Source organism: Tyto alba, unplaced genomic scaffold, assembly GCF_018691265.1.
Source record: "Tyto alba isolate M040663 unplaced genomic scaffold, T.alba_DEE_v4.0 Super-Scaffold_40, whole genome shotgun sequence".
Classification (NCBI taxonomy): Eukaryota; Metazoa; Chordata; class Aves; order Strigiformes; family Tytonidae; genus Tyto; species Tyto alba.
In genome coordinates this window covers 1-576716 of record NW_024881316.1, presented here as the reverse complement: position 1 = coordinate 576716, position 576716 = coordinate 1, and the positions used below count along the sequence as shown (strand labels likewise).

Genomic DNA, 576716 nt, shown 5'->3' with positions numbered 1-576716 from the left:
GTAAAGTAACTGTGACAATCATTGCCAAATGAGATAACAGAGAGTCTTGGATGAGTCTGCAAGTTTCAGGTTAGGGGAAAAGGAAAAAGTTTTTCAAAGATACAATACCAGTTTGTTTGCTGGAAAAGAAACAGAGAATGGAGTAGATGGTGGAAAGAAGCAGGTGTTTTTAAAGTAGTAAGTACATTGCCTTGTTACTTTTGTAAAGGAAAAATGTGAAGAATAAAAAATCTTCATGCTTCAGTAGAAAAAACCCAACATCAGCTATGTGAGTTTTGCAAGAAATTTCTCCTGTGGGCCATTTATTCTATGTTCTGTTCTTGAGACTTCTGGTGAAACGTCCAGTAATATCCTATGACAGAAACAAGATGCTATATTGGATTACTGTTGGTTTCATAAAGGCGGCAACCTCCCCAACAAAGAATGAATATTTGGGTGAATAAACATTTCTAAATGTGCTTCTGAATATCCCTTCAGCTTCTAGATGTTTACTTTGAAGCTTACCAACATGCTTTGGATCCAGAGGAAAGATTTTCTTTGGCCCAAGCAATAACTGACATCATGCACCAAATGTCCGTGATTTGATCTCAAGCTTGAATATTTTGTCAACACCTATAAAGATGAATGCATCTGTTTACAACTTCACTTCCAACTGCTGAGGGACATAGTAAACCAACAAGTAGGTTGAATTTACACTATATCCATCTTGGGGAAATAGGAGGTGAAATCCGGAATGGGAAGCTTTGATTATAGCCCACATGTGTTTACAGTGTTAAGGTAGGTCAATACTAGTTTAACAATGAAGTCTAGAGATGCTTTGTAAATCGAAGGCCTGAAGCTCAAGAGCAAAAAACTATCATTTTATCAGTATCAGAAGGAAAATGTTGGAAAGATTGCACAACTTCGTATGTCATGTTAAAACTACATCTGCTACTGTTTGAGAGAATTGGAAATAATCATTGAGAGGTGTGGAAGCTATATAAAATTATAATCTATATTTGTTCCGTAGTGCAGTGGAAAAGGAACTAGTCCTGTTTATAGTAAGAGAGAAGAGACTTTAAAAAGAATATAAACAAAGCTTACACTTTAAAGTGCACTTTAAAAAGAAATATATCTCAGATAGCTGTGCATTCTTGTGCTAATAGTTAAAGCACAACATTTGAAATCCTCACATTTTTTCCTCTAATTTAAAAATCTGCCTCAGCTTTCTTCTGTATCCTGCCACAGGATACTTCCTTTCTCTGAGCTTTGATTTCAGAGGCTGCAAGTTGGGAAATTTAATTAGCTAACCTTTGTAACTTGGCTTTTAGTCTGCGAACGGAAGTTTGGGTTTTGGTACAAGCAGCTACTGTTGTGCTGCTGTTGCCGCTAATGCTTCCATATTGCTAGCAATAAAAATGGACTGTTGGCAGTATCATTGGAGCTCAAATTTTGTTCTGAAGGAATATGAAAGATTCAAAGAAATTTTAGCAGGAATAATTCATTTAGAGTGGGTACATATATAATTGACTTCAAAAATTATATGTATAAAAATAGAAATTTTTGCAGCTTATGTTTAAATGAAGAATAGTTGGATTTTCTTTGATTTCTAGCTATGTGTGAATTTTATTGGCTAATATCACTTGTATTTATCCTGGGTTTTAGATAGATACCCAGAGGGAATACATCCACAAGATTTGGCAGGAAGATCAGAAAGGTGGCACTGGTGAATTTGAACTTCCTTATAATGTAATTACTAAGCAGCTTATCTCTCTTAACACTAGCCGGTGAGTAATTATACAGTTTTATTTTTCTGGAGAGCACCTCTTTCTGTTCTAGCTTCTGTGACTGACGGTAAAATTTCGGGATCCAGCACCTGAAAATAAGACTATTTGAAAAACTGACAGTCTTAAGGTGAATCAAGCATCAAGCAAATGGCTCATGCTATTTAGACAGGCAGAAAAGCATTTAAGGAACAAAAGTGATTCCTCCCCCACTGCCTTTGCACTGCACTTCCGTGACAATGGATTTGATGATTGCATCTTGCAGCACACTGGGACATTGATATTCCCATGGGTGCAGACTATTAAATGGTAATGATGAAGTTGGGCACTGAGGTTAGCCTTGCTTTAGACGGGCTGCGTCAGTATCCTGACCTGTCTTCACAATTTTCGCTGGCCTTTGACCACAGCCTATTACTCTTTCTAGCACAACTGCCCGGCTGGATGTGTGTGTACTCTGTTTTCACATGTGGAATCCATGCATTACCTGCAGTGCAGCCCTGCCACGTTCCCCATCCCACAGCTGTGCAGCGCTGTGGGTTATGCGAAGGGTTTACGTAGCACTAATACCTCCCCAGAAGCTGAGGGCCCCTTGCCCCTGGTCCCTTCTGGTGTCCCACCTCTGTCTCAAACCCCTTGGCCCTATTCCTCCCCTCACACACATTTTGATTTCGTGTTGGTTATCTGAGGGCTTATTTTCAAGTGCAGGCAGTTTTAATGGGTGGGCATAATAGACATGAAAATGAGGTTAACAAGACATGTCAGCTAATGAAAGAGGATTTTAAACATTTTCTGTTGCCATTAGCAAATGAGCCTACTTAGATGTGTTCCAACATAATTATATTTATTAAGGCTTCAGTTCTATTTTCAGATTTGAAGATTGATTTCTGATGTACACTAAAGCCATTGTAATTTATTCTTGTAAATTAAGCAATTGCAAGGTTTCTTTATATATGCAATTTTTAAAAGCCTGATTTGAAGGCTATTTATTCTTTTTTTGATTTTGTTATTTTTAAGTCCTGCTTTGAAGAACATTTATTTGCTGGAGTTTCACCTTTCTCTTGGTCTGGTGTGCTTGATCCCCAAAGCTCTTGAGTATATCTACCAGGAATTCTACAGCATCTGCAGACCAAAAACAGCCAGTAAAGCAATTAATCTAGAAAAACAAGTACTCCAGCTAGTAGCTGATGAGTGGCTAACTATGGAAAAAACAGAAACATTTTACAGCTCTCAGATTCAAAAAGATTTAAGTTCCATTTTTATGTTAGTAATGACTTTTTAAAACAGGATGCCCAAGACTGTGGTCTTGCTAGTTCATTTACACTTGCTGGTTAAAGTTCTAGCTATGTGATTCTTAATTCAATTATTTGCTTATGATTGGTGAAGATCCACTCCATCTACCTTTAAAACAAGATTTTTTTCTGTAAATAGAGAAAGATAGAATGATTTCACACCAGTATAAAATAGGAACAATCAGCTTAATGAGAAGGAAAATACACGCACTTAAACTGACATGAGATCATGGTAAGTTTCCGTGTTTTGCATTTGTGTGTGTCTACAGTCTGCAAAAAAAAAAAAAAACAACTAACAATGACTGGACATTAAGGCAAATATTGTTATACGTGGAGCCGGTTATTACTGTAATGTCCACCATTTCCTGGTGTAAGACTCTGAATTTGGTTGTCTATAGTTTTGATAAATTCTAATTATTGTAAATGAAATTATTGATGCTGGATGTCTCTATCAGGTTTTTTTTTGTTGTTGTTTGTTTGTTTGTTTTTTTTTTTAAATTAGTCAACTTAGTTGTTGCTGAGAGCATGAAATGGAAGATAAATTATTTTATCTGTTTTCTCTACAAGATTGTGATACAGCTATGCTTTGGAGCATACATTTCAAGTTTGGGAGGACTCATTAGGTAGTGATATGCTGTGTGTTCATTCCTGACAAGTTTGGCCAGCATAAAATACGTTATTGCAACACGTTCAGTAGGAAGACATTATCTGAAGTTTCTGCGTGCCCTGTTATATCTATAACCAGAGGCAAATCAAGACTTTCCACTGTCCCTGAAATAATAGCTCTGGTCTAAGTGATCCACGTTTGATTTGGGTCTGAGCACTGAAAGCAAGTACGAGGAGCTGTTAGCCTGCACTGTCAGTCGTGTTGCCTTCACGGGAGGCAGCGGAGGAAGCTGGCTGAGCAGATCCCAGGGGAGAGGCGGCAGAGAAAATACAGCTGGCTTGGTAAGTGGGATGGCAGCCAGTAAATGGGAACGAAGATTGAGGTAGGTGAAGAGCTGGGAGACAGAGACTAAGGACTAAGACCCAGCAGGTTCCTTCCTTTTGGAAGGAAAAGATATGAGGAAAAAGTGCACTGCAGACTGGAACTGGTGCAAGAAGGCATCTCAGGCGAGGGTAGAGGGTTAGGAATGGTTTGGTAAAGGGACTGGATCAAGCTGTCCAAAAGCAGTGATAATAGCCCTTGCTAATCAAGGGAATAGGGGTGAAAACAAAAAGTCTGAGGCATGGAGACAGAACTGGTTAGGTGAAGAGATTGTAAAGACAGTGATGGGCAAGAAAGTATAGAGGCAAACTAAAGGCAGAAGGGCGCAGCCTCCTAGGATACTCCCTTCTCTGGCCCAGAGCAAAATGCAAGAATTACTTATCCAGCATCTCTCTGCTGCCAATAAAATCCACTGCCAGTGTCCCACTACTCTCTTGTCCACAGCAGATCACAAACAATTCGTTCCTTTGAAAATTTTAAATCCTAGAAGTCAGTGTGAGAGTTCTGTGGCGGATCTGGCAGTTACCACACTGCTGTTGCCAAGGGGGAAAGGGCGGGGTTTTGTTGGGTTTACTTCATGCCCATTCCTTTTCCTCCAAGAGAAGCTGCAGATGAGACAAATGCATGCAAGCAGACAACGTTTAGAAGTTTGTAAAAGTCTAGCATTTAAATTTTAGGAAATTTACCTTTTCTGGAACAAATTTAATTTGGGTTCCTTTTGCATAGGCATGATGATGCAGTCTTTACATGATCACATATTGTTTTTCTTTATGACTTGGTGTGCTAAAATCAACATTTCTGTCCTTCCTGGACTGTTCCTTTTGTGACCCTGGACCTCATTCTTTCATGTTTTTCCAGTCCTTCACTAAGATCAGTTTTACAAGGTCCAATTTTTGTTTCCCATCTGACTTCCTATGCATCTTCCAACTTCCTAATAAACAAATTACCCAGGGGTGAGGTACAGATGCTGCCAGCTTGGGAACAGGTGCTTTTCCTATGTAGAAATATCAGAGAGGCTGTATAAAAAGAAAACTGAATACTAGAATTATAACACTGAACAATCTCTGCGAAGCTGTGAGATCTTTCTTGCTCACCTGAAGCCAGGCGTTATTCCCATGAGATAAATAGCTGCCCTGTACTTAAACACTTAATCTGATAGAGTTTTTCAAGCAGTCTGTTGTAGTGCTTCACCAACTTCACCTTTAGCAAGTTCTACTTAAAGACTAGCACAGATGTGCCTTGCTACAGATTAAGTTTATTACCTCTCCTCTTGCCCTCTTTGGAAATAGGGAAGATGCTATTCTCCATGTAGCAGCTCTGTGAAGAAGCATATAAAGATGAGTTGTCCTGTCCCACCCATCCAGAGTCATAGAATTACAAAAGGAAATTGTAAAGTATTGGGGAAGAGAGACAAAATAATAAGTTGCACAACTTCTGGCACTTAACTTTGGGGTGTTGTCTTTTCAAACTTTTTTTTTTTTTCCTTCAGTGTAGCTGTGAAGGTGTAGCAAATGACAGGTGTTGAAATCTAGACTTTTATTACTCATAACTGCATGGCTGGGTTCAGTTTTCCTCACGATCTGTGATTCACTGGTCATAAGCAGTGAACTGTGCAGCCACTCAGCTGTAGCAGTGGCCACATCTATCCCACCTGGTGTGAGCAGGGTGGCACAGTTGGACAAGTTGTGAGAGCTAGGGACAAGGAGCATCTTGTCCTGCACACCGAGCTGGGAGCTGTTCCTGCCACCACTTCCATGGCACAACAGACAGTGGACCATTGCCTTCTTTCCAGCTCTCCATATTACCAAGCTGCAGCTTCTGAAAATTTTTCTTTCCTGGGGTTTCTGTTCTTTTGGAGGCTTTGACCATCTCAGTAGAAAAGGGGTCCAGCTCTGCTGAGTTAGCTGACCATATGAGTTTGCTGTCCCCATTTTGGGAGCATCATACATAGAGTGGCACATGTGCTGGCATCTGCACACTTTTTAGAGGAGGAATGGCCTTAGATTGTAATAAATTAACCAGGTTACAGAGCCCTTACTTTATGAAGATATATACATCTGAAAGCCTTCTGAATTTTGATTATAATAAAAAAGACAAATATCTTGTGTTAGATATAAAAAATAAATAAAATCAATTTTGTTCAGTCTTTCAAGTACAGCCAGGTTTATAGATTCATTGTCTTTACCTTCAAAGCAAGTGGCAAAACACTAGTGTATTTTTAGGGGTCAGGATAGGTCAGGGTAGGAACAATTCTAATCTTGCATGGGTTACAAGTCGGAACCAGCTCTAGTCACTATTTGCTCCAGAAAAATATAAAGGAGAATGGTTGCCTAAAGTATATGAAGATGTTTGTCATCTGTATGTGAATGATTTCTCTGATTCTTTTTTTTTTTTTTTTCCCCTTTCTTTGCAGTTATTTGCCGAGGTACTGATAGAAGACCCTGTGCTGGTGCAAGAGATTGTTTTGTCCCTATTAGAAGTGGAAACAGGAAGAAAAAAAGACAGGTGGAGAAAAACAGCTTTTTAGCCTGGATTCCTTCTCCATGCTCCTGGAGCTTGTCACGCTCCACCATCGGCTGATGGAGGTGGCGACGGAGGGTGCAGTTAGCCAGGTGAGTGGGTCAGTAGTGCTGTTTAAGCTATGGTGACCTCAGAGAGGTGTGGTTTGTAGGGAGAAAGTAACTTCTTTTAAATAGACCACCTACTGTAGTTGAAAAAAACCCAAACCACAGAGATAGGGAGAGTGCCTGAGTGCCTGCATTTGTGTTGTGGGAGAGAGGTTTTCTTGCTATATGGAGATGGAGTCTACCTGGGGTTTGCAGATGTTCATTAGTTTCAAAAGTTGAGGCCATGCTGCTCCTCACAGCTTAACAGGAGAGGCCCTTTCCCAGTGAAAAAACCCTAAATTTTGTCAAAAGGAGAGGGAGCAGGAGGAATTAATTGATTGAATGAACACAAAGATGCCTCCTTCTGCAGAGTTTTACACAGATGATTATTTTAAGCTGCCTTCTTATGAAAAGTAGTGCAGTATAAGAAAAGATACACAAGAAGTACAAGCTTTGTTCATCACCAGAGGTAAAAAAGCATGAAAATTGTTCCGGGTATGCTGATCGTTACAATGATAATGAAATAATCTGCACAAGGGAAGTCAGTGCCATGCATTTATGGAGTTATCAGCTGGACGAGACGACAATTTGTACAGGAAGACAAAGATAAGGACTGAGCTAATGGAGAGACTACAAAGGATAGTGTTGAACTACTGGCTTGGAGGCAGGTTATTGGTGAAATTCCTATTGTTCAGCTCAGTATTACTTGACATTTTTATTAATGATCTCAGTAGAAAACATAAGAGGGTGTTATTAAATTCAGGACATTGTAGTGCTGGCAGATAAAACTGATATGGAAAATAAATGGAATATCTTACAGGAAGAACTCATGGTTCTAAGGACTGGAGCAGTAGAAAGGAGATAAGCATCAATAACACAAAGTTTAAGATTATGCATAATAGGAAATTCTTCTGTGAACTTTGAGCTTATTAGTTGGAAGCAACAGAGGAGGAGAAAGAATTGTGTATGTAGCTGGCCATGAGATGGTTATAAACTGCCAATATATTGCAACCGTGGTGGGGGGAAAGCTACTATATCTTAATATGATTCAGGCAATGAGTTTTGTAACCAGTAGGGAGAGGGAGAATTGATGCTGTGTATGTGATTCTGGTGAGGTCTCACCTGGATTATTAAGTATAATTTGGAGATTGTGTTCAGGCAAGATAAATTCAGATTGGAATGGGAGCAAAGATGATCTAATAGCATGCTGAGGGGAAATAGAGAATGCATTTTACAAAAGCAAATGAAATATCTTGGCTTATTTATCCTAGCAAAATGAAGGCTGAGAGAAGATAAGATTGTTCTCTATAAATACACCAGGAAGATAAGCACTGGGAATGGAGAGGAGCTATTTAATCTAAAGTCCAGTTTTGGCAGCAGAACAAATGGATTTAATCACTGTGAATAAATTTAAGCTGGAAATTAAAAGGGGATTTCTAAGAATCAGATGACAAAGTTCTGGAAGGGAAAGAGCAAAGGGTAGAAAACTAACAGTTTTAAAATGGGGCTTCATTCATTTATGAAAAGGATTTGTGGGATGTGATTGCTTGCGATAGCAATGGTGATTGTGTAGGATAAATGACATTCCAGTTGAGGTTTTTCTTTCTTAACCCTTTCTCTAGCTTTCTGCTTGAAAATTTAGAGTCCATATCAAAAAGTCAGCAACATTTATTTTCAGCATCCTTAAGACATCTTTAAGACATGTGAGCCACAGCCATTCAACTTAGTTCGGTGGAAAACCCAATTTTCTGTCACAACTCTTTTTCATTAAAATAGGAACTTCTTGAACAGCTATAACTTGATATCTGGAACTTTCTTGGTCAAACTAACAAGCAGGTTAATTTACTTCAACCCAAGCAATTCCATGAAGCAAGAAAGTCTCCTTTCTTGGCAGTTTGTGTTTTTTGCTTGGATACTCAGCTTTGAAATAATATACAGGTTCTAGTTAAATTTATTCTACTGGGGTTGAGATAACACTCAGTGTTCCTTCACTCATACACATACATACACACAGACACACACACATACATTTTCTGGTAATTAATAAGGGGTAAGGTTACACTGCAACTTTTCACTCCACTAAAAAATCAATATCCAATCACCTTTTTTCATGAAACCTGTAGGAACTTAATATCTGGAAAGCCCCGTCTCTGTGTCAGACTTCATTAATATTCACCAACTGATTCAAAACTGATTTATCCAAAGGAGATAGATGAGCAGACCAGATCACTACATGGCTGCATTTCTTCTGGATTCCTCTACCTCATACCATAGTTTCTATCAGCCTTTTGGGGGGCGACCTGCCAGAATTATTCTCATTACTTGCCTGTCTGTCCATTCCTAGAATGGGAGTTCATTCACATCTAAAAGGACACATTTATGTTGTATGTACTGTTCCTTACAGCCCTTGTTGCTTCTCTTTATTCCTCAATCCTCAGTATTCGCCTTCTACCATCTGATAAGAAGGGACATCCTTTGGTAGAATAATGGAGCTAGACAGTGCAGCTTCAGTCTGAATTTTGCTTCTCTCCAGTTTTGTTTGACACAGCCACCTTTTTAATCTCTTTTTTTTTCTATTTTTTTTCCCTTTGCACAGTATTAATAAGCTGCTCTGTGTGCTGATGTCTGTCCTGTACAGGCTATTCATATGTCTATAATGGTCAACTAAGAAAGTAACATTTATAATAACTGCACATAGCTCTTTGTTTTAAGACCTTAGAGTTGATTTTGGCTGTGCCTCGTGTGATTATTGATTGATGCTTGTGGTGTCTTTCATATATTATTTTGTCTTATCCTCTTTTATTTCCTTTACTTTGTGGGCTGGGAATGCTACCTGATTTTAAAGGACAAAGAGGTATGTCTTCTAGGTCCTATTTGTGTCTTTATCACATTCTCACAACATAGCTTCTCTGTGACCTGATTTCTTGACTGCTAAAACACCTGCCTTAGATGTTAGGAGGAAGCAAGGGAATATCTTACTCCTTTGCAGTCCGTATCAAAAAGTACAGTTCTTTCTTTTTAACATCTTATACTGCATGAGAAGAGCCATCACAGGCCAGATCAGTGTTTCTGTGGTCTTGCATCTGAAGGAGAGCAGGGGTGGATCCGTAGGGAGGGAGTATAAAAAGCAGGACAGTGCCCAACCTCTGACACTTGATGCTTTAGAGATTTCCTGAGCTAGTGGTTGCGTCTAGATCGTGTTTATTGTCTGCTGATGGACTGCCCTCATAATTTGTTATACTGGGGAGGTTGTACTGGGGTTGTGACATACTGAGACCTTCTAGAATAAATGCTTCTTAAGTTATGAAGTCACTGTTTTAATAGTAATAATATGCACAAGCTCTGCTTGTCTATTGAAACTTCCTCTCTGGCAATCAGTCCTCTTCCCAGTTTCTAGTCTAAAGTAATATTCTTCACCTCTCTGCCAAACGCAGTCCTTTCTAAATAGGAACATTTAGCATATTTCCCTTGATTTTCCCTTATGACATTGTAGACTTGCAACTTAGTGTCTTTTGATTGTAAGTGCTGTCTGTGTCAATCGAATGGGTGATACTGAGCAGCCATCAGTTATCTGGATACAACACTTGTTTGCTTTGTATCCATCATATTATTTCAGATGCCAAGAAGTGTTTTAAGTTGAATGCAGAAGTCTCACTGAAATTAACCTGATGGATGTAGGTTTCTAGATACATATTTCTTACAGCAGGAAGAAAGATAATTTTTTAAATGCATCCATGTGATTTTATTTCTAGGTTCTATAAGGCTTTTGCAATGGAAGAAGGTTTTGGGGAGTTCCATTTGTACCTGAGGCCCATGCTCTTCCAATCTGCATCTCGCAGGGAGAAAGCAGGCCACCTCCCACCAATATTCATTACATCTCTCCTGGAAGATAACAGCTGTGCTGACAGGTAGACTGAACTTTTCTTTGTGTTTTACAGGGCATAATCTCTTTAGACTGGATGAGATCAAGACTTTAGCCTGCTCAGGCTCACATATAAGTCACAAAAACTTCAATGTATAAAATACAGAAAATTATTCAGTCATAAAATGTAAAGTGCTGCATGATTTGTTTCCTTTTCTTATAGAGTCTAGGATTGAATAATGCTAATTTAAAGCTGTTGAGCAGTGAAAGTGAGGAGACACTGAATTTTTTTGGAATGCTGGCAATTTTTGAACTGAGATGTATTTTCTTTCAAAGTGAGAGATGCCTAACAGGGCTGGCCTGAAAGTGATTGCCCCAAACCCCATAGGTAGCAAAACAGGACCTCAGAAACTGTTGTGAATAAATTCTTAATTCTGAGCAAGAAGAAAGCTTATTCTCCTAGGTTTATACTGCACTCCATGAAGTGGCATCTTTGACCTTTGTTTTTCAACTCAGTGAGTACTGGACCCAATTTCTGCACAAGGAAAAGGCTGTTTATTATCTTCCCTTTTCCAGTGGGGAAAGTGACTGGAACAAGTAGATTTTACAGTTGCCATAATTTACTCTTGAAAGAGTAGGTAAAGATGTGTGTGCATACACATACATAAATACACCAATTTGTTTGTGTGTTTGTGTGTATTTAGATCGAGGTTTAGGAGGAAGAAAGGAAACAACCTGTGAGTTATTTTATTAGATTCAGGGAGGGCAGCCTGTCAGTCATTGCTGATGGCTAACACAGGCAGCAGGGCTCCCTTACGACCTGTGCATCTACCACCTGCAGTCCCATGCTGTTGCCTGCGCCCTATTCCCCTGCATATGCCCTAGCCTGCTGTGAAAATTGGGCTGTTCCAGACAAGTTTGGTAACTGCAAACAGCCTGGAATGAAACTGCAGCTGCTAATTGAATTGGCACAGCGATGGACATCAGAACCCAGAAGACAGTACAGTAGCAAAAAAAAAACACATTTGGAAGAAATACTTGAAACAAGGCACGATTAAACTGAACAGATTTTTCACTGATTTAGACTAAGCTCAACTAGGAGATGCTAATTGGACATTGTAATGTCAACCACAAAACATCATGGGATATATTCTTTTTCTTACAAAACTACTGAGAACAAAACAACATCCTGAGATAAGTAAATTAGAGACTAGAGTGACGAATTCTATTATGTGTTCTAAATTTAAAATGAGAAAGAAATGAAAAGTAGTTCTGAATGTATCACTATTTTCCTTTCATCTTTAGTTTGGCTTCTTTCTCTATCATACTCCATGTTTACAGATAATTGTGCTTTCATTGCAGATACATTCCATCTATCTTACCAATAAGCATCCAAGAAATCAACAGTCATATTGGGAAGTTTAGTTTCTGTACAAGAGGGTGTTACACAGGTGAATGATTTAATTTGCAGAATAAGAAAAAATGTGTGATACATTATTTTTTATTTGCTAGAGTATGAAAGGGCCTTATTCATGTGTTTGCTAGACACTAGAAACTTCTTTATAGTTTGTCTTTCTATGAGTGATAATATGATTTGATCTACTGTTTTATAATTCATAAAATTGTGCTGAAAATTTGATTGTTAATGTGGCATAGTGCATGAATCCTTACTGGGATGAAACTCTTTAAGTCAGCAGTTATGCCTAAGGAACTTTGTTAAATAAAGCAGGATGCCTGTGTGTGGCTGTATGCTCACATAAAAATAACATTTTGTGTTGAGAAGTGTGTAATGAAAGAAAAAGACCTTAGTCTACAATGCTGTTTTGCATACCTCGTCATTTCCTCTTTGTACAAATATATAAAAAGAGTATCTTGGACTGCCAGGCTGTAGAGATTTCTTTAAAGCTCTCCACAAACTCTTCTTCTTGCCATCAACTCAGTTACGACCTGTACTCTGCAGCAGGGTGGCATGTAATTAAAAATTTGCCAAGGAAAAACAAATATGTTTTATTTGCTATCTACTCCTTTCCCAACCTGTTTGCACTTGGATGCGCTGTTTGGCACCATCCTGTTCATTACATCTCAGAGTGGAGCTGAGAATACAACTCACTAAATACAAATGAGTTGTTTCCTTGATCTCTACATTTTGTCATGTTTCATTGATAACAATGTATACAAATATAGTAGAATGCTCTCCCCTGCCCTTCCTTTCATTAAATTGAGCTGCTGAAGTACTACAAGACAGAGAGTGATGTCTGTAAAGTAACCTGTCTTTTAAATGGCAGGAAAAATGCCTGTTTTCCCTCTCCTTAGCTCCTGGGTCCATCTGGAATAAGGAACATGCAACTTACCCTGGCCTGTCAGGTCATTCAGAAAAATGGTCTTTTGGCGGCTGTTCAGCAAGCCTCCTTCTGTTACTTGGTCCAGCCTCTCCATACCGTGGACTTAAAGGTTATCAGCATCTTCTTCCTCACATTGCACTAGTAATAATGGGGTTTGTCAGACTGAGCCCAAGGAGAGGATCTGTTAATTCTGCTTGTAATCAATTGGACGGCAGTCCTGTGCAACACTTGGAACAGCATCACTGATGACTGCAGGAACTGCAGTGATTGTGTATTAGCATATGACATAAAAATAAATGGTGTCACATCAGTGGTTTATTTAAAGTCTATTAGTTGGGTAACTGATGAAGCATAGCTAAAAATATATCTCAAAGGAGGACTGAAAGAGGTTGGAGATGAATTGGATTCAAAAGACTTGGGTGAAATCTTATAGCCTGTGGTATGCAGTAAGGCTAGCAATCACTACCTGACCTTGAAATATTTTTCTGGGATGACAAAACCATCAGTTCCTGCCGCTTCTATTTGCCCTGTCTTCTGAAAACAGAAGTATGGTCAACACTATTTGCAATGGGAAACATTCATATCAGCCTGATGCCATAATGTTGGTTCAAAAGCTACCTGCCAGGGTCACCAATACATTACTGTTCCTCGTCTTATATTTGGCGCCTTTTTTTTTTTTTTTTCATCCTGTGTTTAATATCTGGTGCTCAGGAGCTGTCCTTGCTTCACACATGCTAAATTGTTGTAGGGCACTGTATTGCATTTTCTTACAGAGCTGTTGTGCCTCTTCCAGGGACAGCTGCATTACAGTGATGAGCTAAGTGACCTTGTATGCAATTTTGAATTCATAAGCAAATAATGATTCTTTAGGGCTTGTCTTGCCTTTTTGGACACCCCATCCATCCCCCCTCAGCCCCCTCTTGCATCCCTGATGCTCCCAGCCTCCAGATCCTTGCCAGCAGGCAGTATCCTCAGCTCATTCCTGTGTATGGGAAGTGCCCATGTTTTGCTGTTGAACTGGGCAAGAAGCGCTGTGTTTCGTGGCAGGTTTGTAGCCGCGCATGTGCTGACAGCCTGGCTGTCATGCTGGGAGCCCAGCTGGCTGCTGCCGCTGGGGAGCTCAGCAAGCCAAGCAAAATGGCTAAGGACCAAACTCTCCTTGCCTTTTCCCTGAGCAGGGGGTTCTCCTCACTAGCTGAATGCTGATTATGCAAACCTGGAAGGAGCTTTATACCCTTGAGACCACTGTTCTTATGTCAAATGTATTTAAAACTAGTCAGAGGTTTCAAAAGTTGTTAGAGATGGGTGAAACTAGCTAAGGGAATGAGGCTAAAACATTTCCTGTGTGACACCAGTTTCTTTCTGAGTTTAAAAATGGAAAAGATGTTATCATGACTCCCCATTGTCTCATTTTGGGTCACTCAGAGCTGCAGTGTGGGGGCTCATGCAGCTGTGACTTGCAGGCTTCTGAGCGTGAATTGCCTTTCTTAGAGCAGCGTCCTGTACATTTTCTTTCCTTACACCAGAGGTGAATGTAAGGGAGGTCCTATGGCCTGCACTCACCCCAGAGACTGTCAGCTGCCCCAGAACAAGCTTGTTTCACCAGTGCATGGTTTGCATCCTGTCCCAACACAAGCAGCACAGTGATTCTGCACCATACAGCTGAGATCCATTGGCCCAAACAAACTGATTATCCGAAGGCCCACCAGAAAGCAAGCTTAGTGTCGTGCAGAGCCACCCGCCTGCTGCTGAGCAGGAACCCTTTGCACTGCTGATCCCACGCAGCTTTTGGCAGCACACGGGCCGTGTCCCAGGGAGCTGCTGCACTCTGCAGCTGCTGGGTGGGCAGCCAGGCCCTGGCCGCAAGCTGGGCAGTTGCCTGGGTCACTTCCCAGGGCCAGCCATCGCCTGCCTCGTCCCAGAGGCTGCTTTCCATTCCCTTGCACGGAGGAATCTGAGATTCCCCGTCTTCGTTTCTGATCGGATCCTGCAGCACTGAAATCCTCAATGGAACTGAGAAACCCCCGTTCCTTTCCTGAATCGAACCTCTGCGCCGTCATGCAAAGCGCTGGTATTATGTGTCTCTGCTGATAACCATGAGTAGTCTTACTCTGGAAATAGCTCTTCATCCCCCAGTTGAAAAGCACTGATTTTCCAAACATTTGGTGCTCTTTTACTGTCTAAATGCTGAATGGTTTCTTTTCCACAGAACGACAGTGGCGATATTTTTCACTTTCAGATGCCTCCCCTCCTCTGTAAATCATTTAATGGCTGCTGCAGCCATTCTGGATCAGGTTTTGCTGATTTACAGTCAGTGGGTATTAGCTAACTAATCAAACTCACACACAGAGGACAATTAATACAACCAACAGAGGCAGTGATAAGGAGGTCATGCATTTGTGATTCCAGATTAACATGTAGAACTGGAAAAAAATCTCCTTACATAAGAAAGGGACATAGTTGCAGGATGTCACAGGCTGCGTGTGCACCCACCAGTGGCGAGGGGGGTGGTATGGTTGCCCACCCAACACAGGTCAAGGCCTGTGGCATCTCCCTTCAGCCCACGTGAAGGAGAGCTGGTTGCACGAGGCCAGGGGAGCTGTCTGCTCTGCAGCTCCCACCATGGTCTGGTTGGTTGGCAGCCAAGACCCGTAGGCTGTGCCATGAAGGGCACGGGCTTAACCAACCCGGTCCCACCGTGCAATAAGCCCTCATGCAGAGCAGCCTGTTTGATACTGGTCTAGGACCTTCAGAATGGCAAACTCCCATATATTTGTAACCTCAATGCCCAACTTTTCTATACCGGCTTTGTTTATAGGCTGAAATATTTCTCAGGCATGAAGACACTGCTCATGTCTGCCCATTTACTTCTAAGGCAGTTGCTGACCACTGTTTTTTAAATACATGTTATATGTTCCTTGTGCTCAGCCAAGCAGGGAGAGAATTGTTCTCTGAGCAGTAAGTCCATTTTCTACTATAACACAGCAAAGGTATTCTTTGGTAGGTCCATCTGCAAGTGGCACTAACTGAAGACAAGTTAGTGCTTAGTTAGGAGAAGGAACTCAGCTCTCAAAATGTGACACTTTTTTCCCATTTTGGTCTTTCCCTTTCCCACTATACACAGAAGACAATAGCTCTCCTTGATTTGCAGGGGAATTACTGTGCTTTTTTAGCTGCCCTGGACTTCGAAGTGCCTGTGCCACTTTTGAAATATAACTTCAAGAACTTGGAAAAGTACCACTTGTTCCTACTTGAAAATTAGGATTATTCTTATATAAATATTCAGAAATTTCTGAGGTTTCTTCATACCAGGAGCCACTGGAACTTAAATAGGCAGTGTGAGGGGATGAGTGTAGTTTATTGTGTTCATGGGGAGGCAAACTGGTTTTCCAGAAAAGTGATCTAGATATAAAATTATCTGTACATATTTGAAAATGTGAATATCTGAGAATATTCATATTTTATTTGCAGCTGATTGAATGTCGAGAATGTCTGATTTATAAATGGGTACTGCCTCCGAGTCTGCTGCCTTTACAGTTTCATTATGTCTGTACTCAATGAGAAATGTTTTTTTTCTGTGACTTTCAATGAGCCCAGTGAATTATTATATCATAAAACTAGGGTAAATGAAAGCATACAGAATTGCAAATCTGCACTGATTTAGTAGGAAGAGCTGCCAGTCTTTATGAGAGCAAGCACAGAATTGATATTCATGATATTTTAGGAAGGAAATGTAAGTCTAACAAGTCGGAGCTGTTCAGCAAGTGGAAGAAGTTCAGTGTCTGGGAGTGAAACAGAGGATCAGCTGCTTCAAGCAACCACATCGGTCACTTCATTTTCCTTGGGGCGTTCTCCAGGTTTACTCTGTACGGTTAAAAGGTATTTGTTGCAGACGGGTCAAGCCCCCTCCACTGGGTAGGGGCCAGCCTGGCGCACGTGCAAATCCTGAGAACCAGCTGCTTTACATTGCGCTGGGCCTCCGTCGTGACAAAACACAGCAATGGGCTCTCAGTCGTAAGGGCACCTTTCCAGACGCCCTGTTCCTTGGTCAGAATTGGTGGCCCAAGCGTTAGTGTTGTCTCACCATACCCTGTCAATGCTACTCTGGCTTCACATCAAACCCCATGGAGATACTTAAAGGAGGAAATCTAGTTACTTCATAGGAGTTTCTAAACATCAGTGAGTTTACAGTTGAAAATATTGCAAAATGATGACAAATCATTTTGCAATATTTTCAACTGTAAACAGTGGGCCAGGATAAGGCCATTAAATATGACTTTGCTCTTCCTGTAGAACAGAGCTTGGTCTCAGTGCTTGTACACCCACTTAATAGCTCCTCAGCCTAATTTCCCATGGGGTACTGTGTACCAACAGGGTACTGGTAAGACACAGAGCAATTTTTTATAATTTTTATAACATGCTGATCAGCTGGAAGTTGAGCACTGAAAACTAATTAAACAACCTGTGGTTTGAAGGTATAAATAAAAAGACATTCAACATGTTCAGCTTAGCCTAGGCAGCCTTATGGATCCTGCCGTAATGCCAGTATGAGGAGGTACCTTTTTTTTTTTTTTTTTTTTTAATTTGTTGCTATTTCTTCCATCATTTCTTTCACTTGCACTGAAATTAAAAGTATATAGACTGGGAGACTTTCTCCAGAGCTCATCTCATCTCTGGTAGCTGATCCACAAGATCCAGTGCATTTGTATCCGTTATATGTAAGGAATGAGTATAAGGAATGAATAAATGAATGTTCTTGGTGAAGCTGTGTCTAATCTAAAGAAGTCATTTGAGTGGTTCAGAAGGAGGTTATCAGATTACTTTTTGAGAGGTGACTCTTCTCATCTCTCATGCTTTTTTTCCCCTCGTTAGGCTTCCAGAAGCTTTTGTTTCCATTCAGCTGGAGAAACAGGGACCCCGAGACAGGATGCTGAACACTTTCACTCAAAAGAGAGAAGCACTGGGCAGCAGGCTGCAAAGCCCTGTAAGTACATCAGGAGGCTCCTCAGCATTTTTGAGAGGGACTGTTGGTTTTTGGCATGTAGGCACAGCGGTAGCTTTGAGTTAGCATTGTGCTTACTCTGTGGTTCCTTTAGGGAGAAAGGTAGGCGGGTGGCAGGTGTGGACACCCCGGCGGTGGGGAGAGGGGCTGGGACGTGGCCAGGGTGTGTGGGTCAGGCGTGGGGCTGCAGACGGTGGGTGGTGGGAGACTCCAGTGAGCCTTCTTCCACAGCGCCGTTCCCCCGGGGTGTCCCACGGGCACAGCTGCAAGGCCAGCGAGGGAGAGGTGCCTGGAAAACAGCAGCAGTCTGCAGACATGGCTAACTAAAGGCTGTGGATGCTAACAGGCATTGCTTCTAAACTATTTCTGACCTAGGTAAGGAGGTAAATTCTGCCTATAGTTATGCTGATAGGTGCAGAACTGTTCTGGGCTTTTACGTATGAAGCATCCAACAGTGGTCCTAGCTGGAGACCTATGGGAGGAAGACTCCTTTAATAAATATTTCTAGTATTTTTATTTATTTATTTATTTATTAATTTTAGAAGATGAGAGAGTAATAAAATATAGTGGTAAAGATATCATGATGGGTATAGATTCTGCCTTTTGCAAAATTCCTCTTTATCCAGCATCTGGATAAAGGTGAGAACATGGGTCTTGCATTAAACTGCTTGTGATTCTGTATCTTGTACTGAACACATTACAGGTTAGGCATGGCCTTTAAGAACTTACCAGGTAGTAAAAAGCAAACTTCTACACAAACACTTAATGGCTATTCTGTTTTTGAAATAGGCAGCATAAATTATTTACTTTAATGTACTCATAACCTTCTTGCCAGCTCAGTAGGCTAAATGAGTGTATGAGGAAATAACTACTAGCTGCAGTCTCCTTTGGGAAATATTATAGAATTTGTGAACAAAATTATATGAACCAGACTAGAATAAAATAATGTTGAATTTATTTACAAGACTGCCTTAACTGTTTACTGGGTCTGGCATACTGGTTGAAATCTTTCTTGATATTTACCTTCCTTAAAGTTTTGGAATTTCATAGTTTGAATATTTCTAATACTGTACATAATCTGGAGGGGTTTTTCAGTTTATATTAACAGAAAATGTTACAAGTGCTCTGTCTTCGTTAGACTCACAGTACATGTAAATCCTACATGCATGATACTAAGAAGAAAATATTGTCTCATTAGAGGATGAACTTCTGAAACTCGAGAGACATTATTGCTGAATATTGTCATAAGTAAGTATATCAGATACAGAAGTTTACTGGACATCTAATATATGTTTAATATAGATCTCCTATAGACATTTCCATACAAACACGTCATGTTTTAAATATAACTCTTGCTCTGAGGGCATCTTTTTCATGTGGATAATATGAACGTATGGACTTTCTGTTCAGTATATTACAAATATACCTGTAAGCCTTTATGCAAGCTGAGGAAAAGAACATCTTCAGTGGTTTAGTGAATTAACATTACACGTGGTACAAGCCATGGTGCTGGATAAGTAGGAAATATGACACTTGGATTCTTATGAGGAGAAAGGATTGATGATGGCATGCTAAGTAAAGGCACACAACACCAACACTTTGGTGGTATTTCAGCAGAAATACCAGATAAGTGTCACCTGTATGAGGGATAAATGTGCAGTAGTTCAGAGAATGAATGAGTGGGATGTACTATTCAGTGAATTCAATCTAGTTTGTATGACAACTTCGGAGAAACCAGAGTTTCAGACAGAAGTGGACTTGATTTTTTTTTTTTTTTTAAATCCTGTGTTCATATGCTAATGTTCAGTATTTTATAGTTTTTATTCCCAGATAAGTTTATGTTTCTGGGACCTTTGTCTTGCACACAATATCATGAGAATGGGCACACAGGCCAATAAAGAAGGAAAAAAAATAAGGAAATGCTCTATTTGTAGTCTACTTTCACTGAGAAACATACCATACTTGATATACCAACCCAGACAAATTTATGTGTTACTTTTCTACCGGAGTGTGCAGCCTGTTATGAAGCCACCTAAAAGCTGTATGTTCCAGATCCACTCTGTCAAAAAACTGGGCAAGAGCCTGCCATGTGGCCAGCATCCCAGTCTGTCTTCTCCTCGTAAGCCCAGGTAGACAGAGGTGCATCCGAGCAGCCTTAGGAAAGAGCACAGCAAGGAGCAAGCTGCAAGTAGGGTGGCTGTTTCAATAAGTCATGTTCTGCAAATGATGGAGGTTTGTGTCATGCTGCAGATGCAGACTACCTTTAATCCAGGTACGGTTTCTCAAGTGTGTGGGTAAGGCCAAGCTGATGGGTCTGGAGGCAGCTTGAAGCCAGTTCTTAAATGCCACTCTCGTAGTTTTTATTCCTCTGGTTGTCACAGTACAGAGGATTTGTAAATTTTGCTGTAGAAGATGTCAGAGATGTCCATACAGAAAGAGATTAAGTTCAACAAAGGTAGAGTTTATATGGGCAGAAGACATCATGCACAACACTATATATTTTAATTATACCTTCTCAGGCTGAAACAGCTTGTGTCCCAGCATGCCCTGAGAGGTCAGCTCATTGGGTACTACAATAGCCTAAGAAGCCTCTCGGATGATTTCCCTGTCATCAGAGACAAGTACTTCATAATCGGACTATCTCAAGGGAAAAAAGAGGATCGAAACTTAAAGAAAAACCTTGCAGCTGATCCCAGGTTTGTATTACGTTTGCAAGAGTCTTCCTGGGTTCCAGCGTCTTCAGCCGGTGCATATCACTAAGTAAAGGTGAATACATATTTGTAAGGGCAATGATAGTCTGAAGGTGCCCTGAGCAGTGTGTTCTGCCAGTCTTCAGGCAATTTTGATGGATGGAGAATACGTGCAGTCAGAGTCCCCTGCAAAAGATGGCATACACAGAAGGAAAACTTTAGAAATGTACTTGCTTCTAATCCCAGCACTCCAGGTAAGGGGAATACAACTGGATAACCTCAATTTCAGGATGTAAATCATCTGCTTTAATGATTAAGCCTAGGTATTGAGGGTTGTTTTACCCTTTAAATTTTATTTATTTAAGATTTAAACAAAACCTGTTAATAAGTTGCAGGCATGTGACTTGCCAGAAGTTAGGAAAGGAGAGGAAGAGCACAGGACACACTAGGGGATGACGCTGCATCATCTGCTCCTTTCAGCAGAGACATGTTTTTGGCCATGTCACAAGGATGTCCCTCCTCAAAACCTGTGGCTAGCAAAGCGAGCCGTTCTGCTGACTCTCTGTAAGTCTCTGGGTTCCCTACGTTAGTGCTAGTGGGCAGATGGTTTTAAATGTGAAAGTAGTCACTCAGCACACTGGTTTTGCTCTTGATCATCTTGTTCCCCAGCAATAGGGAGGCTCAGCAGCAAACACAGAAAAACCATTCATTAAGGTTCAGGCAAAAGCTTTAGTTCCAACAGCAAAGGTTGGAGTGTGGTTACAAGCCCGAGAAATCATAAAACGTGGTTTAACACAATACTTGAGAAGGCAGTCATCACCCCTTCTCTGTTGTTTAAGTGCACACCAGCTGCAGGCTTGTGGAGCTATACCAGTTTTGGGATAGCTCTTACCTGTCTACTGGTTGCTGGTAAGTAACCCCCTCACAGGCCCACGATATGGGCCATTTTTCTTCCTTTATCTACCTACTTTTATGGGGTGTTCTCTAAGGCATTGCTGTCTCAGATGTCCTGAGAAGCTTTTAAACTCTATAGTATTTTGCATATTATCATAAAAAGTTGCACACAGACCATTCATAAAATATTCACTCTTAGCTTTAGAAGGAACCTTCTCTGGACACAGTAACAGAAGAGATAATAGTAATCCTAGAACAAAATATTTCAGTAGACTTACATGTCATGCTCAAGCTACCCCCTGACCCAGGTTCTTTCACTCTCGGGGTTAGTGGGTCACACAGTGTCCATTTTCTGCCCTTAACTCATTTGGTAGTTAGGACCAAGAGTGGTGACTTCTCATAGGAGCTGATCTGGTTTTCATCCTACTTTATTAGCAAGGGCTAAGCCAGACATGATTTATTTGCACAGAGGAGCTGAGTTCAGCCACAGAACCTATATTTCTGCAGTTCATGCTATGTGCTCCCTGCTACTCTTGGTGTCATGGTGATGCTGAGCAAAGAATAAAGCCATGTGCGTTTCAGGAGTATCCATCTTGTGACAGAGGAGGTCTTGCAGAGCATTGATTCTGTTTGGATGTTCAACATACAGATCAGTGAGTCTCAGCGTTGTGCACCCTAGTCGGATATTGGCTTGGGTGCCTTGGACCTGTAACTTTTCAACAGCAAGAAAGTACTTCAATACCCTATAAAACTTTATAGGGTTACACTGTTGGACTTCTTCCAAAATGTTAATATAAGTCTATTAACATATAAGCAGTTACACATTGTCTTTTTACATTTTAAAGTGAAATATCTGAAGCAATGAAACATGCAGGAAAATAAGCATGTATACATAGGTATGCCCTTTTATTTTTTAAATAGTCTTGAATTTTCTGAGGTTGCCTTTTCTCTTCCCGCGCTTCAACGCTTGCCTGTGTCTCTCCAGCAGCTTGCGGCCCAGCCACACTCACTTTCCTACTGCTTGCTATACCGTGCTGATTTTCTGGGTTTGATATGTGAAGGAAGCCGAGAGGAAGCCCTTACCTACGGGAAGGAGGCAGCCGTGCAGGTGTCTAGGGAGCAGGGAGCGCGGGGACCGCTGCAGCCTGCCCTCCGCACCTGCACCGACCTGCCCCTGTGCAGGCCGGCACGGAAACTGGCGCCCGTGCCAGACAGGGAGCTGCGGGGAGCTGGAGAAAAGGCTTTAATTAAGAATGGCTCCTGCTCTTTCAGCCCCTCTGCCCTTTTTTTGTCCCTGCTTTATCAGTTATTACCAGTTAACATTTCGTTTTCTGTTGTTGTTCAACTGGAGCTAAGAAGCACCTTGTAGACAGCAACTGTCAATTAGTTACGAAAGCAGAAATTTAGCTTCCATCTTCCCTCTGTTTAGGGGGTTATAGCAGGACATTAATTCAATTGCTTTCTTATCTTCTGAACTAATCTTCCTGCCTGCATTTGTGGCTGCCAGGCATTTGGGGGGGTGAGCAGGTCCTGACTTCCCTGTCCCTCTGTCCCTCCCTTTGAGAAGGGCCTGAAGCTGGGTGGAAGAAACGGTGTATCTGGTGGATGGGGGGAAATTGGCTAGCTACAGCGGAAGAAATACAGCGAGGAAAAAGGATAGGTGGGGAGTGAAGAAGGGGAAAAAGAGAAAAAAATAACATGGAATAAAGAAGAAAGGAAGAGAGGAAAGCAGAGACTCTGAGGGAGGAGCAGAAGAAATGAGAGTGGGAATAGTTATAATGGAAAGCTTTCTGCAAATATATATCTGTTTTTCCATAAGCCTAAAATTCATTAACATCAATGGGAAATGTTTGAGAATAGCCCACCTAACTTTAGATGCCTGTATCTGTCTAAGCTCCCCTGATAATGAATAGGTGCTTCAAAGGGATGACTTGTTTCAGGCTCTTGCTTTTGGATGAGGTGTCCTAAAAGTGCCTCTTTCTCTCTCCAGGGATGCAGGGGAGGTGCTCAGATTGTCAACATCCACATTTGCTTGGGTGAACCCCCTCTCCTTCCTGATTTTGCTGTCTTTATGTTATATAGAGTCCAGCTTCAGTGACACAAAGGGAAGGCTGTGGATATGTACACTGCATCCACCCTTGCTGGCTTACCTAAGCCTTAGCAGTATCCCATAGAAAAAGGCAGAAGCACTGGGTGCAGCAGAAGTGTTATCTTACAGACGACAGTAAAAGACTGCCACAGCAACTGCCGTCTTAAAAGTAAATGTTAGAAGGAGGAAGAAAGAGGAAAATGTAGGTCTGTGGATTTTGTGCAGTGGCGCCATCCTGTTCTTCCCTTTCCCCAGCCTTTTTCTTTGTTCCCAGGTTTGACATCTGAAACTAGGTCACAGCTCTTAGCCATACATGTTTTAAAAGTACTAGTCACCCTGTGAGCATGACATAGCATCTCTGGGATGTTTTGGGGAGTTTTTTTTTGTTTTTGTTTTTGTTTTTTTTTAACATAACGTAGACAATCTGTTTTATTTGGGTTTAAATTGTGTTTTAGCTGTTTCTTGGGAAATGGCACTGCAAATGCTTTATGTGTTGCTGGGGTAGGCAGCACCTGGGCTTATCTAGATACATTGGACTGTCCTTATTTTCTCTCTGAAGAAGTTAGGTGCCACATCACAGCAGGGTGGCACGGTGTTGGGGCTCCTTTGTAAACACAGCTCTGGAGAGGCCACCCTTAACGTCCTGTTAGCAGTCCTTGCCCGATGAAGTCTGTAAAGATGAAGCACATCTGGATGGTGTGTGTGCTTCTGCCTTTGGAGGAAACCCTGGTTACCCTGTTTGCTCTCTCCCTGATGGTAATGTTTATGGGCTGTGATGTAAAGTGGAGGAAATGGAGAGTGTGAATACTAATCTCACCCTGAAAGGTGTCACTTGTCTGGTTTCCTTAGGTACAATTTGTGCTTATCATTCTTGTGCAAAAGTTAGTGGGGCACAGCTCATTAAACAAACCCTGCCCAAATATAATTTCTATGCTTACAACATGGAGTATTTAACCTTTCATTACTCCATCCCACCCAAACCAGAAGTCTATTTTTTGCATTCAGCCTTGCTTTTTTTTTTTTTTTTCAGACAAAAGGAAAAAGAAGATTAAAAACCCTGCAAATCTTCAGAAAGAGCTGAACTTAATCTCCAAGCTGAATTTATACCTCTTATTTCAGAATGCACTAGCTGCACATTGTACTTCATCTTCATGTATGTGAAGACAAGAAATGGCACAATGTATATAAAACCAGGAAAATACATTATTCATGTAATAAATGTTGTATTTTCATATCTTCTGGCAAAAAAAGTGGGCTGCCTACTAGTAATTGCACATCATATTTTAAAATAATGATACAGATTTTTAGTGTCTGTCTGTGGCTTTGCCCTGCCTGTCTGCTGTTGTAGCTAGCAAAAGCATGTTCCTGGGGGAAGAGACCCTGAATGCCCTCAGCACAGTAGCTCATGTCCTTGCTTTATAAGTCAGATACTTTAAGAAAGTTTTGTTCAATTTTCTCTTAAATTCAGCAGGTTTTAGAGGTCAGACCTTGACTTTGTATTCTACAGATCAAAGCTAAATCATGTTACATCTAAAATACACTTGCTCCAAATCTTAGAGGCAAATTCTATGTTCAAGTAACAGTTTTATCAAGCTTTTAAAAAATGTCTTTCTGGGAAGTGACAGGCAGAATGAAGCCTCAAAATGCTAAACACCTCTCACTTCTTGCAATAACTCAGATCCTTCCATCCTCGACCACGCTTTTTGCTGTCTCCAGATGGACGCACCTTCTTTAACTTGTGGTTCATCCCTCACCCTACCGAAGTGCTGATCATGTTCAAAACACTCCCAGAGAAGGTCAGTATTTCCTAATGTTAAAAGAGATTTTGTTCTAGGCACTAAGCCATGCACATCTTTCCATGTGCATTACAGTTTGTCACTGGAGATGGGGAAATAACCATCAGTGGTTTTAATCTGGATGCAGCTAGCATGTGCCACTGATGAAGGGTGTTGATGAAGAGTGCCTGCCAGGAAGGAGAGAGCTTCAGTCCTCTTGGTTTAGAGATAGAAAGAAAAGTAAAAGGAAAGGAAGGATGCTTTAGTTTAAAGATCAAAAGTAATTAAGCCAAAACCCAGCCATGTTGTGTCGCCTTTTCCTATTTGTGAAAGTATTCCCCATCCCACCAGTTTACCAAGTATTGTCCCTGTCCCTGTGTACACAGAAGCAGAAAGCTGGGACCTTTATTACCTCTGATTTATTTCTGCTGAAATAAGGAGGAGGGGGGACAGGAGAGAGGAGTTACCTGGGCTGGCCCTGGCAGCGCAGGAGCTGGAGACGGTGCAGCACAGGGTGGGAAGGACTGCAAGAGGAAGGCTGCCTGGCTGTGTCTGACTATTTGGGTAGTTATAAATTCTGAAAAAAGCAGCTCTGAGAGACACTGGGAAAGCAGTTTCTAAAGCAGAAGCGGTGACACCAGACGGGACGTTGACATCTGGGAGTAATATCCTGAGCCTGAATGAAATTCAGTGCTTGACCTTGATCTAGGAGCCCCGGCGCCATCCCAGAGAGGTCTCATTTGCTGTCCAGGAGTGGCTGTGGCCTGGGAAGCAAAAATATTTGCTACTTTGGTGTGTCTGCTTAGGGAGGATCATCTGAATGGTTTTATCTGTGCTTTTGTCTTGTCTGCAGGCTGTTCTCAGAGCTCTCCACCTAAGCCTGGAAATTGTTGGTGCATTTCATGACATAGTTTCATATCTCCTGGCTTTTTCTCAATTAGGAAATTCCCCAAACTGCTTTTGTGCCTTAAATCCAGAGCCTCTGACCCCAGACTGGGGAGGAACTGACAAGATTGGTAAGTAACAAATACTGCATGCTTAAGGTAGATGGTTCCAGGTGCAAAAGAGTGTGAAATGCTGATGGAGAGAAAGGGACAAAAGGAGCATAAAGATGAGATTCATGTCAACTGAAGAATAAAGTCAAGACAAAATTCCATCCTTCTTTTTCCCTTTTTTCTGCTCCATTTTACTGATGGAAGACTGTTGTGTTTCAGGAGCATGCCCACAGCCTCACAGATATGTTACAATCTCATGGAAAGCAACATACCTACTGCGCTTGGGAGGTCTGCTCCAGCAGGGAACAGAAAACATGGTCCAAAAAATCGCTCTTCTGCCTCTAGCCAGTGTCTGTTAAGCCATCTGGTCAGCCCATGATGATTTTATCTTTACCAGAAGATTAAAAAAGGCAGGCTTGGGCTCCTCTAGTAAATCTGTCACTTGATTCTCAGCTGAGGCATGTGTTGTCCCGCATGAACATGTATTTGTGCAGAAATAGTATCAGTTTCCCTAATAGCTTTGACCTGTTGTTCAAGTTAAACTGTGCTGCAGGAGTGAGATTTACCTATCTTTCCTTTAATGGCTAGCACTGAGGTATGTAACTACTGCTGTCCAGCCACTGGTTAGGTACCTCTTGCAGACACCGGACGCCTTTGCTGGACACTGGTACAAAGACACCTTCAGAGGAGTTGCTTGTCCCAAGCCAAAATGTGTTCAGAGTGGGATGAAACCCTCTCTGGAGGTGCCTAAGATCGCAGGACCCCGATTAAAATTGAAACCTGTTAATTAGGCAACTAAAGTCACATGAGATAATCTCATCCCAAGTGCTGAAGTGCTCTTGGCATTTGGCTTTTCAGCCACTGGATTATTCCCACAGTATAGTGAGTGGAGTTGCAAAACATGGCACACTGTGCATACCTCCTCCCCTGTGGGTGTGCGTGCTGCACGGCTGGACTGTTTTCAAGCCACACAGAAATGCCCACGTTTATATATCTGTGCATTTGGTGCTGCTCAGATGCAACTCAGGAGTGAAAACTTTACTTGCACAGCTTCCCTTCTGTCCTGGTGCTTTTTAAAAAATGGAAATTTGATTATGACAATTGGGTAAAAATATTAAATTTCTTCAAGAACTGGGGAAAATATATAAAAGACTAGCTTTCTCTCTTAATGTCTTCAGATTTTACCCCTTATGCACTTTTCTTTTTATGCAAATAAGATTTTTATTAGCAGTTCTGAATTATCTTCTTGAAATTTCATTTTGGAAGGGAAGAAAGGACTCAATGAAACATAAATACTTTTTACAGCTTTTATTTTAATACTGTGCTTGTGAATGTTTGATTTTGAATTGGGTTTATTTTCTCTAACAAAAAGCACTGCCTGTTCTGTGCTGTGCGCTCATTGTACCATCAAGTGCGTATTAGTAACTTCATTTGTATATGGCTGAGAAAGCTCATGTAAATTAGCATGTTTAATGAGCTTTGAAACAATCAAAAAGACTGAGCTCAGTGATCAGTGAGAAACCACATAATCAGATGTAGGAGGAATATTATGTGCAATTTATTTCAATTTCAGACATATCTAATGTGTGCCTAGCTACCACATTTTTAAAACAGAAAATGTGGACAATGATGGAGTCCTCAGTACTCTGCTGTCTCTGTAACATGTTTTGTCCAGACAATTTAACTCCATTGCTCATGACCAAGAGATCTTTTTTTGTTGCTGCTGCTGCTGCTGCTGCATAAGTTCCCTCTCCCCCAGATCAGACCATTTAACTTCCTTAAACGATGGCAGCCCCTGCAGCCTGACAGAGAGAACATTGGGTTTCTGTAACAGGTGCTTCCAAGGTAAATCACTTCTGTGGTGGCTGTGTCTGGGGAGGCAGTCAAGCCCTGTGCACACACTTCCTACAAACATCAAATAAAAGCAGGTGCTCTTGTAAGGATAATGACTTGTAGAGACCCATTGCTTTGCAATGTTTTTTGCTAGGCTTAAAGGGAATAAAAAAAAGCTTTAGAGCCTCAGCAGAAAAGTATTCATTAGCTTGCAGAATTGAGCCCCAATAGTATTTTATTCAAAACACTTGGAAAAGTTGTCCCTAGCATTCCTTATCAGGTAGTAACTACTTTGGGTCTTTGGAGTAAGCAAAATGCAATCTCAGGACCCGATTCTGCTCCTGTCTGACAAATCTAATCTCAATATGATAATCAGTAAGATATACCACTGTCCGTGTTGGTTGACATTTTCTAATAATTGATTTTTAATGTGAAAGGATAATAAAAGAACCATTCTTTTGACATGACTGTAACTTTTCATTCCTACACCTTTTCCTCCCTGACCTTACTACATCCTCATAATTCTCCTCCTGCCACAATCTTTTCTTAAAGCCTGGTCTTGTAATGTTGAGGGGGATGTAAATACGTTCTTCTTCTGCCTCCCAGGGAAGGGATGAAAAATGAAGAAAGTCCTGAAGTACAGTTTCCCTCCTGGAGGGAAAACAAGTTTGCAGTTTTAATGTGCACTTCCCGACACCTTACCTGATAAACTTACTGTTTTTGGGACTCCAGGGACTGAACTTCAAGACATACAGAAAGTGATTGAGAGTCTCCAGAATCCACTGGATCCCAGTGAAGTAGCCCAGCTGCTAGCCATTCACAGAGAAGTGATCTTTCTACAGTTTGATGCAGCAATCAGGCATCAACTACGGTAGGAATTACAGCCTGTTGGGCATGGGACTGGCACCTTTTTTATAAAGAGGCTTTTTTTTTTTTGTTCACAAAGGAAAAAAATGTAGGAAAGATGAATTTAAATTTTGTCTCTGGTTTCTGGTCCCAGATCATGAATTGTGCCCTCTAAGTGTAGAGATTTTCCTTTCACCAAAAATGCCATTTTCCTTTATCTAAAAGTGTTGAGAGTCCTTACATGCTTCATTGAGTGGTGTCAACACACCATGTCTGAGTACAGCTGTCCTTTTATTTAAGCATTATATCACCTTTATGTTGTGATTCATAGTTTACTAAATCAGGGAGGTTGGTAGCTGCTACAGAGGTAGATTTATGAGTTCATCTTTTTGTTTTGCTGCAGGATCTACAACCAGTTTTATATTTTCCTCTAATAAATAATGCTTAGTAAGCAGGTACAAGACTTATACCAAGATCTAGGTTTACCCTCCTGTAAAATGTTGTTATTTACCCTATCACAGAAACCCAACTAAGATCTATTTTTCAGGTCTTTCTAAAACGTAACTGTCTTCCTTTTTTTCCCGCACTCTCCTCCCATGTGTTGTCTGTCAGTAATGGTCACAGAGTGGTTTGAATGTACTCAACGGAATAACCTTGGCAGAACAAAAACAAGAGCAGAACACGTGAAAGTAAATTTTAAATCTCCTCCCCTCTGTAGATGCCACATGGTGGCAAGATGCAAGACTAGAATGGTAGGTATAGCCTCTGTGGGGAAGGCAGGCAGACCATGGAGTCCACCAGAAGAGAAACAACTCCTGGACTTGCTTTTGAGTAACACACAGGCTGAGTTCAAAATGCTGCAGTTAAAGAGCTGTTCTCTAAGAGCAGCCGTGATGTGCTTGCATAAACCATCCTTGAAGGAACAGTGAAAGCCAAATAAATATCACCGTAGCTGAGCTCAGCTTCAAAATGGGAAACTACATAAAAATGAGAATACTTGCTGAAAAAAACCTGGAAGGATTAGCTAGGGGAGTTAAATCCTTGCAGATGGCATGGAGACTCTTTGGGGACATACTGGAAGCACTCAAGAAATGCATACCACATGTGAAGAAAGACTTATGAAAGGGTAAGAGGATGCTGGCATGGCTGAACGGCAGGATTAAACAGATTATTAAAGCAAGAAGGCATCCTTCAAAAAGCTGAACTTTCATTCAAATTAAGAAAATAGAAAGGACTATAAAGTGTGATGGTATAAATATAAAAGGATTCAAGACAGCCCAGCAAAGTTTTTGAGGAGCAATTCTTCTGAAGGCATCAAGACTAATAATAAATCTTGTTTCAAATATACTAGGAGTGGGAAATCTGACAGAAAATCTGAAGGGCCAGTAGGTGATCAGGGATGTTCATTGAAGATAGTCAATAGCACACATTTTGGAAAGTGATTTGTTTCTGCATGCCTTGTGGAAGAGTTTGAGGAGGTTCTCATACCGAAACCTTTATGGGAGATGCATCAGAGGAGCTGCTTCAAGTGGAAGTGTTGCCAAGGAAAGTTATGGGACAAGCAGACAGAAATGAAGATGAACAAGTTGCCAAGATCAGACAACATTCAAGAATTCTGAAAGAACTCAGGGATTATTTGTTTTAAAAGAAGCCAAATTACTAGCTATGGTGTGTAGCTTCTTGCTTAATACTGCCTTGATACTCAAGGGCTGGAAGTGGCTGATATGTTGACAGTTTTAAAAAGGACTGCAAGGGTGGTCTGGCTTACTGTAGGTCGATAAACCTGATATCTATCATGTTCAAATTAGCAGAAACTAATGAATATGGTCTATTTGGGAAGAGTCAGTGCTGCTTTTGGAAAGTACAGTCATGCCTTACAAACATATTGGGGTTCTCTGAAGGTGTTAACAAACGTGGATAAAGGGTTGACACAGTTTGCCTTGATTCCCTGAAAGTTTTAATAGCCTCAATAGAGGCTCTTAAAGAGTCTAAACAACCACTGGATATGTGAGAAGATGATCACATTTGGAAGGAGAAGGCTGTAAATGGGCAACATTTGTAGTGGATAAGGGGGATTACCAGTGGCTTCCCATAGGAGTTTGAACTTTCTCCTGTGCTGTTCAGGCACTCGTGGACGACACTGAGAAAGGACTGAAGCTGAGGAGGTTCTGTGTGTACATGATACCCACATGGTACCCAGGGTACCAAGGGCAAGGGCTGGCTGGAGAAGGACCTTACTAAACAGAGTGACTGCAAAATAGAACGGCAGATGGAGTTCAGTGTGTCGGTAAAATGATGCACCTGGGGAAAAATACAATCTCCATGTATAAAATGGCAGCCTGACGTGGCCATTACCATGTAGTAATGAAATCTCAGAGTTATGACAGGTAATTCTGTCAAAATTTCAGCTCAGTAGCGATCAGAAAAAAAAAAGAAAAAAAAAAAAGAAAAAAAAAAAAGAAAAAAAAAAGAAAAAAAAAAAGAAGGAAATAGCAAATTAATTCCTTCTAGTCCTTCTAGGAGACCAAAAATAAGGACACCACTACACCACTATATTGATCTGTGTTGATGAGCCTGTGAAGTTCTGGTCCCTGTCTGAGGGAGGACAGAGAACTTGGAAAGGTTCCCGAAGGAACCACATGGATGATGAAAGGTTTCTGGGTGGAACAAGTAGTACAGCTGAGGGACAGCTCTGTAAAACCATCAAATGCAGGGGACAAACAAGGAGTGTCTGCTCACAGTCTTCTCCAGTGTAAGGTGCATCCCAGGTGAACAGCAGGTATCTGTCTCTGAACAACAGAAAAAAGAGGTGGTTCTTGCACATGGCTTGTAATTAGGCTGTGGGATTTCTTGCTGTGGGAAGTGGCAGGTGGTGAAAGTTCATAGGACTCGGAAGGAAACTGCACAGGTCATGGAAGACAAATCTATCAAGGGCTATTAAACATTGAGCAATCATCTCTGGCTGAGGAAATGCCCCAGTGACAAATTCTTGGAGGACATGAAAATATCTCTGGGAAGTATCAGCATATGCTTATTCTGGAGATTTTTGTGATCTTCTCATAAATCTACTTTTGGTCATTGTGGGAGACAGGACTCTGAGCTGGATGGACCTTTGCTCTGACCCTTTATGACCGCTCTTGTGTTATCCAGTAGAGCTGTGACTGTACATATTTGAGACTAAAGATGTTTCTGGAGACTTGCAAGAAAATAAAAGTACCTTGTACTTTTATTTCTATGTTTTTCCTGACTAAAATACTGTAGGGCTGTTGGTGAAGAAGCATTTTCCTCAGATAAGGAGTTGTGTGTTAACAGGAAGTAAGAAGAAAGGCAGTATATCAAATGCTTCATCTTTCTTGTTCCTTATTGCCAGTGCAATTAGTTTACATTTTCTCCACACCAGAGCTTACAGCGTGACACTAAATCACGTTTAATCTCTTTTAAATTTCTCTGCCAGGTTTGATCTCAGAAGCTGTTTTATGTCCCTGTAATTCCTTTGTTAGTCCTGAAACTGATACAAACTCCTTGTCATTTTTAAAAGCACTTGTGTGTGTTTGACAAAACAGAAAGAACAAGATCCTTGTCTTAGCGTTGCCTTTCAAAGGAGGATGTGCAGCTACAGGAGGAGTTGCAGTCTAGATTGTTTCTTGTATTGCAAGAACTGGTCCAGTAGGGGCTCTTTGTTTTAAAAGCATGGGAATGAAGTCCACGAGAAGTGAGGGTGACAAAGAGGCTGCAACGAAATGACAAAGTCATTTGCTTGATTGGGTCATATATTTACATGATGCATAGAGTGTAGTAAAAGGTAGCTTTATGTGTGCGATTGCACAGCACGGTGCAATCCAAGCATGAGGAGCTGGCTGGGTCCCTGAGGTGCTATCCAGCTGTGCTGGGGCAGGACTCTGCCGGTTTAGCAGCTCCTGCTGCTCAGCTGGGCTCTGGTGTGGCTGCATGGCCCAGCATTTGCTGTGTGAGGCCAGGTGCACTTGCTAGGTGAGACCAGGTCTCACGAAAATCAGTGGGAAGCGTTGCTGTTAAACCTAGCTCTGGACTCCCGGTGCCCTGTAACCTAGGTTCCAAAGCTTCACAAGCACTTCTGAAAACTCTGGAAAGCTTTAGTGGCTCTCCCACTTTGTATAAGAAATTATCCTAATATCAGGAGTAGGAGGCAGTAGAACTCCTGAATAATTATCCAATCTATTAGCTACCTGAACATCCCTCTCTGTTAGCCTGGACATATGTTTTGCTGTAAATGTCCCTGGTCAGACGCAGGGGACACACATGCTTTCACACATGCATTTACATTGTTAACATTTGTGTCTCTTTGTTTTAATCATCATATCTGCTGCTATTCATATCTGTCACTACCATGTGGGGTCACAGTGAGGTGTAGGAAATTTTTTTGTAGACAACCATTTGGAGAATTTTGAAGTCATCTTACTTCTTTTTTAATGCAAACATTTTGTTTCCTTCACAGAGAGACATTTTTGTCCTCGGGGAATGTTTCAGCCTACTAGAGTGTTAGAGGCAGGATATACCACGCGCTGCCTCCATTGAGTAACTCTGTGATTCAGAGTGCCTTTGCTTCACAGCTAAGGCTCCCACAGCTTCTGGATCCTCAAAGCTGCAGGGTGAGTAAAGTGTACCCTCAGAGGCACTCCTGCTCTGTTTCACTGAGCTCCTTGGAGAACAGTCCTCTGCACTTCTTGCTGGTGTTCTTACTCCTTCCCTACCATGGCACAAAGAACTTAACCACTAATAGCTGATTAAAAAAATACCCGTGATCACAGCTTATTAACTTGATTCACCAGTAGGAGTTCTGCAAAACACTCTCTACAGAAGTGAATAATAAAAATTTGAGATGGAATGTAATCCCACTGATGCCACCAAAATGGAATTATTCTGCATGATAGATGTTGGTGATCCTACTAGATTTCAGTTTGGGGTAATTACCCTTCTGAGCTTTCTCATCACCTGGCAGCAGTTTTGATTGGCCAACATGTCTGTTATGATTGTGTGCAAGATATTTAGGTCTAGTGGTTTTCTCAGCTATAGCATCATGCAGTGTTACATAATGCCAAATTACATACTTGTCTGCTCAAAAGGCACCTTGAATGACACCGGCAAAAAGAAAAAAAGGTGTCATCTTAGAGAAAGTAAAGGTAAGTCTTGCTGGTGATATTAGCATGTTTCAAGGTAATAGGTAGTTTAAAATAACCATTCTAACGTTGTGTTTCCCCATTTTAATGCCATTCTGCTAATTATCCAATATCAGATACTATCGTTTCACCTTTAATAATGCCTTTCCCAAACAACGAGCTATAGGAACACAACTTTCTGCCATCCCTGCCTTGGTTTAGGTGACAGGGACACATAAGACCTCCTTAGCACAACTGTGAAACAGAATTTGCACTGGCATGCAAAATCGTGATGTCTTTGATGAATAAGATATCCTGCTGCCTCAGATAGGACCAGCAGTAGATGGTTGACAGTAGGTAGGTAAGGACATTGGAGCTAATCTGTGGAGGCAGAAGTAGCACAGCATCTTGGTAGGAAATGTATTCTGGAATTAATTTTATTGTTTCTTTCCCAAGGAGTGATAATAAATGCTTCTCTCTTTTCTAATATGTGGTGTACTTTCAAAGCCAGAGCAGAGTGTATCACATACCAAATAGCAGTTTGGCCTGTTAGTTGCCTTTTCCTGATCAGATTAGATGGGACCCTCATAACTAATTGAATGTTGTTCTTATTTATGAACAGTCATCGCTATTCTTTTAGACACTCATGCATTTCCCTTGGAGGACATTCCTAATGGATGGAAGATTGTTTCCAGTCACTATCAACAACACAATTAACATAAATTACAACATGCAGGTACGATGAGACAGCAGCCTTGTGCTTATGTCCAAAGACATAAAGACAAGATGAATCTATGATGCAGGAGGAAAACAAACTAAATACTATCTCATTTCCTGTCTGTTTTTTAAAGAGCAAAACTGAACAAAAAACATCTCCCCCTTTTCTGTCCAAAAGCTCATTTTACCATTTACTTCGTATTTGATCTTTCTTCAAGCAGAGCAGAGCATTTCTATTGACAATAAGCTTATACTTACCATTTTCCTAGTGTGCTAGAACTAGAGAATCAAATAATTTTTATGCACAGGCACATGTGTTTTAGGACCATGGTGCTAAAAGCTTGAAATCCATTTGTGTTTCTGACACAAAAACCCCTGTGCTGTCAGTTATCTGAGATTTGCTATTACTGGTAAAGCTCTGCACAGCAGACCTTCAGAGATTCTCCCTTCCTCCCCAGCTGTGCTTCTGCAGCCTAAGTGATGCAGACCGAAGAGTTGCTCATGGGGAGCTGGTGGCAATGCAATTTCTAATGGAGGATATACTGCAGAACAGCAATGGCTGTGCTGTGGAAGGTCACGCTGACTGTCAAGCCTTGTCAGCTAAGAGCAAGCAGGTACCTCTCACAACTGAGTTTGTTTAGGACTGTAGAGCTTCTGTGTAGGAGTCCTGTTAGTTTTTGCAATCAAATCTCTGTGAACATAAGCGACCTAGACCTGAGATATGCCGTAATATCCTCACCTACTCCTGGCCATCTGGTAAGAAGCAAAGAGAACAAAGTTGTCTCCTATAAATCCTGAGTGCTCTTGAGAGAAGCCCTAGTGATAGATGTCCCTTGAGGGCCCGTTGGTGTAGCCAGACTTCTGCAGAAAATGGAGACTGTCCTGACTTCTCCCCACACCCCACTGAAGGTCCAGCTCTTTCTTTATCAAGAGCTACTCATTGCAAAGGGGAAAGGAACAGCCTGGCCACTATCTAAAACCAAATGAAGTAAAGGAGAGGCAATGTACTTTCCATCTGTACTTCCCCCAGTACTTGCATTGTGGATGTGTATGTAAGGAATGGTTGCTGGGGGCACCTAAAGCCTGCCAGAAACTACACAAAGATTTGGTTCAAGGAATGGGGAAAGATTCAAGTTGTTCGTGATGGAAAACAGATACACTGATCCATTTGTAAGGTAAAATGAAGGGAAAAAACAAATATAGTTATTTTAAGGTTTGCTTCCTGCAAGATCTGACCTATGAGTTTGATTTCTGTAACAGTACTTTAATACAGACCAAGCAGGGAGTGATGCCATTAAAGAGATTCACTTAAGGAAAGCAGCAATAAAACAAAGGATTTACCTTCTGTGCAACTTTATCCCCATCTCTGCTGTATGTGAGTACTCACTGCAATCAAAAAGTAGACTGTTTTGTTATCCTGTACCGTGATCTGAAGGACACTGGTGTAAGGCCTTGTCACAGGTTCTGATTGTACAACAACCAGTCTCATGTCTTGTCCCACTGTATATTTCATGAGATGCTATTAAGCAAAGAAAATCACATGAAAAGCTTGTCATAGCATTTTGAAGCAAAACATTTCCCTGTGACTTCCAGCAGGGTTTGGCAGAAACCGCTGACTCAAGTGCTAACTGGTTGCAGAACAGCAAAAAGACATGCAAACTTCTGCTAAGGCATCATGATCCAGTCATATCACTCAACTTGCTGAGATCTTTTCTGATACTATGGAAGCAACTAGAAATATTAAAGGCAGAATGGGGCCGGCTCAAGCTGAGGACTGAAGATATCAATACAGTTCCTCTCTACAAAGAGTTTTGTGAGCAATATGGGTAAGTGACCTTGGATGCAAGAATATTCCAGGGTAACTGAAAAGATGAAAAATGAGAAAAGTCTCTGCCTTCTTCCTCTATTCTCCTTCTGTCCCTCTCTTTCACTTGCCTTTGTTTTTTATTATTTCTACCTTTATTTTTGCTTATAATTAACCTTGTATCTTCACTTTTCTCTAAAGGCTTGATGGCTACCTTTTGTTTCAGTACAGTTGTTCTTTTCTCCTCTTTCAATGTCTATTCAGACTGCTGATGATATTTCCCAAGTACATTCTTCTCAGCCGTGTGACCCGCCTCTGTATTTCAGGCTCCATAAACAATGCTAACTATAATACTTGCATAAATGGAAATTTTGGAAGCCTATTAGATGAATTGTAGCAGAATTCTTCCTAACCCTCCTACTTGGCTCAGCTTTGAGCAGTCAAGAATAGAAAATTGGAAGATTTCCATCAGAGAGGCCCTTCTGAATGCAGAAAACGGAACATGGTTTTTTAAAAAGCCTTGTCCCCGGAAACCACAAGAAAGGAAGTGAAAGAGCAAGATGACACAGTAAGAGTGAAATTCATGCATGAAGGCACTGGAAAACACCGTTGTCATGCAACGGAGCATGGAGGAAGAAATGCTCAGTGGGCCTGGCCCTATAAGGCCAAGGCATTTTAGACTGACAAATCTGAATCCATCACAGAAAATTCGTGTGTGTGTAAAGAGCTAGTATCAGATTTGTCCCCTTATGAATCCCAGTGTTACCTCCCGTGCATTACCACCAGATCGGAGCAGGCACAGTCCAGTGCTGGGGGCCCACGGTCTTTGCCTCTGACTAATTTATAACTTCTGTGGAGGGAGCAGCTCCGGGCAGAGCAGGCCTGGGTTGCAGGAGGGCTGAGAGTCAGGGGCGCAAGTTCTCTGCGCAGAGTGAGCAACAACTTGTGCTTCTACCAGGGGGCTGGGCAGCGGCAGGAGATCCCTGACCTCAGCGTCTCCCAGTCCCTCCACACCCAGAGCTTTCTTCTGGTGATGCCTGAGGTCTGGTTTAGCCCCCTCCTGCGAGGAGGGGCGAGCTCCCTGTCCCTGGCTTTGCTTACACGGACCTTTGAGCAGGAGGAGACTCTGTAGCGGCACCTGCAACGGCGCTCTCAGCTCTTTCATAGCAGGCTGTCTACCCAAAAAATCCCACTGCGTTTCCCTCCTCTGAGTCCCCACCCATTCCCTTCCACAGATTAGCTCCATACTTCTGTCTCTCAGCTCTGTGCTAACCTTTGTGTCATGCCATCAAGGGTTTAAAAAGCAGCATGAGTAAAACAATAAAATGTAATGAGTTATATATGCCTTGCTAATGGCTCCTCTGCTTCTAAGAGCAAAGTGCGGGTCTGCCTTGGCACTTAGCACTCAGAAGCACTTAGCAAACTTATGATCAGATGTGAAGGAGAGCAGGGGGGAGGAGGAGGAAGGATTTTCTTAGTCTATTTGAACTATGGTGATAGACGAATTCTTATCTGTGACCAGATTTCCCTGCTTTAGCTGGTTGACCCCTTGTTCCTTCCCCTTGGTTTTAGGCTTGTATTGTTAAACTTGGAGAAGTTAGTGAACGATGTAATAAGGCAGGATGGGTGGAAAAGAGATGTTCTGCCCTGCTTGTAGGTTGAGTGGGGCTAATGCAGTGAGCTAAGTCTTAATCATATTTTGTGTGGGTTAGGAACAGGGGAAAAAAAAGGAAAGTAAGGTCCAAGGTAAGTAAATGCAAACACACTGATTTTGAAAGAGAATATGTGAAAAACCCATGTCTTGGTGATTCTAGCACAGATATCCTGTACCCAGCCATGAAAGCCATAGTCAGACAAATGCGCACAAAGGAGGAGTTTGGAGAGCCCGTTACAAGCACTCAGCATGTACTCCTCCCCAGAGGAGCACCAGAAATCAAAATGAAAGTGTACCAGGTAAGGGGATGATTATTAGGGAGGCATTACGGAGGACAACACAGCATTGTGTTTGTCCACAATTTCTGATAAGTGCACCACAGTCCAGAGGGGGCCCTGGATGCTGTCGTGGGGGGAAGTTTGGCAGATGTGGGTGACCCCAGAGGCTCTGCCATGGCACCTCTGCTACGTGGAGCTGGGTGTGGGTCCTGGGACAGCCCAAGGCAACAGGGAACCTGCCTCAGTCTGGGGTATTCGTGACACAGCACTTGGCACACAGTCACTGCCAAATATTGACCTTGATACTGTAACCGAAACTACTGTATTTTAGAAAAGAATGGAAAGAAGAAAATTGCTTTGCTTTATTCTGCTGGTTTTTGATAGTTGGCAAGTTGCTTTATAAATGATTTCATACAAACTAAGTATTAAACCTGATTCTATCTTCAGAAGCATCTGGAAAGCCTAGAAATCCACATGATCCATATTGTGCAGAAGAAAATTAACCAGGAGATGACTCTAGTGACACCTGAAAGAGCCAGACAAGAGAGCAGTCTCCCCACTGGTAAGGAGAATTAAAATACCCGTCCTGGGAAATACAGGAGCCCCAGTTTTCAGTGGGAAAAGTAGCCTTGGCACATAAAGGCAGCAAAGTCCTGAGCGTGAACAGGAAAGCATGTTTGCTCTCAGCTCCTCACTTTCCCTTGAGCCTATTTGGAGGCCAAGCACCAGCTGAACTGCGGGGAAGGAGAGAGCCCACTGTGAAAAATTTTGGAAAGCCCATTGTGAGAAGTTGCAGAAATACTTCTAGCAGGAAGCCATGAAGACTTATGTAGCTAGATACCATACACCTTTCTGCATGGACCTGTTTATTCTGTTTGTTCAACAGATTCAGATTCCCTCAATCTAAGAGTTCACTTTTTCTTTATCAAGTGAAAGTTTAGCCATAATCATTGCAAAGACAATTGTGCAAACAAGTCTGAACACTAATTCTTCTGGAGTTTGCAGGCATTAATTCTCTACTCCACTGTGTTGGAGTGTTAATATTTTAGGCCTAGCAGTGCAATTTAAATGCCAGACTTTTTAGTATGCTAGGTGTTTATTTGGTACAATTACTGCATGGGGGGTATTCACAGGTACAAATAGTAAAATACAGAAAAAAGTGGAAATAAAAGCGAAGAAAAAAGTCCCCTACTGCCACTGATTGTGGTTGTAGGCAGCAATAATTAGTACACAGAAATCTTAAATTTCACACAAAACCCATCTTCTTTACTCAATACTTACAGTAAACTCCAATACATGATTGTGGGCCAGGCCATTATTGACAGAACTGGTCTGTAATGAAATTGCATTTTGGCTTAGGCACCAGAATGAATTTGGTATTGCTGCTCAACACAGGCTTTGCAATCTGTTTGCAATGACATTTACTTTTTGCTGCAAACATTTTAGGAAAGCTGAGAAACCCTAAGCCATAAAGCATACCCAGTGTCAAATCCCAGGGATTACTGAAGGATCAATAATTTGTGACAGTGATACCTACTGATGTGTGGTTTTATTCCGTGTTTTTTTGTTGTTGTTGTTGTTTTGTGTTTTTTGTTTTTCCCTCCTTCTGTTCCTGCAGAGCTCTGGAAACACAGGGTAATGCAAGAAAATTTCTCAGTTGTACGACCACAGATAGTTGAAACATTTGTTCAAAGGCTGATGGAAAACTACCAAGAGTCAGATACAGAGGTACATACTCTGCATTTCTATCCAAGCAAGAGCTAAATCATGTTTACAGCCTTATTTATTAAAGCTCTTGTCAGTCAGTGACCTGAAAGAGAAACACATTTTTTAAGCTTATGAGTTTAGATTCAGATAGTGTTGGTTTATAATGGCAGCATTGGCAGAAAACTTGCTTGCATGTTGCCCTGCTGCCTTCTGACAGGTTTATTTCAGCTCTCAGGACTGTAATAATGTGAAGATGAGTTAGGGCTGGAGGTTTATATGCCACTGCAATGCAGGATTACAGGACTTTATTCACGGATTCAGTAGTGGGAACTCTTCTCCCTGAGTCATTGCTAAACCAGGGGTCCAGCATAATGTTAGGAAGCAGTTTTAGGGTTTTTTTTCAGTGAAAGATAAAGCAAATATTTATGAAAATATGACCACTTCTGGATAAAAAACCACAAATCATGTTTTTTTGAGAGAAGGGATATTGGGTCCCAACTGCAATCCAGGTAGTTTCTGAGCTGGTGATTTAATTTCTCTACTGAAAATTCTCTTTTAGCTTCAGATGGAAAAAAATTACATTATATAGTTGCAGCTAGAACCAGTCAAAAAATGGACAAATCTGTTTTCTATTAGTTCAGTGAAATTGTAGCTCGGGCAAAAACATTTACATTGAATAATTTTATTTTTGCTTAATTTTGATATTGCACAAGCATTTTATTTACAATAAGGTGACCATGTTTCATTTTGATGTATGCTGTATATAGCGGCCCTTGTGAGTCAGGCCACCCTCAAGGTTTCTTATTTTGTTTTCCTAGGTTACTTTTAAAAAAAGCCATTTACAACAGTGTCTCACCATACTGGGCTGTGACATCATGGCCAGAGAGCGCAGCAACTTTGAGACCTACTCCATGTTTTATGAAAATATTCTCCAGCAGCAGCATCGTTTACTTTACCAAAAAGAACAAGTATGCTTGGAGTATTGATTCTACTCTTCAAGAACAGGGGAAGGTGGTTTCTCTGGGTGGGAGGCAGTTGCTAAGTAAAAAATAAAGTCAAGCTGTCAGCCTGGGAAGTTATTGCAGTGGAGCTGGACTACACAGGCATAGTCACGGTGCCTCTTTGTGCTTTGCTTCAGGAGCTGCACACAGTGGCAGAAGGTGGCAACCGAAGCGATACAGCTCTGCCGCAGGTTGGTGATGGAGGTCTGACAATTGGTAGCACCTAGTGGTCTTACCCGGGACAGAGTCCCACCGTGCAGACACATGGTGACAGCCTTCCAGAAGAAAGGTAGAGGGGCTCTGGGGCTGCTGTTTCTGTGGTCAATGTCAGAAGTCATGCCAGAAGGACTTGTAAAACAAAAATAACCTGAAGGCAAAGGTAATGGCCTGCTGCTCTGTGGTCCATGTTCACAGAGGATGATATATTGGTAACCTTCTAGCTCAAACTTCTATTGATGGTCTCTTCCTTCACAAGGCATTTTCCCAGAGCAATTCAATCCTGTGCATTGACTGAGATAGAAAATACAAGTGGGTCAGGCACATAGGCCCTACTGCAGTGCAGGTACCGGGTATGCTACATCATGGCTGCACAACCAACTCCTCTTAAGTTCTGAGTACTTGACTTTACAGCTTCAGCTGTGTTTTTTAGGATAGCTTCTATGTGTGGGTGGAATTTTTTAAAGAAGTAAACCCAGCCAATAAATCAGAAATGCTATCTTATGCAATCATGTGATAGCCATGTAATCTACACAAACTCCACTGCTAGAGGCATGTCAGCTTCTACAGACAACTACACTAGGGAGAAGACTGCTTGGGTTTCAGGGACGTTTGCTCAGCAGTGTTAGAATTGGATTTTATTCCTGGGCTCCTTTTCTCATCACTGACTACAAGATTTCAGTTCTTCTCTGAGCTTCTTACCAGTTTTTTGTCCCACCTTCTCAGGCTTTTTCCATTTTTTTGCCCCTCTATCCTTTTCTGTACAGTGTCTTGTCAGCAACCACCCTTCTTCCCTGATTTCACTGTCCTGTCCATATGTTTGGGAAGGCTGGAATGAGAGAGAAAATGAGAAACACATGTGAGGTTTCAGCTGGGTAGACAGATAGAGGAGGAGTCAGTAGGACTTTCCTGGAGCCTGTGGGCAGTGGAGTCTCTTCCCGCCTCCACTTTGCTGGCCCATCACCACCAAATCCCTGTCTCATCTGTCTTGTACTTGAAGGAAGTGCCCCAGCGTGGCCAGCTGCCTACTGTCTCCGGGCTCTGCTTCAGCCCCAGAAGAGAACTCCTGCTCCCAGTTCCACTTCTCACTAGCCTAAAGCAATTAACAGAGGCTACTGCAAGTCTGAAGTGAAGGCTCAGTTGCTCAGGGGAGGTGTTAGAAACCACCAAATGGTCAGCCAAAAAGGCATGGCAGATAGTTTAAAAACTAAGAAGTCTCTAAGGAACGTACATGAACCACGTGGGTTGTTTGTTTTGGTTTGGTTTGGTTTGGTTTGGTTTTTTTCTCCAACAAAATCTTAGTACTTGTCCAACTTTTTGCTGATTTTACAAGACAGCCAAGCCAGAGAAAAACTAGTGCTGCTCTGAGTAAAGATCACTGAATTTTTCAGCAGGGCTAAATTACATGTATTTTTCCCCAACATTCATTTTCAGAAGTAATGTTTGCTGTAAGACAAAAAAAAAAAATGGCACAGAAAATTTCAGTGAGAATCCAGTGAAGTTATTAGCATTTGCTACTTAGATCTGGCATGCGGAGGTGCCAGGCAACCTTGAAAGCAGACTGTACTGTTGGCTGCGCCTGCAGTCTGCAGTTGTGCCCACTTCTTATCTGAATAACATAATATGCTAAGAATGATTTTTATCTTTCCTCCATTGTGTTCATCTGGTTGCGAATGCTGTTCAGTGGTATGAAAATGACTGAATATTTATACCTAGCAATGACGTACCTATGTGAAATTTAAATTCTGTCATTTAAATATTTTTGAGTTCTGTCATGTACCTTCCTATTTGTGCTAACCTGTGTGCCTTTTCTGAGGGTATGCTAATTGTTAAATATCAACAAATAGAGCACATAATTGCTTTTATCATATATGAAATGGTCTGTATGTACAACCTTATCAGCAGACTGCATATTTGCTTTGATAAATGTATTACCTCACAGCTTACTGAATGAAGCCTGGTCACAATTCTTCTGACTTTCTCTCTGGAGACAAGGGGGATTATGCTATGGGAGGCCAGGGTCACAGACATAGCAGAGCCATGCACAGGATCTTCTCCTAAAATCAGATTCCCTAATCCTGCTCCCCAGTCTTTCCGCTGCTCTGTCCTCTGCACACTTTTCTTTCTGTCAGTTCTCATACTTATTAGCAAGGAGATCTTTCTTTCCTGATGGCCAGAAATGCACATTTTAAGATTATGTATGAAACTTATGCATTTGCCCCCTTCAAATATAATTTGTGAACTGCCACAATTCTTCCTACTGTTTCCAGGGAAGAAATATTTCTAAAACCAACAGAGATGTATAAAATAGATTATTCCATATCATCAATGGGCTATTTTCATCAGGCCACTCTGTTAGGCAGATAGTCTTCCTCTACTTTATTAGATATCATGGAACATATTCAAAGCTCTGGATCGTTTGCTCCTAGGCAATGGTGTTTGCTCATCCCTAGCTTTGCTCATTCACTTTCTCTGCTGTGATAGATTGTGGGGCTGTGCCATGGGATGATTATGGAGATAACTGCTCTCAGAGCCCAGCTCGCTGACTTAGAGGAAGAAAATCTTGGTCTCAAAGAGAAGACTAGAAAAGAAGTACGGGATGAATATGAATCGTTAGTGCGGAACCTCTTTGTGACTTGTGTCCATCTAAAAGTAGGTACAGAATAAGAGGGGGTACTTGATTGGTCTTTTTTGTGCTGCTGTATAATTTGCCAACAAGTATAGCACTCAAAGAAATAAATTGCTGCAGAGTTCCAGGTGGATGAATGGGTGAATCATTTATCTCCTGCTGCTAGAAGCATCCTGTAAAAATGTCTGGTAGAAAAATTGGGTACCTTTTCCAAGAGAGGAGGCGTATTCTCAATGGAACAGGTACCACATTAGAGAGAGTGATGGAAGATCTTTTTAGTTACAGTGGAGTGAACTTTTTGTATATAATATTTCAGTTTGTAATATTCTGCATTATTTTTCTTGGAAGTTTTATGTCCACTGCATAATTGTACTTCTCACTCTAACAATGCCTTTGTTTCCAAGTCGTCCACTGATTTCTTTGGGGTGACATATGTCATTATTTACAAAAATAAAATTCCCCATTCTAGCCTGTAAAAACTGACCTGACTGTGACCATGTCACATATAGAGCAACTACCTGCATCAGATCCCCAGGGTTTTGATTGATGGCCCACAAGCCCATCAATGTCTGTGGCCAGGGCAATAGTTACTTAAGGAATATTGTTATTTCTTTTGCAATCCTGAGAGTGAGTCCAGTTTTCACCAGAGAGCTTATTTTTTTCACCATGGTGCTGCTACTTTCATTAAATACATACATCCTGGGATTGCCAATAGGTTGCCTGCAAATGATACAATTGAAATTCCACTTCTTGTAGTGCCTGGATGCAAGAAGAATATTGCTCTGTCTTCCTGATACATTGATTCTAGGAAAATAATTATGAAGAAAGACCATCTGGTTGTAGTTGAGAGACTCATGAAATCTTCTGAATGTTGCTTTCCCATATGTGCACACCTCATCTCTTTTGAGTTCTGTTTGTAATTGCAGGGAAAGTTGGATGTCTATCGCCTTAGCATTGAGCAAGGAGTGTTTGAAATCATCGGTGAAGTGAGAAGAGAAGGCGTTGACAATATGATTGATCTGAAGAAAAAGCTTGGCTCCACTAAAAATAATGGTGACTTGAAAGAACATTTGTCTAAAGTAAGGAAATACATATGTGTGTCAGTAAACGAACACAAGGATAATATCCTGGTTAAACTTGATGAAGATGGCTTAAGTTATTGCATTCTATCTGGGACATCAGTTGGGTGAAGAGCATGGAGGCGGTCCATTTGCAGACTCTGTTAATGGCTACTCATTTGTCAGGCTCTCATGAATCAATCATCTTTGCCTGTGTGTTTATGCTTCAAGTGCAGAAATTTTGTGCCAAACCCAGCCTTTAGACCCTGAATAACTACATGTATTTGAACTGAATTTAGTTCTAAATTAGGACCTCTGCTTTCATTCTGTTCTGAGTGAAACTAGCACCATGCTTTCTACACAGGTGAACAATCAGAGAGATTGAACTTGGATCTGAAGAAGTATAAATGTGAACTCACATTCAATCATGTGTCAGCATTGTCATGTGTTGTCACTGTATATTTTTGGGTGTGGGAAAGAGAATGTGATGTTTCAGTGACCCTGATAAAAGTATTGATGGGAATTTTATCTTCTTGTCATGTAAGCTGGTCACATAAAACAATGGGGACAGAATCCTTTCTTCCTCTTGGGGTTACTTAGAATCAAAAATATATTCAGCTTTGTGTTTTGAAAAAGTGTCCCCAAAACCTATGTTCTGGGAGTTATAAAGCTACAATTTCCAAATCAGTCCTTTTAATAGTCAAACATATTCCTCCTCAGCAAAGTTCGGTTTGTACTGAAATTATGGTAGTCAGTCAGGGAATACAAATGAGATCAAACAGATAATGGTTACATACTTTTGTCTAAAGCAAATATGCCTGCAGATCTCTCAAGCAGAGGAGCTTGCAAAGCAGGATATAACTGTAATGCCAACAGAGTGAGAAGGGCTTTCAACACCCCCAATGAACCTGGGGGACAGGGACACCCAGAAATAAATGAGGAACCAGTGGAAATGGAAGAGGTCCATGTGTGAGAAGGCTGCAAGGAGACTAGCATGTCCCTGCTTGGAAAGGACAGTGTGCAGAGGCAAGGAACGAGGAGAGTGGGGAGCTCGTGTGTAGCCAGAGGGCTGTGGTTTGAGCAGCGTCATGGGAACTTGGTGGGCTGATGCACACTATGGTGATGGGTAGCTACAGGGTGTTTAAGAAGGAACAACAGGGAAGAAGAGGAGTGAAAACTGCACTCTGTGTAAGGAGTTCATTCCCTGCAGAGCTTGCATATAAATGTAGAGTCATACTACTGAACGCCTATGAGTCAAGGTCAGAGGAAGGAGGAACGTTAGTGATGATTAATGACTGTGGTGGGAAATCTGTCACACACTGCCCCGTCAAGAAAATAAATTGGATGGGCCTGCCTATAGAAGGCTAAGAAAAGTGTGTCTGATTTGAGGTTTGGTGTTCATGGAGGTTTTATCCATCTGGAAATCTACTGAAAGGAGAAGACAGAATTGGTGATAATATCCTAAAAGTAAATGCTAGAGGATCCAACCATGGTAAATCTCTACTTCTGCTGCTCACAAACAAGGAAAAACGGGTGGTGAGCGTCATCTGAGGCTGAAGTGACTATGAAATGATTTCAGGATCAGGAGAAAGGTTGCAAAATTATGCTGCAGAGCTAGGACTTGGGACTTGAGGAGAGTAGACTGTAATTTGCTAAGCAGAATCCCTGGGAAACTGCTAAGAGGGGAAAAGTGCCGAGGAAAGCTGGTTGATTTTTAAAGAAAACTTAAAGGGATTTCAAAATCAACTACCCTGTTATGCAAGACCAGGGAGTTTAGCAGAAATTTGGCCTTGCTTGCCTTAACAAGGAGCTTCTTAATGGCCTAAAATACAAAAAGAAAGATTGCAAGTAGTGAAAACATGGACAGGCAACAAAGGTAGAGTATCAGAGTTCAGACCCATAGTGATGAAATTAGGAAGGCTAAAGCCCGGCTGCAGAGAAAATTCATATGGGACACAAAAAGTAAGAAGTGTGTTGACACTGAATGGTAGAACTGTGCAGAGACACCTCTGCCAGAAGGGCCAGGACCTCCAGCAGTCCTCTGTAATAGTTTTCAGGAGGAAGTCTGCTCTTTTGAACAAAGAAAAAGAAAACCTGATGACTACACTTTTCATGATTCCACTAATTTTGTTCTTATTAAGGACATTTTAATTAGGGTGAACCAGGTTTCTGAATACATGAACCAGAATCCCCATTTGGCATAATAGTGTTTATCACCATTAACAGTGCTTCAGTTTGGAGGGGTTTACCTGCTTGCGGTTTTGGATTTTTTTTTTCCATTTTTTTCCCAGTTTCTGGGCAAGATTCACATTTCCTGTTTCCCTGGAGACACAGTAATAGAAATTTATTGCCAAAGGCTGCACTGTTTCAAGCTGCAAAGTTTGAGCATTTGAAAACTAAAATGAAATACAAATAGTTGCATGCTTTTACAATTCTATTTATGTCCAAACCACAAATTTATTCCTTGGAGAAAGTAGTATTTGTGGGTCTACTCTTACCAACATCTTCTTTAGCAGGAACAGCTGCAGCTCTTGCGGGATGAAAATATCAGGCTAAGCAAGCTGGTGTGTAAGCTAAAGGCTCTGAACTGCTGGAAGGAAACCGCTCAGAAGGCACAGCTCTCTGCAAAGCTTAGAGATGCTGAGAAGGTGATTTTTCCCTATCATTTAATCTGTTATTAGTGTCTCATTTTCTGCAAAACTAATGGTCAGATTGGACAAGCTCACTGTTATTCAGTGAGCCTATAGGAGCTCATGGTAGCTGCAGATTTTAGGTAAAAATTATAAACTTTCCCCCCCTGTATATTATGGGTATAATGATGGTCTTCACATAAAGAGCATGAAACAAATCCCTGATGTTTGCTTGAAGTGAATAGTTCATAGTATTCTTACTTCTGTTGTTGAATCAGAAGACTAATTATAGCATTGTATCAAAATCAACTGTTTCACAACTGACCAAAATTTATGAAAAGGTACACAGGCAGACCTGAAGTGCAAATGAACTAGATTGTTGGTTTGGGAGGTGGCTGAGGTTTTTGTTGTGCTTTTTTTTTGCCTTTTTTTTTTTTTTTTTTTTAATTGGCATCTGCTTAAACAAAGCAGAACACAGCATGCGGTTTATAAATTTAATTACAGAAATACAAGATGAAGCGCAAAAATGACTAAATTAAACCAAAGTGAAGATGGATGGAAAGAAAAGTGCCTCCCTGCTTTAAATGAGGCTGATTAGAATGGAACAAATAGGTTATTGATTGTTACATAGGTTAATTAGCTGCACATGTCAAGCAAAGGAAAGGCTGAATGGATCATATTTGTTAACTCAAAAAGAGTGAAAACAAAATTATTTTTGTGTGCTTGTTAATTTTAAACCCAAATAAAACTGGATGTGCCTACGTTTAGTTCAGTTATATCAGGGAGATGCTAAATCAGAATATTTTATTAAACAGATCAGTCAAAGATGGATCAAATTATTGTCAAATTTGTGGATTTAAATAAGAAATAAGAGCTATCTTCACAGGATTTAAAAGTAAAGTCTGAAACTGAGAAAAATGGGAAAATTTGTCTTTTTTAAAATTAGAAACGAAAATTATTGCTAAGACAGAGCTTTCTTGTGTCTGACTTTGGAATGACCCTGAAGATCTAAGAACTTATATTTCACTGTCCTTTACTCCAAGTGCAGAGGATCCTGGACCTTGCTTTTTCCAGTTTAAATGGCTGGGAAAGGAGAGAGGGCTGCTAAATCTGTGCCTGACATAGTAACATGTATATACGTACACATTTATGTTTGTGTTTAAAATGAACAAAAAGACCCTGCCCAGAAGGAAAACGAGCTTAATCACACACATTTTTACTTTAGAGATAATGAAGGAATAAATAGATGGACAGGTCTTTCTAATGCATAAGAAGGACCAAGTTCTGCACTGCTCTATACTTGATTGCACACAAGAACATGAATTGTTGACATGTGAATATTATTAAAGATGTGCAGTTGTACCCATACAAAAAATTAGCTTATGTTTTCCCCTTTAGAAGACCCCTCTTGTCCATCCTGTTCCCCACTTTGCCTTAAAAAAAGGTCTAGCCTTTATTAGAAAATAGGAACAATTAAATCTCACTTTACTGAAAATCTCTGAGAGATTTACCTTTCAAGAAACCCACTGCTATACAAAAGAGAAAATAATTGCTCTCATCATTGTTTCTGTTATGGTCTTTCTGTTCACAGGAAGCTCTTCAAAACAAAAAAGAGTGTCTGAATGCTAAGATGATGGCAGAACAAGAGGTGGCTTTGTGACAGGGGCAGCTCCTGTCTGTAAGGAAAGCTCTTGCAAAATCTCAAGCAGACAGTGACAAGCTAAAGAAACAGCTACATGAACAGGTATGTGAATTCAACAGGTCCTGAGTCATCTGTGCAACAAGCTGAATTCTCCTCTCCAACTCACTTGCTTTAATGAGGATTTTGCCTATTGTTATTCTAGGAGACAAATGGATTAAAAACTCACTAACTGCATAATACAGTTACTGAAGCTGGATATGTATTCTGAGTGTCTTCACCATTGGAGGTAGAGAGAACTAGAGAAAAAACTGTAGCGTCTTCAATAAAGTTTGAATCATGTACCAAAATGACAGCTACAGGTACTACATGTATGTATGCCATCAACAGTGCTGGATGTATGTTTTAGTAGAGGAAAAGACTCTAATTAATATTTTATTCCACAGATTAAAAAAAAAAAAATACACGTCTTGAGGTTATTATTCTTCCAGCCAATCATTAAATTTCAAGGAAATATTCAGGCGTGTTGTCATTATATCCAGAACAAATTAATTACAATTTTTTTTTTCATCTGAACACCTTCATGGATATATCACTGCCACAGCAAGCTGCCTTTCACTTCTACACATGGCTACACAGGCTGAAATGGCCCACTCCTCAAAGTCAAGCACACCCTTCATTTGCAATATACTTAATGCCAAGCAACATTACTGTATGGAAAATAAGTCTTGTCAAACCAACCTCGTTTCATTCTGTTGATAAGATTACGAGTTGGATAGATAAACATAATGTTAGAGATGTAATACATATTTGGAAGGGCCTTGTAATGCCTGGGTTAGTAGCACACGTTTGCATTTTAAATTTTAGTATTACACAATATCAATAAAATGCTAAATGGATTGAGTGCTTGATTTTTTGACATACAAAAATGTGTTATTTTCATTAAATGAAGACGGTTTCTGATGGATTTCTACAGGAGTGGGTAGCAGAACTATAGTGTATTCAACATTTCTGTCAGTGGCTTGGAAATAAATGTAAAATTATAGATTATAAAATTTACCAATGACATATTTGGGGAGGAATGTTAGTGAATTTGATAAGGCACATTTAGTGAATAACGATATGGTCAGAGCAGGAATACGGAATCATACAAATAGCTCGGTAGCTTGGTTATCCATCTGAGAAATATTTCAGTGCCTGAGAAGATGAAGCATGAGAAGAAAGCAGGACTTGTACGGAACAGGGTGACTGCATGCCTGGACAGGACAGGAATCGTAACAGAGAGATGACTGGCCATGTAGTGTGGTACTGGAAAGGATGGATGCTGCAATCTTTTCATTTATAAAAAGGAGAATAATGTAGATATATTAAAAATGAGTTTGTAGCTCTATGTAAAACACAATGAAACACTGACACTGGTTCCAGAGTGTACTACTTATAAAAGATGAAAAAACTGAGAGTGAAGAGAAGTTACAAAAATTGAGGGCTGCAGGAAATGCTTGCTAGCAGAGGGCTCTTAAAAGGCTCAATCTGTTTATCCTGTCTGAAAGAAGAGTGACTTGATTACAGTCTTACAGATATTTTTATTTGGAGAATAGCAGATACTAAGGGGTTCTTAGGGAAAGGTGTAACAAGAGGTGGTGACTAGAAGTTGAGGCTAGACAAGCTGAAAATGGGAAATTAGAAACAATGTTTTCAAAATTTTATTAAATGGGGAAATGTCAATATGTCTAACTGAGTATCTTCAAGTCAAGACCAGATGCCTTTCTGGGAAACATGGTTTAGGCAAAGCAACTTGCTTATTCCAGTGCAAGGGTAATAAAGGTAAATATGATATTAAAAAGCCACATCTGATGGTTCGATTGCTCCATTCTCAGTTTACTGGTCTATGAAACTCCAACTTTAGTAAGGCGTAGGGAGCTTTCCAAGGAAAAATCTTTGGGCTGTGACTGCTTTTAGCTCCACCAGAGTGGAGTTGTCTTTGGCTAACAAAATTGGTTTTCTTCACTGACAAGCTGTCTATTTACTTCCAAAAGATCCACTGCATCTACCATCTTTCTAGCAGATGCTTTTGCTGTTGTCAGTGGCTTTGTTCTTTGGTTTCTGATATCAGCTTCTCGTTCTTTCTCTTCCTAATTTCTTTCCTTGGCACAGATTGCGATGATGGTCTTTACAAATAGCAGACACCATTCCACAACCCCAGGTTTGACTTAATATGGGTGGCTTGTAATGCCATTGCATTCAATTGTGGTATAGATTTAAAATGTAGCCATAGTTATGGCTGTCTCTACAAACCGTATATAAACAGCAATATCTGAGAAAGCTGTGCTCATTTCCGACCCCCTCCTTGTTTATACATTGTTTTAAAAACAAGTTCCACATGCAGACCAGAGGCTGGTTGCAGAAAGCAAATTACAGCTGACTGAGGAAATTGGAAGCAACTGCCTTCTTGTTTATTTGCAATTGAATGAGTTCTACACATGAATGTTGTTCTGAGACTTCTCTCTCTAACAAGCAATGATGTAAATACAGCATTTTGTTTCCACTCCCCCTTACTATTCCTTTGTTGTTCCTCGCTGTTCCTATAACCCAGATTTTATTTTGGGTTTAGGTCTGACTCTGTTCATTTCATAAGATCATAGGATAATTCAGATTTGTCTACCAACATTTAATTATCTTCAGTACCATGCCATGTGGGATTGGGTCTTTCCTCATTCAGCTCAGTCAGGCATGATGTCTGAGGACTGGTCATCAGGGAAATCTAAAAAGGTGTGTGTGGGAGCTGGGGCAAAGTAATCCAAGCCTGATGCTTTCCTGATTGCATGTTGTAGAAACAAATGCTGTTGGAAGTAGTACAGAGGAAGGCACAAGAAACCAAAAAGAGACAAGTACTCAGTGTGATGAAAGCTGAAAATGTAGGGAAGATGCTTGAAAAGATGGTAGAAAAAGAGCAGAGCGAGAAATGCCTAACCGAGGAAGCTGAAGAGTCTTCTGAAACACACCATCTTCAACAGAAAAGGGTCAAAAAAGAAATGCAGCAGGTAAACTCATAATACAGATTTGAAAACTAAAAACAGTAGTGTATCCGGAGAGACATCTCAAGTTTTAACACTGTCTGACCACATCTGAGTGTATCCCTTCAAGTGTTTGAAATTCGGGGTTTCACTGTGGCCCTCCAAGTGCTCTGGATGAGGGTCTTGTAGCATGAGCCTTGGCGCTGGGCTGGGCCCTGCCTGCTGGGGGCCTAGGGTCACGTCCCACCTATTGGTGGGACCTTGTGTTTCTGACGCTCCTCAGGGCCTCCTTGTTGAGCCCGGTTCACTATCTTTGCTCTACAAAGTGAGTATTAGTCTCTTTATTTTAGAGGTAAACTGCCTAAGTTTGTGTAAGGCGCTGGGTGCGGTGGGAATGGGGGGTGTGGTGCTAGACAGAACACGCTTGCAGCCCTGGGGGGGTCGGGGGGCACAGCAGCTGGAGCAGCCAGTGGCTGGGCTCCCTGGCTCCAGAGGCTTTGGCCCCCTGCGCATCCCCTGCTGGGGCGCCCCCCGGCAGTGTGCCCCTGGCCTCCGCTGCAACACCCGCCCTTCTCACCCGCTCAACGCCGAGCTTTGGAGCCTCGCTCGGGCTCTCCTCCCTGCAGGGCCATGTCCATGGGGTGCATTGGTGCCTGCTGCTTTTCTGGCTCTCTCCATGACTTTTCCCTGGCAGGGCTTTGACACCAGTGCCGTAGAGCCGACAAACTGCTGTCCTTTTGCTTTTTATCTACTCTGCATTTGACATAAACCCTCTGCCCTCACCTCTGTTTAACATACATTACACCACTGTTTCCCAAATTCTGGGCTACCAAATGAACGTACTGGGAAGGGAACTGCTTTAATCCCATCTGGTCACAGAAATGGCATTAGTTTTCACTAAACTGATGCCACTGGTCTGATGTATCGAGTTTAAATCTGTTACTGCATTGCTAATAATTGACTTAGTGTAACTGAGGAACCAGATCCACTTCTAAGATTATCTCCCTGTAAAAGGGGCTATAGAGTTTTAACTACTTCAATTTAAAAACTGATCTGGCCAAGTAAATACAATCTCTGTGTATAGCACAGCTGGTAGAGTGGGCTCTTGGCTGTGAAATGTGCGTAGCGTGCAGAACAAAATATTGTTTGGCAACCGCTTGATTAGACTTTAACTAGATGAATCCATCTACTGACAACTTTGCTGCCACTGAAGTCTCGTTGCCCTTGTTTTCTTGGTCTAGAGAGAAAAAAAAAAACCTTTGTAAATGTATCTGAATGCCTCTCCTGTAAACCAAGCAAAGTATATTCTGTATTCAATCTTCTAAAGCATCAAGGCGAAAGCATGGGCTTTTTGTTTTCCTGAGTCAGGATGACAAATGCCATTCTGCTGGGAATAATTTCGCAGGCTGCTGGCATGTTTTCTAACCAAAATCGCAGGAGAGACTTTTACACAGCCAAAGCAGTTGGTGCAGACACAAGACCACTGATTTCACTGGTGTCCGTCTTTAATGGGGCTTTGAATTATTTTGCTGTGTTTACAAAATAACCCTTCAAGAGATCAGAGAGTCAACAGATGGATCAGCACTTGAGTAGAGCAGAAAGGGAAATGGTAACTGCAGTGCACAGGCTTCTATTGCCACACAACAGTCCCAGCTGCAGCTAGTACCTACGTGGTCATTAACACTAACAAACTCTAAACTTAGTTACAGAGTCTGTGGGAAAGATGAGGGAAGAGCTGCTGTTTTTTCCACGTACCTCTGCCCTGAAAACGGAGGTAGGGTCTTGTCTAATTAGGGTTACATGCAGAGAACAGTGAGAAAAGGCTTCTCTATTGTTTGTATCTTCCTCCAACGATGCCTGAAATGCAGATTCCTATTAAACAATAATAAGAATGCACTTTTTGTGCTGTATTTTGCCTTCAGAGGGATTATGGATATGTTTAGCAAAGCTGTAATTATGGATTATTTCAACCAGCGAGTAGTGATGGCCTCTCATTCACAAGAGCACAGAGGGCAACATCTTTTCCTTTAAATCTCTAGGCCCCTGCTTTGAGGCAGAGCTGTCAGATGATGAATTTTTGTTGCTGCTATTAATCCTTTTACCACTTTTTAGATCAGAAGACAGTTAACCCAAAAGTGCAGTTTAAAATGGGAGGCCTTCCAGCAGGTTGATGGACTGCAGTTTCAAGTTTATGACCTGGAAGCTGCAGTTTCCCGGAGGAACGTGACTGCAGGTAAAGACAGGTTGTGTGTTGTAACCCGCTTTCTTGGGGAAGTCAGTCTTGCGTGCTATGTAGCCTTGTCTCTCAATCCCTCCTTAACCTTTGAAGCAATAGGCAACTTAAGCCAAATATGAAAGGGGAGAAGACCTTCTTTGTAATGAAAGCATCTAGGTAAAGGAGAAAGAGCTAAAATAATCTTGAGGAAAAGTCAGACAACTCAAAAGCCGTATGTCTTCTCATACCGCAGCTGCTCAAGCAGCACAAGAAACACTGGCTCCCAAGTTAATAACTTTAATCCATAACTTGTGTTATCTCCTGCTTTGTAGGGATATCATGGGAAATATGAGGGGAGCTGCATTTAGGGGAGGAGGCAAGTAGGAAACAAAGGATCCCAAGTGGTAGGAAATCAGTCTTTATTATGGCTCTGGTCTTGGAACAGCTTATTTGCAAATCGTGTAGGGCAGCCAAACAAGACTGTACCCTTGTAATTCAATTAGATACATGCCTATGATTGCAGGTATCCTTAGAGGATATCAAAACAGCAGTGAGAGCTTTCTAGTCCTTAACTGAATTAACCCAGAGCTTAAAACTTTAACAAAAATCTTTCTTCTCAGCTGTTTGTTAGGTAACATTTTAACATAATGCTTACATAATTCATGTAGCTTGAAAAGCTTGATTAGGGATTTCTACTCCTACTTGCTTGAAGTTGCTGCTTTTTTCTGTGGTATCAAAATCCTACTGTCAGTCTGACAAACACATGCAGAAAATTTGATGGGTGATACCTAAATTCCTCGTAAATTAAGTAAACAGGAAAAAAATCCAATGAACTTTCAAGGTGCATCTCTATGCCATGAAGAATATAAAGTACTCAAATTTAATTATAGTTTCCTGCTGCAGAAAAATGTTAGTTATTCCTGCCAGAGGAAACTGAGAAATGCTCATTAGCACACTGCTAAAGACAAGACATGAACTAAACTCAAGGAAACAAAGAATAGGGAGGTATCTTTAATTAATGCACAAATATACTTGGTTTCTCAGGTTTTAAACCAATCAAGTTCAGGGGAAAAGTTGGAGCAAAACTTGTAAGTCAGACTTATGCTACTGAGCACAAGGAAAGCAGCTGTGATAGAAAGGAGGTGAACAGTTATTTTCTTTTTTCCCTGCAGTGAGTTACCATTGTTAAACACAGTGCAGAGCTGGAAAAATTTGCTGAGGAGCTTGTATTCTCTATGCTCAACATAGGAGCTACATCAAATTATAGACACCTTGTCTGAAATGTGTTAAAACTCTTCAATGTATTACAGCTACATTTCTACTTGTGATTATTTTTTATTTCTATGTCTGTAATAGTAGATGGAAGCTGTAAGGTTTTGTGGTAATTTTTTTTTCCTTTCAAAAAGGGAGAAGGAATACTGCAGAGCTGTGGTCCCACAGTACAAACGACATAAGTCATTTTCCAGATAATCAGTAAAAATGAAATAGCTATCATTTTTGATGCATTAATACTAGTACTTCTCATAAGGCAATACAGACTTACATCATGTAAAGATTTGTCTTTTCTATTAATCTGAATTGTACTCTGTCACTAACCTGACTTCAAACCTACAGCATTTGGCCAGACCTATTTGTATAGGGGTGGCAACTATTGCTTGCAATAGCCCTGTTTTCACTGTAAAGGCAAAGGTGTTTTTGAAACAGGTCGTGTCAACTCTGGGAATTGCCCACATAGACCAAGACTTCAGCCAGTTTGTAAGAATCATCTGTAGATGAGCAGTCTGAGCCACGTCCTCTAGCTTTTTCTCCATTCCTTCTCCTCCATCCTCTTCCCTCTCAAACGCACCGAGCCATGGCCTGTCTCATGAATGTCCAACAGTTGCTGCAGTTCTTTCTGGGTTCCTGTGATGCCTGTGTACTCAGGCCTCTCGAGCCCCTGCTCCAGGATGCACACGGCTGCTGAACGCAGGCTGACTCGACTGGGTAGCTGCACGCTCTGGGCAGCTGCCAGCTGCGCTCCTGCTGCTGCTGCAGAAGGCCAGAGTCCCTTGGACACCCACCCTGAATTAACACCAGAAACAGCTCACCAGTGTGGTCTGAAACATCCTGGATCGTATCTGAGGAGGAGGAACACTGTCTCAATTAACAAGTGCAGGATTACTGCTACATAGCAAAATACCCTCACCTTTTTACCTAAAGTTAGTGGGAAAGGTTAACACAGGGTTAAGAACTGGTATAGCAACACCACAGTGTACATAGATACAAATCAGGGTTAAATCACATTAGGGCTGATGGCAAGCATAGCATTTGATTCAGTGGGGATGTTGTTAGTGGCTGAAGGGTTGGCATTAAGCGCTGCAGCTCTGCTTTTCCGAAATCTACAAAGATGAACACTGGGATTCACTAGGGAATTTAATGTCACTGACAACACCCACCCACACCTTTTAATCTTGGTTTTCAACAGAACTGGGAAAGAGAATTGTGGGGATAATAGTCATATACAATGAAGTAGACTTGGGGCAGCAAGAATTTTCTGCTTCACTGAGATGTCTCCTGCTGGACAAATGAATGCTGATACGCTCATTACTGTGAAAGGAAAGGGTGTGGGGTAAGCTGCAAAAATTGCATAGTTGCAATAGTTTTTGCAAATAGTTGCAACTATCTGCAAATAGTTTTTGTTCTATTCTGTGTCAAGATCATCCATGAACCACTTTTTCCAGACTACGCAATCTGTTACTCTATCAGTACTGTGCTGAGTGTTCACAACTTGTTTTGGGTTTGGGTTTTTTTTTTTTTGTTTTGTTTTTTTTCTTTTCACCCTAACATTCTGCTTAGAGGTCAGAAATAACAGCTTTTGCATTTACTTGAGTTCTGCTTTAACTCTGTTGCTAACACTCCAGGTTCTGCAGCTCAGGTCCAGAGTAACAAGCTTTCAGCATCCACTCAGCATGGGGATTATCAGCAGCATCCTTTGAATTTTGACCCAAGAAGCAGAAATGAAACAGAAAGAAACACTCAAAGACCAAAGACAGTAAGTAATGTTGGCATTAGTAATAAGCTGATACAGTTGCAAAATAAGCAACTTCTTTGCTAGTTTGCAATCTGTGATTTGTATATATACCCAATTTCCAAATGTTCCAAAAATTGATTAAGGAAAGGGGGCAGGAGGGAAGTGCTTAGCTAGCAGTGGTCCAGGAATTATTTTTTTTTTTTTTTTAATACCATGCCATGGTTGGTGACTCTTTTTATGTGTTACTTATGCTTTCAGGTGCCTAGAAGATGGAAGGAGAGAATGGCAAATAGGCTATTAAGCACACCTAAATGAACAGTCTCTTCCTCCTGTCTTCAAGCAGTGACAGAACCAAAGGCTGGTCCAGAAGCAAACCTAAATGTATTATTTTAATGAGTCCAGGGCATTTTAGAAAATGCCACTAAACTGGCAACCTTGGAGCAAGAGAACAACAACTTATATACAAATCAAGGAGAGGTAATAGTATTCCAGTGCTGTGCCTACGTACTTCAACATATTTGGATGCAGTGTTCAGTATCAGCTCCAGCTGGTTAATCTGCTAACCCATTGTCATGGTTTGGGCCTGGTTGGCAGTCAACCACAACGCAGCAGCTCTCTCTCCCTTCCCCTCCGGCAATGAGAAGGGACAGAGAGCCAGGCTTGGGGTTCAAGATAGGACTGGGATGGGGAAAAATCCCCCTTTATGGTCACGAGCAAAAGGCAGACTCGTTAGGGGAAGAAAAAAAAAAAAGAACATACATTTATTACAGACACTAACAACACATAACAGAGTGGGACAGTGAGAAGCATTGCCACATCTTGAGAACACCTTCCCCCCACCCCTCCCTTCTTCCCGGGCTCAGCTCTGCTCCCGATATCTCTACCTCCTCCCCCAGGGGCGCAGGGGCAGGGAATGGGGGGTGCAGTCAGCGCTGCCACTTCCTTCATCTTCGGTGAGGGGAGTGTCCGGAACTTGTTCCTCCTGCTCCATTGTGGTCCCCCTCTCACAGCAGACAGTCCTCCACAAACTTTCTCCAACATGAGTTCCTCCCATGGGCCGCAGCGTTCCCCACATTGCTCCGTCATGGGTCACTAACTTCCTCCGACTGGATTCCCTCCCACGGCTGCAGCCCTTCCCGAGCTGCTCCGGCGTGGGACTCCCCCGCATGCTGCAATCCTCCCAGCACTGAATTACAGCAGCGGGGGCTGCCTTTTCCCATGAGACCCCGGCCTTCTTCGGGCACAGAACCTTGATCAGCTGAGCAGGAGCAACAGGCCATAAATCAATGTCTGCTCCACCGTAGATCTTCATGGGTGGCAGGGGGGGCCGCCCTGCCGTCTCCCCACAGGATACAGGGGGGTCTCTGCTCCGGCACACCTCCCCCCTCCTTTCTTCCTCCGTTCCTCCACTGACCTTGGTGTTCATGCAGCTGCAGCAACTCCTCCTCACCAGTCCCCCTGCCTGTCACCACGTCCCTTCTTAAATACGTTATCGCAGAGGCGCAGCCAATTGGCTCAATTTCCCAAACAGAAGTGGAGCTGACGTGGAGCTGGGGGAGCTTCGAGAAGCTTCTCACAGGGGGCCACCCCGATAGCCCCCTCCCCTGCTACCAAAAAACTCCACCACTCACTCAACCCAGGACACCCATTTTAGGTACTGGGTGATGGAGATGCTCCTTCTGAGCAAGAGCAGCACTGCAAACGTTCTGCCTCCAGACAAAGCAGCACAGTATAGGAAGGCAAGAATAATAGTCAAAATTAAAAGGCTTCCTTTAATTGTGGTAACCTTGGAACACAGTAGTGCAAAGCATAGCTAAGTGCTTAGAGCAAAATCACTGGGTCTGGCTTCTGGGTTGTGGTTTTTTGTGTTTTGTTTTGTTGTTTTTTTTTTTTTTTTTTTTTTTCCACTGCTTTCCTATTGCAATGCCTGACCACCACATCCTGCCTGATGCAGTGCTCTCACCCCTAGAGGTTGCTGCCTGTACACTGAACTTTTCATGCCTGTTTAAAGATGACTCAAAAGTGTCAGCATCTCCACCTCCCCTAACATGTTCTCGCCCCTCCCCTTAGGAAGGGGAAGGGCAGCTCTTTGCACAATGCTACATTAACTAGAACAGGAAAAAAGGAAAAAAAAAATATAAATTTATCTGCATTTCTTTTGCACGGAAAAAAAGCTTGCTTTAATAGTCTAGTCAATGAAGGACTTGGTCATCTTTCAGAGATGTGTCAAATTGTACAGCAGCTTTTGATGAGCTAGTATTCTAATCTATGTGCCTTGTAGCATCATCCACAGTACTGGATGATTGTAAACATGAATAATCAAACACCTCAGTACTAAGACCTAGAATTAAATTCAGGGAACCCTTAATAGCATTGTATTGGTTAAACACTGATAAAGGAACTTAACTTCTGTTAGAAATACTGCAGTATTTAAAGACAGGCGATTCCTAGACTAAGGCTGACATCCTTCATTATTACTGAAACAAACTTTATTTCATTCAAGCTTGCTGCTACATCAAAAGAAGTCACAATATGCCCAGAATGCTGTGGAATCGGTTATCAAACAACATGAGTTCTTTTTAAAGGATGCTATAAATGAATGACAAGGTGACTGATAACTATCCAAGGTCAGCTTGTCACTAGAGAAGCCATCAAATGTGATTCCAGCACATTCCAGGAACCAGATGCCAATTTGCAAGTAGAACAATTATCATCAGTATGAAGCACTTATGTGTCACTGCAGCAGTAAAAAGGAAAGGGCTGTCTCAGGCTAATTACAGCTTCTTGATAAAATACTTCAACTATTACTCAACACAGCAAAATTCAACAATGATTTCTGAATGAATGCTGTATCTACAGAAGACTACCTTCAAAGAGGGGCAGTAACACAAGACTGGTACTATAGGGATAAACAGTTGTGCACAGGCTTTCAGTGCTGCATTGTAACAAATACTTCTGACCTTGACTGTGTGCAGTAAATGGATGATTTTCTCGAAGGCATAGCAATTCTAAGCACATCAGGAAGCTCTAGGTTTCCTCCATTTCTATACAGGCTTTTCAGAAACACCACTAAGGTTTTTTGCAATTTCCCATAATATGAGACTGAGTTATGTCAATACTACCTAGTGACGCATTCACACTTCATTCACTACCCACAAAAGCATCAAGGTCATGATGTGAAACTACTGAGGTTACTTTGCTCAGAGCTGGTTTTCATTTTAGTCAGTCTGTGACTACAGAATTGCACACCCTCTGGTCTCTTGTTCAAGCATACTGACTTACTCCCTAGCAAATATCCTCTTTCTCATGCAGTCAGGAAAGAAAAAGGCTTAGAGCAGTATCTTTTTCATAAAGGTCAAAGATCTTAATGTGAAAAGATGCTACCATGGAGGAGTTATTGACAGCCTCCCTGGAACCTCAGACTGGTGTTCCGCTTCCACCTTATAGGCTGACACCCAGTATTACAAGTTTTGCTATTCTTTCACCGTATAGGCTGACATCCAGTATTACAAGCTTTTCCATTGGAAAGAGGAGCGTTAAGCCTTACAGGTTGTTGCAAGTGGAACACTTAATAAATGCCCTGCTGTTCTTCAGCTTTAAGGGGAGGAGGACAGGGTTAAACTAGTATGGAAAACATGACCTAAATGAGTTTTAGAGATGATTCTAAATCTGAATTAGTACTGTTGCATGTACCAAACACAAAGGTAATACTGTATTTAGGAGAGCTAACTTAACTCTTCAAAGCTTTCAAAGCTTTCATTCTCCCTCTTCCCTTACAGTTTCTCAATTCCAATGGAAAACAGCTCTTATCTCCAGAAAGTCAGCAGACAGTTCCCTCTGGGATTGCTCACATTAAAGAAAGTTTACAAATAAAATTCCATTCAACAGATTTTATTTATCAATTTGGTTTTGCGATTACAACTGTTTCAGTTTTCTTCCACTGAAGACAAAATACAAACTTTTACAGCAACACTTGCAGAGAACATTCATAACATAATAGCTTGATATTTGCACAAGTTGGCTTCAAGAAAAAGCCAGGTAACTTGGAGAGTCACTACAGTTCAGTGCCTAAAACTGATTTAGGGGAAAATATAACTACAGATCTATGAGCTACCTTCCACTTCAAAACACAAGGCCGAGAGAAACTGCAAGTTGTTACTTCAGGTTTTTTGCTAGTACACAGCACACATCAGCTGATACTGCCATTTCACAAGGGAGTACTTACTTTCTACAGTGCAGCAGCCAAGCACACAGTGAAGATGTATAACGCAGCCTCCCCTCCCCCCAAACAAATGAAAGAATCCGAGCCACAAGGCTGTAAACTGTGGATTATACCTTGTTGGCAAGGCTAATGAGCAAGCAGTGCATAGTGCAGGCCTTCCAGAACATGACTAAATTGATATAGTAAAAGCTTGAGTTTTTCAGATTGGCATCTGTATATGTCAGAGATCCTGGGTTTCCAAAAGTCTTGGAAAGTTGCAAATGCTGGCACCAAGAAAAATTTAGTAACTAAGGCAAGGTACCCCTTCTACCCTCTTAAACAAAATTTGAGGCAAAAGATTAAGCAACTTTAAGGCACTTTAAAAATTATTTTTAGTTTGCTTTACCAGCATACTTTATCAGCAACCTAAATCAGGATCAGCATAGCTCATAAATAAGCATTTTAGCAACATTTTACAGAGCAACACCTTTTTTTTGTGGCAATGTCTTCCATGCTATGAAGTGTTCTGTAGCACTTTTCTGCAAGTTTCACAAAAGATAGCCCTTTGAGGCCAAAAAAAAAAAAAAAAAAATATATATACTAGGCATACAGTTTGCTTTGCTGAGCTAAAGGAGAACTGTCACACTTTAGAAGAGTATTTTGCTCACTTCAAAGCACAGAATACAAGCTCATAGATATCTCTTTAAACAAAGGTAATAGAATAGTTCTGAGATAGGGAACAGACAGATTAAGTGATTTCACAATAAGGCCAAGGATATACCACCTAACCCACACACATACTGTTGCTGGAAACTGGCTGCTCGTTCTGCTGTTTTAATAAACCTGAGCTGATTGTCTGTTTTGTTTAGAAAACCAATAGCTGATGAACTCAAAGATACAGTACTGGTAAGTAACTTCTGTATTTTGTAGCAATTTGAGTTTTATATGCAGCATAACAGAAACAATGCCATTCAAACTAGAAGAACACAATAAAGCAACACTGTGCACTTTCAGTTCCCAACTGAAGTACACTTCATTTGCTTCATATTTGAAGTTCCATTGCCATGACTATTATCTGCATTAATGCTATCATTTTGTATTGGGTGCCAAATTCCAGTAAGGTCAGAGCTAAAGACAATACTACATATTAACCTGAAATTGAGGATCAAGGGATAATCATCAAAAGCTATGTATTATGTGCTACATCTACCACTTGATTTTATCTTTACTTCCATTTTTCCTGTGGGTTTATTTTCACAGGTGCTCGAGTCGGTCTGTATAGGACATGACATACCTTTGATACTGAGATCACATGGCTGATCCAGCCAAGGGAAAAAAAAAAATACTATTTGACCAAATAGATTTCCTTAATCAGTTCACTGCAGGGTGACACAAGCCTGATGCCAGGAAGGGGGGAGGGGAAAGAAAAAAGGTGTAGCCCTTGCAGCCCCAGGACTGCAGCAACCTTGGCTAGGATCAAATCAGCAGATCCTCTGAACTACCCTTAATTGCTCCTTAAGCAAGTAGACATATAGGAGGGTAAAAAAGAAAAGCCCCAAACCCCTGAAATATAATTACAATGAGTTTAAGAACCATTCGAATAAGAAAAACCTCAGGATTTCAAGTACAATTCTAAGTTGTTGCCTTTTTATACAGGGAGTGAACTGAATTTTACCAGTAGTTTTATGATTGTTTTTTATAGGCCAGAACAAAAAGGAAAACAAAGCTTCTGTTTGTAGTTGAACATTACTGTACCATGCTCCCTCACCCTCTAACAAAGTCAATCAGGGACAGTTATTTAGTGTAAAAAGTTTTTAAACTGGAATGCTCAAGTCACATGTATTCCATTTGCCTATATAAAGCTAGTACTCAATAGTTTTATATTTGATATAGGTGGGACACTTTTGCAGCCTACTGATTTTTAGTCTTTTAAGGCACTAATCTTCATTTCCCCTTTAGAAGGATTATCCCTACATCCCTTCTCCACCCTCAACATTAACTGGAAAGGGCGTAGGATTTCTGTTTGGAATGTAGTATTTTATCAGGCAACCTTTATTCTTGTGTAAAAAACCCATGGGTTATGTTATTCTGCTAAGACATTATCAACTTCTACAATTCTGATGATCTTTCTAGCAGCACGCTGTAAGAGCCACAAGCTAGTATAAATGGTATTTCACTCCCTGAAGTCAGTCACCAATAATTCACATCTTGATAAAACTGAAGGGATACTATATCAAATGTTGATTAAATTAGCCTTCACAATAAGTCATCATGAGATTGTCTACTCAAGACAGTGTTGCCACTGAATAAGAATCTCTGAACGTCTACATTTGGCATATAAAAAAAAATGTCCCACAGCAGCAGCCACTAAAGGAAAATAAGACAGCCATTAGAACCCATGCAGCATATTGCAAGTAATCCTGTTTAAGAGATTCATATCACCTCTTACCAAGTATAATGTTGCAAAAATATTCTTTTAAAGTCTTCTTTTAGAGATTTAAAGGATATTATGAACTGCTGTCTTCCATGAGCAACAGAAAATATTTTGGTTCAGTGAACTACAAGTGTTGGGCTACTAGTCCATTATAAAGTGGCAGGTCCTAAAGTGTGTGATAGTTTCGGTCTTTTGACTTGCAGAATTTGTACAGAAAGAAAACAACAGCCTGCAGACCCAGAACAAGGACAATTCCACCTATGAAACTCGCAGCATCAAATGTAGATTTGCGTGAAGAAGGTGCAGGCGTCACAGTAGCATTTGTACCTGTTAAACACCACATTAGAGTTTGTGAGTGCACAATGCTCACAATGGCTTTACAGATTTTAGTATTGGCATCCTTGCATTAAGATTACTCAAAACATCCAAATACTACCAAGAAAACAAAAAAATAATCAAAAGACATGTCAGCAGCTGCATTTAAATTAGTGATACTGAAACTGTGATTAAATACTGTTTGTACAAGGCTACAGCTATTTATTGCCAAACTGTTCTGGACCACAATACTGAGAAAGTCCCAGCTGGACTTTATTTGTACTTCAAAAGACAAAGATTTCCTCTTTTACACAGAAGTATTGCTATGCTCACATTCAAAACACATTTTCCAATCTCTACTGCTTACTCCAGTCTTTTGTTTAAATTAAAAATAAATTATTATCTTCCATCTACTGTACTTTACCCCAAGAGTTACGCTAAAAGAAATCAGCTGAAGCCATGACTTACGAATCTGGAAGTTAACAGCCATCTGCCAATGACTAGTTTTGAAGAGCTTTACTTCATGAGAGCTTTTAATGAAATAACATATTCAGGACTGATGTTGAAATAAAATACTTCAGCCTATTCCCATCACTATTCCCATTTTTTTTTTTTAATAGCTATCCCATTATTATGCTGTAAGTGAAAAACGAAATACCACCTCCCAAAGACAAGTGAGTTAACAGGTGACTTCCAGCCACACTATTATAAGCAGCCAGCTGATTTTGTTTGACCAACACATTCCTGACTTGTAAAATCTCACCAACTAGCTGTTTCTCAGGGTATTAGCTTGCTACAGACATATATCACCTTAAAATTAGATATTCCAGAAAGTTAGAAGTGACATCAGAAGTTTTATCAATACTACTTTTAATGTTGTCACTTGTAAGTCTTTCAAGATAACGCTTTTAAAGTGACACTAATTTCTAATTATTTTATGCTTTAATTATGCTAATAGTAGCAGTTACCTGGAATACTGGGTGTTGTGGTAGCTGAAGTAATGGCAGTTGTAGGTAGAGGAGCATGTGTAGTTACACTGGTGACGTTACCTGTTTGAGAGAAGACACTATGTATATACCATAAACTTCAAGAGAAAAGTTTGCAAGCACTGAAGCTCTTCTGTAAATGATTTGTCTTGTTTTCCTTAAACAAGGATAAACTTTGACCTCAGACTGTACCCCACACAATTTAGATTTTCATCTGCATGGCATTAAGCCAAGTTTCTACATAAAAACTTCTTTTGAACATCATTATCCAAATACTTCAAGGTTCTCCACAGATCAGATAGTGATTCTTCATTCAGAGAAAACCATTTTTCTTTCAAGCACTAATATAAATGTTGGTATTTGAACAAGAACCAAGACAGCTGCTTCAAGACAACTGAGAATCTGCATCAAGGCAAAGAACTTTAATGAAACAGCCCTTAGAATCAATTTGTATTTATCGTATTGAAAAAGTACTTAATGTAATATCTCCAGACAGGACAGCAACATTTCTTCTTTCTCCCCTGTTCCAAAAACACTAACTGTGAATGACATCACTGGAATAAGCCACTCACCTGTAGCTAGCCTGTCTCCTAAAAGCTCTTCCATTATCAAGCCAGAGCACTCACCCTCCCCTGCCCCAGATTATTATTAAAAATTAATCAAGTATTCTACCCTACTGTACATTAGGCTGTTCTGAGTCTAAACAAAAACCAACTCACTACCTTCCAACTCCCTTAAGCAGCAGATGCTCTTAAATACGAGATTTTTTTTTTTTTTAAAGAACTTCACTGTTAAGATGGCAGCACACGTAGGAACAGAACCGGGCAACAAAAATCAAACTTGTAAAAACTCAAGATTAGCAAAAATTACTAATTTAATTCAGTTACCACTGAGCCAATTCTTAATTATATTGGAAAGAAGCATCTTCTATTTTATAAAATCCACTTCTTCCAAACCTTGGGACCATTTATGTATTCCATACATCAGTTGTCTAGCAGTCATGTTACTACAGCGATCTGTGGAAAAAGCCCTTGTCCTTTATTTTTTCTCCTATTTTCCTGGTTCACTGCCATTCCATGTTCAGTAGTACTATATTACCTATAGTAGTATGAGCTGTGGTAGCAGAACTGGCTGTGGTAATGTTGGAAGATGCTGTGGTAGTATTGGAAGGTGGTGTAGTAGTATTGGAAGACAGTGTAGTAGCACTGGGAAGAGGAACATCTGTGGGAGCTATGAAAGAAAAAGTGTTACATTAAAGAGATTAATAACAGAATTTAACTTTAACCCCCACCCCCAAGACGCAACAGCAACAGGATGACTTTTAGGGAATTCATATAGCTCTGAATTCTATTGTAGTTTTGGTTTGGAATTACAAAGCAGTTGAGTGTTCAGTCCACCACACTAACAGCAAAAGTTGAACAAACGAATATATGGAAAACCCTGTCACAGGCAGCCCAATCAAGCCAGTGTTCAACTGGCAACTCAAGATTCCTCAAAGCAAACAGAAGAGTCCTATTGTACAAGCACAGACTGTGCATGCCTTACACAATAGGAAACTAGGTGTTCAGTACTGCTTCCCAACCTCAACGTAACTGAAACTGAACCTGACCTATCAAGTTCAGCTAGAAATAAAGAGTGGTTGCACAGCTGAAGCAGCATGCAAGGAAAACCAAGGCATCCTCAAGAATCTGAAAGTTTAGCTAAAGCTTTCTGTTCTGAGCACTGTTGCTGGTTGTAGGTGCTCTCAGCTTCAGCATGTGCTGTAAAACAACCAGGAAAATGGTGAAGCCTTCTGCAACTTACTGTATTGAGTTAATCACCCATGGACCACTTACCTAAACTGCTGCTTAATCATGCACCAATACATCAGCAAGCTTCCTTCTGAAATACTATTACATCCTGAAGCCTTTAATGCTCAGGGTGATTTAATTGTGGTTATTTACATCTTGAAACAAGTCAGGATGGTGGGAAACCAGAGCTGACACTTCATAGAGAAATAGGCTGGATATATCAGAATCTACATTCTCTCGGGTCCCACCTGCATCAAGTCAGTTTAGGTCCACCTTAATGCTTTTCCACATCAATATCCAAATGTAGTGCTGAGCCATGATACTGTAAGAACTGATAGGGTATACAGGTTCTCTCACACCAGCAGAGATCCTTGACTAAAGGTGACAATTAAGTTTCCTTGAATATGCAGAAGCTAACACACAACCACCTGATAACATCACTACAAGTTCAACAGGAACAGGTTGTAGAAATTCTACTCTTAGATATAGAAAAAGGCATTGTAAAAGCATGCCCTCTTTGAAAAGTACTGAGAAAAGATACTTTTAACACTCCTGAATAAGAGGCGATAGTTACAATTTCAGAAACAACACAGAAGTCCAAGTATATTGATTTCTGACTGGCTGCTACCACCACAAGCTAGCCCAGAGCAGCATGGAAGCTTCATCTCTGTTGGTGCAAGCCAGCCCCTTTAGCAGCACTGTTGAACTCATCTAGACAAGAGTATTAAGAATTTTCATTTGCTGTTCTAGATCTTAAACCCAGAAAATCCTATTTTAAAGTCCGTATCTTGTCAGCTTTCAGAAAAACTAAAACTGGGGTGCTTTCACAAAAGTGAAATTCAAGATTTAATCTAAATTATTCACATCCTGCAAATCTGTTTTGCGCAAGCAGCACAAATTAAATTTAAAGGCTGAAGTAGATATGCAACAGACCACATTCCTAGCACGAAGGATTTACCTTATGCAGTTCTGTAACCCAGACCCTGCACTTCACAACTGCATGAAGAGCTGTACTAGTTCACAATTAAAACTGGAAGGTTTATAAGTTTTCCACATTTACTGTATCTCAGATGAAGCAATGGACCTAGGTGAAACTTGGATATGCTATATATAATAGGAAATGTCACCCATTTTAATCTAAGAATCCAAGGCAGTAGCCAGAAACACGTGTCTAGTAAAATATGACAGGCTTCTTGAAACAGCAACAATAAGCAGTTAACTGAATGAAAAACAAAATAGTGTATTTTAATATCACATATCATAGGTTCAAGCTGGAAGCAAAGGACTTATTTACATACTTGCACGTGCTCATGTAAATTGTAGAAGGCATACTAACACAGGTCAACAGATGAAGTTGTAAACACAACTGCTTCACATTAAACAATGTGAAAGCTGAATATCTAAATACTTACAAGAACACTGTTCTTCAATTGTACAGTTGCCATACTTCGACGAACCTGCTTCTGTTTCATTCACACACATGTCTTCTGTCAGAAAAGGAGAAAGACTATTTACAGCAGCAAAACTTTGAGGACATTGTTTCTAAATACTAATAAACTGTTCACAGGAGAAACTAAACACCATTTTCCAGCCAGGATAACATTAAAGCCCCTTCAGTGCGCAGGACTCCAGTCTTATACTAATAATTAGAAAAGCTTTAGTGTTTTCTTTCACTACAGCTACTCTGCCACTCAAATCAATACTTAGGCAACACTTATATAGGGTTATGCACCATTTTACAGCATAGCTTGATATTTTTTCTTCACAGGCTATAAAATCAGACAGTGTTTCTACTATTTGTGGCATTTTCCAAGATAAACATTTTGCACCTCTATGATAGCATCATAAAAAAATTGTACTGTCTTATATTCTACACTCAAGCAAAACTTAGTTCCAACTTTTCAAACAGATCCTTGATGTTCAAATAGTTGAAGACATCAGTTTCTTACTCTCTGCCTGCACACCTTTCTCCCTTGACTCATAGTTCAACCTCTCCCTCGAAGCTAGACAGTTCTCTTGGGTTTGCAGTATGTGCCTGTTGGTCAGACAACACATGCAGAATTCAGAAAAAGAGCTTCTTGAAGGACACTTGTGCTAGAGAAGTTACATCCAAAATTCTTTTCATTAGTTCATAAGCTTCTCAGCTTTCATATATAACTTTTCTTGGTCACCTACATGCAAGTGTTACCAAAAAAAAAAAAAAAAAAAAAAAAAAAATCAATTACAGTCAAGCCTTTCTCTCTCCTCTTACTGTTTCCACCTGAAGACTACTTATGCAGCCTTCGTATGACTTTGTCAACAACAACCTCATCTCCTCCAGGACTGAGTACCAGAGGTCACCTAAATGTAGTTACATCCAATTCTCCTACAATGGGAAAAACAAGGCTCTGAATGAGAGACCACGTAATGGCTCTATTATGCTCTCTTCAGTGGGTTGCAATTCTTAGTTTTAGCAACACTACTCTTAACTAATCTTATTACAGGGATGCGCATGCATGTCAGAATCCTTAACAAACACAAGTGACTAGTTTGTTCTAAAAACGTTACAAGCCATCTGGAAAACATTAGCTTATCAACAGCACATATTTAAATCAGAAGCCTTAAAAATCTGGGATTATTTTGAACACATTCAGCTGTCTCTACATAAGAGTTTGATATGTTTAACTGATACAACTTATGCTCCATTAGGTTATCAAACAAACAGTGTATTTGTGTAATGAACATTAATGTAGATGAAGTAGGTCTAGTAGAGTTTAAGGTTCTGCATAGCATAGTAAGGCTCTGCAACATGTAGTCATCCTTACTTTCACATCTGATCCACTTGCAGCCTGCTACATTTGTGTCATTACCAACACACCAACTGCAGTTAGAAAAGTTTTCACAGAAGCCTAAAAAAACAAACACAAAAACAGGAAGAAATGCATTGGTTAGAACAAAAGTACCACTGTCAAAAGAGCAACTTCACCCACAGAAACAACTCTTTGATCCGTACCTTCCCATATGTACATTTCCCAGGTTAAGGCACAACCCTTCTCACTCAACTAACTACAACTTAAAGCTACAACTTAAGAATGCATCTGAGAAGACAAATACTTTTCCCTCCAGACACTACCAACACTCCACAACCAGACCTCTCACATACACCATGTTTTTGCCTTATGTGACCTCTAACTAGAGTAAACTCCAATAATAAAGAATATACTATTCTAGTAAAGTTACCAATGTCCACCAAATTAATTTTACAGAAGTTCATTGAAACGTCAGACGGTAAGAGCCATGTTCCTTTTGATTACATTTTTCCTTCAGGTAATACAGCCAGCTATAAATAATCCTACAGTAGAAAGCAACCAAAGTATGGGAAATAAAGATGAGAACCTAGAGGACTTCATATACAAATACATATAAAGGAGAACAGAAAGTCAGTCTATTCATATTTTGATCACAGCAGAAGCCAGCAACCTAACCAGTCCAGCTGCTTTTTTATGTCACTCGGTCAAACATTGTTGCCTTAAAACCACAATGACAACACATCCACTATCTGAATCAAATAAGATCTCCTCCCAATCTACAGTTTTACTGCATTAGTTTTAATTAAGACTTACTCATATAACTATCATACTCGGAAAACCCACGTACAACCCACAGCTCCTTACACCACAGACTCTCTAGCACATTTCACGTCATATCCACCTACTCCAGGCACCTTTGTGTGACCTTTCACTTTTCTCAGCTCTGCTCCCTGCTATTCACAGATCTCTGGCAATCAGCAAGGTAATTTACATCCCAAAATATCAACTACAAATACGTTAACTAGCTTCAGTATTCTTGCAATCTGAATTAAGCCTGAATTCTCCTGACCTTTGGTAGATTATGGTAGGATCAGGCTAGAAATATCGGTGTTATTTATTTACTTTCGAGAAATTTAAGAAATGAAAAGACCTTTGTCTGTTTCTATCAGTGAGGTATGCAACAGACTTGCTCTGTTCCCTTCAGAAATAAGGCACTTTGTCCATTTCAAGAGCTATATGACAGTTTCTGGATTAACAGATTTCCCCCCAAAAGTAATTTATTTTTCTAGGTATACAACTGAAAAACTATCACAGCACGCAGAACACTCACTTCTGACAAATGAACAACATTCACTTTTGTAAATTCCTCACTGGTACATAGAAAATTTAGCACAGTACATCTGTGGAGACAGGAGGACAGTCAGTGCAGTCAGCTAATACCAGGTGCACTAGGACTTTTAGTTTACTTTCAAAACAGCTTTCCCACACTAGCATGGGGGAGGAACAGATTTGCAAGAGTAAAGGACCAGGCAACGTTTTTATCATAGCAAAAGGTTTCAAGACTGAGCTGTTAAATTCAGAATCAGTAGCAGAGTGTTAGATATTCTCCCAGTGCTCTCCTGGGGTCTTTGTATGGGATAACAGCAAGCTTCCCAGCTCTCCCCATCATCAGGTGCCTGCTCTTCACTGAAAAAAATGACTCTGGTACCACAAACTCAGGTCTCAAGCACCGGCAAGCTCACGCTTGCACCCAAGATAAACCTGCCTGCTGTGCTGGCTCTTACACGGTAAATTCAGATATTCCCCTTACACTTGAGGAGGAAACCTGGAAAACACTAGCAGAACAGTGGCAGTGCTGGACCAACACTGCCCTCTCCCGCTGCACCGGAGCGGTTGTTAACCTCTGACTCTCAGCAGTCCTCAAGTAGTTCACGGTTCCGACAGGGTGCCCGGTATCAGCCTACATCACCCTACATCGCGTCGTCGGTGATAGGGCTGAAGAGGAAATCTAGAAGGGCTGAAGCAGAGGATACTGGACAGCTTCACACTTAGCTGCACCCAGCGCCATCACGCGATGCGGCCAGAGAACATTATAGCACTTCCAGAACAACTTCTCTCCTTAGCTTTCTGGGGCATGCGGCACGTTTTGTGGCTCTTGGCCACGTAAACACTTTAGCAAACAGCTCACAGGGCCAGAAGGATTAGACAAACCCACTGGACAAATAACGAACCTAACACCAGGATGACGAACAACCGGGAGCAGTGACAGAGCAACACTGCTTACTTAATTAACTCCAGCAATTTGACTTGTACTAAGTTTGCAAGGAGCAAACGCTCTGCGTACGTTGTACCGGACACAAAGCTCCCCGCTACGTGCGCAGGGGGGGGGGGGGGAATTTACTGGGGGCGGCATCGAACCGCGCTAACGGATCTCCCACCGCTTGCACCCAAATACTTCACAGCGATGGGGGAAAAAAAACAAACAAACAAAAAAAAAAAAACAAAACCCCAAACAAACAAACAAACAAAAAAAAAAAAACAAAAACAAAAAAAAAAAAAACAAAAAAAAAAACAACCAAAACGACAGCGAGGGGAGCCAGAGAGAAAAGGGCAAAAAGCTCAGAGGGCTGCGGCCAAGGCGCCGAGGGCGGCGGCAGCAGCGCCCCCCCCCCCCCCCCCCGCCGGCACCGCGGTGCTCCCCACGACGGGCGCGGGAAGGGGAAGGGAAGGGAAGGGACGACCGGCCGGAGCCCGCCCCGCTCCCCCTCAAAACGCGGGGCGCCGGGCGGGGCGCGAGCGCGGGAAGGGGAGGGACTGCCCCGTCAGCAACTGCCGGGTGAGGGGAGGGAAAGGGGGGGGGGGGGGGGGAAGAGGGAGGAGAGGGGTCGCGAGGCACTCACCAACGGTCGCGGCGCCGTCGTCGGCCGCGCGCGCCCACGGGCCCTTCTCCGCGACCCCCGCGGCCAGCCCGCCGAGGCAGGCCAGGCTGAGGGCGGCGAGGGGGAGGGCGAGCACCCGGGCCATGGCGGCGGTGTGGCGGCGGCGGCGAAGCGAAGCAAGGGGTAACGGCCGCCGCTCGCGTCCTTCCGCCCGCGCTCCGCTCCCCCTGCCTCCGCGCACTCTCTCGGTGCCGCCGCCCCGCCCCCGGCGTCACGTGAGCGCCGCCGCCGCGAGCTGGCCCCGCCCAGCCGCTCTCCCCTCACCCCCCCCCCCCCCCCATCCTACCCTGAGTAAACTTAGCAAATCGTACCTCACCGTCGGGTAAGTAGCTGTGACACAGTAACAATCACGCGTGGAGTTTAGCCGTCAGCCTGCAGCACTTGCAAATTTTCCAGCCGTGCTCCAGTCGGCGTCGGTGCCATCGCAGGCGGGAACGGCACCCACGGGGGTTTGGGTGGGTTCGCGCTGGAGCGAGAAGGGAAGCGCGGTAAAAGTTGTAACCCGTGTCCCCACTGTTGTCACCTCCGGCCGCAGGGTCGAGAGCGCCTGGAGAAGGATGTTCGCTCCTCGCATCGCTTCTTTCGGTGGGCTTGGCAGCCTTAGGTTTGCGGCTAGGCTCGATGATCTTAAAGGTCTTTTCCAACCTAAACGATTCTGTGATTCCTTCCTGACCACTGGGGAGAGTTCCCCCCCTGCCTATCGTGTCCCTCGTCTCTTCGTCCTTTTCCCCGAAGGCAGCTTGACTCAATGTACATCTTCAACGGTGGACTCTGCAAACAAAAAAATCTGTGTAAATCTGCCTCAACATTTTGTGCAATGCCAACACAGGCAAATGTCGGGAAGCAAACGCTCATGCCTGCTTGTAATCAAGTAGAGCCAAGCTAGAGCTATACAGCAAATTCTAGTAAGGTCCTGGAAAAAGGTGCTATCAGAATGAAAGGACAGATGAGAAAGAAGGGTAATCACCAGGAAAATTCTCCCCTGTTTCTCCTAAGCATGAGCTGGACTTGGGCAGTAAAGAGGCAACTGCCAAATAAATCCCTAGCTTAATCTTCCATTTTACTTTCTTTCTTGGAGGTGTTTTATTGCCAAGAGCCAAGAGACCAATACAAATTCAGAAGCTTTTAAGGCAAGCTACCTGTCACGATTACTGTGTGAGCTCCAGAAAGGCCTGTAGGATTGTTGGTAATACATAATTTGGGTATAGAGCTTTCTGACAAGCTTCTGTACCATCATATATTGTGGTGCCTTTGCTAGTGGGCAGGATGGCTAATGCTTTGCCTTCCTGCAAAGGAGTCTTCAAGTGACATTATAAAAAAAGGGCTGCAAAGAAAACAGCAGGGAATCGATGTTGTGATATAAACAGGAACCTCATAGCAGCTGCAGTGAAATGACCAAACATGTTTTTGTTTGATGTGAATTTCAGTGACATCTGAATTTAGTTCTGAAAAGTGATAAAGTGACTTAAATCACACGCTCAATTATCTTTCATTCCACATGTATTTTTTACTGGAGTGTTAGTGTAAAATAGCTATGTTATTCCTGCAGTATGAGTGAAGTTGCCTGGCTTTTTAATGAGAAGAAATAATTTTCACATTCATTGTTAAAATACTACGTTTCTGCTATAACTTTGAATAAGCAGCATGTAGAATAAATTGAGGAGCAGCATAAATAAAATAGATACTGCAATGTAGCCAAAACGGCAATGAGCATTGAATATGGGAATTTCTTATGGCCTCCGCTCATCCCTCTGGGCCGTGCCTGCAGAGATTTTTTGTGTCATTCTGGAACAAGGGTCTCCTACTGGGATCAGGGCTTGATTCACAGCACCTCTTGTGATTTCACTACAAATGTGGCATTATCGGAACTCATGTTTTCCTTTTTGCAATTCTCGTGGGCTATATTAGATACATCTTTGACAGTTACCATAGTGTTTTGTGAGGGATGCAGTGGCAGTTCAGTTGATGTGTTGGACACATGAAGTGTCATGGTTGCTTCAGTCTGCATTTCATGAGGACTACGTACTAAAAATCACTCCTTTTGAGAAGGAAAACAAATAGGACATATGTTAAACGTAATTGATAAAAGACAAGACTCTAATCACTGTGTATATATATATGGAAAAACTGAGAGAAAATGAAGTACATAATGAAACAGGACAAAGATTACCAGCAGAGCAAGAATTACAGCTACAGCACGTCTCCCCAAGTGAGTGAAAACATGTCTGTCATGTAATCCTGAGGGCTGGTGGGAATCCAAGTGAATGATAACTGTGGCTTGTCTGTTTTTTCTTAAAGTCAGCATCTTGAGACTTTGTTGTAGCATACAGTCAGCAGGATCATGGCAGTCTGGGTTGTTGTTGTTGGATTTAAAATATCACATTCATCACTGTATTCATTTTTCATTGCGGTGTTATATACTTAGTGGTTAGTAAGGCATTTACCTCTGTTTTGAATCTATAAGGAATTCCAAGCACTGCATTACTGGAAATTTATGTAAAGTCCTTGGCAAAAATGGGTAAAATCTAAGGGTCTGCAGTTGTTCTTTTTAGGGAAGCACATTTTAAATGTAGTAAATGCTCAGGACTCACAGCACACTGTGTTGTATCAATTGGTGCTTGGCAAGATGTGATAATGGGGATTTTGAAGAGGTTCCAGAGGAACGTACTGCATTTTGGTATGAGAGAAACAAATGAAAAAAAATATTAGTATATGAACCGAAGAGAACATATATTTGGTTCAGTTTGTAAACATCTGTTCTGATTTCCAAATTGTCATTTCACCGGCATGGAGAGAGAAATGCATGTGAAGTGTTTTACATGTGCATGGTACAAGGTGTGTGTTTTAACAAGGAAAATACACCATCCAGAGAGGTTTCAGGGTGTTTTGTACCGTTACATAATGATGCATTATTGGGTTCTGGTGCCTTTGTAATGGTTCAGAAATCCTGCATCAATTCCTGTGCTCAGAGCTTCCTAACCTTAATTAATGCTGGCGTTGTGAGACAGGTATGGCAGTAAATCCTGCTGCAGAGATGTGTCTGATGGGGACTGTAGCCCAGGCGCATTTGGGGTTGTGCACCCTATGCTGTATGACGTCTAAGCGTGTTTTTAAGGCACCCGTGTGTCCGTCCCCAGCAGAAATTCTGGGTGAGGACACTGGCACCTCCCTGAGGGAAGTGAGGTGGAGCTGTGCCTGGTGCCCCCCTCGCACACGTTGGGGTACAGGCGCTTGCTCAGCCCCAGCCGGTGGGGTGGAGAGGCTGCTTTTAACACAAGGAACAAATTAAAATATACATGTAGTGATAGTGAGGATGTAATAGCGCTAAAAGAATTTTCTTAGCTTTTTTAGGGAGAGATGGTACAGACCAATGCTTTTAGCCTAAGACAAGCCAAAGAGAGATGTCTTCTGTGCAGCTGGGACCAACCACAGAACAAGGTCATGCTGGTTTGGGTAACAAAAGAAAAATAAGGGTAATGTTTATGTGGAGCCTTCCTGCAACAGTACGTCCACATACTGTATTTGTAACATGCATTTTTCTGTTGGTGATGGTATAATACAGCAATGGCGCTGGCCTGTGTCAGGGCAGGAATGTACCCCCTGCTCCTAGGAGTTTAGCTGCGTGCTCAAGGCTGGCTGGCTGATAAAAGATGCCTTGGCCAGCCTGGGAGCTTTTCAAGAGGAGGAACCTCAGCAGGGGCTCCCCAGCTTTTTCTCCGTAGATGCTTCTGGGCTGAGGCTCTTGCATCTGGCTGCTGCCTGAGCTGCAACCCCACGGGTGCTGCAGCCCTGCCCATGCCTGGCCTTGGCTCCCATTGACCTGGCCTCCGGCTCTCGCTGCTCCCCGATGGCGCGGACCAGTGCTCCTTCCCTCACACCATCTGAAGTGCGGGCACGATTGAGCTCTGTTGAGCTGGCCACCCATTACTGCTTCATAATATCTCAAACCTTATTGGCATTACAGCATCAAGAATCTTTCTAGTAAGTTTGGAAAATCATTCCACTTACCCATTTCCTTTATGCAGTATCTGTATAGCATCATTCTGATCCGTTTGATATGCTGCGTAGTTGATATTTTCAGTAAAGTTCTTTCAAAACCAGTCCTTTGGAGTACATTGTTTCTCCCTGGAATTGGTGGCAGGAACTCTTGTACAACTGGGAGTCAACAGTGGCTTAGTTAAGTGTATCCCAAGCAACAAGTATATGAAGAGCAACATGACAGTCTAAAAAGGAGAGTGAGGTTGGTCTGCAGGAAGATGAAATATGTTGTCTAAGGCATACCTGATACAATTAAAATTATCATAAACTGCAGAGATCTCCGGGCTTACCCAGATCAGCGTGGATTACCTGCATAGCTGTGGAGCCACACTAACAATTTCTCTTGGCCTTAGCAGCCCTCCTGGGTCACATTCAGAAACCTTCTGACCTCAGATTAGGTAAACTACACTGTAGTTAATGACTTCATCTTCCAGCTTTCATCTGCTTAGTGCTTGAATTAGTAAGGGGTAACGATTGGAGCCTACTGTACATGATTTATTAGCACACTGTCCTTGCAGTTTTAACACATATGCCTGTATGAAGAAAATAGCTTTGTATGTAGTCTGAGGGCTTCTTTCATCACTTTTCATTTAGAGCAGTTTCTAAGAGAGTGTTTTGCTACAGTAAGAAGCTCAGCATAAAACTCTAATAAAGCAAAACTTGAAAGACACCAATTTTGCTTACAGCAGTGACACATTACATAAATAAAACACTGTATAATCTGGTAAAATAATAGTTTGCTTGGGATGCAGGTTGCTGCCATCTGCTCTTTATAGAAAGTAGGTTTTTTATATGGTTGCTGGGAAGGGAACTTCTCCAAAACCGGCATTTAGCAATGGAAGTCTTCACCCCCCTTGTCAGCAGACCGCCCTGGAATTTCCTGGATTTTTGGAGACCCCGTGGCTTGCCGCTGGACTTGGGTGTCCTCTGGATGCTTGCACATGCCAATCTTCTGGCCTGGCTCTCTCGGAGGAGGCAATGCATTTCTAGTGAATTGTTCAGAGATGTAAGTTACATTAGAAAATAGGGCACAAAACATCATTTGGGATTGAGGTTAAGATGATTCTTCCTTTCCTGTTTCAGTGTTCATTGCCTTGGACTCCTTGAGCAGATCCAGCTTGCAGGCACTCAGGAACCAGGGTTGAAAGACATGCTTTTTCTTTTAAGTGACCTCCTTAATACCGGATGAAAGATTTTACCACATTTTTTCTGGCTGAGTGTCCTGTTGTGACCAATGCAAATACAGTAATTGTGGCTTGCCTGAAGGATCATTATGCCTGAAATTCAAAATATTTCCTGGTTGTACTCTCCTCTTCTCGTTATAACATTTTCCATGTGACGTAGCTTGAAGCAGTTGTCCCCTGCCCAGTCACCCTGCGTGGCTCTCCTAGATCCTGAGTGTACGACACCCTGTACGTCCTACACCCAGCCATCATACTTGTTACCAGGTCTGCAACTTTTGGCACAGGACCAGCTTTCTGATAGTCGACATGATCAGGCATTTGTCTGCCCTGAGGGATCCTGAATGCTGCCCATTGCCAGAGCATGTGCTTCTGGGCTCTGACTGCTGCTCAGATCAGGTTGTTTGGTCTTGAAGCACATGCTGTGCTCTGGCTCGATCCCTCGTGGGGACACTGGGGACGCCGGGGTGTAGCCATGCTGCAGAGCAGACCTGCTGTGGACGACCGACCCAACAGCAAATGAAAAATAAATTAATTAGTCTTTTAGCATTGTCCTCTGTAACCTGCAGAACTAAAATTACTTTTATGACTTTTAAACATCTGAGTATATTTCTAAATCCTTACAAGAAATAAGAGCCACTGAGTTTGGAAGCCTTATCCTTTCATAGCGGTAGTCTCTATTATGAGAAGTAATTTGTCAGGCAATGTGTTATTTTGTGAAGGAAATACAACACTGTATTTTCATCTTTGACTCAGAACTCTGAAGTGAAAATAATCACTCTCTGGGCAGTTTAATTGATTTGAAATGTTCCTACAGAAGACTTAGTTCCTATATAGTAGTCTATGTACAGATCACAGGAAGCTTTAGAAAATGGAAGAATAAAATGTGTTAAAGGCTCCTTAGCTAGCTGCAGACATATAAAGGTATTTTAGGTTAAAGAATCTTTTTGTTTTGTACCATAAGTAAAGAAAAAACCTAAATCCACTTGCTAAAATTAAGATGGTCTCTAGGCTCACGCAGAGCATGTGGAGATGGCTCTAGGTCTATTCCCTCTTCCGGCATTCAGTTAAATATTTGCTGATTTGTTAAATCCATTCCCGTTTAGCAAATAAACGTAAGATTGTTACTTTTCATGAAATCCGAGGGCTTAAGCTTGGACAAAATTAGGTCTCTCCTAATACTTCTTTAGTTCAGCTTTTCCCATCTGACACTGGTGCTGTTTTGGGGGGTTTAGCGGCTCAGTCGGTGAGCCGAGGAGCAGAGGTCTCTCCGCACAGGGCCCTCCGCAGCGCTGGAAGTGGAGCTGAGAGAGCTGTACGCTGACGGTGTCTCTGTAGCCCTGGCACAGCGGGGCTGGTTTAGCCTTGTATCTGCACCCAAGCCCGACTCATGAGTGCTCTTTCCTTTGAACTTCCAATGCACTTGGTTATGGCCTCTCTTTCCAAGTTGCATTTTGATCCTCCACACATCTCTTCTTGTAATGCTTACCTGCCATCCTCTGCTGAAGCCATCCACGCCCAAGCTCTGCACTGTGTATCAGAGAGATCTTGAATGCAAGAAATCACTGACACTAGCAACTATTGTGTATTATATATTTGCATCCACATGTAACCTGAAAACTTCCAGTTTTGCAGGAACTTTATAAACAATATTTTTCTCTGCTTTAGTGGCAATGGTCACATTTTTGTTATTTGAGACCAATGTTACACTTGCTCTAACGTCTCCTGGTTTTAGCTCAACCTGATTTCAAGGGCATTACTTTTAGTTTATAGTAGTCAGTGCAGGATCAAATGTATGGCATTCTGAGAGGCCACAGACATGCAAACATATTTTTTCCTCCTTTCCTCTAAGATGTCCAAATTACCACATACAGACTACATCTGCTATCCGAGACATGCGGGGCAAACCTGGCAGGGCAATTGTGCTGTGGAGGTTGTGGTAGAGGCAGAGTTTATCCAGGAACAGTTAGCTTTATCCCTATAGGTATGTATCCATCTGCCCACCTGTGCTTTAGCCATAGATGCATTTTATCATAACTGCTTGTCACTATATAATCGTGTTAACACCATTTCCCATAAACTGTAGACTGGCACGGAGGTGTGTTCACAAGTCTTTTTCTATACTCCTGCAAAAGTGCTTTTTTAACAGCTAATGAACCTTTTTTTTTAAGCCAAAAAAATGTTTCCAAGCCATTCACATGCGCAAGAAGTGCTTTTATTTTTGCCTTAAGTGAAAGCCATCAAGGTCTGTAAAAAGCTGAGCGGAAAACAGTGCTCTACCTTACAGCAGGCAGGAAAACCAGCTGGCAATCATGGCTTGAAAGTCCCACAGTTATTAATCCTGCAGGCTACTGTAGGCCTTTCGTTATATGTAGGTACAGCTTCCAGTCTCCGGAGGACCTCCGTGCCCTCGATCAGTTGCCTATGGGAGGGAGAAAGTGCACATATGATCCATCTCCATCTGGAGCCAGGTTTGCAGCCTCCGGCTCGTGTGGGGCTATAACAAACCCAGACACCAGTTTCCTACTGATAGGCTGCACCCGCTCTGCTCTTTAAAAAGTTGTTCTTCTCAATGGAGTTGCAGACGCCATCAGTTCTTGATTAAGTAGCCTCTAGTTGGCATTTCAGGGCAGGTGAAAATACTATGGCTTTATGCAGCTACATTTATTTAGAGAAATAAGTGTTGCACCATGAGCCCCAGCTACAAACGGCCATTACTTTTGGGGAGAAAGAAGTCAAGAGACACGGTGTCAGAAGTGACAGTATTAGAAGTGACTCCCTGAGAAATATCTTTTGTTTCTTTCCTTCACAGCGCCAATCTGAATCCTGAAAACAGTCCAACATTTTGCAATCTTTACGATTTTCAGCCCGTCCTGCTCTCCCGTGCTGTGGGAGCACGAGCTGTGCTTCTTGCAGGCGCCGGCACGGCAAGGGATGCCAGCAGCGCTCTGGGAAGCTTCATACCGTATCCCACCCCACCCCACCCAGCGCAGCGGTACCGAGTGGGGAAGACACTGCAGGTGGCCTTTGCCCAAGCAGGGACATCAGGAGGACTGGGCCAGTGCAGGGCTCTAAAGTGCCCAGCCGTCCTTGTCGTATGCTGTGAGTACCTTTTGCTCCTTTAGGATTAAACTCCCGCTCAGATTTAAGAGGGCCTGTCTATAAGATCATGGATCCCGCACCTTTCAGACTACAGAGAGCCAGTGGCAAGGCAGAAACCTGAGGTGAATGCCACTAGTTATAGACACACCCAGCTAGCAATTGCTTTTGGTTTGTTGTCTGTAGGTGAGACAGTTATGCTTTTAGTTTCCTTTAAAAGTACTGTCTTTCTCCGCGATGTGGTTACATAGAAACTGCACTGTGAATTTCTCTCTCTGTGGTAATACATACATGTTTTGCTCTCTTACATCAAGCAATCTGCTCAGAGCAATGATCTTCCTTATTACATTCATCAAGATCTAAAAATCTTAACAGGGCCAGCCCTGTACATTAACCTGAGGACAAACTCCAAGCGTGCACTCGCTGAAATAATTTCTTTCAGCTTGTGAGGGCAGAGAAGAGCCCAGAGGCTTTGCTCAACACCCGTCAGGGCCCTCCTTTGGCTGGCAGCAAGCTGGACAGGCATGGATTTGTAGCCTTCACCCTGGAGAGGCCCTGGCAGCTTTGCCATAGGGTTTTCTAGCTCAAGCAAGTCAGGGCAGGGCAGAGAAAAGGGAGGGATGGGGGTCATTAGGTGCTTCAGATCTGCCTTACTCATCCTCCCCCCAGCTGGAGGCATCCATGTTGCAGCTGCCTTAGGGATTTCATGGACTCCTCGCCCCGGGCAGCAATGTCCTGTGGGGCCGCAGAGGCAGCAAGCCTGTGTGTACCTACCCAAAAGCCACGTATTTTTTGTCCAGGTTTGGAGCTGGCTGGAAGGTGATGTAGAACTGTGAGCTGTTGCTGTGGCGGCCCTTGTTGGCCATCCCGAGGACCCCTCTTCCTTTGTGACAAACGGAGAAGCTTTCATCTAGGGAAAGAAGTCAGGGATGAAAGGCTGCAGTTGTGTTGCTCCCTTTGCTGTTATTCACCCTACAGCTCCCTTTTGCCTGCTCCTGCAAGCTCCCCCCTTTCCTTCTCCTCCGCTTTCTCTTTCCCTTCTCCTTTTCCCCCAAAGGTCTCATCGAGTCTCATGCGAGCCAAGTCTGGTTTGAATCAATGTCCTTCCTAGAAAGAGCTTCCCGCTACTGCCTAGTGCTTAAGCCAGTAAAGAAGCTAATGAAAAATATCCATGAAGAAGCATTCCAGGTATTTCTGAATGTCAGAACCACAGCAACGATGCCTCTGGCTCCCCGTTGTCGGTCTGTAATGCCCCTCGCTGGAGGAGCTCGAGGCACTTGGCACGGCATTTCCCCGCAGCTACTTGGGATTATTCCCGCTGTAGGGACGAGGAAGGTGGGAGGCAGAGGGGATGCTCCGAGCACAGCCTCCGCTCTGCCTCCCCTCATCCCGCTGCCTGCGGTGAAGAGGACGAGATCCCCCGTGAGCACAGGCGGGGCTGCACGGGCAGGACGCGCCTGGCTGGGGCAGGATGCCTGGCTGCTCCCAGCGCTCGGTGACTCGCATGGGAGGGCAAGCAGGAGACCTCTCTAGCCAAATAAAACAACAGAGCTGAAGAAATGGAGAGCAGATATTTAGTTAAGGAGGCCGGGGTGGTCCCAGAGCAGAAGCTTTGTTCCTGAGCGAGGAGAGAAGGCAAGCTCTGGGAGCAAGAGAGCAAGGAGGTGAAGAGGATCCTCCGTGCCGGCTGAAGAAGGACTGGTGAGGGAGAGAAGAAATGGCTGTCTAGAAGGATGAGTGGGGAAGGATAGGCACTGGGTATGCTTGGGTTTGGGGGGATGATGGCAAGGACTTGATTCCTTCTTCTCCGTGGAGGAGAGCCTGGCTATGAGGTGTCCATCGATCCTGATCTCTGTCACCTGTCTCTGATCACACTGAGCAAGCAAGACACCCATCAAGCTCTCAGCAAACTTGAAGGAAACTGTAGAAATGTTTAGATTTTATTGTTCTCTTATCTTTAAAAAAATTCTTTTCACCCTGTTTGAGTGCCCTTCTCAGAAACTGATTCATAAAAATAGTAATTAAATTTTAACTGAAAAGTTGCGCCCTGACCGCTGCTTTGCAGTTTGCAAAATCACTTCAGCAGCCTAATTTTGGAGTGGGATGCTTTGTCCTATGACATGGTGCTCCAGTCTGAGTGATTCTTTGTAATTTTACCTCGGTTCTTTCAGCTCATTACAGTAAAATGAGGTTGCATCCCATTAATTTCAGCAAGCGTTGCAGTGCCCGGACGCATGCCAAGCGTGGAGTCTCCCAGAACATTACCAGCTGACAGAGGTATCTCTCGCCCTTTTCAGATATTGAAGATATTTGTCCTCTGCCCTCACTGTAAAATAGTTTTGCGGGAAGTACTAGGGAAGCAATCTAAGCCTTAAGATATAAAGGCATACCCAAGGGAACACCTTCCTCAAAGATGAAATGCAACTTTTAATTAAAAGGGGGCAGGGGAAGAATTAGCAATCCTCTCCTTTGATACATCAACACATGGAGTATGTGCGATATGGGTAATAAAACTCTTCCAGGGACACTTTCAAGGATGACAGATTCCAAATTAAATCCACCTTAAAATTACTTCAGCAATTTTTGTCGCATTGTCACCTTCCCACGTGACACAGCAGATTCTTTCCTGGGTAGCCCAGGGAAAGCACGAGCTCTGCCTGGAGGAGGAGGATGGAGCCAGGAGCGAAATGGCAGGGGCTCCATGCTGGGGCCGGAGCTGCGTGCGCAGGGCCACAGCTTTCCTGTGAGTGGGAGGGCCCACGCACGCTCAAACCCATTTTCCTCCGCGGACGATTTCTATCCGAACAAAAAGTGTGAAGGGTGCGAGATGTGCGCTCATGCCGCTGGGAGAGAGAACTCACAGACTTTTAAATCCGCCTCGCAAACACTTTAACAGCCAGTCCCATTTTGCTCCGGTACCAGCTTACATTCTTTCTGAAATGTGCATGTCCCAAGAGTCTAGGCTTGCTGCTATTTCAGGAACTCCAGCACCGAAGAAGTGGCTTTTGCCCCTTCCTGCCTGCTCCAGGCAGCCCATAGCATTTACCGCCTTGAGCCCCGCAGGCCAGGCTTCCACCCCCCAGGAGCTTTCCTGCCCGCCAGCGCCGCGGCTGGGCCTGGCGGAGCAGGCCGGCGACCTGCCCCCGGCCGGGTTTTGCTCCGTCCGTTCCGGGGCCTCGAGATGAGCGAGGGTGGCTTCTCCTCGCCAGCGGGCTCTTCGGCGTCTTGGGAAAGAAAGTTTTCAGCTGCACTTGGCATTTCTGATCTCGCTTTTGGCTGCTGCCCAGCCTGCTCAAATGTCGCCTCGTTTGTGCCATTGGCAGTGGGAGAGCTTTTATATAAGGGAACATAAATCAGTTTCAAAAGTGCTTTAACTGTCATAAAACGTCTTTATGGGTAGCATTTAAACAGAAGATCCCAAATGTCTGTGTCGATTATATGGGTTGTTTTTCTTAAATATTGCAAGTTATAATGTTCTTTTTTCTTTACATTTTATTACTTTAGACCAGTATGGGGGAACGTTTTCTGTTAAACTTAGCTCGTGTTTGTCATTTCTCGACTTTCATGGTTTTATGTGAATTGAGCAGTAACTAACTCCCCTTACATCCACAGTCATGTAACTGCTGGCAGCGATGCCTGTGGTGTGCCCAAGCCTGAAAACCTGCCTGAGATCCAGGAAATCTAGAGTTAAAGCTGACTTACTTCCATTGCTTTAAATGCATTTGAACAAGTGGTATCGGGCGCGTGGAGATCTGTAGCTGATCCGCTTCTGCATTTCTGTCCACAAAGGTGAGTATTTGCAGTTTGGAGTAGGCAGTGGGTGAGCATCAGCCCTCATTTAGACAGGGAGAAGGGGCTGGTGGAGCTGAGCCTCGAGCAGGGGACATCAGAGGAGGGGGCCAGGGTTACAGATCAAAAAGTGTCCTCACTAAAGCAGTCCGCTTGTGCTAATACATGCAGATAATCATTCTGACTGAAAAGCAAACCCTTTTGCTTTAGGGAGGTGAAAGGAAATTCCCAGGTTATTCTGTGAATAAGATCAGATTGACAACATGATTTTTGGAGAAATTTGCCATTTGCACAGTAAGATAGCTGAGGAAACATACCTTCAAAGGTGGGACCATAAATTGACTCTCCCGTGTCTCCCCTTCCAGTTACGATGTCTGCAGGGTAGATAAAAATAACCGTCAGAGACCAGGTGTATCACAGGCGTTACCGGGGGTTGTCAGTGAGCAGCTCAGCCGAGGTCAGAGATGGGGGAACAACTGCACCCATCTTCCTGTTTTACTACCAAAATTTTAACAGACCTTTGGGAAGAGCTCTGCTTCCATCCCAAGAGACAGTGTCTCTGTGGAGAACTAGTTCGTGCGGTGCATTTAATCGCTGCCTCTCCGAAGTTGGTATCTCGAGAGAGAATACAGCATCTCCCCTCCCGAGAGAGCTCCCGCGGTGGCAGCGCCCGGGCGAGGGAGGGGAGCCTGGGAGGGGGACAGCTGTCGGAGCGGGAAGGGTTAGGATTAGGAAGGATGAAAATGCAGCTGTGGTATTATGGTGAGTTAAGACCACTAACTTGTCTAAGAAAAGAGATTTGATAAGAGAGAAATTCCTATTGAACAAGATTTCTGATAGGTGAGGCACTAAAGAAGTCTCATGCATCTATTCTTAATTTTTTTTTTTTTTTAAAAGAAGTCTGGTTTTGTCACTTTATTTAGACACTGTCTTACACCAGTCAGGTTATGGTTAGTCCTCTACAGTAGCAAGCTTGTAATTTTAGATTATTTTTATGGACTACATAGATATCTGCCTAGTTATTCATGGAAATTAGGAGGCGTATCTTCAAAGTATAAACTTGAAATGGATTTAAGCACTCACATTTGGAGTAGGCAAGGCAAAGGCACATAAGAAATATAGGTAGGTAAGACTGATGATAGACCAAAAGGCAGTAATGAAGGAAATGCCATCTGATACACCTGACTATCTTGACTTCCCCGGGGATGTCAGGCAGGCTGCGTGACCCATTGCTCGTGGTGCCTTTCTCGTCAGTGCCAAGCTCCAGGCGTAGCACTGGTGTTCAGACAACTCACCAGCACGTTTGGAAGGGCTCTGGAACTTGGCTAAATGCCTCTGTAAATGAATCTCTCCATAAAACAAGTAGTGTGTTTTCCTATGAATATTGTTCGTGTTTTCATGTTTTCAATTAGTTTCCTCGTTACTTACCAAAGAACTTAATGGAAAAGAAATAATGCTTTCAATTAGTTTCCTAAGTTCTTTTGAAAAGGTCTTGGATAATCAAAAGAGCAAATTATCCAAATTTCTCCTATGTTTAGAAAGTGGGATGGCTGGAAGAGAAAATGTTTTCTGTTTTTTTATATATATATATATAATGAGCTTGTCCTGCAGAAATTAGCTTTGTCATGTAGTTCAGCTACATATCTGTGGATAAAAGCTGTTATTCATGCAGATGATCCCAGCACCACTTCTGCTGTAACTCAGATTAACTCAGGACACCTGGAAACCCACCTCCTCCTTGGATCCACCCGTTTTTCACTAGGCGATGAAAAAGGGAGTTCTTGTAGGTGAGCTCTCGGCCGTCGCAGAGGGACTTTGCTCCTCCGGTGCACAGGGCACGGAAATTCTCGCAGGTCCTGGGACACACGTCCGAAAAGAGCTGCATAAGCAAGAAGAGGAAAACACGTGTGAAATTCCTAGCTGGCAACGTGTGAAATTCCTAGCTGATATCCACCAGCCAGATTTCTGTCGCCCTCTCCTTCAGCAGGTGAAACCACAGCACTGGGTGTGCTTGTCCCTTGCTTTGGCTTTGCTCTTCTGTAACATACCTCAAACAGGAGCCTCCCGACGGGCTGTTCCTCGATGGCTATCTCCAGGTACACGAACACATGCTGTTTAAAGCAGAAAAATAAATGCAGTGAGGGAAAGGCCAGCTCTCTGTGCTGCACTTGCTTCCCAGGGTCCAGCCACCCCACCCAGCACCTGTGGTCTCTGAAAATGTCCGGGATTGTCAATGCACAACAGCATTCCTACTATTTTGTTTAAATAAACAAAAAAAGTGGAGGATGTTTCACTTCATTCCGGGCAGAAATAATCCTAACAGCGTGTTAAAGCAAACTACTGGGCAGGACCTGCTTCTTCATTTTGCTTTCATTTACATGCCTATTGCAGCCCGTACGGTACTGGCAGGAGTAAATGAATCCGCAGGAATACTGGCCACCTCACCAAAATGGACATTTCTCGCTCTTCCCAGCCAGACTGGTGTTCATTTTGGTAGGGCTTTTTTCTCTGCTCTCAGTACCGTGTCAGTGCTGGCAGCATCGTACCTCGCGACTTCACGGCATTTCAGGGGGTCTTGGCCAGGAAAGGAGAGGTTTGGCAGTTGGGCTTTTGGTACTCAAAAGAATTTCGGTACCCAAGGGCCGGGCAGTTTGGCATTTTGGAGCAGCACAGTTGCAGCAATGCACTTTTGACTGTTCAGTCCCGAAGCAGTTAATATGTGCTGGGCATCCAGGCTGGTGTTTGTCTCTTCCTGGCTGCCGAGGGGCGCAGAGGCTTTGCTGTCCTCGTCCCATCATGGGGCAGAAACCAAGAAACTGTGACTGCTGTGCTCACTTCTCCTTCCTCCTCGTGGCACCTGCCTTTTCCGCGGACAACCTCTCCAGCCACTTACAGACTTCGTACTCTTCGTGTAAAACAGTGCTACTTGCCTGGCTGTTTTTCAGATATTTGGTGTAAAAATCCTCAGCAATCGCTTGGTAAAGTGCCTCAGGCTTATAGTCGCAATAGTCCCACTCAGAGTAGGACCACTTGAGCAGCTCCCTCTCATCCCCCAGCAGCTGGCCATCAATGAAGCACATCACTGGGGAGGCGTACGCCCATACCTCACCTCTCAGTTCCTGCATTTCAGAGGGAAAACAAAGCCCCCAGGGATTATTTACACATTTAGTGAAGAAACAATCAGTAATAATCCACCACAGGTAAGGTAGCCTGTGATACTTTTATGCCTTTCCTACTTCTAAAACCAGAAATCCCACCAACTGGAAGGGATTGGGCAGCAGCTTTTGGTGAGGTGTGGTGACATTGCACGCAGTTACATGCCCTAAAGGTCTGGATCCTCTTGCTACAGGACATCGTTGTGATAAGAGTCACCTGGGTGTCACTTTGAGGGCAGGTCAGACTGAACAGGAAAAGCACCTGGAGAGCCCCATCCTGCCTCGAGGGTCTCTGAGACCATTAAATAAATTGGGGTGGAAAAACTAACTTCCAAATCTGCAGATGGCACCAAGCTGGGAGAGGCTGGGGAAAGGATTCATGTCCAAAACTGCCCGAGGACACAAGAATTACCTTCTTTTTCTCCTGTAAATATTCAAGCCATGCAAATTCTACTAAAGGCTGAATTACAGGATCTGCAAACTTGCTTGGAAACTTCAGCTTCAGAGCCTGCATTTTCAAGGTAAGGAAAAAAAAAAAAATGCTTACAAGCAGTTTAATACCCTCCCACACCCTATCCTATCATAGCTTGTGTTTCCCTCATGAACTACAACCTAAGCCACATTCTAATACAGTTATTTCTCTGCACCCCTCATGCCTCTGGCGTGATTCCTGACAGATGCAGAAGTGCATGCAAATTGCTCTAAATCCCTGTTTGCGGATGTAGGGGGTGTCTTATTTTTCTATGAAAGGCTGCTTCACAAATGTTATTGGATCATACTGGTACTCCCCCTGTCCATCGCCCCCAAGGGAGATGGATATAAGCAAGCGGTGAGATATTCAGAGATATTGCTGAGCATCAACTGCATTTTTGGATGCATGGGGAGTCGCAGTCCTCTGCTGTCCTAGGAGACAGGGCCCAGGGCCTTGGGGCAAGCGATCAGCTAAGGTGAATGTTTCCAGCCCCTATTGCTTGGAGCAACACCTCGGGAGCACAGCGCTATTTAGATATGGGACATTCCTGTCCAGGGATTTAGCCTCATCTCCACGTGGGCTGGGGCACACAGGTGCCACAAGCTGATGCTTAAAGCCAGCGCAGCTGGCCTTAAAAAGAATGAAGCGAAGAAGTGGCTTTCTGTTCAGCTCATGGTCCCTGTTGCTATCATTGGGATGGTGGCTGGGGGAAAAAAAAACGGAAGAAGCCAAAAGGCACACACCCCCTGCAGCTATCGGCTTGGCTTGTCCTTAGGGCTGCTGACAGACGGCAGAGCTTCGTCAGCTGTCACTAACACCGGGAACAAGCCTGGCAGATAAACTCTTACAGGCACTGAGGGCATAAAGGTCAGTGATGTGCACCCCATGGTGGGCCAAGCTTCTCTGAAAAAGTCTGTGAAACCCCATTTGCAGTTTTCTGATTTCTCCTCTGCACTGACAGAGCTGCATTGAGGGACGTGTCACAAGCTGCCCAGCAAGTCAGGCAGAGCTGCAATGTGCGTGACAACCTATACAGCATCGCCCAGCTGTAACATTTCTTGGAGGTGTAGGAACAAGGAGGCGAGGATGCTGCAGTGGAGACCCCCCGCCCTGAGCAGCACCGAGCCGGGAGCCCGTAAAGCCCCAGTGCCTGTGCCTGCCAGCGCCAAAGAAGAGCAGAAACCTGAAATTCAGAATATTTTTTTCTGAAGAGCCGCTGTCAGGCGCAGGCATTTCACTGCTTATTTACTTACTTACTCCTGGCTGCTCCCAAAAGCCTGGACGTTACCTCAGCCGTGCACTTGGCCACGTGGAAAGCCGGGTCCCGGAGCAGCCCCACCACCGTCAGTGCCATGGTCACGCGCTGTGGGTCCATGGCACTCCGGCCACCACCAGTTCAAGTCTGTCAACAGAGCCCAGCTCCATGGCAACACCGGACACCAACCCCCCACCTCCGGCATCGCTAAGCACTTCCCAGGCCCAACGTAAGCAGGTTTCAACCCTGTCAGAGGGTGGGAAATGCTCTGATTTCTGTTTTCCCCCAAAGGAAGGAAAATGAGGTTACACAGAAGGCGTGTGGCAGATCAGAGGATTGAAGCCAGCTCTTTCTGGTGCTCATGATGGATGCTGTCCGTGTGGGATCATTTAAAAGAAAGGATAAAGATCCTGTTTTTAACGGTGGCTCATATAGCAGATGCCTGGCAAAAAGTGGTAGGAATAAGCAAACATGAGAGCAGTGCTCCCCATTACACCCCCAGCCTCTGCTCAAGGATTTCCTGGTATCTCTGTGTTTAATTCCCCTTGGTGGCTCTTCCTCATGTGAATTTCTTTGCTCTTCAGACAAATGTAAAAATCCAGCACCCACAGAATCCTGTGCCGATGAGACTTTACAGCTTAATTCCACCCTGCGTAAAGCACGCATCCCCCTCTTTTACATGGAAACTCCTATTCATGGCTGCGTTCGCTGGGTGCTGCCGGGGCACCGTTCCAGCCGGCAGCCCGGGCGGAGCGGCACGGCACGGCACGGCACGGCACAGCACGGCACGACACGGCACGGCACGGGCATGGCATGGCACGGCACGGCACGGCACGGCACAGCACGGGCACGGCACGGCACGGCACGGCACGGCACGGCACAGCACGGGCACGGCACGGCACGGCACGGCACGGCACGGCACAGCACGGCACGGCACGGCATGGCACGGCACGGCACGGCATGGCACGGGGACGGAGCGGTTCCCGAGGGGCTGTGGCTCCCACAGCAAAGCTTTGTGCCACCGCCCTTTGGGCTCCGCACCCCTCCGGCTAGCACAGCACGCGCAGAAGCGGTTTGGTGGGACAGGCGTGGGGTCAGCGCGGGCTTCTGTCGGCACGGCTGGGCCGGGTCACTTGTCATCTCTCAGCGAGTTGAATTTTAGGAGATGCTGGCGTCAGAAGCGACAAAACTGAATTGTGTGTCACGTCAAAAATCTGCGTAACTTTTCATGGCATCGCGGAGCAATGCAACAGTCGTCACACCCCCAGGGAAAATATACATGTTTAGCATGTCAAAATCCTACTGCAGATGAGACAGCTGTGATTTTCCTGCGAAAAGTATGTTCTGCAGTTACAAACCTGTATTAAATATAACAAAAATTTTATTAATTTCTCATCTTAATAACAACATGAACTCTTTTTTTTTTTTTCAATTGTATATCCAAATGGCTTTATAAAGTGATAAATTTGTATGCAAGCACAGAGTTGGAACCAAAAAGCCTACAGCCTCTTAGCTAGATGTTTCTGAACTACTCATTCCTGTAAAAAAATTCAGACTGCAGAAGAAATCACAGGTTGTGGAAGGGCTTCCCCGTGTAGCCCTGAAGTTCCTCTGGTCCGTGTGTGGCTCAGAGATGCTTTTTTTATGGCCATTCATGAGGGCAATGCTTTGTAACCACTTTGTTGGCACCTGCAGCAATGCTGGATTTGAAGAGCTCCATCCTCACAGTATCAAAGACCGTGAAGAAGAGCAGAGTCTGAAGGTTTAGCTACCCCAGCTGCTCCCTTGCCTGAAAGACCCGTGTGCAAGATGTTATCATTTCAGGTTACGAGGTTGTCCTGCTGAAAAAAACGCAGAAAACTGGGGTAGATGAAACAGTTTGGACTGGGGGCCATATTAAAATCCTGTGGTAGACAAGACAGTTTTAATTTACAGTGCAGACAAGCCGAGGCATAACAGTAGCTGACCGCAGCAAGCGGCTGGCGCAGCGGCAGCCACGCATCTGCGGCCGAGGGAGGTGAAGGAAAACCCTTTACCTCCTCCTCCTCCTCCCGAGGGCCGGCACGATGACGGATGGAGCCTCTGCAGGCTGTGACTAGCAGAACCCAATTTTAGTAGTCAGACCAGATGGCTTCTGCTATAGCCGCAAAAAGTCCGTAGCAGCTGTATGTAAAGTCAAGAGAAGCAGCATACTCAGAGTCAGATGTAAAATCAGTAACACATCAGAAAATACTCTCTTCACCACCTATTTTTCTCTACATCTGTATTCTTAGCTTGATAGAAATTAATACAACTGAAGTTTATTTGGCATTTTAAAATGCCTCTTTCCTCTTTTTTGTACTACCAAACTTAAGTATTAAAACCAGAGCAGTCCACTGCGTATTTTTTTCAAAAAAACCTAGACTGGTAAGTGCATTTGCTAAGTGTGCTTAAATTTACACACAAATTCTGTTCCTGAAATGTAATTGTGCACATACATATGACTGGCTCCTGTTATTCCTTTTACTTTCCAAAAAAAAAAAAAAAAACTAGCTGGGTTTTTTTAGCTGATAATTTCTAGGTGTGGAAATTTTACTGTCATTGTGGGCAAGAAAGCAAATTGACTATAAACATGCTGCTTGCTAATAGTAAACTAATGGTCAAAGTCAAGAAGAAAAGCAACAATTAGCCAAACAAGCTTAATATTATTAGTCAACTAGCTGGTGATATCACTAGCTATACAGGACTGTTTTCTGCAAATTTATGATAGGCTTTTTGTAAAAAAAGAGCAAGCCAAGAGACACCAATTACTCGCTGTCTCTATCCATTCTGCCTTTTGTTTCTCCCCTTCTTTTCACATCACGTTGCAATACAGGTACATTAAAATCTATTTAACAGGTTGCCAATTATCAAAAGTATATATATCTCAAAATCTCAAACTGGATAATCATTTCAGCCTCTTTCTGCTACCTGTTTATGACAATATGATGCTGTTCTGCAAACTGACTCATGTTTCTTAGATGAGCATAAGCATTTTGCTGGTGTTAAGAGTCAGACGGGAGTTTGCAGCTACCAGCCGCTGTGCTCCGCCAGCTGCCTCTGGTTCGGGGAGAGCGGCGATCACCAGGAAGAGTATGGTGAGTATGAGAAGTTGTACAGCACATTTAAACAATGATACTGAAACCTTTTCAAAGGCTGGGCAGCTAATGCTCTTGGAAACACGAAGTCCTTTGAAATGTGCACACATGCCCTGCCACGAGACCTGAGAGTTTGGCTTCTGCGGGATTGTCAGAGGGTTTCCTTTCTCCAAACCTCTCCACCTGCTGCAGCTATTTCAGTTTCTTTCAGTCCAGGATAGCATCTGAAAGAGACTGAGGACAGAAAGGCAGATTGGATTGATTAAATAAACCCAACATTTGAGAGAGAGCCCCCCTGTGAACGTGGCAGGAGAGCTGATAGGGGTCACCCAGTGACATTTTGGTGAAGGGTGAGTCAAATGACTGCAGCATTGCCCTGCTGAAAGCTGCATAAAGAATAACGCTGTGCTTGTTGAAGACACAAATAACTTCACAGCACATACCTGGAGAGGAAACGTTGCACAGCTTGTCTGCGGAAGCTGCTGAACCACAACAGTGTGCTGTGATGACTAGGGGGAAGGCCAACACTGCTGTTCTGCTCCAGGTCCCCGGGCTGCCACGAGTCCTTTCTGACAGATCCTATTCAGCTGTTAGATCACCCAGCAGTTGAAGCAAACAACGCAGGAGACTTTGGAAAAGGTTTTCCTACTGCCAGGGAACAAAGGACAGATTCAGCTCCCGGAAGAAGGAAGATCTCCATATACTTAGTGTTCCAGGTGGAAGGCAGAAACTGATGTCACCTCATCAGGCAATTTAAAGCAAAGCCAAAGGTATAACCTGATTTTGAAGATGGTGGTATAATCATGGGGCTGTCCACAACCACCTGAAGTTCTCCAAGTGACTGTTGTAATAGCCATGAGACACGCTGCCTTTGAGGGTGAGGAGGATCCAGTGGTTTGAAGGGAAGGCCCATGAACACATCCGAGAATCGGTCCCCTTCAGGAATGCAGAGTGGGCTACAACTGCGGCTGTTAGAAAAACTGGCAGGGCAAAGAGTGGGGAGCTGCTCACTAAAACAAAGCTCTGCATCCTGCTATCCTGAAGATATATTCAATTAGGTAGGATTACAATATTAGCCAGAAAGGAGTAGTAAGCATACTACAGCGAGATGCTGGTTCACCCAGAATATGCCTGGATGGTGTTTTCCATTCAGAAGAATTGCTTGCGCCAGAGATGAACAGCGGCCCACCTGTTGTAGAAAACCGTTTCTTTTTCTCCATGTTTTGTGGAGGATCTGAAAAGGGATGGAGCCTACAGGACTGCCGTAGCTCACAGGACTGCAGGTCTGCAAGAAGCAGACCCTTTATCTAATGAACAGATGAAGGAAGCCCTGAAATCGTGGCTGTGGAAAGTACGGCACTGTCTGTTCCTTTTCCACACCTGAAGAGAAGCCGCAGTGGCAGCAGGATTGGGAGAAGCCTGCGCAGGTGGACTTCTGCCCACAGGCAGATAAGGGTGCCCGGGGAGCACCTTGACTGCTGCCCAGGCTCCCGGGCACGCCTGCTTTGCAAACTGGTCTCCTCCCAGCCACTCCTGGCTGGGAGTGGGCTTCTCCTGGGTGGGGACGCTGGTGGGGCCTGAGAGGCAGTCTGCTGCAGGGGCGGAAGGCAGGGGGTCACAAAAAGCATCCCGGGCTGCTACACTCACCTGGGCATCAGGTCAGTGATTAGGAATGAATCCCACGCTAGCTTTCATTTAAGGTGAAGTGGGAAAAGACTGAAAAAAACCCCATAAATCCCAGCACACTAGGACAGGTCTTAGAAAACACCAGCCGCGAGCAAGATCCCAATGACTAACCAGCTAAGACAGCAGAACAAGTGTTTCACAAATAAAGAGATGCAAGTGAAACTCTTTCCTGAACTGGCAAGAACGATGCCAGGCTCAACACCCCGAACTTAACCTGTGAATAAGCATTCGGTTTGAAAGAGTATGTGGTGAGGTAGTCATCTCCTTCTCCACTGAAATGCTGAGAGGTAATTGCTGTACAACCCCTAGTAGTGCCTTTTTTTGTCCCTCTGAGCAGAAAAGAGATCATTAAATAAGTATTAAAAAAAAGCCCTTGCAAAGTTACACACGCTGGGATGAAGCTTTTCATACTGGCAAGGTAATTTGCTTTTACAGCTCATATGAAATAAATATTCTGATATCCATCTATCACAAACAAGATGCTGGACTGGGAGGCCCACCTGCCTAATTCACACTGCCAGCGTTTTGGCTTCCACACAGAGAACAGCAAAATCTCTGGAACTTGAGAGTGCTGAGGTCAAGAAATGCTACTTACAGCTAAAGCATAAATATAACTGGCAAGCAGAGTAAGTGTACACGCAATAGTCAAATACACAATGAACAGCGTGTTTCCTCTACCTCTCAGGGATTTGTTTCAGCTTTCACTGGGAGAATCAGCCAAAATCTTCAGAAAAATCCACAACTTCATAGACTTGAATTTGAAAAAAGAATAGAAAAATCTTCTTAGAGTTCAACTCCATGTGATAACTTACAAATGGAGCAGAAGCAGCACACAATGGTGTTAATTGCTCACAAAAATAATTTCCTGTAGTTGTCTTATTGTCCAGCATTTATGTCTAAAACCCTAATCTCATTTTAACATAGTAAGCAGCAAGAGGGATTTGCTAAGAAGATTAGTGTATGTGAGAAAATGAGAAGTTAAGGTGTTTCCTAGCTAAGGAGTAAAGATATTTAGAGAGCTGCTTTGAAATACAGTTTTTAAGAGATGCATATTTTTGCTAAATCAAAGTGGCAGCTGGACTGAAAAGCAAAGCTGAAGGGATTTCCTTTCAAATTCAAAGTAATCCTAGGCTTCAGTTGCAGCCTTAAAAATGCACACACAGAAGAGGGATTTATTTTCATCTTTAATAGAAAAGCATTCACTAGAAAGGAAGCAAATGGTGTCAAAAAAGCAACGTCTGTGGTATGAGAAGCCACACAAGCTTCTTGAGTGCGAGCTACTATGCGTGCTGACAGCTTAAGCGATGCAGGGTGGAAGGTTAGTCACTGCCGTGCTAGTCACAGAAGCTTGTTTCTTCACTGGTACTTTGTAGAAAAGCACAAGAAAATTCCAAACCTGAAACTATTTCTTTGTTGTTATAGAGAAAGAACCGAGCAATCACTATGTGACAGTGGCTCATGCATAATTGCAGCATCGTACTTGATCCTGCAAGGACAACTTCATAATGATCAAAGTTCAAAACCAGGGAAGTATTTAACAGTTACTTTACTGGCAGTCTTAAAATTTAGCTTCTAACCAGCTTTTAAGCATTTCAGGATTCATAAACATATGGCAGAGCAGGATCTCAGTGCAAGCTCCTGTAAACTTATGACCAGACAGCACTATGGCTGCACATTACAGTATTTTAGATAAAATCAAAAGTTGTTAGGCTGAAACTTCCAGAATATTTTTTGTAAGCTTAAAATTATACCATTAATCAGTAAGGTTTTCATACATGTTGTGACAAGTTTTACTGTATTTTTTCATCTGTTCTTACAGCATCAAGTCTTTAAGCTTCCGAAGTACGACTGCAGAATATGCTGGTTCTCTTTCGTGGCAGAAAGTATACAAATTTTATTTCTCCATTCTGAGAGGAAAGAAAAGGTGAAAAGCCTAAATAGAGTTTTGGTGCAGGATGGTTTCCTTTTTTCTTTTTTCATCAATTTTTTCCCCACTGTCTACCCTCTTCATGATCCATTTATATAAAAACTGATATAGTACTTTGAAAAAATGGGAGATGCTTTCCCAAACTCCCACAACACACAGTCAGGGGCTGGCCGACTAGTCTGGAGTTGAACGAGGAACAACATCCAGAATTTGGGCTCCCCAGACCAAGACAGACACCGACATACTGGACTGAGGGCAGCAGGGGACAAAAGACCTGGAGCCCACGATGGAAAAGGCCAAGAGCGCTGGGTTGGTTCGGGCCTTAAGAGCAGGTGGCTTTGAGAGGACCTTGCGGCAGCTTCCACCCCCCTAACGGGAGGCTGTACAGGAGCCACTCTCTCTTGGAGGCGCAGCGGTAGGACGGGAGGCAGTGGACACAAACTGGAACATGGGAAATTCCAATTAAATATAGAGATTTTTTTTTTTTTCACTGTGAATAGGGTCAAACACTGGAACTGGTACGCCTACGGAAGTTGTGGATCTCCTTCCCTGCAAGCATTCAAAACTCAACCAGACAACAGCAGCATGGTCTAGGCACACCTGATTTGAGGAAGGTGATGGACCAGATGGCCTCTGGAAGTCCCTTCCACCTTAAATAATTCTATCATTCTACACACCACTGGGCTTTTATGCCAGTGGCTCTCTCTGGGCAGTCATATAAAGCCAAGCATGTCCAAAGGTCATTTGTTTTGCTCTTAAATTCACCAGAATCATTACATTTTTAATGTGGTAAAACATAAAATATCAATGTAAATCACAAGTTTAGCATTTTAAAACTTAAGTGACAATTAAGCACGTTGCTTTAAGCACCAGTGGCATTTCATCTGGATTTTATCACGCAAGTACACTATGTGAGATGTTACCAGTAGCCCAACTTGACAATGCAAAGCATGTATTCTGGCACGGCATTTTATTAAGATGTCAAATCTTATTTGTTAGCGGTCAGTCAGTCATTGAAAACAATCTGTACACAACTAATCTAGTCAGCAAAAATAGCTGTACAACTTTAACATGATATGCACCATTTATATAGCTCATTCTGCTCTGAAGTGATTCTATTCATTGTTTAAGTCTCTACAAAAACAACTACCAGCTTTAACATATATTAAAAGTAAAATTACATTCGGCTCTCAAAAGTACAAAAGAATAACACTTTAAATATACACCGGCTCCTAAGCTTAGACTGAATCCTGTCAGGAAGAGAATTTTGCACTTCAAAAGACAGTGCCTTCAACATCAAGAGCTTTTCAAAGTGCTTGGCAAAGCGTATGAACACTATCCCCACTTACTAGATGATGAAATAAGGCACAGAGGTCAACTACCTTGCCCACAGTCACACAGGGCGTGAGTGGTAGAACTAACAGAGCAGAATTCGGGCTTTTCAGTTGTCCAGTGTAACCACCGTATCTCATTGCCACTATTCAAGTGCAATGGCTTAAGCATTTCTGAGGAGCAAAACTTGTACAGCGTACAGTAAGCAGAAGGGGTGATCCAGGGCCAGTCAAAGGCTGCAACCATTTCAAACCAAACCAAACCAATTTGGTAATCAATAAATCAAAATGCACTTCAGGGAATGATCTCATAGAAAATTGTACATTAACCCGCAGAGAGAAAGCTCATTAATCATAAGACATATGGTGTTAGCTTTGCAAAAAGCACTGGTTATCTTAAGTTTAACAATAGTTCAGGTAATATCGACTTCATCAGAGAAGTTGTACTTTCTGATCAGCAAACATCTTAAACACTGTTCTTCGACCAGCAAGGTACGCTTCTCTTGAGTCACACAGAAATGCAAATAAGGGGCCAAATATATCCTCTGTAGGCATGTATGTGTATGGCACAAAACCCCCCACATTAATCGCTTATGAGGTACGGACTAAGTGGTAGAGAAATAGCAACCTGGAAAAATAAAAGAAAGGCTCAAATAAATAAGGTTAAGAAAACTGAAAATCACCCATCAAAATCACCAAAGAAACGCATCTTCAGAGATTAAGCTGCGGAAAAGAAAACGTGATACGTGTAATCACTGTTTGGATGAGAAGCATGCTATAGCCCAGCCCTCTGATGACAAATAAGCATTTCAGAAAGCCTGTCCTGGAATAGAATGCTCATGAGATGATTAATTTACTGACAGAGACGGCTGACGGGGTTCAGAAACATGTACACCGTGATTCTGTTCTTCACTGATTTGATGGGAAGGAACTGTATCTTGGCTAGAGTGAGACTGTTGATTCCTGAGTCAGCTGCAAGCGCTGAGCGGGATGGGAAGATCCTGCTAAGTGCATTTCTCCATTTCATCCTTGATGAGCGTGCAGATGTTCCAGTGCTTCCTTGGAGAGAGTGATGACGTGCATTTGTTCAGGTTGGGCAGTCTGTATTTGGTTTGCTATCATATTGATGCTTTGGATTTGTTCCGCCTGCTCCTGCGGAGCTGAAAGCAACAAGTTTTGCAACTGCTGCGGTGGCTGAGCAAGCAGCGTGAGGTTAGCAGCCTGCTCTGCTGCCGTATTTGGGGCGTTTTCTGCAGTAACAATACTAATGCCTTGATTGTGACCAGGCATGAAGTTTATATTATGTACTGCATCTGTAACCAGCAGTTGGATTTCCTGCCCTCCAGAGGTGGCAAGTTGATACTGCTGCAGCTGAAGAATGTTTCTCACTTCCTCTGAATTAGTAGTGTTGGTGCTTGCAGCAGCGCTGGCTTCCTGAAACTGCTTTTCCTTGACGTGAATTTTCAAATGAGACTTCAGGTTATCCAGACGAGCAAACTGCAACCTACATTCTGAGCAGGAGAAAGGCTTTTTGCCAGTGTGTAAGATACAGTGTCTTCTTTTAGCACTGGAATCAGAGAAGGATTTTCCGCATATACCACAGGAATATGGCTTTTCTCCTCTGTAAGAGAATGTATTTGATCTCATTAAAATATTCACTTCGACAGTGCTGCTTTCTGCAACTTATTATAGAATAAAAAACTTAAATGACTGTTTTGTTTTGCTAGATCATAAGCACTTTAGACTGGTGACATCAAAAAAGTTCATTTGACTTCCTGATTATTTGTTTGATTTCAGAAACTGCACACTTTCATTAGTATATACTCAAGAGCTACAGAGATAACGTAACTACTCTCCTGTCATTATGCCAGAGGTACAACTGCCATGCTGCTAGATTTTGACATGAATGAAACAACTGACGCTGCACAACTGTAAGTAGTGACCATTTTAAGAACGTTTATTAACAGTGTGGGCCTTAAAACAAAAAGAAGTATCCAAATCCTAACTTGCTGCCCAACTCAAAGGGATGAGAAATTTTACTGGAAATGTTTTGTTTTACATAAGGCCCACAGCAGTTCTCCAATGACTTAAAATCTAACGTGCCTTTATGCAACACATCACACTGATGTGGGTAAAAGATAACATGCTATTGGAGATACATGATGGACTACAGGAAAACAGGACAATGCCCCAATAATCTTGCTACAGCATGGCTACTGTTCTGCTGTCAAACAAAAATTCACAGTAAAATTTTCATGTAAATAATATAGCACTAAGTACCTTGTCATTAAACAGACACAATACACCAAAGAAGACTCTTAGGATGTCTTGGCACACTAGTATTTAAAAGTGCAGTACTTTCCACTACCAATTATTTCTTTAAATAGATTAAGCAAAAATCTTAAGTCTTTAACCATCCATCCAAAATGCAAACAAGCCCTGACCATTCTGTAGTTGAACAAGCACTACACACATGTATCAGATTAAAGTTACATTTTTAAAGAATGTAATGAAAATCAGACATACTCTACCTATGAATTCTAATGTGAGTCTGAAGAGAACTTTTAGCTGTAAATGATTTGCCACAAATTTCGCAAGTGAAGGGTTTCTCACCTATCAAAAAGAAATTTGACATCACTTTTTACATATTCATATCAATATATTAAAAAACATTTTATATTTTACCATACACAGTATCAAGTGTGTACTGTCAAATCCTCATGCTTCTGCTATGGGTCAGGACAGATACTTGAGACTGAACGAAGTCACTAGTTAAATGAGGGTACAGTATTTTAAACATATGTCTCTGTAACTTCTCCCCTTTGAAGATAAAGGTGATCCAAGCCCTGAGAGCAACAAAAAATGTACCTGTGATACAGCTGTGTGTGTTCCACATGGAACAGACAAGTTTGAAAGAGGCTGACCCTGAACCAGTACGCATTAAAGCTAGTCTCATGGGCAGCACCCTGCAGATGATTGAGTCTGTATTTCCAAACCTGAAAAGTGAATCCATTATCTTAACAAGTTGGCTGGCTTCCTATAAGGCTCCATCATCCTAGGCCTACAAAATCCTGAGGACACCAGTTGGTGGAAAAATTAAATTATGGTGGGTTGAATAAATTGTGGGGGTTTTTTTGTTTTGGTTTTTTTTTGTTTTGTTTTGTTTTTCATTTTTTAAACTACATTCAGAATTCTTGTGTCTAATTGAGTAGAAGCAGAGGAGCCAAATTAAATAACAAAAAGGTTCACAGGAAACAGATACTACCCAACCGAAGCAAATCCTAATTCACACCATAACACATCCTTGTTGCACTGAGCTTCCTTAAAGCCACTAGGCGTGAGACTCCAGATCACCACTGTGGTAACTCACACCAGCAAGCCACACCGAAACCGGGGCTGGGGCAACAGCCAGTTTCCAAGGAAGCTTCACATATAGCACAGAACTGCAACTCTTACCAGTGTTCATATGGCTTTGGAGGGCAGGGGTAAAGGATGAGAGAACAAGAAACCTTTGTCAGAAGGGACCTCTAGTCATCTAGTCCCAGCTTCCTACTGAAAACAGGAATAACTTCCTAAGCAGGCTATATTCTTATGACATAGCGTTACAAAACTGCTGTCAAAGCAGAACAGCCATGTCGGTGTTAACACCTCTCCCCCCAAATTCCTTAGAATTTTACTTCTTGCTTTTGAGATGGGACAGATCAATTGTTATTTCTGTATCTATATAGACATAGAAATTGTTATTTCTATATGTGTATTCTGTATCTGTATTTATATACTGGTATCTGGCCTGTCTTTTCTGGAAGCAAAATACACTGCAAGCCAGTTTCTGCTAGAACTCACCTTAATGCATCTATTTTTGCAACTTACCTTGCTAGTATGCTTCCTCTTCTCATTGCCCACTATATTTATAGAACTTTATCACCTTCAGATACAGAACTGTTGACAAACACTAAACTCTCCTCAGCAGAAAATGCGGTATTTATAAATATCACAACTTAACCCTATTCTGGACCCACCAAAAACTCCCAAAAGCACAAGTTCTGACCTCATCATACCCCAGGGAATTTAAAGCTGTGTTATTTTCACTGAGAAAGAGAAGGAAATGAATGAGATACATAACTCAATCTCGTGCATACTTTATCACGACCACAGGCAACATGCTTAAGAATAATTTGATTTGGGGAAGAAACAACTGCCACTGTTTATAGATATTTTAAAAGAAAAAAAATATTCACATCCCATCTTACGAGCTTACTGTTCAAAGAAAACTATTTTAAGCTTATACTTTGTTATCATGAGAGGGTTGATCAACATTTTTACCTCTGTTATCCAGCCATTCAAGCATCACCTTGACCTCTAAATCTCTTAAAACACCCTCTGACACACTTGCATTAAATTATCCCTCCCAGCCCATCTCCTGCCAACTTCTGGTTTATTACAGCGCAATAAAAAGGTAAATGGAAATAATTATTTTTCTGGTCAGCAGCATTTAACATAAGCACCCATCTCTCACACACAGGGCTGCCCAACGCATTTAGGACATACGCTTTCTGTTACTCGTTAGCTCACTTCAAGCCCCACACATGCTGGATGTGGCTCTCAAAAACTAAATCCCCAGTCCAGGATTCTACCACAGGAGAGCTGACTGGAATTTTCTGCAGCAGGCATTATAAGAATGGGAGAAAAACTCCCTTCCTGTAAAAGGCACTGCTTCTGTGCTGTTGCAATGCAAGCTGGTTTTTGTGTTCCTGCATTCCTGATGTCAGATCTCTTCATAAGCAATACAGTCATCATTATGTACAAGTAGAGCAGAAGTTCACCCCACGGAGACAAGCATCATTTGCCCAACATTGTTTTGTCTGTGTTACCTCATGGGAAAAAAAAAACAAAACCAAAAAATAAAACCAACCAACCAACAGCAACAAAAAAAACACCAACAAAAAACCACAAAACATGATGGACAGCATTACCTGTATGTGTTCTTAGATGTTTCTTTAACTGAGCTGCATCCATGAATTTGCGACGACACTGGTTACATTCTGGCAGTGAATGGCCTTGTCGCAATAATAAAAAAAGTGTCAGTGTATAAGTGATCCCCTGTATCTCTTCAGTGATCTTTGTTAAAGCACTTTCCTGTAAAATAACCACTTTGATATAATATAGAGATAACACAAAAGGTGATTCTCTGCCTCCTCCCTATCTTAACTGTAACACTCCTATTTTTCTATTTAATATTATAAGAAAACTGGGGACTGACACCTGCTCCCCCCTCAAATGTGCCTTTTCTTGAAGCTCTGCAAATTCTGATTTTTTTCCACCACTTCCTCTGTATGTGGCTTAATCTCCATCCTGCTCCAGAAGTGAGGAGGACACTTCTTAAAGCTTTGTTGCCATTACTAGTCCAAAGTAGTGGCAATCTGCACAACAGGCAGTGAACACAACCATTTACACAATTCCTAGCTTCTATGTAACAGACAGCAGGGCTAAAATAATCAGGCTGTATGTCAAATACAGCAGAACTGATTTTTAATCATCATAGGAGTCCTTCTTGATTAACTATTTTTCTAAACATTCCATACATTATACACCATTTTGTCTTTTTCACCCTATTCACTGCTCTATTGAGATACCACACATTGGGGTAGCAGAGACCAAACACATCACTGGAGAAGAATTTTCAGCCTTAGTCAATCTTTAGGAGGACAAACGAGCATGGGCTGTAAGTGAGCTCTTCAACCCAAACTTGTTATACCTGTGTGTACTCGATAGTGGCTCTTGAGCTGTCTCTTTTGGCTGAAGTATTTCCCACACTGATCGCACGTAAAAGCCTTCTGCCCTGTGAAGAAGATCACTTATTATAATGTAAGCCACATCCAAAGCAAGCGTAAGGAAATAAATCAATAAACAAACCAACCACCACACACGAGCGAGAACAGCAATACATTTCTTCAGAAAGGCAAATTCGTGCGGGAGAGAGGTTACATTTGCCTTGAAATACCTACCTGTATGTAGGCTCATATGCTCTAGAAGAGAATGCTTTGTCGTCAGAGCCTTGCTGCAGATGGTGCATGTGTATGGCCGTTCTCCAGTGTGCATCCGCTCATGGACTTGCAGGGAGTGCTTCTGGGAAAAGCCTTTGCCACACTCACTGCACTTGAAAGGGCGCTCCCCTGAAAGCAAAAGATGACATTTTTAAGTACAGTTGCATTATTTCTCACGAGATAATTTAAGCTGATAGTGAGGTGCATTGCAATGTAGTAGTTATTAAAGATTACTTGTAAGTAGCGATAAGAAGAATTAAGACACCTGGCAATAAAAAGAGTTCTTTAAGTATTGCCATATAACTCAATGTTTAAAGAGAAATTATTAACTAAACTACAATCAAGGTAAGACACAAAAGCTACGAGATGGGGTGACCAGAATAGAACAGCGAACACAGGAAACACACCGTAATTTGGATCAGCATGCTGCTTTGGACAGTTCTTGCTGTAGACAACAGCCCACATTTCAACAGCTAGATCGCACTTAGCAGCAAGCCACTAAACCCTCATGCCGCAGGGGCAGTCTCTTAATGCCTACCTGTATGACTGCGCTGATGAATAGCTAAGAAGTGGTTATATTTAAATACTTTGCCGCAGTCTTTACAGCGAGCTTCAGAACCTGCACGTTTCCTTTTTCCATCAGTTGTCTTTCCCAGTCCTTTTTCATCCTCATCACTGAGAAGTTTATAATCTTTTAGTTTAATTGATCTCCTTATTCTACGTTTGCTATAGCGGCTCTGAGTGCTCTGTATTTCTTCAGATTTGGGATCGTAATTCTCATCTTTCTCAGCTGACAGACTGACAGTAGCTTCTGAGCCACAAGCAGGTTCATTTTCTTCTGCATCCTTCCTTACTGGAGCCTGTTCGCTGGCAACCGTTTCTTCTGCTGCAGTGTCTTTTTTCATAAAATTTTGCTTATTTTGCACAGAGTTGTTCTCTCTCAGCTGCACATCTTCGGCAGGATTTGCTCCTGATTTTTCTTCTTGAACATTCCTGACTTTCCTCGGTCGCCCTCGTTTCCGCTTTGGTGGATCTTCCTCTTTCTTGTCGCTTGCAGCAACAGCCACAGAGGCTCCACTGCTGGCTGGAGCTGGCAGTGCATCGCCCGGGCTGCAGCTGGCCTGGTAGTCTGTACAGGCCCACACCAAGTCAGTCACCTTCAGCAGCTGGGCAGTAGCCAGAATTTGTTCTGTGCTTTTTTCGCTGGCACGGAGGCAACCGGTGTAGATAAATTCCAGCAGTGCTCCAAAGGTGTCTGCAACCATTCCCTCCAACATGTAAATGGACTGCCCTATTTCACCCTCATTGACAAACATCATTGAGAAGTATTCACTGCTGGCAGCCAGCAAAGCTTTATGGGCTCTGAACTGTACGTTCTCCACTATTAGAGTAATGTCACAGAGAAAATCCTTTTTCCTTTGTTCTTCAAAATTAGCTAGAATGGTATCTTTGTGAGCTTTGGAGTGGATGACGACCAGTTTCTCAGAAGCATCAGGAGCCACTTCTGCCATTTTTATTGCAGATATGAAAGGAGGTGCCTACAAGAACAGAACGGCTTTAATAAAGAAATATTTTAGAAGTCTGCTTTATAAGAGACCAAATATCATTTACTTTACCAGAGTTCATCAGTTTCTGAAGTGTTTCTGAAGCAATTCTGAAGCCTCCGAACTTTCTTTAAAAAAAAAAAAAATCAACACTAATGCTGACACAGATTTACTACAATAAGTGCTTTTAAATCTGAAGAAATGGCTACAGTTTCTTCTTAGATCAGAATTACTGCCTGCTATTTTACTTGTTTATCTCTGATGTACTCTGAACTGTATAGCAGCTAAAATAAACAGTTGCCCCTTCTGAAAACTCCACAACTAAAACAACTGGACAAAAAGAACTCTTTGTTCACAGCTTGTAAGTGGAAACAAATAATGGGAAAAAAAATAAAGGTGAACTGCAGCTTCATCACCACAGATGCCTCATTTCAGATTACTCAGGGACAATGCTATGAAATCCTGTAATCAATGATAAAACTTCACGGGCATCAGTGTGGCGGGACTCCATGTCTTCTTTCATTCACTTCTATCCTGAAAATTTCAGAACGCTTACCTGCTAAGCTTCAGCCTATGGAGGTGGGCAATAAAAGCAGAAAATCAGCAGCTTCTTTAAGAGCTCTGTCTAAAATAGGGTCGACTGTGCTAACTATTAACCATCAGTTTGGTTTGATATGCTTCTTCAATTCTAAATACGCAAAAATTAAAAACAAGTAAAAAATTTAAAAATCCAGCAATTCCAGAAGAATCCACCAAACAATACTATGGAAGAGATGTGCCACAAATGTCCATTTCAAGAGGATCAGCCGATCCGAAGGTGAAACAGTTGCTACCTGCCATCGCAGTTTATAAAACTGTCATATTAAATACAAATACATACTTGCATCTGTATTTAGTGAGCACAAGAGTTTCAATCACGTGAAGGAATGCCTTAAGAAACAACATACACTACATACAGATGATACCTAAATGCTACTGAGGTGGCCAACAAATGTTTTGGTGTTTTTTTTTTTTTTTTTTTTTTTAGCTCATTCAGGTACCAAACAGTTCATGTTGGAGTCAAACTGTTTTATCTGGGAGCTTTAGTTTCTGGAGGATGCGAGCCTGATGCTGCTGCTGGTCTGACCCAGCCAGGCCTTGCAGCGCTGTAATTACAGCAACTGCTAAAGAGCCGCTGCCCACCCTGCCCGCGGGAATCCCCCGGCACCCACGCGTGCCTCGGGCAGGGCTGTAGGTGTTTTGATCACACGAAGGACTTTGGCATTTCATCACGAGGTGGCACCATTAGTAGCTCGACTGCAAACCCCAAACCGCCGCGCTTACCCAGAAACGCCCCGACCACCCCCCCACGCGAGGCCGTACGCGTGGGCAAGGCACCCGCGGCGCGCCCGGGCACGCACCCCCCCCCCCTCCCCATCTGCCGCTGGAGCCACTCGCGGGTGGGAGACCCCGACTACCCAGAGCGGAGCCCGGCGCTGCTTCTCGACACGAGCAGCCGCGGCAGGCCCCGCGCGGATGGGGGGGGCGGCGGCGGCCCACGGGGCACGCCGCGATGCCGAGGGGACTGGGGAGGTGGGGGAAGCAGCCAGAACACGCGCGGCGGGGAGCGGAACCGGAGCGAAGCCCTCGGCACCGCGACCGCCGCCGGGCGCTCCCTCACCCGCCCCGAGCTCCGTAACGCGCCCTCACAGGTTTGCGGCGGCCGTCGCCCCTTCCCCGCCCCGCCCCCCGGGGAAAGCCGCTCGCCCCCTCGGCGGGGCCAGGCGGCGGCGGTCGCGGGGGGGTGTGGGTGTATGTACGGGGGGTGCGTGGGCGTCTCCCGGCACTCACCGCTCCGCCGTCAGCCCCTCCCCCCCCTCTGCGCAACCCCTACGCCACTTCCGGCCCGGGCGGCGGCGGCGCGCCTGCCTTGCGTCCTGACGTACAGCGCGGCGCGGCGGCGGGCTCCGCTTTCTGCCCCCCCCCACCCGCTCGCCTTTTCCGCTACCCCACCCGTGGGTCTCCGTAGAAAGTGTTAAACGAGGCGTGACTTAAGAGGTTTTTAATTTTAAGGTTCCGTAGTTAAGAAACTGCCCGCGGGAAGGGTGACGCTGCTCGCGGGCCGCGTTCAAGCAGCGCGGGCGGCTGATGGCGACGCTCCTTGCGTTCGTCGAAGGGATGCGGAGAAGGGGGGAGGGAAACACGCAGCCCACGCTACACAAAGCTGGGGCGGGCGTCTTTGAGGCAGAGAAAGGTCTGCAGGCGGGCGTCGAAGCCGGGAGGCCTGTGGCGCGGGTCCGCGTAGGGCCCGGCCATGGCCGCCCCCAGGTAGGGGACGAGGTGGCAGCGCTCCGCCAGCCGCGCCAGCTTCGTCCGGTACATCTGCCGCACCGGCGCCGAGCTCCGGGGGTTGTGCGCTGCAAGAAGGGAAGCGGGGCGTTAGTGTCCCCTGTTGTCTGTGTGCCATTCGTTACCTGACACAGATCTTACAAGGGGTCAAGTCTACACCTGCTGGATTTATCCAGGTGAAACTGCCGTGGGCCACGCCCGTTGGTGCCAGACTGACAAGCCGAGGCTGGTGTCTCAGAAGTTCCTAACCCCAAAAGGGTAACTCGGAAAGATCAAGGCTTTTGTAGACAAAGAAACAGCAAATGTGCTCTCAGCTGCTGCCAACTTCCTGTTCCTTGGGCCGAGAGGGGCTGGGGATGCTCCAGCAAGGGCAGGTTTGGCTGATGCGGCGCGTGCCCTGAAATGGGGCAGCGTGGCTGGCACAGGCTGCTCTGTCCTTGGCACAACTGTTCTGTGACCTAAAGGCTTTGCCTGTGACAAACCAAGAGCTGACTGATAGCTTAGAGGAGGAAAGAAATGTCAAGGCCAAGAACTGTACAAAGAAGGCAGTATTGTGTCTTTTCTTTCTTACCTCTCTGCCCTAGCTCATTACAAAAACTGGACAGCATGAAGAACTACGCTATGAGATGCTTCAGCCCACTAGCTTTGAACTGCAGACAACTGCATTCAGCAACTTCTGAGTGATTTTTCAAGCATAGCTGTACATAGAGCTCTTAGAGCAGTCACGTTTGAAGGGCACTAAATCACTCCATTGATGTATGGTTTCTTACTCTTTTTTTTTTTTTTTTTTTTTTTCCAAGAGTAAATCTCTCTGCATTTATGACTGATTGCCTGTACCTTTGCTTCTCAGATACTGAAAGCAATCCAGTATTGTTGTTAGAAAAGCTGCAGAGGCAACTAAACCACTGTTTCTTTTTTTCTTGTCCCCTATTTAAATGTGAGATTAGAGAGAGACTCAAGTTGAAGATGAGAAAGTCTCACTTCAGATAGAAGAAACAGGATGTAAAAAGTTTCCGAGGGACCACAGCATGAAGCACTTTGATCAGGTTTCTGATCAAGGATGGTGTGACTACTCTGAAAAGACACACGATAATAAATAATGCTGTATTTTCAAAGGAGATCTTTTCAGTGTACTGGAATTCTGTATCTTAAAGCTGGAAGCAGTTCTGCCCAGTGTTAGAAGAAGAGAAGTAATTTTCCTGGATTCCTGTGGTCAAACTGTGTGCCACTGCATGAGGAGAAGAGATTTGTGCACTTGCATAACCTTTCCAGTTCATCATGCAGTGCTAATAATGATTTAATGATGCAGTATATGAGTAAAGCATTCCTAGCGTGGACATCGTGATGTTAGCAAAGCTGTGCTAACAATAGAATGAAAACAGCTTTTGTGGATGAAACAAACTACAGTATAAAAGCAGTTTTGCTGGCTTAAGAACTGTACATTTATACAGGGGCTTATCATGTGCCTACACTGTTCAGTGGTCTTCTTTAACAAAGCTTTGCTAGCAAAAATCTGTGATAGTCCAAGAAAATTCTGGAGGGCTCTGAAACATGCATGAGGAAACACAGGATGTGAAGAACTTCAGACAAATAATAGAGATTGCCATTATCTGAAAGAATAAGTAAAAATTTAAAATAACAAAAAGCAATGTAAAGTTCACCCACTGAACAGGTTGGCTTATAATAGCGAAAACTGGTGGGTTGAAGAAGTGGCAGTCTTGCTTCAGAAATCTCCAGCAGTACTTGGAAACCAGGCCAAATCTACAGCAGAGCTGCAAACTAGGCTGTTGGAATCCTGAAAGCTGGCACTATTTAGGCTAATTGCAAACTGTCAAAGAGAATTAGCTGCAACTGCTATCTTGGACTGCAAAAACCCCCAAATTCTAAAAAACAGCAGATAGGAACACAGGAGACAAAGCTTGAGCAACTCTCCTCAGTGAAGGGGTAGTTCTAACCTCTGGTAGCACTGTGACATGTTTTACATTATCATTGTTTTGTGGGCTGAGTGAAAACCACCTTATTTTAATTCTGGACTTTGTTATGGAAAAGTAAGGTGGTCAATTGGACTGTTGATTAAATAAAGAATTTTAAAAAATCAACATACCAATACTCTGAATCACATTCATATTCAGATCTTCCTAGACAACTTCACAAATAAGTAGACTGCTAAATAACTTTTCATTTCTCTGTGCTAACAACTTAAAAATCTAATGAGATCTGCATAGACATCTATTCCTTCGTACTGTGTAACTTAGTGTATCAGTGCTGAGCCCATGTGAAACACGGGATTTTTTTGAAAATGACAGGTGTCCTATGCGCACTTAATCTGTTTTTCAATACAATTAGACTTCTCATTTACATGTTTAGCTGATGTACTGTTGGAGATGTGTACGATCAGAAAGTTGTCTTCAGGTTATCTGCAAGGCAAGGTTCGTTAATAAGTTTTATTTGACCACCTGATACAGTTGAAAACAGGCAAGCATTCAGGTACCTAAACCATTCCTCAGATAGTATTTCAGCAGCCTTTTACTGCAGAAATTTTAATCATTTTTTTAAGACAATTCAGGTTGCCTCTGACTAGTTAAAAATGTAGTACCATGTAGATGATAACATTTTACTTTCTGTTTAAAAATTCCAACAATGCATGTTGGAAATGTTTCCGAGGCCATCGGGTTGTTGGTGATAAAATGTCATTAAAATTTCATGATTTGTGAGAGTTTGCTTACCTAGCCTATTAATCTTATTTTCCTCCCTGGTCGTTACACATTTCTAAGAAACTTGGCAGTGTATACTTAAATCAGTACATAATAGCATTTTCTCAAGTTGGACATAAGTGCCCAGATTGGTTATCAATGTTGTATCAGATGATTTACTGCATTTATATAATTAATTACTTTTATAGCATATTACTTTATACGGTACCTTTTAAATGGCAGGCGACAAACAGCAAAGCAGTTTTTTTCACACTTAGGAATGGAAACTTTGGCTTTAAGCAGCCTACTTCATTCAGAGCTTTTATTAGAGAAGTTGCTGCTCCCTAAAGAAAGAAAACAGTTTTAAAGACCATTACATAAATCTAGAATGAAAATATATTCAAAGCCTGACCCCGCTGTCATGCAAATCTAATGATATAGGATGATGTCTAAGCTGGTGAATTGTAGAAAATAACAAATAGTATAAAGTCGGGAGGGAAACTACCATGAATTATTTTTTATTTCATATTCATGTATCAAAATGTAACCAGCTGTCCTTAAATGATTCCAGATAGGCTTGTGTCTATCCTAGTGTTAATCAAAACAAAATGTAGTTTTACAAGATACTATCGACAAAAGAGTCAGAAAATCTATCATGTAATATTGCAGTTTATTATTATCCTCTGATGTTCTTACTTGCATTTTCTCCATTAAAGCTACAAATATCTATTATTTTAAAGCTTTTAAAAAATTCCTCTCAATTCTAAGTACACAATTTTCAATTTAATGCAATAGCATTAATAGCCATTAGACTCATACTGCATTAAAAATGAAATAATCTGGGTGGGATATACTGTACATTGCAAAATAATGTGTTAAAATAGAAAAGCAAAAACTGGCCTGTTCAAGGTATCCAGACAAAGGAAGTGCAGTGAGTAGTATTGGCTCCTTTATTGGAGGGAGTTTACGTGGAAGCTTCAGATTCCAATACTTCTCTGGTAACCTAACCAGATAAAAAGTAAGCGCTTTTAAGATGTATCAAAAGTGACTTGACTAAAGATTAACATGCAGTTAGCATATTCACCTCATAAACTTCAGAAGTTTTTCATCACTTTCAAAAACATATACCTTATCTTGATATTTTGCTGCATACTCAATGTTGCCAGGCACCAAAGCTTCATATCTGAAGAGACAGAGCAAGAAAAACTATTGATCCACAAAAAATGTAAAACATCGTTTGTGTGGTGTAAATTCATGAGCTACTGGGAGCCTGAGGAACTACAAAAAAGTAGCAATTGGATCATCCAAGCTTCCACCGTGTGACTGACAGTTAAAAGGCTCAAAATCTGAGAGAGTCTCTGCTTCAAAATCTGCTTATTAAGAGGCTTTCATAGTGCTTCTCTAGAGCTCCTTTAATTAAAATGCCAATCGTAGTTGTTCAGGAGATTAAGAAGGGACAGAATAGAATTGACTATTATATACTTTGATGAGAAATTCCTGCACAGAGGAAACTGGTGGGACTTTTTGGTGGAGCTTTATGGATCTCTTATAAAAATTGCAATAGTTTTGTATCTACTAAGGTTTTTGTGAGATGATTGAAGTTTTGAAGGCTTATGATAGAAAAAACTCAAAACTATATCCAAGCAGTCTTCATCACAAAAGACAGTAAGCCACCACAGATCCTTGTAGAACCTGTAGCCATATGAGTTTCAAAATGTTATTTTACATTGATTTCAAAAGGCACAGGCACAATGTAGAGAACTGTAACTGCTTTTCCTGTCCAAATCCTGAACACTGCTAAAAATTACTGTGAAAGTATTTCCTCATTAATATAGGACACATAGTCTGTAATTTATATTGTGAAAACTGCAGTGATGTACCTCTGTTTTCCATCGAGGTAAGTGACTGGACAGTGTCCCTGCATTTCAGCACTTATAGGGAATAAGGCCTTCACTTCTGCTGCAGTCAGTTTCTTTGGTAGCATATCTGGGGGTGGGAGAGGGTGAGGTGCCAGTGGTGGCACATAAATCTCTGGTCTGCTCAAGAATTTCTGTAGAAAAATAAATAGAATGTTTTTACAATTAAAGCAGCACTGTAAGGTTGTTAGTCAAACTCCAGAGGACTGGCTCAGACAGTTTAAATACTTGGTTTTTCTACACCACCTCTCCTGGTGTGCTAGTGCTGCTGCTGCTCTTGGGCAAGTAATTTCTTTTCCAACTCACTCTCAGTTGAAGTCATCGCTATCCACCCACCATCCATCACTATCCATTGCTATCATTAGCCACTCTCTACGCCCAGTCTCCCCCAAACAGATGGAGAAAGGAGGAAATTGTTGTTTTAAAATGAATGTTTGATCTATGACAATTTGTAAGAAGAGCTTTGATTTGAATGGACTGTCTGCTGCCTTTTGAATGCCTAGATGTTTGATAGCAGAAGTATGCAGAACCAAAGCTTGAGTACTAACACCACTAGTCTAATTCAGATTACACATTGCTTGTTTCTGTATGGAATCAGAGAATCCAAGCAACAATGTTGCCTCTTCCTGTAATCCCTTCCTGACCTGCTTTTTGACACTTACGTCCAGTTCTTTCTGTGAAGCCATTTTGTAATAGTGACCTCGAAATTCTGCAGCAAACTGCAGTGATGATGTTACAGAGCAGTCAACCAATTCACCCTTTTCTGCAAGGCTGACGGGACAGTACTGTCCAAACTCCCCCAGCCGATACTGCAGCTCTTTGGGAGTGATACATAAATCAGCAATGCTGGCTGCTTTTCCTGTTAATAACACAAGTAATGAGAATATTTTATTACCAAAGACATGAAAACATCACACATTCTTATTCAGAAATGTTGCAGTTTAGAAGATACTATAATTCATCATGTGCAAATTAAATAATGAGAATTAAAATAGCTATTTTTATATATTGATATTAAAATGAAGTTGCAACCCATGTTATCAATTTTAATAACATTTTTCTAGCATGTAAGAAATACAGTAATTATTAATGATGTGGATACTCTGCATGTTTAATTTACTAGTCTGTTTTCCCTGGGACAGTTTTATTTATGAATTATTGTTTTACTTCTTTGTCTTGCCAAGGAACATTTCAGCTATTATTTTATTTCTTTACATTGGTGAAAAAGAGTACAGGTCGTGATGAAAGCCTCTCCTTTATTCATCCGTGTCTTGCAAATGCTACAGTCTATCTGGATGAAATATATTCAAAATCTTGGAAAAAAAGTCATATAAAACCCAAACTATTTAAAAATTGTGCTTTTCAAGCTTGATGTGAAAAAGTTAAGTGTATTTTAACTTTTGGGGGGGCTTATAAGAAGGGTGCAGCCATGGAGCTGTAAAAGTTAAAACCAAAAGGTGGATATAAGATAGGAAAGTCTGTTTGCCCTTCACAGGAATTCTAGTTAAACTATACAGACATGTTTAAAAGGCATATTTAACCCTGACTGATGCTGACACACAAAAATTCTAGTGGGAACTATGTCATTTTAGACTAACGTAGTTTTCCTCCCATGGTACAGAAATTAACTCAGATGGCATATTTAACCTTAAATCTTAATTTACAATTAATATTTTCCCTCTCCTTCCCTCTTCCTCCACTGACACATAAGTGAAGCTGCAAGTCATAGTTCCCCTTGTATACTTCGGGGTACTCTGTGTGTTATCACCCAACATTGGGAAACCTGCCATGGACTGTGAGACCTCTGACTTCTTTCAGCTGTATTCTGTTACTCTCTTCTTTGGAGGATGGCCTCAGACTGTTCTGTAGTTGGTTTTGTCTTCACTCTCTTCAAGAGATCTCTTCAAGATCTCTGCAGGTGAGATTGAAGAATTCGAGGGTATGTATGTGCCCAAGAATTAGCTTCATCCAAAGCAAGTTAAAGTTGAAATGTACTCGTTACACTGCAGCTTCTTAAAGAAACTAATATTATTGTAGCAAACTTTGTTTTTCTTTTACCTTCTCTTATTCTTTCCAGGTATATTTGGATTTCTTTAACAACCACTTGAACTTCGTGCAGTACTTTGTTCCAGATCCACCACTTGCTCTGACAGGCATCTATCACACACCAGTTCTGATGCTCCTTCTTATAGTAAGTCCTAATTGCATCAATGTGCTGTTTATAGCAGGAATTTTTCATAGCTAGAATCTGTGAGCTGTCATGTTCAGGGTACAGAGGTCTGAAGACAATGAAAAATAACACTGATTAAAGTCTGAAGATTGGATCGTTTCATTGAATTTCAGATCTAAATTCCAGAGTTCACTTTAAGTCCTTTTTACAAAATTCTGCATATTTGACATTGTAGAACATATTTGAGAAATACAACTTTGTTATTAAGAATATTACCAGTTACATATGAGAAGCAGCATACTCTGATCAGACAGTAACATTCAGAAATACAGAACAAAACTTTTGTTATTTATGACCCAAATACAGCTCAATAATTTTGTAAAGGATTTGGAATGTGTCATCACGTATTAACTGACACACACTACCAATACACCATTAAATGGTACCCCAGGCAAAGTGCTCTGTGACTTTCAAAATGAAAGTCACCCAATTGTTTATTGAAAAACAGGCTTAATTTTGAATTATGCTGTTGTTTGAAATCAAGTAGCCATAATCCTTGGATGTATTTTGAAAACTGTCTGTCATACTTACATATACATAAATGAAAATAATCCATCTGACCTCTAAAAATATCATGCAAGACCAGAAGAGGTATTTTGTCTAGAACATAGAAGCATTTCCTGTTCTGGTTCTTAATTGATGTAAAAAAAAAAAAAAGATAAATTTCTGTTTTAATAGGATTAATTTCTCTGTAAGTTTTACCTTTCAGAAATATCTGATATTGCACATTTGATTTGTGTTTAAGCCTATGACGTGTAATTAGTTTTGTATTTAAAATGAAAAGTTTAAATACTTTCAAAAAGACTGCATTAATTTAATTTTTTTGCAATGCAAATTGTCTTTAGGCTTTCTGTAAATAGTTAAGCATTGTACTGATTACTTGATAAAAAGAGACAAAATGAAAGAGACATGCAGTAACACTCTAAGCTATCTAGAACTTCTTAGAAACACTTCCTCTAATTAGAACCAGGTTCTTATACAATTTAATTTTAAGGTGAATGTTCTGTTCTTTTTAATTCTCTGTTTATAAACTACTTACTGCTCTTCCTCAAAAACAACCAACAGTTCTTTAAACAGAATATCTCCTTAGAAAAACAAAGAAGATGGGAGTGAGCTGAGTTAAAAGGTTTAGATGAGTAACTCATGAATTATATAAGTTATTAAAATATACTTTATTTTCATATTTTAAAAAGAACTCCAATTAAGACTTAAAAGAGAGCTTATTAGATGAAGTATCAATTTCCCTTATGATGATAATAACAATTGATAAGTAAGAAACTTCAGCAGCAGAGTGAACTAGTAACATTTCTGATGTATGGTTTCATTAAAACAAATTTAACTAAGCAGTGGGTGCACAGCATTGCACACTTGTGACCTCGGTCATGCAGTCAGGGGATCTGGCCAGAGCACACCACAAATCCCTTATGTCTCTGTTTCTGGTCTATGGCAATCAAAGCATTAGAATGTAGAGGGGACTGGTGCCCATGTCTTTTCATATGTGGAGTTTGGAGACAGCTGGGTTGTGCACCAGCTTAGGTACAGCCTCTCTGGGTACAGTAGCAAGGTACATAAATAGAGAAATGACAATATTGTGTGGGTGAAGATATCGCTAGCACTACCTGTTTGTGCTTTCCTTATCCAGCAGTGCTCTTCTGAACACTTCCTTTGCATCCATTTCTAATTCAAAGATTTTCACTGGAATTATCCTAGCTGATTCTAAGAGGTTTACTTGTTTTCTCGTTACAGGATATCCATCAATTACAACTCTGCATACAAACAGAAACAGAAAGACAGTTTTCCTAAGAAGTCAGTTTCTAATTAACCATTAATACTATGTATATTCCTTATACATTCTTGACAAAGACAAAAGTTGACAACCATGCCATGAAGTTATTGCTGCTCTGAGTTGATAGACACAGTCTCCACACCTAAGAATTTACAAGCAAACTAAAAACAAAACAAAAAAAATCAAGTGGCTAAAATAAGAAATAGTAAAGAGTAAAGGAAATACACAAAGGGCAAAATGTACAGGAATATAAGTGGATGGATCTGACATAAAAATGGTGGACTTTAAAATTCTGACACATCAGTCATTCTGAAACATAATTTTAACTAAGGGAAATCTCCATATGGATTGGGAGGAGTAGTTTTCAAAATGAAAAAAAATTGACTTCCAGTTCTTGAAGAGTTTTTTAAATCTTATTGAAGAAGGAATGTTTTTCACATATTAGACAATAGGGGGGCAAAATATAGTGAAACAATATTCCAGTATTTAACATGAAAGAACATTTACAAGAATTCTGATCTCAAGGTCGAATAATTTTCAGAGACTATTCCAGAATTGCCTTTCCCTGTAACAGTTATTTCTGGAGAGAGGAGTTGAATGTCATGAAATTGTGATCGTGAAGCTTATTAAGTCTGTCCCATTTGGAAGGTGTTTCAGTGGAGGAGAAAGAGCCTAGGAAATCAGGATCACATATGAATGAGGTGGAAAGATTCACTGGTTTCAGTTCCTCCTTAATAACTTTCATAAAGCATATTTCTCGGATTTACTGGAATATGCTTACCCGAAAATTGCAGAAAATTATGCTTCAGTCTGGTTTCTCAGAAAAATGTGAAGAGCCTCATTTTGTACAGATTATTTTCTTAATGCATAAAATACTGATGTGTTTTAGTGAAATTGTTTTACAGTGATAACATGGGAATCTCTGCCTATGAAGGGACTGGCATGTCTTGAAAAATACCCCAAAATCCAAACAAGACTCTTACCCGGTGGTATTACACACGTGATGCATCAGAGCCACATCTAGAGCCTGGGTGGCTAGTTCATCAGGTACGGTCAGTCCTTTGTGAAGATGCCACTTTAACATTAGTGCCAACTCAGTCTCTGGCTGATTGTTTAACACTAGCCGTATGGCGTCTCCCATACTCAGGCGCAGCAGCCCATATACACTTGCAAATTTATTGGCAACTGCAAAACATTTTCATTTCAGCACAGAACTTTTACGGAAGCAACATTACAACCTAGCAAGTATAGCCTTAGTCTTAGAAGCTAACTGCTCAGCTCATCCCCTGGGGCATTTCCAATGCATAATGTTGGTAAGCAGGTGCCTAACCCTCCTTAGGCCCCTAACGGGTCCAAACCTTTGCATACGTGCAGAGCATGCCCAATGCACTAGCAGCATTCAATTCGGCACAAACTTCAGCAGCAATGGTCAATATTATTACAAAATATGGTAGAAAATATGCTTCCACTGCTGCCCCTTTTACAGAACAGCCTAGCAGTTAGATCATTTATCTAGGAAATGGGAAATATGCTTAAAGTTTCCTCCTTAATGTGAGATAATTTGAACCCATCTCTTCTTTTTCTAACACCCTATTCTAATCATTAAACTATGGTGTAAGCTGAATTTTCTCCTCTTCCAGTTAAAGGCAGGGACCTGTGGATTGAAAGAATCATGAAGGAAGAAGAAGAGGGGAGAAAGACAGAAATATTGGGGTTTTTCATCTAGAAGTTTGGAAACAGACTGGGGAATGTGGAGTTTTGGGTTCTGGTCCTTGATCCTAGGAATGTTTCTTCATTTTACATTAGATCATATTGACTGAAATAAATAACAAACAATTAAAAAATAATCAGAAATAATACAAGGGGTATAGATAGTGTAAGCCTGTAGATTTTCTAAGTGTCAGTCCAGGTCACTAACTTCTTAAGAATCTGGGATAAAATTCAGATGGGCAATGCATAAGCTTCTGACTGTCAAATGAGACACTGGAGAATGTAACTAAAAGATTCTATGCCCAGCCAGAAAAGCAGGAAGACTAACAATATTAGTGGCTTATGATTTTTTAATAGCAATAATGACAGATACAGCTTCAGTCATTAGATAATGTTTTGCTTTATAGATAATACTGGCTCCTACCTGTAGTCTTTCCAGATTTTGGAGGTCCCACGATTGCAATCTTAACTGGCACAGCTGGTTTAGGTTTTGGTTGACGAATATATTTGATGGGGTTTTTCATAAATTTTTCTTTATTTTCTTTACTTGAAAAGAAATAAATATATTGTCGATGGATTACAGGAAAGATTCTGTTTTCATGGCTTTGTTGTGGCTTGATTACATCTCCTTCACTTAGCTGTAGCATATACAAAACAGGAAGCAGCTGATTAGGTTTGACAAAGCCTCCTCTCCCTCTATCCTAGAAAAGTGGCTTTATAGGCAGGTAGAGGAGTACCAACTGTATGAAACAAACCATCAAAGCATTCTGAAGTTCACACATACAGACATAATATTTTGTCCGAGTCTGAGGAACTTCCAAACATATGCGATTCTTGTACAAAAAGATGAAGTATACATTGAAGACAGAAAGAATATTCACTATTTCCAGAAGGTGGTACCATAACACTTTCTGTCCATCACGAGAGTGTACTCAGAGAGGTATAGCATAATACTTTTTCAAAGAATAAAGAAAATAATTTTACTCCTCTGTGAATTAAAACCACTTATCTGACTGACAGTAGAAGATACAGTGAGCATATTGTATTCAGTGGAAGTAACATACAAATGAAGAAAACAGAAAAGAATATCAATACTTACATTGTGGTGAAGCGTAAAACTACAGCAAGGCAAAAAAACTTATGGTAAAATACATACTAATGTATTTTATATTTATATTCATGCTGATGAAATCTTTTCAAACAGAGCCTGCTAGAAAGTCTGTAGTGTTGATGGATCACTGAGATGTAAAAGAAGCACTAATGTCAGAAATGGTCATTGCAGAAATGTTGGATTAATTTCTCACACCACTGTTCACTATGGAAGAATTTAGTCACATCCATGTTGCAGCCCTTCTTAGAGTAACTGCCTTAAAGTGTCAGTAAAAGATGTTTTAGAGCGAATTGTTGACACTTGTAAAAAAAATTGCCCAGACCAGATGGCATTCACCCTACAGTATTTTTAAAGCGACTCAGAAGTGAAATTGTCACTATGTGTAACCTATTGCTTATGTTGGCCTTCCTTCCTCAAAAAAAGGAAGGTGGAGAAAGAGACCATTTTTGGAAAAGGCCTCCAGGATGGATCCTGGCAAACGTAGTCCAGTAAGTGTGACCCTGTATTGAACAAATTGGAATATATTAAGGGAAAAGAACAGTAGTTACAGGCATACATATGAAATAACGGGGAAGAACCAGCTCAACTTCTTGTAGAAGGAAATAATACCTCACAAATCTATTAGTATTCTTTGAAGGAGTCAGTAAATATATAGAAAAGTTGATATGGTTGTTACAATAAGAGACCCTTCTCTGATTCTTGGGTTCCTATTCCTGCATCAAGTAATTTCAGAGTGCTTGCCCTCAATTTATAAGATGTCAGGAGTCTATTCTACTGTATATCTGCTTCTATTCTTCCCTCAGCCCATCACTTTTATTCTCTGCTTATCTAATCAGTTGCATAACTACTTTTCTGCCTCCCAGATTTAATCTAAAAGTAATTGGCATATACTCTTATCTGCCATTCTACAAAAAACCCTCCGGTCTGTAATCAATTTCATAATTACTATTATATCCTAAAATACCTTTAAAATGATCCTATTTCCCTTTCCTTTTTGTCAGCACGTACATTTCCACATGTCAGCATACCACTCTGATTTTATCTAATAGCTTTCTATGTCTTCTTTCTTCTGACTGAATTGTACTTTTTTAGTTGGTAAAAAACCACTATACAACATAAATAGATGAATTGAAGAAATGGAATGACAAAAATCTAGTGAAATCTAATAAAGTGCAATGTCTAGTATGTAGGGACTAATAAGAGTTAAACATATAAACTGGGGTTCAGGAATTGGAAATGACAGAAGAAATATCTACTTCTATTATTATGTCCCTAGATCATTAGATGCCAATTTGATGCAGTCATGGAGAATGCAATTCTGATCCTAAACCATTTTAAGTAAGTATTTTGATTATATAAAGCTGTAATAAGAGCTTATCTGTATACAGTTCTGATTGCCAGGGTTAAAGAAAGATAATGTGAACTGGAATAGGTGAAGATCCAACATGATGACTGTACAAAAGGGAATAAATTTACTTGACTAATTAGCATAGTAAAATGAATGTCAAAGTACGTTTCGGTCAGGAACTTCCTGTTTTCTGTATCTATTCTTTCTGTGTCTTTTTTTTTTTTTTTTTTTTAAATCAATCCTTCTTTTTATTTCCAATTTACTCACAATCCAACCTGCTTTCATTTCTAGCATTAAACACAAAAATTTACCCACTTACATTTCACTTGCTATCTATAAAACTGTATCAGCTCACTTTTGGGGATAGACATGAGTACTTTCTGACTTTGACTTTCCAGATCTTTAGTAAAATACTGTGGGATTAGATTTGTTGCTCTTCACAATTTGTAAATTTTGACAACAAAGAGTTACTGCTGATGAATTACAAACATTCAACATTTGTTGGCTTACTTTTTTGCCACTGCTAGGGTTGGTGGCCACCTATGTGGCTACTTACAAATTCAAACCCCAAATCCTTTCAATTTGTTTCACTGCTTCTGGAAGGCTCTAAGACCTTCCCTGTTGTCCTGTGTTTTACATATCATTAAGAATTAGTCATTTCTTTCTGATTCAGTGCCGCCTTTAATTGTGTTGCCAATGCTTATGTAACAGATTTTAATAAATACCTCTCAGCCTTAATTTAGCTGCAACACTGAAAAGACTAAGGCCTATTTTATTAATGCTTGATGTATTTTATGTATATTCAGTGGTGTAGTTTTGATTCAGTAATGTAGTTTTCATTAAATATTTCTGATATTAGTTGCTGCTGATAATATTTTTTATATGAAATATACTTCTTAAAGTATTAGTTCTTGGAAATATTCTTCAGCTATTTAAGAACATTACCTTGATCGGATCCCACTGACCAAAAGAACTTGGAAATTTATATGAGAAAACTAGCATCTTATGCGCAAGTGACATACTTATTGGGTAACATTGCTCAAAAATGCTTCCACGGTTTTTGATAAGAGAATTCAGCTTGCTATATATTTGGTAGAGTACAATATGAGGCTTCCGTCCTCCATTGATCTCGATTTGTGGTATTAACATTTTTTCAAGTTCTTCCTGGTTAATGAAAACATAATGAAATATTAGAGTTATAAACTCAATCAGATTTTTAATAATGACTGATAGCAAGATATTCTGTGAGCTATCAAGGATTTCTTGAGCATGTTCTCAACCATTGTAAATCAGCAAAATCTGATTTGAGATGAGAATTGGTCTTCCTGCCCATTGAAGTTTAAGTTACCCAGCCTATATTAAGTATCACTATTAAAAAAAAAAAAAAAGTACAATCTGACAGTTAACTTTAAGAAACCTACTATGATAAAGCTAAAGCTCGAGAAGTATCTTTTATTTTAAAAATTATCAAATATCGTTCTTTCCCTCTTCCAAACAATTTCAGATGGCTTATTTAGTTACTCTCTAAAAGTATTGCTGCTCTCTGGTGATGTATTATCCTTAGCTTATTCAACTGGGATATAAAAACAATCAATTTTTTACAAAATTTTTTCGAGCAACCTAATACTTTTATAAGTGCTAATGTGTTTTAATGTCATCATCTAGTTTCCCATAAAAGACCAGGATTCCACAGTGTCAAAGAGGACCAACAGTTAAAGAATCAGAGAACAGTAGAGTCTTGAATAATGAATCAGTAAGTTATTTAAAGTTATTTATAAAGGCATAAATGTTCTTGTAATTAAAAAAATGGGAAAAATATTGAGTAAACTGTAACTAGGGGATATCAGTAGTGTCTAGTCCCAATATGTAATTCTGTTATATGATACTACTACTGTATAATTCCTCAACTTACATACAATATCTATATAAATCCACAGTCTTGGATCTTTCCACTTACTGTAGAAATATAATAACAAATTCTAAAACACTAATCACCTCTCATGTCACTGAAACTTACGAAGTTCTTGAGAAAAACAAAAACACTGCTGACTGTCTTAATTGCCTGTTCCTTTTCTGATCAATTTTTTCATCAGTTTATTAATGCAACAAATGGTATGCTCCCAAATGACAGAGAGGAAAATGCTGCAAGAACTATAGTATTCCACTGGCTTTAACTTGAAACATTGTATTGTTCACGTAAAGAATTAGGGCTGTTACCGGGATTTCTTGTTTATTGTCTCTCATGGGTCTTATCCTACATTCTTTCCAATTTCATTTTGCAAACTCAGTTTATACTCAGAAAAGTGAAATTAGCCACAAGCTTCACTCAGAACTCCTAAAATTATTTTTGTGATTGTCATTGGGATATATGATTATATGTATTGAATAGTTCAATAAAATTATGACCTTTTAGAGTCACTTTTGTAAGTTGAATGTACTTTCATTCACCTTCTTCCAAAACTGATGGAAAGGTGAATTTCTTGAGCACAAAACATTAATCTTTTCCACACAGCTTATGATTCCTTGTAGTGCAAAGAATATTAGGACTTTATTCTTGATTCCTCTGACATTTAATCCATTAACTATTAAAATAAAGTGAAGCTTAAATTATTCACATTTAAGGTGTTGGAAAAGGACAGATTCATTCTGTAAATCTTACATCTTTGTCTTGGCTATGTACTTCTGTAAACTTTCTCTCTGGTCAGTGGATAAAGTTTCTTCTAAATAGTTATTAGCTTCCTCCTGAGGTAAGATACTTAGTATATAGTAAACAAATGGCACTAATCTATTTACTGCCTTAGATGTGGGCACTAAGGTTGCAGATAGCTAAAGTTAGACAAGGTTACCTCACCATCAGTAACTGCACTGATTTCAAGATTATGTTACTAAGAATAGTATAAAAAAATCAGAGTTGTCTAATAAGAATTTTGCCTTTAAAATTATTTTGAAATACTGTTCAGATATTTATGACTCTCTAGTTTGGTTGCCTGCATCAACTGACCTATCAAAAAAGAAATAAGGACCCAAAGATTGGGCAAGTCTACCCAAAAATTTCCTTTGGTTTTTTTCCCACAATAGTAGTCCTATAAATGATCCACTTTTTAAAGTATATACTTTCTCACTGCAGTATCACTGTGAGCATCTTGCTCACATACTTAGAACATGAGTACAGCAACACAATTGTTTAAGCACTATAACTTTTAAATTTGACAAAACTGAAAACTCTTCTTGCATCATGTGATCATATAAGTTAACAAAATAAACAGTAGAGTAGGTACCCGTACACCTTGTAAATCAGCTATTTCTGAATCAAACTTTTGTGCAATTTCATTTTGTATGCGGTCAACTGCATCAATCTCCTGTTCTTCTTCATCCTCTTCTTCTTCTTCTTCTAAAAACTCTTCTTCAAGTATAGCTTCAATATCTTCATTTTCATTCTCATCCTCCTCACTGGCTTCAGAATGCTCCTCGTCTGCTAAAGCCTGTAAAGGTAAAATATTTTGTTGTTTCATGTCTATGATAGAGTTGTTTTGAATGAACATATGGTATTCTTGTCTCTATTTTAATTAGAAAAATGATTAATTCAAGCAAACATCATTTTGGGGTATTTTTTATTGTAAGAAAAAATCCAGTAAATTCTAGAATCATATTTCTGAAGAAAATACAGAAGTATTGCGTAGTGTATACAGTGAAGTATTCAACCAGTTCCAAGAGTACTTAAAAAACTGAAGTGCTGCACTGCAGTTTTTATAAGAGAAGTATTTTTTTCATACATAGTATTATAGTTTGGCAGGGATTTGTTATAAACAAGCGTGTTAGCTAGAAGTGTAGTTGTAAATTTCATGAGCAGTTACGTAGTACATTAATGCTTTTATAAATATACTTTGTAATTGAGTTTAGGCAGAAATCGTGGTACAATCCCACTCTGGATTAACCTTGGATTTGACAGGACACTTAAAACACATGCCTAATTGCAATTAATGGAGCTACTCTTATGCTTACAAATTAGATACATTTAACACATTCATAAGTATTTTGCTGAATTGGAGCACATATTGAGAGTTCTTTTAAAGTTGTTTTTAGTGTTCATGAGTCAGTAGTTTCTAAAACAATTTAAACCTCATATAAAATTATTTTTGAAAGTAGAAGGTTTTGACAGTCTAACATATTTTTACTATTCTACATTGCCTTGAAAACTATGTGACTAAAATCTCTAGAAATTCTAAGATATGAATGCAAACACTTCTATTTAAAATTTTTCTTATTAACTTGTTTTCTTACCTCCCGTTTCTTTTGGTTTTGTTCTGCTAAAAGTTCTTCCCTTCTTCTAGCAATTTTCTCATCCTGTTAGCGAAAAAAAGATGCAAGAAGACAATGATATTTGCCAATCAAAGGTCTCCTCTGAGAAATGGTAATGTGATATAGAAATCATGTTCTTTCCGTCTTAAACCTCTTCCAGTTTCCAGTTGCTTCTAGTGTTAAAAAATACTATCTGTGCAGCTTGAAATTTTGCAGACCAGATATACCTCTCTACTAGGTGAACATGAAAGTAAATTTTAGTAAAACTAATTTGCCAACTAATTTGGTAAACTACAGAATTTCTAAACTTATAGGTGGTATCTGCTGTTTGGGAACGGAGTGACTGAACATAGTATTAAATGTGTTCAGTTCCCTATGCCTGTTTAGAACTGACAAATTTTGACCAAGTTATAAGCATTTGAAATATAGTCCCCCATACATAGTACATACTCCACATACTCAGTAGATACATGTCAAATACCTGATGGCTAAATCCTAACTCAGAAGTAATAAGCAGAAGCATTCTACCTAAGGCCAGTGGGGTTGATGGGGGTTCAACCTGTAACTGCTGTTGTTAAGCACTGTAATGCTGTCACCTGAACTGAGATCAGACAGACTGAATATGTCAATGCACAGGCAATAGTGCAATTTTAGAAATCCATGTTAACTCCAAGCAAAGTGGCCTTGATACCAGAGCATTCTAAGCAGAGCAGCATGAAACTCTGCATAGACTAATTTTCTCTACTCCTGTGACTAAACTCTGGTGTTCCTGAACACTGCACTGCAGGTGTACTCGTTGCTCTCAGTGTCCTGTTGTCAGCTTCTTTCAGTGGAGAAGGAAACTCTAGGGTAGCATTCAACTGGTCTGTCTGCTTTTCCCAGATTCTCTGTATATTCTCCAGCTTTAGTAACAAAAGAAGGGATAGCAGTACACTCGGCAATGCTGCATTCTCACAGCACCATCCGACTTGCTCACCAACTGGATGCTATGCAAAAGTACTCAGTGTGTAACTAAAAACTATATTGCAATACACGTGAGCAAAATTTCAAATTGTTATTACTCAGGAAATCCTGATTCTTATCTTTCCTTACTTCTTCATGCCTTTATCAATTTTATCACTGTTTTGTGTATGTGTTTAAATAGGAACGTGTTATTTTCCTTTGTCATTAGGAGTCACATTGAGGCCTACACTGTTAGAAGTTTGGACCCTAGGATCTGTAGCACAGGTATTTGCCACTTGAATTATTGGGGTAACTGCTTAAAGGTGAGCTTAGTACAGCAGTGTAGGCTGGTCACCAGAATGCACCTTTTTCAGCAAGATTTCCAACTTGCATCAGGAAAGACTAATTAAAAAAAACAGCTTAACTTTCCTAGACTATATGCATTGTCAGAACCAACCTCCAGCACAAGCAGTTCAGAAAAATTACTCGTATTGTATGAGCCTTGTTCCCACTTCCATTGTGCTGACTGCCTGTGTGTCAGCTGCTGTGTAGTAACTTATGCTCGGACCATTTCTGATAGGAGATATGAAGTACTTTATCTCATTTTTACAGGAAGTTAGGAACCTTGAATATATTGCATGTGCTGATTGTAAATATTTGCATAGAGCTTTAAGGTTACTTCAGGTGACTTGTAACCCGTTCAGCAGCGGGCACAGCTTTGTTCAAATGGGAGACTGTGCAGCTGCAACAGCACTCAAGAGTGTGGCTTAGTACTATTGCATTTCTGTGCAGAGTATCATAGTTGGAAACACAGACACATACACCGTACAGTACCTGTGAAGTCAGCCTATGGAAGATGCAGATCAACTGAAGAGCACATGCTCAGGGAGTTGGGGATGCAGCAGCAAAACTGTGCTTGAGCTGTGTGTTTGACTTTTTTATGGCCATATTCTCTCTCTCCATCTAGTTGCCTGTTGTCCAGGACTTTCCAGGTGTATGGCATTCTGTCAGACACTTTTATTGGGCTGCAAAATATCTAATCTCCTGCACAAATTAATTGCACAAAGGAGGAGAGGAGCCCTAAATTATTTTTCATTCCTATGGTAAATCTAGGAATGCCGTGAACGTGTGGGACTGTGTCTCCTGGCTCCCCTACCTGACTGCTTTGGGAGTTTTAGAATCTGTGTTCAGACGTGTGCTGCTGAAATTACAGAAAAAGTAGACAGGACTGAAAACTTACCCTTATTTTTGCTTTCAGGTCTTTTAGTTTCTTTTTATTTTCCATTTTTTTATACTGTCTTTCTTTCCATTTTTTCAGACGTGGAGGAAAAAGACGGTCAAGAATGTCAGTTTCTTCTACTTGAATATAAACTGCAACATCAGGACAGAGTCCTCGTTCTGACAAATACTGGGCTTCATCTAAAGTACGAGGGAAGCCATCCAGTATAAATCCTGTGGACCTAATTGGAAAATAAGATCATTATCATTACACAGTGTAGTATAAAGTGTGACACTATGAAAATACAATCAATTTGGAAAAAAAAACCACCTCCCTAATTAAATGTGTACTTTAAGAGTAAACTTAAAAAAAACCCTTTCAGATATTATCTTTTGCCAATGTAAAACTGATACTTCACTATGTATTATAATTCATGTACTAACAAATATATTTCTTCCAAAGTTTTAATGTACAGAGATTAATTATTTAAAAATAACTTTAAAAGAACAAACTAAATTTTGTCTTCAATATTGCTTGTGTGACTATAAAAACAGTACTTCTTAGCCACTGCTCTCAAAAAAATAGAAGGTCCCCCAAGCATTATTTTGGTAACATCCTCCACAGAAAGCTTGTTGTCTGAAAATTAATTTTTCAGAAATGCCTGACAATTTATTCTCTAGTACAGGATGAGAATATTGCCACTCAGCATGACCTACATCTCCCCTCCTGCAGATACTAAAACCAGGTCAGATATGTCTGGAAAGCTTTGTGGCCTGTTGGAACTTTTACAATCTCAAATTAGATGAGTAGTTCTGTAAAGCTGAATGTTGTGTTAATAAGAATATTTCTCTTTATTACTTTAGACCTTAATAGGATACATTGTAAAACTGCAGAACAACAAAAAAAGCTACAAGAAGTTGGAGTGGATAGAAGGACAAGTGGTCCTGGATGCTGTGGGAAAAAGTTGTGGGCAGGATATTGATCATGATATATATCGTGGCGAAGGTTCTTTTCTGCTATACAGTCCCTGATGAAACTGAATTTATATAATAATTTACAACATGATGTGTAATGTTGTGTAATTTTTGGTCTTTTTTCCTAAAACTGATCTCCCTATTTTAAGAGAATATTAAGAGAATGTTGTTCTCTTCTCCGTGGGCTGACAGCACAAGTTTATTTGAGGATCTTGTTTATTTTTTTAAGGCATTTCTCAAACTGTTAGGAAATGAAACCTAATGGTCAAGCTGCCAGCAGCTATGATCTGGACAGAAAAGAATGGACTAGATAAAACATGGAAAAAGGGATTTTTCCTGCTGAAATTATGTCCTAAAAAGCCAGTCTGCTTTCTAGAAGTCAATGATATTATTTATTTATTCAGCAGTAATCCAAATTAATCACAGTGTTATGGATGTCCTTTCTGATATGAAAGGAAGTCTATTGTAGATACATCACTGGAGTGCAGATTGTGATGAATGCACAAGATAACCTATTTCTGTGTTATTTTAGAGACCACTGATACTTTGTCTTTGCTTTCCACACAATATTTAAAATATATGGAAACCAGTAGTTCCAGCTGATTCCAGCTCCCTATGTTTATTAATTACATGAAAACACAGAATGTTTATTTACATATTTATCCTGTACACCCACAAAAGCTATGCGGGTATTCAGGAGTTTTAATCCAACTCAAGTGCACTAAATACTTTTGTCTAGTCCTGTGTAGAGCACATAAGACACTATGTTACTGTCAAAATATCAATCAAAATAGAGCAACGAACCCAAGACTGAGAGGTAGGTCATGATTCAGAAGTACAAGAGCACTGAAATAATCTCTGCAATATTAATCTGTAATTGTGAACACAATGGATTATATACATCCTCAGACTAATTAAACAAAGCGGGAATCTAATTACAGTTACCGGAATGGCTCTTTCCTCCACCAGTAAAGAACAATGTTATCAAGGACTTCTGGAGGCAGTGCCTCATTATCCATTAGATTTGCTTTGATTGCTTCTTCCTCATGAGTTAACTCCACTTCCTTTATATAAAGAAAATCCACAAAGAAAATGAAACAAAAAAAACAAACCAACCCAAAGCCATAAAGAAAGAGAGATCTACCTGATACATTTAGTATTTTTTGACTAAGTGAGGTAGGTACTATCTTCATTTGATTAAACCAGCAGAAACAAAGTAAACTCATTTCCCACATTTCACGGTAGTACATTATACATCTTGGGATATTTTCCACATCCTAGGGGTTGAGTACTTCCCTAGAGTTGGGGGAATTGCTGATGTATGAGTCTTAATGAAACCAAAAACCAAGCACAATTGTTAAGTATTTAATTATACTTAATGCAGAGGAACAGGAACTGAAACAATCACAGTTTCTCCTAATTGCCTATGAGAAGCTTTCCACTTAGTTATACACGTTCTCATGCTGGAAGACTATCTGCCCTATATCACAATGGTTTTTTTACTTTTTAAAAGCAACTTTTATCTTTTGATGCAATCCAAAGAAAGATGTCAAAAACAGTTATCTAAGGTTACTGGGCATAGACACATGACCAGAAATCAGACATAACATTGTTCTACAGAGGAGTAGTAGTATTAATGACTAGTCAAATGCAGAGCATTCAAATACCAAATCTAGCTGTTAAGTTCTTGTGAAAAACTGCTTTTTCAGAATCTGTAACACTGTGAGATTGATAAGGCTGAGGAAGTACTTCTCATAGAATGGCTTCCTGACACAAACTGTGGTAGAAAAAGAATGAAAAGAGGGTATAGATCGGCAATTCTGGATTAGTTTACATCAGTCACAATATCAAGATACACATTTTTACAAGTATACCAGATGAGAGGCAACATTAGGAGTCAGAAAATATCACTGTTCTTGACCTACTGTGTTCATTTCTGATGGTAATATTCACAGAAAAAAATACTATTTTCTAGTTAGCTGGTATTTTTTTCCTGAAAACAGAATGGCAAAGTTCGTAAGAGAAATTTATCTGGTATCCTTTAAAGAGGTCAATACTTTTCTGCCATACCTTATAAAGGTCTCATTTGTAAAAAGTCACCTGTATTTGTTTAAGGAAACTAGATATACGCTACCAAAATAATGTGGTTTTTTAAATGTCAGTGGCCATCAAACGTGCACCTAAGTTGCATCCAAAGTCACTTGGAGAGAAAACTTATTATGCAATTAGGTTGTTTCTGTATGCCTCCTCTGCAGCCTGCTTCCTCTCCTGCATGCTTCACTAGATCCTGTAGTAGGAAGTCTTTGAAGGTCTTTGATGACTAGTAATTTAAAGGAACATGGCAGATATCAGAAGCACAAAAAACCAAAAGGCTTTTAGAATGTGATGCAGAAACATTTCTTCCTAAAGCTTTGAGATGTGGATATTTATATTGTTTAGGAGGTAGATTTTCAATTTCTTTGTACTATGCATTTTTTGAAAGATTTATATGCTGTGTACCTGTGTTGAGACTTCACACAATAAAGGGCTTTATCATATCTATTGCTGTCTAAAGAAGAATTCATTTTCATTGAAACCTTGCCTGTTTTTCCCAATATATCACTATTAAAAAGAACTAATTTTCTGAAAACTATAATTCATGAATTATTTCACCAGTATTGTGAATATCCAACTATTTGAGACAGTTTTTTTAATGACAATGCTTATTATATGCTACCTAAGGTGTTTTTTCTGGTTTGAAACTCTGCTGACAATAGGCAAAGACAATGTTACAATCCAGATTACAAAACCTACTGTATTAAAAAAATACTAGTTTAGCCTGTTATGAACACTGAAATATTTAAGATTTTTTGACAAGGGATGATTAGACTGAAGGGCTGGTAGAGTGATTCTATTCTTTTGTCCCAAGAGAGTGCAGCGAGCACTGCTGGTGAACATTTCTAAATTCCTGTGCAACTGGAGCACATGCACCAGACTGAACATGCATATTATAAATACTTGAAGGAAAAGATACCTTCCCATTATTATCCTGACTTTTTTTTTTTTTCTCAGTTTGTCTTCCTTTGCCCCATTTAGCATCTATCTCTGCTATATAGAAATAATAATTTAGTAAATAATTTAACAAAAGTGATTTTTATCAAGCTAGATTTTATAGGAAATTTCTATTCTGGTCTGAAATTGGTTATTTTGTGTATGGACATAAAAAAGATCAGATTATTACCTGTTTGCTTTTTTCAGTCTCGGTTTTAGTCTTGGTCTGAGAGAAGTCTTCCAGTTCCTGTGATAGAATTTGTATTTTACTGTAATCTTCTTCGGGTTCTTTATCAAAATGGGACCCAACTTTCTCTTTAGTTTTGGGTAAGATCAGTTCCTGTAGATACTCTTCAAACTGAATATGGAAAATGCCTAATTTCTCTGCTATCTGTCGTGCACAAGTAGTTTTACCTGCTCCATGAGTCCCAAGTAAGCACAACCGTAAAGGAGGAGCCTATAGTAAAAAATTGGAATATTTCATAACAATTTGGAGTATACAGTGTGCACCCTACTGTTTTTCACTTCCAAAATATCATAAAAATTGCATCAAAAACAGTCACATAATTCTGCATTTTAATTTTTCCAAGCTTTCTGTTGCTGTTCCAGTCAGACTACCTGCTCTCTAGAAATACTGAACAAATACACTATGGCAGTTGATGCAAGCAGGTGAAAATGAAACTTCATTAGACAATTCTCATAAACCTTACCTTCTTTTACCCTTCTTCCACTTACAGAACAACAAAAAAAAAAGGGTTAAAGATTGTAAAAAAACCCAATATGCGTGATTTATTAATCACATCATGATTATTGTAAACCTTTATAAACTTCCCCTATTTTCTGCTTTATTTGCATCATTAATTCAATGTGTTAACTTAAGTGTACACTAAAAAGTCACTAGGGAATGTGTTTTATTTGTTTCAAGGACTTGCCTGATATATTTATTGTTACCTAGGAAAAAATCAACAATAATAAATTATTATAAATAGGAATGGAAAATAGTGATTTTAATCTGTTATTATCTGCTTTAAACAATTTTGAAGATTCTCACTTGTATTGGTTCATTGTGAGCCACATACTCCTCAGGGTTCTTCAAAAATTTATCTCTGTACTCAGAACTTGAAAAGTAATAGATCTTTTCTTGATATTTAGCTGCATGTTCATAGATTCCTGGGTGAAGGACAAAGTTCTCTTTCAGACTGACTGGACAGAAGTGTTTTGTGTCTCCCAGGTGCCTTTTCTTTTCCATAGTATTCTCTTCATCCTGAAAATATTATGAAAATTTTCAGAAACTATTTGAATTCAGTAGTTCTCTTAGATCAAGTAGATCAGATTAAGTAATGTCAAATACATCAACTGACCACTGAATGAGAATGGTATTCTAAAGACAGTTTGTAAACTGAATATAAGTCTGTGAAAATACACACTTTTCAGATTAAGAGTCAGAAAATGAACTGTTCAATCTAGTAAGATAATTATAAAGAAAAATATGACCATTTAAAATTTAAATTATAATATAACTAACTGTTGAAGACCAAAATTAGGCTAGGAGTATCTGTGATAATATCTTTTCCTGCTGTGTTCTTGAAACTCACTTTCTGTTGCTTTTAAATGTGCAGAGTTAGAACTCATCAAAAAGACAACGAGAGCTGGTATTATGAAGTCAGATCACTTATCCAATACAATTAATTTCTAGAAAAATTTTCAATACTGCTCCAGTACAGTATATGGATATCCTGTACTGTTAAATTTGGGGATGGGAATCTTCTAATATAGGATGAAAATAAAAGAAAGGCTGAAACTGGATCATACAAAATCAGGTGCCAAATCTGATTTCTCTAGGTTTATGTTCAAACTGAAAACAAATGAATTAAAATAAAGGCATAAATAGACAAATCCAGCATGCTTACTTCTTCATTTTCATTTTCCTCTTCTTCTTCTTCATCTTCCTCTTCAGCAGCCAGATCTTCTGCCTCCTCATCCATGTCTTCAGCAGATAATTCCCAACCATGATATTTAAAAGGTTCTGAAATGGTTAGGGTTTTTTTTTCTGCTTTACTCTTTTTCATTGGCTATGCCAGAATATATTCTTTGTCCACAAAAGTAAGCACATATGTGAAAGGAAATCATGCCAATTGTATATTGCATTTCTCCTACTCATAGAACAAAATGTTCTCTCTGGAGGTAGGAATTAATATATTTCTTCTTCCAAAAATGGAAATTCTACTGGTTGTTTTTTGGTTGAAGTAAATTGGTATTTTCAATGGGAACTTGTACTACAAAAGTATTATACAAACACACGTAAATAGTGCCATTACTGTTTGCAACAGTTTTTTTCCTATTGTTCACTGGGGAAAATCGTCAGTCAAATTTTATTTGATTACAAATCTAGCACAATAGATGTTTTGGTTAATAAAACACTTGCATTGTAGTAATGATAGGAAAAATGTAGTACTAATAGCATTTATCCAGTACTCAAAATTGTTAAGAGATTTGCACACACAAGTGAAGAAGGGTAATTTGCCAAAAAAATATCAGTACTTTAAACATCCAGCGTTGAAACACAGCCTATGCAGTTGGGTAGATTAGATTATTACACACCCTGAATGTCTCATTGACTTCAATGAATACTGCACATTAGTAAAACTTTGCTGTGTGTCCAATTCTCAAACCAGTATCCTGACATGAACAGATAGAGCAAGTAACTGGGGAAATGTGCTGCCAGAATGTTTAGGGAGCTATTATGTACATATTTGTACAGCCATACATATTTTTCAAATATATATATATATATATATACTCCCCAGTCGTCCTATGTCATAAAGGCTGCTTGTGCACTTTTGAGCTCACCCACAGAACACAGCATGTCCCGTTTCCATTTCATAGGAGTAATACAGAACTGAGTACAACCTACCACCCCTCACCCCCCAATATATTAATCACACATACTCTCCAAAATCCCTCTTGGTAGGTTAGGTGTAAATCACATAAACAGTATTACTTACTTTCCATAACCAGCACAGTTTGATTAAGCAGACTTTCTGGAGTTTGCTCATCAACCTCTAAAACAACAACCTGAGCTGGAGATGACTGCTTGATTTCTGACTCCACTGCTTGCCAGTCATGCATGAAAAGGTCAATCTTCTTTCTAATAATTTCAATTTCTGGTATATCTGGAAAATCGTCCGCAAAGTCAGGTAGTATGATTTCTGAAAATCAAATAGTATATAGAGAAGGCAATACTCCTCTGAAATATTTTGCATTTAAAAATTATCATTACGTTTTAGGATTATTTTTCTTTTCCTCAAATGTGGTGGCATATTTTTTTAAATGCTGCTTTCTTCCCCCCTGTAGTTATGAATTATTACATTACTATTTTATAAAGACACTTTGAAAATGCCAAATTCATTATGTTGATACAGTATATATTGATGCTTCTACAGGAAAATAAAGAAGGTTAAATTATTTAACTAAATTTACATATGGTTATTTAAATCAGCACACAAATAAATCTAATGACTCCTTCTGCAAGGAGATAGAAGGAATATACATTAATTTTAAAATTATGATTTAATGATGAACAGTTTTTGACAGGCTATCTATATATTCACATCTCATATGGCACATGCCAGTATAGGAAGAAATAAAGAGTAGGAAAAGTGGCATACACTGCAAAGAAGCAACTTCATGTTCTGACCTAGTTCAGGTTTAGTTACTGAAGCTGCTGTGGAGTGTTCAGATTGCATGTTAGGTATCTGTTCTTTTTCAAGTGGAGTATGTTCTCTTTACGGGAATAGAAATATAATGCATACTCCTAGGTGTTTTTCCTCTTCAGTGTAAGATCTCAATATACAGATGTTAATGAATTAAACCTTCATATAATCAAAGGCACACAGATATATAAAGATCAATGTGGCAAAATTGCAAAGAAAATAGAAGATTTAGGGGAGATAGGAAAAAGAAGGCACTAAACAGAGAAGTCCACTTCAGCGTAAATATCAAGGATACGAGGGATGGTATTGAAGACTGAACTCCTAAGTGGATGAAGGCAAAGCAGTGAGCTAAAACACTGAACCATGCAATGTAAGAGTTCTTAAACAAATTACAACTGATGCCTCTGACCATTAACTATCAAATGAGGCAAAAAGCAGCCCAGGGAGCGCTAGCAAACAGCAGCGCGGTGCACAAAGTGGGCAAACAGAGCATGGCACATCAGCCAGGGTGTGGTGCGGCTGTTTGCGCAACAGTCTGTGCCACAGTTCCTGAGGAAGAGCATACAAAAAGGGTGTAGGCACCCTACCAGCTCAAGAGATGAGTTCAGTTGACAGTCACCACCCTCTCAGAAGGAGGTTATGCGTGGTATCCACCCAGCAGAAAGCTATGTCCTCTGCACTTGCCAGAATGGATGGGGCAATCCAGATACTTCTTCACAGTGAGGGTGGTGAGACACTGGCACAGGTCACCCCGAGAGGCTGTGGCTGCCCCCTCCCTGGAAGGGTTCAGTGCCAGGTTGGACGGGGCTTTGAGAAACCTGATCTAGTGGAAGGTGTCCCTGCCCATGGCAGGGGGGTTGGAACTAGATGGTCTTTAAGGTTTCTTCCAAGCCAAACCATTCTATGATTCTACAAGAGAGGTCTCAGGAAAACATGCAGCCATCCAGGCCTCAGGCTGCAGGGCAGGCCAGGACCTTTCACTGGTAACAGACGGCAGTAGTGGGAACAGCTGTGTGAGATGCAACCAAGTGGACGATCTCCTCAGCCTAGTGGTAGAGCCATGAGAGGAATTAGAAAGGTTAAGGAGCATCAGGGAGTCTGAGAAACAGACTGGTGGAACCATGCTCTACCTTACTTGAGACAGAAATGGGAACAACCACCAGAAAAAAAAAACAAACAAAAAAAAAAAAACACCAAAAAACCCCAAGATCAAGGGGATCCTGTATCCTCCCCCTGCCAGGCTGAAGGCAGTAGCATAAAGGAAAGGAGTGAATGGAGGCAAGTCTATGCTCAGGGTGGCAGGTGAACTCCCTCCTTGCCCACCTCACCTTCCCATCTATATATATAGATATCCTAGATCTCTATATAACAGGTATGAGGTTCTGGATGTGGAAGGTCAGTCAATGGATGATGTGGATGATGGTCCATCTACACCAGAGGTGTTGCCAGAGTCAGAAATGCCCATCCCCTGTATCATGACCACCTCCACAAGGAAGAAAAGATGGGATACAGTTGTAGGCAACTCCCTTCTGAGGGGAACACAGTGTCCAATATGCCAGACAGATCCTCCTCTTAGGGAAGTCTGCTGCCTTCATGTCCCCCTCCCTGGGGCCCAGGTTAAGGATATCACTAGGAAACTTTCTAGCCTGGTATGGCCCTCAGACTATTACGCATTATTGCTCTTACATGTGGGTGGCAATGAAGCTGCAACGCATAGTCCAAAGGCAATCAAAAGAGACTTCAGGGCCTTGGGACAGTTGGTAAGGGAATCTGGAGCACAGGTTATTTTTTTCTCTCTTCTTCTAGTTGCACGCAGTGTTGTTGGAAGAAACAGATACACCCAGTCTATTAATATGTGGCTCCATGTCTGGTATCACTGACACAATTTTGTTTTTTTCAATAATGGGATGACCTACACAGCACCAGGCTTGCTGGTGTCAGAAGGGATTCACCTTTCTCATAGGGGGAAGTTCAAGCCTGTCTCCTAACACTGTCTCATGAAAAGTAAACAAAAGTTAGAGACTGGAAGAATGCATCAATATAAATAAGAAATTCACAGGTACTACTCATGGTAAACCTGACAAAATCATACCAAATGTGTTGTCATACTTGGTGAGCAAAATAACAAAGGGATAGTTTCTTCCACCACCATCCACTTTGATGAAAAAGCCAGAGGGAATTAAAAATTTGATAGTGACACATTAACAGAAAAGGGGAAAGACACTCACTGGTTCCTAGGGCTGCAATTAGTATCCATTTAGACATTGTTAGGCCCTGAAAGTCCTTAGACAAAGTTTTATCTCAGCTAGAAGAATATACAGAGGCACCTAGATGACACCATCACCACCTTGTTCTTACTAAATCAAAAACAGTCTCTAGCAGCAGCGATGTGTTGGTGCTGCTGCTATTCCCATTCCCTGTACTCATACAATTTTCAACCCCAATTTTCTTTTTCTTATCATTTCTGTGTTCTGTTTAGTAAGTCTGATATAAGTGCCTTCAGCTAACAGACAGAAAAGCAGCTGAGAGCAATGACTTAAATGGTCTGATATTACTATAAGTTTGCTGGGACTTACAGTGTATGCTGTATTTGTCTCTTGCCAGAAATGAAGCTGCAAGAAAGAGCCTGAATAGTGGGATGGAGTGATTTTCTACTTTGCTATAATTTTCCCCTCCTCTTGTTGTTTCTGTCTTGTTTTGAGTTTGGAAGAGCAGGAACAGATTTTGACACAAGCAACAACAGGTTGAGTCTATTCTTATGAACTTTTCCTGACTTTTACAAAAAAGGACCATTACTATATTTTTCCTTATATAACTTCCTACACATAAATAGGAGAGGTATTAATAAAAATTAAAGCCTTATGTAATGCCTTATATGTTAAAAGCTTTGATCATTTTCTTAAAAATACAAAACACCAAACCATTAATAAAACAGTGTTTTATGGTTACTCCCTGGCATTAAGCAGGCCAGTGCTCACTATGTGAAATTGCAGCACTGTAACATTCATTTTGAGTTTGCCCCAACCTGAAAAATCCAAACAATTTTTCTGGCTCATGAAGAGTTAGATAGCTCTGTTACAATTTCCTTCTTTAAGAAGACTAATAAATCCTTCCAGAAGTGAATGTCTTTCTACCTTCTTTTGTGGATTGTTGGAGAAATCCACAAATACCACATATAATTTTTCAAAATAGAGCCAGATCAAAAAATGCTATTACTAAGTGAAATGTAGCTGGATTTCAGTGATTAGGTACTAGTAAGATTCAGCAGGAAACAGAGCTAAATGTAATGGTCAGAGTAGAGATGCTGCCTCATTTTTGTCTAACATGCTACCAACGAAAGCATTACCTGGAACTGTCAATAGCAGCTGGGATATGTGAGCACCTGCAGGACAAGGAACATATCTAATAAATTTTTCTGATTGGGATGGCTAAGCTACCTATGAAGCTATTATATCAAAGGTCAGCACCGCTATTGTCTTCCAGAAGAAAGCAAGCCAGTGCCCTGCCTCCAGGGATTAAATTGCCAAAGATTTAGGGACTCATGTTCTTTTTTTATCATCCAAATTTAAAAAGATGCAGGGTTTCAAATATATGCCTCCTTTTAACATTCCTTCATGTCTCACTAAGGTTGGTCCCTTGCTAGTTTGCTACTTGTGCCTATTTCTACAACCCTTAATTCCATATGTGAAGCCAGGCACTTAAAATTTAGTATATCAGTTTTGGGCACTGCAATATCTGTGTCTCCTTATGGGTCTGGGTCTTAAGGTGTAATCCTCTAGAAATATATTATATATTATATACTATATATATTACATATATACTATATATTATATAGATGATATATATATCTATAATAGAAATATATTTCTTGATACTTAGGTGCTTTTAAGAATTTTATTCTTCCACTTATGAGGCTGAAGCTTTTATTTTCTCAATACCCTCATTTACCTCTACTATATATATATGATAGACTGAGATTTGAAATAAATCAGGCCCTCTGTGGCAATTCATGTGCTGTCTCAGGGACCTGAGGGCACCCCCAGGCCTGGCTGTCCCTGCCCAGGCCCCTGGGGCTCCCCCCACCTGCCCAAAGCCCAGGTCCCCATGTCAGCCCCCCAGGGCTGTCAGCCCCTGCCCCAGCAATCCCAGCCTCCAGCTCCCCACAGCTCTGCCTGGCCATGGGCTCTGCCGAGCTGGGCCCACCCATGGGCCACCATCCCTGCGGGGCCTCAGCTCACCCCTGTCCCCAGGGAGGTGCCCAGGGCCAGCGCTGCCCTGCTGCTGGCTGGGGTGGTGGGCCGGGCTCCGGCTGCTGGGGCCCGTCCTGAGGGCCGAGTCACCACACTGTGCGGCCAGCTCCCTGTGCTCTTGGGGGCAGTTGGCCCTCACGGTGTCCTGACATGCTGTCCCCAAGATGAACTGCAAAACTGTATTTAATTGAGCCACTTTTAAATAATAGGTTAACAAATAAGCATTTTGGCAAGTATTTTTGTGATCATTTATAACAAAGAACACTTAATGCATTGCCCCTCTTTTTTTTTTTTTTTTTACAGCTTTGAACAACACAACTACTAGATCGACACCTCAGTGGCTAACCTTCCCTCTATTTGCATGATTATTAGTCTAAGCATACATCAGAATTACAAAAGGGCATAGCATTAAAAGAGAGACACCTTGCAGATTTTAGACAGTCTGATCTTGAATTAGAAATTAACTTTTTATTGAAAATGCTTATAAATATCTGCATTTTACTAAACTACACATTCATTTCATATATGTCATTACATTAGTTATCCCCAGTAACATTTCTGTCTCTTGCTGTGATTCTGAATAGGAACGTGAAAATACCTTCCTTTTTATGCACATTGAAAGATGTTGTGCAAATGGTACAATTGATTATGTTGCACTCTGCAGTGATGCATTCCAGATGAGACAGAGACGTAGCCAGGTAAAACCTGCTTAAATTTGGAGAGCTCTAATGCATTAAGTAATGATGATTCTATTAGGAACACAGATTTTAAGAAAATAAGCAAAGGATACATTAATAACTAGGTTATGCTAACTGCTTTTTTCACATATTATCCCTGGCATATTCACACTGTAGAAAACACATGTGCTGCCTTGTGAACCACGGTCCAATTCAAAGCAATAAAGTATGGAAGTTGGTAATGCATCCTGTCTGGACCTAGCCTTCAACAGATCGCATTTTATAGTCCTGCTCTTTCAAAATCTCTGAGTTTGGAATAGGTCATGAAATTTTGGAAATATATTGGCAGAATAATGGATTTAAATGAATATTTGACATGATCTGAGACAGAATATTGAACATGGTAATGAATCCACTCGATAGAGTGCTTCCCATATGAACCTTAATCTCAGAAACAATTACAGTTCATGTTATACCTCTCCTGATAGGCAGTATTTAGCAAAAGATAGACCAGCATGTGATCCAGCCTTGATTCTCTACTCTAGGCAAACAATTCCACCAGATTACCTCTATCTGAGAGTTTTCTTGCTTAATGAAACTTATCCTGCAGCAATTATTGCATACTTATGGAGCTTTTAAATAGATTACACATGCCTAAGCAAACTGGAAAAACTTTCCCCTGGAAAGAGGGGAGTAGTAACAAAAGAAAAAATTATTACATTCCTAGGGAAAAGGGACAACCTCAAAATTGGACAACCCAAACATTATTTGATTTTGGTTCAGGTATTTGAACTTTATTATGACAAAAGTGTTGCCTCCCTGGCATTTGTTTTGTTTCAAAATGTGTCTCGGGGACCAAAAATACTGAAAATATTTGTAAGTAAGGAAGGGAGCTGTCCCTTTGCCATTAGATATAAATAATAATAATTCTGCTTGATTTACAGTGAGAAGTTATTTTTAAAGAAATAATAAGTATAATCAAGAAAAATACTTGAAAAAACAGTGATGGTTTTAAAATAAATGCATCTGAAAATGCGAACGAGTTTCCTTGAGAAAACATGGTGGCTTATCTAACAGTCCTGTTCTTAATTTGTTTTCCTTACCATATAGGTGACAGGAAACAATCCTCCCCAGCCCTAAATCTGGAGCTTTCACATGAATGTCTATATGGAAATTTCTCATATTCTTTTGCTCTTTCTTCTTTGCCTTTACTGAGTATAGTTACCATAGAGACAAACAATCCTCAAAGGCTTTCGGCCCCCATGTTCTCCAAGTGAGTTGCTGGGGAAGGAAAGGTTTTAATATCTTTTTTTTCCCCACTGTTCTGCTAGTATTAGATATGACTTGTTCTGCCTTCAGTCCATATTCAGCAACAAAAAAGATGAAAAAAATCCTTCTTTCCTCCACTCTCAAACCCTGCCAAAGCTGTGACAGAGAAACTAGAAGCCAGCATGTCTTCTTCATTAATTTAACTATCAAAATAAACAGAAAGGCAAAAATGTAGGATAACAGTGACATTTCCATTCCTTGGAACTGAGATGTATTTAATTATGAACACATTTGTATTTGTCTTTTTGAAACAGACCATGTAGTTTGTTTATAAAGACTTTTCATTACTTATAAATACATGCTGTCAAATAGTTTTCAGCATATTACAGTGAAATGTAGTAGCAGGCAAACTTATGTTGCATGTACTGATTTATGGTGTTTGGATAAAAAAGCAGTTTTGTTTACAGATTAAGTTGATTCTTTCTAATGCCTAAAAATGTATATATTTAACAACTTGCTATTTAAAATAAAATGGTTGATGTTGGATTTATTTCTCTTTTGGGCTTCAACATATTCTAAAAATTCCAGTAGACAAAGCTAAAATCTATATTCTAAAAACTAAAGCAGATTGGCTCCATTAAAGATGAGTTGCCTTCAAAGTGGTTTTGAGAGAAAGCTACTATAGGATTTTGTATATCTTTTCATTAGCTTATGGTTCTTTGAAGTTCCATGTGCTGTAGAATTTTACCTTATATCAAAAAGAAGAAAACATGATCCTTTGTGAAATCTAGCAAGCTGTTAGCAGGCCAGTGGATGACTAAGGGAAATGCAGGACATATTTTGACCATTCACATCCAAAGGTAAAATTAATTCCCATTTTTCTCAAGATCCCTTGCCACAAGGAATGGACTAGTAATTTGTGAATAATGTGGATATAATATTAATTCGAAAATGGTCTGTAGAACTGGGGTTTGTTAAAGTCACATGTAGGTATTTCTGTATACTGCAATTTGATTATATCCTGGTTTGTTTTCTGCTCTCCCTTCCCACCCCCCACACCCCCCTCTCCTCCCCCCCTTTTTTTTTTTTCCTGGTATTTTCTTATTTCTACTTTTTTGGGGGGGTCACAATATATGAGAGTGACTTTCTAAAGTTTTTTTTCCTCTGATTTTCCTCCATTATAACTTCATCCTGTAGAGAGTACTCATGGATTTCTGAATACAATAGGTTATGTCAATCTGGAATTTCAGCAATGCTCACTCTATTTGTTATTTCCATAGATCAATGTACACATTTATTAATTTGGCATTTAGGCAGTAGAGGCAATAGTGGGATTTTGATTTTCAAAGTGCAAATACCTGGTGCATTATTTTTAACAGGAAATAACAACATGCCTTTATTTACATTTATAAGTGTTTAAATAACTTGAACCTGACTATTCCATTATAAACTTTTTTAAAAGAAAAAACTTAACATAAGGAATTTTATTTACAGCCAATTTTCAAATATAGTAAAAGCTTGCAGAAAAGGAAGGGATATAATTCTTGATACTAGCAAGTAGGAAAGATTACATGTGATACAAGGCCAACCTGTAGGTTTAGATTCTTCTTTATAACCTTCAGAGTCACTAAACTGTTTCTGGGGCATTTGTTCAGTTTCAGGTGGAAGCTGCTCATCATTGTTCTCAAATTCTGTTGGCACAAATAAAATCATTAGTAACTTTAACAAACACACTGAGGAGTGATAGAGACACTATAGAAATAAATAAATTTTTGGATCACACTGCAAAATTTATAATTGATCATCTCCAAAAAAGGAGTTAGTTACTCTAATGCTCAGGTGTGGGACACTTACCAAAATATTTTAATATCAGCTACCTGATTTGTGGGGAAAGGCACGCAATCTATCAAATGACACATGACTGTGAATAAAGTGCAGAAGTACTTTATTTAATTCAGTGCTTTTATGTAAGAATATTTTTCATTTATTATAATCTGTATGTTCTGTTCTCAAACTATGCCCTAAAACAAGACCTTGCAAACGGGTGCACTTGGTGTTCTACAGAACAGCTCCTATTGGGCAGAAGTGCGTCTGACTTGAAGAAGGGCTTGTGCACCTGAAGACTGATGTAATTTTTCCAACTGTGTTGGTTGATAAAGAATATTACTTTTTCATACAAGCCTTGTTTTGCATATGTCCTTAGACCATTGTTAGAGTAATAAAACACCACAAGTACATCTCAAGTTATGATTACCCAAAACTCAAATGGTTTTAAACAAGAATATATTTTAAAATCTGAGATTACACCATTTGTACATTTTTTTTTTTTTTTGGGGGGGGGGGGCGGTGGGGCAAAGAAACCACAAGCATAATGAAAACCAGGTTGGAAACATTGATTTTCTGATTTATGCAGAGTCAGAAAACTTATGCAAAATCAGAAAACTTTATCTCTTGTATGGTTAGCAGACAAAACCCCACCACCTTTAACGTGTCAAATTGAGAAAATTCCTCACTTATTCTAGTTTGTTATTTCCTTGTGATATATACAGGAGTGCAGTCAAGCAAAATGAGTTTTGAATCTCTGTATAAATAAATCAAGAGTCTGTAATATACACAAAGAAAGCAACATGCAGAAAAATATGTGCAAAATGGAAGACACTTTGTTAAGGCTGTCAACATGCAAGTTCTCACATGCATTCATAACTTAATCACAGACAGTCCTAGACACTTCAGTGGAAATAGCTGTGGCACAGGAGCTAAGTATGTCTGAATTTTTACAGCATGTCTAAATACTTCAGAGATTTGATTTACAAGACTGGTGCTGGACAGGGTCAAGGAAGGCAGATGGACAGACATTAAACAAAGTAAATTAAGATGTCCTTTGTCTGTCAGATGTTCAGAAAGTGACAAGAGTTTTCAGAGAGGCTGATAGCTCTAATCATAGGCTTCTGTTCTTTTTTCTGCAAAGGAATGCATAGTTGTAGTAAACCAACATCTCTTAGCCTTTATTTCTCTGAGAGACTAAAATAATTTAAGAACTGAAGGTATTTGGGATCTAATTGAGAAAGTTGTTCATAACCTTTTTGTTTCAGATTTTGAAATTTCTCTGCCTAAAATGCTGTGATTACACATATTAGAACGTAATTATCATATCTGGCTTATGAAGGAGGGCAGAATGGCTTTGAAGATCATGCAACTTTGCTCAAAGGCTGAACAAACTATGATGTTAATATCCCTATAGCTTGCTTTGAAGTTTGTGGTACAAGTAATTTGCTACCCCTTGTCTGCAGATTAATAAGATATCCTTGTTCAAACTCTCTCACTGAAATTCCCTCAGTTAGAGGAAGGAAAAAAAGCAAATCTGGATGCAAGCCAGCCAATAAATACAAGGGAAATACATTCAGAGGCTGTTGGACTGAGCACACCTCAACTGCCTGGTAAATATTATAATTACAACTGATTCCAAAAAGCATTTCTTTTCAAAGACTAAAAGGAAATGTTCTAACATGTATGGGTTTAATTATTATATTTATTTTGTTGTTGTTTAAAATGTCTTACTGAGTTTAACATGATGATAAAAATAAAAAAAAGCAAAAACATAAAATAAAAGCTAAAGAGATGGGTATTGATTTGATCCTCCACCATCTGTCATATGAGAAAGAGAGGGGTTGGGATCAATATTAAATAGTTTATAACAAATATTGATATTAACAGCTGTGAATGACAAACATGGGACACAACAGCTGAAATGATTAGCTTCAGCTACCCATTTATTTCTTGAAAGAGCTTCTGCCCAAATAGCAAGAGTAGCAGAAGAGACAAGTGAAGATGAGGTTGAATTAGCACACCACCCTGAGCTACTGGGGCATAGGCGTACATGTGCTTCAGTTGAGTTTGTTATAGGAAGGGGGTAACCTCTGACAGAAAAACAGGGCTGAAAAACAAAGTACAGAAAATAAACTCTTAAACCATGAAAACTCTTTGCTTCAGTGGTTATTATCAACTGTATGGGATATTCTATTGCTGAAACGTGGCAGGAAGGAAATATGCCAAATATTACTACAGGAAGATTGGAATGAACCCACAGATCTACCTGAAGCAGTATAACTCTTCTACAGTGCCTGAAATACATTCTCATGAAGTCATATAGCTGTCTTCTAGTATAAATAAATCCATACTCCTGAAAAGCTACTGGAAAAATGCTTAAATATAGTAAGAAATTCCTGAAAAAAAATTAAGCTCAGAATAATTGTGTCAACGGACATGAAAGAAGATGTGGGGCTATAATTTTCAGCTAGACACTACAAGAAAGAGTTGCCACATAAATTGTTTTGTGTACCCTCAACAGACATTTTCAGCATTGAACTTAGCTTCCTAACTCATTTAAATACATTTGTTCAATTTACCCAAAGTCTCCTTCTCCATTTCCTTTCACTCTCATTAAGACACGTGTAAGTACCTTGCTCATGACTGGAACCATTTTTTCTCCTTTTAAACACAAAGGATATTATAAATTTGAATATGTTCAGTCCTGAACAATCCCAGTTACTTCCATGTCCCAGCTGAGGTTACAAAAATTGCAATTACTGAAACGAACATTTCTTTATATAGAATAGAATTAGAATTAGAATAGAATAGAATAGAATAGAATAGAATAGAATAGAATAGAATAGAATAGAATAGAATAGAATAGAATAGAATAGAATAGAATAGAATAGAATAGAATAGAATAGAATAGAATAGAATAGAATAGAATAGAATAGAATAGAATAATTTCAGTTGGAAGGGACCTACAAGAATCATCTAGTCCAACTGCCTGGCCACTTCAGGGCTGGCCAAGTTAAAGCATGTTATTAAGGGCATTGTCCAAATGCCTTTTAAACACTGACAGGCTTGGGACATCGACCACCTCTCTAGGAAGCCTGTTCCAGTGTCTGACCACCCTCTCTGTAAAGAAATGCTTCCTAACCTCTGGTCTAAACCTCCCCTGACGCAGCTTTGAACCATTCCCATATGATATGATATATGAGACATCAGAAGAGCATGATTGGGGCTCTGGAGTATTTTTCTGAGTTTTCATTTATATATCATAACTGCTATATAAAAAAACCCCCAGACTGTGAACATATCATTCATTTATATTTTTGTAAAGATGTCACATGGGAGAAAAGCTGCAGTCAATGTGCTGATGGCATTACATGTGAAATAAAACAGATATCAGACTAAGAGCAGCATGACTGTAGTGTTTTGGTGAGTCAGTATTTGATTATTGAAATCAAAAGTAGGTGCCGGAAAACATGATTTTCTCTCAACGAGGACTTAATGCGTGTTAAAACCACAACAGTGTAGGTGACATTATTACTTTTATCATTAATAACTGTTGTTTTGATGTACTCAGATCAAAATGGGTTAGATACTCAGAACTTAGATGAACTTTGTTGTTTGAGACAGAGATAATAGAGTATCTGTGTAAAACCCTTTAATACTTTAGAACTCATTCACTTTGGAGATCTATGTGTTTTATTAGGAACTACAAAAAGTCATAATGTAGAATTCTTTTGAAGTTTATATGTAATTTAAAGAACTCTACAGAGCTAGATTTTTTTTTTCAGAGAGTAGGTGAAATGTTAATTAATTAAAAATTAAAAGCATGTTATCATATCCAGTCTATCTTATATTACCTTTATGACTTAGGCCTTGTTATATATAGTTAAAATAAACACCAGACTGGGTAATGAAAGCAAGTGTATGTGAGACATACTGACAATACAGAACTTAAGCTTTGGCATAATGTTTTTCTACAGAAACCAATATGTTATGTCTGAAAGGAAGACAGTAGCAGCAATCTAGGCCCCCACTGCTGAGAGGAAAAAAACAAGAAATGTGAATTCATGCGCTTAATTTTTAATTTCAGCTCCAGGCCTAAGGTGATAATTTAGTCTATGATGGAGAAACCCTGAGATCCCATAGCAGCAGAAGAAAATACTCTAAAGTTGCCAGCCTAGTTCTTAATGTAGAGACAGATGCTTGTGTATGGTACTTAATCTTGACAGCAGATCCAAATCTGACAGCAACATTCTTCTAAGAAGGTAGGCAGTGATGAAAGACGGCAAAAAGAAAAGTACAACACTGCAACTTTTTTGACTGTTGAGGTTCAAAAACATTGAAACTAACTGGAATTAGTTCTAAAAGTTGACCCAACGGACAGAATTGTCTGATTTTTGCAATCTGGCCTATTTGTGACAGTTGGCCTTCTCCCAGAATCTCACTGCTCACAGATTATTCACTCCCACCCAGGACAATTATATTTTCATTGCTGGGAACAAAGTATAGAACAATTCTGATATAAAGGTAGTATCTTTAGAAGAAATAAAGAGTAGCTAAACAAAAATAATATGCAGTTCTGTCAATACAGAAAGAAGCAAAGTAAGAAAGTCTTTACTCAAAGTGTTTTATTGATACTGTTATTAGAGGGGAAACCTCATGTAACAGACATAATTCTGTTATTTTTGTATGTTGTTGGATTATGTTATTAAAGGCTAATCTCCATAAGTACAAAGGAGGGGAGGAACAATGACAGGTGGGGGAACCTGAATAACCTAATCAGAACAAACATAACCTTGACTTGGCTTCCATCCGGGTCATTAAAAGAGGATGATGAAGGCATTGTCTGGGTGTGAGATCTATTGAGACAAGTCAGCCAGAGAGGCTCTTCCTGTCTGCAGAGGATTACAGCCTACAGGGTATAAAATTCATTAGTGGATGCCAGGAAAAGCAGTTTGGGATTGTGAGAGGCTAATAATAGTATGAGGCATTTCTGAGAAGGACCAAAGGCAAGGAGAAGAAGGGATCAAAGTGGACTGGGGAGGAACAAGTATGGATAATAGAGTAAGAAATGGATGAAAGGGGAAATGGGAATACATGCTCAGACTCATTACTGCATGGTCCCGGGGACATGGAGCTGCAGCACCCTCACCTCTACTGGGCTACTGGATTCAGCAATTCATAATGTATGTTGCTACCAGATTCAGCAATTAATGCATGTTAAGAGAGCCACTCCTCAGATAATTTCCATTACCCTTGAATTGCTTCAAGCTGAGCTTCTGGGAGGAAGAACAGAAAATCAGACAGTTTTGCAATTTTCTTATTAGCTATTGGCTAAATTCTAACAATGTTTTCTAACTTGTGAGGGGATACAGATTTTTTGATAAGTAGCAAGTTTCAATATAGTTAATAACTCACTTAGAAAAGTGACTAGAGGAGATAGAGTCCTGTCCTTCAGATTTATTGAAAACTGTAACTGTGCTATCTGATTTAATGCATGTCTATATTCTGTAACATCCATTAAGAACGACACATAGAAATAAGTGCCTGAATCATTGAAGGAAGCAAAGGTAGTAATATAAAGTAATTTTTCTAGAAGCTGAATGTAAAAAGGAATAAAAACTGTAAAATCTGCATCAAACCCAAATTGCTAAATGATTTGAAACACATAATTAGATAAAATAGAAGTCAAATGACACACACCTTCCTCCTCAGCAGCCTCTAGAGTTTCATCCTCCTCTGATGTCAGTATTTCTTGCATTTCTCTTCTGTAAGGAAAAGATTTTTCGTCTTAAGACTTAGACAAATATTACTGAAGCAAGTTCCAGATATATTAAATGTTAAAGTAAAGGTGTGGAAATATACTGTTGGGAACTGAAATATTATTTGGGATGTAGAAACTAAAAATCAAATATATTTCTTCATCTAAATTATTATTGCCTCATTGCATCAAAAGGCTGGACTAAAGAAAAGCTAATGAAAATGCATTTAGCAAGAAAATCTTCTGCCACAATATTTACTGATCTAAATGAGGTATTCCTCAAAGTTAACACACAGGATTATTTCCTATACATCACAACTATTCTTAGTGTACTGGTTTAGTACATTTGTGCTGATAAATGCACTGATACCTTTAACACAAAGTAAGGCTAGAATTTTCTTGTGCTCACTTTTTATGCTCAGATATCTGGAATATTTTACCTTACTTCTTCTTTCGTTTCTAATGCTTCATCTGTTAGTCTTTTCAAAATCTTAGAATTAATTACATCTTTATTTGCTAAGTATGTTCTGCGTAGTATCCAGACTCCTGCAGTACAATTACACAACAGTAATGAGTTTTATGCATCTGTATAAAACTAAAGTTATTTGAGTTAGGCAAATTATTTAATAAATGGTAGACAAGTTTCCTACTTCTTTTTAAAGCCAAGAAAAGGCATATATACCACTGAACTGTTATTATATTAAGGTTTCTGTTATTATACTAAATGATTTCTAAGGTTTTAGAGCTTTTTTTTTCAGTTTCAAGCACCTAACAAACTGAGTCTGGGATAGGTGAATGTTATGATGAAGGCTGTAAGGGGAGACAGCACTGAAAGGATTTATTTTATATTTCCATATATCGTGCATTACTCTGGCACTTATTTTGTTTGTATATGTACAAAGAAAACTATGAAGAAACAAATGAAAAACATGAAAATAAAAATATAAAGAATGTACATACTTATACTACTAAAGCTGGTTGGCAGAAATGAAGAATATGCTGTTACTACTAGGAACTCTACTGACTGACTTACTTTGTCAAACAGATTTATAATATATGGCTGTGTGGCTGAAATCAGTGGCATTATGCTAGTTTAGATTAGTTCAGGGAATAGCTTGCAAAGTAATGACTCTAAATGCTGTGAAAATGTAAACTCCACAACTACATTATTATTTAAGGGACAGAAATTAGTGGGAATCCAATAAAGAGTTAACACAATTGCCAAAATGAAAGAAAAGAGAAAAAAACAACAACAACAACAAAAAAAAAAGCCCCAAAACAAACCAAAACAAACAAAATAGCTAAATTCAAGGAAACATATCCATAAGCAAAAAGCAAGACTTTTAGCCAAACCCTATAGCAGACATTATGATGTTGTCCCTTTCACTTCTTTTCACTCATACTTGTTGCTCCCATATTTCACCTGATCGCTATCATCAAATAACATAAAATGTATTTTTATCTAAGCTTGAATGGTGAGAAACATGTTACTTAACTACTAGGAACACTGGTGTTGATTTGAAGCAGATTATAATTTTGTGTGAACAGTTTATATTTTAAACTAATACTTTCAATTAAATCTTTTTTTGAGAAAGGGAGGGTGAGAGAAAGGAATTTTTTAACATGTAGTTTGTAAACTCATCTTTAGATAATTGTGTCTCTGTATTCTTCTGCAAAAAAGCTGTGGGTTTTCAGTGGCTTTGCCTGGTGGCCTAGTCTTGCACTTTCCCATCTCTGTGTTTTCTCAATAATTAATGAGAAGCAGCAATGCCAAGGAGCATTAATTTACTTAATTATTCAGAGTCCAAAGGACATTGAACTGAAATTAAGCAGCTTTAATTACAGAATTATCATATGCAGAACATCCAGAAGAATCACAATTACTATACTATAACCATTCTTTCTTCTTTGGGTACTAGCACATGTGTTTCTCATTCAAATGATTCAATATTGTTTCATCTGATGAAGGATTTCAGTATTACTTCATCAAATTGAGCCTTTAGAATAATGGATAATAATTTAGCAAAGCCCTAAGTGGCTGGCCTGAGAATATCTGCTATGAGTGTTAACAAAAAAGAAGCTTGTTAATGGAACAGGTTTGTTGGAAGACCAGCTGATTCTCATTGAAAGAACAATGTCATTGTAATGTCCTGTTTTAATGCAAATGGAAGTCTGTTAAGCAAATCTCTATGCTAGTATTATATTTCACTTTGATTTGTTATGATAGGCTAGAAATAGTATGACTTGTATTCAATTTGCACGTGGTTTGTTTCAAGCTGAGACAGTAAAAATATATGCTTTCTCATTTAAAGTACGTTAATTAATTTCCTCCCACCAGTGAATGAAACTTTGAAGAAGAATAAGTTGTCATTGATTCACATGAAAGCCTGATGCAGCTCTGGGGGTAAAATTATGGTATAGACTCATTATCATCTCAAATACATTAAAAATGGGAATGGTGCATTTCCTTCCAAGCCTGAAATCTACTTATACATAGGGCCAAATGGACTGGAATTAAGAAAGCGGTCTTTTTTGCTGTGTGATATAAAGATTATAACAGTGTTAATCTAAACAGAGGTACCATCAGGGTTGTGAGCACAAAATTTAAGATTCATGAGGGGCCTATCTAGCTTCTAGGAAGGGCTTACACTCATACTTTAAAGAATCTGCCACCTATCAGACTAGAGAACCAGAAGGTAATTGCATGGAAAAGATGGCTACCAAGAGTATAAAATAGATTGTTTGGAGTAGAACAAGTAATTGCGAGCTAGTTTTAAGAACTAATGGGAATGGCAGAAAGGTGTACATTGCAGGAAGGAAGCAAATAATTTGAAAGCCCTAGAGAGGTCTTAAAGTCTCTGCTATGGACTTCTAAGTTCTTCCCTTCCCTAAGGAAAAAATGGGGCAGTTACTATTGACCAGTTTTCAACATGCTTTGCATGAAGAATTATCTATTCCCAAAGCATCTGATCCAGAATAAAGTCTTTTAGGGATGATGAGACAACTTTTATCCAGTTAATTCATTAACGTGATAAATTCTGAGAAGTTATGAGAAATTTAACATAATTCTGAAAGCATTTCTCCCACCTCAGTCCTCTCCCTGCAGAAAAGGCTAGAATTTGACTCCTGCTGCTTGTTACTCAGTATTATCATTACATTACTGCATGCCAACTACATGAGTAAGGTGCTATTTGTGGTTGTAAGAAAAGACAATGCACTGTGTTCCAGAAACTAGGTTCAAGAACATTTCAATATGCTTTAAATATCTGGGAAGCAAAGATGAGGCGTGGAAATTAAATTTGTCCTTAAGTTCTTTCTGGAAGTATCTGAGGTGAGGTCTTCTTGAATGATAGGAACAGAAAATACAATTTTTCTGACAAACAGTGGATCCAGAACTTTCTCATAGAAGTGTTCTGTCTGTATTTAGTCTGTATACAAGCTCCAGACACACTGGAAGACTTTTAGTTAAGATGTTTAAGGTGTTTCAAAATTTCACAAAGCTACATGACTAAGTAGGTAGACTAAGTAGCTTAGGTAGAGTTGTGAGGATGATTAGCTGATCAGATGACATGCTTCTGAAAAGCTTTTTATTATAAGAAATCTGTACTGAGTAAACTGTGTAACCTTGATTTGCTCAGGTTGATTTTTATATTCAGGGACAAGGGTTTGAAAAGCTCTCTGGACTGACTCTGATATTGGGCAGTTACTGAGCTTTCTTGAACTAAGTATGAATAGACCTATCGTTCCTGTCTTGAAGGGAAATTTCTGCTACCAAAAGGCCTTTTGTTAATGGACTGGATCAAAGAGGTAATCATCAGACATTGCCACGGGACAATGAAACCTGTGGTGTGGTATGAATCAAGCAGGCATAATCCATTACTACAGGATTTGGCAGGCAAAACTTTTAACAGTGTAAGATACTGTTTCGTTTTCCATGCCTGGTACCAACTTCCCCTCCTTTGAATTAATGGGTACTAAGCTATTGTATCAATCTGGATAAGAAGTTGCTCAACTATTTTTATCCCAGAATGGGGAGCAGGATACATCTGCATAGGGGTATTTTTCCCTCTGTTTTCTTTCAAGCAGAGAAAGTTCATATCTACAACTTGATTTTGCAAGTGGGGAAACCAATGAACGGGCAGGAAAATTTGACTGTGAGCCACATTGCAAACTGGTGGCCAGCCAGGCACAGAATATGAAAGTCTGAAACTGAATGAGTCCAGTGCTATTTGCTGCTGAGGAATTTTCTTTACTGCTTTTGTAAAACATTCCTCTTTCAAATTCTGTGTAATTCTCTTAATCCAAATTATAAGAAAATTGGAGTACCTTTGTTGATTTGCTGGAATTTTCCTTCTCTAGACACCTGAAATTTTATAAATGAGAAATAACTACTATTTTTTCTTATAAGTATGCTTTATATACAGAAAAAAAAATATTAATTCTCATTAGTGTACATTTACTAACCATCTTTTTCCGTATCCTTCAGACAGACAACAGTGTCAGGTAAAAGTCCTTTTTCTGATAAAGCTGACCAGTGATCTACTGACAGAGGGTAGTTATCCACTACCCATCCTCCTTTTTCTGGAGCACCAGGAAACCTGTCTTTGTTGTTCTTCATAAGCTGTTATAAAATGTCAGGTTCAGTAACATAAAAAGACTAAGATACTCTGTGAGCTGTTCAAAAAGACTGCATAATACCAAATGATTTTCTAAATGTTATGATTTTTCTCTATTGTCATTTCAGGTCAATCAAAAGTAAGACATTTATAACTTTATATGTCCAAATGAAATAAAACCATTTTAAAACGAAAAAAGATTAATGTGACCGTGTTTTTTTAAGGTTGCCTACAAATAATTTAGATTTCAGTCTCAATAGTTACAAACCAGTAAACAAATTTAAAACAATTCAAAATTCTTGTATAAACCTTCATACACAATTCTTTTCAAGCACTTGTATCTGGTGTTGAGCTTTTTTAATAGTGACTAAGAATATAACAACAGGGCAAGCATACAGTGATACTTCCCTCAGGTAATTCTCCCAGCCTTTAACAATTTGTAGTCCAGGTACTTTGCAAGACAGAAATAATTTGTATATATATATAGTAGTCCTCAATAGATTTGTTGTCTTTCGCAATCTTGCTCAGTCTCTCCTCAATCCTAGGTAAGCTTTCAGACTACGTGATATAAACTAAACTGGTCTTTCAAACAGAAAAAGTAAGAACATATATAGATGATGTATAAACTGTTACAGGCTGTTCTTAGGAAAAAAGTGCTTTACCTCTGCAATAGCTGTCTCCAGTACTTCAGCATATATTTCAGGTGACAGTGTAACTTCAGAGACTGATGCACGTTTTATGGCTTCTTCTACCATTGCTTGAACTTCTGGGTGATCAGCAGTTACCTCTGACATTTCTGAAAACATAGATTTTTAAAAGTGCTTCAAAAAATTCTGAAATAATTATTTCCTCTAGGCAGGTATAACTGCTAGGCAATTAAATCCATCCACTTCATAATTACAGTGCAGCAGCCATTCTAAGCAATGTTACACGGTAATACCGAGAAAGAATCAAATAGCAGTTCTTCTGAATGCAGTTCTAGAGTGTATTTCATAAAGATAAGTTTTAAGATCTTGGTTTCCTCTCTCATTACAAAAAAAAACCCTTTTAACTGTACAGTATTTTCTACCACTAAGTGAAATATTGGTTCAATATGAATGGAATGACATTTGTGTACTAGAAAAATCAGGCACCACCTGCAGCACCTGAGAATTTCCTTTGATTTCTTTCTGATTCCTAAATCAAAAGGTTGAGCAGATTAATTTAAAAATCAATACAATTCATTGATCAAGACAGTATATTGTCAACAATCATGAAATCTGCATTCTCTGGGTTTGGTACAAAGCGTTCATACTGGATCCATATTTTGTTATTAATTGCTGACACAGTGGACTGTAGTTGTTTAAAAATTTTTTAAGGAACGTCCAGAGTTAGTTCATAGTTTACATACTAATTTGATAAAATTTGGTGAAGAACTGTTTTAAGCAAATGCAATATCTACTATATGAAGAGCACAATTTTGTAAAAATGCCACATTTACTTTCTGTAATTATGCCAGGATTTTTCATTGATTCTGTTGATACTTTTTACGTGCACAATTTTACACATTATCAGCGTATTTTTGCCAAGTTACAAGCTCCCTGGGAAAGGGACAATTATCTTGCTAAATGTTTCCATTCTGCAAAAAACCTCAACCCAATCCAAAACCAAACAGACTTTAAAGTTATCATAGCTAAAGATATTATATTCTACTTCTCCAATTCAAGAAATAGATCTCTCTTTAGTGGTCTCTTCAATATCTTTTGCTGGTATAGAATATCATAAATTAAAGGAAGAATATAATTGAAGGAATAAATGTTTGTCTTTAAAAAGACAAATAAATTTGTAAAAACTACCTCAACACTCCACATTTGTTTAATTTCCATTTTAGATACTTATATTTCATTAATGTCCATTAATTGGATCTACCTAATAATCTGTCTTCCTTGGCTGAGATGAAATATCAGTCTGTTCTGTATGAAAAATACACTACTATTTGTAAATGTCAGGCTTAGAAACTTATTTCAGCAGGTTAATTAACACTTAGCATACTTTTAAGTATCTCATATTCAAGTGGCAAAAACTCCCACTCCTGAATTTAGCTCCTCTCTTCACTTATTTTTTTGTTTGTGTGTGAATTAACACCTATTCTTCTTATCTATTAAAAAATTCTGAAACAATCTTATGCTATAAGAAGATATGTAAGTCAAAAAAAAACCCCAAACTTTTCAACAAAATACACACTTAGCTCCTACAGAGGTCAGTGGGAGTTTTTTCCCATGTACACTAATGTGGTATTAATGGGCTAATATCTTTCAATGGCAAAATTTTAGGTTTCTCAAAACAACGGTATCAGCAACAAGGAGAAAATTTAAAATAATCCTACAAGTGTAAATGAGTTAAAAAATAGTATGGTCTTTCATTTTTAATTGGCAAGATGCACTGAGGGCATGTAATAACGTGCTTAAAATAGCTAAGATTTACTCTCTACTTTTTTGAATGATGGCAGATTTTATAGTAGTCCCCTCTTCCAAGTTTATTTCCTTTCTGGTTTCAGTGGCTTCTTCAGAATCATCTGCTTCTTTGACACTATGTTCTTGCAAGTCTCCTATAGTTATGAAATCATATTAAATTCATAGAAAACTAGATTGGTAAAAAAACCTTTTATACAAATACTTCATCACAAAATCCATCTGATAAAACCAGCTACATGTTAGTCTCCTCTTCATCTGCAGCCTCCCAATCTGTGGAATCCCCCAAACACACCTCCTAGAAATCACAAGTGCTGTTCCAGCCCTAGTGAAGGCAACACTAGTACCCATCAGCCCGTGAGACACAAACAGCTCTCTAGCAGTACCCGTTTTCATATGCTTGTTCCTCCCCTTAAAAGAGATCAGAAATATGACCAAAAGCCAGGAAATAATTTAAAAATACACAAGTCCTAAACAATTCTTCAGCTTAACCGATTTAATACCCTCCCCTATTTTCCCCCCAAACAGAACAATGTCGTTCTGTTTGAGCTGGGTGTCATCTGAGCACAATAACAGACTGGACCTGAGTTGTTACCTTTTGACTTCGAATCAGAAGAGTATGTTTTAAGTGAACTTCCTGATCCTTCCCATGCTTTGAAACACATGGCAAAGCAGTCTTGAAACATGCAAACTGATTCCTTCCAGATGCACATTTGCTATGCTGAAACCATTAAGTGTTCAGCCTATGAGATCACAATACACTTAGTCTGAAAGTCCTCCGTGCGACATGGATATTGAGTCCTTAGCACCAGCTGACTTACTCTGACAGTAGATAGAAACTCTGTGGACTTCAGTGGAGTTTCACAGCCTCACTGTCTGTCCCTGAACTGGACTTGGGAGCACTCAGGACAGTCAGGAAGCAATTTAACTAATTAAACTGATATGATGTCTTTTGCATAAGTTTTTTTTTTTTTTTGCATAAATACTTTCTGTGATAGTTACACCTAGATTCAAGCTTCCAAATATATTTAACGTCTCCTTCTGAAGCTTTCTGAGTTTCTATGACAATTTACATCCTTCATCTGTTTCCAGTTCTGTTTTGCAATAAAATTGCTTGAGCTCTCCAAGGTTATTATTTAGGATTAAGTTGTCATTAATCCTAATATGATTTCACATACCTGTCCTCAAAAGTACTTACATAGCCAGGAATCTGGAACATGACACTGTTTAATGGTTTTAATTTTGGTGTAATAGTTCACCATTATTCTTACTGCAACACTAATGGTTTCTGTATCACTGCCAACTTCTATGTTTTGCAGCACCAGAGGAATACACTGACTTCTTGCTAGATATGTATCTACCCATGCATAAATCAAGTATGGTGATTCCTTGCTTAGTTGAATAAGGCAAAATGTCTTGATAGTCCATTTAAACCATAACTAGAGCTAACTGGAAAAGGCAATTCCAATTCAATGGAAAATTTTAATTTCAAAAGAAATAATTTTGAAAAAAAACACTGAATTTCCTGCAAAAATAAAATAAAAATTTTGTTTAAAAGACATCAAAAGACCATGTTATTATCATATTTTCAAAATATTTTCCGAATGAAGCTGCAACAACCTAGGCAGCTTAAGAAATCTAAATGTGACAGAGCTGGAGAGTCTTGTGAATATGCCATCTGAGACAGCATACTTGGAAGTCTGCTCCAAAGTGGAAAATCTGTAGACTGTGGGTTCACATCAGCCCAGCTGACAAGCTGCTTTCTTGAAGAAAATTTAAATTTTGCAGAGATTTAACTTGTCAGAAAGTCATTCAAACAGAAAGTTTCCAACTAGTATCAGTCAGAATCAACTCGTGGCCCTCAATATCAGAGGATTTATATATATCAAAACTCCTGAATTCTACTCAGCTGTTCCCTTCACTGCATGTTATTTTAGTTCATATTTAAAGCACAACAACTATAACAACTTCTGTAATATTTTATAAGTCAAAGTAACAACAATTGCTTCAGTTAAATAACCTAAAGTAAATAAGATAGCTTCAAAGACCATGGAACACCTTATTCACCTGATTCTCTTGACTGGTTTTCTAACCCCAACCTATTTTTCACTGCCGTTATAGCCTTTTCTATTGTATCCCTTCGCACTTGCTCAATGTTTTCTTGTCTTGATTCTTCCATACGGGGTTGAATGAGTTTGGCCATATCAAGAACCTAGTGAAATTATTTGAAAAAATAAAAATATCACAGGAGATAAGTATAGCAACTGATTCAACTTCTATACAATTAAATGAATTTGGAAAAGCTCTGCAAATTTCAGATACATGTACATATAATTCAAGTGCAGGACTTTTTTTTTTGTGGAAAAAATATTTTCTAATTTACATTTACATTTAATTATCTTAGATACAAAAGTTATTCATAATATTCTTATGCTAAGACAAATAACACACATAAGTATTTGTCTCATATAGAGGGTAAATAAAAATATTTTTTAAATTTAGCTACTTTTATATAAATCGATTTCACTAAATTACTACATTTCATCTGTAATCCATATGTTTGGAATTGTGTATGTTAATAACACATCAGGAATAAGAACGTGCTTAACCGATTCCCAAGCTGATACATTATGTAAAACATTTATAAACCTACCTTTCCTTTATATTTGTGTGCAATTAGGTTACAAATAGTTGTTCTCCCAGAGGACGGAGGACCAAATACTAGTACTTTACAAGGAGGAATTGGCATGGGCGGTAACAGGTAAGGCCGTGGATTCAACATAAATGTTTTCAGTGCCTCTGGGGATGACAGTATGTACATTTTACCTAGAAAACTTAAAACAGAAGAGAAGCTAACAGATATAGGCAGTTATCTTATAAAATAGGAATAAAAATAGAAAGTATTAAATTCCACTAACCTCACAGCCAAGTCTGGGTTTCCCATTACAATATCACCTTGCTTTAGAGCCACAGGACATGCTTGACCCCACCTGCTTCTACGCCATCGATATCTGTGTGCTATTAGTTTGTAAGATGACAGGACCCGGAAAAGTTCATCCTGCTTATTAAAACAGCAGTTACAACATAAGCAATTTTTGTCTGAAGCTACATATGCATTGTTCTTAGCCTTTTTTGAAATATTTTGTTAGAAAATAAGCAAACCTAAAAAGAAAAGTACATCACACTTTTTAGAATATTTTTTAAAAACTATACATTTCAGAACTGTAGAACTTTTTAAGGAGAAACTATTTAATTTTACAGTTTTATTTAATAGTACTTAATTACTGTAAGCCTCATTTATTATTTTCAGAAGCTTAAAACAATAAAGAGGTACAAATCAGCCATTTATTGAAGATGACAGAAAATGGTCAAGATTTCTTCTAAAGGGGATGAAGAAAGAACCAAGGTCTTTGTGGGGGAATAACAAGGCCAAAATATCTCTTTTAAGCATGTGGAAATATCATGTGATAGGAGTAAGTCACCTTTTATAGAAGGTGAAAAGTGAGTGAAACCTAAAGTTTCTGGTGACTCTCAAGTTATTCAGAATAGTACAGGCAAGTGCTGGCTGTGAAGAACTTCAGAATCTAGGAAGCCAGGCATTAAATAGCAGTTTTACACAGAAAATTACGAGTTGTCATTGACTGTCACTACTCAGAAATAGATCTTGGAATTATAATACATACTTCCATTAAAACATTTGGTCAATGTCCAAGACCTGTCAGAAAATCAAGCTGAATGTTAGGAATGTTTATCAAAGACAGAATAGAAGATAAAGCTTTATTTTTTTACTTTCTATATCCTGCCCTCATCTTTACTGCTATGTGCATTCTGCTACTTTAATCTCAAGAAGTATGCAGAGGAAATGGAAAAGGTTCAGAAAAAGGTAATATGGCTGATCAATCACACAAAAAGATTTTAATGTAAGAAGAAATAAGATAAAGTAGACTGCAACTCTTAGTCCAGGAACAAGACAGCTCATAAGAACAGGGCAGAAGTTTGAAATCAAGAGTTAAAGTGCAGATACAGAGAACAAAACTTTTTACTGACTTTTGTGTATCAACAAATAGAGGACACTGAGCTAACAGGTGGCTTGTTCAACACAAAGGGAAGTGATTCTGTATAGAATGTCCAGTTAAGCTGTAGAACTCCTTGCCACAAATACTGTGGATGCTAAAAGTGTACACGCAGACTAATACAAACACACAGACTAACTAAATAATAAATACAGACAACCTCTGACACAGAAACTCTTTCACTTGTGAATTTGTCAGGAACTGAGAAAACAGAAAGTGAAGGGATGGTTGTTTCTCTGCAGATTAATGGTGGGATCTCCCAGTTACAGTACCATTCATAAATTCAAAGTTTTGCTTAAGAAATAGGGAATATGACTGCAAGTGAATATAGGTGAAGACATTTATACAAAGACATGTTTTTCAGTTTTGTTTGGAAGGGTCACAAATTATAATTGTCATGATTCAGAAACATTCAGCACTAACTTGTCATGTTCTAATTAATTACAGGAAATACAATGTATGTGATTTCAGCTATGCAGGATGTTGCTAAATGAGAAACAGCAGGCTAATATTAATTCAGGAAGAGTAAAGACTGAGTTAAGAGTCAGCTGCTGAGAATATTACACTTTGGCTAAAGTGTCTTTATCTTCTTGGAAGGAATTAATTCTTCCTCTATTGCCAATACAAACATTTTGTTCACAATTTTATCACAATCACCTTTTTTTTTTTTTTTTACTTAAAATGACAGACTTTTTTCTTTTTATACTCTTTTAAGTGGATTATAGTCCCAGAATTATCTTAAATTCACAATTCTGGAAAATCAAGGCTCAAAAAATGCCTTTATTGCATGGTAAAACAAACTGGTTGCTGTGAAACAAAGATCTTGTAATATAAGCTTACAGCAGAAAATAAAAGATATTTTTATACTTATTACAGTCAATCACATTTTAGAAAAACACACTTACATTTTCCAGTCCCTCCAGTGTTTCTTCTTGCTGACTTTGAAGTCTAGTTATAGGAGCTCCATTTTGAACACCCAGAGACTGAAGTCGAACTACCACTGACTGAAGAGAAAATAACTCTTGACTTAGTACCCATCAAAACTGCTTTTGTGATTCAAAAGGACCCCAAGTATTTTTAAAATTTTAACTTATTATTTGTATAATGGCTACCTATACACTAAGGTCCTGTTTCTAGCCTGAAGTCAAGCTAGTTATTGAGCTGAGTTTTAACAGCTTGGTAGATACAATCAGTACAAATGCTGAATCAGAGCCTTTATATTTCCTCACTATGCTGTGAATCCCAAGCCTTCTAAAGGAATAGGCTGTGAAGGATTCTTTCCCACAAAGCAGTAGAAGTGTTCAGATAATCTCCAATCTGAAAAGGAGGAAAGTCTCTTTAGGAGATCAGATTATGCACACTTGTAAGTAATACAACTTCGGCTAATTTATTTAAAGGTACTTAAACCAGATGTCTGCCAATGAGAATCAGATTATATTACATTTAATTGAAGGATTTCCTGAATGTAATCTTGCTTGAATGAAAGTGCTCTTGAAATAAGACAACAGATTTTGTCTTATTTGCACTAATTTCGTAATAGGTCTTTGCCTTGCTTGTAGGTAAAATGTTTGGAAACACTACACAACTTGTTTGTCTTTATGATAAATTTTCTGTTGCAATGTTCACAAACAGATCATAAATGAGGAAATTTTATGTTCCAACTCTGCAAAAATAGTGGGTTTTTTTTCCCCATATGACTACTCTTGGTAGTAAAGTAAAGCATAAATTGGAATAATACTTACAAAATTATAATTGATTCAATTTGTTTCAAACAACAGGAGGGAAACTGCAGGAACAGCTCACTTCCTACCTTGTCAAAGACAATCTCTCACTTCATTTTCAACCCACACTTTAGGTTCTGATTTGAAGACACTCTTATTTCTGAGGCAGAGTATAAGATTATTTATCTTCAATTTTTATCACGGTATTTTTTTAATAGTGAGAATGACCTGCTATGTTATGAGCTAAAAATCTAGACACAAGCACTCAGGAGAATTGTTAAAAGAATAAAATGTCTTCTATTACACTGTAAAACAGTATCAAAGTTCATAAAATTTCTATCGTTATTTTAGACACCTGCACAAAATAAGCCAATTCTGTAAATATACATGAAATGTTTTAATTTCTCATGTTTATAATGATATTTTACACTAATACACAAAATAAAGTGCTAAAACCAGATGGATACAATACAAAAGAGTTTGGGGCCTGCCTGAAAATACTCTCATGTAACATATAATTAAGCCTGGGGGGTGGTGCAGTGAATTTCATAATTGTTTTAATGAAGCAACAGAAGCAAGCATTTCAAAGGTCATGTTTTCCAATAGTAATTAAATGAGTTTTATACACAGCTTAAATTTTTGCCACCTTAATAAAGAAATAAATAAATGTTCTTAATAAAGGATTTTCTTAATAAAGAAAGCAAGCCACAGAATTGAGAAATTATTTTCTAGTGGGGGTTAACTAAGTTGGTGCTTACTTACTAGAAAGAGATCATCTGGTTGTTGATTTCCATCCAGTTCAATAAGATACTGACTATCCTGTTCAGCCATCAAGTCCTGTTTAAGAACAAAGAAATACTTATCTATTGAGTATGGTTAATCAGGTAATGACATTGAACCTCATTCTGTTCCTGTTCATATCAAAGGCTAGACTCCTGTGGACTGCAGCAAACCCATAATTCATTGTACCAACTGTTGTGTGATTTGGTATACTACTTACATAGAATTTGTTTAGCATAACTTGCTAAATTTGCCACAAACTGTGAACATTTACCTAGATATGTTGAACTTTTATCTAGTCAGGTCAAAGAAGGCTCCAGAACCAGTTCAAGACAGAAGATAAGGAAGCTACATTCATTAACAGAAGCTGCAACCTTAGAGATAAGAAAATAAACAGCATGCCTGGAGACAATGATGGGACCCAGTGAAGAACAGGCAGATCCCAGACCCTCATGTGACCACTAGTCCAAACTGTCTCACGAGGGGTGGGGGATTGAAATTATAAGGGTATAATTGCCCAGGGGGTTCTTTGTTTGAAGGCCCTCTTCAGAGGCTCGAGCTGTTGTGCTAATAATAAAAAGTACTTTTATAGAGGAGTCTATCTTTCAGTTTACTGATTCAGCAGAAACCTAGAGTTGAACCTTGTTATGGTGGCTGGCATGCATAATTTTCATAACACAATGACTTATAAAAGTCTTCTGGAGTGAAACTTTTATTTGGTGATGGATAAATATAGAGAGAATTCAAAAATTTGAGTTACAATGGGTTCAGAAAACAGATTAGATATCCTAGCTCAAATATAAGAGATCTACAAAGAATCAACATATAGCAATGTTTCGTGTATGAATTCAACTTCTAATTGTCTAACTACCTTAATTCTGCTGGAAAATGGTGACAATGTCAATTAACAGATTTCTTGGAAATACCAGCCATGAGACCAATGTTTTAAATTTTGGTCCTGACTCTCAATTTCTGTAACATTTGAATAATGTATTTGATTTTTCTTATTTTTAATTTTTCCATTAGTAAATAAGGTATTAGACTAAACTAGACATCCCATGTCCATTTTTAATATCTCTGTCTGAGGACTGAGAGCAATCAGTCCATTCCTGACAGATGTTGATCTAACCTGAGCCCTGAAAAAGTCTAGTGAAGGTGACTTTACAACTTTGTAGGTAATCTGTTCCAGTTCTTCACTACTCTTATGGTCAGAGTTCCTCTCCTTGTATCTAGTCTAAGTCTTCTATTCTATAAATTATTTGTCCTATCTTTGGTAGAAACAGATAACAACTAATTACTTTTTTCTAATACTCTTCTACAGAGAAGATAATAGTTTGTGGGGGTTTTAATATACAATAGTCTTACTAGTACATCCATAATATTTGCTTTTGTACAATAGTATCACAGTTATTGACTCAGCTGATGACTAACCAAAACCCCACAGATTGCCGATTGTCTGCAGTACTGAGGTCTAGTCAATTATTTCACATTGTTGTTGTTCATTAGGTTTCCTCCCTAACTGCAGTATTTCACACTTATTTCTACTCAATTTAATCCTAACAACTGATCAAAAAATCAAAGTCTGTTCTCCAAAGTTCTTTCTACCTATCCCAGTTCAGTGCAAGCTGCACATCTTATAAGCTTTTTTTTTTTTTTTTTTTTCAATTTCATCATCTCAACCTCTAACTGGGCAAGTGATAGACCCCTATGTTCTTTTAATGTATTAGTGGACCACTAACTATGTTCACTAATACATTGATCATCTGTGAAGATTAAGTAAGACCTACTGACTGGTAGAATGTGTGGAAAGTGTTCAAGTTTGGTGTACATCCTAAAGTAATTTAGTCTAAGCAACTTTCTATTAATTTGCTTGCGAGAAATCCATGTGAGACTGTATAATAATTAAAGACACCACATTTTTTGTTTTCCACTTCACAACAGTAACAAGTTTGTTACTCTAGCAAAGAACATTATATTAGTTTTACACAATTTTATCTATAGGTTTATGTAATCCATAAGGAAATTGAAGGGCATAAATAAACAGTAGTTGTCAAGTGTGCAGCAAATGTGAGGTTTTTACAGTTGCTTATATCAGGAGATTAAAAAAAAAGAAGAAAAAAAGAAAATATCAAATTATTGCTTTGAACCCGTTCTCCTGTTTTTTCTGGGGTTTGTTTTGTTTTGTGTTTTTTTTTGTTTGTTTGTTTGTTTTTTTGATTTTTTTTGTGGGGAAAAAAAAAAGATATATAGTAAGTCCAACTTTCATGAACACAAGGAAAGAAAAAAAACAATGTCAGAGCTACAGAAAGAAATTAGGTGATAAAGCAAACTGATGGGCTAATTATTGTGTATGTAAATCTGCAAGCAGTGAAGCAGGTGAGGAAGAGAATCTATTGGAGTAGAAGGCAATGGATGCAAAGAGCAGATTTCTTATGGGATTGCATGCCAGAATGGTGGTAGAATGCTGGTAATGGTGATGATACACTGGGCTCTTAAATTATTTCCTTCAGATCAAGTTCCTAGATTAAGGAAGCATCTGCGGTGGCAGGAATGGTTTCACTTTTAAAACTCAAAGGGGATTACTTTATGTTGACTCCAGAGTAGAAACAACAGCTACAGATGACAACTTTCTATCATTGATTTCAGTATGAATTTCAAAACTTGGGGATAAGTCATAGCATGCCTTGTGCCCACCTCCATAAAATAAATCTCAAACTTAAAGAAAAAAGAAAGAAAATAGTGCAAGATATTTTAAAAAGTCTTTTGTTGTGCATAATCATGTTATTTTGATTTTTCTTACTTCTAAAGGATGAAGCATTATATCCTTATACATTCCAACTCTTTCCTCTGCATTTTCGAGAGTATCTTCAGGTCTCTGCACTAACTGATGCAAAAATTCTGACAGCGGAAGTGAATCTTCTACAGTCTGCAGAATGAAAAGTGAAATATTTCAAGATATAGAAAGAAAATAATGTACTAATTTTTGTCTTTACTCAAAAGTAAATAAAGTAGCTTTCCATTGTATTGCAGTGAGTATTAGTCCAGTGATTGCTGACTGTGATCCTATCCTGATGAACTGTAGTTTCTGCAAATTGAGGAGTGTGCCTAGAACTTGCATTGGTAAGTTTCTAGCCAGCATTATAAACCAGAACAATTCAACCTGAATTCAGAATTAACACCTTAATGAAAAAAAAAAAAAAAAAGAAAATCCATTTGTATTAGTCTAACACCAAAACCAGGAAATAAGTTACTAGCCTGCAAATACTAGTAAAATTTGCTACAATAAACAGAAATTAAGTGCTCTTATTTGCTTAGACCAAGAAACAGACAGTATAGAGTTACCATTCTTTTAACTTATGGCAAGAAACAGTTTGGTGACTTCAGAGTTAGAGACTGAATCCAGGTTAAGCTCTACAATAAGCACCATCTGCTGTCATTTAAACCAAACATTTAAGTATTATCCCACATCTCTTAAAGTAGAACAAAAACTGAATTAAGATTAAAGTTGAGCAAAATTAATTTTGTAGTATGGTGATATTTTAGAATATCAGAATTTGTTCTGCTTTGTCTAGAGTACATTATAATAGTTTTCACTGTTAATAAATCAGCAATATTTACCTCTTCTTCTTCCTGCTCTTCACCTTCTTCTTCATCCTCTTCTTCAAGCTGATCTTTCTCTTTCTTATGCTTTTCAATAATGTTAGGATCCCACTGGTTCCTCTGATATACCTGCCCTGAAGCAGGGTGTTGCCTTTGTCCTGATATTCTCTGGCATAAATGATAATCTGAACACTAGCAAGGAATAATTAAAAGGATATCATGTGTTTATTTTACTTCTATAATAATATTATTTTTCCTGAAACTGCAGAACAGAGGGTACAAGCCTGTTTGGCAAATACTTGGATTCATAAACTTCTCCAATGACATTCTGAATAAATGCAATATTTTCAAAAGCAGCAAATATTAAAGAAAGACTTAAACACTTGCATAGCTTTTCCCCACCATCATTTTATATTCCATATCAGTAGTGTAGCCACTACTTGAACACATTTTACCATGTAAGTTATACCTTGTAATATAACAAGTGCAGATGTAGTTTATGGGTAAAAGTATTTTGCAGACAGGCTTGTGATTGCTCTTGCAATTAATGCCAAAGTGGTTTGGACTTCAGCAAGATTAAGTCAATTTTACTAGGTGTGTCTGACCTCTGGGAGTTCTACTATCACCCAAACGCATACTGCCATTGTGTCAGAGGCTAAAGCAATTTGGAGCTCTGGAAGAGTAAGCAATTGTCTTTCCATAAAAATCCCTGAAGAAACAAATTTAGTTTAACATTAAACACAGATAAATCTGAATGTGGTCTGTGGTGGTAAAATTATTAATATTTAAGATTTTGAGAGGTCTGCCTAAGAAGTTTATCCTAACTAAAACATTCCTTTCAACTAAAAGCTAACAATCTGTGACTGTTTCTACCTCCCCACTTCTGATCTAAGATAATACTGGGTGTGCCACTTTTGTAGGGTCCACTGAGAGCCTTTTCTACATTGTCACATTGTGTACTGTTTGATTCCTTCTTAGAATTGTGGCTGTTAGCAAGCTACTTAAGGAGTCCATCCATTCCAGGGATGGATACCTGACTTTGTTAACATTGACAGGATTGGTTTTCCTCACCTCTTTTTTTTTTTTTTTTTTTTTTTTTTTTTTTTTTTTTTCCTGTTTTTTCCAAGACAAGAAGCTGGCTGGGTCTCTGCAATCACTTAGCAGAAAACAGGGGAGCACAGACATGCTGGCTGAATGCTTGCTCCCTATGACCATAATTAAAAAAGCTTCTATCAACCTGTCTTAAATTGTAATTGTATTAATACACACTTGGAGTTCCCAGAACTCCAACAGGACTTAAAATGGCTCTTAAAATTCTACTACGGAATTGGGGGTGGAGCACAACACAAAATAAAATATTATTATTATTTTCTAAATCACTGACACCTACCCTTCAATTACATATGAAAAACCTGAGATAACAAGAAAATATTGTAGTTGTGAAGGTTAAATTGTTATAGAAATGGAGCAGTGATTTCTACAGGAAATACAGAGCTTTTAAGATCGCATTGCTAGCAATACCCACGCTGCACTCATTTCCTGAGGTATCCCTGAAATCATATAATCATAGAACGGAAGACATAGAGTCAAATTATTGAAACACAGAATCAAAGGCAAAATTATTTATTTGACTTTGGGGCAAGAATTTTTTATGAGAATTTTTTCTTCCTGGATAAGAAGATGATATAACTATATGAAGTCAAGAATTCTGTTTTCCTTCTAGTATAGTTAGTATCACTCTTCTATTTGTATTGTTGCACATCAAACTATACAGCATATATTCTCAAGACCCAGGATTTCTCACTATTTCATATTAAAACAAAGATTGACCTTCTTTAGCTGAAAAAAACCAAAACTGCACAAAAATAGGTTTCTCTGATGTTTTAAGTTCTCTCCAAACAAACACAGACTTAAATCTGGCAAAGTGATAGACTAGGTCCGTGCACTGAAGCTTAGCATCTGACAAACCACATAGATATGACAACTGGAACAAAAATCCGAATGAAAATGGAGCACAACACCAGAGGCTGATTATTCAGAGATGCCTCAGCATCTCCTTCTTCACATTCAGAGTAAAAGACAGAAATAACCTAGCTAATAATAAATGAAATATTGCAAGAGGAAGTGCCTGAACCCTTCTTTATGATTATACATACCGTGACTTTGTCTGCATGGAGTCTGGCAAAATTTAGTGTGGGCCAGCTAGTATTCTCCCTGGTGAATAGCTGGGCACAATCTGCAGAATGGCACAGGCCCAGGGCCTTTCCCAGCAGGCCGGCCGGACATGGCCGCCTCATTCTGACTAATAAGACAGGTTAGCTGTGTTCTGTCAAACCAGTTGGCCCGATGTCTGAAGAGTCACACTTGCTTTGTTTTATTTACTAATATGGACGTAGCCAGTAAACCCATTCTTTTAAGTTACATTGAGAAGGTCCTCTTAATCCTACATTACCAATTATTTATGTTTCTATCATTATATAAGAGTCGCTTTTGTAAAGTATCTGCTATGTCACATCACTACTCATGAAGAAATTGAGATTTGTAAACAAGATGAATTAACAATGACTAAGAAGCAATTTCACAATTAGTGAGTAAAAATTAGAACAATTTGCATTCTAACTTCCATATATTTCTTCCTGAAACATGTAAATGGCATATGTACATGTATCCAAGATCCTGTAATAATCATGCTAATCAAAGTTTTCTTTTATTGAAAATCTGTATCTTCTAATTGGTAGAGGTGCAAAGACTGTCACTGCTACTGAAGTTTTAAGAAATGTTCATTATTTTACATGAGCAATGTTTATAATGGAACAAACTAGCGTAATTACATTCCAATATAAGAGAGAACAATTTATTATTCCTCAAAAAAAATATATACAAATGCACAGGGGAAAATATTATCTTTTGACTGGTGGAGCATAAGAGTCTACTAGTAATTAGTAAAATTACTAGCAAGTTACTGAAGATAACGTTACCTTAATGTTAATCAGGAAATCCGGTTTTAATTTTAGATTCTTTATTTTCTCTATTTGCTGTGAAACAGTCATGTATTCCTCTGACAGAGAAGGAAATCCACTGAGAACATAACCTGCCGAATAAATTTTATCAAATATACCTTTTAGAAGGTTATGTCAAATATAGGGCTGGTTATAATCATCTCCTTTAAACAACACATCTATTTAGTGGCACAATTTTTAACCATGTACATGACATAACACTTAAAAAATTGTGCACCCATGTCTACTTCAGATGAAATACAGACAAAAAAGTGTGTTGTTTTCAACTTGATATAGAAGTCTCAAAATTTGTTAACTCAGTTAAGAAATATAAGAAATATGTAGACATTGAAGATCATACTCAGACCACCTGCTTCATGTGCCTAGCTCACTGTAGTGCCTAAAAAACAACAAGCTTTTAGTGACCATTTTTGCCACTAAAAGATGTTGTAAAATACATTGCAAAAAGTAGTCACTCTATGATACAAAGCCTAGGAGTGTAGGCTTTTTTTATAACCTTTAAAGGTCTTTGCTTCTGTGGACAGTAAAGGAAGTCTGAACAGCTCTCTGGGATACACAGTGCTCCTGAATGCTAAATCCTCTCAAGAGGAGGCACTATGCACACAGTATGCATGCTGAAGCAATCTGGTAAGCATCCATTCACTCAGGATTCACAATGCTGCATCCTCTTTGGCAAACAGACACCGACTATATGTGACAAGCACGATGGTAATAGTACCTTTTCTCTAGTATTAGAGTGCTCAGCTCCACAGACGAATTTGTAGCTTCAAGTTCCTAGAAGAGTATTGTAACTGATAATGGCTGCATGCAGTACAGTAAGAACTGCTATACAGCAAGGAACTCAATATTCATGAAGCCAGAATAAGAGACTAAGTAAGAATCAGGTGGATTTTTTTAGCCTAATGAGAATATTCCCTTAAAGAAATGGTGCATGCTCCAAATGCTTAGAATTTTATGTGTTAACATTTAAATGTAAGTCTATGCAGCACAAAAACATAGTAGCAGTCTTTGCAAGAGGTATTAGGACAGAAGACTTCTTCTTTTCAGAGCTACTATCCATGGATGCAAAATTTATTGAAGAGGATAAGCAGGAGAAAGCATAATATATAGTCATTCTTCTAGGAAATGAAAATCTTGAATTCTAAGTTGCTGATATCTTCAAAGAATTCTAACTGGTAGTGAGATGTGGGGAGTCTGCACAGCCTCTGCTTATCAACACATCCCAGAGTACAACAGCTGATATGGGAGGGATGGGAGTGTAACATGGGAACAGATTATCCCAAACTGTTTGTTCCCTGAGAGGGTGTTTGCCCCCAAACAGATAATGTTGTGGGGGGACTAACAATGAAGTTTACCTAAGGCAACCATCAGCCAGATCAAATAATAACCAGGGGACTACCAAGAAACTTTTGAGGAGAGAAGGTGCCATCTTGAAAAGAAGCATTAAAATTTGTGACTGGGGGAAGAGACCTTAGAGTGAGAGCGTGGTAAAAGAGCAGCAGCCTGACCAGGTTTGATGTGCCAGCACTACAACCTTCTGTCTAGGCCTGACAGAGCAGCCTCCCTGTTTGATGCTGTGAGTAACCTGCATTTCAACTACCAGACTGACAGAACAGGGTTAAACACATAGTGACCCACACCTAGAGTGTGTGTACGTGAGCTCATGGGGAGCTTTCTCACTGGTGTATGGATGAGTAGACTGTAGGAAATGGCACACACAAAGCTGGAATGCTTACATTTCCAACAGAAAGTGTGCTTAAATAGGTAAAGCATGCATTCTCTGAAAAGGGAATATATGCTTGTAACTTCCACCCATCTTTGAGGGAGGATTTGTATGCATAACCATGCAAGTTTGAGTATATTCCAGAATTAGTTTTAGGAGAATGTTCAGAAATTTGTAGGTGTTTATTAATATTTGGCAAGTGCTTAGTGCTGTGTCTTTTCTGTTGTGTGCCTGATACTGAACCTTTTCAATGATCACCAGTTCACTGACTGTCAGTTAATTGCTTGTCATTAATAAATCAATAAACAACTTGGTTCCCGATTTGATTTAAATCATGCTAATTGAGCTGTTTTCCCCTGTGATAATGACATAGATCTTTCCATTGCAAAAATTATTTAGCCTAACATGATGTGAACTTCTGGTTGTTTTCTTGTTCTATTTACAAACAAAATTAGCAAGCATATCAGCTACATAGAGGTAATAATTCTGTATTTTCTTACTTACAATACTCTAAAATACAAGCATGATTGTTATTTTCCAGTGCTTATGTTATTTTAAAAAGAGACACTGTTTATTTCAAGAAATAGCTTAGAAGCTTCCTATCCGAACTCCTTCAGAAGTCAACCCCCCTCAAGTTTTTAGTGACTTACAGTTTTTAAATATTGTAATTTGCCTTAACACTTCTGAATATCTCTGATACAGTCTTAAACATAATATGCCTTTATTATGTAAGTCAGAAGAATATCATTGAAGTAATTCCTTATTGTGTATACTGTTTAGAAACTTGTATTTTAACAAACGTTAAAAGTAAAAAACTCAGCCTCTCATACAAGAGTGTTTCTAAACTCTTTAATGAATAACTAATAGCAAATTGACTGATTAGTTCCTGCTGAAAGCCTATTTAAGCTTTCCAAGGATTATATTAAGATAATAGTTGCTAAACAAAAAGTTATTAGAACTAGAAAATATTCAACAAAAATTGGTTTTGGAGATGAGTTCTAGTTAGTAGGAAAAATAATGAGGATGTAGGTTATTCTATTCCTTGCTGCTTTGGGGCATCTGTAATAGAGAAAATGGCTTGGCTACAAGAACCGAACTTTTATCAACTTTATAGTCATCTATCTATATCTCTGTAATACACACACCATAGGCGTTCATCATGAGATTGACTCAAAGAGGGGAACTCAGATACACAGATATCTATTCAGGCTTTTATTAAAGTCTTGACATATGGATTAAGAGACTGGAATTTCTGCTGCTACTTCTTCCTTCAAATTTTTGTTTCCTCATAATCTCCTCTTTTTTATTTCTTCCCTATTTCTATGTCTTTTGCCTACTGTCTTAAAAGCCTGGTTTCACTAAGTAAGTTTGCATTTTTGCAAAGACTGTTGAATCTTGGACTAGAGAAGGAACAAAACCCATTGCATCTGAAAGGTGATAGAAGCATGTTAGTTTTCAGAGCAGTAGAAACTTAACATTTTTTTGTCCCTATGCCTGTCTCTCTCATATAATGGAAATTTCAAATAAAAGCCTGCACCAGAAAAAGAAACTACATTTTCTTTTACTTTCTTTGCACTTAGCCATATTTTTGTTTTATCTTCAGGAAAGTGGGTTCAGACTCTAGCAAGATCTGCAGCACTAGTCTTAGCAGCCTCAATTAACATAATTTTTCCTCAAAAAGTAGAATTATTACCACAACCCATACTGTTCTCATATAACTTACCCTCAGTGACAAAATGCAAAGGGAATTATCAATGTTGTAAGAAAAAAGAAAGAGCATAATACTTTGCATTTCCAATAATATGTTTTCCTTCTTTTTTATCATTTCAAATGTTTAAAATATTTTTGCTGGTGATTTTTTTTTGTTGTTGTTGTTATAGAAGTATCCAAGCAAAAAAAAAAAAAATGTATTTTAATTCCTAAACAGAAAATATTGTCAAATGAGTCATAGCAACACTTAAAATTTGGGGCAAATTCATTTTCTCAAAATTAACACAACGTAGGACTGCTATGACATTTTCTGATCTCCCATATTGTTAAATTAATCCCTAAATGCACTCTTAGTTTATGGATATTCTAAAACCTGAGGAGCACAAGAAAAAGTTCTACCATCTAATACAAAATAAATCATATTTGAGCAGTAATGGATGCAAAGTGTGTCAAAATTATAGCTAGCTCATTCTAGGTAGTTTAGGCTATAAATATACTTACCAAAATGTGCAACTTCTGGTGACTCAATCTTTTTCAAAACCATTTCTGTAACCAGTTCTTCAGAAATACTTTGACCTTTAAAAAGCAATTCTTGGCACTAAGGTAAAATGCAAAACATAGTCTTATAGAAGATGTATTTGTCAAGAATGTGACAAAACTTACTAGAAGATTAGACCTTTACCTTAAGCCCATATTCTGTTTCTTCATGAATATTCATTTGAATTACTTCCAAAGCTGAGGAAGCATATCAGACAGAATAAAATTAAAATAATTAATAAAAAATATTTTATATACAGACATGTACGTACAGATACATACACAAACACACACGAGTGTGTATGTGTGCTCCAAGCAACGAGACTGTTTTTGAATGAACAGCGATTACATTTAGGGCCATTATTATATTTAGCTCATCCAGAACTTGGTGCCTTCTGGCAACGTCTGGGCAGATGATTTTCCCTACAATTTAACTCTATAGATACTACAGACAAATGCACAACCACAGCCTTGCAGGATTATTTTAACTACTGGTTTATATCAAATTAGCATTACTGCTCTGTAATCCAGAGATGAGTATTTGAGCTCAAACACTTCCCAAATTTTAAAAGCAAGTTTTATAAAAAGAACTGTCTAGACACACAAACCCATCAGCTTTAAAAAAATCTCTTAAAAACCTACTCATATAGTCTAATTATCTAAAAGTAAATAGATACTAAATTTGACACCCATCAAATTCAAAGACCTGCCCTCTGTCTCTGTGGACAGTGACATCATTGTAGAATGATCCTAAAAATCTTTCACAATTCTATACCATTGAAATAAGCAGACACTTAATGAAAGTTTTCAAGAATGACCCTTAAGGCTACATCTATATTACTAATAAATTGAGCCAGGGAAATGTCTTGAAGCCAGGTGGATCATGTCTATACAGCTAAAATAATTCTCGCAAAACATAGTGGCTGTTTTCAAACTGTTTCTACTAGACTGTTGCACATACTAACCTTCACACTATGAATGGGTGTTCAGGAGAGCAGTATTTGCTGTAGGCCAAAACTGAGACAGGAAATGTACTAATAAACAATCCAGACAACTGAAAACCAGCACTGTAAGTGTACCATGGCCCTGTTTTATTTATGATTATTGACATATTCACTGGATAAATGGATAGAAAGTATTTTGTCAAATTAAAAAGACTGTGAACACCTTTCTTATTTAACAATTCTCTATCTTGGATTATTAAAAAAAAAAAAAAAAAAAAAAGACAGCACAGGACAGATATTGATACAGTGGAGCAAGTCCAGTGGAGGGCACCAAGATGATTAGAAGTGGTCGGTCAGTGCACTAGGAGAGGCCAAAAGAACTGGCCTTCTTCAGCCTGGAGAAAACAGGACAATTCTTACTGCTGTCTAAAACTACTTACTGGGAAGGCACAAAGACAGAGCCACTGTCCTCACAGAAAAGCCAATAAGACAGGAAGCAATAGACACAAGTAAGGACATAAGACATTCCAATGGGGTAATTAGGAAGCAATTTTTCATTATGAAGGTCATCAAACTTTGGAAAGCGTTGCCTAGAGAGGTGGTGGAGCCTCCATCCTTGGACATATTCCAGACTCAACTGGACAGAGTCCTGAGCAACCTTCTCTAGCTGACCCTGCTTTGAGTGGAAGTTTGGGCTCAATGACTTCTGGAGGTCCTTTCTGAGCTGATTTATTAACGTTTAACTGTGTTGATTTTCTTTTTTTTTTTCTTCTTTCTTGATGTGGAAAATGAAAAAAGCCTATTAGCAAAAGTTGAAGGAATGTGTATATGTAACTGTGTGTGGGAATTTTAAAATAAATATCATGAGCAAATGAAGAAAATAACAATTCTCTGAATCTACTAGAAATAGGGCATAAAAATGCAGTAAGTGAGATTTACATCAGTCATTAAGAAAAACTTTCTAATGGCAAAGACTCTGTTACAGAGATAGACTGCCTAGAGGTTTTTAAAAACAAATTCAATAAATATTTGTCAATAATTGTTTAAGTACATTCAAACAGTGTGGATCAGCTTAAGTGCATTCCTAAGGTTCCTTCTGTTTGATCTGATCTATGTTTTGGACCAGGTATTAATTTTTGTTAGACAATCCTATGAATTAAAAATTCTATATTTACACAGGTCAAAAGAGCACTTTATTAAAACTGAATTTTACCACATTATACTTCAAATTCTTCAAAATAAGGTAAAGATACTTCATTTGATAAATAACCCTACACATGCACAGGAATATGAAGCGTTACACTGGCCACTAGAGAAAATACCAGAGGCATATTTAAAAGCAAAAGTGTAATGAAAATCGATATATAAATCATTAGTTCATAATTAGAACAACTGTGCACATATATACCAAAAAAACAATTTGTAATTTGGTGTCCCCAAAGAAGTACTCAAGAAATTGCTTCATAGTTAAGGTTATTATATGCTTTAGCCTTCAAACTGGTGGGACAAATCTGGTGGAAAAGTTTTCCTTTTTCATAAAACTTAAGTGAATGAATCAAGATTTGTGAATTATAATGTCACAGATATAAAAATATTACCAGGGCTTTAAAAAAATACAGATTTTAAAATATTTTTGAAGTTACTGCTGACAAAAGATTTAAATTAAAATGACAAATTAAATTAAGACTTAAAAAGAGACTTAATTAATTTTTATATGAACCTACTTTCTTGCTGAGATGTCTCGAAATGAAAAAAAAATCTCTAGCCATGTGTTGATAGGGAATAAGATAATGTTATAAGCAACAGGTTTTACTCTACATATCTTCAAAAATCTTTGATGAGAGGGACTCAGAAATCAAGCTGGATAGCTTAGAAAATGAAATGATATCTTGTATTCTAGTTAATGCGTGGTGGGAGAAATTAACTACACCTTTTGAAATAAGCCAATGGATATTTATGTTTTAGAAATCTCAGAGTGCCAGCTTCCATTCCTTCTGTTATTACTTATACTGATACAAAAGCTATGCTTCTGTTTCCTGGAATCCATCCCCCCCCTTGTATTAGGCACTGCACAAACAAAAAGGAAAGATCCTCCTTGTCTTTCACAGTCTGAATTGGAAAATTTCTGTGCAACCTGTAGTTGAATGAGTTGCCTCCATGTGAACAAGAAGGGTCCTGTGAATCACCGTACAGGATTTGGAACAGAATGTTATTATTATGGCTTACATATATCCCCTTGTAAGAAAAAAAAATATTTTCTAAGCCTCTCTATAACTAAAAGGCCAGTTTTCAGCAATTGCATTCCTGGCAAAATGGTGACTTGTTGTTTATGAGTCGTCTTTACTGTAATCAGAAACATGCCATTTTGAATTACAGGGAACAGCGAGGATATTCTAAACCAAAATATATTATGAAGCCAATGCAATTTTTCAAATATAGTGTATGTTTACCTTCTATGAAAACGCATTTCCATATTTGTGCTAGTTTTCTAGCTAATGTTTTCTTTCCAGAACCCTTAAAATGAAAAATAAACATTTAAAAGAAAAACAGGCAGAAGGAAAAAAACCCCAAACATTTTACACAACGAAGAATATATTTTCATATTATAAAAACAATTAAAAGCTATCATAAAGACTAAGGCTTCTGAGTTATGCACTGGGCAAACACACTCTTTTTAATACCATCCATCATTTTAAACTGCCCAGCATTTCTAATGTACTGTTGCTGCCCTTTGCAGTTAATTATCTACAAAGTAATTATACTGACTTTGTTTCTGAGTAACTCTATCTAAAACTCAGATATGATTTGGCCATAAACTCCTGTGAGTTTAGGACTGAAATTTATTACCTTTAGTTTCAAAGCAAATTATGACGCAAACCCGTTCAGCCGTTTCTAAGTAAGATATGTAGGGATAGTATTCTTTGACTAAAACAACGAGTATGTAAAAATTGACCTTGTTAGTCCACAAATCTGGTTTAGATACTGACAGAATGATTTTTATCACTTACATGAATCCTGAGGAACCAACACAACCAAGAGTAATGAGGCCTCTAAGAGTACAGTTACCTGAATAGGATTTTGCAAAACTCGCCACCTTCTACACTTAGGATTATGCCCTTTTTTCAGGGGCATACAAGAAGAACTTTTCTGAGAGTCTGTTTGTCCTAGATAAATTTTGTGATTAAAAAATAGCAAAAAACCACAAATAAATCACATTCTCAGATAACAGCATATCAGCAAATACTCCAGTCTACTCATACCTTACATCTTACAGGTGTGATGAGAATCTATGCATTTGGTTTTACTTTAGTGGCATTATGTTTTTAACTTAAAAGATCTATATTAAATTAGATAGATTCTCTAAACATCAGCTGTATAAATAAAAGATATCATCATAAAAACAGAACATTTAATTCCCTGCCCTCCTGACCAGGCCTGTGTAATTTCAACCCTTTGTTAAAATTTGTATTAATATCAAGCATCTACTGAAGGCAACGATTTCAGATAAGAATATGTATTTGTTATGCTTTTTGCACTGTCTTTCAATGAGTATTTCAGGCTTGTTTGGTCTATAAAAATGTAGTTACCTTTTTCATGTAAGGTTAGAAATCTGATGTTTGTATAAAACTAGGCGAGCCAGTCCAGTATAGCTTTCTACTGAGCTGAATGCACTCTTTCAAGTCTCACGCTGACCATAAGGCACACTAGTTGGTTACCACCTTACACAGTCTCACTGTGATGTTTGCATCTCATACACTTGCAGAACACCACCTTGACTCCTTTCACAGTTTGGTCAGATGCAAAGATTTGCAGTCAAGCATTACCCAGCAACTGGAGCTGAGGAGTATGAAAGGGTGCAGACCTGTACAAACACTGGGGACTGGGAGCCTTCCAGCCCACTGTAAGTCTCCGAAGAAAGGAAACGTAGCCACACCTTAGCACTTAGCATTTCCCACGATATAATCTACCACCATCATTCGACTACGTGCTGGCATACCACACCACACAGCTCTGCGCTAGTGTTGTGGTGTGGACTGGGTCTTGAACTGGTGGGTCATTTGGCACTGAAGCTTGGGTTGATTGCCAGTCCTAGGTGCACACCATTTATCTCTCTACCCGTTAGGCAGCGCAAAGCAGATCTTCATACGGTCACGTCAGGCTCTGCTGTGGTACCTAATGGAATCGCACAGAAGTGCAGAGGGAAAGGTGCTCGAGGAGTTTGTGTACAAATTGGGGGGGGCAGGGGTGTGTGTGTGTGTGCTCTGAAGGCACCTTTCATGGGCAACTGCAGTGTTCAAGAGGAAAGCAGCTTTCGGGGCACTGGTGGGGTGTTTAAGTGCATACCAGATTCAGTGTAGACATATGGCAAACTTGCACCAAAAAAGAACCCCCTTCAGCAAACTAAGGCACTAATGTAAAACCCGCTATAGAGACTCCTACACTTGGGAAAAAGAAATCTGAGAAGTCTAGGATTATAAAACAACAAATGTAAAGGAGGCCACAAATTCTCTGAGAAAAAGAGAGACCTTGAATTATAGTTAAAATTATAGTACAAATCCCCTTATCAGGACACCTTGGTGGATTTCAGTTATTCTCAAATATATGACATATAATTATGTCAAAGATGAATATTAAAGTTAAAATATTTAATATCTCATTGCATGTCTGTTAGTACATTAACAGTAACCAGAAGGTTGTTTTATGCATATTTATGTCTTTACTCTGTCAAGTTTATAAAAAGTTAGAATACTTGAAATAACATAAAAACAATCCAGTTGCCAATGTGAAGAGAGAAGAAATATTTTGAGCAACATGTGACTTTTAAGTACAGTAATAACATTTTTAATTGTAATTAATTGGTCACTGAGGCCAAAAATTGGCCTTACTAAATGAGATCTGAACCTTTATCACACTCTGCAGGATTTGCAAAGTGGAAAAGATAAAAAAGGATGTCTTTGATCTTTTTGGTAGAGTGACTAAACAAATGTTTTGAAGGAAAAGTAAAATTGTTAGCAGAATATCTGAAGAAAAAACTTCTGTCAGACATCTTACTGGCTTTCCAAGGATAATTAAGCAAGTGGGCTTGGACAACAGAAAGGACTTTTCAGCTTCATCTTCATCGAACATGTCTGCAAAGGGCTGAGCTTGTTCTTCATCTTGTGAAGCCATATATTATCTAACCGTGGGAGGAAAGATTGTTATAAAAGACAGTAGCTTACATATGTGTAAAATGACACATACTTAAACATGGAACTGAATAATAATGTGATACAAAGCAAATTGCTTTGTAACAAAAGCTGTTTTAAGAAGAAAAAGCGTTTAGAGAACATACACAATGCACCCATTACTAAGAGAAGAGCTGCTTCCGAAAAATAAGGGATTATTGGAACCACCCCCGATCCCCAGCTGCAGCTATATGGTTGTTGATAATGACTTCTTCCTGGCCGCTAAACTGCCTGTTGCTCTTTTTTAAACAGCATGTAGTTATTTAATTACCTTTTCCTTCCTGTTCCAATTACCACACAGCTGTAACTTCTCTCTGGTCCCTGAAATGGACCATGGCCCTGCTAAGACTGTCTCTTGTGAGCTTCAGGCACAGAAGAGCCCCATCATGATCAATGGAACTAATTGCTGTGTTCACAGCTAGGTACATGAATAAGGCTCAGTAGAATTGAATTGCGGTTCACGATCTGTTCTGTAATGCTCTCATAAATCCCAGCTCTTCCAGGACTTCAAGAGGTTGCATATCTAGTGCTATGCAACAAAGTAAAACAGAAACAAGTTTCTAATTATGGCAAGCTGGAGCAAAATTTTGGTGGCCTTTCAAACAAATGGGAGTCCAAAAATCTGACGAGCTTGATGAAGCATTTTTAAGGAAGGCAAAAAACCCCCTTGCTTTCTCTTTAGATGGCCACTTAAGTCTCAACCCCCCACCCACCCTAGTTATTTTTGAATTAAAAAATTCTGCTTCAGGATGAAAATCTGAAAAAGTTTCTGTTGAAACATCAAACTGAAACGTTCTGACACATCCTGAATAAGAGCTTCTGAACGATAGGGACAGTATTTTAATTTTTAAAAAGCCACCATCTCACACAAACCAACGCTCCGTTTCTCTCGTGGAAACTCACTGGCTGAACTTTACCTGGCGTGACCAGCAGTTTCACTCCTTCCCGAACGTTTACAACTAAGGGGCAATTTCCTAATTACAAAAACCAACCCAACCAAACCAAATAAATAAACCAGACCCCACCCTGCTCCGACTCGCATGACCTTGTCTCCCTCCGGCCCCCTCAGCACGGCGCAAAGACGATCCCCGCCACCCCCAGTGCGCGCCCCCCGCCTCAGGGAAGGGACAGGGCGGGGCGGGGCGGAGGTGGGGGGCGGGGGGGTCACTTACTTTGAGCGAAGTGAGGGGGCAAAGGCCGCCGAGCGCGCGCCGCCGCCCGCCACCGGCTTGTGTACCCCCGGTAACCCGGGCAACAGAAGAGCACCGCCCCCCCCCCAGTGCCCCCGCCCCTTTCGTTCGCCCCGCCCCCCGCCGGGCGGCGGAGGAGGGCGGGGCGGGGCTTGGGAGCTGTTCCTGGTGCTGACCCCGCGGGGCGGCAGCCGCCCCTTTGCCCCGGTGACCCGCCCCCTTTCCGCGCTGCCGAGGGGCCAGGCGTGACGCGGCCCCACCCTCCCACCCAGGCGGCGGGCCGCGCAGGCGCTCTCACTCGCCCGCCCGTGGACGCGCCTGCGCGGTGGCGCGCCGCCACTTCCGGCTTCCACCCGTCCCGGCGGTGGGGGCTGGTTCCCGATTCCTCAGCCCCGCCGTGCGTGCGTGTGTGTTTCCCCACGCCCTCCGGCTTTTCCCTGGGCTGCTTCCGGGCAGCCCCCACGGTCCCCCCACGCCCCACGCCCACGCCTTGGGGCCGGGCGAGGCCCGAGCCCCGCGCGGTCGCCATGCCGGCGGCAGCCGCCGCCGCCCCCATGATCAGCTTAGTGCAGAAGCTGGTGCTGTACGAGACCAGGGCTGTAAGTAGCGTCCGCCCCGCCGCCGCCGGGGGGGGGAGCGTGGGCTGGGGGCTCCCGCGCCGCGCGTGGGGCAGAGCGGGAAGATGTCCCTGTCCCCCCCTGTCGTGCTGGCTTGGCCAGCGTGCACCTTGTCAAAAGAACGATCCTTACCTTTCTCTTTTTTCTCTTTTAAAAATTTTTTTCCTTTGTGGTCACATATCTGAAACATGCACAATAACTGAAAAAAAAAAAAAAAAAAAAAAAACCAAAACAAAGCAGTGGGGCGGCTTGGGGTGCTGCAGGCTGTGGGCACCGGAGGTTTCGGCCCCCACGCTGCCGCTGCTGTTGGTGTTTGCACAACGCCCTGCTTGTTTGGTCCTGTGGCTGTTGTCGCTCGGCCAGGCTAACCGTGCTGACACGTGTCGCTGTGAATGAAAACTGGACAGCTGAAGTTGTCCAGAGTTAAGAATTTAAACAGGATGGCTGAAGTGGTCACAGAATGGCTTGTGGAGCAACTTCCAGAGTTTTCAGTCTGACCTCTGGAAGTAAGCTGTTGAAGATTTTTATCATTCCTTAATGTTCTGTTGGCAGAAACTGTAGGGATGTGCTGTTCACAGAACTTTTTGCCACGGGCAAAGTGGGTTGGAGGTTTGAGTGGTAATTGCTTCTTTAGCCATGTGATGAGCATGCTAGGGGGTGAGTCAGGGTCTGATTCTTGGTGTAAATAACCTGAGATAATACTGCTCTCTTTATCATCCTTTAGCTCCCAATCAGATGTCTCTGTGTAGTTTCTCTTGTTTCATATTACATTTTTTTTTTCACTTGAGGTAGTTTTGGGTAGAGTTAGGTACCTTGGCTTTAAATGCAACACTTCGCTCTAGTTCTAAGTTCAGGTGTTACCTGTAGCGATAATAAAAAAATAATTTATACACCGAAGTCAATGTAGCCTCTTGAAAATGTACCAAAGTGGCAGATTAAAGCATGCAGAATTATTGATACCAGTAAATGGAAAAATTGAGATTACTCTTTCTTTCCAGGATTTTACTTGTTTTTACCTATGCCTAAAGTAATTTTGCTGGCTGCCTTGATGCCTCTTTCTCCGCATTGCTGGAAAGCACTGTTGTTTTATTTTCAGCAAAATTATTGCTATATGGGCGAACGGCAATGGGGAAGTATGATTCCTGAATTACTGAATATAGTTATTCTTGGCTCACAACTCATGCTGCTTTTTGTGCTTGGCATGCATGGATATCTAACTGGCTTATTTCTCTCTGAGGTGTAAGGCTTAGGTGCTTGAGAGACATCATGCTATGTACAGAGACAATATTATACTTTAGGGTTCTGTCAGCTAGCAACAATTCTCTAAGCCTCTCAAATTGATCATGTTAGTTCAGGAACCAGAGTCTTTCACATCTGGCTGGTGGTAGCTGTCAGTATCTGCCTGAATGGGTGGGTTTGCCCGTGCTTTGCTGTGCTCAGAATTCAGTAAGGGGCAGATCCGGCAGTCCTGATCACTCCAAGAGGCAAGATGGTTTTGTGTACAACTTCTGTGTACAGCTCAGTTTTGAATACCTGCAAATATGTAGATTTTACAGCCTCTGCAGACAACATGTTCTACTGCTTGGTGGGGGGGAGAAATTTCTTAAGTTGGAATTTTGCATGTTTCAACTTGTATTTGTTGCATCTTGCCCATCCACTGTTCAACCCTCGGAAGAGTTTGGCTCTGTCTCATCTATATCTTCTTGTTAGATAGTTTTAGACAGCAGTAAGATCATGCCAAAGCTTTCTGAAGGCTGAACAAACCCAGTTCTCTTACTTTCCCAACACATCATGTGCTCTGTCCACCTGATCATCTCGGTTGCTCTCTGCTGGACTTGGGTATGTCAATGTCTGTCATGTACTGGGGAGCCCAGAACTGGGCTTCAGACTTGATCGGGTCACAGAGAATTTTAGAGAGAAATTTGCTGTTACAGCTGATTCAGTGTCATGTTGGGCTGCTGACAAAAGTTCCCACTTCTCCCCGAGGTACCCCTCGTGCAGCCTCCTTTGCATAAAATCTCACAATCATGCAGTCACCAGCTGTGACAGTCACTGATATGACAGAAACATCACCCAGACATAACATTGAATAGCTTTCTCCTGGTTCAGGTTACTCTTCTGATTTCCCAAAGGCTTGCATGTGAGACCTGGAGTTATATCAGGTATAGAGTAACATGGAGCTGTATGCTCAGATTCCTTGTGGAGACCTTGACTGAGCACGGAAGGGATGACTTAAGTTGTCAGCAGTGGGAGGAACAGTGGAGTTTACACTGATCATACTGGTTATTCCTGTAAAACCCCTCTGTGGTAAAGCAGGACGAGATGTGATGGATGAGAAAGTGGAAATGGTCTAGGGAGGGATTTTTTTGGTTGATTTTTTTGTTTGTTTATTTGTTTTGAGTTAAGAATACAGTAGCATTATGTAAGTCAAACAGGAAAGGATCTGGTAGTGTTATTAGAGTAAAACAAGAAAGACTTCTAGAGGTGAGGAGAACTGAATTCACAGTGTCGATTGAAGCAACAGAGAGCAAAATTATATATTTTCTATTAATTTTTATATTTAGGGTTGTTCCTGAGGCCTACCTTTTAAACTGTTGCTTTGGGTCAATAAATACCCTAGAGATGTGAACTGTATCGCCTGTTTATCCTGGGAGGGTGAAGGCTTGTTTAGAAGTAGTCATAAAAATGAACTGAAACAGCTGTATTCAGATCAATGCCAATTATCTTTCATTTTATGTGTATATTTACTGCTAAAATGCACAGCAGAGGGCAGTAAAGATATTTCAGCAGTATGACTTATAAGAAACAAGAAGTATTTTCCTCTTGTTTTCAGGAGAAGATGGGACTTTTGTGTATCCCCTAAATGAAGCCCTCCTGAAAGCTGTAAGTTAGTTCATTGGAAATTACCATTCCCTTGAGGTGGTGTGACATTGAACAAGTCAATTTGTGCCATCTCCATAAAGGCATATCACTTGCCTATCTTTCAGGATATTATGAGGCTTAATTACTGTTATTTTATTCTAATCAGGTTCTTCTACAGTCTCCATCTCCACAGTATCCAACTGACTTGCACAAGCTTATTAAGCAATGTGACTAGCATGAATATCTGTAGATTTTTTTTCCGCCCTTTTCCCCAGGGAAAACGATGGTTTTTTTTGTTGTTTTTTTTTTTTTTTCTTTTTTTTTCTTTTAAATTTAATTTCTTCTAAAAATAATTTGAATGTTTTTATATTAACAAAGCCAAGGTTTGCTTTCTTAATGATGAAGTTAGTCTGTGGTCAAACTGGAGAAACTTTGACATAGAAGATGATTTCACAGAAAAAGCTGCAGAATTTTTACTGAATTATGAAGTGCCCTGATTTATATGGATGATTATCTGATGCATTTAAAAGATGTTGAAAGTGGTGAACAATCTGCTGGTCAACCATTAGCTATCATAATTTTCTAGCTAAAAGTGGCCATGAAATTTGGTCTCTCTGGAATGGTTTCATTAGCAGATGAAAGCCCCTCTTGGCTAACTGTCCTGTTTTCTCTGTAATGGTGTTCCAGTAATGGCAATGACGTAATGGAGCGGAGGATGGAGTTGGGACGAGAAGGAGTTTTGTGAAACTCAGCAAATCACTGTTTCTGTCTTAAATGTATGTGGTATCTGAGACCATTTATGAGTACAGCAGATACTTAGTGGAATAGCAGTGATGAGAACACCACAAGTTTTGAACAGTATATGCTATTCAGGCAGAATAAAAATAAAGTTCAAAACTGGTAGCACCGCCACTGCATATGGAAGATGTGCCTTCAAATGTCTGCCTAAGTTGTTTTGCTGACCTATGTTTTATTTCTTTTCTCCCGTGTTGTCATCATTTAGTCACTAGATTGATAGAAGAGAGATACACCTGTAGATTTGGTTTTGTTGTGAATGCACTTTCCTGGATGGAAAGCTGATGAGGAATTTGTGGATAAATGATCACAAATTGATGTATTTAAATGTGACAGAAGGATGAAAAAAAATAGGTATTTTCTATTGCTATTTTTTATTTTCAAAACAAAGTTTGTTATGGCCCTAAAACTAAATGAGTATTTTCCCTTGTTTAAAGTAAGAGTTTACTTCATGAGTACAAATGTACTGAACAAGGGTGAAGATAAAATGAGTAACAAGAAGGAGTTTATGAAAAAGGGAACAATCATTATTGGGGTAGAAATAAATTTTTCTCGATTCAACCTGCAAATTTGACCATGGAGGCATACTAAACACTGTAAATATTTAATCCATTCTGAAGTCCTGTACATAATTTTCTGTAGGAAACTAATTGAAAATTGAGGTAAATGACATAAATGCAGTCTAGACTTACAAAGATGCTATCAGATTAACCTGGTTGTTTTGCACATCTTCATCTAAAAATTAGATGGCCTTATGCATTTAAACCAAATCCTCTGTGGAGGTGCACCACAAGGAGAATCTCTGGAGTCGCTAATGGAAGGAGGGAGGTGAGTAGAGAGGTTAGGGTGGAGTGAATAAGGAATCATCTTGTAGGGTTGATTTTTTTTTTCAAGTAATGATTTCAGGCCTGATATACTTCAGCATTTTCAGTAATGTTTTTAGCCCCAAATGTGGGTCAGCTCTTATTAGAGTTTTGAAATATTGCAAATAATAAGGATAATCAGAGCACAAGATACAAAGAAATTATGACCCTGAAGTGTAGATAAAATAAATAATTTTAAATAGCATTGGTATACTGTGGAACTTAATACACCTTTGGACAGATGACACACCAATAAAAGTTTGTTGAGAGTTTATAAAGTCAGAAGCAGTAGAGGGGGAAGAGGAAGATCTGGGTGTTTTATCTGAAGAGGAGGTGGGAGGTTGAGCTGCTGCTGATACACAACTGTGAAAAAGGCAGATGTGGTCTTTTGTGGTATGGTCATTAATGAGAGGTACTGATGTATCTCTATAATGAGACCTTGTATGGTATATTGTGTATACTTTCTGTTCATATCCACTTAAGAAATAAGAATTCAATTAAGAACGGGTCCAGTGAGGTAACATAGATGCTAGAGATATCTTGGGAGGAGCAAAGTGACAGCCAGATTTCTTTAGTCTATGAAAACATTTGAGCAGAATAGATGCTAAAGAGGGGAGAAGTATTTGGATAAAGGAAAGTGTATAGATTGATGATTAATAGATTTAGCTGAAAATTAGAAAGGACAATCTTGAGGAACCCCTCAGTGAAGCAGCAAGAGAAAAGTCTTGTTTGGGACAAAAAAACTGGTTGACCTGGGACAAAAAAGAATTACCAAATGCTGTGGCTGTAGGATGCAGAGTGGGCGGCCGTTCTTACGTGCCCTGAAAGTGGTGCTTGGCAGGGCACGTCATTAAAATTTCTCATCTTGAAAGAGCTTCTTTTGAAGAGATTTAGCAGGTTACAGAAAAGAGATAGCATGCTAACTGAATTTTTGCTATTTTCATGTACCTCGTTTTGCCCCTTATCATCTCTTCCTTTCTTCACGTCATTCTGCCAGTTTCTGAGAGATGAAAGATAGATACTCGCTGAATTGCTGTATGTTCTCTAGAAAGAAAGAATATAGTAGAGTTTTTGCCGTACCTTACATCTAGGTGTAATTATTTTTCTCCCCTTCTTTGGTGTAGCAGAGAAAAAAGGCTGAACCTATACCTTTTTTAACCCTATTTAATATAATTTATGCCTTGAAGATTTGTGATCTACAGTCAAGTTCAGTACATATTAAAACTACCACAGAAATTTGAGGAAGAGGCTTTTTCTTGCGTAACTTTGTGCCTGCTGTGAAGGAGGATGGCAATTCGATGGCAGGTGACAGCTACCATTGCACTGCCCAGTTAAGCATAAATTAAAGCAGAGAGGTAATAGTGCGCTGATCCGAAGTCAGTGTCCACGTGAAGGTTTCTCACCTGGCGACCCCATGTGTTTCTTTAGTCTGACAGAAACCGTGACTAGCACGTAAATACCTTCCCGTGCTGGGTGCAGGTCTCCAGGTGCTGGTGGAGGGCTGCAGGGTGGACTCTGAGGGGAGGCCGGGGCTGCCCTGTGCCAGACACAGCTGGTTCCGGCCGGCTCCAACCAACCCACCGGAGCCAAAATGGTGGTGCCTCTGTAATACTGTGTTTGAGAAACGGTGAAAAATGCTATACTGCAGCTGTGAGAGAGAGAGGGGTGAGGAGCAATGTGAGAGAAATGGCCGCGTGGACACCCAGGTCCCAGTGAAGGAGGAGGTGCCCCAGGTGCCAGAGCAGAGACCCCCTGCAGTCCCTGTGGAGGACCATGCTGGAGCAGGGGCAGATTTCCTGAAGGAGCTGCAGCCTGTGGAGAGGATCCACGCTGGGGCAGGGAAAAGTGTGAGGTGGAAGGAGCAGCAGAGGAACTGTTACGAACTGGCCACAACTCCCCATTTCCCACCCCCCTTCACTGCTCTGGTCAGGGAGAGGGTGGAGAAGCTTGGGAGTGAAGCTGTGCCTGGGGAGAAGGGAGGCCGGGGAAAGGTGTTTTAATTTATCTTTGTTTCTTGCTGTCAGAACCTATTTTAATTGTCAACTAAATTGCATTAATTTTCCCCAAGTCTGTTCTGCCTGTGATGGTAAATGTTAGAAAATCTCCCTGTCATTGATGTTTTCCATCTTTTCTCTGCCTGTCCTGCTGAGGAGGGGGAGTGAGAGAGTGGCTGGGTAGGGGTCTAGCAGCTGGCCAAGGTCAGCCCACTACACTTCCTTAGGGCTTTGTGTTTTTAGACACATCCATGGGCTCAACAAGTATCTTTTGCAAACATTTTGTATATGTTCTTAAGTGGGGTTTTTTTATGCTATTTGCAGGTTGAAAAATTGGCTGTGTTAGTGCTCTGCAGTATTTTTTCAAGTATCTTTTAGTGTATTTTCACTTTTTTTTTTTCCTACTGATTAAGCTGTGTGCTGCTTTTTAACTTATGAGTGAAATATATTCTTTACAGTGCTAACATTTGTTAATGATAATTAGTCTATACAAAGAAGCGAATCACAGTTTTAGACCAAGAGTTCTAAGAAGTAATGTTCTTAAAGAAAAAACAAAAATGTGGACAGAATGTTTGATTTCAGAACTGTTATCCTGCCATTACAAACAACAATTCACAGTAAGAAGTTTTTTATTTTGTTTAGACTCCTTTTAGAAGAAGCTTTTTTTATTGGTTTGGCCAAATCAAAAGATTGATAAAAGAAGGTGTAAAGCCTTCAGTTGGATTGCTTTGGTTAAAACTCAGTGCCAGGTGGAAGTGACTAATGATTGTTCCTATCTTGTGGTTGCTTAGTGATAATTGTGCAATAAAGTAAGCTTCAGTCCAGATCTTATAGCTACATGGTGCCCTGCTGTGGTTGGTGAAGTTCACTTGTTAATAAGTTTCAGCAAAGGCCAAGGGGAAACTAAACTTGGAAACAGCATGTTTCATCACAGGTGATGGTTGAAGGACTTTGACAGAGTACTATGAGGAAGTCTGCACAGTTTCTCCTTGTGTACTGCTCTGTTGTGAAAGTACTTTGCTGGTCAAGGTTGCCCATTTATTTAAATGCAGTAGCTTTGCTGTGGAGTGGAATTGTTTGAGATGTTTGGAAAATGCTTCAATTTATTCAGATTAACTTAGTAGTAAATGGAATAAGAATAGAAACTCCCAGAAAGTTTTCTGTAGCTTACCCGTGGGATCTCATTTCTTTTACTGTAATGATTTCTGTTAATCAAGATAGTTGTAAGCAGTACAGTGCATTTTAGCTTTGATTAATTTTACAATTATATTACAACCTTAGAAATTAATTTATTTGATGTTACATGCTCAGTGCTGTGTTGATTTGGTATTTTGCTTTATTCCTTCCTAGTATTCATTAGTTATTCATTAGTATTAGCAGAAGCAGCTAATGCTGAAGTGTCTATTTTTTTGGTTTATTTTTTGCATTGTTAGTTTTCATATCTTTATTTTCATTTCAGATCTTGAAGGTTGAATATGAGCTGGCATATCGAGTAATTCTGGTTGTGTTGACTGTTAGCCAGTCCTGAAGACTTCCCAAGTAGAAGTCTAACTTTGGGTCCCTAGTTTTGAGGACTAGTCCAAATTCAAAAGTTTTGCTGATGTTTCCTTCTTTATTACTTCCACAAGAATATCCTCTAACATGCAGTGGGTAAGATTCCAGTTTGCTAAATAGAGATTTCCCATTGCCTGGCTTTCCAAGAAGGTGGCTTCTTTAAGTCCATTGATGCAGGGGTTTGATGCTGTTCTCAGCTGACCTTCCTTAATACATTACACAGCCTAGCTTTCTGACTTAAAGCAAGCCCCCTAAATTAGTCCTTAAAGGACTTCAAAGAGATCTTGTTAAGTACCATTCATTATGGTGGCTGCCACCATAGTCTGTAGATACAATTACTTCTCATCTAATCTGTTCTAAGCAACAGCAACAGCACTTAGAGCTGGCACTGTAGCTGTGCATAGCTCACTATAGCAGCTGCCAAGCTGATGTGTGATGCATTCTTCATAGCACTTCCTCATGTTTTATCAGCCTATTAAAATGGAAATAGAAAAGTATCCAGCTGAACTTCCTTAGTAATAGCTTTTGCAACATTATATCCATCTTTCTCTCTCTGTCTCTCTCTTCCTGTGTGTCATGTGCCATATTACAATTTTAAATGTGGTCTTTGGTTCAAACTGCTGTTTGGACAAGCATCTTAAAGTTGTACTGTTCTGTTTTTATTCAGGATGATTTGTTGGTAACCACAGGTGTCACTTTGGGAAAAATTATGCTCATTTTAATGAACTGGGGGGGAGATCACTGAGCTGTGTTACAGTATTATGGACTACTTAAAATTGTTTAGCTTTAATTAAAAATTTTCTACAAAGAGAGAAGCAGCACTCTTAAAGGGCAAACTGACTTATCTGTGTATTACAAATGAATACGATATTTCCCTCTGCCCATGCATCTTCTGCCACAGAAAGAAAAAAGTGGCGTGGTCTAAGCAAGTGTCTGTCTTGGTGGTTTGGTGTTTCTTGTGGGTGGGTGATGCCAGCAGAAGAGCTCCATCCTCCACCTTTGAGCCATTCAGTGCCACGCAGTGGGGGCTCTGACCCACTCCCTGTTGTTACGATTTCCCTGCTGGGGAGTGCAGATCTTGGCACTGCAGGATCTCCTGCAGAGGGTACTTTGAGGGGAGTAGACTGGGGAGCTGGGGCTGTGCACAGCAGCACATCACTGCAAAAAAAAACCCAGTAGGAAGTAGTTTCCTGGGCCAAAGTGCTGCCTCAGATGCTTCAGTGAGGGAGTGCTGCAGTGGCATATGACTTCGAAGGGTCTTCTTTACTATCATTTAGGGATAAACAGCAAAACTTGCCACTGAGTAAGAACTGTAATGTCAGCGTACAGAGTGGAGCCAGGAGTTGGTGGTGTTTCCTTTTATAGCTGTTAAAGTATTTCATTTTCTTTTTTAGAGCTTACTGACTAGATGTTTTTGTGATTCCGAGGAAGCTGAAGAGGGCTTGAAGTTCTTCTTTCACCTTAAATATTTAGTCATTAAAGATGTTTTTTAACATCTAATTGGTATAAATCATGAAATTCTGAGTTCTGTGTGAATGTTCTTATTGATTTCCTCCCCCACATCTTAAATCCACGTGACTTTTAAAGTTAAGAGCTGGCTGCATAGATCCACATGAATTTGCCGTGCTTTCCTACTAGGCTGAGCATTATTAATGAGTTACACCTTGCTGTGTGGTAGCATCACACTGATTAAATGAATTGGTAAAATGAGAGCTGCTTATAGCAACCTGTGTTTACTGTTAATTCCTCTAAATGTAAAAATTCATTTACAGTGTGATTCCCTTAAATGAGAAATGGACACACTGTATGTTTTATCTGTGGTCTTTCTTTCATATTTTAAATGAGAAATAAAACTAGTCTTTTAAAAAACTTAATATTTTTAACCAGCATAGCTGGTCAAATTAAACTTGAGTGTTGTGGAAGGACATTGATGAGAAGTTTACCATAGCAAATATAAATAAAAATGAGGATAACTTGTAGTACTGAAGTACTTAAAATTTTTCTGTGTTTAGTATGGACTTGGAAAGACTAGTTGTCAGAAATAGCAGTGGACTACAATATAGAGACAGTAGTCTTAGATCATGAAAACTTACAAACTTATGTGTATAAGCTTCTGCTAAATTTTACAAAGCAAATGAATAGACAGTAATGGCCTGGGTGGGGCATAGTTGGATGGCACCTGCTGCAACTTGTACTTTTTCCTCTCTAAACAAGTTTTCACCATTCTTCAATTTTTTTTTTTTTTTCCTCCTTGTACAGTGGAGAAAATGATGTTTTTCTAAGCTGTAAAGGTTGATTGTATACAAATATACCTACCTAAGGTACTAATGTCTAAAATAGTTTATTAACAGTCCATATGGAATATTGCATATTTGATAATTGAAATTAATCTAGTCTAGAAACTATATAAAGGGCATTGTTGATATCTTGTGTTACAATGGGCTTTGGCTGCTTTATCCTGTATAAAATTCTGACTTTTTTTTTTTTTTTAATATAGCGGTATTTTCTTGTTGGAAGTAATCCTGCAGAAACCAAATACCGTGTCTTGAAAATAGATCGCACTGAACCAAAGGATTTGGTTATAATTGATGATAAGGTGAGAACCTCTCTATTTAGGGATATTTTTCAGTTATTCTGACTAATATTGTCTATATTGAGCTGAATTTAAATATTACAGATTTCATCTGTTTCAACAAAGGTATGTTACAGAATCAGTCACATAACAATTGAGGTTGGAGGGGATCTCTGGAGATTGTCTAGTCCTACACTCCTGCTCAGAGCAATGCCAACTAGATCAGGTTACTCAGGGTCATGCCCAGTTACATTTTGGATACATATGGAGACACCATGTCTCTGGGTAACGTGTTCCAGTGTTCAACCATCCTCACTGTAAAAAACCTTTTTCTTATGTTCAAATGGAATTTCCTGTATTTCAACTTGTGCCCACTGCATCTTGTCCTTTCATTGGATACCACAGAGAATAGTCTGCCTCAGACTTCTTTACTCCCTTCTACCAGGTATTTGTACACATTGACAAGTTCCCCTCCGAACTTTCTCTTCTGCAGGCTGATCAATCCCAGCTCTCTCAGCCTCTCCTCCTATGTCAGATGCATATGGTATTAGCATGATAATGACTAGCTATAGTATGGGAGCAGCCACAAGATCTCCGAATAGCATGTTCACTTTAATGAAATTTTCCCAGGTTTTTCAGTTTATCATGTATATGCTTCCAGTGGTTTTCTTATGTTCAACTGTTTTGTTCTAAGTGCAAAATACATTTAATTACTATCTAGCCAAATTTTTAGTGTTTCTAATATATCTGAAGCAACAGCAACAACAAGAGTTTTAATGTACGTGATAGAATAAGACTTGATTCCTTTCCAGGAAGTTTATGGTTTAAAATCTTAACACTTAAGATTTAGAAATGTTTGAATTCACATGTGACCATGACTATTTCTCTTGCAGTAAACAGTGAGTTTTGTATATTAAAAAAACCTTGTTGTACTTGTTGGTAGGACTGAAACCAGAGACGGAGGATGTAGAGCAGATATTTGGTTTATTGCATATTCAGTAAATTCTAATATTCTATGACATTTAACTACCAAAGCAGTAACTTAAGTGACTTTATTTTAAAGCATGTGTATACACAACAAGAGGTGAGGGAACTTCTTGGCCGTTTAGACCTGGGCAACAGAACAAAGATTGGCCAGAAGGGCTCTTCTGGGTTATCTCGAGCTGTCTCTGCTTTTGGTGTAGTGGGTAAGTGTTTTGCTTGGTTTTATAAAATCTTTTATTCCTTAAGGTGAGGCGTACTGTGTCACACTGTAGATCTTTCTGTCTTCCCTTGATTTTTTTTTTAAACTGAAGAGGATTGAGAAATTTCATTCTCAAAGATAAATAAGTTTCTATGTGTTTTGTGAAAACAGGTGGCCAGTACAGGGCTGAGAGTTGTGCTGTAAGCAGTGCCTCCTTTCTCACTAAGGGAGAGATCTAGGAAATAGCCAAACTCTAGAAGTTTGGTTGAAGATCTTGCCAAACTCAACTGATTGTGGGAGACAAGTCACATGGAACTTGTCCTCCTGAATGCCAGAGCTCACCAAATGCTTTTTTTAAAAAAGTCAAAAGTTGACATCCATTATTAGGTTTTATTTTTTCATCACACACTCTTCAGGAAGATGGCTTAATTTTCTTTGTGGTTAACTTTTTGCAGTGACATATTTAAATATTTCTTTTTCATGTTTGAACAAGTATAACTGACTAGTATGTCAGCTGAATTTTTAAGTGCTGATCAGCTGTCCAAAATCCGAGAGAATTGCTTTGAGGATTTAATAACTTATAACTTAATCTGAAAGTCACTATTTTCCTCCTCATTGTCATATACTGAAGTCGATATATTGACGGGTGATGTCTCCAAAGTAAACATTAATGTGTGCTCTGGCAGCCCCCAAAAATACTTTGTGCTTTATTTGCATCAATATACATCTGAACATCTAAATCCAAAGCTGCAGAGGAGGTGGAGAAGGCAGCAATTACTTCAAGAGATAGTCCGGAATTTTGCATAACAACCAAAACGTAAGAAAATATTATTAGCACTCTAATCTAAAGTGGCAGATTAAGCAAACTTGCTTTTGTAATTCTTTTTGCCCATAAAACATTTTCGAACTTACCAATGGATCCACTTTTCAGAAAGTCCTCAGATGATGTTTATGTTCCTTATTAATTTATGAGGATTAATAATATGGGTATATAATAATAAAGAAGCTTCTGACAGTCTTGCAGCTTTGTCTTTTTTGCACAAGCTATCAGTGCTTACTATCTAAATATGTGATATTTGGCTGGAAAGTGGTTGTGTTCAGTGAAAATTTTGCATCCCAATTGTATGTTTGTTTATACGTACTCTTCATAACAGGAAAGTTTCTTTTCTGTATCTGGACAAATTTATTGGTTATCGGATACGGTGTACTATTTCTAGATTTTATTGATTTTTATTTTTTTTAAGAAGTAATGATCTCTTAGTGATCTTCAGATTGTCTTGCATTTTTAAAGTATATGCTTTAGACAACTTCCTTCTTGATCCTGTCTAGTTCTGTCTGTATGAACATGTAATTTGAGGGAATGCAAGTGGTCATTTATATCTGCCTCCTGGCTCAGGTCAGCAGGACAGGGCTATTTTTTTGTAGAACTGAAAAGGACAGCTTTGTTCTGTTCCCTGGTTATTTCGTTAACCAGGGACAGTGCATTCAGTGCACTCAGAATGGGTGTGCTGATAGGCTAAATTATGGTTCGCTATATAGTGTTTAAAAATATAAATCAGTTTCAAATGGAGAGAACCAGGCCAAGAGGGAAGGCTGAATTCCTTATCAGACTTTGTTATAATGTGGTGAAATTCAAAGGATACAGGCTGTTCATGGAAGTGATTTAGGTACCTGGAGGATACGGGAAGAACTTTGAATTTCAGTTGTTAAATGGTAGTCAATAGTCTGGCAGCTTCAAGTGGAAGATTTTGTTTGTTATTGTCAGCAGGGTCTCCTGTCCTTGTGCAGGTGAGAGTGTTTTTCCAAGGTGGGCTAATAAGGCAGAAGAGACTGCAGTTATGCGATCACCTTGCAGCCTCCAGCAGTGACAACAGGGAGAAAAATGTGTGCCTTGCTCATCCTTCTTCTTTAATTTATATTGCAAAGCTAAAAGAACTGAATATAAATACAAGCAAAAATGTGAATTGTGAGGAGTTGCCCCTCTTCCCCCCTCCCCTGCCCCGCCCCAATTAATATATTTGTTGACAATGCAGCAGTGATTGAGTTTCAGGCTCTCTACTAGTAGCAACCCATCAAAGCAGCTATCTCCAAGAACTACTTCGTGTGATTTATTAGTTACTAAAACTTAGTGCTGCTGCATCACTCCCTATACTGTATGAGAAACAAATTTGAGTTCAGGAGTGGTTATGTATTTCTATTTGCAATTTGAATTTATATGTTTGTATTGTATTTAAAGGTTTGTTACACTTTTTTCTAATGATATGTAATAGAGGCATCCAAAGAAGCAGCTCATTGAAGAAGCATGGCTATGCCTTGTAGCATTAGGGAATGAGGGTGGAGGCTTCAGGAACATTCTTTTTATAGGCAATAAAGCCAGGCACTGCCTGTTCTACCTCCTTAGCCCTCTGGACTTCCGCAGGGTTAGACATTAGTATCTGAGAGAGGAAATAGAGAGAAAGGATTACCCCTGATGCTCTGAATGGCTAATTTGAGGGAGATGCTGCTCAAGACAGGGAATTGAATCCTTTGCTGTTAAGGAGAGATGAGGCACAAAGGTATAGTACCCCCAACTTTTGCTGTTCTGTGCCCCCTCCCCAGTAGAGAATACATAAATCTGAAAAGAAAATTGGAGGCTGGGATTCCTCCTTGCCCTGGAAAATTAACCTTTTGGCATCTGAAGTAATTAGGGTATGCCTTGCTTTGAGCAATGAGAGTCCTATAAAAAGAAAATACAAGTATCTTAAGAAGACAGCAGCTTAATCTGAATTTTCAGTGTCTTAAATCTGCTACTTAATATTAAAATTATACACAGTGGAAGGAAAAAAAAAGTAAAAACTGTGTTCTTCATTGGTTAACACTTGCTGGGGGTGAATTGTAAGACTGTCTATGTATATGTATATTTTTGTATGTTTATATGCACATTATACGTATAACATTAAGAACAAACAAAAATTCTATGAAGTCTTGAAACAATACTGATACTGTTTTTCTAACTATGTTCGATCAAATCAATGCAAACATACAACTAATAACATTTTAATGCTGTCTTACCAGGTTTTGTCAGGTTTTTAGAAGGCTACTACATTGTGTTAATAACAAAAAGAAGAAAAATGGCAGATATTGGAGGTCATGCAATATATAAAATAGAAGATACAAATATGATCTACATTCCAAATGACTCTGTAAGAGTCAGTCATCCTGATGAAGCCAGGTAAATAATGGTGGTAAACAGTGTGTACTTTTTGAATATTTTCTAAGCAATGGTGAACTGCAACTAGACATTTTGGTCATTGATTTCCTTCTCTTAGTATGTCATTCAAACCATTTTATCTTAGTTGATAAATTAGTGTGGAAGAATGCAGGAGTTCTGTGGCCTCTAACCTGGAGAGTAAACAAAACTGTTAGAGTCTTTCAAAGATTTTTGTCCACATCTCCATGTCACTCACATGTCAAAGCTACATCCTAGCAAATGTGCATCATGAAAGCATCCAATATAAACATTGTTCTTACAAGGGCAGAATAATGCTAATACTGGTTTATATTGTTTGGGGTACTATTATTTTGTTAGTAGCCGTATCATCATTAACCTCACCTGAAGAGATATTTTGTGCCCTTCAAAAATTGCCGAGTAGATTATTTAATGATTCTGTGTTGTCAGAATCTTGTGAGTGTTGCAGTTGTAAAGGGTGATAAACTGACACATTGGTAAGTTTAGTTTCTTTTTTCCTTTCTATGACTTTTTTCTGAAGAAGGAAATTTGGGCCTTTGAATAGCAGGGAACATTGTACGAAATGAACAGCTGCATCCTGGTGATGTTTTTATCAGGGTAGGGTAACTGTATTTCTCTGAAATGCCAGGGAAATGGTATCAATAAACTGCTTTTCAGTCTGTACCAAATATGAATAGTCAAAAAGTGATGGATTATGATAAACTGATGTCAGGTAATACATCAAACCAATGGTAACTTTTAAAAAAGCTTCTACTTTAAGGTATGACTGATCGTAAACCTCCATCTCCCCTCTTAAAATGCAGCAGGCCATGTTCTCTAACCTAGATATTTCTGTTCTTAGCAATTTTATCATTCATAGACAGTGTTATGGTTTCTTCTGAGAATTTGCAAGGGTATGACAAATTGAAGTAGATATTTATTTTCTTGTTTATTTATTTGAGAATAACTGTGAAAATGTTTAACTCTTGTATAGTATTTTTGGGAGTGTGCTTGTGTAAGTTCTAGAGAATTTAACCCACATATGTGCAAAATAGAACTACAGCTTTATCTACAACTGCCTAAAGAAAGAGAGTACATCCATGAGTGGACACTGGATTAAAAAACAAAAGGCTATTTCATTTATTTAATCCAGATGCTGGCATTCTAATGGAATTACCTGTCAAAACAACTGCAGTAAGATAGGAAGGGAACATATGGCAGGAGTCAATGTTTATAAGTAGTCTAATTTCTGAGACCCTCTGACTGTCTCATTGGAGCCTGTCTGGTTAAACTAATAATTTTCCCCTTAACCTGAATTATTTTGCTAGGTATCTGAGAATCTTTCAAAATGTGGACCTTTCTAGCAACTTCTATTTTAGGTAGGTATTAGTTACTAATTCCTTCTAAAAAACTGTATAGTTATACTTGCTATAAGATTCTGGTTTTGGATTTTGATACCAAATATCTTTCGGTTGGTGTTTTTGGGAAGTAAGGCACATGATCACACTGCTTGTCTGTTTTCGTCTGTGTCTTTTGAACCTACTTTCTGATTCAATGGATTGACTAGGATTGTAGTCTCCATGAAGTTAAAAACTATACAACCACTAGGGATGTGGTAGAAGGTAGACACTGAAATGATTGTTTCCACTGACTGTTCAGCCTTGCCAGATTATGCAGAAGTTCTTTCTTTGGAAAAGTATTACATTTCAGGGGGTTTGCTTATCCTGTCAGTTTTTCCTTCTTGATCTCATTTTTCCAGAAATAAAGCTTTGCCTTCATTCAGAAACAAAGAGAGAGAGAAATAGGTCCTCATCTAAGATATACCCCGCATAGGGTGCGTCTTTCATAAGGTCTTGTAGGCATTACCAATTCTCTTGCTTATTGTTTCATAAATGCCGTACCTAAGACAAGTTTATGTGTCCCAGCTACTGTTGCACATGAGATTTTTGCAACAGCAGAAAAATGGGGGAACTGTGGTGATAAACCTGGCGGTAGTAGCTAGAAGACTTTAAGATTTAAAAATTAAGCAGAAAACCCCTCTTGCAAGTACCAAAAGTTGTATCAGTCCAGAAGATTCTCCCTCTTGGAAAATAAAGGCTTTTTGTCACAACTGTATATGTGAAGACAAAACCTACTGAAGTTTCATGTCTGTTTTGTGGTTTTGCATGGGAATGCTTTTTCACAGTTTACAACCTGAGTTTTTCCTCCCATGCTGCGTGTCCCAGCCCAAACATTATACAACTTTTTTTTTCTTTTCCTCCTACATGGAGATGATGAATTTATACTATTTCTGTGGTTGTATGTAGCAAGGAAAGGAGAAGGTTCTTATATGACTCTGATAAACACATTTATAAGCTTAATTTAAATTGTTCTTGGCTGAAATCATAGCATGTTTTTCTGCATGATTTTCATATAAATCCTGAACTGAATTAGAAGTTGATTATAAGACAACATGTGGTCCAAGAGGAGAATGGAGGAATAACCTGAACAAGTCTTTTACTTGGATACTGTTTAAAGGTTCTTTTATATACAAACTGAGCATGTAACAGACTTTTTTCCTAACAGACAAGCATGTCAGGTCGTTATTAGGAAATGTGGTGAACACATGTGTTAGACTTTGTTATCATTAATGATAAATCTAAATGTCCAATGTTTAAATAATTTTTTTTTTTTTAGATCATTAATGAATATCTAGACCTTACAGAAGGGCCAGTAATCACTGATGCTGCCTTAGGCTAAAATGGAAATATGTGTGTATTTCTGATTGAAGTGTTGTGTAAATTTGGTTTCTCCTTGGGGAAATGAATCCTAGTGGCTTATAAAACTTAGCAATTAGTGTAGAGTGTTGTCAGTATAAAAGACATGATATGCAGAATTTGTTATTGTTATGGAAATAATAATAATAATAAAAAAAACGTTTTGTTTATTCAGCAGCCAGTCTTAAGATGCATCTGTGCTGCAGTCACAAATTTGAGAACAGATACAGTTTTTATGGACCTAATTTTTAGTTGTTTTGAGTTCAGGTAGTAGTTAGAGTATAGTATTTAAATCTCAGAAAAATGTGGTTGTCTATGGATATTTCTGCTGGAATAGGTATTTTTGATCTTCAGTACTGCTTCTTTGGACATAATTAATTGTTTGTTGATATGCTTTGTTCAAAAGTCATGTTCAGTTTTCAGTTATAAGAAGAATATAAATAGAATTTCAGCTATTGTACTGTAATCAGTTTTCTATGTTTGTAAAGCTTCTTTTGGAAATAATTTGTATCATTGCCCTTATAGAATCAGAATCTGTGTATCTTGTTTAAAAGTCTGTTAATGGATAAAATAGTACTGTGTTAAATATAAGTACAGATGGAGAGTAAGGGATTTCAGAAGTCCTGTGCATCTACAATTATTAATAAATGTTAACTGTCTATCAGTTACAGCTATGATCTATCTCACTCCCTTCAGTATAATCTTACGGTCTTGAGAATGCCACTTGAGACATTAAAAACTGAAACAACCCAGACCCGACAAGAAAGTTTTGATATATTTGAAGATGAAGGACTTTCAACACAGGGTGGAAGTGGTAAGTATATATGCCTAAATAAAGTTGTTGATCATGAGTATGTTTAGAAAATGTTCAACTTAAGTTTACTTTTGAGAAACATTTGGATCTTCTGTATTGATCAGTAGTTCCGTAACAGTTGTGAGTTAATTAAAGATTACATAAGGTGCCAATTACAGCTGTTTGAATTTGAACAATGCAATTTCTAGAGATGATTAATCATTGTTTTGTTAATTTACATTGCAACGCATGGAGATAATTGAGCATGCTGACATTTTTCAGCAATTGATTATTCAACTGACTTATAAGACTCTCAATATGAACGAATTACAAAGAGAGTGGAAAGCAGTAACTGATTAAGTACTAATAAATCTTTTTCGTTTCATGTTGGAAAATATTGAAGACAGAGAAATTGCATGAAGTTAGTATCATCTTCATGTAGTAAGCACTACCAGGAAGTCTGAAGAAAAATTATTGATTTCAGTTGAAAACTGCAGCCTTCACTTTGGATCTAACATATTTGTGAGAGTGCAGAGATGGACAGCCAGACAGGATAACTGTTCTCTCTCCCTTGTGTGTGTGAAGCAAACACACAAAAAAAATTTACCATGGAATTCTTAATACTGGATTTCGTTCTGTTGAAGTTGATGGGTTTTTTATGTTTTAGTTTCCTGTGACTTATACTATCTGAATGCTTGTCAAAAATTACATTTTCTTTTTTTTTTACTTTTTTGTTTTGTATATGTGATGCCACTTTTTTCTTTGTTTAATTGTGAAATACCAGAAATAACAGTGCTCGTGCCTTTTAAATACATCACTGATAAGCAAAACAATAGGGTAGAGGAAGTCTGCTACTATTTTGCTTAACACTATGAACTTGATATGGAAGCCAGCTTAGATGCAACATCTGGATCTGTGCTTGTTTTGATTATAAAGAGGTTCAACAGCCTCTCTGCATTACCGCCCTTATTAATAGTCACCCGCTTTATAACCTCTGTTGCACAGAAAATATAATACACGGAGAAATATGATACAAAAATCTCACTTGTCCTAAAGTAACTTTGGTTCTTTGAGATAGTGTGAATTACATGACTCATCTTTCATCTGTTCTTCCAAGGCACTGAAGAAGGAATTTATTGGTTACTGGAACTTACTATGTTAAGTAGTTTTAAAAACCTAAAAGTAAGCTGTATACATTATGCCCTAAATCTGATGGAAAAATTAAAAGATAATCAAACAATGTATTTCCTTTAAAGAAAAGCAACCTTTCCCCTACCCCCTCCCAAGGAAAAGATATTAATAACATGGCCATATATATCAGGATATCAGGAATTGATTGTCAAATACTACAGTGGCAGAAATGACCATAAAGAGTGGAGGGAGCAATAATTCATCTTCTGCAAAAGCTCTTATTTGCAGGATCCATTGGGAATCCATATGATGTCATCATCTCTTCTATGTCTTTGTGAAAACATCGGGAGAGAAAGATGCCATAACCTTGACCTCATCAGCAGTATGCTGATAGCACACACAACTCCATTTCCAGTAGATGTTAGTAACATATCTATTCATATAAGATGTGTAAGATATGTCATTCAAGAACACATTCTTACAAAAGTAATGCTACTAGAAATGAGAAAGAGGACAAATTGCTGACCAAGCGCTTGCGATCAGGTTCTGCTGAATGTATACGCTCCTTCACCTAAATGGTTAAATCAGTTTTCCCTGGGCTTATGGTAAGTTGGGTGACTAGGTAGCATCAGTTTGTTCAACAGCTGTATTTTGACCTTCAGTCCCTTAGGAGAACACATCCTTTTTCCCCAGCAGGACATTTGGCTGCTATAATAGACATACAAATTGATATGATATAACTCATCCTGCCAGAAACTTCATTTGAAAAAACTACACAAAAAATGTAGGTAATAGAGTTCTTGTCCTATTCCTTCCCTTTAAGGTTTAGACTTGTTCAGTTCCCTCCACCACCTTTTAGGGCCAGTTGTCATCTTGGTCCTAATTTTTGAAACAGAAAAGGACTCAAGTTCCACATATATCAGAAACTGAATTTTAATTTGCAGGTCTACAATAGCTGCATTTCTTGGTGTCAGTGCAAATTAGGAAAATCATGTAAAATTATATGAAAAGAAGATTGACGTGCTTTTTGTAAAAGGGGCCAGGGCTATGCATATCTTCCAGAGCTGACCTGGAATTAAAAAGCTTATAAAGTCCTCCTATGTGAAAGTATTTTTGCTTCAACTGGAATTCACAACTCAGTTTATTTCCCTTATTATCAAATCCTCAGCTGCTACCACGCAGAGATCTCTTTTCAGTACTATCAGAAACTTCTGAATGGAAGCACTGAAGTACTACAGTGACTGGCAACCGTAGAAAAATTGTAAATGCTCATAAATCATAGAATCATAGAATGGATTGGGTTGGAAGGGGCCTTAATGTTCCAACCCCCCTGCCCTGGGCAGGGCCCCCTTCCCCCAGCCCAGGGGGCTCCCAGCCCCGTCCAACCTGGCCTTGAGCCCTTCCAGGGAGGGGGCAGCCACAGCTGGGTAGTCTGTTCCAAATGCTGAAATTCAGCATGTGCCTGAGGTCATCTATGTTTGGTAAACTTCAAGGATGTGAGTAAATGATGTGCTGAGTTGCAGTCAAGGGAAAATCAAAATAAAGATCCCATGACCTGGATTTTGAAACAGTCCAGTGAAGGTAAGGTTGTTTCTTAATTGCTAATGCATTTTCATTGTAACAACTTCCTAGGTGTGTTTGGGATTTGTAGCAGGCCTTACGAAAAGTATGTGTGGAATGGCAAGCTTCTGGATGCAGTAAAAAATACTCTTCATCGTGACTGGCTGCTGTACATTATTCATGGATTCTGTGGGCAATCAAGTATCCTTTTACTTTTGTAATGAATGTCGGTTTATCATTTTTTTTTTTGATTTTGTATTTTTATTTTTAAAACAGTTTGAACACATGAAATACACGTCATGTAAATACTTTTCAATTTTAGAATTATTGGTTGGCTTTTATTTTCATTACTTTTCTAGGCTTTATGCTAAATAAGAAATACGGTTATGTTCTTATAACAAGGCCCTGGTACAGGTAGACTGCATTATCAGTGAGGCAATGTTTGTAAGCATGGGGTTTAGAACTTGAGAGGATTTTAAGGCTCAGCTTTACTTTTTCACAGATATTTGAGGAAAAAGAGGAATGCTAAACAGAACTGAATTGCTGACGTAAAAATGTTCTCTTACTAATCTTCTTCAAAACATTTTTTTAGTAACTGAGATTTGCAGAAATTCTTGTATTTATTCTTTCTGTTGAAGATAATGATAGAACTTCAGGCCCGCTGTGTAAAGAGTGTTAAGTGAACACTAGAATATCTGAAAACCTTCCTTCTTGACTATGTATTATTTAAAATGGGTAAAGAGGTCTATGTACATTGTAGTAGGAGGAGAAAAGGTCTAAATGCATATCACATTCCAAAGGAATGCCATCTCAACATCTTAGTTGATAAGAATTTAGTACATTACAGAGACACTCTAGTCATCAACAGTATCATGTTAGTTTAAAAGCCTGTCAACAAAATATCTGGGGAAACAAATACAATTATGAAGTTAAGGTTAGTGGTGTCTTTGCAGAATTTAGTTTTGATTTTTCATGATTGCAAGGTTGCTGGTCATTGGCTTAGTCCGCAGACAGAAAGCTAGATCTGTTTTTATATACCACTATTTCATCTGTGGTCTTACTTAATTGAAGTAGTAGCTGTGGATCTGACCACCAGCATTATGCCTGCAGTTGTTTAGTGAGTGACAGTAGCCTCTGCTTTAGGTATTTGATGAGCAGATGTCATCTTCCCTCTTTCTTGTGGCTCCCTTATGCTAAGAAAGCAGTTGATAGTCATGCTAGACATCTGATTCTATCTTTTTTTGTTTTCAATAAGAAATAAAAAGCTTTAAAAAAAGCCACCACTGCATCTGTAGCTGTTCAACTCTGGCTTTCAGTTGTTGTTACTTTAGTTGCAAATTTATCTACTTTTTCAGAGAAATAATTAGAAGGTGACTAATATACCTGATTTGAAAAGAGAAGCTCCCAGGCTTTAATCCCAGTATTCACAAAAGCAGTATTTGCAGCCCACGGTGAATCTTGTATATATTTTACATCCATTGTCACTTCATAAAACAGAAACATTTCTCTCTTGTATGTTGTGAAAAGTGGTTGATGTATTGTAATGTAGATTCCCATTCCAGAGCTCTTAAAAACAATTGCTGAAAAGGGCAATGCTCTCTCTCATCTGCAAAGGAAATTTGAAGTGATACTCATCACTGTTAAGGAGATTTTAGTAAATCAGATGTTTCAGTTTCATATACCTTATTTAGAATTTATTTTTGCTTCCATGAAATAAGTAAATGAAAAATTGCATGTGACATGTAAACCTTAACTTCTCTTTCAAGAGCTGTTAATATATGGTCGCCCTATATATGTCACTCTGATAGCCAGAAGATCAAGCAAATTTGCTGGAACACGTTTTCTGAAACGAGGAGCAAACTGTGAGGTAAATTAAATGTGATTTTAGGGGTTCCCCCCTGCCCTCCCCAACAATATGAAGGTCTGAGCTTGACTGACTGGAGAACTGAAATGTTTTAGAGGGTTGTTAGGGTTTTGACTGTAAATTATGCTATTAGATAATGTTATCACAGCTATTGTTACATTTTTAATTGAGATAATAAAGCTGTTCTTAAAATAGTAAGTCTTAACTAGCGGTTTTTTGTTTTTTTTGTTTTTTTGTTTTTTTTTTTACACTTACAGATAATGTTATTTCCCAAATAGAGGGGAAAAAAATAAAATCTGATAATATAAATTTAGGGACAAGTGGGAATTTAACCTTCAGTGGTGTTTTCACTCCTATGATTTGGTGTCTTACAGTTGAATTGTATTCTGTAATGATGAGTTCTCTATAATGCATGTGGCTCTGAAGTGTCATGTTTACATCGTATATGTATTTCTGTTTGTTTCAGGGAGATGTTGCTAATGAAGTAGAAACGGAACAAATACTTTATGATGCTTCGGTTATGTCATTTTCTGCGGGGAGTTATTCATCATATGTCCAGGTTCGAGGATCTGTCCCTTTGTACTGGTCTCAAGATATTTCAACTATGATGCCTAAGCCACCAATAACACGTATGTGCAAATTATTCTTTGTGATAGATTATGGTTAGCTCCGTGGCCTAAAGGAAAAGCTGAGAGAGTAAGTGAAAACTACATTTGCAAAAATGAACAAATTGTCTAAGCATTTGTTCTTTGGGAAGCCATAATTGAAGGCAAATCAGTATTCTTTATAATAAACACCATGGCATACAAACATTCAACCATATAAAATGCTGCATTTGGTGAATTGGAATAGAAATAAATCTCCACCTTAGACTTCACATTCAGAAATGGAATACAAAAAACTTCTGTTTGAAGATGTCAGCTTTCTTTGTGTTTTATTTTGTATACAAAGTTAGCTATGTTTATCTTAGTATTGTGGATAAAATTTTGAACCTATTGAAAATGGTGGTAAATGTCTGGGCTAAGTTTAATGGGGGTGAGACTAATTGCTCTTTGTAAGCATCTCATGAAAGTTTTGGTTAAGAAGTTACTTCCAATTTGGAAAAGGGAAGATTTTTTTTTTTTTAACAGCAGTTGCATGAAAACGGGGGAAAGTATGTAATTGTATCGTTACTAATAGAGAATTAATATGCATTTTGTGAAGAGTACTTTTAAGGGAAAGTGATTTAAGTGACTCTACAGCTCACTTACTATCATCCTGAACATATGTATTTGTTGCAGTGGACCAAGCAGATCCTTTCGCACATGTTGCTGCTCTTCACTTTGACCAAATGCTTCAGAGATTTGGCTCTCCAATTATTATTTTGAATCTTGTGAAGGTACAATACTTGGAATATGTTCAGTAGGTTTTCTAATTTTTAGTATTATGGTTACTTCTGTAAAGTATCTGTGTAATTTTGGTTGTGTTCTAAACTAACATTAGCTTATAAATGGAATCTTTTCTTCATAAATCTCATTTTACGTGGTATAGCACATAACTATAACTGCTTCCACTACCAACATTCAAAAAAATAAGTTTCCCATGTTTATAGACTTCTTACAGTAACCTTTCACTGTTGGTTTCAGGGTTTTGCTACTAGCCCTTAGATGTAAGTCCAAATAATTTTACCACTAAATTTAACTTGGCACTAAAAAATACTAAAATAATATGGTTCTCATGCAAAATGAGGTTTGTAGGCTTCTTGACACAGGTGACTGAGTTATTTGAAATACTATGATAAAGACTTACATTCTGTTGTTTGCTCCATCTGGTAGAGTTATGGAAGAATGAGCAGGAGAGAAAACTGAAGCATCTGATGCTAGCTAACGGGCAGTGTGGTTGGCAGCAGGGCTTCACTAATGCGAGGGGCTTCATGATTTCAGTTCACTGCTGTGCGAGAGGCTGTGGTACAAAGTCTGGATTCTGGGTGTCACTGTTATTTTGGTTATTACATCTTGTATTTGTGTTGGGGTTTTCTTTCGTTTTGTGTTTTTTCTGATCTAGACATTTTTTCTGGTGGTGTCTGTTTCCACATTTGAGTTTAATACATTGATTTGTTTTGCTTGAATCATTCCTTACTTCTTTTTAGTCTTAAAAAAAAAAAATTTAGTATGTTGTAGAACTGTATTCAGCAGAAAAAAAGGATCTTTTATGTGCATGTAGGTTCCATTCCTAGTATAAAAATATAGGGAAAATGCAAAAGGGAAGCTTTTAAAATTCTTCAGTTGTAATAAATGGCAACTAGACAACCTATTTGCTCTTTCTAGAAGCTTTTCTGTGTAGGAGTGCTTTTAAGACTGACCAAGAGTCTGTGGAATCAACTTAGGATAGCATTTGTTGACAAGAAAATTACTTTATCTCTTGCAGTCATAGCTGTCAAAAAACAGGTCCAGGCTCACATGTGACCATGTGAGTCCAGGCTCACATGACCTTGACATGTGAGTCATTATATGATTTTATTCACAGGGCTTTTGATACAAGGGCTGAAAATGCATCTCTCTCTTTCCCTCTCTGTAGATGCTCAATATTAATATGCTAAAATTCGTGTTCCTTTATTACTTTATGTACTGTATAACAACAACAAAAAAAAAGGCAGCAAGGCATGGAAGCCCCCACACTTGAACACCTTTTTTTCTGGGTGTTGCTGTTGCTTTTGCACAAATGCTAAGCACTTTGATCTCCAGTATTTTATTATTTGTTTTCTTAAATGTTGATGTAATATAAATCTATGTCCTCCTATATCTGTCTATCTTAGAAACTTGTTAACTAGTAATGAATGTATTAGGCTTCCTTTGGGTTTGTTCATTTAATACTGGGATTACAGAATTAAAACAGTTTCTGTAACATAGGTTCAGTATAGGCTTTAGTTTGGATGAAGTTGAGAGGAAAGCCATACTAGTATATAGAGTATGAAAACACCTGGTATATTCAGAAAATGACAACATAACCAATTTTTTAGAATTATTGCAAAGCTCGGAGATGGGAGCTGTTGCCCATCTCCTGTCAGTAATGGAGAAGAATTTCCCTGGGTCCTCTTGTACCCAGAACTGAATGTGATGCTTCCTGCCTTTTTCCTTCTCTTTGTCTTTGTCCATTTCCTCCGTGTTACCACTTTTGTTTCTGTGTGCTCTTCTTTGCTCTTACAGGGTTCTATTTTTCAGCCAATAATTATGCATAGTTGAAACAGGTGACTTTTACTACTCATAGAGTTTTGCTAAAACCCCAGAATGTTTAGATTTTTCTGTCTCTTCTGCTCTTAATGTAATTGTACTAGCTATGAAGAACTGCCTCCTGCTGTTACAGCTTCCACTTTTAATTTCTCTTATAAATACATACATATATATATGTGTGTATATGGGTTACATATGTTAGTTAATAAATATTGTAATGTTAATTTCATTTTCTTTTTGCTAAAGGAACGTGAAAAAAGAAAGCATGAAAGGATACTTAGTGAAGAACTTGTTGCTGCTGTGACATATCTCAACCAGTTTTTACCCCCAGAGCATGCAATTATATATATACCCTGGGATATGGCCAAATACACAAAAAGGTAGAAAAGATCCTTGTTTGTACTAGTGCTCTTAGCTGCAATATAAATAACTGCATGCTGAGTGTGTTGCTTTTCAGTTGGATGTAGCTTAGGAATGATGGGAGAATTTTTTAAAGATCTATGGACAGAATAAACCTCAGCTTTTTGAAGGATTTAAAATGTTTTCTATGATTTCTTACCAAAGTGGAGTAAGGCCTGAAAAATTTGAAATTGTCTGCAAAGGAAAATTTTAGAGAAAAGCTACAAAAAAGCCATCAACTTTCACTTTTTATTTTGAATTACTCAAAACACTGCATTTTATCAGGTGTTCCATTTCAGTCATGGAATTAATTGAGTTACAAAATTTTGGAAAACAAGGGGTTTAATATCAATCAGTATTTTCGATTTCATCTTCCAAAAGGAAATGAGGACATTAATTTCAATGTTATAAAGCATTTAGATTATTAGGAGCATGCATCTTAGAAAGGCAAATATATTCTGTAACTTTTTTTCTATAATTTTGGGCAATAGTATGCTGTACTAGGATCATGTGAAAAGGATGAAGGTTTTCCTAAATGTAGAAATATTTACAAGGCACATTTTAAATCTGCATTTTAATTCTACAGGTATAGATTGCTATTCTTAACTAGAACAGAACTTGGTTGTAAAGTTCTCTGATCTGCATATGTCTACTGTATCTTATAATGCCAAAAATTCTAGGGGAATGATAAGAATTGTTGGATCATCTTTCAGGTATCTGTTACTATATCAGTCTAAGCAAAACAATGGAAATACTGGTATGGTTCAAAGGACAGGAATTTAATTAATGTTTGTCAATCATAATTTTATGAAAAAAAAGCTTTGGAAAACAATCATTATATGTTATTTGAGAGTACAAGTTGGTTGATGCAGTTGGTCATGTAGGTATGAAGATGTTACTTTAAAGTTTGACATAGTTTCACACTGCTTTTTTATTCTAAAATGGCATTGTGTACAGTTAGGTGTATATGCCATTATTTGTGTTACGATTAAATAGCAAATCTCAGAATAAGGGTAGATTTCCTTTCAGAAGTTATGCTGGATGCAAGTTCTTGTGTTTCACATAGAGTGATGCTAAGGAAGCTTAGTGGTCTGTCCTATATGGGAAATTATACTATGTAATCAAAGGATTCCCTTTCTAGCTTTAAGCTTGAGGTATATTTATATACATAACCACCCTAGTATAGATATCAAAAGTACCTTGAGGGCTTTGAACAAGATTGATTATTTATGCAAGCAAGAGATATTTAAGAATGGAAGATAATGTATGTGTCTGCCTAAAGAATTGACAGTTTCAGGAATACTGAGAATGTATTTGCTTTAACATGTAGTTTTCAAGTAAGTTTGCTGGAAAGTAGTACTGGTGGAAATGTTCTAAAATACTGCTTCCATCTCAGTAAAAGCAATCTTAAAAAAAAAAAAAAAAATTTTTGTTACTTGAAATGTAAACACTGTCATAAAATCTTTGAAAATAAAATTACGAGTAAACAGAAGTTAAACTCCTCAGCAATGAATGGATGGATGGCCTGATCTGAGCAGGAGGTGTAGGACTTCATGAAGGCCACACATGGAAACAAATGTTACTGAACAAAACAGCACCTTGCAAATGAAATAAGGGAATATGATTTAACATAATCATATGTCCTTTTCTACCTCATTCTTATTTTGTGAATCACAGAAAGTTTGGTAGAGGAAAATTAGTGTGATATAAAAGTCAACAAGTTTTAGATTTTTTAAGTCTTCCACTTCTAGTTTATATAATGTGTTTTATTAAAAAGTAAACAAAATTCCTCAGATATGGTCAGCATCTGTTTCCTAAGTCTGTAAAAACTAAGTAAACTATAGACATAATTACTTTTAGATAAATAAAGCTGTGACTTTAGTCTTCCTTTAAATAATTTTTGTTACTAAAAGACTCTTCAATCAGTGAAAATCTTTTTATTATTAATGTATCTTGACTGTGTATTTTTTTTTTTTATCTCCTCAGCAAACTTTGCAATGTCCTTGATAGACTGAATGTGATTGCAGAAAGTGTAGTAAAGACGACTGGATTTTTTGTAAATCGACCTGATTCCTACTGCAGTATCTTGCGGCCAGATGAAAAGTACATATAATTTAATTGATGCGTAATGACTAACATCTATTCCTTGGAGAATTGTTCTGGAATTTCTATGTGTATTACATTGTTTCTTATTTTAAGGCTTAAATTAATATAAAACCCCATAATTAATTATTAAGTTATAGCTAAAAGGATTGAAGTTAGAGCCACATGCTAAGAAATACTAATACACTGAAAGACTACAGTTATGCTGCTGCTGCTCTTCTACTTATAATGAACTCTTACTGCAAACCATTATTTGTAACTTGTAATCTGTGCCAGGTGTGTTTACATAAAGGTTTTGGTTTTTTTCACCTTAACCAAAAGAATCCTAAATTTAGGAGTAAATTTAATAAAGCAAACAGCATTTGGAATTTAGTAAGTGGCTTCTTTTGAGGCATACTAGTATGACAACTATCATCTAAATGTTACTGAGCTGAGTGTTTTCCAGTGGATTTTTGGGTATTTATACATACGAAATTTAAAATCTACCTTTTTTCAGAAATAGAAACTGTATTTGCTTCCACTGCTGCAGAAATACAGTGATTTAATTAGTTGAATTCTCTTAAGTCCATGAAAATCCAGAAGTAAAATAACTTCCACGTTAGAAGCTCAATAAGTTTTTGATTCAAGTTTTCATCACTCCCCAAATAGACATTCATATTTTACATGAAGATCATCCTTGCCTTTTTTGCCTCTCTTGATTTAGAAACAGTCTGAGCTAAAACTCTCATAGGTTCTCTTACAACTTTTCTCTGCCATGCAGTGCAGCAAACATGGCAACTGTAAACTAGCAGGAACAGGATCAATACATCCATGTAATGCTGTGCTCTGAAGAGTTCATCTGGGGAGTCTCAAATGTAGTATATAGGCTTGCCATAGAAGTGCTTTGGTCAGGCTAGGTAACCCTACTAACTTGAAAATATTCAGTATTTCAGTAGTTACTTGCACTAAGCATAACTACTTCTCTACCTCAAAAATGTCATTAATTGATGTTTTCTGGATCTGGGGTACAATTAAGGCCTATACAGAATTGCAAGACCTGGACAATATGTACAGATGTATGTATCTGGCATGCATGCCTAAAATCAGTATGAGGGGGAGATGTAAATCAGCCAGCTTGTGCTGTAGCGTATGTTATGCCTCTACCTTCCAGTTGCTGGCATTCAATTTTTCTGCACTCAGGACCCAGTCTAGCAACACTTGTTTTGCTTGTACTCTATTTTATGGGGAGCAAAGGAAATATTTTGTATGACTTTGGAATATTTCAACTTTAAGGCTAGGTTTTTGGTTTGGTTTTTTTTTTTTGCAATGTGGTTTAAATACAATGTTTTACTGCTGCATAGAGATTTTACTGCTTTCTGCTATTCAGGGATATCAGTTTTGCTTTGTGGCAGGTTTTTAATCATTACCCTTTTTCACTGAGCAGATCAATACATGATACGATCTGTTATTTTTTTAAAATGATTTGTAAGTTGTTCTGTTTTGTTTCTCTTTCAGGTGGAATGAACTAGGAGGTTACGTTGTTTCCACTGGACGCTTGCAGGTACTCAAATATACTTTATTAATTCATAGTTATAGTGATGCAGATCATTCCCAAAGCACCACTAAACCATGTTGTTTAAATACCCAACTGGTGATTCACAGAGTGCTCTTAAATTAATATTTATAGTAAGCAGCATTATTCCTATCCATCCCAGAAATCAAACTGGGAAATAGGGCTTAAAGTTCTTGCATGGTACCACAAAACCTAATGATGTTAGAATTGTATTTCTGCTGGAGCTAGTCTGAGAAATGCTCATATTTTAAACAGTTTCCATTACTATTTAGTCTGTAGTCTTACCAGTGCAGTGAAAGTGAAAACAGCAGCATTTTAGCAAACTGCATAATATAATATTATACATAAGAGGTGAGGAATAAGCATACTTAAGCCTAGTGACATATTCATACACACAAAAATGGGTTATTAAAAACATTTACACCAGTGCTGAATATTCTGTACATTGTTACAATTTCCATCACTAAAAGTAAATAAAACTAGAAACGCTGCTTTCTTTAAGGTCAGAAAAATGATGACTAAACTGTAAACCATACAGTGACAGATTTATACCTGCATGTTATGATACATACTCTGAATACAAGGCATATCCTTAAGAAGCATTAGTTGTTTTTGACCTGCCATTCAGAATTTTGTAGTTCATGTAAATTAGAAAGCTGATCATTGGGATATGTTTGTTGAGGACAGATAAATAGTGGAGTAGATAGAATTTGATCTGTTTTAAAATAAAATGTATCAATGCTAGTTAGATTTTATTTTTTTTTAATGTTAGTCGTACAGTTTCACCTGTGCTAGGGGAATGATTATTTTATCTATCTTTCAACTTCATTTATTTGAGGTAGTCACCATTGGCATACATGTAAGCATTTGGATCACAGTTCATCTCGGAATAGACATTTTGTGAGTCACACGCAAAAGGTGCTTCTTTATTAAGGCAATAAAAGTTTAGTTGACTACCTTGGATGTAGCCACATATGCTTGAACAGAAGAATCCCCCATGCTGTTACATTAAAATATGGTTCTTGCAGCTGTTCATATTTTTAAATAACTTTCTGTGCATTATGGAATTGAAGAATGGTGGTGCAAGCAGCATAAAAGAATATGTGCATGACTGTGACCTTCAACAAAATGATCATGTGTGTTGTTCCAGGTACAGAAAGCTTAAAATATAAGCTCATCACAACAGAACCACAACAAGTGGGCTTTATATTTTGCAGTAGTTACAGCATACCCAAAAATAAGACCTTCTTCACTGAAATGACATAGCTTTTCTTTTTAAGGTAAATCTTTAGGGCTGTTTGTGAGTTGAAGGAGCAATGCAGTTTGTGTGATGACAGAAGAAAGAACATTTTGAAAGTAGTCATTACAGCAGTCTGATGTAGCTTGTTAGAGATTAATTGCTTTTTAGCATATTTTAGAAATCCATTTTCTGAAATTTTTGTGAACTTGCATAATTTGAGATTTGGCAAGTCTTGGATAGTAGGAAAAAAGTAATAATGATGAGTGTAGTAATTTGTTAATGAAGAAAAATCTCTTATTTGTATTGTTTTACCAGACTGGAGTTCTCCGAACCAATTGTGTCGATTGTTTAGATCGCACAAACACAGCCCAGTTTATGGTGGGAAAATGTGCTTTGGCATACCAACTCTATTCATTGGGACTCATTGATAAACCAAATTTACAATTTGATACGGATGCTGTTAGGTAAGATATATTAATAAAGTGTCATGGTTTTATTTTTTAATTTTGTGTCAAGAGGTTTAGGAAAATTATGTCTATGTAGAAGAAAAGTGCGATTCTTTCTGTTGGAATGATTTAATAATGTTTACTCATCCAAGTTTAAAAAATCTTCCATCTTCTTGAGAAAATCCAGCCATGCTGAAAATTTGTTCCTCTGGAAAAGTATGTTAATGAGGCTTCTTATAAGATAACTTCTTGACTTCATTCTCTTTATATGCCGAAACTTAAAGCTAAGAGTTTTACTTTCAAGTAAATGTAACAAAAAACCCCCCACCCCAGTCTTTTACACTTAGTCACTTGCTTGAGGCAAAATCCTGATGAAAAATGAAACCCGAAATAAGTACATGCTTTTATGCAGAATGCCAAACTGATATTTAGCATTCTTCATACAAGTAAGTACATCTTACCTTATTATTTCCTACTTTTTCTTGGGAAAATTTTGTACTTTTTGATTTATTGAAGAAAAGTTTTCAGCAAAGTTGTTCTCTCAGATCAAGTATCAGTGATACTTATTCAAGCATTCTCAAAATATTTAAGAAAGCCCAGCATTTAAATTGAAATGCTTTAGGGGTCAGGGGAAACTAAGCCAATTAACTTGTGAATATGCTTCAGAAATTAATATAAGAGTTCTTGAGGTGATGTGTGTTTATTCCTTAAAGCTGTTGTCGTGACTGGGAAACTTACGGCTTCATTGCTGCCTTTGAATAGTGGTTTGATAGTTTTAGAATGTGGAGATGTAACTCGTATTTCAGAAAAGACAAAGTACTCAGTCTCCCCTCCCCATTATTCAAGACATACCTTCAGCCCTTCTTCTTTTTCCCATTAGTTTCCAGCACTTGCCTGGTGCCAGGAGCTGGTATGTGCTGCAGAAACAATCTCCCTTGCAGCACGTTGGCTCACTGCAAGCGGTGGCTCCTGGCCTCTGCCTAATGGCTTCCTCGGTGTGCTAGCAATGCCTCTCCTCCACCACGTCCCAGCTGCTAGGTGCCGCATGTTTCCCTCTGGGAACAAGTGACTGCTGCTGCAAATACCAGTTGCCGTGCAGCCTCCTGGGGACTCGGCAATCAGGACTCTTGGGCTCTAACTGGAGTGGGTCAGGAGCTGGACAGGTCTCTTACATCCACTCTTTGTGATATTCTCTACAGCTACCACTTACTACCACTTACTTCAGGCTGCATTTTACTATATTTCCTTAGATTTCACTACTTCCCCCCTTCCCACCCGTATTTTGGGAGTCCAGATTTCCTCTGTTGCTTCCTGCAGTGATAGTCCCACCTTTCCTGTCTCTCTTCTCTCCCTCCTGTTACCTCTCTATTCCCCAAATACCCAAATTTCCATCTCTTACCATCATCTCTTAAGATTATAGTAGTTTCTTTGTCTCTGATTTTCATAATACCTTATTTCTCATTATCTGTTTGAAATGCAGATTTTAGCCTGTCATAAAAGGTTACTTTTATCTGGCCACATTTGGCATATTTATTTTTTCCCCCCTCCATTGCACTAGATGTATGCCTGTCTGAAACTGATTTTGTCAACTGTTAATTCTGAATTACTGCATTCAGAATAATTAAAAAATCCTGCTCCATAATGCAACAAATTCTGAAGACAGGCATGTGCTATACTGTCTCTCCATTGTGCAGTCTTTCACTTTGACCTCCTGCATTCTTGTTCCCTGGATTGTCTCACATCAAGTCTCTGCTTCCTGCGTACTTTGCCTCTTCATTTATATTCTTCTAACTGGCCAAAACGGGTAATCTGTAACGGTCTGTATTCCATAATTTAGCTAATGTGTCTAAAAAACTAACTTTTTTTCATCACACTCTTCCACTGTCCTTCTTATAATCCTGATTTTTCTCATATGGTCTCACTGGCTGTCTACAATCCAGAATTTCTGTTGAACTAGGTTTCTGAAGGCAACATTTTATTTTGGTTGGCCATCCTGAAGGATAAAGAAATGATGTGTCTTGAACAGCCCAATATTTTGTCTGGCAAGATTAATCTCCTTAATGATTCTGCAGAAATGGTCCTGTGCAACAAACTATGTTTTTTAGTGATTCCTTCAGTGTAATTGTCCTATCTAGGAAGTTTCCTAAACAAAATGTACCTTAACATCTTATTTTATCATACGTAGTTAAGTTTTCTTTATACAGAAGACTAGTCTTTGACTGAGAGCTTAATATTTTGAGTCTGTGGAAGGGTAATTTAACTCTACAATGATTTTCTAAATCAAGTGGTTCCATGTCCTTAATGATTTCAGAGTTGTCTGATTTCTGTGAACCTTTATTGCAAAGTCATTGGAACTCTGTTCATCAATCCCCCATGGCTGACTGGAAAATTTTTGAGAGGCATAATCCTTTTACCTGCCAGTTTTTGCCTTCAACCAGTTTTTTTAGCTTTTAGTTGACCAGCATTGCTGTCTTTCCCCTAGTATAAAAAAACAAACAAACAAAACAAAACAAAACAAAACAAAAAAACCCCGAACAAACAAAAACAAACCAAAAAAACCCAAAAAACCAAAAGCCCAAACCAACCAACCCAGTAAACCTAAAGAAACAAACAGTAGATTCTCATACATGGTATCATGAGCTCTGAACAATTTGTATAGTGGCAAGTGGGTTTTGGTTTGTGTCGTGGTTTGGGCCTGGTTGGCAGCCAACCACCATGCAGCAGCTCTCTCTCCCGTCCCCTCCAGCAACAAGAAGGGACAGAGAGCCAGGTTTGGGGTCTGAGATAGGACTGGGATGGGGAAAAATCCCCCTTTATGATCACGAGCAAAAGGCAGACTCGTTAGGGGAAGAAAAAAAAAAGAACATACATTTATTACAGACACTAACAACACATAACAGAGTAGGACAGTGAGGAGCATTGCCACATCCTTGAGAACACCTTCCCCCCACCCCTCCCTTCTTCCCGGGCTCAGCTCTGCTCCCGATATCTCTACCTCCTCCCCCAGTGGCGCAGGGGCAGGGAATGGGGGGTGCAGTCAGCGCTGCCACTTCCTTCATCTTCAGGTGAGGGGAGTGTCCAGAACTTGTTCCCCCCTGCTCCATCGTGGTCCCCCTCTCACAGGAGACAGTCCTCCACAAACTTTCTCCTGACATTGAATTCCTCCCATGGGCCGCAGCGTTCCCCACACTGCTCCGTCATGGGTCACTAACTTCCTCCGACTGGATTCCCTCCCACGGCTGCAGCCCTTCCCGAGCTGCTCCGGTGTGGGACTCCCCCGCATGCTGCAATCCTCCCAGCGCTGAATTACAGCAGCGGGGCTGCCTTTTCCCATGAGACCCCGGCCTTCTTCGGGCACAGCACCTTGATTATACCAGGCGGAAGCCACAGACCATAAATCAATGTCTGCTCCACCGTAGATCTCCATGGGTGGTAGGGGGGGGCCGCCCTGCCGTCTCCCCACAGGATACAGGGGGGTCTCTGCTCCGGCACACCTCCCCCCTCCTTTCTTCCTCCGTTCCTCCACTGACCTTGGTGTTCATGCAGCTGCAGCAACTCCTCCTCACAAGTCCCCCTGCCCGTCACCACAGTCCCTTCTTAAATACGTTATCGCAGAGGCGCAGCCGATTGGCTCAGTTTCCCAAACAGAAGTGGAGCTGACGTGGAGCTGGGGGAGCTTCGAGAAGCTTCTCACAGGGGGCCGCCCCGATAGCCCCCTCCCCTGCCACCAAAAAACTCCACCACTCACTCAACCCAGGACAGTTTGTTTCATTTGTTGGGGGTTTTTTTGTTTGTTTTTTTTTTGTTTTTGTTTCTTTTGTTTGTGTTGTTTTTTTTTTTTTGGTGTGTGTGTGGGGTTTTGTTTTGTTTTGTTTTTTAATAAGTTAATAAGTACATGTTTCCTCCTAATTGATCTTTTTGTACTTGCCCTGGGGCAGAAGGTTTGCTGGAAAGCTGTTTTCTTTTTACAGAAATTGATTTGCTGCTCAGATAAGTGTTCTTCATCCAGGACCCTTTGAGGGGGACTTCAGTCAGATGGTTGCTAGGTTACATACTCTGTACTGTCTCTTTATTGGAAACTTTATTAATTGAATACTTTTATTGTTTTGTTGTTTTGTTTTGTTGTGGGGTTTTTAAAATTTATTTTGTTGTTGCATTGTTTTGTCTTTTTTACCCTTCTTTTCACTTCTTAAGTACTTTTTTCTTCTCAGGTATTACAGTGTATCACACACAGATGCCTGAGTTGCTGTGTCTTGATATACTGATGTGAAGCAGGTTTCCACAGGTTTGATGTTTTTTTTTTTTTTTGTTCTGTTGTGGTTTTTTTGCCTCTTAACTAAACTTTCAGCCTCTTTTAGCAAGATACCATCCTTGTCATTGTCTTGCTCAAGCAAGGCTGTAGTCTCAATTTCTGAGAAGCACTTTTCAATCTGTTATCTTTTAGACCAGCTGTCATCTCCTTAGGATAGCCTTGTTTTCTGAGACTGTTGTCTTGGTTGTGCCATTGATGGGGAGCTTCTTGATAATTTTTGGTATTTGGACTTCTCTCAGTTTAGAGTCTACTGTCAACTTCTTGATGCTAGAGGACTGTGTTGCTTTTAGCCAGCTCTGCTTGTTCATCTTAGCAGCCGACTCTTTCTACTTTCTTCTTATAGCCTGTTTTTCCAGCTCCAGCAATGGGTATCTGCCTTCCATTCACATTTCTTACAAGTCATGTTTATTCAGTTTGTACCTTTGAGCCATCATTATTGTAAGTAGGGAGATTTGTGGAAAGTTATGATAACTTAATTCCCAGTGGACTTGACAGAAAATACAGCCTTGAGATATTGATGTGTTTTGTCCCATTTACTATATTTAAAATACTTTAGTTTGTGAAGGTATATGATTTGTTTTCTCACCATAGACTAATAGAACATGTAAATCTTCTTCCTGAATCTACACAAGTGCATATTCTGTAGTGTGAATGCATTCTGATATGTTATAAATTAGTGAAAATCTTACAGTCTAATCCTTCTTAGTAATTATAATATCTGAATAAAATTTCCACATACTTATCTGAATAAAAATAGAGACTTAGCTTTAAATTTCAGTGGTAGTAAGTTAATATCACGTTTTAATGAAATACTTGTTTTTTTGAACTGGCACAAATACTTAGGAGAAGAAAATGTATTGCTTGTTAAACAGACAGACTTTATTATTACAATACTTCATGATTTTTTCTCTTAAAGAACTCTTTTTAGCAGTTTGATAGATGACACATTTTGCCTTTCCTTCAGATTGTTTGAAGAATTATATGAGGATCACGGAGACACGCTTTCTCTGCAATATGGAGGTTCTCAGCTTGTCCACAGAGTAAAAACCTATAGAAAGATAGCTCCATGGACTCAGCATTCCAAAGATATTATGCAAACACTCTCAAGATATTACAGTAATGCTTTCTCAGGTGAATTTAATTTTAAGTGCTTTCTTTTAAGGCATTATTTAAAAAGAATCTTACTTGTGATGTTTCAATAATCCATGTTATGATCTTACGACAGAGATCCTCTATACTATAATTTTCAAATAATTCAGTAAAATCTGATGGATATCAAATGGGTATTCTGCGTTGCTGAAGTGCTTATATGCTATGCAAATGCATGTTGTAGCATGCAGCCTTATTTGATAAAAGTTAGTGAACTGATGTAAGAAGTATTTAGAAAATGTACACGTGTAGCACTGAAACTGCCAGTGACATTTGTAGATCAGTAGAGGAGCAGGTAGCTGTTACAGGGCTGTTAAAATGATGGACAGAATGGCTTCAACAAATACAAGGAAACTGGTAAATCTACATCTAAACACAAGTAGAAGGCTTCAAGTGGAGTATTTCTTGTAATGTTTCTGGGGACTTCAGACAAACAGCAAGCTCCAATGCACTTAATTGTTTTGTACGAATAGAAGCTAAGATGAATCTGTGGTAGAAAAGACAAAATTAAATTTGGAAAAGCAAGGTCCATCAATAAAATATTTTTTTGAGTTAAATAAGTTGGAAAAACCTCTTTGAAAAATGCTGAGCCATACCGTATGCAAAATAACTCAAAAAAAAAAAAAATGCTTGGTGTTTTAGAAGTCATGAGAAAGATCTAAAAGAATGATCAAAGGATAGTATAAGACATGTCAGATGACAAACATTGAGTGCTGCTGTGTTCTAAATAATCGTGCCAGTCCTCTATTACTCTTTTCCACAAAAGCTGCATAGCCAGGGCAGGAAGTAGCATTTTTATTTTGACTAGACTGCAATTATTTAGGAACTGTGTTCCATTAAAATGGTGATTTGGACACTGGCTAGAAATACTACAGTAATCTCTGGTTTCTTTGGCTGAAGTTACTGCTTGTGTTAGTGACAATTCTGTGTATGTAACAAAGTGTGAGAGCACAGCATTTAAAGTACTGTTTCTGAATGTAATTAATGTAATTTGTATATCATATTTGCTCAAATGAAATGAGAAATGGAGAGCTTGTTTATTTCAGTGATATGGCCTCTTATTATTTGCAATGGCAATAAGGTATGGCTTCATCAATTCATATGAGCAAAAGGAAGCACACTTGCAGTATCACCTGTACTAGTAAGTACAAGATGAAACAAATCTCTGAAGCTGTTCACTTTTATGCCAACCACTTAAATGGTTAAGTGGAAGCTTGAGCAAAGTTCTAGATTGACATTCGGGTCTGCTTGCAAGGATAGTCACGATATGCATTTTTTTTTTTTTTTAATAAAATAATTTGTTCCAAAAAAGGTGTTACAAAAAGAAGAAAGAATACAGAATGAAAAAGTCCATTTTGTCACCTGGTCAAGCTTGTCGCTGAGTGCACAGATGTCAATATGAAAAATTAAACTTTTGCAGGTGCAGCTCACTGTCCCAAAATTTACTTATGGTTTTGGTATTTGATCCCATTTTAGCCAAATATTTTTGGTGCTTTATACATTCCTTGGATTTCAAGATGGCATTGTTGAAACGTTGCATTCAATGTTGTATTTACTTTATTTTTAGTATGAAATTTTAAGACTCAGTTCAGTGAAATTTAAAGGTTGACTGTCCAACACTGCCTGTTCAGGTGGCATTTGCAAACCTGTTAATGTGACACATTGAGACAGATCATTTTATTCTTGAAGTTTTCTCAGAAAGCAGTGCAAAGGAAAGAATTTTTAAAACAAGATTCTGATTTGCTATACTGCACTTACTATTTTTACTACCCAACACATATCCTTTAAAATGCAAATAAAAATATGAGGGCTAGCCAGTTCATGAGCCAGCATTTCCTCATGTTTCTGATCTGAGGAATGTTTTTTTTTAATACTTATGAATTTTATGTACCAATAGTAAACAGAAAATCTTAGTGATTTGCTTGATCTCATACAGTATATCAGATTCAAAGCAAGATAACAAGTAGCCTGCTAACAGTGCCTCCTAAATAAATCATTTAGCCACACTTGTTCTGTTTGTCTATCATAAAAAATACACGATTCTAAAAATAATTTACACTTTTAAGAAAATGGTTGAATCTGTTGACCTCAAAGCTCTTGGGATGAGAAGAAGAAAGACATGTATCAGCTAAGTGACTTGCCTGGAGATATTAATCCAGTAGATAAGACTTGTAAGAAAGGTAACACTGAATGCAGTTTCACCCTAGTTCATGGTATATGGCTTAGCTTTTCTACAGATTTTCTGTACCTATAAATTTGTAATATGTTGCCTGTATAATAGAAGAGGCAATTAAAAAATTGTTCTCGAAGTTAAGCTTAGAAGAAAACCAAGGTTTCCTCCTAAAAAATATGGGACAAATAATGTTATGGTAACTTGAAAAGGTTTAGGCAAAAATTCTGACCTTTTTTCTTGCATGTTTTTAATTATAGCATTTGAAGAAAGTAAAGGGTGCAGTGTGGTTTAGGAAGTTAACTGTTTGAATTACTCTGGTTATAAGCAAATGAGCTGTACCAGAAAAAAGAACACATCCAGCTAAGAATTAGGTGTTCCTTCAACATATTCTCTGGCAGGCATTCTGACTAGTTGAATTCTAACATTTTTCTTTCATTTGTAATTGCCAGAGAAATTAGGAAATAATATTCCAAATAATATTCATCTAGCTTTTATGCCTTTTAAAAAGTAATATGCTGTTTCAGACTTCAGTGCTAGGGTTGCAACATGCATAATGAGCTTCTGGAATCTGGAATAATCTATCCACAAACAGGACTGGACAGAGTAAACTACCTTGTAGTGTTGTATGAAAGTAAACTTAATTACTATAACCTTTTAGACATGGGACTTTATAATCCTAATTTTGTTGAATCTCTCGTGATTTTGTAATTTGTCACCTAGTGCAGTTACAAAGTCAGATTGAGAGCAGTAGATTATTTTAAGATAATTCAATTAAATGACCCCTTCAGTTCCTGTTTTCTCAAATGATCTTAAAAATGTGCTAGTATACACGTACATTGCAGTATTTTTTGAAAAAATCAGTGCAGTCTTTCTACTTGCTTGCTAACAATGAAGGGAGAAATCCTGTTTGTTCTTTTGTCTGTGCTCCACAGTGCATTGACACATTCTTATTTATTTATTTTTTAAAAGAGAGATTTTTCTATCTAGATAAGAAGGTTGATCTGAAAAGCTCAGTATCCTATTTTCTGTGGTCAGTGTTTCAAAGAAAGACAAAAGCTTTCATTATTTTTGTTCAAAATTAAGTCATAACATTGTTCGTTTATTAAAGTATAGGCGGGGGGAGGATCGTTGCTTTTCAAGTTAACTATTTGATTCCACAGCCATGTATGTTTGTACCTGCTTGAAGACTTACGCACAAGGAATCTTTAATGTTATGGTTTTTTACCTACTTTTAAATTACAAGTTGAAGTGAGTCAGTAGAAAGACATTTTCTGATAAATGTCCTGTATTTTTGCTAAGTTTAAAACACAGCTGCACAACTGAAACAATAAATGCAAAAAAGAGTTTCAGTCCATTTGCAATGTAACATTTAACAGCAGTCATTTTTTTAACTATGGAAGAAAGGTAAGAATGCTTTAATGAACTACCGTTGTTATAGACCATTTCAGACAATTAATGGGTTAATTCAGTTGGTATGAGTTTAAATTCAAGCTGTTTTTCATAGAACAAATTTAATGTAGCTTTACTTCATTTTAGCATCTGTCATAAGTAGTGACATAGTTTAACTGAATTATCTTGTTTTACTCTAATTGTTTTACAGTTATTTAGTTAACAGTTTCAGTATACCTTCTGTTCTTGGCAAGTGAAACAATGGTAAATGATCAAAGGAGGCTCATCTCTGCCTTTAGCTTTCAGAAATTACCACCAATTCTAACCTATTTGTTACACATGTTTACACCATGGGACTGTTTATACAGAAGATCCCACTTCCAAATATTGACCTCCACATATGCACACTTCTGTAAAGTACCATACTTTCCTATCATCCTGTTGTCACCAAGTTTCTACATAGCACTTCATTTGTCAGCTGTTTTTTGGTGCAGTGTGTTGCTAGAGGGACACTCAACTCTCATGACACTCTCTTTGAAATGTGGAAACTGAAGAAGTAACACTAGCTATTGAACTAGGCTGAACTATTCCTTCCTTGTCTGATGATTACTGAAGTGCAAACAAGAGTGGAGACAAGAGCTTTCCACATGCTAATTCCTCAGGGCACAACCAGACCTCAATTCTCCACATATTCCCTCATATCTGAAGACCCTTTGCATGTAGGCCTTCCTCTGCCCTTATGACTCTGCTCACAAAACTGTCTTTATCACATTTCACCATGCCCAAGCCTTCATCTGATTCCAGCTTTTATTCATATCTGTTGTAACTCATCCTATCTGCAGCTAGGTAGCAAAAGAGATTTTAAAGATGTAAGTGAACAGCAACATTTCTTGTCATGCTTCATCTACAGTGGTATGTAACTACTGGATTTTAACACTTGCCTTATTTAGTTTGAAGCTTAGAATATGGTAAGAGAAATTGAGAATTTAAACCAACAGGAAAAAAAGTCCAAACTATTAAAAGGTGTTTGTGAAGTTTAATCATTTTACAGAGTATGTTTTGCCTAGAAAAACCCAAAGAATTCATTATGTGTTATGTGGGAAACTTGTGTATTGTATGGATACTGTTTAATTTTGTTAAATTAAGTCTTCTGTTAGACTGCAGTAAATTCATCATGATACATCAGATTCCCTGAAACATGCATAAATACATGCACATGCTTCATGCATGCACATATATGCAGAAGTGGGAGATGGAGCTGCAGCGTGAGGTCTTACTTCTGCAAAGCCTCCAAGCAGAGCTTCTACTTCGCCTTCCATGAGAGAAGCCAAAGAAAGAGGCAGTGCTGGTACCAGCCCCACGTGCACTGCAGTGTGGCAGGAGTCAGTCAGGTCTAAATGAAGTTCCGTTGTGTTTCTAAAGGATGTTTCATTTTGGAGGTTGAAGCCCAGAGGTCCCTGTAGAAATAGGAGGACATACAAACTCTGTGAGGAGCAAACCCAACAAACAAGCAGATGTCTGAATGGGCTTGAGTTTTGCAATGTTCCTGGCGTTAAGTGTACCTCTTGTCTAACAGATGCAGACAGGCAAGATTCTATCAATCTCTTTCTGGGAGTATTCAAGCCTACAGAAGGAAAACCTCATCTCTGGGAACTTCCCACTGATTTTTATTTGCATCACAAGAACACCCTCAGTCTGTCACAGACCAGGAGAAGGTATTTTGCTGTTCTGCTTTTTGTTTGGTATTGCTCTAATAAATTTTAAAAAATACATGTTGTGAACCAAATAATTTGGTCAGCCTATCAAACACTGGCTTACTGTAAAAACTTAAAAACCCCCAAACCTTCAAGAGATGACCAAAAAGGTTGTCTGTTGACATTTTGAAGGGTTTACTTTAGTATGTTATTTTCCTGTTGTACTGAAAAAAAAAAGAAGTTTCATTTCATATGAAATTCTATCCCACAGTGTGAAATGCTTCACTGTTTTATTGAAGTACAGTTACCATTGTCTTGTTAAGTAACATACAGGTGCATTATTTTTGGTCAGATTTATTAGGTCATTGTTATATTTGAGATGAGGTGCTGAGGATAATGTTTGCTTTTTTTTTTTTTTTCTGGTGTAATACATTTAGTCTGCAGCTGTGCATACCAAGAATTCCATGATTTTCTACCTTCCTTTCAGCCATGTCTAGCCTGTTTTGAAGACTATTTTTCTTCATTTGTATTCCATTGTAGTTGCATGGTAATATACAGAAGTAATAGATCTAAAGTGTAAACATTTTAAAGTAATTTTAGAGTGCTTCACAATGTGGAATGATTGTATTAAGGATTACAAATACTGTGTGTAAAAAAAAAAAAAAAAAAAAAAAAATAAAAATTTCCATTTTAATAATGACAGTACTAGACTTGTTAACTAAATCATCTCTTTTAGGAATTTCACTCTTTGTATCTTTGTTCTTTCTGCGAGTCTTAAAGCTCTGTATCACAAATGGTGGATCTGAATATCTGCATTTAGATTTTTGTCTGGGGAAAATTTCAAGTATTTAAACAGTGTGTTCAGTCCCTGTTGGCTGCTTATTCCATTAACCCGTTGTGGCAGCTGGCACGTGATACGACTGTTTCTAAATTTCAGTCCTTTTGTATTGTCTCCTGAGGCTTCTCTTGATGCTAGCTCATATCAGCCGTATGAGCAAGTGCTGTTTCAGGCACACATGAAACATGCAACATTAGTTTTATTGCCTACTTGTTCTGAACATTATTGTATGTCAAAAATTAATTCAGCTGATATATAGCAAATATACGAATATCCTTGTCTCCCTTTCATCTATTACTGTTAAACAACTGTCTCTTATTTGTCAAAGATACTGCTCTCAAATGAGGGGGACCATTTAAAAAAAAAAAAATTGTTGGTGGTATTCATTTACTTGTTAATTAGTTTTACCTTTCATTTTAGCCAGAATTTCTTCTGAGCACTTATACAATCAAGTTGTCTTGTCATGTGAACAAAATGACACCTCCATGTAATACGTAGTTAGGTGAAAAAAGCTGTTCCAAGTAATTTTTTGTTTTTATCGAACTATTGGGACAGCTTTGTCTAACTTCTGCCTGCTTTTTTGGGGTTCCTTGGGCACAGCAAAAGAAATAAGGAAAACACATAATGAAATCAAGGATATAGGAAGAGAAGGAAGATGTTGTTTCCTGTCATTGAAACTTCTTCTGATTATCTGTGCTGTTCCTATATTATGTTTATCTTTCCATCAAAAAGAAGAGATTTCATAATGAGTTTCATATATTACTTTTACATAATTTGTGAATCATGTGAAAGGATAGTGAATATGGAAAGGAGACTTTCTGTTGGCACAGCACTTAACACTTATGCAAGCAGCAAAACTGGGTATGGCTGCATAGTGTCTGAAGGCACCGGAGAAACCGCTGTACCCGCGTGGCCTGGTAGAATACTTCAAGAGGAGACGGGGCCATCAGGCGTAACTCATTCCTTTCTGTCAAGGATATGACACAGTTCTTGGAATTGAAGTGTGTTGCCCTCCCTGTGCTGCACCGTTTGCCAAGTCCCTCTATCAAGTCTGTGTCTGGGCATAGGAATGAATACACATGTTTCTGCTCCAGATGGCTACACTAACATGAGTGGGAGAGAACTGCCTTAATACTCCTGATTACAGCCTTTACTGTATTGTGAATATTTGAAATAAAATCAATGAAGATGACTTTTCATACCAAGTAATGAAATAGAAGAAACTATCAGAATAATTTAGAGAAGAAATTGAAATATATTTGAGAAGAGAAAATAAAAATGTGCAAACATGACTGAAGGATAGAACTTGCTTTATTTTATGCATGTTGCTTGAGTTTCTTTGTTGTCTTTCAGAAATCCTGAATAAGCTTCCTAGGGCCTGATTTTTGCTGTTAGCTATGCTAACAGTTCTCATACTTAGGGCAGTGTCACATCAAAATGTATTTCTATGTTTAGAAGTCGGCTGCTTTGACAATTTTATTATCATCGACCTTCATTTCTTCATGCCTTTTTCCTAAATTTTAGGATCTGAATAACAAGTGATAGGTATTGGTTTATGCTTTTTAAAATTTATTTATTTATTTATTTATTAAAAAGACCAGAACAAGAGAAATACATAAATACCTTCTGTATGCACTAAGACCTTAATTTTTACTACTATAGAGGTAGGCATCTGAAATGTATTTTGTTTAAGGGAACAAAACAACTTCTCCCTCCATACCTGTCTTGGGCTTCATGTGTTTAAATTTCGTGGCCTGAGAGCATACTGGTAGGCTAGAGGACTGTTGAAATCCTTTTCCAAGAATAATTCTTTACTTTCTTCCACATGTGAATTACAAAGAAATGTTTACTAACGTGACACTGTATGGTTGGGTAACTGCTATGTACAAACATTTAGACTGGATACAAGATCAAATTTTCTGTATCAATTGTGTGTCTTTTTCCTGTACAGCTATACTTACTGGTGGACCACAGGTGTGCTGAAGCATTTACCTCTTCCTTTTGATGAAGGTAGGAACCATGTTTGCTCCTTCCCTTACACAGTGTCTTGAAAAAAGTTTTAGTCAGAAATGCTTTTTAACTGTTTTAGATCCCAAATCTGACAAAAAAAAAAAAAAAAAAAAAAAAAAAGCTGTGATTTTTCAACTTCAGGATGCAAGAGATACGTAATGGGCTAAAACTTGACCTCCATGTTTATGGGCCAGGGCTCACTTCACTATTTTTTGTTTCTTTGCATGTTAACATAGATTTGTAGTGTGTGCTAGTGGTTATACTCCTATTGCAGGTGACAGGGTATAGACAGTGTGTCTTAATTCTCTGGGATACTGTGGAGCATGTTTTATTAGGAATTGTCATCATGAAGGGAAATCAAATTATGGTGGTTGATAATGCATATTTATTAAAGCTATGCTGTGCACCTTCTTTATATCATATTTTCTTGCCTTAGAGGGGATATGGCTGTAGAAAACCGCCTGGTAGGGTGGCTAGGTAAGCAGGCTGCTGTTTATTTTGATTTTTGCAGAGGCAGTAACTGTTAGTAAAAAGATATTTTTTTTTTTTTTTTCCCTCCCCAGTGACATGTGCCGAAAACAGACGCAAGTTGACAGTGAAGAAATTCCACAAATATGAAGAGGAAATTGATATCCACAATGAATTTTTTCGGCCGTATGAGTTGAGCAGTTTTGATGAGACCTTCTGCTTGGCAATGACCAATTCTACACGGTATATTGGGGTGTTTGGTGACTATAAATCCTTAACAGGAAATCGATTTGGTGTGAATTAAATGTATATTTGATTTATTTGGTTAAATCTAAGTAACACAATAGGTTTTGTGGGGCATATGGGGTTTTTTTTGTTGTTGTTTTATTTTTTTTTTAAAGCTTCAAGTTTATCAAAATTCTAAGAACTAAATTGCAATACTGAAATGGAAATGCGACTCTAATAAGATAGCATTTAAATTTCCAATTATTTTCCATTATGGTGTGCCAAATGTTTGGGCATTTGAAGGCTGAGAAATGCATTTTTCTCCTTGGACTTGGATCACAGAGGCTACCTTCAAAGCTACTGCTTTCTAATTGTTCTGCTCTCATTTTACTATTGTTTTCTTCAGTTCATCAGGTTCTCAGAGCTGGCCAGATAGGGTTTTTTGTTTGTTTGGGTTTTGTTTTTTGTTGGCAGCAATCAGCTGGATACTCTAAACATGATCTTAATCACACTTTAGCTAAAATCTTTCAGGAAGATTACATTTCATGTAGCACTTTGACCCAGTTTGAGTGTTGGCAGCATTTTGAAAAGAGTGTAGCTGAGTTACAGGGCTTCTTCAGCACATTGCTCTAGCCACCTTGGCAAGTGGTAATGTTTGCAGCTGTTTTATGGGACTAAATAATGCAATTGAAAGCTTTTTAAATACCGGGGGGGGTTATATTTACATGACTGTAACTTGTAATAGAACTTGATATTTATTTTTATAATTATTTTTTTTTAATTCAGAGATAGTTACTAGAGGCGGTTCTTCCAGAAAATTTAAGCATTTTGTGTTGAACTTTGCTCATAAACAGTTTTTCCTTTCTATTTTGCCAGAGATTTTATGCCTAAGAATGTGGGGATTGATCCAAGTCCTTTTACTGTTCGTAAACCCGATGAAACTGGAAAATCAGTGTTGGGGTAAGTTTGTAATATGAAATTTTTTCTGGTTTAATAGTAATGAAGTTGTAATGCAAATATATAAACTCCGTGTGTGTATGTGTGTGTATATATATATATAAACAAATGTTACATGGGAAATAAAAAAAAAACCATTTATGTTATACTATAGAATTGTACACTTTGAGAGTAATACCTGAGATTTTTATTTGACGCTGGGAATTCTTTATTCAGACTTGTGTAATCTTTTCTGTTTTCTTGTACTCCTCAAAGTGAAACCCAGGAGAAAATTTTATTTGGAATAAAGATACAGAGGTTTTTAAAATTTTATCATCTCTTCATACTAGTGGCAACTGTATTCTCTATTGGAGATGACAGGAATGCATATATTATTGTTGGGTTTTTTTTTTAATTAATACATTTTGAGTAAATAGAACGTATCTCGAAACAGCAATAAATGCCCCTTTCAACACAGTTTTTGATAAATATTGTTAAAAATATTGAGATATAAAATGATATAAAACAATTCAGCAATAGTTATTAGGACAAATTAATGTTTAATTTAGTTGCTTTTGTATCCTGGATTTGCTTTATTACTTTATTTATTCCATTGTTGTGTTTGATCTACTGTATCACGCAAGGGCAATGGGTACTCTTCCTGAACAAATTCTTCTATCTTTGATGCTTCATACTGAGGAAACCTTTTGTCAGTAATGACAAACCTGTGCTGTCACAACATTATAAGTTCTTCTGAAAACGCTGTTCTGTTAAAAGCTACAAAATTTGACTGTCTCATAAATAACATCCGTTGTCCCTTGACCCTAAGGGACACACTGTAAATAAATGTTGAGAGTAGTCCATGTTTATTACTGGTAGAACCTGATTTCATGCTACTGATGTTCCCTGAGAATAAACAGGGAGACTGTTCAACAGTTATGCAGTTTACCTCTGTTAAGAATTGTGAGTTTATGGGAACTTTTGAGGATAAGCTTTATTCTTCCGCTTTGGTATCGTGGCAGATTTTGGACTGACTAATTTCTCTCTAGATATTCCATTAAATACTTGACCATTATAAATTTTTCCCAGGCACTTTGCTTCAAGCTCTCTGCTGTGATTTTTAGGGATTGCTACAAGACAGAGAATCAGATGGATCAAAGGCACGTTTCAGGACTCCTTGGGAATTGCTCGTAAGGCTTCCCATGCATTGGCTGTGTAGTGGGGTAAAAGGTGGCTTCAGTCTTCCACCTTACCCATATTTAGCCCTTGGTAGAGGTGGTAACTTTGCTTTGCATATGTGTCATCATCTTTTGATCTAATATGACATTTCTGGAGGATTTGGTGATCTGTTTTCATCTGTAAGTGTTCTGGTCCCCTAGGACAATTAGATCTTGGCCGCCTTCTGAGCATTTGTTGGGGGTGAGGATATTACTCTTAACAGTGTTTGGCTACTTACACTAGAGCAGCAACTCAAAATAGCATTTGCACCAAACTGCATGGTGTTGTCAGAGCCTCTTGGCATGCTGCTGTCTTCCTTTAGGGCCTTCCTTTAGAGTAAGTCACTGTCATGGTTTAACCCCAGCTGGAAACTAAGCACCACACAGTCACTTGCTCACTTCCCTTATGGAGTGATGGGGGAGAGAATCAGAAGGGTAAACGTAAGGAAACTCAAGGGTTGAGATAAGAAAAAATTAATTATTGAAATAAAATAATAATAATAATTTGTAATGAAAAGGAGAATAACAAAAGGAGAGAGAAATAAAACCCAAGAAAAACAAGTGATGCAAATGAAAAACAGTTGTTCACCACCAGCCAACTGATGCCCAGCCTGTTCCTAAGCAGTGGCCCCCTGACCAGCTTTTCCCCTAGTTTATATGCTGAGCATGACATCATATGGTATGGAATATCCCTTTGGTCAGTTGAGGTCAACTGTCCTGTTTGTCCCCCCCCCCAGCTTCTCGTGCACCCCTAGCTGCCTTGCTGACAGGGCAGCATGAGAAGCTGAAAAGTCCTGGACTTAGTGTAAGCACTGCTCAGCAACAACTAAAACATCTGTGTTATCAACATTATTCTTATCCTAAATCCAAAACACTGCACCGTACCTGTTACTAGGAAGAAAATTAATTCTATCCCAGCCAAAACGAGGACAGTCATGCACAATGTCAGCATGTATAGGGACAGCCACCTCAGCAAGGAGGAGATGTTTCCGTTTCCATAATTGATTTGTCTATAAACATAACTCATTAACCTGCCTTCCAGTCCCTCTTCCTTCAGAGTCCCTGAAGGATTATGACGGTGTCTGAGGAAAGTGCAACCACATACCCTTCTATGGCCAGTAGGAAAGGATATAGAGGATGTAAGGTTGATACAGTTTCTGACGGGTAAAGTAACATACACATTTCAGAGCTTGTACAGTTAAACACAATGTTAGCCTACTAAAATATAGATGCTGTATCTTGAAGAATTCTTAGAAATAAGGCACCTCTTTATATTAACTATAATTTTTAGAGTGAGAACTACATGCCACATAAAGAAATGTTGCTGATTAAAGAACTGAATTGAGGGGAGAGTTATAGAAAATGAAAGGAAAAAAGTGACATTAAGATTTTTTGGGCCCAACATCAAGAAAGCTAGTGGAGTGGATAATGTTGTTAATCAGAAAGTGAAACTTTTTCCCACATCAAAACCAAGGATGATATGTCTCAGTGAATTTTTATGCCTTCTTATTCATTCAATCTGTGGGAGAGGTTTAAGTAAAGAATCAGTGAATTGGGGGAGAAAAGCTGACAATCCTTAGAGCTCTCTTTAAATGCTCTGGACTGAGAATATATTGAAGAAAAGTAAATCAGTTGGGAAATTCAAAAGATAAGCAACAAATTGCTCCAGAGAACAGAACTCATTTCCCCTGCTAAGACTGTAACCAAAATTAGGAAATAAAAATACTTGTTAATATCTCACTGATTTCATAAATACACACTGCCTTTCATAATAGGAGCAAAAGTAACAGAGAAGAGACGGTGCTGCAGCGCAAAACAGCTGCTAGTGCTCCTCCACCCCCAAGTGAGGAAGCAGTGTCAAGTAGTTCTGAAGATGATTCTGGGACAGACAAAGAAGATGAAGGTGCTGTTTCTCAACGTTCAACTCCAGTAAAGGTGACTGATACAGGAGACAGTACAAAAATCACAGAGGTAAGAAATTATTGTGGCAGGCGAGAAACCTAATCATGGATTTAAATTCACATTTCCTAAAAAAACACCAGTAAATGTTACAGAACATTCAGAAGTAAAGCACTGAGAAATTAAGTGAAAAAGGTCTCCAGTGTAATTTCTTCGTGTAGATTAGCACAACTGCTTATAAAACTTTGCTATTTTTTTTTGTTGTGTAATAGTGAAACACAATGGAAATAACATTTTTCAAAAAATGAAAATTACTGTTTGAAACCTATGGCATATGAAACGTACTCAGGTCAGGTGTAGTCCACTACGTAAACCAGAAAATATATCTATGTTAGTGTGTTAATTCAGAGCAGTAGTGCACTTCTGATCATTGTCCCTTACCATGCTCTGGCTCGCATCATGAGGTGGTCTTGGACCATGCAAATGGGATTCCTTTTTGCATGAAGCTAAACTGGGAGTTGCTTCTCCAGGAATGTACCTGATCTACCTACCTAATCAACATTTAGTCCATGAGAGCTAATCTGGAGCAAATCCCCTGAAAGACGTGTAGTATGGATCTGAGGTCCTGAGCACCACCTCTTTCAATTACAGATCTGTTCCTTTTGAATGATGCCAGTTGGTCAGGCAGATATAACTGTAAATCTGGCTAATGTTTAGTAATGTTCAATCTGGCTAAATTTCAACCTGATTTTTGTGAATATTTTGAAATAGCTGTTTCATAATTGCACGGTCTGACAAAAAAAAAAAAAAAAAAAAAAAATTAAGCTAACTCCAAAAATGTGCATGATAATGTTGTCACATTGGTCCTATGCCATTATTACCAGTAAGGTTGAAGATAATGGCAGAATAGTGTATGCACAGTCATATGGAAAGAATGCATATTCTCAGTTATATGCTATTAATGGTTTTTTTGCTAGCATAACTCCAGTTCTGTTGGAATCCCTTGGGTGTGAATTTAATGAAAATATTAATTTGTATGAACTAGTATGGAAATACCTATTTTATTAATTCATGTAACTTTTCTTCAAATTATTTCTTGTAGATATCCATTTTGGGTACAATTGAAAATGTCTTAGCAAAAGGATATGCTAATTCAGATTATACAAATTTGGAAAATACTTATGTTGTTTTGGTGGCTTTGGTTATCTTAGGATGTTTTTTTTTTTTTTTTAAGTCACAGCTGATTTAAATGTGTACAGTGTTGTGCTTGTACACATTATCACTTTTGAAGAAACTTTAGTATTTATGAGCTTTGTCAGTATAAAATGCAGTGCCTGATAGGCAACAGAGAATAAAACAGCCTTTTTTTCTGCTACGACTCAAACTTTCATTCCATTCTGTCTTTAGCCAAGGGTTGTGTGTTCTCAGATAATGGACTTTCAGTCTTCTGTACAACACAGTCTTCTTCCTAACATTAATGAAACATTTTCAGTAAAATAACTATGAATTAGTGTGGTATTAATTTTGGACAATGTGGATTAACTGTTGTGCCAGTGTAAGTGCATTTATTGCTGTTTATGCAAGATATTTGATCTGAAAAATTTCCATTGTCTCTGAATAATAGAGTACCTGTTTTCCATCAAGTTAGATTGTTTCTAGATTTTTTATTTAACAGAAATCCAACCTGAATTTTTGTTCTTGTTTCTTACCATTGCAGTTGCCTCATATTGATTTTTCCATCTGTGTATTGAACACACTTCAACACTCAGACCTAAGATACTTTTTTTTAGATTTTTAAGATGCTTAAATGAAAGATGCATAAACACAAAATATTATTTAAGATAGGACTGAATTTTAATGGCTTAAAAATGGGTGAGCTATTTTGATCCTTTTAGTAATGCACATGAAGAAATATTTTCCATTTTATTAGCACCTTTTTGTGAGTTTTAGTCGTAAGTTGTGGTGTTAATTTGTGTCATCGCTTATTAAAATTGCAGTGGTAAAAAGGATTACCTATTCAATTTTGCTGGATTGCTGTGTTAGCAATTAACTTGTGTTTATCGTTAATGTCTGCTTGCCTGTTGTAAATTTGTTTATTCTCCTCAGAAGTAAAAGCTGCTTTTAGGTAGACTATTTTTGAGTGCATTATGTTTATGCAAACTTTCTGTTCAGAAACCAAACATAAAAATTAGTAGACTGTTAGGTATTAGATTTTAATGTGTTTACCAGATTATCTTCATGTAGCTTGTGAAGTGTTGTTTTTACATTATGAGGCTAAGGAGAGCATCACATATAGACTTTTCAATAAATGTTTTGGAATTATTTTTTCTGGCAGTGGCAATTATTTGTTGTGTGTACACATGTGGTTAAAAAGTTTAAAAAGAACTACTGTAACAGAGGGTTTCAAAACTTGATGGCTGAACTGAATAATGTAACAAGAAACAAAACAGCTATGACTGAAAAAGGTGATAATCTAGTTGATTAAATAAGTGTCTGTTTTCTAGAACTGGTAAGCCATAGAAATGTTTCAGATACTTTTTTCTTTTTTTTTCTCAAGTTAACTTAAAAAAGATACTTTAATGAAGAATGCACTTAAAACCCTAAACTTACAGATATTCCATATTATGTCTCCATTAGCTAAACTGACAGCTTACTAGCACTCTAACCAGTCTGCACTGTACTGTTTTCTCATTTGTGAATATAGATTGTGTATAGTATTGTTCAAAAATACTAGAAGTTTAGGTTAAAAACAGTAGTGTGGGGAATTTTTGTGTATTAAAGAGTTTATGTTTGTAAGCTTTTATTTTTAGGTGCATTCTTGATTAACTATGATTATTCCAGAGTGATTGGATGTTTGGTGAGGGAGTTGAATTTTGGTGTTTCTTACATCTGCAACTGTACAGTAGAGGAAAAATTGTATCATTATGGGACTGGGGAACTCAAACAGCTAGTTCCTTTCTATTCATATCTCACAGAAGTTAGTAATAAAATGCTTTTGTACTTCTGTGCAACTTTCCAAAATTGTTCTTTGATTTTGGATCTTTTTGAATTAAAAGAAAACTATTTTTATAGTCAACTTACTTGGAGCCACACGTGTCTTGTCAGTAAACCCCCTCAGTTTAACACTGAATCATTTGACATAGTGAAGTAATGTATGTGCACTGGCTCCTTGTAATAGTTGGCTGACATGATTGTGTAATGTATAAAATAAAAATAGTTTTGTTCGATCTTAAGTTTGTAATTATTTCAGAATTGACTGCAGGAAATGTGAAAGGAAGTGGGAGTATGTTCTGAACTAATATGATTTATTCTATATTAAATTTCAACACAGAACAGAATTTAATACACCATTATATGTTCTATAAGTATATTTTCCTAATAAGTTGTTTTATCTGATGTTATCTTTTAAGAATCTTTTCCTTTACTTGTTGAACAAATGTCTTTAAAGAATATTTTCAATAAATTATTTTTATTTAAAAAAAAAAGACAACATGCACAAGCTAAGATTACTGTGTATATGAGAAACTTGTTTGGTTTTACCTGCACTTCTAAAATTATTTGCAGATTTAGAAAGAATTCTTTGCTTGAAAGCAAACTTTTCTTTGGGTGTTGTTATGGTATCCTTAGTCTGAATCTTTTTTCTTATGTTCCAGAATGTAGTGCAATCAACAAAAGATGTATATGGAGTCAATCTTTCAGATGTTCCTTCAGAAGATGATCTCACAATATACACTAGGTGAGATAAATTCCCAGTGGTAATGAGTAAAAGATAATTGGAGCTAGTTAAATACAGCTTATCAAAGTGCTGTCTTTGATTAAACTTATTTAAATTATAAATTTGGGAGCTATTTGGATATATGTACAATTCTGTTTTTAAAATCAAACTGTTTTCAGATGTCTGTGTCAACTCTGATTTCAGTGGAAGTTATGTAGATGTCTCTGAATGCAAAATTTGGAACTTAAATCAAATGAAAGGTGCTTCAATAGAAATACTTGTCACTTACCATAGTCCTAGAAATTAATAAGCAAATTCCATATTAGGAGTGGTTCCGTGGTTCTAAGCTGTGATTTTTTTGCATTTGTCAAATGTTGAATTAAACTAATTCAAATCAGTCATACGTGAAATAGCCTCTTCTATAAAAATACATACAAAACCCAGAAGTTAGTTCTTTTTTTAACATTAGAGATATGTGTTAACTGTTACCTTTTACTCAAATTTAAATAGCTGTATGCCTTTTGATGTTCAAGGAAAATTATTTCTCTGAATAATACCCAGACTTTTTCTTGAAACATCTTGGCCTTTTGAGCTTGACATAAGAAATTGTGGATTTTATAGGGAGACCTTGAGACCATTACTAAGTCCAGTAAAGACTATGAGGAGAAGAGTTGAGAAAAGAGGTCAGGATAACTCACAGTGTAGAAGCATGGATAGCTAAGTGACATGTATTTGTACTGTAAGTTTCAGGAGAGGGAGAAGTCAGTTTGGCTCTTGACATTATTGGAGAATCATGAAATAACGACATGCAAATATACATGGCATGGGAGTTCATGTGTGTGTATATGTATGCTCAGCGCTAAGTGCAGTGTGTGTAATGATGTGCTCTTCCACACTGCATTTTGAACAGCATCATACTGCCACCTGTTCTTAATAAAAGTTTTTTGAATTCAAACCATATGTACAGGAAATGAGTAAGATACAGCATAGTGCAAGACAAAATACAGCGCCTTAGGTGGTCCAGCAAGTTCCCACTCAGTTCCTGCACTTTGAGGTAAACTGCTAGAGTGCGAGGCAACATGCTGCACAGCACCTCGGGGCTCTCCTTAGGAGCTCTGAGCAGTGGGAGGTAAGACTTGGTGGGCAAGCCTCAAGGTGTCACCTCCTAGCTCCAACTATGCACAGACTTCTGCTTTTATTCAAGGGTAACTTGGACTTTTATCCTCTATAAGACAGTTGTCACCACTCCTGCAGGAGCCCTGAACTGTCAGCTCCCCAAGAGCAGTCAGTAAATTAATGGTATGCTTCTCCAGCAAAAGGCAGTGACTCCCATTGTATCAGGAATTCTGTTTCTGAAATGCCATAACCCCATATAGAGCACTGGCTATGTGTTGCCGTTGTTAAAAAAATGTGTACTTATGCTGTTGTTCTCAAATACTCTCCTCAGTATTGCAGAATAACACTGAAGGCGAAAAGAAACTAGTTAAAATATTTTTTCTTAAATCAGAAATTAATTTGAACTCTTTGAATTTTTTTTTAACTTGAACCAAAACTGAACTAGAATAATTTCAGTTATAGATGAATGAGAACTGAACTGAAAAGTTACTTAGTTCCCTGATGGAGGAGATTCTTGTCTGAACTGCAATCTTTTTCTTTGAAAACTAGTCACAATAATGGGAATTCAGTACTGGAGATCAGTTGGAGAAATTTAGATCCAAATTGGAGACCCTCTTAGTTCTTACAGGCTGTTGCTAAGAGACTGATTGCTTATGCAAGACAGCAGGAGTCCAAACCAATTACATTTGCTTAATAAACCTATGTTTCAAACACCTGCTTAGAATGTAGAATTAATGGAGTTTGAGAAAAAGGGTGTAAGAAAACTACACGTCATCTCAGAAAAACACTGTGTATATTGAAGTGAATACTTACGAGGCATGCATTGAAATGGACTTGTGTGCATTTGGTTTTATTTTCTAATGTGTAATAGCAGTGATTACCCTGTTATATTTGAAACCTTTTCAATTTGTGAGGGAAGTTTTAATTCACTATGATGTCTTCTCATTTGGCGATATGTGTTGGTTAATCCTGACTTAGTTCATTAATCCTCTCAAAGCATTTTTTTTCTTTTTATTTAAAAGTCTTTTTCTGTTAATTTTTCTTTAGGGGTAGCTACTTCTCTTGCACTCTTCAGTTCTTTGAAATTCCCATTTCTACCTATTTCCTACATGCCGAGTAATTTGAAGATAGTACACTTGAATAGCAGGAGGATATTTCTCACCATCTCTGAAATTTTTACTTCACCTATGCCTTTGACTTTGGTACTGTATTTTAACCACTGACAATTACCCTTTGGTATACCGAATTGTTATTGTTGTTTTGCAAATGGCCCAGTGTGAGCTGGTGTCTACTACGAGTCACTTCGTGCAGAGGTACAGTGCTGTGATAACATCCAGAATTGCAGCTACTTCCCATTTTATAATTTTCCAGGCTGGACTAATATTCAGTATAATGTTACAGTAGCACTGTAAACTCCATGGGGGCTTTGAAACTCCCTAGTCATATCCTTTTCAAGACAAAAAAAATGTTGCATTTATTTAATTTCCCTCAAGTAATGCAGGTTTTAAAAATATAACAATTACAAATTCCTTACCTCTTTTAGCAAACAAGACATAGTGTTATTTATGGTCTGATGTACTGATTTATGTGGAAAGTATAGATTTTACTGACATCCTTTATTACAATGTACATAATTTGAGAATAGCAGCAATTTATTTAATGGTATGATTACAGTTCTCACTTCAAGTCTTTTTGTATTATTGTAATAAGGGAAATGGAGATGTAAGATCCTGACTCTACTTGACATCATTGGACAAGTTACCTAATTTTTTCTTTATTAGCATCAGGAACTCACAGATTTAAAGTACCTCAAGTTAAGTTACTTTATGTTAACTGATCTGTATTGAGTCTATATGCAAATCAAAAGTAATCTGTTCAGCCCATTTTCACTGATGGCTGGGATAACTTGTATTAATTCTCATCAAAATAGTAATCATAGAAGCACAGATTGGTTGAGTTTGGAAGGGATAGGAGGTTCCTCAAATAATTTGAGGATGTATACTGCAGATCAACTCTGCATGGTATCTTACTGATGCCTGGTAACTTCCTTGTGTTAATTTAGGCCTCATTTGTTTCAGAATATTACATAATTTGAAGAAATTCATTCAAATAGTTTGCCTTTATTTAGTTTCAATAGCAAGCTCCTGCACGAGAAGATCTTAATTATCTTTATTTCCATTTACAATTCTCTTATTTAGAAATGTAAGTATTTATTCCTTCAACATCCGAAGTGATGTCACATGTTTCTGAGGCTTTTGTTTTTACAGTACAGAATCTGAATGGAGCAGAAAGAAAAGCCACAATAAGTTGTTTAGGAATGTATTGTTCCTTTGTCTTCTGTACATTCTTCCATGCAATTGCTTTTTCACTGTTAATTGCTCACCATTACAATGTAGTAAATATTTCTGAAATAGACTAGTAAGACTATTTTTAAGCTAAATGGAAGCTAACTATTAAGAAAAACCCTCCGCCTCAGAAAATTAAACTATTATATCACAACTAACATTTACTTCTGTTTTCAGTAGCACAGATGTGTTGGAGAGTGAACAAATTGAGTTCGAGTGTGAGATAACTACATATACATATATTTGAAATTCTCGTATTTTTCTTCTTAGACTAAGTGAATAAGATTAGTAATTTTTTTTTTTTTTTTTTTTTAATTTTGCTCCAGTTCATTGCCAAGAAAAAAGTTACAACAGTATTTTCCAACTTCCAGCAAATATTTGGAGATGGGAGAATTCTCCCAAAAGGTTGTGCTTGTAAATAAGTGATCTGGACTAACAGCATTTCAGCTGACTAAACTAGATTGAATTTGGCTGAGGACTTACTTAAATCTGAAACATGAGAGAATTTTTATCTCTTTTGTTGATTTCTCCCATAGGCTATTCATCTGACTGATTGCTTTGAAGAAGACATAGGAAGCTGACTGTAGCAGGCTGCCTGTTTTGTAGGAGCAGAGGCCTGTTTCTATCCCATGACATACTAGCTGGCAGCAATAAATAGGGAAATCTTTTTAAAGTTAAAAGAAGCTGCTGAGTTCTCACATGCACCCCCTGCAAAGTTTTAAAAATCTCTCTCATTTACCAGAGAGGTAATAGTTCATGATCAGTGATGTATATAACATGACTTAAAGACTCATTTTTTTCATGTCATTTTCTTTCATTTGCTGAATTTTGGGGGATAGTTCTTTTGCTTCTTTTGAATTATTCTATCTAATGCTTTTCACAGGTTTGTTCAGCTGGGACAGAGTCAGCATAAACAAGACAAGAGCAGCCAGCAATTTTCCTCAAAACACCATTTGGATAGGGTTATAAATTTGTAAGTACTGTTTTTCTTTTTTGCTGTAGCCTATTTCTTTTTGCTTTTATCGTTAGACCTGAAAAATCATCAGGTAAATTTGATGTTAAATTGTTTGAGAGTCATACTTCTGTTGCTTTTGCTACATAAGGGGATTCAATGCATAACATGAAAAATTAGGTTCATGCTTCTCCCTTGTAATTTTTTTAAAAAGTGCATTGGTTTTTTTGTTTGTTTTTTTTTTGTTGGGTTTGGGGGTGGTGGTGGTAGTGTTGTTTTTTTTTTTTTTTTTTTTTTCAGTTTTTGTACTGCCAAGATTTTTGTATTCAAAATTCTTAGCAGTCATGGGTTATCACAACACAAAATGCTGAAACTACTGACTTTAAAAGGCAATTTCTTCTCCCTGTGATTGCTTTTGAAAGGGATTGGTTGACCTGCATATTCATCATTAAAAAAAAAATCAAAGTTGCAACCCAGTCTTTAGTGTACAGTTATCTTAATTTATTTGTTCCGAGAAGGCTATGAATGCCCTGTATTTGTTTTAGTGAACAGTTGAGGAGCCTTGAGAGGTCAAATGGGATATTTTTATTTTTCTGGTGAGTGGCCAGGTGCTGGAGAGAGTAGGGTAAAGTGAGAATTGATTTCTATTTTGTTTTGTGCACTCAATGCCCATCTGTGTCACTGAAGTCAGAGGATCTATACTGTTTTTAATCAGTATGCAGGGTGTTTTAACTGAAGAAAAGAGCACCTTGAATCTTGCATAGATGTTATTTTAACAATTAGTCTGCTACATTTTCCTTAGAAGTATCTTCTTGTTTTTTTTTTTTGTTGTCTGTTTTTTGTTACATATTGGTTCTATGCATTTTTCATATACTTTGAGCTGATGAGGCATTTTTTTAAACAGTTCATTTGTTACAATAGATACATTTTGCATCTTGTTCCAAACAGATAAGTAGTTAATGGTAGGTTGTAAGGTAAGGTCAATATCCAAGTGCTTTTTGTCAATTAAACACCTGAATAATCCCAGAAAATTAGTATGAGAGCCATATTCAACAACGCCAATTGTGGTTGGATGGTAAGAGTATTGCTCTCCAGAGATAACTGCCATGTGGAATAATTTTGATGTATTCTGTTGCGAATAGGGTAGCTCTCAATTACTATGAAAAATAACATTAAAATTACAATAGGTGCTCATGTTTAATTTGTACTGAAATAAGGAATATATGTGATTATGGATTGATTATTAATGTACAAGAATGGCCTTTAGTGATCAGCTAGATGATTTGAATCTTTTCTTAGTAATCATATAAAAAATGGTCATGATATTATCCAGATATACTGTTATTGAAGCAGGTCTTGGAATTTAGATGATCAACTCCCAACTGCCCAGTTGACATCTTCGTGTATCGTAGGCAGCTTAAAGTTTTACCAAGGCAAGTTTTTATTTACTTTTGTCTTTTGGGTACATGATCTCTTACCCAACAGCACGGCCACTCCATAGAACTGCAGACCTTTACTGCAATCCATTGATTTACAGAAGCCTCACCTTTGTTTTCTGCACTGACTCTAGTCCATTCCCTCTGTGCTGATGAAGTAAGCGAAGTTTGCACATAGCACCTACTCAGGTAGGGATAGTGACTAGGGTGTCTCAGTGGGGCTGAGGGAGCAGAATAACATGAAACAGATTTAATATTGTCTATGAGACAATACTGCTTAATATCAGTGCTTAGCCATTTAGTATTATATACATTTTAAGTGATGATGGTTCATCATCAATAAGCTTACACTGTGAAGGTGAATGTGCCTGTAGTTTTATAATAAAATATATCTGATGGGTATTAAAATAGTAAGTTAAGTTGGTAAACTGTAAAACTTTTTAAAAATGAAGGCACAACCCTGAATGTTTTGAAGGGAAATGGTTATTAAGAAATTATTTTATAATAATAGGAATATTTTTCCTGTGAACAAAGGCAATTGCTTTAGTGTAATTGTAAAATCTTCCAGCATGTTTGACAGTGCAGAAGATAATAATTCCTTTCTTGCTCCCTTAAAGTAGAGTAAATTATTCCCCATGCTATGCTGTAAAATGAACACACTAAAAAGAGTCTATACACATGGTTCTGGTGGGTTTTGGGTAGTCAGATGTTCATTTTTCTCCTCTCTCAAGTGTAATTTCCATGTGTTTCTGAATAGTGAAAGTGTAAAAGACATAGAGCACACAAATCTGTGCCTCCTGTCACTCCTCCTCTTGAAGTCAAGTAGATCGTCTTTCTCTGCCAGTTCTACCAAACATGCTCTTCTGCACAGATCTGAGATGAAAGAGGGTATCTTAGAGTAGTTAATTTTTTTTTTTTTCTGAAAGTGTATCTTTATACAGATTAAAAAATTTCTTCAGCTTTTGTTCTGCAACTTTTTAAAAAAGTTTCTATACTGTTTGGATGATGACGGATTGATCTTTCAAGAAAAGCCATAAATGTAGCCATTCTTTAAAGGCATGTTGTTCAATTCTGGAACAGGGAAGCTTTCTCTTACTGAGTTTGAATTGATGTTCTGAGCCAGGAATATCCTTGGAGAATACTAAATTCTTAGAGATAAAATAGCTTGAACATACTATACTCAAGATTAGGTCGAGAGAGAGGGTTTTCAGTAACAGCAGCTGAGGCACATCTTGCACTGGTTGGACTGCATATTTCCTTGTTTCCCAAGGAGTACTTGAAGAAATTGAAAAATTATGCTAACTTGAGTTAATTTGATGTTAGATGCATTTTAAATTGAAAAAAAATCTGGCAAATTTGATTCTTCAGTAGTTCCTTCTAGATACAAATGCAATTAAGCTCCTGTCCTTTTCATAGTAAGATGAAGTACTCAATCTAAAACTTCAGTTTCTCACCAGCAGTGAGGTATAATTTAGGCTTAGGTTAGTTGCTGTCATTTCCACACTTTTCAAGTAAATACTTTTTTTAATATCCTTTTTAGATCTTAAACAAACAACCTTAAACCTTGTGGCCATTTTTATCAAATATGTAAAGCCAATACAAAAAGAAATATTTCTTACTTTTACATCAGTGATATTTATGAACTTGAATTGATGTTGTAGAAATACTGAAAAGAAGCTTCTGAGGAGGCTTTCTGGTTTTCAGTCCTCTCCACTTAGAAAGAATATGACTGAAACTTTGTTGTATGGAGGTGTTGGTGTCTAAGGAAGGAAAATGCTGCTGAAGGCTTTTTGAAGAGCACAGCAAGCAATTTAAAGGGATACTGTTTATGGGGGTGGAAACCCAAACCAAAATTCCAGATTTTCCAGAGTTTTGTAAGTCAGATATATTTGCTTAGGATTCAAAAAAGGCAGCAGAGTACATTTTGTCTCCTCCTTTAGATATACTTTAGGGACTTGAGCGGAACTAATCAGTGTTGAAACAAATATGGCGGCTTTTTGGTTACTGCTATATTTCTGAGAGCTAAGCACATCACCATGCACTTTTCCTTCAAAGCATGGCATATTCTCATGGTAACTGAAGAATTTAGTTGTATCTTCTTTTACTGTAGAGACAGTGCTGCTCTTGGTGAAACCATAACACCATGAAACCTGCTCACAAGTGGGATGAAAGTAATAGCACTTTGCATGTCAAGGGTGTAGTCCTTCATGACATGGTGTTTATGTTTCTGTCTATGTAATTTTCATTGGGAGGCCATGGAGCTAGGGAGATCTGATAGCCAAGTCATAAATAATGTGCTCTCCTTCATGACTCGATAGTAACATATTAAACTTATTAAGTAGATTAGATTTTTACATGAATAGTGTTAAACAAATGAGTTTAATTAAATGATGGGATAATACAAGCGCTCTACAAATAGTTACAGCTTAATACAGGGTTATTAATCAAAATCGACGTGCATGAACATGTGGTTTCTTTCAATATATTTTTATCATGTTGAAGCAAGTGGAAAATTGAGATTTAGTTACTGAATACTCAAAATGAAATACACTTTGCTGACCAGCTTCCATTATGCCTACGGAAATGACTTTTGACTCAGTGCTTCAGAAATGTCATGTATTTAGAGACAAAGCAATAAATAGAAAAGGCATCCTAATTAGTATTATGGCTTTGTTTTGTTCTTTTACTTAATTAGTTCGCTTGCTAGTGGACTAGGCAGACCAGCTGCATTTGAGTGATGTCTTTTGGTGTTACGAAGTGACACTGAGAAGTTACTACAGTGTGCTAGTGTCAAATACCATTGCTAGAGTCTCAGCTTGAATGCTTTAAACTAGATAAATAAGTATCTGTAGAAGCTATGGGTGCTTTGAATATCAATCTTCTTTTAAAGCTTCTAGATATAAAGTTAGATATAAATATAAATAAATATAATATAAATATAAAGTTGCTTCTGTCTGCATTCTGGTAAAATGTAACTTGGCTTTTAAGTATGCAGCGAAACTCTGTGGGTGGCCAGTGATTTTATTGTCTCAAATTCAATAGTATACCTGTATAAGTAATTCTGTCATTGCAGTCAAAGTGTAACCAACTGAATGTGTTGCTATTCAAAATGGAAAAATACAGATTTAAATATGAAATTGAAAAATAAGACTTTAATATGGAAACCTTTTTATTTTATATACTACATTCCAGTTGTAGTGGAATATTAGGCATACTATACTAGATGACACATTGGAGTCATTTTATAAGACTAACGAACCGTGATGTGATGAAACATTGAAAACCCAACATATTTTAATAAGATAAAAGGCTGTAAAGTAAGGGAGCAAGTCTTTTGGCATTTCTAATAGAGATCTTCATTTAGAAACTGTGTCAAACATTAGTTTGTGCTCATAAGGCAACTAGAAGTTTATTACTGAATTTCATTTATAGAAGCATTGTTTGAGTATTCAGTTCTTCCTTGTTTTTTCCCTTTAAAGAAGGAGATTACACACATAAAAATAACTTCTTGTCTCTTGAAGAGCACCCAGATAGAGTCATGACTGGCTTCTGTGGAATATAGCAATGATGCTAATATTTGAATCTTCTTTGCATTTGGACTGGTCAATGTTTGGTTTTGGAAATTGTGAACTCTGATAGTAAGTTGATGCTGTTATTTCTTACCTGAGAAGTTTTGAGCCCCAAATTATGTGCACATGCTAATACAATATTTAACAAGAGCATTCTAACTGTTTTTCAGCCATTGGCACTGTCTTCTATTCCAATATACTATTATGTAAGGTATATGGAAAATGTATCTTCAGTAGCTAAAATAGTAGATGTCAAATGAAAAGATAATTTAAAAAATATCAGGTATTAAATGCAGTTTTGGTTCTCACTGAATTATCAAAGAGGATGGAGTAGACCTTGGAACTCTGCACTAATGGCAAGGTGACAGGGTTCATCAGAGAATAACTAGTATATATACGAGGAGAGGCTTGGTTGTCTGATAGTGATGTGAAGGAGGCAGAGAGAGAATGACTATTCACCATTTCTCCCACTGTAAGAATGACAAGCAACCAAGGCGCATGGTAACAAATGAAAGGAGTGGCACACCAGACACAAGTAATGGAACTTATTACCACAGGATTCTGCAAGTCTCAGAGATATTAGAAAAACTAGTGAAGACCTCTGGAAATCACTTTTCATAAAACAGTAGTCCAGTTTCAAATTTTGCTTCAGGTAGATCCTAAATCCTGGTTGCTGAAATCCAGGAGGATATACTGGAGAAGGGATTGTTCAGTACCTGTTCTGTTTTAATAACCTGTCCTCAAACATTGCTGCTAGTTACTCCATGAGACAGGCTACTGGGCCCCTTGAAATTTTGGGTCCACCTGTAAGTGATGGTCTGATGTAGAAAAGTGTTCAGTGTATGTGGTAGTAGGAAAATGAGTCTTCCAGAATTTAAATCTCTCACAGGGGGCTCTGCTGTAGCCCCCTCCCCCACTAACAAAAACCCCAGCCATATACACAGACTCATCACAACTGAACACCTAGGCACCTTTGTTTATATAGATTATAACGCAGCAGTATTTTAATAGCTATCTAGAAAGTAAATTAGCTTCTCCATCTGAAATACAAGCTAAAAATGTATGAAACTGATAATTTAGAGAACTTTTAAAACATTTATATCACTTTTTTTCATAACTGAGAAATTATTTATTTCTCCTGTTTAGCATTTTGCATCCACTCTTATAGATAATCATAATTCTGTCAGTATTTTTTCTTGGAGTGAATTTCAAACTTTGATTTTTTTCTAAATCAAATAGTATCGACAGAAGGAAAACTTAATGCATAGATTATCTTCATATGCCATTGCATTAGTCATTGAATGTTCTGTTGTAGAATCCAGACTGATCTGCTATCACACATGTAAAACATCTGTACTGTTCAACTACTGGGAGTATTTTATAAATAAATTACTAAAATATTGCTGGGAAATGTGGATACTATATTTATGAATACAGTTTGCACATTAGCTGAAGTGCTTTAAAATGAAAATTACTTACTACACAGATACTTCTAATGTTTATTCATTTGTTATATATTGGGTATAAGTAGTTTTTCTGGTACCTTGCAGTTGGTTGCGGAGAACACATTGCTATTGAAGAGTCTGGCTTAGAACCATAGAATATTAAAAACTGGAAAGGACCCTGGAGATCATCTGAGCCAGTCCCCTGCTCAGAGGAGGATCAGATTAGATGAGGTTGTTCAGGGCTACATACACTTGACTGTTGAATATCCTTAGGGAGGGAGGTCCCACAGCCTTTCTGAGCAACAACAGTGATTGGCAACCCTCATAGTGGAAAAAGTTCCCTTGTATCTAATCAGAATATCCCATGTTGCAGTCCCATTTTGAAATTTGTCTTTTCATCGCGCACTCCGAGCAGAGTCTGGCTCCACACAGACACTCTCCCACTGGGTAGTTGCAGTTGACAGTAAGGTCCCCTGTAGCTTCTCTTCTCCGGGCTGGACAAACCCAGCTCTTGCAGTCTCTCTCCGTATGCCATGTGCTCTAGCTCTCTAATCATCTTGGTAACATTTGCTGGACTTGTCCAAATGTTTCATTGTCAGTATTGTACTGGAGACCCCGAAGTGGGCACAACGCTCCCGATATGGTCCCTCAAGCCCTGAATAGAGAGAAGCAATCACTTTTCTTGACCTGCTGGCTATGCAGTTTTCAAGAGTTACAGTTAAAAGACCAGCTTCTACCTTATGAGTCTGACAATAGTGTTTAGAAAACATCTGACAAACTCAGGTTCTTGTAAACTTTCAAACCATGTATTTCTCATGAGTAGGTTTAAATATGAGGATTCAGAGATGGTATTTATTGTAAGAAGCTATTTTAAAAAATATTTTCATAAATTTTACCAGTAGTCCCAATGTAGAGAGTGCTGTTTCTAGTAATAAGTTGTCTGTTTCCTGATAGTTAGATGGAAATTTCTTACCTGATAAATCCTTTCTATATGTTGGTTCAAAGTAGAATCATTTGTTTGTTATAATTGCTGCTAAGTGGATAGCTCAATAAAGTTTTTCTATTATCTGCTATAATGCATGACACAGATCTGTTTCAGCTTGGGTACTTACTAACCATAGTAGATCTGAGGAAGGATGAAGAAATGAGGGCAAAGCAGAGGGAAGTGAGAAAGTATTCTGTGGTGTGATTAGTGACAACTTACCTAATTACCCTACTTGGAAAGCTAGGTCTTATCAGGTCTTCAGTAGTGATAAAAATCTAGGTAAATGAATTATCTCTAGTGGGAAGTTGCCCTTTCATTGACTCTCATATATATTTCAAGGAAAATAAATACTTTTCTCTCTCTGTGGAAATTTTTTACCTGAAGTTCCAAATATTCTACATGTTTTGTTTTTTTTTGCTTTTTTTTTTCCAGTATACCCATCTCCTCCTTTTCTCAAGACAATATTTATGAAGTCCAGCCTCCAAGAGCTGATAGGAAATCAACAGAGATTTTTCATGCACACATTCAGGCTGGAAGAGGAAACATGCAACCCCTGGGAAAAGATGACTTCCTCATGTACAGAGAGTATATTCGAAACAGATACATGTAAATAGAAGCTGGATTCTCCTGCCAAGTCTACTGTACTGATAAGTCATACAAATAATTTTAGAAAGGAAATCTAGTTTTGTTATTTTGCAGTAATAAATTTTTTATCTAAAATTTCTATTTATTCTTTACTACTGTCCATTTACAGTATTGTGCTTTACAGGAAAAAAAAGTGACTTAATATTTGCTCTTCAGCTGAAAGAGAAAGTGTATCTTAAGAGTCTAAGTTGGATAACCAGAGTACCTACAGTCACTGAAGAGTATGTAGCAATTTATGGCAAAGAAAATATTGCATCTTTATGTTTTTATATTAATTTCTTACATGGTTATGTTTGCTTGTAAACCTGAAGTGATTCATACATAAGAATCAAAGAGAATGGTTTTCTTCCTCTCTGTTCCATGACAGCAAGCAATCTGCTTTACAGCAGAGTATTTTCTGATATTTCTGGAGATTTCTAGTAAACTGAGTGCTAAAATGACTGCTTGTAGTTTGCTGCTTTCTTAAGCAAAAGTGAAAAATATGTGGCTTATATAAAAATTTGCATCAAGACTAACAAACTTTGTAACCCTAATTTATGTCAAAACTAATCTCACTGATGCTAGGTGATACAGAAATCTGTGCCACATGCAGGGTGAAAATAGCTTGTGACTAATTGTCATGGGCTTCTAGTAGGAATCTGAGGTGAACCACTTACTGACTGTCTACAAATGAAGAAATGCTCTCCACTTTACTGGGTTTAGACTCCTAGAGAGCACAAACCCATCCTGTCATTTTTCTGTATGACAGGCATTATCATTTTTGCAGCATACTCTTTTCATCCATGTATTTGTGCTCCTGCGAGGTTCTTTCTGGTTCAAGCCTACAGCCTCACAAGAAACCAGTATCGGTAAGTGACATATAGAGACTGGATCAGCTGGGGTGGTCATGCAAGTAAGCAGCAGTAGTTGGGTTAGGCAAGACTGAGCATCATGCCCAGCAATTGGCAAGAAGCAGAAAGGCAGCGGGTATCTGAAATAGGTTGTTTAACTTGTGCTTGAAAAAACAACAACAAAAAAAAAAAAAAAAAAAACCAAAACCAAAACAAAAAAAAAAAAAAACGAAAAAGATTATTATTTGCAATTACTAAGCTAAAATTCCCAACACTGCTTTCTGGCCCTTTGCCTTGAAGAATACTGACAATATCAGCAGCTTCCTTGACAAACTATGTTATTCCGCAAGCTTATACAGACCATGTTTCAGAATTTTCTGGAACAACTGAATAACTGCTTTAGGGATGTCAGCCAACTGCAGGTACTAGATGTAGAGAACATGTTTGAGTTTGTAGTAAATTGCTTGCAGGCAGCTCCTGCAGATTCTTGCCTGCATGCTGCAAACATATTCTGAATATGTTTGAACATTTGATGCAGTAAGTTGCACTTTTGTCTGTAATTCAATGTAAGAAAAGATGCAGTGGGTAAAGGGAAAAGATAGAAGTTTCTTGTGATAGAGATTTGTTTCAGGGATAGACTTGTATGCAGTTGGTGAGAGAGCATGTTACACAAACTACCAAAACATTTTGGTGTCCATTTTCTTTTGTTAATTGATTAATACTGTTTTGAGAGAAATGGATGTATTTCAGGAGATGCAAGAATAAAATGTCACTTTAGATAATACTTCATTACAACTGTCAACATTTTTTTCTGTGAAAAAAACCCTGTACTGAATTCTTTAGTCCAATATGAAAAATAATTTGAAGGAATAAATGCTTGCTTTGGAAAAATACAGAGCTGAGGTCTTTACCCTAATGAAGCAAATGCATGATTTTCTTACTGCACTTAAGCTATTGCAAAGAATGTTTTCTATCCTATCACAATCCTTATACTTTTGTTGTTCATGGATACTGGTAATTCATAAAAGTTGCCCGTGAAAGCGTACCACTTAATGACAGATAAGGCAAAAGATGCTGCTTCCTTTTTCAACATCTAATGTTGTTGCAAAATACAGGAATTGTAATTTTACAGCTTTAAGAGAAAATATGTTCAGCCTTCTGCAATTCAAACACTCCGCAGGAAAAGAAGGTTAAAGGGGTTTGTTTTTACAGTTCTGAGATGAATTGTCATGACACTGCTGTCATAGTGTCCCCTTGGACCTTTCGGTTTGTGTAACTGCTGCTTGTTTCTCCTGGCCGTTTACCAGCGTTTAAGGCTTTGTGCATTACTTTCATATGCTTGGGTTTTCAGGTAACAGCCTGTACGATCTAGCATCAGTGTACTCTTAGCAGCTGCTAAGAATAATTCAGGGTGCTAAAGTCAACTGTTTACCAGGTTTGTTTAAAAAGAATAAACCAGTGCACAAACCAAGACTCCCATCTTAACGCTGTCTGAATGACTGGGTTTTGACAGTCTGAATAGATCTGCTGCTTAATGCGTGTAAAGAACTAATGTAAAAAGAAAATACACTCAACACCCATCTTACAGTTTTAGTTGTACTTGTGATAAAAAGGTTCAGTTCTCAAATGTGTTACAAAGGCTGAATAGATACATATATTTCCCTTTCAGGAACTGAGGAAAAAGTGTGTAAAATAAGTATAAACACAAAAAGAATGGGTTGTGTTGGCTCTGAAGACTAACACAGTGCTCTTTTTGACTCTTAAGTGCTAATGATCATCTTTAACATTAAACTATATGGACAAATAAAGTAATTATGAGAAATGTGTTTGTTTTCCTCCAAAATATATTTAGTTTCAGTGTGTCTGAAGGTTACATTGAAATACAGTACTAAAATGTACACCTGGAGAAAAATGACTTCGGGTTCTTTTCTTGTGGATTCAGGAGGCGCAGACATCACATTAGGGCTCTGTCATTTCTGAGCCAGTGGTTCTTTGATGCCAGTCCGACAGCTTAAGCCCTGTTCTGTGACCCTCTTCAGAGTGATACTTGAGCCCTTAGGAGCAGTTGTTCCCCAACGCTTTCACTGGTAGTTTCCCCAACTTGTGAGTTTTGCTTCTGCTTGCAAAGACCACTGTTTTTTTTTTGTTTTCTCACTCTTACTCCTTTCCAGAGAGACTCAGATGTGACCCTGAAATAGGATCCTTTTAATGTGCACACAGATGCAACTACCAGAGGGGAGAAACTGAAAGAGCTGTAGGTAGTTCTGGGCTGACATTTGTGGCACCTCTTTGTTTTTGTGTTGAGTTTTTGAGATCTATGCACAGGATCCCAGAAAGGTTCTGCTACCTTCCACAGACTCAGGCCAGCCCTCACTTGTAAAAACTCCAAAGCACACGACCTGTCAAATACTTATGTTTTACAGTAAGAGGAAATAGCAGCTTCACTCAGGAGATCATTCTCCATAGGAGTTTGCCCTTTCAGTACTCCCTGAATAATCACACATACAAGTACAGTTCACTGAGGATAAAATGGTGCATACAACATACTTCAAAAATTGCATGAGCGTTCAGTTATGTATAAAGTATTGTTCCATTTGCTGGCACAGATTGAATCAGATTGATCATCTGGAAAATATATAATGTGCTTGGCTCTCAGATGCCTCCCTCTGTCTTCTGTATATTTAGAAAATCTAATTAAAGTTGTCACTTTTGATGGTGATTTAAAAGTAATATGGAACTAGTGCAATACATTACAAAATACTAATGAAAAAAAATCATATGTTGGAATTGCTTCTCTTGCAAATATTGATAATCAGCAGTTCCCTACTGGAATTCTTTAATCCGTATGCTACAAAGAAAACTGTTACAGTTTTTTTTACAGTTTTTTTTAAAACTGTTACAGCTGCTAATCTGTCTACTAGCATCAAGTGAAAAAGTACTGAGAAAAGGCATGAAGAACAATGTTTAGCATTACTGTATATTTCTGGAGGAACAATACATGCTTTTTGCCATATCTGATCTAAGGTTTGAATATAACATTTAAATTCCATTTTTTTCTGAATATATTAATCTGTGAAGAATAAAGAGCTAGTGTAATAACGGTAGGACAGGCAAGCAGCAGGTAATGACCCATCTTTGGTGGTCCATTTGCATTTTCCCATTCCATGTGTGGCTGTATTGCAGGCACTAAAGCCCGGTGTGGTTTTTAGGCATTGCAATAGCTTCAGAGCATGCATTTGTGGTGGTCTTCCCATTTTTAGCATGTAGCATGTACAAGACAGTGTGTACACTGCAGCCTCCAAATCCTCTCAAAAAACCCAGGCCTTGGGAGACCACTGTTATTTTGTATTCCCTGGCAGCTCAGGTAGTCTTTCTATTTTTTTTTGTAAGGGTTTTCTTTTGTTGTCCTATTTCCCGTCTTTTTTTCTTCTGATTTTTTTGGTAGTTTGTTTGATTTCCCTCCCTCTTTCTTCCTCACCACCTGTGGTTCAGAAACCTTTCTGTTTCCCAGAACTGTGACACAAATTGCAGATTGCCCGCTATATCCATACCCTTTTGGAGCTTTCACTTGAAGGAAAACTGTAAAATTTAATCCTTTTATTGAAAAACCTTAATGCTCTCTTCAGCAATCCATCTCCCTCCTTTTAAAAACACAGGCTGTGCCATCAACTGCCCTGCCTGATTTCCTACCTCCTGGGGTGGTGACAGACACGTGGATTGTCTCTCTTGGGTTCTCTGTGGCTTGGTAACAGATTCTTGAGGAGTGCTCTGCCTGGGTACAGGATGTTAGCGCTTGAACAAATTGTAGACGTCGCTTAAAATCTTTCCCACTAGAGAAAGTCAAGTGCTGTTCTGATTAAGAAAGTAGGAGAGCATTTAAAGTGTTCCTCCCTGCTTGCCTCTGGTCCCGCTGTAGCAGCACTCTGCACCCTACTGCGTGGATTTCTCCAAAGATGAGGGAAGCATTTTTTTTTGGCTTGTACTCCAAAGAAAGTGGATCCAGCCCGTTTGAATGAGCCAGTGTTGGTACGTGTCAAGATTCACTGGCATGTCCAGGGAGAGATTCTGCAGTGATAAGCCTGGCTCAGATCCCTTAGGGGTTTTTATCCTTTCAGTTCTGATGTCTCTGTTCCCTCCCAGTGCCTCTTGCTCGACACTGACAGTGGACTCTGACACTCAGATTCACATCGCTGCCTCCTGTGGCAGTTACCCACGCTAAAACCGGCATTCATTGCCTGTGGGTTAGGCTTGAGCGTGGGCTCCACTCCCGCAGGGCTGCTCCACCCCGGGTACGAGGAGAGGACAGCTCCCACGGGGGAGCCCCTGCGAACCTGCAGAACACGACGGCCCTTCTGGTTGTGCTGGTCACACAGGGGAGGATCCACTGTTTTTCAAAGGATCAAAATAGCGGATACCCATTAAGTTACCTCTTAATTATACCCACTCTCTTAATCCAGGAATATACTCAGCATTTTGTTTGTTTTGTCAGCTTTGGGAGGATGGGTGGCACACTTGTGTGAGTATAGCAGACAAAAAGATGGGTTGACTTCTGTGAATAAAAGCCCACACTGAAAAGCAGCTTCATGTGCTTAAAATCAGCCTCTGATGACTTTCATCTGAGTGCTTTTAGAAAATATTTACCTGCATCCATTCCCTAAAGCACGTGTTATTATACCTCAGATATCTTGATTGAACAGGGTTAAAATGTCTCTAAGATATAAGAAAAGGCAGTTTACATGCTGTGTTATTCATTTGGCTTAAAATAAGCAGCACATTACTTTAACTCTGTATCAGGAGCCATTTTTTCTGTGACACAGACCTTCCTGTGTGAAGTAGAACCCGGTCATCACCTGCCCACACCCTCCAGCACTAACACACACCCTAAAGGTGACAGATGACGCTGTTATGAGCTCATGTCATGGCAGGTTCACAGAGGTGGCACTATCTTACATCTACTGCAAATGTTTCCCTCAAAATTCTGGCATCTAGATGTAGTTATTTTTGCAGAAGTGCGGGTGCTCAAAACCACTGAAGTTCAAATATTCTCCAAACATACAGCCATTTTATACTGCAAATCCTGAATAATTCAGACAGTGGGCTTTTGCTGGAAGATCCAGTAAAATACATTAAAAATCAGTATCCAGCAAGATGCATTCAGAATGTTGTGGTTTGGGCCTGATTGGCAGTCAACCACAATGCAGCACCTCTCTCTCCCTTCCCCTCTGGCAACGAGAAGGGACAGAGAGCCAGGCTTGGGGTTCGAGATAGGACTGGGATGGGGGAAAATCCCCCTTTTATGATCACGAGCAAAAGGCAGACTCGTTAGGGGAAGAAAAAAAAAAGAACATACATTTATTACAGACACTAACAACACATAACAGAGTAGGACAGTGAGAAGCATTGCCACATCTTGAGAACACCTTCCCCCCACCCCTCCCTTCTTCCCGGGCTCAGCTCTGCTCCCGATATCTCTACCTCCTCCCCCAGTGGCGCAGGGGCAGGGAATGGGGGGTGCAGGCAGCGCTGCCACTTTCTTCCTCTTCAGTGAGGGGAGTGTCTGGAACTTGTTCCTCCTGCTCCAGCGTGTGCCCCCTCTCACAGGAGACAGTCCTCCACAAACTTTCTCTGCCATGAATTCCATGGGCCGCAGCGTTCCCCACATTGCTCCATCATGGGTCACTAACTTCCTCCGACTGGATTCCCTCCCACGGCTGCAGCCCTTCCCGAGCTGCTCCGGCGTGGGACTCCCCCGCATGCTGCAATCCTCCCAGCGCTGAATTACAGCAGCGGGGCTGCCTTTTTCCACGAGACCCCGGCCTTCTTCGGGCACAGAACCTTGATCATCTGGGCAGGAGCAACAGGCCGTAAATCAATGTCTGCTCCACCGTAGATCTTCATGGGTGGCAGGGGGGCTACCCTGCCATCTCACCACAGGATACAGGGGGGTCTCTGCTCCAGCACACCTCCCCCCTCCTTTCTTCCTCCGTTCCTCCACTGACCTTGGTGTTCACGCAGCTGCAGCAACTCCTCCTCACAAGTCCCCCTGCCCGTCACCACGTCCCTTCTTAAATACGTTATCGCAGAGGCGCAGCCGATTGGCTCAATTTCCCAAACAGACGTGGAGCTGACATGGAGGTGGGGGAGCTTCGAGAAGCTTCTCACAGGGGGCCACCCCGATAGCTCCCTCCCCTGCCACCAAAAAACTCCACCACTCACTCAATCCAGGACACAGAATTAGTATTTATGAATCACTAGCTGCATATTTAATTTGGGGCTTTTCTGCCTCAATAATAGTTAACTCTGAGAGAACAGAGTTCCTAAATTGCATTGAAGCCACTGATGGTGCCTATAGAAAGTAGTGTGACTGTGCAGGGTTTGAAGGGTACTGTCCCAATTGCCAGGTATATAGCAGTTGGTTGGACTACAGGTACATAACACCGACCCACCCCAGCAGATACGGTGATCATCATTGAATACTGTTGAATCCCAACTATCCCAGTATGTTATTGTTTACTGACTGAGCAGATGTTGAAGCATCTGGTGAAGATTTGCCCATCTTGCATTTTTTTCTGCATAATTCAAAAACAAAACCAAAAACAAAACAGCACCACCAACAACTGAAAAACTCAAGCATCGTCAGGCCAGAATGGGAGAAAGCTTAAATGGGCACTGTCAGGATGCTGGACATGGACATGCAGGTTTCTAACAGCAGACCTGCTTCTTTTTTTCACCAGCCTATGAGCGGATGGTATCTGAAGTCCCATAAAGGCTCTTTCCACTTTTCCTGGGATTTTCAGGTGAGCCCAATACAATAATTCAAGCATAAGGTGGCCCAATACAGTAATTTAATTGTGGTAAAAACCTGACTCAGTGTTATTCTAACAGGATGACAAAGGTGCTGAGAGAGCAGTATGTGCACGTTTTTTTTGTCTAGTCTGTATTGCTAATACTTTGTCTTGCTTGTTTTATTAGTGATGTATTCAGAATTGCCATCAATGAGTCATTTTAATTTTTCTTAATTTGTTTTATTTTCCACATACTTCCCTGGAAATACAGTGTGGATCATGTCAGGAGGAAGGGAAAAGGAAAGGAGAAACTAAGCAAAATGGTAAGATTTCAACTTGCAGTCAAACTTAAACCCATCTCATTGCATGCAGACATTCTCCACAGCCCAGAACTCCTCTAGTAACTTCTTCTATAATAACAATAAATATTCTGGTCCACTCTCTTCCCAGGTTTTTCCCTGGTCAAACTATTGGATAATAGTCTCAGATGCTCAGAAGTCCAGGCTATGAAGCCTGATGCCAGGCTTAAGGCTTTGCCCTCTATTTGGGGATATTTTGGTTTCCTCTTCTACAGCTTACAAGGGCATTTTATAGGATCACAAACTCCCTGTGCAGCAAGAGAGGGACAACTCAGTGAAACCTCTCCTAACAAAGTCAGGCTTTTAAGGAGGAGTTAGACCTGTCATCTGATAGAGAATCCTTTTTCCCCAAAACTCTCATAACCTTTCCATAGCATGGCCTAAGTGATCTTTTTAGGTGTTTTTCCTTTTGCGCTCCCATCTCCCCCCATAAATCACAGTCCCTTACAGCAGACTTAATAGCAGGGGTGAGCAAGACCTAGCATGCATCTAAATGAGGCGAGGGGGAAAGGAAAAAGGCAAATAAGGGAAGAGTTGCCTGTGTGAAAATAGAGGGTTGAACCTCAGTGAAGTGTATTTGAACAACCAAGCTGATGTACAGGGAAGAGTAGATTGGTGGGGAGGCCGTAATTTTGTTGCTAGGATCTGCAGAAGAGCTGTGCATGAGCCTGGGCACACGCACCTCGTTTGCTTTCACGTTGTCAGGCAAATGGGTAGGTTGACATTACAAAGCTGGAGCACACCGTGTCTCAGAGCCCCAGCTGAGTGTGTGAGCATGGGTCCAACACGCACAGGGACACGTGGAGCAAAGGGTTTGTGCTGCCGTGGTGGGGAGGAGGCTGGGTCACAGCACGTGTAAAACAAGCAGCAAGCCTGCAGTTGAGGCTTACCCCGTGTCCGCATGAACCCTGATGGCAGTCACGGCAGTCATTTGGAAGATACATGTGCCAAGCCTAATTTGAATTTCCAAAGGTCACTTTTGTCATTCTCAGTGTACCAGCGGTCTCATTAACAAGTGTCTCCTGCTGGGCCTGTGCGATGGCCTCGGGACACGCTGGTGTAACCAAGCAGTGTGGTACAGGGCTCTCACCGAGGCCTCAGGCTCATCTGCTCTGCTCTCTGCTTCAGGGGTGTCATAGGAGAGGGGGCTGTGTAGCAGACACACTTCATAGGTGATCAGATTTTAACCTAGCAAGCATGTCTTGCTGGGTGTTTCATGAAACTAGTAGAGTAGCTTTCTGGAGGTGTAGGTTGGTCTGTAGGACCAGCTGATTGAAGCCCATCTTACCTGATGGCAGGGGCATCAATGCCAGGTAGCGTGTAAACAGAGAGGAGGGCTTCCAGAGGGGAGTCAGCTCACATGTCTTAGGGTAGGATGAGTTACCTCTCTGCAGGTGCTTATTTCTCCCTATTGTGCCACCTCGGAGGAACCTACACAACTAGCTCAGCCAAGACAACCGCATTAAAAAACTAAAATTGAGTGAGTCCCTTGGTAGCCTTTATAAAACCTGGCAGAGCTGTGAGATAAGTCACCAGAACTATAACATTATAGTCATCAACGGGTCCCTTACAAAATGATTTAATGGGTTTGACCTCTGTCTCAACCACTCTAGACACAGGTAGGTACACTTTTGGTACAATGCTTCTCTAAAATAAGGGCATATGCCACTTCAGAGCTACCCCACGCTGTCAGGAGTAGATGGGACTTCTGATCTATCACCAGCCAGGGCAGAGAATGGGCCATTCAGGGTCAGCAGATCTTGTCAATCATCAGTGGCTTTGACCAAACCAGGACTTGTCTGTGTCTCCATCGCTGACGGATTGTGGTCACCTCTCTACCCACATCAGGAGCCTCATCCAGGGACCAGCTCTCCCCTGGAACTCCCCTGGAACTCACAAAGGTTAGCTCTGCTTCTCGTCTGCCTGCTGCCAGCATGTTCTCCATCTGCTGCCTTGACTTGGATCTCTGATGAACATTATGTTATGGAATGGCTTTTCCAGTAACATTTATACCATTAGAGAGTCTGCAGACCCATCAAATGTTTTTTCTTCAAAGGCTGGGTTTGGATAGTGTTAGTTTGCACTGTCCGCAGACTGAAGATGAGACTACCTGCAGTTTTGGTCAGAAGTAGCTGGTCACAATTGGGTATCTTCACTTATCTGCTATATAAATGCTACCTGACCTCTTATCTACCTGATGTATCCTGCTTTCAGATGTTCAATACTGTACGTATCTGCTGGTCTGTTTTAATCATCACCACTCATCTCCTCCATGCTCCCTTTTATTAAATGTCATCCGCAGAGCAAATTGTGGTAGCAGAAATACTGCATTGGTTTAGTTGTTTTCCAGATGGATCCTTTACATTTTTTTTTTTTCTTACAACTTCTAACTTACAGATATCTTTTTTGCCTGTTTTTATTCTAAATATCTCTGCCATTGCTGATTTTATAAATCCTTCTGCGCATCTCAAGCATTATGGGTCTGAGCACAGGGCCACGATTCCTTCTCTGGGCAATCACAAAAATTGCCCTTCACCTTTCCAGCTCTGTAGTTGCAGATGTGAATCTGGGAAGTTTAGCCAAGGATGTGTTTCTTGCTAGTTCTTCCTCTAGGCATTAGTCTGCCTCTTCATTGTTGTTTCTGGACTGCAGATTTGGGCTGGCTTGCAACTAGACGTCTCTGTTTATATCCCCTAATATTTTCCTTCTGTTTAATTTTTTCTTTTCCTCAGCAGCAGGTCAGTGATTTGGCAATTAGCTGTGCCTGTAGAAAGAGAGGCTGCAGTTCATGAAGCCAGCTTACAGCCTTTCCGTGATCTCAACAGGTTGTCACTGACTGGAATTGCAGCATGGCCCAAGTGCTGAGGGTGCAGTCCCGACATACCCTTCTAAGGACACGTCATCACACCCTCGTAAGGCTATTCAGAAAAAGCTTGAGAAGACACAAACACAAAATGTCTCTTTTCCCACTAGATGAATCAAAGACTCATCTCTTGCAATTGCCTCAGCTCTCTCCTACAGCCACCTGAAATCGCCGACAGCTCGTCACCCCCGTGCACGCTCAGGTGGGCCTGCTTGTCGGCTCCTGCAGAAGACGGAAAACATTTCCAGGTCCCACCTGTCTTCTCAGCTGCATGAATGTGTTTCAAACTGAGCATCGCTGGGTCTCTTCATGGCTGTATGTCAACACACGGGCACAGGCAACGGAGATGGGCTAGCTCGGGCTGGCTTGTGTTTCGATCACAGCGGGAGGCTGGAGATGTTTTGAAAGAGCATTGTTTTTTTCCACAGAATCCCCTGAGGTGGAACAGTTTTATTTCTCGATAGAGAGTAAGTTTTCCAGTACAAAATAAAAATATCATTAAAACACCGTCAGTACTACAGACTGTTTGGTACAGTATGAATTTTCTCAAAAGAACTGTTTAACTTGAGCTGATTATTAGATCAGCCTGTAAAACCTCCAAAAAATGTTTATCCTTGGTGTAAGTGTTATGACTCTGGGAAGGATACACATGCATTCTTCATAAGCATAAGATGCTTTTCAGCTTCTAATTATGGAGCAATCACAAGAACCCCTATAAAGAAATGAACGTGCTTTGGTATTTGGATGTAATGAATATTTCTCTATTTCCCAGTTCCTTTCTTTTTACTGTCAAAAAATAAAGAGATTTGCCAATGATTTTCTTGTAAGTGCTGTGATTTTAGAGCATACATTTGCACTCAGCATAGGATCATTTTGCACATTGACCTGTTTGTAACTCAATAACTGTATGGTCAGGAGCACAAGTAGGAGGTCTCCAGTTCTCATCTATGGTGGGAACTGGTTCCAGGGTTTTGTATTCTCCACCTTACCCTGCTTCAAGGGGCCATGGCTCAGACTCATGGCAGGCCCTTGCTCTTTGAGTCCTAACTTCAAGACTATAAATATCCTCTTTGCTGACAGTCTGCTTTTTGCCAAAATGGCCGGTAAGCTTCCGCGCACTCATACTCTCTTTGTCACTCTCTCACTCCCTTTTCTCTCCTCTCCTTTGCAGTGCTTTATTCATGGTAGCATGCCACGCTCCATGGGCTCCATCTCAGATAGCCTTCCAATAACATTAAGGGGTTTGGGGAGATTTGCTACTTGCTTTAGAATGCCTAAAAGCTGTTGGTGTCACTTGAGTTTGGCAAAACACCCTTCATTTCAAGACACCAACATGAAGGGAGGTGCTTGTTGCTTCATCTACAAAGACTATGGTGGATTTTCAACTCTGGAAACAGGATGGTAGAAGAAAAGCGTGCACATAGCTTTGTCTCTGCTTCATCAATAAGAACTGATTTTTAAGGACATTGATATCTAGAGCCATGTGTTTCTTGTAGGGATCTGTGTGGGAATACTGCTTTGAGTTCAGACAGTATCAGCCCTAAAATGTGAGCATAAAAACCTTCTAAAACCTGTGGTATATGGGTAGAATGATGTCATCCTGTACACAGGTAGTATTTTCCTCACATTGTTCAGAAGCACCATATTTAACAGCAGCGATTTTATGGTTTAATCAGAGACATCATTCCAGTGACATCCTGAAGATCCCCCCTACTATAAACGTCTTTTGTTGGCTGTAAAAGCATTGATATTTTGTCCTATGTCAGGCAAGAATAACTGAAAGAATACGTTGCGGATTCTGTCTTTCATTTACTTACTATAGAAAATACAACCAACCAAATCAATTTCCCCCAGAAAGGTCTTGTAAAAGAAGTGGACTCTTCCCTGGCCAGACTCCCGGGTCTCCGATAATTGCTTTCTGCACACTTTGCTTTCCCACCTTATTCTTCTTCTCTTCCTACCTCACCATTTGGAAACAATTTCTTTGCTATGTTCATCCACTGGCAGAGCATGCTGGCTAGGTAACCGTGCCACCATTTCTAGGTGGGGATGGAGATAGGGAAGAAAGCCAGTGTGGGAACCAGGGGAAGCAAAAGCAATTGCCCAGAGTCCCAGTGACGTGTCTGCAGGCGTTGCATTTCACAGAACATGAAACGAAGCCTGCACCATTGCATATGTATTGATATGATAAGTGTTCTGGCATGTCTTAGACATTCAGCCAATATTTTATTTTAGTGCCAATAGGCAACATGGAGACTCTAATGTCAGTTTTATTGAGCCGTGATTCCTGTTGGGCACAGTGTGGTCCAGCAATGGTTCTGGAGTAGGACTTGAGGATCTTCTCCCTGGTTCCCAGTGCTCATGCTGGCTGATTTGCAGAGATGGATAAAATTGCTTTGTATCAGTTTCCACATTTTTAAATAGTGTTTTGGCACATGGAAAAGAAGGAATCTCTGTAAGTGCTTATACAAAGAGGCTGCAAGTGATCTAGAAAAATAAATAAGGAATGTGTCTTGGTATTAAACATGGATGCTGCTCTATGCACACTCTAGAAAAGCATCTCTCTAGAAGCTGCCTTTCATGATGTAGCACAGCATCAAGCCTGTAACAATGCTGGTTGAGATAAGCAGCATTTTATTGTGAAATAAACAACATTTTACAGTGTTCCTGGCCATCCAGAAACCCCAGCTTACTGCCCACTCTGTGAAATACTCTGTGTATGGTAGGGGTCTAATTTGTAAGGAGGTTGACATCTGCATGCCTTGGGTTACTGTTTAGGGACCTGCAAGTGCCAGGAGGTGTGTGGTGTACCACGGACCTATATGTGGGCCAAAGTCCCATCTGCTGCTGCTCCTGCAAACAGTCCTTATTCTGTGCTTTTGCTCATGTTCTCCCTCAATTAACAATTTTGTTGACTCTCAGTGCAATTTTGACACGCTGTTCAGGTGGTCCATGGCCAGAATTGAGTCAGCAGATTCATGGCTTTAGCCCTTACCACTTCAGACTGCATAGCAACCAACAATGATGTCAGCTGTGACCTTCTGCACCAACTAACCACAAGAAGAGCGTGAAAAAGATGTTGCCCTGATATCCTCTGACACAGGAGCACCAAATCTGGGGAATCCTGTGTTTATATCAGGCTTTGGTGGGAATGTGGTGTAATCATTCTCCCCATCCTCTTTTCACCACAACTTCCTCTCCTCTGCCTGGTCTTAACGATCCACTTGTTGTCACTCCCATATTGACACTCTTTTGTCCTAACATCTCCCTGCTGTTCTCTACATCTCAAGTGATGTCAGCCCCTTGCATATCCCACCCCTGGGCGTGCTGGCAGGGCAGGCAGATGTTGGGGCACACTGATGTATCTGTGCTCTAAGAGGGCACAGAGAAAGGAGACCAGTAGCGTCGTCTCTTGTTCACGGTTAGGTGGTTTAGGTTTAGGTGGCCATTGCTGATGATTTGTGAGTTTAGATTGATGCAGATTCCATGATGGATTTGCAAGAGAAATTTCTGATTTCTTCCCACCCAACCATTAACTATAACACTACAGGAACACTGTATTTTTTGAGTTGAATGCATTGAGGTTCAGTCTTGTTGGGCATGAAATAAATAACTTTCTGCTTAAGCAATAAGGATCTTAACTTGCTCTCGAAGCAGAGAGTTCAATAAACCATACATTGATCTGAGAAAAAACCACAAACTTCAGGAAAAGAGAGGTTATATTTTTCTGAACTGGACTTAGTTGCATTACCACTGAAGTCTGGTGTGCTTAGATAAATTGACTTCTAGGGACTTCAAAATCACAGAGAAGATAGGGTCTGGTCAATAGTTTAACATATAGTTTCAAGGAATACAGGCATTGTTGACCTAGCCACAACCAGACAAAAGACACTGTGGAAAATGTCAGTAAAACCCAGGATTAAATAGTCCAGATTAAGGATGAATCATCAAGAGTTGATGACAGAAATTACATTTATTTTAAAGATTACTCAATAGGAAAGCCCTGACTTGCATTTGGTTTAAATTTTGAGTGGTTTGGCTTACCATTCACTTATTTTGAGCTGAAAATGTGCCTAATTTAGTGTGTTTATCCTGCAGAATCTGTGACACGTTATCCATCATACATCTTACATGGTGCACATAGGCACAATAATTACCAGAGTATGCAACCCATCACAGCCCCTATGCATTTTCCTCTGAAATGTATCCCAGGAATTGTGCACATTTATGAAACACTTGGAGGCATGTGCATCTCAGACTGTGGTTGTGTTTCCAGCTTTTCTTCTCAGTGGCAGCATAAGCAGCAGTGACATCCACTACACTTCCCTGACCATTTCCAGAATCCTGGTTTTGGTTGCTACGCTTTTGCTGAACTTTACTGTTTGGGCTGAAAATTTTCATGTCAGGCCAGCAAGAAACTTGGAGCTGCTGTTTTTTTCATGATGTTTCTTTGATGTATGTTATTGTCTGCTATAAGGAAGACAAGGTCCACACTTTATATATAGGATAGGATAGGATAGGATAGGATAGGATAGGATAGGATAGGATAAGATAGGATAGGATAGGATAGGATAGGATAGGATAGGGTAGGATAGGATAGGATAGGGTAGGATAGGATAGGATAGAATAGAATAGAACAGAGTAGAATAGAATAGAATAGAATAGAATAGAATAGAATAGAATAGAATAGAATAGAATAGAATAGAATAGAATAGAATAGAATAGAAAGAATAGAATAATAGAATAATAGAATAATAGAATAATAGGAGTTTTTATATTTTTATAATTATAACCTGACCTAGATAAGCCTTGCTGTTTGCCTTAGCACACCTAGGAGAGAAGCCAGATGGGCAGCCTTTCAATAGCATGGTTTTGTTTGTTCATTTGGGCAATTCTTGCATCATTGCTGGGAAGCAAAAAACCAGCATTTTAAGATCTCACACATGTCGTTTAGCCTTGATTAGGAACCTGAGCACTCTGTACTATGGGCTTTCTGTCAGTGGTGCTGCTTAAATACTTACAAACAAGCATGTGCTTAAGTGCTTTGCTGATGGAGGGCCAGAGCACTTGGCAGCCTGCTAGGCTGAGCTCTCTCCCTCTCCTCTCTGCCAGGCACGGCGTTGGGAGGGAAGGGGTTCAGCGGTGTCCTTCAGTCATAACTATTTAAAACATTACAAGGGAGGGGAGAGAATGAAATCAAACCAACCAACAGGCAATGGGAACATCTTGAAGGGAGACTTCTATCACCTTTATCCTCCTCCAACCATATTTATGTCCTAGCAATTATATTGATTTCAATGGCATAGGCTGCTCTTTGGCATATATTTAGCAGACTGTGGCCATGACTAAAAGCAGTGTATATACTCATAGATTATTCATAGGGTAGGTTAAGAGTTATGATATGAACTGACTGAAAGTAATTTGAAGATGGCTACAGAGAAGTCCAGAATCCACCTGAACTCCGAAGATCCAGACTACAGGCCTGACAGCCGGGCCAGAGGGCATATCTTTTTTCTTCATCCCCTCCCTTGAATCTTGTTTAGATGGAAGAAGGGTAATTGATTATTTGGCCATCAGAAGAAATGTCCAGGCCACACAGCAGCTGTGCTTGGCATGAGTTAGGTTCCCTTCACACCATGCATGTATTTCTGGGGGTGATTTCCCAGATAAAGAGACGAGAGCACCACCATGTGCAGACCTCAAAGGTTTTTAATGCAATGTACAATGTATAGCAATAGCTTGAAACAACAGAAGCATCAAAAAAACCTTCCGCAGCTGCACCTGACTGCAGCAAATACAAAAAGGACAATATCAGGACTTTTTTTTTTTTTTTTTTTTTTCTTTTTCCTAACAGGGGATCAAGCAATGGATCAAAGTTTCACCTGCATTAAAGTGAGGGACTAGACCACAAAAGTCTGATCTCTCCAAGTTCTCGAACTATGTGAATGGATTTTGAAACCAGGTGCTTAAAGCATTATCCTGGTACTACAAGCAGAGTAGGGGGGGTGCACTGGCATCCCTGGAAATGAGGCATGGTTGCCCCTGAAGGTGCTGTCAACACCACTGGAGCAAGAAGCGATTCATGGGCTTGCAGCAATATAATAGAGGGGAACAGATGACCAGAATCAGCATTTAATAAGTTTATTCAGCATCTTTTGAACACAGCTGCCCTATTGCATTTTTTTTTTCACAGACCTGGAAATAATAACCTTTATTTAAGTGCTTATATTCAGCCATATCAGCACTGCATATTCTAGCGTTAAGGCTTTGAAAGGGATATCTGATATGAAATGATTATTTGCTAAGCCATCAGGTTCAAAAGTAGATTTTTGGAAATAGGCATGACCAGCTGTTTTTTAAAAATGACCTGCAAACAGCTTTTTGAAACTCAGCAGCTTTACCTTTTCACTGCATGCTGCTTCATATTCATCAGGAACCGAGTTCATTTCTGAGCACTGACATCCTCAGTTCTTGATGTCCAGCAAATTAATTGTTTGGGAAATTATAATTACGTCTCCCTTTTGAATCTTGCATATGCTAACAGTCAAGTACTCCAAAATAAATTATATTTTGTTGTAATTTGGTGCCAAAAATAAATGACTGTGTAATTAAAGACATTAGGTAGCATTAAATTAATGCTAACTCTAATTAAAATGTATTCTTAAATTCTTCAGCTTGGATTTTTGGTGGCTCATCCAGTGTCTTTCTGTATCCGGATATTTTTGGAGCATGGATGAATTCCAAGTATGAAATCTCATTTTAGACAGGACAAAAGAGAAAACAGCAGGTTGGCGAAGCAAACAAAATAAAGGCAAATTTACATCAGCTTCTTTGATGAAGATGGTTCATTCTTTTCTGCCTCAGCATCTTGACTCCCTGCTCTCACGAGACAAGGGTATAACAGCCATGGCTCGTTTTTCTCATGTGCTGTTGAGTGAGGATTTGCAGCTCCCATCTCCTGGTGCAGCCTGTGCTATGCAACCATGTCATGCAGCAAGACTAAAGCCCATTGAAAAGCTGCACTGGGGTAGGTACATCCCAAAATCTCTGTTCCCTGTGCCATCTTGTAGTTGCTTGAATAGCTGGCATTTGTGGTGCAGACCTGCAAGACTGATGATCCCATGTCTGCTTCTGTCTTTAAAAATATACGGCCATTATTTCCACTCACCAGGAACAAACAATTCATTAATGCTTTGTGATCTGCAGTCTGGGGCTTGAGGTTTCAAAACCCTCAGTGGTGCAGAGATTGACAGTCCTCAGCATCACAGTATGATTAAGGCAATGATACCTGTCTGGGGCCCTACTGACATGGCAGAGAGTTATTTTATGAAGTCCCCTGAGTTTTCAAATTCACCCCACATTTCTCCTTCCTTCCCCACAATCCCCAAATGATCGGAAATAATCTGGATTCCTTGAGCTGCAAAGCTTGCTTTTCTGTAGAACTTTGCCAACAGCCGATGTGTGATCCGTGGGAGCTCGGTGACACTGGGGACCCACGCGAGGTCTGGGAGCAGGCAGCGGGAGGGCTGCCTTTGCCTCAGGGTTGCTCTGGTGCCACTGGGGCCTGGGGGAAGCTCGCTGCTGCGGGGAAGCGTGGTTTTAAAAAGACCATAGGGCACCCCACATCTGTAGAGCCCTTTACAATCCTCCCAGTGAAATAAGTGCATGGAGGTCACTCTTGCACATTTTCTTCTCAGTCTTTTACTTTCCACCGACAGGACCCCACGTTGTAACTCATCTTGGAGCCACAAGAGGTGCAGACTGCTTGCTCTGCAGGAGGGAGGCCTGCCACAGCCTGTGTAATGCCCAGCCCTGTCTGCCTCCGTTTAGCCCAGTGCCAAGAGATGGTTTTTGTTTTTTTATTGCCATCAGCCAGGAACTGTAGCCTTCCAGGCCATGTCCTGTTCACTGAAATGTCCAGTCCCTCAGTTAAACACCCTCTATTTAAGGTCTCTCTTGGCATCAATCATTGCTGTTGCTGGGCCCTGAGGTTCCCTGCAAGGCGTAGGCATGCTGGCTCTATTGCACTAACACGGGGCTGTGATCCAGAGAAAGGACCTACCTAGATATATTTCAGTGCAAAATTGACTTCCACCTCATAGGACCCTGTGCTTCCTTCTGTCTGTAAGACTACATCCTGCAAATAAAATCCTAAGCTTGTTTGTGACAAAACTCAGCCCCCAGGGCAGAGGCTTGCAAAGGGTGTGCGTCCTCCGACACCCTCCCCAGATTCTCTTGACATCCCACTCACTGGATTTCTTTCTGTAGTTGTCATTTTTATGATCCACCTGCCTCTTCCCTGTTAGGAGCTGCTAGCCATGGGGGTTTGCTGTCTGTCTGCTCACTGCTGCCTGGATGGAAATCAAGTCATTCCCGTACAGGAATTTCAGGCAATTCCTTGAAAATCAGGGGCAGAACAGCACAGGCTCCCCCCCACCACAGCGAGGGAGGAGAAAACCCCAGAGTCAGCAGCGCCTGTCGCTCTTCCCTCTCCTCTGGTACATACAAAAGTGTTGCAGTATGAGAGAAGGATGAAACCCCTGTGTTCGGGTGCACTTCTGGCACTGGTTGTCCCTCCACATCCAGATGCTGAGCAGCAGCTCCTGCATTTGGAGAGGTCCAAGGAGGGAAAAACTCATGTCCCCAAGGAAGCAGAGGTTTCCCTGTGCCAGTCACCTTTGCATCATATTCCTCGCCTTGCTCAGGAACTGTGTGTTCCTCTCCATATGCTCAGCTGTTCACTTCCAGGATTTTTTTTAAAGGTCCCTCCTGTTGCACGATAAAGGAATAAAAGCAAATTTGGGTGGTTAGAAAATGAGGCATCTAATGCAACCCATGAGAACATCACTGGGCCAGCACCTCTGATAATGTTCAGACATGTAATAGAGGTAGGTATCCCAACTACCAGAGATTAAATCAGTTAAATCACTTGGTAAAAAAAAAAAAATGTGTTTTAACTCTGAGTATTGTTGGAGAGAACTGTGAGACAACCAATAAAGAAAACATCATTAGAAATCTATCAGTGCCACACACACAAAAAAACCCCAACCAACCAAACAAACAAACAAAAAAACAAACAAACAAAAAAACCCCCAAACCGACAAATGAAAAAAAACACACAAAAAACTTCTGTTTGATTTTGGCACTGCACATGAACTCAAAACCAGCAAAAAGGTTATTACAAATGCAGTAAGGGGTGCTTGCCTGAAAACGAGCTTCAGGTTTTTTTCAAGCCAGATCTGAAATCTTCCCCCACTCCTGTAGCAGGGCAACAGCTGAGCACAGCACGGGGGGGTGTGGGAATGCAGTAGTGGCTCATTCCTAAAATTGTACTGGAATACTTTCAGATAAAATAACTAAGATTATTTTTTTTCACTTTGAGCATTCAGACTAATTTAGAATGTTGTCTACTTTTGATGACCTACAAAATGTCTTTAACTAGAGATGAACTCTGACCTTTTCGACACCTTAAAATAAACATTTGTATGCCTTTAGATGACAAACACAAGCAAAACCATATTAGCATTTTAAGCATCAGAAAAATGGGTGAGCATCATTTTTGGAGAGCTCTTCCAAAGTAGTTGGTTTTCCTATCATTTATCTCCCATGAGGAATTCACAACAAGGTTTTCGGAACAACACAGTTTAGACACCGAAGCTACTAAACGATTTGGAGAATGGTATTTAAGGGTAAATTGTGTTGTCCTTAGCATCAATGAATAGCTCTTTGTGAGATATTTCAATCTACAGTGTCGGTGTTTGACAAACCTGAAGTTTATTTGGCTAATGTGTGACAGACTGTGAGTATCAGAACAGCAATAAACATGACTTGCGTTTGATGACACAAAGGGTGTCCAAAAGCCACCATCACTAGGATGAGGTAGACAAAACACTGTGAAGCTCAGCATCTTCCTGCAGAGCAAAGGCAACTGGGACAGGACCAAAATGCTGCTGCTAATCCACTTGTCTGCAGGCAGCACGCACAGAGCGGGACTTTGCCCGCTGCCAGGCGTGATGTGTGCGGTGAGAGGTGGGTCGTCCTCCAGCCTCCCACTGCTGGGGTTGCCACCCCCAGCTGTAGTGCTGCTGCAGGGTTGGGCCCCGTTGATGTAGGGCTGTGCTGATGCATTTGTTTGAGCTGGTTGGTCGGCTTTTGGGTTTGCAGCTGCAAGGTGAAAATCAGGATCTTGCGGTCATGATGAACCTCATGGACAGGACTGAATTCTCACAGGGATCTTCTTGAAGAGTAGGACTTGCTCATTTTCCTTTTCCCTGTGTGTGCACAGTATGCAAGTGTGCAAGTGTGTATGTGTGCACACATACAAATAAGGCCTCATAATATCAATAAACTAATTCCTCCTGTTGCTCTGGGAACACACCCTTACTATTGCATCAAGCATGTACAGCAGAGCTAGGTGACAAGGCCAACATTGGAGCAGATCTTTGGACTTATCTTCTAACATGTTCTCTTTTTCAAATCAGACTAGGGAAAAATTGGGCTGGAGTGCCTGAAGCACAGAGGTGCAAATCAGGAATTAGCAATCTTTTCTCAAGTTGCAGATGAACCAATCTTCACATCATATATTAGCAAGGCCCACCTGGTATGCCAGCTTGCAGCTGGGGCTGGCTCCCAAGGAGATGTGTGGTGGGCTTTCAGGACGGCAGGAGGAGGCAGTACACAGCCTCTCCCCTTTCAGTACCTCTCAGTGATTCATCAGGGTGGGCGAGAAAAATCCCATCCCCAAAACCCACCCCAGGAGCAGAGGTTTTCAGGGCAGCTAAGGGTCCCAAAGTCATGCCTCTCCACACCAGCTGGGGTTTGCTCCTGGCCTATCAGTGCTCTTAAATCAGTGTTTCCATGCTGGACTGCAAATAGGCACACAAAGGTTCCTTACCGATGGGCATCGTTTTGGAGGCATCGTGGTCCAAAAGGTCTGGTGGTAAGTAACCTTCTGCCCTGGCCACCACCACCCCGCAAGGTGCTGAGGTGCTGGGAGGGATTCACAGCAGCCACCTCAGATTTCTCCTGACCCCTTTGCGGCACAGAGTGCGGTATATACCCATAACTTCACCAGCAGGGCCATACAGCAGTATCCCTGTGATGCACAGGTTATAGCCCTCTTGCTGAAATAGGCAGGTCATCTCAGAGACATTGTCTTCCTTTCCATGGTCACAGCAGGATTATGAGTCCTCTAAAGGGAAAGACCTTTGTTCCTCTCTTTTGATTGCTGGTCCAACTCTGAGCACAGTGCAGTTCACGTCCAGCAAGCAGCCCTCTGGCCCAGGCAGGCAGCCTGAGCTGGAACTGGGTACATCGACCCCCCCACTCTGCTGGCTGCCAGCTACAGGGTATCTGTGGGGACACCTTTGTTTTGAAGGGTTGTCCCTGTTCCACCTGTCCCCACTATGGCATGCTGAGAAGGTATTAGTCAGTGTGCTCGGAAGAGGCTCAGTGTTTTTAGGGGTTTTAACATTCTTGCTTTTGTTTTAACATCACCTGCTTTTCAAAATCATGTTCCACCACACTGGGTTTGCTACTACTCTCTTTACAATCTTACTGAAGATTGTAAAGGCTCTGACACAGAACCTTCCCTTGTAAGCCCCCCAAGAGCATGCTTCAAAGGGTAACCAACAGCTTGAATGAAGAAGTATTGTGAATGAAACAATATTGTGGATGGAAGAGCAGCTCTGCCAGGTTTCTGTTTGACTTACGTTGGGGTGGAGTTGCAGGCAGGGTGTGAGCTGGCCAAGATCATACCATAATGTTCAAAATTACGAGGGCACACAGGAGACAGAGCTGGAGAAACTTGGACATATTGCTACTTCCAGGCGATCAGACAATCAGCAAACAAGCAGTTACCTGCTCATAAACCTCATAAAATGCAGTTAACTCCTGGGTCAGTCTCAGGCCAACAAGGTGTGACACATTTAAGCTCTGGCTCCTGTCGTTTTGCTTGGATATTTTTTCATTTCCATAGTGCTTCAGAGGAAGAGGGACCAGCAGTCTGAGTTCCGCTGTGTGTTGCACCCCGTGGTCAGTCTGAGGAGCTCAGTCCTCAGCAGAGGTAAGTGGTGGTGGCCTCCATGAGCTCCACACATCCCTTGGTCTCTTGTAACGGCAGGGGATTGATGAAGCAAGATGAACCCAGTATGTGAACTGCTTCGTCCCTTACAATCAGATATGAGGCTATGCCAGCCTGGAGCTGCTGGTCAGGACCACCTTTTGGGATGAAAAGGAAGAAAAGGAAAACATTTGTTATGTCACCCCAGAGGACACAGCTGACCAATATCTTAGATACTTGAGAAGAAGGTGAAAAAGCACCTTGATAATGATTATAATAATAAAAAAACTAAGCCAACTGTGCAGTAAAGAAGAACAATTCCTTAAGATTCTATTTTGGAGGGAAGAAACCTGCTATATCCTTTGCAGGCAAGCAGCTGAAGCCTTGATGCTGCACAAGGTCTGAAGACCATTGCCCTAATGCAGAAACGCAGAGCACTGCAGAAAGGTGTGAAGAAACTCAAGAGCTGGAAGGACCTTCCATCCAAAAGCAGACACCCACACTCATCCAATTTAATCCTACCCATGCCTCAACACTCCTCAGAGCCTGGCTTATCATGTACCTTTAAAATTATTACTGATTTCCATTTAAGAGAGCAATTTCTGATCCAAAACTTAGATGCAAGAGTGTTTATCCATGTCAACTGCCAACTCTTGCTTTGAGTCACAGGTTTCCTAGACAGGGCTGCACTCTCCAGGGAGACTTTCTGGGAGTCATTCCCAAATGGCTCACCTGACCTTTAATTGTAACTGAAATGCACCTGCTGTAGTTGCAATCATAGAATGGTTTGGGCTGGAAAAGACCTTAAAAATCATCCAGTTCCAACCCCCCTGCCATGGGCAGGGACACCTCCCACCAGCCCAGGGTGCTCCCAGCCCCGTCCAACCTGGCCTTGAACCCTTCCAGGGAGGGGGCAGCCACAGCTGCTCTGGGCACCCTGGGCCAGTGCCTCACCACCCTCATGGTAAAGGATTGCTTCCTTGTATCTAACCTAAATCTACCCTCCTTCAGTTTAAAATTGTTACCCCTTATCCTATCCCTACCCTCCCTGATAAAGAGTCCCTCCCCATCTTTCCTGTACCCCCCTTTAAGTACTAGAAGGCCACTATAAGGTCTTCCTGGAGCCTTCTCTTCTCCAGGCTGAACAACCCCAACTCTCTCAGCCTGTCCTCATGTGGGAGGTGCTCCAGTACCCTGATCATCCTTATGATCGTCCTCTGGACTCGCACTAACGGGTCCATGTCTTTCTTATACTGGGGGCCCCAGAGCTGGACACAGGACTCCAGCTGGGGTCTCATGAGTGCGGAGTAGAGGGGGAGAATCCCCTCCCTCAACCTTCTGGTCACGCTTCTCTTGCAGCCCAGGACACAGTTGGCTTTCTGGGCTACAAGCGCACATTGCTGGCTCATAGTCATTTTTCCACCCACTACTGCCCCCAGATCCTCTGTAGGGCTGCTATGAATATCTCAATCCTTCAGTCAGAGGACCCCGATCTTTCCGGAGTGGTAGCTTGTCTTCTTACAACACCCGTAATCTTTGTGCTGGCCCTGAACGTTACCAGTTGTGGATTTGGGGATTTTTTACTAATTATCTGGGTTGTTGATACTAGAAGATTCAGAAAAAGGTAATAATCACTAGGAGAAAAAAGTGAAGACAAGAGCCTTTGATTTCCCGTTACCCCCACTTTGCACTATTTGCTGCAATCTGACAGCGAGTCAAGTTTTGACCCCCACCCCAGATGCCTTGTTAACACCACGCCACGCAAATATCTTACATCACAATGTCACGCAGTACTGAGTCACACGCTTTGGAGAAGTGTATTTTTCCGCATAGAGGTATTTATCCCATAAAAGAGGGGGTCTAATCCCATCACAGAGGGAAATAAAAGGCTATGTAATGTGATCTGTTTTCTGAGAAGCCGTGCTAGCCACATTAGTTATGTTTGTAGCATGTAATACTTACCTGTTAGAGCTACTTGTGCATCTCCTTTTAACCAGAATGGCTTCTCCCCAACAAAACATATTGTGCGGGGTCCTGGAGCTTTTAACAAAATTTTTTGAACTGTATCTGCAAGAGCACCCACAGAATGATCTGAATGATGTCCAGGTGGAATGAACATTTCCACTGTCAAACTCAGGTTCCCAGCCATTGCATTATGCTTTGGGAAACTGGCCATTTTAAAGCCCTAAATATACATCAGAGTAGCTGGTATTGCATTCTGTTTGCACAACATAAATGTCAACAGAGCCTGGCCAGGGGTACCTAGGCAACAGCTAATTTTGAGGTCAGTGATTAACTCTTCTTTGTCAGAACGTAATTTACCATCAGATCATCTCTAGCTGAATATAGCACTTTCTGGATTAAAAATGGCCTTCTTGCTATTTTTAGGCACTAAAAGCCATTATTATTGGTGGCAAATCCTGTTTGCTGCATTTTGTCCTGGTTGAAATGCTGGTGTTCATGAGGGGAACAGTCTCTTAGTGTGGCTGCCCCCCTACTCTGGGATTCCCAAGACGAGGAACCGAAGGCTCAGCTCAGCTTCTGCACAGTGCACCCCTGCGTTTGTGGTCATAGCAGGGAGCAATCGATTTTTATTTTTAATGGCACATATACACACTTCCTTGATTAGATAAAAAGTGGATGCTTCCAATTAGCACATATATCAACAGCTTAGTAAAGTATCAGCGCTCAACTTGCATTTTGCTCCTTCCATTCCTCCCCCAGAGCACTTTGCTACTTCCAGCTCTTCAGACTCCCTCTTTTTTTATGAACTTTTAGCTAGTGAGTCAGCCCATAATTTTGACTTTAAAGCTCTCTATATTCTAGCACTGTGTTTCAAATCCATTCTGCTATCTCGTAGGGTTTTTTCAAAATAATAGCGAAAACCCGATATCATACATTAAAATGTCGTTCTCACGGTCACCTCAGGAAACAAGACCCTCTGCAGGGATTACAGAGATTAAGCAATCACCCTTCTGCCTGGAAAACTACTCATTTGTGATCTACATCAGCATGAGCATTTGTTTGGAGGGGTCCAGACCTATGGATATCGCACCACTGAGCTCTGTCCCTGCTTTTGGGGCTGCCAAGCCGAGTTCGTGCTCACCTGTGGGGCAAGGAGGAGGGGAGCAGGCTGGGTTCTGGCAAGAGGGTGATGGGCTTTGCTTGCTGCCAGCACCTGAGCATTGCTTTGCCTGTGATTTTTTCCCAGCCTTTCCTGCTGCCTTGGAAGATGTAACCATCCTGGCTCCTATACTCTGCCCTATAAGCACCCTGCGATGTTAATAACTTCAACCTTGCCACCTTTACTTTCAGTTTACTTTTATATTAAAGCTGACACCACCATTTAAAAAAAAAAAAAAAAAAAAAGAAAAGAAGAAGAAAGTTTTCTGAGAACTTATAGTTCTCTTTTACTGCTGCAGCTAAATAATCAAGTTGTTTCTTGCTGGCAGGGATCTGGGCTGTTGAACAATAACAGGCTTGTTTTGAAGTTGCTTTAATTTGTTCTCTTAGAAGAAATGTCTTTGCTAAGTGTTGTCAGGCTAATATGTAAAGAAATATAAAACTATATCTGTATCTGGAAGACTCAAAATATGTAAAGCACTAAACATTATAGTGATAAGGATACGTACATGTAGGTGCTATCGGTTTAAACCTAAGTCATTAATGCCTCTGGGTAATGTCTAATTTGACATATAATACATTTGGCTGGGATGTATGAATTTGTGCCTGTGGCCAAATTCCCAGGCTGATACCCCAGGACAACATTCCTACTGGCAGGCAGGGACCTTGCTTTCTCTCTACACTCTACCCCGCCACTGAAGGTACAGCCTTCCTCCCTGCAGTAGCTCTTCTCCTGCTTTCTCACCATTAACAAACAAGATCCTATCCTTCTCTTCATTCCTCCTTTTCTTCTGTGTCTTTTTAGAATGCCATCTTCTCTGATGTCTAAGATTACTTACAGTTTAGTGAGCCAAAACCATCCAGTGTTTCTTGGCTACCCCCTTGTAATAAGGGAAGTTAGTTGAGCCCTAGAAGAGATTGCCTATGGGGATGAGAGACAAACTCCATCACTGGAGTTTTAAGGGCAATTTTAAGGGATTTTTAAGGGCAAAATGGAACCCCATATGTCAGGGATAGCTTAAGTATAGTTGATTTTGCACTGAGGCTGTGTGGAGATGTACCAGAGCAAGCGCAGGAAAGAAAGCCTGACTACAGCCTCGTAGGGTGAGCGAAGATGGGGATTTTGGTCCTGTCTCAAAGGGGACATTTCTGTATTGCATTCAGTGACTGCTTAATGCCATACAGTGTTGGGCCCAAATTTTTGTTAGGTCATGTAGTTAATTTATTCCCGTGGGAGATGTGGAGTAAGGAGTTAAACCCCTGTCTCCATTTCCACAGGGATTTGTTCACTAGGTCAGCACCTAGAGGGCTGTGTCTGGAAAAGTATTCTCTCCTAGATTTCAAAAAAATTGATGTATAAGCCTTGCTCAGGTCTCTAAAAGCAAGGACATGGCTGCCAGTTCGCAGGAGAGCGTTCTGGTGCAGATCCTTCTCGGTCAGAGGCGCAGCTCTGCTTCCCCAGCATGTCCCTCTGGCCAGCTCCATGGAGGTCAAGGCTGAAATTCTTCCCTTTTCCACCAGGATTCTGTTCTGAGCTCTACCTGCTCAAGGGACCTTCAGCACTGGGATTCTTGTCTTAGAAATAGATTTTTTCCTCTTTTTTGAGAGGCACATACCTTACTGCAGTTGCCCAAGTCCTTTATACAGACTGGGTGGCGGAGCTGGTTCTGTGCTGCAGGCAAAGAAATTGCTCGAGTAACAATAGGGCTATCTTCTTGCAATTTCTGAGAGAGCAATTTCAGAGAGGAAGATGGACAGAGTGCTTTTTCCACAATGAAATTTATTTTTAGGTTGCATTCTAGTACCTGGAAAAATTGTTCTCCGACTCACCGTTAACTTTAATGAAAAGAATATGTCTACACCCTCATGTGTTGTAACTAATCGGCAGCTTATAGGATCATGTGAAACAACAGAAACATTTTAGTGAAATAAATTTGCATCTTATTTTTACAATGCTGGAAAAAGACATTGGTTAGGTAAACTCAGGACTTCCTCACTTAGATGTGCAGAAACCCCCCTGCACAATTTAAAGGATACATTGAAGCCATTTAAAAACTTGAGCAAAAAGGTTTAGAAAAAGTTTCAAAGAATTAAAACAATAAAAGACCTTGTTCCACAGGACTTGATGACACATCTAATGTTGAATGACCTTTGCTGCTGCTGCTTTCTTTACATCAACAGAACAATCAGGGCAAGGAAGAAAAATTTGCAAAATATGTGTATTTAGCTTCAGTATATTCATCACTCTAGAAATAAACAGAGTGGGCCAGAGGCTATCTTTTTTAATAAAGCTAATCAATGACCATGCCTTTCCTGACAAACTCTATACAAACTCAAGTGCAGCTCTCTTAGCATGCAAATGTTGCTGGCAAAGGTTATTCCTTTGGAAGCTAAGCCAGGACCTCTGCTTTAGCCTGGCTGGCTGATGGAAGTGGGCTGACAGATGTCAAGAAGCTAAGCAGATGTGCAGATGGCTCTTGTAATCACTGGGTCCCTATCAAAAGATTGTATGAAGGCTCAAGCAGCTGAGGAAAAAAAAAAAATAACATCTCTGAGTGATGAGCACTCAGAAGAGGTGTCTCTCAGGGGAGAGAGTCCCTGCCTGACTAAACTTAAGAGGTCAAAGCTGCATAAAAATTCATCCCATCTGAAGTGGGAGCTGGAGGAAGAGATCGGCTCATACCCTGGGACCGTGCCACTGTCAGCCATGGGCAGAATTGGCAGCTGCCGAAACTGTGGGATGGGGCAGGGAGAGGGGAGGCTGGGTGGGAATCCCATTCCACAAAGGCAAAGGGGTGGGGGAAGACTCTCACTTTAAATTATTGGAAAGTCCTGAGGAAGCCAGAAGTGAAAGCTCAAAATAGTCTTTGCTATGCTTCGGTCTACTTTTCTGTACTTCCCTGCATTTACATTTTCTTCTCACTGAAAAAGAAATGCATGATGGCTCAAATTCTGTGGGTTTCAACCAGTGGTTTGGTCTGAATTCATCCCTGATGATAAGTATTTGTTGTGCTACTTAAAGCAGATTTTCACCTGCTTCTGTGAAGTCTGTCCCTGTACTTTCTGCTAGTGATTCAGAGACCACATAAGACACAGTACCGCCTTCCAAAGCACCCATAAAATCCATTGGACAAATTCAGCTTTGTGAACGCAACAGAGTAAACCAGGATTTTCACCCCAAGCACACGCTAGAAAAAATGTGATAGTTGTGTTCATGTGTTTATGCAGTCCCATATAGCCTTACTGTGCAAGTAAAATAGATTTTAGATACATGCAGGTTGCTTTTGGGACTGTATCTGCGTGAGGGACAGAGCAGCCAAGCAGCTGAAGACTCATCAAAGGGGACTGATGGCACAGTGAGTGCTCCAACAAGAAGTGCAGTCAAAGACCACGTGGGAAACACAATGTGTGGCAGAGAAATGGGACTGTGTAGGATGGGACTGAAATTATAAATGGTGCCTGAACCCCTCTTAGGTTTATGTCATCAGTAGGTTTTGCAATACAACATGTTTGCAGGTGGATGCCTGTCTGAATCTGAAGGATCATCCAGGGTGTAACATTAACAAGGACCTAGTCACAGTGACACCAGGTGACGAGGCTGAGTTCACCAAGTCAGGAAAATGATAAACTTGAAGAGGTGCCTAAATGGATTGCTAAGTGTTTAAAACATCTTTTTATGCCAGCTGCATAGAAATCTCTGAAATGTCAGCACTGGTTAGCTCACCATCTGTGTTATCCCGCTCTCTCTTCCCCTCCTCCTGCCTTTATTTTAAGGCTTCTTTAAGTTGCCAGAAGAAAAAAGAACTCTTCAATATTTTCAGCATGTTATTGGAAAGATAAATTTTGAAGTGCTTTTTTTCTTTTTTGGTTCCAACTCACGCTATGTAAAGCACATTTAATAATACTTAACATTTACTCAGCCTACTTATTAATCATTAAAGAATACAGACTATCAAAATAATCCATAGTTAACCAAAATTAAGTAATCACATATTAAAATTACACCGCAATACTGCTCAGCTCTCAGAACAGATGGGGAAGTCAAGCAGGGTGTTTTTAGATTGTTTATTTCAGCAACTTTTTAATTTTGTTGCTGCTTAATTCTCAGAAAGTCGCTGAGATAATTACTGAGTTATATCATATGCTGTGCTTAGGTATGCATCGCTGAAACACAGCTTTTTATTTTTATATTCTCCCATGAGATCTGCACATCCAGCCTCAGCTAGGAAGCCTAGATAAAAACATCTTGACGACAGCGCAGGAGGTCAGTCCAGACTTCTCTCTCTGCTGCTCCTTATGGTGTTGTGGTAAATGAGTGTGGCTGTTGGATGCCAGCTTTATCTATTCTTTGGATCCTCTTTTTCCCACAACCAGTTAAAACTAAGAGCAATCTAGATGGCTCACCTTTTGTTGGAATGACTGATGCAAGAAGATATACTAAGAAAACAAAAGGCCTTTAATGTTAGCTCTGGAAATAGAAACAATTCCCAGGGAGGTGAAACCATTTTAATAAGCACGGAGATGGTCACTAACCCTGCCAACTGATACTTGGTAACGTGAGGGAGATGAGGGAGATGTACAGAGCTGCTCACTGAGCTCGGTAAGAACCTGACATGGGCTGTACGAGCATCCTCCTCTTGAAAGGGTGAAAATCTGGAGAAATGCAGGGACTAAAGAGCTGGGAGAACTCAGAAAACACCTGAACAACAAGGAGCGAAGTCGATCTGGACACAGGCGTCTCCCTTTCGGAGACACACTATGATACTCGAGCAATTCCTCCATTGAGTAAAATACGTGACAACAGGCAAGGGGTGTGAGACTGGACTGGCTCATATGTTAAAATCTCTTCCTACATCTTACTCTGCAATCCTAATGCTCTCACAAGGTTTCACCACACGTGAAATGCCTTCTGCCTTGATAGCATGGGCTCTCAATGGTTTCAGTTAAGGAAAAGTATTCAAGAACTTAGAGGTTTAAAATGATGTATTTCCAAAATACATAAAGAATACACTGCCTCACAATATAGATGTTATTATAGAAAAGACCTGCCACATACTTGTTTCCCAGAGGTAATAGGTTGGTCAAAGATGTGACAAATCACCCACAACCAAGACCTTCCACACCACATTTCATTACTGAAAAGCAGATGCATTACATGTTTCTAGACACCACAAAAATACTGCAGATCTTACAGTTTCATTGTGGAGCCCAACTGGTTCATGTTTGTAAACCTGACTTGCGAAATTTGAATGGCACCATTTTTAACCCATTTTGAAAAATGTTTGGAATAGTTTATCCTGTAGCAGCCATTTTAATTAATGTTAAATAAGCCACCTCTGTTTGGGGGCTAGATTGGAGGATTTCCTCTGCACAAGTCCAAAATTTTACTTTACCTTTGATCTACCTTACCTTCTTTTGCCTTGCACTGCAGCATCCATTTCTGCACTGGAATTCTTGTGGCCTCAGTCTTAATCTTAATCCAAGCTAATGTTGACTGTACCCAGCCCGTTCTCTACTTGACAGAGGGGAATAAGGCAACGCAGCTTTTTCTGAACTATAGCGGGGGTACATGATCAAGTGCTTGAGCCATGTAGACTTGCAAACCCTTCTTAAACCTTCTTGGAACCAGTTTTGCTGCAGTTACAAATCCTGTTGTAACGCCTGGGTAGGCATGAGAGAATATACAGGCAGTGGGACACCACGCAGGACAAGGGGCTGCGGACACAAGTTGCACTGAAAGAAAGTCCAACTAGATAAAAGAGGAAAATCTTTACAGTTGAGGGCAAAGTACAGGCAGAGGTTGCCCAGAGAGGCTGTACCATCTCCTTCCTTGGAGACACTCAGACTTGGCTGAGTGAGACCCTGAGGAAAACCCTGGCACAGCTGATGCTGTCCCTGCTCTGTGCAGGTCGTGGGACCAGAGAGATGCCCCGGACCTGAGCTCCACGGGTCCCTTCCAAATGCAGTGATTCTAAGAATCGTATTTTGGACATCCTGGGAAGCAATGGCTTTGGCTGTTTGCAGAGATGCACAGGATCCACAGCTTGGCTTGGGAGTGGTGTTTAGCCTGCAGGACGTGGATGCACAGGACACTGACACCCTAATTCCCTTTTCCCTTTGAATGTGTCCACCTTTTACCATGGCATGGCCCACATGCCTTCTTCCTTTGGACTGTCCAAGACACTTCAGCAACACTGCATTTTCTTCTGATGAATTTTTCAAAATTGTGTCTGAATGGTTTGCGTGCTGTTCCCATAACCAAGAGGTCATTTTATTTCCACGCTGAACAGCAGTTACAGAACAAACATGCTCTCCCACACTGGGACACACACGCACCCCCCCACCCCCCCCCCAAAAACAACCCCCCCCTCTGGCTTGTTCCCCACTCAAGTCCTAGTAAAAGATGCAAATGGAAACTACCTGCTGCCCACGTTTGGGTGATATTGGGTTTGGTAGTTATTGGCCCGGATGGTTACCCTCTGCTTCACCAACTCATGTGCTTTAGAGGGGAAACACATCTGCTGCTGGGCCATTGCGCTAGACACAGAGGGTGAGAGAAGGAGGGAGCTGGTATTTTTTTATGCCCATGCAAACGGGTCTCCTCAGGTTTGACCCTCGCATTTTGGGGGACCTCAGGAAAAGGCACGGATGCTTTCCCTGGTAAACAGATTGTTAACCCGGGAGTGTATGTTGCTCGGAAAGGGTAAGTGTGAAGCAGGCGTTTTTCCAGCAACGTGGAGCGCTTTTCGGAAACATTCACACCCGGTGGTGTCTCAGGCACCCGCGCCGGACTCAGCGCCATTACAGCCGGCGCCGTACGGGCACAGGACCTCCCGCCTGCTCCCCACGGACACCCCGCGGGCGGCATCCAGAGCGGGGAGACCTAATGCAAAGCGGAGACCGGCAGCGGCGGGAGCGGCGAGCGGGGCTGAAAGAGCTCTGTTGTGTCCCCACCCCCCCCACCCCCCCCCCCCCAGCAAAGAACACCCTCAAGCCACCTCCTCTCCCTCCGCCTCCGCTCCCGCGCAAACCCCGCGGCTGCGGGGCCGCGCTGCGCCCCGGCCGTGCCCCGGCGCCCAGAGGCGGGCCAGGGCTGTGTGCCTGGGGGGGGGGGGGGGGGGGGCGGTGAGCGCCCTCCTGCCTCAGCGCAGCGGAGCAGCCCCGCGTCCCCGCCGGGGCTCCCCGCCCCAGCACCCCCCGCCCCAGCACCCCCTCAGCAACCCCGTCAGCACTCCCCGCTCCTCAGCGGGCGGCGGGGCGGGGAGTGGGGGTGGGCGGGGCGCGGGGGGGTGCGGCCGGGCCGGCGGGAAACTTCTGCGCGTTCAGCACCACAGACAGGGCGGGCGCGGCCCCGCCGTCCGGCATGCGCGGCCCGCCGCCGCCGAGCCGCCGAGCCCCCGAGTCCCGCCGCCCTGCAACCCTCGGGCGCCAGAGCCCCCGAGCCCCGGCTCTGCCCCCGCGCAGCCCGGGCGGCCATGGAGGCAGCGGCAGCCCTGAACGGGAGCGGAGCGGCCGCCCCGCGGCTGCCGGGCGGCGGCGGCGGCGGCGGCGGCGGCGGCGGCGGCGGCGGCAACGAGAGCGCCTCGCTGGAGCTGTCGTCGCGGCCCCCCGCGCCCGCCGCCCTCAACCCCTGGGACGTGATGCTCTGCGTCTCCGGCACCGCCATCGCCTGCGAGAACGCCTTGGTGGTGGCCATCATCTGCTACTCGCCCGCCCTGCGCACCCCCATGTTCGTGCTGGTGGGCAGCCTGGCCACGGCTGACCTCCTGGCCGGGCTCGGCCTCATCCTCAACTTCGTTTTCCAGTACGTGATCCGCTCCGAGACAGTCAGCCTGCTGACAGTGGGCTTCCTCGTCGCCTCCTTCGCTGCCTCCGTGAGTAGCTTGCTGGCCATCACGGTCGATCGCTACCTCTCCCTCTACAACGCCCTCACCTACTACTCCGAGAGGACGGTGCTCTGCATCCACACCATGCTGGCGGGCGCCTGGGGGGTCTCCCTCTGCCTGGGGCTGCTGCCCATCCTGGGCTGGAACTGCCTCCATGACCGTGCTGCCTGCAGTGTCGTCAGACCTTTGACCAAGAGCAACGTGACGCTGCTGTCCGCCTCTTTCTTTCTCATTTTCCTCATCATGCTCCATCTCTACATCGAGATCTGCAAGATCATCTGCAGGCATGCCCACCAGATAGCTCTCCAGCAGCACTTTCTGACTGCTTCACACTACGTCGCCACCAAAAAAGGAGTCTCTACCCTCGCTATAATCCTCGGGACTTTCGGAGCCAGCTGGCTGCCTTTCGCCATCTACTGTGTAGTGGGGGATCCCCACTACCCTTCCGTGTACACGTACGCCACGCTTCTACCTGCCACCTACAACTCCATGATCAACCCCATCATTTATGCCTACAGAAACCAGGAAATCCAGAGGTCCATGTGGGTGCTCTTCTGCGGCTGCTTTCGGGCTAAAGTGTCCTTTCGCTCCCGGTCCCCCAGCGATGTCTGAGTGACTTTTCTCTCTGTCGTACCGCACCGAGTGACCATCTATCCAGTGAACTATTACAGTGCCTGTTCTAAACTTCAAACTACGTCGTGAAGTCGTTGGAAAAATGCTTGAGTATTAGCACTTTATACATGTGTGTATCTCTCGAGAGTGGTTCGGGGTATGCAGTTTTGGGTTCCATGGGAAAAAAAAATGTGATTGTATATAAATTTACACATCACATTTATAAAGTGAAGACATTCCAATAATGCTTAATTTTAGCACCTTATTTCTAGCTGCTGACCTGCCAAAACAGTGTTGCCTTTCTGAAGTGCAGAGAGAGAGAAAGTTGTGTTTGTGCTGTATTTCTGTGTGTGTGTGCATCGGGGGGGGTGGGGTGGGGATGGCGTATGTATGTGTGTATGTATGTTTGTGTATGTCTATACTTTGCTGCACAATATTGATAAATTATAACATTTTGTATACAAATAAAAACATGTAAGATGTACTATAACTGTGTGTTTAGCTGCTTTTAGAAATAAGAGACCTGGCAAATTTGCCAGTTGAGCAAAGTCCCCTTGTTTACTCTTGAAAGCTCCCCGTGTAATTCTGCCTAAAGAGATCATCATTCACTATGGAGATGAAATACGGCACCAAGAAAGGCACCTTCCTGCTTGCTTGTTTGTTTGTTCTCTTCTTTAGTCTGGCAAAGAGAGAGGAATGAAGAGCACACGCTCCTTTTTATTCTCCAGCAAACAAAGAAACAAAAAGCCTAGTCAGATAGGCTGCTAATTACTGTTATTCGTCAGGTTTCCAGTAGCTTTCATCTTCTAGTTATAAGTTAGCCCTTTATGATAATGCTCCATTAGAAAGTTATCAAACTGTGGGGGGAAATCTGACTCTAAATTGGACTCTTCCCTCTTTTAGTCTAGCACTGGAGGAGAAAAAAAGGAAAAGAGAAAAAGTCACAGTCTTCTTTCCTAAGACTTTATCATCCACAGCTCTGAGGGGAACCTGAATTGTTTCTCCCTCTCCTTTTTCTGGGGCTGCATGCTGTAGAAAAATCACTTAAGTGCATCTTTGCTGTCTGCCTGTCTCAGAGCAATATACAGTTTTCTGATAATCCCATGGTTTAGTGGCTTCAAAGAGCCCATCAGACATCAGTGTCGTTCAGAGTTTGGAAACACTTCTTCACTCAGGTTCAAATTCACCAGTGACTGTTTTATTTAGAGCAATAATACACGTGGCAGATTTCAGGAGTGTTGCTGCTTATATATTTATAGTTATGCTACATTTACATCCTAATTATGTTATAGTTTATCACTATCATTTCAATCTGTATTTGAGGACTGAAACAGATTACTTTTATGTGCAAAGTACCGTACAAAAAAGTGTGGACTGATGTGCTGTCCAGTTTATGACTGGGCAATGCATCAAGCATTTGCCTGTTGGAGCAGCTGGGGCCACAAGGATCCAACAAGCCTCAGCTTGAAGTGAATCAGTAATGCTGCATTTATGTGAGTATGAGTATTAAGAAGACAAGTATCATTTCACTTATAATATAAAGAAATCTAATTTAAAACAAACAAACAAAACAACAACAAAAAGACTAAAACCAAACTGAATTCTGGATTCTCCTAGCCCCATTATTTTTCTAAATTCTAATAATCACAAATGTGACACTGTAATTGATGATATTTTTTCCTCTTCTTTTAAGCCCGCATCTCATACACTATATCTAAGCTAGCAAATAAAAGAGGGCAAGGCCTGCCCTCCAGCCCTGTGGCCAGGCGGTACAGAGGGTGCCTAAGCCCTTTTCCCCTGCAAAGCCAGGGGCCAAACTGCTGGCTGGAGCATCCTGGCCCTGCGCTAGTAACCCACATGGACTCAGCCACAGATGCTGCATCACCCACAGTAGTAACTGCTGAGAGGAAAGACCAGCGAGTGCCTTGGACTGTTGAAATATGGCAATACTTTCTGGTAAAACTGGAAAACTTGCCACCTGAGAGGCTCTAGTCTCATAAATCTTTGTCATTTCTGCGTGGACCGCAGTAAATCCACAGGGCAGGGTTGCCATCAGTTCCCTTACTGAGCGTTTCTTGCAGGCAGCGCTCTCTGCCGGGATGCAGGTCCTCACACCTCGGCACTGAACCTGCACCCAGGTGTGGGGTGCTGAGTAGGATCTTGGCAGGCTCCTGGGAGTGCTGTGCGGGATCTGAAGAGCAGTACTGGCTCTAAAAGCCCCTAGGAGATATTTCTTATGTGCACTTTTAGATCTGGAAGTTAGGGAGGTTTGCTGGAGATCACCCCTGATACCACGTCCCTCCATTGACTGTCACGAACTGGGGATCAGGGATGCAGTGGCAACCTGTATAAAAATTAGATATAGAAAACTTAGATGGATAGAATCCTACTTCAGTAATAAACCACTTAGTACAGGAGTGAAAATGACTTAAGTGAGTTACTTTTCCATTTTTAGCCCAACATGTTATTTGCTTTATTTCATTTTTTTACTATCTGACCACATTTTCAGTTTAGCATTTTCCCCAATGAGTTACTGCATCTACAAAATAAAGCTGAATCCCTCTTGTTAAAAATGCGACACTTTTAAGGTATTTATTTCCCTGAGCATTCTTCCCCTCTTCTAGGAAGCAAGTTTGGGTTACAATGATCTTAGCCATTCATTTTGTCGGGACAACATAAATGTGGGGGGATTTTCTATATACCACTTTCAGAAAGCTTTTACTGACTCATAGTTTCTGGGAAAGACTAAGGCAAAAGAGGAGACAGTATTTTGTTGTTTTTTGGTTAGCCCTGAGAATAGAATTGACATCAACCCACTTGCAGTAAAATACGGCCTTTCATTTCCAAAGTGAATTCTGATCTGCAGGGATACCTGAGCAGAATAACATAAAGCAGGCTACATAACCTCCTGTCTCCTCAAATAACATCTTACTTTAGAAAAAGAAGAGCTGTGATTCCTGATGCAGGAAGTCCAGGAACTGTGTATAGCATGAGTCCTATATTTTACTTGCTGAGTTTTTTATCGAAACAGCAGACATTTATTTGAGAAAATGGTGTTACATTTGCAGTATCTGGACCCACAGATTTCTCCTGTTGTGAGACGATAGCACTTTTACCTTGGTCATGAAATGATTTGTGGAAGATAAAAATTCCTGGAGCCTCCATTGCCAGTCACTGGGCAGCGCATCGCTGTGACCCCCACACAGCCCCAGTGGAGAGCCATGTACTGTACCTGATCTCATATTTCCAGAAGTCAACAGGCAATTTTGCTTGCACAGAGACTGCAGAACTGCAATAGAAATTTCCCTTACCACTGGTGAGCACGGATCTTTCCTGGTTCTTGCAGGCCTGTGTGCTCAAAGGTTTTTATGTTCTCACATCAATGGTGCAGTCTGTGAGGGGAGAAAACACACACTGAGTTAAGTGCGAGTATCAGGCCCAACTTCTGGTAATGATATGTTATATGCAGCCTTTACTGAGAATGGAAATGAGATTTCCTGCTTTACCACCCTTAAAAATTATTTGGCTTATTCTGAATTAAATAAAATATTGTCAGTCTTGGTCTAAAGAGCTCCCAGCCTGCTCCCACTAAAACCAGTGATGCTCTATTGCACATCAGCCAAGATAATGACAGTATCTCGTTATGAAAAATTACCATGTTGAGGCAGGAAGTTCTCATCCTCAGCACAAATTTTCATTAGAAACTAATGGTTTATTACTAAACTTGAAAATCTGATGGGATTTGCAGTGCCTCGAAAGGCCAGATCCTGGCAATTTGGCTTGTGTGAAGCACCTCTCTCTATGATTAGCTCCTTCATTTTGGCAAGAGCCATTACAGGAGGAAGAGCACAGCTCTGGTGAGGAAGGCCTAGTTGGGAGCTGGGCCAAAAGCCCCCCACACCACTTCATTTTCTGTGCGGCTTCTGCCAAAATCAGCGGAGTAACGGTGGAAACGAGACCAACTCTGCAGGCTGTTTTGTATGAGTCACCATATATTTAAAAGCCAGCTGGATTCAAAATCACAGGTCAAACAAAAACTCTTTATTTAGCTAAGCAAACAAAAGGACAAAACACTTTTAAACCTGAAAAGTGAGTCTGTACATATTTTTATCAAGGTAATGACCCACAGGTACTAAGCAACACCCGGCGAAGCACCAGAAGCTCTAATCTCCATTTTGCTGTTCTTATTTTAAAAGGATACATTTTTTTAATGAGGTAAAAATAATTTCTGATCATGCAGCTGCTCCTAAGCTCTTCAGCTAGCTTTTGCGGTAGGCATTTAAAATGAAAATAAGACAAGAGGGAAACCAAAAAACTGTATTTTCTCCTTTTTGCTGCTTCATGACTGAGACATGCAACTCGTGGGGCAAGGAGAGACTGAGAGGGCGCAGTTCAGCTCTGCACAAAGGATGAGCACATCTGAAGCTCACCTTAACCCCTGCTGGCTTTGCTCGTTTGGGGGACACTCTGAATTGTGAGGTGTCTCCTCACTGCCTGGTCCTCACTGAGTGAAGTCCTCTCTGGGACCTGCTGCAGCTGAAAGTTCACAGAGCAGCTCCTGAGCTGCTGTGCTTTGCTCAGGAGTGCCACACAGAACTCCCGTGGGTGGAAAACAGACATGCCTTTCACTGCCCTCTTGATACTTAAACTCTTTCCTCTGCCTACAGAAATATCTCACAGGGAAAAAATTCCCCCGTTGGGTTATTTCATTTATCGATGACAGTAACTTGGCATGGAAATAATCCAGCCACTGCTGGGGCACTTGGAAAGCTGTATGTGCTGATTCAGCACTGATGACAGGTGTGGCAACTGGTTCAGTGGTGACATGTCAGCTTGTGCCAGCTCTGTCTGCTGCAAAGAAGTGACAGATGGCAGTGGGAAATGAAGCAATCGTGTGGCCTCTGTGAAGGGTCCAAGCGTTACAGCAAAGCCCAATAGTGAAGCGGGGTTTCCCAGCAGATTCCCATCCTTTTTTTATCATTCTACTTTGTTGGTATCATAATACAAGAGGCGGGAGAGAAAGAGCAAGAGAAAAGACGAATGTGCTAATATCTGCGTTAGGGGAAGAGCACAGTGGTTCAAGGTATGATGCACAACATGGAAACAGTTCCTCAGGCAGGTACCTTGGATGCATCAACTGAATGTGGTGAGCCCTTCCAGCAAAGGGTTGGTGCTGTGCACAGGACAAAAGACCAAAAACATTTCTTCACTGCAGCATCGTTTGAGTTATCATCAATCCTGGACCCCTCGAGTGGGCAATGGCAAGTGCAGGCAGATCCCTCGAGCTGCCCAACCTACTGTTCAGCCTCGTGAAGGAATAAAACATAGTTCAGACCCACCTTTCACCCTGCTTCTGAACATAATTAAACTTCTAGCTGCAAACCCAGACCTAGAAATCACCTATAAGACAACATGCCTCTTCCAGCTCCTGCTACCCACTGTGTCCCTGACACAAGGTGCTGGGGCAGAGCATCTTTGCACCTTCCCCTGAAGCTTTCTCTCCACCCAGGCAAGACCAGAGCAGGAGCCAGGCACTGTGCCTACTATCACCCCCTGCGCCTGAACACATCGGGCCTTGGTTAGTCCATGCTCCTTGCTGTTTTCCTTAAAAAACAAATGTTTTCATTTGTTTCCAGACAAAGGAGCCTGTGGTGTTTCTATCATACATGTTTGGGTCCAGAGCAGAAACATCTAGCATCCAATTGGATGCCAGTGCATTAAACACATGAAAAAGACCAAAACCATTAAAAAAAAAATAAAACCAAAAAAAAAAAACCACAACAAAAATTATAATGTCCCAATGCTACAGTAACCAAGAGGTGTCCTCAACGTCTTCACTACGTCCTATTTGTGTTTGTTGCTTTTTCCTTTTATTTCCATGTGCTTTATGTGACCCACACTGATGGACCGCTGTGCTACTGTATTAGCTGATGTGAGCTCCAGATCGTGGCTCCACATCTCCAGAAATCTGTGCCCTGTTATGGGTCTTTCGGTTACTGGAGCATCTCCTGGAGGTGCTGTTTCCTACAGCAGTGTGACATGACGCAAGCGTGCTCTCGATCTCACTCACAGCTGGGCATGGCATCAGAACCTGGCTGATGAGAAAAAATACCTCAGAAAATACCTGCCAATGTTTGGCTGCACTTTAGTTCCCAGCTTTTGCCTGTTGCTGGTGCCCACCGGCATTACAGTAGGTGTTGAGTGGAACAAGCAAATCTGAATAACTGTTAGGGGAACTTTAATCTGAGTCAAGCTGTATCTCTCTACAGATGTATTTCTTTTTATAACTAAGTAAATAGGAGTTACAGTTCTGTAATCAAGAAAAAAAAAACAGTATTGTGTCAATTGAGCTCCTGATTCTGAATCTATCTAGCCCTCCAGATTTACTCAGAAAGAAAAGAGGATTCCTCATTTTCCTTAGCATGTAAAATCCATATAATGACTGATTTTTAAAGATGTGTCAGCACGTAAAAGTGAGAATTAAATGCTTGGGATCAGAATTAGGAAAGGGATTTAAGCACCCATATTCCTAAGGGTGGGCCCCTCAGCAATACTGCTTACTGACTGGACCTACAAGTACCAAATCAATAGGCCCTTTTACATTTTTATCCTCTGTGTCCTTATAGCCAGGCAGCAGCATGTACACAGGGTGCTTTGCTTTTTCACCGCCTGAGCAGCCTGGAAGCTGCTTTTTTTCCCTAAACTCAGTGGGGATTGAGGAGCTCTGCATCCTTACACCCATATTTCCCATGTAGCTCTGTTTGGTAGGAAAGAACGGGAACACCGTTTGAGAATAGGACAATCCAGGTTTTTTGTCTCTCTATTGGTCAGTGTTTTCATGGGCTTAAGTTCGCTCCAGCAAAGGAAGGGACTGAGCCCAGGATATTGGCAGAGAGGGGGTTTTTAAGCAATGGAAGTTTATCATCACTGTTAGGAACACTTGTTTCTCTAGCACAGGGTGTTTTGGTTCAATGATGAGAGGACAGCAGGGGCAGGCTGGCTGCGATGCTTCAGGAACAGGGGCTGGATGGGGTCAGAAGGACGCAAATTGGCTCTGCGGGAAGAAAAGAAATTCTGAGCTGGGAGAATATTTTCATGCTTTTTTGCTGCTACTCACTGACTAGCTCCTGACTGGTTTAAAGTAAAGTTGTTTTTCTTGGGAAGGAGTTTCTCCAAGTGGCCTGCTTGTTGCTTGGTTGCTTCCTTTTGTAGCTTAATTGAAAGACAGGTTTTTCAGGGAAAGCTTGGAAGAAGGTTTAAAAAATTAGCTTGAATCTTCTGTCTTTTTTGAGTTAAGGCATATTTTGTATGGATCAGTACTTATTTTCTCACAGACAACACGATGGCATGCTGATTAGTAATTACATTTAAAACCAAGGCAGGAGAGGCTCTGGAAACATTCCCCAAGATGTAGATTGTTTAGATAAAGGTTGAGTCTCCTATAAAATGTAATTAGAACTATGACACACTTTGAATGACTGAATATTTTTTTTTAATCATCACCTTCTGTGGCACATTATCCTTTGCATCAGAGCGAGACAATGTGATTGTATACCTGCAGGCAGATATAATTTGTCCCTTCTAGTTGCTACTTTTTACAGAAAGAAATGCTTCTAGACAATATTAAGATGTTGTCAAAAGAAGTCTATGATGTTGGAAATTTATTGTATCAGTAAATATGGGGACCTTGCTGCTTCCCAGTATCACTCTCTGACTTTTGAGACTGCTATTTTTTCTTAATCAGTAGGAAGTTAGGTTTTCCTAAAGCATTTATCATTTTTCCAAGCAGTCATGTATTCTGTTTTAAATGTTGTCATGCAGTGGCAAATAAGGAAAATGTGACACAAATAAGTTAAGGGCTCCACCTTTCTGTACACTTGCTGCTCTATAATTGGGTTAAAGAAAATAATGAAGTTGATTGAATTATGCTGTCAAAATAAACACATCAAAAGGCCTTTTGCAGGGAGAGTTTGGGGATGAAGTGTGATCTGTGTGCCAAGCATAACCCCAAGACTTTGAGCAGCTCCCCAGCTTGACGTTGCTGAAGATGAACTCCTTTCTCCCAGGGATTTGAGCTGCTCCCTGGCAGTCAGAGACCATTATGTGGGAGACAGGCATTTGCAGACCAATCTGTTGGATGAGGCCTTGCTCATAACACTAGAATAGTGAACCCTAAGAGTAATCAGATACTGCCTATTTGTGAACAAGAACAGCTAATCTCATTATTTTCATTTGAAATGAAATTGGGAAGATTAGCATACTGTGCTGTAGTTGCTGTGGTGTCAGACAGCATCAGTTCCACAGGAGATGCCTTTGAGGGAAATAAAGGCTCTCTGAAGCACCACAACACTCCCAGCCCTATCTAGGTAATTAGCCTGGCTGCTAGCTTGTCTGCTGAAACCCACTGCTGTGTTAGCAGCACATGGCATTTACTGTGCCAATCATAACACCTCTGATTTTCTTCTTTCATAAGACATCTGTGGAAGTTAGGAAAGGCTCTGGCTCTGGCTTCATTGTCATTGAAACTGGGACCTTTTGCCTAATCATATCACGTCCATAGTATTGGTCAGATCCATAAAAGCTTCCTAATAATACTCTTTCGTCTTGCCATGCTTGGTATGAAGTGAGCACTTGTTACTCTATCTGAGCAGGCAGAAACACGCGGAATGTGTCTGATACTTGGCCATGTCAGTCCAGATTCTCTATCATGCAGGCAGCAGAATTGGTTTTCTGCACAACCAGTTGTTTACCTCATTTATCTGCCAAAACTATGTGGCTGTTGTTTCCACCTCTCCACTGATTCCCTGGTGCCTCAGACAGTGCTGGGAAGGGCATGAGCCCCCCTGGTGCCCCATTCTCATTTTACCCCTGCCACAAACCGAGGAGTATGTTGGTGGCACTTGGTGCTGTGGGTGCTCCCCGTTTCTCATGAGTACCACATACCACTGTGCAGTTCAAGGCATGGAACCTGTCTTATCTCACTCTGTGGAGCATCCCTATGTAGTAACAGGTGAGAGCTGGACACCTGCATGAGAACCCGTGCTTTGTAATCCTCCTCCTCAGCAGAGCAGAAAACGATGACATGAGAAAATGAGGTAGCAGTGAAATTTGCTTGGGAGCTACCAAAGAACATCAGAAAAGTCATTTTGTTCCTGGAATGAGGTATTTGCACACAAAACACGGGTAGGATGCATGTCTTCTGTTCCTATTTTGGGAACATCCATATGTGTTTTTTATTTCTCTTGCTGTCTCTTCTTGCCCTGGCACCCCTTTCACCTTCATTTCTGTCCTGGAGGTTGCCTTTCCTTCTCTCTTCCATGAAGACACTGTGACAATGTTGGCTTTCTTGCTCTTGGCATGAACTGCCTTTCCTCAAACTTGTCTCCATTTTCCTCTCTTTTCAGATGGTGCTACTGCTTCTCAGAGGGGTTTCACATGTGAGGAGTTGGGTGGATGTTATCACAGAGGGGACTGCTCCAAGGGGGACAGTGTTACTTCTGTGCCACTTCTGGTCTTGCTACACCTGGGAAAATTACAAATGAGTGAGATTCGTGGGCCAGTCTGTCAGAGATGCAAACAAAAATGACTGGGTCTCTCTGATCTGCAGCTTACTGTCTCCCAGTGCTCCTCAGAAGCATCTGTAAGCAGCTGGTGGAGTTTACTCTCTGTCTTTTGGAAGTCACCTACCACCAGAGATGAAAAGCCACAACCGAAGTGGTATTTTTCAGGATCCTCAGTCTATTACACTCCTAAGGGGTTCAGAGTGAGCACCAAAGGCTTAGCCCACCTCATCACTACCTGCTGATGTGTGACCAGGATAATCCGAAAGGGCATGCCATGCTGTTGGGCTCCCTGAAGGACATCTTCAAGACCTGCCTTTGGGGTGCGATAGGCAGCACAGTGCCCTGTGGATCATTTTTTCCAGGCACCAGGGTAAGAACAGAACAGATTCATGTGGGTGGAGCAGTGGAGGCCCACTTCCAGAGCACAGCCAACATGCAGGTGTGTTCAGGTTGGTCTAAAAACATGCCGCGAAGTGATTTTGCACATATCAGAGGGGTCGGCCAGACCCTTTGGTGGAGGTAAACAATTTTAACCTGCAGCAGTATCTGTGGTGGTGGCTCCCTTTTAATATGGACATGTGAGCCTGGCTGCCTGGCTGCGGGTAGGAGGTAGAGGGGAGGGGACAAACCAGGAAAGATGGGGAGTGCAGGCCAGCTCCACCACAAGCCCCCCGTGGCTCCCTCGGGGAGGTGGGTGTCTTGTCTCTCCCAGCTGGGTGACACAAACCCCAAGTCTGGGGCAGCTGGTGGTGCCAGGCTGCTCAGGGCCCTCCCTTCCCACTCTGTCTTGCTGCCCCTGAGGAAGGCTCCAAACGTGGTCTGTAATTTGCTGTCTTTCATAATCAGAAACTGAGGCTGAGAAATCCACATTTATGTCCTTGGATGTATCACCTGCAGGCAATAAAAATATCTTTTAAACAACCTAAGCTTTTACATTCTTGCCTTTGCTCCATTCCCAAATGCCTTAACTTGATGTTTAAGACTTTGTCTGTCCTGATCTCACCTCTCTTTGCTTCCACATAGAAGAGAATTTGCTGTTTCTGCTTCTTAAGATTACTCTCAGGTGACCTCACTTTAAAATTTATAACCCTATATAAATCCATAGCAACAATTTCTCAGCTGTTCCAGCACTTTGGGCTATCGATTGGCTGCAATGCGCTTGCTGTGCTGTGGTTAACTGGGTCCATCCACTCCGAGCAAAAGAGTGAGAAGAACTATTGCTCAGCACAGTTTCTCATCAAGCTGACTTTCTCAACAGCTGTTTGCACACTTCATCCATCACATAGATGTTGTCCATCTTCCTGCAGGCTCCTTTATGCTGTGGCCCAGGGGTGGTTTATAACTTTTGAAAATATTCCTTTGTAGAGAGATACAGTAGAAATCTTCATGGTCTATATTATTTTTCTGGTTCTAGTTGTTAAAGTCTTACCTGGAGCTGATGTAGGCAGGATGACCAGTGAAACTTCAGATCCCGAGAGCTTTTTTGTTGCTTGTTTGTACCTCTTCTTCTGTCATTGAGTTAATCTTGTTTCTTTTTCTTTCTAAAAATGTGACAGCTGCTTTATGCAAATGTCCTTCATAACTACAGTGGAGGAAGAAAACCTGACACAAACCCTAATTCTTCTGTGTAACCTCTCAAGAGCATTGAGTTAATCTCATAAGCAAGGGAGAAAAGCTTGGTTTGGGTTAAATTTCTCTGGAAAGTCTCTCATGAGAGAAATCACTGGGGGTGTGCTGCTGGAGCAGAAGGACGTACTGAGTTTTACAGGTGTCTATCTCAGTCAAAGTGTGATTCAATTTTTTCATAAATGACTTGGGTGACAGAGCAGGGACAATACTTACTCAGTGTGCAGGCTGCCAGGCAGCTGGGAGGGGCTGCAGTTACCTTGGAGGACCAAGCTGGTGTTCAACATGATTTTATAAAATCTGAAAGAGAGTCTGGTTAAAAAAAAAGAAGATAGTCTATTGGGGCAAACACAGCAACTCAGCAGGAAAATCAGCAGTGCAAATTCAGGATGGGGAGTAACTAGCCACGTAGCAAACCCATGAGCTTGGTCAGTGGCTTTGCCTTACCATTTGTGAAGGCTCGGGGGAGCTCTTCCAGTATGTGAAAGTTGCTGTAAAAGTGGAAGGAAATCTTGTGTATCCAGCATCTATGGCTTGTAGAACAATGAGTGATGGATTTAAATGACAGCAAGGAAGAGTCAGGCTTGACGCTGGAAAATTGCCAGAAATAAAAGACCACTGGAACAATCTGTGTAGGGAGGTTGTGGGGACCTCTGTCACCGGAAAAATCTCACAGCAAGTTGCAAACATCCACCAGGAACAACACAGGGAGAATGAGTCCTTCTCCAGACAGAGTGATGGGTTGAATAATCTCGTGAGGTCTCTTCCAGCGCTATTTTAGTATGTCACTGTTATAGTTACATGTACTTTTTAAATTAGCTGTTTGCAAGTACTTGAATAGCAGGTAGTCTGATACTACAGATGCTACAGTTCTCTACCTTCTGCTCAGGCCAGACTTTATGATTAATTTGTTATGTCTTGCTGGCCTCCTACGGCCAGCAATTCTTCTCCCAATTCATACAATACTTAGACATGAGAAAGGAACCTGTATGAGCAGAATTGTTTATGAATAAATGCGACAGGCTTTTCCCCCAAAATATTTCCTACAGAGTGTCAGCATCTTCTTGATCAAGCACTGAACTCTGAGTTTGCACATGTGTATATATACACACCTTTTTAAATCAAGTTTTCTTTTGTTGGATTTCCTTGAGTGCAAGCCCATTGCAAGGAGGGAGTGCTACAAATCATCCCTCACAATAGGAGGTGCTTTGGTACATTTCCTATAACGATTGCATCCAGTTGACCTCCAAGTTGTTATAGAGAAAGGACTGAAGTCATCTGAGGACAGCTGTACCTGTAGGTACAAGCTGAAGCACTCTTTTTCTTTGAGACGCTGTGCAAAAAGTTTATGGAGTAAACCATCTTTTCTCTTTAGCTAAAGCTGAGTTTGGAAACTGGTGGCAAATGAATATCAGTCTAGGAAAAATGCCTCAAGTGACTTCCATGGAGATATTATTTATTCCAGGTTATCTACAACTGATGGGAGGGAAGGGTTGTTGAATCACTGAAACCTGATAGCACACTGCCAGCCCCTGGTCACCACCGCTGACCAGAGACCACTTGCCAGACAGAGTGAAGGTTATCCAGCAAGCAGGGGCTCGTGATGCCAAAAATAGAAAGGGGTGGAAGAAAATCTCCTTGAGTTGTTCAGGTCTGTTGTACGTGCTCTGTAGCAACTGGCATAGCACTACAGAGACTGCAAATTAAATCATAATGATGTGGATGAACAAACGGGGTCAAATTCTAGTCCACGTCATTAGGACGCAGCCATTAATTTTAATTAGTGGTAATTGTAATGTAATGGTGTCTGACAGCATAATTAAGGTAGGTGTGTATGTGCATACATGCACAAGTCAGCGTCTGCAACCTCAGAGGACAGACCTTGTGGCTTTGATAGAAAGGTCAGGGTAGGACTGATCTTAAGGGATCATCCAGTTCCCTTTCTGCTCAGGCCATTCAGGGAACCTGTGGAAATGAGCAGGAAGTAATGCTATCCCTCTGACAAACTTTGGCCAAGCTTTGCTGAGAAAACTGGAGTAAAGCAAAGAGCCTTCGTGAAGATTTGTCCCCAAAGTTGCCAAACAACTCCACCAACTCCTACAGATGATAAATGCTAAACAAATAAGGGAATAGATACTTAATAATGTAACCAATAACAAGTTGATGAGTGAGAAGCTGCATGTGTTCATACAGGATAGATCACATCAGACAAAATCAATAGCTGCCTTTATCAAAGCTATAGGCTTGGTGGCAACAGTAAACATTTATCTAAATTATAGTAACTTTTGACAAAGAACCTTGTAGAAAACCTGGAGGGAGACAATCTGTTCAGATGTTCATGCTGCTGAGTTTGAATTAGTCAAACTTTGTTAGCTAAAAAAAAAGACAAAAATTCGGTTTTCTAGACCCTCTGAGGGATGCTGACAGGACGCAGTTTGAATAAGAATCTGGAGCCCATAGAGCTGCATGTTGCACTGATCCCCCCACGCAGAAAACCTACTCATTCATTACGCTAAATAGCTCTTGCCTGAAAGCCTTTATATGTCTTAGAACATCTGTGTTACAGATCAAGTTCGTTACAACCAGTATTACTTGGGTGCATCTTTCCAGGGACATGTGATCTCCAGAACCATCCCATGGACACACTATGCAAGGAGATGAAAGAACTGAATGAAGCAAGAAAAGGCAGAAGGCCCCTTGGGTGGTGGAAATGGTGTGAGAGGGGTCCTGGAGACCCTTGTTTCTGGGGCAGGCCGGGCAGTGTGCAGCACCAAGTGCCCGCGCAGACATGGCTGTTACCCAAAAAGGACATTTCTTCTGTGGGTGCAGCTGGATACAAGATTCACAACACTGGTTTGCTGCAGGACTCCAAGTTCTGTGTCCTCAGCAATGAGTAGGTTGGCCGAGTCCCTTGTACACGGTTCTGCTCCGTGGCCAGGCTTTGGATTAGGGTTATGGTCTTGACCCACTGGTCTTTCATTTTTGGCAGCGCACATCTGTAATGCACTCTCTCCGCTGCTCACACGCAGTGCTACTGGGAGCCTGCTTTAAAATGGTCATAGCAAAGATCATAGCAGTCACATGTGGTCAACTGCCAAATAAAATATGTTACCCTTGTTGATATTTTCCCAGAGCATTTACTTTTCTGTGAACATCAGGCTAATAAAGACATTTAGTACAACCACATGATAGCAATAAGTTCTCATATTGTTTTATGGCTGGCTCTTTGTGTTGGCTTTGCCTTGAGGAGAAGGGGAGGGGAAACTCTTTAGCATGTTCTTTCCTTACTATTAAAAATGTTCCTGTTAGAATGGTATGTGACACAGGAATATGTGCAGTTATCAGCAACAGTAAAACTCTAATCTGCAGACAACTACCCAAAAGAAAACTAGTAATTTAGCCAATATCATCAGCTTGATTTATTGCAGCCCGTAAAAGGAACATCTGTGCTTAAACAAGCTGCTGAAATCACAGGCACTGATACCTCAATATCCGGTTGCTGATAAAGGTACGGCCACCCTGTTTGCATGAAAACATTTACAAGAAAGGGAACAGTTATTTCATTTAAAGGGACTCAGGAGGCTGTTATTCTTGCCAGCCATGGTTACTTCTGAGCAGGCTGGCCTCCCAGCTGAAGCCACGCTGCCTTGTGCTGTCACTCAGCCCTGCCGCCGCTTTCCCAGGCTCACTGGAAGGGGCAGGACGGGCACAGACCATGGAGTAACACCACCCCACTCACACGTGGGGCAGTCTTGTGGGGCAGCAGGCTCCAAATTTGCATGTACTCACTGGTTTCCTTTTGTGAAATAGCCTATTCTGCCAGTTCTGCGCAGGGAAGCGCCTCTGTGAGCTGGTCACCACGGAGAAGCAGCTTTGCTTGGGGCTTGTCCTGTGAATCTAAGATGCAGAGAGGTCTTGGTGTTGTTTCTGCCATTCTCTTTCTCCTTCCCAGGGGTGGGAAGAGCCACTGTGTGCAGGCTGCTCTTCCCCAGCCCTGCCCATGCTTTCGGAGACAGGTACAGCATGCAAAGAGCAAACGTCCCGGAATTTCTTGGTGTGCTTGCCTGTAGGATGCTCATTGTTTTAACCTGAGTGATGTTTTCAGGAAATGGCCCTGTGGCAGCCCACCTGTCCTCAAAGACTTGATTAAAAAGAAAGTTTCTTGTAATGTCTCATGCCTAGTGACAAAATGGGTATTCAAAAATTAATTTGTAGCCTTTAGTCTTCTTGAGTACTGCAAACGTTTTCAGCTAAACTGTGCTTTCCTGGTTTTCAGTGTTTCCACAGAAGAATAAAAACCATTTCCCAGGATGCTCCTCTGAAATCACTGGGAGATCATAGAATCATAGAATGGTTTGTCTTGGAAATGACCTTAAAATCATCTAGTTCCAACCCCCCTGCCATGGGCAGGGACACCTTCCACTTGACCAGGTAGCTCAAAGCCCCGTCCAACCTGGCCTTGAACCCTTCCAGGGAGGGGGCAGCCACAGCTGCTCTGGGAAACCTGTGCCAGTGTCTCACCACCCTCACGGTAAAGATGACAGCATTCAGCTTGTCCAGGCATCAGCTCCTCTATTTACATGCTTAAACCAGGATTTAGGAGCTCAGCTTTAGCCAACTCCAGGCAGGACTATTTTTTTTTTTTTATATGGCTGTGTTGTACCTAATTCAGTGGGGGCCAGGACCCTGTTTCCTCCTCACTGCTACTCCCCCCAATACAAACACTTACATGACAGTAACAATCCAGCACACCCTAAAACAGCTCATATGTTGGCGGCACCGTGTCACTGTGCACAGTGCATGTATGCTACACATAATAGCTGGTACCTAGCAAAGCTGTGCCCTTGGAGGTGAGCTCTGACAGCCACCAGCCCCTCTGGGGAAAGGGATGGCTCTGGCCCAGGGGAGGGGTCAGCCCCAGGTGGCTTTGTGTGGAATCGCTTGTGCTGCCTGACCTGACAAATCCCCAGGACCAAACTGCCAGAGTGGGTGAGATGGCCAAGCCCAGCGCCAGCTGTCGGCCACAACCCAGGCAGGGCACCCACGAGTGCTGGCAGTGCTGGGGAGGAGCTCCCCAGAGCCCCCCCAGCACAATGACCTGCCTTCCCTGGGCAGCCCCTCTCACCCCTGTTCCCCGAGGAGATGCCAGGGCGCAGAGGCACCGCACCAAGCGCCTGCTTTAGTTTCCTGGTGCATACGGAGACCAAAACCCACGGGCAGCCTCCACCAGCTCTTATCTCCACTAGTGGTATGAGCCACTCTGACATCCTCGTGCAAATGTAAAGGCCGACATTAAAGTGTCTGCCAGCGGGACCACAGCCTTTCAGCGCAGCAGCCGTGGCCCACGGTAACAGCACCGGTGGTGTAACCCCAAACCACACTCGAGGGTCATGCAGGGTAGGAAAGCAGAGGGAAACTCATTGGAAAAACACCCTGACTTTCTGAGCCCTGGGGACCAGTACTGCCATGTAGTGCCTGACAACGTGAAGTGTTCACCTTGACTTGGCACTGCCTAACAGTCAGTGTCACTGCAGCAAACACATGTGGGATTCGGATGCGGGACACCACCAAGCCAGTGAGGACTCTGGTGTTAGAGCACTTGTTCCTTTGGGGTATTTGGTCTCGCATCAGAGAGGACATGTTTGGCCAGGCCAGTTGCACACATGAAGGTACCAGGGGCTACAACCAGGGGTCTCTGGGCTCGGGGCTTCAAGTGAGAGGAGGCAGCCCTAGATATTTTTGCTCGAATCCATCTGGAGACACACCGAGTGGCCATGCTCGCTGCCATTGCTGTGTCAGGGGGTGCTGCGTGGGGAGCCTCAACCCCAGCCAGGCCTGCACCGCCAGCCCACCACTACCAATAACACTGCAAAAGAAAACTGAAAAGGGCGAAGGACAGTGGGCACTTCCCCTCAGCCCCTTCTCCTGGATCAGCCCTGGGGTTGGAAGGACGCTGATCAGCGAGCAGTGCAGAGGCACAGGGCACCCCAGCAGCAGGGCTCCGGCTCGCCCTGACACCCCACAAACCTGCGTCCACAGCAGCAAGTTCCACAGGGGCTTCACCACAGGCCCGAGGCCACGGTGAGGATGCGTAAGTGTTGTGGTTTGAGCCTGTTTGGCAGCCAACCACCATGCTACCAGGTGTTTATGAGATTATTTCAAAAATGAGTGACGTTATCTGACTCAGTTCTAAGCATATGTTTCCAGCCATCCAGTAGTTGTTTCTACCATCGTTAGCACCTGCGCGACCATGGAGAAGACACAAAGAAATGGGATAGGAAACCTACCTACCTCCTAAGGGGTGGATACTGTCCTGGATTGAGGCTCCAGTCTCACAGGGGGCTGACCCTATAGCCCCCTCCCCTGCTACCAAAAAAACCCACTGCTCACTCAAACCCAGGACAGTAAAGCCCGGCGCAGCAGCACCCTGACATAACGCATTCACAAATGCGTGACTGGCAATTATGCTACTTGCCAGGTGTAAATGAAATCTAATGAGACAGAAACCCCACCTTTAAGTATTTATAAAAAAGGATACCAACCAATTAGGAGCTAAACCTTCTTTAACGAACGCCCCTGTGTTTCCTCGTCTGTGTGGTGAAGATGACAGCTTTCTGGCAGGTAAGGGCCTCTGCCGAAAACACCATTTTAGTGCAGAGGAATAGCTGTGTATGAGTGGTGCTCTGCGCACCCTTAGGGAACAGCTCACTTATCCTACACCACATGCCTTCTGCCATTTCTGGGCAGTCTAGTTGATTTAGCAATTAGCACTTGGGCAAATTCCCAGTGCCTCTTCCTGTGCCTGAGGGATGTGCTGCTGCTCTGCTGGGACCAGCATCCCTCCCACCAATTTACAACCAGTTTACGTCAAGGTGTGGCCTCTGGCTCTGCTGCTCTTGTACATTTAAATGCCAGCACGATGCCAGCACGATCTCACCTGCCTTCCTATACCTGAATTTTAGAGATTAATTGTGCTAGGCTATGTTTACAAAAAGGGCCATGATTGCAGTTTTTCACAAAGGCCTTTGGAAATGTCCCAGGAGATTCTTGAAATATGAGTTGAGGCTGTTTTCTACTTTTTTTTGGTGGTGCTTGAGGATGGCTTTGGCCAGGGACCACTAGCACTGGACCTTGGCTGTGGGTTAGCAGCACGGCTGCTCGTGTCCCTTCCCACAGCAGAGCTGGGTGTTTTTCCACTTAGTAGCTTTCTGTAAACAAGAAGAAATATTCTTGAACCATCTATTCCCCACTGGCAGAAATGGCACAGGCACTTCTGAATGACCTCTTGGGCTTCAAAACACCATGGCTCCTTTTGGAAAAGAGATCTCAGGTTATCCAAAGTGGTGCTTTTTTAAAAGTGCTCTCAAGCTCCCTTGGGTCTGAACTGCGCTGTGGTCTGCAGGAGGCTGAAGCTGGCACACTGAGCGCAAAGAAATGTTTTGGGTTTTAGGAGCATTTTGTGCAGCTGAGAGGACGTGGGCCGACTGATTAAATCCCGCAGAAGAGCAATAGCTCTGCATCAGGGAGGAGAAGACAGGCATCGCTCCTGCATCGGGCTGCTGCCTTCTGTAAAGGAAAGGTGTTGCAGAGCTCTTGCTGCAGGAGCCAGCCGGGATTTATGGTTTTTACTGTTTTCCTGTGGTTTATGGCCTTCCCCAGTAGTTGAAGGAGGCTGGGCCAGTGGGGCTGTGACACCCACCCCAGCCTGCGTTGCAGCAGGCCCGGGACAGCACGGAGGGGTGTGTGCAGGTCTGGCTGCTGTCCTGAGCCCCCCGTGGGTCCCTTTTCAGGGATCCCCAGGCTCTGTGCCACTCATGGTGCGGAGCCACTCACAGAGAGTTAGCAGTGCTGCCTTCCCTTTCCAAGATTATCAGAGGAGAGGGATTTCTCACTCACCTTGGCGGGTCTCACGGGACTCCTGCGGGGCTTGTCACACCTATCCCCAGGTGAGTAGGAGGCCGGGGGGACCTGCACCACAGCCCCCACTGGGAGTATCCAGTCCCCATCCCCTTGAGCAGGCGGGGGCCCTGGGCCTGCAGCGAGCATCCCAGGGGGGACACAGGTGACGTGGGAGCCCTCTCCGGTGCCCATCTTCGCTGGGGCTGAGGTGACCAGCAATGCTCAGATGAGACCCAGGGATGCTGCTCCAGCTGCTGCAGGCAGTTTGCTGCTTTTTATTTACTACCTCTTTTACCTCCTTTATTTACCGTCTCTTTTGCCTCCTTCCCGTCTCTTAAATAAGTAAATAAAAAGCGAAATAAAAGGGGAGAGCTAAAAATAGAAGTAAGTGGTAAGCAGAAGGTATGAGATGCCAAGTGTGGGCCTTGAAAGCAAGAGTAATAACAATTGCTTCTTTTCCCCCGGCAAAGAGCTCTGTGGCAGCTGGGAGGGGGCTGCGGGGGGGGGGCGGCTGGGCCCGGCCGGTCCCCCCCGGGGGCCGGACCCTGCAAGGCGGGGAAATGCTGCCACCTCCCGATGCGCATCTCCAGCTCGGGCCAGGGGCCCCGCTCCGCGGCCGCAGCCTGGCCAGGCTCCCGGGGAGCCCCTGAGGCTTTGGGGTTCACCACCGCCCGGAGCCAGCGCGGCCTGGAGTGGTTTTTATGGGCAGCCCCGGGAGCAGCCAGCTTGGTGATGAAGCAAAACTGCGCACAGAAGGGCATGGAAACCATCCGTGATCCGCATTCAGCTAATTTGCGGCAGTTGATCAGGCGTTGGCTGGTGGTGGGTGTGAGTGGAACGATGAGGCAGACAGGGAAGGAGCAGTCTTCTCATAGCAAACAGCCAAAAGGAAAGCAGCTCTCTTTTAATTGTATTTATTTCATTATGATTGCATTTTAGTTGGTATCCTCACACTGAAGACAGGCAGAGAAATAAGGTGGTAAATGTGGGGAAGAATAGCTCTGAATGGTCAGCGCAAAGTGGCGTATGTCGTTCTTCTAAAGGCTTGTGACCTGCAAAGGGAGAAGGGAAAGTTCAGAAATCCAAAGGGTGGCTGTCCTGCACAGGCAGATAAAAGTCTGCTGGGGGGGTGGGGTGGGGGACACCTGCCTGCCTTCAGCTCTCCCTGTGCAAAACAAAGGCTAAAACATCCCCGTTGACATTACGGCAGAAATGGGGACCACATCTGAAGACACCATCCCACGGAGTGGGGCTGCTCGTTGAAGCGAATGGGGCACAAAGCCAGGGTGTTTCTGCTGCTGGGGCCCTCGGGAGCAGCTGAGGATCTGATTTGGCAGCTGGGCGGGGGACCTCCAGTAGTGAAGGGGGTGATGTGGACTGAAGGAAGAACATTACCCCATGGTCAGGCTGGGGGCCCCATCATGGCTGGGACCGACCAAGGGCACAGGGTGCATTTCTGGAGGTTCCCGTGGGGGTGCTGGTGGTGCTGATCCTCCATCCCAAAGCCTGGATCTGGCCCTGCACCGTGCCACCATGGGGACAGGGCTCACACGGGCTGCGAGTGCCGCTCCAGGCCATCCTTGATGGGTTCTGTGGGGGCTGCTCGCCCCCAATCCTCTGAGTTTCCTTCTCCGGGGGGGGGTGCTGGCAGGCAGGGATGGCATTCATGTTGGTAATTCCAGTGCTTTCCTTCTCTCTCTCTTTCATCTCTCAGATAAAGCATTGGCAGCTGGAAGCTCCCAGCCAGCACGCACGGGAGCAGCTGCAAACCAGCATCCAGCCGCTGGCCCTGCTCTGATGTGGGGAGATAGTTTTGGATGTAAAACCCCAGCAACCCACTTTTCACTTAAGAAGGTGTTGATATGTATTTTAAGAATAAACACAGCATGAAGTCAGCATGCTGCCCAGGCACAATAAGGATAGCCGCACTCCCCAGCCAAGCAAGGAGGCGGCTGAGGTCAGCAAAAGCATGGCCCCGCTCCCCATCTTGCCATTACAGAGAGAGCAAGGGCTGAAATTTCGCTTTAGCGATGCTAAGAATAATATATATGAACAAAAGGCCTGGTTTGTCTGTGGAGATTGTGAGTCTGCTGAAGGTTTGCTGTGGGAAATAAGAGGAGAAGAGCTGTTTTGGAAAGGCTGGAGTGGCTGAGAAATGGCAATGTGGTGCTCTATTTTTGGATAGCTTTCTGTCAAAGGCAGTCTGTAGTTTGCTAACCAGCTTCTGATGTTTTAAAGCATGGTGCAAGTTAAAACTGAAGGAGGTTTGCAAGAGCCTTTTTGGCGCACTTGGAAAAAGTGTTTTGAGGGGCATTTTGAGCACAAATTAATGGGGGTGAAAGCAGAAAAGGGACAGGCTGGGGGGCTGTGAGCTGAAGAAGCAAGGAGCCACCTTCACATGGCCTCACCTGTGCTCATGGATGTTTTATCAGGCCCTGCTGTGGCCCCAGTAAAACCAGCTTCAAGCACAGGTGAGGGCTACAATCTTGGGGATGTGAACTGGATGATCAGGAGCAGCACTGAAGTGGCTGCAGCCAGAGATGGATGTGGCTCACTGCCGGCTCCTTCCCATCACAGTCTCGGCCTGTGCAGAGCTCTGCTTCCTTTCATTGTAATCAACAAATTAGGGTCTGTAATATACCTTACAAACAGAATGCTCATACGCTCGCTCTCTTCTTTTTTTTTTGTTGTTTTTTAGAGGTTTAACAAGCTAACAGTGGGAGACCAAAGAATTAAAGGCATGAAGTAATCTGCATATAATCAGTAATTACCATGAATCAAACCCTCTTTCAGTTCACCTGGTTATTATTTCCCTGTTAATGTAATTCTCTGCATTGACAAAACTAGGAAATGCTCATTTTCACCAGAATGGCAAATAATTTCCTGTTGTGAATATATCACTGTATCAAGTAGTTTAGTGACCACATAAATCCAGCTAATTAAATTTATGGGGAATATAAGGACTCTTAAAAAACAGAGGAAAAAACCTGCAAAAGTAATTGGTCCCATATGTGTAGGGAAGGGAGGATGTTTTGCCAGCAGACTTCAGCCAAACACCTCCTCACAGGTGTCACTGACTGTGCCAACACTGGGAGTTGATGTAGATGATGGCAGGATGCTTCAGCAGGATTTTTATTTAGATGAACAGGGGGTGATGGTCACACAAGCCCCTTAGGTTTGCTCTTGTGGGACGCACTCAGGCCTCATGACAGAGGGCATCGCATCTACGGCTGGGGCAGGCCCTTGGCCCTGGTGCTCCCCAAAATGCCTCCTGGTTGCAGGGGGCATGAAGTTGTCATTGCCGTGGCTGTGGGTACCAGGCTGGCTGTACCTTGTGCTTGCATCTGGGGATTTTGCAAGCTGCAGAGATGTGGCAAGTCAGTGGAAGGTTTCAAAAACCAAAGAGGCATTTAAACCTGGCCTAATAATCCCTGGGATTTAGGGTGATAATTTTGCCATGTGACCTTAGAGATCTCCATCAGAGATGTACAGAGAGTGACCCGCAGGAGCTGCCTGGGAAGCCTGGGTATGTTCAGTTGCTCCCAGAGCAGGGCTTTCCCTTGCTGGACACACACACACATACAAGGGCTGACACTGCTTTCTACCTCTGATTCATCCCAAAATGAATCATCAGCACTGAAACTCATCGTGGCAAGCGTGGGGGCACAGTGGCCCTGCAGAGAGCAAAGTATACAGAAGCAAAGGAGTTACCCTAATGTTTTCTTTTAATTAATCACCACTGAATTACTGCCAGGAATCCTGCTGGCCAGCAAACGTTTCTGGCTCATGGGCAACACCTGTCCCATTTGGGAGCATTGCTAGCTTCTTTGTGCTTTTAAAACCTAGAAGACACATCCTCCTCTGGCACACAGTGAGGGAGGGCAGCACTCAGACCGGGCTGTTTGATGACACCCACATCCCTGCATGGGGCCATGCTGGCGATGCTTGCAGACTGGTTTTGGCTTTGCCAAAATGCAGCCGGGAAAATTCAGCCCATGCCGTTGCTTGGCACGAAGGGTCAGCGCTAAAGCTACACCAGCATGCCAACATCCAGGCTGCATGCTGCCTTCTCGTGAGGTTAGAAGTCTTGGGCAGTTTGCTGGAGTTATTTCTGGATGGAACTGAAGTGCAAAGTCAAGCTGTGATAATATGACACTGAGCGTGGATGCTTGCTCCAAGGGAGAGATTGAAGGGCCCCAAGGCCTGTTCTGAGATTTAAAAATTGTGATGAAGAAAACGCCTCACAGAAGAATGGAAGTGGCTAAAGCACAGTATGAAATCACACTGAAAGGATGTAATTTTTGAAGCTTTTCTTGGAGTAATACTGCCAGTAAGCTGTGTTAAAATTGCACAGGTTTTGCAATAACAAACACTCTGTCATTAAAGGCATTAAAGTGTGGGGGGGGTGAAAAATGGAAACAACATGTCTGTAGGGGGCCCTCAGCTATATTTTGTCTGAAAGTGAAGCTATTGAACCATCGGAGAAAAAAACATGAGGGGAATATTCAGCCCTGTTTGGTGAGAGATACTTGATACCTGTTCCAGTCCATACCCAGATGTTTCCAGTTGCCAAAAGGAAGGTAGCCTGCAAAAACTCTAAAAATAATTTCAAAGAGATGGGACGTATGCAATTTTCTCTGCAGGCTGTTAGTGATGCTGCTGTCAGGGGCTGCTGTCAGTCGGGGAGCGCAAGCGATGACTAAAGTGGCAGAACCAAGCAAAGGCGGTAGAAGGAGGGGAGGGACATCTGCTTGTGACAAGGATCAAAGGAAAATCATAGCCTGCGCAGTATCATCGGGTCTGTCGCTCCAACAGGAATGAGATGGGATGTGCAGTTCCAGCCTCACAGGGTCTGCTCTGGGCCCCAGCACCCTTTTCTTCTCCACGTGTCCTCTTCTAGCAGGAGCTGGGATGGGGATGAGGTTCCCATCCCCTGCCCGTTGCCCTGCAGCTGCCCGGTGGTGTGCTGGCAGACGTTCATTAAGCCCTCGGAGCTGACAGCCAGGTCACTCACGGGAGCGCTCCCTGCGTGCGTGCCGTCAAAAGGCAGGTTCCTGAATTGCCAGAAACCTGCTTTTCAAGCACTTAAACCTACCCCAGCTCATTATGGCTGGGTTGGGCGAGAGAGCTCTGTCCTAGGCAGCTCAAGGGGCAGATGGGGAGCACCAATGTCTACCAAGGGCTGGTGATATACCCAAGAAGCAGTTTGGGAATCAGTAATCTCAGCTGCATCCTCAAAGGGTGTGTGAAAAGTCTCCCACGAGGAGGCTACCACCCCTGAGAATTGTTCAAGTGGAAAAAGTACTCAGGAGTGGAAGGAAGAGGGAAAAAGCAGCCGAGTGGCCTCCAAAAGGGAGTTCGCTGTTGTTGCCCCTGACTTCTTGGTTCTGTGTCCTCTTCTGGTGTTTAATGTTGCCACCTGCAAAACAGAATGAGGGAGAGTAAAACTCTCTCTAGCCTGTAGCTGAGGAGACAGAGCAGGTACTTGAGGGAGCCTGAGTTGAATTTCCATCAGATCTTTTGGTGATGCTGACTTCGGCTGCAGAGGCTGTGCTGAGGCTCTGCCTCTGCGTCGCCTCTTGGAACTGCCTCGGTTTGTGCAAACGCTGGGTTTCGGGGCGCTGACTGCTGCCGCCGTAATCCTGTGCTGCTGTGGGAACACTGCTTTGAGCTAGCAGTTCTGCAGAGATCTGTACCTGGCTGTGGGCTGGACGTTTCCGCACTATGCTTCGAAGCTGGTGTTGACACCCCCTCCCCATGATGACCCAGGGGCTGGGGAGACCGAGATGTGGCATCCCACCACAGAACCTGCGTTTCTGTCTGCCCCCTCAGGGCAGGCCAAGGGCTCACGGCCACCAGGTAAAGCAAGCGGGGATGCGCTTCAGGGCTGGCAGCTGCACCCAAGCCAAGACGGTTCCAGCGTCGTGGAGGATGCCCATGGCAACGAATCTGGGCCCATCGGTGCCTGTTTGCATTGCTCAGGTCCCACAGCACCTTTTGAAGCTGACTCTGTGTTAGTCTGTGTGTTCATCAGACAAGCGGCAGTGTGTCAGTGTCCACCCAAATGCTGAGGAGTGCACCCCTGTGCCACAAGCAGGGAAGGATGATTTTATTAATTAAAGGTCTTTTTAAAATGTCTCTTGCTTTTTTAATCCCAATTTAATGGGAGATAACATAGTCCCTTAAAGATAGGTGGTATTTAATGGTTGCTGTTCATAACACACCACTAAAAATAGAACCAGAATTATGTCTCTGTAATTTTTGTTTCTTAAGTACTTGTTCTCTTCCATTTACCTATTTATTTTTGGTCTGTCCACGATGGCTGAGTAATTGTTACTACCTTATCTTTTGATAAAAACCCCAAGTGACCAATTTTGCACCTCCCTAGTCTTCTGCTCTGATTCTGCCACCAAGTACCTTTGTTTCTTCTTTCTACACTTTTATTTTTTTTTTTTCCCCTTTTGCAGTAGAGGAGGTAGACAATTTTTAACCATCCCAGATCACAGTTCAAGAAAGGTATGAAGTTGAACAAAGGTTTCTCTTCTCTTATATTGAATATTACTGACGTGTTATTTTTGGGGTAGACTTTGAGCCTTTGATTTTAACCAGCTGCTCTAAGTGTACAGAAGTAAACAACAGACTCTGTAAACAGTTCAATACAGAAGAACTGATTTAGTACCTTACAAGAAAAAGCCATCAATAATCTATTACACATCTAATCACAGGCACGAATAGCTCAGCAGCCTCTGCACAGCATTCTGCCAAATGAGAAGGGCAATTGGAGACTACAGTAAGAGGGACACAAATCACTGAGATTGCAAATGCATTGCTTGGAGTAGATCTATAAATGCAAATATTCAAATTCAACAACTACCTCTTGCCACTAGTGAATCACACTATTGCTATCTGGAGACTAGTTGCTATGGCAGAGAGCTGTAGCAGTGGCAGAAGGCCAAGAATCTCGCCTTTGAAATGTTAACTGAATTTAACTCTTGACTTTTCTCAGGCAAGGTTCATTACTTCATGTGATTGTGTCATATTACATGAATGCTTTGTCTGCCCTGGGTACCAGTTTAGAAGCAATACTATTAATCAACAGGACAGCAAAGCAGGTCAATAACAACCATTTGTCAATAAGGATTTTTTTACACCTTCAAGTCCAATATGTGATAGCTACAATCATATAAAGACCTTTTTGGGTCTTTTTTTTTTTTTTCCTTGGTTTTTTTTTTTTTTTTTTTGCTAACTTATCGCTCTACTTTAGGCAAGTTATACTCAGTGCACAGCACCTGGACACACTCAGAGCATTCCTACAGTGCAGGTGTGATGGTGCAATGAGGAGATACTCTACTTCGAATGCTTACAGCCTGGGCCCAAACATGCTGCTGCTCTGTTTAAGTGACAATCATAGAATGGTTTGGGTTGGGAGGGACCTTAAAGATCAACTAGTTCCAACCCCTCTGCCAGGGGCAGGGCCCCCTTCCCCCAGCCCAGGTTGCTCAAAGCCCCGTCCAACCTGGCCTTGAACCCTTCCAGGGAGGGGGCAGCCACAGCTACTTTGGGAAACCTATTCCAGTATCTCACCACTCTCACAACAAAGAATTTCTTCCTTACATTTAATCTAAATCTATCCTCTTTCAGTTTAAAACCATTACCCATCATCCTATCCCTAGTCTGCCTGATCAAGAGTCCCTCCCCATCTTTCCTGTACCCCCCTTTCAGTACTAGAAGGCCGCTATCAGGTCTCCCCGGAGCCTTCTTTTCTCCAGGCTGAACAACCCCAACTCTCTCAGCCTGTCCTCATGGGGAGGTGCTCCAGCCCCCTGATCATCCTTGTGATCCTCCTCTGGACTCATACCAACAGGTCCAGGTCTTTCTTATATTGGGGACCCCAGAGCTGGACACAGGACTCCAGGTGGGGTCTCAGCAGAGGGAGAGAATCAACTCCCTTGGCCTGCTGGACACGCTGCTCTTGATACAGCCCAGAATACAGTTGGTTTTCTGGGCTGTGAGTGCATGTTGCCAGCTCATGGTCAGTTTTCCATCCACTACTACCCCCAAGTCCTTCTCTGCAAGGCTGCTCTCAAACCACTCATCACCCAGCCTGTATTTGTGCTTGGGATTGCTTTGACCCATGTGCAGGACCTTGCACTCAGCCTTCCTGAACTTCATGAAGTTTACACTAGCCCACCTCTCCAGCCTGTCAAGGTCCCTCTGGATGGCATCCCTGCCCTCCAGCGTGTTGATCGCACCACACAGCTCGGTGTCATCAGCAAACTTGCTGAGGGTGCACTCAATCCCGCTGTCCGTACCACTGGCAGAGATGTTAAACAGCGCCGGTCCCAGCACTGACCCCTGAGGAATGCTGCTCGTCACTGGTCTTCACTTGGACATCGAGCTGTTGACAGCAGCTCTTTGAGTGAGACCATCCAGCCCATTCCTTATCCACTGAGTGGTCCATCCATCAAATATATGTCTCTCCAATTTAGAAACAAGGATGTTGTGTAGGTCAGCGTCAAAAGCTTTTCACACGACCAGGTAGATGACATCAGTTGCTCTTCCCTTAACCACCAGTGCTGTAACCCCATTGTAGAAGTTCACCAAATTCATCAGGCATGATTTGCCCTTAGTGAAGCCCTGTTGGCTGCCACCAATTACCTCCTTATTTTCCATGTGCCCTAGCATAGTTTCCAGGAGGACCCACTCCATGACCTTGCTGGTCACAGAGGTGAGACTGACTGGCCGGTAGTTCCCTGGGTCTTATTTTTTTCCTTTTTTAAAACGGGGGTTAAGTTTCCTCTTTTCCAGACAGCAAGAACTTTACCGGACTGCCACAACTTCTCAAATATGATGGATAGTGACTTAGCCACTTCATCCACCAGTTCCCTCAGGACCTGCAGATGCATCTCATCAGGTCCCATGGGCTTGTGCACCTTCAGGTTCCTTAGATGGTCTTGAATCTGATCTCCTACAGTGGGCAGTTCCTCATTCTCCCAGTCCCGACCTTTGCCTTCTGCAGCTTGGATGGTGTGGCTGGAGCCCTTGCCAGTGAAGGCTGAGGCAAAAAAGTCTTTGAGTACCTCAGCCTTCTTCGTATCCTGGGTGACCAAGTCTCCTTTTTCCTTCTGGAGAGGGCCCATATTTTCCATTTTATCAGATGTACATGTGAAAGGTATGTAGGCTGCTGTCTAGAATATCTGCCAGGAAAATCAGGAGTTTAGAGACTTCAGCAAGGAACAGGTACAAACATCAATTGAAAAGTAATTTTGTGCATGGCAGAACTAGCTACACATAGAATTGAGGCACAAGCTATTCTTTCAGTTGCCTGAAGTGTAGTGGCTCCCTGCTTAAACCAAAGTTGCACTTCGGCTTGAAAATCTCAATCCTTTACGGCTGTGCAAATGAGAGCTCTCCAATTTAGTTACTGGGCCAGATCTGGCAATTTAGGCTTACTGAGATCCAAGGAAAAACCTAGATTAAACACCATCAAATATTCATGCAGTGGTGCTTCTGATATCTTTTCTTTAACATTATGATAAGCTATTAAGAAGAACATGCACTTTGAAAGTTAACTGAGAATGGGCAAGACAAACCAGATGACATTATTGGAAGACAACTATCAAAGAGAATAGTGTATAGAGAACTCCATCCATAGTTACAAAGATGCAGATTCACAAACTGTGACAATGATTTTTCTCCCACAAACACAACAAAGGCATTACCGTTGCAGTGGGAAAAGTCTTGACTAGAGTAGACCACATACAACATTATGGTGGTGGCTGAGATGGTGACAGTGAAGTCAGAAGAGCTGCTGGACATTATTCCCACTTCAGTCTATACCTCTGGAGATTTGTTCCATCCCAAGAGTAGGTTAACGACCACATGCCTCTGTAAATTTTTCTGTAGCCTGTAAAACATTTCAGGTTCCACCTTCAGAAATCTCGTTCTGACTTTCAACACTTGTTTTCCTCTATTATACAATTCTATCTTCCAGGAATGAGTTCACAAGATGAGAGTGCTCTTGCACTTTCTCGTGCTTCCCTTCTTAATAGCCTTTTGACTATGTGCTCGGACTTGAAGGAGTCACAGAAGTCCTGTGCAACGTGCAATACACTGCTAGACAGCACTTAAAAAAATATTTTGTAATATCACCCATGTTATTTGTCATCTTTCAGTAACCATGATTTTGACTGCTGCATCTCCTCTTCTCAAGATGCACTGATGGTAAACTTTAAAAAAAAAAAAAAACAACTAAATCACATATGCCACAAGCTCCCAATTTTGTATTTTTTATTTTAAAGTAATGGATCACAGTAAGATTTAAGCTTTTTTTTTTTTTGTAGATATGCATATAGATATCTTTTGATGATAAATGTTTCCTTGTATAATATGGGTCCTTAGACCAAGTGCAGAATATTTACTGTAATTTTGCAGGCCACAGATTAAATTGTTGAAATCCAAGGTTCCCTCAGGTATACGAGTGAAAAGCAGGCTTAATTGAAAAAGCAACAACCAGGAACATTTAAAATTAACCATTTATTAAATCAAACTGTTATTTTAACAGTTACATAAGTTACACAGCATGTTTAAGTCAAAAGATTTTACAAGGAAAAAAAATTTAAACTTTTATTATGCAGGCAAAAATAGTACCACACAATATGTACCTGGGAGGGAAGAAGGGAAGGGAAATCTCTAAACATTCAAATAAGGCCATAATTATTTAAAAACAACAGTAAAACAATAATAAAGCCCCCCAAAGATCCATTTTTCCTTTCAGTGTGTTCAGTGCTGCTAACTATATGTACTTTTAGTGTACAGATGTAATTGAGGCAGTGATATCTTGATAGCTAGGTTTAATGTTTTAAAACACTATCAGAAGTGGAATAAGGCTCATTAGTACATACAGCTGCCCTTGGAATGTCAATCTCAGTTGCCTTCATTAACTTAAAATTCACAAAGTGCACAGTTAAGATATGCCAAAAAATTGAAATTGCTACTCTATCAACAGCTGCCCATGCTTAATACTTAGTGGTCTATTGGAACAAAGTATGTTCTTTCAAAAAAGATGTGTAAGAAAAGCCACTGTAAAACATTTAGTTTCAAAGATGCACTAGGAGTTTTTTGTAAACTGAAAAGTAGAAAAACATGGGTTAATTATGTAAAGAAAAGAATACAAAAAACACTAGAAATGACCATCAAACTTTCAAAGAACAAGCACCACAATGGACATTAGCATTCGATTTTGCAGTGTACAGCAATGTAATGATTTTACTCTAACCAATCCACTTCATCAAATTCTGAGTCATCTTCTGAATCGCTGTATTCCACAGCAATGCGACGAGAAAGTATAGTAGCAACATCATTCTCAATGCGTTCATGTTTTGCTTCTTGTTCACGCTGCTCTTCAACTTTGCGTAGCTGAATACCTGAATATCAAATCACAAACATATTACTCTCCTCCTTTACCATTACACAAAGTATTTAGCTCATGATTCACAAAATGCTTTTCAAGCAAAAATGAAGGGTGAGAATATTGTCCTCCTCAGATAGAAGTTCTCTGTCAAGTTTTTGAAGAGACGATGTCAGAATTGCAATGGCACAGTAGATCATCAGTCCTTCTACTACGATATCCTGATTCAGATTTCCCATTAAAAATGAATCCACATTTTTAGTACTACTGTAAGTGATTAAGCCATTTTAATATTTGCATTTCCAGACACTTTCTATAATCTCTCTTCATTATTTCAATTAAAATTTATAGCTATTTGGGTATCTGAACAAGACAGGACTTCTTGTAACCCAGTTTTGATCACGTAATGGTCTGTTTTGGGATAAAGTATTATTTAAAGATCAAACACAAAGGAGAAATAACACATATCGACAGTGTGAGAATGATAAATCCAGTAACTTAGTTAAAAATGTAACAGAGATTACATATTTTGGTTTTATACTCACACCACCACAGACTGATAGTCTAAATATGACCTACATCCTGTACTTCATCCTCTCTGTTGTTAACTGGCAGGCAATGCAAGCACAGGTCCTTAGGTGGAATTTAAGCTGTGGTAACTTCAGCCTTTGTTTGTTGTGCAAAACTTGGTCAAAAGCGTTTTCAGGAATTGCCCAAATACCAGCAGACTCTCCTTTATTAGGTATTTTGCTGACATTCTCTACCAGTGTTCACGCACCACTCAACTGCTGTTGATACTTCTTTAGAGTCAATGATGTTATCAATTCATGTGCATATAGATGCTTTAAAAATATTTTGAGTATTATAGCCTACTGATATTACAGTACCATACAGATTCTGTACTGTGTTATAGGTGCAAAGGAAAATCAGAAGAATGTAGTACTCGAAACAGATTAACTATTCAAAGATACCACATAGTCAAAGAGCAGCATGCAAAGTGTGGTGGGGATTTTTCTGGCCATAGGCACGTAAGCTGAAAGGTACAGCCTGTATATGCAGTTCCTCCCCAGATCATCAGGAAAACATTGCCCTGCACTGCACATCTGCCATTCACCTGCACTCTGCCAGAGGGGCACCTTGCAATGTAAAGGCATTGCACTATGGCACTGAGACATGTCAAGAGTAGATACGTAACAGCTTTAAGTCTTAAGCAACGACTTCTGAATGCTACTTATATGTTGTTGTAATACACTGACATATGATCAAAGTTCCAATGCCATTGATTTGTTCTGCTTTTATCCAACAGTCTTGGAAAAACAATGTTTTTGTCTTCTACACAATCTGTAGGTTATCAGAAATACCTACCTTTTCAGGTAAACAGAAATGAAGAGATAACCTCTACAGATCATCTGTAAACACATGTACTTTTTTAAAATCTAACTTCCACTGAGAACCAGTTTTGCCATCCAAACTAAACATCTGATAAGCGCAATTACAAACTGGAAAAAATCTACTTGGCAATGCATAGGCTGTAGAGAGTAGAAAGCAGAAACAGACTCGAGTTGCATTCCTCTAAAATAACTTCTTATACCTGTGAAATATTCCATCTCTCAAAGCTAACGTGTATTCAGCAAGTTTCTGAGACCCGTTAATAGCTGCACATTACCTTTCCGTATTGCTTCCAGCAGAACGCTTCTAGCATCGCTGATTACAGGAAGAGTTGAAGGATGGCGTTTGGGTTCAGGAGCAGGGATCACTTGGGATGGTGGAGATGGAGGCATTAGAGGGGCGTGAGGGCCAGGGACGATGGTTGTGGGAGGAGGGTGCAGAACGGGAGGAGGGTGAGCAAGGGCTGCAACTGTGACAGGAGAGGAGGGTCGAATGCCAGGAGGAGGCAAGGGAGGAGGTGGGGGTGGTGGAGGAAGTCCCTGTACTTCAGCTGGTGGAGGAACTGGGTGCACGGGTACGGCTTCACACACCTGGGCGGCTCTGGTGACGGGAGGAGAGGGCTGTGCTAGGGGAGGAGCAATTGGAGGTGGAGCGGGATGTAGGACTCCAGGAGCTATCTGGAGAGGAGCTGGTGGAGGTGGCACAGCCGGGGCCTGCAGAGCCGCTGTGGGAGGGGGTGGGGGAGGTGGGACTGGGGGTGGAGGGGTGGAAGTCATTGCAGCTCTTAAGGATGAAGTTGACAAAGCAGATGGCAGAGGTGGTGGTGGCGGTGGAGGAGGAGTGGGGCTCACGAACACTGGTGTTTTGCCTGTTGCTGGTGACTGAGGACGATTTTCTACCAAGCCAGTAGAAGAGCTGAAACACCCAATAACAGGACAAAGTTATTAATGATGGAGAGTGGAAAAAATAGTAATAGATTCACTTCTGCAACTTAAGAATATTGAACGCTGGACATTAAAGAGCATGATGTACTGTGATGATTTCAAGGTATTCAAACCTCACATACAAGGAAACCTAATTCTCAGTATGGAGTATACATCAGTCTTCCAATGGACCTTTGCTCAATTTCAGCTATTAACCAAGTTTATGCCCTTATACAAACCTGCATATTTATCAAAGGTTTTCTATACTAGTGTAATTCTCTCCTCCCATCCCTAAGTAAATTCAAATTATTTTTCTGAAAGGAACTAGCAGTTGATTAACTGCTTCAATTCACAGAACTTAAAACCAAAACAAAACAGTACAAGTAAAGAGGATGAGTTACATTTGAAATACATATCTAAGATTTGATGACAAGATGAGTGAAGGCTAATATCAAAGCTCATCAGTTCTACGTACAGAGAAAGAGGTATATTTATATGCTAGATACTCATTATAAGAAGAAAACAAAAGGGAACAGTGAAATTATTTTCCTGAAAGACCACTAAAGGATTTCTTTTAGTTGTTGTGGAAAATTAATCTAGACATTTATGCATTTCTGTGTATAAGCTCCTGAACAGTAAAAAGGCATTCTTTTCAAGAGACTAACAATGTAACAACCACGTCTGAATTAATTGTCCTCTATTCCAAGTTGTATGTCCCTGACCACAAAGAAAGATTTTGGGTATGAAACAACAGGGGATTGACAACCAGAACCTCACTCTAGAAAATACCCTAAGTATATATCCAGTTTTGGAAAGGCACAGCGAAATAGAAAGTTAAAACACTTGGGGGAAGAACTAAAAAAAAGCACTTGCAATTTAGCAAATGTGATGAATATATAGTTTTGACAGCTGACTGTCTTACTGTGATATAGTCTTCCTTTCATGTAGGCTGAAACACTGTTCAGTTGTGCAAATTTTGGATTTCCAAATTTCCAAAATTCCAAAGCTAACTCCTGAGATTCCAACATCTTTCACAGAAACTTTTTCCATACAGTATTTGTCTTGCCATTTAACTCAGAAGGTGACACAGTCGCAGTATTAATGGCGAGGTGACACCTCTCCCCACAGTGGCACCCCACAGGGTTTAGATGCTGGCCTTTCTCTCCAACTCCCGCGTGGCCCTGCAACTGCAGACGTGTCAGGGCTGTGGGATGACACAGTCCCTAGGATTGTGTACTGCCTGGGCCGCATGGAAATAATACTCATGACTATTACTGGGGTGGTGTAAAACTGAAACTCCCCAATAAATCTTCATACCTAACACAAGGAGGCACGGGTTTCACATCTGCTCCATGCATTGGAGGTGGCGGTGGTGGTTCATGTGGTCTGACCAACACTCGCTCCTCGGCTCTGTTCAGAAGTTCAGACATCTGGCTATAGGGTAATGCAGAAAGCGAATATGATCCATCCATATGGTCTACATATGCTTGAGATCTGTAGGAAAACAGTGAAAAATGATCCAATGTAACCTTTAGTAAACATAATTATTAGTGCCCTCAGCTACTCTTCTTTACCTGAGTTTCTTTTCTGAATTCAAGTATCTTCTCTGAAGCAGTGTTGGCTTTTTAATATTTTATCCCATTTTCCATGCCATTGCTTCTAGCAGCTCAAGGGTTTAATGATTTTGACAGGTATATCAGACAATTTCTACAGTACTTGTATGATCTTAGTGTTTATTAGTCACATTATTTTGAGTTAAGTAAACATAGCAATACAATCAGAAATACACATATACCAGAGTGTATTATGAAACAGACACTATACTAGATAATCATTTCTGCTCCTCAATCCCTACATATATGCGACCATATTCTTTTATAACATTCATGAAACATCCATTGATGTTAGAATGGTAGAATTCACAACTGAATAATTTAGCTGAACTTCTGTCAGAGGATCTATATTCCAATATAGAAAGAGAATTCACTACTTTAGACCTAATCCTTTGTAGTTATACAACAGATATAAGGAAGATAATATAAATATTTATTATTGAGTAGTAGCAGTAAATAAAGGTGGTTCAACTTATTTGTTAATAACTTCAGACACACCTCAAGGGCCTGATCAGTTAGGAAATTTTAATTAACAACTCAAAGTTCTTTTAAAAAATTCTCTATTAAATTCAGAGCAAATGTGTTTGCAGAACACTTTCCAACAAGTAAATCAATACTATGAATTTCCACATACTGCCACCACAGTAGTATCTAAGCCTATTAGGTTCTTTAGTGTGAAGTTCTTACTCTGTTCTTCAAAAGCACAGTGCTGTTCTGTATCTGAACAACATGCTCTGCACAGGTAGTGCTCCCAAGCCCTACACCATTATTCATAATTGCATTAGTGGTAGTGAGATAATAATCAAGGTTTAGGCCAGGGTCCTGGACATAAAAGGAGTCCTGCAACAAGTGTTTGTAATGTGGAATCTGATGTACAACACAGGAGAAGGACAGCAGGAAAGCAAATGTTTCTACCAACAACTTGACACAGCAGCTTACAAAGATAAGACATGACAAAGTTGTTCCCAGAAAAAATGCTAATCACCGTAACTTTAGTTGTACCCTTCTGAGTGAAATGCACTGAGACCATTTTTTACCTTCCGAATTGAGCTAAGTTCTCTATAAGCAGGTTTCGCCATTTTTCAGACAGCAAACAGTATCTCCTGGAGTTGTCGCAATTACCCACTGTCACTATTAAGTTTGTCTGAAGGCCTTACAAAGCTAAACAAAATACTCTTTTATGGTGTGCTTTGGCCAGCAAAAGATAGGAGAAAAATGTAACTGTTTTTTGGATGACAATGAATACTTTTAAATCAAAAAACCCCAACCCACCCAAAACATACCCCCAAAACTCCTAATATTACTTGTCAGCCCTCTTTCCTATCATATGTTTCCTGGTTGGTAAAATGAACTGGGTTTTGCACAGACACCAGAAGCATAAACACAACAGGTGTTTACCATGTGAAATGCTATTTTTAGCCACCAGCAAATATGTGCTGTGAAATGAGACTCCAACAGGTTGGATTTTCTAATAGGCTATGATCAGAAATGTCAATCAAATCTTGGATTTGCTCAAGAGTAAAGAGAAGCTCAGCATTCTCATTTGAGTTTAAAGTGGACATTTGTTCAGATCATACCCACCTTATGGTCTTGGCAGTGTCTGCTTAAGAAAGACCAGGAGACTGGAATAATAGCGATTTTGTAGGTCAAGACTGGAATGTAGTGACAAACCTGCGTGCAAGCTTGCATCAGTGACACTACACCTTTTTCAAGTTGCAAAAAACAACACATCCTCAAGGATACAATAAATTCCAAGGACACATGGTATTCTTAAAAATAACAAGATAATAACTACTCCTTTAAGGACGCACTAAGTATTTTAAACCTGAGTTTTGACTGAGCTAAATCAATGATTTCCAGTGCATTTCAAGAATACTAGTAGCATCTCATCATTTACCATTTCTCAAGCATGTTCACTATGTGGTATGAATATCTGTAAATAATGAAGGACAATTAAATTAATAAAGGATAGAAAAAATAAAAAGAAACCTTGATTCAAAATGTGAAGCTGGGCCATTAGCAACTTCAATGTGCTTATGTAAGAGGTTAGCATCATCTTCCGCGAGCTCCGGACCTTGGGCTAACTTCTGCCATTCCCTCCGTCTGTCATGAGGTGCCCTTGGCACTTTTTCTGGTTCATGAGGGCGATCTAGATTTTTCTGCTGTAGGAGAGTCGTACAAACAAAACTGACAACTAAGTGTTTTTTAATTAGTTGCACTTAAACATCAGCCACAAAATAATGAAAATCCCAATTCAAGTGCAAGAAAAATTTAATTTCAGTCTAAATATGACAAGTAAGCCAAAAAGAATTGTAAGAAGCAGAAACTTCAGTCTAGTGGATAATTAGCTGAATAATACAGAGAAAAATAACTGGGTAAGTAGCTTTTTATCCTATGTCTGAAATGAAATTATGAATCTGACACTTACATTTACGGTCTCTATGTATGAAATATACAGAGTAATGGGGAAACAAAAAAGTAGCATTACCTTTGCAAAAGTGTTTGTTTACATTTTCTTAAAATTAAACAAAGTGCTCTGTTCCTACCAATTTCTTTCTAGTTTATAGTAAACATATCCATTAGAATGACATTCAAGCTTTTTCACCTGTAAGACTGTCAGAATTTTGTATTATAAAAAAGTGTTCCAGTGAAATTCTTTATTCTTGATGTATCCCCCCCTTTTTCTCCTTTTTGAGTCATTGCCAGAAGACTTACAAGTTTTGGCAAACCTGCTGTTAGTTACATTAAGACAGCATGAAAGCTCTAGGCCCTTCCGTATGATTTTTTTATTATTATTAAATATATTTGTTAAAGCTAATGGAATTGAAAGAATCCAAGTGGTTTTAGTTGAATGAAGATAACTTTGTAAACTTTGGATTGTTATTAATTTCGTAACCAAAAAGGTACCATATCTGCAAGTGAACCCTTTCCTGGAAAAAAACAACCAGAAGCTATATAAATCTAACATACATACCTTCTGCTTCCTCTTTTCTTTTCTTTTGTCCTCGGTGTCCTGCAACATTTTTTCCTTCCACAGATCAAAGAAGTATGAAGGATTGGTATAAAACTTCAAACCCTCTTTTCCATCATCCCTGAAATACAATGGTGCAAACAGGGCATACTATTTATTTGACAACACACAAATCCAAACATTAAGGCAAAGAAAAGGCATATTAAGAAATACCTAGTATCTCAGACCCTGAAATATTTTACTGAAGAACATTAAAAAAATGAACATTGACCTCTTGTGCCATCATTCTTTACTGTCTTTCCTTGTATTCAAGGTCCTGATTTTAGTAAAGTAACTTTAACACGAGCTGTAGATAAAAAGGAGTATTATAAATCAGAGAACTCCTATTCCAATGACTCAAATCTTTCTCTTAAAACAATGAGCAAATTTCTGTGGCTGCTCATGTTCAACTACTAATTCAAATTGACTTTGGGACAGCAAACAACATTCATTTCCATTAAAGACCTTTCTTTCTACATACTTAACTGCTTATTTTCTTCACTTGGCATCCAAAAGCATTGCACAGTTTAATAAATACAGATAATAAAAATGGCTTTTTTCTTATCATTGTTACACTAGAGTAAAATCTGAGTAAAGTGGAACAAAATTTTAATGCTTATAATGTCTTCTGCTGCCTGTATTCCTCCAGCAGCTTCACAGTTTTCTAGTGTGGCTTCTTAAATATTCAAGGGCTACTCAACATGAGCAAGGTGCCTAGATATAGCATCTCTATTACATGAAATAAGCTAGAAATTGGTTTTGATTAATTTTATTTTACTAACCTATAAGGGGTGAGAATGTTAAGTGGAGGAGGCTGTTCACAAATGTCGTAAGTCTCTTGCAAAGGAATAGGCAGAGTTTTGCGGTCAAACAGCTGTTGATCTTGAATTGTGGAACTCCGGAAGGCTTTCCTCATTGTAATGTCCTGCAGTGACACTGAAAGGGGATATTGCCATTAAAAAAAACAGCAAAGTTAGTTTATTTGGATTAATCTGGAATTGCTTAATGCTGGATAGAATATAAATAATAAACATTACTACTAGTATCTTATGCATTTTACAGCAAACAGAAATTCATCTAGCACTACTGCCACAAGATACTGTCATATTATGTGAAAAACATAACTGTAATGTTCTAGCCCATTATCCTCTCTTTAGCTTCACATGAAATCTTTGCTCACTTGTATAGATACCAGAATTCTGTCTCTTCAAAGCAGTTTAACAAATTGGCTTACTGTAGCTATAAAATATCATTCTGTAGTTCAGAAGTACCTAATAACATTTACCAACTCCATGTCACAATCTTTTTGATACTAAAGAATTACTCTCTAACTTGAGGTATAGATTTTACCTTTATACTGTGAGCAAGCCAAACTTTGCATTCCTTGCATGTTGGCAGCAGTTCCACTGAAGGCCCACTGAGATGCCAAATCAGCAAATCACTTAAGCTTATGCTACTGATATCAGTGAGTTTTAACGGGAGATGATACTATGTTCCAACACATGAAACTAGTCAAATACTGTTCTTTTTTATCAGACTGTTTAATCGCGATGAGACTTCTCTGTTTAATTCATGTGAGACACCTTAAGATTTTAAGCACAGTAGTCAGGAATAATCAATTATCTTTATTTAAGATTCAAAGGAAAACAACACTAGGTGAACACAATAGATGAAACAGTGATTTGAAATATATTGACTCACTGCTGTTAAAGCTTATATATCTTTTTCTGTTTCACAATCATTAAAATTTAGAAAAAGATTAATGGAAAAGTGACCACAACTGATGAAACTTGCACTTTTAATTCTGGAAACAGTGTACCTGTTCAGTTTCATATTTATATCCTTCCCTGATCTTAATTTACTATATCTGTGAAGTCCGGGTGTGTCTCAAGATTGATTCTGCAGCCAGTGTTAGACCAGATGAAGAAGCAGCAGACCTTTTCTTTGGTTTGGGCTTCCCCCCCTTTAAATCACAAACAATACTGAAAACAGCTTTAAGACATACTAGAAAAGATAAATGTTTATTTTATACAAACAGGTTGATAGTAGTGCCCCTTTACTCAAGGACACCTCACTCCCTTCCCTCCTATATCACTAGGGCCTTCAGCAACAATTTTTAAAAAGAGTGTATCTGTTTAAGCTGAAAGCTGCGTTTTCCTCTGGTTCCTGTAATACATGCAAGTGTACACATACGTATGTACACACACACACAGAGGGCTGGATTTCTATTGTATGATCACAAAGGGGCAGCAGGCAAGATTTTTCCAGAGGGCTTGCAATTCCTGGAATGTTCTATCTTCTTACCTAAGAGTATTGGCAGCATCCTTTGTGAGGCTAAAGATGGGATTTATTTGATTTTCAGTTTGGCTTTTGAAGTTTATTACAGTTGGCAAGGTTGTGTGTTTCTGGAGAAGTTTCCTCCTTTCTACCCTTAGGTTCTATTTCATTACAGTGTCTTTTATTCTTTTTAATACCTTTAATTAGCTGCCCAGAAGCCTTTCTAAGTGTGTGAAAGAAGTATTATAATGTATGAATGTCAGCTAGGAGTCTCAATTTCTGCAGGCATTTTTGCACTCATAAATAATCATATATATTTTGTATCCATCATGAAGCACAGGTTATTTACTGTAAAAAGTTCACAGTTAGAAGAAATGGGGTTTACCTCATATAAAAACCTAGTCTTAGATCCTTTTATACTTCAACTATTTTTCCTTTGGGTTGTTGGTTTTACAGATCTCACCAAATGTACTTGTTCAGAGTTGCTTGGCAATCCTGCAAATCTTTAAACTCTCTGTCACTTATTGGAGACTATGCCAACAAAAATAAAAGTTAGTATACTTTTCTTTGAGCCTGTGTACATTCTGAAAGCAATGAAGTAAAGTAATTTATTCCAATAAATAAATACAGTTCTGTTTTAATATTAAAAAGCTCACAGAGTATGTGACACCATATTATTGAGACATACACTCTTCTATAAACTCTTCATTACCATTCCTTAATCTTTTCAGTGAGCAAATACAGTCTAATTCATAATCTCAATTTTCTTGTTTAAATCTCCACTTTCTGTAAACATGTACAAGGGGATAACACACCTGAGGATAATCAATCAATCCCCAGCAATAAGCATAGATTACTTTCTCTCTAAAACTAAGCTACATAGGAAACGTCTTTGTAGAAAGCATGCACTATGGAACTTCAAACAGCTAACAGCATTTCCTGCGCTGATATCCAATGACCGATGTTCACTGAAAAGCATGCCATTATTCGAAACAACTGACTGTGTTAGGACAACGTTACTAAGGACATGAAAGGCTGGGACACACAAAATACTGAGAATCATGACACTGATATAACTCACCTACAGACAGGGATCAAGTAAACCCATATTGCAAGCACAGCGTAATCCCGGGCTGTGCACGGTTTGGTTTACCAAGCCATTTGTTTAGCTTGCCATCTGGCTAAGAAAGAGAAGCTCTGTGTGGCTTGCTACCTCAGGGGGCAGAATATGTGAAAACCTGGCTGGTCGTCCAGTCACTTAGCTTTGGCTGATTGACAAACTGGCACGGCAAAAGGACAGGTCAAACAAATTGGATGTATGAATTCAGGTGTGAAGAGACGAGACACTGAAGGAGAAGTTGGAAATCCAGCAGGCATTTAATTTGATGCTATTAAATTTCAGCTTCCACTTGCCTAACTAGCACCAGAACCTTCATTTAGCCCAAGATCCTAAATTTCATATGGATACATTTGCCTGAAAGTCCATCTGCTACATCACTCGTGTTTACTGCACTGTACAAAAAATGGAGTCTTAAATAACTTCCTTTAATGTTGAGATGTTCACAATTTAAATTAAACTTCATTCAACAATCTGAACAAACGCAAGTTTCTCTTTACTGTGTCTGTTTGGATTGTATAAAAAGATGTATTGTATCAGCCAAACTTTCTGTACACAACAATATTTTCCACATAATTAAAATTTCCTCTGTCAGAAAGCTAAGTTACCAACCTTTTGTACATTTGGTTTTGAAAAAGAGATACCAGTCCATTTTGATTTGTAATCAACAAAAAAATGGGAAAAAAAAGGTATGCAAATTGCACTCTAGTAGGATACAATAACTGGGTTTCATTTGGGCTGAATTACAAAATTAAATATTACATTTTATTTTACATCACCAGAAGGAAAAAAACCCATTACTAGCTTTTTTTTTTTATTCTTTTAAATTCACTCCAATGTACAATTTATGGAAAGGTTCTAGGCCAAAAAATACCATTTTTCTAAAGGTGTTAAATAAATAATATATATTCCTTTTAAAAGTTTGCTCTCTCAACACTTTCTGCAGGATTTCATCCTGACAGCTTTTAAAACCATGAATGCCACAGTTATGAGTCCTCGCAGAACTGAATGACTATGGGAAATTATATACAAATCAATGGACTCAATTGCCCAGAATTCCCTTTCTCTGTTTAAATTGAAAATTTAAAATTTAGCAATTTGAAAAGTGCAGGGAAGAAAGAATGACAGTATCAAATGAGTAACATAGTGCTCAGATTCCAATTAAAGATAATTGGGTAACTGGGGGTAGGGTTGTTGTGTTTGAAAATTCTCTTCAGATAAAGATTTAAGTAATGCAGTTCCTAAAGATGTTTCAATCTTGAAGTCTGATTTCTACTTTATGTATTTAACTTTTTTAATGATTATCCACTTCAACAATGCCTAGAATTGCACATACTTTTTCTCTGCCACCAGAGTGCTTCTGACTGGTCACTGCAAGTTTAATAGTTGCTAAGTAGAGAGACTAATTCTGCAGAAGAGAAACTACTCTCCTTTGGGCTTGTCCCCAACACAAGAAATACAAATTTTCTGAAATATTTAAAGAATGCAAAATAGCTCAAGCACTCTTTGGATAAAGAATGTGTAGCTTAACTACTGCAGGTAAACAAAGAGAAGATGTAAATGCTAGAGCAATCATTTTAAAAGGACTTGGAAGCTGCTTTAAATGCAGGGTATAGAACTAGGGAGCCCTGAGCAGCCTGTTAGGGAAGATGTAAATCACCCAGATGCATCAAGCAGGGAATCTGTAGGTAAGTCTCAACAAAACCACCATGTTATTTAGCAAATGACATTTTCTCCATATCTCTCTTTTTATTTATAAAATACAAGTTACACGATATCACGGCTTTACCACTGAACTGTTAAGCTTTAGACACACTAATTTAAAACTGATTTACTTACTCAATAACCCATAAATTGAATCGAGGGCTAAGAAAATTGGAGAAAAAGCACAGAGAGCAGTTGGAGCCCAGCCCATCTGCACAGATGTTTGAGAGGGAGATGCATTTAAATCCAACTTTCATTAAGTGGAGATGTGCCAGGAAAAGTGACCTGCTATACAATTTAATTTAACAGTCTTTTTCTTTACTTGACTTTGGGGGTAAAAATTATTATGAATGAACTGACAGTGTTATTCTCCCATTAACTTATTACACGTGGAGGTCATGACCCAATTTTCACATGCTCTCTGTTCTTAACTTTCATTACATTTATACTCAAGTCACCAAATTCGTCTTCGGAGGCTAGAGATGTTACCATCTCTATGCCCCATCTAAGGGGTGAGCTGACCCTTAAAATGGGATTTACTACCCTTTCCCTCTGAGTCTCACAATGGGCTAAGTATCCAGATTTGAAAGTTGACTGAGTCTCCCATTTTCAGAAGTATACAGACCACAATTAGCTGTCAAGCTTTTTAGGTTTCTCCCCATCAGATGCCACCTTTTTTGCCTATAGCAAAACGTCAAATCTCTCTTTAGCATTAATCCAGCAAAACTTCCAAACTACTATCCTTTTTTTCACAGAGCAGTGTTTCTAGAATGTTTAGGAAAAAAAAAAGCACGTGTATTCAAAGTCAGAAACCTAGTGAACAACACTGATTCCTTTCCTGAACTATGCCAGGCTGCTCAACCATAGCACTTCTGCCATTAAACTTTTTAAGTTGCTTGTCACAGTTGTAACTGATATGCTGTAGAAATCAATATGATACACTGCCTGTGAGACTAAAATCCTCTCCAGTTTGAGATTTAAATAAAATTAAGCAGTCCATACTAGAGAACCACTAAATTAATACCAAAATATGCAGATAAACTATTGGTTTATGAATTCTCCTTCTGCCATGATACCATTTATTTTTCAGTGATACACAACTATTTTCTAATACTTCATTACACAGCATATCAGAGCTGTACTGTGCATCAGCATTTCAAAAAAGAGCAACATAAAAGCTAAAAAGAATATTATTTTTAAGACTGTCAGAATTATACAGATATGGAATTATTTACTTGTAGTAGTACTTCAGGCTTAATGGCACAAATAAATTCACAAAATCGTGGTAAATTAAAAAAATTATATTATTATACTTATAAAATTTGCATACTTATGGGGAGAGTTAATTACTTATAATGTAAATACTGAAATTAAAAAAGGTTGCAAAGAAACTATACTCTTAGGGTTTATTTTCTGACCTATGAGGATATCTTGTACTGAAGAGCTACTGGAACCATCAACCTTAGTTCACCTTCATGGCAAGAATTTTCCCAGTCCTAAAAAGACCCCAGATATGGTAACTCTTGAATACATATAGGCTAGTTTTGTATACAATTGAAATGGAGTTGTTTACTGAAGGAAAGCAGGGGATTTCTTTTTGCCTGTATGCCAGTTTAGTATCTCTTCTGAGGGGAAAAAAACACATGCATGTAAAAAGAATGAAATATGTAAAAAATCGATTATAATATGAAATTAATACTTCTGAGAAATCAAGAATTTGAAAACAGTGTAATAATTCAAACTAAACCAAGTCCATAGCAATTCTGTGACAGAAAAATGTGCACTGCGAGTTTGTTCCTTGAGGATACATTCCTAACATTGGTTTCATTTGGTTTTATTCTTTCACAGAGATATTGTAATAATTCAAACTGAGAAAATACACAGACTATCCAAAAAATTCAGAGCTTTTTATTACTTTGACTCTACCAGAAACACCTTGTAAAGTATCTGCACCTTGCTCAATGAATCTGACTTGGGCTGGTTTTGTTCATGCCACTTAGCTTTAAATGAATCTTAACTTCTTCCTCTTGTGTAATAGCATGGGCCCAAAGGAACACACTAAATCTTCTATTACTGCCTGCTGGCAAAGAGTTAGCAAATGAGACTCATTTTACAAGTATAGCCCGTTTTACACATGCTGTTAGCTAAGCAAAAGTACTGAAATTTGCTTAATTCTTGCACAGAGGGTTAAGAAAGGTAAATCTAAATGTTTTCCCCACACCTTCATGTATTAACATCCTCCAGCTATTTTAGAACAGATCAGGACTAAAATAAAACTATTTGTGATGTATTTCTAAATTTTGAGCCAAAATAGGATACTGAAAGAGAAACAGTTTCCTAATCCCTAATTTTTAAGGAAATATAATAACCAATTTTCTCTCATCTCCTTTGTCCTCATCTGATGACTCATTCTGGGCAGGCGCTTGTGAATAAGGAACACTGGGTATGGCTCAAGGACTGGATATTCTTAGGGTAATAAAAATAGTAATTTAATAGTTCCTGACACTGAGGATTGCATGTGTTCCTCTGAAGTACTAGCAGTCACTGCTGTTCTATGCTGTGAGAGACAAATCCAGGGTATCAGATTTGAGTCACACTTAGCCACTCTGGACCTGATCAAGCAGACCTCCTTTCAGCCCTGTTTTCTTTAATTGTGGGGTCTGTCCCTTTCTTTAGCGATACGGTTTAGCAAATGCTATAGTATACACCTTACTGTGAAAAGGTATTGATCCGGTGCCTTTGGGACTACATATTATTTAAAAGTTTTTCTCACCATTCTCTAATATCAAATAGTTATGGGTACTCAGTACTGAAATCTACAGCCAAACTTGTCAAAGGCCATTTACACAGGAAAGTACAATTTTCCATCTTGCTATCCTGCAACATCCTTAGATGATTTAACTCAATGACTTAAAATGTTTTCTCCATTTTCCTCAAATGTGAATGGTTGCCATACTAGATATGACGTATCAACATGTATGCCACTGATTTAAACCAAAAACTAGGCTGTCAAGGGTAAATGCAGAAATGACATTTACACTCTGAAGTATTACAGCTCTTACAAGATTACAATTGCTGACAATTTGTTACTGTACACAGAAGGGATTTTTATCATTATCCAATCACATTAATCATGGAATTTTATTGGAAAAAAAGGTGTATGTGTATGATTTATGCTCAGTTGTCAAGAGATTTGGAAAATCCCATTAATGTAAGAATTCCCTTAGGCAAGTCATGATTTCATGGAAAATCTGCTACTAGCTGTTAACAGCTGTCTTTTGAAACCTGCTCTAAAATTAATGTAACACAAAATACAGAATCAAAACTTCTTTAGCATGATTTTACTATTAGTGAAATTTCCACACTGGTAACTAAACACAGCCTGAAGATCATGATCCTGGTTCAACACTTCATTTTTCCTGAATGGCACACAACTATTATACCTAGACATTCAGAACTGAAACAGCTTTCTGTACTTCAAAATTAGATCCCACAAGCAATCTGAAGTTATTTTTCATGATAGGATATTGCTCTACTTTCTAGGTCTTAGTCATATAGTCTAGAACACTCTGAAACTGTTCGGGGTTACCAGACCTTTCTTAGTTCCACCTGTAACCAACAAGTATCCAGGAAGGCAAAAAAGCTTCGTGGCATTTATATATTAGGTGGTCAGTGCTCCTGTAGTCATCACAAAGCCTATGAATCATTGAAATCCCATACAAATTCTATCTTACAGGCATGAGCCATACCCGACTGACTTTTGGGAGTACTTGTTTTCTCAGTGTTAACCAACATTTATAGTACTTAAAGCTATTTAGGAAGAATCCAAGGGGATATATAGTGTCAATAAATATAGCTATATAGCTATAACTTCATACAGAAAGTAAGATGGTAACAAATGCAAAAACCCTACTTGGACAAACGGTTATACCCATGGGAATTACCAGGAAGGTTAAAAAAGAAGAGTAAAGACTTCTCTCCAAGCATTCACATAATATTACTTATTATTAATATTATTAACACTAATATGTAATACTACTGAAGTGACACATACACCTGTAGCAGTTTTTATGTAAATTCATTGGTAACAGTATTTTTCAACAATGATGAAAATGTTGAGCTCAGAAAGCTGCTCAAGGCTACAAAAGAAACCTCTAGCAGAAATAGAGATGGACCTCTTTCTCAGGACGCTTTGCTCTGTGTTCTTATAAGTATAGTTTAAATTATTATTATTTCTATTTTATGTGTCAGTGGTGTCTGGGTGACAAAATAAGAAATCTTCAATGCAGGACTTAACTTACATTCCTCTTCCTTTGGATCGAGTTGTGTTACACTGACAGATAATCGATCTACACGTTCTTGTAAGGAGTTGACTCTAAATGAGAAACTGTGTGCTTCATTGAAAAGTTCACCGAATATATCTTCAGCATATTTACCTGAAATATGAAAAAAAGAAATATAACTCAAGCATACCACAAGACAGCCAAATGAGTTTGCCCTGCAAAAGATTTCTAACTGTTTTAACTAAGTAAATCTAAGATGCATGAGTATCACTTTTAACAGCTTGTACTTATTGAGACCACCAAGAATGCTTCAGAAAAGTAAACAGAAGTTAAATATTTAATTCACAATTTATCTGAAATGAAATTATTTAATACATTATAGGACAGATATTCATATGGTAAAATTGATTTAACTATGCTGATATGAAAGGAACTAGACTGATGAATGTCTTAGGTATGTATAAAAGGATGATTTTCAGCATCTGAAGCTGCTCCTGTATGACCAATAACCAATCTTTCCAAGTGAAATTTATCTCAACATTTCTCAAAATGAAGCACAACTTCCACTCCTACTCTATGGAGGACCTTTCAGAAATGGAAGAACAGATAATTATATCTAGGTTAATTAGAGCCAGCCTATTCAAAAATACACACTAAAATAATAAATCCTACCTTGAAGGATCAAAATTCTAGTAACTGACCAATTTATACTGAAGGAAAAGAAGAATCTCCTTTGTTCACTTCAATGGATATCACACATTTAGCCCAAAAGAGCAGAAGATTCAAATATCATCAGAAAAGGATCAGTAACAAGTTTCTCTTCTATAGACAGAGTACTCCATATAGTGCATCTCATGCTCCCTGGACTCGACTCGAGTAGTCTGCCAATGCCTCTGAAAAAAACCACCAGACTGTCTACCAAAATTCGTAGCCACATTTCTGAAATATCATGTGACAGTGTTCAAAAATTTCTAGCATACTGTGCATATGTAATTTGTGTACTGTTGTGCACTTACATTGGTTTTGGAAGTATAAAACTCACAAATTTCTACTACCTGCTTTGCACACCAGTTCTGACAGGTACAACAGGAAAGGATAGTTACGGATATTTTGCCTTTGGTGAAGTATACATAAAAATTAGGACATTTTTAAATAAACACATGAAAAAGAAAAAAATGAAATCCCTACATGTACTGTGGAAACTAAAGGATACTATGTAGTAAGCACAAGGCCGGCACATACCATTTATTAAGACTTAGGTAGTGCCACAGAAAACCAGCATGACTATAAACATCAGAACATAAAAGGGAGAGATTTATATTAAATATAACCCCCAAAAACTAGCCTAAGGAACAACTAGCAAACTAATATTAAATATTCCTTCAAAGACGTGAGGAGCAAGAAAGCCTGCTGGGGAGTCTGTAGAGCCAACTGGCAATGAAGGTATAAAGGACTACTCAGAGAAGACAAGCTAATTTAACACTTTCCACTGGTGTTCAGTGAAAGGAACTGGAGAGACCCTCATGCCAGAACTCTTTGTGGTAGGCTCAAAGAAGCTGAAGGGACTATGTAAAAATTACAGAACCGAATCGACAAAATGACCAGTAAAATATTAGTAACAATTTGCATATTTCCTTAAAACACACTGAAAGGTGTCGCACAACAGCAAAGTTATACAATTTTTTCATGGAACATCTTGAGAGTTACAGGCCTGTAAGCCTGACATCCAGACAAATTAGTATAAATCATTATGAAGAAACGAATTAGCAGACACCTGGATGACTTGCTAGAGAAGAGACAACACAGCTTTTGCAAAGTGAAGACTCTGAAAAGTTTATAAGCAGACAGATGGAGAGCTATGATCTAATTAGATTTCCAAGAGTTTTGAAAGTCCGTAATCAAAGCTTTTTAGGAAAACTTAACAGACGGGGCATAAGAAAACCCAAACTACAAATGACATAGTGCAGATAAATAATTCCTTAAAAGGTATAAAACAGAGGATAAGAGTAAATCACTGGTTTTCACAGTTGAGAAAGGTGAGTTTTCATAGGTTTCTGTATTGGGTCCTATGCTATTCAAGATCTCTGTAAATAACTTGAAAAAAATGAGATTAAAGTCTGCCAATGATGCTGTCATGGAAAAGAAACACACTGAGCATTAGTAAATACACAGAAACCCCAGCTGGTTGAAGAGGCTTCCATGCTGGGGAGAGTTGGGGGCTGGGAGATTAGTAGGAGCACTGTAGATGCTTGCCTTTCTCTCATTCTTGGAGTTTCTGCTATTGGCCACAATAAGAAACAGATGAAAGGTGCAGCCATTCTTAGAACCTTCATCTTTTAAGTATTAGTCCACATTAAGATGGAGATGGAAAGTTAGTAATGTCTACTTAGCTGGCAACTCACTTAATGTAAGACTTTCTAATACATATCTTGAAACTGTGAAAAGTTTATGTTCTCTAACCTGTATCTGAATCAGGAGAAATTACTTAAAAATCTGACCTGCTAAGAGCAAGATTACTAAACTTTTAATATACATTTACTACAAATTTAATGTATTTCAGATAATGTATTCAGGTATATCACTCATTTTCATTAGACAATTTACGCAATATTCAGACATGCAAATTAAAATTAAAAACAAGTGTAAAATTTCATGTATAGAATAAAAAGTAAATTGCAGGGCTCTAAAATCCAACAATTTCCTTTTTATAGGTGTATTTTAACGCAACAGTTTGTTTTATCTATATCATTTCATAAGGCTTACAGTTAATCTACCTCGTGAATGAGCTCTAGTTGCAAATAATCTGTCAAAAAATTCTTTTCATTTCATGTTGCATACAGCCATGAACACATTGCAAGGAATAATTTGCCTATGCTTATGAACACTAATCCTCAGATGGGAAATACATTAAAAACAACCTGTCGTGTTTGAAGTAGTATGACAACCGTAATGTCTTTACTGCCATCCTTGTTGGCAGTCTCCTTATTTAGCCCAAAGTATATTTAACTAAATGCTTTTACAAGCAAAGAAAAATGTTTGCTTTTAGTGAAATGTACAATTTCTGTTCAGAAGAATACTGCATGTGAATGTATATATGTATACAACATTTATAATCCAGTGTTTATGTTGCCATCTCTGTATTCAATATGAACATATCTTCAGTTTTGAATGAATTATACAAGATACAAATACAGGTGATGACACTGAACAAAGTGTCACAAATAAGTAAAAAAAAAAGTATGAGAAAAAAAATACATTAGTAAATAAAGCTGATCTCATTCTACTTAATTCATGAGTAATACGTTAGAAGAGTAAGGAATAAAAATTGATTCCATTATATAGAATGAATATTTCAAAGTATTATTAACACTTCAGAAAATTTATATCATTATGGGACTGCTTGATGAAGAATTACTCGTTTCATGCAGTACAATAAAGAGAATGACATCTGACTATGACAAATAAAATAATAATGCCTTAGGATCACGGTCATGTTTGGATACATAATACCAGACTAGAAAGATCAGTGGTCTTGTTTGCTTATTAAATTAAATGACAATACAGAATTCTGTAAAGAAATTATTTTAACATCTGCGAAAAACTTATTTTACCGTATTTCTAAAACTTGCTTAATTGACCAAAAATATACAAAAATGTGTCATTTTCAAAAGGCAAGTCATATTCCCTCCAATATTACTAGCTGTTCTTCTCGGTCCATCACACTAGCATTTATTTTTATTAACAGAGAACAATTTTTCTTCATTTAAATAAGAGGAAAAGTTATTATTTATTTTTAATTAAGGAATGTATTATTCACCTTCTTATTCTTTTCACAACTTTTTTCTTGTCTCAAAGGTCTCTATTCACGATTAACCCTTCAGTAAGAAAGGGATACAGGAATGCAGCTCCCTCTGGTGTCAGTCAGTGTCCTTTGTTGTGACAGCCAAATAAAATGTCTTGGAAGCGACACGTTGTCCTTCCTCCCCTGAGTGCATTTTTTGATAGCCTTTTTTGAACAATTATTTTCCCAACATTTAAAACAGACCTATGAGCTGAAAATAGAAAACCAGCTACTAGCTACTAGCTGAAAATAAAATAAAAATAATACCGCTCACTGCCTTCCTCATTTTTTCAAAATTAAAGCCACTGAAATGTATCATCCACTCCTGTTCATCACCATGGCAGTGTACAATGGCCTATAAAATCTGAAAAAATGACTGATCAGTTTTATAGTACTCCTCTTTCACCATTTGTTTCTCTTAATTTGTTTTATCTCCTATTTTTCCCTCATAATTTCTTAAACATTTGTCCACCATTGGCTTCTGTGCACAAATTAATAATTTCTAACTATCCAATACACTAATATGAAGGGATACTAAGGTAAAAGAAATGTTATTTTTGTCTTGTTCTGGGGGACTGGGTATATATCAGATGAACTGAAGTCAACCCCACAACCACCACATAAGGTGGTTCAGAACCTTATTTCAGGCTAATTAAGCAAGGTGTGGCAAAGAGAGGTCTTCTAAGTTTTATGCATTGTGTTGCACAAATTGCTATAACCACACCACCACGCTGCAGGATCAGGGCATAAATTAGCAGTCCCCTCAAAACAATGGTCCTTAAATTTACCCAAACTACAGCATTTTTCCACGCTGTATCCGTTAGCAAACCTTAAGGAAAGGGCATTTAAATTAATCATTTTACAATACTAGATCAGTTACCATCAGATTTAGTTACAGTCTCTCAGACAAGGAGTGGGATACAAGTTCTGAAGCAAGACTTGTAGAAGAAGCCACTTCTTTACTATCTTTTGGTATTTTTAAAGAAAAAGAGTTCCAAATCCTTCAACTGCATCTAAACCTGAAACAGCATCCTACAGATCAGTTATGGCATCACTAGCCTCTAGGAACCATGGTCTAAATTTTAAGTAGCTATCCAGATAAATAAATTGAGCACCTAAAGTCCTCAATGCTATAAAGCAGAATCATTTTTGGAAATTCAAGAGGATGACAGGTAAATCTCAGGCCAGTACAAGATGCATCAAGCAGGACAATCAAAATGAGACAATTGTTCAATGTTGCCAAAGTATTAATCTGAATTAATTTAGCCTTAATTAATCTGCCAAGCTTCTGGAGCTCAGTGGGTGTTCATGTGTGGTGTGCACACATACACAAACAAAATCCAACCCAACATACTTCTAACTTAAATTAAATTATAAAAACATTTAATACACTAAATATGTCATGACATTATTAAATGCAGTGTAAAATGAGGTGTTATATCATTAAATTTAATATTATTAAATGTTATTTTAATGTTAAAATAGTTAATATGTTGATATATTGAAATATATAAACCTCAAAATATTATAGGTTTGACAATTTGTTTTTTTAAAAAGATGTAGAAATTGATAAAATATTAGAAAGAATAGCTAAGAATTCAGTCTGTTACCCACCTATATGCTATCATGCCTTGATTTCTATTATTTCAGTTCCATTCACACACAAAACAATATTTTTGCCCAGTACATTTTCTAAAACATAAAAGCATAGAACAAAAGCAGCTGTAAAACCTGTCTCTCATCCTACTGCACAATCCCTTCCCAATATACTTACACTATAAAAAATTACATTATTCACTACTCAACAGTTCCTTCCTATACCATATAGTGTATATATTAGAAAACATTTTCAGGATAATTAGTTACCACATAACTCACTAACAATATATAACCAGGATCCCTTTATAAAGCAAAACAAGAAAGTTATTCTAAGTCTCTTAATACCTTTTCTTCCTCTGTTATTTCTAACACGTAATTTAATATGCCCACTGCCTGTTCAATTCAGCTTCAGCTCTTCACTGCATTAATTTTATTTAATGGAATGGGTTAGAGCTTCACTTGAAACCCTAGGCTTGTTTCTCATCAGAATCATTTCAATCTCACAGCTCAGTGGCTAGGAGATAGACTAAAAGCTAGGAGGCTGAACCGCCTCCCAGGGTTGGAGAGAAGAACATTGGTAGATCCTTGAGAACTTCAGTGGCTATGGCTGAGGGAGCTCTGAAAAACGATGTAACTAAATAATAGTTCAGTGATGCTAATGAGGAACCTATCACTATGAAGGTGTAAGGGCAGTCCACAAGGACTGGATTTAAGGATTGTAACAGGACTATCAGAGCACTGAAGAGACAACTTGGTTCCTTTAGCCAGCAAAATTGAACCAGGCATTTATCAGACAACCCAAGCAGAGTACCAAAAGTATGAAATAAACTCTGTCAAAGAACATCTCTGGAGCAGGCCTGATGCTTCTTGTTGACATCCAAGAAGAAGAAGTCAGCCTTCAAAAATCTCCAGTCATGGATGTTGGAGAAATCATTTATCGCCCACTGAGGACACCAAATAAACTGGCTGAGATTATCCACTAGGTATTCAGAAATCTGTGAAAGAGACTGCTGAGAGCTGAACCTGATATTGAAGGCACCAGTCCTAAAGATCATTTCATAGGGAATTCTATCTCTTCCTTTCCTTTTTTAATATAATCTGAATTCACTGATCGATGTAGGCAAGGAATTAATGACAGCTAGGACTTTTCTCTGCTAAGACATAGTTGTTTTCAATGAGAAATTACTGATCATTTGCTCATTCCCTCATTATCATTTGAGATGGACACAAACCAGCATCACATTGCCACTACTACCACGGGTAGGGAAACAACATCAAGAAATGAGACAGAAGTCTTCGAGAGGATGAGGATTTCCAAAAAGCTGAGTAAGCTTTAGTTTTCAAGTCCATCGGTTCCTTTACCCCATGTGCATAACAACACTTTCTCTAGTGTTCCCTGGCAATCATAGTAACAACAAAGAAAGAGGGGTGGCTACTGAAGAAAAATCACAGAGAATACTGAATGTGCTTGTGAGCACAGTGAGAAGGAGGATTCCCAGGACAAGACCTGCCACACAGATTCTGATGGTTCTGGAATACTGACTGAAGCTCCAGCTGCAGATCTGTAGAGACCTACCTCCGATCGTGCAACATGCAGGGGCCTCACCGTTTGCTGAAGATGTCATCCAGACAGGATGAAGGAGACACTGGTCTTTCAGATGAAGAGGCCTCGTTCTAATGATTAGTTGCAGTCCAGGCACCTTGCTGCTAAGTATTTCTGAAGAAACATTTCCTACTTACTGAATGTTAACACCTTAAGCCATGGAAAATTGAAGGTTTTCCTGAAGTGAGAAAACGTCTCTCACAAGATGAGCAGTGTTTAAAACACTCTAGGGTATGGCATGGCAAGCAAAAAACAAGGAAGAAAAGTTAATAGTGTCAGAGAGGAAAAAAAAAAAAAAGGTGATAAATAATATGCTCAAAAGTCAAGGTTTCACTCCTAAAAACTAACAAATGAGGTGAGGAAAAGAACTAACTAGGAGAACATGGTAAAAATAGGAAATAGTACAAAGAAAAGATAGTGGGGAAAGGCTACTGAAGTTTCAATGTTAATTGAAAATTGTTTTCACTAACATAAAAGGCATTCCACCTTAGCAAACGGAGTTATGCAGCATTCTCTTTCTTTATATAGAGGTAGAAGAAAAAAAGGGAAATTACATCTTGCTATGATTGAATAAAGGTTCTGGTCTGAATGCCTGCAATATAAATATTAATTAAAGGAACATACTCAAAAGGAAAAATGTTCTCTCCTCCCCAGATGAAGGTGTCAGAGACCAGGGCCAAGAATAAATCCCATCAGTTAGGTTTTTTTATGTGGTATGAGAGTCTGTTTACAGGGGTCAGCTGAATAAAAGGAAAACCAAGATTGGTCAATAGCTATGAACAAAATGAGGACATGTGCAGCCAAGAGAACTATTTATCCATCTTCTAACAATGGCACACCTGCACAATACTATCAGTTGTGTTTCACATATACTGGAATGCTATAGCCTGACATACCCCAACATATACCAACTGAGACACTACTGGAGTACTAATGTATCTGCAATATTGCTGAAAAAAAATAGGTAAGCACTTCTCCAAAGCAGATGCAGTCAGAAAGCAAGAAATACAGGGAAGAATGGCTAGGAAACCAAACCAGCTGTTGCTGTTGTCCAGAGAGTTTCTGTTGCCACAGTGCTGAGAAAAATGTCAGAAGACAGATCCTTTTATGAAGCTAGAGAAGACTGGGAATAGACAGGGGGAAAAATAATTACTTACTGGCAATTTTCTATCTTGTATCAAGACAGACTGATATGTTTTCATGCTCCAGGGAGAAAGGCGAGGACTGTCACTCAAAGCAGAAGTAGGTATTTCGTCCTTTCATCTCTACTTTAAAGGTTAAAAAATTTCTCAAACTGAACAATTAAAAGCAACACATCAAACAAACTGTGGAAGGACTAAGAATTTGTATGAAGACACATTGCAGCTATTGCTGACATACTGATGTAAAGCTCTTTTCATTCTATATTAAAGCACAGGAAGGCAGAATTCCTGTCATTTAATAGGTATTGTTTCTGCATGCATGTCCTACTTACACATAGCATCCAAGATCAACACAGAAGCACAGTCCTGTTCAGGTCGATAAGACCTCCAGAAGTCATCTAGTCCAACACCCTGCTCAAAGCAATTCCAATTAGATCCAGTTGCTTGACTGATCTAGTTGAGTTATTAATACCTCCAAGAATGGAGATCTAATGATATACATGATAAAACTCTACACTTAGCTTTTCTAAATAATGTTTTTCAGTATCATCTAAAGTACTGGAGGATCTAATTCCATCACAGCACTCTTTCTCCATATCATTTCAGAAGAAAGGTTAAGAACGTTTGGTCTTAAGAGTCACAATGGAAGGAGATTAATCCTTTATTTAAGGGCCAGTAACTGAAAAATCTTAGAGGCAGAAATGACCAAGTGCTAATCAGGTCAAAGACCATTCATTTAAATTTGTATAACTTTACTGTCAAAAACAAAAGCAGCTTTAGTTTAAGGGAAATTAAACCCTATTAGAACACTCAGTTTCCAGTCTCAGAGTGAAGCCTCGTTTCATCTACAACTTAAAGGCTGATTCTCAAACACACATATTATCCACAGAAAACAAAAAGGGAAGGACTGCAGAGAAGCTGGTTGCCAGGGGACTGCTGCGAAACCATGCCTGAGGCTGTGACTCACAGGCAACTACTAAAATTTATCTGCAAGGCAGCAGGCCTTGCTGTACACTGCTAACAGTGACACACCAAGGGAAGACTGGTTATTTGCGTTTAAGCACAAGAGAGAAAATTTCTACGCCCGAACTCCCAAATCTTTTTGAATTTGTATTGTTACTAGCACAAACAGGCAGAAAAGCTAAAAGAATTTGGGAACAAAATACTTCCACAAGTACTCATACCTTTGTAACATGATCTTCATTTTATGGAGCAATCCTTAATGTTGATGAGAAATAAGGATTATTTTGTAAAACATGGTTCTATTTAATTGTAGGAAAAAATGTTTTTTTGTTGAAAACATACAGTATAAACCAAAAATTTACTTCAGCTGGTATAAATCCTGCCCATAGAAAACCTACAAACACCATGATGCTATTTGGAGGGAAGGACAAAAGACAGAAGTAACAGGTCCTGATCATCAGTGTTTAACTTACAAAAAATTCTGAATGACCCATTCTGGACTTGCTGTTGCAGAGTAAACTAGTGCATTTTCCCTCCTCTTTTGCTTTCCTTGTCATTTCCAACATTACATGCCTTTTTGACCACTAGTGAGTCACAAGTTCATGACAGAAACTCCTCTCAAGTGAAAACAGCTAATTTAGGGCTCATCCCTGTGTATGAACAAATCATGTAGAACAATATTTCGTTTCAGAAAATCAATTTTCATAATTACGGTTACATTCCCTTGAAAATATCTCTCTAACTCTGCTATACATTAGGCAAGCCATATAACAGAAGTAGGAGCATTCAATGGATATTCTTCAATACTTTTTTTCTGCCTTAACTGAGTTCTTTCTGTTCTGGTATTGCTTCATTCTGACCTCTTCCTGAGAAGTTGTGCACACAATGTCAGGCATAAGCTCTGTATACCAAGAAAACATAGCAAAGGCAGCCAAATCTCAACAGGTAAGTACTGAGACACCATGATGTTGAGTTAGAAGTTGGTGTTCTTTAAAACTGAAAAACCAAGTGTCGGGGTTTTTTTGGTTTGATTTGTTTTTTGGGTTTTTTTTTTTTTTAAGGTGAAATGAAACTTCCAAATAAAAATATAAAAAGTAAATTTGGTATGCCACCTACAAAAGGAAATTTCCCTAAATGGAGTATATAATCAAATAAGAATATTTAAAACAAGAAAATTAAAATAAATGAATACAATATTAGTAAGAGTGATTTGGAAGGGGAGGCTAGTACATGAGCAGCTAGTCTGAGAAGGTCTTTTGGCAGAATGAAGCAAGATCACAGATGGTGATCATATACTGCATCCTAATCTGATACACTCTTGGTTCACGGAAAAGAATTTAAATAGTTGTTTACATTGCTGTTGCAGTAGCTATACTAATAATGTTCATATTTATGTGCTGTAAGCATTCCTGTCTCAATTGCATAATTCAGTGTCCTCAATTAGTCTTCAACATAAGAGCACCTTAACAGCTTTGAAAGGCTGCCAAAACAGTACACCATCAAACCAATAACTAAATCAATCTAATTAACAAATTAGGCTACATCACCTATGACCCTAAGATGCTGATGGAGCTGAAAGGCTTTTCACATTGTAGATGTATATAACATGCACATTTTAATATTTAATGTGTTGGTAGTCTTACTGATGTCCTAGTGGTTAAAAAGCACCTGTAGTATTGGAAATTCAAAATGCTATCATGCTGGTTCATCTGACAACTTTTAGAAATTGCTATAATTTAAAGAAGAAACAACCCAGAAACCATCCGTTTCAGAAAAATTCCTTCAGAGTTCCAGAGCTTGAGAAGTACTCACTCCTCTCAAATACACCTAGGGAAAAACTGTTGACAGGAGGGAGAAGAAGAAGAAAAAACTAGCTGTTTGAAATACTATGTAATAACTACATTTCTGGGTTTATTATTTTAAAAGGCAACTACTTTTTTTCTGAATGACCATAACATGACCAAGGGATTAAGTTAAGAGAATTAAGCAACCAGTGATGTATTTCTCATTAAGTCATATTCCCTACTCAAGATTTGCTCTAAGTTATCAATTACTGACTTCATTAACTACCAGGTACCTTTTTCTGTCATGTTCCACTGGTAACAGAAGCATGTGGCTGAACAGTCTTAAGATGTGCTGCTGGAAAAATTCCTAGCTTTCTTTCGCAGAAGTCCATGCTAGTCACTAGCTACAAAAGGAGTACATTTGAGGCTCAGTCACAATTTTCTACTGCAAATTCGAAAAGGTGTTCCTACTTCTACCACAAAAACTGTGACTGTAAAATATATTAGTTCTAAATACAGCTATTAGGACAACATACTTACTTAGGCTACTCAGTTGTCTGATTATATTTGCCAAGGAGATATTGGTGACACATTCCAATTCATTCTTGATACCTCGGGGCAGAGCTGTGTGGCACAGATGCCTGGGATCTATGTTCCTTTTTACCAGCGGCATTCTGAAATGTATCAGAGGACCAGAAAACCTGTAAAGAAAGAAGACAAAATACCGTTATAAGTTTAATTTTATTTTAAATTCAGATGATGTCTAAAGTTGAATTGACTAATCCTAACAAGATAAAAATACCTCCATAGTACTGATGGAATTCATTGCTCTTTGAGTACATAAATCTTTTCTTCTTTGCTCAATGAAAGACTATTTCATTCTCTCTCTTTAAACCTTTACCTGACTCAGATGCCAGTGAAGTGACAAATAATTATTTACAGTTCATGCTTTTTTCTTTTTTCCCCTGAAAAAAAAAGACAGGAAAATCTTTACAGTACAAAAACATTAAAGAATTATTTCCTTCTTGAAGGACTACTTCCTTATTTAGACTAGGCAAAGTCCAACAACAAATTCCCTTTATTATGAGGTCAAACTATAATAGTTGCCTATTCCACCAGAAAGGTAGATATGATCCATTCATTACATATTGTCATGTTACTAGTCACCCTTCTACTCTAAATATCACTTCTAAATCACACCTAATCAAGGTAAGAAAAGAGATGATGTTTCCCTTCTACATACACTGCTACTGGAAATAAATTAAGCTAAGAATGCACCTTTCAAACACAGGTCATCCCAGTAAACTTGTAGTGCAAAGTCCTCCATGACTCAGAAATCCTACCTTTCCACACCTTTCCAAATCCACTTATGTTAAATTAGTCAAGAGTCTTTACTAGTTCTGCAGACAGTGTAAGAATCATATCAGACTGTGAATCCCAGGCTGTAATTATCTGCACCCATGCCACTGATTGGTAGGAGTGTCCCAGGGGGGGAAGTTATGCTTCTCATCTTATTAGTGCTGCTTATTAAGATCTGTCTACTAAGACTTTTCTTCATGAAAAATGGATTCCCTAAAATTCTGTAATTTTTCCATCATTTGTCTTGTAAAACTCTGGAATAACCAATGCAAAACTCCCATTTGATACGCAGAGAATGGATACGCTTGGTATTGGCATAATTTAGTCTCCCTTCCTATTGTAGAAGAGATCACACTTTCCTGAGACAGTAAGGTAGACAAGTTTTTGAAAACTCAAACTGCAGACCTAGTCCTTCAACCAGCCTGCCACAGCTTTATCTGTCCTCTACTTAGAAGCTTTATCCCAGAATGTTTCCAGGATGCAGCTAGGGCTTGTGTTGCACCACAGAATGCGTCTTCCCTACATTACATATTCTGCCAGTTATCCTTGCTTGGTTGAAATGGAGAGACTTTTTGGATAAGAATAACATAAAGCCATGGTGGTAGAGCTGAAATTTTGCTGACCTAGAATGGCATAGGGAATTAAGAATCAAAGACGACCGTCATGGAGTATTTTCCTCTTGCAGACTGCTTAGATTTCTCCTTGCCACTTTTCCTGGGAGTGTATTTTTTCACTGAAGCCAGGGCTTATAGCTGAGGGACCCAGGCAGGAACCTTAAATCTACTGGAGAAACATCTTTGTGTTTCCAGGATCTGATTGGACTACATTCAGTGTATTTTAACACCATGTCTACTGCCCTTATTTTCTTGAGGGAACTATAAAAAATATTTCATGCTTTTGAGGGATAAAACCCAATGAAAATAATTCTTCTAGTCACTGGCTTAAGGGAAAGATTATATAGTTCTTAAAATTTTGTAATCTAGTTTCTCAATATTAACAGTAAAAATTATGGAAGTGTGCATGGGGCAGGAGTAAATTATAAGAACAGAGTTTTATTTTTATTTTCTAGGAATATCCCAGATTTTTCTATTCCCTAAATACCTAAGTACTAAAAAGCTAGCTGCTACATACAAGCTAAATGAAATAAAAAGTGCAAATCTGAACACTGGCTCAGATAGAAGCAATGACAAAGTGTTTATAATTAATGTGAGACTTTATACCTGCTGGTGTAAGACACAGGTGTAGCTTGAAGCAAGGGAGATCAAACAGGCCCCACCAGCAGAGCTTCTGTCTTAGAAGTGCGCAACCCCTCTCCCCCCAGTGACAAGACCCTGAAGAAACCCTTAACTACAGGTTTGTTATCACGGTTCCCCAACAGAAAGTAAAGGAACCCTTCTGTCACTGTCAAAGAAACACAACAAATGATACATGAGCAATGTTCTACAGAAGCAATTAAATATTAATTCCAGAGTTAAGCCCTTTCTTGATTACTGTTTTAATGATACTGTTGTATAAAAAGCACAGTAGGCAAGTCTTTTAAAAGGGTATGTAAAGAAATGTTTTCACAGAAAAAGTACAAATCTACATATAAAAGAAACTGAAATAATCCTTATTTCCATCTATCTAATACAGATGTTGGCTATAAAGGTAAAAAAAATCTGTAAATAACAAGAATAAAACCAGTTCATGGCTAGTGCACTTTTTCTTTTGTTTTATCAAGTTGTTAGTAAGTGATAATATTGCTCTCCCTCTTTGATTTTACGTCATTCATGAATAAACTTCCATAATTTATAGCATGTATAGATCATAAAGCTTCAGATAATCAAGTGACAGATTCTTTAGAAAACTGTGTAGTAGCAAAAAAAAAAAAAAAAATCTTTAATTCCAACCGTTAGCTAGATTTTAAGTAACAGCGTTTGAGTGTGTACCGCCCTTTACCAGTCTGATATGTCTGTAGGTTAAACAGCTGAAAAGACACAGTATTGGCCCAAACATTATCTCCAACACACATAAAAAGATGATGCACAAGCAGAAATGAAGCCAGAACTTCCTGACCTCAAAATGTACAACTTTGAATCTGAATAGAACTCCATTTAAAACAATGGAAATTTTCTTGCTTTGACCTCTATAGGATTTGCAGAAAATCTACTCTTTGATCTTTTTTCCTCCCCTGAACCTCACAAATACCATTTTCTAATATCTGAATAACACAGTTGTTGTTGTCCTACCCAAAGATATAGTATAACAAGAAAAGGTAGCAGAGGGAACTGTAAGCATAGTAAAAGGTACAGTTTAAAAACAAGAATAAACTTGGAAGGGAAACAAACGACAGAAGATACAATGACACCTTCCAAATTATGCATCATGTCTGAAAACTATGCAAAGCCTGAATAATTTCCCTGCTTCCCACAGAAACAAGAACAAGGAGGCAAGAAAGGAAAATATCACTCAAACATACTTAAAATAAATGAAAAGGCATTTCACACAATGTTTAATAAACTGTGGAACTCCCTGCCACAGGATGGTGTATAGAACAAAAGTACCTGCCAGTAATGTGTCCACTACTGACCCCATATTCTTTGCAGTTTGTTGCAACCACTAGAATGTCTCGATGGTTCCTCCCCAATTCTATTTAGTGATCCCAGCACAGGGAGCAATGGGCGTGCAAGAGCAAACAGAACTTTACTGTACCCACACAGTTTCTTCACTTCTATAAAAAATGTCTTTCCTAATGCAGTTCTATCAAGAAAGCTGAAAAATTCTGAAATCACTATATTTATTATGCAGTTTTAGAGCTGTGAAAGAGGAAACCCAAAAAAAAGTCATTGTTACAATCTAGTATATTCTTTAGGTGAAAAGGAAAAAAATACACATCTCCCCACCCCCCACTCCCAAGCCATACATTACCCCAGCCACTCAGGCAGCAAAGGAAAAATTCATTCCTAGATCATAAAATCCTGTTATCATGTTGCTCCTGAGTAAGCCCTGGAAACTGTTCATAACCCCGAGCAGGCAGAAGAGAAGAGGCTTGTCGGTGCACTAGAGGATCCCTAGGCTGGAAGGTTACATGACACCTCCTCAGAGCTCTCCTCCCTCGCACGGGTCTCAGAGCTCTCCCTCCCCTCAGCCCCAGTGCTCCCCAGCTCAAAACTCTGGGAAGGGAAGACAATCCTCAAACACAAGCATCAGTTCCTCTCTGATGCCCCATGTAAATCTTTGAGGCAATTCTTAGGAAGCGGCACTAGTTTATACTTTAGTTCAATGGAAGTGCTTTACTCTATAACAAACTGAAACTCCGCTTTACAAAGAGATGCCGATCTCTTTTGCAGAACCACTGTGGAAAACTCTTCTCCCCCAGGTCCTATGCATCCTTTGAAGCACTCTGAATCCACTTGAGAAGCCAACTCTAATCTTTACAAATCCTTCTGCTACTTCAGTTGCACAATGGCTGGCACAACCTCACCCCCCACACATACCCTGCGACTGTGAGTACAGAATACGAATGTGTGTACATAATGACTGTCTAATGTTTTTATTAATCTATCATGCTTTGATACATGATCTTTTAGGAATTAGGTAACACGCTCCAGTTAATTTTCAATTAATTCCTATTACTTAAAAAAACTGCGGAACAACGGCACTAATGAAAGTCAAGTAATATATTTTCAGAAGAACAGCCTTAATGAGATTCCACCACACTTCTTTCCAAAAGACAAGTTGCTTAGTGCGCTGCACAGCCCTCCTCAGCTGTGAGGGGCGACGCTCTTCTATCCCCACCTCACACTTCTGGAATGCTGCAGGTAGGAGCCGAGACCCCTGACCCCGGGCGCCTGCACCGCTGCTCCCGCGGCTCCGAGCAGGACGGTTTCACCTTCCTGCTGCTGCTGCTGCTGCCAAGAGAAGGCCCTGGGGAGCACTGGTGTAGGCAACAGCTCTCATTTTCCCTTCGACACACTCCTGTAGCAGTATTTCAGAATTGCAAGACGTGTGGAGAAATGTTACATTACTGGAAGCTTGTCAAAAATCTGAAATGTCGGTTGTCACAGGAATGATTCAGGTTTTCTAGCAAGTACAGTAAGACAAGTAGGAATGAAAGCACAACACTAAGGTGGGGAAAACTAACTAACCTGCCCAACAGTTTAACTGGTAATTAAACTATCCATCAGTTTTACTTTCAGCAGATGAATTAGATTTCATGATCACATGTCTTTTTTAATGAAAGTTTACTACTGACTAGGTTACATTTTGTCCTTACTAAACTTGACATTATTTTCTTAGCATTAATGAAAGACATTCTTCTATAAAAAAAAAAAAAATAGCAATAATGCAGCACTGAATATCCCTGCTTTCATAGAGTTAAATTTCATTCCAACCACTTCTATAGCGTATCTTTCTGCCTTAATATTACCATACTCCTGTAATTTTCCTTTAACAGTGTGAAACAGCAATGCCTTTTATATGCCTCATTTAATTGATCACGTTCTAGCTGCTGGCAGAACAGACCACAGTTTGAAACACAACAATCAACACTTCCCCCACCCACCCTTAGGAACAGAAATAAGAGTATGGGATAGTTTTTATATTTGCTTACATAATCATGTACTAACAGCAGCTACAGACTTTGTGACAGAATGAAAGGAGCTAATAAAAATCCTCAAATGTGTTAAGGAATCTGGTAAAATCAGAATTTTATCGGTTAACAAAACTTCTCTTGTCAAATTTTCTCTTAATTGTACAACGAGACATGATGTTATACCAGTTGCAGAAAATACAAAGATTAAGATCTTATAATACACACCTCTACGATGAAAATGCAAATGTGCAAAGACTTTATGCAGCTTGTTTCTCTGCATCTCTCACTGCAAGATCAAGGTCCAGGTAAAAGCCTGAGAAAGAACAGGCACCAACTGTATGGTGTCCTTCAAGAAAGTAGGCCACGACCACCTACTGCTGAGTCAACATAACAATTTTAAAACTCTAAAGGCAATTAAAATCCCTTAGAGAATACATCTTGGAACTGACAAGATGACAACTGGCATCTTAAATTGACAATTCAACAGAAATGTGTTAAAATTTACAGTTTTGCAATCCTTTCTGTTATGAACCATGTTACAGAATGAAAAATCTTCTCCTTGGAACACTTCCCTCAAAGCTCGGTCTTATGCAACTCTCAACAATTTTTCTAAGTGGAAGTGAATAGGAAAAGATGACCTTATTGTAACTAAAAAGCAGCGTCAAAGAAAATAAATGAAAAATGTATTACTAGAAAGTGATGTTGACACCACTGCTGTTTAAGAGTGAGTGTATAATGAATTGTTTACATCTTAAGATCTCTTATGCTAGATTGTCTATTCAAAAAAGTTGTTAAATACTTGGTCAACATAATGAGCAATGTCTATATAAGGTATATAAAGGAAGTTGATAATTTATTTTTTTATTAAACCAGAGTCATTAAAAAAATTTTTCTGATTTTGTTTGTAGTCACAAATACAAAAAATACCATTCCCCAAGTAATACCAATAACAGTATCTCAAACTTTCTCTAAATATTCTGTTGCTGAACTGAAGATAAGATTATACAGGGATGGATTAATATCTCAATGGGCCACTGAAGTCTCTACCTCACTGTATAGGAAAATATTTGATTTGCAAGATAATAATGAACAGATTGTAAAAAAAAAAATCTAACTCATAGAATTATAAAATGTATTATAAATGCATTTGTAATTTTTATTCTGTATTTAATAATGACTGACTTCTGTAATGTTTTAATTGTCTGTGACAATTACTATTTTCTTCTTATAGAACAATCTGTAGCCATCTCAGTACATCTGTCACATTAGATAAGCAGAAAACAGACAACGCAGTCACAAAAATGGGTAGGACAAGTTCTACTGAATCTCTAAGGCATAATTATAGACAGTACTAAAAAACTACTTTTTCCTACTACCATCCAGCCAATTTTCTCTCAGATGTGCATCATAAGACTACAATCTCTCCCCCCACACCTGCACGCACACCTGCACACACACAGGTACACTCATCTTTAAAGCACATGGAAAAAATATTTGAAAATTATGGGTTTGATTATAGACACAAACTGCAGCTACACCTACTTCCTTGCCAAAATTTCCAGGTTTCACCTTTATTCTGCTAGACAAATGAAAAAAAGGCAGTAATTTTTATACTGGAAAAAAAATATGTATTTCCAGCCCTATATTGGTATAATAAAAATAAAGGCAATTTTGGCAAGTTATGGGTGGGAAGAAATGGTTTGATTAATTATTTGCATGCTGACTTTTAAGAGCTTTATCTGTGATAAATTAGCTTTTCTAAAAAAATCTTAAATAATTACTGTCACTGAGATGACTCCGGTGATGGCAGCAACAGCAGAATCCTCAGTATGGATAACCCAGCAAAATATGACCCCCAGTATCGATGCATCAAGTACAACTTAATTAATAGAACAGCAGCAATATTTCAGGGGAGAAAGCTGACGTGCCAATTCATAACTGCAGGGGCTACCTCAGGTTTTAGAGGAGGCAACAGCATCATTTATTTTCAGCAGTGAAACACTGCAAACCGGGTTGAGTCAACAAGCTTCATGTAACAAAATACAGCATCAGAGCATGCAGCAACCACTCCCTACTGAGCAAGTCCAGCCCTCAGGGCTTCCACACCACTTCCAATTCTGCTTGGGAATATCATTTAAAGTTTGGCTACAACCCACTGGATAGCTTGGGGCTTCCTCATGGTCCTTACACGCTTGTCTGAAAATCCTCCCACCTCTGTTTTGTTTGTGCTGTCACTGGCTCCTCTTGTCCTAGTATGCAGATGACAGAGACTGTCACCATCATTTATACAGTCCTCTCCTCCCCTCAAGCCTTAATGAAAGATTTCACTCCCATCATGTCTACAGGGCAAAAACCTAAGGTATCCTGAATACAAGGAGAGACTATTCAGCTCAATATTAGTTTATTTTTTCTGATATGAATGCAAAATACAATACAGTTAAATAACAGCATGCAGATTTTGCAAATCTCATTCTTTTTGTTAAGCAGAATTCCTATTAATAAAGTGGAATGCAAACACAATTCAGAGCACAGCAGTTTACAAACTCTGGCTTTTTTAGGCAGCTTCTTTCCAAGGCTAAGCTCAGCTTCATTTCACATAACTGAAGTTTTTTACTTTGTTTTCATCTCTGATTTACTGGAACATAAGCAAGTATCTACTGATTTGTCAATTTGTTAAGCATCGATTCTTTTAATCATGTTGCTTCCTTCATTTTTCCCCACTACCAACAGAAAGTGTCTTAAACATAAATTGTTTCTATCAAATTTAACAAATCTACAGTGAAAGCAAAACCAAAAAACAATCCAGCCACCATAACTGCAGTTACTCAATGTGTTTTGCTAATAACTGTAAAAACATTTCTATTCATCTTAATAAACAACTATTTAAATCAAATTGCTCTTGCAAAGAAAAAAAAAAAAACAAAAACAAACAAAAATCAGGTTCAACACTACCTACCCTGAGCAGTAAGACTGCTGGAGCAATAAGGTACTAAGCCAGTTGCATTTCTGGATCATAGACAAAATTCAATGACTAAAGTTAGACATGTCACTGTTTAGCGTGTCTACAGCAAGAAACATTTAGACTTACAAATTTCCTTCACATTAAGTATTTTAAGCAAAAATTGAAATTTAAAAAGATAGTGAACTTTTTTTGGTGTAACAACTGACTTTCAAAACATATATAACAAAAAACACAGAACATAGGAAGAATAAAATTTCTGACTCAAAAAAATCCTTAAGTATATTGAATAACCAAATAAACAAAACAAAAAAACCCCAACGCTAAAGATTTCCAGATGTTAGATTAGAATTAACTGGTATTTGGAGATGGGGGTGGGAAGTGTTCCTTACAATTCTACTTCTCAGTATCTTTAAACTAAAACTTTTGTTACATAAATGATGATCCCACTCCTTCATGACCTGTGACAGTTTTAAGTTTACAAAATGGTAAACAATCAGAAACTGAATAGAACATAATTGCATTCTTCAAATCCAAATGCAAATCTTAAAGACTAATCACCAATTCTTTTCCTTCCAATATTGCAACTACAGTATTAAACTACAGTGAACGCTTAGAAAGCCAATCTTGTGAATAGTTCACAGAAAAGATGAGAATCATTGTCCCCAAGCAGGCACAAGCTCTAATGATACTTTACTACAAAAAAAAGATTAATGATATTCATCATATGTGTCCATATATAAATGGAGAAATATTCAAGTCATGTGGAACCACATTGCACATTATTGTTAGGATATTAATCAAGAAAAAAGAAAAAAAAGTGACTTCTTGCACTTCTATTAAGCTTTCTGAAAAACATAATTTAAAAAATATAAAACATATGCACAATGTATTTACATTATATGCATACATACACATGTACTGCAACCTCTAAATAGAAATCTTTTAAATTATTACAGGTAAGATTTGAAAAAAGAGATGCAAAATTTCTTATCAGCATTAATAAATATTACTCACATTATCCCATACTCATTAGTTTTCTCCTAGTAAGCTCCTGTCAGGTCATTTGATTAAAAGTAATTTTGGAAGTATCCTGGGTTCTAATTTAGGTACAGCCAAGAATGCTCAAATTAATTTTTGATTACAAGTTTTCCTCTGTTCCCCGAAGGCTAAAACTGTATTTATGCATAACATACTATGTGTTTTGAAATTGCTTTTTGAGACCTATGTTTTATCTGATGACATTTTTTCTCTCTGGTCTTCCTGTTAACAGTTTCTACATATGGTGTATAACACAAAAGCCCTATGATGGATTGCAACAAAAGCTCTTTATTATAGTCTTGACAGAGACAGAGAACTAGTCCAGTGTTAATTTAAAATCAAAACCTTAGTACTAGAACTACGGGTACAGCTTCCGTGGTTTTAGCGTATCTATCATAACATACTAACTTTGAAAAATTTCTACGTTTTTTCTTGAAAATGTATATTCTATATATTAAGTTACCTTTGTTACACTGTCCTTTACCAGTCCAGGATCAGACCTATTAAATGCACATGCCAATTTTATAACTCGATTTTACAAAATTTGCCAAAGCCATGTAAAATGAATGCCAATATACTTCTATTGCACAGATATAACAACCTGCTTTTGAACGGACAGCATTTTGTGGCAGTAAATTGTCAACATTTAAAGAAAAGGTACCTGAACTTCCCAGCTGCTAAGGAAAGTAACCTGGAAGGTACCGGGAAGGTAAGGTGTTCCACCCTGGCTACGGCACTGAACGGCTGTGGCCCCCATCAGCCCTGCTCTGCCAACTTCCACAGCTCCCCAGGCTGAGGGAGCCCCCAGGGTTTGGCACTAGCAATCGCAGCCAACACCTCCCACGCTGGCCAGCTTGGAAACAGGCTGGCCCTCGCACAAAGGCATTAGAATTCAACACACAGTGCCCTGCCTTAACAACAGAGCTGCCCTTGCAAAGGAAACCCAGAAGCACTCACCCCTGGCGACCAAAGCCTGCCCTTCTTCCCCAGACACAAGTGGAGAAACCCCTGAAAGCAGAGCGGTTTAGGAAATAATTATTCCTTTGGTACCGAGCTACAACTGGTAAATATTAAATTATGACTTTCCAAAAATGAAAAAATGAGTGGTTGTACATGGGTGAGGAAAGGAAGAAAGGGGAAATGACAGTCTGGGCCTTTCATTGTGTTGACCTTACTGCCGAATCCGAGAAGGAAATTGGATGCTAATGAAATAATAAATAATGTCAGGAATCTACAGTAGTAATCAGACCAACGTACAGAGGGCTGAGACCAAAACACATGCAATGTAGGAGCTACTTATTCAGTTCCCATATATTAATCCACCAGTGAATGAACACTATACTAACTAGTACTCACTCACTAAACTAAATAACAGGTGTCAACAATGACCATCAGAAGTTTTTTGTGCCTCAAGACATTACTAGAGATTTGAAGTGATGTTAGCACTGCAAGAGCCAGAGATAAGCCATGTATTTAAAAATTAAATTTTCACTGAATTTTATGTTATGATACCAAATGCCTAAATGCATTTTATGCTAGGATATCAAGACCATGAATGACAGATTATTGGTTTTGATTTTCTTTTTCACAGTTTTAAAGGAAGACTTAAGATATACCAGCTACCAAGCGGGATGTACAGATGTGTAATAATCACCCTATTATTACTAGCTGAGCTTCTTTGTAGATGATTTTTTCCCCCTTGTGAACAATAAAATTCCTCAGAAGAGGGTTTGTTGCAAAAAATGTCAATGTTCATATGGAATGTTTTGCCCTGTCTACTGCCATTTATGCTACTTAATATGTTTGAACAGACATGCTGTGGGAAAAAGGTATTAACATTACTTTTGAACAGAAATGTTATTAAATATTCAAAAGTCCAGAAACACTGCTGATTTATATTGTTGAAGGCTAGAAACTGATCACTTCATCCTTCACTCAGTATAGTGTCAAAACTCCTCATTGAGGTGAATAAAAGATTTGCTAAGTAAAGGCTGGAAGACTGAGATGTGTCTGTTTCCTACCTGGTGCAGTGCTACATGGGACGATAATTTTGCCAGTATTTCAACATTCATCATTTTAAGTGGGGGGTTTCCAATAACTTCTTGGGTAAACTCTTCTACAAAAAACTACACCTCATACGCAGGAAAATCTGTCAATTCTCCCTCTTTCCCACTCAGTTTTCTTCCCCTATACTTTCAGATTACACATATTAGTTCTTATTTCTTGTTGATTGTAACCTTCAGGCATTTAGAGATATCACACCCTTTCTTTGCTAGCAATTCTACCAGGTTATACATTTCTGTTCTTATTTAGCAGAAAAAAAAATTTTAAGTGTCACTAATTCCAGTAATGTTTATTACTCTTACTCAAGTGCCATCTAATTTATGAGCATTATTCTAGCAATGTGGTATCCAAAATTGAGGATCCACAAATTCTGGATGCATTTGTGTCACATGAGCATACCCAAACAAGTCTGAACATCAGGATGGTGTTCAGCCGACAACGGGCGCTTGTGGCCCAGAAAGCCACCCGTGCCCTGGGCTGCATCAAGAGCAGGGTGGCCAGCAGGTCGAGGGAGGGGATTCTCCCCCTCTCCTGCACTCTCGTGAGACCCCCCTGGGGTGCTGTGTCCAGCTCTGGGGCCCCCAACATAAGAAAGACCTGGACCTGTTGAAGTGAGTCCAGAAGAGGGCCCCAGAAATGGTCAGAGGGCTGGAACACCGCTCCTGTAAGGCTGAGAGAGTTGGGGTTGTTCAGCGTGGAGAAGGGAAGGCTCCAGGGAGACCTTATAGCGGTCTTTCAGTACTTAAAGGGGGGTACAGGAAAGATGTGGGGGGACTCTTTACAAGGACACATAGTGATAGGACAAGGGACATGGTTTTAAACTGGAAGAGGGTAGGTTTAAATGAGATAGAAGGAAGAAATCTTTCCCTGTGCGGGGGGTGAGGCGCTGGCCCAGGGTGCCCAGAGCAGCTGTGGGTGCCCCCTCCCTGGAAGGGTTCAAGGCCAGGTTGGACGGGGCTGGGAGCACCCTGGGCGGGGGGAAGGGGGCCCTGCCCGGGGCAGGGGGGTGGGAACTGGATCATCTGTAGAGGTCTCCTCCAACCCAAACCATTCTATGTTTCTATGAATTCTTTCAATTATACCATTATTTGTTGCTATCACCCACTCTAAATTTGAACCTGTATAAATTCAATTGTGCAAGTAAGGCTTTTTTTTTTCCTGATGAAGTTTCTAGTTTGGATGTCCTTTGATGGTCGAGGTCTGCAGCCGAGACTCTCAAACTCTCGGTCCTTTAGGTAGCTATTCTGAAGTTAAATGTGATTCGTTGCAGGATCACATTTAGAATTTGCAACAGGAAGTTTTTTCTACTAGTGTAATTTATAGGACTCAGAAAAAATAAATAGATTTTACAGGAAATTGAAGAAACTACTCATGCCGATATTTTTTACGAAGAAATGTGATGCTATTTGCCCTTCTGTTGTAACACTCTGATGAAAGAGAAATAAGGCTGCATCCTCTGGCCTATAAAAAATAAATCAGTATTCATTTAGCAAATTTATATAGCAAGCAGGGATTGCCTGCACGAAAGTTTTTAAACTTCATGTATTTCAATAAATTAATTCTAATATTTCATAATTTCTTCAAGCCATAATTTAAACACCTTAAAATATACCATACGGAAAAACTTATTTTCCAGACAAAATTAGATTCCCTTGTAACTTCATAAGCAGCATTTAAAGCCCTCATATTTACGTATATATTTTAACCTAAATTTAAATACTAAAATTAATTCTAGCCAGCACTTACTTTCACTGTCCAAGTTTGAAAAATATTTTTGCCAGGAAATAAATAAATACTGCAGAAGAAACTATTTTTGTTTTGTGAACACTGGAACTAATTAAAGCTAGTCCTCTGGAAGCTTTTGTGTCATGGCTGATTGTGAGCTTTAACTAAAGCTGTTCCCATAATTGGGATATCTGTAAGATGCCTTTCCTCTCTGGTTTCCTGTATCTATTTACATGTAAACTAACACTGCCACCTTTCCATTGCCCAAAACATTTGCAAAGACATAAATTTTCATAATATGTGTAGGAGTTTAACAATGTTTCAAGTATCTGTTCCCCTATGAAATCTGTCTCAAATCAGAGAACACTTTAGAAATTAGCGGGATGAAATAGGAATCATAGACAAACAGACAAAGAATGACTGCATTCACCTCCTTTTCTTGACCCCAGGTTTGGAAACTTGACTTTTAAAGTAACTTGGGTTTGTGCTATGCTTCAAACAATTATTTAAGTTGCTAGTTTAAATAACTGGAGGCACAAACATGAAATAAGAACATTTTGAAATTCACACATTCTTGTACTTTCTGATTTGGGCTTGGGAATACAAAATCTATGGGAATGGAAACTACAGTCACTAAACTGGAGATGCCACCTCAGTTTCAAGCAGAGACAAACTAGTCACATTTGGAAGCTTTGCAAGGGAACTTATCTTCCCAGGGTCAGAAGACTGTTTTCAGTTGCGTGTTCCTCTTATATCAGACTTCTTAATAAAGAGACAGTAAAGGTACACCTACAAGGCTTATGGCATCAACATTATTAAACCAGTATCACCAAAAAAACTTCATGTACATATTTATCAGGGAAAATAAGGTGTTCTCAGTCTGCAGGAAAAAACATCCGTGGCCCTCAGGACAATTACATGTGACAATCATAATATCTTCTGTGATACGGGAAACACTGAGTAAACACAGATCTCTACTGGCTCCTTTGAGGGAGTCAAGGGACTACAGACATGAAAAGGGAAAGAAGGTGAATCTGTTTATTCTCTACAATACAGCATAAAGATTAGCCCAGCCAGCCAAGAGCAAGGACAGACCCAGTAAGGGTGTTAATAAAGTTGTCTCCTTCTGTCTTAACAAGCATTTAGGCAAAGGGTAAGTAGTGATTGAATAAGGATGAAGAAAATGAGATTATCTTTAGCTGTCTCTACAGAGACCTCTGAAAAGATAGCTTGGAATTGTTAGACTTTGAACTCGTACATATAATTATCAAGTAATAAAGATATGTGTTTGCCTCAGATGTAGGTAACATAAGAACCAAGGAAACAATAATTTCATTAATTCCTTCCTCACTTAAGGTATGTTAACTGTAAATATTCAGAGAATTTAGGACACAGTATTGGAATAAAACTGTATAAAACTCTAATTACCAAATATTGGTGCTGTCATTGAAATGTTGATTCCAAGTATAGAAAAAGGAAGGAAATAGGCATGGCTGGGAAGACAGCAACATAGTTACTTCAGCAGTCTCTGAGGTCAGGAGTGGCAAACCACCATACTTAGGTAAATGTCTGCATTTCCAGCGAATGCACAGAAATCACAGGTGCCTATAAAGAGCAATCCAGTCCATTTATTATTCTTTTTCTACTAAGGATGTATGGAACCAACAGGAAATCTAAGAGGCCTGAGTGTACTTCAGATTAACTCTGTCTACACCCTCTGAAGTACAGACACCAAAGAAAGGATGGTTCTTGCCTCCTGAACAACAGCCTGCTGTTTGGAGAACTGACTCATGAAATGGAGAGACTGATTAAAGGGTGGAAGCTAGATTAAGAGGAATTAATTCATGACTCCCTTATTGCAGTAATCAAAAGCATCAAGCCACAGAACATTTTGTGTGAAAGCACTTGAAACTGAGCAAGTAAAAAAGGAACCCAAATCTTATCCAGAAGTTTGAATATTAGCTGCAAGCCGCAGAAGTTTCCAGATCTTAATCCCAGAAAATAATTACGCATTTAAAAAAACATATATTGTCATTAGATAAAACCATCTGCAGATTTATTGATTAGAAAATTAGATATGTGTCCTTCCAGTTTAACGTCCTGGTTACTTGAAAGGTATTTTTCCTCTATTGCCTAGCCCTTTCTACCATAGAAAGTGGAAGACATAGGTTTAAATCACTTAGCTTGAGTGTTAAACCCTTATTTCTCAGTGCTCTAATATGGCATAACCAATGCTCTATCAGTCAGGGACAGTAATGACCACTCTCACATAAGATGAAATCGGTCACAGATCTAATCCCCAGCTCACATTTTCAAGCTTCTCTTGGGAATGGTAGAAAATTTAGTAGGCTGTCCAGATATCTAGACAAATTAAGCACCTCTAAGCATGTGTGGGTGACTCAAGTTAAATGTTTCAGCTAAGCAGGGAGAAGCCTAATGTATTTATACACATAATGTTAAGCATTAGTCTTGGAAAATAAGTAGTTTGACTACCTGAGATGTATATATTTTGAGTGGCTAAACTGCAATTTGGGTAGGATATGTCATCCTTAAACCACAAATTTAATTCTATGCAGCACAGAAGACAACACTGTATAATCCTATTCATGAACTAAACTAATCAATCTCCATTTTAAATCTAGTTAAATCTTTGCCCCTGATATTAACTTTAAGCACAATTCATGCCTTAGATGACAGGAGACAGTAACCTATCCTATCCTATTCTATCCTATCCTATTCATCATAGAATGGTTTGGATTGGAAGGAACCTTAAAGATTATCTAGTTCCAACCCCTCTGCCAGGGGCAAGGACACATTCCACTAGACCAGGCTGCTCAAAGCCCCGTCCAACCTGGCCTTGAACCCTTCCAGGGAGGGGGCAGCCACAGCTGCTCTGGGCACCCTGGGCCAGTGTCTCACCATCCTCACTGTGAAGAATCTCCTATCTCATTTAAACCTACCCTCTTCCATTTTAAAGCCATTAGTCCTTGTCCTATCACTATGTGTCCTTGCAAAAGTTTCTCCCCACCTTTCCTGTAGCCCCCTTTAGGTACTGGAAGGCCACTATAAGGTCTCCCCAGAGCCTTCTCTTCTCCAGGCTGAATCACCCCAACTCTCTCAGCCTGCCCTCACAGGAGAGGTGCCCCAGGCCCCTGATCATCTTCATGGCCTCCTTTGGACTTGGTCCAACAGGTCCATGTCCTTCTTATGTTGGCCCCAGAGCTGGACACAGGACCCCAGGTGGGGTCTTACAAGAGTGGAGTAAAGGGGGAGTACATGCCAATTCCATTCTAGATTTGTGATTAATACTAGTTTTTTTCCCATTCTAAAAGTGTTCTTCATTGCCCAGTTTCCTTAAAAAATCTTGTCTCTCCAACTGTACTTCTGTCCTTTACTACCTTCCCAGTTTCACATAACTAAAATATAATTAAGATAATTAAAACCAACAATATGCCCTTCCGACGGAAGGACAAGTTGCGTAATCAAGGAAGTACAGAATACCTTGATTACCATGTGGACTTTGGTTCAAGTCTAGAGGTGTTTAGATTCTGATTCAGGTTATTTTATTAACTTACAGATGAGAATACTGTCCAGGAGACTGTTACTAGGAAGTTGACGAAACACCAGTCAGGAATCCACATAGTCCAGAGACACGCTTGAAAAAGAGTGGATGTGGAATTTAGTATGGGATTCAGCATATGTGGCCCAGAATACCTAAGGAGCTCATCAGTATATGGGAAGAGGGTGTAAAGAAACACTACAAAAAATCCTTTGTACATATCACAGCTTGGAGAAGGTAAGCATAGGTAGAAACCAAGTCCAGAATAGTTCTGATGTTCTCCAGGGCTTTGCACAGGGGTTAGTATAGACTTTTTATATTTACTAATACAACAAAGTGATTTGCAGGGTGCCTCTAAGTAATAAAGAGAAAAGAGCTATTATTTTTACACCACAAAAGGGATAATCTATGCATAAGAACGTATCAGTCCCAATGGCACACAACGATAATGGCTGGATCACTACAAGACTGCAAGGTGTTTTCTGCTAGACAGAGGATATAGAAGTGTCCTGAAAACAGAGATGTGGGCCAATATCTCTATTGAAGAGACAGTATCATTGTGTCTTGCACGTTATCTTGAACCAGCAAATAGAGGCATCCATACTTCTTTAATCCAAAATATGTCTCTGTTATGAGAAAATAAATGCAGCAAACTATTTTCTTGAGATGGGAAGGATTAATTCCATCTCTTCCTGGTTAGAAGAGTAGCTTCTTGATATGTCAGTCTTTTGTAAAAAAAAAAAAAAAAAAAAAAAAAAAAAAAAATGGGTAACTGAAAAGAGATGAAGATGGTAAGGCTAAGGGCTGCTAGAGAATTAGACTAGATGTAGTGGTTACTGAACAGAATGATGTTGAATACTTCCTTTCAAGGTGAAACTGCTTCAGAACTGATCCCAAAGATGTGTCAGGAAGAAGTTACAGCTAAGGGGAAGTATCTCCTAAGCAAAGATACATGATGATGTCTGAGGTACAATGAACACTGAACATAAAAATTGTCTGCTGCAGTGGAATTGCTGTCTCCTCCACTGAGGGTTACAAAACCTTTGAAACTCAGGATGTTGAAGAAAACATTCAGAAAAACTAATCTTAAAACCAGAAGAAAGACTCCAAAAAGAATACCAAGGTACCCACTGAATTCTTAAAAAGAAAGTCAAAACAGCATCCGACTAAATACGCTCCACAGGAAAAAAAAAAAAAAAAAGGAAAAAGGAAATCTTTTAATGGCACATCTCTAGATGAACAGGCATGTCAGCAAAGTCAAGTGATGTTTATCGTGGGGAGTAACTTCAGTTATGTCTCTAAAAAGTAGACCTTGTGTTAGAGGGAAATTTATTATGCAGTAGAGAATTTTTGTGCTCTGCATTCATTGCACTTTTAGTGATACAAAAAGGTGAAAGACAATAAGCAGAGAAAAAACAGCAATTGTGAAGGAATCCTCTGATCTCCCAATTCAAGAATTGCTGAGACTTGAATGACTTTGAGTTATATGTGAAGCCAAAGAATTTTAAGAAAGGTTAGTCTTTGCTCACAGCTGTTCACATATCCCTGAGATAAGACAGAGTCCATTATCCATGCAGGAACAGAGGAACAGCTGCCATATGAGCTCTCTTGCTGGGTGGAATCACTCTTACAGTGCTGTGGTCTTACACTTCACACTGTGACAACTGCTTAGACCAAAGATTTCAAGAGGGTTGTGAACAAACATCATTTGAGGAGCAGACTAGGGATTTGGGTAACTACACAAATTCTTCTAGTGTCCTTGCCTTGGTACCACCAGGGAATGAAACACATGTCTCTGATTTACAGTTGTCTAAGACAACCAACCTGCAGCATTCTTCAGAGTATGTCACTGGAAGCTTTGAAGTCCCAGCAGAAGAGCAACTCTCTCAAGTCTGGGTAACTGGAAAAAGTATGACCAATCAAGAAAGTGGCTCTAGGTATGGCAAGTATGCTATGGCACCAAGGTCTGTAAAGCACTGAGATGTAATACTAAGAACTTTAGAGTAAGTAACAGGGCTACTAGAAGCATCACCTATAGCCACTGAGCAAGAGCAACCCAAAGTTTTCCCTTCTTTGGTTTGTATATGAGAGAGTCAATCAAAATTTTTGGAAGTGAGGAAATTCTCCAACATGCCTTTTTGGCTGTCTGCAAGCTACCAAGTCTTTGAGCAGTTTTTAATGGAATGAGGAAAGCAAAGCCATCATGCTTAGTAGAAAATAGATAAAGTATTAACAGAAACAGCTTGGTTGAGAACTTGTCCCTGAAATGCACAGTGGTCTCACAATCAGAAGCAGTCTTATTTGTCCTTGATGAAAAGTCTGGCTGAAATGAGAAAACTTCTAACAGTTAGGTCTAGGATCTAAGGCAAAACCAATGGATTATCTCAGAAGATTACATCTAGAGCCTCTCCTTAAACCCTTCTCTTGCACCTGGCTCAAAGCACCTGCAAATGCATTTTCCAAAGACATGGTACAGACATGGAAATGTCTGTTCTAATAATGAAATGTAGCAGTCACTCAGTGTCCAAACTTCAAAGCTCACAGACTTACCCAAAGGTCACTTCACAGCAGTAAGAATCAAACTTCTTAAAGGAAAAGGGTGAACCCTGAAGAAAACTGTACCACGAGTAGAAGGTCCAGAAGCAAACAGAGTGGGGTGTGAGTGGGGGCAGAACCAACAAACAAACGATAAAAATTACAAGAGAACACAATAAACAAAAGCTAAAAAAATAAGCAGGAACCCCCAAAAGCTGGAGTTTACTGCCTACAAATTATTCTGGCACTGTAGATAAGTATTTAAAGCTCTCACCTAGGCAGACAATTGAGAGGAGCACAGTAGTCTCTTCATGGTGTGTGCAAGGGCTGACACTACTCTCAAGAGTGCTACCGAAGATAAACACATCTTCCATTTTGAGAACTTCGGCATATCCACAACCTATTTTTGAAAGGTAAAGGTAAATGCCTATGCAAATATTACTTCATATATTGTATCAGAGGTGGGAGAATTCCACTGACCAATGCCAGGAGACTAATAAAAATAGAATGAGAAATTTTCTTTCTCTTTAAACAGAACTCCTACCTAAACTGCCTCTTAGAGACATTGCCAGATAAGAGTGTAAAGGTATCACTGTGACTAGCATCCCCAGGAAAGTTTCACAAACATTCACACAAACTGTAAACATTACTTTTAATGGTGGAGGTGTCCAAAGAAAAGCAATAAAGGTGGTGAAGTGTCTAGAGCACAAATCTTATGAGGAGCAGCTGAGGGAACTAGAGTTGTTCAGCGTGGAGAGAAGGAGGCTCAAGGGAGACCTTATTGCTCTCCACAACTGCCTGAAATGAGGTTGCAGCGAGGTGGGTGTCAGTCTCTTTTCCCAAGTAGTAAGTTACAGGATGAGACGAAATTGCCTCAAGTTGCGCCAGGGGAGGTTTAGATTGGATATTAGGAAAAATTTCTTTACCAAAAGGGTTATCAAGCATTGGAACGGGCTGCCCAGGGAAGTGGTTGAGTCACCATCCCTGGAGGTATTTAAAAGACATGCAGATGTGGTGCCTGGGGACAAGGTTTAGTGGTGGGCTTGGCAGTGTTAGGTCAACAGTTGGACTCAATGATATTAAAGGTCTTTTCCAACCTAAATGATTCCATGATTCATACAAAGCTTAGTGGAAATATTCATACAGCAAATTCAGATAGTTGTCTGTCTTTTTGTCAGTAAAAACTAACAAAATGAAATTAATTAGAATAATATTCCTCTGTAGTAAATTCTTTATTTCAATGAGATAGCACAGAATAATTTTATACCACTAAAATTCTTAGTTAACCAATCTATTTTTTCCCAATAAATTTAAGAAATACAAGCTGTAAATAAAAAACTTGCCTTATCCTATATACTACAATGACAGATGCAAGGAAACTGCTTGGATTTTCTTCAAGATCTTCAATCAAAAGTTTTATCAAAAGGCCAGAAAAATAACCAAGAAGGAAAGTAAAAAGCTTGCTCAAAGAAATACTACCGTTAGCACAATCCAAAATAAAATAACACTGCTGATGACAACAAATAAAAGCTAAAGCAGCCACCAAAATGTCATTTGTATTACTTTCAGGTCAATATTGCAAATGAAAATAGACATGGCTATGCATGTAACAGAGTAGATAACAAGTTTCAACTAACACTCTGGAGATACATTGCAATAGTAACCAGGAAAGAATACCATAGTGGTGACAAAACTGATACTGCTGTTTATTCATTAAATGAACACATATTTTTGTATTTATATATAGATAAAATGAAAGGTCCCAAAGATGAGATCTGAAAGCCCAGGTTTAAAAAGGAAAACTTAAGCTGGTTTGGCATAATAAGATTTCTATACATTTCTCAAAAACTATGCCAACTCCATCTATGCTTTTATAATCCAATTTAGCCTCAGTTTAGTACTGCTCCCGAAGGGCTAGTCTCTCATGTAGGGAAAAATACTACCAGAATTCACATCTGAACCAATGACTAGAAGGACTAACAGAATTACGTATTCTGACTCACTGCAGTGCACAGGTTGTAGAAATGCTCCTAATTTTTTTGCACCAACACCAGAACTTCTGCTTTGAACTACATGCATGCAGAAAGTGGAACAAACAACAGAATACCTCAAATTATGGAATACACACATATGATAATTTTCCAGGAAAAAAAGCCATGTGCAAACAGTTATAAATAAACCTCTTGTGGTTATGTTATGTCTACATTTTCTTTTCCAGTTTAAGCTCCTGGCTATAACTGAAGACTAGTACCAACTTTGATAATTATTATTTAACTCACATGGCAGCTCCTATGTGCTTGGAATTATTCTATTAATACTGAGATGATCCTTGCCACATACGTGTTTAGATGAACTAAGTTTTAACTCAAATAACAACTCCTACGTGCTTGGAGTTATTCTATTAGTGTTGGGATGATCCACTCCAATGCACATGGGTCAGGGGGTGGGAGGGGCACAGTAATCTGAGTATCAAAGCAACAAGAAAGGACGTTTCAAAATTTATATCCCAATAACACACTGAAACCACTTTCCTTCAGAGAACTAACCAGAAAGACACTAATTAAAATGAAAACATTAGGAAGAAGAAAACCTCTGTGTTTTGCTATTAAGTTACATCACAAGTCCAGAGCATCTTCTTTCAATACCCAGTTTATATCAGGCACCACTATAGGGAGAATATTTTGCTAATATGAGAGGAAACGAATTAGAAATAACAAAAAGCAACCTTGTACAAAACTTTACAGTAAAACCATTCACTTATTATTGTATAAATATTTAGACAATCTTATCCATAAATAAAAAGGCTGAAAGTGATTGTCCAGTACTTGTAGTCACACAGTCATTCATAATGAAGACTACAAGTTTACTGAGCCATAATTATTCCCCATAAAGAAATTATCCCCTACTACTGTTGTAACTCAAAAATATTACTACTTATTGAAGAAAGAGAAGCATCTTGTCACATAATTAGATAAAAGAACCAAATGATGACACAACGCTTAGAGCAAAACTGTTAACTTTGAGACTAAGGATAAGAAGAGGAGGTTCTTGTTCTTTGCAGACCAGTCAGCATAACAGCACAGTAACAATTAAATTGAAAAAAGCTTTAGGGACTGGCTTTTTTTACTACAAAAGTAGCTAATTTCACTTTGAAGGTACTTCACTGAGAATGTTTCATTTAAATGTAAGTTTTCAATCACTGCCATTTTTTTTAGTGATTTCTAATAGCCGATATTGAATGAGCAGAATGTGCAGAAAATAAGTTTCCACAGTTCTCAGAAGTTTGCATGAGACTGATACATTCATTTTATGTCTTCAAGACGCCTCAGTGTCCTACCTGCAACTTCCATCTTGCTTAAAAGTCACCTGTTCCTTCTAAACATAACTGTAGATGAGAACACCAATTTTAAAAATCCCCTTTCAGCTTCTGGTCAGGATTGCTGAAATAGTACTGAAAATACGATACTGGGCACCCCCAGATGCAAGGCAGGTACAAAGAGCATGAAGCCTGCTGAAATGGCTTCACAGGCCGAGTTCCTTGGCAAGAAAGCGCTTTTACCCAGAGACTTCATCTCTACTTCAGGCAGCCCTGACATCTCTTGCAAGATAAAGACACTCCACTGCAGAAAGCACAAGGAGCTCTGCCAGGAATCCCCAAAGGAGACTCCCCTAGGGATAGCTGGCAGAATTTCCTGATGCTTTGAGTCACTTTGGAGAGACCCCCAACTCATCGGTTGGACTCTCATCAGTCACGTTCTGTAGAGTCTTCTGTATCTCTGTTTGCTTTCTAACCCCTACAGGCTTTCCAGGGGGGAGGAAGGCAGCAAAGGCACTTTCTGCCAAAGCACTCCCCTCTTCAGCCTGACACCCTGAAGAGGTCAGGAAGATCCATCTCGGTTGAATCCATCCAGGTGCTCAGGAGACTGAAGATTGTAGGAATCCACCATGAGCAAATCCCAGGAGTGATCCCATGGGAGTTTTAAAAGACTGTAAGATTCATAAAGCTGAGTGTAAGAGCAGGGAAAGTTTCAGATCATCTACAGTCCATTCTTCCATTCCAAGGAGGGATCAATTATATGCAAGTTATTGCTAGCAAATGATTGGTTAACCTGTCCTTAAAAACATCCACAAACATCTCAAAGTCTGCCAAACTTCCAAAAAAAGTTGTTGCAATGTTTCACAAAAACCACAGGTCACCTGAATCACTGAGAACAAGTATGTTTCATTGTATCTGCGAATAATCTTATGTGTCCCAAATAATAATACTGGGCAAACACAGGAGAAAAGAAGGAGGTGGGGGTGCAGTTCTCACAGCAAAAATAGCTCAGGTAGGGAAACAATCTTACCCCCAGAAAACTGTACCTTGGTTTTCTGTTTATCTCAAAACTTCAACCACAGCTCTGGTAAATTTAGCTTAAACTAACAGCGGTGTCTGCTGATGTACTGAACCAAGAAAAGCAGACAAATCTTCTCCCACCCTTGCAAAGGGGCATCAGATAAGTGGGACAGACAGCAGAGAGCAGCATCTTAAGCCTCCATAATAAAATCTAACAATTCGTTTGTCAAGAGTCTCAGCCATCTATGTTGGCATAAATGGCAGCAGTCATTCTAGGACTCGTACTGACTCCAGGTAACTGCCAACGTGTCAGCAATGTCCTTTATCCCTTTCTTACATAAGGAAGATAGTTTATAACAAAATATTAAGGTTTTATTCAACAGCTTTAAAAAAACCCACCTCAGATACACCTAAGTCCAAGCTAAATGTGCCAGAATTTGAATAGTTCTTCTGTTAACCGAAACCAAACCAATTTCTCAGTTAGATGGCTGGCTGGCTCACGGAATGGATAAATGGTCCCCGAGTCTTCTACCTCTCAGCTGAAATCCAGGCTAGACTGGGAGTGACTGGCAATAACTACTACATAATTCTTTTCTGTGACCTGTGCAGAAACAGAGTTAACCAAGTGCACAGATGGTAAAACTCCGTTTCTCTGACAACTTCATCCACAACTGCCTGTATCAGAGCAGCTACAAAGGGGTGAAAGAGTCCACTGAAAACAACAGAATTATATTTTTAGTCAGACTAAGGACATCATTCAGAATCTCAGTTATGCTGAGTCTCTTCTATGTTGGTGCAATAACCTAACCTTACAGCAGTGAGGATGACTACTTATGAAAAACGTTTGCTTTCACCAAGCACTGTACCTCTTAAACACTTATATGGAAATACCAGCCATAGCCTGTAGAAGAAAATCTGCCTGAAAAGAAAGGCAACTGAAGGATAAACTGAGTGTGCCTTTTTATGGTGAGGATTTCTGAACTTTTAACAGAAACTGGTTCCTACATGCAAGGTTCCAGTGTTAGTATCAGTTTCTTGTTGTGCCCTCAATTACCAGCATTCAGAATACAATAAGATGCTGATTTATCACTCTGAAGGGGAATGTTTTTAAAACAGCACTGTGAAGAACTGCATATAGCCATCACACTACATACCAAGATGCATTTTATTCCCCTCTGTAAACTGAAACAGGGAGAGAAAGAGACTATTGTTGAGCATAGTTATGTGCTGCACAGTATCCTGTGAAGTTGGAATGTGCTGGTTTCTGACTGAACACGCTAACACTGTCTGGCACTGCTGTCCCAGCAGCCAGGTCCCCAGTTCTCCTCACACTGTAATGAACAACCCTATCACTCAGCCACTTTCCTGCCATTACTGCAAAAGCATCTTAAACTGTGGAGCTAGGACAAGTCTGTAATAACCCTTGAAACGCACAGAGAGAAGAAATATTCCTAATTATTTCCAAGTAAAGAAACTCATGAGAGCGGGCAGAAAGTAAGAAGTGTATTAGACTGCTAATCCACCTCTAGATTCTCTCTCCTAGAGGAGGCCCCAAGAGTTCTTGTAATTGTAATGGGGCCATTTCAAAGTAATAAGCAACGGTGGTAAATATACTGAAAGTATATTTCAGGGATTAATTAAAATAATTCAAAGCAGAAAAATCAGTACATCAACAAAAAACTTAAATTTTGCATCTATTAAATTATTTCAAAAATAAACATGTACACTACCTGGAAGGCAAATTTCAATAGTTACAAATATTGTACACACATAAAATTGTAATTCTTAACTTCAACTGGTAATGCTACTGGATTCTTCAATTACATTCTCCTATTGAAAAGAGCAAAGAATGGGCAAATTTCACAGTAAAACTAAAAGCAAGTTTTAAAGCTGTATAAATGTTCTGAGAAATTCAAGCTAAAGTTGTTACCAGAAAGTATATAAAATAAATACTGTATTCAGTATTTAACATGCTTTAAATGAGCATCTTTGGCTGGGTGCATACTACATTTGCCAAATTTCTGTATTAAAGAAAGTGTTACACTTTTTTAGTATTAACATACTCTTTCAAGATGCTATATAAATGAAGAATGAAGTAACTTCTTGTTCCTATGTGCTACAGAAGATTTCATCGTGCATTAATGGAACATATATATAAAATAAGACAATCAGAAAGTCTTGAAACAGTTTATTACATGTTTTAGCAGCTTATTTGATGCATTCAGAATTATATTTTTAACTACTTCTGACAATACAGAAGTAAAAAGAAAATGGAATGACTTCACTGTACAGCCCTGAAGGGTTGCTGAATTTCAAAGAATCTGGGGGGTGGAGCAGGGAACACAGAGAGTACTTATGTTATTCACATTATTTAATCTGTAAACTTCCTGGAGCTTGTTCACTGAAATGAGGATGGTTAATCTTAAGTATTCAGTAAATTCCACAGATCAGCTGAAAAGTCTTCTGAGGCACGGATTAAAGACCTTTCATCAGGCACCCTTCATTCATGCATGGGGTAACTGCCTCAAACACCATGTACTAAATCTGTATAGGTAGAGAATACTCTCTAAAAATCCCACTAGGATAATTCTAAATTGTTCAGGGTGTTAAATTTAGATAAAAGATATATATAAAAAAAAAAAAAAGGCCAAATGATTTGTGTGGGTTCTCACAGTAGAACGCATAGAACAAAAGGTAAAGAAGTGATCATAAGAATGGCAAAGGTTTTCTTTTTGTGCCATTACTTTTACTACAGTATCATGTCGAGACTTTATTCAGCATCTAGCACTAAATAAAGACATTACTCCTGCCCTGAAGATCTCAGTTTTAGAGGTTGAATCCCAAATAACTGTGGAATCCTGACCTACCGGTACCAGACTCACCTAATACTAGAAATCAGAAGGAGGAAATGCTGATTATGTGACTTGGTTGTTTTGGGTTTCTTTAATTAAGAGAAAATGCCATTTCCTTTTTTTGAACAAAATAAATTATCTTCCAATTAAAATGAGAGGGATATACATTTAACACAAAAATGTTCTGTCAAGTATGTAATTCCAATGTTAATATTCTGGCTGATCTGTTCATCTCTTTGTTCCATTTTATTATTCTGGTCTTTCAACAGAAGAGCTGGAAAAAGTACACATTTGCGTATTTCTACATCACCAGCATTTCTACATTAACAGCATGTACTATACAGCTCATACCTCTAGTGCATAGCACTTAAGACATTTCATTTTATACTTTTCCATGACATTTTTTCTTTTTTAACTTTCATTTTATATAAAATTGCATTTTAAACTATGTTTTAAATGCTGAATTTTATCAAATTATTAATGCCTCTGTCTCAATATTTATAGAATGCATTAATAATGCAGAATATATTATTTATACTTTCAGCATTAGAACTGGAGTTGAAAATTCAAAGGGCCATTTTAGATGAATTACCTGTCCTAAATAAAAACATTAATATGCCAGTCATATTGGAAACTTTGTGAAAGGAAGCCCGGGGACACAAAATATACAGATAATGGTAAACTGTCCTAGGTCTACAAGAGAACTATGTATTAAAAAGACAGTTTAAGATCAAATCTAAGTAACAAACTACCATTTCAGTGACTAGCAGACAAGCTGCATGGATTGAAATTTCAGATAGAAATAAAAAGTTTTGGTGCATCTTGCTACCTGCTAGCATGATAGTGACACCAATCACAACAGAGGCATCAACCTGCTAATAGACATCAGAGATGTAGCAAAGGCAGAGCACTCAATTGTATTAGACATGATGTAGATGGAACAAACCGTATAAATATGTCATTTTTAAGATCTCGCTGTTTTTTTTAGATCAGAGGTTGGTTTATGGTTAGCATCACAAAAAAGGAAATACAACCCATGACATGCTTACACTGTCCAAGACCCCACAGTTAAAGTGCCACTTCAGCAGTGTCTATAATGAACTTAGTATCACCGCATGAGCACAAAGGTCAAGAAAAATCACCATAGTTGTGCTGATCTTCAGAAGGCAGAACTATGTAAAAATGAGGACTGTTAAAACAAGCCAGAAGTGGCTTCTAAAACAACTGAATCCTTACAGGCAGAGGTATAGACTACTGAAGGATATCGTATCAGAAATGCAATGCCAGGGTACACAACTTACTAAAGCAAATGCTGGTACAGGGTAAAGTGTAATCAGCTGACTAAACAGCTAAGTCATTAAGTCACTAAGCAGAGGTTCAGTTTAAAATTAAAGTAACTATGGAAGAAGCTATGGTATAAACACACAAATTAACATAGGCTCCATGGTATTCACCCAAGGGTTCTAATGAAATACAAGATGAGGTAGACAAATGACTACAGTTTCTTTGGTACCTAAACACTGGAGCTGACAAATGCAATGCCAATCTTGAGAAACAAAAAAGTTCTGAGGAATACATTTGGCTAAGCCTGCGATTTGATAATAGAAAGTATAATAAATGACAGAATTAGCGGACAAGGGCTTTTCAGGAAACTAAGCTGACAAGACATAAAAACACAGGTTGTGGTATGGAAAAATAGCTGATTAGAGTAGAGGAACTAGAAGACAGAAGTTCAGACTCAGCTTTCACAATGGAGGGAAGACACCTGCACAGGGGGCTGTACTGGGAAGACATGCATAAGTAACATGACAAGGGAGAAAGAGAAAGGCATGGCAGGGTATCAGTGAGGTGAGAAAAATCTACGGAGGTACACGCTTATTCAGGGTAGTAAGGATGAGTGCCTTAAAGAACAGCAAAAACACCTTATCAGTCTGAGTGATCAGGTAATAAAATGGCTAGTGAAATTCAATTTAGATTCATGTAAAACGATACGTGTATGGAAAACTAATCCTAGCTTCATATATAAAACAAGAGGCACTAAGCAGCAGAAGAGTGGGGTTGTGCTACATAATTGAATGAAAGTATCAGCTCGGTGCTTGACCATACTAAAAAAGCAAATTAAGAAATTCAAGAAGTATTATGAAAATTAGGAAACATTATGAAAGGAGAAGAATATGAAACAGAAAATGGTTATTCTATAGATTTCTATAAACTTATGTTTGTTCCATACTTTAAATATTGCATGAATGTTTTGCCTGTTCCTCTCAATAGAGGACACAGTAGAAGTGGAAAGGGCTCTGAGAGGGCAGGAATGACCTACAGCATGAATTGCCCCCATACAAGGAATGATCAAGTAGATCGGGACTCTTCTGTTTGCAAAAAAAAATGTGAGTTTGGGAGCTGCTATGACAGAGATCTACAAAATCTTTACTGGCAACACCTTAGATAGAGATTTAGTATTCATGGTTTCCTCCAATAATACAAATTAAAGAGTATCACATAAAAGTAGGAGGAGCAGGTTCAAAGCAAACACGTGGTAGGACTTCAAACAATGAGCAGCAGCCCCCTGGACTCTGTGCTGGGGACACTGAATGCAAGAAGCTCACATGATGAGGTCAAGGGAAAACCAGACAAGCACTTGGGAGAGAGATTCACTGCAGGTGCCCAAACAGACTGACCCCCAAAAGTTTACAAAGCTTTCAAGATGAAAATGGTCAGAAGCTGAAAGAATATTAGGAAGTATCATAGGGGTTAATCCTATTGTACTCTTCTCTAGGCATCTGCTGGTGGCTACTGTTGAAGTACGAATATTGAGTAAGACAGTTTGGTGCAGAATTCATTATTTGGTTAGTTATTTGGGTACAACATTTTCTGCAAACTACTAACAAACAATTCACATTACGAAGGTTGAGATAAGGGAGTACAATCGTATCTAATAACCTTACATAAACTTAAATATCTAAAAGATAATCATTCAAATTGCATTCAGCTGTCCTTGAACTCATGTTCATGCAGAAGCTCATATCTTGAGAAGCGCAAACACTTTTTGTAACTTAGTTGCTGAACCTATGAAAGCTAGGTAAGATTAGTAGTACAGTAAATAGTTTAACTATAATAATTTATTTGAAATAATATTTCTTCTGGATTTTAGGTATTTTCCTTATTTTACTTCTTTTTAAAAAACATATACATTTATTCTCATATTTTATCAACAGAACTATAACTGCTAAATACTTTCTGTATGTTACTAGCACATTTATTTGTCATTTCATGGCTGTATGTTTCTTTTTTTTTTTTTTTTAACTGGGTTGTACCATAAGTATAACATACTTAGAAAATCCAACATGGCCAATCCTGTCGTGTTTTTTCTTTAACCAAGTTCTGTTTGATGTCTACTGCAGGGCTATAAAAGATAAAACTTGAATTGAAAGCTATTTCAGAACCACACAACTCTGTACAGTTAAACACCCTCTCCAATTTCCAACCTAAATGTATTCATGCCCAAACTTACAAGTATTTATTCTCTTGCCATAGCCATTGTTTAAGTAACTCTTCTTCAGTGTTTACCCTCTGATGTACTTAGATGGGGGAGGCACAACTCCTTAAAACTTCAACTTTGTACATCAAATAAATCACTCTAAATCACTCTCTTAGTTCTTAGCTGCATGTATTACAATTATATCATTCCTGAATACAAAATTTTACATTAGATCTTTCCAGTGCTTTGTAAAATGGCACTATTTTATTTCTAGCTATTTTAGAAATACTTCATCTAATACAGCCTAATATCAAATGTGCCTTTTACACTATTCAGATTCATTTTCACTTGGGTCAACTAGCACTTCTCAGGTTTTCTCATGCATTCTTTCACTGTAAATGTAAAAATGCTTTTTTTGACATTTGCACTTTCTATTACATTTCACCCTGATTAATTCTGTCTTCAGAATTGTTCAATCTTTCCTCTATAATATCACAAACTTTCACTATTTAGTGATGCATTTCACTGTCTCATCTACAGATTTCATCAACATCTTCCCACTTTGTGTGTGCTAATTAAGACTGGTACCTCCAAGAGACTTTCAACAGGAGACAAGAAAGTAAAAGACAGAAGAACATAGACACAAATACTGGCATTAGTATCGCCTATGCCTGTTTAGGGAGGTATCTGACAACAAATTTTAAGGAGGATTTTGATGGACTATAATGAAGTATTTTTACAGATATCAAATAGTGAATAGCATTAACACAAGCATGAAAAGCAGCACAGTTCTGTATGACCTGGAAAGTTTTCTTCACATACGCACTATCCATTTTGTAACATACTGTGCATTGAAAACCTTTTAAAATTTTTTTTTCATTGCTTGTGTTTCTTTTCCATTAAAGATACACTCAACAGGAATCAAAGATAAGGCTGCTTTCAAAATGTTTCAAATTAATTTTTTATGTAACTGAAAAATGCCATCTTTTATTCTCTGTGTATAGAACCAGCAAAAATAACAAATATGCCTTAAGTGATCTCACTGTACCAGTTTTAACTGCTCTTGTTAAAGTGTAACCAAGGGTCAGATCCAAAATAAGACTCAAAACTAAAGGCCAGAGCATAAGAAATATGGTGGCTGGCTCTAGGGATGGAATTCACAAGTCCACTAAGCACCTTCATTGTCTATACCTCTGTGTACAGCCTTCTGTACAGAAAAATGGTATTCACAATAGTCAGTATCCCGAGTAAAAGAAATACCTACAACCACCAAAACTAAATGTGTAAGAGAAATGTGCTTCTGAAATTTTACTTCTTTTATTCATTTAGACACCTAAACTAAGCTTGAAGTAAGCATCTCAAATTATGTTAAATGTTTCCCACGCTTAGTTTTCTCAACCGTATTATCTGTACCCAGACAACTGGATTAGTCGATGTTACTGCCCATTTCTCACACAACAGCCTAGACACTAAAGCACTAAGGGGAAGCACTGATTCACTAAGCAGAAACTCATCTATTCATCCTTCCCACTTTCTAGGAGAATGCCTTAAGCATCAGGATACAGGTACTGGTACCTTATATGTTTCTGACAAAGAAAGAGCTGTGGTTTGGGCTTAATTCTCTACTGTCTTATATGCATCAAATGTGCTCAGCTCTTTCCTCCTGGTTTGCACTCATGAAAGAATGCAGTAGTACAAATGTCTACCCATGGTTTCTAAACAGCTTTTGCTGGAAGTTCGACATCAAAACATGCTGATGACTGCACCTCCAAGCCTGGGCTAAGCACAGTCTTTAAAGTCTATGAAAGTTTTTACTAGAAACTTTACACAATGGTGATAATTAATTAGATTTTTCAGTTATTCGGATCACTCTCAACCTTGGAAATCTGAATCCCACACAAACTCAAAGCTGGGAAAGTATTTTAGAGAATAGCTGCGTACACGCCTTCCCTGTTCTTATCCTTTGACAGTGCCATAGATGGGAGTATGAGATTTGTTTTCTCCATTTTGCCTTGGCTCTGCACAGCTCTTCAGCTCTTAACCAGCACTTCATGCATCTGTGTGTTTGTGGAAATTCACCCTTTGGTTCTGTGAATTTAATTAAGTTGGATATTTTACATGTATTTTTCCTAACATTAGTGATTTTTTCCCCTAACATTACTGTTACTCGACATTAACTCAAAATTAATGTTTTGTCTGGAAAGATGATATTTTCTAGTTCAGGAAACATTTCAAGTATAAGAGACAAATCTATTTATCACCTCAAAAACTAGCTGTCATTTGCCATAATTATATATATGTGTAATGCAGTGATGATAGGAAGTGTCAATAATAATCTATTCAGTACCATGCTTTATTAGTACTCTTTTAACATATGAGCATAGACATTGTTATATATCTGTGCTCAAACACAGTCTCTAAAATTTTAAAGCACCATTTATTTTTAATATACTTATTCTCTAATCCTGCCTGCCATAGTGGATTATCCCACTGTAAGGCATATCTCAACAAAATCATACGCTTTCAAGGCTTCTGACAGTTTCTGTGGCTACTTCTATCTTAAGGTTGTACACGTATTGTACGTACAGTTGCATATAAAAAGGTTTCTTTCATCCCTCTTCCTCCTCATGAAAAGAAATATATGGAGCTTACTATCAACAGGCAAAATCAACTTTACATCATAAATTACTTTTGAAAGTTTATGGAAATAAATTACTGCAGGATAATAAAAACTGTTCTATTACAACTGCAGGGCACTCTCCAGTTCTGTGACGCAGAATATAAGTAAGCATACAGATGGAAGTATACACATACAACACAAGCAAAACCAGCCGAAGGACAGATTTCTTGTCACAACAGGATAATACGTTTGTGAAGGGAAGCATTTAATATATACAAGACAGTTTTGTGAGTCTTGTTGGTCAATTTTTTGTCACCTATACTTATCCAAAATTCTAGAGCTTTATGTCTACATCTGATTTATAAAAAGAACAAAACCACACCCCCTAAAACAAGCAAACCACTAATTGTCCTTCCCTTTACTTCCCAAAGTGCAGTTCTCTTAGTGGTTAGAAGGTTTTCTATAGGTGAGTGCCAACACACTTTATTTATTGTCAGGAAGGAAAAAAAGCTCCTATCATTCACTTTTATCACTCCATCTATTAACACTGTTCCTTGGTGGTAGTAGTAGGTTTGCAATAAACAAACAAAACACCAAGCAAATATAGATCAAGATATAGAGAAAATATTTTTGATTTGTGACTTGTGCAGGCATACTCTGTGAAAATAAATCTGGCTTAATCCTCTTGCCTGAAAAAAACTTAAAAGTTCTTTTCAAGCACTTAAAAAATGCAGTTTCTCTTTAATAAGCATTAGCAGTGAAAGCAGCACCATGGAAAGAACATTTCAACCAATATGTCTTAAATATTCATTGTATATCTACTAGAATAATGAAAAAGGAATAAATATTCATATCTGATTAAATGTTTCCATGGATAAAGTCAACATTTATTTAGGAAGTGGCACTACTCCTTCCACAAACATCCTGGGAGCCTTTTGTGCAAAAACCTTTCCAATAGTTCTGCAAAGAAATGCCAGCTGACTCTGAGGAGGAAAGAAAGGGAAAATTATTAAGCTCTTCTTCCCTAGAAGAGAGATCCAAGGGACACAGTTTGTAAAAGAACTGACAGTTAATTTAAGACTGCGAAAACAGGATTTGGTCAGATCTGTGAACAACTGAGAACAGAGAATGGTCTCATGGCTAACACAAAAAATGAATTTATCTTCACTTCAGACAAATTCAGAATCCTAAATCAAACCATTCCAACAACCCTGGGCAACATACATATTTGGAAAGTTCTAGAGACATTCTGGACTTAGGCATATAGCTCTGATTATCAACTAATACCAAAAATAGAATACATAGTGAAATGGTGATGATAATGTTTTGTTTTGTTTTGTTTTTTTTTCAAGACAAACAATCTATCTTGCTCTTGATTTGCAGGGTGCTCTTCAACCTACCTCCAGTGGAAGGAATCTCTTCAAGAACAGGGACTCTCAGTTAATGGTACATGTACCTCTTACAGTACCTTCAGTTCTTGAGAGCTGTACACAATCTAACACAGAGCTGAAGTTTTAGATCATGTTTTCCATTGCCAGTGATACACACAACAGAAAACAAAAAAAGAAACCCCAAAACCCTCAACCCCCTAACTTGGGAAGCAGTATCTTAAAATGTGGATTCTGAAAACTGATATAGAAAGATCATAGTCACCCCATCTTAATTAGCTGATTATAGACAGATAAACTAACAGAAAAAGTGCAAGTTTAATTTTTCTTCTTCCATGTAGTTTGCAATGTTTATAAAAGGTCATTTCATCCTTTCTTTGTCTGATGTTGCCAGGATAAAACACCATTACAAACCAGCCCTAAAGAACTGAGTTATATTTACATAATATTAAAAGCAAACAAAGATAAGAATTTGTGAAGAAAAAGAAACACTACTGTTTCTAAAACTTCCTGAAATGGAAAGGCTTGGGAAAAGTAACATTTCCTTCTCTTTGAAAGTTACTCCCATCAGCAGAAGGTACCAGAATCAATGTCACAGCTCAATTGCTCTTTTGCTACTGATATGCATGCTTAGTTAATTTTTTCTAAGACACTAGGATTTACTGGCATAACTTGGAGAGTAGGCTCACAAATTGTTTCATAGCCTAGATGCCAATTCTGCTAAACAAAATTAAATAAAATGGCATACACATCAGAACTGTAGTCATAAATATGTACATAGAGTCCTTAGTGTTAGGAGACTCTAAGCATGCCAAGCAGCTAGATTAGAAGCATGTAAAAATGATCACATCATGCTTTTTAGAAAGCCAAGGAGATACAGGTTTTTTTTTAAAGTTTCAAATGTCATAGCTAAACTAGCAGATATAAAACTGCTTTTAAAATTACTACTTAAAAAAATAACAATTCAATTAGAAGATTGCCATAAGACATACCATGCAAAGAATAAAAGATGCGAAGGCTGTATGTACCTCATTCAAAGTCATTATGTAAAGCAGTTATTCAGTGTTGCAATACAGACCCCTAACTGGTCTAGGACAAGGTTATCAGCTCAATTCTATTAAGATAAAGTCATTATGAAAATCATCATGAAACAAGAATTTATAATGTACAATTTTTTACAACCCACTCTATGAAATGAGATACATTTACCATGTCACATAGAAATACGAGATACGTATTCCAGAGAATAAATGCTGAAGTTTGCTTTTGGCACCTTTGTAGATGATTACCTACCTTTTTCTTCCTGCTCTCCTTTTAGAAAAGTAGAGATGAAGACTTCAGATAGCTAACTCAGGTATTATTTAAATATAAAAGAAGAATGGATAAGATCCCAACCATCACACTAAAATGAAGCCTCATGCTCTACTACATTGTCTGAAAGGAAACCTCTCAATTAGTAATAAGAGATCACAGATTCCCTATTCCAAAAGCCTGTGGAAATCTCAATCCTATAAACTGATCTAAAAAGAATGCTTTTGCAGTTCTACTCAGTCAGAATAACTTGTAGGAATGAGACCAAAAGTCAAACAGATATAATCTTATTAAAGACAGAAGGAACTAAGAAAGAATGAATACTGTGCTCAAGACAGATCCTGTCATTATTTTGTACATACAAGGCATTAATGTCAATGGTTTTGTTCTGGGTTTGTTTTTTTTTTATTTTATTTTTAAAAAGGGGTGGGAAAGAGATATTATATTCAGGGGTCCACAGTTCCTAGGTAGTGCTAGTTCTCCCTCTCTATCCAATATTTACCTTCTAGCTGCAGGACAAGTAGTTTGTATTTTTGCTGTATTTTATCACAATTACAACAAGCCACCATAGGCAGATTGGGGTTTTTTTGTTTTGTTTGCTAGGGGGCTTTTTGTTTGGTTCGATTTTGATTTTTTTCCAAAAAAAACCTTACGCAAGCTTTTTAATATCACTATCTATTGTGCAGAACCTTTCTTTCCATTATTTTAAGGCCTTTTACAGAAAAATAGTCATATGCTCTCAAAATACCCAGCTGAGGATCTGATTTCTGAGAGTGTAAAAACACACTTCCATTACATAGCTTAGCAACTTTTCACCACCAGCAATTTAGGTACTCCCTAAGTCATGAACTGTATCCACATTAGCAATTCCTACCGGGTATCTAATAATTTTCTTAAGGCTTAGGATAAATCATACTGTCAGCATACTCATCCAGAAACAATTAATGTCAAAACTTAGGCATTATGTGAAAACGTACTCCCTTGTTTGAAAACATCTGCATCATAATTTCATTACACTGTACACTAGCCTACTTCAGAAAGCAGCTTCTTATTCAGATTCTTTGAGCATTTGAATGTCTTTTTTCCAAGCTGAAAAATCCCAGTCCATTCAATCTTTTCTGTAGAAACTAAGGGAAAGGGTGTTCCATTCTAATAGAATTACCTTAGAAAAATTAAAAGTCAAAGATACAATCCTGTAATTGTGAAGTCTATCAGTACTGTGACTATTTTAATGATCACTTGAACGCACAGTGACAGGACCTAGTCAAATCACAGAAAAGCCCAAACATATTAATTATATCACGTGCCCAGTCTTAAATCTGTTTTGTTTGTTTTGTTTTGTTTTGTTTTTACTAAAATACTGCATGGTTGGAGGGGGGTGGGGAAGTGCTTAATGCACCATCTTCACTTCTTTATTCCATCATGCCTCAGTAAGGCTGTACATTTCTGTACATAATACATAATTTTATTAAAGCACCCGAAGCAAGATCAATCAGAAGCATGCTGTCTTTTCCATAAGTGGTCCAAACCGAATCATTGGTCTTTCTTACAGGGAACAATGCCATTTTCTTCCTACTATGCGTAGCTCCCAGCTGCTCATCTCTCCTTTTTCCAGTCTTTGAGAGAAAACCAAAATCAACCGACAAATAAAACACCTCTGTAAATAAAGGCAATAACTAATTCAGGCTGAACAGCAGGGTCTTTCATTAATAGTTTCTTCTATTATATGAGTATAAAAATCAGAAACACAACTATTGTTTTTGGACTACGCAGGAGTTCAGCTTTTTCATAGGAGGTTACCTCCCCTTAAAACCTTAAACCTTGTCAGTACAGGGGCGCTATAAAAATTCTTAGTTTCCATATTTGCATCTGTTTTGAAAAACTGATAAACCCCCCCATATCTGCATATAAATTACACACAACTATTCACATTTTGTTGTGCTAAAGTATGTAAGTCCTATTCTTCCTCTGCCTTCCAATTCTACTGTTGCACATAAATACAACTGAAGTGCTTTGTGCAACTTAAAACAATAGTTTCCTTGTACAGGCAATTTTGCCCACTTCAGGTCTTCAACTATGCAATTAATTTGCTGATTTTCAAAATAACTCAGATACCACTGATTTGAAAGTTAACTTAGTTTCCTGATCACTCAGTTACTATAATGAAGATGAAAGTGAAACCACTTTTACTAGAGCATAAACTATGTTCTCAAGCACAGCTGATAAGTTTCCTTTCTTTCTGTCACCAGATGATTACAAACCAGTATCCAATAGCTTAATTTGATATTATCAATGTATTTACATTATTTTTGAACAAAAGTTTGGGATGTTTGGTTTTTTTATTTTATTTTTGGAAGTTATAGAACCCATGCTTAGAATGAGAGGTATTAGAGACATCTTTCATGGGGACAGGCAATGAGGAGGAAAGGGGCGTTATTTGTTGGTGGTTTAGTTGTTTTTTTTTTAAATCCAACAGCTTGTGTTCATCTGCCTTGAGAATGATATATCTGATCTGAGATAAAACTATTCAATTTTCCTTTATCCATATCCATCATACCCATTTCTCTCTACATACTGTCTCCTCATGTAGTCTCTCCCTTTTTTTTTTTTTTTTTTTTTTTTTTTTCTGTCCCAGTTGAGTAACTGTCTCTCTGCATTTCAATTCTGTTTTGGCAGCTTGGATCCCTGACTGTTCCTTCTTCCAGTCATCAAAAAGCTACATGTTGCTGGGTGAAGAGAATGCATTACCTCACCCAGAGTGCAAAAGGAACAGAAAAGAGGCTTAGGTCTGTGATCTGTTGACACAGCTTCTGCAGCCAAGATGAAGACTAATACAAAAAGTGGAGAGGAAACTGGGATATTTTTTCTTAAAGATACCTGTTGCTTACCTACTTGCAGCATTTTCTGTGTATATACACATAAACCCTAACTTCCTAAGGCACTCAGTTTTGTCCCATGTCCTGCATCTGTTTAAACCAGCCTGACAAGACTAACAAACATTGTGCACAATGTAAACTGCCCAAAGTTGCATTTACTAAAATAATTTTCACATTTAAATTTTCATCTTTATTGTATTGAATATACTTTATGATAACTTTTTTATTTGCAGAGATAAGAAGATGAGTAACTACTACATTCTTTGCAAAGAAATTAATGAAACGGGGAGGGTGGGGTGGAAGTAAGTCTTTGTCTTGGGTTTCTGTGGCGAGGTTTTTTGGTATCGGGGAGGGGGCTACAGCAGTGGCCCCTGTGAGAAGCTTCTCAAAAGCTCCCCTGGCTCCAAGTTGGACCCACCTTTGGCCAGGGCTGAGCCTGAGGGAACCTGAAAATGAGAGGGGACTCGTGAGGGGGAGTTACAAAAAGGACGAACACGGAGGTCAGGGGAAGGCCGTGGGGGAGGCGCGGTGCAGTGGCGCAGAGCCCCCCCGTACCCTGTGGGGAGACAGCAGGGCTGCCCACTGTTCCACCCGCGGAGATCTGCGCTGCAGCAGGGGCTGGCCTGCGGCCCGCGGCGGAGCCCACACCAGGACAGGCGCCTGCCCGGGAAGGAGGCCGGGACCCTGAGGGGAGAAGCGGCCCCCGCTGCTGCGGGTGGGCGCTGGGAGGACCCACGGCGGGGCAGCGCGGGAACGGCGGCGGCCCGTGCGGAGGACTCGTGCCAGAGAAGGGTCGTGCCGGCCGGTCTGCAGGGAGAGGGGAGCCCCGGGGAGCAGGGGAGGGGGGCGCGGCGCTCCCCCCGCTCCCGAGCGGGACGGAGCGGCGAGCTGGCTGTGAGCCCCATCCCCTGCCCCTGCGCTGCCGGGGGAGGAGGGGGAGATGGGGAGCGGAGCTGAGCCCGGGGGAAGGGAGCGCGGGGGGGAGGTGGTTTTGGATGGGGTGGCGCTTCTCGCTGTCCCACCGTGGCTGTGCAGTGTTGTCTTTGCCAGCATTTTAAAGTGATGTTTTCTTTTGTTCCCCTAAGGAGTCTGTCTTTTGCCAGTGACCGTAATGGGTGAGCTATTCCTTCCTGTCCTTAGATGGTCATATTCTCCTCCCCATTCCCTGATGGGGAAGGGGTGAGTGAACATCTGCTTGGTGCTCAGTTGCCCTCTGGGCCTAAACCACAACAGTCTCAAATTTACATAACCTGACAGAATTCTATAAAAACTCTAGTATTTCAAATGTATTTTAACAACTGCTACTATCACTGCATAAAATACAAAAACCAGGCAGATAGTGACCTATGGAAACCAGATGCGCCCCCCCTCAGGAAACGTTGCACCTGGGGGTTGAGACATGCCCTCTGTCTGTTAAGATTGCTTGTTGGGACATGCCCTGTGTTTTGTTAAGACATGCCATTTATCTGATAACATGGGAGTTGTTAGGGGAGGGTCGGCGCCGGGAATATTTTAAGGATTTCTCGGAACTAATTGCAATATTCCATCCCTGTTCCCAGAATTGTGATACATATGTAACATTCTATGTAATAAAAAGGAGCTGCTTTTGGCTCCAAGGCGTGCGTGCATTTGGAGGAAATGATTCCCCCATGTGCCCAGTGCTGAATAAACATATCTACTTTATAACCTTACTGGTTCTAAAGTCGTGATTCCGCCCCTTATTTTGGCAACCCTGATGGGACTCTCTGCTCGGCTGCCGGAATGACTGAGGAACGGACGTCCTTGCCACGGCCTGAGAATTCTCAGAGGAACTCCGCTCCCAGCCGTTCGCTGCGGGAGCAGACAAGAGCCATCTGAACTGCGGACAAAGGTGTGTTTACGGGGTAATGGGCTGCTGGTAAGGCGCGCAGAGACATCTGGCGCACAGCACAGTCCCAAGGTGGGGTACCCAGTCTGGTTAAGGCGCCTGGGGAAGGGCTCTGTCTAGAGTGGTAACAGGAGCAAGGAACAGGCTTTGGGAGACTGTGAATGATTGGTATATAAGAGATAGTTTGCCAGGAGACTATCAATGATTGGCATATAAGAGATAGTTTGCCTTCCGTAATAAAGTCCTGCCGGAGCACTCCTACTCTGCCCTGGCCCGGACTTGTGGGAATCCCTTATTAAGGGCATTACGCAGGACTTGCGGGAATCTCTCCTTAGGGCAGGAGGGCAGTACGCAAGTGAAGTCCTGGCGCGGACCCCTTATTAAGGGCAGTACACCAGTGGGATAGCTATCGTTCATGTCATCTGTTGTAACCCATGGGAACTGAAATAAGTTTTTGCATCCGGTACTGTGCATTGTGTGCTGATTCGCATTAGTCGGTTTTGTACTTGTGGCAAATGGTTAATGGTTTATGATTTATGCTACACACGAGCTTGGCTGTTGTTTTAAATTGATGCATTTTGTGGTGTGAGTGAAAAGCGTGGCGGGCCCTTTGTGTGACTGCATGCCTGCAGGGTGTGAGTGAGACGCAGTGCAGCCGCGGAGCGAGTGCGGAGTTCTGACCCGCCGTTCCGTGTGCTCCGCGAGGAGAGCGGCCGGAGGTGAAAGAAGCGAATGAGACTGATATGCTGAGTTGGATATCCTTAGCTGCTGGTGGGGTGGTAGGTGGAATAATAATTGCTGTGGTCATTTGACGCTGTTTTTGTGGTAACATATCAATTTCACGTAAGATTAAAGCGGGAAGAAAAATGGGAAATACCCAAGGTAAAGAAATCCTGAAGAAAAGCCCTTTGGGACGTATATTAGCACATTGGAAAGATATCACCGGGTCTAGGGGCACAGAAAGTAAAAAGACCTTTACTAAGTACTGCAATCAGTGGTGGCCACTTTATAAACTGGAAAATGAAGCAAAATGGCCACTAAATGGGACTATAACACTCTTCTACAATTAATGTTGTTCCTAGAAAGAACAAAGGGAAGGGGAATTTTTAGTGGATACAGGAGCAACCTATTCGGTCCTTAATCAGGCCTTGATGCCCCTAGGAGAAGAATATGTTATGGTCAAGGGAGCTACTGGCCAAACTGAGAAAGCCTATTTTTGCAAGCCGCTAAAATATAAATTGGGAAAACAAATGGGTGTTCACAAATTCTTGTATTTGCCAGATTTGCCCAAAGCCCTTTTGGGAAGAGACCTCCTGGAACAATTGCAGGCCACAATTAAGTTTAAGAATGGGGAAGTTACTCTGGAGGTAAATGATCAACAATATGTACAAATAATGAGTTTACTTTTAACAGATCTTCCACTAAAAGGAGAAATCAACATGGAAATTACTGACCAGGTATACCCAGGAGTATGGGCAACAGGCATACCAGAGCAAGCTAAAAATGCTATACCAGTTATAGTGAAATTGAAAGAGGGACAAAAGCCAGTAAGGATAAAACAATATCCTCTAAAGCGGGAGGATTGGGAAGGTATTCAGCCCATTATTGAAAAATTTTTGGACCAGGGATTGCTGAAGGAATGTGAATCTGTCTTTAATACCCCTATCCTTCTAGTGAAGAAACCAGATGGATCTCGCCGGGTTGTACAGGACCTGAAGGCAATTAACAAGATAACCGAGGACCTATATCCTGTAGTGGCTAACCCCTATACCTTGCTTACTACCATGACCCATGAATTAACCTGGTTTACTGTTTTAGATTTAAAGGACGCCTTCTTTTGCCTCCCTCTCCACGAGTCTAGCCAGAAATTATTTGCTTTCGAATGGGAAAATCACAAAAGCGGCTGTAAAACTCAATTAACTTGGACGGTGTTGCCTCAAGGATTTAAGAACAGTCCCATGATATTTGGCAGTCAACTAGCCAAAGATCTTGAAAGCTGGGACCCGCCACCTGACAAAGGCAAAGTGCTTCAATACATAGATGACCTGCTTGTTGCCGTGGAAACCAGAGAAGGTTGTACAGCCTGGATGGTGAGTCTTTTAAACTTTTTGGCCCTACAGGGGTGCTGGGTCTCCCAGAAGGCGGCGCAGGTAGTACAACAGCAGGTTGTCATTTGGGCTACGAGATAAGTGTGGGCATCTGTACCCTAGGACAAAGCTGAAAGGAAACAATTTGCCAGACTCCACAGCCCAGGACTGTGAAAGAACTATGCACCTTTTTGGGCATGGCTGGGTGGTGTAGACTCTGGATTTATAACTATGGGCTCCTGGTGAAACCTTTGTATGACCTTATCAAGTCATGCGCATGCGAGAACAGACTGAGATGGACCCCAGAAGCAATCAGGGCCTACACAGACTTAAAGAGAGCCCTGATGTCAGCACCTGCGCTTGGACTCCCACACATGAGTAAACCTTTCCTTTTATTCTCTCATGAGAAGCAGGGAATTGCTTTGGGAATCCTAGCCCAGGACCTTGGGCCCTATCAAAGAGCTGTGGCCTATTTCTCCAAGAAATTGGATGAGGCGGCAAAAGGGTGGCCAGGGTGTCTCAGAGCAGTGGCAGCTACTATCTTGAATGACCAGGAGACTCGTAAGTTCACCTTGGGCCACAGAATGACCGTGCTTGTCTCTCACATGGTGTTGGCAGTCTTGGAAGCTAAAGGTGGCCACTGGTTGTCACCACAAAGATTCCTGAAATACCAGGCTATCACGGTGGAACAAGACGATGTAGAGATAGTGGTGACTAATACTGTCAACCCAGCTTCTTTCCTAGATGGCAACCAAGGGGAGCCTGTGGAGCATGACTGCTTAGAGACTACTGAAGCGGTGTACTCCTGCTGCCCAGACCTGACAGACACTCCATTGAAGGGAGCTGATGACTGGTTCACAGATGGAAGCAGTTATATGGTAAGCGGCATGCGATACTCAGGGTATGCTGTCACAACAACTGACAGAGTTCTGGACTCTGGGCCGCTACTTGCTTCAACCTTGGCCCAGAAAGCAGAAATAATTGCCCTGACAAAGGCCCTTGAGAAAGCTAAAGGATTGAGAATCAACATATGAACCAATTCTAAATATGCATTCGGAGTGGTGCATGCTCATGGAACTATTTGGAAGGAAAGAGGACTCTTGAACTCTCAAGGGAAAACCGTCAAGCATGCCACAGAGATTCTGAAACTTCTGGAAGCCATCCAATTGCCAGAAAAAGTGGCTATCATGCATGTAAAGGCACACCAGAAATTATGGTCGGGCATAGAAAGAGGCAATGAGTTCGCGGACAGAGGGGCGAAACGAGCGGCACGAGCAGAATAGGTAACTGAGGGAGCACTAATCCCAGATGGTAAGGTCATACTGGAGGGAAAACCTCACTATAATAAGGAAGACCTTAAACTTATATGGGATTTAGATGGGGAATATAACCAGGATGGATGGGCTGTGACTCCACAGCAGAAAATCATAGTTCCCTCACACGTGATATGGGCAGTAGTTCGAGAGGAACATAGAAAAGGTCACTGGGGAGCAGAAGCACTGTATAAACATTTGATTGGGAAGATCATTGCAAGAAACCTGTATACAGCAGTGCGACAGGTGACTCAACAGTGTGATCTTTGTCTTCAGACTACCCCCAAAGGAGGTCCAAAACTAGAGATGGGCCAGATAGGCAGAGGTAACCTGCCTGGGCAACAATGGCAAATTGATTTCTCAGAACTCCCAAGAAAGGGGCGGTACCGATATTTGTTGGTATTAACCAGTACTTTTTCAGGATGGCCAGAAGCATTTCCTTGCAGGATGGCAAAAGCTTGGGAGGTCACCAAAGTCTTGCTACAAGAAATCATTCCAAGGTTTGGTGTACCATCAGTAATGTCCTCAGATAGGGGCCCACACTTTATATCAAAAATAGTTCAACAAGTGAGCTTACGACTAGTGATTGACAGGCAACTGTATACTCCCTGTCGGCCTCAATTGAGTGGTCAGGTAGAGAAAATGAATCCCTTGATCAAACAACAGATTGTGAAATTGGGGCAGGAAGCAAACTTGGCTTGGCCACAGTCCTTGCCTCTGGCTCTTTTATGGATCAGAACAAGACCCAGGGCCAAGGAAGGGGTGAGCTCATTCGAAATTCTATATGGGAGGCCATATTCTGTAAAGATGGGAACATCATCACAAACAGCGGAAAAACAATTGAATGGGTACCTCATAGAGTTGAGCAGACAACTCAGAAAGATTGAGAAACATGTATACAGTACAAGAGGCAGGGGACTTGATGGGCCAATACATAAGATACCGCCTGGTGACTTTGTGTATGTAAAGCCTCTTGCAGATAAGACTTTGGAACCGCAGTAGGAAGGACCATTCCAAGTACTTCTGACCTCATTCACAGCTATCAAAATCAAGGAGCAGAATGCCTGTATCCATCACTCGAGTGAAGAAGGCTCCTAAGTCTCAGTGGAGAATCACACAAGTCCAACCAGGAAAATTATTTTTGTCTTGGTCTTAATAGTAAAAGAATTTGCTACTGGAAAAGGGGGGAATTGATCTAAGGAAACCAGATGCGCCCCCCCCCCCCCTCCCCCTCAGGAAACGTTGCACCTGGGGGTTGAGACATGCCCTCTGTCTGTTAAGATTGCTTGTTGGGACATGCCCTGTGTTTTGTTAAGACATGTCATTTATCTGATAACATGGGAGTTGTTAGGGGAGGGTCGGCGCCGGGGGCTTGGGGTGGGGGATATTTTAAGGATTTCTCGGAACTAATTGTAATATTCCATCCCTGTTCCTGGAATTGTGATACATATGTAACATTCTACGTAATAAAAAGGAGCCACTTTTGGCTCCAAGGCGTGCGTGCATTTGGAGGAAATGATTCCTCCATGTGCCCAGTGCTGAATAAACATATCTACTTTATAACCTTACTGGTTCTAAAGTCGTGATTCTGTGCCTCAACAGAACTGTTTACTATATTTACAGGAACACCTGCTAACACATACAAACCCTGCTTTTCAAGTTTCCAATCAAGCCACTGAAGTACATTTAGCTATAACTAGACGTAAATGTGAGAAACATTTTTTACATCTTTTACCTCTGTGGTGGTTTGAACCCAGAGGGCAACTGAGCACCACACAGCTACTCACTCACCCTTTCCCCCCTCAGAAATGAGAAGGAGAAAAGGAAGGAGAAAATGAAGGAAAAAGGCTCAGGTATCCAGATAAGGACAGGGAGGGATGCTCACCTATTGTGGTCATGGGGAAGAAAACAAAAAAACATCACTTTAATTCAAACACTAACAAAGACAACACTGCACAGCCACGGTGGGACAGCGAGAAGCGCCACCCCATCCAAAACCACCTCCCCCCCGCGCTCAGCTCCGCTCCCCATCTCCCCCTCCTCCCCCGGCAGCGCAGGGGCAGGGGATGGGGCTCACAGCCAGCTCGCCGCTCCGTCCCGCTCGGGAGCGGGGGGAGCGCCGCGCCCCCCTCCCCTGCTCCCCGGGGCTCCCCTCTCCCTGCAGACCGGCCGGCACGACCCTTCTCTGGCACGAGTCCTCCGCACGGGCCGCCGCCGTTCCCGCGCTGCCCCGCCGTGGGTCCTCCCAGCGCCCACCCGCAGCAGCGGGGGCCGCTTCTCCCCTCAGGGTCCCGGCCTCCTTCCCGGGCAGGCGCCTGTCCTGGTGTGGGCTCCGCCGCGGGCCGCAGGCCAGCCCCTGCTGCAGCGCAGATCTCCGCGGGTGGAACAGTGGGCAGCCCTGCTGTCTCCCCACAGGGTACGGGGGGGCTCTGCGCCACTGCACCGCGCCTCCCCCACGGCCTTCCTCTTCCCCTGACCTCCGTGTTCGTCCTTTTTGTAACTCCCCCTCACGAGTCCCCTCTCATTTTCAGGTTCCCTCAGGCTCAGCCCTGGCCAAAGGTGGGTCCAACTTGGAGCCAGGGGAGCTTTTGAGAAGCTTCTCACAGGGGCCACTGCTGTAGCCCCCTCCCCGATACCAAAAAACCTCGCCACAGAAACCCAGCACAACTTCAAAACCATATATACTGATATCATAAACTTATTACAGAAGAACAAGTAAATTTAGATCGATGTGCAACCGTGTGCACAACTACGCAACTAGATCACTCAGTGAAGTAAGCATAATTTCATCGGCTGCATGGTTTTATGTCAACTTCCGAAAGCATCTCTCATAAAGATGCACACAACCTCAAACCGCCTACCATTCCAGAAGATGTGCTGCAACACAGTTTGCAGTGTTACCTCCCTCCTTCCCCCACTTCCCGCCCATTTCTTAAGGGAGAAGAAGGAGAAAATATAGAACAGAATAGTGAAGACCGCCTTTGATTTTATAATCAGCATTAAAAACATTGAAAACAAACCCACATGCTGTAACTAGCATAGATATGAAAAGCCATGAAAATTTACCATTATCTAATAGCACAGCCAATGTGACACCAGCTAAAGTGAAAGTTAGTTAGCAGCTAACATGAAGAGATTGGATAATTCAATACAGTTAATTTATTGCGGAGAGTCATCAAAATGGATCAGCATAGAGGCAAACTATTCTTACCCCAATGACAACCTCTCCATGTTACTGTCAATGAAAAGACAAAGCAGTGGAACTTAGGTACCTTTGTTGCATAATCTTACACCTGTTTTGTGAAAAGAAAACAGTTACTGATCTAGAACCAAACATAGTTACTTCAGATTTATTTACTGCAGACCTTTCATTGCTGGTTTGCAAGCAACCTGGTAAACTCGGGCTTCTTTTAACCAGAAACATTTTATTTTGCTGAACTGTCTCTATATTATGACACCTGCAGGTGCAACAGATGAAGTTGTTCTTTGTGCATGTGCAGTGGCAGGAACTCTCAGCTGCAGAAGTTCCAAACAGCAAGAATAGAAGCTAGGTCACCATGTGCATAATGACAGCCGCTCAAAGAACCACAGCTACAGGGGGTTAAGTGGCTTGGATCAATTCATCATAATGACCCCAGTCAAGGTGATTAGCAAGAATCCTTACTCACTTTCTAAATCAAGTCTAATGAACATATGGATCTAAAATTCACAGAAAGACACTGAATCACAGAGACATTTGGTTAGAGGGACCTCCAGGGGTCATCTAGACCCACCTCCCACTCAAATGAGGATTATTGCCAGCACTAAACAAGGGCAGCCTTGGCTTTGATTCATCATGGTCTAGAGGCCTGTAAGGATGAAGACTATAATCTCCCTGAGCAACCTGTTCCAGTGCTGCACTGTCCTCCTAGAATGCTTCCAGAAAGTTTAAAGAAGTCCACAGGTTTGAAGTAATAAAAGCTCAGTTCAGTAGAAAAGCAAGTCAGAAGAACTTTGGTCAATAAGTCACAGTATCAGTGCAGTTCAAAAGGACCTCTGAAGACCATCCAGAACAATCCCCTTCTCAAAGCAAGGTCAGCTACAGCAGTTGCTCCAAGACTTGTCCAGTCAAGTTTTGAGTATATCCACAGATAAAAAGTCCACAATGTCTGGACAACCTGTTCTAGTGTTTGACCACACCCACAGAAAAGTTTCTCTTATTTTTAAATGGAATTTCCTGTGTTTCAGTTTGTGCCCATTGCCTCTTGTCATGTTACTGGGCACCATTAAGAGCCTGGTTCCATCTTCTTTACCACCTTCTGTCAGGCATTTATACACATTAATGACATTCCCCTGAGCCTTCTCTCCTCTAGGCTAAACAACCCCAGCTCACTGAGACTCTCCCCGTGTTACAGATGTTCCAGTCCCTTAATCAATTTTATGGCCTTTCACTCCAGTATATCCACGCCTTTCCTGTGCTGGGGAACCCAGAACTGGAGCCAGCACTCCAGATGTGGTCTTGCTAGTGCTGAGTAGAGGGGAACGATGACCTCCCTTGAGTCACCGGTGACCCAGTGTCTAATGCAGCTCCAGACACTGTTGTCCTCTGCTGCAACAGCACCTTGCTGGCTCATATTCAGCCAGCACCCTCAGGTTCTTTTCTGTCAAGCTATTTTCCAGCCAGTCTGCCCCCAGCATGTACTGGTGCCTAGGGTTGTTCCTCCACAGGTGCAGGACTCTGCACTTCTCTTTGTGGAACTTCATGAGGTTCCTGTCAGCTTGTCCAGGTCCCACATCCCTGCATTAGCAACTCTTCCTAGTTTTATATAATTTGTGAAGACCATCAAACATTATTTCATGATCTTTTGAAGTCTGCATGAATCACAGTGAAGAAACAATAATAAAATATTAAGAACTAACACCGAGGCATTTGGCTGAGCTTTATGATTGTCATTTTCTTCCATCCATTAAATAAAATGCAAATGATAACCATCATTAGAAGTTACAGGTAATTTGCCATATCCTTGAGTACAGAACAAGAATCGTTTTTTATACTGTATTAAAAAAAATCACATGATCTCTGGATTTTTTTTCCTAGTGTTTATTCTTTAAGAAATTGTTACAGCCAGCTGGATAGATGTGTAAACATACTCTGGTGGTTTCTCTATTTACATGTACAGTTGGCACTAGCCGAAAAGACAGGAACTAATAGAACTGCATCTATTTCTACATTTTATTGTGAGGCAATCATAATATAGCTTTTTGTTCTTCATAATACAGCTTTTGTTCTTTCTACAAATCCACCAATTGTTCCCCGATCCAGTTAAAAGATAGTGACTTTAAAGTCTCTAGCACTATGGACTCCAAATACCTCAGTGGTCTTGTTTGCTAGGAAAAGGCAAGGTTCTTAAATTAAAATTTTCTCAGTTGGAAGGAGCTGAAGGAACAGAGACACTTCTGGGAAGCTTCTTGGTTTTGGAGTATGGTTTGTATTTCTCTGCAGGTGCTCACTGTCCCTCCCTATTCTCCTCACTGCCCAGGAAAAAAATACAGAAAAAACAACACAGACATCAGACACACATATACCTTTATTTTATATATTTTTAGAAAAAATAAAGACTCCTTTTGGAGCTATTTTCTTTCTGAAGAAAAAACATGAATGCATCATGTGTTTTGTTAAATTAAAATATATTTGATTCTTATATTTGACTTTGCAAAGCTCAGTATGCCTGCAGTAATGCATATGCCCAATAGGAACACAGCAACTGGTTAAATGCCATTGAAGAATGATTTTTAAGAGTTTCAGGTTTTAGTATAGGAACATCAGGCAGTATTATTAAATTCAGTGTTTTCCCTGCAACTGTGCCATAGCATTTTAGTAACTGAAATATATTTAGAGACTACGTTATAGCTTTTATTAGTTATCACCGCAAACAGTTAAAAACCTATCTGCATTTTCTAAGGTAAGAGTAAGAAAAGATCCTTGAGTCAACAAATGTACTTCTAGTTTCTCAATTTCTTCTATTGTGTACATCTACAATAAACCACTCTGGTTCTCAGAATCATAGAATGGTTTGGGTTGGAAGAGACCTTAAAGGTCATCTAGCTCCAACCCCCCTGCCACGGGCAGGGACACCTTCTACGACCAGGTTGCTCAAAGCCCCGTCCAACCTGGCCTTGAACAATTCCAGGGATGGAGCAACCAAAACTTCTCTGGGCAACTTGTGCCAGTGCCTCACCACCCTGTCTCACCTTACAATGTATATATCCTCTTAATTTTCACCTGGTAACTAAGTGGTCTACTCCATGTTCCAAAAACCTTAAAATGTGACAGGAAATGAAGGAGCCTGTTTTGGAGCCAGCTGAAACTGTTCAACATGGGGGCAACTCCTGGTGCCTTCTCACAGAAGCCACTCCCGCAGCCCCCAAGGTACCAAAACCTTGCCATATAAGCCCTGTACAGTACAACAAAATCTGATCAATTCATTCAGATATAGATAGCTTCACAGAGATGACACTTCAATATATACGCTAGCAAAGTTGTAGATGTCGTCTCTGGACACTGGAAAGAATGAGATCTCAAAAAAGGAATAAAATGAGATGAAAGAGATGCTGGCAAGAAGAGCAGGAAAAAATCTGAGATGTAACAAGCAGGTTACGAGATCAGCTGAGAAGAAATAGCAGGAAGAGCACATAATAGAGTTCTAATATGTGACTTGATGGAATGATAATTTTTATAAATTCCAAGATAAAAATTCAGAGCTGATAAATTCAAACTATAACAGAAGATTCCTGATGTTATGACTGCTCTCCTTTTTTCCCCTGAATGCCTTCAGATTGCTAAGGGCATCACGTGATGGAAAAGCACTGGGCATGCTCATAAGAATTTTTACTGTCACTTGTGTATGTAGGCCTCCAGGACTAAGACAACTACTAAAAGTTGCAAATCCTGTTCTTTCAGTGTGGGCCTGGCTCTGCCTCTTCACATTGAGGGGGTGGAAGAAGGGCAGATTGTGGCAGATTATAGAATTGTTTCCTTGAAACAATGTATTCTTTTAAATTTTTCATGTTTTTTCCCTTTCAGAAACCGTCCCTTTCTAGTAAGTACCCTTTTCAGTAAGTTTTCTTTCTACATACACCAATAATAATTCACTGAAATTTAAAAGGACATAAAACAATACAAAACCATTAAATGGTCTGTTCTGTAAAAAGGAAGGTCAACCAGTACTGTCAATTTTTTAAGACTGCCATGTAAAAAACAAGGATGTAAAATAAATATAAAATTATTAACTTAAAGAACTCATAATAACTTTCAACAAAACGATATGGTAAGATGCTAAGCTCTTTTCAGGCTTGATTTCTCTCTTTTCATTTACTTAAGGAAAAAAGTTCAAAGTTTGTGTTCATGTTATAAATGTATTTACAACATTCACACTGCTGCTTACACAAGTCACTTATAATGCATCTACATTAGCTTTTTCACAACTGCAACAGAAATACTGCCACAATGCAGAAAGAACAATTTTTTTCCTCCTTCAATTTTGAGATTGATCAATTCAAGAACATAAATGCACTCAGAAAGCCATCTCCATTTACATATTGAAAATCTAGATGGAAAAACAGATGAAGAATACACAAGATTTTGTAGATAAAGCATTATGTTAGATATACAAGATTAAAGAAGTCAATGAATTAAAGAAATTATTAAAAATTAAAAAAAATGATTAAATTAGTCAATGATTAAAGAAATACAAGATTATGGAGTCAATGGAGTCATGAAGTTTAACAAAGGAGAAGTGCAGAGCACCTCATATATGAGGAAAGGTCCAGAGAGCTGGGACTGTTCCGCCTGGAGAAGAGAAGGCCCAGTGTGCAATCTTACCAATGTTATATGGATATCTGAAGGGAAGGTGCAAAGAGGAGGAACACAGGGTCTTCTCAGTGATGCCCAGTGACAGGACCAGAGGCAACAGGCACAAACTGAAATATATGAGGTTCCCTCTGAACACCATGAAACACTTTTTTATTGTGAGCATGACCAAGCACTAGCGCAAGTTGCCCAGAGATCTTGTGGAGTCTCTATCCTTGGAGATCTTCAAGAATCTCTGGACAGGTCCTAGGCACTGTCCTTAGGTGGCCATGAGCAGGGAGGTTGGGCCAGATGACTTCCAGAGGTCCTTTACAACCTCAATTATTCTGTGATGTAATACAATCTATCATATCGTAATATGGTGCTCTTCCTAATCTAAACGTATACAAGAATTTCTCACAGCAGAATACCCAAAGTGCTGGAAAACTGTTCATGTTTGATGACACCTGAATGTGACTGCAGCATTCTTATTTAAGTGTTAAAATAAACGATACAATTTAGAAAGGCATCTAAATGATTACACAAGAAAAAACAGATCTGCCAAAATTTGTCATCCTCACACAGTCCAAATTTCCAGCAACTTTTATTGACATTAGAATGAAAATAAACACCTTAATTTACTACAATACTCAGAGATTTCTAGTGGCATCATAATGTTAACCTAATGCTCATTGAATGACTACTGTTAATAGTGCATACGCCAAGCAAGTGTAGTGCATTCTTTATAATTCCATAGAAAGCCTTCAGTGAATTTTTTACATTCCTGAAAAGCAGTTACAATGAATTTACCCAGAGAAGTGGCAGGAAAGAGATCTATCATTGGTAATTTCAACTAAAGTTCAGCTATGCATTAGGGGAAAAAAAAAAAAAAAATTACCCAAGCTCATAAAACATACAAAATGTGTGCACTTTTTTTGTTCTATAAGCACAAAAGCTCTCTGTATAAACTACGCAATTTCACATATTTGCTACAACAGCTTTGAAGATCTGAATAACATCAACCATCATGGTATCTTCTGCTTGCTTAGAATTTATTACTCTATGAATATAAATGTGGGCAGGCAGACAAATTCACTCTGTCTATGTTAGGTATATAGATGATATTCAAGCTCATAAACAAAGAAATTTAGCAATAAAGATTAACAATCCAATGCTGCAAGATGATGTTATCTTCAAATGCATTTCAATGCAAATCAAGATAAAACAATTTCTCACAAGTTTATTTTTCAAATATCAGCACATGCACATAAAAGCACCACAGATCCAAAGTCTCTGCCCTGACTGCAAGATCAGAGGCTAGAAAACAAGATTCAACATTGCTCTTGCCAAATAATTTTTAAGTCAACAAATCTAGTATGTGGTTGGTTAGATCCATACACTGAGAGAAAACCATGATCAGCAGAATACTTTCAGCCGCTTTGGAACACCATTTCCTAAATGACATAATTCAAGATACACATGCAACCTGCCATCCCAATTCACCTGACACAAAGTCCATGCTTTCTATTTAGGGCCTTTCAAACCCAGTAGAGTGAAAGGGGCTGCAGATGAACAAAAATCTCTGTGGCTGCAGTCTGCTCCTTACTGGCACCTGTCTTTCAGTGCCTCCATGTGAGAGATGCACATCAGAGAAGAGACTCCAGAAGAAACAGAAGAAGGAAACAGATTGCAGCTGCCTACCTCATCATCCACATATTTTTGGTAGTCATCAGGAAAGAATATGATTCAGAGCATACTACATAAATTGTAGTGGTGCCATTTCTGGATGCTGCCTTTCCAACAGACACAAGCAAGGAATCTATGTTGGTGCTTTTGCTGTACTGAACGTGTGCAGTACACACTGTCCTGTCAGAAACATACAGATCAAGTGTGTCCTAAAAGTGAGCATGTGACAAGATGCCACCTGTGAGAAACACCCCCTATAGTTGATGCGATAAGGCTCATATGGAAGACATGGAGAAAAGACTACCTATTGTAAGTTTTGAGAAAAACAGAGGTCCCGTACAGCTAAAGGAATTTGTCTTACCATTTAAACTAAAAGCTGCACTAACTTACAGAAGGAGATAATTTCTGATGTTCTCATTGCCAATTTGTAGACTACCCCCCTTAAGGCTCCTGTCAGTAAGCAAACTATTAGATGCCAACTGTTGACTGGTAACATTACCTTTGAATTTTGTCAGTAAAACACCAGTCATGCCCTCTGGATGCTTTTCAGTCTTTTTTCCCACTGAAACTGTAGACTACAATAATAGAACCTGTTTCCATCAGGAAACAAAACAAAACAAAACACCCCACAAACACAGCACAGTAAGAGCCCTTTCCCTCAACTACAACTAAACTAGGTTGTCAAATTTCAGCTTTAGCATCCAAGTGTCTTTTGAGAAATATTTTTACATCAGCACTGTTCTGTAACCTGGAATTTTGCCACTGTCTAAAATTAAATTTTGAAATTAAATTCTGAATGCCATAGAAGAAAAATAATAATTTTGAGATTAGGGCATAAGGAGTTGGGGGAGTTGGCTCTTCTTTTGAACTTCTCATGGTTTTAATTTTAAGCAGTCCACAAAGATCCTCCATCCCTTTAGCTTTTGATATGAAAGAAAACAGATAGTTCCCATGTTTCTCATATGTTTTACTAAATCCAGTTAAGCCTTGAAGTACATAAATACCTTTAAACAAAAGCTGCTGCGTAAACAGAATTCTTGGAAGACCATACAAACTGCAGAAATATTTCGCAGTAAAGAAGAAACTAAACATTCAGGTTTTACTGAGTTTGGGTTTATGATATAAAAGCTGCAGATACAAAAAAACATTTTCTAGATCTTATTTTGAAAAGTATATATTGCCTTCTCTATGTTACAATAAGTAATACTCTGCTCATGTAACCAAAAAAAAACCCAAACCAGAAAACCAACTTCCATAAATATTCAGTATCTCCCTACAGCAGTTGCTTATGCATCAAAAGCTACCCTCAAAATGATGCTGCCCACACACAGGATTACTCATTTAAACCAGAATGAGAAACTTTAAAAGAAGGATGAAAACTATCTTTATACCAGAAAAAAATATAAAGAAAAAAAGGCCAAAGATTTAGAGGAGGTAAAAGTCAAAGATCACACTTATGGTCATAGCCTGAGAACTTCAGCTTCTATTTCCTCACTGACAAACAAAGAAAACAGACTGAGATAAGCATACCTCAAGCTTCCAATCAAAAGGATTTTTCTTTCTAAAAGGTTTCAGGTTTCATGACAGCAACAGGTTTGTGATCACAAAACATTGATTCCAAATTAGTCCATTTTCATGCTTCAAGATTAGGAATTTCCTCAGTTCATACACCCATGCACACTTCCCGTTACAGTGCCCAGCTCCCATGCACTGCAGCAGCTGCTTCCTTCATGCTCTGAGAGGCCAAATTCAGATGCCAGGGGCTGGCCTGATTAGCCCTGCCAGCATTGCCTTCTGCTTGGGATCCCAGAGCACAGGAGGAGCCATCAGAAGAAGCCATCAGACTGAACAGGAGAAAAAAAAAAAAAAAAAAATCCCAATCTCTATCCCAATCTCTGCCCTTCTCTACTGCATGAACTTTGGTGTTATAGCTATACCAGCCCCTCAGATGAATTTGCATTAGCCACATATGAGCATCTTCTGATCAGCTCAGTCTGCTCCTCAGTCAACTCAGAGCAGTGGTTTGGCTCTGCTTGCATACACCTTCATGCTTACTTGTATATTAAAGCATCTTTTTTTAAAAAAAAAAAAATTCTTATTCTGTGTGTATTTATAGCTGTACCTTGAATCAATCTGGAGGTACTTTTATCTTTAAATAGATTTTCATTTCCACATCCCCACCCCCAAACATCAATTCATAGCAATTCCTTCCTGCACAAAATATCGGAGAACGAAAAACTTTAGAAGAGTTGTATGTGCTCAAAGCTTCTGTTTGCTTTTGCTGTGGTAATTACTATCCTTTGTATCCAACTACACACAGTAAAACTAAATGAAGACTAAATTATTAAGATTTCACACATAACATAGCTTCCCCTCTGCACAATGTGAAACTGAATCACTTGTACTTTCAAAACAGCAAAGACTAAGGTATTTTCCATATGCTTGAACTTACATGGTGAAAAAAACCTGTAAATTAAATTGGCATCCAGGGAATTCCTCAAGCATCCAGACTAGGGATACGTTACATTTTCTCATCTACATACCTAACTAAAGTGCTCATCTGGTGAGATTTCAAAAGGCTGAGTTGTTTTTTTGCCTCTTTTCTTCCAGCACTCCCTTTTTTGTTTCAATATTCACTTTTGCTTTTCTCCTGATGCCCATTCAGGTTTCATCAAAATGATCTTGGCTAATGAGAACATCACTAACTGGGAAAAGACACCTCCCTCCGCCAAACTCTGAACTTTGGTGTAATATTAAATGAGAACAAAAATGGACAAGTTGATCTGAAATCTCTTTACTACAGTAATATTTGATCTGTCTCACGAGATTTCCATAATTTACTTTGGCTGCTAAGCAATACATTAAATATGGCTTGGTATATTTAAATGCATTATTCCTCCTACTGCTCTTCTGACAGAAAAAATACAATTATAATAATGTTCTTGTCACAGAGCAATAGTGTTGAAGAAAGGTCCTGTGCTTTAGCAGGTGTACTAATTGTGAGCAAAAGAATACACATTTGTTTGCCCTGCAGTAAAAATTAGGAAATATAGAGAACACAATGTCCTACAATCTATTTTCAGAGTCACTATTGTCTGGATTGTCATGACACCTACAGGGATTAAAATTTTGCCTGAATTAGCCAGCTCACAGCAAATTAAGTGGCAAGACAGACATAAAATGGGTAAGTAAATCTACCTGGGGACCTCTAAGTTCTACTAGGATACTGAGAATTCAGGATGCTGTTCCAAGACTTTTACACACATGGATACTGTATTTCCAGCTAAGAAAAGTGATTGAACAAAACCAATCTTCAGTATCAATCAAAAATTCCCCCTGCTCAGAAATCAGAAGCACCACACTTAAAAGTCTTTTGGTTGCAATGTGCTACTACTGTACCAAAGCACACAGAAACCTAAAATTGAATGTGAATTTCAAGAAGTGCAAAGTAATCATAACAGGCCTCAGTCTTCCAATATGCAGACACTACAAATTCAGAAAGACAGTTTTTCATAATGCAAGAGACCACCCATATCTGTGCAGCTTCAATTTAAAACACAAAGTGCTGTCAAAGGTAAAAATAATCTTTGACTTTGCAGAAGAGAAGGAACATTTAGTTTCCTTTCACAACCTTAAAGCAACTATGTTAAATATGAATTGAAAGCAAGTAATAGCATTTGGTGTGTGGACAGAAAGGTTGCATTGCTAGTACCAGTGTTTGTCCTGTGTCTACTGAATATAAGCACTTTAGGTCTTAGTCTTGCAGTCTTAATTGCTAAAACTAACAAAACCATCAGAATCACAGGAATGTTATATTTCTGTACATCTTAATATCTATTTTTCAGACAAAAATACTCTTGCATTCTTTATCTCAGTTGCACTGACTTTCTGTGCACTCACTATTCAAATTATTTGCTATTAACTATATTATTAGTAGATGATCATTAGCATGTAATAACTCTGTGAGGAGTATCTCCTTTATTCATCCACATCACTATGACAAATGCTTTTAATTTCAGCTGCAATATTAAAAAAATAAAACTAGATTAGGTTGGCAGAAAAACTTCCAAGTTTTTTTCTTTTAAAATTTTAATGAACAGATTAACAAAAATTAATTCCTTCACACACAAATATATCAGCCCTCATTCTTCTACTTCCTGTTCAAATTATATCTTCAAAGAAACACTTTTATATAAAAATTGTAAGAAGCTTAGACTGACCTCATTATTTATGTAAAAAGAATCCCAATATTAACTGTATTAATCACAACAAACTATGTCAGTAATTGCATTTGAAATATGTGGGTGTAAAGCAGGTTTTACTGCAGATACTCAAAACATGACTGCACCATTATTTTTGAAATACCTGTCCATTTTTCTTCCTTTGAAAGCTGCTGGTATTTACATCCCCAAAAAGGTGGCACTTATTAATCTATAAACAGCTTCAACATGTGTAATATATGGATGGACAGTCTACTGGGATAACATCCTTGAAGGCTAACACAGTACTGTGCTACAGTGATTGTGTAACCACAGACAGTGCAAAAACACTATTCAATAGCAATAACTTCTCATCACTACAAAGATGAAAATGAAAAAATAAATGTTCCTTTTCTCTTTAACTTACAAGTTTGGAAATGTGGCCCATTCTTCTAAGATAAACAATTACAGAAGTCTGTTTGACACAGCATCAGATTACTGATATCTAATCTAGGCATGCAAACTGTTTATTTGATTTTAGAACAATCTCTTTCTACTGTCTTACAGAACTGACATCTCATTTTAAATGTCACCCTTATTGCCTATTTTATTCAAACTTGCTCATCCCCAAGTTCATTAATACAGCTTCCCCATCCATAATGTTGCACTTAAAATTAAGAAGCTAATTTAAGGGACTCACAGAAGACGGCATCTCCAGCTTGGACTGACATATTTATCAGAAATACTTTATTCTGAAATACAGTCTGAATTTAATAAGGACCATTTACAGCTATGACTTTTTCTGACAAAAGCCCAACTGATATGTCAAGTCCAAATCCAAACCTACATAGATGCCTTATTTTCTTACTCTGCTAGTTTAAACCTAAGCATACTGTGATCAAAATGGAAAAAATGACTTGTGTCTTGAAAGAGAAACCTCAGGAGTTCCCTCCAGACGCCTAGCTTCCCCAGTTGTGCTGGGTTTCTGCGGTGGGGTTTTTGGTAGCAGGGGAGGGGGGCTACAACGGTGACCCCTGTGAGAAGCTTCTAGAAAGCTCCCCCGACTCCAAGTCAGACCCGCCTCTGGCCAGGGCCAAGCCAATTAGTGACGGTGGCTGTGCCTCTGCGAGAACATATTTAAGACGGGGAACAAGGGAGGAGGAGTAGGAATTGTGAGAAAGACACCTATGTGAACACCGAGGTCAGCAGGAAAAAGGAGGAAGAGGAGGAGATGCACTGGTGCAGAGACATCACTGCCCTGTATCCCATGGCAAAGCAGCAGGGCCACCCGCCTGCCACCATGGAGGTGTGCAGTGAAGCAGAGGCTGACCTGCGGCCTGTGGAAGAGCCCACACCAGAGCAGGTGTCTGCGATTAAAGGAGGCTGGGACCCTGTGAGAAAAAGCAGCCCTCGCTGTTGTAGTTGGGCACTGGGAAGACTGCAACTTGCGGGAGGGACGCACACCAGAGCGGCTGGGGAGCGGCCGCAGCCCATGGAGAGGAGTCACACCAGAGAAGGTTTGTGGAAGACTATCTCCTGCGAGAGGGGAACTGTGCTGGAGCAGAGAACGAATGTGACAAATACCACTACCACCACCCCACCTCCACGAGGAGGAAGGAGCAGCCAACCGGTAGTAACCCCCATTCCCTGCCCCCGGCACCGCTGGTGGGGGAAGGTAGAGATCGGGAGCAGAGCTGAGCAGGGGAAGGAGGGAGGGCTGGGCTGGAGGGAGGTGTTTTTAAGATGTGGTAATGCTTCTCACTGTCCTACTCTGTTACGTGTTGTTGTTGTGTTTGAATTAAAGTGATCTTTTCTTCTTCCCCTAATGAGTTTGTCTTTTGCCCCTAAATGTAATGGGTGAGTCATCCCTCCCTGTTCTTCTCTCTGTTCCTGAGCCTTCTACTTCACTTTCTAATTCCCATTCCTGAGGGGTGTGATAAATAATAGAAGAATTTTGCTTTCGCTAAAAGTAATTAAACAATTACTTTTATTGAATTAGGCTGAAGCTGTTATTAGTACAATGATACAAATTTTAAGAAAAGTAAAATAATTTACTAGTGGGAAAAGAGAAGAGAGGGGGGATTGATCAGAGGAAACACCAACCCAACAGCCCCCCCTTTTTCCTTTGGAATGCTCACCAGATGGTCCATATCAAAGGATGGTAACTCCTTTGCAATGGAATGGGAAAGAACATGATGGGCCCTCTCTGTTATCTCCTGTTCTTGAGATAAGAGAGGAACTGGAGCCGCTGAGCCATAAAGACAAAAGAGCTACAAATTAGCCCAGATTTGAAGGACAAGGTGTACGTGACCACAGGACTGAGTTTGCGCATAAATAAGGGTCAACGAGCGAACACAGTGAAGAAGACTACGAGCCTTCATCTGCAGACCCCTGCCCACGACCACCAGGGAGCACTGCGCAAGCGCGACGGGAGGAATTTGGGTTGGGGGGATATGTTAATGATTTCTCGGAACTAATTGTAATATTCCCTCCCTATCCTTAGAAGTAGTGATGCATATGTATTAGAGTAGATGAATATGTAACCATTTATACAATAAAAGGGAGCCCCTTTTGGCTCCAGGGCGCGCCATTGCGCCCAGCGCTGTATTCTTTGCTCCACTGACTTTGTCCCCAATAAAACTTTTTTTTATATATACGTGGGCTTGTTTCTCACAATTGGGGGCTCGTCCGGGATGACAGAAGCCTCACCGCCATGGAGCCAGAGGGCCCTGAACGGAAGGCGCGCCCCGCTGAGTTCAGCGGTCTCTTCGGTTCCCTCCGGCGCCATCGGAGGTTGACGGTGACGATCCCGGCGGGGGACTCGTGGACCAAAGAGGGGGTTAGGGCTCCCTGGAGACCGCGGCAGCCATTAAACCTTGTGCACAAGATCCGGGCAACGAAAAGGGGACTGTAAGTAGTGTCCGGATGGCGGGATAGGGGGAGGACTGAAAGGTGTGTGTGTGAGACGCGAGGCGCCAGGTCGCACTTGCGAAGCGATTGTGGAGTCTTTCTAACCGCGGTTCCGTGCTCCCGCGAGGGGGACGGCCGGTGAAGAGACGAAGCGAGTGAAAAGGAGTGAACGGCTCCCCCGGGAGGAAAGGGGAAACAAGATACTTCAGTTAGTCTGGTTGAGTGAACAAGAAACTGGGAGCTAGGCAGTTGAGTTTCCCGGTATTGGGAAACAAAATACTCCAGTTAGTCTGGTTGAGTGAACAAGAAACTAGGAGCTAGATAGTTGAGTTCCCCGGGATTGGGAAACAAGATACTTCAGTTAGTCTAGTTGAGTGAACAAGAAACTAGGAGCTAGGCAGTTGAGTTTCCAGGGTAATAGGGAGCCAAAGATTGCCATTTCCCATACAGTCCATTAGGGAAAGGCTGGGAAAAAAAAAAAATAATAATAAAATATATATATATATATATATATATATATATATATATATATGTGTGTGTGTGTATATATATATAAATTGGGATTATAGCCCATGTACCAGAGGGAAGAGTAAGATCAAGATGGCAAATTATTGTATGTTCGAATGGACTAAAGGACCTATCAGGGAAGATTCGGTGAATTGGCCAAAATATGGATCAGAAGAGGATTGGATTTGTCAAGCTCTTAATATTTATGTTAATTCAAAGGAACCATTTAATCAAGAAGAAAGTGAATATGCCTCATGTTGGAGGGGGTCGCAGAGATTTGGGATTTTTTTAATTGAAGCAGGAGGAGCAGGTTGAAGAAGGTGAAAGGGAAAGGAAGGAAAAGAGATGGGACCCTTTGGATAATTTACCCCCCCCATATAACCTGGCACACCTAGGAAATCAAGGGGTGCAGCAGGAAGATGCGGGTGAGGAGGCCCCTGTTGTTAATATCAGACCTGAAACCGGGCAGCAACGAAGGGGGGGGGGAAATCGTTTAAGGGAGCACGGGGCGGCTAGGGTTAATCCCTTGCGGGGAAGTCCCAGCGGCAGGAATTCAAGGGGGGATGGGATTTGTGGATGTGCCGCTCACTAATGTAGAAGTGAGGGCGTATAAGAATGAATTTAGGAGGTTTTTAGAGGACCCTGTGGGGCTGTCAGAGAAGATTGATCAATTTTTGGGACCCAGTATATATATACATGGGAGGAGATGCAGTCGATTACGGGAATTTTTTTTTCTCTCCTGAGGAAAGACAGATGATCAGAACAGTTGGAATGTGGATATGGGAGAGAGAAAATCAGCAGGGGATACCCGGGGAAAGGAAACTCCCTGTAACCCCTCTGCAGTGGAATCAGAATGAACAAGAGCGGAGGAGAGATATGAGTGACTCTAGGTCATTATAATAAGTGTCTGGAGGAACTCCTGAGAGAAGCACAGAAAGTAGATATTAGGAAGGATGAAGAAAAGGCTAAAACTAAAGCTAAAATTATGATAACTGCACAAGAAGCTGTTAGAAATAAACACAAGAAATCTCAGACGGGAAATCACAATTTGAAACAGGCAAGGGAATGAAAGGGAAGGTGGAACCAAGAGGCACCACTGGCTAGGGAAATCACAAGGGAATGTTTTTATTGTGGGGAGGGGGGGCATTATAAACAAGAATGCCCCCAGAGAATACGGGACCTGTTGGTGTTTGAAGTAACCCAACAGGATGAGGGTGGTAATCACTAGGGGTGTCAGGGGCTCTACCTCCTGGGGGATATACCAACAGAAGAGCCCTTGATAAATTTGAAATTAAGACCCCAGGAGGAAGATTATGTAAAAGATACAACTTGGGCTGTAGGGGTTAAAGGTGAAGGGGTTTTCGGTCCCAGTTATAACGAATGTGTTAATACAGGGGGAGGATCAATATGCTGTTAATGATCTGTTAATGCCAGGGGTAGGATGTAATTTGCTGGGTAGAGATTTACAAGTGCAATTAGGAATAGGTGTGGTACTGGATGAAGGAAAACTAGTGGTTAAATTACTAGAATTATGGGAGGAGAATCGGGGAGGATATTTAGGAACCAGAGTGTAACTGTTTGGATTTTATAGATTATCAAACGAAAATAAGAGAAGATCTGTTAAATAAACCTTTGCCCTATAGAGAAAAACTATTTATTGATGGGTCCTCTCGATGCCTAGAAGGAAAATATTGGGTTATGTAATTATCGAGAGGCAGAAGATGGAAGTGTTTGAAAAGGGGAAATTACCTGCTGGGTGGTCAGCACAAGTCTGTGAACTCTATGCCCTAAAACAGACATTGGTATATTTGAGAGATAAGGAAGGGACAGTGTACACAGACTCAAAGTATGCATTTGGAGTGGTCCACACATTTGGAAAAATATGGGAAGAAAGAGGGCTTATAAATACAAAAGGGAAGGAGCTAGTACACGAGCGGCTGATCAGAGAAGTTTTAGAAGCCCTGAAGCTCCCCACAGAAATTGCAATTGTGCATGTGAAAGGACATCAGAGGGGAGCATCAATGGAAATAAGGGGGAATAATTTAGCAGATTAAGTAGCCAGAGAAGCAGCTACAGAATCATCATTGGTAGTTTTATTGGTAATAATACCAGGGGATTATGAGAATTTAGCCCCAAATTTCACAGAACAAGAAAAGGATATACTTAAAAATAAGGGGGGAAAAGATTCAGAAGGAAAATGGACTTTAGCAGATGGAAGGCAGATGTTAAATAAAACAAGATCATGAGAAATTCTGCCATTAATACATCAGAAAATACATTGGGGAACGCAATCACTTTGTGATCATTTCCTTAGACAATATGGGTGTATAGGAATATATATATGGTGGCTAAACAACTAGTTGATCGATGTTTGATTTGTCAAAAAGTGAACAAAAAGGTAATGAGAATAATAAAGGGTGGCTGGGGAACAGGAGCTAGCCATACAAAGCCTCCAGGTAGACTTAACAGAGCTACCTTAAATACAAAGGTGGAAGTATTTGTTGGTATTAGTGGCTCACTTAACTCATTGGGTGGAAGCAATCCCCCACACCAAGGGCAATGGCAAGCATGGTATCCAAGGTGTTACTGGAAAACATTATCCCCAGATATGGATTAATAGAAAGAATAGACTTGGGCGGAGGAACACATTTCATTTTAAAAATTATATACAACAGCTATCTGAAGCCTTAGGGATCGAATGGGCATGGCACACCCCATGGCATCCTCGGAGTTCTGGAAGAGGAGAAAGAATGAATCAAACTTCAAAACAAACCTTGACTAAGTTAATGATTGAGACTCAGATGTCTTGGATTAAATGCCTGCCATTGGCCTTATTAAGGATCAATACTCAGCCACGAACAGACCTGGGTATTTCTCCCTATGAAATGATGCTTGGATTACCATGTATGAGTAATGACAGGGATATTGTCATCCCTGAAGTAGGAGATCAGTATGTAAGAAAGTATGTAATAAGAATTGGTAACACTTTAATGAAATTAAGAAAGAAAGGACTTCTGCCTCAAATACCACTATTGGCTTTTAATATCCACAATGTAAAACCAGGTGATTGGGTATTGATAAAAGTGTGGAAAGATTAATCATTAACTCCCGAGTGGGAAGGTCCATTTCAGGTGCTGCTGACCACCGAGACAGCGATCCGAACAAAAGAAAAGGGGTGGACTCTTGCCTCCTGAGGAAAAGGACCGTGGAAAAGCCTCAGGAGTGGACTGTGGTACCATCAACTGACCAACTACAAGTCACCCTCAAAGGACTAAGTAAATTCATCAGGAGGGGATTGAATGACTCTTAACCAGTGGTTTGACTGGGTTTTTAACTGGGTTCAGAGGTAACACTGCGAAAATTTACTTATTCATTTGCTTACTTGCTGTATAAGGAAACAAAAACAAAAAACAAACAAACAAACAAAAAAACTGTCAGGGAAAAGCTGGCGTTTACCGAGCATTAACTGACAGACATGTTACAGAGTGGCTTTTGGTAACAGATTATGAGCATTTTGGATTCAATTAGGCATTGCTAGAAAATCAACCTAATAGGGTAATACCTTGTCTCGAGTGTATGTATGGATGTTATGAAGCGTGGGTTTTGTGTGAATGTGAAATGTGTTACCGGATGTGGTATTTCTTGCAGATGGAGAAAATTGTCTTATAACTGTATAGGGAAGGGGCATGAACTGTAACCTTGATTTACGGGGAAAAAGAGGTTAGTCCCCAGAATTTGTGATGTCCCTGAGAGTTGATGGGAGGACACTATCAGGAAGTGCCAAAAATTTTGCTTTGCTTAGAAACAAAGGAAGTGGCTACAAAGGAGCTGCACTTGAATTGACTAACTCTTAACACATGGATTCGTTAAATAGTAGAGGGCAAGACCGGGTTAACCTCTGTGCTCGCCACCAGGAAGACTTGTATCTCAGCTGTGGGCTGCAACCCCATAGGCATGAGAGGTGGGAGCATATGTTATACCGGACCTCTGCTAATCATCCTGGTATGGTTTGCTTTAATAGTGGCAAATTTGTGCAGCAAGTGCTTTACTGTTATGTCCAACATCAGAGTGGCTTTGCTTTCCCAAAGACAGAAGGGTGGATGGAGATATTTTTAGTGGGAAGAAGAGAATCCAAGTAAAAGATGTGACAGAAGTAAAACAGTCAGTACCAAAACCGCCGAAAAGACCTATAACAGAATTTTCGACATGGTTAACCAAAGGAGATGGTGGTTTACATAAGCAGATACAACTACATGGGCACTTGAAAGAGGAACATTTACAAGGGCAAAAGATATGTAGTAAAAAGGCAAACAAAGTGAGGGCTACCAACATCAAGGCTGCACAATAAATTGCTGCCCATGCATAAGCACGCTCCATTGTTTTCGCGGTATCGGAGGTACAAGAGTGAGAGCGCAAGTGGTGAACCTGCCTGGTCCGTAGGGATCAGGAGTCAGGGTCCACATACGCAGCAGGAAAATGGATTTCCACGCCCCCAGTCCAAAGCGCATGTGTTGTTGGAGGGTCTCGAAAGTTCGGCTATACCCGGATGGCAAAAACAACTGCCAGGCCCGCCCAGATCTAGGCAGCACAGGCATTCTGGGTGGAAGAGAAACTTCCGCTCATTGCGCACTTGGACCTTCCTCGGTCAAGCCGCTAGCCTGGGGCTGGACTATCCCACTAATCTTACTGATCCCACTGGATTGCAATCTTGGGAAGATGGGAGTAGGGGACGATCCCGTGTGCGCCGGCCTGCTGTTGGGATTTTTCATTATATTGGTGGTGACTGTCGTTGCCATCGTGGTATGCGAGGGAATGTCTCGTGGCTGGTGTCGGAGAAGATCACCTCCTCCACCCAATCCTCCAAGATCACGAAGACAACTAAGACGCCCTCGAAACCTTGATGAGGTGATGGAAACAGACTTATAGTTCAAAGAAGAAAATGTTATTGATCAGAGGAGTTACCACGCGGCGCGTGACTGTTGTTCTTGGACTCTTTCTATCTTTCTATCGCTATCGCCCCCGTGAGTAAGGGTAACAAGACATCGAAGGACAACATCCAAAGGACAGTGCTGATATCTTTGGTTCTTACTTTTTCTCTTTCTGATTGTGTCGTGTGGGACTTTGCTGGATTGTTATACAGTTAATTATTTCAGGTTCTTGTTTGTTAATAAATTGTTGATTATTGTTTACAGAGTGTCTGATAGTACGGTTGACTGTGCAGTTTGGCACACAGCTCGAATTTTGCTTAACGCCAACAGGTGAAACAGTAGTAGCAAATTGCATGTTGGTCACAACATGTTGGATTAACTGAACAAAGCAAGGAATAAATAACACACGGCAAAAACATTAAGGCGACAACTGCACATAGCAGATAGAATAAGAGCTGTTTTACCTATGGTGCTCTGAAAACACCCTCAATGTTAGACTCAGAATGGTGGGATGATCTATTAGGAGCTTCCTGGTGGAAAAGATTGAATTTTTCTTCCTTTTGTGCCGTCGCGGGCTTACTATTTTTACCATGTTTAATACCTTGCTTTATACAGCTAATATCTCATGTTATTGAGGGGATGCAAATAACAGCAATACCAGTAAACCCTGAGATGGCAGCAGTGGCTGGTGCCCACAAAGTTATGATATTAAGAAAAGAATGAGACTAAGTGTTAGTAAGCTCAAGCAAAATATGGTATTAAAAAAAAAAAAAAAGGGTGGATTGTGATAAATAATAGAAGAATTTTGCTTTCGCTAAAAGTAATTAAACAATTACTTTTATTGAATTAGGCTGAAGCTGTTATTAGTACAATGATACAAATTTTAAGAAAAGTAAAATAATTTACTAGTGGGAAAAGAGAAGAGAGGGGGGATTGATCAGAGGAAACACCAACCCAACAGCCCCCCCTTTTTCCTTTGGAATGCTCACCAGATGGTCCATATCAAAGGATGGTAACTCCTTTGCAATGGAATGGGAAAGAACATGATGGGCCCTCTCTGTTATCTCCTGTTCTTGAGATAAGAGAGGAACTGGAGCCGCTGAGCCATAAAGACAAAAGAGCTACAAATTAGCCCAGATTTGAAGGACAAGGTGTACGTGACCACAGGACTGAGTTTGCGCATAAATAAGGGTCAACGAGCGAACACAGTGAAGAAGACTACGAGCCTTCATCTGCAGACCCCTGCCCACGACCACCAGGGAGCACTGCGCAAGCGCGACGGGAGGAATTTGGGTTGGGGGGATATGTTAATGATTTCTCGGAACTAATTGTAATATTCCCTCCCTATCCTTAGAAGTAGTGATGCATATGTATTAGAGTAGATGAATATGTAACCATTTATACAATAAAAGGGAGCCCCTTTTGGCTCCAGGGCGCGCCATTGCGCCCAGCGCTGTATTCTTTGCTCCACTGACTTTGTCCCCAATAAAACTTTTTTTTATATATACGTGGGCTTGTTTCTCACAGGGGGAATAAGTGAGCAAGCAGCTTGTGGTGTTCAGCTGCCCTCTGCGCTCAAACCACACCAGTTTGCCTTTTTTTTATAAGGAGCCTGATTCTACTGAAATCATCTGAAAAGTCCCCTTGATTTCACAAGTGCAGAAATAGATTTGAAGAGAAGTCTTGAAAAAGTTTTCCATAAATCTTCAATGGATACTTGGGTAATAAATTGATAACCAATTTTTAAGCAGCACAGACAGAAATCCTGCAGTTTCTTCCACTATCTTTCTACTCCCATCACGCAAGTAAAATTGTCCTAGAACAGAAAAATAATCCAAGTAAAATGTAATCCAGGAAACAAAACCAAAAAGACCTTGGATGAGCACCCAATCCCACTTATTTGTAAAACCATACAACTGCAAATTGACATGAACACAAAGACCATCAGCAGGGGCTACCTAAAAAAATTGGTACTGCAAGAATTTCTTGACAATCTACATTCTTACAAGCACATTTCTGAAACGGAACCTACTTAAAATATTTTATCTATATAGAAGTATATACTTTTTCAAAATAAAGACATAGAAGAGACAGGGTTTCTGCCTCAAGTTCAGTGTCAACAGTGCAAAAATTTTATACAACATGATTTTAGCCTAAATTAGTCATGAAGTTTCAGATTGCACGATGTTCTTCAGACATTGCTGAGGCCTTGTGCTGATTGTTAACATAATGCACTGAAGCCTCATACCCCCACTTAAATAACTTGCTCCACAAAATCTTATGTTGCTATCTTTAAGGAAAAAAGCATCTGCCAGAAGGCAAGACGAAAATTTAACTCATACTCTTAAGATTATAGGATGAATTACAGTGACTAACAAGATATTAGTCTGACTGTCTAGCTGTTCCTTTGAACAAAACAAATATGGCCTATAAAGAAGCTCCACTAATACCTACAGGCCTTTCAGATATACATAGGGTTCCTAACATCAAGTTGTAGTTTAACGTAGATTTATATCCCGTATCTCTCTTCCTGCCTCATATTTTCTTAAGACTGTTTGTAAATTCAGGTGTCTGTCTTTTCTAAAACGAGCCCCTGGTTTAGGACGGATATGCAGTTCGATCCTCTGCATACATAGTATTTTTGTTATCTTTCTCTACTTGCTTTTCTCCCTCTGCTTCCAGAAGGTTATTTTACTTTCCCTTTTTAAGAGAAAAAATGGACAGTTTTTAAAGTGAATTTTCCTAAAGGAAAAAATAACATAGAAGCCTCCAGTGCCCCTCAAACTCAGTAGGTACTTGAAAGATCACAAATGCTTCTTTTTTTTTCAATTTCATTTAACTCCTTACAGTTTCTCTCTGCACAGCTTCACCCATCCTATCTTGGCGATTAAGTTCTGTGCCTTCACATATAATGTCACCTATTGATCCCACTCATCCATACTCCATCGTACCAAGATGTAATCACACACAACTATGAACATAATCATTCTCATTCCATGCTGAAAAGAACCAAAAATCTTCCTGTTTTGCACACACAGAAGACTGACCACAACAGGAGTTCACCCATGTTTTCAAATCTTGTCTTCTTGATCTTAGTAGGCCAAACTGGTGTGACAGTGGTCACAGTCCCTTTCTCATCATTTGTTGCATTTAGCCCTTCTCCAAGGAGAGACAGAAATTAAGTAGATAAAACACTATTTGAAAGTAAAATCAAATGTCAAATAAATGCATTCAAAGCATGACTGACTGGTCTGTGTTCTTGTTCCAGCCTTCCAAGTGGAAGGCGGGGGGTTAGCTACACTCACCTCTTACTTTTGTTTCTTCTTTAGTAGTCATCTATTTTCTTCCCAAAGACCTACAGCAGCAGTCTTGGGAAAAGAACTATGAAGTCTCGCCATCCCATCCCCACCCACAGCCCACTGATGCTAGAAATCTACCTGGTTGTGATAGCACAAGAGGCCCTTAAATCCAATTTTTTCATCTTGTGACAAAACTGCTGTATCCATAATCTGTAATTGGAAAGAAAAGGAGTATGACAAGGTTTAGAGTCTGACTTCCCACTTTCCAATTTTCTAATAAAGACCAAGGGAAAAAAACTACACTGGCAAGCAAGCAAATATTAAGCTGCATTTTACTGGAAGAATTAAGTATTCTTTGTAAAAACTACAAGTTTATTGAAAGAAAGACAAGATTTCATTTGAAGATGACAACTGACATATAAGGGTAGAACAAATTGTGATTAAAGAGCTTATTTTGTGCACCATTTTAGTAGATTTCTTGAGCATCTTTTATTTTGCTAAATCTGGTTCATTCCAAAAAGCTTTAATACTTTAAAGAAATGTTTCCTGAGATGCCCACATAAATTATGTGTTACAATGGTGATATAGCAATATCCAGAAATAAGACTATTATTGCAGACAGCAACAACACTCTAGGTTTCCTTTAATTTGGTGGTAGAATTTTTAAGACTCAGTTGGGAGCCTGAGCAAATTTCTTTCAGAACATAACTGCCACACATGATTCTGAACTGCTCACTGTGCTAGTAATTCCCTCTATGTTTCCACAAACCTCTTTTTCACCTCTTAAACCTAATTTCTAGTTATTGGTTTCTTCCAGTTTTGAGAAAATAATAGGATGAAACCTATAAGTTCAAGTCCTGCATGGTATCATTCTGCTTTACCACAGAGAAGACTTACCTCCACCACAAGAGAACAAAGCATTTTAGTTACCGGTTCACTTAGCAAGGAACGAAAATGCAAGAACTATGAACAGTAACTTACTCTACAACCGAGGCTGTTTCTCTTGCTCAAACTGATACTACCCTCAGCAAGTAAAACATTGCAATTTTGTAGAAAAGAGAAGAGGGGAAGAGAATGGCAAGATGAGGAAAAATATCAGAAAACAAAATAAATGCTTATTTGTAGTGTTCATCTGACAGAAAACAGACAAGGGAGTGTAATCTAGCAACAACATCTACTAAGAAGAGTTGAAATTATTGTTTGCTTACAGTTTTATCTAAAAGCTCAAAAAGCAGAAATCAGCATTTTGTCAATGTCTGCTAAAGCATGCTGTCAAACTTATGTCAATTTTTATTGTTTGGAGGAGAGTTATTTTTAGAAGAATCTGGAAGAATTATATTTAGGAGTGAGTTAAACCAGCCTGCTCACATTGCGCACTACCTCTTAATACTTCTGAAAGTAGCTGTTGTCTTTCTTTCATGGCCATCTTCAAAAAAAAATTCCATTAAGAAAACTACACTCCTGAGATCAGAGTAGAGCTTTAGAAGCTGTTTAACAGGCGTGTGAATGCAACTACTATCCCAAGAGGTAATGTGGACTGCAGAGGTCAGCAAGGGCTGAAATGAAATGTTCACTTCAATTAAGTTTCTCATACCTGAGGTTCAAAATGTTCCGACAAAGAGTAACTTACAAATTCCATAAAATATCCATTATATAGATGTCACAACAGAATGTTAAAGTAACGGAAGGTTCTTCTGCTCTTAAAAAGCATCAGTCACACCACATCTGCAGAGATCTCTTTCTCCATGACAGCAGCTGTCAATCTGAGGGGGTTTTAATGTTGGACTGAAGCATACTGTAAGGGGTGACCCCTTACAGATAAGGATCTCTCTGGGGCCATTTCGGGTAGGTGTGCCAGACCATGGATGGCAAAGGTCTGCCATGAGAAGAAAGGCATTAGCCGGCATTCTCTACGGGAAGCTAATCACTGCCCTTTAGAAAAGCAACAGTTTCAGGTACCTTCCTTCTTCCACAGAGAGCAGAGAGTGAACCTACTGCCTCCCTGCACTCCTCATTCTCAGCTGTATTCTGCAGGTGTGCACACAGGTACAACGGTGCAGGGCCAGACAAACCAAGCCAGTGTTTCTCAAACTGTAGTAAACAGAAGCTCAGCAGCTTCAGGGAAGAAGGTTTGAAAACTGCTAATTTAAGGAAATTTCTATTTACATTCTTATTAGCTGCCTTACAGCAGTGGAGGTTTGTAGCACACCCTTGGAGTCAGAGAGAAGAGATTAAGGATATCAGGCACTGAAAATGGTGGAACAACAAAGATAGGTGTTGATTTTTCTGCTCAAAGTTTCTCTGTTGCCAGTAGAAATAGACCACCTTCAAAAATTCATGTTGAATTGCAATAAAAACAGATAGTAAATCAGCACTTGTGGAGGTGCCATATTTAGAAGATTGAGAGGAAGATGATGTGTCTTTAAACTTCACACACCCATGAGGGAACATGATCTTTCTGAGACTAGAGTTTGGGTGAAGGAGAGAAGCTTGCAATCACACATGAAACATGACTCCACATTCTAACAATTCTGATTTTCCTACCAAACCATAATATGACAGTTACTGGTCAGCTTCAATTTTACTGTCTGTCCCCAAGCAGCATTCAAGATTACTAATATGCTGGCTATAAAACAAACCTGAATTACCCAAAATGCATCTAATAACTTTCCTTTGTTCAATACTGAAATATCAGGAGGAGTAGAGGTATAAAAACAAAGAAACAAAAAGCCCCACCAATGTTTATTTTCAGCCATACTTCATTTTTTCTAATAAATGCACTAAGGAAGAGACACTATGACTCCACTTCCACAGGTATAAGTGTGTCACCTTTCATTTAAAAACATACATTTTTTCAATACTGCATAGACAGCTTGATTCTCACAAAAAAAAAAAAAAAAAAAAAAACAAAACACAAAAAACAAACCAAAACCCAAACTTGCTTTTATTTACATGTGTCAAGCAACTTTGCATTCTATACCATTCAGTTAAATCTGATCATAGCATTAAAGCCTAGATATAATAGAACATTTACAGTATGTCTAACTGGACAGCTCAAGACAGCTATCCATTAAGGTGTCTGGACATGAGCCAGCACTGCCTCAGCCCCATCTTCTGCCCACGGCAGCATGGACTGCCTTTCAGAGAAAAATCCTCATTTAAGCTTCTAGACTACCCACATATGGTATGATGCGGCGAGGGTATAACCTAAAAATCTATGGATGACACTAGAGACAGGTGAATTTTATATTCCACCCCTTTTCTAGATTTCACCTGTCAGATTTATACCTATAGGCAAGCTTCTTTATCCACTAAAGATAAACACAGGTGTTTACATTCATTGCTTCAAAGAATGCAGCAGATGTCCTTATTTTCTCTTACAAAATGTAGCCAGGAGAGAGAACACCCATCCTTGGTATTAGGTCTGTCCCCCACAAAGCAGAAAAATCTTCCTTGGCTTTCAGGGAATTCAAAAGCATATCTCCTACTTCCCGTGGGGGAGAATACATATATGTTTATCTATAGATACACTGTATACAAACACAAATTGGAAAACTATTCACCTTCCCTTCGCAGTTGTTCCACTAACCACAGAACAATTCAAGATTCACAATAGCAGAAAAAGATCAAGCATTACTGTATGACGCAGCAGTCAGGACACACAGCCTCCAGAGAGCCTTTCTGTATTTCATGTAGTAACTTTCTAAAATTCTCTGTTATTACAACAAAAAACATGCTAAAAACTCAGAACACAGACAACATACATAAAAACTGAATAAAGAAGAAATCATGGAAACGTAATGGTTTGGGTTGGGAGGGACCTTAAAGATTAACTAGTTCCAACACCCCTGCCAGGGCTCAAAGCCCCGTCCAACCTGGCCTTGAACCCTTCCAGGGAGGGGGCAGCCACAGCTGCTCTGGGAAACCTATTCCAGTATCTCACCACTCACTGTGAAGAATTTCCTCCTCATATCTCATCTAAATCTACCCTCTTTCAGTTTAAAACCATTACCCATCATCCTATCCCTACAGTCACTGATAAAGAGTCCCTCCCATCCTTCCTATAGGCCCCCTTTAAGTACTGGAAGGCTGCTATAAAGTCTTTATGGAGCCTTCTCCAGGCTGAACAACCCCAACTCTCTCAGCCTGTCCTCATAAGGGAAGTGCTCCAGCTCCCTGATCATCTCTGTGCCTTCCTCTGGACTTGCTCAAAAAGGTCCATGTCCTTCTTATATTGAGGGCTCCAGAGCTGAACACAGGCTTCAGCCCAGGATACAGTTGGCTTTCTGGGCTCCAAGTGCACACTGCAGGGTCATATTCACTTTTCCAATCCACTACTACCCCCAAGTCCTTCTCTGCAAGGCTGCTCTCAAACCACTCATCACCCAGCCTGTATTTGTGCTTGGGATTGCTTTGACCCATGTGCAGGACCTTGCACTCAGCCTTCCTGAACTTCATGAAGTTTACACTAGCCCACCTCTCCAGCCTGTCAAGGTCCCTCTGGATGGCATCCCTGCCCTCCAGCGTGTTGATCGCACCACACAGCTTGGTGTCATCAGCAAACTTGCTGAGGGTGCACTCAATCCCGCTGTCCGTACCACTGGCAGAGATGTTAAACAGCGCCGGTCCCAGCACTGACCCCTGAGGAATGCTGCTCGTCACTGGTCTTCACTTGGACATCAAGCTGTTGACAGCAGCTCTTTGAGTGAGACCATCCAGCCCATTCCTTATCCACTGAGTGGTCCATCCATCAAATATATGTCTCTCCAATTTAGAGACAAAGATGTCGTGTGGGACAGTGTCAGAAGATTTGCACAAGTCCAGGTAGATGACATCAGTTGCTCTTCCCCTGTCCATGAGGGCTGTAACCCTGCTGTAGAAGGCCACCAAATTCTTCAGGCATGATTTGCCCTTAGTGAAGCCCTGTTGGCTGTCACCAATTACTTATTTTTCCATGTGCCCTATCATAGTTTCTAGGAGGACTCACTCCATGATCTTGCTGGTCACAGAGGTGAGACTGACTGGCCCATAGTTCCCCGGGTCTTCTTTATTCCCCTTTTTAAAATGGGAGTTATGTTTCCCCTCTACCAGTCAACGGGAACTTCACTGGACTGCCACAACTTCTCAAACATGATGGATAGTGTCTTAGTCACTTCACCTGCCAGTTTCCTCAGGACCTGCAGATGCATTTCATCAAGTCCCATGGCCTTGTGTGCCTTCAGGTTCCTTAGATGGTCTCAAACCTGATCTTCTCATACAGTGGGCAGTTCATTCCCCCAGTCCCCACCTTTGCTTTCTGCGTCTTGGACAGTGTGGCTGGACCCCTTGCCAGTAAGTCTGAGTACATCATTCTTCTCCATGTCCCAGGTAAACAGGTCTTCTGTTTCCTTTCAGAGGGAGCCTGCATTTTCCCCAGCCCTCCTTTTATGATCGATGTACCTATAGAAGCTTTTCTTGCTGCCCTCAACATCCCTGGCCAGAGTTAATTTTATCAGGGTGTTAGCTTTCCTAACCTGATCCCTGGCTGCTCAGACAATTTCTCTGTATTCCTCCCAGTCTCCCTGTCCTTACTTCCACTCCCTGAAGGCTTCATTTTTGTGTTTGAGCTTGTCCAGGAGCTCCCTGTTCATCCAATCAGGCCTCCTGGCATTTTTGCCTGACTTCCTCTTTGTTGGGATGCATGTCTCCTGAGCTTGGAGAAGGTGATCCTTGAATATTAACCAGCTTTCTTGGGCCCCTCTTCCCTCCAGGACTTTATCCCATACTATACTACCAAGCAAATCCCTAAAGAGGCCAAAGTCTGCTTTCCCGAATTCCAGCCTATGCAAGTTCCCAGGAAATTTGACGCTATTTTCACTTTATTTGTTAGAAAGAAAGTAGGTAGATACTAAACAGGACAAAGCATCAAGGACTGATGATTTGCCTGACAATTTTTAGCCACAGCCCAAAGCGGCAAGCAGTTGACACCATTTTTAAATGGTAAAGTCCACCATCAGCAACATTCCCTTGCAGTTCCCTGCTTAAAGCCTAGCGATCCACCACTTCCTTCTTGAAAAACAAGATCCCTGAACTTTCTGTTTTCTACCCTGAAATCTTATATACTGGACTCACCATATCTCCATTAGCACTAGAACAAGGCTAAACCACTTTCTCTCTCCTTTCCTTTTCATGCATGTAACATAGAAGAGTTGAGAACATACCTAAGTCTTAACCGAGCTGACAGGCATTAATTTCATTCTGCAACTTTCTGACAAAAATCCAAGCTGCAGCAAAGGGAATGAAACACACTGTGTATTAAACAGAACAAAAATTATTATTATTTTCTATTACTACTTAAAAAATTATAGCTATTTAACTGAAAGTATAAATTCTAATAATAGCTTTAGGTTGGTTTTCATACTCAATAAGGGAAACGTCCTGTTTACTGACAAGTAAGGTTATCTTCTTAATATTGCTGGTTGTACTAAAGATGCAGTACATTAATTTCTGCAATGCTAATCAGACTTACCAAAAATGATTTTCCCATATAATACATACTAGTTACCTGAGATTTTTCAGCACTAATTTTTGAATCTTTAGAAAAGCCGGAAAGTGTCATCCCAGCTGAAACACACCAAAATTATTAAGCAGGAGTCCTGTATCATGATCTAATTCCAATTTCATCAACAAAAGACAACTTGTCATATAATTGACACATGAAAACTAAAGAAAAAATAGCAGTGTATGTAGGGGGGGTTATCATTAAAGGCCATGCTTTTCTAAATATGTTTTTATATTGATATTCTTCAAAATACACTTCCATAATAAGATTGACATGCTAAAAATAAGTGCAGTTTAAATAAAAACTGAAAGCCAAGACTTTGCAAGAGTATGACTCAAATTTGTACTTTTGACATAGAAAGTTTGGAACGTGAGTGGTTGGCTTATAGAAGAGTTAAACAGCAGAATAGAAAAAGCTAATACACATTTAGATCCATTTACTCCTTGTTTATCTATGGTAGTATTAACGCTACTTCTGATGATGAGCTCTATAATACACAAGCACATCCACTGAAAATATTATGGCTCGTATTAGTCTCAGACCAGAGTCAAACTGGATGCCATCTGCTCACCTGCCCAATTCATGTACTAGCCAGCTATATTTACTAGACAAATTTCTCTCCCTAGGGTATCCACTAATATATTTTTTCCAGATATTTTATCCAGAATATATTTTTTAAAATCCTAACAGCTGCACAATAACAAACAGTATAAGCAATACTTTCACTTTTTAAACATGTAATAATTATGTTTCATTTTTAATATACATTTTCACAAACTTTGGCTAACAAGTGATTTTGAAGCACTCAGTTATAATTACATCTATATAACAAACCCCACAGCATTTCTAACAAAATAAAAATTATTACATGTAAGTAATTAACATCAGTTTGTCCAATTAAATCTAGAAATTAAGTTACAATTTTACATTTTTTTAAATAATCTGCATCACTTATTAAATCTTATCTCCAAATCTTGCATAATTCTACTCCAAATTAACAAATGCACTCCAGTAAAACCATCATGTACCAGTTATAAATTTTCATTAAGTTAGGGAGAAAAAAAAAAAACAAAACACAACACAAAACCAAACACCAATCTGAAAAACATTACTATTGTAATTATATTCAAATGTTTCATTGTCTGTTTTAGGCATCCTAAAATGTCTGCACTTTTAAAATGGCTATAACTCTGTGCACTGAACATGCATTTTCTTTCTATAAGACAGATATTTCAACATTCCTATAGTCTTACAGAAATAAGGTCCTGACACACTATATATTTTTCTGAAGTGTATCTTTTGAACCAAAGTACTGTTCCCAAGTACAGGTGAATCAAGCTTCTCCAGAATCCTTTCAACAACAATGTCTAAAGGGTTGCTCATATTCCAACATGAAATCAAAACCATCTATCATTTTGTCTGCAACTCAGAGATAGCCAAGTACTCTAAAAATAAGGCTAACAGATGTGTCTTGAGATCTAAGTGGACATTAATGTCTTGAAAATTAACATAAACTGCTAACCTGCAAAAATGGTATAAAGGCAAGTTTAAGTCAGCAAAAACATATGAAAAGCCTCATGTTGCAAGCCAGACTTTTGAGGAAGGTGGTGAAACCAACATTAAAAACTCTTACAGTGCATGTCTGAAAGTGTTGCAACGTGACCTTATAAATTTCTAAAAAAGGAGGCATAAAACAGAGAAGAATCTGTCCTTTAAAGTCTGTCTCAGCCTTCTTGAAAGTTACCATCAGGCAGAACCCTTAGCTCTATCTTGCTAACATGTTTCAGAACAAAAACTGACCAACAACCAGAACAGTAAAACAACATCCAACAAGTTTTATGACTGCATCATACAGTTCGTAAGGTTTTCTTTTCTAGCTATTGGCATTTTAAAACCATATCCTTATCTCTTTGCTTAATAAAGTTAGTCTTTTTTTTTTTTTCTGTAAAGATTCTTTCTCTAATGATACAGAAGGTTTTAAAGGAAAAATAACTATGAGTAAAGATGCTCATTATAATCAGGGATGGACTAGAATATCTATAACAAGCATATGGTTTGGGATTCTGAAAAACTGAAACATTTGCTTCTTACCACATAAAAAGGATTGGATGCTACATTCATGCTCAAAAATCAGCTTTGGTAGCCAGTGCCCCATATGCAAGCACTGAGCTAGGGGAAAGGACTTGCATTTCTGAAAATACTCAGATGCAGAAGATGACCCATTTAGACTGTTTCGATACACATATAGCTTTGTTTTTCAATGCGTCCCCAGGAGCAATGAAAGACAGAATTAGGGGATTATTTTATGTGACAGGGCAAGAGTCTGGAATTATTCAAAGTAACGAGGATTTTTCTCTACCAAGAGGTTATTCTATACGAAACTTCTTACCAACTTTAGGACAACACTAATCATGAAGTGGCTATTTCCCATAGGACCTCTCTAACACCTAGGCAGAGAGTGTGTTCAGTTGCTATCAGAAGTGCAGAGTTAAGAAAAATTTTAGGCCACAAAAGTAGATACATTCATCAAGATGTCCCATCACTTGGCCACACCGATCCACTCTAAGAAGGTCATATTTCAAGTATAACATGCTATGCTGTATTAAATAAATCAACAGACACCCAAAGGGATGGTGCACAAGTTTCAAGAGAATAATCTTTTGGCACCACTGATCAAATCTCTAATGAATAAGAAGATAGTAAACTTGTGAAGAACCAATCCCACCTACTTCAAATGCCCTAGAGAGTCTGGTATGTAAGCCATCAGGTAAGAACTAAGGAGCCATAAGAGTTCATTTTCCCTTTCAACATAATATCACTACTATCAAATTTTTTCACGAATACTGGCAGTACTCGTAAAGATTTGAGTAATGAAGCCCCACTCTGAACTTCTCTGCAGGTCGGACAGATCACTGTATAGAAGGAATACAAACCTGTCCAGACCTTAAAGACACATGCATTTGTCATCCTGGAATAAAATAATCTGTTTATCAGTAGAGTAGCCACAGGTATGGAATAGAGGTCCAATTCTCCTCCAATGAGAAAAAACAGTATGAAAAAAATCTTTCTTTTGTTAATAAAACTTTTTATCCTTTCCTAGACAAATAAATAAAATCTTTTTTACACTTAGAAGTACAATGGATAAAAGTCTAGCTAGATAGGCTAGCCACAGATAATCCCCAATATCTGACTTCCATTACTGAAAACTTCATAGCTGGTAGAAAATATGTTCTTTTTGGACTGAATTGTACAGAACCTCTCCCTATACCATGGAACTTGCTGAAGGTAGATTTGCTTGAAGTTCATTCCCATGGGAAAAGAAAACTGTTAACTCCTTTGTAACTCAGATTTATTTTAGTGTTTTGTTTTGTTTTGTTTTTTTTTTTTTTAATAGATCGCTCATGGCAGCTAGAGCCACAGAATGCATTCCATTGTCTTTCCTGGGGAGGCAAACAGTATTGTTTCAAGTGGGTAGTCACATCTGAAGTTTCCAGAGTGCAGTAGTCTCAAATGTTCAAGACTATGGAATAGTTCATTCTGTATATGAATGATGTGCATATGTATTCTGCCATATAATGCCATTCTTCAGCTGCAGTGTAGATCCCTGCAGCACTGAATACTTGTAGCATATTTGATGTATTTTCACAAGAGCAAATTCAGATCAGACTGCAATGCCAGAAACTTTCATTACCACCTCTACAGCAGTCTAGGCCACCTGTCACTTCTGAATTATTTGTAAGATTTTTTTCCCCCCGTGAAGATCATATAATCATAGAACATCTGAGGTTGCCCAAAGCAGGATCAACTAGAAGACGTTGCTCAGAGTATTCGGATATAATAAATATCACTGTCTTCTATTACCAGCAAAGACTGACATTTGTTACACCAGGTAGCTGGGAGACACAGAAGTGAAATTTCCCTCCACACAAAGTACACAGTTTTTGTAAAGACCTTGCTCCTGGAGAGGCTTCCAAAGAAAGAGTACCTATGACAAACTCAACTTGTATTTTTGGTTGTGTTCTCAAGCCTAGCAAGTTTCACAACTCCACATGGAATCACAGTTGGAAAACTTTGTCAGCCACAGACTCTACCTTTAATATCAACAAAAAGGCAGAACCAGCTGAGTGTAAAAGACCTCTCTAAGCATTTCTGCACACACATTCTGTGGCTAGTGGCTGAACAAGATTTAATAAGTTAAGCATTTCCTTTTTTACTGAAAAGCCGACTGCATGCCATTTTTACAAGAGCTGGTTGAACTACTTAAGTTCACACATATTATCAAGTTACAAATGACTTCTGATTTTCCTAATTTTTTTTTTTATTACTTGAAGGTCTGTGCCAAAATCACTGTGAAGGGTGCTGTTTTGCCTTATGATAATGAGAATCTTTTGTGGAAAACTGCTTTCAGCTAGCAACAATGGCTCTTCAATACTGCTTATCTGGTGTAGCTGATCTGGCAGACAATCTATCTGAACCCACAGCACCATCCTGAATGTGCCTGAAGATAAAATATTCCGTACCCTGGAACCATGAACAGCATCATGTTGTAGAAATATAGCTGACAAATTTGATTTTGGCCACTCCATAGACATTACTTCAGAGGTAGCAACTGGGTGCTGCTGGGCAAGCCACTATAATACAGTATTTAGCATAAGTACTACCAGTAAAGTACCTCAGTGTCAATCACTCTTTCAGTTGTCCATAACCTATGCATCTATGATGCAGTACTGATACTAAATAAAAGGGTTAATCTGAAAGAAGATTCCACACCCAAAAAGGACCTTCATGCTCCTTTCCCATACATCTTCAGTATAGGCTTGCTAGAATGGCCTGAAACTGCTTCTCTTCAAACATCAATTTTCATCCATGATTTCTGTTCAAACTGGCCATCCTCATGCTACAAGCTACTTCCATATTCAACATATTGATGTAAGAGTTTCTCTCACCATCCCCCTGATTTGGACTGTTTCATTTTGTGTAAAACAGTTCATTACAACAGCTAGAAAATTACTCCAAAGCCCAGAAATTACAAAATTCATTTCAGCTATAGAAGACTGAGAATACCTCACTCCAATGAATATTAATTTACTTGACCAGTCATCTCTGATGAGAAAGAGCAAAGTTAAAATTATTGGTTTGAAGCAGATAAAGCAAGGAGTTTAAGCTGATTCTGTGTATTCAAGAGAAATCGTCTAACACTGCATGACAGATACATACGTACATATATGGAGAGAAATACTGGTACACTGAGTGGAAGCAGGGAAAAATTGGCAATTCCCCTCTCCTTGCAAAAAAAGTATGGCTTCAATAAATCATCTTTTACTGAATGCACTTTTCTTTTACATTCGTTATTGGAGAGCATAAATTCACATCTATTCTGTAACTTCCCGCTCCTCACTTGTTTGATCTGCATTTCATTTCCTTCAGTAAATAATTCCAATCTTTTCAATCCCTTGAAAAACTCTACCATATCCTTCATACCAAAATCTCCACAATACTGTGATTTATCTTTTTTTAAACTGATTGACAGATAATAACACACTTTGAATGTCAGATAAGGAATTTGTATAGAACAGCACTTTCTTCTCTATGCTTTTTTCCCCACTTCTGATTACAGCTACAAATCGGGTAACGATACCTCAGCAAACTGCAATGATGTCCAAATTTTCTCGTTATATTAATACCGTTAATTTAGGAACTTTTAAGACATATAAATGGTATCTTATTTTCTGTCTCCAAAAGACACCGTTTTCCATATAACAACCATCAGTTTTACCTATCATCCTGTTGTCCATTCACACAGCATGCATAGACTTCTCAGGTGACCTTTCCAGTATTTCTGAATTTGATTAAACAGCTTTGAATCCTCAGTAAGTACTGCTAATTTATAAATCAAATTCTACAGATGATTAATAGAACCTATCGAACAGCTCCTGATTTAAGACAAAACATTAGGCCTCCTCTAACTTAACATTTATTTCTGATATCTCCTCTCAAAGATTTTTGTGACCCGTGAAGGTATTTTACCTCTCACATCATGGCTTCTTTATTTAATAGCCTGATATGAGGAACCTTCAATTATACCTTTAAAAAATATATGTAAATTAGAACTGTATTAAAATTTAATCTGCTATGCTATTACTGCAATCAAAAACCCTAGCAGATTAGCGAGGCACAACTGTCTTTGCAGAAGCAGTACTAACTACATCAGTAATACTAGTTAGTACTACTGAGTCTACCATCACTCTTTGTTGTCATCGTATATTGCTATCTACAGGCAGTTGTGATTGTAAGGGATGAGAACTGTGTGTGCTTGTGTTTTCTTTAAGAGTGCCCAAGAATTTTCAGATCTGTTTCCTATGCAAACAAGGTTTATGAGACCATTTACAGAGTATTTGTTGGAAGCTGTCCTTCAGTAACTTAAAATCTATTGATCAATTCCTACCAAATTGGACTCAAGTACATTGACTTTCTCCGAATCTGTGAAAACAAGAGCCAGATAGAGAACAGAGACTCTATTAATAATCCCTGTAAATGAATGCCGCTTACCATGGAGCAGGAAAAAAGGGGAAAAAAAAACCAGTACAAATGCAATAACCATAAGAAACGCTTCAGCAGAATTTAATGCCTTTTACTAGATACCCAAAAAACCCACCTGGCTTTAGAATAGATTCCTGTTTCCTAATAAGTTTTAAGTGTCAGTTATGGCATCATAATAAACCACTTCTGTATGGAACCAGCTGTTGGAAGACTACATTAATGTCACAAGCATAGCATCTAACTAAAAAGTCAATCAACAGCTTATTCATTGAAAACTATCCATTATTTCTATTCTTCATTAAGTGTTTTGTTAAAATGTAACTACCTTTGTTATTCTGTAGTTCTTTGTGTGATAAGGTAGTTTATTACACCAAGACACTAGCGCATGTAAGCTAGCATTCAGTTTAGCCTCCCACTTGGCCAAAAATATAGGCACCCAAATTAATAAATATAATTTTAGAAATGTATACACTTTTGATGATATTTCTATCCTTTAGCTGATTAAAAAAACATTTTTCAGAGAACTAAGAAATCCAATATTAAAGAGAATTTCTAATTATGCTAATTAGTTTATTTTTCTGAAGTCTGTAATTAATGATTTGCTGCCTCTCCGACATGTTCTTTGTTTAACTTGTGTTATATGATGCAGGTCACAGCACTGCATAAGCACTTGAGTAGTTCGAAGACGCTACACAGCTTCTGACCTCTAGGGAGGAAGTAGCCGTGGAAAAAAAAAAATTGTTTTGCTTGCAAAGCCATTTGAAATAAGTATGACAGTCTAAGTTGTTCCAGTCTTATCCCGTATCTTTTTTTTTCCCTGAAACCATGTCTTGTAAACATGAAATATATAGCCTGTAATCTGTGTCAGACGACCTCAAGATCCCTCCCAAAAAAACTTAAGAGACTGATTCACAGATGTACTGGAACACAGAACTCCTATTGCAATCTGGCGCCTTGATATATTTGAGAATCCGGGACGTAATCCAAAAAAACAAAAACTGGAATAGAGGTATTATCACCCTTGCAGCAGTTAGAGGCTCCAATGTGGTAGAAAAAGCAGAGCATGAGTTATAAAAGGTGCTTCACTCTCCAAGCAATTAAATAGAGTACATTAAGATGCATCAGACACACAAGCAGAAGCTTATGAAAAGGCCCAATCCGAATGCAGTAATAGTTACCTGATAAGACTTCTCTCATTATACCTTTTCTCAGCAGCCAAAAGCATAGAAACAAAGGGAAAAAAAATAATTTTCTTTCAAACTCTATTTCCCACAGACAATATAGCCTCATATTTTAGTTCAATCCTCTGTCTGATAAGTAACTGGATTTTTTTTTTTCTTCCCTCCAAACTGCAGACTTACAGATCTTGGTGGATGAGAACTATATGCAAGTGGGTTGATAGCAGTTTAAGAGTGTTAAAAAAAAATATAGAAAAAAATAGAACAAGCAGGATTATATGCATCATATTCTGTTGGGAAGAAAAATGAACAGAAAACACAAGGTACGAGATAAAGTACATCCATCATGGAAACCGACAAAAGAGAACTATGAAAGGGCAAGTAAAGGGAAAAGAAAGGAGTATAAAATACATTAAAAGCACAAGGAAAGATTTTATTATCTACTATAGGGAAGAAAAGACTGATGTGAAAGAAAAACAGTGAAATGTTGAGTTAAAACTTAATATATTTTACCCCAGCTTTTTAAGGAAATTAGTCTCATGCAGGAAGTGTTGGGGGAGTGGGGGGTGTCCCCCACTTGGAAACTGGCTGGCCAAAATCAATCAAATTTGACAGAAGGGTTGAGGTCTCAAAGATAACTACCTAAGAAAATGCGAAGTTCATGAAATCAAGATGCTATGAGTGTCCCGACCAAGGGAAAGGCTGCAGTATGCATTAAAAACTTATTAGACATCAGATGACCCACAAAAGGATAAGACTATAAATGTTTCAAACCGGAAGAAAACCAAAATCCATTAAAGCTTACAATCATCTGTGACATTAAAAAAAAAAAAAAAAAAGGTAAGAAGTTAGGCTTCTACTTCTCAAGGAACTACTCTTTTAAAATACTTCTTCCTCTTTCACCTGGGGAATAAAGGAGGACATGGCAATACTCGGTATATTATTCACCATCCAGAGTAGTAACAAACATGTGCCAAAGGACCCTTTTCATATGCAAAAGTGCTGTAGAAAGGAAGACATTTTCATCTTCCTTTGGAGAAATCAAAGCAAGAGAGGCAAAGTGACTGCAAGGAAAAACAGCAGTAGAAAAGCTGGATGGAAAGACAAGCCAAGTAGCCCAAATCACTTTCCACCCACTACTCCAATCTGCCTTCAGAACCAGCAGCATCCAACACACAACATAATACATTTTCTGGAACCCGACTCAAACAGAACATACCTACAGCATACAATAATCACTGACCATACCTTTTTTTAAAAAGCTGTGTCACTCTTTTGATTTGTTTTATACTGATCAACCCCTTCTTGAAATCACAAACATGCAGTTAATAGTCATATTATCTTGACACAAATGACAAGCAGCAATTCCTCAGCTTTTTCAATAAAACCAGATTTTAGATAACCATGTATATTCTCCATCTACACTTCTAAAGTGTAGTTAAGTCAGTATTTCATACCAAAAAATGGCATCTACATGTTTGCTAAAAATGAATCTTTGCTACAATTTAAGCAAAGAGAAACTTCAGGTGGTGTTCTACTGAATGCCTTCTTGTTTGTTTGCTTGTGCACTAGCCTGATAGTACTAGAAAAGCAACTCATTTAAACCAGTAAGCGATTTTCATAGGTTCTACAGAGAAAGCATCTCGAATCCCAGATGATTAAATTTCACTGGCAAGCAATCTAGGATGCTTGGACACAACGTGGCTGAAAATACTTAAGCAAACAACCAAAGCTTTGCTGATGAAACATTTCAGATTCAAGGATAACAAAGCAAAATTAATCATCTTCAACACGATTCTCTAGATAAAATATCACAGACTAGTTGCACAAATAAATCTTGAAATATTTCACTTTTCAGGAAGCGCACCTTTCAACTTCAGACAACACCCAGCATCTGCAGGCCAAGAGAAAAAGGAATGCAGTCATATGGAATCAGTTAACAATTACAGCCAATAAGCAAATCAACTGCAGTGGAGGATCCACTTTTGATATTAATAAGCTGCGATTCATGTTAAGCGTCATACAGCTTTCCTTACTGAAGAGATTCATCATCCATATATTTAAGAGAAAAAGTCAACTCATTACCATATAAAATGGTAGTTAAATATAGCATATTTCAGCTGTTGGAGGTACAAACAAAAGAAAGATCTCACGTGTTGAAAATGTGTGACTTTTACCTAAAATCCCGATTCCAGCATACAAAGAGGCATGTCAGTGTTTAATAAAAGAGATCTGAATGCAGCACCTTACTCCACTCCATGCTGTGAACACTATTTGCCCTTACGTTTACTCATGTTTTTTTCCAAAAAAGAATCCAAGTTACATCTTCTCAAGCTGAGCTATTTGTTTAAAACACTGACTACTGACAAGGGTGGAAAAATCAAAGGAGAGCGTTTAAGCTGATTAACTGCCACAGTGTCACAATTAGATGTCACTCTATGCTCACTTTAATTCTGAAAGCACATGCAGCATGAAAGGAACTCCCGGCAATGCGCTGCTCCAGGTGCAAGCGCATGCAATGCATATGCCTGGCACCGACGCTAGCCCCCCAGCGCTCCGCCCTTTCTATTTATTGTGTCCGCGAGTGAAGCGGCAGCAGAGAAAGGCTTTTTTTTTTTTTTTTGGCTGCCCGGAGAAGTTAGAACCTCCGCGCTCCTCCCGCCGCCGGCCAGCCGCGATCCCCCAGCCAGCCTAACAATGGTAGCGGCGTTCCCGCGGGCAGACCTGCCGGGCACCGGCACGGAATCCCCTCGCCTCGCAAAGCCAGACCCGCCGCCCGTCCCCGCCTCTGCCCTCCCGAGCCCCGGCCACCCCAGCGGCGCGGCGGCGAGGACGGGAAAATGGAGGGGGGGGGGGGGGGAGAGCGCACCTCACCTCAGCCCGGCCCGGCGGCGGCCGCTCGCACCTGGCTGCGGCTGACGTCACCGCCGCCTACGGCCCCGGCACGGCCCCGCCCTCCCCCGCCGGCTGCCGGGCACACGGGGCGAGCGGGCTGGACGGTGAGGGAAGAGGAAAGCGCCGCGCTCCGGCATCCAGCGCGGCCCCCCCCTCCCCTCCTCCGCCTCGCAACGCGCCCCCCTCCCGGCGGGGGAAAGGGTCTCCGCGGCCGCGACGTACTCGCCATCCTCCCCCCCCGCCCCAGCACCGGCACGAACAAAGGGGAGGGGGCCAACACCTGGCGGGGGGCCGCTCCCTTTGCGTGTGTGGGGGGGCACTTACTGGCCGGCCCGGCGCTCCACGCTCCCCTCAGCCTCGCACCTTTGCGCCGCTCGCCTCGGCCCTTCCCTCCCCCTTCGGGGCGCTGGAACTTCAAGCGGCGCCTGCCATTCCGCGCGTGCCGTTGCCGGCCAGAGGCGGCTCCTCCCGGGGGGGGCGGGGGGGGAAAGGAACGGGGTAGGGGAGGCGCCGGGGGGCGCGTGCGGCCCCGGCGGCGGCGCGGAGCTCCCCCGAAGGCTTCACAATAGACACAGGACAGCGCGCGCGTGTGTGTGTGTGTCTGTGTGCTCGCGCGGGAGGAGGGGCCTCTCCCGGCGCGCCGAGGCGGGAGGGGAGGGCTGTTTACCCGGCGGCCGACCCCCCCCCCCCCGCGATGCTCGGGCTGGTCCATGCGCCGCCGCGCCCCCAACCCCGCGACGTGAGGAAAGGAGGGAGGGAGGGAGGGAGGCCGAGCCGAGCCCCCTCCACCCCGCGGGCGGCAGGTGGTACAGTCCGGCCCGCCGGCTCCCGCTCCCCAGCGCGTGCGGGGTGGGGCCTGCCGGTGTGACGTAACCGAAGCCGGGCGCTGGCGGCCAATCAACGGGAGGAGGGCGGGGCACAGCCCCCACCCTACACCCCCCCACGCCGGGGCAAAGATGGTGGGAGGTCGGGGTAGGCGCAGCTCACGCCCTGCTGAATGATTTCTCCTGTCGTTACGCAAGGTGCAGGCGAGCGCCGGGGGTGGGGGGAAAGCCCCGAGCTCCCGCGACTATTGGTAACGGGTGGGTGCGCGGCACCGGGTGGGGGACGAGCTGTCGGGATCACGCCACGACGGTGGGACGGCGCGCGTTCCCCGGGAACGGGCAGCGGGGAGAAGTTCGCCCTCGCGCTCGTCTCCCCGGCAAGAGCGGCCCCGTAACAATTCCGCCGCCCGGGCGGCAGCACGGCAACGGCCACGCCGCCGGCCGGCGCCGCGTTGCGTGCTGGAGCTTGTAGTTCCGCCGAGGAGTCCTGAAAGGTTAAGCACCACCGCCAACAAAGGGACGTAATCCCCCCTCCGCCCCGAACGGTTGTATATCCCACAGAAAACCACACTTTATTCTTTACTGCGTATTTTCCGTTTTAATGAGCTACTTTTTAAGGCGCAGCCCTACGCCGCTCGTTCCGCGGGGGGAGGCGGTGAGCTCCGCGCAGCTGCCAGGACCTGCTCTGTCCCGTCATCCCCCGCGCCAAGATGTCGGCGGCTATCGCCGCGCTCGCCTCCTACGGCGGCTCCGACTCAGAGCCCGACTCGGAACCCGAGGCTGAGGGCGGCTCCCAGCACGACGCCGTGCTCGCCAGCCGCGACGCCGTGCTGCACCTCCGGGCGCCGCCCGCAGCGACCCCGGCTTTGGCCGTCGACGCGGCCCCGGAAGTAGCCGTAAAGGTAGGCCTACCCCCCCCGCCTCTGGGGCCTGAGGATCGCGGCGCGTCCCCCCCCGCCGCCGCGGGGCTCTGGGTCTGGGGGGGACAGTCCTGGGGCGCGGGGGGGGGACGGGGACGGGGACGGGGACGTGGTCGCCGCCCGGCCCTGCCCTGCCCCGCCCCGCCCCACGGTGCGGGGGCCGGAGCTGGAGGGAGGGGGGTAGGGAGTGTGTCGGGGAGTTAGGCCGGTGGATCCCGCTGTGGCGATTAATCTTCTTAAAGCATATTAACGTTATCTCTAAAACCGTGCCTCGCTCGGGGTTCCTCAGGTGCTCTTGCCTTTTGTTCACCCGAGTTTAAGATGTTTTTCTGGGTGGTGGGGTGAAATCGATACTTGATAGGGAGAGTGCGGCTGATCCTGTTCTAAAGAACAGCTGAAAGCTGATCGGTGTTTTCTGTTTTCGTTCCACAGTTGCTTGGGAAACCTTAGTTTTCCAAGTTCCTTATCGTATTGGTTCACTTCTATGACTCCAGAAAGGGGGAGGGGAGGATGTTGTTTTGGTTTGGGGATTTTAGCATAGGCAACTCTTGTCTAATCAAAAGCAGGTGTCTCAGCATGATGTCGCAGTAGTGTTGTGTTCCTTTCAGTTGTTCTGAAAAGTTTCCTGCTTTGTACAAAGAGGTGGATGGAATGGATGGAATCTTTCACTTTGTTGGCATTACTTAATTCATATGCTATCTCAGCTGATCATATTTGTGTATGTGTGTTATTTTGTATGTATTGACTAGATGTGCATTTTATTATCCCTTAGAGCCTTAGAAATATTTAAATTATTGAAGTGCAACATCTGGCAGACTGTCTTGTATAGGCTTTGAAAGGAATGCTAATTAGTATCTGTAATATCTTTTGAGTGTGAATGACGATAAGTGGCAAGTAGCATTAACTGTGCTCTTCACCACTCTTAAGGCTGTAGCAACAGGTTTTTGATTTGCCATGCCAGCACAAAGGTTTATGCAGTTGCTTGCTGGCTGACATCAGGGAACTGCTCTGAATTAAAAAAAAAAAAAAAAAAAAAGATTATGACAGAGTTATTTGTTCTTGGCTCTGTTACTTGATCTGACTTGCAGTGTAGCTGCACAAATGCTGTTTCAGCACAGTTAAGTGCCCAGTGCCAGGGTAGGAACAAGCAGCTGGAGGAAAGACTTGGGTGTTAGTAGCATGTTCCGTTCAAAGCTGTTCCCCAGGCTGTGCCCTCACAGGGGTATCTACCAGTACAGCTAGGACTGTCTCTGCCGCAGGTGTTCTGCTAACCAAGGTAAAAAGGGAGTATCAAGATGTTTCATTAAAATATTTATCATTTTTATTTGAGATCATAGATGGGATGCATATAACTGAAAAGATCAATAAATTCAAGCAAAGGCTTTCTGTGTACACAGCATACTGGAGCCTCTTTTAGCACCACAACCTTCTTTGAGGAGTAACAGATCATTTCCTTGTAGAATGATATCAAGCTATCTTTTCAGACCTTTACAGTTCGAGAAAGAAGTGCTGGTCTTGCAGGCAACATGCTCTCAACACCTTCCATGTCTGAAACTTATAGCATCGCACCAATCAGTAGTGAAAGCTTGCCAGTCACCCCCCTCAGATATTTACCCTAATTCTTTAGGATTAGAAAGCCCTTACTGCACAAATGTAAAAGGCCTGATGTTTGAGGATAGGTCACAAGAATTCTTTAAGTACAGGGTTGGAAAAACAGCAAGCTGAGCAAGGAGGAAAATAGAGTATCACTTCGTTTGTGCAAATGTTGTTTGGACATGAATAAGGATCAAGTACTCTTAAGTTCATGGATATATATTACACAAAAGACCAGGAATGGATAAGTAAAGATGGTGGTAAGAAGGGAGACTAGAAGGTTAAGTCATACAATAAATATAAACAACAGCTGCACACCAAGTGCATTGTTGCAGTTGAGAATGTAAGTCTTAAATGGTTGGTGTTCTGCATCCTGGTTCTAATCATTGTAACTGTTTTGGTTCAGAATTTTGTCCCATTAACTTGCACAGACATGACTTACATGTACTTTAAAGAGAAATAGGTTCCTCACTCTCTTTATTAGCAAGGCATAATTGTTAGCACACTCAGCTACAGCAGCTGGTTTTTTTTTTTGTTGTCACTTAAATGTGTGTATCAAATATAGCCCTAAGATGTTACTCCAAGATGTATTTCTTTATTCTACAGAAATCTGCTGAGTTCTTGCCTCAAAGAACATCATAAATATATAAAATCATATTTCTATTAAAATACTTTTTCTGTAATTGAGAACTGTGGGAATGATTTGTAACTGTTTTATAAGTTTGAGGGGTTGGCTTTTATTACACCATTTTCTTACAGTCTGCTTGTTAAAATAGGCCTATTACTGATTTTGATGTTAAATTACTCACAATAAAAAATACTGAATTATAATTATTGGTTACTTCAATCCAGTAATAGTTCCACTTTAATTTTAAATTTGAAAGCTAACTAAATGAAAGTGCATGTTTCTACTACTATTTTTAGCACTACTAAAGTGCTGAAAATGTTACAGTACCTGAGGGAAGACAACAGAGGAAGAAAGTATGCACTTCTAGTCCCTTCATCCAGAAATGGATATGTTATAACTGCAAAAAGTTCCGAGAACTTCAGCAGGGCTGAAGAAGGTTCCTCCTTCTGTATAAGGAATTACTGAGGAGGCCAAAACTGAAAAAGATGACTGCGGTGAAAAGTATGATAGAGCCCTAAAAAATCATTTAATTGCATGGAGAGAGGGTTGAATACTCACTGCCTCTTCTAATACAGCAACTATAAGCTAACTAGTAGGAAATGAGTCCAAAACAAACAGAAGGATGCAGTTTGTCATGCAACATGTAACAGGACTATTCCCATGCCAGGAAGTACTGTGTATGCAAGAAGTTTACACTGTTACAAGGAGAGTCTGAACAAGTACTTGGAAGAGATCCATTGAAGGAAGAGGTGTCAGTAAATACACAGATTTCTTCAAGCTCACAAACTGTTCTGACCTGAAAATATTTGACTGTTGGGAGGGTGCAGAAGTAGTATCGTGTATACTTGCCCTGTTCTTACTCTCCCCTGGGTGTCAAGTTGTTGTAAGCCTGATGTTTTCTTTTTGTGAGGAGAGTGGATAGGTTAATCAAGATATTTTCTTACTCCAAATACATCATCAGTTGGCAGGTAAGCATGATAGTGTTGTTGATAGACACTGTTCCACAGAGGGAAGGGAGGCCACTTGACAATAGCCAGGGCTAGGAAATGTCTTCCTTCTTGCAGTGGTCATTGTGAGGAGCAAGACATACGGAATATTTTCATGGTATCCTCAGAACTTGCACCATGAGAGTGGAGTTTCAGTACTTCTACTAGTCTGTTCTATCATGAGTGGATATTCCTTCAGAGAAAGCCAGATCCTGTGACTTCTGCAAGGATTTGTGTCGATTCATTGACTTGTTGATATAGATGCTGCTCTTCTCACCTTTCTGTTTGTAGTTGTGTTTTCTGTATGGAAAAAATAAAGTGTCCTTCTCCTTGTTGTCTTTAAGATACAGTAGATTCTTCCACTCATGTGCTGTGGTTTCAGCTCAGAGGGCAGCTGAGCACCATGCAGCTGCTCACTTCCCCTTTTACCCCTCAGCGCTGGGAGAGAGAAAATAAAGCAAAAGGCTCAGGAATCAAGATAAGTACAGAGGGGGGTGACTCACCCATTATGGGCAAAAGACAGACTCATTAGGGGAAGAAAAAAAGAACATAAATTTAATTCAGATGCTAATAACAACACTACTTAACAGACAGAGACACATTCCCCCTACCCCTCCCTTCTTCCCCAGCTCAGTTCTGCTCCTGAACTCTCTACCTCCTCCTCCACAGCGGTGCAGGGGGCAGGGGATGGGGAGTACAGTCAGTCCTGCTGCTGCTTTCTCCTGGGGGTGGGGGGTGTGAGGAGTGAATGCCTCACATTCTTCTCCTGCTCCAGCATGGTTCCCCTCTCACAGGACAGTCTTCCATGAACTTCCTCTGCCTTGGCATCCTTCCCACAGGATGCAGCTCTCCCTGAGCTGCTCCGGCATGGGGTCACCCCATGTGTTGCAATACTCCCAGCGCTGAACTGCAACCTAGGGGGCTGCTTCTTCCCACGGAGTCCCAGCCTCCTTCAGTCACAGTGAATTGCTCTGGTGTGGGTTCCTCTACAGGCTGCAGGTTGGTTTCTGCTCCACTGTGGACCTCCATGGGTGGCAGGGAGGCATCTCACTACAGGCTGCAGGGGGACTCTGCACCGGTGCGCCTCCCCACCTTCCTCCTTCTTTCTTTACTGACCTCAGTGTTCACATAGGTATTTTCCTCACAACTCCAACTCTTCTTCCCAGGTCCCTTCTTAAATACATTCTCACAGAGGCACAGCTAATGGTCTCAGCCCCGGCCAGAAGTGGGTCCAACTTGAAGCCAGGAGAGCTTCAAGAAGCTTCTCACAGGGGAGTCACCACTATAACGCTGCCCCACCCTCCGCTACCAAAAACCCCACCACTCGCACAAACCCAGCACATCATGGCAGAAGCAACTCTTTGTAAAGCATAGCTCATCTGTCCCATCTGACTCTCTAGCAACTGCACTGGCTAAGCACACACCATACCGGTGCTTTGGTACTGTTTTTTTATGGGTATTTTTTGCCTTAATCAGCTTCATGGTGAGACTTAAGGCAGTTAAAATCAACAGAAGGTACAACCTTTCTGCCTCTGTGATGTCTCCTGTGAGTCATACATGTGGCTTCCAGAGGAAGGGAGGCTTATCTCCCTCCCTCCCTCCCTCCCATACAAGAGCACCAGTGCTTTCTGCTACTGGTCAGGCCTCACACATCAGTGGCTCTTGTCTTTTGCTCCAGTCTAAGGAGAAGTAGATTCCACCTGAAGTAAGACCTTAAGCCTTTCTGCTCTGTAAGAGCATCTTGCTGCAGGATGGGTAGCTCCAAGACAGTTGTGTTGACTCTGGTTATTGTGGGGTATGAAGCTTTTGAGAACTTGAGGCACTAAGTATAAATTGACCATATAGATCTCCTCCCCAGCATGGCAATGCCCATGACACTGGGCTAGGCAGGCTCTTTGTCTCTTATGCTCTTAAAGTGATCGATTTTATGAACTGGTTAACTACAGTTAACCCCGTGTGAAGAACCTCAGGATATGTTTAAGTAATGGAAGTCTGATGATCTAGAGCTCCATTGCTGTTAGCTACCCAGAAACTGGCTAAGTAAGGTGTGTTTGTTAGTGGTGGCTTTTATGTGTGGGAGTGAATTAGGCTAATTGAGGACATAAACTGAAAAAGTCAAATGCAGACACTCATTTGCTTGGTCCTTAACACCAGTGTGTTATGAATGTTTGTTCAGTGTTTAAATAATGCTGCCTTTGATTTGAAAGTAGAGGTGAGCATGTGTTTCAAGTCCTGAAACAGCGGTTTCCTTTTTTCATTCTTTTTTCACCTCTTATTTTAGGGTTCTTTCTAAGTTATATTTTACTAGACATTGCCAAAACCAATTATAATTAATTTTCCTACAGCTTCCACTGATATGAAAAAATGACTCTAAGATTGCTTACAAAGTATTTACCTTAACTACCGGAATAAAAATGCTGAAGGAAGTTCAAGAAATTGCATGCTTTGTGAAGAAATCACTTTCACAGGAAATGTTGCAGGTATAAGCCTTGCATTTGGAGAGAACTTTTACTGTTTGATCTCCATCAGTTCAGGGTGAGATTTGGATGGGAGCAGATTTTACCATATTTATCTACAGTGTCCCCTTCACTGGTTTTGAGGAGAGGATACTCAACTGGGTTGAAATCAATTAGGCTGGCCTGGCGCGGCCTGGCCTGGCCTAGTACAGGAGCTGGAGGGTTTGTGTTGCCCTTGATGTGGGAAGGAGTTGGAAGTCTCATGTGTGTTTCTCTGTTGAATTGAATTTACCTCTGGCACTATGCAGGTGTTCAGAAAAATACTACTTCAGGGGAAGAGAGAGACTTCAGTCACATTTCTTACTGTTCTTTAAAACCTAACCCCTGCCCAGCTATGGAGAGAGGAGAGATACAAAGTCAGTGTGTAGCAGGGATGAACGTTAGTGACTTGGGAGGTGTTCTTGGTTAGGAATGTTTTGGTTTCTTTTAATATGGTGGGTGTTCCTGCTTTCTTTGACACAAAATATCTTGAGGAGAATAGATGTTTAGAATTTGTCACAGTGCAAGATGCTGGGAATCTAGCCTAGTTCAACAAAACCATTTAACATATGCTTTTCTTGCAGGTTTATTTTTATTCTATTGAAGTTAGTGGGATGGACATTTGCTGTTAAGAGCATATAAATGGGTAGAATGACTAAATGATGATAACAACTAAATCTTAATGTTGGGACTTCACTGTAAATGCCATTCATCTCTTGGTAATAACTCTGAAAAAATTTAGAATGAGGTAATACTGTATATTTGACAGCCCAAGTGTTTTATGCAAGAATTGGTGACAAATGGCTTAAGCCTCTGTGGCTCATGGGATGGGGTCTTAATTTACCACATTTTAATTTAATGGATAATTAAAATTAATTAAATCTTATGCAAAGCAGCCTGCCCTTTTTAGTCATTTGGCTAAAACGAATTTACCTGGGGAGAAGCAAACATTGTAGCTTTATCTAAAATGTCCAGAAAAAAAAACAAAACAAAAACGAAACAAAACAGAAAAAACCCCACAAACATAGACATCACAACTTTCTGCATGATATGAAACTGGAAGACTCTGACCTTTGCTTTGTTCTAATAAATTTTGTGTTTAGACAAACACTTGAGATCTAAGTGTCAAATTCTGCTTCTAAATGCATAAACAGCTCTCATTAAACTTACAGGTAGCCACATATTATCACAGTGGGGATTATAGAATTTGGCTGAAATTTTAAAATATTGTGGATGAAAAAGACTGTGAGTTGCCTTTAATATAAATCACATTATATTCTTTATAAGGAACAGAATTAGCATCCAGTGTTGCAGCCCATTCTGCAACTTGTTTGTTTTATTTAAGGTTTTGCGTTGATGCCTGTTACATGGATTTGGGCTGTGTTTAGCTCAAAAATGTTTTTGTCTTGTATACATATAAAAGAAAACTTCTAGCAAGCTTTTTTCAGATTTTTTTTTTTATTATTATTGAACTATTTTGCATTCTATAAATCAAGTACTTTTCATAGATGGTAATAGTTTTGTTTTATGTTGTTTAGGTAGGGTTTTTCTGGAGAAAAACAGGACTGTGGCACGTTTAAGGAATCTACAAGAGGGAAAGCTAATCTGATTTTTTGTGTTTATCGTCTAAAATCCCTTCTATTTCCTGTGCTCTTTCCTATGCTGACTTTTAACAGGCCAAAGGGCCTTTATAGTAGGACTAAAGGAGCACACCTTGGCAGGAGCTAGATATTCTGTGATCTGTAGGGAGTTATAATAAAGCACCTGCTTGTCTACACATCATCAAAAGCTTCTTTCTGTCTAAAGGTAGGTTCCTTAGGAAATGCTAATATTCCAGGGTATAACCCTAACTGCCATTCCCCTATGATAGTGTGATGCTGTGTTGTAGGATGAAAGAAGCAAAAGGAGAGCACTTAATTATCAAAGGATTTTTTACCTGATCACATATTTGAACTGTAAATCAACTTGACACTGCAAGTAAGCAGACATCACACTTATTTAAAACAAAACAAAACCAAAAATTCCCAACCAACAGACCAAGGAGTTCAGTGATAAGATACCATCAGCTTCTTTTTTTGCTTTGCATCAGGAGCGTTATCTGCATCTGTTTGGACAGACACTCATTTAACCTGTTTACCAAACTTCAGTGGATCTACAGACTGAGCAATTTCAGTGTTTAGCTGTCCTTATTTCTGCTAAGTTGTATAGTTTGAGTATTTTTTAGGCTGAATTAGATAGTTCAGTTTTATATATGTCATATTTTCTTAGACCTCTGATCATTCTTGATTTTCTCTTTTGGACCCTTTTCAGTAGCGTCTGTCTTACCCGATAAGGCCACTGTATTTCAGTTGGGTGCTTGTTACCAGTGCTGAGAAAAGCAGAAAGCTGACATGTAGAGCTGAAGTTTGCAGCTCCATTCTATTATGTCTTCCAAGAAAGTCATATTCAGTAAAACATAACTTCGTAAATTCTTCTTTTCCAGGTTATATGGAATGTACCACCCTTAATGATATTACGGCATGCTTTAAAACCCATATTTATACAATTTCTGAGTTAGAGCAAACCCAAGCTGCTTCTCTGCCAGACCTAAAACTGAACTTACAGCTTTCTCTGGAGGAATACTGTATCTGTTTAAACTGACAGCTTCTTGACCCCCCTTTTTATGATTCCTGTGCTTTTGTGAGTGGGAAATGACCTGGGGTAATACTTAGGCCATCATTGAATTCACAGATGCCCTCCACTTTCTGCCTAGCTACTGATAGTCTTCCATGCTGCAGAGCCACTTGTGTAGCACTTGGGACATAAACTACATGAAGAATTGCTAACCTTAGAGAAATCAGGATATGTTGTCTGTGACCAAAGAAAAAACTACAGCACAGCAGGGCATCATGATCCCTTAGATTAGCTTATCTCAGTCACAGCTCTACCAGACTGCTGCTCCTGTGATCCCTTCCCTGTTCGCTGTAGCTATGGCAAATGCACCTAGAGTGCCTGTGGGTAAATTCTGTTGGCAGTTGGCAACGTGAAGGGACAGAGTCATAAGACCTGTATGTTTACTTTTTTCCCTTTCTGGGTCTTAGAAGGATGAGTTCCTCTGAAACGGTCTTCTGGTGATGCATGCAGTTGTACCCAGTGATCTTTACCACGTGCAGGGGTTGCTGATGAGTTATTTCCTGTCATGAGAAAACAAAACAAAACTCCCCAATGCAGATAGCTTGCCAATTTATGAAATGATTGATGGAGTAGGTTAATATTTTTAATGTTTCTGTTATCTACCAGAGTCTCATAATGCTGTACAAAATGGCTTTTGTCAGATGTTGACCAAAGGCTGATTTGTCTGCTGCAGTTTGAACTCTTGATGTAGACTAACATTTCAGAATATGTTGTGTCAGTAGTTTATTTTCCTATCAAGATTTCAATTCTTTAAAATACTGAGAAGGTAAAGTGGTGAGTTGGGACACATTCAAATTATTATATAGTTTAAAGTGAACTTGCATAGTGAAAAAGATAAACATTATATACTTAGGCAGCATACTAACAGATCTCACTTGATGCCCAAATATATGAAAGCATGAATAAAGCTGGCAGTCTTGGGGGGTGTAGCTCTGATAAATATAACATGTGCTTCAGTTTCAAGGCTCAGTAGTTTTCACGCAGAAAGACTGTGCCTGTGGTGGTCCAGGAGTGAACATATTGTGTGGCTTCCAAGTGACTCAGCACTGTTCTACCAGCAGTGAAGTAGAACCAGAATTGCTATAATGGTCCAGCAGAGGATCAGCTTTCATGGCACAATCTGTTTCATTTCTCAATTACTGAGTGGCATATAATAGGACTCAACAGGAGGAAAAGAGGAAAAAAAAATAGCAGAACTGAAAAATTCTTGACACTTTGGCAAAGCTGGGGTTTTCTCACTTTTTCAGTTTAAAGACCAGGAAAAAAAACGTGTCTTAATGTCAAGTGAACTGATAATTGTTTAAATGTCACTGACAGTTGATCAGATAAATTTTGCCATATTATTAGTGATACTAATTTTTATTTTTTTCAAATTATAAGGTTGGTGGATGTGAAGTCTAGCTGGCAGAACAAGCTGTATGATGTGATTTGAAAAAGTTGTCTATGGAAAATATCTGCAAGTCATGGAGCTGTGAAAGGAAATTATAAGTGTGTAGGTAATACACGTTAGCAAAGGGTTTTGATATGCTCCTATTCTAGCTGGGGATGGTGGGGCTCTGTTTTTGTTGCTGAATGACTGGATTAGGCCTGCTGTGCTGTTCCCAGGCGAGTTCAGAGTGTATGGAAGTCAGGGCTGTGAATTTACTGGTAGCTGTTGTCATCCAAGCCCAGTGAATTGGATAGGTCGTGTGATGAGAGAAATGAGGTCAGGCCAAGAATTGGCAGTGCCAAGGGCTCAAGCAAGAGCAGTGCAGTGGCTGGACTCGCCTGTTAAAATAATTGATACACAGAGTAAAGCTTTCTAGTTGGCCGTAGCAGTTCTACTAAGACAGTGGTCTTGGTAGAAAAACAACTGATGGGATTGCTGATGTCATTCTCTTTAAAAACAAATAAAACACACTTTTTTTTTTTTGAGCATTTTTAACTAAGTATAATTGAATAATAAGCCAAAGATTTTTAGGTACTGTTTTTCTCTTCTGTGTTCTAGAAAACCAGGTTAGAAAACCTTTTAAGCCTTGCATGCCAAAGTGAATTTGTTTGTAATTGACCTGCTGTTGAATTGGGGAGAAAAAAAGCTTCTGGGCACAGCGTGTGAGAGAATAGCTAGCAATATTAGATAAGTAAAGAACATGCCATTTTGTTCTTTCGAGATACTATAATACAAAGCAAGATTGAGTTTGTTCAAGGTAATTTTCTATTAATGAAGTGACTGTTAAAATATGATCCTCTGTTGTGCTGCTTCCTTCTGTGAGTTGCAAATGCTTTTGGATCCTGTTGGTAGGTGAGCACTGATTAAACACTGACGCTAAGATAGCTTTTTCGATATAATTACTACGGATATTGTCAATATACTAGCACATTGTAAATCCCTTTCAAATGCATTTATTCTGGAATAAAGATGTGGGAAGCAATACCAGTAATAATACTGCAAAATAACGTTTTCCTTCATTAACTGAGCCCATAATGGGGAGGTAGTATCAATTTAGGATCAGTGTAAGTGAGCCTTTGGAGAGCTCTGTGAAACCAGGTCTTTTTGAGCACTGCCACCTAATCAGCCTTTTTCTTTCCAACTTCTCTGTCTTCTACTTCAGCTGCATGTGCCCTTTGGAGTTTTTTCCCTTTGGCTTGCTCGAGAAGTTATTTTTTTGTTTAGCCCTTCTTTCTTGTCCCTTCATCTAGCAAGTTAAATTTTTGTTCCAAGCCGACAGGCTTGGAAATGTGTGTAAATACTGAAGCTGAATTACGTTTATACCTTTTGGCAAAAACTTGGAGATAAGGGATTGTTGGATTATCTGAAACTCATTGTTATATGTGTGTTTGTGCTGACATCTAATGTTTTTTTCCCAACTATCTTTCAAGGCAGTTAATAGTGACTTCTGCCTTCTACCTTTTGTAGAGCTCTAGTTTTCATGCTTACTGGTCACCATTTTACTTGGCTTCTCTTTACAAGGTCTGGTCTTAAAACATCCTCCAAAAAGAAAAGCTTGCCTCCATTCTTGCTACCGTTTTTGAAATGTGTGTGTGATGTCTTTAAAAAAAAGTAATAATACATGCAGAATTTTTCACGTGTATCTTGGACTAATTTCTCAGTGAAAGCCTGACATTGGTTTTGCAATCAATTTGGATTTTTAGATAGAAACTTTGACCAAGCTACTCTTCTCCTTTCATAGTGCTGAAAGTGACAACTTAAACTACAGCCCTAATTAGGTCTGGAGTGGGATAATGTCATATATTTAAAGGTCTGTATGTGAAAAATCGTTTATTAATATGTCTATTTTTTTCAGGAAGATGTGGAAACAGGAGTCCACCTTGATCCTGCTATCAAGGAAGTTCAATACAATCCCACTTATGATACCATGTTTGCACCTGAGGTAGGAAACAGTATCTTTAGAGCAGAAATGCCTTTGGCTTAGAGGGCAGAGGTTCTATAAATCTTGTATGAAATTCATATAAGACATTTCTTCTTTGAATGCTTGCTGTGTTTTGGAATCTAGTTTGGTCAAATTGAAAAAGATTCTGCACAGGTATGTTGGTATTTTTAATGCTTGAATTTTAATATTTTTGCATAAAGCTATTCTAAGAAGAATCTTAAAGTTTTTATCGGAATTATAGCTACAGAAATTAAAAATCAAGCTAGGAAAATAGCATTGTAAAGATGTTGAGTAAAACATGAACTGCATTAAAGTAGTCTCTTGCTATTTTCACAGTTTTGCTATTTACTCATTAAGCTACTTAAAGCAAAACTAATGTTTCTAAGTCTGGCAGATATATGGCTTTTAAAAGGAAGATTTAAAATTAAAATCCAGGAACTGTCAGTATAGCTATTCACATCAGTGTTAAGTGTTGTAGGAGCTTAAGCTGCGTATAGTGAAAAAACATTTTAGGCTGAATTTGGACAGCCTGGTACTATGTGAACCACTTTGTATTTTATTACAACTGACAGGCTATCTGAAAGATAAAAATAGCTGCTCAAACTTTTTCCAGTATTTCACTTTTGTACAGTTTGTCTTCTGTTAGACCAAGGCTTAATGTTCTAGGTAGATAAAGACTGCATCAGTCTGAAATTTTTACATTAACTATGCTTTATGTTTAGAAAACCTTTTGTGGAACCACATAAATTAGCCTTTTCATAGCAAGCTTGCATTTTGCAACATACCAAACCCATGAAGTGCGTGAGGAAAAAATACTGATTTAAACTTACGATGGTGTTACCTTGTGGAAGTGTTTTAGTTAGGGAAGCCTAATGTGGGACAGTTTCAGGTGTCTGCAAATAGGGCTGATAAGCATAGGGATTACAATTAAATTTAGCTTGTTATTAGTCTCAGTATATTGCATTTGTTTGTATTTACTGTTCTTTACCCTAATCATGGTATGGTCAGGAAGACTGGCATTTGTCATCTCGCAAGAAGAAAAGCAAAGCAGAGTTTCATAATTGTATTTCCTGGAATAATGCAGCAAGTCCTCAGTTGCTTTTTAGATGCATGAAAGTATTGCTGTCAGTGTAATTTCCATATTAAGCACATGAGTTTAGTGGGACCTGATAGCATTTCTTTGTATCTCCACCTTACAAGGCACAGTATGCTGTGGTTTTGTCTTCTGAATGTTGTACTGAACACATACTGAATGGCAGTGTTTTGTGGCAAGTAGTTGATATTGATTTGTTCTCTGTACCAGTAATACAGACTAGAAAGTTCAATTGTGAAGCAACTGTGTAAGCAATTACTGTGTAAAATGATAGACTAAGAAGCTTACTCAGTAGTCATAAAGAACCATAAAGTTGGAGTGATATTGTGTTACAGTTTTTGAAAGACAAGGCTTTTTTTTTTTCTTTCCTTTGTTTTTCCTTAAAAAGTACACACACAAAAATAAGACGTTAGTAATTCTGATATACTTTCTTTTAACATCGATGTAGTTTGGACCAGAAAACCCATTTAGGACTCAACAAATGGCTGCACCTAGAAATATGCTTTCTGGATATGCCGAACCAGCTCACATCAATGATTTTATGTTTGAACAACAAAGAAGAACATTTGCAACCTATGGTAAGTCCTTAACAGTGGAATTCACTTCCACCTTTATTATGCCCAGGTTGGAGAAAATAAGTTGTTCTCAATAGAGCAGCTAATATGACTGCAAGTTCTGTAAATTGCTTTTTAACAGATTTACTAAAATGAGGAAAGGTCTTTGAATGAGAATGCGTACGGCTGAAGATCATAGTATTTATTTGAGAAACCTCATTTTGTAATTCCCTTTGAAAATGTGATCAAATGTATGACCTCCTACCAAACCCCTCTTAATTAATCCTTCCATTAGTTGCATCAGTGTAGAGAAAACAAATCAAAATTTCACAATTTTAATGTGACAAATAACTGTATATCTGTTATCCAAATAGATTCTTTCATGTGATTCTAACTAAAGGTAGCTCTCAAAACCAAAAGGAAGTGTTAATGAGTTGTCAGGTTCTTCAGAGTGATTGCCTCTAGATACAGGCTGAATGAAGGGGAATTAAAGACAGCAGGAATACATGACTAAAGTGTTCTTAGCAAAGACAGACGAAAAGAACTGTTTGTTGGTGGTCATTATAGTTGCTGGCTTCTTATCTTGAAGAACCTTTTCACTTGTGAATAGTTGCATTTGAAAAATGAAACATTTGAGTTTTGGAGAGGCTTGAGTTTCAAATAAACTTTTTATGGATTGTAAGAAAAAATTACTTTTAATAAGAAAAATGTGGAATGGCTATGGATTCTAAGCATTCTTTTGGACACATTTGAAAGAACAAAACTGCTGTGTATTTACATATAACAATGGTTAATTTTTCTCTGTTTCATTGTAACCTTTCATTTCTGTTTTAAACTTGACTGCAAGTGCTTGTCTTGCAAATAAGAATCTTTGTTTTCAGATTAAGTACCACTTTATATTCTTCAAATTCAGGCAAGTTCTGATGCTTCCTGTGTAAACCTAGTGTCACAACACTCAACTTTTTGCACAACGGACTTGCATCTTTATTCATATTTACATTCAGAATACTGCAGACTCTCATGCCTCAAAATCACCTCCCTACACGTGACTCCAAGTTTGTTAGGGCTTTATGCGTGCATGAAATCACTTACTGCATTCTGTGATGGATAAGATTGGGACTTTATTGCTAACATCTATGGGAGCCATGTTAGAGTGAAACCTGGAAGAAAAAATTACATAAAATCAGAGACACTAACATCCTCAGTTTCTCTTCATATTTGGATTTTCTTAGAGGTTTTCTTGTAAATGTTAAATATTGAAATATATTTAAGACAGTTTTTTTCTTTTACACAGTTTTAGCTAATAGGTACTTTTCACTGAGTTGTTAGGATGCAGAATTTAAGCAAAATACCGGTAATAAGAAATGGATGTCTAGTTCCATAGCATAACTTTGGCTTTCTTGACTGCAATTTTGATGTTAGAAGTTGATAGACAATGCGGATAGGAGCCATTCAGGATCGGAACAGACAGGTTACATATTTTTCTGTGAAATTAAATGTTGTATTGAGTGGATTGTGCATTTTTGTGTGTATGTGTAAAATAGATATTGGGAAAAAGGGTCTGTAGGGGTATAGCGTTTGGTTTTGGGGTTTTTTGTTTGTGAAGTTTAGTTTGGGGGAAGATAGAATTAGTGAGTGTCTCAAAGCTGTTGCTGTTGGTTTATATTACCAGTGTACAGCAACTGCCTTTAAAGCTGTATTACAAGAGAGTATAAAAATATATTTTTAAGACTGGTAACATTGGCAACTGTTTAACTATAATATTCAGCTTCCTAGAAATGTTCAATAGCTAATGATCTGGGTACAGTGAAAATGGAACTATGAAAAGGAGATACAGTCAATTTAAACTGTGAGAACAAGCACCAAGAAGCTGAAGTTCAAGCTAGAAGATGTAGTAAATGAGCATGATATCCTGGCTCACTAGAAGGTCTGTTAAAACCAGCAATCCTTTAAGTTGTCATAACGTTGTCTATTAAAAAATTCAATAATCTCTTTTCCATTTGAAAGGAGGTAATAAATATCTTCTTAGAAGAGACCAAGTATAAAAACACAACTATAATTGCTAGGCATAGATCTAAGTCATACATGTTTTTAATTACTAAGTCATAACATATTGGAAGAACAGAGAGTAAACTCAATTAAAAGCTGCAGATCTTGAGACCTCTGGCCTCTGTTAGGCTGTTCAGCACCACTGTGCTAAAGCAGATCTCAAACAAATCTGCAGTGGCTAGCAGGTAGATAAGCAGTGACTGTAAATGAAGGATGAGTGTGTTACAAGACAAAGAGCATGGTAAATGAGATCATATAACCAAACAGGTTAACTGCTGCAGGGTCTTTTTTTTAAAAAAAAAAGCTTTATATATCATCTTGAAAGTTAAAACATATTTAGTAAAAAACCTATATATTAATCAGAAAACCCAAGTATTTTCTGGCAAACAGTCTTTTTCATCTACTTCTCTTGCAGTGAATATTTACTGTCAAAAGTACTTTTTCCTTGTGGTGTTTGGATAGTGCAGAACATCTATGATGTCATTGACTGAGGGTCCTTCCAGCCCTTTATCCTAGGCAGGTGGGCTGCAATGGGTGCCTTGTCAGGAGTACAAGAAAGAAGCAAGCAAATAGTGATACATCTGAATATTTTTTTTCAATATGCAGTCTTTCAACCAAGGGCAATGTCTATTTATTAATTTTCAGTGAACTTGTTGGTTTTGCTTCGGTTTTGTTTTTGGTAAATTTGTCCAGCTGCTTCTTGAACCCATATAATTTTTCAGTGTACGTAGTAACCATTGCAGGCAGTTCTGCAGCTTACCATCACCTTGTGTGAGGAAATACCTCTGTTTTGAACTTGTAGAACTTAACAGCCTTCTTGTTTGACTTGATGTCCCCTAGTCTCTTGTGTTGGAAGACACAATGAGCAGTCAGTTCTTATTCACCATTTCTGTGTCATTCTTTATTTTATAAGTCTTGGCCATGACTTCATTTAAGGCTGCTTTTTTTCCACCTGAAAAGATGTGGTCAGTCTTGTTCCTCTATTACAGCCTTTCTATGCCTATGGCTGTGCTCTTTCTCCTCTGTCTCTGCTAGTTTCATTGTATCGTTCCCAAGATGAACAGCAAAGCTGTTCACAGAGTTTAACATGTAATCTCTGAATTTGTTCTGTGGTTTAAGAAAGTGAGAGGCTTTTCCCCTTCAGTTTCTAAGAATTCTTAACATTGCATTTTTCTCTATAACTTTGAGTAACTTGTAAAAATTGCTTGCTCCTTTTTTCCAGACTGTTTATCAGTATGTTGAACAGCATAGGCCTGAGCATGGATCCACCAGCAACTTTCCTGTGCTGTGGAAGCTGACAATTTATTCTTGCCAGTGTTTTAATAACTCTTAATCAATTGACCATGTAAAGATCTATGGGTTTTTAAAATTATTTTTGAGGCACCTTGTAATCAGTCTAACTCAATTTTGTAAAGGTATCCCACATCAGCCAAGCTTTGCTCATTTACATGATTGTCACCTCAGAAATTTTCTGGAGACTTCGTCATTGTAATTAACCTGTACAGAAAGCTGTGTTGTGTGCTCTGCTGCAATGTATCATGCTCATCCAAGTGCCTACTTATTATTTTATTATGGTTTCTACTTCTTGAAACTTCTAACCATACAAGCGTCTGTCTGGTTGACCTGTAGTTCCCCAGATCTCCTCTGAAGCATCTTTTGAAAGTTGGCATTGTATTTGATACGTTCCATTTCCATCATATTGAGGTGATATTAGGCGAGAGTTTTTGCACAGTGGTTCAGTTTTAGATCTCTTGGATGACTACCATCTGATCCCAGTGTTTTGTTACCACTTATTTGACTCTTTAGCTTTCTGACATTAACTTTGAGGTAGATAGTTTGTCATGTTACCCACAAAGAAAGGTTCTGGCACAGGAGCCTATCCAGGCTCTTCCATAATGAACATGTGTTTAAAAAAACCCCTCACTGATGCTCTCCTTTCATTCCTTGATCATCTGTTGGCCTACACGCTGTCTGGTACACTTTCTGCCCCTGCAGTTTTTGACAAAGGACAAGTGTTAGTTCTTATACCTTATGTGATTTTGCTCCTCATTTGGGGGGCCAGGGGGGCTGCCTTAGTGTAGTGTTTACTTTGGTAGGATTTAGTTCTTTGCATTTCTCACATTTGGATGCAACTTCAGCTGTCTGAAGAACAGTTCCTTATTTCTAATAATTTCTCTTTACATATTGTTCAGCTCTGCTCACTTCCTTCTGGTCTCTTTAAAGTCTTCTTTTAATAGCTGGCAGACATTAGTTCATTTTCTCCAGCATGGTGTCTTTGAAATGCCCCTGCGTTTGGAAAAGGCTTTACCCTTTGGTGCTCACTTTCTGTTCCTTTTTAAAATCTTTTTTACTTAATATAGTCCTCCTGCTTTGAGGTTGAAATTGTTGTAGTAAATGTTTTTACAGCTTTCATTGCTTCCCTAACAATGTTGATTTATATTTCATTATGGTCATTGTTAAAATGTGTATCCTTAGAAAAAAATGTCTTAAAATCAAGTTCCCTGTACTGCTTAATTGGCTTTTTTTTTTCATGTGAATCTTTAACTTGATTGCTTCATGGTACAAGTACATTGTGTAAAAATGCTGTTTTCATCACATCTTTGTGCGAAATTTTCACAGTCAACTACAAGGAGGTGACTAAAATAGGTCATCATTGCTGAGCTGCTTTCCCTAGCACCTACTCAGTTTCTGTTACCGTTTCATTGTTGTTGCATCTTCTGGCTGAACAGTCAGTAAGAGAGTCCTGGCAACTGTACTCACCACTACTTAAACCCGGAATTTCAATCCAAAGGAACCTTTAACACTTGTTAGCGCTATTGACTTGTTAGTCTGATTTGTCTTTAAGCTTTCTGTACCATATAGCATGTTTTTTCCTACTGGTATGACCAATTTATTTGTGTATTCTTTCTACCTGGTAAAGAATGTATTCTATCCAATTATGTCAGTATTGTCCTACCAATTATGTTTATGAATTTAAAACAAGATATTTCAATTTCACTATGTATTATTTTTAGCCTCTGCCATTTTGTGTGCATGCTTGGGTTTTCCATTTCCCTGTCCTCAGTTTAAGTAGGATTCTGTGCTTACTGCTTATCCCTGTTATCTGAGGTTTCAGATTTCTGTGCTACCTTTTGCTCAAGAATATGGCTTTTTTTAAGGTTGTGTCACTCCAAATTGCTTATTTCTCTTTAACTAATGGCTATCCCCAACTATTTCATCAAAAAGCATTCTTTGAACCTTCTTAGTACCAACAATCTTTTAAATCTAGATGAGACCTACCCATCTCAGTAAGGTTCCCTTTTTTCTAGGAATTTGGAGAGGTGAAGCTGACAGAGGCACTGGGGATGTTTTCTACGTTAGGATTAAGATCTGTAGCTTCTCTTTGCAGTAAACAATCTCTTGAGAATGAGCTGCCCTTCCAGAATGTATTTTATACAAAGCCAAAAATACCGCAACTTAATTGAGTCGCTTTTGTGCTGTCACTCAGTCTGTGGGAAACTGAGGAAGAGCATGCTAAATACAAACCTCAGATCTTGGACCAATCAATAGAACTCAGCTTCTTTATCAAGAATGCCTCTCTGATACCAGCATGTGGAAGTAGTCAGATTGCTGCTGCTGTCTTTATTCCTTTGGATACAAAGCACTATAGTTCAGGCATATAAAACACAAATGGGAAAGCTGAATCTTAGACTGCTCTAGTCATCCTTGTGTTTTTTTTTGTTTTTTTGTTTTTTTGTTTTTCCTTAGACACTGGATTCTTCAGCTGTCATTTCATCCCTGACCCCCAACAGGTTGTGAACGCTTGTTATTGTGAATGTAAACCTGCTTCTCATGTTTTTCAGACTCCCCAGAAAGTGTCAGGGAGAAGTCATCTGAGGTCCTGTATCCACAGACAACAGCTTGAAACCAGTGATCTAGTCAGATGTTTTGAGTCAGAATTGTTTCAAGATCATTCCTATTTTTACACTACTTTGCGTGGTTTTAAAATCTATGTGATTATTGTAGTTCTAGGTTTTTCATGAGTGTAATAGTTGAGATTTTATTGATACCACGCTGAATCTTCTGTGCTGCTAATTTAAACTATTTCTCATATTCCCTTCAGTGGCCCTGTCAACCCATAGATCATGGTTGTCTTTAATGTTTCACATACTGAAACTACCTTTGAGTCCATCAATTTTTCACCTTCTGTCCTTCATGTCTCTTTAGGCTGACAAGCAAGTTTCTTCAATCTTTTCTAGGCCTTTCCACCACCCCCAACATTTTACCTTTCTTGTTACTCTCAATTTTTGTCTAAATTTTTCTTTAAAATACATTGCTTAAAATTGGACACACCAATCTAGATTAGACCTTGTGAGTGCTGTTCCATATTTTATATAGCTTTTCCTTTGCCATAAATCTCAGATTTCTTTTTTTTTTCTTCATTGGTGTCAGCTAGACTTATGTGTATCAACACCACTACCCTTGCAGCCTGTATTTTCTTTTCCCCTGTACATAATCAGTTATTTTCTTTTTTTTTTTTCTTTTTTGTTGTATTTGTCATTCAGCATGTCTTTGCTGAAGTGAAATATTTCACACTTGTCTTTTGGTGTCAGCTGCAGGTTTTACACGTATGTGATCCTTTTCTGATGGCATAATCCATAAAAATATTGAATAAAATAGTCCAGGCAGGCCATTTTACAATCTCGCATAAGATCCTCTCTGTTTGATGGAAAGCCATTAATAATTACTCTGTGAGTGTTTGACCTTTTTCTAATTGTATTTGTATAAACAGTTTTGCATCTGCAGCCATAGGTAATTACCCTGTTTTGAATCCATTGATGTAAGGCAATATTCTTATATAACTTCAACTATTAAAGAGAATGCTTTCTCTCTAGAAGAACAAATTTTTCTTTACAAGCCATTATGACATAAATGTCCAAAAGCTTAACTAGCATTATTTTTCCAGTGTGGTCCTTGGTGCATGGCTAAAAAGACTAAGTAGTCCTAAAATACAAGCACTTGTTTGTTCTTCTGTATCTCTACCCTCAGTAGAAGCAGTCTCTTTACTTGAAAATTCCCTTTTGAGTACTATTTTCAGTGTGAAGCAGAATTACATATGATTTTTTACATGCTGCACACAAACTATTCATGAATATGGTGGAAAAATAATTTCATAGCTATTTTGGCGTCAGTACTCATTCTAGAAGTGGACTGCTTCATTCATGCAGCATTTAGTATTTTAAAATGTCTCCTTCACAAGTTATTAATGTCCTTTTTAATAAGAAACAGGCTTCTGTCCATGAATCTCAAAGCTCTTTATGAGTATTCAGTAACTTGGTTGTAACGGGATTACTTCATCAGAAAGACTGGTATTTTAAGAGCTTAAAATTACTCTGACTTGGAAATAACACGATTTTTTTCAACTGCTCATGTTACAGGCAACACCTGCAGTCACTATTACCTCTCACAGTTGTAGGCGCTTTATTCTCTGATTACTTTGATTCTGCAGAGAGGCCAGTGCAGTCAGAATGGATTAGTCCAGCTGTATTTTTCCACATACCTGAGCTACCTTGGGTCTCTGTATGCTGCATTGCACAGTGCAGTGTAAACATATTTTAATTAGCTGTCTTTCTGGAGTGTGCATCAAAGTCTGATTACTTAACCAACTATTTTCAGGTGTACTGAAATTATGGATATAGCTGGAGTTGTACCTTTCCTTGCTAAAATATGGCATGAAATTTCTACCTCCTAAATAAAACTGAAGGAGATGTAGAAGTCAGGGCACGTTATATGGCATACCAGCTGAGTAGGATAAAAGCAAGCTGTCTTTTGCAGCTGCGTTTAGGAGTCCCAGCCAGAAAGAAAAGATTCTCTTTCACATACCCACTAGAAAGTAGAAATTGTTCAGAGCGTTTCTATGAGACTGATGCTGGACCAAATTCAACCCAGCTATAAGAAGTCTCCACTTCCACGGGAAGCTGTGCTTGGCCCAGGGGCCCTATTCATTAGAATACTGCCCCTCTTTTACAAGTACTAAGCAAATAGAGTCCCAGAGGCTGTCTCAATACAGTTGGAGGACAAGTATACCACTGTATTGATTTTTGACATAAATCCAAAGTAATAATCTCTCTGCTGTTAACAGAAACCTTATAGCTTGGAAGAGAACTCATTGAAATAGTGGCTTAGTAAAAGCAGGCAGTTGAATTAGCGAAAGTCTAACTGCAGTGTCTGCTCTATTTGGTTATCCACGGAAGTGAATCCTAATAGTAGTCTAGAATAATTTTTTTGTCCTTTGGTTTAGGTATAGTGGAAATTTGTATTTCATAAGAGGGCATTGGTACATAGTTCTCTCCCTGTATCGTATTCATGGAACATCTGGGCGAATGTTGTTCCATGACTGGCTCTTACCAGGTTTGCAGCTCCAGAGCTGATCGGCAGGTGGATTGCTCCATTTGTATGGGAACCCTTGCTGTGTCCTTGTAATGGCTCTTCTAGAAATTGCAAAAATATTTTTTTTTTTTTCCAAGCATCTTTTTATGAACTGGATCATCTAGGACAGTAGTCTTTCTGAGAAATACTTGAGGAGATGATTTCCTATGGCTAATGGGATAGTGTTGGTAGGTTCTCAGCTTGTATGCACCCAAGTGCTTCTATGAGCCATTGGTCTCTGGCATGGACGAGGTGATGCCTACATGGTTGTGTCTGTGAATCAACAAAAATATAAGTAGTACATTGTATCCGGTAGGATTTATTTGATTTTTGTGTGTGTGATTACTTTTACTGGTGGTTTAATATCTTCATTGCTGCATTTTGTTTATTATTTTTTTTTCTTCTTTCCTGATACGGAGAAATTATCATTGGGTCCTCAAGGGACTTTTTGTCACTTGAGTAATATTTAATAAAAATTGGTGATATGTCCACCAGGGTGCAGTCTTTTCCAAAAAAAAGCCATGTTGGTCAGTAACTGTTTAGTGCACCTGTTCCTTGGAAATTAGATGAATTTATGTATCTATCTTGTTCTCATAAGATCATGCTATCCATTTCAGGAGAAATGGAGAAAAACTGTAAGATATGCATATTAAAATGAGAACCTCAATATCAGAAATCGTAAATATCCTGGATATCTATTAAATGGTGGTACATTTTATAAATTATTTATAAGAGTAATTGCAGCAGATTTTGTTGTTTTAGTTTGTATTTTTATAATTAATGAGGTTCAATATCTGAAATCAGCAAATGAATATGTGATTAATTAATTCTTTTAAAAATTAAAGGTCGTTGCTGCTACCTCTGATATCAGCCATGCTGGTCAAAGCAAGTGCTTTCAAGTCAAAGGAACAACCGTTCCCAACTCTGGCAGGAGGAGGATGAAATACTTTCTGTTGGGGGAGACAGAATATGCACAAAGCTATAGTAACCTTCATTTGCTTTAATTTTTTCCCCATCTCCGTCCTCTTCCTTCCAGCTGCCGCCAGCCCTGTGACCCGGTGGAGGTGGTGGGCAGGGCCGGGGGCTGCAGCGCCAGAGGCTGCTGCTGTACTCAGGGGGCTCTGTGTGTAGCAGCAACAGGCTGGTTTCGGTGTGACTTTCTGGCTTCACAAACCAAGGAACAGTGGCCTCGACTAGAGCAGCATCTGTTTAAAATCACTTGTCACTACCATAAGATTTTGAGCCAGTCTTTTCCTTATGCCATGGTACAACAAGAAGAAGTTGCTGTGGCATTTCAAAATCTGGTGTTTGCTTTTCAGCAAACTGGTCTGAAATCAGTGTTGACCTCACTTGGAGCAGGGTATTGGGCCAGGGGCCTCCTGAGGTCCCTTCCCACCAGAAAGATTCTGTGACGTTGCTTCCTGTGACAACCCTCCCAATGGATCTTATGTTGACATTTTTCTCTTGTAATTATTTCCTTCTATATCTTGTGCAAATTTAAGCATTCTGGCAACAATGCATACTCAAAGGCCTCATGGTAATGCTTGGTAGTAATCTTAATACTCAGGCCAAGTGAAAAGTGGATGGGATTTCAAAGTATTAAACCTTCCTCATCCTTAGCTTCTTGAAAGCCAACGGGAAAAAATTTGATGGGGAGGGGGGGCACGAAGTAACAAAAGTTGTACAAAACTAAAAAGCTTGACTTAACAGTATTTAATTTATCCTTTTATTCTAGGTTATGCATTAGATCCTTCTATAGATAACCCTGAAGTTGCTACCAAATATATTGGTTCTGTAGAAGAAGCTGAAAAAAACCAAGGTAATTAGTTCAGAATCTCATATAATGACTCGTAACTGATAACTGTTTCCATTTCTTCTTTACTAAGAAATTGAATAGGTATTGGCAAAGGAAGGAATTATGAGAGACTTACCTGTGGCCAAAGACACAATAAAGAAAGATGTGTTGCAATTGTAATGTGAAGAGGGACGAGAGATATTGGAGTGCTTTGTTTTCTTGAAGTAGCAAATATTTCAGGCTACTGTGTCAAATTTCAGGTTAGGATTTGCAGTTGGAACCTAGCACGTGCCATTGCATTTATAGAATTCATATGTATATTTGAAACAGCTTTTTGGTCCACTTCAATTCTGTTTTACCTAAAATTATCAGGTCTGCTTCAAGATACCTATATGCTGGGCTAATCACCTTAACTGTACTACTTAGTAGCAAACTGATCACTCTGTATACAACCTCTAGCACTCCAGTTGGGAATTGCATGTTATCTCTGTTTAGCAGAGTTAAGATGTTCGGATTATTTGGAAAAGAAAAACCATTGGAAGGCTGCCAGATGTTAAAGGCATATCTGGCCACTGGGAGGATTGACCACCAGAGGCATGGGATTGTAATTAATACTTTGATACAAGATATTTAACACTCAAACTGACTTGTTTGCATTTGAAGATTGTAGCTGTGTAAACTTTATGGTTATGCTTTCCCTTACATGTCTTTTCCTAGTATCTTGTTCACATACAAAGGTGTATACGAAGGTTTTTTATTTATGTGTCCTCTTCCACTGAATATATCCAAGGTTATTTCATTCTTTCCTTCCAAAGTAAGATAAAGAAAATAGACTTATTTCAGTATAGCAGCTACAGACATTAGACAGAAATGGCCAAGATTTAAATAATTTCAAAAATAAAAAACCAATCTTTTCATAATGGAATTTTAATAATTTATTTTAAGAAGACTCTTGATTAATGTATGTTTCCTTCATATGATCATTGCTTTAATTTTTACATTGCCCGTTTTCCCTTTATACAAAGCTTTTTGGTTGCTTTGCACTAGATGAGCATTCCTGATGCTGTAGAAAAACATTGAAAATTGCTCATAATTGTATATACAATCTCTTGAAAAACTTTTAAGTCATTACTATAATGTCTTTTAATTTTTTTCCTCTCATGTCTATATTGTTTAGTGGTTTTGACAGATGAAAATCTGAGGGCACAGCATTAGTGAAAAACTAGCATTCATATGAAAGAACAAGATAGTGGTTGGAGGTAGATGACCATGTCAATAGGGACAGACTTTTTAATAGGACCTGTAGCAACAGGACAAAGGGCAATGGTTTTAATCTAAAAGAGCGTGGATTCAAACTAGATATAAGGAAGAAATTTTTTACTGTGAGGGTGCTAAAACACTGGAACAGGTTGCCCAGAGAGGTAGATGCCACGTCCCTGGAAACATTCAAGGCTGGGTTGGATGGGGCTCTGAGCAACCCGATCTAGTTGAAAATGTCTCTGCTTATTGCAAGGGGGTTGGACTTGTTGACCTTTAAAGGTCCCTTCCAACCAAAATCATTTTATGATTCTATAGATTTTTACTAAATTAAAATACGCAGTTGTGGTTGGCATTTTGGAAGACTTGTTCTATTTTGTTTTTTGGGGGTTTTTTTTTTGGAAACTGAGAGGGGTGAGTGGGATCAGAAGCCAATTGCTAGGACTCTATTTGCAAGCACTGCCCTGTTTAAAGTACAAAAATTGAGGTATTCATACAGTCTGCAGACTTGTTAAAAATGCATGGGTACCTGAATGGTTAAAAAACAAATCATGACACACAGTTTAAGTGGTTCCTCTGTTACTGTACATAATTAGCAGTGTTCATAGCTAGAGAAGTTAGCAATGCTTTGACCAATTTTGCTCAAATGTTTTTTTCCATTTTGCTGTGTGTATTGGAAGGAGTGATGGTGATGTGTGTGTGTGTTTGTTTTTTTTCTTTTAAACTGACTATGGTGTGACCTGTGATGTTGTATTCAGAGTTAGCAGCTAGCCAGTGTATTGTTTCCTTCTTCAGGTTTAACAGTGTTTGAAACAGGACAAAGGAAAATTGAAAAAAGGAAGAAATTCAAGGAGAATGATGCATCTAATATTGATGGTTTTCTGGGACCATGGGCAAAGTATATTGATGAAAAAGAAGTAGCCAAACCATCAGAAGTAAGTACTACTTCAACACAATAGATACAAATTGTAAGTATGTTGCAGTGGTTTTAACAGAGATCAAGCTGCATGAGTAGTTTGTCCAAGTTATGCTTCAGGGTGATAGAAACTTCAGGTGGTATGTCTGAATAAGGTATTCCAAATAGTCTGCATTCGATTATTTGCAAGACTGATTGGAAATGAAATTAATTGTATCTGTGTGTAGAGTCTGATTAAAAGATGTTTATAAATGGAAGTAGTTTGAAAATGACTGAAAGTAAAACTTTTTTAAAAAAGAAAAAAACAGCAACAACAAAAAATAACACACACATATCCCCAGCTCTCCAACCACTGAACATCCTTCTTATTCAGTCAGTGATGTTTAGCTGTGGTCTATGAATAAAAAGGTTATATTTAATTCTTTCAGTGTATATAGCTTTTCAAACTATTCTGGTTTTGATTAATGTGTATTCTCTTTATTGCTGCTTAGAATATTTCTAATCTCATTTAGCAAATAAATGTGTTCTTAATAATAAGTAAACAGTAGTACTTAATGTTTTTTACTGGATTTTGTGATTCTGAATGCTGAATTTGAGAAAGATCATGTTTTATTTTTCCAGGAAGAACAGAAAGAGTTGGATGAAATAACAGCTAAGAGGCAGAAGAGAGGAAAACTAGAAGATGATAAACCTGGAGAGGAGAAGACTATATTACATGGTAATGGCATCTTCCTGCCTGTTCTCATTTTCTTGTTCAGTGTGTTTTCTTGCCTGCTGTGTTAATTAGTAAGGATGGCAGACAGCCTCAGCAGTTTCGCTGAGGCACCTCAATGTTTCTTTATTGGAGATAATAGCGCTCACAGGCATAAGCATAAAGGACAGGAAAAGAGATAAACTTGGACTAATTCCACTTCATACTGTGAAGAACAGTGTGGAAATGTCATCTTTCAGGGTACTAGTTTTATTTATTTATTTTTAATGCTACTAAATGCACATATCCCTTTCCTATTTTACAGGGCAAACATTTTAACATTATGAGTTTGGCTTAGCTTCAACTTCAAAATTACTGCAGTTTTATGTGTCAGTACTTTCATCAGCAGGTAGTGCTTTGATTTATGGCTTACATACAATTTAGAAAATCACTTTATACTTCCTCAATTCTTAATGTAAATGTTCTTGCTGTCATACTATGAATAATTTCATATCAAATAATAATTGCCCTCTGGAGGCCTATAGCATGTGATACCTTCAAAGAAAATGGTTTGGTAAGTAAGTAAAATAAAGTGATTTTTGGAAACTGTTACTTCAACTCTTTACATGCAGAACAGCCCTGTCTTATACTGCTTGGCACAGATAGTTGGGTAAACCAAGGTTCTCTTTGTTTACCACTTTCTACAGCCAGGTTCAGGTGCACAAGGTGGAGCATCCTTTCTTAACATGCATTAAAGAAGCAGCTATGAGATACGTGTTGCTGACATCAGTACTTGATTCTGCTTATATGTAGTAGATCATGACAATATTTATTCAATGGTGATGAACATAACAAACCTGAAATTTTAGCCATTGAGCCTCCTATAGAATATTTATTTTGTATCCAACTTTTCATGGTCTCTCCCTGAAAATGATCTTCTCAAGCACAACCATTCCAGAAATATGCCATTTGGTAGACACGTGTAAACATTGATACTGTGCAGGAGGTCACTTGTACAACAAAAACTGCTATAACAATATCCCAGAAACTGAGAAATTAATTTAATCAGTGCACAGCTTAATGTCATGGCTATCCAACACAAGTCTAGTCTGAAATACCCATTTCCATGCACAATACGTCCCTGCGTGTCTGACTGTCCAATAACTTACTAAATCTAGTTTAAGAACAGCTTTTGGCTGCTGCTGACCAACATTGGTTCATACTAGCCAAATGGATCTTTTTTACTCTGATTTGTAATTCTGTTTACATGAGTGACACCGCACAGAACTGGCTGGAATGTGAATTGCAAGCAAATGCCAGGGTTGGAGTTGCATGTTATAATCTGTACAGTTAATGTAAGCAAACACTTGTTGACCCGAGGAACTCTCTTGCTGTTTGATGATGAGTAAGGTGTGTAGGGGGAGATTGTTTTAACGTTCAGATGATCAGATTTCAGGCAGACTGGCTGAAAGGACTTAATTTTGATCTTAACAGATGTCAAATAAGATTCCACATCTGTATCCTATGAAGTGGGGTGTTTTTTGTTTTTTTCCTGCCACTTCACAGCAGAGGAGCTGTGTTGAGAAAAGCCTTAATTGTGTGTGGCTGTTGAGCCTTTCAAAGATTATAACCAATTAAATACAGGCTCAGGGATTCTCAGAATTTTGTGTTTACCTTTTCAGTTAAGGAAATGTATGACTATCAGGGGAGATCGTATCTTCATGTCCCTCAAGATGTTGGAGTTAACCTCCGTTCTACAGTGCCACCTGAGAAGTGCTATCTTCCAAAGAAACAAATCCATGTGTGGTCTGGACATACAAAGGTAGGAAGTCATGTTTGTGAGCGTGCATCATAAAAATCCATTTCACTTTGTGTCTGAAGCTAGTAACTTCTATAAAACTGATCAGTAGAAAGAATGAGTATTTTTGTCTTCACCACATTAAGCATGTAATTGGTTGCATTACAGGCTCACACAAGGTGTTTGTCTGCTCAAATGCAGTTGTTTACCTGCATATACTTTTTTATTAGCATAGTGACTTCCTGGCCTCTCTTAACAGGATAAATATTATTCAGTGACTGCTGTGGGATTTGGAGTTATTTCCTAAACTACCACATGAGGCTAATTGTAGAGATCCCTGAAAATGCCTTTTTTTTTTGTTTTGTTATAGTAAAAGTACTTAAGGGCTATTTCATATCAAACTTATGAAAATTTACATAGGTTTTGTGATTTATGATGCATCAGCATTACAGGTTTCCCAAATACAGCTGTTATCTTTGAGAGGTCTGCCTTGTTAATCTTTTTATTTGATGATGCTGCTTAACATCTTCAGTTTCTTCTTGTGTCAGAGCCCATAACTATATTCATACTTTTGGTATTAAAAAAGTGTTTCACCAGGTTATATTCAATTTGCTACTTCTTTTGTTTCTAATTTTCTGTATTGCTTGAGGGAATATGCTGTGCTGCAGTGGACAGCACCTTAATGATATCTGAAAGATGGAAGACGGGAGGACACAGGGAACACTTTTAGCTTTTACCCTTTTTCAGTTGAGTCACAGCTCTGAACTCTTCTTTAATGATTGATGCATCAAAGAGCTTGTAGCTGCAACTATCAGTGCTTTCCAGAATAACATCTCCTCTTCGAAGCTCTACTCACTCCTCTGCCTATTATTCTATTAGAACAGACTGATGCATAAAATAGCTTTTCCCTTCAAACGAGATGAATAACGATATCAGCGAGGGAAACGAGAAAGACGGGTTGACCAATCTAGAAAACCTGGGGGATATAAGTAGACAATAATAGAGAGGATAAAGCACTCCAGTCAAACCAGGGGTGGGAGGAACTGGATGGAAAATGACTGGAGTAAATTACATGAAAATTACATGGAAGGAGCCATCAAACCATGAGTAGTTGGTGGTTCTTTGGACTTTCTCTGAAAGGAGTACCTGAAGTACAGGTAGATGTGAAGATGCTGTGCCCAAGAAATAGGAGTTCAGTGTGAAGAAGCCACTGGAAGTATATGTGAGAAGTGGAGCTGGCCAGAAACATTTTTTTGTGGAAAAATTCCTCACCTGCCCCACATGAAAAGGCTTGTTATGCAGAAACAGTAGCCCAAACCCACAGTTTGTATTTCTTTGTGGTTTACCACGGTAATGTTGTGAGTGTGGAAGGAGGGTATAAATGCAGCTGTGGAAGTGAATCAATTTGTTGCCAATAACAATTGTTCAAGATGTATTGCAGTTTCTAAAATGGAATGTGGGTAGGTCATTTCTTTTGAAGATACAGTATCTGTATATTTTATGAACATAAGCTTTAGCTTTTTCCTTAGAAAAGAGGGCAAGTGAACTGATAAAATATCTAGAATCTCCACTTACTGTTTAATTAATGTCCTTATTTACAGGGTGTCAGTGCAGTTAGATTGTTTCCTCTATCTGGGCATATACTGTTGTCTTGCTCTATGGATTGCAAAATTAAGGTGAGTTTTTCTTTTATTCTTCTTCTGTTTTCGTGGTTATATTTTATACCATCACTGAATGCAGGCAATGCATTTTAGAATACTTAAACATCTGGTAATTCTTCCAAATACCTTTTGTCCGTTACTTTTATTTTTCTCACTTGATTTTTAAATTACAAATCTGTTGGAACAAAGATAGACATAACACACAAGACTGTGGGTGTTAGAACAGTGTTAATAATTTAGTAATAGCATTTAGGAAGTCACAAGTTCCTCAGATTATTGCCTTTGTTATTATAATAATTAATTTTCTGTGAAGCCTAGTTTTACAACTAGCAATAGGTTTCTTGAAGTATTTTACCAAAGCATTTGTGGTCTTGAACTAATCTCATTTTAGTCCAGCATACATCATATTAGAAAGCTGATGATATTTTTTTTGTTTGTTTTTATTAACTATCAAAACCTTCAGGTTTTGAAGTTGGAATATGGTATGGGGGTTTTAGTTATCTCAAGGGGGTTTTGCTAACAAGAAGGTGACAGAGCGTTCTTGTGAATTTCTGGGTAGATAGTTGTGATTAATCAGTAGATGTTATATGTTTGTAAATAATTTCTTAAAAGATGTTTCCATATATTTTTGCACTTAATTTGAGCATAATTATTGTTTAACAATTGACATCTTTTCTCCCCATGCCTTTCTTTTCTTTTTTTCCAAGCTATGGGAAGTATATGGTGATCGAAGATGTCTACGAACATTCATTGGTAATAGTATTTGTTTTAAAAAAACTGACGTATGTATAAAGCAACTTCATGGAAGGGTATGATTTAGCTTAGCTTATTAACTTATCACAGAAGGGACCTGTAGGAATCTAAGGCAAATGGTATTCAGTATGATCTTGGCAATAAGAATTGAAAAAAGTGCAGCTTTTTAGTGAACCTTTGTCATTATTCCAAGCAATTTAATGTTGATGTATAACACCTCATGACCTTTAAATCAAAATATTAGTATATTGCAGTCATCAATACTTTATGCAAGACTCCTTTCCAAAGGCAAAGTTGTGAAATTAAATTGCCTGGTATTTATGTTGAGAACAGCAGCAGTGAGGGCATCTCATGGACTGATGATCCCGCCTTAAATAGGTGGTCTCTTCTGTGCTGAGTTTTGAGTGCAAAAGCCTGGGAAAGTTGTGTTTTTCTTTTTTTTTTAGGTTCAGGTGCCTTCTTTGTTCATGTAACAGATGCTTTTTAAAGCAGATAGCTGAGAGAGAAATACAAACTTTTTAGCAGCCTTGAATGCAGAACAAAAGCAGCTGATTCTCCTTTTTAAATGGGAGCATTTCTAGAACACTGTGTGAATATATGTTGAGTTACAACAAAGAAGTCTTTTTTCACCTAATATTTCTGATGACAGCAGTGTGACAAAGATGATGGCTCAAAAACATTTCTCTCTCAGTAGACTGTTCTTTCTGAACAGTTTGACTGTTTTTCTCAAAAGGTTCTTCTTATCAACTAGGTTCACCTGCTATTTTGCTATATTTAAGTTACTGTGCCAATATTTTAACTAAAGAGATTTCCTACAAGTCTGATGCAGTGATCAGATGAAAGTATCGGGGTTGAGGGGTAACAAGGTTAACACCAGATGAAAACATTCTTAATTTTCTGATCTAATATTTCCCATATTTTGTGCCTGTTTTCTAATTATAAATGCTTCTCCTTTAAAAGTGTCTCCTGTAGTGTTTGTCTCTCTTTTTCATTAGATGTGGACATTTATTACAGTGTTTTAAACTTCTCTTGCAGTTCCTAACTGTGACTTTCTAAATGCTATTCCTAACTGCAAGAGAACAATCTTTGAAGCCAACAGTACTTAAAGTTCTTTTATATCAATTTATGAATGATGCACAGTGGTTGGCACTGTGCAGTGCTATTGTTTCTCCAGTGTTTTAGAGGTGTGTGGGTTTGGGGGTTTTATTCTCATCGTTCTTTAGGAGTTACTTTTTCTTTCTCATGCAAATCATTCTTTTAGTGCTCATGAAGAACTTTAAGTGATTTTCTTCTTCTCTTTGCATTATTAAAGACTGGAGCATTTCCCTGGAATAATATATATTAAAAAAAAAAAAAAAAACCCAAACATTAAGCATGAATGGATAAAGGTTTATCATTGCATTTTTTCTATCTTGTAGGACATAGTAAAGCTGTTCGAGACATCTGTTTTAATAATGCTGGCACTCGATTTCTTAGTGCTGCATATGACCGCTATCTTAAACTCTGGGACACTGAAACAGGTAGGCTTGTATTTGTAGATGCTGTTACTTGGAACTATATTTCATTAACAGAAAATATCAAGATATATTATTGGTCAGTCAGGTTGTTTCCAATTATCCTTAATATCGTCTTGTATTTCGGTGTTTAGGCTTTCATTGCAGAATGGATAGTCTTTTTTTTCCTAAATGTTTTGTTATCTGTAATGGTGCAATTGACACTACCTATGTACCTGTATTTAATACACCTTTTTACTTGAGGGATTTGATAGTCATCTGTAATGCTAGAACAATTTTCAGCAAAAAGACAAAATTTTACAAAATCAGTTAATTGCATGTTTACATTTGTGGGCATAAAGTTAAGTAATTAAATCACAATTTAGAGCTAAATATGCTCAATTTAGAAGAATTATTTCACTTGACCTTTCTGTTAACCTGAACTTGAAGAGCACTCCAAATAAGAAAATGTGGTGGAAATTGCGCTGCTGGTAGAGGGAGTTGGAGGGCAGGTCTCATGCTGTCACAAAACTGCCTGGGAGATGCTCTATAACATCTGCTCCAAGTAGTCTCTTAAGCTAAAAAGATACAGGAGACATTTTTTCAATATTCTTTTAAATTTAAGTCTGTTCCTAGGACAGGAAGTTCCCCTGTTTGAAAAAGATGTTAGGCATCTTGGTTAGCTAGTCTTATGTAGGTAACAGCCAGAAAGGTATAAGTCAAATTCTCCAGTCTTGAGTCTGAACTCAATTATTTAGACACCTGAATAATTTATGGAGCTTTTGGATTAAAACAGGCTCCTGTAAGTTACAGATAACATGTAATCAGGATATTTATGGCTGAGGCTGTAAGAGGACATCAGTGGTTTGTTTTGCAGTTGGATTACTGTTATCCTTTTCAAGGTTTAGATTGAGGAATTCTTACCTGAGTTTAAGTCTCTGGTCAGGAAGACCTCTGATCCTAAGGTCAGCTTGTGATATCCTGACCCGTCCTGATGTTCTTGATATATCCTGATGGCATACAAGGTCCTGAGCAGTTATATTGTTTGGAAAACTGTAGTAAAGCTACAGAACAGTTTGTATGTGTTTATACAGGTGCATGCATACAAACGCATGAAGTATCTAATCAAAGAGCAGGGTAAAATCTATACTCTAATCCTCTCAAGGGATTTGAAATAAGTATTTTCTGCTGTTAGTAAAGTAAAAGTAAAATGAATGGTTTTTTTTCAATGTCTGCGAAGAACTAATCAGCCCATAGAACTTCTAACCTGATGCACTGTGAATGGCTTTTCTGTTGCAGGGCAATGTATTTCAAGATTTACAAACAGGAAGGTTCCTTATTGTGTCAAGTTCAATCCTGACGAAGATAAACAAAATCTCTTTGTTGCAGGAATGTCAGATAAGAAGATTGTGCAGGTATGTCTACTTAATATCTCTTCCTCTAAAAATTCTGGTATTTAGTGAAAAACAAGGCCTTATTCTGACTTTTATTTGTAGTGGGATATTCGAAGTGGTGAGATTGTGCAGGAATATGATAGGCATTTGGGAGCTGTCAACACCATTGTGTTTGTGGATGAAAATAGAAGGTTTGTGAGTACATCCGATGACAAGAGTTTAAGAGTCTGGGAATGGTAAGTTTAAAATTTTGAATTTTAACTTATGAGCAAACTGAGAAAAGAGTTTAATTTTAAAAAGTATACATAGGACACTGGATTGTACTGACTTCTAGCCAGCTGAGGAAGAGCTAGCTTTAAAACCCTATTCCGGCCTAATGCTTGAGACATATCACAGATTTCATCTTTCCCCCACCCCACCCCCCCAAGGCACAAGACAGCCCTGTCAGCCTGAAGCACACTGCACTCTATTAGTGATCTCTGTTCTTTCTCCTTTCCCCAATGGTGTATTAGCCCTTTAATTAACCTTTTAAAGAAATACCTGCTCTGTTACATTAGTTTTGAATGCTTTGAACTTGGATGTGCATAGTATTATATAATATTTGGCCCATGTATGAAATAACTAGTTTAGTGTAGCTTCATTTCTGGTTTGCTGGTAGTCTGTTTTTTTGGCGATCATTGATACCCACAGTATGAATACAATAGATGACAGAAAAGTGAAAGTCTAGCCAAGAAAAATTCATAAGAAACAGAATTTTAAATGGCTTCCAAATATCTGGGAAAAAAACCAAATCTCTCCTATCTGAAATGTTTTTCAGAAGGTTCTGGGTACTAACATTTTCAGCTTAGGACTTTTAAGCTTTCTCTAGGATTTCAAATTTCATTTTGATATAATCACTCCCATATCTTTAGGTATCCATTTCCTTTTGCTGTTCACACATGCAAAGCTGTTGAACAATACGGATGATAGTTTGACAGTTCTGTGACTAATCAGTTCCTTCCTAGCTTTTTTTTTTTTTTTTTTAAACAAAACAAAACAAAAAAAAAGAGACTCCAATCTGTGGTATTTGAATGTTACCCAAGCATCCAGCAAAACCCTCAGCGTGTCTGATGGGCTGCTTTCACTGCCAGTAGCAGCGGTGGTAATGACCAAAGTTGGGGAATCCAGGCTTAGGCTAGACATGTAATGCTGTCGCTGTGTGTCACTCCAAGAGAGCCTCTGTTCAGTACTTCATAATTAGACCCATGCATTTACTGAGCTCCTTAAGGAAAAATCTTCGCAATATCATATCAGCTAAGGAATGGCTCCTCTCTGGTGAGTGGGAGGATGACTTCACTTGCACAAATCTGTTATTGCCTTGAGATTGGATTGCCCTTGTTTTGTGAGCTTTGTGTTGATGGCTGAAATAAATAGCAAAGTGGGTGGGTTTAGTCACTCTGTGGGGAGAAGCAGGAAAGGCAAAAAGGTTCTGGCATGGGAACATCACAACCTGATTGTTCCAGTAGCAGAAGTTGTTTCCTCCTGAAGAAAAAATATGTACTGAGCTTGCTGTACGCGGAAGAAAGAGCTCCCTTGTTCAAATAATAGGGAACTCAACTGTAGGCAATATTCTGTAATACAGTCATCAGGGATTTTTTTTTGTTTTATAAAAAGCAAACGTAATGCTGTCTTCCTGGGCATAACTTGAAAAGCTTCCTCTACAACCTGCCATCATATAGGTTAATTGGTCTGTAGGCATATTTCTATAATTTCAAGATCCAGATTTTTACAGTGCATTAAAACTAAGTTAATATATTCACCACAGAAGCTTTTGGAGCTTGAAAACTTCTGTGGCAAATTATTTCATGCTGCACTTCGAATAACTATTTGCAACTTAGGGTGATTTTGTTCCGGCACTTTTTGGCACTTTTCTTCATATGCTTTTCAGCACAATATTTCTTCAGTAACCTACAGAAACAAAGCAGAAGTAATTATGACCCGAGTATGGCCTTAAAAGCCAGTAATTAAAGCTGGTCTAATTGCTTAGCTTCAATTGTCTAGAGGAATTTTGTAGTATGTTTTGTAAACACTTTGACTTGGCCAGAGCTGGTAATGGGATGCCCTGTCAGACTTCATCACAGCGAGGAACTTCTCTTCTGAGAATCTAAATCTCCTTTCCCCAAGAGTTCATCCTGTGCATAGCCTGCACTGTGCTGTACGCTGAATTGCACTTGGCTGATTGCTGAAAGTTCATCCTGCAAGTATAGCCCAGACTCCTGCAGATTAAATGGTTTCTTTAGGAATCTTAGTGGGAGTACTTTAAAATGTGTCTGCTTTTGCATTTCATGTGATTGTATTGTTACAGCAGGGATATTAAAGTTGGCATGGGTATCATATTTTGTGTTCGTTCTTCTAGAAATGCAAAACGTTGTTTTGTCTTTGCTTTGTATGCATCTGGTCCTACTTGGGTGAACAGTGACATGATTTGGGCAATTGACCTTGGAAGCTTTTATTTCCTTTTACTTTCAAGTCGGCTAGCAAAGCAAGAACCGTACAATGGTAGCTTGGATGTTATCCAGACAGGCTTAGGCTTCTCATCTAAAAACTATACCACTCAGCAGGCCTTTTCTCTCCATCGTTCCTGGTAAAGATGCTGTAGTCTCCTGAGAGAGCTCTTCATGATGTGTAGATCCCAAAATTGGGTTGGGTTTGGTTTTGGTTTGTTTGGTTGGTTTTTTTTTCCCTTCTTTCTTTAAAAGGATTTTTCTCTCCTGCTTGGGGAAGAAGTTGTATTAGAACCTCAGAGTATCACATTTCTAAATCTTGGCTAGTAAATACTACTTTTGATATTTAAAACTTGTCAGCCTTTGAAATGCTATGAAGTAGGAAAGGACTTGAAGATCTTTGAATTTTAAAATTTGAACAAACAATATATCACATGAGTTTTGAGGTCGGGCAACCATGACAGCATCTTTCTTGGTAATTTTTTTTAAAGTTTTTTTTAAGGGAGCAGTCTGAAATTACTTAGCAATTTGACTGGAAGCAAATGTGAAACATAGATGTATCTAATTATTCTGCCCAATAGTTTAATGCAGCGTATCCTGCAGCTGTCTGTGTGTCTGGTAGGCTGCAGCATAAAGCAGAGCTGTCTTGAATAAATTCCAGTAGGTGAGCCTGCCTTCATTTGTAAAAGGAGAGAAGGCAGGACAGCCTGTGCTGCATTTAAATTTTTCACTGCAGTACAATTTGGCGTTGGAGATGCATCTTCTGTGATGAGACTTTTTTAAATGGGGCTTCCAGTGAGATTGCTTTTACGTGACGTTGTGGACTCTAGGTGACTGGTGGGCTGAGGGAGTGTTAGATGGTGGGAGCTGGTCAGGATCTGGCCTTATTACAGCGATGACCTAGTTGCAGGTGGGGTTTGAAGCTGTTTGAGAATTGATGGAAAAGGGTAGGACAGGGCACAGGGGGCTGCACTTCCTATGCTGTCATGTTGGTCAGCCTCAGATATTGTGGACTTTTTGTTATTCCTTTACAGATTTACTGTCCAACAGTAGCCTTAGGTCTGCCTGTTTGGAAACCAGTTGTCCATGGGCATGGTCTTATCCACAGTGTGTATTAAGTGGGTTGCCCTACTTATTCTGAGGGGTAAATGATTTTAACTTTTAACTCACGGGAGCATTTGTGTTGCTTCCTAACAATAGAGAGTGTTCTTACCCTGCTGCCCATGTGCACATTGCTTAACACAAGATGATAGAAATCACTTACTCCACAATAAAATAGCATGGAAATTACTTTGCTAATGTTGACCATGTTGCCATCCAGCAAGGCTCGATCAGCTAGTACAAGGCAGCCACCCACGGTCACTGCTCTGATAGTGTCCCAGCTGCCCTTCTACTGTGTGAATTAGACAATGAGGTCATAACCATCCCCTTTGTATTAATTAATGTTGCTACAGAGCATTTTGCTTGTGTTTTCTGCTGAATACATTAATCAAATCTATTTTTCTGATGGAGATTTCTTTTGCTTAATGAGAAAGACATGCATGCCTTACTTTTTTCACCAGTCTCCTAGTGTAGGGTGTGAGGAATACTGTGAATATGCATGGACCATTAGTAATTCAATTTACATAGTCAAAACCAAATGACAGTTCTGCAGAATAAGGATTAGACTGTATTTATTTTTTCCCTAGGCCTTTGTACAGGACAGTGTTCTGTTCTTAAGATACACTGGCACAGTACTCTGCAGTTGAGACCGGGGAGTTCACAGTTCAGTTCAGCTGTGAACATTTAGGATTGGTTGGCATCCCATTTGGGGAGATCAGGAGGAAGCGGGCATTGTCAGAGAGATGAGAGAGATTCCTGTTTTCAAAAAATAAAAAAAAAAAAGGGGGGGAGAAACATTCTAGTTAAAACTCAAGTCAGTAAGACATTCCAATAGAATACATGCATATATCAGTCTATTCTTGCTACTTGCATAAGAATTTGTAGGAGTTGCAGTTAAACTGAAGGCAATAGATTATCCTTGTGTTTTACTCTTTAACTATTGGAATTATGATTCTACTTTAGACTCTGGGTCATTTCACTGGTGTAAATTCACTCTATCAGTGGTTATCCTGTCGATGGCTTCACAGCTGGAGCTCTCTAGGTGGGCTGTCATAATATTTTTGAGCTTTTGCACATTCTTCCTTTGGACACCACCATATGTTCTCCATGGGGCAGTGGCTGAGTAAACCAGCTGACTGGAGGCAGCCCTTTGGAACATCTCCATGTCTTCATAAAACACATACTTCTTCCTTTTGCAGGGACATTCCTGTAGACTTCAAGTACATAGCTGAGCCAAGTATGCATTCGATGCCAGCCGTGACTTTGTCTCCAAATGGTAGGTAGCTTTAGTGCCTTCTTAGACCTAGTTTATGTAGGCGTGTCTGACTGATTATATCTCTGTAATGTTGCCGTGTTGCATCCCCCTGTCACCCCACACCACTCCCCCTCACCCCTGAAATCACTATGTGCATTTATTCCAAGACTGGACTGGATCCTGTTCTGATTTAGCAGTCTTAAGAAGAACAAGTATGTCAAAATCAGGGGTTATATCAGGATAACTGTATTAAATTAAATCCAGACAGGGCAAAAGGACTTTTTCTTTTCACAGAGTTATGATGTGATTTTCGCTGTATTTAAAATATTAAGAGAAACAATGGTGGGAACTGACAGTGGCTGCAAAGTACTAAGCAAGTTCAGCAGTCCTTGTAGTGCCACCTTTAAAGCAAAAACCGGTGTTGTACATGATTCTGTTAATGCTGTTCCTTTCTGTTCTGAATATAGCCCACATAAGTCTTGCATAAGAGAAATCCCAAATTATTTCAGTGTTTCTGTATGTTAATGTTTCACTGGTGTTTATGTTCTTCAGTAAGAGTCAAACTGAAGGATATAAAGGTTTAGTGCTTCCAGTAATCACTGAAAATCCTTCTAACAGGACAAAATCTCTGTTATCTGGTTTGGCCAATATTAAATAGCTTTAGTGTCAACATTATTGAAGTGTTGCCAGATTTACAGTTAACAGTCCCATTATGCTCAGTAGTGGCTGATCAACTTGTTGCACAGCTAACGTTTTTGGCCAGCTATCAGCATCAAATTGTATTTGGTTTGCATTGTAAATATTTTATTCTTAACAGTAGAAGTGGGTTTCTAATATAAAAAGGAAGATTCTGGAGAAAGAGGTAACTGCATTTAAAAATGTTAGTTTCCCAAGCTGGCCTTTTTCAACCCCGGTTTCTGAAGTTCCACAACTTGATGAATTCTGATCCAGTTTTTCAGTTCATCTCATACTTCCACATTGAAATACTGGATTTCTCATTCTTTTTCCAGTTCTGGCTAGCCAATATTTGAGTATTTGATTACTGAGATGAGACAGGAAATGATGTTAGGAATGAAATAGTTATCTTTTCAGCTCAAGATATCACCTGTCACATTAATTAACATTGTCTTGACCTGCAGTAGTCCAGTATTGCACAAAACAAGTTCTTTCTGCATAGTTACACTACAGATTGTGCCAGACACATCATGCATCATTTGGGAGTTAAATGAGTCCTTTAAAGAAAAGTAAATTGAAATTTTTACAGATGTGGAACTTTTCTGCTTAGAGGCACTGATTTATGAATGTCATCAATTAAATTTTTCCTCCTGAGCAATGCAGGAAACAGACCTTTTAAAAAGTAGAAGAGGAGAATAACATGCTTGGGGTACACACTTGATTTGATTTATGGGAGGCTGAAAAAAAATCCTCAGATTCCAAGCTAGTAGCTGGAAGTGTGATCAGATTTACAGTCAAGTCAGCACATTTTATGTTATCGCAGTTTGCGTAAAACACTGTAAAGGCAGTGACGATATGCAGAGTTCAGGCAGAAGTCTCTGTTCGATGGTGTCCTGTAGCACATCATCTTCACTGGATTCTCAGGCAGGAGTTAATGTACTGCCAACACACAAAATGAGTTAGAGTTAAGATTAGAAAAGCCTGAGGTTTTTTTTTTTCTTTGACTGAAGTATCTTTATTAAATTGCATTCCATTAGGGCAGAGAATACGTAAGGATTTTCAAACTCCTGAGTCTACCTTAGACCTGTTTTTCCCATAAGGAAAATAAGAGGTGACCATCTTAGAGTACCCACAAAACAGGTAATCAAATAGATTGCAGCTAGGTGGGATTTTTTCCTCTCATCTGAATTACCTGATTATGCACACTAGGAAGCTTACTCAGTAGCTGTAAAACTTAGCAGTAAATCAGTGGGGTTGATGCAGCACACAGTTGTAATGGCTAGAGCTTTTCTAGAGTCCTGAATACTTTTTGTAGGAATAGGCTCCCCAAATCCTGTCAAACACAAGGTTTTGCCTCTTGGCAGTTGTACCAGACAGAAGTAATATCAGCTGCTACCTAGAACCCCGTTACATAGTGAAAACCTGGATTAAGATAGTGCAAGAGAAGTTACAAAAAAATCTCTTAAAACATTCCAGTTAAGTCTGTTTATTCAAATGCAGCACTCTGATACCACCGTTTGTTTATTGCACTCACAGGGAAATGGTTGGCTTGCCAGTCGATGGATAACCAAATTCTGATTTTTGGAGCTCAGAACAGATTCAGATTAAACAAAAAGAAAATTTTCAAAGGTCACATGGTAGCTGGCTACGCTTGTCAAGTGGATTTTTCACCTGACATGAGGTAAGTTTTTGTGGAAATGAGCTTCATCTTAAGACTTGCTGGCACAGACACTAAATTTCTTTTTGAGTCCTCTGCAACATTCATTGATGCACAGCCATCCTGTTAACTCAGCATCAGACAGAGAACTAAACAGCATAACAGAAAGTTTACCCTTGTCATTTGATAGGACTAAGTTATACTCAGTGGTTGCTCTGAGCAACATTAAGAAAACAGGCCATGTAATCCAGATTCCCCATTCTGCAAAGATGATTTAAGTTGCTGTTAAACCATCCGGAGCCTCCCCTTGTTTTGCCCAGCTCTGGTGCAGCACAGGAGGCTTCTGCTTCTGACTCGTATCTGGCTTTTCGCACATGGTCTGCAGCACAGGGTTCATTCTCACAGTATGCACTTGCCTAGAGTCCCTGGGATTCTGACTTGCCCAGTTTTTCCAGTTTGCAGGTCCGGTGTAGGTATCCTCATTTATTGTTCAGAAAACCACCTTTCTCATCCTATTTGCTTAGAAATATGCCCATACATTTACCACTGTATGTACATAAGATATTCATTACTATAAACACTGGAGAATAACCTCAGCAAAACTGGAGAAAAAACTGGGAAGTGTCTATAAATTTCAGATAAACTTATGGCACTTTCTCTTTTGCTGTTGTATTCTCCTTAGTTCCAGTAACACAGTGTATGGTATAATCACATTGCTTAGCACATTTACCTCGCAGTTGATGAATCACCTTCTGCAGACTTGCGCGCTTTAAAGCACAGCATGAATGCTAATTCTTTGGTAGGTATGTTTGCAGACTGTCAGACAGGGTGAAGCTCTTTTCTGTTGCTCAATGTAGTATTACAATGCAAGCAGTCTTCACACACGATACAGCTTTTATTTTAATCCTCTTAATGTAGCTACGTGATATCTGGAGATGCAGATGGAAAACTTAACATCTGGGACTGGAAGACAACAAAACTCTACAGCAGATTAAAAGCACATGATAAAGTCTGTATCGGTGCAGTGTGGCATCCACACGAAACATCAAAAGTCATTACATGCGGCTGGGATGGTCTTATTAAACTGTGGGACTAAAGAGGCTGCTGCGGAGATCTGAAGATTTAAGTCCTGCATACATCTGAGATTAGAGTGAATTCTGCTGCAAGGATGGGTAGGCATTTGTAATACTGCAGTTCTCAACTAGCTGTACATGTGCACCAAAAAATGGGAAATCTTCAGAAGACACAGCTGAAAGGCTGTAGTTCTAAATACGACCTCTGGGTATGAGAAGCTGAGGTCATCTGGAGCATGCAGAATCACGTGCTAGTGTGTCATGTCACTGTTTGTGCAAAACACTTTTGTAAAATAAAATAATTTTAAGAAAAACTGTTTTTGTGGTTCTGGCTGACAGAGATGTGGGGAGTTAAAGGAAAAAAAACAGCAATTGTGTGGCTCTTCCTAAGAAGAAATCTTTGATATCTACTCCAGTAGAACTGGAAAAAGAGGCGCTTGTTTGGTTTGGGGTGGTATTTTGTTGTCCTCAAAATACTAGTACCTTTACAGAACACAAACCCACTTGTTAAGATATGTTAATTCATAGGAGAAATGAAGAACTAATCAGAAGCTGGCAGTTGTCACATAAACTGAATCAACTGAAGACTGTATTCATAAACTTTTGGTTTCTGTCTGTATTTAACAATATCATCGTGCTGATCACTGAGTTTCATCTTTGCAAGAAGTCCTCAATTTCAAGATTTTGCTTGTAATGGTTGTGTGTTAAGTTCTGTGTTTTTTTTTTTTCTCTTCCCATATGCTGTTACTTTCCAACAAGCATGACATATTAAAAAAAAGTGAATGTCTCTTGTTCACTTTGGAATACATTGTATTATAAACCCCATAAAGGTTTTGACAGGTTAATGTATATACATGTCACGCTCTTTTCTCTTTAAAGAACTTATTTTTAATAAATCTTTTTATAAAAAGTCTGTTTATCTTAATTCTTCTATCTAGCAGTGTCCCTATAAAACATTTCTTACCATTTGGTATTTTAATTTGCAGTTATACCAGTGTTTAGATAAACTCATTCTCTTGCACTGTTTGTGCAAGTTGGATGCAGGAGAAAAAAAATCCTTTCAACTACCTATCTGCTCTTTTATTGAGCACATAATGGAGACAAAAACATATAATGAATTTATCCCATGGATCAGTCTTTAATTACAGTTTTGAATTACACTACATTGTTTATAATAAATCCAATCACTGCTCATCAGTTATAAACCATATCAAAGTAGTAATCACCTTAATTGACAGCAGGATAGAAGATAAGGCGCTGCTGTAGATGAGATGAAAAGAATCTGAAATTGTGTAGAGGGAAGGAAAGGGGTTGGTGGTTTTGTGGGGTTTCTTGTTGGGTTTGGTCTTGTTAATAAAATAACTAATTCTGTTCTTTCAGAGAGCACTTGCTGAAGTTAGGCCTTTGTGAGTGCACGTGGAGCTTACGCATTTTTAGGTCAACTCTCTAAAGCTGAACTGGAAGTCTTTCCACTGTCCATTCATGCCACTGTGTAACTGCATCAACTTTCCATGTTTCTGTTTATCTTCCCATCTGTGTAGCCTTGTGTACCTGAAAAACCCCACACTCCCTTCTCCCAGGCTCTGTTCTGGTGGTACCTGGGTAGTGCCTAGCTTTGGACCTGTGCAGATACACAGGTAGGAAATGGAAGAGCCTGGGGAGAGAGAGAGGGAAGAGATGGTCTGGCCTGGCCTGAGGACGATTCCCTCTGTGGGCAGGGGGGAGGCTGCTCCTGTGTCTCAGCTCCTGGGTGTACGGGTGGGCGCGAGATGCTGCCCTGTCACAGGGGGTGAATTTACAACGTGGTTCTTGGGAAACTTGACTCCTGAGCTGGGAGTTGAGCTCTGGTGCGCACTGTGCCCCGGGTGCTGCTTCGGTATAAAGTGGGCTGAAATAATTTAGAACAGTTTTCTTCAAGTACATTTTCTAAGTGGATATGTGGCAGCGTGCCCTGACCATTAGCAGCTTATAAATACGGAATTGGGGAGGAGAGGAGGAATAGAGCAGATAGGTACAAAAGCTTCTCACCGAAATGTGTATTAGCTTCCCTACCAGAAACATACCTCCCAAATGCTTAAAAGCCTTTAAATCATAATACACAAAATATCTGGCTCTGTAGTTGGTACTGTGTTTTCCCATGTGTCACCAGGCAGGTAAAAAAATAAATATGTATATTTCATATATATATATATATATATATATATGCACACAAAGTATAAAAATAAGTTTATTAACTTTAGTAGTAATATGCTGAGTGTTGGCTTTGGGAACAAAAGTGAGAAATGTTGACTGAATGAATTTTGCTGGAGTTGGTGAATTGGGATTAAATGTTTGCAACAAGCTGAGAATCAAAATTCCCCCAGAAACTTTCAGATAAAATCCTTTGTCCCTTGCACTGTTGGTCACCGTGTTAATCTTTTGTGGAATTTCTCACATTTGCATTGAAGCCTGAAGGGGGAATTTTTATGAGGATAATTCCCTCTTGTCAGCTTGAGAGTTGCAGACTCCAAAACTCACGTTGTCAGCTAGTTTGCTGTGCACAAGGACAGACGGCGCGTGTCTGTGCGGTGCGAGCCTGGACTTGTCTTTTCAGCAGCCACCTGGGAAAAGCTTTCTTGCTGAGCTAATTAACTCGAATCATGTCCTCCTCTTATCTTTCCAATTTCATGTTTAGCCAGAAATTGGTCTGTTACAAATGCTAGTCAGAGCAAGTCTAGACTGAGGACCCCTAGGCTGAACTGAGCGTGTGAGCAGACAGAGCCAGGGAAAATTCAGGGTTGGGAGGAAAGGGGAAGAGCATGTTTTGAGTTCCCCCAATTCGTTCTCCCCTGATATTAGGTGGAGAATGCAACAGTGATTCAAGCTGAAAGGAGCTTTTGGGGAGGGCTGGAGGGAAGCATGTCACGCTGCCGGGAAGGAATAGACACAAGCTGGAGTGCAGGGCTGCTGTTGAAGCATCATAATTCTGTTCCTCTTGATCCTGCATCTGTAACTTTCAGAAATTATGTGCTAATATGTTGCCACTTTTATTAATACCAATTACTTTTACGGTGGAAGTTTTACAGATAATTATCTATCTCCATTGTTCTTGGAGTTCTGCCTGGGAAACTTGATGGTTCCTTAGGCCTTGTGCCATCTTTTTCTTGGACTTTTTTCATATGCGAGAGGAGGAAATGACCCACATATTCTCACGCAACTTGCTGGTAAGAAGGCTGTCTTTCTTGAAGCAGATGGTCTTGGCATCTGTCTTGCTCAGAGTTTGTAACTGTCGCCAGTAAGATGGAGCTGCTCAGTCTTTGTCCTCATTACAGGGAACAAATATCTAAATTACTGTACATCCAGAAAAGTCCAAGATTGCCTTGTCGAAAGCCAATATTTAGCAACAGGCAGGTGCTCAGTATAACTTTTAACACTGTGGTCTTTAAAGGTTGATTTAAACAGTGAGCCTTGCAGCTCTGAGCCCTGAACCACAGTGCACTTTCCTTCTTTCTACCAGCTGGTCATTACAAAACCCTGCTCCCGTTTGCTGGCAAGACTCCATATGACAAGCAGCCTGCGTGAGGGGGAACATGCAGAGAGCAGCCAAGGGAGGGGAGTTTTGCTTGGAAGACTAAACAGTTGAACCTATACACCAGAGAAATCAGTTGCCAGGGAGGTTGTTCATCTGGAGACTACTTAAGGACTTGCTACCGGAGGTTGATTTCACTACCATACACTCAAAATTTAAGTCATCTTGCACTAAATTACATCTTTTCTGTCAAGCTTGCTGATTGTGATAAATAATAGAAGAATTTTGCTTTCGCTAAAAGTAATTAAACAATTACTTTTATTGAATTAGGTTAAAGCTATTATTAGTACAATGATACAAATTTTAAGAAAAGTAAAATAATTTACTAGTGGGAAAAGAGAAGGGGGGGTGGATTGATCAGAGGAAACACCAACCCAACAGCCCCCCCTTTTTCCTTTGGGATGCTCACCAGATGGTCCATATCACAGGGCGGTGACTCCTTTGCAATGGAATGAGAAAGAACAGGATGGGCCATCCCTGGTACCTCTTGTCCTTGAGATAAGAGAGGAACTGAAACCACTGAGCCAGAAAGACAGAGGAGCTGAAAATTAGCCCAGACCTGAAGGACAAGGTGTACGTGACCACAGGACTGAGTTTGTGCAGAAATAAGGGTCAACGAGCGAACACAGTGAAGAAGACTACGAGCCTTCATCTGCAGCCCCCTGCCCACGACCCCCAGGGAGCACTGCGCAAGCGCGACGGGAGGAATTTGGGGTGGGGGGATATGTTCATGATTTCTTGGAACTAATTGTAATATTCCCTCCCTATCCTTGGAGTAGTGATGCATATGTGTTAGAGTAGATGAATATGTAACCATTTATACAATAAAAGGGAGCCCCTTTGGCTCCAGGGCGTGCCATTGCGCCCAGCGCTGTATTCTTTGCTCCACTGACTTTGTCCCCAATAAAATTTTTATATACGTGGGCTTGTTTCTCACACTGATAAAAAAAAAAAAAATAAAAAAAATACAAAAAGCATACACCATGACTGTCGTGCAGCACTCAGAGAAAACTGCTTGTAGCAGGGTTATGTTTACAGAAGCTCATTGCAGAGTTTGAAGCTTTTACAAACAAGTTGCAATGACTTTCAACAGGACCTCTAAATTCGCCAGGTACACTGTAAGTTTGACCTCAGACTTGCTTGTTATCTTATATGATAGAACATTTAAAATGTGTTAAATACTAAAGCACTGAGCCTTCCTGACTCCTTCCAACCTGCTGTGCTTCATGCCACTGGGAGACTGCTAAAATGAAATGTTACTGCAGATGCATTAGGTTTGTCATTCAGAATAAGAGGTTCTCATTAGACCTTGGGTTTTTCTGGTTAGTCTGAAAGATGTCAAGACTAACTGAACCTGCTTCTCTGATTTGGGAAAGGAAGGCCACAACTCAAATCCTTTAGGGAGTCATTTCTGTAATAGGAACTTTATGTAGCTTCCAGACCACTGACAGCCGGCCATGGTTCTGGGAGCTGCAAATCAGTCCAGTTCTCCCAGTGTAATTGCCCTGCAGTTGGTGTCTTGCTATAACTCCTCAGCTAAAATCTTCGATTGTGAAATAAGTGGGTTTTTTTGGTGGAGTTTAAACTCTTGCAAAGCAATATTTTTTTCTTTTTTTAAAAAAAAAAGCAGCAAAAACGCTCTTTCCTATAAGAGCTTTAACAACTTAACTTCCTACCTTAGCTTGCACTAGGCTTATTTCCCCCCCAGGCTAGTTGTTTGTATTTTGTTTTTGTATCTTTATTTTATTTCTGCATCCTTGCTCCTTCAGCTCCTCTGTATATACTCTGTGAAATGTAATCCTTTCCAATATGCCTTGATCAGGAGACAAAGAGGGAAGTTGGACTTCGAATGAAGTCAGTTGTCAGGCCGGACATCTACAGGAAAAAGAAGTGAGGCCCATTCCCTGGGGTTTTCAAAACTACATTGAGTTTTGTCAGAACAGCTTCTCCACAGCAGGTTCCTCCCTCTGCCCTGGCCGACCTGTTGGGAGTACTCTGGGGCAGGGGGGTGAGTTGCTTTTGTTCGCTTTTTGTCATTATTCCTCTAATATTAAAAGAATGGAATAACATTATGGAATATTTCTTCAGGTGGCGAATATCTCCTATTTCATGGAGTAATTTTCCTTGCCGGCATAAAGAAGCAGCTAGAGGGCATCTGAAGCTCTCTGCTTCCTGGCCAGGTCAGTTTGGGAGCTCAGCGTGGAGCTGTCTGGTGAAGTGCCAGCCCCTGCCTTGTGCCTGCTCCTGGCTGGTAGCAGCAGAGAGACACAGGCAGTCCCGGGGCACAGCGGCCGCTGCTGCTGCGGCTGCGGCTGCATTAGAGGTCTGACACTGGTCAGGCTGCTGTCCCCACCTCCTTGCGAGGGTGGTGACACCCAGGGTGGTGGCTCCACTCTAGAACTCTGAAGATGGATGAAAGGGTGGGATTCACATTGTTTGGGTTTGATTCAGAAATGGAATTTCAAATATAGGGGGGGGGGCAGGGAGGGAATACCAGCTGAGGCACAGGAGCATTTTAATTACTTGCAGAAATTTTGTACTGTGTACACCACTAAACTTTCTTTCAGGAAACTGCTCAAAACCAAACATGTATGGTCGTAATCCACCAGAAAGAGCAGGGATGTCACATTGGTATTCACACTGGAGTCGTCATTTCTAGGCAGCACAAAGCAGGCTCCTGATCTCCCCTTGTGTAACGTCCTGCCATCAGAATAAGGGAGGTATTAAGGGCTGTCTCTGCAAAGGTCTCTTTCTGAACCAGCTGAAACTCTTTGCAACAGGCAGGTCAAACTACACAGTGAACAGGGAGTTCTATTTAAGGGAAGAGATCCGTTCATTATCACAGGCGGTTCCCTTCAAGCGCTGGGCTTGCTCTGCCCCTGAAAGCCAGTGAAGGGAGGCAAGTATAAATATGTCTCTGAATGTAGGTCAGCTCTGAACTTCCACCAGCACTACACCAGGTTTCTACTGACTGACACATTGTGTTAACAAGCAGGAAGAAATCAAGAGTGATTTTTGGCTGAATAACCCCGAGGATCCTTTCAAGGGCAAGGGAGCAGCTAATAAAGCTCACGAAATGAAAGTTTTTGAATGAACCAGATGGTCTCGGCTGTTGACTAATTCACCAGAGAAAATAAGTGCTATTTCTTCAGGTGTACTACCAGGTGATACGTCTTTTTGGCATCTGCCAAGAAAGGCCAGACACGTTTCCTTTACGCTTTCTTTGGTCTTTCACAGTTGAGAGGTGCTCGTGAAGAACAACCCCTCACAAGTCACCAATGGGATCAAAGCCTGGGGCCAAAAGTGGATGTGATAAACATCAGGTTTTGGAGTGCGGCAGGAGGTCAGGCCTGCCTTTGGTCAAATTTTGGAACCTCCAAGGAGACCAGCGTGCCATTCAGAAAGGGACCAGTTTCCCTGGAGAGGTGCATTAGTGTCCTAACACATCCCACTCTGTGCTGCTGTGGGCTCGCTAGGGAAAGCCCATGTTGCAGTATTAACTGTGATAGTTTGGGGGATTCACATCTGTTGCTGCTCTTCATCTTCACCAAGTCATGGGCAGCACCTGTAAATTCTGATTCACAAACGCGTGTGATTTATAAATCACTGTGGGCCTCTCTGAAGGGGAGATGCCCTCACCCCCACAGAAGGGTCTGTGCAAATAAAACTGCCACTACACACAGTTCATCTATTCAAAGATCCATTTTAGACCGAGCTGAAACATCTCCTGGTGGAGGTGGCCAACTAATGCAATAATGATGCCACTTCAGGAACCTGCTCATCACACCCTTGTTAGCTGGGGTTGGCACTGGCTGTGGCCACCGTGAGTGGCCTGAGGTGTGCAGCAAGGAGGCTCCAGGGCTGGGTTTCAGCTGGCACCAGGCTAGAGGCAATGGGCTGGCTGGTCTGGGGAGCCAAAGCAGACACCTGCAGGGAATGCAGGGAGATGCCCAATGCACCTGGGGGGAAAGTGGAGCTGGGCAATACCTGTAACAGTGATGCTGAACAGATCCGGGGCCGCCGAAGGTATGGCCCAGTATGGATATATGGCTTAGGAAAGGGGACATGCCACTTTTTTGCAATGAACTGTGCAAACGCATTGCTGAGCACGTTGCTGGAAGGCCAGTCTGGAGACACACGTTGGCCAGGTGCCACCTGATGACTTGGGACGATTTGGCCCTTGTGCTCCTGCTCTGCCCTGATTTGATCTGGGCACCTTCCTGTGCTGCTCCTGCCAGGAGTTTGAAGTCTGCTGCCAAGGGCAAGACCCCACAGCGGGTCTCTGAACAGCCACGTCTCTCTCTCAGACAGACCAGGGGGAAAAATAGGCTCTACTGCATTCTCTGCAGGAGATGCTGGATGCTACCCAGACCAGGCACTCAGGAATATTTTAGCAATGCCAGGACAGGCCCTTTCCTCCTGCCTGGGCATGGCCACACAGTTACTGGTCTACCAGGCTATGGCAAAAATGGGAGAATGCCCTGCCCACAGTGGTTTTAATGGTGTGCTCTGTACTTCGACCTTGAAGAAGGGGGCAGCTACCACAGTTCCTGTGCAGGTCTGATCTGGGAAGACATGTGGAGTACAACGCTGGCATGCGGTAACTGCAGGGCTCCCTGCAGGGGGATCACCTCAAGAAGCTCCTCACCTGCTTCACGGTCTCTCCCAACAGCCAGCTCTCCTCCAGAGCTGCTCCTGGGCAGTGCAACACTCCCTGCAAGGAGCCACCCTACACAGGGGTAAGGCAGGCTCAAACACAGGTTGTGTTTGCGCTGGCTCGTGCCCCTGTGCACATACCCGGTGGCTCAGTCTTTAGGAGATGGGAACTGAATTCACTTAAGAGTCTCTTGTTTAGGTAAAAGAGATCAGGAAAAGAGAAGGGGTAAGGGCACAAAAGCAAGACCTCAGAAAGGAAGGCTGTGATTCTGCTTTAAGAGATATGAAGTAGAAAGGCACGGTTAGTGCATAAAATGAGCTGTTCATTTTCTCCCATAATATCACATAACTGCCTCCAGAATGATAAATGGCTTTTATCTATCCTGTATCTGAGAGAAGGTTTCCTTAAAAATTACCATAGTTATTGGAATCTTTTCTTGCAGAAGATATATTTGTCACAGCCTGAATTGTTCCTGACACTACCTGGCAATCATGAGCAAGAGATTAGATGAGGGTTTACTAAACTCTTAACCAAGTAAGAACCAGGATGGACCGCTACTCTATTTCTATAATTTACATATACATTAACATATTTTCTTCAGGGCAATATATGATGCAAGATGTGCATCTCTTCGGAATTTGAACACCTGAGAGAAATCATGCAATTTGTTTTGTAACCTCTATCTATTGGTTTCTTAAACAAATGATAATAAGCTACTAGGCTACTTTAAGGCTAATCAGGAGGAAAAACCTGTGCAGTGCTAGAGCCCATATTTTTATGCTTTATTAATAGATCAGGACTTGCAGCTGGGCTTTTGCCACCCCATTATTTGAAAAATGGGAGTTCAGCCATTCTGCGGTGCAGCAAGCATGATCACTCCAACAAGCTAGATGCTGGTTTAGGAAATCCTGGCACCCTCTTGTAGCTTGGCCTCAAGGAAAATGCTTTGTTCAACCTCTTGGACACAAGGAAATCAAACACATCTGCAATAGTCATCTTGATTTTGAGCACTGCAGAGCTGAGGACAAGGTGGGCCCCCACAGTGCCCTGGTCTGAGTGACTGCAAAGCCCCTTGCACCCTGGTTCAGGTGCGATGTGCAGGGGCAGAAACAGAAGCTACATTTATAGAATCACAGAATCTTAAGTTGGAAGGGACCAAATAAGCATCACTGAGTCCAACTCCCTGCTCCTCACAGGTCTACCTAACACTAAACCATAGGACTAAGAGCACTGTCCAGATGCTCCTTGAGTGAACTCTTGCAGGCTTGGTGCCGTGACCACTTCCCTGGAGACCAACCACCCTCCTCAGTGGTTTCCTAATGTCCTTTTTCTAATGTCCAATCTGAACTTCCCCTGCCACAGCTTCACTCCATTTCCTCAAGTCCTGTTGCTGGTCATCAGAGAGAGGAGATCAGCACCTCCCCCCCCCCCCCCCCCCACCGCCTCCCTTGAGAAAGTTCTAGACTGTGATGAGGTCACCCCTCAGCCTTGCCTTCTCCAAGATGAACAAGTCAAGCGACCTCAGCCGCTCCTCGTAAGTCTTGCCCTTGAGACCTTGCACCCCCTTGGTCACTCACCTCTGGACACACTCAAATAATTTGATGTCCTTCTTACACTGAGGCACCCAAAAGTGCACACAGTACTCAAGCTGGGGCCCCACCAGTTCACTGTAGACTGCACAATCACCTCCCCTGACCAGCCAGCGATGCTGTGCTGGATGCACCCCAGGACATGATTGGCCCTTTGGCTGTCACAGCACACTGTTGTCTCATACTCAACTTGCTATCGACCCAAACCTCCAGTTCTCTTTCTGAGGGGCCGTTCTCCAGCCTCCCATACCCAGTTTGTATGTATAACCAGGATTACCCCGTCCCAGGAGGAGAATCTGGCACTTGTTCTTGTTAAATTATATCAGAAAACAAAACGGTACCAGGAGGTATTCCCCAGCCTTGAGGCAAACTGGCAAAGATGGCCTGGCCATGTCCATTTACTTAACTCTTTCAGCTTCCCAACAAATTTGCTGCATTCAAGATGTCCTTGGCATAGGCCTACTCTATGGCTGTGCCTAGATATCATCTGGGAGATGATGGCCTGAGCCAAAATCATGCCAGGGATCTCATTAATTAATCAGGTAGATAGCCATTCCTGAGCACACTCCCTGACCCTGCCTATTTTACTAGAACAGGCATAGCTGGGCTCATCATCTGGTCAGCAGTCCTGGTCTGGCTGCACCATCTTCCTTCTTCCCTAAATGAGGTATCTGATGTGCAGAAGCCCATGTTAAGTCCCCTTAGAATTATGCTCCACTTAAGCAAATCCTAGTGTAACTAAAGAAGTACATGGGTTTCTTTATAAAAGGAAAATTAAAATGGGGAGGCAGACTCCATACAACACAAGGCACTGTCAGTGTGACCGAAAGGCAGTAGATTGAAAACCAGCATGCATTTGTTACAAAAGAAAGGGTTTGACATTTAGCCAGAAGTCAAAATTTCAAATGTGACTAGGAAGACTGATACAAACCAGAGTGCACGAGAGCACAGAGCTGGCTTTCACTGAAGAGATTAAAATCCCCTCCATTTCCACTAGCCCCTCACCACCATAGTCCTTCACCACTGAAGCAGGGAGGGGGGATTTTCTCCGTCTTCCGAAGCAGCCCAAGGTCTGTGGCCTCTGTGGCCAACACGGATGCCCGAAGTCGAATTAGCTGCAGCAGTTTCAAGCCTCACAACAGGCTCTGCAGGTCCAGGCGGTAGGTGGGTGCTGGGGCCAGGGCAGGCTGCTCCCTGCAGCCCCAGAGCAAAGGTGGTGGGAGGAAGGCTGTCACCCTGGCAGGGTCACTCACTTGCTGGCCTTTCCTGTGAGAAAGGGAGCTGAGCTGAAGGGCTGAAGCAGTTTCTGCTGGGGAGAGTGGTCCCTGCCCACCCTGAAGCAGTGGGAGCCCTCAGAGAGGTGGGAGAGGAGGAAAGTGGATGCCTGGCTGGGTGTGAAGCCTGGGGAAGGTGAGGGGAATGGCTCGATCCACTGGTGAGGCAAAGCAGTGGCTCTGGGAGAAGGCTGACTCACCTGCCTGCAAGGAAGAGCTCCTATGCTTATTTTCCCCGCCTCTGGCTGCTTCCTGAGATCCTGTGAGTATACTGGATCCGGCGCAGGGCCCTGCTCTGGGAAGAAGGGGATGAGGGAGCTGGGGCAGCAAGAAAGGCTGAAAAAGGAAAGGAGGGTAGGAAAGGAGAGAAGGAAATGCCAGGATTACAAGAGAAGGAACAACATGGGGACAGGGGAAGAGAGACTTCTTAAAAACACAGTGCTGGGCTGAGGCACGCCAAGGGGAGGAACACTGAGCCCTGCAAAAGTCCAAAACCAAAGGCAGTTACAAAGGCCATATATTAAAGACACTGAAGTGGTGTCATCTTGTATTTTAATAACAAAGTTCAATGTCTAAATTCTTTTGATTAGAAGAAAAAACGCAACCTGGTATATATATTTTTTACCTCCCGCCATTCTGGGGGTGCACTGCAGACAGCCCACAGGCCGGCCTGTAGAGCCCAGGCACCCGCCTGTGCCAGCGGTTCTGCCAGCCCCGGAGCGGAGACAGGGCCCGGCCTCCTCGTGCCAGGGAGAGGCAGCCGGGCCAGCCAGGTGCTGAGGAGGGAGCCGGCCTCCAGGTGCAGCAAAACCTGCAACTAAACCTCAAACCAAACAAACGAAAAAGACCAGGTTTCACTTTCAGCTCCTTTAGATTAAGTACCTCCCTAGACAAAAAAAAAACATTTGCTACAACCACTGCAAGAGGAATTTAAAACAAGCCATTCTTTCAGCAGATGAACTAGGGAAGCCCTGTCTTCCGTGGCTGAAGCCGCTGCAGGGTGAGGAGGGGAGCGCTGGTGGCAGCTTTTCCAGCAGCTGAGTCTCTCTGTCCCACCATCTCCTGTGTCAGAAGCTCTGAACTCACATCCTGCAGCCAGACTGCCTTAAAGAGCCACAGTCAGAGCACTCAGAAGCCGCTCAACTAAACAGGCGGGAATTTAGTTTGGTGGCGATTTCTGCCTCTGCCGAATTCAGCTGAAATTTGCCAGTGGGTTCAAGAACATAACTGTTCTTGCCTAAAATTTGTTCCACAGGAAGCAAGGCCAAAGTAAAGAAGGTGCAAATCAAAGATGATAGCTTTACAGAAAAGTGACACTTGACCCTTCCTGAGAAAGGCACCTCCTCACGAGCACTCTCGGGCCGAAGGGCTGGCGTGGCTCAGTGAGCGGAGCCTCCTGGGGCAGCCCCAGAGGGATGCCCTCCGTGCCGGCATGCTCAGGCACAGGGCAGCCAGGGAAAGCCGTGCTGCTAGCCCCCCCAGACAAACCTTTACAGAAACCTCTGTCCTCTGAGACAGTGTACCCGCTGGCAAAGAGATTGCTATAAAAAATTTGCATCATGTATCTTCTACTACTGCCAGTTTTTTTGATAATGTATAAAAGCCAGTCCATTTTGTTAGCAGTCACGCTGTGCATATTTAGCAACTTTAGCCAGGGATGCCAAAGTCCTCTTCAATAACGCTACGGGGCGAGATGGCTCTCAGTCACACATCATAAATTCCTTTCTGTTATTTCCATCTTGTATTTACCCAGCTCAGTGTGTAACAGCTACTAGCATTGAAGGCTTCCTTTTTCAGAAACATCTGTGGTTTTGATAAGTCTTTGTAGGTATGGAAAAGCCTGAAGTCCTTCAGCTCCAGTTCTCGGAGCAGACTGTACCAGTACCGCACCACGGTGCTGTCATTGCCGCTGACTTCAAACCCAGGCCAGTGGATGTGCACCTCAAAGACCAGCTGTCCTATCTGCTCAACAACATCTTCCAGTATGAGGTTTTCCAAAATTTTCCACTCAGCGCTCTCCACATCTGCCTTGAGGACATCAATCTGCAACAAAACCACCATTACTATGTGAAAATGAGAGGCTTTTCAATTATTGTCAGTACCATCTGAAGCCAGGCTTGTCCATTTTATAATATACATGATTGTTCTTATGTAAAATTCCTTTTGTATTAAAAAAAAAAAAAAAAAATGTAGAAAACCAGAGCATCCTAGGGCTAACACGGACAGTATGTGAATTTTCACACTTGCCTGTTCACAGCCCTTCTCCTCCTGCCTCCAACTTCTGGTCTGAAAAGCTTTGAACCCCGAGGTGGCTGATGCAGCTCATCCTACAACCAAAGCACGTTACGGTTCCTTCACAAATCTTGTGATGGTATCAAAGCTATGGAAAAAAGAAACCCATCCAACTAAACAAAGACACTAAGGCATCGCTCTTCCTTATTTCTCCATCACAAAACCCTAAGACAGAACAAAATACACTAACAGTAATCATCTGCACCACAGTAGAGCAGGGTTCTCATGTGCCAGACACTATGTGTACCACACAAGTACAGGAGAAGGCCAAAGTGAACTGAAAGCTATGAGCAACTCAGGTCACCAGCTACCCACAGCCAAGCTGCTGTCTGAAGCCTTTGTGGGCACCACTAGGGATGCTGAGCGAGGAGGACCAAATCAAAAGAGAATTATGCACTGAGTCTACAGAGTTTTAAGGGCAGCTCCAAGGTAAAAGGGATAGCAGGAAAAATCTGTGAAGCTGTTTGAAGGGCAAAATACATCTAAAATAAAAGTGTCTTGTTTTAGTTTTAGACCATTATTAAAACTTGTAGTAAGATAGTCAGCAATCCAACTTCTCACAGCCCAACACGACTGCAGGTTGACTTTTCTTGGAGATTAGCTGGGGGAGGGGAGTTGTATGCTTTAATAAAAAAAGAGCATTTCATCACAATTTCACACCTGGTAGAAAACCCTGACTGCAGTAGCGGTCACAAGCTGCAGAGCTCAAGGGCCTGTGTTTCCCAGAGCTGAACAGGAGAAACTCCCCCACCCCGAGAGCGGGGTTTGCCTGTACCGGTTCCACCTGAGCTGCTGCTTCTGCCCATCTACTCATGCTCAAGATGCGTTTTAAGTGAAAAACTGAATACTTTATTAAGAATCGAGAATAGTAAAGAAAAACAACAAAAAACACCCAGATTCTCTCTAGCAGCCTACCCTAACAGTCAGAAAAGGCACCTGTGCAGGTACAGGAGAGAAATTTTGGCGGGTGATGTAAAAACCTTGCCAAGGCAACCGCTTTCCTAAGCTGTGCCACCCCAGGACACCCTGCTGGCGTCAGGCCATGCCCCATCCATGCAGGCCGGGGCCCTGGCTTGTAGACCCCTCTGCCCAGGGGTGCAGGGCAGGGGTTGTGCTGTGAGCACCTTTCCCATACAACCAGAGCTCTGCTTCGCACGGGCCGTAGCCAGAAACCACAGGGCCACGGCAAGGGATGGCCATGCCTACCCTCCCTCGTTCTCTGGCTGGCTGACTGGATGCACCAGGCTCTGATCTGCTGAGCTGTAGAGCCCTCACAACCACATCAGCCCTCCTCAGGGGCTGTGCTCCAGCGTTGCGGATGGGCATGGGATGGCAAGACTTGATCGGCAGATGTTCAAACTCTTGCCGTTTCTGGTCTCCAGCTGTAAAACGGGGGTATTAAACCACTGAACACCCTCTGCAGGGTGCAAGGGTTGTGCCCATGAAGAGCCGCGAGACTTTTGTGGAACGAGCCGTAAAACAGCTGAAAACAAAACGCTGCATGTTCAGAGCAGGACTTGGAGAGTGGGATTTCAGTGAGGTCCATGGTCACGGACTGAATAATGACAAGCCAAGCCACTGACTGTCTGCTCATTAAGGCAGCATTGTGCCTCCTCCACACCAAGGGAGGCAGGGGCCCACTGGAAAATGACCGAGGGATTATGGAATTAAAGCCCCTATTGTGGCACATATGCACAGGGAGCAGAGAGGAAGGTTGCACAGACAACATGGGCTCTGGTATTTCCTAACTTGACTCTGCAACAAAGAGCCTGTCAGTCTGTCCATCCACGGGTCAGTGCAACAGTTTAGCACAGCACTCTTTTGAGTCCAAGAGGAAGCTGAATGTAAATGATGCTACTCATGACATTTCCGCTGAAAACTACTTCATGCTTGAGCTCAGTTGTTTTCCTTTATACATTTAAATAGCAGCTCTACCTGTAATGCAATTTTGTAGGTAGCTGATTCCACTTGGGTGCAACTGCCATAGGACAGTGCTGCCACACTTCAGAAATCACAGATTTTTATATTTGAGAGACTGACACACAGGTAGTAGGTGGAAAAGTTTCTAAGTGTTTGCTTTTGTTTTCCCATGATCTTGCTTTATGGCAACTGAAGGACATCTTTTTCCCATGGTAATGTTTCCAGTCATCGTCCATGTTGGTTTGTTTTTCTTTTGTTATACTAACTGCTGCTGTGGCTGCTCAGCAGGCACTCCGCATGCTCTGAGCTGTATTTGCAAAATTGATCTGAAAATTGGCTGCTAACCAATGTTTCAGTATGATAATGAGTTACCACAATAACTGCCTTAAACACATACTGAAATGACCAGGAAAGAAACTCAAGGCTACTCGGGATGTGCTGCATACACAAACCAGGGCTCTTTGTTGCCTTTCGTGTCCTGCACTGCTGAGACACCTGGAGGAAGGAAGGTACCTGTCTCTACCCACCAACTTTTGTGACCACCTTTCAGGCAAGGCATCCGTCTCATCCCAGAGTCTCCATTTTATGCTGTGGACAGGGTAAAATAAATGGTAGAACAGCTTTGTGTCAGAGTATCTGAGCGAATAACAAGGGTCCCTATAACACTGAACGGAAGTTTTGTGATGATTAGACTACTCAGGAGATATTTACCATCAGCGATAATCAGCACTCTGCTGATAAGAAATGCACTACCACCTTCCAGATGCCTTGATTCAAAGCACCAGTGAAAGGATTAGTGGACAAACCTATAAATTCAAAGCTCCAATTCACCTGAGAGCAAAGCCAGAGCCTGTTGCTGGGAGTAAATCCTGGAGGGCAAAGATATACAGTGCCTGAAAGTAAAGGATGGCAGTCAATTTCTTGCCAGTTTCCAGCACTCGCAGACTAAGGCTGGTTCCTCTTCCATAAATCCTCTTACCTTCCACAAACTAACTAAGTTATCACAGAAAAGTAAAAAATGTGGATTTTAAAATGTGTTTAGCTCCCCTGAAAAAGCACTGTGGCATTGCACCAGTTACACTAGTGGAAAAAACAAAAAAACAACAGGCCCTTCCTCATGCACAACCAAGCATATAAAACAGCCAAAAAATAATGTGTTTTAGTTTGTGAAGTTAATATATACTTTATGACGGCTGATTTCTCATTTTTAGGGTAATGTCTTGTTACAACCATGCATCCTTTCCTAAAGCACAGATCAGAGCTCTGTTTGCCTTGATCATTTTTGAAATACCAGGGTTAACGGGGATTTCAGGCTCTGTGCTGTCTGGTGGGCACCATTTAAAGCTTCCCATGGAGAAGAGTCAATTGAGAGCGAGTAGCTAGAAGAAGCAATTTAGCTGTATTACTTCCAGCACGAACTCGGCATATGGAAGCGGCAGCCAGGAAAAGCAAAACCAGCAAATGCAGTACAGGTCAGGAAAGGAGGATCCCTCCTCCTTTCCATGGGAGCAGCTCTGCAGCATAGGCTGGGAGCAGGGAGAGAAGAGCTGGTTACGGCTTTCAAGCAGAGGAGTGGAACTCAGACCCACCCCATCCTCCTGAACCACAGTGCCACACTCGGGACTACACGCTGTGAGAAATAACCCTCTGGCTCCAGCTCCCTGACACTGGGTTGCCACACTGACATCAGCTGTACAGCAAGATAAATTCTGCTTGCTTATGCATCAGTTTTTCCCCTCTCCACCTAAGTACGAGTCTGTATTTTCAGCAGACAAAACTAGAAAAAGCTCTTTAATTCATACTTTGATAGCACATGACTTTGCAGGTAAAAAACAGGTTCTGGAGTGTGTTTTTTTTTAATGTAGCTTCCCTCTTTTCCCATCTGCAATCTTTCAGCATGATACTTCCTTCACTTTCTTTCCTTTCAAAATGCATTCACAGCTCCTCCTCCCCAGCAGGCAACAGCTTGGACGCTCATTCCCTTTTATTCCAAGCTGAGGCTGTATTTGATGGGCAACAGGATGCCACGTAGCCTAACAGCAAATTATGCTCCCAGCAGCTTGTGACTGCCTCTCCCCATGCTCCCTGCGATCAGTGGGAGGTGGAAACATCCCAGCTCTCTCTGACCCATCCACTGGGGAGACTGGGACTGCTGTGGGCATGGTCTAAGCAACACGGATACTGAAATCAGGAGAAAAGTCCATCACTACTGGTCTGTGATGTAGAGCTCCGAAGATCAGCACTTCTTCAAATTACTCCCTAACTACTCGCATTTACAACCTCTCTGTGATGATCCATATGGCCAATTTCCAATGACTCTGGGACAAATGTGTCATTTGAGATTTTTCGCTCCCGACATGACAAATCAAGCACATCTTCAGATATCTGCTGACGACAGCAAAGCAACAAAGCTGGTTGGTACAATGGGGTGCTTACATGGTCTCTGGTCTTTTTTTACAGTAATGAGCAACTGTCCAGTTGAAGTCATTCATACAATATACACATCACCAAAACAGAAAGCCAGCAGTAAATGCAGACGAGCTCCGTTCCTCCGCTCTCACCTCTGATCGTCCACAGCCTTGCAAGTGACAGAGAAGTCTTTTTTTCTCCTAGTTTCACTGACATGCTTTCATGAAAGTATTACACAGCAGGGGCAGGATATTAAGTCATTTTATATTTACCACTTAAACTGGAGAAAATGTTGCAAAATCATATTAAGAAAATTCATTTAACTTTCTCTGATGGCCAACCGTCAATATAGCAACAGCTTGCCAGAAGCACAGACAGACAATGGCTCCAGACAGACAAACGTACCCACCCAGAAAGCCCCCCCAGTGCATGCAGGAGGCATCAATCTCAGCCGAGTGCTCAGGAGCACTACAAACATTTTTTCAATGCTATCCCATGTGGGCACCCCAAGTGACTCCTTCCCACAGCTGCAGAGCCAAGGCGTGGGGGGTGACCAGGCACTTTTATTCCCCACTTCTTCCCTTGGTCTCTGATGCTGAGACATTTCCCACATACTCTCTCCATCTGGAAGCAATTTATCTCCGAAGACTTATTACAGAAAGAGACACACACATCCCGCTCCTCCAGTCCACCCCAGTTAAGTGATGCCACTTAGTCCAATGGACAGGCAGAGGAGAGGCCTTTCAGCTGTCAGGAGGTTTTTTTCACTGCCACTTTACCAGCGGACAGTATAATCTCTGGATGTACAACCACCACATGACTTAAGAGACCAGCATGGCCTGAAATCCTTTCTCCCTGTCTGCATTTGGTCAGGAGGCTGAAGGGTTTCACCTGTGGCCTTCCTGTCATCACAAACATCTTTCTTCACTGTAGGATTAGTTCTTGGCACCTTCCCATCTTAACTCACGCTTGGGCACTGGACCAACCAGAGACAGCAGCTCACTCATTAAATCATCTTCTGGTCACAAAGTAATACATGTCCCCAGCCTGAACTGATTTTCAGACAGGCTTGTTGGGTTTAGCTAGCATTACACTATAATGACCTTAAAGCTAAAGCTATTGTGCTTAACATCTTGTCTAGCTTGCTACCCAGCAAGATCAAGGTTTCTGTACAGTGACCCAGAGAACAGGATCTACAAGCCCTCAGCATGGGGCAGGCCACCACCACACGTAGACAACACTGAGGGAGAGAACCTTCCCCTCACAAAAATCCTGAGCATCAAAGATTTCGGTTCCCCATCTCTTTAACCCGAGACCAGTCTCCAGAGCAGGGAACGAGAACCTCACCACTAGCTGAGGACTCAAAGTGATGCCTTCTCAGAGGAAACAGGGTAAAGAGCCACTGTGAGGACATGAGCCCCCAAACAGTGACCTCCTTGCCTGCTCAGAGTGGCAGCAGCTCACAAGCACGCATCCCTGCTCAGAAACACGGTGCCTCAGCTCCCATTTGAACCATGTTACCTTTTTCAGTTTGCATGGCTCTTCTGCTGTACAGAAAAAGATGAAAACAACATCCCCCCACGAGGCCCCTCAATCTAGGGCTAGATTGCCCAAGGGGGAAAAAATCCCACAAGAGAGCTGCAGAAACCCTGATCCTAAATTATTTATCAGCATGATCATCAGCAAGAGCTCTGCTCGCCAAAGCCCATGCTGCAAACAGACATTTTAAATACTCTACCTATTCCACCAGCAGCCAACAGCCTGGGCTGGAAGCACAGCCGCTCCGCGCACAGCCCTGGCCAAGCGCACGGGTTGCTTTGCAAAGAGCACATTCAGCCATCTCACCTCACAGGAGATGTCCTGCTGCCTGCTCCCCCCCGAAAGTGGGGAAAATACTTCTCATTTCTGCTCTTTTCAACTTCTCTGCCAGACACTGCAGGATGCCTGTGGGAACGGATATTTACTCAAAAGAATAAATGCTGTACACTGGAACCTCAAGTCTCATCATTAAAGGGGAACAAACATTTGCAGCCTGTTTGTGTTGTCCCAGCACCAAGCAAGGACAGCAGGACCCAGCTCCATGATTACATAAAGCCGTGTTATCCCAGCTTTGCTAAAGGTGAAAGCCAGCAACAATATGACAAATGCATTTTGAGGGGATGAAGGGGGAAGTCAGCGCAGCAGGAGGTTTGCGTTAGAAGTCAAATAGTTAAGCAGCAATTGATCCTGAAGCCCTGAGGGGCAAGACCTGTGAGTGTGTGCACCCCTGCAAGGGACAGGACTTAGGCTACCATAAAATGGTTGTACATAGTCAACATTTTGGCTGCAAGACCTGCTGCTATTTATTAATGCAGTGTCTGTGGGGGCCTTCAAAATGTAAGTAATTGAAGAAATGGCTCAGAGCCCCATCTTCAAAAAATGTTCACCATCCCTTAAAGAACATCTCTTGCAGGATGAGAACATGCAGCCCCAGCGTAACTGAGGAGCTTCAGTTAAATCTGGTGAAGGACCTGGTTCCCTTCTGCACTAGCCAGTGCAATAAAGTCCTTTAAAACTACACCCCTTGATGGGGATCTATTTGTTTCACTCCATTTCTGGTCCAAGGTGCCAACCTGCCTCTCTTCTGCTTCACTGTTTGTCTGTCCACGCTGCTGTTTGTTTGCAACCATGGCAGGAAGAAAGCTGCATGTTTCTGAAAACGTGAACAAAGAACACCCTGAACTGCTTGCACAACTATCAGATTTCACCTGGGACTGGCAGTGCAGAGGGGGGAAAGGAGAGGTGCTGTGGCTTTAATCTCTGAATATCAAATTTTTGAGACTGGAGGGATACCTTAAACTCATGTCAGATCAAAAATGAGACAAGAAAGGATCCAGATGCTAAGGTGAAAGTATTCAAACAAGAGATGGCCGATTCCAATGACAATAATTTGTAAAGAGTGACAGGAGGAGGGATGAGCTACTGGGGACAAACACAAGGGAAAAGAATTACAGTTTTTTAGAGAGCTAAGTGCTCTGGATAGGATATTTATCTAAAGAACCTGTTAATGTTAATTACTCCCTAGAAACTGTGAGAAGGTTAAGTAGCAGAGAAAGACCAGGATGCTCATGGAAAAGTGGTTGCTCTCAATTCTTATAAAACCAGAGTCCTGTCATGGACCATCACCCTGAGCAGATATTCAGCATCTTGGCCGAATCAAAACCATGCAGATTCACATCACTGTGCTTAAGCCAGAGCTGGGGAACATGAATACAGGTCTGAGCTCAGCAGGCGATCTGCATGGGGTACCACCGTGTGAAGCAGGGCAGGTTCCCCCAGGCTCCTGGCAAACTCAGGTTTCGGTGGAAGGAGGGAAGCAGGAGTGACTGGCTTCTTACAGCAGCAGCATACCAATGATGGCTCCACAGTGCCTGCAGCGAGTGCCCTGCGCTTCTGAATGCAACTGTTTGACACTGAAACAGTGATACGCTGCTGCTGCTGCTGCTGCTGTCCAAAAAAAAGGTGGAACGGCGTATTAGTGCACGGAACTGTTCTGGGAATTAAACACAGCTTGTGCAGCCCCCTAGTAAAGCTGGGGGAAAGCAGATTTTTAATAGCTGATTTTTTTTTTCTGAAAGGTCTGAACAACCACAACAAAGGCAACAAAAAAGGAAAATAAAGCACTGAAAAAAAGAAATACTCCTTCCTTTCTAATTTTTAGCAGATAATAATATGCTTTGAAAGTGGGTGGGGGTTTTTTTGTTTTGTTTTGGTTTTTTGTTTTGTTTTGTTTTTTTCAGATGACAGCATAACTTCTGTTTCAACAGCAAAATATTTTCATTACAATTCAGGCACTGCGCTAGCTCTTTTCCTAGGGGAAGAAAAGGCTATGGATCACACCACATTCAACCAATGGTATCATTAAAAAGATCGCTCCATGCCTGACAATTGCATAGTAAACAGCACCTTCAGGTCGCTCCCTAGAAACACCACTGTTCTTAACAATATCTTGAGAACTGCTCCTGGTGGAGAGAATTTAAATGAGGCGAAAGAAGATATAAGGAACCAAGAGAAAACCCCATAAAGGAATTTGTATGAGGCATTCCTTGCATACAACACAGAGTGGGAGAGGTGGTGAGCAGTGAGTCATTGTCCAAAGATCTTTGCTTCCAGAAACATGATGTTGTCAAGCCCATTTGTCCTCGTATCCAAACTCTTCAATCTCATTACAATTAAAATAATTTATGCAGCAGCAGCCTCAGCTGACTAAGCAAATGCAGAGCAATTATCACCTTGATTTAATTATCGCTAAAATTAAAAAATATATACCTACAGGAGAGAAGCACTACATCAGGAGCTCATAGGTTACTCAGGCAACCATTACAAGGTTACAGAAGGCGGCATTTCCAACTGCAGCTGGAAGCATCTTCACCAGTTCGACTGCCCCTTTTCAGTCAAGTAAAATTCACCAAATCACTGACACATCCCCAAACAAAAGGTTCACACACAGCAATGGTTAGTGCTCAAACTGCAGCTCTGTTGTAACTCCAAGGAAATCGGCTGCATTACACAGAGAATGAATTTGGCCCAGCATGTACAAACACAGTCTCAAAGGGACTGAATGAGTGTTACAGGCAATAAGCCTTGCAAGCACTCATAAATCAAATAACAGAGCTAGAGGCAGATCCTTACTGTAGAATAGCATGCTATCCAGCACTCTGAGCTTTTGCACTAATGGGATGACTTTAAAAAAAAGAAAAAAAATTACATTTTCTAGCTACCTTGCCTAATGTTATTATCTGCAGTGCTCTCTCCCTTTCAGCACAACTAGCATGGAAATTAGGTGTTTGAGACAGGTTTGTAGAACTCTGAAGTCCTTATCTCAGGACCTGTCAGACAGACGCTGAGCACAGACAGCATCTTGGACAGATAGATGCTGGAGCACAGAGCTGAGTTTGTTGGCAAGTCACTCAGGATGGGATGCATGTCACCCAGCCTTAGACTGGTGTCTAAACCCAAACCAGTTGTCTAAGCTCCCCTTATAGACCACAGAGAAGAGCAGGAATTTCTGAAGGACAATTGGAGACATGCAGGTCACTCCATCCAGCCTGCTTTAAACATCTGCCCTTGAATGAGATGAACTGCACCTTAATGGTGTCCCTTGAGTTTACGAGGATATCAACAGTTATCTGAAATGTAGAAATTTTGGTTAATGGAGGTGAGTTCCATGCTCCCCCATCCCCTGGCAGGTCATTTATTTAAACTTTAAGTTCTTACAGCTATGGTATTACCTCTGCCTGGTGCCAAAGTGTCCAGTGCTTTACTGTGCAGAGTTACCCCTATGACAAACAGGCCATGACCAGTCATTTACACTTTAAAAAAAAAAAATCAGTGGTCTGGGACAAAACTCTTTCTACTGTGCCACGCACAAACTGATATAACAAAGAGACAGTCTGACGTGTCCACATAAAAGCAAGCAAGATGACAAGCTGTAGCGGTGCAGGCATTTCCAGGCAAGGGAGGGGAATAAGGCGGTCACAGCTTGAGTCTTAGCAGAGATCCCGCTGGGACTTCTGAATAGTACTGATTGCTGATGCTCCAGCTGCAGGATGGGCTGCAAAACACTAATAAGATGTTATGGGAAACACAGGATCTCTGATGTGGGAGGAGTCTTAGAGAAGCCAGTGAGATAACTCTATTGGAGCAAGGGCTGCTCTTCACAAGATATATCTGGATGGTACATATATATCTGGATGGTAAATAACAGCTGCAAAAAAAGGGCCACTTAAGCCTAAAGTGCATTGACCGCATGAGAAAACTTGGATGTGAAAGTCATGAGGGTAAAAATCAGATGAAGAATGAGTTTTTTTCCTTCTAGAATTGAGATTCTGGAAAAGCCCCAAATAAGCATAATAAAGCAAAGAAAAAATTAAGCCCTTTCAAGACAGAACTCCAAACATTTACTTAATGATTTGTATGATGCAGAGATTCAAGAGATTTGGTCTCATTTGGTCTTTCTGACGCTAAGCCAAACATAGCAGAGTGCAGATCTAAACCCGTGCCTCCCACTCCAGCCAGGTGAAGGAAGCTGTTCCCTGCCTGAAGCAGCGACAGCAACAAGGACTCACCTCACTGTGAGCTCCCAGGTTTCTGAGCTCCTGACTTCTCATTCCAAGCTCAGGCTTCCACATAATGACACAGACCAGTCTGCAGGTGCTCATAAGCTGGTATCGAGGACCTTTTGTGAGTTAAGATGGCAGCTGAGCTGAATTTATAAACAAGGGTGGCATCCACACGTTGAACTTGGGCACAACAGGTCCTTAGTGAATGTAACTCACACTAAGTAACCCCCAGGCTCCCTGTGCAATACCTAAGTCTAGCCTTGCAAGGGATAATCAAAGTAAAATGATTTTGTCTAGGCAGGGTCAAGAAATTAAGAGACTATTCTGGCCCCTGTAGTCCTAAAGTGCGCTTAGTAAAGAGTAATTGCATGGATTTGGTTGCTCCAAAACTCGAAAATGGACTTCTCTCAACCTGAAGGGTTAATTTTTTGTTTTGTTAATCAAATCTCCATGCACAACTAAGTTGTTTTACAGTTTTCTCAGGGCTTTTATTTTATATTTATTTGCGTGCTGCCAACAGTAGAGCTAATTTTAAACCAAAATGTAAAATTAATTTTCTTTAATCATTGCTCTTTCACACTAGTCTTCACAAAACTGGAAGTATAGCATGAAACAGACTCTATAGTATCTGCTTTAGGAGAGGAGCAAGTGATAAATTACTTGCCTAGGAGGAGATGAGCTTATTAATCAAAATGGCTTCAGGGTGCAGTGTTTTGAAGTTCTGTCAAATATCAGATAACAGGTGAAAGGGAGGAGGTTTTTCCTACTGAAACCCTAAATCTAAGCCTGTTCAATAAAATGAGGCAGACATCTGTTAGCCAGTTTGTCACAGAAAAAAAATCTTCATGAAGAGCCAGTGTAAATTAAAGCCTTCAAATCAAAATCAGGACTTAAAGATTGCTTTGCTTTTCATAATAAACAATGACACAATTTGGTCTCTTACAAAATTTGTTCAAGGTGACTGGAATGGCAGTTGAACACAACTCTGCCATTCCCTGAAAGTCACACCTATGAGCACTTCCTGATTAGGTGAAGGTTTTACTTTGCATTCTCAGATTCTTCTTTACAGCTTAATTCATTTGCCAAGAAACTCTCTCATCCACTGCTGAGCTATGCTGCCAAGGAATGCAAATTCATAGCGCTTACTGATGGCATCACACGAGATTTGTCCTCCAGAGCTCCAGAAAGAGGAAAACTACCACTGAAGTAAGAGTTTGCACATGTGAACACGCATGATTTACTCATGCATACCCATTCAAGGACAGAATGAACTTTTCCTCACTTCTGCTGCTCAGGGCCTTTCTCAAAGGTTTTTGATTTTGTTTCATAGTATACATGATACATGCCATAGTCTGGTTTGAATTTCTGGTTAAAGGTTAGAACTTTTTGTAGAGGGGATAATGTTGGAGTGGGGGGCAGGGAGCTCACATTTCAACACAGTATTCTCCTTATAGTTTTATTGCGTACTAAAATTTGGGCTACATGGGACCCAACAAACTTCTGAGGAGGACACTGATACCATCCACAACGCAAATCTCTTCTGGGACTAGGTGAATAGTTTATTTAGACAGCTGAATTGCCCCCCCTTGTAACTGAAATTCAGACTGATCCCCTTGCAAGACCATGGAACCAGCTGTGTCTAGTCTAGAAGAGCACTGGGATATTTATTTGCCACCATCTCCCACAGCAGTCTGGTATCCAAGTCAGGATGTTACAGTCTGAATGAAGAGACAACCACATAATTCAGAAACCAGTTGGATGGCTGGGCTCAGAGGACAGTGGTTAATGGGTTGTACTCTACCTAAAGGTCAGTTACAAGTAGAGTGCCACAGTGTCCATACTAGGATTCGTCCTGTTTAACATCTTTATCAGTTACCTAGAGGAGGTGTTAGACGCCAGTCTTGCCACGTTTGTGGACAACACCAAATTGGTGGGACCAGTCAATACACACATTCAAGGGCAGAGCTGCTATCCTGAGGGACTGAGACAGGCTGAGGGATGGGTCAACAGAAACCTGATGAGATTCAACACAGACAAATGCCAAGTCCTGCACCTGGGGATGAAGGACCCCCTGAAATGATACAAGCTAGGGACTGCCTGACTGGCTGGAGAGCAGTTCTGCAAAAAGGTCCCGGGGGTCATGGTGCAAAGAAAGCCAAGAGCATCCCAGGATGCATTAGCAGGAGCGTGGCCCATAAATCAAGAGATGCGATTATCCCCCTTACTCAGCACTTGTGAGAGTGCATCTAGATACAACGTCCAGTTTTGGTCCCCACAACATCATACAGACAGTGATAAACTGAGGCAAGTTCAGCTGGGAGCCACCAAGATGGCTGGGGACTGGAACACTTGCCCTGCAAGGAGAGGCTAGGGGAATGGGGCTTGTTCAACCTAGGCAGGAGATGGCTTTGTGGGGGGGACTAACATCAGCCTGTAGAGCCTACAAAGAGGGTCATCAGGACAGCAAAGACTGGCTCTTCAGCAGTGTATAGCTGTAGGGCAAGAGACAACAGGCAGAAATTGAATAGGGGGCTTTCAGACTAAATATAAGGAGAAATTTTTTCACAATGAGGACGGTCAAGTAAGACAACAGCTGGCTCAGAGAAGTTGTGCAGTCTCCATTTTGGAGAAGACTTGCTGTTTTCTAAGACCAGAGTGGATAAAGCCTTGAACAACTTGGTCTGGCTTCAGAGCTGGCCTTGCTTTGAGCAGGGGATTTGAACTACAGGTCTCAAGATCCCTTCTGACTTGAATTATCCAGCAACTCTGTGAAGGAAGTTCCCCATCCAGTTATCACTAATCCATGGGAACACCAGCACTGTAGGATCTTCATCCCTCACCCCAGTAGCTAATTAGAGAATATGAAAGTGAAAGCTTTCACAAAGTTGAACTCCACTGCAATAAAAAAGAAAATCTCCTGTATTCAGCAGCTTTCTCCCTTTTTTCCACTGTTCATCAACAGTGCGCTACAGTGTGCGTATGTTCAGCAAAAAAACTGGGGGGGAGGGAGGGATGAGCAAGAACACTGTTTATATCTGTATCCCTTCCTGTGGCCAATAAAATACTGCTCTTCTCAGAAGATACACCAGTACATTCTCAGTTTATATTTGTGTACCAGGAAGTACGACTGTCATGACATCCTCTGGAGATTATTCCAGGACTTAAAAGATTTCACATTCCAACAGTTCCCCAGAATTCTCTGACTACATTTACTTTGTCAGTCCCATCCCAATATAGTATTAGATAAGTCCCCTAACTCCAGGCTATTTACACTCCCCCAGAGAACTGAGGACTGTTATACCATGTAGCCAATTAGAAAGATCAAATTCTTTCAATCTTTGCTCAGATCCACTCTAACACCAAAATCCTGTTTGTATTTCTTGCAGTAACATCAAGATGGGTTTCCCCTTCTGTGGATGAGGTCCCAGTAGTGACTGTAGAATAGCAGGTGTGCTCTCATCTAAACCAGGGTGGAAACGAGCCCAATCCAAGTTCCTTAATTCCCTTTCACACAAAACCCCCAAATTGCATGTGCTCTTTTCAAGGCTGTAACAGCAAGAACTCCAGGAGGCCTTGTCTATCCTCTCTTCATCAGCCCCATCCAAAGTCTCTGATGTCAGTGGAAATAGTCTCAATCACTTGGAGGGCCATTGATCAAGTCCTAAATCTTAAAGAATAAAGGCAAGGAGAAAACGAGGCATTAACTTCAAATGCAGCTGCCTGGAATTCCTGCCTTGAAGTGGGAACAGAAGGACTTTGAGGGTAGGTGGAGGGATTTTTAAAATTAAAAAGAACGGGATGAAGAGTGTGTTTTAACTTTCTAATTGAAAAAAGTGCTTTGGAAAATATTCTGTGAAACTGCTTTGAATTAACTTATTCAGTCAAAGGGAAAACCTGAATGTCACAGTATTTAGTCTGATGTTCTCTTCATAAATTGAAGCTGTAAGAAACTATGAACTAAGGGTATTGTTTATTGAAATTTATGTTAAGCTCAATGTAAAGGTTAGGCGGCAAAAGACAAAAAAACTGCTTATGCAAATAGCTGCCAGACACCACTTGTGTGAGACAAGATAACCTGTGAGACAAGATGACTGCGTGAGATAAGATAACCGCAATTGCTTACACAAACCAGATACTTGTGCAAGCAGAAGGGGGTACTGATCAAAGACAACCACGAATGTAAAAATGTATAAAAAGGAACTGTTTGAACTGATCAGTACGGCAGTTGGCGGAGCGCAGACTCCCCTGTCGTCCAGCGCTGTCTTTGCTCATATTCTACTTGCTATAATTAATAAAATTATAATTGGATTATGATCCATTGTGGTCTCAATTTATAACAATTTCATGGTGCCGTGACTCGGATAAGGAACGGTGGGCTTCTGTCCTCCGGGGAGGCGCCCCGCGGCAATCCGCGGCCCCGCGACTGATAGCCCACCCCATCCTTACCGACGAACCTAAATTCTAGAATAATGAGCAAAGGAGAAACCGGTAAAATCCCATAAAAATTCTGTGCACGGGAGTCCGGACGAAGACGCAGGATGCGTAAGTATATTGCGAATTTGTTCGCGGGTTTACCGTTCGGGCGGGATTGGGTTTCCTGGATTATAACGAATGAGAGGTTCGATATACTGAACCAAGCGAGTGCGGACCCTTAAGTACTGCGTTTCCCATTTCCCGCGAGGGACTGGGCCAGGAACAAGGGGAGCAAGTGAGTGTGTGTTTGTGGATAATCCAGAAGATGGGGGCGAAGGGCAGCAAGCCTTCGACTCCCATGGGAAGGGTACCCACTGTACCTAAGAATACCCCTCTGGCATATATCTTAGACAATTGGAGATATTTCCCTGGAACACTAGGGAAAGATAAGCAGAAAATGATAGAATATTGTACTAAGATATGGGGAGGGAAGAAGATTTCTAAAAATGTCTTTTGGCCAGTCTGCGGGTCAGAAGAAGATTGGATAAATGCAACAATTAAATCTCTGGGTTAATAATAAAAAACCCCTTAACCCAGAAGAAAGTCAGTATGCGGAAGTGTGGCTAAAAAGACCGGGAGCTAGACTTTACCCGCTGAATGAAATAAAAACTAAACAAAAGAAAAAGAAGGAAGGGTTAGACGAAACCCTTCTAACCCCCCCTCCTTACATTTCCCCTCCTGCTCCCACAGCCCCTCCAGAGGTCCCCAGAGCGCCCACTCCCCCACCGGAGTCGGAACAAGAGTCTCCCCCTCCTCCTAGACGTGTAACTAGAAGCCAAAAAGGGGCAGCTCAGATGTACCCCCTAAGGGAAATACCCATGGGGGGACCTCAACCCGTGATCGGATATATTTCCGTACCCCTAAACTCGGCTGACCTATGAGATTTTAAAAGAACCGAGATGGGAAACTTAATTGAGGACCCACTCGGAGTGGCAGAAAGATTAAATCAATTTTTTGGACCAAACCTTTATACTTGGGATGAGATGCAATCTATCCTTGGTCAATTATTTACTACCAAGGAAAGAGATATGATTAGACGAGCAGGAATGAGACTGTGGGATGCTCAACATGCCCAGGGACCTCAAGCGGATATTAAATGGCCACTCCAAAGACCTAATAGGGATAATCAGGATCCGGTGCATAGAACTCATATGCAGGACCTGAGAACTATAGTAATTCAGGGAATTAGAGAAGCAGTACCCTGTGGCCAGAATATTAATAAAGCATTTAATGAAATGCAAAAGAAAGATGAGAGCCCTACTGAGTGGCTGGAACGACTGAGGAAAGCCCTTCAGCTGTATTCTGGGGTAAATCCAGACGACCCTTTAGGGCAAGCACTCCTCAAAACTCAGTTTGTGGCAAAATCATGGGAAGATATCAGAAAGTCTATGTAAGGCGAGAGGAAGAGAGTAGCAAGCGACAAGTAAAAATGATGGTAGCAGCGGTCAGAGAGGACCGTAAAGGACGAACTGGTGAACACAGATCTGCTGGAACGAAACAAGGGAACGTAGTAGTAAAGAAGGAACAGAGATGTTGTTTTTACTGTGGAAAGAAGGGACATATAAAGAAGAATTGCAGAGAAAGGATCAGGGATGAGGAAATATTGAAAACGGAATAGGAGAGCCAGGGGCTCTATATCTTAGGGGACCGGAGTCATCATGAGCCCTTGATAAAATTAAAAATAGGTCCCCATAAACAGGAGTTCACCTTTTTAGTAGACACTGGGGCTGAAAAATCGACTATTAAACAAATACCTGAGGGATGTAAAATTTCCCCGGAAAAAGTACAAGTAATTGGGGCAAAAGGAGAACCATTTAAAGTAAACAAAATCAAAAATGTGGTATTCGAAACTGAAAATAAATTTGGAATGGGTGAACTCTTGCTCGTCCCTGAAGCAGAATTTAATCTGCTAGGACGAGATTTAATTGTTGAATTACAATTAGAAATTAAAGTGAAAAATTAAGAGCTAACAGTGTCTACTTATCCTTTGACCGTGGATGAGCAAAAACAAATTAACCCCGATGTCTGGTACTCTCCGGACACAATTAGTAGACTGGAAATCCCACCGATTAAAATCCAAGTTTCTGAACCCCACATACCTGTGAGGGTAAAGCAATATCCCATTTCCCTAGACGGACGGAGAGGATTAAAACCAGAAATTGATCGATTATTAGCACAAGGAATCTTAGAGCCTTGTATGTCACCCTTTAACACCCCCATTCTGCCTGTAAAGAAACCAAATGGGAAATATCGGCTCGTACATGATTTAAGGGAAATCGTTTAAGGGAGCACGGGGCGGCTAGGGTTAATCCCTTGCGGGGAAGTCCCAGCGGCAGGAATTCAAGGGGGGATGGGATTTGTGGATGTGCCGCTCAGTAATGTAGAAGTGAGGGCGTATAAGAATGAATTTAGGAGGTTATTAGAGGACCCTGTGGGGCTGTCAGAGAAGACTGATCAATTTTGGGACCCAGTATATATATACATGGGAGGAGATGCAGTCGATTACGGGAATTTTTTTCTCTCCTGAGGAAAGACAGATGATCAGAACGGTTGGAATGTGGATATGGGAGAGAGAAAATCAGCAGGGGATACCCGGGGAAAGGAAACTCCCTGTAACCCCTCTGCAGTGGAATCAGAATGAACAAGAGCGGAGGAGAGATATGAGTGACTCTAGGTCATTATAATAAGAGTCTGGAGGAACTCCTGAGAGAAGCACAGAAAGTAGATATTAGGAAGGATGAAGAAGAGGCTAAAACTAAAGCTAAAACTATGATAACTGCACAAGAAGCTGTTAGAAACAAACACAAGGAATCTCAGACGGGAAATCACAAATTTGAAACAGGCAAGGGAATGAAAGGGAAGGCGGAACCAAGAGGCACCACTGGCTAGGGAAATCACAAGGGAATGTTTTCATTGTGGGAAGGAGGGGCATTATAAACAAGAATGCCCCCCCGAGAATACGGGACCTGTTGGTGTTTGAAGTAACCCAACAGGATGAGGGTGGTAATCACTAGGGGTGTCAGGGACTCTACCTCCTGGGGGATATACCAACAGAAGAGCCCTTGATAAATTTGAAATTAAGACCCCAGGAGGAAGATTATGTAAAAGATACAACTTGGGCTGTAGGGGCTAAAGGTGAAGGGGTTTTTGGTCCCAGTTATAAAGAATGTGTTAATACAAGGGGAAGATCAATATGCTGTTAATGATTTGTTGTTAATGCCAGGGGTAGGATGTAATTTGCTAGGTAGAGATTTACAAGTGCAATTAGGAATAGGTGTGGTGCTGGGTGAAGGAAAACTAGTGGTTAAATTACTAGATTTATGGGAGGAGAATCGGGGAGGATATTTAGGAACCAGAGCATAACTGTTTGGATTTTATAAATTATCAAACGAAAATAAGAGAAGATCTGTTAAATAAACCTTTGCCCTAAAGAGAAAAACTATTTATTGATGGGTCCTCTCGATGCCTAGAAGGAAAAATATTGGGTTATGTAATTATCGAGAGGCAGAAGATGGAAGTGTTTGAAAAGGGGAAATTACCTGCTGGGTGGTCAGCACAAGTCTGTGAACTCTATGCCCTAAAACAGGTATTGGTGTATTTGAGAGATAAGGAAGGGACAGTGTACACAGACTCAAAGTATGCATTTGGAGTGGTCCACACATTTGGAAAAATATGGGAAGAAAGAGGGCTTATAAATACAAAAGGGAAGGAGCTAGTACACAAGCGGCTGATCAGAGAAGTTTTAGAAGCCCTGAAGCTCCCCACAGAAATTGCAATTGTGCATGTGAAAGGACATCAGAGGGGAGCATCAATGGAAATAAGGGGGAATAATTTAGCAGATTAAGTAGCCAGAGAAGCAGCTACAGAATCATCACTGGTAGTTTTATTGGTAATAATACCAGGGGATTATGAGAATTTAGCCCCAAATTTCACAGAACAAGAAAAGGATATACTTAAAAATAAGGGGGAAAAGATTCAGAAGGAAAATGGACTTTAGCAGATGGAAGGCAGATGTTAAACAAAACAAGATCATGAGAAATTCAGATCATGAGAAATTCTGTCATTAATACATTAGAAAATACATTGGGGAACACAATCACTTTGTGATCATTTTCTTAGACAATATGGGTGTATAGGAATATATATATGGTGGCTAAACAACTAGTTGATCGATGTTTGATTTGTTAAAAAGTGAACAAAAAGGTAATGAGATAAGGTGGCTGGGGAATAGGAGCTAGCCATACAAAGCCTCCAGGTACTCCAGGTAGACTTAACAGAGCTACCTTAAATACAAAGGTGGAAGTATTTGTTGGTATTAGTGGCTCACTTAACTCATTGGGTGGAAGCAATCCCCCACACCAAGGGCAATGGCAAGCATGGTATCCAAGGTGTTACTGGAAAACATTATCCCCAGATATGGATTAATAGAAAGAATAGACTTGGGCGGAGGAACATATTTCATTTTAAAAAAAATTATACAACAGCTATCTGAAGCCTTAGGGATCGAATGGGCATGGCACACCCCATGGCATCCTCGGAGTTCTGGAAGAGGAGAAAGAATGAATCAAACTTCAAAACAAACCTTGACTAAGATAATGATTGAGACTCAGATGTCTTGGATTAAATGCCTGCCGTTGGCCTTATTAAGGATCAATACTCAGCCACGAACAGACCTGGGAATTTCTCCCTATGAAATGATGTTTGGATTACTATGTATGAGTAATGACAGGGATATTGTCATCCCTGAAGTAGGAGATCAGTATGTAAGAAAGTATGTAATAAGAATTGGTAACACTTTAATGAAGCTAAGAAAGAAAGGACTTCTGCCTCAAATACCACCATTGGCTTTTAAATATCCACAATGTAAAACCAGGTGATTGGGTATTGATAAAAGTGTGGAAAGATTAATCATTAACTCCCGAGTGGGAAGGTCCATTTCAGGTGCTGCTGATCACCGAGACAGCGATCCGAACAAAAGAAAAGGGGTGGACTCTTGCCTCCTGAGGAGAAGGACCGGTGGAAAAGCCTCAGGAGTGGACTGTGGTACCATCAACTGACCAACTACAAGTCACCCTCAAAGGACTAAGTAAATTCATCAGGAGGGGATTGAATGACTCTTAACCAGTGGTTTGACTGGGTTTTTGACTGGGTTCAGAGGTAACACTGTGAAAATTTACTTATTCATTTACTTACTTGCTGTATAAGGAAACAAAAACAAAAAAAACAGACAAAACCAAACAAAAAAACTGTCAGGGAAAAGCTGGCGTTTACCGAGCATTAACCGACAGACATGTTACAGAGTGGCTTTTGGTAACAGATTATGAGCATTTTGGATTCAATTAGGCATTGCTAGAAAATCAACCTAATAGGGTAATACCTTGTCTCGAGTGTATGTATGGATGTCATGAAGCGTGGGTTTTGTGTGAATGTGAAATGTGTTACCGGATGTGGTATTTCTTGCAGATGGAGAAAATTGTCTTATAACTGTATAGGGAAGGGGCATGAACTGTAACCTTGATTTACGGGGAAAAAGAGGTTAGTCCCCAGAATTTGTGATGTCCCTGAGAGTTGATGGGAGGACACTATCGGAAAGTGCCAAAATTTTGCTTTGCTTAGAAACAAAGGAAGTGGCTACAAAGGAGCTGCACTTGAATTGACTAACTCTTAACACACGGATTTGTTAAACAGTAGAGGGCAAGACCGGGTTAACCTCTGTGCTCGCCACCAAGAAGACCTTTTTCTCAGCTGTGGGCTGCAACCCCATAGGCATGAGAGGTGGGAGTATATGTTATACCGGACCTCTGCTAATCATCCTGGTATGGTTTGCTTTAATAGTGGCAATTTGTGCAGCAAGTGCTTTACTGTTATGTCCAACATCAGAGTGGCTTTGCTTTCCCAAAGACAGAAGGGTGGATGGAGATATTTTAGTAGGAAGAAGAGAATCCAAGTAAAAGATGTGACAGAAGTAAAACAGCCAGTACCAAAACCACCGAAAAGACCTATAACAGAATTTTCAACATGGTTAACCAAAGGAGATGGTGGTTTACATAAGCAGATACAACTACATGGGTACTTGAAAGAGGAACATTTACAAGGGCAAAAGATATGTAGTAAAAAGGCAAACAAAGTGAGGGCTACCAACATCAAGGCTGCACAATAAATTGCTGCCCATGCATAAGCACGCTCCATTGTTTTCGTGGTATCGGAGGTACAAGAGTGAGAGCGCAAGTGGTGAACCTGCCTGGTCTGTAGGGATCAGGAGTCAGGGTCCACATACGCAGCAGGAAAATGGATTTCCACGCCCCCAGTCCAAAGCGCATGTGTTGTTGGAGGGTCTCGAAAGTTCGGCTATACCCGGATGGCAAAAACAACTGCCAGGCCCGCCCAGATCTAGGCAGCACAGGCATTCTGGGTGGAAGAGAAACTTCCGCTCATTGCGCACTTGGACCTTCCTCGGTCAAGCCGCTAGCCTGGGGCTGGACTATCCCACTAATCTTACTGATCCCACTGGATTGCAATCTTGGGAAGATGGGAGTAGGGGACGATCCCGTGTGCGCCGGCCTGCTGTTGGGATTTTTCATTATATTGGTGGTGACTGTCGTTGCCATCGCGGTATGCGAGGGAATGTCTCGTGGCTGGTGTCGGAGATCACCTCCTCCCCCCAATCCTCCAAGATCACGAAGACAACTAAGACGCCCTCGAAACCTTGATGAGGTGATGGAAACAGACTTATAGTTCAAAGAAGAAAATGTTATTGATCAGAGGAGTTACCACGCAGCGCGTGACTGTTGTTCTTGGACTCTTTCTATCTTTCTATCGCTATCGCCCCGTGAGTAAGGGTAACAAGACATCGAAGGACAACATCCAAAGGACAGTGCTGATATCTTTGGTTCTTACTTTTTCTCTTTCTGATTGTGTCGCGTGGGACTTTGCTGGATTGTTATACAGTTAATTATTTCAGGTTCTTGTTTGCTAATAAATTGTTGATTATTGTTTACAGAGTGTCTGATAGTACGGTTGACTGTGCAGTTCGGCACACAGCTCGAATGTGCTTAACACCAACAGGTGAAACAGTAGTAGCAAATTGCATGTTGGTCACAACTTGTTGGATTAACTGAACAAAGCAAGGAATAAATAACACACGGCAAAAACATTAAGGCGACAACTGCACATAGCAGATAGAATAAGAGCTGTTTTACCTATGGTGCTCTGAAAACACCCTCAATGTTAGACTCAGAATGGTGGGATGATCTATTAGGAGCTTCCTGGTGGAAAAGATTGTTGTGAATGCGTTATGCCACGTGAAAACTATGATTGTAATTGTAAGGTATTATCTTGAGAGTGTTATGATAAATGTTGGAATTGTGGAAAAAGGTTTGTTTGCAGTGACGAAAATGAAAGTAGCATCTAATAAACAATAATAGGATAAAAGAAAAAGGGGGGATTGTAAGAAACTATGAACTAAGGGTATTGTTTATTGAAATTTATGTTAAGCTCAATGTAAAGGTTAGGCGGCAAAAGACAAAAAAACTGCTTATGCAAATAGCTGCCAGACACCACTTGTGTGAGACAAGATAACCTGTGAGACAAGATGACTGCGTGAGATAAGATAACCGCAATTGCTTACACAAACCAGATACTTGTGCAAGCAGAAGGGGGTACTGATCAAAGACAACCACGAATGTAAAAATGTATAAAAAGGAACTGTTTGAACTGATCAGTACGGCAGTTGGCGGAGCGCAGACTCCCCTGTCGTCCAGCGCTGTCTTTGCTCATATTCTACTTGCTATAATTAATAAAATTATAATTGGATTATGATCCATTGTGGTCTCAATTTATAACAAAGCTTATCAATGTCTTTATGCAACACACAACTTCTCAGGCTGCCTTCTGAACTAAAGAAAAAAAATTAACAGAACAATGTGAGGAGAGTCAGACCACTCAGGTATTTCACAAATAGGAAGCAACATAAGATTACAGAATAACAGCTTTATCCTCATCAAGAGACAGTCACAGTCAGCTCCTGACTTCACAAATGCCACAGTTCTGCACAGAGGAGCCACCCGAACGCCAAGAGAGCAAGAGGCTGTGTACACTGTTCATAGCACACCAACGCATTTAACCAAATCCTATACCATGCATACACAGCTACAGGAAAGCTTAATTGCATGTCTTGCAAGTACATTATGTTCCTTGACTGCTCTCCCACCAGCTGCTTTCATGTCAGATAACTTTCTCCCAGAAAGTTATATACTCAGAATTCACAGCTACACTCTTCTCATTCACAAAAGGTCTTACAATCACTCTGCATTTCCATGATAACCTGAGAACCGACTGTTCTCAGCAGGTTTGGTATATCACAAGATTCATATGCTTTTTCTGGATCAGGTCATTAATCATTTGCTCTGTGACTAATTCTTCTAAAAATCAATGTAAGGCACACGTCAAAGCAAAGTCATTTCTCTCTCTCTCCAGATGTTTCCCTAATGCACAGCCTAGTATAGCTACAGTATGACTAAGAAGTAGGAAAAAGCTTCTTATCTTCTGTTCTTATCTTCAAAATGATCCAATCAGTAAAGCTGAACCAAAAGAAAATACTGAAGAGAAGCAAGAAGTGAACTGAAAAGGACATCTTGCCTTTTATGATAACAAAAAAAAAAATACATTGCACTGCTTGCTTTGTAAATTTTACAGAAAAACTCCTCCTTAGCTCAGGCTGCCTATTCCTTAAAAAACAAAGACAAGCAGAACTAGCTGCAGGCAATGAAGTATATTAGCATTTGAATTCATGCTTGCATATCCTCTCAAGGCAAAACTCTCTTAAAAGCAACCTAAGGAACTTCCTCAAATGTATTCTGGCAACAATTATTTGAGACTTGAAGATTTCTGATGTCTTTATAGCTCCTTAAGAACAAACTGGGAAATGTTTAAAAAAACTCCCACAGCCTGCTGTCAATTTCGAAACAGGATGTTTTTGTTGTTGATGACTGTAATTAGGACCAGTGACCTTGAAAACATAAACAACCCATCCACATTACCTCTTCTCTTCTAATTATTATGAAGAGAAAAAAAACATATTTGCTTGGCTGTATGAGTAGTTCAGCACTCATACTCAGGCAAAGACCAGAACTTCCACAGGACTGAAAATACTAGCTAGGATGTCACCAGCTAGTTGAAAGGAAAAGGAAGTGGGAAGGAGGAAAGTAGTCAGTATATGACTAGTGATTTAAAATCAAGGTGGCTGTTATCAGTGCACAGAAAAAGCAAGACAGAAAAGGCACCCCTACAAGAAATGCTTTACAAGTATTGCTGAAGAAAAGACCCACTGTCAGGAGATAACCTTGGAAAGTACCTGAACTCCTGAGATAACAAAGAGAAAGTTCTACAGCTTTCCCAACACCTAATCCTGCAGTCAGAAACCTGACCCCTGAGCCCTTACCTTCTGATGTCCAAATTCATTCAATATTGTGCCCAGCTTCTTCGTGTTGCTGTGAAGTTTATGCGCAGCAATGGCTGGATTGGGATCCCTCCAGTCAATGGACAGGCGATGATACCAGAGGTGCCGACCCTCCTGAATGTGTGCTGACTTGATGCTGGGATCAAAGCGATGCACCTCACATCCATTGTTGGCCATGCTGATCTCAAACTGATTGTCATCATTGCCTAGCCTATGAAACAAAAAAGATGTAACTATTCATGCTGCAACAAGAAGCATTAGTGAGTAGGCCATTCTGAGGATGCATAGTAAAAGAGGATAAAATCCAACATATTTGTTTCTGAAGCAAAGTGGAGGAGCTGTTGTGCTCCTTCTTGGGATATATCCACAGCACTGAGCACAATCTAACCCTAATTCTGACAAGATAACCAGAAATAAAGCTAAGGGTCCACAATAATATCTGCTGAAGATTTGGAATAAGTAGTTAGGTAAAGGAAATTTAAAGAAGCGTGTGTTTTTTCCCAATGTCACATTCATAATTGACCTTAAGAAACCTTTAATGAAATTTTTCACTTGTAGAATGAAATTACTGGAGTGGATTGGATTAACTAACCTCACCAGAAAATTCAAGCTCAATACAATATACTGCATACAATTAGAATGGAGTCCTTTCAAGGCAAGAACTAAACCACTTTTAGCCAGGCTGTGAACCTTCCCAAAGAACTTTTTCTTAATTCAGAAGTTGACATAATTTATAAGAAAGTAAATTAAACGCTTGAACCTTTGTGCTGTCATTATTCCTCTATTCATATATTTATGTATATTCCTCTATTTTCAGTTTGCTTTTTCTTGACAAGATCACAATACTTCCCCTAGTTCCCACAGCACAAGCTTCCAATAACCAAGCCATAAACAGAAAAGCAAATACATTTAAAATTTATACAATCTTGTTTTGTAAAAATAAGGCATATTTCCTACCATGTCTATTATCTGGTGTTACAAAGATGAGCCACAATGGCCACCAACAGGGACAAGACACCTCTCTTTCTCTATGCACCGGAAGACACGGATAAAAAAAGCAAATTTAAAAATAACCCCTTCACGACAGTAGCAGAGTTTTTACACAGACTTAAGATTGATGCTAACTTGGCAAAGACCCCAAAGAACAAGAAAAATTAATAGCCCCATTGTACAGCAGTGTTGTCTCAGTCCCTGTTTCTACAAGGAGATGATGTACTTTACAAGGCTGTGCCGTATTCCCACCTCCTACAGAGCATTGGTTCACAAAGGGTACACTAAAACTAAAAAAATTGGGTATTTACCATTGCAATCACATGGCTGGACCACAGGCTGTCCCTACTGCGTAAAATAAGATGTCCTCTTCATTCCTACTCCTCCAAACTCGTTCCAAACGTGGTTCAAATCACGCACTAAACTTTAATCAAAATTATGCTGTTGGATATATACACATGTAGCGCTGGGAGGAGAATCAAGATTTTTAAATCAGCACTTCAGCCAGTTGTACTTACTGAGAATATCCACAATGTACTAACAGCACAGCATTTATCTAACCATTACAGGGCAGTACTCTTAGATGCACTGTCAGAGCATCTGCTACACTACACCACAATAATCCTTAGAAGTGGTGTGAGTCTGAAACAGTTCTGGCTATTTGCATCAATATGTAAAACACAATACATCTTAAATTATGCTATACTATGTTATGATGTTAAGTCAGCACTAAATGTTTTACATAGATGACGTACTGGTAAACTAAAATGAATCCAACTTGTGAAACAATATTTGGAAAAGCATATGTTTTGGAAATTACCAGTACAGTATGATGCTTGCTGTAATACCAGCAAAGCACAGTGTAAAGATGCTCCATTAGAAGGTCGTCTCCTCAGCCATCTTCCCCTTCAGGCATACTGGGAAAGTAGGAGGAGACAGGGTTTGCAAAAACAGCCCAGCATGCTTTTAAGAACAACTCTTTTTCACAAGACTCCAGCCCATATAGCCGTGTAGGAGGAAAAGAGAGGAATTTTCTTTCAATACATTCAACACACAGTAGGAAAAAAGTTCAGAAGTTAACCAAGTGAATTGACATATTTGTTTCCGTGTCGCCTTCTAAAGAAGGGACACTGAAGAATAAAGACCAGTGTAATCCCTCAGGAATGAGAAGCTGGCTAAAAATGAACAACATGCGAGTTGTTGGGGACGGTTACAGCATTAGAGTGATGAGCCTACCAGTGACCGACGGACACATGTGTCTGTGACACACTTCTAACAGAACCAGCTGGTACAATCCAGCGGGCCAGATGCTTTTGATGTAGACAAGCCTCGGGCTGCCTCCAAACAGATTGCTACTCATGTGGATGGCAAATGGAAGTTCACAGTGGTGCAAAACAAAACAAAAAAAAAAATATATAGATGAGGATGAAGAAGGTGCTGATATATCTTCTGGCACTCTAGATAACAGCTCAAATTTATTCCTGAAGATCTAACCAACAACAAATACTTAGGAGAGAAAATAAGGTCACCTCCAAAAGAACTGGTTTGAAAGACTCCCGGCTCACATATGATCACACTAAGGGTTAACACAGTATGAAAAAAGGTAAACAAGTGAGGTCTCCTAAGACAGATTTTATGTTACTTAAAAAGGGACCATGATTTAAAAAGAAGGGTGTGGAGGTCACAGGAGACTAGAGAGGCCCTTCCCCACCAACAGCAAAATCAAAATTGCTACAGACACCGACTTATTTTTGCCGTAAAAGAGAAGAGAGCTCGGTTACCGAGTCGGCAGCTGCAGGCAGCCCTCCGCGGCGGGGTCGTGGGGGGCTTGCAAAGCGGCAGCAACAGCGCCCGTGGGCCTGGCCGTCCCAGCCGGTGAGCCAGGGGAGGGGAATGGCTCACTGGCACTGCTCCCTGCCGGCCACTGGCCCCGCACGGAGCGCAGAGCAGCAGGCAGAGGTGTCCCTCGGCTGTCCCCCGCTGCCAGGGTTCGCAGAGGGTCACGCTGCACAGGGCCCCGTGCTCGGGACAAACACTAGGCCGCAGCCTGAGCTGAAAGCAGCATCACGCCGGCCCCCCGTCACGTTCTGGGGGGGCGGCGAGAGCGCAGGTGGCACAAAAGCTGCTTTGTTTCCCCCAGTACAGCTCTGCTGGATGCCCGTAGCTGATCCAGCCCACTAACTGCAGGTACTGCAGCTCCCACAGGGAGCACGGGGTAAAGCTGTGAAAGCATTCATGTTAAGGTCCAGCCTTCCCTCTCTGTGTTCCCCTTCCTCCCATTCTTTCCCAAAGGTACACAACCCAGCTCTGCAGCTCAGGGAAAAAGCAACATCCCCTGCCTGGATCCTAAAGCCCCTACACTTTAAGATCCACCTGAAAGGGCTTTTATACAGTATTGCAGTGAGCCTCCTTAAACCTCAACTGGTAAACTTCTAAAATCCTGTTCATTTATATTATCCCAGCTTGAGTGCCTGCCTGTGGTGTTTGTAACAGATTTAGCTTAATCTAAACAGATTTAGCACTAATAACTAGAGCTCACTAATGCATATTGCAATTATGTATCATACTGGGAAATCCTATCCCCCAAAACAAAAACACTGCTGACTCCCAATAGTGAAAGTAAATAATACTAATCTAAAAAGATCTCCAGACGTTTCAGACACTGCTTGCTCCCATTCACAAGTAACCTCTTCTATAGCATTCAAGAAGGCAAAGCCTAAGCAGCATGTTTTGTTCCATTTTTAGTGATATATGGATTTAATTCAGGATTCCCAGTAACACTCACACTGAACTTCCACATTTGTCCTCCATCTATCCTCTCCACAGAGGACATTCTTCATTGGAAGCAGCTGCTCCCCCTTTGCTTTTTATGAAGTGTATGGGTTAACAAAAATGTTTAAAGGGGATTTTTGTCTTAATGAGAACAAAATTACTTTTCTGCCTGTCATAAACTAAAGACAGTGAGTCTGAGAGAAGAATTAAGCAGTAATGAGCTCCAAAGGCTGCAGAAATAAACTGGAGGATTGAAGACCGCTTCTCCTTAACTTCAAATATTTCCCTTTTATTTTTTAGCTGTTTCATGTGATGCATCATAGTTGGGTATTTACTGCACATGTGTATCTGATGACTGATAGGAGAGTCAACATCAATTTCAATCTCTGCTAAACCCTAGTGTTCCACCAGGACAGAAAATCTGGCATTAAGGCTCCCTGTACCATACCCAAAACAGCACCACATATAAAGCACCAGTACACATGCACTAGCTCAGATTTGTTCAAAATCATTAGCAAGTTACCTTTGTGCTGGTCAGCTTCATGCCAAATCTGCATTTCCTAGCACAGATGAAATCAACTCTGCGCTGTGTCTACTGGCCAATTCAACAAAAATACCATTCTTAACACACGCTCAGTCCATAGCAAAAGAGGGACATTAATAGAAGAGCTCAGGTCTAATATTAATGATCATGTAACTTGAAGGGCAAGGTCTAGATTAGTTCCACTGAACTTCGAGTACTTTGCCAAGACACCTAAAGCCAGCAGCCATGTTATCCCAGACTTCCTCTGTAATCAAAGGAAAGCCATACCTACCTCCAGAATGGTATACAGCTTAGCTGTTTTTCCACCCGGATGTGCCTGCCTCTCTGCTACTAGGAGCCTCAGGCAATGAGCCAGTATTACAGTCAAGCAGGTAAAGTCTGGACCTGAGGACAGGATAACACAGCATCTCTCCTAACTTTCATAGGAACACGAAAAACTGAGAAAAAAAATTATGTAAAACTACATTCTCCATTAAAACTAGGTAAGTATAACTTGAACCCAATTGCAAAGAACATTCAGAAAATAAGAACCAACAGTAGCCAAGAAGAGTTTGCTCTCTGTATATGTGACTCATCTCTAAGAGGCATATTGTTGTTTTGTCACAGAGCAATGCAGCTGAACAAAACCTGAGAGCCCCCCACCTTCTGAGGAGTTTGGTCTTTACAGCTCAATATAAACTGGATCCAAACGTAAGCCCCCCCAAATTAACAGAAGGCACTCCCTTTGACTTCAGTGCACTCTGTATCCACTTTACATTAATTGCTGGTGTTAACTGTCATATGCTAATCACTGAGACGCATCACCCAGACACAGTTCCTTGCTATCCACCATTTGTAAACCCACAGTAGCAAAATCACAGCAATAAACTGTGCTGGTTCAAAGGAGATGAAGCCTTTCAATACACCTGTACCTTAAAGCTGGCTCCCAGGACAGCAGATACAGTTTTATTAGGCTGCAGCCACGTGGTGATCTGTGTGAAACGAGCTCCAGATCCCAGCAATCATTCTCTTAATGCACCTGTGCCCTAATGGGTAATGCAAAAGGCCAGTGGCCTGAACAACTCCAGACTGACCTCTTTTGTCCTCCCGGGAAGCAGAGTGTTTTATTAGTAGGGAAACAGGCTGCACTTGTGGTTTTACTATCTGTGAAAGCACTTGTTCTATGAGGAGTGAAAACTTCAACCTGAAGTGCTGTAAACATCATAAACACTACAAACATTTAAAAATAAAGCCACAACTGCCTTTATCACTATCACTTCAGTACGTCACCCCTGAAGTGCTTAGGAAACACGCTCTCATATGGAAATGTACTGTTCTGTCCCAGGAGTAGTTAATGAAGTTTTATAACTAATGCTGCTGAAGTACCTGGCAATTATGCAAGTCATTTCTTTTCTGGGGAGATGTTGTAGGCTTCTCAGTTTATCTCACTGATTTCCATCTTCCTCTATGTGAACTACCTCTCACTACTCACCATTAAGCAATTTGTTTTCCTTTGCTTTTCTAATATCAGTATGAAAACAAAGACCCTTATGGAGAAAGGTTTTTCCCTAAAAAACGGGTTTAGAGATGCACATCACCACCTAACAAACACATCCAAACAAAGCCTGCATTTTAAAAGACAACCTTGTTGCAGCCTGTGTTGCTACTATAGGGCTGTCTGAAGCTAGGTGTCATGAAACAATTTGCTGTCTTTTAAAGAGAGCACTTACCCAAGGGAATAGAGACGGCATCGCTTGCTTCTGATTTGATGAATGAGGCTAAACCTTTCATCAAGACAGACAGACCAGGGCTTCTTTGCGGTTTCAGAGTACCCTTTCAGGCTGTTCAGGTTCACGTGTTCACATGCAATCTGGTGAAATCAAAGGATGATTCATTTTAAGACATGACTTTTAATTTGTTTTTAATTTGCCTTCCGGGGAAAGAGTGGAAAGAAGAAAAATGTTAATTGGTTTCATTTAAATCTGATTGTCAATCTGATACACATCTATGGAGATCAGATTTTTTTTTTTTCCTTGTTCGTCTGTTCTGCTTGGTGAAATGTAAGGCTTACATAATCCCCCAGGGAGCAATGCAGTTTGAAAAGCAAATAATTACGCATTAGTACTATACCCAAAAATCAGTTTTACAGAGAACAGGTTATTTCAACATCAAAATGTTCAATTTTTTTTATTTATTTTCAAACCTTGGGGTGGATCCTGCATCCTGAATAATGTTAAAATCATGTCATGATTCAAGACTCCAATTACAAGTTGCAGTGTCATAGCAATGTACACCGTATACCTTACCTAGAGCCTCCTGGATCTCAGTTCCAGAGGGGATTTAATCATTACCACAACACATTCCCTCTCCAACAACAAAGGGATTTAAGCAAGTGCTTAACTAAACAGAGGAATTGTATCACGTGTGTCTATGCTGTACTGGTTTAGACGTCTAGGATCTAAAGCCAGGATAAAAACACTGCAAAAGGAAAAAAGATAGAGACCCTGCAGGGAGGAACACTGTAAGTCCAAGTTCTTGTAAAAACCAAGAAAGCACAGACTAAAACGTGCTGGATTCATCAGAAACCTGGAAGTGTCAAAAAAAATCACTTCACTGAGAGATGAAGTCAGCTTTGCCAGCAGCTGAGCAGCAGCCTGCAACAGCCAAAACACAGCAGTGACTGAGCCAACAAAACTATGGCCCTGTGAGTGACACACCACAGAGGAGCTCAGGTCACCGTTTCAGCTCCAGGCTCTGCCACACTGTTCTGCACCACCCTCTTCCTCCAGACCCACACTGGAAAAAAGCATGGAGCTGGGGGGTGCTGCAGCCTTTCCAGCATTCAGGAGCCAGGGCAATTTGTACGGCTGTCCATAGCAGTGGTAAGGAGGTAACAGGAAGCAGGAGTAAGCACCAAAGCTGTGCCCAAGAGAGGTGGTGCTGCTCTGCACCAGCAGCAGCTTACACATGGTTGTGAAAGGGCTTTTCAAACCACATGCAGCCCAGACATCAAATTTAGGGGTTGCAGGGCACAGGCTGTTCACACGCAGACGGGAAAGCAAAGACTGAGAAGAGTTGCAGCAACCCAGCCGAGCCATCGTGATGGAAAGTTGTTCTTTGTGGGCCCAGTACCAACCCTGGCTGCAGGGATAGGAGCTGGCACTGCCAGAAAGCCAGGAATAAAAAAGGTGGAAAGAACAGGAGTAGAGACAAAAACAGATTAAACATCAGTCCTGAACCGACTGTTCTCATCTTGCTCCTTCATTCCTCTACAGCAGACTGCCCAAGCTCAGCTCCTGGTTTTAGCCAACTAAAAAGCACAGTTCTGGCCCCACCTAGAACCACAGAAATTGAATAATTTTACACAGTGGTGAGAGAGAACTGGAACTCAGTCTTTGCTGTGGTAGGCACTCATCCACCACGTGCCTTATAATAAGTAAATAAAACTCTAATTGTTTAAGAAGCTTAAGCTCTGAAAGGTCATTATCTGAAGCATTACAACCAAAGAGCTGCATGCTGCATCACATCCTCCCTGCTCCTGCTCAGCTCATAATTCCCTTATGTGAGAAACAAGCCCACGTATATATAAAAAAAGTTTTATTGGGGACAAAGTCAGTGGAGCAAAGAATACAGGGCTGGGCGCAATGGCACGCCCTCTGGAGCCAAAGCGGCTCCCTTCTATTGTATAAAAGGTAATATATTCATCTACCCTAATACATATGCATCACTACTCCAAGGATAGGGAGGGAATATTACAATTAGTTCTGAGGAATCATTAACATATCCCCCCACCCCAAATTCCTCCCGTCGCGCTTGCGCAGTGCTCCCTGGTGGTCGTGGGCAGGGGTCTGCAGATGAAGGCTCGTAGTCTTCTTCACTGTGTTCGCTCGTTGACCCTTATTTCTGCGCAAACTCAGTCCTGTGGTCAGGTACACCTTGTCCTTCAGGTCTGGGCTAATTTGCAGCCCTTTATGGCTCAGTGGTTTCAGTTCCTCTCTTATCTCAAGGACAAGAGATACCAGGGATGGCCCATCCTGTTCTTTCTCATTCCATTGCAAAGGAGTCACCGCCCTTTGATATGGACCATCTGGTGAGCATCCCAAAGGAAAAAGGGGGGGCTGTTGGGTTGTTGTTTCCTCTGATGAATCCCCCCTCCCTTCTCTTTTCCCAGTAGTAAATTATTTTACTTTTCTTAAAATTTGTATCATTGTACTAATAATAGCTTCAGCTTAATTCAATAAAAGTAATTGTTTAATTGCTTTTAGCTAAAGCAAAATTCTTGTATTATTTATCATACCTTAGAAAATTCATGAAAGCTAATATAGCACCTCTTCATGCTGCTCTCAGGATTCACTAAATTTTAAGCAATGATTTGCACTGCACCCCACCATCCATTTCCCTTCAGTCACATAATAATCAAGGAATAAATGGCATTGCAATAACAAGCACTAATTTTAAGGCACAGAAGAATAATGTGCCTTCTACAGAAAAGTAAGATTCTGCAGTGCTGCCACTTAATTGACTCATGGTCTTATGAGCAATTACAACACTCAACATTTGGAGAAATTTAAATAGCTCCTGATACTTAATAGCTGTTACTATAAAAAATAAAAAACTGAACTCTGCCTTTAGCAACATCACCAGTCCGCTGTGTGATTTATAAACCCTGATGCACTGAGCTCATGTCCTCCTGTTCTGGGCTTCTACTTGCTACAATCATACAAACGACAGCTCATGTGGGATGGTTCTTCTGATCATTAGATACCATCATTGAAAAAGCTTGTTCTGGCTACACCTCACCCCTGCTGACATGGCATCTTTCTCCTCCATCAGTTTGAGGCTCTCTACACTAATGGCAGGGAGCTGAACTCAGGTACAGCTCATTAGTAGATGCTTGCTCAGCAAACAAGGAAAATGAGATCTCATGCTGTAGAGCATTTGCCAGGTCAGGAACAAGGATTTCTCTCATTTTATATCTTCACTTCTGCTTGTCTCTCCCACAAGGGTCAGTTACTCTGGGAACAAAACTTCTAGATTAGTATGTCAGAAGCAATAAAATCCCTGCTAATTGATGTTCTTGTACACTCTGACCCAACTAGTAGAGTTTAGCAGCATCTGCCACTGTTTATTAAGTCACCAAGATGAAGGATGTTTTCAGTTTAATATGCCTGCCTCAGCCTGAACTTCTGTACAACAAAACAAGCAGCTCTACACATATCTCTTGCTCTCTCCAGATGCATTACCTTGCCTCCTGCCCTCTCAGAGCTGGCATGAGGGGAGGCAGATATCATCTTGAGCATTTAGCCAGCTGGAAGATAAGTGAGCACTCTGCTACTCTCCCTGTTACCACACCATCAGCACATCAGCATACTTTTAGTTGTATTTCAAATGAATCTCATCTCAGCCTTGAAAGCATTGCATTAGCAAAAAAAAAAAAAAAAAAAAAGTGAATGACATTTCAGTGACATTAACAACTGAGGCTTTCTGCTGTTCTCCAGTGTAAACAATGGTGTAGTTAAATCTGTATTCAAGGGTCAGATGCTGATAGACCTGGGTACCGAAAGCAGCTGCCCTGTCAGAACTGTAGGCATCCAGCACCCTTCCTATTTTTTATTATGGAAAATGCATGTGTAAATGCTGTTATGAAGAAGTGATACCTCCATTAAGACACGACATCCCAATTCCATATGTGCTGAACCCTGGAAGTACCTGTCAACACAATCTGGATTTAGAAATGTCATCCTTGAAAAAGCACATAAAACCACTCATTTTCCACACCATCATTTTTGTGCTGAAAGTATCAGGATTCAATTGGCACTATTGGGACAACTTGTCCAAGTTAGGGACTGATGCCTTGTTCTCATTTTACTGGGAACTTCAAATGCATCCTTTCAGCTAGAATGAGCCTCATTACCCCATTATTATTGAGAAGTGGAGTGACTGAAAATACACACGTTGTCTCCTTATGGAGTGCTCTGTATTTTGATGTGTCAGAGAGAACAAGAGAGAGCAGGAGAGTAACTGCTTCTGGAATTTCAGCCGTATCATACTCTTGTCAGGACATGAACCCATCAGGAAATAATGCATTCTTTCTACCCCGTGTTTTGACCTTTAGAAAAAAAGCAGTTTCAAAACCAGTTTGGTGTGAGGTTAATTCCTTATCTGACACAGAACAGCCTGTGCCAGGCAAACTGTTTTCTAAATGGAGACAGAAATAAAATACCTACCTGAGAAGTGCTAATGTACTTCAGGAACCTCAAGGCCTCATAGCTGAGGGAAGGAGTTGGACTTGCCCATGGTTGTAGTTCAATGTGCCATCTTATAGTCTGCAAAGCAAAACAAATCATAAAACACCTTAAAAGAACTGCATTAACTTCTGTTGTGGTTTAGGCCTGATTGGCAGTCAACCACAATGCAGCAGCTCTCTCTCCCTTCCCCTCCGGCAATGAGAAGGGACAGAGAGCCAGGCTTGGGGTTCGAGATAGGACTGGGATGGGGGAAAATCCCCCTTTATGATCACGAGCAAAAGGCAGACTCGTTAGGGGAAGAAAAAAAGAACATACATTTATTACAGACACTAACAACACATAACAGAGTAGGACAGCGAGAAGCATTGCCACATCTTGAGAACACCTTCCCCCCACCCCTCCCTTCTTCCCGGGCTCAGCTCTGCTCCTGATATCTCTGCCTCCTCCCCCAGTGGCGCAGGGGCAGGGAATGGGGGGTGCAGTCAGCGATGCCATTTCCTTCATCTTCGGTGAGGGGAGTGTCCGGAACTTGTTCCTCCTGCTCCAGCGTGGTCCCCCTCTCACAGGAGACAGTCCTCCACAAACTTCCTCTGACTTGAATTCCTCCCACGGGCCGCAGCGTTCCCCACATTGCTCCATCATGGGTCACCAACTTCCTCCGACTGGATTCCCTCCCACGGCTGCAGCCCTTCCCGAGCTGCTCCGGCGTGGGACTCCCGCGCATGCTGCAATCCTCCCAGCACTGAATTACAGCAGCGGGGCTGCCTTTTCCCATGAGACCCCGGCCTTCTTTGGGCACAGAACCTTGATCATCTGAGCAGGAGCAACAGGCCACAAATCAGTGTCTGCTCCACCGTAGCTCTCCATGGGTGGCAGGGGGGGCCGCCCTGCTGTCTCACCACAGGATACAGGGGGGTCTCTGCTCTGGCACACCTCCCCCCTCCTTTCTTCCTCCGTTCCTCCACTGACCTTGGTGTTCACGCAGCTGCAGCAACTCCTCCTCACAAGTCCCCCTGCACATCACCACGTCCCTTTTTAAATACGTTATCGCAGAGGTGCAGCTGACTGGAGCAGTTTTCCAAACAGAAGTGGAGCTGATGTGGAGCTGGGGGAGCTTCGAGAAGCTTCTGCCCCGATAGCCCCCTCCCCTGCCACCAAAAAACTCCACCACTCACTCAACCCAGAACAACTTCTCAGCACAAGTGTACAATGCAAGGGCTAAAATTAAGGGGACAATTTCAAACAGAGTTTCCTAAGGGCTTGTCTACACACAAAAGTAACTTCAGAATAAAATAGGGTTTGAACTACAGTGAAAGAGCATCTAACTATGTTTTATCATGATCAGCTCTGAAAGCAGATGTAGCTATTTCAGAAAGAAAGGGCTCTTCATCCAGGATACAAGTGTCAACACATTTATTCTAGGACATCCAAGCAAGCCCTGGCTTGCAGAAATGCATGAAGAAAAACAAGATCTGAATAACTAAATCCTCTAGAAAAACATCTGAAAACAGTGAAATAATTTTAATTTTATATCTATCTCATATCTTTGTTTGAATGTCCGCTGAAACAAGAAGTTAGATTGAAAGCACTAATCACGAAAGGGAACCTCTGGAAACAAACTCCTTCCTTTTTTAAAATCTAGTTTCAGTTGAAAAGCAAGCTTCTTGTGGTCTTTGAGAAATGTCCTCTTCCTCTCCCACGCCTGCCTGATGAGATACACCAGAATTGTTTTCCTGAAAAAAAATTCACTGTGGCTGCCCTTAGCCCTACCACTCATTTTCATAGCCCCAGGGAAGTTGCTTTGGGGGATGCTTTCTGCACTTCTTGCGAGGCCCCTCAGCTCTGAATCTTGGGGATCCTGTCAGCTTTTCCAGCAACACTTCCCACACAGACATAGTGGGACAGAAGCGGTCTTTCAGACACATGCTTGCAGAGCAATGGGGCTCTGTGCTCCCATCTGCACCACCTTCTCCAAATTCTGCCCGCTTCTGTCACGCTGGGAAGTTTAGACATGTTATCTCTTGCCCTCAAGTAGATATAAATACAAGCACAGTGTTAGACAAATTAAGATTGATACCTCATGACTCTTTATTTTGGGTCTCCATAACTCACTTCTATGGCTGGGCAGGTAGTATCACGCTCCCCTTTAATCATCTCTGATTAATGGAGCTTCCATAATGAAAAGGATGGTTTTTTTTTCTATAGGTTCATGCTGACATTCAGTAAAATACCAAACAGGAACCTCATTTGGGATTCCCACAGAATCTTATTTCAAATGATGCCCTGGAAAACTTGGAAATAGTAATTAACTGGAGGGGATGAAGGCAGATCAGAGGTGAGGTGCTGATCCCCCAGACAGGACTGGTGTGTGGCGCCAGAAGAGCCAGCGCAGTGACAGCAATGATCCTCTGATGCCAGAAAGGAACTCAGAAAAGAGAGAAAAAAAAAAAAAAAAAAAAAAAAAAAAGAGAAGGTAAAACTAGAAAATAAAGATGATTAAAGAGGACCACCAGACCAGATGGTGTTTGCCTTCAGCTGATATCATGAATTCGTATTTTTGCAGACTATGTAAACATAGTCTGGAGTGAACGCGAGCCAAGAGGTCTGTATGAGGTTTATTGTTCCTTTAGGGTTTTGCCCTTTGTTTTTTTTTTTTTCTTTATTGTAAAGAGATGCCAAAAAGGACATTTGAGATTTGTTTTTTTCCCCAGAAGCAGACAGAAGTAGCACTTCCCACCCTGAAACTTACTGCCTCCAGCAGGTATGGACTCATACCCCACACAGCACACGGCTGGAAGCAAGCCCACCAGCAAGTTCTGCAGCAGCACATACCCCTGACCCACAGCATCCAGAAGGCAGCCTGCAAAGAGCTAGTAACAGCTAGATAATAGGTGCATGCCAAGGAGGGAAATGCCTGTAATCTTTCAGAATGAGTCACAGTTCACACGGCTGAGTAACGTTTGCAATGACAGGAATGTTGCCATTTCAACAGGCTTGAAAGCTGAAATGAAAATGAAGACTGACAATCATTTTCAGGAAAAAAAAAGGAAAAAAAAAAAAAAGAAAAAAAAAAAAAAAAAAAAAAAAACGAAAAATGAAAAAAAAAAAAACAAACAAACCTACCCAGACACCTAAACATCTGTGCCCAGTTATCCTGAAATCTATTTGTGTGAGAAGTAGCTCATTAAGTAGGGGAATTGCAGGGTGGCCATTGTGACACCATTCAGCAAGAATTCCCTCTGCACAGAGTTGACAGGGAAGAAAAAGAAAAAAAAAAAAATCCCTATAATTAACCACATGAATGAGGCTCTTTTTCAGCAGAGTGCAGTATCAAAGAGCCTCAGGTTGTTAAAATCTTAAAGATGACAAACTGCCTTTCCACTGTCTCTAAAAATGTATCAGTAAACACATGGCTATGAAGATAAAAATCCCAGTGACTTAATGATGCTATTTCACTTAAAAAAATAATAATAAAAGGAAAAAAGTAAAAGAAAGATATCAACCTTCTGCATAGTTCTTTAAATTTAGGAGGGCTAAACAAATGCTACTTTTGTGACAGATACCAGACCTGAGCTCCTGGTTTGACAGCAATGCTTTTGAATGGCTTCTCAAACTTCACACTTGGTCCCTGGCTCCTTACTAAAGAGTAACCCATTCCTATTCACTAAAAAATATGTTAGGGATGTCTGTTCCTAACACCTACTAAACTAAACAACCCTATGGGGCACTTCAATAGCTGCATTACAATAAGATTCACAGACAATGAATGGGGGTGAAAATCCAGTACCTCTCCTAGACCACATACACCCTCCCAGCAGGTAACTCACTGGTGTGGATGATGCAGCATGAGTATGTTCAGGACTCACAAAATAACCTCCTGAAGGAGCCATTCCCTATGTACATCGGTAGCCTTTGTTTATAGTTTTTCAGGTAATTTTCAGCCCATTCCATAGTGTTTCCATGTAAGCCTTCTCAAATAAACTCTGTGGATAAAATGCACTCAATCCCTGTGAACTGCTTTGTGAAAATCACTTTTATTCCTGATAAATACATATTCCTTATGTCAAGGAGTTTTTCTCGCTCTAGACTTGGCAATTTTATTTCCTCAAAGTGAACCTGACTGGATTTTCTCACTTGTCTCACAGAAACCTCTAGAGCAAACAACCGAGAGCAGGTCCCTGTGGCTGCTGTACAAACAGGCTGAGGAACAGCTCCTTTCACAGAGGGCTTCTACAGCAAGTACACAAGGGGAGCCGAGGAAGTATTACGGTCCATATTAAGCAGCTTTGGATATGAATTTCAGACAGACCTCCCCAAGGTCACCCAGAAGGAGCCAGAAAACCAGTTCAGTCATCCTGCATCTCTGGCTATCACCAGCAGTGTACTATCTCCCTACAGTAAGGATGCATCTAACAAGACACCACGATGGTGTCTCCCAAACACCAATGTATCCTGGTTCCACAACATAAAGAGATGAAAGTACTTAGAAAGTTACAATGCCACTTAAAAAAAAAATCCTACTGAATATCCTGAAGTATCCCTACATTTACACTGTTTCACTTATAGACACCTGAAATTAGCATTGTAAGAAAAATCAGTCCTCAGTAAGAAGACTGGCAGTGGTCACACTCACTTCAGCTACCTCAGAAGTGTAATGGATATCTAGAAAGTGCTATCCAGAGTGACGTCTAATTTTTTACCAGATGAGATAACCACAGAGCAAAGAAAATCTTGAAACAATGCCATTACTTTGTTAGGAAAACTAGGACTCATTTGAAGGTCTGATTTTTTTTCCAGGTATTCCACACTTAAGGATAAGGACTGATGTTTCCATCAGACTAATGACATTAATGCACAGTGACTTATCTCTGGAGACCACTTCTTTCTAGATTTTTCTCCCTCATCAACCATCTATGCTAGTCATTTGATAATCCCTTAATAATCCCACAGATTACATATGGCATAATTTCTCAAAAAAATCTGAGATCATAATATAAAGTTTAAATTAACATGCTCACAGGGCTCATGTAGTGGTTTGGGCACAGAGGTGGTTCTGACTTAGGGGGGAGCTCCGAGAAGGTTCTCACAGGGGCCGCTGTTGCAGCCCCTTCACCTGCTACCATAAGCCCCCACCACATACACAAACCCAGCACAGCTCACAAACTAGCAGGTATAAAATTAGAGGTTTGCAAAATTTCTGGCTTTTCTAGCATAAACTTGAACACAGAAGTATAAATCATTAAATTCTTTCCAGAACAACCGTACAGCTTCAGTACACTCAAGCAGCCCAACCCCTCCCTTTCCTTCTGCTTACATTTGACAGGGAATTAGTAATTTTTTCATACTTCTATGCTTTTTAACTCAGTAACTGTTTTTCTCCCTCCTTTAAATCTCCTTCCTTTTTAGCAACCTATTAAAATACAGAAACATATTAGCCATGTTCATAAACAAAAATTTTGGAATCCCATTGCCCTGCCAAGCAGCCTATTGCTTCCAATGAAGAAACAAGAGACTTGTCAATACATACACAGATGTCTCAGTCAAGGGAAAAATATAAAGTCCTCTGATTAAACTGTGCAACAATAATTTTTTTACATTTGAGGCAGGACCAAATATGAGCAGAAAGCACTCATGGCAATAAACTTCATCAATAAACACAAATATCTGCTAGCCATAGAAACAAGTGACATACACATCTGTACCTCCAACCATTCTGGCTGTAGTCTGTGTAACACCATACTCACCCCTTTTGGAAGGGTACAGCAGAACAGAGCTTGCTCATGAGTGAAATTCTGCAGAGGTTTTATCAGTTTAAAATGCAATGGGTGGGATTCAAATTGCAAAATTCCAGACATCTACACGATGTGATAGGTAGTACATTGTTTGTTCATCACAATTCCATTGAAGATAAGGGGGAAGGATGTTGCCACCTGAGCTATGCAGAGCTAATCATATTGCTACATTGTGTAGGACTAACTGCGAGCGCTTAGCTAAGCCAACAGAGTACAGTGAGATTGTGAAGGAGGGGGTTGAGGGAAGAAAGCAAGAAGTACAAGGAGTTCGTAACGTGAGGAAGACACAGAGCCTTCATCCTCATCCCCACGACCACCAGGAGGCAGAGAACGACCCCCCAGCAATGAGGCGGGCAGACGCAGAGCACCCCTCTCGGAGAGACACAGGTACCGAAGGCGGAGGATATAAAAGGAAAGACTTTTGGGGAGGGGGCGCGCGCCGCTGGCGGAGTTGAACTCCCCGGCCGCCCAGTGCTGTTTTGCTTGTTGCCACTTGCTGAATAAACAATTGAACTTTTAATTGGGTTTGACTCCCATATTGGGCAATTTCGGGAATCCAACCTTATAACACACGACAAATGTGTATTTACTGGATTGCATTCCTGAAGGCTAGTGCTTGTGAGAATAGCCTGACCCTAGATATGATTTACAGGGCCTGGCCATCATTTTCTTTGGGCTCCCTCTGGAGTTACAGTGGCGCTAAGCATACTATTTTGGAGTTTGGTTTTTTTTTTTTTCCCCAATTCAAAAGTACCTTAAATAGTGAAACCAGTGTGCTGCAACCCACCTGAGCACTGGCTTTGCCTCATGAGGGACAAGTGCAAAGCCTGCTGAGATGAGTGGGAGGGCTGCTGACGGTGGAGGCAGCCAAACCTGGCACGTTGCTCCTCTTGCTGACGACATGGAGTGGCTTGGGCAACGAATGATCCCTTGTGAGTGCCCACATTTAGTTTCAGAGGCAATTAGCTGGCTGACTTCAAGGGAGAGCTGGGAGTAAAACATTCCTGCAGTGAGAACAACAAAGCTCCCACAGAGGGCTGGGGAGCTAAGTTACTTGACAGGACAGATGAGGCAGACAGGCTCTTTAAGGGAATGATTCATCTTACTGTAGAGGAGATGTCTAAAATAAGTAAGATAAGTCATGCATTGGAAACATCCATTTCTCTCCATGACCTGCAAAGGAAGCCTGCAGGACAGGCTCAGATGCACCTACACCATAGACATTCAATGTGACAGAAGAGGAAACCCAGACCAGAATATCATACATGCCACTCTGCAGAAAAGCTTGTATTTTAGAGGGCTGAGCCTACGCTTTAGTTGTGAGACTCAAGCAACACTTAATTCCATGCTATTCTTCAGCAAAGTTGAGTAAATCCAAATGTTTTATGGTTGGAGCAGCAAAAAGTGGCAGAAGTGAAACAAACTCCACCTCAAAGCAGAGGTGTCAATAGGAAAGAACAAGTATGCTTCAGCCTTGGCAAAGACCTCCTTGAGAAAGGTCAATTTACACAGTCCCCTTTAGCTAAGCGTAATCAGCATCATACAGAGGGCTCACAAGAGGTACACACATAAAAACATACTACGCTACATCATTAATTTAGAAGTAGCAGGGACACGCACAGGCTCAGTAAACTGCAATTTAAAGTACAGGCTTCCAAAATGACTATGACTCCTATTTAAAGCTCTGGGTGAATTAATTTCTAACATGGCTGGCTATATAGGTATCCCATCCTTACAAGTCTGAGCTGTTTCTTCCCATTTTTTTTCTTTCCTATTACTATTCTTTTCTATTTTTCTTTGCAGTCTGGGTTTCTTAAACATACAAGTTTTTTGCTTAAGAAACCCTACTGCAGAGATTGTTACATACACTCCTGCTCTGTCCATGTGCACATGTAAAGAGAAAAGCAGTGGGTTCCCTCTGAGCCATCAGGCATTGGGAGTATCACCTGGACTGAGAATCCCCAACTCCAACAATGAAGTTTTCACATGCTGCACAAAAGGCCATAATGAACTAGAAAAAAAATAATACAGGAAATCTTTCAATTTCCCCATTTTTTACCTTTCCAAGTTTATCTAAAGCAGAGGCATCTCTGAACACTGCACACAAGCGCACAGCCTGCTTTGTACCCAGCCACCAAAGGATTGCTCCATCCTCTGCACGCATCGGGTTGGTGCAGTGGGACAAGCAGGCTGCACAGGGAGTCACTCCCGCAGACAAACTCCAGTGCTGTAACACCCTAGTGCGGTTGCTGTAGAATCACAGAATGGTTTGGGCTCAAAGAGACCTTTAAAGATCACTTAGTCCAACCTCCCTGCCATGGGCAGGGATATCTTCCCCTAGATCAGGTTGCTCAAAGTAAACAGAATTGGTGCCAGTACAGACCCTTAAGGGACACCACCTTTTACTGGTTTCCACTTGGATATTGAGCCATTGACTATTATTCTTTGGATGCAGCCATCCAGCCAATTCCTTATCCATCTAACAGTCCATCCATCAAACCCGTATCTCTCCATTTCAGAGGTAAGAATATTGTGGGAAGTTATATCAGTGGCCTTATTGAAGTCGAGGTAGATGACATCTGTAGCTCTTCCCTTGTCCACTGATGCAGTCATTCCATTGTACAAGGTCACTAGATTAGGCAGGCACAACTTGCCCTTGGTGAAGACATGTTGGCTATCCCTAACCACCTCCCTGTCTTCAGTATGCTTTGACATACCTTTTAGGAGGATCTGCTCCATGATCTTATCTGAAGATCAGACAGCAGAACATTATGCTGAGCAGCAAAAGATTTATGCCAAGATGAGCAAGCAACGTAATACATACAGTCAGACTCTCCCATGCAGGAAGGCTATTTACCAGAGCAAACCCTGCCTACTGAAACCAGTCCTGAGTTAAGTGTGTTTTCCACCTTAATAAGTGGGTGTCTTCAATTTAAATGAACTTCCAACCCAACTTGTGTATGAAGAATTTTAATAACTAGAGGTGTTTCTATGTCTGGACATGTGTGTTTTGTTTTACTGAAGAGGGATCTTTTAGGCTGCACTTAAGTCTCCCTTAGCTCCTCACTCTGTGCATCACCTCCTCCAAGCCTCTGCAGTGCAGCACATATGCGTCTGCCCAGGAACAGGGTGAGATTGCTGTGAAAGCCAGCTTACACAGCTGTGAGCATCACCCAGAGGGCTTCACTGGAGAGGGGTTTATCAGTGCTTGCTTCCCAAGGCTGCAGTGTGCACCATAAGTAAAACTCTTACACTTAGCAGGGAAAAGGCAAAAAGCGACACTTCTTGAATGCAAAGATCTACACTGAAATGAAGAAAACTGTTTTCTGAATTCAATTCCCATTAGAAAAGCTTTGAGCCACTGCATGGTAATTGAAACTAAAAGAGTCCTTACCCTTGTAGAGCAAATCAGTCTGAACAGGAACAACCCCTGGAAAGGCAGCAACCACCAAGCATTTCACCTCTGCTCTCCTTCTGTTAATATTCATGTTTATTTTCTGCTCCTTTTGCTTCTGATCGCCCATCTGATGATATGAAATGGAGCCACACGCATACAAATTACAGCTCTCACGCTTGCAGGGGATCTGCTGGCCTAACCTGCAGGCACACCACACCAGCAACCTTCATGCAAAACACCAACAACTTCCATGCCTTGGGAGGCTCAGTGTTTCACACGCAAAGCCCACGCTCAAGCTCTCTCTGACTCCACTTTTAGTTTTGTGTCTCTTCCCCCAAACAAGTGTCCCATAAGAAAAGTATATGCAGGAAAAAAAAAAAAAAAAAAGAGTGCTTGGCACTGACTCTAGGTGATAGAATTTATATCACTAAGAATTAAGAAATGGCTTTGGAAAAATAAAGAGGCCTTCCAAAACTAACATGAAATGGCCAGATCTGTAGAGGAATTTAGGTGACAAATGCTCCACTGAATTGAAATCAAAACCCTGGCTTCTATAGGAAATGAATATTGGGAACCAGCTTACCAGGTTTAAATTGGCCACTGTGGACACCCCCCACACGCCCATAAATTTTCACCCGTAGACCTGGGCTTCAGCAACTAATGTACATCATCCTGGGTGCAGGTTTGTGATTTACTTGAAGCACATGTTTCAGAACACTTGCCAGAGTATTAATTTGTAGGCACTACAAATTCGGAAGCATTGCACCTAATTTATTATTTACATAGCATAACACCAACCCCTCACTACCTCTGAGGAATGAGTCCACTGCAACCAAAGGATCTGGGAGCTGTAGAGGAAGGAAAGGGCAGTGTCACACTGGGGAACCCCTCCTCAGACCTTCAAAGGTCAAAGACTTGACAGCTCTGCCATTGAAAATGCTAGCAACATCAGGGAGAAGTACATATTTATTAAAAGAGAGATCAATTTTACTCTGATAGTAAAGAGTTTTTAGAGACACACACAGCTTTAAAAACAGCTAAATGGGAATGCTTTGCTATGGTAATAAAATAAAACAAATGGATCAGGCAGCAGCATTCCAGTGCTATCCAGAGGTCGACAGCATGGTAATACATATCTGATGGAGATAAAACCAGCAGCCAGAAATTTATGGAAGCAAATTCTCAAAACTGCTTAAGCAGTGCAATACTCAATCAGCTGAATTATTTCCAGTGCCTGCATGTCTTTGCCAACACTTAAGGATAACAGTAAGAAACAGGTACAGCAAGTATTTGTCAAATTCAGACTTTAGCTAAGCAGAGGCAAGACCACTGTATTCATAACTGCTTTAAATTAAGTGCTTTGGTTGAGAAAATATGGGAGATGTCTTAATCCATACAACAGGGGAAAAAAAAAAAAAACACTATTTTCCTCTAGGTTGACTTCATTGCAATATTCAAACCACAGCATACAAGAAACAGAATTCATCAATAAATATTCAGCTAGCCAGATAAGCTGAGTTTATTTTGTGCAAATTCCAGAACTCTGTGATTTACAGATAGCAATGCCTCTGGCAGCCTACCCACTGACTTCAGCAGGCGCTGCCTGAGGCTAAGAACTGGAGAAAAAGAAGGTGCTTTAAAGTAAAACTTAATGCTTTCACACAAATAAGAACATTTCATGCTTGTTCAGCTTTCTCATCCAAGTGGAGTGCAAATGTCTAAACAGAAATGGTCCACCACACCTTACAACTTAAAGGGAGATCTGAAGCATCAGAAAACCCTTTCCCAGTCATCTGCCCCTCCTTGGCAAGGACCAGGAGGACTTTCTGTGCCCAGGGAGCAGGAGAGGGCAGTATTTGTCTCTAGGAATCTATAATACCATAAAGTAAGTAAACATCAATTCTTATCCATGGGTAAACCAAAAGGCTGAGTGACTTCTACAGGTAGTTAGATTTCATAATGTAAAACCTAACGTAAGACAGAAAATATTCACCATAGGTAACTAGGGGTTTCCGTCCCTCTGACCCACCATCAGTTCACTTGATCATTCTGGGGTTTGCTGGATAGCCAGGGAAGCCTTAAGCCAAATGTCACTTTTTTTTTTTTTTTTCCCTTCTACTTCTCATTTCATACAAGCATTACTTAATAATATAAGGTAATGGAGCTCCACGGAGTGAAATGTATACTAGCTTTAAACATCTACAAACATACTCCTTTTCTTGTTTTTAATATGATTATGGATTAGTGCCCTTAGTCTAGAGCTATGTTAAAGTCCTCCAAGCAAAATAAAACAGTGTTTTGTGCAGTTAGTTCCCCATGTCTAGAAACGAGAGCTGGCTTGCAAGTTGTTCGGATTTTAAGTACAAGAGGATATGTTTATTTTCCAATTTATAAAGAAGTAAATCAAGCTCATTTCAAAGCATACAATTTTGAAATATTTTTTGTTCAAGACAAGTATAGATCCAAGTGTCATAAGCCCATAAAGGATGGGCTTGGGCAAATATGCACCATCCTCTTTAGTTAAGCACAGTTTCCAATGTTTTAGTACTAATTCTGAGCATTATACAGAATATAGCAGTGAACAGCTATGTGGTTTGACCCTGAACTCCTAGTGTACCAGAATTCCCACAGATTTTATAATGAATAATAATTACAAGATCAAACCATTCATCAAGAAAGACATCTAAGAAGAAATACATCAGTTCAGCAGCAGCAGCTAGTTGACACATAATAGCTTCTTGTTTAATTTTCTCAAAAGATCAAGGGAAAATGGAAGATGCCATTGCTTTGTTTTATTCAGGATGAAACAAAGTTCACTTCTTTAAAAGTTTCAGTACTGCAGAACAACCATGAGGAAAGCCCAAAAAGAGACATGAAAACAGTATTAACAAATTTTATTTTCCTCTGGGTTTTTTTCCAGGCAGCTCCTATCCTGCAGCATTCATCTGGGGGATAAAACTTGACCCTCCACCAGTGCCATCAGCTCTGCAGAGAGCAGGAAGGATTTCAAACTGATTCTTATCACTTTTAGACTCCTAAGTGGCAAGTATTATTTAACACTACATTTCATATCAATAGACATTACCATCTCTTCCCCCTAGCATTTCAAACACTGTCTCTTTGTAAAATATGAAAGAGGATGCTAAATAAAGGGCACCAGCTTCGAAGCTCCCAGTTAATTATTTGACCCAGCTAGTTGCTCAGAGACAAATGAGGAAGAGGGCTGGGGATGGATGGGGCAGAGAGGGACCTCAAAGCAGTGATGGCAACCCTACGATGCTAACGTTCACTGGTTCTAACACCATTTTCAACTGCATGCACTTCCCAACCAGGTCCAGCCCCTGATGCACCACCAATATATTTGCTTCTTTGCTTACTTTTCATCTAGGTTATTTTTCCCCAGCAGACCACCCTGTGACACATGCACACACACACACACACACAAAAAAAGGCTTATTACATCATCAAAATCAATACCAAGAACACAGAGCACCCACGATTTTAGCAATACCCTTAAGAGAGATAAGTTGACTAACTGGCTTTTTGCAGGCCTTTCCTTGCTGAGCTCTCAAGACGCAAAAAAATTGTCTTCTACACCCCAAGAAGGGCAGAGGGTTCAATTCCTTTAGTCTGCAGGAGCCACAGGGTCAGTCTTGGAAACGACCCAGAATTTAATCACTTACAGAAAAACCTACGGCAACGCACCTGAAATCTATCAGAAAGTGAAACCCAAAGGAAACTTCAGTGGGTCACTTGTTAAATGAGATGTCTGTCAGCTCTTTCTGCAACAAGCATATAAACCGGGAGGTTTTCCATGTAAAATCTGAAGCAGCTGGCTTGGCCTGAAAACTCCAAGAGACTTCAGAAGCTCACTGATCAGTCCTCCTGGTGCTATATTACCAGCGAAAAGAGAAGCCTCTGTTGTATCATGGGGAGAGGTGGCAGAAAGAATGATGTTCCTCACAAGGGTCCCCCAGGTTTGGGAGTTGCAAAGCCAAAACAGTTCTGTGGTATTGAGTTTTGAAGAACACTGCAAAGCCATTTTGTTCCCATCTGCAGAGCATACAGAGATGACTTTGGTGAGAAGCAAGATTTCTGTGTATGTGGTATCAGCTACTGGAACTATGACATTTATCACTACCCAAAGACATAAGGAAAGGTTTATTTATCATATTTGTACATGTTTCAGGGAGGACATAAATTACAGGGCTAGTTTTTAAATGTTGCAAAAAATGAAGAAGAAAGCAAAATAACTGCCAAGGGGTTTCCCCAGTCAGACCCACAATCTGCACTCACCCAGGCAGTTAGCAGTCACCTGAGGACACCCCATCCACCCATTCCCTGATAGTGCAGCCCATGAGCACCTCACAGCCAGCATCTTTCTTGATGGCACATTTAAAAACAAGACTACTGAAGACAGGAGAGAAGATCAGGTGAGGGAAAACACATGTCACTGAAGACCCAAACTCTTCCACTTAGTACTGTACAAACAGCTGGAAACATTTCTGCTGTCTCCAGCTTACCCAGTTGTTGCCATAACAGCGAGTTCAAAATCATGGCTTTCATCTGTTACCCAAGGCGTTGGTCCATTTGCGCACATGGTTTCTATTACCCTTCGGGATTTGCTAACTCAAAATAGGACAGTGTGTCACCCTGTCATTTTTGTGTACAGAAACACTAACAAACAACATCACGGTGAGTAATGTATGTTACAGATTCCAGGATATACATGCTATACCACAATTAAAAGGAAAAAAAAAAAAAAATCAAGCCTCTTTTTTTTTTTCCATTTTACTTCTTCCACTGAACTGAATGGCTTTTGATCTTAGTCTTACACAGCATGGAAGGGCTCTGGACGTTTCAACATACACAGAAGTATCTTGGTGCATACCCACTAGCTACAAAAACACTTGAGTTGGTGAAATGACTCACATCCACTGCACACAGCTCTGGAGCACTGAACGGCTGTCCAAGACAAACACAGCTCCAAGTTAATATGAGAACAAGCGGTAAGGGGGGGCTGCTGCAGATGCCATCAAAGATCATGGTAGTTCACACAGACTTTCTCACCTAGGTGTTAAGTCTTTTATCTAAGCTGTGTTGTGAGTGACAGCCATTGCTGCCAGGCTGCAGGAAGAGGACAGCCAAACCAAACTGCTTGTGTGAAGACTGAAGGTCCCTCACTAATTCTATCTAAACCTCCAAATTCTACATCCTTTTTGTAAGAGAGATAATGCACTTGTCACATTGCCTGTTTGAGTCTGCAAGGCAGCTGTCAGATGGTCTTGTTCTTCACCCCTGTATTTCAGTACTGCATCCCTTGTCATGGGCCACCGGAGTTCTGCTCTGGGTTCACACCAAAGATCCACCTCAGTCTGAACCATGCCTGCAGTTCAGTAAAAGTGGTATGAGAGAAATGTCTGTCATGCTAGCACCAACCATGCAGCCTTGAAGCAGACACACATCTCTGTTAACTGCCTGGCTGTATGGGTAAATGTTGATTTGAATTGGCTGAACAAACTGGGATGAAAACCTTACTAGCAACAAAGTTAAATATTTGTCCCAAAGAAGGCAGCTAAGGTCAGAGATGTAAAGAAAAAACCCTAAGGCTTTCTGTGAGAATTTTACTTGCCCCAGGTATCTCTTTCTGGCCTCTTCTCTCTCTGAAGGAGGAAGTTTTAGAAAAGCAGCAAGCAAGCTTGGCCACCTTTAGAACTGCTTGAGCGACGAAAGCTACGTGTTCAAATCTGTCCTCACTTCTATTATTTCTAGTATGAAACATCAACCGTGACAAAAAGATCATTTTTGGTACTAAGTGTGGTCATTGTGTTCAAGGCTGTCAAAATTTCTGACTGTCGGGGACTCTCACTCTTTTCCCATTACAAGACTGTGACCTGCTATACAACTGACTTTCATACCAGTGCTCACCTCCTTCCACCTCCTCTTCAAAACATCCTTCCTCCTCCAAGCACATACACAGCACGTGAGGGGGAATCCTGCCTGTTCGCTGCTAGTGAGGTCTGGCAACCAGACAACACAATCCAGTACCCCAAGCACAGCCAACTGCAGAGGGGTGAAGAGACAGGCAAAAGCAGAGGATGCATTTTCTGAATTTCTGCCCTTTATTGGGACACAGAGGCCACGACCAGGGCGGCTCAGCCATGCGCTGAGCATCACTGCGCAGGCAGGAGGGCAGCGTGGGTCGCTTCCCCGCACAACAGTCCCATTCAGCAGGCTGAGCTGAAGACAGCGAACGGGACTGGATCAGCCTGGGTTTTTTTCCTGCACCTACCACCATAGTCAAAGGATTCATGTTTTGTACATGGCCCATGGACCATGTAGCTTGGATCAAGAAAAAAGATGGCACAACTGTAACAGCCATCATGGAGCAAGGCATCTGCAGAAGAAATTACCACCTCGGTCCCTGGGTTATGTCCTTAAATACGGAAATTTATATACCCTGAAAAACGATTTTTTCTGTGCCACAGCTATCTAGAAAAGAAATAATTCCCCTGTCTTTACATGCTGAAAGAAAGCCTTGAATAGGTATTTGAAAGAAGTCTATATTATTGGATATAATTAAGTCTCATAAAGCTGTAATGACTTTCTGAAGGATAATATTCCCCAGCTGCTTCTCAAAAATTCATGAAGGAAGAACCTATTTTAGGTAATAAAAAGTGTGTAAGAATCAAGGTTATTCTGAGTGATAGTTTACCTCACAAGCTTGCAAGTGACATCATTGCCAGAAAAAACACTACCACGTCCTCTTTACAGTCTACCATAAACACATTTCATCTGCAGTCAAAATACAGTGAAAGCCCAGTACTGCCCTTGCTTGGCTACTTGGAGGATTCCCATGCTTTGGGTACCTTAGGGTGCCTCAGCTCTCATTTACAGTCAGAGCTGGCTGGTGCTCCTCAGATTTTGTTGTTCACTGTCAATAAAAGTTCATTTGTTTCTTCCAAACATAATAACCTCTCTCAGTTTGTACTATTAGCCTGAATATTTGAACAAAAACCAACCAAGGCTTTCAGCTGTTCCCCAGGGACTAATGGTCTGAAGTCATAAACTCCTACCTTGTGCTAATCCAAGCTAAGCAACTTTGGGTTGGTTTGTATTTGGTAAGAGACCTCCAAGTGCTGGAGGAAAAAAAAAAAATCTGTCAAGTAGCATTTGTATGTTAGGGTCCATTAAGTCATCACAGGACAATTATGGTGGGCTCTGATTTGTCTAGTGAGGTATTAAGCCAGGGCAAGGATCACTTTTAAAGGATCTTTAAAGACCCCATTACCTCTTTTTATTACACTGATGTTAGATCATTGTTCAGGCTAAATTCTAGTTTCGCTAATCACACTGTACCTGCCAGACTGCTTCTCAAATTGTAGAGCAGGTAAATGTAGACAGATGGACCTTGGGAAGTTGACTCTACCTCCCTGCCCTGAAGCATATCTAAGGACTCTCAGACCTTCCCCGTGTGGATACTCAAAGTTCACAATTTTTTATGGAGTCTTTCCACTGGTACCCAACTGCAGAGTTACAAGATTTTCCTAATATCTTGCCTGAAAATTAAGCCAGTTACTTCTTGTCCTACTTGCAGTGGACCTAGGGAACAATCAATCATTATGCCCTTCAAAAAAAAATATTTTTTTTTTAGCTGGAAGAGACTTGGCACATTCCTCTCAAAACCTTTTCTTTGTTCAAAATATGTACCAGTTCTGCCAGGCTTTCCCTGCAGGCCTGCCCTCCTGCACCCCTTAAAACCTTTTTCCTCCCACTGAGACTCTCTGCAGTTTGTCTACCTGTTGTTAAAGGTGGTGCCCAGAAGTAGGCACATTCAAAAGAAAAAAACGATATCCAGCTCTTCAGCACTGCACTCTTCTTCAACAGAAACACAGCTGCAACTCATCCCCATCAAAGCTAGGATGCTATTCACTCCTCACTGCAGCATTTAGAGAACAGTGCTGCACCCTGTAAAGCTTGTCATGTCTGCTACACAGTGGGGGTGACTGGAATAAGCTCTAGATATAAATTCACTATAGGATCCAAAAGGCTCCCCTGACCCACGCTGCTGCCCCAGCAGCTCCCTCATTTTCGCTCAGCCTGGTCAAATCTGCTCCTTTAAACACAGCCTGATGTGACTCACTGCACAGCTTCCAAAGCCCTGTCATGTCAAACTTTGCTGTAATGTTAAAACATTGCTCCAGGCATACATAATGAATAAACTGTTATAAAAGTTAAGTCCCAATCCAAAACAGACCAGCTATTACACCACCGTATATGGAAAGACAGACAGATATATTTGACTTCAGAATAACCAAGTTTTCTCCAAGAATTTTGGATCCTGCTTATCAAGAGGCAGAGTAACTTCCCACTCAAGTAGTACCTAAAGTTTTACAGATTTTTAAAGATGTGAAGTCAGCTTGAAAACACTATACATACAAATAGGCAATAAAAACATCTGATACATTTTTTTAACCAGATTTGTAGAAGTAAAAGAGACTCTTTGTATAAGCCCTGCATGTCGCTGACACAAACTTAAGTAGCTTTGTCATTTTTAAATTAAAAATCAAATGTAAGATTTAAGTAAAATCTTAGCAATAATGTAATGCTAAATTGCATGAGGTTATTTTGAACCTGCCATATTATTAACTGTCAAACCGCTATTTCACATAACTTTGAAGATATCACTCCAAAATAATTTGGAGATTTCAATTACATTGAAGATGAGACTGTTATCAGTCATTACTGTTGAGAAGCTGTAACCCCTCAGAAATAGTTCCTATTTAAAGAAGAACAAAAGCTGCAGTCCAACAAGCAAGAGCAAAAGACAATTAGTCTGTATTTATAAGGAACCAAAATACAGCTGTATACAAAATACAAACTCACAAGATTTTTTTGTTTTAGGTAATGATACTTCATGTTTCCAAATACGTTATAATCCCAGACAAAATACATATGGGCCCAGTAGCAAAATCTAACTCTTAGTTTTTAATCACTGAAGGCAAACATTTTTGTATCTCCAGATATAAGATGAAAGAGCATCCAAAATAACATCAGGCTAACTTTGCCAGCATACTGCACTCCCCACCTTTGGACAGCCACAACAAAGTGATTTCTAGCTGATATTACAATTTTCAAACTAAACTCAGTAATTTGCTTGTCTTCCAGCAGACACACTTTCAGAAGACACACCTGTGGCTGCAGCCTAGCAGCCTCAAGCATGTCTCCAAGCTCTGCCTTCCACGAATCCCCCACGGCACAGCCCAGCTATGCCTAAGCAGAAAGCAAGACCCCAAACAGTGGTTTTTAAGACAGACACAGTCACAGCACTTGCTGCATCAGCAAGCAAAACTGTATGAACTTAAAACACTTGCCTGGACTAACATCAGCCTTTTTTCTTTGATGCATAACCATATAATTTTTTTTTTTGATCCTCCTCCTCCTCCATGAAAATAAATCTTCCCAGAGGCAAAGGACTTCAGCTTTTCTCAACCAGGCTCTGAGAGTGTTCTTCCTCATTTCAGAGCCCGAGAGCCAACATAACCTTGTTATTGCAATCATTGTGATAAGAATTTGCTTATTCCAAATGCAACAAATTTATTTTTTGTTACCATCACCCACTGTAATAACATTTTAAAACTCACCTCATGTCTGCAGTGTTCTGTGGGTGCAGACCTCTCTACCTATTGCAGAAGCAGCTACCTGTGGTAGGATTTGCGTGTCTCCATCTAGCTGGAGTTTGTATCTGCTGCATATGTTACCAGACCAGTGCCTAACACAACCAGATTTTATAATCACAGTTTATAAACAGGCATTTCACTAGCAGCAATACAGTTTTAAGTGCTCCCACCAAAACACAAATGGGACCACAAAATTCCATTTTCTTTACATTTGCAGCACAACATATAACTGTTCCCATTCTTCAGATGACCATCATATAGTCTCAGTGCTGAATTTTGTTTATTATTTGTGAACAAGAGCAGCAGCATCTGCTCGTTGGTAGGCTCCACAGGGAGCAAAACAGCTGGGAACAACACAGCTCCCAAAAGCACTAGGACAGGCAGCTCTGCCAGCTCCCAGAGCCGTCACATAGTGAAATTACTTTATTCCCTGCTGCTTTCAGTTAGCATTTTTTATGCGTGCATCTCAAGGCACAGGCACTTGTAACCTTGGTGGCCAAACCCTCCCATCTGCTGCAGAGTCACACTCTCCATTGACGGAGATTTACCAGCGGTCAGGAAAAGCGCATAACTGCACAGGCAATTTCCTGCAGAGTCAAGGGCTGTTTATGGACAAGTCTCCAGCTTTCCCGGGTCTTCCCCCTCCCCCCATTTTGGTGGTTTGACCGTAGATGTGCTTGGGAAATAACACAACTCTGCTTCAGGAAACTTTAAAGTGATTCAGTGTAGGAATTCAGTAATTTCCTTGGGCTTTTTTGCAATTTTTTTTTTTTTTTTTTTTTAATACAGCCACAAAGTAGGATATTCAACTTGATCTAGGGAAGCACTCTGTTCATCAGGCTTCTGCATTAATTCAGTGATATGTTAGTACAGTTATAACCAAGTGGCACTAGGAAAAGAGAGCAAAGTTTGGTCTCACTGATTTTTCATTACTGCCAACCTGCTGGCTCCCATGTCACAACATACTCCACCACCACCATAATCAGCAGTAGGGGGAAAAAAAAACAAACAAACAAACATACCTGAAAGCCTCTGCAGGCTTCAGAAATGGACTGATAAAGGTCTATGGACAGACAGAAGACATGAAAACATATAAAACCCACAGCAAAAAGCAACCCCAACCCAGTACAGCACAGATCTGCATAAGGAGCCTGTCCTTTCCTCCAGGGAGGCATTTACACACACCCGCACACTGCCACCTTTCTCCAGAGATGCTGGTAGAAGCCACAGACCACCAATTTAAGCAGCCTTTTCTGATAAGAGCCCCCAACTCTTCTTAAAAGAGTCTGAAGTGAAATACAATGTTTCCTGATGAAAAAATTAAAATAAACCACCCATGTTGGTTTTTTTTTTTTTGCTATCATGCATGATCTTCCACAAGAAAAAATGGCCATACTCTGACCACTTGTACTTTATTTTCCCATCAGCTTTTCCCCCTGTATTTAACAACTCTATTTCAAAACCAGTAATTCCCAGAATTTCAGTCCCACCATCCCCACAGCCTTATCTTCACTTTAAGTAGATTTTTCTTAGCCTGAAGCAACATGCTCAAGTCAAATATATGAACATGGAAGACACCTGACATTCTCAAACTTAACCTGGCAACTCCACCCTGTATTATACTTACTAATATTTTTCACTTGATTTAGTGGGATTCAAATGAGACCTCAGCAACAACATGACCAATACCACAAACCACAGCAGTGATGTTTCACACACTTCACCTGGAGACACACCAAAACGTCCTGTGGCTTTCCAGAGCCTCGAGCTCTCCAACACCACAAGCAGCCTCCCCTGATGCTATTCCTCCACTAGGATTTCCTCAAAAATCACAGAATAAGTTAGGATATCCTTTACTTTTGCGTCCTGTTTTTTTGATGCTGTGCTTAGCATGTGTTTTCAAGAAACTATCTGAACCCATGTGTTTACAATTTCCCCCCCCATGAATGCCAAAATTCTTCCATAATTACAATCACTTAAAAGTTAGGCTTAAGGAGAAATAACAAGGCATTGACAACAAAAAATTACAAAAACTGATACTACAAGATCTAGATGCTTCAACATGGCATCAATACCACAGCACATCAAGGACACCACATAGTCATTATGCTGAAGAAATATGTGACAACTTTGTCTTCATTATTGTCTCAGTGGTAAAGGAAGTAAGGGATTATCTAATTTCTTCTTCTAAACCCTTCTGGAAACCAGGGACAGAAAATAGTTTTATTTTTCCATCACAGCTCCCTACAGAAGATGACGCAAATCTAAAATTCAAACTATACACAAGTTCACTGTTACCTCCTCTGTAAATAAAAAAAATATAATTACTGGAGGCACACAGGCAAAGAAAAGAAAGCAGATTTTCAAGTGAGACCCCATGACCACAGGACCTTTGCTCAGATGGTGGTTTGGATGCTAGCAAGAAGTCTCTTCATCAAGGGAGTCTCAGCAAACCCAGATAAAGCTCCAGTTTAAGGACAGGAGAAGGTTTAGCCATTCCACAGATAACTGGTTTTATCCTTGTCAAGGCAAATATCAGAAATAGTTATTTACTTTGACCAGAAAGGTGGTCTCATCTCTAACAAAATCCCATTTGCTCCTTTTCACAGTCATCCCAGCTTCTTTAAGTATGTGTACATCTCTGCACAGACGATTACTACTGCACCCTGACAGTAGTACCACAAAACAGGTGACAAACTACTCCTTCCCAGCCTTCAAAAGCTGGATCTTCTCCCCCTTAAAGACTGCGAAGAAAACTCCACAAAAACAAACGCCCAAATCTAGTAGCGATTCCCAAGACACTGGCATCTGCCAAAAACAAAGACTGCATGGAGCTTGCTGAAGAAGGCAGCATCCCACAGCTGATCACACACACAACCAACTGGAGGGAGAAGTGGGTACGGACACCCCTCGCTCTCGCTGACCTCCAGATGCTAATGACAGTCCTCACATCTCCAAAAGGCTTTTCAATCATCACCACGTCTTAACCTAATTACAGGTCCATTAACCAACTCAATAATTCTCACACAGACCATGTCTCTGAAACATTTCTTGACGGCCTTCGGCGAATTAAATGGCATTTGGATGCCAGAAACGCCAAGGACTTTTCCCAAGCTGGCTGCTGTTTGAGGAGCTTCAGCCAGCCAAGCAAGCCTGGTGACCCTGGGTCCAGGTCCCCCCCAGACCGCAGCCCAGCCCTGCTCAGCCCCCCACCAGCACCCTCCACCTTCCCTGCAGCGGAGCAGCGTCGCTCAAAAAAAAAACCAAAAAAAAAGAAATCTCTTGACCACAAGACACCTTCCTAGGGAGCCGCCACCGCACCACCTCACCACTGCAACACACACACACACACAGCCCGGCCGCATCTCCTCAGGTGCCGGCGGCACCTCAGCAACGGGAGGAGGCCGCACCTGCGAAGCGGGGCCCCCACGGACGGACGGACGGACGGACGGATGTCCGCCAGCGGCCGCAGAGCCCAGCCCCGACCGGGGCGGCACATGGACCTCCAGAGCCGAGTCACCCTCCGCTCCGCCTCAGGAGGGGAGGGGGCGCCATGGCGCCGCTCTCGTGTCGCGATGGAGCGGCGCTCCTGCCGCGACACGGCGGGCGCTCCCCCCGCCCTCCCTCCGTACCTTCCTGTGGCGGCCGCCCGAGGGCTGCAGCGCGCAGCAGCCTGACGCGGCGCTCCCCCGCCGGCCGCTCCGCACGTAGGTGACCCGCCGCCTGCCCGCCGCTGCCGCCGCCGCCGCCGCGCCCGGGGGCTGCTCCGTGCCGCGGGCCGGGGGGGCCACCCGCCCCGCCGCTGCCGCCCGGGGCTTCTCCAGGCACCAGGATCGCCTCATGCCCAGCTGGAGGCAGAGGAAGAGCGCGGCCGAGAGCAGGCAGAGGCGGAAGGCCGGGCCCCGCCAAAGCGGCCGTTCCTTGAGCATGGCGGCGGGGGCTTGTCCTGCCCGGCGCCGCCGCCGCCGCCGCCCCCCCGCCCCGCCGCAGGGCTCATACCTCCCAGGGGCCGGGCGCCGCGGCCGCCGCCGAGAGTCGGGAGGCCCCGCCCCGAGCGGGGCGGGGCGGGGCGGGGCGGGGCGGGGCGGTGGTGCGCCCGCCCCTGTCGCGGCCCGGCCGTGAGGCCGCGGGTCACCGGGGCTGCCCGTCACCGGGGGCTGCACCGCGGGGCGTTCGTCGGTGTTCCGGGACGAGCGTGGGGCCCCTTCGCGGCCGCGGTCCTCGCCACGGCGTGTCACTCGTGCTCGCACCCGCACCCACGCTGCCCTCAAAGGCCGGGCCCAACAGGTGACATCTCTTCGGATAACTCCTTATCATATCAGCCCGTCTTTATAGTATGGAAGTGTATTAACTTGTTTATGTATTGGTTCACATTATGCACTGTAATGCCATGAGGCAGTGGAATTTTAGTGGAGACTTGAGTATTGTTCATGCTTAAGTAAAACAAACTGAAGGGCCACCCAGCCCTGGCAGTAAGGACTTTGATTCTTGGAAGGTTAGGGCTGTCCATGAAGGAGAAAGGATACCCCCAGACAGCCAATATAGCAGCGCCATCCCAGCGTCTCTGAACGTGTCTTCAAAACTCTCCCAGTATTGCCTGGCGTTACAGGTAAGTAACTCCAGCAAGGCTGACTCCAGGGACGTCTGGATCAATAGACCAGCAGCAAGAATGCTGCTAAAATAAGAGTTGCTTTGCGAAGTTCTACTCTACGATTAGTAATCAAAAGTGTGGGTGTTAGTGATCAGTCAAATCATGTCGGACCTGAACATTTGAAGGGTATGAAAACCCTGTGTGAAACCACAGTTGGGGTGCTCCAGTTTGGCTGAGACACCTCATGTGCATGAATAACTCTTTGAAGTCTATACTTTGCAAACTCTCTCCTGGATTGGCATCAGCCAGCTGCAAATTTCCATGACACATCCTTGGTTTCACCAGTGAAGGAGACTCTGGGTGAGCTGAGGAGGGCCAAGAGTCAGTGCAGAGGGCAAGTGTCCTGCTCACCTCTGCGGGAGCACACGGGGCCTTTTGTCTCACAGTGGGGACACGCTACGCAGAAATATTAAGTGCACAGGCTGGCTTTGGTCTTAAGCCACAATGCTAAACCACCGCTGAGCGATGAGCAGGTAGTGGTGGTTGGTGGGACTTTCTGAAGCAGGAGCCGCAGGTGCGGAGACGTGTCGGTGGCAGGAGGCAAGCTCTGCAGGAGCAGGGAGGAGGGCGATGGCAGCCAGCTTACAGCACACGCAGCTCGGTGAGCAATAAACGTGTTCCCAGATGGGATGTGCAGGACACAGACGCACAGCTGCTCCCTGTTTCTTTGCCGAGTAGGGGAAAGAGGTGGTGACTCTTGTCTCCTGTGTGCAGTACTGTGTTTCCAGCTCCTCTGCCTTGTCTGTTGGCTGGGGTGAGGCTTTCTGCGCCGAGCTCCTTCTCCCTCCTTTCTGCCAGCCTCTCCCTGGCAGCAGCCTGTGCTGGTCCTCCCTGACCTCCCCTGGCTGTTCACAGCCTGGGGCAGAGCTGGAGCTGGCTGCTGCTGGGGGAGCAGGGCAGAGAGGAGCATTGAGAGAAGCAGAGCCAGCCAGCAGCGGAGCAGTCAGACCTGCTGGCAGCAGGATGGAAGAGCTGAATGCAGGAAGGTAAGGGAGGAGTGGTGGTGATCTGTCTGCAGATGTAGGATTTCAAGCATGGCTCCAAGCACAGATGCACTGGCAAGCCAGGTGTGTGCTCCCTGCCATTTAAACATTGCTGTCTTTTTTTTTTTTTTTTTAGGTAAACTGTTCTTCTAAATTAGGTTAAAGCGATTCCATGGTTGTTTTAAACTGCCCTAAATGCAGGCTCCTCTTGAAAGGGGGTAGGTGGCAGTCTTGCTGGCCAGTCCTGTAGTGGGAGGGGGGCTCCTTTGACCTAAGCTAAGCCAAACCAGGGCAATGACCCAGATGAAAATTAGCTCAAGAAAAGCTCTATCTGGAGCAGTTTCCTAATAGATCTAGACACCCTTTTCAGTACTGTGAGAAGTAACAGTAGAATTTTGCTCCAGCTATAAGTAATTGAACTATTACTTTTATTGAGTTAGACTAAAGCTCAAATTTTAAGAAAAATAAAAGAATTTACTACTGGGAAAAGAGAAGGGGGAGGAATAGATCTGGGGAAACACCAACCCAACAGCAGCCCCCCCCTTCTTGGGATGCTCACCAGATGGTCCATATCACAGGGCAGTGACTCCTTTGCAATGGAATGAGAAAGAACAGGATGGGCCATCCCTGGTATCTCTTGTCCTTGAGATAAGAGAGGAACTGAAACCACTGAGCCATAAAGACAGGAGCTGCAAATTAGCCCAGACTTGAAGGACAAGGTGTACCTGACCACAGGACTGAGTTGGCGCAGAAGTAAGGGTCAGCTAGTGAACACAGTGAAGACTACGAGCCTTCATCTGCAGACCCCTGCCCACGACCACCAGGGAGCACTGCGCAAGTGCGACGGGAGGAATTTGGGGTGGGGGGATATGTTCATGATTTCTCGGAACTAATTGTAATATTTCCTCCCTATCCTTCGAGTAGTGATGCATATGTATTAGGGTAGATGAATATATTACCTTTTATACAATAAAAGGGAGCCCCTTTGGCTCCAGAGGGCGTGCCATTGTGCCCAGTGCTGTATTCTTTGCTCCACTGACTTTGTCCCCAATAAAACTTTTTTTTTATATATATAGGTGGGCTTGTTTCTCACAATACCATCCTGTCTTTTGGTCTGCCAGCAGCCAACGTGGGACAGCCTTGGGGTAGTTTATGCCTCCAGAGAAATGCAATGCCAATCATAGCACTTCTCCCCCTGCCTTTGCTCAGGGGTCTCGGTCCCTCCCTTGGGCAGGCTCTGGTGCTTGCTACAGGGACATGAGTTGGCTCTGGCAGCTGAGCTGTCTGACAGCCATGCGCTTTTCCTTTGTTTCCAGCCCACTTAGGTGGCTCATGAGTGGATCAGAGAAGCCACAGTGCTAGTGCAAGGGAGGAACATATTTGTGAGGGCAGAGGGAGACTGTGATTCCAACAGCCAGGACTGACACCAGCTGAAGAGATGGGCACCTGGCTCCACCTGTGAGCATCGAGCAGAGGGTTGCTCAGGCAGGCACAGGGCCACCTGCGCATCACTTTGCTCCTCCGTGTGAAATGGCATCGTTCATCTGGAGGACAGAAGTAGCGCTGCCGCTCAGGGAAAAGAGGTTTAGACATATGTCGAGTACACTAAATGCAGCGATAAAAGTGACAAGACACAAGACTTGCAATACTGCTAGCCAGAATCACTATATCACAAAATTCTTAGCATCAAGGTTGTTTTAAACTATCAGCATCAGGTCAATAAATAATGGTGTATAAAGGTCCTATTAAAATAAAAGTTTCTGTTTGTATGGTTATGAAGAAAATCTTAAAGGCAGTAGTGTAAAGGTCAAGACACAAAAAGTCAAAAGTGCTCAAATACATTTTAAAACTCTCTCTTGAAGTTTAATCCTTGAGAAATCAATGCTTTCCTAAAAGCCTGAACAATGCATATGCAAATAAAAGAGTTCTCACTGAGCAGAATAAAAACCACAAGGTCTTTCTTGGCTTTAGTATCACAGGTTCCTTTGTTGTTCTTCTCTCATTGTATAGCTTCAATAGAAAGCTCTAATGCTTGAATCCAGACACTCTTCTTGTCAGTGCTGAGCTGTAACTGTAAATGCTGACCTTGTACAAGACTTGTTCCCTTCCTTAGAAAGCTGATCAGCCCCAGTTTGTGAGCATGCTAGGAGTGGTCCTGATAAAGTACAGTTCACGATTACAACTCAATGTTTTCATTTTGCTTTTGTGTTTTAACAAACAATTGAATTTCTCATGCTTTCCCCTCATTCCCCTATCTCTTTTGAATGTAAGTCTGCCTGTTTAAAACAGAGCAGAGGATTTATAAAGATAGAGAAAATGGGAACACTGTTAGAGAAGGATCACAGGAGCAATGAGAAATCTTACCTGGATTAGCATGAGAATCGATGGGAATTAAGATAGTACCTTAAAAAGTCTCACTTCTCCATTTTAACAAATGAATTATAAACTAATTTCTTCCCCCCGAGAATCGGCTGCAAAGACACCCATGTGCCAGCAATGCCTGTTAAGAATAAAAGCAAATTAAAATGGCAGCATAATGCACGCAACTCCAGTTCAGCTGGAGAATGGACCTTGTTGAGGTGATTGCTGTGAAATACAACCTCTGCAAAGTTTCTGCAAAACATGCTCACTCTTTGAGTCAGACAGCAAATAGCCTCCCCTCCCCGTTGTCCCCCAAGCAAGATGGATAGTGTTGGAGGAACATATGCTAGACCCAATAGAGCATGAAGTACTGCCATGTAATGCAAGGAGTAACTGAAACAGCAACTGTGAATATGAGCATGCAACTTCTACTGCAAGCAGCAAGCATTATGTCCTGATAACCAAAATCAGACATCGATCTTACTGTATCTACTTTTTATGTATCTAATTTTTATTTCTACGCCCCCCCTTTGTTTCTCCAGGAAAAGTCTTTAAAAATGTAAACCTCCTTCCATATTTACAAATGTGTCTATGGTAAGAGCACCGTACTAAATGGCTGGAAGAAAAAAGTTTAACATCAATGAAATTTCATTGCCTCAATGCTGTCTTTGCTGCTTATAAATTACAACTTGCTTGGGATGTTGGTAGCAAAATCTCTCCTTTGCAACAGTTATTTATTCTTGATCTTTCTTATGGCCATTTTTAGTTCAAACATCTTGCCTACCACCATCCATCTTCTGCCTCTACCCACTGTCAAGGCTTCTGTTTATCTTCTGGCTAGTCAAAATGTCTGCCCAGATCGCTGTGCAAAATTAAAACCCAGGCAGGAAAACCACCACTGAGTATTCCCTGGATTCTCTAAGGGCTGTTAATGAAAGTCAAACATTCCTCCTATAAAATGAGTCCATAAATAAAAATGCTCTTTTCAACTCTGCTTAACAACCCAGCTGGATTTGGTGTGAGCTACATGACAAAATCTACAGCACAGAGTGAAGGAAGAATTTTTTCCCTCTCCTCCCTCCTACACTCCTGGATACCACTTTGAAAACCACAGTGACGCTGGTCTGTACACATGAAAACAGAGAGGTTTTGTGTAGAAACTTTCACAAGGTCATTTTAAAAGTGGCTGCATGAAGAGAAGCACAGTCTGTCCCTCCCCACAAAAGATGCATGTGCCTCTGATCTTGATTCTGCAGGAGGCAGGGTGAGTTTTAGGGGGTGGCAGAGCCCACAGGTGGATGGCTAAGCCAAGGAAAGCTTGCATCACCCAGGTCTGGGTTGTCTTTGCTTGCTTTTTCAGCAGTGGTGACCACCCCAGCAGCCCCGGGGAAGCGCACAGACCTGCCCGAGCAGGGGCCAGCCGCCTTCGCTGAGGCCGTTCCTGAGCAGGCAGAGGACACCACCGCCTGGCTCCACACCGAGGACAGTGAGGACACTGTCCCCGATGGCCCCGACAGCCCCAGCTTGGCCGCCTTCCTCCGAGAGCTGCCCGACCTCTCGGACTATGTGGCAGAGGGCAGCTGCCCCAAGGAGCAGACAGCGGTGGCGGGGCTGGGGGGCAGCGAGGACACCGGCCCTGATGTCCTTGATTTCCCCTACAGCCTGGCCAGCTCCACCTTCCTCAATGAGCTCCCGGACCTCTCCATGTACATGGTGGATGGCAACGGCCCCTGGGACCAAGTGGTGGTGGCACAGCCAGGGGACAGCATGGACAACTGCTTGACCACCAATGTCCCCCGCTTGACTGTCAAGGTCCTTGATGAGCTTCCCCACCTCTCCGAGTATGTGGGAGGGGGCAGCTGCCCCAAGGAGCGAGCGGTGGTGGCAGGGCTGGGGGATGGTGAGGACACTGTCCCCAATGTCCCCAAACTGACCACCTCCCTCAACGAGCTCCCCCACCTCTCGGAGCACAGGGCAGAGGGCGGCTGCAAGGAGCAGGCGGCGACAGTGGAGATGGTGGCCGGCGAGAACACCTTCCCCGATGTCCCCCACGGCCTCGCCAGCACCGCCTCCGTCGGCGAAGTCCCCGACTTCTTGGAGGATGGGGTGCAGGACAACGGCCCCAAGGTCGGCCTGGCAGCGGCCATGCTGGGGGACGCCGACCCCTTCTGGGGGGTGGCGGCCTCCCCCTCGCAGGACCCCAAGGGGCAGCAGGGTGGGGTGGCAGCAGACCTCCCCACCCGGCTGCCCCCGAGCCCCTCGGAGGCTGCTGAGGAGGAGAGCTCCCTGGAGACTTCCGAGGAGACTTCAGAGGCCCGTCCTGCGGAGAGTCCCTGGAAGGATCCCCCGCAGGGTCTTCTGGAGAGTGCCCTGCTGAGCCCCCTGCGCATCCCGCTGCTGAGCCCCCCGGCCAGCCCCCCGGCTGCCCCCCAGTGTCATCCGCCCCTCAGGGCCCCACTGGTGGGGGAGGCGCTGCGGAGGCAGCCCCGGGGGGGTTGGACCCACTTGCCGCACAGGGACAGCGCAGCGGTGGGCAGCAGCAAGCGCAGAGCATCCGACGGCAGCAGCGTGCCCACCAAGCGAGCCAGAGCCCTGAGGGACCCCACGGGGCAGAGTGCCCCACACCCCCCCGGCCGCTTCTGACAGCTGGGCACAGAAGCTGTGGGGCACAACCCCTGGGACATGCGACCCACACCCGCCCGCTCCAGCCCCAGCCCCAGCCCTCTCCCATCTCTCTCTTTCCTTCTTCAGTCATTAAAGGGTTGAGGATTGTTTCACAGCGCCCCTGCCAGCGGGCATTCCTGCAGCGGGAGGTGGGGGGGTTAACGCAGCCCCTGCCCCACGCATAGATCTGACCCTCCACCTCGTCACCCCACTGTCTGAGGAACCCCTCCATGATTGGAGACGTTTAATCAAAATGTTAATTCCCAGACTCAGGGTAAATGAACTAGGAAGAGCTCTCAGAAATCTCTCTGCTGCCATGGAAGCCACAGACAATTGCACAGCAGATGCCACTTCAGCCTCGAAACAGGAAAATTCTTTAGCTTTGATAGCAGGACAAAATCATCTAGTACTTGATATGCTTACCCTGCACCAAGGAGGTGCCTGTGCATTGATTCATAGCACCTCTTGTGCCAATGTTAACAAATCTCAACAAAATCAACACAAAGTCCCGTGCCACTTCCAAACATTTACAAATGTTGCATTGAATCTCAATAGATTTTCACTTTCCAGCCACTGCTTTTCTCCCGATTCTCCCAGGCAAAACACAAGCAGAGACGTATCCCTGCCAGCAGCTTCTATGGAGGGAGTGCAGCAGCTCTTGCCCATTCCCCAGGCACTGGGTGGCTCCAGCCCATCCAGCATCAGAGTCAGTATAAACTGTGCGGGTTCCACCTCCAAAGGTTCAGGTGATGGCCAGGGACTCCACTCATTGGCTGGAATCTTTTATCTCCTTAGTTAACTCTGCTTTTTCCATCTGCAGAAACGGCTGTCAATTTACCAGACCAAACACCATTTTTCAAGTGGGCACTTCTGTCTGTAATCCATACTCCAAAAGCATTACTGAGGTAGAAAGGGGGAGCATCTTGAATAGGAGAGGATGGCTCATCGCTCTCCTAGTCTTGAGGCAGTCCTATTCAAGTTACGGTTTCAGTGCGAGCCCTTCCTGAACGATCATTTCCTGGGAGGACAGCTCGATGATGGAGATAAAGTGTTCGCTGCTGAACGGTAGACTTCTGGGCCACCCCTAGGGGCAATTCTCAGCCTTTGAGGATAACTTTCAGAATGGGGAGAGGGGTATTGTTATGAAAATTTTGCAACTGGCCTATGCTGACTGAGAAGAGAGACTAAGACACAGAGTATAGAACTGCAAGAGAAATTTTATATTTATGCACATGAGGTGTCCCAGTCAAACTGGGGCACCCTGAATGTGGTTTTACACATGGTGCTTATGACTTTCAGGCATTCAAGTACAACATGATTTGACCAATTACTACTTAACACACACTTATACTACTTTTTGCAAAGCAACTCTAATTCTATGGCGTCATCACCCATCTGCTTCTATCTGTGTCTAGATGTCAGTTGTGGTTTGAGCCCAGAGGGCAGCTGAGCACCACGCAGCCATTCACTCACCTCTTCCCCTCTCAGGAATGGAAAGGACAAAATGAAGTAAAAGGCTCAGGAATCCAGATAAGGACGGGGACCCCTCCCTGCTCACCTGTCACGGTTGATGCGGACAAAATTACAGTTGAGACGGACAGATTCTTCATTACAGCAAGTCAACAACAAAGCCACAAACAAAAAAACCCTTTATTTTCTCCTCCTTTGTTCCTTTATACTTTTTCTACAGAGTGTACAGATTTTCTGGACCATCTACCGACCCGCCCCTTCAGGTATCTGTTCATACATCTCATGTTCATGGTAATGAACTCTGGCCCTTCCCAGGGCGGAGAAGTTAATATGCATAAGCTCATCACACAAGTGTAATAATATAAAAAGTTCAGAAGTTCAGGCTCCCTAGCTTTCTAGTATCTCTATCCACCTAAAACTAGTTCCCAGTACAGGGTTATCAGTTCTTCCGATGTGTCTCTTTTCTTACCGGTTCAGAGTTGTTATGCTCTCTTACAGCAGTCGATAAGCTTGCTCATCTTGCAGCTCCTCTTGTTCTTGTTTGCTCTCTCAGGGGTAGTTTGGAATCCTTTCAAGGTTGAAACCGTTCCTTCCCAGGGGCCTCAGTCCAGCTGAGGTCCCCCACACTCACTCATTAGGGTCACGGGCAAAAGACAAACTCATTAGGGGAAGAAAAAGGAACATCACTTTTTAAGGATTTGGAGGAGCTGGGATGTTGGCGTGATCTGGGTAGCCCAGTGGTATCCTTTCTTCTTCAGGGTGGGGACTGTCCTTCTCCTCCTTGCAATGAGCCATGGTCCTTTAGTCATGCTCACTGAACCATGGCTATGCAGTATACAATGTAATCAAGATATATCTTCGGAAAATACATACAATTTCATACTGTAAAGACTAATTGGTACAAGAGTTAGGGAATAAGATTTTCCTAACAGTCCCTCCTTTTCTTTTGACTGTCAGGGTCACACTATACTATTCATTATTTATTCATAAGTGGAGCGCATAAGATAATACTGTAAACACACATATATAATTACAAAGCAAAAGAAGAGAGTAAACATAACAACCCAGACCCTTTTAGTTCACAGTCCTCTACCTAGGTCTGGAGGCCAAGAGGTTAACCACCCAAATAGATTTAGGGGAGATCCCTGCCTTACTTCATGTAATATTTTAAAATGAGTCATTATCTTGTTTCTATCAGTTTCATTTTTCTGGTCTTGGTTTACATAAAAACCCATCAGCTGTTATCCCATAATGCACATACTCTGTCCTGTACTTCTAAAAGGTGCTCTAGGGCTAGCTGATTCTATGTTACCATTTGTGATAATGATTTGATGTCTTCCTGTAGGGCTGTATTACTATCTGCACTTTCATTAATGGATTTTCCTAATTCTCTTGGCACATTTGCAATAGCTCTTTCTGGTTTTGCAACCCCCAACCGTGGGATAAAAGCTGTTACAGACAGGTGGAACTTAGTGCCACATTCTGTCACAGGGCTGTGATGCTTTTTCCTGTAGATATCAGTAGTTAGGAGATAAAGAGACAGAAGAAATACTGGTTCTAACCTGTGTGGAAGGTATTAATGCACTTAGAATCCATTTTTTGGCTCAGGTTGAGGGTAAATCATCAAATGCTGTTTCTCTACCTATCCAATATTGCCCTGGTAGTTGTGTCAATGGGTAGTATAAACTTCAAATAAATCTGAATCATGTAAATTATTTCCCATAGAAGGGCTGACATGTGCCGGATTTGGTTGTTCAGGTAAACCCGTAAGGTTCAGACCCAGGGTAGATGACTCAGAGCCATCAGGATCCATAGGCCTGTAGTGGTAATGGAAATTATATCGTTATCTTTAGCTTGACTATGGCTTCCTTCAGAATACCGAGTTAATCTATCTGTGAATATCCACATAATCTCAGGAGTCTGCCAGGCCTGATAAACTCCATTTAGGAACAAATCTACAGCATTAGAAGAGGTTTTATGTAAAGGCTTCTGGAGCCTCTCCCTTTCATGCTCAGAGGATGCGGTATATAGTAAGGTTTTAGAAGAATCTGCGTAGTACCACCAGTTGCCTTTAAGCACAGGAACATTCCAGGCATAAGACTCTCCTTTTCACCCATATGATCCTAAAATCTGAATTGTCCATTTCCATTCATTCTTATTAATTTTAATAATATTATTTTTATTCATTTTAATTCTAATAATTTTAATATATGCTCATTTCCAGTTCTCAGCCCCTGTAGAGTGAGTAAGCTTGTCCGCAGGTTTGCTCTCCAAGCATACCTGGGGTCTCCTTTCAGACTAGTGACAAACCCTGCTTGGCGGAAAGGCGGGATCCTTCCTTTCTTCAGTGAAAATTCATAATGTAGATGCCCGTCCTTGTGCCATTCAGAGTTTAATGGGACAGATACCCAGGAGACTTGATTTTGGGGAGAGGATGGGCTTTTAGTGCATATCCAACAGTTGGGCTTGTTCGCCTCTGCTGCTGTGGTTTGGAATGTGGCTATGGCCGAATTATGGAATGAGTATGTATAAGCCATATTCTACCACAGGTTTAGAAGCAAGGCTACCAAATTAAAACCTAGGCTTCCAAATCACTATTAACAGGAAAAAGAAACAGGTACAAATAGCAAAAATATCTATCCCTTGGATATAGAGAACAGCACTGAAATCAAAAGGGTTTCCTGACTCCAAAAACCCAAAAGGCACTTAAAGATCTAAACCAAGCAGTTGTGGAAGCTCCCTTGTTATCCCTGCCAGATGACAGCAAGCCTTTTACGTTTTATTTACATGAACGGAAAGGAATAGCCAGTTGGTGCAGAAACGTCTGCAAGCTGTAGCGTATATTCAGCAGAACTAGAGTTCATAATTCAAGGCATGATTTCATGTGCAAGGGCTGTTGCAGCAGCAGCTGTGATGATTGAGGAAGCAAGAAGTACTGTCCTGGGGCGCTTCCTAACGCTGCTGGTTCATTTCTTACTTCTTAGTCCTCCTCTCCAGTGCTCAAGCAACGGTAAACATGCCACAGTTGGGAAGTACATGGGTTTATGGCAATAAATGCTCATTGGGTTCCTTGACTGAACTTTCCAGAAATGCAGCAAGATACCCTCAGACACCCCGAGATGTCCCCTCCCTTCGCTGGCCCCGCGCTGTGGGCAGCCGAGCGCCACACAGCACAGCCCGCTGCCTCTGCCCCGGGCTGCCTAGCCCTGGGTGCTGCTGGCAGGGGGCACAGCGGCTGGTGACAGCCTGGGGGGGACAGGAGGGACAGCACAGCCCCAGGGGGTGGCAGGGGGGACACCGGGCAGGGACAGGAGGGACACCGGGCAGGGACAGGCCGGGCGGTGACAGGAGGGACACCGGGCAGGGACAGGAGGGACACCGGGCAGGGACAGGCCGGGCGGTGACAGGAGGGACACCGGGCAGGGACAGGGGGGACACCGGGCACGGACAGGAGGGACACCGGGCAGGGACAGGAGGGACACCGGGCACGGACAGGAGGGACACCGGGCAGGGACAGGAGGGACACCGGGCACGGACAGGAGGGACACCGGGCAGGGACAGGCCGGGCGGTGACAGGACACAGGCCGTTTGTCATCACGCATGGGGTCACAATGCGCGGGGGTGTGCGGTGTGCCGTGGCACCGCGCAGGGACGCACTCGTGGCCGTCCGTGCCGGTGGCGTCTGGGCAGCCCCTCACAGAACGCTGAGGCAGGGGCGCCCGAGTCGCCACAGCGAGCGGTGGGGCCTGGGAGCGCTGCGTGTCAGCCCGGGAGCGGCGGCCGAGCCGGGGCCGTGGGGGCCTCTCCCCACCGTCCGCCCGCTTGCCTGGGCTGCGAGGAGGAGCCCGGCGGGCGCTGCCGCTGCAGCCCAGCTCGGTCGCTGGGGGCCGCAGGCTGGAGTCGGTGCAGAGGTGGGGGCCAGGGAATTGCCGTCTGCCTGAGGCCCCGGGGCAGGAGTGCCGCGGGCTCTGAGCGCTGTCAGCCCACTCGAGCTCGGCCCGCGCTGCTGGCCCCGGCCCCCTCGGTGCGCCCGTCCCTGTGCCGCCGCGGGCCCTGACCCGCAGGCCACAGCACTGTCACCGAGCGGGCATCGCCTGGCCCCAGCCATGGCGTGCATCCATTACAAGTTCGCCAGCAAGCTGCACTACGATGCGCTCACCTTCAGCGGCCCCCACATCTCCCTGCGCGACCTCAGGCGCCAGATCATGGCCCGCGAGAAGCTGAAGGCGGCCAACTGCCACCTGCAGATCAGCAATTGTCACGTGAAATGGTTAAGGCAGAAAATCTGAGTGATAACTAATTCACCACTATCAGTCCAATAGGGTTCAATATATTAAACTGTTACGATCTGGATACACTAATGCACCTTCAGTCTAGTTGTGCTCATGGACTAGCACGGCCACTCTTTGGTCACATTCAGTGAGAAACCAAAATGACTAGCTGCTTAAATGGTGCAGTTTATTTAAGTGACAGACATAGAGGTTTGTATGATTGCCGGTGATAAATACACTGTCTGCAAAGCACATGCAAATAAGAGTATATGTAAAGTGCACAACAAAGTTATAACAATACAGCCAGGCTATAAAAATGGAAAAGAGACCTTCTACAAAGATTTCTAAGTTCTTAAGTCTTACCCAAAGGCATCCCTATGGGAAGGGAAAGAGAGGCTCAGCCTGTAGACTGGTCCCAGAAGTTCATACGATGGTGTCTTCCCCCCACCTTCCCCTCTTCTCCAGTCTATTTTTATACTATTTTTTACCTTCAAGGTGGAGTTTGAGTGACTCTAGTCATAAATACCTTTGTTATGATTGGTGCAAAATTCTCTCGCTTCACATTTAAAGGTATAGATTACAAAAACTCACGGCACAGACTCAAAGAGGAGTGGTTGCACCTTGGAGGAGGGTAGCCTTTGGGATGGAGATGTGTTTTGTTATTATAATGACATTATAATGAGCAAAGTTCACATGAAGGACAGCATTTCATCAAAATCCAACAGGACATTGGCTCAGGGTGGCCAGTGTGCAGCTTATCAGTTCTGTGGTGCCACCTCGTTCCCGTACCTGCTGTACCATCACAGGGAGAGACTGTGAGCTCTCCAGACCACCTCGCTCCCTGTGTTGCTTTGCAAGCAATATTGTCCCAGGAATCACAGATGATGCGGTGGATTCTTAGCATACCAGCTGCAGCTGCATTTTACCCTAGACGCTTTTTGATTTTATACCTTTCCTTAATGTGTGAACAATGCTGTATTTTGGTCATTTTAGTAATTATTCCACAGATGTTTGACAGCTAAGCACAAGCAGAGGGTCTGCTCAGCAAGGTGTGTGAGTGCTAGCATTGGGATGAGCAGCTGGCATCTGGAATCATAGGCTTCTTCAATCTTGGGATGTCAATCTAAGGGGAGAGCTAAGGTGGTGAGTCTGAGTGTCCTCCTGAAGTGTTTGAATCTCCTATAGACAGCCTAGATGTTTTGGTTCTGTAAAGATTTGATTTATACTCTGGCACCCTGCAAAGGTATCATGTGCATAAAATTCTTTGCCACTGCAGTTTACCTTTAAGGTGTTTCCTTTTGGGGAAGAAAGTTGAGTGGGAAGTGTACTTGTTCTGGAGAAATAATCTTAAATTACAAGAATAGTGATCTCTGCTAGCTAACACTTGAAGAAGGAAAAAATCTTGTGGTAGGTGTTGAAAGTCTCTTGGGTCAGAAATAGTTGTCAGGAAAGTATTGCCCAAATTTAATGGGAGATGCTGAAGTACTAAGGCCTGAACAATAGGTCAGAACCAAACCTGACCTCTAGATGAATCTCAACACTCCACAATATAACACTAATCATATCTAGTATTAGCCACATACATAATGTATTATTAGTCCATTTTAGTATATTTATGTATAGAAGCTTTGTTGTAATTTTATAATGTAACAATAGCTGATCAACTGATCTTTCTTTATTTAGAGGCATGAAGTAAGGCCGTGAGGCCAGACACCTGACCCTGTTGAGAAAGATGTGATTAAAGCCCAAATAGATACACATGCTCCCTTGGGTTCCTCCTTAAGCCCTGGCCAGGCTTCGCGTGAAATCTGACAGGGAGGGGACGCCAGATGTTTCCACACTTGAAGTTTGAAACCTGTTTATTCAACACTATAAAAGATGGACCCTCTTGCAGAGACTTTGGAGACCTCACCTATGAGTGGATGCACAGTGTAGGACCTCCCAGTTGCTGGGAAATGTTCTCCAAATCCTCACTGCAACTGGGGCTTCCCAGCGACTGCGGATCTGGATGATGGTAAAGTGTCAAGGCAAATGGTGATGTATCTTTCTTAATCGCTATTGCTGACCTTATGTAGTAATGATTAGATGCATTACCTTGTTTTGCTTTGTTTTCTTGTCGTATTATTTTAAGAGCAAGGAACATTATCGTGTTTATTCTTTTCGCTGCTTATAACTAGAGTGTAATAAGCTTACCATTTTGTCTAAATGCATTATCTTATGTTTTGTATTATTTTGTAATAGTGAGTCAGATAAGTCTGTTCTTTCTGTTGGTATCCGAGTCCTTTCTGTTAATCCTGTCAAGTAGCAAAACACTGGTGACCAGAAGTTCAAAGTGTAGAGCATTGCCTACCTTCAGACATGTATCTAATCATAACTTTCTGTTCCTCATTGAAACTTCCATATTTGATTGAGTAATGCGTGCTTCAGTACCAAATCATTCTGTAAATTACTGAGTAAATTATTCAATGTAGTCACTATAGAGAGATAAAGTGAGAGATGCTACTGGAAACAGTTCCTCTTTAGGCCTAAATTAATCAGCTCTCACTGTAAATTACTGAGGATTGCAAAATACATGATTCTCTGAGCAAAACATCTAGTCTTGGGAAAGAATATCTAATGATGAGCAGCTAGTATCATTGTAAGCTGAACATGGCCCTTGTTTTGTGTTGGATGGTATGTGCTGTTTTTTTTTCCTACAAAAGAAGACCCAGTCAGAGAGATTGCTTAGCACATCCTTGAGGAATAGGACCTTGAGAGAGGGTCAATGAGAATATGAAGCTCTTCAGGGCAGCAGAAAGAATTGCCAGATGTTACTGAAGCTTTTTCTATTGTCTGCACACTTTCTCAGTCTTAATAGACCTGGGGGCAGCTCAGCCCAGTGTGTTTGAGCTGAAATATGGAAGCTTTCCAGCTATTAAGACAGCAGGGCGCTTTCTCAGTGACTCAGTCTGGGAGATGTTGAGCTGAACTAATTCCATACTGGCTATTAGCAATCTTTTCTTTATATGCTACAAATGAACAATTCTTAGAGTACACAGAGCAGACTTGGGGGGAAAAACCTTAACTGTGATGTTTTGCCATGCATTTTGAGATGCATCTGTATTGAACATGTAAGGAAATAATCTGTAAAGGCCACTCAAAGACACACCTGTTTGCTGATATGTTCCCCAGCAGATCACCAAACACAAAGAGTTGAACGCTCTTACCCAGAAGGCGCCCACCTACTCCCAACGCTCCGTGACTGTTTCTCCCTCACATCGCTTTCCCTGCCGAATTTTGTGGCATCTCCTCGTGCCCCTAAGCCCTCCCAGAGAGCGCTGCTGAGGCACATCACACGCCATGAACTGCAAGCAGACATCCCATCTCTGGGATATCACATGCGGGGATCAGAGCACCACAGCATGCCAATGAGTTTCACACACGACACTGAACTATAAAAGACTAGCTAAAGGCCCGCTGTCAAAATGGCTTTTAATACTTCTGAAAACACACTACCTCCTAGAGTCTCCGGAAGCCTTAGGATTTACTAAAATTGGAATAGTCCAAATAAAACAGAGTATCTTTCAGCTCATTTAGAGTATGCTTCCAACAACACCCCAGAGCCCATTTCTCTTCTTCTTGGGCTGCATAATTTATACTGAATGGCCTACAAAGTATATACTATTCTATACTAAGAGTTTTCTATCCACACTCTAAGAACAGGAAAAAAGATCTGCAAAGCCATGAGTTCTGAGAGCAGTGATGATACAATGTCGTGGTTTGAGCATGGTCAGCAGCTAAACGTCATGCAGCTGCTTACCCACACTCCCCCCACTTGGAAATGGGGAGGGAATCGGAGGGGCAAAAGGAGACTCGTGGATTGAGATAAAAACAGTTTAATAACAGTAATAGAATAACACGGTGACAGTATAAATGGGTAATGTACACTACAGTTGCTCACCACCCGCTGATCGACACCCACCTGTTCCTGGCTGGCGATCCCAAAACACAAAGATGCCGCAGCCACTCTCCCGGAAGTGAGACCTCACGCCTCCCCGCCCACTCCTTCCTTTATATGGGGAACATAATGTCACATGACATGGAATATTGGCCAATCCGGGCCCAGCGCCCCAGCTGTGCTTCCCCCCGCCCCCCACGTGCCTGCACACAGGCAGGGCACACGGAGCTGGAGAGTACCTGAAATCTCAGTGTGCATCAGCACACCTCCAGCTTCCAAAATGAACAGGAATTCTATTCCAGCACGAACCAGGACATAAAAGAATATTTTTAGCATAACTTTTAAATAGCTAACTAAATTTCAGGCTGGAAATACCCTGGAAAGCACACGGTGAATGGTCATTTCAGCCTGAAACAAATAGCAGAAATACATACATGGCTGCTTTTCACTTTTGCTCAGCCATTTAAGAGATCATTTTCAGGCAAGTCTAACGAACAGCCACATTAAGAAAGTGTACATGATGCAACTACTTTCTACTGGCAATTTATGTAAATGTCAAGAATGCCACCCCTTGCCCTCCTGCCCCAAAAAACTCTCAAAGAACATTTTGCCAAAACTCTGCACAGGATATTCGCTCTAGGATAGAATAATACAGAAGACCCCCCCAAAAAACAAACAAACAAAAAACAAAAATGGAAAAAATTATATAAGTCAACTGACTACACAGTCTGACAAAATAATTATAAATATTCAGTAACAATTCCTACCAAAAAAGAATGAAGAGTATTTTGGCCTAAGAGCATCTAGATACAACATAAGAAGAGTCATAAAGCAGGTTACAAAGACAACCTGCAAGAGAGGCAAGCAATTAGAAACTACAGATACTCAAACTCCAAGTACATTACCAAAAGAAAGGCCACTTACAATCAAGCAGTAAAGGAAGTATACACCAAATACTTTAAAAATAAATGTACAGTAGTCATGAGTGAAATTAATGAGTGGTTAGCATAGATACAGCTGATCACATTAGCACGGAGAAAAGTGTCTCCTGTCTCCTGTCTCTGTTTTTCTTACAAGTGAATGGTTCAAATATTTCCACTAAACAGCCTGGGAGCTGCAGTTTTTTTCAGCAGCAAGTGTATTTTATTGTGCAGGGACACCAAACACAACATACTAACATCACCATGAAGGTACAAAAAGCACAAAGGCCCCTACATATAAGCTCTGGCTTAGTAACTGTGGTTACTTCAATACATCAGGTTTTCTGTAGTCACTGAGAATCTTTAAATGCCCACCTATTTGTTTCAGTTTTGCAATGGAGTATTAACCCACTACTGCTTTATTTATTCAGATGCAAAAAAAAAAAAAAATAAATTGTTTTCATATTGATTTTCAGTTCTTTCAAGAACTCTAACGCTGCCAAATAACGCTATTCTAGAAAACAATGCAGTCAAATAATAAAACTACACCAACTCAGGAATGTTTTTCAATTATGTAATCAATCTGCTTACAGTATTAACTAATGATTGACTGGGGAATATCTAGCATTTAATATGCAGAATTAGGTACATGACTGAAACACTTTTTTAGAAAAATACAACACATCATGCAGATTAACTGGCTATTTTCAAAGCATAGGTTTTGTTTGTTTTTAAATCAACCTGCGACAAAGTAATCCTGCTGAAAAAAAGGATAACCAGCCTCTCCTTTTGCCCAAACCAAAAAACAAGACAGACTTTTCCTTTCCTTTACAGTTCGTATCAAGTTTGCTAAAGCCAGTGAGTTACATAACACTTACTTTGACTTATGCTCACTGATCACACAAAATCACCATAGATGACACACTGAACATCCATTATGCAATAGGAATATAGCATATTTTTAAAAGGGCTTTTCTTCTCTTTTAATTCAAAACTACAGAGGAAGACAGCTGGGAGGATCAACTGAAACTAATACTATACATGTATGCTTTGAAATCATGCAAAATTAAAACGCCACTCAGAAAATAGTGTGTAGAGAGTGACTCAAAATACTTAAGAAAAATTAACGCTGTCTCATTCTCCATCACTCCAGAATTCACACCAGGAAATGAAATTGCTAGAAAATAAGAAAAGGGTGGGGGAGAAAGAGTCATGCCCCAGCTAACCACAGCCGCCGCCATTTCACACGCCACCGTGTGCGAGTGGGTGCCCAGGCTGAGAGGAGAAATGGCCGGAGGAGCCCTGAGCTGGGCTGCTGTGCTGGGGAGACAACCGCCCACCCCACCCTTTTTTTTTTTTTTTTTTTAAATGGTCAGGATTATCTGTGGAGCCATGTGGTGGCACCGCCTGCTCGGCGCTCCCCGGGGCTGGCCGTGTCCCGCTCCTGGACCCGCTGTCCTGGGGCCTCAGCACGGGCGGGCGGCTCCATGGGGCCCCCATGGCGGCGACACCACTGGGGGAGCGACCCGCCACAGCCCCCCAGAACAAATGAGTTCCACCAGGAAAACCAGACTAACGGGAGCTGCCGGCGCTGCTGCTCAGGCCTCAGCCGTGGCCCAGAGGGGCCCTGCTGAGCCCGGCCCTTCCCAGGAGGTACCCGGCAGCCCCTAATTCATCTAATGCAGGACAAACTGCCACTCTTAATTTCAGTAACTTTTGCCAGGTTTCTTTCCATCTATAGTCTTTCATCTGATTATTAATTCAGTTATTGTTTTTCTTCCTTGTAACTCAAACCACAAACTTACACTTGTAATTACATGGCAATAAATATAAAAACTAAGAAAAATAAGCAAGTAACTAGCATAGAAGGTAATGCTATAGACACCAGATCTCTTCCCAAGCAGTGTTACCACTCAAAGACTTGTGACTAATGGAAGCCAGGAATAACCTTGGTAAAACAGATTTTTCTTTGCCATAACACAAAAGACCTGGTTAAGTCTGTGTATTATAAAAAGCTCCCCATAATTGATTGTCAACAGATCAAAACTAAGTTACAAATAGATTGCAAATAGATAAAACTATGTTTTCCAACACCAGTCACTTCAGTTGCCTTAGGGGATTCATAAAATTGAAGTCTACCGTTGAAGTCTTTATTTGTCATAGTCCCACTTTATAACAGTGCAACAAATAGGAACTGCATTTTCTAGTTTTGTTTTTAAAACAAAGCAGGGAGGACAAAAGACACACTTACCTAGATCTCTTTGGGCAAAAGGCTTAGATTTTTGAGGTGATCTACGATAAATAGCACCTCCAGGTCCTTTGTCCCCAGGCTTTGTTTGGACTTTGCAGGTGGTACCGGGCCTAAAATTGCAGTGTGTGACATTATTGTTTTAGTACTGGGTTTCTTAGATTTGTCAGACAAACTTCATGATGATTTTTTAGATTTTTTAGCTTGCTAACTATGGTCATTGTCCATATCAGTAACAGAAGCCAAAGTTCTGGTTGATGTAAGAATGTCAAGAAGCATTCCAGAATGAAAAGGAAAAATCCTGTTATTTAGTCTCAAAGAAATAACTTGAAGAACTGAACAGCTGATGAGAATGATATAAAACAAAATAAACCAAAAAACCCTCAAAACAACCCAAAACTAAACACAGAAAGCAGAATTTTCCATCAAGACTGTCTCGATATTACTTTAAACTTCTGCAGAGCTGCTGACTGATGACAGGTCTTACACTTTCACAGGATTTGAATCTGTCACCATTACCAAGACGTGTTTTTCCAAAGGAGCTGTGAGCAGTGACACTTTCAAGTGCTGGCCTGTGGAGATCCAGGAGGAGCTGTCTGGCCCAGCTTTTCACTCCTGGGAACTGCACACCTCTGAGACACAGAGGATGTGACATAGCTCTGAGACATCTTGGGAAAGGAGAGCAAGAAAACACTTGTAAATTGATGTCTGCCTGGGCTTCTTCTACCCCTCCAAGAAATAGTTGTTTGAATACAATTTTGGCAGCAGCACTTTGTGGTGTTTTGCATTTATTACATGCACAACTCTTTCTATCAACCAAAAAGTTGAACCAAAAAGCATCTTTTTCACTTGTTTATGTGAAATTGCACATTTAACAGCAGAGGAATGCAAGCTAGGAAAAGGAAATGCTGAATTTCCTTTAAAAAGAAAATTAATTCCTCTAAAAGAGAGCAAACCAAACCCTCAGCCCACAAGGACAAAGGCAGTAACTGATATTAAGTTTTAGCTCAGCTGGGCGTGACCCTGGGGCTGCCACCCATGGCTGTCCTCACCGACCCACCTCTGTCAGCGGAGGACGGCCACTGAGGCAGCCTGAGGCAGCACTGGTGCCCCTCCAGCCCGAGGGGAGCACAGCCCAGCGCCAGCGGAGGAGGAGAACAGGAGCCTTGACAGGGCAGGCACAGCACGAGGCCAGAGGCTCCCAGGCTACAAATGGGCAGCAACTGGGGGCTAAAGGAAGGGCGGCTCATTTTGTATAAATATATGCACCCTGGACCAATAAAGAGAACGATGCTTTATCACCCACATTGAGTCTGTCTCGGCATTTCGTTCCTCCGCCGCTCCACACAGGGCTTCCTTCCAGGGGCATGAATGATGGGAAAGGGGCACCAGGACATGCAGGGGAATGGGGCACCAGGGCACACAGGGGTCCCTACTCACCATGAGCTCAAATCACTCCTTGCAAGCACCCAACACTTGGGCGCAGACCCACAGGGCTCTCTCCTGCTCCCATTCTTCAGCTGAGGTGAGCCAGCTCTCCAAGACCTGGGACAAGTTGTACCTCTCTCATAACAGGAATCTTTCACTGAGATCCCTCTCCCTCCTTCTCTGGCCCCTTCCCGGCACAGCCCCCAGCCCCACCAAGCCCTGGCACTGCAGCCTTCGCTGCCCCGCTCTCTCCCGCTGCCTCTGCCCTGAGCCAGGTGTTGGTTCCCTGCCAGCGTCTCCCTGCTCCAGCCTTCCCCCAGGCTGCTCTCGCCCAGCTCAGGGCTGGCTCTTGGCTTTCCCTCCATCAGGACCCACTTCTTTTCCTGTCATGAGGCTGCAGTGGCCAGGGGCTCTTGTGCCACAGCTCAGCCCCTGGCCCCGGCCAGACGCACAGCCCTGGAGCAAGGAGCCAAAGCCCCACTTTCCTCTAGGAAAGGCATCCACCTCCTATCACCTCCTAAGGCCTTGGTTCTCTGCCGCACAGCATTTTCACTGTTGCTCCATGGATACTCATGGGGACCACGTCATCAAAGCAGAAGGGTTTCTCTGAGCAGGCCCAGATCTTCCAGGTTTCTCCCGTGCAGAAGCTAAAATCAGGAAAGGAGAGCTGAGGTTAGGCATCCCGGGGGCTGCCAGGGTGCGCTGAGGTGGGATCCTGCCCCAGAGGTGGGCAGGCGCTGGCCGGGGGGTACCCGCATGCTCACAGCTGCCCTCACTGTCTTCCTGTCCTTCTTCACCTGCTCCTCGGAAGCACAGACCAGGACACTCTGGCAGCACACTGACAGCAGGTTGCGATTTTCCTCCCTGCTCAGAGGTGGCCTCAGCTTGCTGGCCAGAGGAGAAAGGAAGAGAAAAGAGAAAGGGGATTTACTAGCCCTCTCCAGAGTGGCTTAAACCACAGCTGGGTTCCCCCTAATTGAGGATCCCAAAGCCAACACCTCCAGCCCTTCCTCAGCCACAGCCACCCAGCACCAGCACCCAAGGGCCCCACCAGCTCAGGACACAGCTCCAGGAGCTCACATGAAGCCAAGAGACCATTGTACCTCTGGGGAAACCGGTCCGATGGTGAAGCCCAGAACCCCCCCATGCGACTGCCCCAGCTACAGGCACTTACCAGCAGCCACCAAGGAGAGGGAGAGAGCTGCCACAGCACAGCGGGGCATCGCCCAGCCTCCTCTCCTCACCCTGCGGCACAATGCAGCGGCACAGCACTGCCTGACGGGCCGGGCCAGGCTCCCGGCTCACATCAGAGAGCTGTGGGAACAAGGTCCGTGTTAGAGAAAGTCGCGTCAGTGCTGAGAGGGACTGAAAATAAACGGTGCTCTCTGCTCTCCTCTCCCTGGGGGGTCTGGGCATGGGACCCACAGCCAAAACCCAGCCCACCCCAGGGTGGCCCCGGGCACACACAGAGGCTTGCAGCAGCCCGGGAGCTGAGGCTGAGCAGTGTTGAAAGGCAGTCCTTAGGGTGCTCATGCTCTGGAGTCCTGTGGCTTGGCCAAGAGGGAAGTTGCTGTGGGAATGGGGCTGCCCCTCGGGCCCGTTCCAAACAGCCAGGGTCAGGCCTCCTGCAGCCCTAAGGATCACAAATCCTGGCATGCTCCTGGCCTGCAGGAAGGTCCTGGCCGAGGGATGCCCTGTCCCGCCCTGCCCTGCCCTGCCCCGCCCTGCCCCACCCCGCCCCGCCCCGCCCCGCCCTGCCCTGCCCTGCCCCGCCCCACCCTGCCCCACCCTGCCCCACCCTGCCCCACCCTGCCCTGCCCTGCCCTGCCCTGCCCTGCCCTGCCCTGCCCTGCCAGCCGGCAGCTCTTTCCCCTCCACAGCAATGATGCGTGTGGGCCCCAGGCCGGCGGCAGGACGCAGGCTCCCCTTACCTGGCGTTGCACAGCAGTGCTGACAGCAAGAGCCGTGCCCCTTGGGACTGGGGTCTGAACTCCCTCCAGCACCTCCAGGACAGAGCTGGGGATTCTACAACAGAATGGGGGAGGAAGAGGAGGCTAAAGCCACCTAAAGGCACTTGGCAAAGGAGAAACCCAGCACCACTGGGATAAAAGGGGAGTCCCTAACACCAGCTCCCAGGGAAAACCCCACACCCCCCAGCACGGGGCTTCTTGTTTGCCCTCCCCTCAGAGCAGCACCAGGAGGGGCTCTTGCCTCTGAACAGAGCCCGGTGTTGACAACTCTGTTTCCTGGCACTTCCCACTCAGCAGACCTCGCCCCTCACTGGACAGCACTGGACATGGCCCTGGGCATGAGGGCAAAGCTCTTCCCACACAGAGCCCCAGGGAGGTGGCAGTGCCTCCCTTCCTGAGAAGATGAGCTCTAGGGACTCTTGCCTCCCTCCTGCCCCCCACTCCGGGTTTTTCTTTTTGTGCCCAAAGAGCCTCAGGCCTCCTCTGATCTCCCTGATCCTTCCCTAAGGGCTTCTCAGCTCCTCCTGGCACCGCACAGCTCCCCAGCGCCTCGTGGCACGGGCACAGACCCGCTCCAGCAGCCACGCCGGGCCCTGCGCAACACCTCACCTTGCTGACCCGGGGAGTGTCTCGCACCTCCTGATCTTGGTGCAAGAGCCAGAGGAGCTGCTCCCAGGCACGCTCGCGGTGCTGCTCCTCACGCAGAAGGACCCCCGTCCTGGCGGCCACCGCCCCAAGGACAGCCTGCTTGTCCTGAAGAGGGAAGGAGAGGCTCTGCTTGGAGGGCTGAAGGTCTGCCCAGTGCTCAGCATCCCCTACACGCTGGCCTGCCCTTCCCGCTGGCAGGGGTTTCCCTTTCCCTTCTGCCCCACAGGAGAAGGGCTCACTCCGGAGGAGAGAGAGCTTTTCCCCATGCTGGTGGCCCAGCCCTCCCTGCAGAAAGGCCCCAGGACTCTGCTGCTTCCCGTCAGGGAGCCATCCTCCCCTCACCCCTCTGCTCACACCCCACTGGGCACAGACAGACCCCCCCACTGCGGCCCCAGGCATGGAAAGCAGCACTTCCCACCTCTTCCTCCTTGCAGTCCATCAAGGATTTCCTTGCAGAGGAAATCAGGGGAACAGGAGCCATGGGAAGGGACCCAGGAGTTTCTCCATGCAGAACCACCATGTCCTGCCTCCAGAAACCCCAGAAACTCCCCGAGCTTCCCTGGCTCCTACACACGCAGCAGTTTGGGATCACCAAGGCCTGACCTTGCTGAGGGCTGACACCCACCATGTTCCCTCTGAGATCACATGGAGGCATCCAACGCCACCCCAGCCCCTCTTCTGAATAACTGAGGAACATCTCTGCGCCACTCTGTATTTCCCCCAAAACCGGGGGCAGAGGCAGGCTGCTTTGGTGGCCTCTGAAGAGAACCAGCTCCCCTGGGCTGCTCCCTGTGTTATAGGTAGATTAAGGCAAATCACATCCAAATATGGATTAATGAATCTTTATTAAGGTAAGAGAGCAAATACAGCGCTGGGGTGGCCGAGGAGTGACAGCTCCGTCCAGGCTCGCCAAATTGTTTAAGTTTGAAACCCCCTTTTATCCACACAGCTGCCGGTTTCAACACCTTTGGCACGCCTCCTTATCTTCTTCTACAATCTTTTCTTCTTATTTCTTCAGTCCTGTAGTCACGTACACCTTGTCCTTCAAGTCTGGGCCAATTTGCAGCTCCTTTGTCTTTTATGGCTCAGTGATTTCAGTTCCTCTCTTATCTCAAGGACAAGGGATACCAGAGATGGCCCATTCTGTTCTTTCTCATTCCATTGCAGAGGAGTTACCACCCTTTGATATGGACCATCTGGTGAGCATCCCAAGGAGGGGGGGCTGTTGGGTTGGTGTTTCCTCAGTTCAATTCCCCTCTTTTCTTTTTCCAGTAGTAAAGTCTTTTACTTTTCTTAAAATTTGGATCATTGTACTAATAATAGCTTTAGCCTAAGAAGAAATTGTGTAATTACTTTTAGCAAAAGCAAAATTCTTCTATTATTTATCACACCTGGGATGCTGCTGCTCCCTTTTTACTTGGCAGCAAACGACAGCACCCCCGCCCCACTCAGGCACCACTCGCCCAAAAGGTAGCAGACGGACTGCGGTAGTGATACAGGGCCTAGATAGGAACAGGGGTTGTAAGGGTTAATGTGGGAATAGCAAGAAGGGGATGAGGAGGGAAATAGTCGAGATAAGAGTTTGCTTAGCTTGTACGAGATAGATATTGCTGTGTTTGTGTTGCTCAACCACTATCTCCTGTTTAAGTACAAAGCCCCCTCCACCCCTAAGTAAGTGGGTGTCAGCAGAAGATTACCCCACAACCGGCACAAACCTGCTCTGCGGTCCAGGAGACTGCGCAGGAATTCGGGGTGAAAAGTTCAGCACTGAGGAAGAGGAGATACTTCCTCCCATGACCACCGCCCAGCCCTTCACGACCCCTGCCCAGGACCAAAGGAACTCACTGCGCAGACTCAACTGGGAGGAGATTATGGAAATGCTAATTTTAATACGAAGCGGGGATAGGTGATGCATATGTATAGGCGTATTGCGAAATATTATGAATATGTAATCATTTGCTCTATAAATCTAAGGCAACAGTGCCATATGGTGACACACACATTAGGAGGAGCGATCCCCTGTGTGCCCAGCGCTGAATAAACATACCTACTTTACAATCTATCAGATTGTGGAGTCTTTTTTCCGCACGTCAGTTTTGGCGAGCCAGGCAGGAGACTCTCTGCTCGACTACGGGATCGACTGCGGGGCGGACTCTCCCAGGCGCGCCCCGAGCACTTTCCTCGGAGGAGCCTCCGCTACCAGCCGCTCACCGTGGGGGGGCAGACAAGGACTTCCTGAAGCCGCGGACTAAACAGTATGTTCAAGGATAGGAGCCTGTAAGTCGTACGCGTGGCTGGGGCAGCTGGTAAATCGCGCAGAGACGTGTGGCGTGCAGCTAAGCTGGGTAGGTGCACCGAAAAGGCGCGAATTCATGCGGGTTAGGGGAGTCTAGAGGGCAATTATATTTTGCCGCAGACCGATAGAGCGGTCGCTGGCTCCATTCGGGTTAGGGGAGTCTAGAGGGCAATTATATTTTGCCGCAGACCGATAGAGCGGTCGCTGGCTCCAAATTGAAAGGCCTTTGTTTTGTTGTGTTTTCTTCTGTTTTGTTGTGTTCTGTTTGTCGTGCGGGTTAGGGGAGTCTGGGGGCAATTATATCTTGCCACAGACCGATAGAGCGGTCGCTGGCTCCAATCGGGGGGGGGACCTGTTGGCCAATAGGGCGGCCACAGGCAAGGGTGATTAAAAGGCGTTTTGTTTTGTTTTGTTTTGTAGTGTTTTGTTTTGTTGTGTTCTGTTTTAACTTCAGATGAAAGTGCTGTAAGTATGTGGACGTCCGTGAGAATGGGAGATTGTGAGTGATTGCTGTGTGGTGATCATAAGATTGTGAGTGATTGCTGTGTGGTGATCGTGTTAAGCGAGTGTTTTACAGAAACAAGATGGGTAATACTCAGAGAGGGGTGTTAAAAAAAGAGCCCTCTCGGCTGTATACTCGCCCATTGGTGGGACATTGCAGGGAGCGGAGGCACGGAAAGCAAAAGGACTCTTATAAAATATTGCAATCAGTGTTGGCCACTGTATAAGCTAGAGGATGGCGCTAAATGGCCGCTTAATGGAACACTGGACTATAACACTTTGTTACAACTTATGTTGTTTTTAAGGAGAGAAGGAAAATGGGATGAGGTATCATACGCGGATATGTTTTTCACTTTGCGGAATCACCCAGAATGGCAAAAGGACTGTGGGTTAGTACCCCCACAGGACCCTATGGTGCTCGCACTTGAGCGAGAAAGTAAGGAAAGTAGGGGTAAGCTAAAGAGGTGTTGCTCATCATGCAGCATTGGACAGAGATGTACGAAGGTAGATAAGGTTCACCAAACCTCAGAACAAGATGATGATTTGTTTAAACCTCCCCCCGAACACGGGATCAGGATGCCGACTCGGAAGGAACGGCGGACTCTCCCAATAGTCCGGTATCCGCCCACACTAGACAAAAGACAGCAACAAGTATTTTACAGGCACCCCTTCGGGAAGCCGTGGGGCCAGAAGGTGGTACAATGTTGGTTAGGGTACCCTTCACCACCGCTGATTTGGAAGCATGGAGGGGAATTGCGAAAAACTATAGATGTGATCCACATGATGTAGCTAAACACTTCCAATTTATTATAAAACAGCACAACCCAGATTGGAGTGATGTACAGCTACTATTAGAATATATGACTGAAACTGAGAAACAATTGATTCTAAAAACAGCAGGAGACTTGGCAGAGGATCATTATAAGATTACCGGGGGAGACGTTAAGGAATATTTTCCCCTCCAAGACCCAAAATGGGAACCAAATAGATCGGCACATATGGAAAGGTTACGGGCGTATTGGGAATGGATTGCAAAGGGGATAGAAAGAGCGATCCCTAAAACTATAAATTGGTCAGTTTTATATGCAGTGAAACAGGGTCCTTCCGAGTCCCCATCCGAATTCTTGGATCGGCTGAGAGATGTAATGCGCCGTAATACACCGTTGGATCCGGGATCAGAAGTAGGAATACAACAACTAGTTTCTTTGTTCATGGGCCAATCTACAGGAGACATAAGGCGAAAACTTCAGAAGCTGCGCCCTACGGAAAGTAGGAATCTGGAGGTATTGTTAGAGGAGGCGTGGAAAGTGTTTAGCAATAGGGAAGAAGAATGTCGACAAGGACAGAGGAAGTTGATGGCCACTCTGGTTCAGAGACCGGCCAGGCAACGACCGCGGCTGGGGTGGGATCAGTGTGCTTTGTGTAAGGGCTTCGGGCATTGGAAAAAGGAATGTCCGAAGAATAGGAGGGAGAATGGGAAGGCTTCAATGAATGTAAAAATAGCAAATGTAACAGAGGACTGATGGGGACCTGGGGGATCTACCCTGGCGGACCCACTGGTTAAACTTAAGCTGGGGAGAGAACAAGAAGAAGTAGAATTTTTGGTAGACACGGGAGCAACGTACTCGGTTTTGAATCAATCTTTAATACCACTGGGGGACGACTATGTTATGGTAAAGGGAGCGACTGGCCAATCTGAAAAGGCGTATTTTTGTAAACCTTTAGAGTATAAATTGGGAAAGCAATGGGGAATTCATAAATTCCTTTATATGCCTAACTCTCCAAAAGCTCTCCTGGGGAGGGACTTGCTGGAACAGCTGGAAGCAAAAATTACCTTTGAAAGAGGGGAAGTCACCTTGGAGGTAAAAGATCAGCAATATATTCAAGTGCTAAGTCTAACTCTAACTAGTTTTTTGTCAGGAGGAGAAATTAGTGAGGAAATTTTAAACCAAGTATATCCGGGAGTTTGGGCTACCGATGTACCTGGAAGGGCGAAAAACGCTCTACCGATTGAGGTTAGGATCAAGGAAGGCCAACAACCAGTGAGAATTAAACAGTATCCTTTAAAAAGGGAAGATAGGGAAGGAATCCGACCAGTAACAGAAAAATTTTTGCAATTAGGGTTACTAGAGGAGTGTGAGTCTGAGTTCAATACCCCTATACTGCCTGTTCGGAAACCTGATGGGTCGTATAGGGTGGTTCAGGACCTCCGGGCTGTGAATAGAATAGTTGAAGATCTCCACCCAGTGGTAGCAAACCCATATACCTTGTTAACCGTATTAACACCGGAGCTGATTTGGTTTACTGTCTTAGACTTGAAGGATGCCTTCTTTTGCCTTCCTCTCCATAAAGCCAGCCAAAAGTTGTTTGCATTCGAATGGGAAAATCCTAAAACTGGTCGAAAGACCCGGCTCACCTGGACGGTGTTGCCACAGGGGTTCAAGAATAGCCCTACTCTTTTTGGCAACCAGCTCGCAAAGGACTTGGAATCCTGGGAGGCCCCATCCGAAAAAGGAAAATTATTGCAGTACGTGGACGACATTTTGATCGCTGCCGAGACAGAAGAGGATTGTACAACGTGGACGGCGAGCTTGTTAAATTTTTTGGGACTACAGGGGTATAGGGTCTCTAAGAAGAAAGCCCAGGTGATACAACGCAAAGTAAACTATCTGGGCTATGAGATCACTGCGGGGCAAAGAACTCTGGGACAGTCCCGTAAGGAGGCCATATGTCAAACCCCGAAACCCCAGACAGTAAAAGAATTAAGGACCTTCTTAGGAATGACGGGGTGGTGCAGGCTATGGATCTATAATTATGGACTGCTTGTTAAGCCCCTGTATGCGCTAACGAACACCGAACAGACGCATCTCGAATGGGATAAGGAGGCTGAGCGAGCCTTCGATTCACTGAAGAAGGCTTTGATGTCGGCCCCGGCTCTAGGACTCCCAGATGTGAGTAAACCGTTTCTTCTCTTTTCTTATGAGAAGCAGGGCATTGCCCTGGGAATACTGGCACAAGACCTAGGTCCATACCGACGAACTGTCGCCTACCTCTCTAAACAACTAGATGCGACTGCAAAAGGGTGGCCTGGGTGTCTGCGAGCGGTTGCTGCCCTGATACTGAACATACAGGAAGCTCGGAAGTTCACTCTGGGCCAGAAAATGACTGCCTATGTGTCCCATACAGTATCAGCAGTCCTGGAAGCAAAGGGAGGGCATTGGCTCTCCCCACAAAGATTTCTGAGATACCAAGCTGCACTAGTAGAACAAGATGATGTACAGATAATAGTCACTAATATTGTCAACCCAGCTTCTTTCCTCAGTGGTAACGTGGGGGAACCAGTGCACCATGACTGTTTGGAAACAATTGAGGTGACATACTCAAGTTGCCCTGACCTGAAGGAAAGCCCCATGAAGGATGAGGAGAGCTGGTTCACGGACGGAAGCAGTTACGTCCTGAACGGTAATCGACATGCGGGGTATGCCGTTACCACCAGTCAAAAGGTAATAGAATCAGGACGTCTGCCTGCAAATACGTCTGCACAAAAGGCAGAAATAATTGCTTTAACCCGAGCCCTGGAACTAGCTAAGGGTAAGATCATAAACATATACACGGACTCCAAGTACGCTTTCGGAGTTGTGCATGCACATGGAGCAATCTGGAAAGAAAGGGGACTATTGAACTCCCAAGGGAAAAACATTAAACATGCGAAAGAAGTTTTGAAGCTATTGGAAGCTGTTCAACTTCCTGAGAAGGTGGCAATTATGCATATTAAAGCACACCAAAAGGTGAGCTCTGAATTGGAAAAAGGAAACGAGCTGGCGGATAGGGAGGCAAAACGGGTTGCCAAAATAGAAATAAAGACGGAAGGAGCACTTGTTCCCGATAGGCAAATTTCCCTGGAAGGTAAACCAGAATATACCAAGGAGGATCAGAAACTTATTGCAGATTTGGAAGGGACATATAACGAAGAAGGGTGGGCTTATACCCCACAGGGAAAGTTAGTTATCCCCTCTCGTTTACTATGGCATTTCACACAAGAAGAGCATAGGAAGAGACACTGGGGAGCAGAAGCTTTGTATAATTACTTGATAAAAGAGATTGTAGCCAGAAATCTGTATACCACGGTAAGGCAGGTGACTCGACAATGTGACATCTGCCTCCGGACTAATCCCAAGAATGCCCCCAAACCAGAAATGGGCCAGATTGGTAAGGGCAACGAGCCTGGGCAACAATGGCAAGTAGATTTTACAGAATTACCAAAAAAAGGGGGGTATCGATATTTGTTGGTACTGACTGATACCTTTTCAGGCGGGCCAGAAGCATTCCCTACTAGAACAGCTAAGGCTCGGGAAGTAACTAAAGTACTGATACAAGAAATAATACCACGATTTGGGGTTCTGGCAATCATATCCTCAGATAGAGGACCACACTTTGTCTCAAAAATAGTACAACAGATTAGCCACCATTTGGGTATAGATTGGCAACTTCATACCCCGTACCGCCCTCAGTCGAGCGGTCAAGTGGAGAAGATGAACCACTTAATCAAACAACAAATTGTAAAATTAGGGCAAGAAGCAAACTTGACATGGCCTCAGTTCTTGCCCTTGGCCCTTTTACGTATACGGACAAGGCCAAGAGCAAGGGAAGGGCTAAGCCCCTTTGAAATTTTATATGGACAACCTACGGGGTACAAAAAGGAATATCCACACAAATTGGAGATGAAATGATGAGCTCCTACATGGTGGCGTTAGGGAAACAATAAGTTCAGAAAACACGTAATTGGTACTCGAGGTAGAGGGCTGGATGGACCTGTACATGATATACAACCTGGGGACTATGTGTATGTTAAGTCTCTTACAGAGAAAACCTTGGAGCCACAGTGGGAAGGGCCATTCCAGGTGCTGCTCACGACGTTTACAGCCATCAAGATTAAGGAATACTCGGCCTGGATACATCACACCCGAGTGAAGAAAGCCCATAAATCCCCATGGAAAGTTACCCAAGTTCGGCCAGGAAGATTACGCTTCTCACGATAAGTCTGATAATCATTTTTCCTCTAATGCATAGTCAAAGGTTCAGTGAATGGCCATGGTCCCAGGCTTACATTGGGCATACTAATAAGACTAGAAATGTGAGCAACCACACGTTGGCTACTATAGTTATGCAGGGGACAAATGTGCCCACAAAAGAAGAATGGGATGCCTATCCAGGAGAACCACAATTGCAGGGAACATTGGGACAAGAAATTAAAATAGGATGCAGAGCATTTAATAGCTTTACTTACTGGGCAGGAAAACAAATTACGGTAAGACCATATAAAGCTGGAAGAACCCCTTTAGCAACCCAATCCTGTGACTGTGAAAAAACAAATTCAGACTGTTGGTATAATTCTACTCTTAACCAATCAATTTCCGTAGTATGTCTCTGGGTCAAGTGGCCAGTTGGATCCCAGCCGCTATTAGGATTATCCTTCAGATTTCATATAATAATAAACAACGCAACAACAACACCAGCAACTGAAAAGACAACCAGCACAACAACAATTATTATTTAACCCAGATTGGTCTCTTAAGCATGTCGAATTGATAATACAGACTAATATCTCCGAAATCCAACCAGCCTGTCTTCCTTTCGTAGAAACATCTTTCAAGGGCTGGACGAGGTGGTCACAAAAACAAATGCACCTTGGGAGCAGAACGAAAAGAGATTTAACTGGGGTATTAGGAACAGGATTGGGAGTTTTGAATGGAATCGATTCAGAAGTATTAATGAACAAGTTGGCCACTGCAACAAGTGATTTAACAAGGCTAAAGCAGCCTCTACAGTCATCTTTATTGGCATTGGGAACTAGTCAATGGCAAGTCTCAAAAGTATTGCCAATGTGGGAAAAGAATGAGGACCAAGATCACAGACTAATACTAGATGCACTTAGTATGGTCCAGAATAATGTGTCTTTAGCTTTTAGTTGTATACAAGCACAGTTATGGCTGCAGGCAACCGCTGCCTTGATTATAAGGGAAGGGAACGAAGGAATTTTTCCAGTTGAAATCCGAGAGGCTGTTTGGGACAAAGCCACCAATTTTGAAAGGAGATTCCAATCTTGGTGGACTATGGTGAATTTTACCTATGACCCCACTACTAACATGGCTACTGCCTTTGTGCTCACTATACGTAATGCCACAGTTTATGTAATCCATCCCATCATTGCATTAGGGTTGAATCATGAGGAAACAGTGCTCTATCCTTCAGAGCATAGAGCATGGGCCCGGAAGGTGAATGAGAAATGGCAGACTGTAAACGTGGAATCTTGTATTACCCGGGAACAACAGGGGTTCATCTGTGAAAGCAATACAATTGATGCCCGAGACATATGCCTTGACACTGAACAAAGTATCTGCCACTTCGAAATTCACCCAGATAATAGTAAGAAAACTGTGATTGTATATGCTGGTCAAGGCTGTATATGTTTAAGAACCGCTTGCGTATTCGTAGAGATAGATCCTGACAATGTAACTTTGCCTACTGGGAATCATTCTAATTTCTGTATTTGTAACTTTGTTAAGATTACTGGGTGTGACTTTGTATATTGGGCACCAGTGGTTTCTCACCAGTTGATAAAATCTAATGTTACAGGGTATCTCGAGTTATCACCTACACCTATTGGAATGAACCGTACATTTGTAAGGCAGTTAATTAAACACCAGGACCTGTTAGGGATCTTGAGAGAAATTCAGAAAAACGGAGAGAAAACTTTAGTCACTATTCACCATGATACAAAAGAAATAAGCAGGGTCTTGCAAAGAGTAAAACAAGATGCAAGTCATAACTGGTGGGATACTCTTTTCGGCTGGTCGCCTTCTGCAACTGGGATCCTTAATATTATGATACACCCCATTGTGATCCTACTAGGTAGTGTAGCAATTTTATTAGTATTAACCATCATGTTATATTTATGGGTCTGGAGAATGTTTAAAAGGATAACTGCTATACATGAGGCTTTATACTACTCAGGAAAATTGCTGAAGTAAAAGAATTTATTTAGTATGATAAGGGGGGATTGATACAGGGCCTAGATAGGAACAGGGGTTGTAAGGGTTAATGTGGGAATAGCAAGAAGGGGATGAGGAGGGAAATAGTCGAGATAAGAGTTTGCTTAGCTTGTACGAGATAGATATTGCTGTGTTTGTGTTGCTCAACCACTATCTCCTGTTTAAGTACAAAGCCCCCTCCACCCCTAAGTAAGTGGGTGTCAGCAGAAGATTACCCCACAACCGGCACAAACCTGCTCTGCGGTCCAGGAGACTGCGCAGGAATTCAGGGTGAAAAGTTCAGCACTGAGGAAGAGGAGATACTTCCTCCCATGACCACCGCCCAGCCCTTCACGACCCCTGCCCAGGACCAAAGGAACTCACTGCGCAGACTCAACTGGGAGGAGATTATGGAAATGCTAATTTTAATACGAAGCGGGGATAGGTGATGCATATGTATAGGCGTATTGCGAAATATTATGAATATGTAATCATTTGCTCTATAAATCTAAGGCAACAGTGCCATATGGTGACACACACATTAGGAGGAGCGATCCCCTGTGTGCCCAGCGCTGAATAAACATACCTACTTTACAATCTATCAGATTGTGGAGTCTGTTTTCCGCACGTCAGTAGCTGCCTGCCAGGAGTCCTGAGCAGCTCTCGGGCATGGACACGCCTCCGATGTCAGCAGAACATTTCGGGTAGGTGCTTTTGAGGATGCTGGGCCTGTGGCGTGATGCTCGTGCCCTGGGACAGGAGGTCTGTGAGCCAGCCCAAGCAGAGAAATGCACTGTGGCACCGAAGGGGCTGGGCTCTGGGGCAGTCTGACAGCTTTGGTGGGACTGCTGGGCTGACACTGGCGTGTTCACCAGGACCTCAGCTCACCGCTCTTGTGTCTTCCCTAAGCACAGCTGTCAGCGCTTTGCTGCCGAGGATTGCCTGTGCGCAGCCTGCTGGGAGCAGGAAATCCAGGCTGTTACCCATTTTTCTGCAGCGCAGAGTCTCGCCAAGGCTGGCCTGAGCCCTGGGCCCAGTCTGGAGGACCAGGTGGAAGGACTGAACATCACCATGCGCGGAGAGGTGGCGGCAGCAGGAGCCGAGGTGCTGAAGGGCCTTTTGGAAGGCCTTGGCTCAGCTGGCAGGGGCCGGGCACAGAGCGTCTCTCCTGGCTCCGAGGGGACTCCTGCCCGCAGCTTTCTGCCTTGTTCAGGACCCTCGGCTTGGAGGGAGCTCCTGTTGTTTGCTGGGAGTGTGGGAAGAGCCATTCGAGTAGGAGCAGCTCCTGGAGCCCCGGAGCCCCCCCGCCCGCTGTGTGCCCCCGCCCTGGGCGTGGCCCCCCCGCGCATCACAAGGGGCACCAGTGGTGTCACGGACACCAGTGTCTCCCGGTGCGGCACTGTGCTGGCGCGGGCAGTGCTGGGGAGAGACGGGCTCTGGCAGGAGCACCCTGGCACGGGGACATCGCTGCCCAGCCTCGGAAGGCCTTGCGGGGCCTTGCTCTTCCCCGTGCTGAGCGCTTCCACAGCCCAAGTGTCTGCCTGGCCGCAGCACGATGGGCCAGCTGCCCTCCTGCTTCTCCCGGTGCGTGCCTGCTCTGTCCCTCTGGCACCGGGCACGGCCTGTTCCCGGCAGAGCCGCGTGCCTCACGCCCGCAACTGTGTCCTTTGCAGGGGCGGCTCTGGTGGCAGCCAGCCGGGTGCCCTCGTGTCCCGACGGCATCCCGAGCTCCTCCGCTGCGACTGTGTGGAGGTGACCTGGCGTGGGAGGAAGAGGAGGAGAGACCTCCTGCTTTTCCAAGGCGCCCTTGCTTTTGCCAAGCGCAGGTAAGAAGAGAGGATGGCAGTACTCTCTCTTCCCACCTCCTGACTCCAATACCAGCCGTCAGGAGGCATCTCGCAAAGCCCTCTCGGGCTGGCCATTGCTCCAATGGCCCAGAAAGTCCCAGGGAGGCTCTCTGGGGAGGGTCGGCCGCTCAGCAACCAGGGCTACAAGAGTCAGGGGGTGTCCCCGGCAAAGATGTTGCCGATTTGGGTGAGCTGTGAAGCTGGGCAGCCCTTCCCAGGGCTCTGTCAGCTGCAGTGGCTCTCCCAAGGAGGATTTCCATGGGTGCCCCCCCAGAAGGCAAGCTCACCATCAGCCCCTGCTCTTCCTGGCTGCAGATGTGGCACCAGGTTCTGGCTGCAGCACAGGGTGCGTCTCAGCGAGCTGTGGGTGCTG

General features: G+C 40.9%; 12 protein-coding genes across 36 annotated transcripts; 6 read left to right on the top strand and 6 right to left on the bottom strand.

Moving 5' to 3' along the window:
* The first annotated feature begins 33546 nt into the window (after nt 1–33546).
* LOC104366075 (coiled-coil domain-containing protein 162-like) lies at nt 33547–50176 on the top strand. The gene is made up of 11 exons (XM_042803329.1): nt 33547–33602; nt 36420–36652; nt 38445–38583; nt 39010–39124; nt 40181–40290; nt 41088–41237; nt 41408–41461; nt 43971–44138; nt 45042–45194; nt 47690–47821; nt 49395–50176. Exons 3-11 carry the CDS (start codon nt 38467–38469, stop codon nt 49461–49463), a joined length of 1068 nt encoding a protein of 355 aa, XP_042659263.1. The 5' UTR covers nt 33547–33602; nt 36420–36652; nt 38445–38466; the 3' UTR covers nt 49464–50176.
* An 11380-nt stretch (nt 50177–61556) lies between these two features.
* CD164 (CD164 molecule) lies at nt 61557–73328 on the bottom strand. The gene is made up of 6 exons (XM_042803542.1): nt 73097–73328; nt 70212–70295; nt 68820–68894; nt 66716–66847; nt 65600–65680; nt 61557–64643 (listed from the first exon to the last, which is right to left on the bottom strand). Exons 1-6 carry the CDS (start codon nt 73218–73220, stop codon nt 64483–64485), a joined length of 657 nt encoding a protein of 218 aa, XP_042659476.1. The 5' UTR covers nt 73221–73328; the 3' UTR covers nt 61557–64482.
* Nucleotides 73329–80547: 7219 nt separating this feature from the next.
* Nucleotides 80548–90753, bottom strand: PPIL6 (peptidylprolyl isomerase like 6). 2 transcript variants are annotated; one of them, XM_009968256.3, is made up of 8 exons: nt 90158–90753; nt 88810–88905; nt 88173–88361; nt 87291–87353; nt 86974–87121; nt 85560–85616; nt 82228–82363; nt 80548–80776 (listed from the first exon to the last, which is right to left on the bottom strand). In XM_009968256.3, the coding sequence occupies exons 1-8, from the start codon at nt 90242–90244 to the stop codon at nt 80665–80667; spliced, it is 888 nt and encodes a 295-aa protein (XP_009966558.3). In that variant the 5' UTR covers nt 90245–90753; the 3' UTR covers nt 80548–80664. The 2 variants fall into 2 exon arrangements, with proteins under 2 accessions (XP_009966558.3, XP_042659271.1); XM_042803337.1 differs by lacking the exons at nt 80548–80776; nt 82228–82363 and adding an exon at nt 85409–85480.
* A 7053-nt stretch (nt 90754–97806) lies between these two features.
* ZBTB24 (zinc finger and BTB domain containing 24) lies at nt 97807–107550 on the bottom strand. Of its 2 annotated transcripts, XM_042803487.1 has the most exons (8): nt 107462–107550; nt 105845–105900; nt 104767–105766; nt 104190–104357; nt 103940–104023; nt 103158–103241; nt 100716–100797; nt 97807–99805 (listed from the first exon to the last, which is right to left on the bottom strand). In XM_042803487.1, exons 3-8 carry the CDS (start codon nt 105737–105739, stop codon nt 99208–99210), a joined length of 1989 nt encoding a protein of 662 aa, XP_042659421.1. In that variant the 5' UTR covers nt 105740–105766; nt 105845–105900; nt 107462–107550; the 3' UTR covers nt 97807–99207. The 2 variants fall into 2 exon arrangements, with proteins under 2 accessions (XP_042659421.1, XP_042659422.1); XM_042803488.1 differs by lacking the exons at nt 97807–99805; nt 100716–100797 and having other exon boundaries at nt 103161–103320.
* Nucleotides 107551–107798: 248 nt separating this feature from the next.
* On the bottom strand, nt 107799–180533 carry AK9 (adenylate kinase 9). 8 transcript variants are annotated; one of them, XM_033005700.2, is made up of 37 exons: nt 180424–180533; nt 179079–179202; nt 176477–176540; nt 173228–173280; nt 173047–173143; nt 169071–169183; nt 166111–166284; nt 165293–165418; nt 162475–162549; nt 160897–160995; nt 158837–158979; nt 158572–158752; nt 157986–158130; nt 154131–154264; nt 153317–153473; nt 149293–149398; nt 148795–148859; nt 142857–142958; nt 134364–134567; nt 133269–133384; nt 132410–132622; nt 131549–131815; nt 129274–129392; nt 127376–127595; nt 125176–125238; nt 124173–124376; nt 121840–122058; nt 118860–119073; nt 117709–117910; nt 116559–116705; nt 114768–114988; nt 113372–113568; nt 112674–112843; nt 111878–111976; nt 111694–111796; nt 111023–111137; nt 107799–108168 (listed from the first exon to the last, which is right to left on the bottom strand). In XM_033005700.2, exons 2-37 carry the CDS (start codon nt 179193–179195, stop codon nt 107966–107968), a joined length of 5247 nt encoding a protein of 1748 aa, XP_032861591.2. In that variant the 5' UTR covers nt 179196–179202; nt 180424–180533; the 3' UTR covers nt 107799–107965. The 8 variants fall into 8 exon arrangements, with proteins under 8 accessions (XP_032861591.2, XP_032861593.2, XP_032861595.2 ...); XM_033005702.2 differs by having other exon boundaries at nt 124179–124376; XM_033005704.2 differs by having other exon boundaries at nt 134364–134531.
* Nucleotides 180534–180770: 237 nt separating this feature from the next.
* On the top strand, nt 180771–250312 carry FIG4 (FIG4 phosphoinositide 5-phosphatase). 3 transcript variants are annotated; one of them, XM_042803429.1, is made up of 24 exons: nt 180771–181040; nt 189032–189222; nt 191624–191722; nt 192762–192885; nt 195936–196092; nt 197418–197468; nt 199511–199659; nt 202402–202530; nt 204096–204196; nt 204660–204822; nt 205474–205571; nt 207649–207782; nt 209788–209904; nt 211399–211444; nt 213012–213160; nt 218419–218585; nt 223742–223880; nt 226649–226707; nt 227271–227418; nt 228277–228360; nt 231329–231524; nt 235106–235188; nt 239512–239601; nt 247448–250312. In XM_042803429.1, the coding sequence occupies exons 2-24, from the start codon at nt 189214–189216 to the stop codon at nt 247623–247625; spliced, it is 2670 nt and encodes an 889-aa protein (XP_042659363.1). In that variant the 5' UTR covers nt 180771–181040; nt 189032–189213; the 3' UTR covers nt 247626–250312. The 3 variants fall into 3 exon arrangements, with proteins under 3 accessions (XP_042659363.1, XP_042659362.1, XP_032861576.1); XM_042803428.1 differs by lacking the exon at nt 189032–189222; XM_033005685.2 differs by lacking the exons at nt 180771–181040; nt 189032–189222; nt 192762–192885 and having other exon boundaries at nt 191645–191722.
* Nucleotides 250313–281264: 30952 nt separating this feature from the next.
* GPR6 (G protein-coupled receptor 6) lies at nt 281265–282509 on the top strand. The gene has a single exon (XM_033005683.2). It carries the CDS (start codon nt 281322–281324, stop codon nt 282177–282179), a length of 858 nt encoding a protein of 285 aa, XP_032861574.1. The 5' UTR covers nt 281265–281321; the 3' UTR covers nt 282180–282509.
* Nucleotides 282510–311784: 29275 nt separating this feature from the next.
* WASF1 (WASP family member 1) lies at nt 311785–426927 on the bottom strand. Of its 6 annotated transcripts, XM_042803490.1 has the most exons (10): nt 426704–426732; nt 340728–340890; nt 340466–340626; nt 329012–329146; nt 320395–320548; nt 319577–319694; nt 318592–318764; nt 316307–316483; nt 314344–314981; nt 311785–312693 (listed from the first exon to the last, which is right to left on the bottom strand). In XM_042803490.1, exons 3-10 carry the CDS (start codon nt 340596–340598, stop codon nt 312536–312538), a joined length of 1686 nt encoding a protein of 561 aa, XP_042659424.1. In that variant the 5' UTR covers nt 340599–340626; nt 340728–340890; nt 426704–426732; the 3' UTR covers nt 311785–312535. The 6 variants fall into 6 exon arrangements, with proteins under 6 accessions (XP_042659424.1, XP_042659425.1, XP_032861583.1 ...); XM_042803491.1 differs by lacking the exon at nt 340728–340890 and having other exon boundaries at nt 426704–426927; XM_033005692.2 differs by lacking the exons at nt 340728–340890; nt 426704–426732 and adding an exon at nt 426743–426827.
* A 393-nt stretch (nt 426928–427320) lies between these two features.
* On the top strand, nt 427321–470289 carry CDC40 (cell division cycle 40). 2 transcript variants are annotated; one of them, XM_042802893.1, is made up of 16 exons: nt 427321–427401; nt 427822–428105; nt 439783–439869; nt 441411–441540; nt 451709–451792; nt 453821–453960; nt 454563–454659; nt 456315–456454; nt 458032–458106; nt 458799–458844; nt 460263–460364; nt 461637–461752; nt 461834–461967; nt 466515–466591; nt 468782–468926; nt 469821–470289. In XM_042802893.1, exons 2-16 carry the CDS (start codon nt 427914–427916, stop codon nt 469996–469998), a joined length of 1743 nt encoding a protein of 580 aa, XP_042658827.1. In that variant the 5' UTR covers nt 427321–427401; nt 427822–427913; the 3' UTR covers nt 469999–470289. The 2 variants fall into 2 exon arrangements, with proteins under 2 accessions (XP_042658827.1, XP_042658826.1); XM_042802892.1 differs by lacking the exon at nt 427321–427401 and having other exon boundaries at nt 427478–428105.
* On the bottom strand, nt 466801–541178 carry METTL24 (methyltransferase like 24). Of its 8 annotated transcripts, none has more exons than XR_006166367.1 (8): nt 540750–541106; nt 518228–518326; nt 513731–513870; nt 507698–507926; nt 482813–483106; nt 481264–481399; nt 480721–481055; nt 466801–468184 (listed from the first exon to the last, which is right to left on the bottom strand). XR_006166367.1 is itself a non-coding variant. In XM_042802896.1 (7 exons), exons 1-7 carry the CDS (start codon nt 541044–541046, stop codon nt 468177–468179), a joined length of 1203 nt encoding a protein of 400 aa, XP_042658830.1. In that variant the 5' UTR covers nt 541047–541106; the 3' UTR covers nt 466801–468176. The 8 variants fall into 8 exon arrangements, 6 of the variants coding, with proteins under 6 accessions (XP_042658830.1, XP_042658829.1, XP_042658833.1 ...); XR_006166368.1 differs by lacking the exon at nt 480721–481055 and adding an exon at nt 469633–469831; XM_042802896.1 differs by lacking the exon at nt 480721–481055.
* Nucleotides 541179–542338: 1160 nt separating this feature from the next.
* Nucleotides 542339–547866, top strand: LOC122154521. Its single transcript, XM_042803427.1, has 3 exons — nt 542339–542369; nt 546491–546953; nt 547086–547866. Exons 1-3 carry the CDS (start codon nt 542339–542341, stop codon nt 547753–547755), a joined length of 1164 nt encoding a protein of 387 aa, XP_042659361.1. The 3' UTR covers nt 547756–547866.
* A 5486-nt stretch (nt 547867–553352) lies between these two features.
* Nucleotides 553353–572195, top strand: LOC122154483. The gene is made up of 4 exons (XM_042802999.1): nt 553353–553516; nt 567771–567916; nt 568555–568734; nt 569254–572195. Exons 1-4 carry the CDS (start codon nt 553353–553355, stop codon nt 572193–572195), a joined length of 3432 nt encoding a protein of 1143 aa, XP_042658933.1.
* Nucleotides 572196–576716: the final 4521 nt, after the last annotated feature.

Coding starts and splice junctions, on each gene's coding strand:
- CD164 (XM_042803542.1), bottom strand. CDS start 73,220: ATGGCCCGGGTGCTCGCCCTCCCCCTCGCCGCCCTCAGCCTGGCCTGC. Junction 68,895..70,211: donor CAAGTGGATCAGATGTGAAA/GTAAGGATGACT, acceptor CTTTTCTGACAG/AAGACATGTGTGTGAATGAA. Junction 66,848..68,819: donor AATTGAAGAACAGTGTTCTT/GTAAGTATTTAG, acceptor TTTCTTTCATAG/CTCCCACAGATGTTCCTCTT.
- GPR6 (XM_033005683.2), top strand. CDS start 281,322: ATGCTCTGCGTCTCCGGCACCGCCATCGCCTGCGAGAACGCCTTGGTG.
- CDC40 (XM_042802893.1), top strand. CDS start 427,914: ATGTCGGCGGCTATCGCCGCGCTCGCCTCCTACGGCGGCTCCGACTCA. Junction 439,870..441,410: donor ATACCATGTTTGCACCTGAG/GTAGGAAACAGT, acceptor ACATCGATGTAG/TTTGGACCAGAAAACCCATT. Junction 441,541..451,708: donor AAGAACATTTGCAACCTATG/GTAAGTCCTTAA, acceptor CTTTTATTCTAG/GTTATGCATTAGATCCTTCT.
- FIG4 (XM_042803428.1), top strand. CDS start 180,969: ATGCCGGCGGCAGCCGCCGCCGCCCCCATGATCAGCTTAGTGCAGAAG. Junction 209,905..211,398: donor ATCTTGCGGCCAGATGAAAA/GTACATATAATT, acceptor TTTCTCTTTCAG/GTGGAATGAACTAGGAGGTT. Junction 235,189..239,511: donor GATCTCACAATATACACTAG/GTGAGATAAATT, acceptor TGCTTTTCACAG/GTTTGTTCAGCTGGGACAGA.
- METTL24 (XM_042802894.1), bottom strand. CDS start 541,046: ATGCTCAAGGAACGGCCGCTTTGGCGGGGCCCGGCCTTCCGCCTCTGC. Junction 518,327..540,749: donor CGGGCGGCCGCCACAGGAAG/GTACGGAGGGAG, acceptor TTTGCTTTGCAG/ACTATAAGATGGCACATTGA. Junction 513,871..518,227: donor AGTACATTAGCACTTCTCAG/GTAGGTATTTTA, acceptor TGATTTCACCAG/ATTGCATGTGAACACGTGAA.
- LOC122154483 (XM_042802999.1), top strand. CDS start 553,353: ATGGCGTGCATCCATTACAAGTTCGCCAGCAAGCTGCACTACGATGCG. Junction 567,917..568,554: donor AGAAAGTAAGGAAAGTAGGG/GTAAGCTAAAGA, acceptor TTTTATATGCAG/TGAAACAGGGTCCTTCCGAG. Junction 568,735..569,253: donor GAAGCTGCGCCCTACGGAAA/GTAGGAATCTGG, acceptor ACTCTCCAAAAG/CTCTCCTGGGGAGGGACTTG.
- LOC104366075 (XM_042803329.1), top strand. CDS start 38,467: ATGAAAGCCATAGTCAGACAAATGCGCACAAAGGAGGAGTTTGGAGAG. Junction 39,125..40,180: donor AGAGAGCAGTCTCCCCACTG/GTAAGGAGAATT, acceptor CTGTTCCTGCAG/AGCTCTGGAAACACAGGGTA. Junction 41,462..43,970: donor GCGATACAGCTCTGCCGCAG/GTTGGTGATGGA, acceptor CTGCTGTGATAG/ATTGTGGGGCTGTGCCATGG.
- ZBTB24 (XM_042803487.1), bottom strand. CDS start 105,739: ATGGCAGAAGTGGCTCCTGATGCTTCTGAGAAACTGGTCGTCATCCAC. Junction 104,358..104,766: donor TCATCAGCGCAGTCATACAG/GTAGGCATTAAG, acceptor TTTTGCTTTCAG/GGGAGCGCCCTTTCAAGTGC. Junction 104,024..104,189: donor GCATATGAGCCTACATACAG/GTAGGTATTTCA, acceptor TCTTCTTCACAG/GGCAGAAGGCTTTTACGTGC.
- AK9 (XM_033005700.2), bottom strand. CDS start 179,195: ATGGCTTCACAAGATGAAGAACAAGCTCAGCCCTTTGCAGACATGTTC. Junction 133,385..134,363: donor AACTGTGCTGGTTATGGAAA/GTAAGTAATACT, acceptor TAACCATTTCAG/AACCTTTTAAATATCATGGT. Junction 132,623..133,268: donor AGGAAAATGAAAATGAAGAA/GTAAGCATGCTG, acceptor TAATATTTTCAG/GATGAAGAGAATACTATGGA.
- PPIL6 (XM_009968256.3), bottom strand. CDS start 90,244: ATGGACCCACAGCGCGTGACCATGGCACTGACGGTGGTGGGGCTGCTC. Junction 87,122..87,290: donor TCGGGAGGCTCCTGTTTGAG/GTATGTTACAGA, acceptor TTGCTTATGCAG/CTCTTTTCGGACGTGTGTCC. Junction 80,777..82,227: donor AAAAAATACGTGGCTTTTGG/GTAGGTACACAC, acceptor TCCCTCCCATAG/GCAACTGATCGAGGGCACGG.
- WASF1 (XM_042803491.1), bottom strand. CDS start 340,598: ATGCCGCTGGTAAAAAGGAACATAGATCCCAGGCATCTGTGCCACACA. Junction 319,695..320,394: donor AACATTCTCACCCCTTATAG/GTTAGTAAAATA, acceptor ATTGTATTTCAG/GGATGATGGAAAAGAGGGTT. Junction 318,765..319,576: donor AAGAAAAGAGGAAGCAGAAG/GTATGTATGTTA, acceptor ACTCTCCTACAG/CAGAAAAATCTAGATCGCCC.
- LOC122154521 (XM_042803427.1), top strand. CDS start 542,339: ATGGCAGCCAGCTTACAGCACACGCAGCTCG. Junction 542,370..546,490: donor CTTACAGCACACGCAGCTCG/GTGAGCAATAAA, acceptor TGACCACCCCAG/CAGCCCCGGGGAAGCGCACA. Junction 546,954..547,085: donor GAGCTTCCCCACCTCTCCGA/GTATGTGGGAGG, acceptor CTCGGAGCACAG/GGCAGAGGGCGGCTGCAAGG.